Source organism: Geotrypetes seraphini, chromosome 6 (assembly GCF_902459505.1).
Source record: "Geotrypetes seraphini chromosome 6, aGeoSer1.1, whole genome shotgun sequence".
Taxonomy (NCBI): Eukaryota; Metazoa; Chordata; class Amphibia; order Gymnophiona; family Dermophiidae; genus Geotrypetes; species Geotrypetes seraphini.
The window spans coordinates 200,984,945-201,493,043 of NC_047089.1; the positions used below are offsets into that span (position 1 = coordinate 200,984,945).

At 43.8% G+C, this 508,099-nt stretch overlaps 3 protein-coding genes across 11 annotated transcripts; all 3 read left to right on the top strand.

The window, feature by feature from the left end:
* Positions 1-370: 370 nt before the first annotated feature.
* PPP2R2A (protein phosphatase 2 regulatory subunit Balpha) lies at positions 371-185,404 on the top strand. 4 transcript variants are annotated; one of them, XM_033949040.1, is made up of 11 exons: positions 371-583; positions 5,217-5,291; positions 43,419-43,561; positions 92,429-92,526; positions 150,735-150,900; positions 156,879-156,991; positions 159,996-160,173; positions 160,639-160,803; positions 175,876-176,045; positions 180,770-180,861; positions 184,456-185,404. In XM_033949040.1, exons 3-11 carry the CDS (start codon positions 43,483-43,485, stop codon positions 184,733-184,735), a joined length of 1,341 nt encoding a protein of 446 aa, XP_033804931.1. In that variant the 5' UTR covers positions 371-583; positions 5,217-5,291; positions 43,419-43,482; the 3' UTR covers positions 184,736-185,404. The 4 variants fall into 4 exon arrangements, with proteins under 4 accessions (XP_033804931.1, XP_033804930.1, XP_033804929.1 ...); XM_033949039.1 differs by lacking the exon at positions 43,419-43,561; XM_033949038.1 differs by lacking the exons at positions 371-583; positions 43,419-43,561 and adding an exon at positions 977-1,121.
* Positions 185,405-201,336: 15,932 nt separating this feature from the next.
* BNIP3L (BCL2 interacting protein 3 like) lies at positions 201,337-253,916 on the top strand. 5 transcript variants are annotated; one of them, XM_033949476.1, is made up of 7 exons: positions 201,337-201,399; positions 202,292-202,466; positions 219,715-219,895; positions 227,578-227,647; positions 235,220-235,323; positions 236,206-236,355; positions 250,374-253,916. In XM_033949476.1, the coding sequence occupies exons 2-7, from the start codon at positions 202,400-202,402 to the stop codon at positions 250,420-250,422; spliced, it is 621 nt and encodes a 206-aa protein (XP_033805367.1). In that variant the 5' UTR covers positions 201,337-201,399; positions 202,292-202,399; the 3' UTR covers positions 250,423-253,916. The 5 variants fall into 5 exon arrangements, with proteins under 5 accessions (XP_033805367.1, XP_033805371.1, XP_033805370.1 ...); XM_033949480.1 differs by having other exon boundaries at positions 201,356-201,442; XM_033949479.1 differs by having other exon boundaries at positions 201,356-201,428.
* Positions 253,917-304,854: 50,938 nt separating this feature from the next.
* On the top strand, positions 304,855-413,901 carry DPYSL2 (dihydropyrimidinase like 2). 2 transcript variants are annotated; one of them, XM_033948289.1, is made up of 14 exons: positions 304,855-305,202; positions 350,152-350,240; positions 357,403-357,587; positions 378,251-378,415; positions 380,913-380,974; positions 381,271-381,351; positions 382,332-382,400; positions 388,585-388,705; positions 391,920-392,076; positions 394,020-394,161; positions 395,944-396,114; positions 405,344-405,523; positions 409,548-409,713; positions 411,546-413,901. In XM_033948289.1, exons 1-14 carry the CDS (start codon positions 304,855-304,857, stop codon positions 411,635-411,637), a joined length of 2,028 nt encoding a protein of 675 aa, XP_033804180.1. In that variant the 3' UTR covers positions 411,638-413,901. The 2 variants fall into 2 exon arrangements, with proteins under 2 accessions (XP_033804180.1, XP_033804181.1); XM_033948290.1 differs by lacking the exon at positions 304,855-305,202 and adding an exon at positions 332,805-333,325.
* Positions 413,902-508,099: the final 94,198 nt, after the last annotated feature.

The following is a 508,099-nucleotide window of genomic DNA, read 5'->3' on the forward strand; positions in this document are numbered from 1 at the left end:
GTCCGCTAAACAAGAAAGGTCTTAATGGGAATTTAAATTAGCACTGGCCCCGGCAAATGTTACCATCTCCATCCAAAAAATAGACGAAAGCCGGAAGAACAGAATGGGGCGGAGCATGTTCTGCAAAAAACACACACAAGGGGGTGGAGGGTGGGGGAAACTTCGCTATGACGTCACTAGCCAAGTCTCTCCGAGCGTCTGCTGCTGCCTAACCTGAGAACCAGTGGGCAGAGCAGGGGAGGGGCGGAGGACTATCCCTACCCCCATTGACGTCACTGGCTAGGCCGGAGTCGGCGCCATTTTGGAAAGTGTTGGATGGCTGGTGGGCGCGAGGAGCCGGGGAAGGGGGGGTGGGAGCAAGATCCAGAGCGGAAGGAGGGGGCGGGGAGAAACAACATTAAAAAAATAAAATAAATAAATTAGTTAGGAAGAATAAAATTATTGATGTTATATCTCTACCTGTGTATAGATACATAGCAATATTATCTTTTTCTTCCATCTCCGCTCTTCCTGGTCGGGCAACGCCGGTGCAGATCAGGGAGGCGCCGGGACAGAGCCACCGCTTGTAAGCACAACATGGCAGGTAATGCAAGGCTGGCAGCAGGAACTGAAATAGACTCAATTTGTACAACTGTGTGCATGCGAATACTCTTTCCTTGCCTCCTTCTAATCCTTTTCTTTCCTGATCTTTATTTATTTATTTATTAGTATTGCGTCGGGTGATTTTAAAATGCTATCATTTTCAAAGGCACGAAGAAGAATGAAGTCGGTGTCTGCTTTTATAAGTGTTTGAAATTGGAGGATTCTTTTTAAAAGCATTAATTTCTTGTCCTCGTGTTGAATGATAGTTAAAAAAAAACGTGGGTGGTTTAATTCATATCAATTTTTATGCTGGTCTGAATGATTCAAATAAAAGTATTGCATTTTTAATTGGTTTTGCATGGTGACTCGGCTTTATTTTATAGCGAGCAGCATTAGTCAAATCAATGTCATGAATTACTGCCCTCCCTCTCATTTTCATGCCTTACATGCTTTTTCTATGCACCGAGTTGCAGGCCTGAAATACTACTGCAAGTTGCATCTTTACAAAGTGGCAGAGATCCCAGGAAGGAAGCATGCATGTGGGTTTCTGGTTAAATTAAGAAGATTTTGGTGATTGTATTCGTTCTTTGTGGTGATGAACTTTAGATGAAGGAGAGATGAGTATTTCATTTTTTTTTGTTAAATCTAGAGCAGGGGTCTCCAAAGTCCCTTCTTGAGGGCCGAATCCAGTCGGGTTTTCAGGATTTCCCCAATGAATATGCATTGAAAGCAGTGCATGCACATAGATCTCATGAATGTTCATTGCGGAAATCCTGAAAACCCAACTGGATTCGGCCCTCAAGGAGGGACTTTGGAGACCCCTGATCTAGAGCAGTGGTTCCCAACCCTGTCCTGGAGGAACACCAGGCCAATCGGGTTTTCAGGCTAGCCCTAATGAATATGCATGAAGCAAATTTGCATGCCTATCACTTCCATCATATGCAAATCTCTCTCATGCATATTCATTAGGGCTAGCCTGAAAACCCGATTGGCCTGGTGTTCCTCCAGGACAGGGTTGGGAATCACTGATCTAGAGGATAATCATGTGGAGGAGTGAGAACCTTTAAGCTTTTTTATATTCGGTGATATGTGCTATCCAGCTTTATTTATAAATGGAATCTTTCAGTGGCTAAATTGGTAATTTATTTTCATTAGCTTGCTGATGGTATATAGAAGGTCATACTCTCTTTTTTTCTGACCAAATAAAATTTGGAAATAAATTTACTCTATTTTATACTGTTGCAGGGTGTTTTGGGAGGGGTGATGATAAATATTTCCAGTTTGACAGCCTTCGGGAGGTGGGGTGTTATTTTTTTATGTTTGGATTGAAATAGAAATGGGTGGTGGTGAGACCAGAGTTGGGGTGAATCACTGTTTATTTCTATTGAAGGAGCAATATTTCTGACATTTTTGATCAGGGTAGTCAAAATTACTTGAAGCCAGGTTTGTAGCTGTTTTGAATAACTGGCTAGTTATGGGGTGGAAAAAATTGTTGGTTAGGCAGAATATTTAGAAAAATGTTACTTGTTAAAACTTTAACAAACGTGTTGATACAGTTTTTAAAAATTTGTATGTAGAGCTATTTAATAACTCCAGAAACTGGAGTCTTTATTAACCTGAAAAATCAATGAGCAGTTTTCAGGATAATCATTTGAGTCATTCCATACCAAGTGGTCTAATGGTCCCCACCTTTATGTCTCTGATTTTATTCAAAATTTGCACATAAAATAGTCAGGGTACTAAATGAATTTTTCTTAGATTTCTAACTGCATTAGTCACTGAGTTAGACCCACTTGTCTGGCTGGATATTAGCTTTGTGCACAGTGATGAATAATGTGTCATTTTTAGCTACTTGTAAAATTGAGAACAATTGTTCAAGAGTGCTAATGTTTGGTAGTCCAGCATAACTTTTTGTGCTAGTTGCAACAGATGCCTCTATGAGCATCATAGGTACAAAAAAGCCCCCTGGAAACTTTGCTCAAAGTGTGCCCAAAAAATTTGTTGCAGTTTGTTTCAACATATTTTGTCCTGTTTATCAGCTGCTATAGCTCCAGAGCAAGAGTAAATACAGACTTCTGATTTTTATCTTAGATTATCCTTGCATTGGACACTATACTCTCAAATTTGCAGCAATTCTGCATGAATTCCTTCAAATTTGGCATCTTTGACATAGGAGCTGAAATTCGTCAATTATAAAAAAAGAATCCGCCTATATCTTCTTAAAGGCAATACAGTTTCAAAGAGAAAATTTTACTCTATAAGATACATGCCTTTTGGTTTTGCAATGCCACTGTCATACTAAGTTCTTGGGGGATAACGGGATAGAAAACTAACAAACAGGGCTGTGGAGTCGGTAGATAAATGTTCCGACTCCGACTCCTCAGTTTTTTATACTTCAGACTCCGACTCCAGGTACCCGAAATTTCCTCCAACTCCGACTCCACAGCACTGGTTAATTTTCAAATCGTTAAAATGGAATGTCAAGTTGAGAGAAATGAGCATTTTCGACACCACCTTCTTTTTGCTTTTAATCAAGGTTCTAAGGCCGCAGAAGCTGCTCGCAACATTTGTGCTGTGTATATAGTGGGTGCTATAGCTGAAAGAATCGCTCGTGATTGGTATGCCAAGTTCAAAAATGGAGTCGGTAGATAAATGTTCCGACTCCTCAGTTTTCTGTACTTCTGACTTCGACTCCAGGTACCCAAAATTTCCTCCGACTCCTCGACTCCGACTCCACAGCCCTGCTAACAAATAAATAAATTCACCTCAAAGTTAGGTATGCTTAGCAGTGTGACAACGTTCAATATTTGAATTTTGCATTTATGTTTGATAATTTGAATACCACTATCCCCCTCTTTTACTAAGGCGTTCTAGCCGATTTAGTGTGCACTAAACGCTAATGCATCCATAGAATATAATAGACGTACTGATATTTAGCACACCTTAGTAAAAGGACCCCTATATTTCTGTTTTATGCTTGCCAGATTTCTAAAGATTCTATATGTGTTTTTTTGGTGGTGAGTGAGTTTAGTGATTGGTACTATATTTTGTGCTTCATTTGATGTGAAGGCAGTACTGGGTTTAGCAGTTGGTTGCTTTGTATAAAATTTGTGTACCATTCATATTTTCCAGGTATTAAGATAGTTTTTACATTCAGAAATGATAGGCTTAAGTTGACCTTGTTGAACCCATTATTACCAATAATTTTAAACATTTGCTTATTGCTTTGGCTCCATTCATGTGCTTTAATCAGGTATTTAAAAATTTTTTGAACTGGTGCCAAGATATCTGATTCAGATTGTGTTCTTCGGTTTTTTTAGGTTATAGATGTCAGACTTTGATGCACCAGGGAGGCAAAGTACCATGTAATTTTCCATTCAAAGTCTTGGGATCCTGTGGAAAAGAATCCCACAAACAGGCTTGGGAACCTGCGAAAAAGAATCCCACATTATTGCATTGCTATTGGGTGTGGCCCCTGTAGCATTGGGGATACTGGTTTGCTCATTTGGAAACCAGTAGTGGCAAAGCCAAGGTGGACTAACGCAACACCTATTTCACATACATTTTCTAGCCTTGGGAAAAATTTTTTTTTTTTAAAAGCTGTGCTAGTTCTGCATACAAATTTTGAACAAAATCTGAGACATAATGGTTGGGGGCTTTAAAAAAAAAAAATTACACTACTTGGTATGGAATGACCCATTTTGAAAAGTATTCTCTGGTAGGCAAGTTCTCAGATTCTCATAGCTCAAATACCTTTAGAAAACAACTGCCACTGTAAATCCCAAATAACTTAGTGAACCCATGTTATATGGGGTCTGCAGTATAATATTTAATTTAAAAAATGGGAGATTCCCAACTTTTTGTCATTTTATATTGAACTGCTTATATGGGGTGTAAGTGTACTAGTTTCAGGATTGCCTTAGAGCTGTAGGTATTTTTCCTCTAATGCAAAGGGTTCGGTAGAAAAATTCTGAGTTCTTAGCATTGGGCTCTTTTACTGAGCTGCGATAGCGTTTTTAGCGTGCGCTAACCCTCGTGCTAACCCCTGCGCTATGCGGAAAAACTAATGCCAGCTCAGTGGAGGCGTTAGCATCTAACGTGCGCGCTAAAACCGCTAGCTCAGCTTAGTAAAAGGAGTCCATTGTTTATTGATATTTTCTTCCTCCTGTTTTGTTACTAGGGAAAATTCTATGATTTAGACCAGGGGTAGGGAACACTGGTCCTCGACAGCCGTATTCCAGTCGGTTTTTCAGGATTTCCCCAATGAATATGCATGAGATCTATTTGCATGCACTGCTTTCAATGCATATTCATTGGGGAAATCCTGAAAACCCGACTGGAATACGGCTCTCGAGGACTGGAGTTCCATACCCCTGATTTAGACTTTCAAATCTGTTTTCACTAAAATTTGAATGCTAGAAGTGAACAGTCAAGGGTAACTGGGTAGTAATGGATTAATTATATCTAGGTTTCAGCCAATATTTTCTTGTTTGTGCAGGTTTTGTATTTATGACAAAATGTTTTCATTGTCACCCATACTTTGTAGAATTTTGGCTGACTGTAGATAGAAGGTTGACTGCTCTCAGCCCTAGAACCTGTGGAAAGTGCTAAAATTTTTTGCTTTCTCTCTGTAGGTGTTGGAGGAGGGAATGATATTCAGTGGTGCTTTTCTCAGGTGAAGGGAGCTATTGATGATGATGTAGCAGAAGGTAAGGACAAAACTTTGAAGCCTCTATAAATGTTGCATGTTGGTTTTTGGTATGGAAAAATGCCAATGTTTGGTTGCATGTTTTGCTATGTGCCATATCTTCTGTTCTTTGAATGTTGATGGTGGGTTTACATATTGCAGTATATCAGCGGTTAAAATAGAATTGCACCAGGCATATGCTTACCGTATTTCCTCACATATAGGCCGCCTCCTTGTATAGGGTGCCCCATGTATAGGCCGCAGAAAATGCCTATGCAAGTTTTAAAACTGGTAGATAAGCCGCCCCATTGTATTAGCCGCGGCTTATCTACCTGTAACTGGGGCGGCCTATACTGTTTTTAAAATATCATCCCCCCCTTACCTCCCTCGCTGGATGGCGGATGGCTGCCTCCTTGAATCTCGTGGCCAGAGGTGCAGGGCAGGAGCGAACTTTTCGATGAGAACCATGAGAACTGACGGCAAAGCCATGCAGGAAGCAGCGCAGGGCCAAGCAACAGATCGAAACGATCGCTCCTGCCCTGCACCGCTGGCTGCGAGATTCGAGGAGGCAGCCGTCCGCCGTCCAGCGAGGGAGGTAAGGACGAGGGGGATGATTTTGAAAACAATGTAGGCCGCCCCAGTTATGCAAGCCGCACCCATTGGACAGGCTTGCAAAACCCATATATAGGCCACGGCCTATATATGGGGAAATATGGTATTGTTTTCATAGGTTATAATTCGCCATATTGGAAACTTTTGTTATACATAGCCACGTTATAGAACTGAGTTTACCTATCCTTCGAAATACACAGGGAAGTAACCATGTGTAGATTTTTGCTATCATTTTAGAAACTGCTATTCATAGTAACTACTATTAATTAGCAGAAAATAATGAAGGAAAAATGTAACCCAGGTGACCTTATGACTCTTGGCGGTAGTCTCACAATATTATGGCTAAGGTTCATTTTTTCAACTAGGGGCCAAAGGGTAATACCGTGAGACTACCAGTAGGGATCATGTGAATTATTTTAGCTTCTGAAGCTGGAAGAGGTGAAAGCAGAGTGGGGATGCTCCTCACACCTGCCCCAGACCACCAAATTTACTTCTGGGCAAGCCTCTGAAGTGGGTGAGGGGGTCAGGTCTGCCTGGAAGTGTATATGCAGGGAGTGTTTGGGACCATATGGAGGGGCTTGTCATCAGGCAAGGACTCGATAGAAGAAGATTGGTGGTGGTGGGGGTGTCTGATGTCTAGAAGAAGAAAGGGACTGGTTCAGCTCATGTACATGTTATGGCAAAGTGTTCTTTTGGGCAGTAAGTACTGCAGCCTTATCTTCTGCCCAAACATGCACCTTACCATAACATGCAATTCGATTGGAGCAGGCATAAATCCTGACATCAAGGTGTCGGGCATACACATTTATTCCCCTTCTGAGATGGGGAATATACTTTAAAATTCTGACCCACCAAAGGACTGCCCAACCCACACTCCCTTTGAACATGGATGTACAAATAGGACATATATGCTAAAGAACTATTTGGTTTTTTCTTTTCTAAAATCAAGTTTTATGCATGTAGACATTTTTAAAAATTCTTTATTCATTTTATAACTTACATCAAGTACAACAATAGTGATATTAACATTGTAACATAAATAATTCACTTGAGATTTTACAATTGATTGTAGACATTTTAAGTGCTGGTATTTCCATGTGTAACAGATCTAAAATGAGGGCCTTGTATATGTTTTATTGGAGTCCACCAAGAACTTTTTATTGGAAGACTATAAATATATTTTAAATAAATATGTGTGTGTGTGTGTGACAGAAAATAAGAATTATGGAGTAGTATGGTGGGAGGGCTTAATATAGTTTTATTGGTGGTCTTAGACTAAGGCCACAGTCTCTTGCTGGTTGCTGTACTGACAGTTTTATTTAATACAATATTTTATTAACTGTATTCAACATTTTCATCCCTGGTGGCAGAAATTTTGTTGAAAAATGATGATTTAACTGTAAGTGGTAGATTGTTAGAAATGGAAAATTTTATACAGGTTTGTTTGCAATGTACAGAAGGCATTGAAGAAAAACCTGATATCTTGGTAACATTTTGTTTTGTTTCTTATTAGAGAATGACACGGGGAAAAATTATGTCCCCGTCACCGCCCCATCTCCGGACCACCATCCTCTGCACCGCCCCATCCCCGCTGTCCCTTTCACCGCCCCGTCCCCATCTCTGCCGTCCCCGTCACCGCCCTGTTGTCTCTTTCAACGCCCCGGCCCCATCCCTGTCTTCAACGTCTTCTCCTCTCCATCCCCCCCCCACTCTCAGCACCCTTCACGCGGTCCAGCAGCTCCCTCCCACTGGCCAGCCGTGCATTTTCCTCCCTCCCTTCTTTTCCCTTATCTTTTCTTGTTAAACGCGCGTTTTCTATAAGGCTAGGAGCTGTATTACAGCTGGAGCTTTGAAATTGCGTCGGGTTGCCGGCTAGAAAAGTCTCCTCCGATGCAACCGGAAACAGGAAGTTGCGTCAGAGGAGACTTTTTCCAGAGTGCAACGCGACTTGACTTCAAGGCTCCGGCTGTAATACAGCTCCTAGCCTTATAGAAAATGCGCGTTGTAACAAGAAAAGGTAAGGGAAAAGAAGGGAGGGAAGGAGATGCATGGTCGGCCGGCCGGCGGGAAAGAGAGAGCTGCTGCTCGTTCACCGCGCGTTCCACATGATTCACCGCCCCATGCTACCATTCACTACCCCACGGGGCGGTGAATTGCCTTGTCCCCGAACTTGCGGTGACCATTTTTTTTGGTCACCGTTTTGGCGTGTTAACCGCAGCTAAATGCGGCTAGCCGCGGGTAACCGCCACCGTGTCATTCTCTATTTCTTATGACATTTTCCAAAGTAACACCAGGTATCATCCAATAATATCGCCTTTCTCTGTTTTGATTTCACCATGACACATTATGGAGATTTTCTGGCTGGTTCAATTCATGCCTGAATAAAATAATGTTCTGACAAACTGGGTAGTGTCTTCACAGACAGTAGAGGCTGACAAAGTAGTATAGAGTTCAGAATATTCTGAGTGTTTGGAGCAGAAGGATTAAAAATGAGAGTTTTTTTTATGGGACCTCATGCTCTGAGTCCGATCGATACTTTAAATATTTGCTGAAAATAATTTGTTATAGACTGCAATTTCTTTAGATATGTTTGGAAGATATTTAAGACACTACCTTATGGTTAGACTTGCAATCAAGAGGGCCAGTTGTACACTTCTGCATGTATTTTCTTGAAAAGAAATGAGTAAAATGATCCCAGGGAAATCAAATCATTAGAACATAAGAATTGCCATACTAGGTGAAATCCAAGGTCTGTCAAGCTCAATATCCTGCTTCCAGAAGCAGCCAGTCCAGGTCACAAGGACCTGGAAGACTTCCAGAAGTAGGTAAATTCCAAACTGCTTATCCCTAGTCTATCTTAATAATGTTTTCTATGGACTTTTCCTTCAGGAACTTGTCCACGTTTTTTTAATGTCAAATAATATTTTATTGACGACAAGTCCAGAACAGAACCAAACAGATCCATAACCACACTGCAGAAATACTTACAAAGATAACAAGCAAAGAATAATATACATCAAAAAGGTAGTCATCAAAACGTTTTTCATAAGGAGAGAACCCCTCCTCCCCACCCACAATTCCCACCACCAAAAAACAATCCGTTTTCCCCAAAACACAGAGACCCCTCTCCCCAGCAAACACAAAAAAGCAGAACAGGCTTAAAACAATGCTCGTCCCTCCCAAATATTCTATAGTAGAAAAGAGCCTCTAAAACAACCCTCAACCCCTAACTCTCAAAATAGCAGAAAACCAACAGGCATTAAATAGTTAATGTCTTATTAAAGAAATGACAATTTTGCATGAGGTAAAACTCTTTATAGTTTATAAATCTTTCCTTTTGGCTAAGTCTTAATAATAATATTATAATTTATAGCTGAAGAGACATATGATCAAGAAACTGTTTTATTGTAGTTTTGTGATTATGATAAACATACTGAGGCCCTCAAAATAGTACCTGGTGGGCCGCAAGTTTGAGACCACTGATTTAGCACATCCTCCAGCAAATAATTCCAGAGCTTAATTTATGTACTGAGTCAAAGTATTTTCTCCAATTTTTTAAATGTACTTCTCAGTAACATCATTGTATGCCATCTAGTCTTTGTACTTTTTGCAAGAGTAAACAACTGATTCATGTCTTCCCAGTCCACTCATCATTTAAAGACCTCAACCATATCTCCCCTCAGCTAAGAGCCATTGCGTCGTTTGCAATTCCTCACAGGAGAGAGGTTCTAGCCTCTTTACCATTTTGGTTGCCCTTCTCTGTACCTTTTTTGTGGTTAATTATTAACAAGTGCCTAATGATGTGGGGACCAGAGTTGGTTCTCAAAACATTTACCAATAAAGGTTTTACCAATCCTGCAGCTCTCTTAAAAAAACAGGATTTTCCAAACCTGCAGTCCCTGTGCCATAAGCACACAGGATTTAAATACTTAATACAATATTCTTAACCTTTGAGAAAGATACTCTTTGTATAGTCCAGGAAAACAGGATTTTCAAAAAACTGAAAGTTCCCTTCTTCCCTGAGCAAAATTCTAAAATCAGAGTTACACCATTTTCTAATTATCCTATTCCCTTTGAGAGGAAAGCAGAGGGAATATGGTTTAAAGTCCTATCCAGAGAACAAAACTACCCCATACAGTGAAGGAACAGAGGATTTTTTTTTTTTTTTTTGCTAAAGCAGTATAGGAAAGAAAGAAGGAGAAGGCTTGGATCTAGACAGGTATAAACTATAATCAGATTAAGACCAGAAATATGAAATTCTAAATACCTTAGCTTTTAGATAACGTCTGAGTATCTGAAGGTGTAGAAACAGTGTGACAAGGCAGTGGCTGTAGCCAGAAAGATGCTAGACTGTATAGAGAGAGGAATAACCAGTAGAAGAAAGGAGGTGTTGATGCCCCTGTACAGGTCATTGGTGAGGCCCCACTTGGAGTATTGTGTTCAATTTTAGAGACCATATCTGACGAAGGATATAAGAAGACTTGAAGCAGTTTATCGAAAGATGACAAAGATGGTAGGAGGTTTAAGCCAAAAGATGTACAAGGAGAGACTGGAAGACCTGAATATGCATACTCTAGAGCAGTGTTTTTCAAACTTTTTACACTTATGGACCGGCAGAAATAAAAGAATTATTTTGTGGACCGGTGGTTGAAGAACACTGGGCTAAGTCGTAGGCCAGACCCCGCCCATCTCTACCCAATCTCCACCCCAGACCCCACCCCCATAATAGTACTAATTGCACCTTGCACGTCCCGTGCCTCATCTGAAAGCCTTCCCTCTGACGTTGCAACGTCAGAGCGAAGGCTTCCAGTTCAGGCGCAGAATGCCTGTAGGAGCCACTGCCCGTGGCTTTGTGCACTGAATCAGTTAGGAAGAGGAAGTTGGCTTGAAGATAACGCCGCATCGATCACACCATGGGCCGGAGGTTGAAGAACACTGTTTTGGGCCTGATGCATGTGCTGGCCCTGTGGACCGGCAGGAAATTTCTGTGGACCGGCACTGGTCCATGGACCAGTGGTTGAAGAACACTGCTCTAGAGGACAGGGGAGATATGATGCAGACGTTTACATATTTAAAAGGTATTAATATAGAACCAGATTTTTTCCGGAGAAAGAAAAATGGTAAAACTAGAGGACATAAATTGAGGTTGCGGGGTGGTAGACTTAGGAGTAATATTAGGAAATTCTTTTTCACGAAAAGGGTGGTGGATGCCTGGTGTGCCATCCCAAGGGAGGTGGTGGAGAAGAAAACAGTGATGGAATTCAAAAGAGTGTGGAATGAACACAGAGAATCTATAAAATACTGAATGTAATAGGATAGATATGAAGCGCTTGTTTACTCTTTTCAAAATACTAGGACTAGGGGGTCATGTGATAAACCTACTAAGTAGTAGATTTAAAACAAACAGAGAAAATATTTTGTCATACAACATGTAATTAAACTCTGGAATCGTTGCAAGAGATTGTGGTGAAATCAACTTAGCAGGGTTTAGAAAAAGTTTGGATAATTTTCTAAAAGAGAAGTCCATAGGTCATTATTAAGATGATTTATGGAAACCCACTGCGTATTCCTAGGATAAAATCTGTTTTACTACTTGGGATCTTGCTTGGGATCTTGCTAGGTACTTGGGACCTGGGTTGGTCACTGAATCCCTGCCAAACAAGACCTGCAACTCAGAAAACCGCTGAGCTGAAGCCATGGCCACAAGAAACCCGGTGTTCAACGGCATAGCCCTTTAGAGTCTCAAAAGACAAGGATAAAATGAAGCCTTCGGTAAACTGCGAAGAATTACCTTAAGACTGTTCTCCGGACAGGGCTTTCTAAGAGGTGTACGAATATACCATATTCCGTTTAGGAACTGAACTACATGAAGCTGAGAAGTAATCGAAGAGCAATATACCTTGTAACAAGTTAAGAATGGCATTTGAAGCTGAAGGGAATTGAATGCTAAGCCCTTGGCAATACACTTGTGCCAAAAAAGAACTCTGGAAAGGTGCAAATGTTGAGAAGTACCCAAGAAAGGAAAAACCTCCAAAAGGAAGCAGAAGCCACAGGTGAAGACGTCTGTATCGCCTGGATAAGAGAAGAAACAACCTGCTTCGCATAACCCTCACACGTCAGCCATGACTTTTCAAAAGCTAGGTCACAATACCAAAGTAGTACGAATATCCATGTTGATCGGACCCTAGGTGAGCAAATCCAGAGATACCAGGAAACTCAATAGTCCGGCTGTAGAAAGACTCATCAGATCCGCATAGCAAGGATGGTGCAGCCAATCCAGAGATTCTACAAAAACTGTGCCCTGAAAGCGAGCTTGAGATGGCAAATCCAAGCAATCATCAGCCAGGGGAAAACACTGAAAAAAAGAGAAACCAGAGGCGAGAAAGAAGCCACACTGCTACCCCCTCTGACTCCCACTCCCTGTGCCCGCTGAAGAAGCTAGGAAGCTTAGAATTTTGAGACGAGGCCATGAAGTCTAGTTTCAGGAGATCTCACTTTCATAAAAAGAGCTGGAATGCCTGAGCCAAAATTCTCAATATCCAGGATGTAGAAGATTTCACTAGTACTAACAGTTATACTTTCTAGAGCGTACACAGCGCTTTACAGTGTAACATACAATAAATGGGCCATGCACAGATTTCGTGGAGAGAAAGTCTATCCAAACTCTTTTCCTGACCCATAAAATGATCTGTCAACAGAAGAGGAAGATGAGGGTCCACCCATTGAAGTAGAACCACAATTTTACCTGCCAACTGAGCACATCACCAACTGCCCAGGCTGTAGAGAAATACCCCCATCATAATACTGACTGAAAAGACCCTCAGCGTCATTCCGGAAGAATGGTCTGCAGCTCCAGAAACAGTAGCCTGACCATGCTCCAGAGTAGAAGAATGAACAAGTACTGAGTTGCCTCTTAAGACCAGACTCCTGGAGCTGAGGATGGAAGGCACCGAGCCCCCCAACCCGACAGCCCGGGATTATTGGTGGCCATGAGCTAGTCCAGCAAAGACCGAGGCATGCCTTTGAAAAGAGAAATCTCACTGAGCCACCAAATCAAACAGAGCGATGCTTGAGGAGCCTACCAAATAATTTGAGCCCTGAGATACCGGGAACCACCAGAACAAAAGCAACTGCTGTAGCGTTATAATGGGAAAGTAAGCCGAAGTTCCCAGTGGAGTCAGCAACATGGATCCTAGAACCTGCACAGAATCCCATACTCTTGGTCATGGTGACTAAAGAAGAATGCAAAACTGAGACTGTGACCCATCGCTCTAGTCTCCGGGAAGAAACACATTTCTCTCCTATATGAATAAAAACATCTCCCCGATATACCTATAAATAGTACAGGAGAAAAGAGCGCTGTGCCAATTCGAAGATTCACGTCCAAAGAACTGAGGAAAAGAAACCATCCTTTTTGTGTCAGTCAAATGGCCCGACTGGAAGACATCCGAATCAAGCAGGCAGTCAAGAAGAAATTAGGTGAATCGCCTGGTAGCGCCAAAATGGTACCACTGCCCACATTTTCTAAAATGTTCATGAAGCCTTGGATAGGCGAAATGGCATGTGCCAAAACCGAAAGTGCTGCTCCAAAAGAGGCAAGCAAACCTAGTGCCGATTCGGAGTCCATAGTGAAAATGTAAATATTCTCCCAGTTTTTCTGCAGAAATGTGTAACCCTGAGAAACTAATTCAGCAGAATGGGACCCAGCCTGCCCAATGCCCCCATCTTGGGCACCATGCAGTAAGTGGAACAACGTCCCTTAGTTCCTGAAGAACACTTAAAAGGGAACACAAAACATAGAGACTCCAAGAACGAACTGGAAACCTGAGGAGGATGCAAAGTTGCAAGCATCCTGAAAAAAGTTCATAGCCCCCTGACGTGACATTATAGCGTCTTCTCCCTCATGAGAAAGCCTGAAGAGTCATTGGAAGAAGTCAAGATCCCCTCAGAATGAAGTGCAGAAGGTCAGGGAACGGCAGGATGAGAACTGCAGGATCTGTAAGAAGAAAGAAATTCTCCTAGGAAAAATCAAGTTTCGCAATGTAAAGAGGAGTATACTGGAACCATGAAAACAATACTAACTCCATGCAACGTGAGCGAAATACGTATGTCCTTTAAAGTGAATAAGTACTAAACACAATCAAGATGCTGCCTCTACCGGCCCGTGGAAAACAACAGCATCCTAACAGGTATCAGACAAAGCTCACATTGCTAATGAGATCTTCAGGGATGAGGCTAACCGCCACACAGTGCGCGCTCCTCCGCGCGTTTGATAGAATAGATAACTGGCTCCTGGTTAGAAGGAGCTGCACAGCCCTTCCTGTCTGGTTGGGGGGGGTCCATCTAGCATGTGCCATTAGATGATGGCGACAGGAGAAACCAGCATGATAAGCATGGAAATCTGAAGTCCAGGCCCCCTCAGAAATAGAGAAAGAGAGTCCTGGCTGCAGGAAGATGCAAAGTGTCATTATGCCCATAGAGACAGCCTGAACTTGGAAACTGTTAGTACTACCTTTAGGCATATATATCCTTTGCCACTACTAGACACATGCAGCGCAGCACAGAGGCCCAAATAAGGACAGTTACCAACAGACAAAGGTTCAATCTGCAGGGACCCCAAGAGAGACAATGAGATACCCATGTGAAATACAGGGCACTATCTTACTGCTGATCTCACTGTGCCGTGAGTTGCCGTATGTTGGCTCAGTCCGGAGACAAACTGATACTGAGTGACCTAGCACAGGTCTGTCTGGTAATCCCCTTGAGTGCTAACCCCAGAGTCCGATTAAACTAGCAGCTTCCTTCAAGGGAATACAGCAGGAACACAGTCATAGACATTTAAATCTGCCCAAGCTTGTCTCAAACCTGGTGAAACACGTACGACTTGTCTGAACCGGAAAGGAGAGAAGCTGCGGCATACTCTGACCAAAGTCAGCTGTAAATAAACTACCGGAACGCTGCAGCTCTCCCACCATCGCCGGAGACCCAAGCGCATGCCTGATTCTTGTTGACACGTGGCCGCCGCATCAACGCTCCTAGAAACATAGTCAGATTCAAGCCCCACAAAATTTACTCTGCTGCGATCTGCATAGAAAGAAAGACTCTGGGAATAACCAGAAGAACGGTGCGGTGCTTCCCACAGCGCCGGAAAAAACATGTCCCATCTCATGCGCGCTACTATAAACCGGCACCTGCACAATTAGCTGCACATGGCTGTGACAAACACCGACGAAAGAGAGCCTTGGAATAAACAGGACTACTACTGCTGCACTGAAACCCAATGAGGAGAACAAGTGCGAGCATGAAATCGCACCGCTTCTGCCGCACTGTAACCAACAAGGAAACCAAGCGCGTGCATGCAAAGGGCGGGAAAGTCCCGGTTCCCTCAATAGATTTCTAGTCACAAAACATCCATGCCTTAAACATACGTTGACCGAACCCACAGTACTAAGACTCCCAAACAGTACTAAGACTCCTAGACGAAGAAAAACTGCGTGATCCACACCAACACGGGTTCACCCAAGGTAGATCCTGCCAATCTAATCTGATTAGCTTTTTTGACTGGGTTACTAGACAACTGGATGCAGGAGAGTCACTCGACGTAGTGTATTTGGACTTCAGTAAAGCATTTGATAGCGTCCCTCATCGAAGATTACTGAACAAGCTAAAATCGATAGGATTAGGAGACACTCTAACTACATGGGTTGGGGATTGGCTGAGCGGCAGACATCAGAGGGTAGTGGTGAATGGTACTCCATCTGAAGCATCGGACGTGATAAGTGGAGTGCCGCAGGGCTCGGTCCTGGGTCCGATTCTATTCAACTTATTCATAAGAGATATGACGCAAGGACTTAGGGGAAAGGTATCGCTGTTCGCTGACGACGCCAAACTTTGCAACGTAGTAGGCAGAAGCTTATTACCTGATAATATGACACACGATCTACTGCTGCTGGAACAATGGTCAACTACTTGGCAGCTTGGCTTCAATGCTAAAAAATGCAAGGTAATGCACATGGGAAAGAGTAACCCACGTAGAACTTATGTACTAAATGGTGAGACCTTGGTTAGGACCACAGCGGAACGCGACCTAGGAGTGATCATTAGCGAGGACATGAAGGTTGCCAATCAAGTGGAGAAGGCTTCCTCCAGGGCAAGACAAATGATGGGGTGTATACGCAGAGGTTTCGTCAGCAGGAGACCTGAAGTTGTGATGCCGTTGTACAGAGCCATGGTGAGGCCTCACTTAGAGTACTGCGTTCAGTTTTGGAGACCTCACTACCGAAAGGACGTGCTGAGAATCGAGTCGGTGCAGCGAACAGCCACCAGGATGGTCTTGGGGCTCAAGGATCTCACGTACGAAGAAAGACTAAAGAAATTGCGACTGTACTCACTTGAGGAAAGAAGAGAACGGGGAGATATGATTGAAACGTATAAGTATATCACGGGATGCATCGAGTCAGAAGATGATATCTTCCGGCTCATGGGACCCTCGACCACCAGAGGGCATCCGCTGAAAATCAGGGGAGGGAAGTTTCGTGGCGACTTCAGGAAGTATTTCTTCACCGAGAGAGTTGTGGATCATTGGAACAGACTCCCACTCCAGGTGATAAAGGCCAGCAGCGTGACGGATTTTAAGAGAAAATGGGATACTCACGTGGGATCTTTAAGTGAGTAAACTCAGGGGGGGGATACATGGAATGGGCAGACTTGGTGGGCTATAGCCCTTTTCTGCCGCTTTTTTTTCTATGTTTCTATGTTTTTCTATGTTTCTAATCTGAAGTTCAAACAACAGTAAAACACACATACATACTCAAAAGCTTGTTGTTAGGGCCGGTTGAAGCCAGTTAGAGCTGGATGTGCAGAACTAACACAACAGAATGTAGCAACTGTGGTCTCCTTTTTTTTTTTTTTAAACAGAGAAGGGAAAGAAGAAAAAATCGAGACCCAGTCAGACCCTCTAGCAATGGAGGGAGGGTGAGGCAGGGACCTGGGGGAGCCCTGGCGTAACCCCTAAAGCCGGCACCGTTCAGCCGGACACCCCTGTCTCACTGAAGAGAAAATCTCAACGGGAGAAATAGCATTGCCAGCTCACTGAAGAGAAACCTCAACAGGAGAAACAGAATGGCAGTCTCACTGAAGAGAAACTTCAACAGGAGAAAATAATTTTCCAGTCACAGCCACAATTCAGGAGCTAGTTGAATAGCGACCATTTCCTGCTGGGAGATAGAGAATACTGGAGATACAGGAGGAGTGCCAGCCAATAGGACCACCTGTTAATCAGTTTCTCTATCTCCGCCTGCTGGTAGATGAGTGCTATCCCTTAGGTCTCTGGATTCATCTGCTGCTGTTGCTAAGGAAAAGGTGAATTAACTGATTCTTCGTCTTGCAGCTCTCTTGAGCTGGAGGTCAGCTGTATGGTGATTTTGGTGTAGCTGAGGAAAATGCCATAAAGAAATAATTTGTAACTTTTGAAGCCCTACAGTTTTCTGCTTTGTTTGGACTGTTTTGGGAACTCTTTGTTTCTTCTTCCGTGAAGAGGCTGATATTGGAACTGAATGTGTGGTGAAACCTCACTGCTAGGAGAGGGAAACTTTAATGACTTGGAGTATGCAGCTTGGAGGCCCTGCTAGGCCATGGTTCTGGGTTTAGTATTGAAAAACCATTCTGAACACATTTTTTATATTGAAAAGTTTTGGGAGCATATGTTTGTTTCCTTGAATCACAGTATGGAATAAATAATTTTTTCTTTTCCTGCTACTTATCATTGCATAATGTGTGATTTATACAAAACAATTTTGGAGAAATTCACCTAAGCAGATTCTTACTACGGGCCTATAGCAAGTGGCTTGTGCAGGTCTCTGCTGTTGATCAAGGGACGGCCACACTACAGGGCTCACCGAGATTTCTTTCAGTTCCTTTGCATTGTCACCTTTGAAAACTTTCTGATACAGGTAGATCTCTTACATTTGCTTCAGTAAAGATCAAAGCAAAGAATTCATTCAGTCTTTCCATATGACCTTATCCTGCCCTTTTGCTTCTTGATGATCTAATGGTCCTAAAGATTCCCTCACAAGGAAACTACTGTTCATTTGTTAGGCTAGTAGCTCTACTATCAGAAAGTCACGTGTTTCTGGATAGGGGCAACAAGTTTTAGATATACCGTATCTACTTGAATATAAACTGGGATTTTTGGGCCAAAATATTAGCCCCAAAATGGGGGACTCGGTTAATATTAGGGCCAGCACCCCCACTTCCCTCCCAGAATTATTGCAGGCTACCGCCAGGCCCTGCACCCTGTCTCAGATCCTGCCCCGCTGCTAACCTGATCGGTGGTGGCTGCTACGAGATCGGATTTCTTTAGCCACTGAACGGCACCAAGTAGAAGTGCACTTTGGCGCTCCTGCTCAGCGCTGAGCGGCTTCCTAACTGGCTCCCTCAGCACCAAGCAGCAGCACCTAAGCGCGCTCCTGCTCGGTGCTGCTCAGCGGCTGAAGAAACCCGATCTCGCAGCAGCCACCACTGACCGGGTTAGCAGCGGGGCAGGAGCGTGGAAAGCTCGCTCCTGCCCACTGCACATTTGGACCACCAGGGATTGGCAGAAGTACGAGGACAAGGCAGGGAAGGGGGACAGGGTGCTGAGCCTGACAGGGGAAGGAAGGGGCTGAGTGCAGTGGCTGGTAGAAAGGCGGCTGGTGCAGTGCCTGGCAGGGTAGGGAGGGAAGGGGGCTGGGTGCAGTGCCTGGCAGGACAGGGCACTTGAATATTAAGCCGCCTGACTTACATTCAAGTCAAATATATACGGGAATTCAATCGTGTATATCAAACTATATGTGAGAACGTATTGAAAAAACTGTTTTGATAACATAGGATCATTCGTGCCACATTAACACAAAACACTTATTAACATCAATGAAAGAAATTATAAAACGACGGAGAAAAATAAACCTCAAGTGTGAGAGGCCGGGACTACACAAGTACCCGAGTCTACTCACATCATCACTGGTTTATAAAAAAACTCCGTGTACATTTATATAAATACTTATTCATTCATACTCAATAACCTCTTAAGAGTTTTCAAAAACTTTTTCAAAAGTGTTTCAGAATAATATATAAAGAGACATATTCATGGCATGAACCAGATCCCAAACTAATAACAAACAGCACGAGGGCCACAGCTCAACTAAACAGGTGTATGCAATTGTTGAGGCATGGAAATTTGGAGCACAAGAATGAGAACAAGCAACAACTCATCTGAAAATACGGAGTGTCCCAAACGATTCTCAGTCCTGCCTTTATAGGTAGTGGACCAAGCCAGTAGAATCTTTCGTTGTGTATATTCATTAGATCTATATCTTCTCATAGGGATTTTAAACAAGCTCTAAAAACTTGGCTTTTTGTGAGATACTTATTTGTAAAATGATTTAAAGAAGATATTTCATGCATTATAAGTTCATGTTTCCCATGTCAGCAGTGACCTGCTCTTTGACTTTAATTCATAAACTTTTCTCTTTTTTCCCTATGTTGGGTTGGAACCAGAGATCAATGTTGGTCAGTGTGGTATGAGTTTCTGGCTATACAGTGTAAGACCTGTGTGATTATCCCTAATTTAGAAGTATGGAGTCTAACCTAAGAATTTTATAGTTTTTCACTTCTTCCATTCTGTAAACTAGTATTCAATGACTTTGTATTGTGACCATTTTGCTGATTATCCAGCACCTCTTGTTGTAAACCGCCTCGAACTATCATGGCTTTGGCGGTATATAAGAATAAAATTATTATTATTATCTAATCAACTAGAGTCTTTAAAATGTGTTTTGGCATTTTTTTCCCTTTTTATTTTCTTATTTGTCAGTCTTATTTTAGTTCTGATATTTCAACTTATGTAAAATCTTTGTGGTAGTACAAAATGCACTTCATAATATACTTATCTGCACCCATGTTTTAAAAGTGTTATAACTTCATCACTCTCTTTAGCTATTTGTGGTGTATCCATTTTTTAAACATTTGTCAGTGTGACATCTGTGTGATATTCTGGTGAAGGGATAATACAGCAACACCGTTGGTTATTATGAACAGTCTTGGTGGGAATTGTCTAAAATTCAAGATCTTAAAATACCATATTCTCTCTAATAATGGCTATTAGAAACATGCAATTTTCTGAAGTCTTGGCTGGGCTATTGATGGAGGCATTATTTCTTTTCTTCACCCTATTCCTCCATAGTAAGCAGCGTTGCTCTCCTCTTCCCCCCCCCCCCCCACCCCGGATGACTGGATCTCTCCTCTTACCTCTGCTCACAGTTATAGCACTTGGCTGGTGCAGCTCCTTGAGTACTTGCATCTGATGAATACCTTGAGTATCGGCCCATGCTAAAGGTCCTGCCCTGACCCAGTGCCAGAACCGTGAGAAAAGATAAGAAGATGTTTCTCGCCCTTTTTGGGGAGAGGGGAGGAAAGCAGTGCCAATTACTGCAAATTCTAGGGTGTGGGTTATTATTAGAGGAATCTAAATTTGGCTTTTTAGATGAAATTTACAGTTGTTTTTGAGACTGAAACAGAGGGGTGGGCTAGTAATACAGTAATAACATCAACTTGGGCCGGCAATAAAAATCTGAATGAAACAAATGGGAATCTTAATTAAATTGTTAGTATTAGTCTGTTTAGGTAGTCACTTTTTCTATATATATAAAATCGGATGTATGTATGTATGTGCCGCGATCACGCAAAAACGGCTTGACCGATTTGAACGAAACTTGGTATGCAGATCCCTCACTACCCGGGGTGATATGTTCTGGGGGTATCGCGGCCCACCTGCACACATGGGAAGGGTGGGTTCACCCAATAATGTACATGTTCTTGCTCCTGGAGGTGAAACTAAAAATGTTGTTTATAATCAAGTTTTGTGTTAGTTGTATTGTATTCATTTTGTCAAATATTTCACATTATAATTTGAATATTGTACTTTTTATAAAGTAAAAAAATATTTTCATTCACCACTATAAAGTATCTTTATTTGAATCCATTTACAGTGTTATTGCTATAATTAAATACCCGTGCAATGCCGGGCCATCAGCTAGTTTCTTATAAATTCATAGTTACAAAAGTGTCTAGTTTCCATATGTTGGTATTGGTAGTTAATACCCCTTCAGAAGCCAATGAAAATGCATCAGTTGTGAATCACAAAATTCTTTGGATTTTATAGTGTAACAGATGGACTTGATGGTAGGAGAGCCTTTTTTTAGCAAATGAATGAGCTGAATCGTGCGTGTGAGGGAAAAGAATAACAGATATGGAGCAACAGTTAATTTTTCTGTCATATTCGGTTAAGAACTGAATTTTGATCTTTTTTTTATAACTATAAGTTCTTACTTGTATTAAAAAAAGTTGAAAGTCTTAATAATTCATCAAAACTGACAGTGCAGAAAGACATTCCTTTATACAGTATCCTGAAATTGTTAGAGATGTTGATCTGGCGGTTACAGCTTTACCACCACTCAACTTAATGTTGAGAGGTTGTTCTCTACTCTTAGATCAGATTTGAGAGTACTCATGAAGGAGGATTCTTTTTCTGAGGACAAGTTACTCAGATTTATTCAAAAGTTTCTCCTGTGTGCTTTTGGATTCCCGGATTAGTGAACTTGAGCGGGATATATTACAATAATGTAAAATATCAGAAGATATACTAGTTTACCGGTACTTTGTAATTTATAAAGGATTCATTTTTTTTCCATGAATACCAACTTATCTGTATAAATTCATTTTTGTTCATTTATTATTTTGAATTACTCATAAATAAAAAGTGTGTAACAGTGTATTGCATATTTTTATTTGATAGCATTTGTTTAGGTTCTTTGTCCAAACTTCAAATAAATATATGTTCCTTGTCATCAGCAGCAGATGAATCCAGAGATGAGTGGGTTAACTCCACCTACCAGCAAGTGGAGCTAGAAAGCACAAAGTTTGCGGTCCTGGTCATTCGCGGTATTTTCTGACCGCACAGGGGAGGCAGGAGAGGGCAACATGACCGGCGAGTGAAGGAAACAACTCGCGGTATGCTCCGACCGCCTCTTCCTGTACTAAAGTCGGGCCTCAACAATCAGCAACTGTGTGTCAAAGCAGCTCCTGATTGGTGAGGTCCAACTTTAGTACAGGAAGAGGCAGTAGGAGCATACAGCAAGTGATTTCCTTCACTTGCCGGCCCTCCGGCTGCCCTTTCCTGCCTTTCCAGCTGCCCTCTCCTGTCTCCCCTGCCTAAAAACCGTATTCGCGGTTTTTCAACATTCTTGGGGGTTTCTGGAATGGAACCCCTGCGAATATCAGGGGAGTACTGTATATACGATGGTCTGCTCACTGGAACTTCAGTATTCTCTATCTCCACAGGTGGAGGGATGATCTCTCCTGCTCCTGGTTTCATCCCCTGCTAGGTGTGGACTGGAAGCTGTTACTTGGTCTGGCCTAGCTTGGCTTCTGTTGCGGTTTTGCTGACTCAGTTGAGCATGGGGATTAGACTGCCTGGGTGCCTTTTCAAGGGCATAGCTGGTGGTGCCAGTTCCCTGCCCATTTGCTGGAGCCCCATATAAATTAGTCCTACACTACTATTCCTCCTCACATTAAAAAAAATAAAAATAATCTAAACAAACAATGATGTGGTAAACCCAGAGGGAGTGCTGGGATGGGGGTAATCTGAGAGCACACATTGTCTGCGATCATCACAATAAGTATATTGGGATGGACTCCCCATTGCCTTCATGGATATTTCAGAGTTTAATTAAGGTTTGGTACGTGCAGAGGAATCGGTGGCCTCCCTTCTCCCCCCTCCCGTGATGTGTCTCACGGCTGCTGCTGTTAGGGTTCAAGTGGTCGCATGAGTTTTGGTGGGAAACCATCAAAGAGTGCCTTGGTTGTTGCTGGGCTTTCCTCAGATGTTGTAATGTATTTGTTCTAATATTGTATGTAAAGAAATAGCCAATGTTTCTGTAATTCAATTTCTCTTAGATTTAGTATACATAGGAGTCGGAAGAAAAGATTTGGGCCCTGTTTTACTAAGGTGCGCTAACCAATTAGCGTGTGCTAAAAGCTAGCGCGTGCATGTTATTCTATGGACGCGTTAGCGTTTAGCGCGCACTAATTAGATTAATGCACGCTAATCGGTTAGCGCACCTTAGTAAAACAGGAGGTTGGTGTACAGACTCCAAAGTCTTGTTCATGCCTTCCTTTTGCTTCAGCATACTTATGTGAAACCGGTTTCTCTCATCTAACAGTTCTCAAAACTAAAATAAGAAACTGCTTGTGCCTAGAAAGTGATCTGATTGTAGAATTTGGTACACTGAAACCGAGATTTAGTGCTTATTTCATCCAAAAATGCCCAAATGTCTAATTAAAACTGTAAAAGCAAACATATGTGCCTATATTTCACAACTTATATTTCTTCTCTCTCCACACTTTTTAAGCAACTGTGGTTACATTCCTTGTATATGTCAATCCTATGTGCTATATATTTGGTAGTTTTTCATTTGGTTTGCACATAGAAAAGTGCCTTGGTTCATTGAGGCCTATTTATTTGAAGAAATTAAAGTAAAGGGGGCAGAGCAAGTGTGTTCCTGAGCTTTACATCAGCATGGATTTGATTTAAATCACAATTTAAATCAGTCAGAAAGCACTTAAGTCAGAAAGCACTTAAGAGATAAGGGGTTGATTCCGAGTACATCGATTTTCAAAGGAATAATGGGGCTAAGGTTTTTTTTCAACTCTGTATATTTTATAATATTTTTGTTGTGAAGCATGTTATCTCTGCAGACATAAATTCACAGTTTTAAGAATTGCAAAACCAAGCATTTGTGATAATATCTTTTAGATAGAAAAATTGCCTGTGACATTATGAATGAATTAATGGAATTCATTAACCAAAAAATTAAACATTGCATGAATATACAGCCTCATGTTACATAATTAAAAACTAATCCTTATTTCATGATGAATAACTTTTGGACTGTAATATACTGTATTTTTTTTGTACCATAAGACGCACCTGACCATAAGACACCATAAGACCCTAGATTTAGAGGAGGAAAACAACAAAAAAAAACATTCTGAACCAAATTGTGTACTAATATATACCAGGCTCTTCATCCAGCCCCTCCTCACTCCTTGTCAGGCTCTGCACCCTGTCCCCCCTCCCTCCCTGCCCTACCAGGCTATGCAGCTATCCCCTCTTTCTGCCAGGTTCTGCACCCTGTCCCTCCATTGGTGGCCTAGTGGTAGGCCAGGACAGGGTACAGGGCAGGTCTAAGTGGTAGGCAGTCCCAGCACTCCCCCCAGGCACTATTAAATTCTGGTGGTCCAGCGATGTATCAGCAGGTTCGAGCTTTCCGTGCTCCTGCCCCTCCCTTGCTGGACGGCTGCCTCCTCATGTCAGGGCCAGAGGCGCACAAGGCAGGAGTGAGCTTTTCGCGCTCCAGCCTGGGCCCGCGCCGTTACCTGAATGGCTGCTGTCAGTTCTCGCTTTATGTCTCACTGGTCCAAGAATAGACTGGGATTATATAAGGATGAAAGATTATGATTTACCTTTGCTAATCTTCTTTCTTGTAAATACATACTCTGTTCCTGGAACCCGCCCGGTGATTTGCTGATTCGCCGTTTTGTCTGCCTTTTACAGGTACTGGTAAGGTGAATTTCAGTTTCCTGATCAGCCTTTCTAAGAGTACCAGTTTGAGAGTGTGGTGCACTGGTTAGAGCTACAGCCTCAGCACCCTGAGGTTGTGGGTTCAAATTCCATGCTGCTCCTTGTGACCATGGGCAAGTCACTTAATCCTCCTCTGCCCCAGGTACATTAGATTGTGAGCCCAGTGGGACAGATAGGGCAAATACCTGAAGTACCTATATATATAAACCACTTTGAGTGTGGTTGTTTAATTTCAAAAGAAGTGGTATACAAATCCCAATTCCTTAATTCCTTTCTTACCATGCGGCTATGTGGTTGGGCCGGGCCAGGCCCAGTCCTCTGCGACAAAGGAGAAGGTGGATGGGCGGTGGTGGTCAGAAGTGGGGGCATCTCTCTCGCTGTTGCTGTGTTTTTGTTTGGGTTTTTTTTTTTTTTTTTTACGACAGCGTGACAGCAGTTTTTCTACGCATGTACCCATTAGCAATGGGTACATACAAATTAGGAAATCTTCGCTGCTGTCTGCTGACCTCATTTGCATGCACAATTTTTTAAAGAATATTTTGAGTTTTTAGATTTGGTATCTAAATGGCTGCGTTAGCAGACGGTTGCTTTTTAACATGTTTTTTTGAAAATCATGGCCTTTGTCCATTCTTGATAGAAGTGCCAGATGTTATGGTTATGAGGGTCCTATACATCACCATATTGTATAGGAGGTTCCCTGGGCATCCGATTTAAAAATCTGTCCATCCAAATAAGTAGTCCGATGCTCTCTTGTCAAATTATTTGACATGCTTTCCTAGTTTGTACTGGTAGTTATTTTATATAGTATAGTGAAGAATAGTGGCCCAGTGCCATTCATTTAGTAACTTCTGACAATCTTTACCTTATCCAGACTTGCACTTAGAGCAATAGAGGATGACATATGACCCTGTGTTTTTCTTTTCATCTGCATCCAATTTTAATAGTGAAAGTGACTGAAGCTTTAAAAGAACTTTTTGTTTTAGTACATTATATTGTCCTTTTCAAATTGCATGACAGCTAAGACCTCTCGCCTCCTTATTGCAGTGCAAAAGCATAGTCGGATGTCCTGGTTATTGTTAAACTTCAAAAACTTCTGTATTTTATCCCACTTTTCTCTCGGTTTTTCTGGATTCCTTCCAGGGCAATGTTTGAGTTAATAAATCTCGGTGATTACATGAAAACGCTGTGGCAAATGATAGGACTTCATATATTCACCCAGATAATCAGTTTTTGAGGATATCTACAATGAAAACCCATAAGATAAGTCATCATTATCACATTATAACAAAAGCAAAAAAAGTTCAACCACGTGGCACCTCTTCTGATTAATGCACATTAGCTACCAATCTCTCACAGACTAACATATAAAATATTACTCCTAGCATTCAAAACACGTTCTGTTCATATCCCCGAATTCATAGATAGACTTCTGAGTCCATATACCCCCTCAAAATCTCTCTGATCAGACATTCGACATCTACTATTAATACCTTCACTGTGTCAAATAATATTCGATACCACCCGCTCATTGATTTTCTCGGTAAGTGCTCCACAATTATGAAATTCCATGCTAATTTATTTATGGGAAGAATCATCGATAGCCCGCTTCAAATCTAACCTAAAACCTGTCTTATTTAGAGATGCGTTCGACCTATAATTTCTGCAACTACACCCCCAATCACTACACAGACAGAATTTCCTCTCCTAATCTAATTATCCTCATTGTCTCACTTTCCTATCCAATATTGTGTTTCTCCCCCCTAATCTATTGTCTGACAATGTTTGTTTGTCTTTGAAATTTAAATGTAAAACCCTGATTTTATATTTACCTATGTACGCCACTTAGAAATATAATAATTGGGTTAACAAATTTTAACAAACATGAAACTTGATCATTCACTACTTGCATCACATGCAAATCTGTTAGCTTTGGGAAAACACATAGTTAAAAAATTATAGGCCAATTGCTAACTTGCCTGGTGAATAATTGAAAAGATGGTACTGTTACAGATGATGACTATTGTGGAAAAAAGAAATGTATTGAATGAACAGCAGTGTGAATTTAGGTGAGCACACAGTACTGAAACTTGATATTGTCTGAGATGTCAGAAGAGTAAGAGATGAGAATAACTTTACAGTGACATCTCCATCAGAATCCTCTTTATATGTGATTTGTTTGGGTTTAGATACAGTTGATCATGCAATTATACTTCAGTGCCTATGCATTTGGTCTTAGAGGTACAGTGTATTCTTGCTTTCCTTCTTATTGTGGAATGCAGTTGATGTAGGCAGAATCAGTTTTGCAACTCTATCCTTTGCTTATGGGTGTGACACAGGGAATTGCTTAATTTGCATTTCAAACCATTTTTTGCAGTACTTTGAACTTTAGATTTTGCCATTAGAATTTATGCAGATGATTCAGTTTTTCTTTTTGGTGAAATCCTGCTTGACGGTGATTCATCTTACCTTGTTTATGTCCGAAGACTGATATGATTATACAACCATGAGGCTTGAGACTGAATGCAAGTCATTTGATTTTCAAGGTATGGTGTATTCTATGTAGAATCAAATTGTGAGTTTAGGTGGTGGTCTGGATTCGGAATTGACTATGCAGGTACAGATACCCAAGATGGTTCAGTCATCTTTTCAGCAGCTTCATGTTTTGCATAAGATCAAATCTATGCTTTCGAAGTACAGTATATTTTTTGAGTTGTGGTGTGTAGAGTATGGTATTGTCTAAATTAGGCTATTGCAATTCTTTTTATACTGGAATGAATCTTATGCAATGGAAGGCATTGCAGATGCTAACAGAATGGTGCAGCAAGATTGACTGTTGGGAACAGTAGATTTGAGCATATTCCAGTGTTAATTTCTCTGAATTGTTTCCCAGTTTATTTTAAAATTTGGTTCTAAGTTGTTGGCTCTTTTTAAAGCTTTGCATGGACTGACTTCACTTTATTTGGTACAAACTATTGAGAGGGATTTTTTTTTTTTTTAAGAGAGAGGGTGGTAGAGGCGTAGAACAGTCTCCCGGAATAGGTGGTGGAGACGGAGACTGTGTCTAAATTCAAGACAGCCTGGGATAGGTATGTAGGATCTCTTAGAGAAGAGATGATGGTCAGATTGGATGGGCCATTTGGCATTTATCTGCCATCCTGTTTCTGTGTCCTACAGTTTTATGATCTGAAGGGCAGAGATAACTTTCTTTCACGTCATGTTAAATTAGAAATCACTAGAAAAGCAACATTTTCTGTTATTGAATCATCTTCGGTTTTGTCTTATTTTTTTCCAGTTTAACAAACAGCTCAAAACATTTGTTTACTCCAAGCTTTTGGAGTAGTACAGTATTGGACATTAGACATCCTTTGTTCTGCAATTCTGATGACTAATGATGGGATATGTGGCATCTGAATTTTATTATGTATAAGTTTGTTTTAAGAATATGTATGTTTTAATGTGGGTTTGAAATAGATATGTTTTTGTTTTGCCTACCAGCTCACTGATTCAGAAGCACAGCATTTATCTCTGGTGATATCAGCAAAGGCCCAGACTCCAGTCTGCCTTTGTATAGATAGTAAAAGATTTTGATGATAGGAATCAGGAATGCTGACACAGCTTGTTGCCCCTGTTTTATGCAAAAAAAAAAAAAATGGCAAGCAAAGAAAGGGAGACCAAACGATAGTCAGGATGGTTAAAAGGTGAGGAGAAGGAGGCTATCGGACCCAAAAGAACATCTTTTAGAAGATGGAAAACAGGAATTAGCATAAGAAGTTGGCAAGTTAGATGCAAGGTATTGATAAAGAATGCTAAAAGAGAATTTGAAAAGAAGCTTGCTGTAGAGGTAAAACCTCATAGCAAAATTGTTTTTTTGAATACATTAGAAGCAGAAAGCCTGTGAAAGGGAGTTAGTTAGATTAATAGATCATCAAGGAGTAAAAGGAGTACTCAGGGAGGACAAGGCCTTAGCAGAGAGACTTTGCTTCAGTCTTTACTGAGCATGATACGAAAAAAATGGAGAGAGATCTTAGGGAACTTTGAAGTTGTAACAAGTCAATCAAGTTAAAGGATAGCAAATCTCTTGGGCCTAATGCAGTGGTCTCAAACACGCGGCCCGGGGGCCACATGCGGCCCGCCAGGTACTATTTTAAAGCCCTCGGTATGTTTTATCATAATCACAAGAGTAAAATAAAACAGTTTCTTAATCATATGTCTTTTTAACCATAAAGGACAATTATTAAGACTTAGCCAAAAGGAAAGATTTATAAACTATAAAGAGTTTTACCTCATGCAAAATTGTCATTTCTTTAATAAGACATTAACTATTTTTTTTCTGAGGCCCTCCAAGTACCTACAAATCCAAAATGTGGCCCTGCAAAGGGTTTGAGTTTGAGACCACTGTCCTAATGGTATACACCCCAGAGTATTGAAGTTCAAAAATGAAATTGTAAGTCTCCTATTGGTAATCCTGTCATTAAAATGGACCACAGTACCTGAAGATTGGAGGGTTCTGATGGTGATCAGGAAACTATAGACGGTAAACCTGATGGTGCTGGGCAAAATGATGAAAACTATTATAAAAAAACAAAAATTACAGTATACACAGACAAACATGATTTAATGGGTCAGAGTCAACATGGATTCAACCAAGGGCGATCTTGCCTCACCAATTTGCTACATTTTTGAAGGCTTGAAAAATCACGTGAATAAAGGTGAGCCAGTTAATGTAGTGTATCTAAACTCATGAGAAAATTTAAAACCCAAGTAATAGGAGGCAATGTAAAATATAGAAAATAAAGAGTAAGGATTAACTAAAAATGCATAGTTCTCTCAATGAGGGGTTAATAGAGAAGTGCTGCAAGGATCTGTATTGGGACTGGTGCTTTTTAACAAATTTATAAATGAACTGGAAATGGGAACAATGAATGAGAGAGTCAGATTTTCAGATGAGACAGAATTGTTGAAAGTTGTAAAATTATAGGAGGAGAGGCTGGAAGACTGGGCATCCAAATGGAAATCCAATGTGTTCAAGAGCAAAGTGATGCACACTGAGAAGAATAACCCAAATTATAACATTACATTACATTAGTGACTTCTATTCCGCCTGTACCTTGCAGTTCTAAGCGGATTACAGAATAAGACAGCTGGACATTTCCAGGAAGTTACAATTTAGAGGACGCTTACACAGTAGATGCAGGGGAAATTGCAGTCTAGGGGGCGTTAAATAGTAGATGCAAAGGGGAGAATTGAGGAAGGGAGGAGAATTGAGGATTACTAGTATGGAAGAATTAGTTTAGGGTTGGTTACTTGATAGGGTCATTGGGGAGATATTAGTAGAGGGGTAGGAGATCAGCTGGAAATTTGCATGGAGGGGGGAGGATGCGAGGGGGGGATAAGAAGGCTGTATAGTCTTTTTGAATAGCAGAGTTTTGATTTCCTTTCGCAATGATTTAAAGTCACTTGTAATTGTCAACAGGTTGGAGATGGAGGGGTCCAGCTTCGCTGCCTGCGTCGCTAGGAGGCCGTCGTACATCTTGTTCTGAGTTCCCTTGAGTGGTGGGTAGGAGAATAGGATCTGGGTTCTTCTTAGTCTGGATGTGCGGTTACAATTTAGACGGTTGTTTAGGTAGGTGGGTGCAGTTCCGTTTATTGCTTTGAATAATAGACAGTAAAATTTGAATTGGATTCGAGCTCGTATCGGTAGCCAGTGTGAGTCTAGATAGGCATTGGTGATATGGTCAAATTTTCCGAGTAAATAGATCAGTCTGAGGGCTGTATTTTGAATGGTCTGTAGTTGGTTTATCAAGATTGTGGGCATGGTAGGTAGAGAATATTGCAATAGTCCACTAGTCCTAGGACAAGGGATTGGACTATGATCCTATAGTGATCTTTTTGGAAGAATTTTCTTTTTTTTCGTAGATTGCGCATGGTGAAAAATGCTTTTTGAGTAGTTTTGTTGATTTGGATCTGCATTGTGCAGCATCTATCTATCGACACTCCAAGGATTTTGAGAGAGGGCTGTATGGGGTATTTGGTGACGTTTATTTCTAATTCTGTTATGGATGGGGTTTTGTCCTTTTCAAGTAGTAGAAATTTTGTTTTGTCAGAGTTCAGTTTCAGTTTGTGGTCTAGTATCCATTCTTCCACTGCTTCCAGTGTTGTTTTTAGGTTGCCTAATGAGGTGGGGTCTTAGGTGTGGAAATGGAGGAGTATGGTTATATCATCTGCATAGCTGAAAGATGTTACATTTAGGGTATCTAGAGTGGTGCCAAGGGAGGATATGAAGAGGTTGAAGAGCATGGGCAACAGCGGTGATCCTTGTGGGACTCCACAGGGGTTAGACCAGGGGTGCAATTTGTGGTCGTTTGACTTGACTCTGTACATTCTTGTTTTTAGGAATCCTTGGAACCAGTTGTATACCGCTCCTGAGATCCCTATGGTGTCTAGTATCTGAAGTAGTATGGTGTGGTCTACCAGGTCGAATGCCGCTGAGAGATCGAGTTGAATTAGCAACATTCTTCTTCTTTTACTAAGGTGCTGTCTAGCTGTATCTAGTAGTGTTGCTAATAATGTCTCTGTACTATAGGTGGATCTGAACCCTGATTGAGAGGGGTGAAGTATGTTGTGGTCTTCTAGGTGGTTGGTGAGGTATTGTGCTACTAGACCTTCTATTAGTTTAACGTATAGTGGGATTGAGGCGATGGGTCTATAGTTAGAGGGGGTGTCTATTGGGCCTTTGAGATCTTTCAATAGAGGGGTGATTATAATCTCACCTAGTTCATGTGGGAATTGACCTTCCGTGAGTGTGGTTTGGATCCATTGCATGAGGTTGACTCTGAATTTAGGGGAGGCATTTATTAGGAGATATGAGGGACAGTTGTTCAGGTCACATGATGCTTTGCTTTATTTTTTGTAGAGACGGACCATATCAGACCATTGAACTAGTGGGAAGGTGGTCCAGGTCCTGTCGGCCGCTATGGGTTCTTCTGTTGTAGGTTTTGTTATAATCTCGTCGAGGTAGGTTGATGAGTTATTGAAGGTGGATCTGATTGCGGTGATCTTGCTTTTGTAGTGGTCAGCTAGTTGGGAGGCTGTTGGTGGGTGGTTTCCTTGAGTGGCTAAGAGAGTCTTGGTGTCGGTGAGGTTCTTTACTAGTTTGAAGAGCATTTTAGTGTCTGGGGCTTCGGTGCCAACTAGTTTGGAGTAGTAGGCATTCCGGTTTTCATTAAGTTTGATCTTGTATTGTTTGATTAGGTTTCTCCTACATGATGCTGGATTCCACATTAGGAGTCACCACCAAGGAAAAGCATTTAGGTATCATTATGAGCAATACGTTAAAATCTTCTGCTTAGTGTACAGTGGTGGCCAAAAAAGCAAATGAAATTAGGAAAATAATAGAGAATAATTCAAAGAATATCATAATGGTTCTGTATTGCTGCATGGTGAGACTGCAGCTTGAGTACTGTGTGTAATTCTGGTTCCATCTCAAAAAAAGATATAGTGGAACTGTAAAATATATAGAGAAAGGTGACCAAAATGATTATGGTGATGGAAGGACTCTCATTTGAAAAATGGTAACAGAGGTTAGGAGATGTGATTTAGGACAGGTCTATAAAATCCTAATTATCCCAGGACAAGCAGGCAGGTATTCTCACTAGTGGGTGACATCATCCAACGGAGCCCCGATGCGGACATCTCACAAGCATACTTGCTTGTAGAAACTTTTAGAAGTTTCGAGTTGCCCACACCGCGCATGCACGAGTGTCTTCCCGCCCAATGCACTGGGCGCGTCTCCTCAGTTTTTTCTCTTCCGCGGAGCTGAGAAGTCCTTCTTCGACTCTCTGCGCGAAGTCCCTTCACTTGTGCCTTCTGTGCCCGCGGTTTTGAGTTTATTTGGCTCATTATTGTTGGCTCACGTTGGCGTTTTCTTCTTTTAAAAAAACAAACAAACAAGCATTTTTTTCGATCGTTCGACCGGGCAGGCTGCGTGGCTTCGATCTTGCAGCGGAGCTTTTTTGGCCTATGTCTCGGCCTGTTACCGGTTTTAAAAAGTGTGTCAAGTGCCAACGCGCGATTTCGTTGACAGACCCTCATCGACGTTGTCTTCAGTGTCTTGGGCCTCAACATCTTTCGAAATCATGCCGGCCTTGCTCCACACTTACCACACGTGCTTTTAAGCATCACTGCATTTTGTGGGAGTCGCTGTTCAGCATGGAGGCGTCGCCGTAGCTATCCGCATCGCAGAGTGCCACGCCTTCGACTTCCGCTTCAGCTTCTTCGGCCTCGAGTCTACTCCAGCTTGCCTCGTTCGTGCCGGCTTCGACTCCGATGCCTGCTGCGGTGCCTTCCGCTGTCTCCTCAGGTCAGGTAACGCAGCCTCCCATTCCTCCAGTGGTGCTCAAGGTGCCCAAGGCGTCAAAGCCCAAGCCCCCGGGCGGCCGAGTTAGCGATGTCCGTGCTGGAGGTCCCTTTCCGGTTGCAGATCCCTCTTTGCCTGCTTCGTTCCATGCCATGATGGAGAAGCGATTTGTCGAACTCTTTACTAAGATTGGGCCGACGCTTCTCTCACAAATCCAGCCTGGCACGCGAAAGCCTCCCGCGAGGTCGAGCCGCCTCCGGTACCTCCTCGACGCATACTCTCGCTGCTGGGAGCAGAGTCTCGCAAGAAGCAGAGTCTTTGTCCATGCCACCTTTGCAACCAATACCCTCGATGCATGGCGCATCCACCTTGCCTGGATCGGAACCTTCCTCCTCGATGCCGAGCCTCGAGCCTTGGGGAGTGCCTCGGGGGACTTTGTCTCAGCCTCCGCTGCTTCGATCCACAGCCTCCCGTCCCATCTTTCGGTGGCTGCCTTGTCTGGGCTTCGCTCGCCTCGACGCTCGAGGCCTGCTTCTCGACACAGTTCTGGTCGTCGATCGAGGCATTCTTCGAGGCATGCCTCGCCTCTTCGTAAGAAGCCTTTTCGGGAGTTTTCACCGGATTACTCGCCGCCTCCTCCTCCTATGCCGGAACTTCATGGATTCATTCTCTCCCTGCCGGTCCTCGGCCTCAGCGGACCAGGCCGCCTCGTCTTCTTCGAATCCGTCTTGAGGCCCGGCCCTAGCTGACCAGTTGTCCTTCTCATCCTTCCTGAGGCAGATGGCGGTGGATCTGGATATCACTCTGGATTCGGGTTCCAAGTTTTCTAAGGAATATTTGGAGATGATGCATCTTCCCCCAACCTCCTGCTGAGTCTCTCAGTCTGCCTCTCCATAAGCTTCTGGACCAGACTTTCATGAGATGTTTCTAGACTCCGTACTCCATCCCCGCGGTCCCAGGGAAGTTGGATGCCAGGTACCGCACGGTGCACCATAAGGGCTTAGACGGGGTGCAGCTCTCTCACCAGTCCCTCTTGGTTGAATCCTCCTTGAAGCGGTCTCATCCCTCCCAGGTCTATGCCTCCACTCCTCCTGGCCGGGAGAGCAAAACCATGGACAGATTTGGCAGACGCATCTACCAGAACTCGATGATGGCTTCTCGAGTCCTGAATTACAGTTTTCATTTTGCGACCTACTTTGAGTTTTTTCTCTCCATTCTTCAAAAGTTTTTGCCATATCTGGACTCTCAGGCTCGCTTCGAGTACTCGGAGGTCCTGGCGTCATTGTCCCAACTCCGCCTGCAGATGATGCAATCGTCTTACGACGCCTTTGAACTCTCGGCCAGAGCTGCTGCTTGTTCGGTGGCCATGAGATGCCTGGCGTGGCTCTGGACCATTGATATGGACCCAAATCTCCAGGACAGGCTGGCGAACGTTTCCTGTGCGGGAGCAGACCTTTTCGACGAGTCCATCGAGGCGGCGACGGAGAAGCTGTCCAAACATGAAAAGTCTTTTCAATTTATTCTCCGCCAGAAGCCCAAGCCTGCTATTGCTCATCCGTCTTGCCCGCCTATGATCTATCAGAGGGGCTATCCGCCGAAGCAGGCACCCACCATCCGTCCGCCTGTGAAGATGCAGCACCAGCAGAAGCCCCAACAAAAGCCTCAACCTTCTGCTGTCCCCAAGGTTCCCCAGCCTTTTTGACTGTCTCGTAGGGAGCATAACTTCCATCGTTCTGCCCTCCCCGTTTTTTTTCCCATAGGAGGTCATCTCCATCACTTTTACCATCGATGGACGACTATTACCACCGACCTCTGGGTCCTTTCCATCGTAAGAGAGGGATACTCTCTTCATTTCCATCAAGTTCCTCCGGAACATCCTCCAAGATCCTTTCAACTTAACCCTGACCGCCCTTCTTCTTCAGGAAGCTCAGGCTTTGCTCCGGCTTCGTGCCGTCAAGCCGGTCCCTGTAGACCAACAGAACAAGGGTTTTTACTCCCGGTACTTCCTTGTTCCGAAGAAGACAGGCGACCTACATCCTATTTTGGACCTCAGGGTGCTCAACAAGTTTCTGGTCAGGGAGAAGTTTCGCATGTTGACCCTGTCTTCTCTCTATCCCCTCCTCGAGCAGAACGACTGGTTATGCTCTCTGGATCTCAAGGAGGCCTACACTCATGTTCCCATCCATCCGGCCTCCCGTCAATACCTCAGATTTCGGGTGGGACATCTTCATTTTCAGTACAGAGTGCTCCCTTTCGGCCTAGCTTCGTCACCCAGAGTCTTCACCAAGTGCCTGGTTGTAGTGGCCGCAGCACTCAGGAACCATGATCTGCAGGTGTTTCCCTACCTCGACAACTGGCTCATCAAGGATTCCACGTCTCAGGGTGTCATCCAGGCCACTCAGAGGACGATCTGATTTCTGCAGAGTCTGGGCTTCGAGATCAACTTTCTCAAATCCCATCTCCAACCTTCACAGACTCTTCCCTTCATCGGAGCTGTTCTGGATACTATTCAACTCAGAGCGTTCCTTCCTCCTCAACGCCTGGCGGCTCTTCTTCATCTTTGTCACTCGGTCTCCTCTCGCCCGTCCATCTCGGCGAGACACATGATGGTGCTTCTGGGCCACATGGCCTCTACGGTACACGTGACCCCTTTTGCCAGACTTCACCTGCGGATTCCTCAGTGGACCCTGGCGTCTCAATGGTCGCAGATCTCTGACCCTCTGACTCGACACATTCAGGCCACTCCTGCTCTGCTGCAGTCGCTTCGCTGGTGGATGCTCTCTTCCAATCTTTCCAGAGGTTTGCTGTTTCACATGCCTACCCATTCAGAAGGTCCTCACGACCGACTCCTCGAACTATGCTTGGGGGGGCTCATCTGGACGGTCTCCATACCCAGGGTTATTGGACGAGTGCAGATCGTCTGTGCCATATCAATCTCCTGGAACTCAGGGCGATTTTCAATGCTCTCTGCTTTTCATCATCTGCTTCACGACATGGTGGTCCTCATTCGTACGGACAATCAGGTCGCCATGTATTATGTCAACAAGCAGGGAGGCACGGGATCGGCCTCACTCTGTCAGGAAGCTCTGAAGGTTTGGGATTGGGTGATTCGCCACAACGCCTTCCTCAAAGCTGTCTACATTCAGGGGGCGGACAATGCCTTGGCGGACAACTTGAGTCCTCTTCTCCAGCCTCACGAATGAACACTTCATTCCACGCCCCTTCATCAAATCTTCTCCCTGTGGGGAACGCCTCAGATAGACCTCTTTGCGGCTCCCCACAACTTCAAACTGCCTCAGTTCTGCTCCAGGATCTACAGCCCTCATCGTTTCGAGGCAGATGCTTTTCTTCTGGACTGGGGGAATCTCTTTCTGTATGCGTTTCCTCCTTTTCCTCTCATTCAAAAAACTCTAGTCAAGCTCAAGTCCGACCGGGCCACCATGATTCTGATTGCTCCTCGGTGGCCCAGACAACCTTGGTACTCCCTCCTTCTGCAACTCAATTGCAGGGAGCCTTCCTTCTGCCAGTGTTTCCATCTCTGCTTACGCAGCATCAGGGATCTCTGCTTCATCCCAACCTGCAGTCGCTACACCTGACAGCTTGGTTCCTCTCAGCGTAACTTCCCTTCAGTTTTCACCAGCTGTGCGGGATGTTTTGGAAGCTTCGAGGAAGCCTGCTAGTAGACAATGCTATTTCCAGAAATGGACTAGATTCTCTACTTGGTGTTTTTCTCATCACAAGGAACCTCAACATGCCTCCTTGTCCTCTGTTTTGGACTATCTTTTGCACCTGTCTCATTCTGGTCTCAAGTCTACATCAATCAGAGTCCATCTTAGAGCAATTGCTGCTTTCCACCAGCCTCTTCAGGGGAAACCTCTTTCTGCACATCCTGTGGTTTCCAGATTCATGAAAGGATTGTTCCATGTCAATCCTCCCCTCAAACTACCTCCAGTGGTTTGGGACCTCAATGTTGTTCTTTCTCAACTTATGTAGCCTCCATTTGAACCTCTTAATAAGGCTCCTCTGAGATTTCTCACTTGGAAAGTGGTGCTTCTCATTGGCCTCACTTCTGCCCGTCGAGTGAGTGAACTTCAAGCATTGGTTGCGGATCCGCCCTTTACAGTGTTTCATCATGACAAGGTGATCCTTCGCACTCATCCTAAATTCCTCCCCAAGGTGGTCTCGGAATTTCATCTGAATCAATCCATTGTTCTTCCTGTGTTTTTTCCGAAGCCGCATTCTCATCCTGGAGAATCAGCTCTTCACACTCTGGACTGTAAGCGTGCTTTGGCTTTCTACCTGGAACGCACAAAGTCTCACAGAACTGCTCCTCAACTTTTCATCTCCTTTGATCGGAACAAGTTGGGACGCCCTGTCTCTAAGTGCACCATCTCCAACTGGATGGCGGCTTGTATCTCTTTCTGCTATGCCCAGGCTGGATTACCCCTTCACAGTAAAGTCACAGCCCATAAGGTCAGATCAATGGCAGCCTCTGTAGCTTTCCTCAGATCGACACCGATTGAGGAGATTTGTAAAGCTGCCACTTGGTCCTCGGTTCATACCTTCACCTCACACTATTATCTGGATACCTTCTCCAGACGGGATGGACAGTTTGGCCAAACAGTACTACAAAATTTGTTCTAAGTTGCCAACTCTCCCGCCATTCTATTGTGGTTAGCTTGGAGGTCACCCACTAGTGAGAATACCTGCCTGCTTGTCCTGGGATAAAGCAATGTTACTTACCATAACAGTTGTTATCCAGGGACAGCAGGCAGCTATTCTAATGTCCCACCCACCTCCCCTGGGTTGGCTTCACTGCTAGCTATCTGAACTGAGGAGACACGCCCGGTGCATCGGGCGGGAAGGCACTCGCGCATGCGCGGTGTGGGCAACTCAAAACTTCTAAAAGTTTCTACAAGCAAGTATGCTTGTGAGATGTCCGCATCGGGGCTCTGTTGAATGACGTCACCCACGAGTGAGAATAGCTGCCTGCTGTCCCTGGATAACAACTGTTACGGTAAGTAACATTGCTTTACTGACACTTGTCTCTTACGTTATGTTCACAAAATCAAACTGTTGATTTTTTTTTTTTTGGTTATGGAAATGACAAGTTGCCCTTATTTATCAGTTTTGACCCCTAATGAAGCCGGATTATTTCAGTGAAATGGGTCCCATTGGGAAACGGGCATTACAAGCTAAGTACAATTTCTATATAATAATGATGCATTGAAGTACAAATCATTATTTAAGTATTATTTATGATACAGTTCTCAGTAGGAGTTTTTTTGAGGATCTGTGAAAGACTATCAACCAGGTATCACAAGCACTATATGTGTGCTCTGTTGTGGTTTTCGGACATCCTTTTTTCTCCCATTTTTGTGGTATGTGTTCACACTAACTTTTAAAGGTTTCTTGTGGTGGACAGACTTTTAATTGTGACCTTTATTATCCTTTTATTTTTTTGTAGTTTGAATGAACACAGAGGATCTCCAATTAGAAAATTAATGGCATAAATTGTAGAACTAAGGCCATTGCTGGGCACACTTGCACGGTCTGTGTCCTTTATATGTCAATTTGGTTTAGAATGAGCTGGGGAGGGCTTTGACAGGAACTCCAGTAATTTGCAACATGAGGACCATGCCGGGCAGACTTTTATGGTCTGTATCCCACAAATGCCAAGAAGGTTTGGCTAGAGTAATTTGGATGACAACTCTAGTAACTGGAATCCAAGGACAATACCAGGCAGACTTCTACGGTCTATGGACCAGAAAAATCAAAGAAAAAAGACAATTTAATTTAGTTATACTGATGAACAGCCTGGTTGTAGTTAATTTTTGTGTTGTATTTGCATGAATGCATTTATAATGCATGTAACTTTTGGGCAAACTGGATAGAACTTTAGGCCTTTATCTTATATAATTTACTATGTTTCTTGCTGGCATACCTCCATTACAGTTATTCTATTTTATACCTGTACTATGCAGCTCTTAGTGGCTTTGAGCTATGTGCTTCCCAAAATTCTTCTCTATCACTGCAAGCTATGTGTACTGGAAGAAAATAAAAATAGTTGTTCAGAAGTTAGCACCACAAACAAACCTCCAGGGAAAGTATAGATTGAGATCAAAATATGGGGTGGGGAAGAAAGGCTAGCTTAAAAGGAATGGAGATTGAGACAAGGCAGTGGAGGGTATCTGCTGCTATGTCTTGGCCCTGATGTAACTGGATCCCAGACCTGATCAAATAACATCTTATGCACAGTGAGAGGCAGATAAGTTTGCTAGAATCAATGCTAGAGCATAATATTAGAAGTAGCAATTCACCCAAGCCAGCCAGTGCTTGTTAGCTAAATTCACATGCCACCAAATAGTCAAGGCAGGGTGGAGAAAAATATTATGTAGATTGTGTTTGAATAGTTATACTGATGAACAGTCTGGTTGTAGTTATTTCTTTGTTGTATTTGCATGGTAAAAATTATAAAAAGATTTGAACATAAGTTCACCTGCCATCTTTACTTCCATCATACATTTCTGTTGAGATAGCAGCAATATCATCACTTAAGACTGTAGGTAGACCATTACAAGTTAAGTGAGGTGAATTAATAAATCTTGAATCATTCTTTACAATACAGGCAGTCCCTGAGTTACAGACACCCGACTTAAGTACGATTCATACTTAAGAATGCGGTCATGGCTTCATTTGATTTCACTGAGCAGTATTTCCAGTGGCATAGACTCCTACACTTTTGTAGCAGATTCAAGAATGATGCATAGCCACATTAAGAACAGTGTGTAGTTGTGCATGCTGTGCCTTAGAGCAGGGGTCCCCAACCCCCGGTCTGCGGCCGCTTGGCTGTGAGAGAAGTGCCAGCAGTGGAGACTCACTCAGTGAAGGGTGACATCAAAATGGCTGCCCCCTTCACTGAGGACAGAATGCTAGGCATGCCCCATCATGTCTTTTCCCATCTCTCCGTGGCGGTCCGATTTCGTCCACGCTGAAAAACTGCCAGCCTCGGCAGTGATTCAATAACATTGCCTGCAGCTCCCCTTCCTGTTTCCACCTGAGTGGACTGCAGCAGACGGAAAGCAGGAAGGGGAGCTGCGGGCAATGTTACTGAATCACTACCGAGGCAGGCAGTTTTTCAGTGTGACAGAAGGTGAGGGCGACATTGGACCAGAGAGAAGAGTTAGAATGTGCTGGGCCGAGGAGGAAGCCTCCTAGATTTACTGTTTTTGTTTTTTAAAGTACAAAAGAGGGCGGAGGGTATTAATTAAGAAGTGCCAGATTGGGGGGAGAGCTTATGGGGCCAGAAACAGGACAGAAAGAGAGAGAAATGGTGGGCAATAGTCTGAAGGGAAAGAAATTGGACCTGGGGTGGTGTGGAGTAAGAGGGAAAGAGATACTTGAAGTGAGAAATGTTGGAAAATAAAGGGAGAAATAATAATAATAATAACAATTTATATACTGCAGGACTGTGAAGTTCTATGCGGTTTACAGTGATTAAAGATGTTACAGATTGAGTGGAATAAACAAAGTACAGACTTAGTGATTAACAGTTCTAGAGATCGTTTGTTGAGGACTAAGATTGTATAGGTTGGTTTCCTAAGTATTTCAGGAACAGATGTGTTTTTAGGCGTTTCCTGAATTCCCTATAAGTAGTAGGCACGAGTAATTGTTCTAGATCTTTACCCCATAGTGCTGCTTGATGTGAGAAAAGATGTTGGTGATGACTTTTAAATTTACAACCTCTAACCGGTGGAGAAACAAAGTTCGGGTGTGAGCTTCACCTATGTCTGTTGGTTGTGAAAGAGAAAAGGTCTGTTATATATTTAGGGGCTAAGCCATAAAGTACCTTGAAGCAAAAACAACCAAACTTGAATTTCAAACGTGCCTCCATCGGCAGCCAGTGTAGAAGTCGATAGAAAGGTGTTACGGGATCCAAATTTCTTCAGTCCAGAAAGTAGTCTAACCGCTGCATTTTGTACCAGTTGCAATGGCCGCATATTCTACTGGGGGAGTGCCAAGTAGCGATGTTACAATAATCGAGTTGACTCAGTATAAGGGATTGTACCAGAATTCGAAATGATGAGACATTGAAGTAAGCTCTGATGGACCGAAGCTTCCAGAAGGTGAGAGAGATTTTTCTAATCAAGGAGTCTACCTGGTCTTTCATGGTCAGGCTCTGGTCCAGTGTTACTCCCAATACCTTCATAGTGGGTTGAATAGTATAACTAAAGTTATTGATGCTTTAGTGTCAAGAAGGTGTGGCGATGGTGGACCTGGGAGAGGAAGGAAGGCAGGCAGTGGGAGAGATGAAATGGGGGGCTGTTGGGAAGAGAAAGGGAGAGAAGTTGGATCTGGGGTGGAAAGGAGGAAGGGAGATGTTAGGCCTGGGGAGGGGGGAAGACCAAGGAGCAAAATGTTGGCTCATGGGGAGAGAGGTGGACCCATGGGAGGGCAGGAGGAAAGAGAGCTGGGGATGCTAGGGAAAGGAGAGAAAGGGAAAGGCAGATATACATAAGTGCCAGCTCTGTGGGTGCTGTCTGTGCTGAGCACCCCTAATATTCTTTTCAACCCTGCTGAGACATCAAAGTTGAAATCTTTGGGATGTAGAGCTGCAGGGGAAAGCTAAAAGTAAAGCTGTGTCTCTGCAGCTACTACTCCTACCTCCTCCTGCAACCATTGGTCAGCCATTCCTTAACCAATCAATAAACTGCAAAGGAGGCAGGAACAGTAGCTTAGGAGACACCATTGTTCAGGCATTCCTTAGCCAATATAATTCAGGGGAAGTCAGGACTGAAGGTTGGTCCTGCCTCCCCCTGCAGGCTATTGGCTAGCTAAGGAATGTCTGAGCAATAGGCTAATAGGGAGCAGAGGAGAGCAGTGGTAGTCTTTACCATAGAGAGGAAGACATGCATTCTGAGAGAGACACTAGGAAGTGAATGAGGAATTGATAGAGAAGCGGGGAAAGAAAAGTGTGCATACAGGCACTGATAGGTTGTGAGTGGAAGAGAGGCTGAGGGAAGAGAGAGACTGAAAGGGAGAACAGAACTGAAGTGAAGGGGGGCATGGGCTGATGTGGGTGAAGGATAGATTGAAGAAAAAGAAACAGGAGGACTGGGAGAGGAACTATGGGATTCAAAGAGGAGGTGACTGACAGAGGAGATAGGATTAAATTAGAGGAAAGAGGCACAAAGGGCTGAAGTTAGGGATGGAAATGGCAGGAAGGGTGAGACTAGGATGAAAAAAATAAGAACAAGCAAAGAAAAGATCATTTTTAGGGCTGCATTTTGATAAAAAATTTAATCGTGTTTAAAGGTATATTTATTTTTCCCCCACTGCAGCTCCTTGTGACTTTGGGCAAATCCCTTAACCCTTTATTACCCAGAGTCACCAGGAGCTGCAGTGGGAACAAAAATAACATACCTTTAATTGGGAACGAGAGAGAGAAAATAAAGTCCCTCTGTGGTTTAATTTATGTTCACCATCTTGCTTTTGACTTGTGCTTCAAGAGGAGCCCCACATTCGGAGTTCTCGGCTTCTGGTGCAGAAGCAAGAAATGTGGCCCTACAACAAAAAGTTTGTCTGTTCTGGTACAAAAATAAAGGGATAGTGTTAAACACTTTTTCCTCTCACATTCAGTGGTCTGCATATGCAACACTTACGTTTGAATGCTAGTGAAATACATGTATTCTGAAGTCAAAATACATGTGACTGTCAAAATATATGTGACTGTCTCTGGTGGGGGTGTGACTAAAGAGCCAGATCCAAAATGTTGAGAGTGGCTGATTTTTCATTTGATAGACCTATAAACAGTCTCTAAAAAAAAGTGACATTTGAACTTAGTACTTAAAAAAAAAAATTCTTATAATAGGACGGGGTTTGGACTGTTGCACTACAAATCACTTACTCTATCAGAACTCATTAAAGCTTCATTTTTATTTGTTTCTGGTGATTTTGTTATCACAGAAATGATGACACATTATGATTTAATGGTAACCCCTTTTAACCCCTGTTCATAGTTCCTTGTCAAGTGCTACATATTTGTAGAATATTAATCGATACAACTGGCATGGATACGAAGCATCAAAGATTTTATTACTTTTTATAATCTGAATAACTTGCTCTTTTACTGGAATAGGCTGTTGCCCCTATTTACTGCTATATCCATATAATAAGCATACTAATTGGAAGCAAATGTGTAAGCTATTAATATTTATAGGTCTGCTAATTTCTACTGGTAGATTTGCAGTATTCTACCTTTGCCCTGAAACCTTGAGTGGCTCTGGTTTCTTAGGAAGATATGTCAGAGGAAAAGAAATATTTAATAAGTTCTTCATGAAACGTCAAACAGAAACCAAAGTACAGTTCTTTGGTATCTGAGACATACAAGCCCTTTATGTGCATGTGTGTATACACACTATTATTAGGAGGAAAAAAAAATCATAGATGTGTATTTAGAATAGCTGGCTTGTATCTTCATCTTATGTTTTGACTTATTTCAGGATGGAATAATAGAAAAGAAATTGATTTACGAGATAGTGGTCTGAGTGTATGCAGATCTAGTGGATGTTTATCAGTCTGTTTCCTGACACTTCTGTTCTTGTGGGTGGAGGAAAAGGATCTCGAGCGAATTATGCAGATAAAGGTAGGACACTGTGTAATACTGAAAAGCAGTTATATAGCCCACATCACTAAAGCATTAACACACTCCCTACTATTGTTCACTCCATTCCCTTTCCCTCCACAAATTTAAGATTTGTGTGGACAGCTTTTTATATGAGTGGGCAGAAATTTAGAGCAGAGAGCCCTTTGTGTTTGCAGGATCTCCTCCTCCCCAACCCCCACCACCCAGTCTGGAGACTGTAGCAAGTGGCAGGCTTGTGCATACATGAAAAAAGGAAGAGGCAGACGAGAGGCAGTGGTGCGCTCTTAAGATGCTCTGCTCCAGGTTGCAGCACCAACGGACTAGAGTATCACACTGCATGTATTAAATTCTGGGATTCAAGTTCATCTGTTCTAGGACAAAAATGATATATATGAGTTTACAATTCAATTTGTTTAGCAACAGTGGTTTTAATACAGATGAAAATACACAAGCAAATCAGTGCACTGCGGAAGATGAAATGCTTCCCGTGTCAGTTCTCAAATACTATTAAATCCTCTCAGTGCAGCACCAGTGTATTGATGTCCGCTTCTTTCTTTGACCAAGGTATGGGAATACACTGTTCTTAACGGTGAGTTCTGGGATTCAGCAGTGACTTATTATTCGCTCTGTTCATATGTGTCGTTCATTTTTCTTGATTATGTGCTATTTATTTTTGCAACCTATGTTTATTTCATTGTTTGTGAATCAAGTGCTTGAATACTTAAAAATGAAATAGAGCTAACCATGTAAGGCTTGAAGAGTGACTGAGGGTCTATTAGGCTTTCTGTTTTTTTTTTCTTCTTGCAATTCACAGTTGTATACATTAGATTCAGTTTCCATTACAGCAAAGCAGTGTTTGTAAATGTAAGAAATGCTTGACTTAAGAATTCTTTTTATTTAAAATGACAGAATACAGGTTGAATGTTGAAGCATGCTTGAGTATATAAATCCATTACCTTTGTAGTGGTTGCTTATTTAATACCAGGAATGGAGGAACAGCAAGAGGGTGGCAAAATTCATTCACTGAAGAATGGCTCATGCTGCAGCTTCTGAAAACAAAACAGAACGCTGCGTCAGCCTCTTGGCTGCAAGTCAAGAAACCAAATTAAAAGGGAGGGGGAGGGGGATAAACTATGAATAGATGCTAATGTTAGAGTAATATTCAGACTGAGATACTACCTTTTGGTATATGGAGTGTGTTGAGGTATCTAGGATTAATATTTAACCTACCTGGAGAGTACAGAATACATTGTCTGCTGTGCATTGTGCATGTGAAAATGATTAGTAGATGGTAGGTGTGTAGGCCTGATTTACAAAGGCTTTTATTCACTATTCTTTGCTGGGGAAAAAGTCGTAAATCAGGCCTTTGGTGTGTAAATAGGACAAAAGTATATTTTCTGTTTTCATTACTCTGTGTGGTATGCTTTTATGTTATAAATTTATATTCATTTTGATTCATCGTTAGATCTAAATACAATACAAAAAGGGAAGCGACAAAGGCAGGACATGCCAATCTCATGACGATGGAATTTAAAAAGCAGCCTGTATGCTTTAATAGTTGACCCTGACTGCAATTCATTATTGGTTTGTTCTGGTCAAAAGTTCTGATGTAGATTCTATAATGCTTTTTTTTTTTTGTCTGTACCTGTTGACTAACCCTCCCCCATCTGTATTCCATTAGAAAGATTGCTCTGACATCTCTGTTAATAAATGTAATAATGTTTCTTCTGTGGTATTTAGAATGTGGATGGTCATGCATGACTTATTTAGCAGACTGCAGCACTAACAGTGGTAATCACTTCTGTCTTACATAGAGCTGAAGTGTTGTAAAAATTGTCACAGAAGCAGACTTGTTTCTGAAAAATCAAAATAAACCACTGTTAAAAAGAATGAATGTATATCTACATATTATTATGTGTGTATATTCATGCACATATTTATTTTAAATGAGCAACCGTTCTTTGGATTTTTAGATTTATTACTTTTCTTTTTCAAATTTGAGCTAGGGTGAGTTAAATTCAGGTACAGGAGGAGGCTCATGGTCTAAATTTGGAGTCTCCAAAACACGGCCCCAGCAGTCCTTCATTGCGATCCTCAATCACTCCCACCTCTTTGGCATCCTCCTGTTCTCACCTCCCTACCTGCCTGCGTCAGGCCTCCAAACCTTCCCTTCCTCGAGTGCTGCTGCACTGCCACCAAAAACATTCCGCCTCTCCCAGTGCCTGAAACCTTTCTCCATAGCATCCTGCCCAGAAATAGGAAGTTATGTCAGAGGAGGTGGTACAAGGCTTCAGGTAATGGGAGAGGCATCATGCCTTTGGTGGCAGCACAGCAGCAGTCTAGGAAGGGAAGATTTGGAAGGCGGTGGGGAGGGCATCTTGCAGCTGAAACTCTTCAGAATTTCTTTTCCAGCAGGTGGTGGTAGACAGACATACAGCTCTTGGATGGTTTTGTGAAGTAGGCTCTTAGTCAGTTTGGAGAGCTAGCATCTGGTAGAACAGCAGTCTCCTTATCTGGAGAATTCTCTGAGGTGTCTGAGTTTGCTGCCCTCAGCTTCTTGTGACCCCTTTGTGGCCCTTAAAGTGAAAGGGTTGGAGACTCCTGGTCTAAATGATATCTATGGTGATTGGCTTTTTCAGTGTAAGTGATAAAAAGGCTCTTTTGCGAAAGCTTAGCACATGCTAAATGCTGTGGATCCTATTTTGTACCTATCAGCCATGTGGCATTTAGTGCATGCTAATGTCCATTAGCATGTACTAAGGTTTAGTAAAAAGGCCTCAGATTAACAGTGTGATTTCATTTATATGTAGTGCTGTAGTAGCCCAGTGTGAAACATGACATTGCATAGCCAGATTTGAATAAACATGCTAGAAGGGATTGCCAAGAGCAGGGGTGCCCAACGCGTCGATCGCGATCGACCAGTAGCTCAGGAAGGCAACTCGAGTCGATCGCACTCGTGTTGCCGTCCTGATCTACGGGCCGATCAGCCTTCCTCTCCAGTGTTCTCCCTAGGGCCTTTTAGCTGGGCGGGCCACCCAGCTGACATCTGCCGCTGCTGAACATTAAAAAAAACCGGCTTGGAGATTTCAGCCCCTAGCGAACTTATGCTTCGGGCTCTAACGTGTGCGTGCAGGTTTCTCTTCTCTTCCCTCCGAAACCGGAAGTTATGCCTGGGGAGGGGGAGGGGGGGAGAAGGGAAGCCTGCACGCACATGTTGAGAGCCCTGAAGCAAGCGTTCGCTACGGGCTAAGGCGGGAGACATGTTAGAAGCATTTCCTCTTCTTGCTGCCGGGTCCTGCCTACTTTCTGTTTCCGCGAAGGCAGGACCCGGCAGCATTTCCCCCAACAGTTCCTCGCGATGCTGGTCGGCCGAAGCAGGGAGAGGTTGGGGCGGCGTTGGCTTTTGGGCGTGTTATTGGCGTCGGCTTTCGGGCCTGTTATTGGTGGCGGTTTGGGTCCTGGTCCCCGATGGCAGTGTCTTGGGGGAGGGCAGGGAGAAAGAAAGAAAGAAAAAGGGCAGGCAGGGAGACAGAAGGAAAGAAGAGAAACAGAAAAAAAGGAAAGGGAGGCAGAGAGAAAGAAAGGGCAGGGAGAGAGGAAGGAAAAGTTGGGGGAGGAAATGAGGTGTGGAGGAGAGGAAGCATACAGGCTGAAAGAAGGGAAGAAAGACTGGATGCACAGTCAGAAGAAGAAAGTAATGTAATGTAATTTATTTCTTATATACCGCTACATCCGTTAGGTTCTAAGCGGTTTTCAGAAAATATACATTAAAATTATAAGTATGAGAGGTACTTAGAAGTTCCCTAACTGTCCTGAAGGCTCACAATCTAACTAAAGTACCAAGAGATCTGTAAGGGAGTGCAAAGTAAGAAAAGAGAAAAGATGAACATAAGAACATAATGAGAAAATTAACAATCTAACTGAACTGTGTACTTTGAAAGATAGAAGAGAAGAGATATAGAGGAGGAACTGTTGAAAAAAGAATTCTGGAGAATTTAAAAGATAGAAATAAAACAAAATGTTAAAGCAATGAATGAGATTAAATAATTCATAAAACTGGAAAAAATTAAAAGTAAAAAACATTGGCTTCAGTCCACAATTTCAGTTTCCAGATAAGGATTTCTAGTCAAGAGATTTGGATGATAGTTCCAGGCTGTCCATTTCTCCTCCTCCACGATGGTCTCCTCAATTTCCTCTGTGAAAAAGTTATTCAGAGCCGACTCTGGCATGCGCTGGTGCCGCTGGAGCTGTAACCAACCACTGAACCTCCGACATGCTGCTGCTACCTTCCCAATGACATCGAGCAATCTCTGAGAACAGCCAGGCCGATGGATGCTGGGATTTCGAGGGAGAAGCTTTCAGACTACAAGCCGGGCAATCCCCGAATATGCCGCTGCTCCCGGAGCAGACACGCAGGAGACAGGCAGAAGTGGCGAAGAGGATCATAGGACCATAGGTCGCCGAAGCTAGACATCTGGCAAACATTCAGCGTGATTCATCAGGCATACCCCGACATTTGGCCTCGCAGGAAGTTCCTCCTGCCTCTCCGATTGCAGGCCAACGACTGCAGCGCTACATCCGCACTGCCTTCGCCCAAGGAATTCCACTCTGTCATTGCCTCCGACCGCCCGTCTCAAATCTGCCATCTCCCCTTCAGCTTCCAAACTGGGGCAAGCCACAGCACACAGCCATCGGTACACAGTACCGAAGGATCCAGATCTAGTCCTCCCCAACTCAAACCAGAACGAGGTCCCAGTTCGGTCTCTCCCAGCCGCCACCACACAGTCCAATTATCCTCAAGTGCAAGGTCCCTCAACCGTCGAACCAGAACCAACGGTCAAATCATAAAAACAGCAAGCAATATGAAAAATAAACATATAACAAAGGAAAGTGCAACCAGAGACTCATGAAATCACCAGACAAGGTAGGAAAAATGATTTTATTTTAAATTTAGTGATCGAAATGTGTCTCAATTTATATCTGCTGTCTATATTTTACACTAAGGTCCCCTTTTACTAAACCGCAATAGAGTTTTTTTAGCGCAGGGAGCCTATGAGCGTCGAGAGCAGTGCTGGGCATTCAGCGCAGCTCCCTGCGCTCTAAAAACTGCTATCGTGGTTTAGTAAAAAGGGAGGGGGGTATATTTGTCTATTTTTGTATGGTTGTTACTGAGGTGATAGTGCATAGAGTCACCTGCTTTGACCTCTTTGAAAAACCCTGGAATAGGAATGATAATTAACATTTTCTATGCGTACAGTGTGCGTTGTGTTTTTTTTAAATTTTATTGTTGGTAGATCATTTTGACTTGGTCATTTTAAAAGTAGCTCGCAAGCCCAAAAAGTGTGGGCACCCCTGGCCAAGAGTCTCAGGACCTAAATGAGTAGCCCATATTTTTGTATTTAATTTTAAATGTGGGATGCCAAAATGGTTACTTTAAAAAGAAAAAAAAAAGTTAAATACTCAGCATGTGATTCCTTGAGGTCAGTTGTGACTGTGACCTTGTTATAGCATGAATTTTTAAAAATAAATTCATTTTATTAATCAATCATTGAAATCACTGAACTATTTGTCATCCATTTTCCTTTTTCTCATTAGCCCAACCCCTATCCTCCCCTCCTCCCTTTCTTTCCTCTTTGTCCATGTTGTTTAAAATAATCGCCCTAGGTTTGGTGGGATTCCTTACACTGGAACCAGAAATATTGTAATCATATATGGTGTGATAGTTTACAAAATGGGCTACAGACCCAATGTGGCATAGTTAACCAGGTTGACTCCCATATGGCTTGGTAACATTTTTCGCTTGAAAAGTTGGCTGCATCCTACTTTATATCATTCCATCATAGTGGTGTACTATAAATTGCTTCGTTGAATGATATTAAGTGGCTCTGACATTCTCCAAATAATTCAGATATTCTGACAGGCCAATATGGTAATTCAAGCTTATTGTGTCACAATACAACATGAACATATTGGATACTAAGGGCCAGATTCTGTAATCGACGCCGTTATTGGCGGCCACTAATCGCATGTCAATCGAGCAATGATGTCGTTTACAGAATCGAGGATTTTGTCAAAGGTAGGCACCAAAAATGTAGGACATGGTTTTAAAGGCCTACATTTCCAGCTCTTATTCTGCCACTACCTTTTGGTTCAAGGTGGATTACAAAAGAATTGTTCTGGGTCTACCCAGAGAAATTACAAGATGATAGTTAGCAGAAGTGTTAAGTTCTGGGGATATATTGAGAAGGTTAGTTAGTTCATTTGACAGATTTCTTAAATAACTTGGTTTTACATTTTTTCTTGAAGGTTTTGTAGTTGGGCATCGTGGTCAGCAGGTTGGAGAGGTGGTGGTCTAGTTTTGCTGCTTGGGTGGCTAATAGGCTGGCATATATTTTCTTGCATTGTATTCATTTGATTGGGGGGGAGGGGTGAGTAAAGGGTGCCTATGCTCTCCTTGGTCTGGATGTGTTCCTGGTTAGGCGGTTGTTTAGATAGGTTGGACCATCGCCATTTAGGGCTTTGAAAAGGGTGCAGTAGAATTTGTAGTGCATATGTGCTTGTACAGGGAGCCAGTGCGAGTCTTGGAATGCGGTGGTATGTGGTTGTATTTTTTTCAGTGAGTATATTAGTCTGAGGGCTGTATTTTGCATTGCTTGTAGAGAGTGGTAGAAAACTGGAACGCTCTTCCGGAGGCTGTTATAGGGGAACACACCCTCCAGGGATTCAAGACAAAGTTAGACAAGTTCCTGCTGAACCAGAACGTACGCAGGTAAGGCTAGACTCAGTTAGGGCATCGGTCTTTGACCTTAGGACCGCCGAGTGAGCAGCTGCAATTCTTTCTTATGTTCTTAAGTTTTGTTATGTTGGCAGGGCATGGCAGGTATAGGATATTCCAGTAGTCTAGGAGTCCCAGGACTAGGGACTGGACCAAGAGTCTGAATTGTGTTTTGTCGAAGTATTTTTGGATTTCTCTTAGGTTGCACATGACTGCGAAGGTTTTCTGAACTGTCGCTGATTTGTAGCTGCTTGGAGCAGCCTTTGTCTATCATCATTCCCAGCAGTTTTAGGTTGGGTTGAATGGGGTATGTGATGGAGTTTATTTCTAGGTTTGTTATGGTTAGAGTTTTGGTTTTTCCAAGCAGTAAGAATTTAGTTTAGTCTTGGTTCAGCTTTAGTTTGTGGTCTATCATCCATTGTGACACTGTAACACAGGATGTCATGTTCTTGGTCAGCCAGTATTTTTTCTCCAGCAGGTGGATGGATAGTCTTTCACAAGCTCCTGGCCTTCTTTGCTACTTAACTCCTGTTCTGAGTTTCTCAGTTCCGTTGAGCTGGGGATGTTTAGGCTAAGTGGTGCCTACTTTAGGGAGTACACTTGGTGGCGCCAGGTCCCTCCCCCAACCTATCTTTCCTCTATGTCGCTGCCCCATTCTCTTTCCTCACAAGAAGGACAAATAGGGGCATTTTTTGGCATCTTCTAAATCAGGGATCTCAAAGTCCCTCCTCGAGGGCCGCAATCCAGTCAGGTTTTCAGGATTTCCCCAATGAATATGCATTGAAAGCAGTGCATGCACATAGATGTCATGCATATTGGGGAAATCCTGAAAACCCGACTGGATTGTGACCCTCAAGGAGGGACTTTGAGATCCCTGTTCTAAATGCTTGCAGCCACAATTTGGAGGGAGCTGCATTAATTCTGAGCCACTGAAAACTGCTTCAGATCTACCAGCCTTTTACTGTAAACCATAAAGTTTCTTTTCCTTTCTGTCTAGGCTGAGACGATTATGTTGCTGTCATGCTGGGAAGTAAAGAGCAGTGGCAGGGCATGGTTCAGGATGTCCCTTGGGGTTAGAGTCTTCAGATTTGGCATTGATAGTGACAGGGGTATTAGGTATCTATGCAGTTTTGTAGTTCAGTCACCGGCACCTGCAGCCATTTTGAAAACCTGTGTTTCATGCTCTGCAGGTGAGCTCTCCCTGCTGTTTTCTCATCCAGCTTATTTCAGTGTCTGCACAGCTTGCTGTGCCTCTTCCTTCTACAGCCAGTATTACTGCTTCTCCCCAGAGTTAATTTTCTTGCTTCAAGCTTATTCTTTCTCAGACACATCTTTATCTTTATTGATACTTGCTATAGTGCTAGAAGGCCTATAAGGCGTCTAAGCGGTTTACAATGTAAAAATATACAGATCATAAAATGATAGCAGAAAATTATACATAAACAGACTAAAATAAAATTTACAATATAAATAGGCAGACTGTAAAGAGAAAACAAAAAAAGGATATAGGTATTTACATCTTATTAGGTTCCAAATGATTGTATAAAGAGATGAATTTTAAGTATTCTTTTAAATTCCTGCAAACTTGGTTGGTTCCTGAGTTGAAGTGGAAGATCATTCCAAAGTTTAGGACTGATGTAACTGAAGGTGGAAGGCCTAGAAAATAAGCGGACCTCTGAGAGTGGAGGTAGTGCTAGCAAGTTATTATCAGAGGAATGTAAAGGTCAATGTGGAATATAAGGAATACTGTATTTCCCTGTACATAAGAACATAAGAACATAAGAACTGCCTTCTCCGGATCAGACCTTCGGTCCATCAAGTCCGGCGATCCGCACACGCGGAGGCCCTGCCAGGTGTACACCTGGCGTAATTTATATTCCACCATATCCTTATATGCCTCTCTTAAGGAGATATGCATCTAGTTTGCTCTTGAAGCCTAGGACGGTAGATTCCGCAATAATCTCCTCTGGGAGGGCATTCCAGGTGTCAACCACTCTCTGAGTGAAGCAGAACTTCCTGACATTAGTCCTGAACCTGTCCCCCCTTAGCTTCATTACATGTCCTCTAGTCCGTGTCAAATTGGACAATGTAAATAATCTTCTCTGCTCTATTTTGTCGATTCCTTTCAGTATTTTGAAGGTCTCGATCATATCCCCACGCAGTCTCCTTTTCTCAAGGGAGAACAATCCTAGTGTTATAAGTCTGTCCTCGTATTCCAGTTTCTCCATACCCTTCACCAGTTTTGTTGCTCGTCTCTGCACCCTCTCCAGCAGTTTTATATCCTTCTTTAGGTAGGGAGACCAATGTTGGACGCAGTATTCCAAGTGTGGTCTGACCATTGCCCTATAAAGCGGCATTATAACTTTCTCCGATCTACTCGAGATTCCTTTCTTTATCATGCCCAACATTCTATTTGCCTTCTTTGCCGCTGCCGCGCATTGTGCCGACGGCTTCAGGGTCCTATCTATCAGCACACCCAGGTCCTTTTCTTGTTCACTCTTCCCCAGAGTTGCACCTGACATTGTATACTCGTATTCCTTATTTTTATTGCCTAAATGCATTACCTTGCATTTCTCCACATTGAATTTCATCTGCCATTTCTCCGCCCATGTTTCTAACTGACACAAGTCGCTCTGGAGTTTCTCTCTATCATCCTGCGATCTGATTGCCCGGCATAGTTTTGTATCGTCTGCAAACTTGATGATCTCACTGGATGTTCCTTCCTCTAGGTCATTGATATAAATATTAAAAAGGATCGGCCCAAGTACCGAGCCCTGGGGTACACCACTAGTCACTTTCTCCCAGTCGGAGAACTTCCCATTTATGCCCACTCTCTGCTTTCGGTTTTCCAGCCATTTGCCTATCCATCTTTGTATATCCCCCTCTATGCCATGGCTATGTAGTTTCTTGAGAAGTCTTTCGTGTGGAACTTTGTCAAACGCTTTCTGGAAGTCCAAATATATTATGTCCACCGGCTTCCCACTATCGATTTGCTCGTTCACGGTCTCAAAAAATTGGAGTAAATTAGTCAAACATGATTTCCCTTTCCTGAATCCATGTTGACTGGGTTTCATTAAGTCATATGCGTCCAAGTGCCGGACTATGCTATCCTTGATCAGTGCTTCAACCATCTTGCCAGGGACAGACGTAAGACTCACAGGTCTATAGTTGCCCGGTTCCCCTCTCGATCCTTTTTTGAAAATTGGGGTGACGTTCGCTATCCTCCAGTCGTCCGGTATCTGTCCAGTTCTGATTGTCAGGTTTGCAAGTTTTTGCAATAACTCTCCGATTTCAACCTTCAATTCCTTTAAGACTCTCGGATGAATCCCATCCGGTCCAGGGGATTTGTCGCTTTTAAGTTTGTCGATCTGATAGTATATCTGGTCTAAGTCCACTTCAACTGTGGTGAGGCTGTCTTCTATTTCTCCTGCAAACACTTTCTCCGCTTCAGGTATTGTTGAGGTGTCCTCCTTCGTAAAGACGGACGCAAAGAAGGAATTTAGTTTGTCTGCAATTTGTTTATCTTCCTTGACGTACCCTTTTCTTCCCTGGTCGTCCAGGGGTCCCACTGCCTCTTTTGCAGGTTTTTTCCCTTTCACGTATCTAAAGAAGGGCTTGAAGTTTTTGGCCTCCTGGGCTATTTTTTCCTCATATTCCTGTTTTGCATTCCTCACCGCCTTGTGACATTTCTTCTGATCATCTTTATGTTTGTTCCAGGCTTCGTTTGTCTTTATGCATTTCCATTTTTTGAAAGAGTCCTTCTTTTCTTTTATGGCTTCCTTCACCTGTATGGTAAGCCATGCCGGTTCTCTTTTGCTCTTTGTTCTCCGATCTTTGGAAATCTTCGGAATGTAGAGATCTTGTGCTTCTGTGATAGTATTTTTTCAGTAGTGTCCATGCCTGATCAACCGTTTCAAGTTTGTCCATCATCTTCTCGAGTCATTTTTCTACCATGGCTCTCATGCTATCGTATTTACCCTTTTTAAAGTTCAAGGTGGTGGTTAAGGTTTTGGCATGTTTCCCTTTCCTGATGTGTAGTTTAAAGTTGATTACATTATGATCACTCGTTCCCAGTGGAACTATGACTTCCACTTCTGTTATCGGTCCCGTGAGGCCATTTAGGACCAAGTCCAAGGTGGCGTTGCCTCTTGTCGGCTCTTTTACCATTTGTTCCAGGAAGCAATCCCCTAGCACCTCCAGGAACTTGGCTTCCTTGCCGCAGTTGGAGGTTGCTAGTTTCCAGTCTATCCCTGGGAAATTGAAGTCTCCCAATATAATTACATTGCCTGTCTTGCATTCTTGTTTGATTTCCTCCATCATTTCTGCGTCAGTTTCCTCCGCCTGTCCTGGTGGACGATAGTAAAGGCCAATTTTCGTATCTGCGCCATATTGACCAGGAATTTTGATCCAGAGTGACTCAAGCTTCTCTTTCCTTTCTGTTTTAACCATTTCAACAGAATCTATCCCCTCCTTAACATATAGAGCAATACCTCCACCTTTCTGCCCTATTCGATCTCTTCTATACAGTTTGTATCCCTGTAGTACTGTGTCCCATTTGTTTTCTTCATTCCACCATGTTTCTGTTATGCCAATGATATCCAATATGTCACGTCTTGCTATTGTCTCTAGTTCCCCCATTTTGTTACCCAGACTTCTAGCATTTGTATACATACATCTAAGTTCTCTTCGTGTTACCTTTTTGGACCTTCTACTCTTGGCCGTTCCTGTAGCTTCAATTTTGGTATCCTTTACTGCTCCTGTGTTATCACCCTTTTTTGCTGTGTGGTCGTCCCCTCCTATGTCTGAGTTGTCCCTTCCTGCTTTTTCTCCCTTATTGGCTGTGAGGTCGTCTTCTCTTGTGTAGGTGTAGTTGTCCTTGGCTTCTTCGTCGGGGCATCCTGCTATCCGTACCATCGACCGGTGGTCGACTGTCGGCTTTCCCCTATCTTTCAGTTTAAAGCCTTCTCGATTGCCTTCTTCATGTTGCCTGCCAAAACTCTTGCTCCTTCCTTGTTGAGGTGTAGTCCGTCCTTTCTGTAGTACTTGCTTTTTCCCCAGAACGCCGTCCAGTTGCGCACGAAGTCGAAGCCTTCTTCTTCGCACCATCGTCTCATCCAGGCGTTGATTACTTGCAATTCCCCTTGTCTCTTTCCATCCGCTCTTGGTACTGTATATGGGCCACCCCTCTGCATAGGCCATGTATAGGCCGCAGAAAAGGGTGACCTATGTTTAAAAACCGGAAGATAAGCCGCTCTGTGGTATTAGCTGCAGCTTATCTTCCGGTACCTCCCCTGCCTTTTAACATCATCCCCCCCACCCCAGTACCTTTATCGGAACCCCCTGGACAGCAAATCTCCAGCAGTGCAGGGCACCCGCGATCTCTTCGGCATCCGGCCTGCCTCTGCACTGCCCACTGAATGGCCATCAGCTCTCATGGGACTCGTGAAAACTGACGTCAGTCACTCAGCAAGCGGTTCTGGGGCAGGTCGGATGCCAAAGAGATCGCGGGTGCCCTGCACCGCTGGAGATTTGCCGTCCGCCGTCCAGGGGGCTCCGATAAAGGTACCGGGGGTGGGGTGGGGGGATGATGTAGGGTCCATACATAGGCCGCCCCATATATGGGGAAATACGGTAATCAGTCTATTAAGACATGATGAAGAACATGATTTATAAACCTGTATTAACAATTTGAAAGTAATCCAATTGGATAGGAGCCAGTGTTCTTGTTTTATTAAAGGTGTAACATGATGAAAGTGGTGCACTGAATATAAACGTTTGACAGCTGTGGATTGTATTAATTTTAATCTTTTAAGAGAGGTACACCCGCTTCTAGAGAGTTACATAGAGTAGTTGATCAAGTAAATCACAAGCGTGTGGATCAAGGAATGTAAAAGAACTGGTGACAAAATGTACTGACCTGATCTAAAGCAATGTAGTGCAAAAAATGAGGATTGTACAACTCCACTTATTTGAGGTTTGAAAGTAAGTTCGCCAACCCAGAGAAAACCTCAAATTTTGACTGTATCCAAAAATGTTAGAGAATAATCATCAATTAACAGAGCCTTGGCCATAGATCTCTTCAGATCGGTGGGTGCTGGAGGTCAGTTTGGGTGGGGTACGAGCTAGAATTCTATTAGCCCCTCTCAGACCTCTTTCTCATGTCTCCAGCAGGGAAGCTGGAAAATGCAGTCCAAGTGCGGGTTACGATTCAGAAGCTCTTTGCTCTAGGAGCCATAGAGCCCGTACCAGAAGGAGAGTAGGGCTTGGGCAGATACCCAATATACTTCATCATGCCGAAAAGAGACTCTGGAGATTGAGTTTGGATCCAAAGACAGTCAATTCAACCCTCACGATTCTCGATTTCTGCATGGTCATTGCCTCGGTTGCCTCTCTGGATCTCTAACAAAGGCATACACTTCTCCCTCTGTATTCGCTGTGATAGGGGATTAACAGAACCACAAATACAGAGAAACCGCAAATAACTTTTTCATGTTATTCGCTGTTTTCTATTAAAAACCATCATAAATATAGTGAAACCGCAAATAACATGGTGGGAGACCTGGCCTGTTCCTGAAGGAGAGGCAAAACACAGTGAAGAAAGTGCTGGGAATCGGCGATTTTCTCTGTAAACGCTTGGACTTGGCGATTTCTCTATGCAAGCTAATGTAATTTGGGGGGAGGAGCCAGCAAGCTAAAAATCGTGAATAATCGAAAATGCGAATGCTAAAACCATGAATACGGAGGGAGAAGTGTACTTGCATATTCCCATCTTTCCTGCTTATAGAAAGTTCTTGGGGTTCCATATTCTGGATAAGCATTTCCAGTTCTCTGCCAATGGAGGAAACCATGATCAGCTGGGGTTTTTTGTTTTGTTAATTGGAGAATTCGTCGGAAGCGGTGGGTGGGGGATCAGCAGGGATTGAGCTCTAGCCTTACTTTCCTGTCATGTGCCTGAGCCAATCAGCTTTCGGGCGCTGACAGGAAAGTAAGGCTATGAGAGCTCAAGACCCGTCATCAAAGTTTGCACGTGAAATATAGGTGCTCCTTGCTGTGCATTACACGGAGTTCTCATTTTAATACTAAAGAGCTCCTTGTAATGCATTAGCATATGATTCTCAGTGGTTGCTTCGAGCATCATTAGCAGCCACGGAGAACCCTTTTGTACATTGGCAGGACTGCTTTAACGAGTCTTACTGCCTTGGAAAGCTTTTGTGCATCAGGGCCCCAGTGTGCCTTTTCTCCACCCATCCTGTCTTTAGTTTCAGCCCCTCCTCTCCCTATATGTAGCATGCACACTCAAATTTTCTTCTGACCCCTAACAGTCTCCTTACTCTTGTCTCAAGTTTCTTGTTTTTCATCTTTACCATCAATTCCTTCCTCATTTCTAGCTATTTAAATTCCCTGCCTATTCTCCCAGTCACCTTCCTAAGCCTCCTGGCCTCTGGAGCTCCCTAGCTTCTCTTTTCTTCCCTCACCTTGCAGTCTCTCTCTTCTCTACACACTGGTGTTGGGGTGTGAAGTCTCATGAAAACAGAGCAGAAATTTCTGTACCATGCCATGCCGCTCAGCTTTCTGAGCCATGTGCTGCAATATAATTTTGCAAAAGTTTACTTCATGTGAAAAATAGAGAACATAAGAAGTGCCATCTCCGGAACAGACCCTAGGTCCATCAAGTCCGGCGATCCGCACAAGCGGAGGCCCCGCCAGGTGTACCCTGGCATAGTTTTAGTCCCCATATCATAAAGAAAAGTGCATCTAGCTTACCCTTACCCATGCCACTCATAAGGAGATGTACATTTAACTTACCCTTAAATCCTAAAATGGTGGATTCCGCAATTACCTCCTCTGGGAGAGCATTCCAGGTGTCCACCACTCGCTGCCCGAAGCAGAACTTCCTGATATTTGTCCTGAACTTGTCCCCCCTTAGCTTCAGTCCATGTCCTCTTGTCCGTGTCACATTGGACATTGTAAATAATGTTTTTTCCTGCTCTATTTTGTCGATTCCTTTCAGTATTTTGAAAGTCTCGATCATATCCCCTCGCAGTCTCCTCTTCTCAAGGGAGAACAACCCCAGTCTCCTAAGTCGTTCCTTGTAATCCAGGTTTTACATACCTTTCACCATACCTTCGTTGCTCGTCTCTGCACCCTCTCCAGCAGTTTTATATCCTTCTTTAGGTATGGAGCCCAATGCTGGACGCAGTATTCCAAGTGTGGTCTGACCATTGCTCTATAAAGCGGCATTATAACTTTCTCCGATCTACTCGTGATTCCCTTCTTTATCATGCCTAGCATTCCTATTCGCGTTCTTCGTTGCCACCGCACATTGCACCGACAGCTTCAGAGTCCTAGAGCAGAATGCGTGGAAATGCTCAAAAAGTGCCAGCATTCAGGTGTTTTGCACTAATTTCTATGTGAAATGCAGTTTTGTGAAGTTTCTTCACAAATGTACATTAGAGAATAACACGGGGAAAAAATCTGTCCCCGTCCCCGGCCCACCGGCCCCTTCACCGACATGCCCCGTCACCGCCAACCCCTTCACCGCCCTGTCACCGTCACTGCCATCCCATTCACCGCCCTGTCACCGTCCCCGCAGCATCCATATAAGCCTTAGTACTGTAATATTTAGCTTATTCCTTTCTTATAAATCAAAGTTCTGGCTGCTGAACTAGAGAAAGAGATGTTCAGCTGGCAGGGCTTTGTTTATAAATTTTTATCAACACAACTAGTATACTACTTTATCCTAAAGCAAAAAAAAAATAAATAAATATAATTTTTTTTCTACCTTTGTTGTCTGGTTTCTGCTTTCCGCATCTTCTCATTCAATTCCTTCCATCCACTGTGTGTCTTCTCTCTGCGTCTTCCATTTGCTGTTACTGTGCCTCTCCCTTCATCCCCCCCCCAATTGGTATAGCACCCATCTTCTTCCCTCCACTCCCACATAGTCTGGCATCTGTCTTCTTCCCTTCCAGCGTCTTCTCCCCACTCTGTCTTCCACATTTTCCTTCAGGGTCTGTTCCTCTCTACCCTCTTTCAATGTCTGTTCTATTCCTTTCTACCACCACCCTTCCCTCCCTCCTTCACCATCTGTTCCTTTCTATCACCCTTCAGCTTCTCTCGCATGGCTTATCTATCTACCTCCCTCCCTCCCTCTTATTTTCGTGGCACGTTACAATGTAATTTGTGCAAACCGCTGGAGCCTGCGAGCTCGGTCCCTGTCCCATCTCCACAAACCATCTCGCTTCTGTGTTCCTATTTTCCCCATTTCTAATATCTCCCCTATGTATCTGGCATTGCCCCCCCTCCGTGTCCATATACCATCCCCATGGCATGTCCCCTTTATGTCTCTGTCCCTATGCCCCATGCACATAATTTCCCCTTTCTGTTACCTTCCTGTGTCCAGATTTCCCCTATCTTCCTCTTCCATACCAGTGTGTCTCTTCTTTTCAACCCCATCTAGCTTCTCTCCCTCTTTCTTCCCCCCCCCTGCTTCCAGCATCTGGCTCACCTGCCTGTCCTCCCCTTTCTTTCCTGCTGTGGGTTTCTTTCTTGCCTCTTCATCCCCTTGGCCCAGAATCTTTTTCCCTTTCACTCCCTCCTTCCTAGTGTGAGCCGGGAACAATCGCGCGGTCCAGCAGCCCCCACCCGCCTGATTGCAGCGTTTAGCCAGCTCCCTCCCTCTACCTCACCTTATATGCTGAGTTTGCCGGCTTTCTTTTTCCCGAGCCGCACGCGTTCAAAGAGTTGATCAATCTTCTCCTCTCCTGCAACTTCCTGTTTCCGGTTGCGTCAGAGGAGAAGATTGATCAACTCGCGCAGCCGTGCGTGCGTGTCTTTTTGAATGCGTACGGCTCGGGAAAAAGAAAGCCGGCAAACAGCATATAAGGTGAGGTGGAGGGAGGGAGCTGGCTAAACGCTGAGATCGGGTAGGTGGGGGCTGCTGGACCGTGCGATCCTTGATGCCTCACTGCGGAGACAAGACCATTCACCGCTCCACGGGGCAGTGAATGGCCTTGTCCCCGTCCCCGCAGCGACTACTATTTTTCTTTCCCCGTTTTGGCGGGTTACCCGCGGCTACTCGCGGCTAGCCACGGGTAACAACCACCATGTCATTCTCTAATGTACATCTTTCACATAGAGTCCACTTCATGTGAAAGTTTAGGTTAATTTTGTATTAATGAGCTGCTGCAGTGCAAAGTGACACAGAACAGCTCATTAATGCAAGCAAATATAAAAAAGACTGTCTTGTGTTCGTAGAATAAATAGTTTTCGAAGAACTGTTGTACAGAGATTAAAAAAGTGCTCTGCTAATTCATTTCCATTTTCTTTTCTCCTTCCAGGTGCTATTCCATTCCCTTCAGCCTCTGTAATCCCAGACTCCTCTTTCCCTTCCCTACTACTTCTGTTGGTGGCAATACCTCGTCAATAACAGCAGCTCCTTCTCTTAGGCAGGCACTGAATTTTAAGTGTCTGGGGACTTTAAAACCCTGAGTGTAGCTATACATACATTTGTTGCAGACTGCTAAACATAGTGCCTCATTATTGGAATTTTCTGTCTAACATGTTCTCAGTTATAAGAACTGGGAGAACAAATAGAACCATATCTGTTAATAGCAGCAATAACTGTTGGTAGGCTGGCTGGCTGTGAGTGGGTGTGAATGGATGTGATGATCTTAACTGCTTTGTAAACCCTTTAGCTTTTTGTAGAGCAGCTTTAAGAGATTCTAGTTAGGCACTGAGGGTTTTTTTTTAAAACGTTGATGTATCGATTGTCTTGCTCTAGTGCTGCTGGTGCACGCAAAAGCTCTGACCTTCAACATAGTCCTTTCTGGATTTGTAGCTATGCTTTTATAACTTCTAGGCAGAAATCTATCATCTTTTGGTTTTCAGTTAGGAAGAAATTGCTTAGAAATTAGGAGGTGGTAGTGACAAGAGTTCAATATTTTGCATAGTCATGTTTGTTTATTTTTATTGCTGCACAGGAAATTCTCACAGGAAATTTTTCATCTGACACAATTTTCTTTGACCAAAAATAATAAAAATCTACAGACAGTTTGAGATTAGTTCCTTTCATTTTCTGCTAAAATTTGATCTACAGATTGAAAACCAGTGGTTGCATTTAGCATGGTAGTTGGCATTTAGCATTTATTCTCAAGACCAAACTAGGGTAGGAACCATCCAGAAACAGTAGTTCATCTGATCCAGCTAGACCAGTGGTCTCAAACTCCACATGCGGCCCGCCAGGTACTATTTTTGTGGCCCGCAGTCTGTACTAGTTCTGTCTGTACTAGTGCTGCCCACTCTTTGCAGCGTCCTCTGGCTTCCCCTCTGTCCTCCTGCTCTTACCTTCAGATAATTACCGCAGCCTGCAGAGAGGAATGCCAATTCTGTAGTGATCTTTGCAGGCTGCCATCATCCTCAGCAGCACGTTCCCTCTGCCACGATCCTGCCCCTGATGTCAAAGAGAATGTGCTGAGGAGGCCGATGGCAGCCTGAAAGGAATGCTACAGTACCGGCGATCCTTTCTGCACGCTGCAGTAATTAGCGGAAACTAAGAATGGGAGGCCAGGGGGGGGGAGCTGGAGGACGTTGCAAAGAAGGGGGGTAACATGCAGGCCTTCGGGGGAAGTTTTATAAACTATAAAAAGTTTTACCTCATGCAAAATTGTAATTTCTTTAATAAGACATTAACTATTTTTTCTGAGGCCCTCCAAGTACAGTGGTGCCTCGCATAACGGACGCCTCGCACAGTGAACGCTGCGCATAACGAACTTTTTGTCTTGCTCCCTATAACGAACTTCGTTTCACACAACGAAGTCGCCCGAGGGGCCCGGGGGGGGGGCGGAACTACTCTCGCCGCTTCCTAATGTGAGCCGGGAACAGCAGCACCCTCCACCTTACCTTAGATGCCGAGTTTTCCGGCTTTCTTTTTCGGCCAGCCACACACTTTCAAAGAGCAGCACATGCGCGCATGCTCTGTTGTTCAATCTTCTCCTCTGACGCAACCGGAAACCGGAAGTTGCAGGAGAAGAGAACATTGATCAACTTCAGCAGCTGCGCGTGCACAGCTTTTTGAAAGCGTGCGGCTGGGTGAAAAAGAAAGCTGGCAAACTCTGCATATAAGGTGAGGTGGAGGGAGGGAAATGTAGGGCTGCAGAACGAATTATTTTGTTTTACATGTATTCTTATGGGAAAACGCGTTTCACACAACGAACGTTTCACATAACAAACTTGCTCCTGGAACGGATTAAGTTCGTTGTGTGAGGCACCACTGTATCTACAAATCCAAAAACCCCTGCAAAGGGTTTGAGTTTGAGACCTCTGAGCTAGACTGTCCAGACCAAAAAGTTGTGGTCCTCTAACAGCAGAGGGAGGTAGAGAATACTGATCTATTCCAGTGACATCACCAGTATAAGGACCTGTGCATCATAGAATGCTCTGTTCTGTTACATACTTCAGATTGGAAGGGTATATATTCTCTTACCCCTCTTAACTCTCTTCACAGTGAGTAATACAACATTTATAGATCCTCAGAAGTACGATGGTGAATGATGTGGGATCCTTTACGGGTTCTAGTAGCCAGGGGGCTGGAGTGGTGACGGATCTCACCTTTTCAGATCATCTTCAGTTTCCCATGTCATTTCTGACACCCTATCTCAGTCTCACTGCTTCTCTTCCTTTGAAGGCCATTCCATTCGTCTTTTTACCCCTTACCTTCCTCTCCGAAAAGCAGTAATTTATCGTCCTCCTCACAAGCCCCTACCTTCCTTTCTCATTGACCTTGACTCCTGGCTCTTCGCCTTACACATTCCTTCATCTCCTTCCATCATCCTTGGTGATGTTAACATTCATACTGAGGACACCTCTGACTCTTACACCTCAAAGTTTCTTGCTCTAACATCCACATTCAATTTTCATCCGTGCCCACTGCTCAATTGCCAACTTTTCCACCTCAATTCTTCCCCTCTCTGACCATCTTATTACCTTCATGACTCATCACCTTCCCTCTGACAGAAGGGCATCGACAAGAGAGACCCAATAAATGGAGCTTCCGGGGCAGAGAGACAAGGGAAGAGAGATACTGAGGAACTGCAGAATGAATACCCTTGTAGGTAACAGCCCAAACCTACCTCCGCGACTAGCTGGGCAAGGTGTGTGGGAGAAGTGATTACCTCCATGACATAGGATGGCGACTGAAACAGAGTCTTCTGGGCAGAGCCAGGTTTTCGCGCAAACAGGTGGAAAGAATGAGAAACTGTAGACCACACTGACTGAACCCAGAACTGGTTGTCCTGCCAAGAATACTTGTAAGAGAAAACTGAAAAATTGTCCGTAAAGTCACAAGAACCTCAGACTAATATCTAAAGACCATTCTTAAAGTAGTTGATATTATAGCTTATTTGTCAACTGTCAGGACATAGTTGAGAAGCACTGTTCTATCTTCCTGGGAACTTTCTCTGTATTGTAGAATGACATGGTGACATGTTCCTGTGGTAGACCACTGGAAACCGCAGGAATGGGTAAAAATTTCATCTGTTTACCACCGGTGTGGGAACAAAGATTTTCACCACTCCACAAAAAGAGGAAGTTGCATCGCAAGGAGGAGCCTGGCAGAGGGAAGGCTGTGAGTACCGTTGAGCAGGCCTGTGTAGAGATCAACTTGATCTCCTACATGGTTTGTGCCAGTGGCAGGGAGGGGAGGGAAAATCAGCTGGACCCACAAAGGAGAGGGTGCTGGAGCCCTCAGCCCAGAGGAAGAGAGGGAACAAATATAAGGCAAAGCAGATGCTGGGGCTGGAGAAAAGGGCATAGGAGGAAGGACTGGGGCTGGAGGAAAGGGCACAGGAGGAAGGGCTGGTGGAAAGGGCACAGGAGAAAGGGGCTGGGGCTGGAGGAAAGGGCACAGGAGGAAGGGCTGGGGCTGGAGGAAAGGGCACTGGAGGAAGGGCTGGGGCTGGAGGAAAGGGCACAGGAGGAAGGGCTGTGGCTGGAGGAAAGGGCACAGGAGGAAGGGCTGGGGCTGGAGGAAAGGGCACAGGAGGAAGGGCTGGAGGTGGAGGAAGGTCACAGAAAGGGGCTGGAGCTGCAGGTAAGGGAGAGAGATGTGCTTGACCTATGGAGGGGAGAGCTGTAACTTATGGGAAGGGGGAGAGCTACAGGACCTGCAGGAGGAGGAGCTGAAGGGAAAGGGAGAGGTGCTGCACCTGTGGAAGGGGGCTGCTGGATGAATGGGGAGAGGTGCTGGATCTGTTGGGGGGAGGGGCTGAAGAGAAGGGAAAAGAAGCCATACTAAGCGGATGAAGCAAGAGGGAATGAAATACTGAACACGGCAGAGAAAGGGAGAGACATAGGGAAGTATCAAAAACAGAGGGGAAATAATGGGTATGGTGAGGCGAATAAGGACAGGAACACAATGGGGAGTGGTGCACGGATAGAGTGAGGCAATGCTGGACATGTAAGGAGATATATGAACCCAGAGGGAAAGTGCTAGATATGGGAGAGAATAGGAACACAGAAGGGAGATGAATAATGCAGGATATAGAGTAGTGTTGATAAATACAGGGAGGTGGGCACAGGGGAGATGCTGGATGGGGAAGTATAGGGGGACACAGAAAAGGGAAAGATAGGTTCATGGAAGATGGATGGTGAGCACAGAGAAGAAGCATCAAATGCTTAAATACTTGATTGTAAACCCGCTTAGATAACCTTGATAGGCGGTATATAAAAACCTAATAAACTTGAAACTTGAACTTGAAATGAGCAGGAGATCTTGGTGAGTGAGTTGAGACAGAGGGAAACGGAAAGATTCAAGTTTCAAGTTTAATTAAATTTTTTTATACCACCTAATCAGCCTTCTAGGCGGTGTACAAAGTCATAGAAGAAACAATAGTTAAAATACAAATTTAAAAGGACAGGGGACAACAGACTTTTAGAGACATAAAACCATAACAAGAGGATAATATGCAGGAACTACAATTTCAAAAATAAAAGATAACAGTTTAAGGGAAAAACAATAGGAGGGTAAATAATAATATCATTCTGTCGCCCTTAAAAGGGCAGTTAAGTTTCAAAGGCATCGTTAAAAAGAAAGGTCTTTAGCTTTGTCTTGAACTGATTAAGAGCTGATTCATTGTGTAAGTAAGTTGGAATGCTATTCCAAAGAGAAGGCACAGTCGCCGAAAAGATAGAAGATCTCATTGTATTTATGTATCTTAGTGACGGAACAGAGAAAAGATTATGAGCTGATGATTGAAGAGCCTTAGAAGGGTTGTATGGGATAAGAATATTATTGATGAATTCTGGTTGGTTATTTTGTTGTATTTTAAAAGTTAACAAAAGTATTTTATAGGTGATTCTATATTCTACTGGTAACCAATGAGCTTTATGTAAAGGGGGGTTACGTGGTCATGTTTTTTTGCATTGAATATGATTTTTACTGCAGTATTCTGTACTATCTGAAGTCTTCTGGGACCTAGAGCCTGGGACCAACATGACTTGAAAAATAAAATGACCAGACAACAAAAAGTAGAAAAAATAATTTTATTTTCTATTTTGTGATTAGAATATAGGAGAACTGAAATATTTATCCTGCCAGTGCTGGTGTTAGACATGAGTAGTGCCCAGGGCAGAAATTTCGGAGGGAGACCCCAAAGCCTACCACTAGCCTATGCCATCTTCAGCTTCCAGCTTAGGGCTTTCTCTAGTCAGGGGGCAGTTGCCCTAATTGCACTCATTGACCTAACACCATCCCTGGCATGTGTGATATTTATATTTTGCACAGATTTTCTTTTATTCACCATGACTTGATTTTTGTATTTGTTAAGGATGGGAAGGATGGGGGAGGGTTTAAGTGACGATTTTTTGGAGAGCTATCAGAGTCCAAGCCCTTAGTTCTATGACTGTCTGTTGTTGGGTTGAGGTGTAAAGGGGGGGGGGGAGAAGGTGGTGTTGCAGGCTGCTTCCAGACTTATTGTATTACTGGTTTGTACTTGGTTCATTTTTGTCATTTGTTGCTTTTTGCTGGTATTGTAAATCAATAAAAAATTGTTACACCATATTTTCCACATATTCGGAGGAATTGAATCTTTTTATTTCTTTGATGTTGTACTATATGGAAGGTGTGGCTTCTTGGGATTTTGGTTTAATTCATGTTTATTATTTTTGGTCAGTTATTATGTATTTGGCATTTCTGTTCTCTGTATGTGACCAAAGTATTCTGTTATGATGCATTTTCTATGTAGCATTCAGTTTTCCTGATAGTGGAGGGGATATTTTAAGGGGAGATGGATTTTGTTGATCCTTTTTCTGTATTTGTGATTTATAAAATGACAGTTGTACAGAATATTGTTTCTTTTTATACTTTAATAAAATGATTTAAATATAAAATCATAACTATGGGCTTGTGCGGATAGGATCAGACTGAGCTCGTGGGGACGGGGACAAATTTTGTCCCCGTATCATTCTCTACATAGCTCTCCATTTGCCTCAGCTTCTGCAAGTCTGCTACTCCAGCCTCCAGAGATTGGACTTGTTCTCTGAGAGCCAGACGCTGCTTGTACTGAGTGCACATATATAACCTCTACCAGTTTGGAGATAATTGTTCATGTGGCACTCAGTGCAAAAACTGGATAAAATCCATCTAGCTCTCATAGAATCTACAATTGTTGGGTTTTTTCTATGCTTGCTGTAAACCATCTCATCCATAATTCATAGTCTTGGGCTGTGCCTATCAATTTCTCATCCTTAGGTTTTATTTCTTCTCGTGTTAACCATTTATGTGTCCGAGATTGATCTACATAAGGTTCCTGGATTAACACTTTATATTTTCCACTGTATTGGTGCATTTGTCATTGTTTTTCCTTGTTAGCTAATCTACAATATTTCTTTAAATAGCTTTTTTTCCAGTTTGGCATATTCTGTTGGTTCCGTTCCTGTACTTACAGTGGATGCTGACTCATTCCTTCTGCTTGTCGGATGCTTATCCAGGCTTAATAATGAAACTAAATTCTGGACACTTGCTCTCATACTCAATGTTTTTTTTGCGTATTTGAATCCACTAATGTCATTAAATATGCCTGGAGGGCAACAATAGTAGCTCTGTTTAATCTATTTATATGAGGCCCATTCCTCATAGAATGTACAGTCTTGGCATACATTGATTCTAATAGAATACTTCTAGGGTGTGGAGGAGATTTTTGATGGCACAAACAATTTTTTAAAGATATTTAGGAGGCTAGTGTACATTTCCAAAGCTATACAAAATTATGGGACTCGCAAGTTGGTTAAAGGCTATCTTATTCTTAAATTTAGAGCAGATTTCAGTATATCAGTTTTAATTCCGTGCTGGTCTTTCAATACGTGCTGCTAGATTGTTGCTCTTTCCTTGACTTCTAGATATTTATATACCCCTTCCTCTTCAAGTTCCTCGATCAGCATAATCATCAATCAGAGACAGAGAGTTCCAGTTGTACTTAATTTCCCTCCTAGGAAAGTTGTTCTAGCACATTTGTCCAGGTCAAAAATAATCCTAATATCTCAAAAGCTTTTTACTAAACAAAGTTCTGTCAAATGTTGATTGCTGGAATTTTATAGTTTCAATTCATCTACGAACAGCATGTGTGATATAACCTTTGAGTCTTTGCCAGTTCTAGGATTAAGGCTATATACGTAACCCAAAGATTTAAGAAGCATACTGAAAGAAATAAGTTTTATATTTAACAAACAAGTGTAGTGAGTCAATGCTCCCTCTAAGGATTGGCCAGGTGTGTGCTTACTTTTTCTCATGACAAGTTCTAAAAACATACCGTATTTTCACGCAAATAACACGCACCCGTATAAAACGCGCACACGTGTATAGCGCGCAGAAATCACGATGATAAGCACAAAAACTTTGGTATAACGCGCTCACGATTATACCGCGCATGCTGCCCGACTCTCCGTTCACCCCCCTGACTTCCGTGCACTGCCCCGCCTCTCCGTGCGCTGTCCCGACTCTCCGTTCACCCCCCCTGACTTCCGTGCACTGCCCCGCCTCTCCGTGCGCTGTCCCGACTCTCCGTTCACCCCCCCTGACTTCCATGCACTGCCCTGACTTTCCGTGCGCTGTCCCGACTCTCCGTTCACCCCCCCTGACTTCCGTGCACTGCCCTGACTTTCCGTGCGCTGTCCCGACTCTCCGTTCACCCCCCTGACTTCCGTGCACTGCCCCGCCTCTCCGTGCGCTGTCCCGACTCTCCGTTCACCCCCCCTGACTTCCGTGCACTGCCCCGCCTCTCCGTGCGCTGTCCCGACTCTCCGTTCACCCCCCCTGACTTCCATGCACTGCCCTGACTTTCCGTGCGCTGTCCCGACTCTCCGTTCACCCCCCCTGACTTCCGTGCACTGCCCTGACTTTCCGTGCGCTGTCCCGACTCTCCGTTCACCCCCCTGACTTCCGTGCACTGCCCCGCCTCTCCGTGCGCTGTCCCGACTCTCCGTTCACCCCCCCCCCGACGTCCGATTCATCCCCCCCCCCGGCAGGACCATTCGCACCCCCACCCCGAAGGACCGCCGACTCCCCGACAATATCGGGCCAGGAGGGAGCCCAAACCCTCCTGGCCACGGCGACCCCCTACCCCCACCCCGCACTACATTACGGGCAGGAGGGATCCCAGGCCCTCCTGCCCTCGACGCAAACCCCCCTCCCCCCCAACGACCGCCCCCCCCAAGAACCTCCGACCGCTCCCCCAGCCGACCCCCGCCCCCCCCTGGCGACCCCCACGACCCCCCCACCCCCCTTCCCCGTACCTTTGGTAGTTGGGCCAGAAGGGAGCCCAAACCCTCCTGGCCACGGCGACCCCCTAACCCCACCCCGCACTACATTACGGGCAGGAGGGATCCCAGGCCCTCCTGCCCTCGACGCAAACCCCCCTCCCCCCCAACGACCGCCCCCCCCAAGAACCTCCGACCGCTCCCCCAGCCGACCCCCGACCCCCCCTGGCGACCCCCACGACCCCCCCACCCCCCTTCCCCGTACCTTTGGTAGTTGGGCCAGAAGGGAGCCCAAACCCTCCTGGCCACGGCGACCCCCTAACCCCACCCCGCACTACATTACGGGCAGGAGGGATCCCAGGCCCTCCTGCCCTCGACGCAAACCCCCCTCCCCCCCAACGACCGCCCCCCCCAAGAACCTCCGACCGCTCCCCCAGCCGACCCGCGACCCCCCTGGCGACCCCCACGACCCCCCCACCCCCCTTCCCCGTACCTTTGGTAGTTGGCCGGACAGACGGGAGCCAAACCCGCCTGTCCGGCAGGCAGCCAACGAAGGAATGAGGCCGGATTGGCCCATCCGTCCTAAAGCTCCGCCTACTGGTGGGGCCTAAGGCGCGTGGGCCAATCAGAATAGGCCCTGGAGCCTTAGGTCCCACCTGGGGGCGCGGCCTGAGGCACATGGTCGGGTTGGGCCCATGTGCCTCAGGCCACGCCCCCAGGTGGGACCTAAGGCTCCAGGGCCTATTCTGATTGGCCCACGCGCCTTAGGCCCCACCAGTAGGCGGAGCTTTAGGACGGATGGGCCAATCCGGCCTCATTCCTTCGTTGGCTGCCTGCCGGACAGGCGGGTTTGGCTCCCGTCTGTCCGGCCAACTTCCAAAGGTACGGGGAAGGGGGGTGGGGGGGGTCGTGGGGGTCGGCCAGGGGGGTCGCGGGTCGGCTGGGGGGGCGGTCGGAGGTTCTTGGGGGGGACGGTCGTTGGGGGGGAGGGGGGTTTGCGTCGAGGGCAGGAGGGCCTGGGATCCCTCCTGCCCGTAATGTAGTGCGGGGTGGGGTTAGGGGGTCGCCGTGGCCAGGAGGGTTTGGGCTCCCTTCTGGCCCGATATTGTCGGGAAGTCGGCGGTCCTTCGGGGTGGGGGTGCGAGTGGTCCTGCCGGGGGGGGGGATGTATCGGACGTCGGGGAGTCGGCCGGGCAAGAGGGCTTGGGCTCCCTCTTGCTCCGATCGTGGATGCGGGTGCGGGTGGGAGCGCGTGCGAGTGGTCGTTCGGGGTGGGGGTGCGAGTGGTCCTGCTGGGGGGGTGAATCGGGCGTCGGGCGGGGTGGGAACTATGTTTGAAAACTTTCGTATACCGCGCTCACGCATATAACGCGCGAGGGGTATGCGCGGTAGGTAAAAACGCGTATAACGCGCGCGTTATATGCGTGAAAATACGGTACTTTCGTGTGAGCAACATATTCTAAAAACCAATGATTTTCCAGATATGCAAGTATTTTTCAGAGATACCATGTAAAATCCGTGAGCAACACTCCTAGAATGTATGAGCAATTACTCATGTGCTCAGCTCAGAGCAGGGATCTCAAAGTCCCTCCTTGAGGTCCACAATCCAGTAGGGTTTTCAGGATTTCCCCAATGACTATGCATGAGACCTATGTGCATGCACTGCTTTCAATGCATATTCATTGGGGAAATCCTGAAAACCCGACTGGATTGTGGCCCTCAAGGAGGGACTTTGAGATCCCTGGCTTAGAGGGAAATTTTCCTCACTGGATCCTGATATTAGAAATGACATACTGTCCATTTTCATAATGTAGAAGGAATGAGGTTTGTTACATTTTCATGCTGAAGTTAATGTACAAAATAAGTGCTAAATTGATCGAGCACATTTTCAAGGCAATATACTGTATTATCCAGCAGTGTATTATCCAGCATTATGAAAAGGCTTTCTTATGATCCAGTATTATGAAAAGGCTTTCATGTTACACTGATATTTCTACTTTCTTTCCATATGCTCTCTTTTTACTTTCTTGTCATGATTTTGCTAGTCTAGATAATCATATATTCTGATACATATACTCAGGAGTCCGTATATTAGGTGATCGATCCAGGCTCACGAACCACTTGCAGAAGGGTGTCAATCACGTCTTTCAGCTCCTCCTCCTTCAGCAGTGGAGTATACCGTATTTTCAAGCATATAACGCGCGCGTTATCCCCTTTTTTTAAATATAGTTCCCCCCCGCCGTCCGATTCACCCCGCAGGACCGCTCGCACCCCCACACAGAAGGACCGCACACGCACCCCCACTCCGAAGGACCGCTCGCACCCCCACAGCCTCCCCACCCCCCCCCCATCATGTAGAAGCTGCCTACCGTCGTCCTGCTGCTTCCTCTGCCGGCGGTCCTGCCCCTTCTCTTAGCCCTGCGTTTACGCTGCTTCCTCTTCCGGCGGTCCCGCCCTTTCTCTGACATCAGGGCTAAGAGAAGGGGCAGGACTGCCGGCAGAGGAAGCAGCAGGACGACGGTAGGCAGCTTCTACATGATGGGGGGGAGTGGGGAGGCTGTGGGGGTGCGAGCGGTCCTTCGGGGTGGGGGTGCGTGTGCGAGCGCGAGCGGTCCTTTGGTGTGGGGGTGCGAGCAGTCCTGCGGGGGGGGGGTGATTCGGACATCAGGGGGGGCATCAGGCTTTCAGGGTGGGGACAGGACTTCAAGGGGGGACAGGACTTCAAGGGGGAGAGGAGAGTCGGGGCGGGCTAAAGGAGAGTCGGGCTGGCCAGAGGAGAATTGGGGCGGGCTAAAGGAGAGTCGGGCTGGCCAGAGGAGAGTCGGGGCGGGCTAAAGGAGTGTTGGGCTGGCCAGAGGAGAGTCGGGCTGGGCTAAAGGAGAGTCGGGCTGGCCAGAGGAGAGTCGGGGTGGGCTAAAGGAGAGTCGGGCAGCGACGGGAGAGTCGGGGCGGCATGCGCGGTATAGGGTTGTGCGCGGTATATAAAAAATTTATTTACATAAATTACAGTTTCCCGCGCGCTATACCCGTGTGCGTGTTTTACACGGGTGCGCGATATATGAGTGAAAATACGGTAACTCCCTCTTCAATTTTTCTTTCTGCAAGCGAACCAAGAAGATTTGTTCTGACCTGCTCTGTTCAGTTTTTATTATTTTTTGGGTCTTTTTAGTCTGTTTTTGGGAGGCTTTGGTGCCAGAAGACCCCATATTTGGGGCTACTCTTGCAGTTTGCAGGGCAACCCCTGGGTGTACCTGATAGAAACATAGAAACATAGAAATAGATGGCAGATAAGGGCCATGGCCCATCCAGTCTGCCCACCCTAATGACCCTCCCCTACCTTTGCCCTGTGAATAGATCCCATGTGTCGATCCCATTTGGCCTTAAAGTCAGGCACACTGCTGGCCTCAATCACCTGCATTGGAAGACTATTCCAGCGATCAACCACCCTTTCAGTGAAAAAGAATTTCCTGGTGTCACCTCGTAGTTTCCCGCCCCTGATTTTCCACGGATGTCCTCTTGTTGCCGTGGGACTCTTGAAAAAGAAGATATCTTCCTCCGCCTCGATGCGGCCCGTGAGATACTAGAACGTCTCGATCATGTCCCCTCTCTCGCTGCACTCCTCGAGCGAGTATAGCTGTAATTTGTCTAGCCGTTCTTCGTACGGGAGATCCTTGAGTCCCGAGACCATCCAGGTGGCCATTCTCTGAACCGACTCCAGTCTCAGCACATCCTTACGATAATGCGGCCTCCAAAATTGCACACAGTATTCCAGGTGGGGCCTTATCATGGATCTATACAATGGCATAATGACTTCCGGCTTACGGCTGACGAAACCCCTGCGTATGCAACCTATGATTTGTCTTGCCTTGGATAAAGCTTGCTCCACTTGAATGGCAGCCTTCATGTCCTCACTGACGATCACCCGTAAGTCTCGTTCTGCTACCGTTCTTGTTAGGATCTTGCCATTAAGGGTATAAGTCTTGCATGGATTATGGCTGCCCAGGTGCATAACTTTGCATTTTTTGGCATTGAAGCTGAGTTGCCAGTTCCTAGACCAGCGCTCCAGTAGGAGCAGGTCGTGCATCATGTTATCCCAGGACAAGCAGGCAGCATATTCTTAACACATGGGTGACGTCACCGACGGAGCCCTCGGTACGGACCTTTTTAACTAGAAGTTTCTAGTTGGCCGCACCGCGCGTGCGCGAGTGCCTTCCCGCCCGACGGAGGCGTGCGTGGTCCCCAGTTTCTTCGTTTCCGCGGAGCGAAGAAGACGCGTGTGTTTTTTCAACGGCCGTTGAAACCACTTTTTTGCCTTCCCGCTCGCGCTTTTTTCCTTATTTTTTCTCTCTTTACCTTCGGGTTTATTTTTTCTTTGATTTGCAAAAAAAAAAAACTTTGCTTTTTCCCTTTTTCTTTCGTTTTGCCCCGGCGGGGCCTGTTGCCAGTATACAGGCCTCGGGCTTCGATTTTGCGGAGGCTATCTTCCCCTTCATGCCCCCGCAGGTCGGTTTTAAGAAGTGCCAGCGGTGTGCACGCCCGATCTCCATAACTGACCCACACAATTGGTGTTTGCAGTGTCTGGGTCCGGAGCATCGGGCGGACTCCTGCACCCGCTGTGCCACTCTTCAAAAGAGAACTCTTAAAAACCGAAGAATTCAACAAACTCTTCTCTTCGGCACCGAATCGGCGATGGACTCCTCACCTTCAACGGCGGTACCTCAAAAATCGGCACCGTCGACCTCGACACCGACCGACCCCACATCGGCGTCGCTGGCGCCAGGTAAGCCGGCTAAGAAGCCTTCCTCTTCCCTCGAGCGCCCTCCAGCTACGGTGGCGACACCGTCCTTACCGGCATCGCACCGGTCCCGCAAACGCTCCGCCCCGATCTCGGTGAGTGCCTCGTCATCGGCCTCCTCATCGCCGGGGCATGGAGCGGCATCTAAGGAACCGAAGAAAAAGAAAGCGGTTCCGATGCCACCCCTAGATGACCGTATCTCGGCCATCTTAAAGGCTCAACTCCAGGAGCAGTTGAAGAAACAACTTGAACAACTGTTGCCCACTATCCTGGCACCGCTCCTTCCGGTACCAGACCGGCCCGAGCCCCGTACCGAGCCCCCGGTGTCCACCCCTTCGGTACCGGTGAACACCTCCATGCCGATCCTTTTGGCCCAACAACTTCATGGCGATCCAGTGGTTCATTCTCAGGCCACATTGGATCCTCCTCGGCACCAGGCAGTACGGCATTCTTCTCGGGACCGAGATAGACGCCGGTCGTCCTCCCCTGGTACCGTTTCGGTGCGCTCTGGAAAGTCTTTGTCCAAGACTCGCCATACCGCGCCCTCCACCCCGGTGTCTCGACATGCACCAGAGGTCAGGGACCCTGACTTATGGGAGGAAACTCCTCTCGGTACCGAGGAGGATCCCTCCTCATCTGATGAGGAACCATCGGCACCCGATGCCACCTCTAAACCAGAGCAGTCCTCATTTTCTAAATTTCTGAGAGAAATGTCTGCTGCCCTGTCCCTTCCTCTAGAATCTGACTCAAAAAAGTCTCAAGCCTTTCTAGAGGCTTTAGACTTTGAGCAACCTCCTAAGGAGTTCCTCAAGCTTCCCGTGCATGACATCCTACGGGAAACGTTCTACAAAAACTTGGAAAATCCCCTCACGGTACCGGGAGCCCCCCGTAAACTGGACAACCTTTACCGTGTCATTCCTATTCCCGGATTCGACAAATCTCAATTGCCCCATGAGTCCCTTCTGGTGGAATCCACCTTAAAAAAGACTCAGGGCTCCAGTGTCTATGCCTCTACCCCTCCTGGCAGAGAAGGTAAGACCATGGACAAGTTTGGCAAGAGGCTTTACCAGAATGCCATGCTGGCCAACAGGGCAAACAACTATTCCTTCCATTTTTCTTTCTATCTGAAACACTTGGTCCAACAGCTGTCTGCCCTCCAGAAGTACCTTCCTGAGCGCAAGGTCCCGCTATTCCAACAACACATCTCTGGTCTTCTCCAGATGCGAAAATATATGGTCCGCTCAATATACGACTCCTTCGAGCTCACCTCTCGGGCCTCTGCCATGGCCGTAGCCATGCGTCGATTGGCCTGGCTCAGAGTCTCCGACCTGGACATCAACCACCAGGATCGTTTGGCCAACGCCCCCTGTCTCGGGGATGAACTCTTTGGAGAGTCCCTGGATTCCACCACCCAGAAACTCTCGGCCCATGAGACCAGGTGGGACACCCTGATCAAGCCGAAAAAGAAGGCTCCGCCTGCTCGACCCTATCGGCCTCAATCATCTTACCAGCGGAGGTTCTCAGCCAGGCCACTCAATCCGCCTCCTCAACAATCTCGGCGACCTCGTCAACAGCAGCACCATGCCCAGGCTCGATCTCAGGCCACTCAACCCTCCAAGCCTTCTCAGCCTGCTAAACAATCTCAGCCCTTTTGACTCTTCTCTCCAGGGCATAGCCAGTCATCCACCCTCGCTGCCTCTTCCACAGCCTATAGGGGGTCGTCTCACCATTTTCTCAAGCCGTTGGGAAGTCATCACGTCAGACCAGTGGGTCCTCAACATCATCCGCCACGGCGACTCTCTCAACTTCCAGACTCTTCCACCGGACAACCTTCCCGTAGAGTCTGCTTCACACTCCTCTCAAACCCCCCTCCTCCTGAGGGAGGTTCAATCCCTCCTCCTTCTCAATGCCATCGAAGAAGTACCTCCAGATCAAAGGGGTCAGGGATTCTACTCCTGTTACTTCCTCGTACCCAAAAAGACGGGAGACCTCCGTCCCATTCTCGATCTCAGGGACCTCAACAAGTGTCTGGTCAAGGAAAAGTTCAGGATGCTCTCCCTTGCCACACTTTACCCTCTTCTTTCTCAACACGACTGGCTATGTTCCCTGGACCTCAAAGAGGCCTACACTCACATCTCCATCCATCAGAACTCTCGCCGCTACCTGCGGTTCCAGGTGCTACACCACCACTATCAGTACAAAGTGCTACCGTTTGGCCTCGCTTCCTCCCCCAGAGTCTTCACCAAATGCCTGATAGTGGTGGCGGCCTTCCTCAGGTCTCACAACCTCCAGGTGTTCCCCTACTTGGACGATTGGTTGGTGAAAGCACCTTCATCTCAACTCGTGCTACAAGCTACTCATCACACCATCTCTCTCCTCCACCTCCTGGGGTTCGAGATCAACTACCCCAAGTCGCATCTGCTTCCCACCCAGCGACTTCAATTCATTGGAGCAGTTCTGGACACCACGCTGATGAGGGCCTTTCTCCCCTCCGATCGCAAGCAGACCCTGCTCCATCTCTGCCGTCAGGTACTCATGCATCCCTCCATTCCTGCCCGACAGATGATGGTCCTCCTGGGTCACATGGCCTCGACGGTGCATGTCCTTCCTCTGGCGCGACTCCACCTCAGGACACCTCAATGGACTCTCGCCAACCAATGGTCACAGACTACAGATCTTCTTTCTCATCCCATCTCTGTGACATCATCTCTTCAGCAATCTCTCCAATGGTGGTTGAACTCCTCAAATCTTTCCAGGGGTCTACTCTTTCATCTGCCCCCTCACTCTATGATCATCACCACCGATGCGTCCCCCTACGCATGGGGAGCTCACCTAGGCAATCTACGTACCCAGGGACTTTGGACCCCACAGGAGCGTCGTCATCACATAAATTTCCTGGAACTCAGAGCCATGTTCTACGCCCTAAAGGCTTTCCAACATCTTCTCTGCCCTCAAGTCCTCCTCCTGTGCACAGACAATCAAGTCGCCATGTACTACATAAACAAGCAAGGCGGCACCGGATCTCGCCCCCTTTGTTTGGAGGCTCTGCGCATCTGGACCGGGGCCACGGACCGCAATCTCTTTCTCAGGGCGGTCTATATCCAGGGCGAACAGAACTCTCTGGCCGACAATCTCAGCCGCATCCTTCAACCTCACGAGTGGACGTTGGACCCTCCGACTCTGCTCTCCATCTTTGCTCGATGGGGCACTCCGCAGGTGGACCTCTTTGCAGCACCTCACAACCATCAGCTGCCCCAATTCTGTTCCAGACTCTTTTCTCCTCACCGTCTGGCTCCGGATGCATTCCTGCTCGACTGGAGAGATCGGTTCCTCTATGCCTTCCCTCCACTTCCTCTGATGTTGCGGACCTTGTCCAAACTCCGCAAGGACAACGCCACCATGATTCTCATCGCCCCTCGGTGGCCTCGTCAACACTGGTTCTCCCTCCTGCTTCAACTCTGCTCCAGGGAGCCCATTCCTCTTCCTGTGTTTCCTACTCTGCTTACACAGCAGCATCAGTCTCTACTGCATCCCAATCTGTCTTCACTACACCTGACAGCTTGGTTTCTCTCGGGCTGACCTCTCCGGAGAATCTATCTCAACCGGTCCGCCTCATTTTGGACGCCTCCAGGAAACCGGCCACTCTCCAATGTTACCATCAGAAGTGAACCAGATTCTCCTCGTGGTGTCTCCGGCATCATCAAGAACCCACCTCCTTAGCGGTGGAAACTGTCTTGGAATATTTGCTTTCACTGTCCAACGCTGGCCTCAAAACCACCTCCATCAGAGTCCACCTCAGTGCCATCACTGCGTTTCATGAGCCTATTCTCGGAAAACCCCTCACGGCTCATCCTCTGGTTTCCAGATTTATGAGAGGGCTCTTCAATATCAAACCGCCTCTCAAGCCTCCTCCTGTCGTCTGGGACCTGAATGTGGTTCTCTCAGCTCTCATGAAACCTCCGTTTGAGCCTCTTGCCACAACTTCGTTCAGACTTCTTACCTGGAAGGTGCTTTTCCTAATTGCCATCACCTCTGCCAGGAGGGTTAGCGAACTGCATGCACTGGTTGCCGACCCACCTTTCATGGTTTTTCACCATGACAAGGTTGTGCTGCGTACCCACCCTAAATTCCTTCCCAAGGTGGTCTCGGCTTTTCACCTTAACCAGTCCATTGTGCTACCCGTCTTCTTCCCTAAGCCTCACTCGCATCCTGGGGAACAGGCGTTGCACACACTGGATTGTAAGCGTGCCCTTGCTTACTATCTTGATCGTACCAGAGCTCACCGAACATCCCCTCAGCTATTTTTATCTTTCGATCCCAACCGTTTGGGTCGTCCTGTCTCCAAACGGACACTTTCAAATTGGCTTGCTGCCTGTATTGCCTTCTGTTATGCTCGGGCCGGTCTCTCACTGGAAGGAACTGTCACGGCCCACAGAGTCCGAGCTATGGCTGCTTCTGTAGCTTTCCTCCGTTCCACGCCCATCGAGGAAATCTGCAAGGCGGCCACTTGGTCCTCAGTTCACACGTTCACTACTCACTACTGTCTGGATGCGTTCTCCAGACGGGATGGACACTTCGGCCAATCTGTGTTACAAAATTTATTTTCCTAATGGCCAACCATCCCACCTCCCTCTTTGTTAGCTTGGAGGTCACCCATGTGTTAAGAATATGCTGCCTGCTTGTCCTGGGATAAAGCACAGTTACTTACCGTAACAGGTGTTATCCAGGGACAGCAGGCAGATATTCTTACGTCCCACCCACCTCCCCGGGTTGGCTTCTTAGCTGGCTTATCCTAACTGGGGACCACGCACGCCTCCGTCGGGCGGGAAGGCACTCGCGCACGCGCGGTGCAGCCAACTAGAAACTTCTAGTTAAAAAGGTCCGTACCGAGGGCTCCGTCGGTGACGTCACCCATGTGTTAAGAATATCTGCCTGCTGTCCCTGGATAACACCTGTTACGGTAAGTAACTGTGCTTTGTCGGGCATTGAATCTTCGTCCGTTGTGCATTTGCCTACTACATTATGTAGTTTAGCGTCATCGGCGAATAATTGTATTTTACCTCGAAGCCCTTCTGCCAAGTCTCTTATAAAGATGTTGAATAGAATCGGGCCCAAGACCGAGCCCTGTGGCACTCCACTGATCACCTCCGTCATTTCGGAGGGGGTGCCGTTCACCACTACCCTTTAAAGCCTACCTCCAAGCCAGTTCCCAACCCATTTCGTCAATGTGTCACCTAATCCTATAGAACTCATCTTGCTCAGCAACCTGCGGTGTGGTACGCTATCGAATTCTTTGCTAAAGTCCAGGTACACGATGTCCAGGGACTCCCCAACATCCAGCTTCCCCGTCACCCAATCAAATAAGCTGATCAGGTTGGATTGGCATGATCTCCCCTTAGTAAATCCATGTTGATGGGGATCCCGTAGATTCTCCTCATCCAGGATCTTATCCAATTGGAGTTTGATTAGTTTGCTCACTATCGTTGTTAGACTCACTGATGAGCCTGCCTGCTTTATGTTGCTTCAAGGTTTGGGGTCTGTTCCCCTAGGAGCTGCTCGCCTTCTGATTTATTATTTATTAGAGGCTTGAGCACAGGCTGTGGGGTCCCTGAGTGAATTCCTTTGAGTTTCAGGGAGCCGGCTGTATTTTATTCTCCTCTATTGCACTATGAGGATCTGTGGGGGTTGAGCCTAGTTAATTTGGTCCGACTGGCAGCCTGAAGATTTCTAGGTCTAGACTGTTTTCACAAGGATTTGAGAGGCAACTATTGCTCTCGACCAGGGAAATGATCCGTCTTTGCTGCGAATGTTCAAGCAAGCCACCGTCCCACATGTAATTACAGATGCGCTGAGGGAGTTGATGTTGGAGCCTCAGCAGCCATCTACCTCATAGTGCAAGGTCATTAGTGACACAAATATTCAGACCACCTTTTTTCCCCTCGCATCTGGACATCACCTTGCTGGTCACAATGGGAGACTCTGAAAAGCTCCATAAAGGTGGCCAAAACTATGTCCAAACTTTACACTATGGCTCTGGAATTTCAGCAGCTGTTTAGTCAGCCGAAGGTAGAGTCCACGGTGGCTCAAGTAACTAAACGTACCTCCCTCCCTGATGGGGAAGGAGTGATGTTAAAGAATGTCTAAGATCGTAAGGTAGACATGGCTAAGGGGCAATGTGAAACTCTAGCTTTGGGGATCAAAGTGGCGACAGCAGCCTTGTTTGTGGCACGTACTTGCCACACCAAGTTACAGGGAAGTCCAGCCGAGGAGAAGAACATTTGTCCCCAGCTGGTGCTAGAGTGGGTGGATTATATGGCATCATTAATGTTATGAGCAAGGTGTCAGTGTATGCAGTTTCTGCCTGCTGCATGCTCTGAATCAGACTGGGCAGATGATTCAGCATAAGCCACCGTAAGCAGACTGCCTTTCAAAGGGCAAATGTTATTTGGTAAGTGCCTCGATGACTTATGGCCAGCATGGCAGATCACTGCCCAAATCTCTACCTGATAGCAGACCTTGCCGACCCACTGAGGGAGGCAGAGGCAATTTTTGTCCCTCATGGCGTTACTGCCAATTCTGTGCAGGTTCCTCTACTCAGAGATATTATCAGGGGTCCAGACAGTGGTTTGGCAAAACTTTAGATGCCAGCAACCCTCAGGGTCTCACTTTGGCACAACCTCCAAGAAATCACAATGATGCCAGGATGGCTGCCCTGCTCCTGCATATTGGTGGGAGACTGTCGGAATTCTAGAGGGAGTGAGAGAGAATTTCCTTGGATTGCTGTGTCCTAGATCTTATTTGAAAGGACCACAAGATTGAGTTTTATTGCCTTCCTTCGGATCTATTTATTTACTCTCCAGCCGGATTGCTGGAAAAAAGCCAGGGTTCGAGTGACGGTACAAAGGCTATTGGACATTCAAGCTATAGAACTAGTTCCTGAAGAAGAATCAGGCTCTGGCTGATACTGCATAAACTTCAGTCGTGGGGCAGGGGCAGGCCTGACGTGAGGCAGCGAATGCGGCAATCATCCATGCTGTTTTCCAGCCGCTGGGAGGAGGGGTGAGTGAGGAGTCAGCAGTGCATTCTGATTGCAATCAGCCCTGCCTTCAGTCCCAGTCCCACTAAACTGGCTGGCAATAATAAAGCCAGAAGCTGTGTGTGTGGGACCTTCCCTCTTGCCAAGTCACTGCCATCCTCGACCCTGCCCCTCAAAAACAGGAAGTAACTTCAGAGGGGGGTGGGGGGATCGAGACCGGCAGAGCCTATAGCAACTTTACAAGAGAGAAGGCCTCCATGGCTTCTGGCTTCATTATTGCCAAGCCGGTTTAGCGGGACTGGAACCAAAGACAGGGCTGATTGCAATTAGGATGCGCCACTGACTCCTCACTCCCCCCCTCCTCCCAGTGGCTGGCAAACAGCATGGATGACCGCAGCTGGGAGGAATCAGCTTCTTGCCTCACATGTCGGGCCTACTCATGACTCCATTCCCCACAGCCAAACCCCCAGGTAGGTTTAAATTTTAGTGTTTTTTAAACTGGCTCCATTTCAATGTAATATAATTTCATTACAAGTTATGTCTTCTGGACTCCCTTCTATTTTGTTTAGTTTTTTAGTTCATTATATTGCACAGAAAACTCTTCATTCCTCAAATCAACATCTATTGAGTGTTCCTTTATTTAGGCAGTTATTTCTTGATGTACATAGAAACTCTTCATTTCAGTTATGGTGCATGCACTTTGGAATTATCTTCCTACTTATCTTCGTGAAGAAAAATCATTCTTCACATTCAAAGCTCAATTGAAGACATTCTATTTTTCTCAAGCGTTCTGCTCATAATTGTTTTTCTTTGATATTTTAAATATCTTTTTATTTTATTTTAAGTAAGGAAAAATATACGAGTATTTTTGGTTTTTTCCCTTTTCCCTAATTTCCCTATGCAAATTTTACTGCAATTGTAATCTAACCTTATTGTTTTGGGGTTTTTTTCCTTTAAGTGTAATGAAGTTTGTTTTTATGTATTATTTTTCCCTTCCTCAATTTATATTCATTGTAAACTGCTTAGATTTTAACCTTGGTTTTATATTTGTAGTATATTAAATAAATTAAACTTGAACTTGAAATACTCGTGCATAGACTCGAATATAAAAGAGACCCCAATTTTTGGGCCATTTTTTGGCCCAAATATCTTGGTTTATATTCAGCTATATACAGTACTATATCAAGTGGGCAAGAATGAAATTAATTCATTTACAAGATTTGAAGAGCTTTTCAGCCAAAGGCTGCAATGGAGGACTTTGGGGTGCCGTGCATTGGAGACCACTGGCTTATTGCTTTAAAACATCCTCACTCAGATATCATTCTTTAATTTGTATGATCAGTAACCTTAGATTGATGTCGGTTGGGTTCTTTTTGCAGCTTTTCCTTTAATATAAAGTCAAACCTCGGTTTGCGAGTAATGCGGTTTGCGATGTTTTGCAAAACGAGCAAACATTCTTGCAGATCTTGTCTCGCAAACCGAGCGTTGACTCGATTTGCGAACACCCCCCCAGAGAACCGGCATCGCTCTCCCCCCGCTCTCACCGGCCCCCCCTTTCCAAACACCATATAGTCTTAAACCCCCCCCCCCATCTGGCACCGGCACGCAGCCCACAGAACGTGCCGGTGCCAGTGAAAGAAGTTCTTGCCTCTTGCCTGGGCCTTGAGCCTTGAGCATCTGCGAATGCTCAAAGCCTTCTGGTTCTCGCTCTCTCCGAGATTCTCAGAGATGAATCTCAGAGAAAGCGAGAGCCAGAAGGCCTTGAGCATGCGCAGATGCTCAAGGCCCAGGCAAGAGGCAGGAACTTCTTTCACCAGCACCGGCACATCCTGTGGGCTGCGTGCCGGTACCAGATAGAGGGGTAAGACTGTATGCTGTTCACGTGGGGGGTGCAGATTCGTTGGGGGGGCATTCGCGAGCAGGGGGCAGTGATGCTGGTTCTCGGGGTGGTGGAGCAGCGCTGCTGACCTCGGGGGGTGGGGGTGGGGGGTGGGAATGTATCAAGCGAGTTTCCCTTACTTCCTATGGGGAAATTCGCTTTGATATACAAGTAATTTGGTTTACAAGCATGCTTCTGGAACGAATTATGCTTGTAAACCAAGTTTCCACTGTATTTCTTTTTTCTTCCCTTTTCTGGTGAGCTCTATTTTTGTACTCCTATAATGAAATACAGGGTTTATAGCATAGTAATGGAAGTACATTATCTTCTTTTTATCTTTGAGTCCACCTAACAGTCTTTAGTCCTCTCCAACTTTTAATTTGTCCTCGAACAAGTTTAACATGATTTATGGCTGCCTCAAGAAAGTTTTCTTCTAAACATTTTGCACTATTGCTACCACCATCATTATTAGCCCTAATGTGCCAGAGATAGGTACCTCTTTATCCTGGCCAATGTGCAGCTGATATGATCTTTCTTTTTTCTTCCTTTCATGCTGTTACAGTAATTTTGCATTACTGTGATTTGGTATAGATGTTATAAAACGGGGTCACCACATGAAGGTACTCAGCAAGACTTGGAGAGAAAAGTATTCCCTTCCCCTCAGAAGGACATAGCAATTCACCAGTTTTTCTGTTGCATTTTTTAGCCATACCAATGGTCCATCTAGCCCAATTTCCTGTTTCCACAGTGGCCAATCCAGGTCACAAGAACTTGGCAACCTCCCCAAATAGTATCAACATTCCATTCTACTGATCCCAGGGCAAGCATTGGCTTTCCCATGTCTGTCTCAATAGCAGACTAGGGACTTTTCCTCCAGGAACTTGTCCAAACCTTCTTTTACATCCAGCTAACCACTGGTACCACATCCTCTGGCCATTATCCAGAACTTAACTATTATCTGAATGTAAAAATATTTCCCTGTAACTTCACATGTCCTTTAGTGTGTTAATTTTTGATGGAGTAAAAAAATATATTCACTTGCACCTGTTCTACACACCATTCAGGATTTTGTAGACTTCAGTCATATGTCCCCTCAACCATCTCTTTTCCAAGCTTAAAAGCTCTAACCACTTTCCATCCCCTTTATCATCTTGGTTGTTCTTTTTTGAACCTTTTCTAGTTCCACTATATCTTTTTTGAGACATACCGACCAAATTTGAATGCAGTACTTAAGATGAGGTCACACCATAGAGTGATATAGGCATTATCTTAATCTTATTTACAATCTCTTTTCAAATAATTCCTAGCATCTTAATTACTTTTTTGGCCACCGCCACACATTTGGTGGGAGGTTTCAGCGCATTATCTATGATGACATCTAGATCTTTTACTTGGGCGCTGACCCCTAAGATGAACCTAGCATCTGGTAACTATGATTTGCATTACTTTGCATTTATCCACATTAAATTTTATTTGCCATTTGAATGCCCAATCTTCCAATTTCCTAAGGTCTGCCTGCAATTTTTCACAGTCTGCATGCATTTTAACAACCTTGAACAGAGTCATCTGCAAATTTAATCACCTCACTAATTCCAGTCTCCAGATCATTTGTAAATATGTTAAATAACACTGGTCAGAGTACAGATCCTTGCGGCACTTCACTATTTACCCTTCTCCTTCCCCTTCCACAACAAAACCATGTCTGCTATACCATGACTCTAATTTTTGCAGGAACCTCTCATGAGGAACTTTGTCAAAAGCTTACACTGCATCAATTGGCTCTCCTTTATCCACTCCTTCAAAGAAATGCATCAAATTGGTGAGGCAAGATCTCCCTTGGCTGAACCCATGCTGATTCTGCCCTTTTAAACCATGTTTGTCTGTGTTCCATAATTTTATTTTTTATAATGGTTTCAACTATTTTTTTCTGACACTGAAGTCAGTCTCACTGGTCTGTAATTTCCCGGATTACCCCTGGAACCTTTTTTAAAAATTGGCATAACATTGGCTACCCTCCATTCTTAAGGTACTACAGATGATTTTAGCGATAGGTTGCAGATCAGCAATTTGTTGATATGGCTCAGTACATCTTCCAGGTTCATCCATATTTCTTTCAGTTCATCTGCATTGTCACCCTTGACAAACATTTTTGATTTAGGTAGGTCTCTTCTATCTTCCATAAAGACTGAAGCAAAGGATTCATTCAGTCTCTCCGCTGTGGCCTTATCCTCCCTAAGTGCCTCTCTTACTTCTTGAAGATCCAGTGGTCCCATGGATTCCCTCTCAGGCTTCTGCTTTTGATATACCTAAAAAAGTTGTTACAATGAAGTTTTGCCTCTTTTGGCAAATTTCTCTTCATATTCTTTTATATCCTCCTTTATTAATTCTGAGGAGAGCCTGTTGCAGTATCAGTCAAGGAGAGGCACAAGCTACTCTTGTTGAGGAAATAGAAGGGATGAATGGAGAGAAGCTGGAGGAAGAAAAGAACATAAGACAATAACAAGAAAAAAATAAAATATAAAAATTACAAAGAGCAAAACAAGGAAGAAGCATAGATGTTTGTTGTTGATGTGACTTGTATGTTAAATGTAATGTTATATTTTGTATGTGAGTGTGTGACTTGCCCTGGATAAGGGCGGGGGATAAACAAACAAAGTGTTGGGGGGGTCAGTAATTTCATTTTACCCCGCTTCATAGTTTATTTAAAATTTTATTCATCAAAAAACTTGATAGTTCAAACTCAGTGACCCATTGAGTTTGAACTATCAAGTTGTTTGATGAATGAAAGGACTTTTATGAAATAAATTGAGCTCACCAGTCTTATTAGGACATTTCCACTCTTGGCCTTGCGATCCAAATTGTCAGAAAATATTTCCACTCCTGTCTCTTCCCATTTGATCATGGACCAGAATGTGGTTATTGCTGCCCAGATTTCAGCTTGGAGTGCTTGTTGAGTGTCAGTGTTTAAGGTTCTCCACCCTGATAATGTACCTTCCTGGCCTACTTTTCCAATTATGTGCTCATGGACTTGCCCAGACATTTAGTTCTGGAATGAGAATTGGCATGTTTACTGCAGTTTCATTTGTACTGGTGCTATGAGACATTGTTTCCATAATTATGCACCCACTTTTATGGCTGATCATTCTTGATATTCTACCTTTCAGTGCTGCACCATAAAATAGCTATCTGTTTAAAAATTGATGATAGAGAATTTTTCTGAAAGAAAATACAAAGTGATGCATGACCATAAAATAATGAGACTTATTTTCTTAGTGCACAAATGGGTTATCTCTTCTTACCAGCAGGTGGAGGTAGAGAAAAGACTGAGTTCTACCAATGACTTCACTGGTACCCCCTGGAAGATTCCAGTATTTTATCTCTACCTTCAGCAGGCAGTTGGCTGCTATTTGGTGCCCCTCTGTCCCTGGTCTAGCATTGCTGGTCATGACCGCACAACATGGTTGAGCCTAGGGGCCATTCCTAGGCATACAGACTTGCTTTGTGCCTAGTGGAGCACAGAGCTTGGTTCTGCAGCCCCCAGATTGCACTTGGTAGTGTAATTGGTTGTGGCTTCAGACTCCATCCCCTGGGACCTTGCCCAGGGGTGAGGGTCCCCCATCCCTCAACACCTTTGCGTTGTCTGGCACCCCTATTGGGGTGGTCCCCCCCAGGCTCCCCTGCAACCCCAGGTTTCATCCTTTCTTGAAGCCTATAATCCCTTTCCTGTATTAGGGAATAGTTTATTTTTGCTGCCACTGTAGCTTTAAGAGCTCTTAACACACATCCAGACACACACAGACACACACTTCTACATTGTTGGGAATGCTGGTGAATAGGTGCTTCAGGACCTGCAAGAGCTGTCGGTGTATAAATATTATTGGAGATAGGGGACAGTATCTGGGTTATAGGAGGAGGTTTCAATGTCATTGTTTCTGCTCATGAATGATCCCTCCCCTATACACTATCAGGAAAGACAGAGCAACCTGGTCTTTTATCTAATGTATAGGGGTGACAGATATATGGAGGTTGGTACATCCAAGCATTATTAAATTTTCCTTCTATTCCTATTCTCTTAAATTGTACTCCAGGATAGATTTGTTTTTATGTAATACTTTATTGTCCCAGCTATCTGATATCGACATGCACCTGTATGAGATATTTTGTTGTGCAGCGGCCTCAAAAAAAGCGAGCAGAATGCTGGGCATTATCAAAAAGGGTATCACTACCAGAACGAAGGAAGTTATCCTGCCACTGTATCGAGCAATGGTGCGCCCACATCTGGAATACTGCGTCCAATACTGGTCGCCATACCTCAAGAAGGACATGGCAATACTCGAGAGGGTCCAGAGGAGAGCAACGAGGATGATAAAGGATATGGAGAACCTCTCATATGCCGAACGGTTAGACAGGCTGGGGCTCTTTACCCTGGAAAAGCGGAGATTGAGAGGGGACATGATACAGACTTATAAAATCATGAAAGGCATAGAGAAGGTGGAGAGGGACAGATTCTTTAAACTAGCAGGGGCAACTAAAACAAGAGGTCACTCAGAAAAACTGAGAGGAGACAGATTCAAAACGAATGCAAGAAAGTTCTTCTTCACTCAACGGGTGGTAGACACCTGGAACGCGCTTCCCGGAGAGGTGATAAGCCAGAGTACAATTCTGGGGTTCAAAAAGGGACTGGATGACTTCCTGGAAGCGAAGAGAATAACGGGGTACAGATAGAGGTTTACCTCACAGGACACTGAGCAAATAGGGTATGGACTTTTTAGGTTAGGTAGGGAACATTTTCAGGTCATGGACCTGGAGGGCCGCCGCGGGAGCGGACTGCCGGGCGCGATGGACCCCTGGTCTGACCCGGCAGAGGCAATGCTTATGTTCTTATGTGCCTTGTGATAAAAAAAACTACAGTTTTGAAGATTAAATAAAAATCTCTTAGATGATTACATTACATTACATTAGGGATTTCTATTTTGCGGTTCAAGGCGGATTATAAATGGATTGTCAGAACATTAGAAGTATTTAGGGAGTTTATATTTCTTTGAGTTGCTAAGGATTACATTTGAATTGTCATGGTATTAGAAGTACATATGGAGTAGTTGCAGGTGATGCTTGGGACATTTCTGATTGAGTTAGTTCGGTTTTATTTGGTTTTTGAATAGAAGGGTTTTTATTTCTTTTTTGAAGGTTTTGTAGTCTGTGGTCGAAGTCAATAGGTTGTTGCAGCTTGAGTGTTGAGGTTGAGTGTTGCAGCTCAAGTGGCTAGGAGGTTGTCGTACAGTTTTTTAGTTTTGACGTTTTTGGTTGGAGGGAGTGTGAATAGTGTGTGGGTTCTCCTATGTTTGGTTGAGGTGGATTGAATTAGTTGATGAGATAGTGGCTAACTTAAACTCAGAAATTACAGACTGCTTTAATAATGTGCCACAGGATACTAACTTGGGATGGGTTTAAGGCATTTAACAGGGGGCCATTTCATCAAGTGGGCCTTTAGGCTAAAGAGTACAGTAAGCGTAATCATGGTAAACAATTGTAGATATTGATCACAGTGAACAGAGATTTTAATCAACTAACCTTTGTATTTGTAACTATTGTATTTACAAGAGCGACTAAGAAATTTGTGTGCTGACAAAATTAACTTTGAGATGCAAATAACTAAGAGCCTATATTTTGAAGAAAGTAATAGAACTAGCAGACCATTAGCCCACCAGCTTAAGGCTAAAAGCCTAGTGGAGGAGTAGCCTAGTGGTTAGTGCAGCGGCCTGAGAACCTGGGGAACTGAGTTAGATTCCTACTTCAGCTCCTTGTGATTTTGGGCAAGTCGCCTAACCCTCCATTGCCTCAGGTACAAAATAAGTACCTATATATAATATATAAACCACTTTGATAGTAACCACAGAAAGACAGTATAACCAGTCCCATCCCCTTTCTTTTTCCCTTCCCTTTCTAAAAAATTGCATTCTATGATCGAGGTCATTAAAGGTGACCAAGGAATGCTTGTTAAACAACTAGAGCAGATAAGATTGTGTGTTCTACATTTATAGAACTCAGATTTGGTTTTATATAATACTTTATTGTCCCAGGTATCTGATACAGACATAGATGCATCTGTATTAGCAGAGAATAGTTATGCTCTGGAACGTGGTTTTAAAAAAGGTTTTGACAAATTCCTGGAGGAAAAGTCCATAGTCTGTTGTTGAGACAGACATGGGATGATAGCATGGAATGCTGCAACTATTTGGGTTTTTGCCAGGTACTTGTGACTTGGATTGGCCTCAGCGAAGACTGGATACTTGGCTAGATGGACCATTGGTCTGATCCAGTAAGGCTATTCTTATATAAAAATCCTATATACTTCTGAGGTGAAACATACAGAAATACAGTGGTACCTTGGTTTGCAAGCATAATTCGTTCCAGAAGCATACTCGTAATCCAAAGCGCTCATATATCAAAGTGAATTTCCTCATAGGAATTAACAGAAATTCGCTCGATTCATTTCACATCCCAAAAACTTTAATAGATTAATTACCAGAGTTGTATCTTTAGCGACGCCTCCACCGCTACCTCGGCCACGGACCTATCCGCGCTGCTCCTCCTATTCTCTCGAGGAGGACCCGTCCGCTGTTCGTAGACGACGAAGGTCTTTCTCCCGTGGAGGACCCCCAGCACCTGGCCTCCTCATCGCTCTCTGTATCCCAGTCTGCCATTGCATCCGTGCCCTTGGCCAAGCTACATCTCCTTTTGATTGCACTTCCTGTTTCCGGTGGAGCTGGATGCGGCATGGGCAAGGCGGTGGTGCTGGCGTGGGTTGGTGGTGTCCGCTGGAGGTAAGGGTTTGGGGATGGACCAGTCTCATTTATCAAGTCAACACTTGTTTTGCAAGTTAAAGTTTGCTCGAGTGTTTTGCTCATCTTGCAAAAAACTCGCAAACCACATTACTCATAAACTGAGGTTTGCCTGAACTGAATATCTTCAGAATGCTCGTTTGCCACAGTTGGGTGCAGATTCTGTTCAGGTGCTTGTATTTTAAGTTCAATCTCAGGAGGTTAAAATTACTATCTCAACTCTCAGTCCAGGGAATTACCAGGCTGGGTGGCCTTACCTTAAAATTTATAAAAGGTTTTCAGGGTATCTGGTGCCAGTCTAGACAGAAACCTTTCATTTGGTTCTGGATGAAAGGAGATTCCCCCTTTCCATGATGGAAGCAGGTATAACAATCTTACCTAAACTAGGAAAGATTATCACTCTTTGTGTGGATTGCATTGTCCTTTCTCCCTCCTTAACTTAGATGCTTACCTCCCAACACTTATGTCTTAGTTCCTGCCCATATAGAAACTAGATTAGCGGTTCTCAACCTCTGGGTCGGGACCCCTTGGGAATGACCCTTTCACAGGGGTCGCTTAAGAACATCGGAAAACACATATTTCCGATGGTCTTAGGCAGTGTTCTTCAACTGCCGGTCCGAAGGGCCGGTACATCCTTCAGGCCCAAGACAGCGTTCTTCAGCCGCCGGTCCATGGTGCGATCAATGCGGCGTCCCTAAGTGCTGCAGTGCACAAAGCTGTGGGAAAAGGTTCCTACGCATGGCCTGCGCATGAACCAGAAGCCTTCTTGGGAAGGCTTCCAGATGAGGTGCGGGATGCGCATGAGGAGCCGCTGCCCACAGCTTTGTGCAATGCAGCACTCAGGGAGCCGGCCCAAAGACGCTGTGTTGATCGCATAATGGACTGGCCCAAAGATAACACCGGGGGGCAGGCCCGAAGGCAAGGCACATGGAGGGAGAGAGACAACAACGGTAGGGGAAATGCTATTATTTTTTTAATTTAGTGATTGATTTGTCTGTTCAGGAAGAAATGCATTTGTTTCTTTTCCTCTGGGATTGTACAGCTTGCAGAGTTTTGCATCTTAGGGTTTGTTTGTTTTTAGTTTTTGGTCCTGCATTTGCATGGGGTTATCTGTTTTCTGGTAGGAATGAATGTTAAAAAGCATACAGTGTGTTTTGTGTATTTTAATTTTGTGGTTAACCATTATGTGTTGTAAATACAATTATATTGTGTGTATATATGAAAAATGAATGGAAAAAATGGTGTTACAATTAGTACTATTATGGGGGTGGGGTCTGGGGCGGAGATTAAGTAGAGATGGGCACGATTTAGCTCAGTGTTCTTCAACTGCTGGTCCGCGGACCGGTGTCGGTCCACAAAATAATTATTTTATTTCCGCCGGTCCATAGGTGTCAAAAGGTTGAAGAACACTGGTCTTAGGAACCGAAACACCGCTCCTCTATCTGTCTCCAGGCGGGTCCGCCCACATGCAGATATGCCCACATACATTTATTTGTAATTAGAAATAAATATTTCATAATATATAATTACTTATTGTTTTTGTTATTAATCACTATGCTTTAATTATGTTCAATTTGTAACAATAAAAATACATCCTGCATATCAGATATTTACATTACGATTCCTAACAGTAGCAAAATTACAATTATAAAGTGGCAACGAAAATATTTTATGGTTGGGGGGTCACTACAATATGAAGAACTGTATTAAAGGGTCGCGGCATTTAGAAGATTGAGAACCACTGAACTAGATGCTTTCTACTAGACTGAATAAGGTTATTTGCCAATTTGGTGGGAAAGGACCAATTGGGCTTTATTCCAGGCTCCAATTGGGAACAATGTCAGACATGCTCTTAATTTAATTTGGCTAGCTAAAAATCAAGACATACCATTAACACTTGTTACTATTGATACAGAAAAAGCATTAGAGTTGAGTGGCTAACGCACTACCACAGGAGGAGGAAACTAGGCCTAAATAGTGATGGGTTTATTACTTACGCAAATTGATGGCAATGAGAAGAGAACATTTATCTAAGCTTGATAAAAATTTGGGAGACATTTGCAGATTGGTATATAACAATAATTTCAGTACTGTTAAAGCTACATGATATTAACTCTCTTTTTGGAATGTCTAGCTGGGAAATTTCCTAGACCCATTTGTGTTATATTACATACCTTTGACCCATTTTTCTACTTTATTCTGTATGCTATATTTCAATAATCATGGCAAACTGAACCCGCTCTACTCTGTAACACCTCTGGACATGTCCAGAAATCCTTTTCTGTAATCCGCCTTGAACCGCAATGTAAATCACTAATGTAATGTAATATACCCCCCTTTTATCAAGCTGCATTAGGGTTTTTTATTGCTGGCCACTTCGGTAAAAGCTCTGATGCTCATAGAATTCCTGTGAGTGTCAAAACTTTTACCACAGCAGCTGGCGATTAAAAAACAAAACCAAACCAAAACGCTAGCACAGCTTGATAAAAGGGGGCCATAATTTTGTCTTGTTAGATTAAATTTATGTATATTGACTATTGCAGTGGGATTCTTTGTAAAATGCTACTAGAATACAAAAAGAAAAGAAAAGCCCCTGTATTAATACTCCAAAGCACGCTTTCTGATGCCGATAAGGTGCTGCTTATTATTTTTTTTAAATAGCTGGCTACTAGAAATTTTAGAATTTTTCTTCCACTGATAAACATTTGGTTGATATTTGTTTTATTTGACGTACTAAACAGATATGCAGAAGAAATTAGTAATAATTGTTGTTGTTTTTTTTAAATTGCACAGCTGATATCATTTCTACAGTAGAATTTAATCATTCTGGAGAATTACTAGCAACAGGAGACAAGGGAGGCAGAGTTGTTATCTTCCAGCAAGAGCAGGAGGTGAGTGATTTCATTATGTTTGTTTCAGTTCTAGCAAAGCTGCCCCTAACTATTAAGCATGCGCCTGTCCATTTCCCATGTATATCAGCTGCCTTTTTGTATTGGCCTCCTGTCCACTCCTTATCCCTCAGCACTATTGGCTCTTGGAGTTAGTATCTCCAAATGGTTTTTGAGTATATGCAAATTATTAGACTAGAAAATAATTTATTTTCTTTTATTAGGTACAAACTACCCCCTTCTACTAAAAAAAAACACACTCCAAAGAAAACAGAGAATAAAGTGGCAGCAAATAATTAACTTTCTGTCAATGCAAAGGCTTTACAGACATCTAACCCAACCAATGTGAGAGGTTACAAAGGAAAAAGCCTCAGAGCCCCTCCCACAAATACTGTAATGAGTGAAACATAAGTGGGAAAAATTTTTTCTGAGGTAAAACTTGTCATAAGCATAAAAACCTTATACATTGAGAGATGTTATAAGCCTTAGGCAATGCAGGAAGAACAAGAGAAAATTACTTCAAGCGCTTTCAGCTGCTAATTACTTCATTTCAAATAATCATAAAGAGAAAAAATGAACTGGTACTTATCCCACATGAAGGTAGTTATGTAGAACAAGTATCACATCAATGTGGTGCCCACCGTTTCGCCAGAAATGGCTGCTTTCAGGATGTGCTGGCTGTTATGAACAATGCAAAAATCCAGCTCAAAGAAGCATAATGGCAGAAAAACTGAAATAAAACCATAAAGCTTCCATGCAGGCTTACCCAACCACTTGTAACTCCTCTGCTTCTGAGTGGCCTTCCAAACATGGCCACGGAAAACCACAGCTCTTAAATCCCTGACATCCATGAGAACCAGCCAATGGCAATATATGTCAAATATGTCCTGCCCCGTTTGAGACAGGGTGGGGAAGGGAAACCAAAACAAAAATGCTCTAAGAAAAAATGCAAAATTAAGATATTTGATTTCAGTCCATACAGACATTCAGACCCATAGGCTCTTCGGTATTTAGAGTATGGATCCAAAATAGCTCCCATTGTAGTAAACGCTGTGTTCTATTACTTAGTTCAGGAATGTACGTCTCCTTCCACCCCATGGTTCTCTACTTCGGAAACTAAAGAACCATGGGGTGGAAGGAGACGTACACAGATGGATCAGGAATTGATTGGTGGGCAGAAAGCAGAGGGTAGGAGTGAAGGGCCACTACTCGGACTGGAAGAAGGTCATGAGTGATGTTCCGCAGGGGTCGGTGCTTGGACCGCTACTATTCAATGTATTTATAAATGATCTAGAAACAGGGACGAAGAGCGAAGTAATAAAATTCGCAGATGACACCAAGCTATTCAAAGGGGCTAGGACTAAAGAGGACTGCGAAGATTTACAAAGGGACCTAAACAAACTAGGGGAGTGGGTGACGAGATGGCAGATGAAGTTCAATGTAGAGAAATGCAAAGTCTTACATGTAGGAAACAGAAACCCGAGGTACAGCTACACAATGGGAGGGCTGTTATTGAGTGAGAGTTCCCAAGAAAGGGACTTGGGGGTAATAGTGGATATGACAATGAAGCCATCGGCACAATGCGCAGTGGCTGCTAAGAAAGCAAATAGAATGCTAGGAATAATCAAGGATATTACAAGCAGAACGAAAGAAGTTATCCTGCCGTTGTATCGGGCGATGGTGCGCCCGCATCTGGAGTACTGCGTCCAATATTGGTCGCCGTACCTAAAGAAGGATATGGCGATACTCGAGAGGGTTCAGAAGAGAGCGACGCATTTGATAAAAGATATGGAAAACCTTTCATACGCTGAAAGATTAGAGAGACTGGGGCTCTTTTCGCTGGAGAAGCGGAGATTTAGAGGGGATATGATAGATACTTATAAGATCACGAAGGGCATAGAGAAAGTGGAGAGGGACAGATTCTTCAAACTTTCGACAACTACAAGAACGAGAGGGCATTCTGAAAAATTAAAAGGAGACAGATTCAGAACCAATGCTAGGAAGTTCTTCTTCACCCAACGGGTGGTGGACACCTGGAACACGCTTCTAGAGGGAGTGATAGGACAGGGTACGGTATTGGAGTTCAGGAAGGGATTGGACAATTTTCTAAAGGAAAAATGGATAGAAGGGTATAGATAGAGGGCTAGTATAAAGGTCCTGGACCTGATGGGCCGCTGCGTGAGCGGACTTCTGGGCATGATGGACCTCAGGTCTGACCCAGCAGAGGCACGGCTTATGTTCTTAATGTGATCAATAGCATAACATCTGAGATCCTTGAAAGTATGACCATATTCTAAACAATGTATAAGGTTTTTTATGCCTATGACGAGTTTTACCCCTGAAAATTTTTTTCCAACATATGTTTCACTCATTACGGTGTTTGTGGGAGGGGCTCTGAGGCTTTTTCCTTTGTAACCTCTCACATTGGTTGGCTTAGATGTCTGTAAAGCCTTTGCATTGACAGAAAGTTGATTATTTGCTTCCACTTTATTCTCTGTTTTCTTTGGTGTGTGTTTTTGAGTAGAAGGGGGTAGTTTGTGAATTATATGATCCTTCCGCACTTGTGTTTGGTGATCTAAAAGTGTGTATAAACATAAAGAAGAAGAAAACTACATGCTCAAGTCACTCGTAGACTAATGGCCCCGATTTATCACTGCACACAGGACAATCACATTGTTCTTTACATAGTGCAATCAATTTGAATCACCAACTCTCCAATAAATCTACTATTCAGAATTCTAAAACAAATTACAGAGCAGCAAAATCCAAATATCTTTTCTCCAAAGTAGTGCTGTAGTTTACCATTTTTGGCTTCCACAGAGAATATCAAACTATGGTAGTTGCTATCTCAATAGATCTAAAATACTGTAATAAAAACAATTATTATTATTACAAGTCTTAGCATACTTCAGTTTCTCAAAAACTTATTTTAATTAAATTTTGCTTGCATCAAAAATCTTCGTTGTTGGAAATAATCTTTCTGCCAGCAACACTGAGGTCAAACTGATAAACACAACCATATTACCAATCTCTTTAAACAAATCAGGTCACATGAACAATGTGAACAAATCCCCATTTTTTAAAGTACCAAACACTGCATATTAGCTTAAAGGAGGTTTTTCCATATGCAATTATGAATCTTGAGCATATGTGTTTTTCATTATATTTCTATATACTTTTATGAAAAAGAAGAAAGAAAATTATTTTCTATTCTAATTTACATTTGCACTGATTTTGACTATAATAAAATCATTGCTGTCCTGGTGTTGTTTTTGAGCATACTATGATAGGAATAAACCTCACATTTAAACCAGAGTATGTTAGGGGCCCTATTACTAAGCTGCACTAGTAAATGGGCTCAGTTTGCTCTATTGTAGGATTTTCCCAAACACTTAGCTCATTTCTAGCATGGTCATAAATTTAGCGTTTTTCAAATATTTTATAGCCAAGTGCTAAAGTTAGCATTCATGCATGGCCACTGAAAAAAAAATAATGCTTAATACTAAACTTCACACGTTGTAATCTCATACTCTGGCATTGGTAAACCATCCATAATACCACAACTATATCTCTCAGTGCCGCTCTCTCTTCTTAATAAATTGCTTTAGTCAAACTATCGGGGCTTCAGACATGCCATTTGGTCACCACACAATTTTTGTGTTTGCTTGGTTGCCAAAATTCTTCTCACTGGCTATGGCTTCTTATCCAAAAAAATTTCTATGTGGACCGGGATGGTGCAGAATAAGTTGTGAAGGGGGGATCTTTTCTTGAAGCAGCCTGTCGGCGAAACATGTCGGATATGACAGGTCCCTTTCCCGATGAGATAAGATCATCAAGAAAAAGAATATAACAAGATAAGTTTTAACCAGTTTTTTTATAACGGTTAAGTTATTGATATTAAGCACTTTAATAAGTTTGAGATATAATGAAGCACTTAAAAAAACCAAAAAATTGTGAAACACATTGAGTAGGGGCTAGTGAAGAAGCCATAGCCAATGAGAAGAATTTTGGCAACCAAGCAAACACAAAAATTGTGTGGTGACCAAATGGCATGTCTGAAGTAGAGAGCTGCACGGAAACGGGGATGACGGGAATCCCGCGGGACCCGCGGGGATCCCGCGGGTTCCCCCTTTGGGTCACGGGGATCCCGTGGGGACGCCCCCTAGGGTCGCGGGGATCCCATGGGGACGCCCCCTAGGGTCGCGGGGATCCCGTGGGGACGCCTCCGAGGGTCGCGGGGTTCCTGCGGGGTTGGATCGCAGTACACTGCATTTGAGCCACGAGGGTAGTCTCCTCCTCCTTACCTGCACTGTCGCAGCACACAGCCGAACGGAAATCTTCCCGATGTCAGCGCTGACGTCGGAGGGAGGGCTTAAGCAAAGCCCTCCCTTCCTCCGACGTCAGCGCTGACATCAGGAAGACTTCCGGTCGGCTGTGAGCTGCAGGGCAGGTAGGAAGAAGGCAATGGCGAACGAAAGAGGGGGGAGAGGGGCGGTCCGCCCCGAAGAATGTGCACAGCCGGTCAGGTCCCCCGATCGACCGACAACAGGCCCGGCCGACAAACCTCCCTGCCCTGTAGCCGCGAATCTAAATTACCTCTTACAGCAGCTTCAATACTCCAGCTGCTGTAAGAAGGTAATTTAGATTCGCGGCTACAAGACAGGGAGATTTGTCCGACCGGGCCTGTTCTGTTGTCGGTCGGGTGCGGAAACGCCACAAAGGTAAGGGGCAGGGAGGGAGGAAAGGTGGAGTGGAGAAGAAAAGACGCTTAAGGGGGGAGAAGGCCGCTGAAAGCACTGGGGAAGACAAAGGAGTGGAGAAGGACGCTGAAAGGACATGGGGTAAACGGGAGGAGGGGGGGGAAGGATGCTGAAAGCACATGTTGAAGACAGAGGGGGGTGAAGGACCCTGAAAGCACTGGGGAAGACAAAGGGGTGGAGAATGCCACTGAAAGGACATGGGGAAAACAGGGGTGGAGAAGGCCACTGAAAGGAAATGGGGAAAACAGGGGGGGAGAAGGCCGATGAAAGGATATGGGGAAGACAGAGGGGGGAGAAGGCCGCTGAAAGGACATGGGGAAGACAGAGGGGGGAGAAGGACGCTGAAAGGACATGGGGAAGGCAGAGGGGGGAGAAGGATGCTGCCTGACAGGACATGGGGAAGATGGTGGGGGAGAAGGACACTGGAAGGAAATGGGGAAGAGGGAATGGGGAGAAGACCCTGGCAGGGAAGAAGACAGAGGTGCCAGACTATGGGGGGAGTGGAAGGAAAAAGATGGGTGCCAGACCAATTTGGGAGGGGGGAGAAAGGGAGAGGCACAGTAACAGAGCAAATGGAAGACACAGAGAGAAGAGAGGCAGTGGATGGAAGGAATTGGATGAGAATATGAAGAAAGCAGAAACCAGGCAACAAAGGTAGGAAAAAAATTCTTTTTTTTTTTTTTTGCTTAAGGATAAAGTAGTATATTAGTTGTGTTGATAAAAATTTATAAACATTAGAGGCTCTGGTAGAAACCCGTTTACAAAGTATGTATTCTTCCCAATTAATATTTCCAAATTAATAAAGTCTTTTTGCTTATTTTTAAATGGGTTTCTACCAGAGCCTTTAATTCAGTAGCATAATTAAATGAAATAACTATTTCTGTAGTTTATAGGGACGGGCGGGGACGTAGGGGATTCCTCGCGGGGACGGGCGGGGATGGAGGAATTCCTCGCGGGGACGGGTGGGGACAGAGGGATTCCTCGCGGGGACGGGTGGGGACGGGTGGGAGTCCTCACGGGGACGGGTGGGGACGGGTGGGACTTTGGCGGGGACGGGTGGGGACGGGTGGGATTTCTGTCCCCGCGCAACTCTCTAGTCTGAAGCCCTGATAGTTTGACTAAAGCAATTTATTAAGAAGAGAGAGCGGCATTGAGAGATATAGTTGTGGTAATACTAAACTCCAGCATTATGTGAATGTTGTTCATTTAACATGTGCTAATGTCAGTGCACTAGCTGAATAGTGCTTCCATGCCCATTCTTCACCCTCTCTTTAAAAAAAAAATACTGTATCATGCAGTTAGAGCATTCAAATGGCAAAACTAACATAAAACACTTTACCGTCCACTACATAGGGCAATTTTTCCCACATTAAGCATGTGTTAGCACTTAATGCAGTTTAGTTAAAAGGTCCCTCAAATTTTCAGATTTCCTCTTAGTGCTCTTTTGGATTTTGTAAGGACACATATACTGTATACATTCTGGCAGTATACTTCCCCAGTTTCCAAGTTTATTTAAAACTTATTATCCCGCTCCAAGGTTTATAGACCTTCTGGGTGGCTTACAGTCTAAAGTACAAATAACTAATTAGTTACATAAAATAATTACTTACAATAAAAATAAAATACAGTTCAATTTCAAAATATTTTTAAAATTCAAAACAAAATCAAATCAAAACATCTTGTGTCTTTTACAGGATTCTCTTCGTGCTGAAAACATTTCTATTTATTTCCATATGCATCAGTAAAAAGAAATGTTTTAAATTCATTTTTAAACTTATCCAGTGTTCCTGTTAATCGAAGTGTTAACAATATAGCATTCCAAAGTTGCAGTCCCACTATGAGAAAAGTAGCTGCCCTAATGTGTTCATGAACTATTTCTCAATGAGATGGGACTATTAGGCGTTTCTGATTTATCAATCAGAGTGCTCTTGATGGTGTGTATAAATTCAAGAAACATGCCAAATAGAGAGGCTTATCTATCAACAGTACTTTAAAGGTTACTAAAAGTATTTTGTAAATAAACCGTGCCGAGCTCTACGCTTGTGGAGATGGTGCGGTATACAAACCTAAGGTTTAGTTTAGTTTAGTAATGCGATGATTAATTGGCAACCAGTGTGCTGTTTGCAAATATGGGGTAATGTGATCAAATTTACGAAGGTTATATTTCAATCAAATTGCTATATTATCCCAGGACAAGCAGGCAGCATATTCTTAACACATGGGTGACGTCACCGACGGAGCCCTCGGTACGGACCTTTTTAACTAGAAGTTTCTAGTTGGCCGCACCGCGCGTGCGCGAGTGCCTTCCCGCCCGACGGAGGAGTGCGTGGTCCCCAGTTTCTTCGTTTCCGTGGAGCGAAGAAGACGCGTGTGTTTTTTCAACGGCCGTTGAAACCACTTTTTGCCTTCCCGCTCGCGCTTTTTTCCATATTTTTTCTTCTTTGCCTTCGGGTTTCTTTTTTCTTTGCTTTGTAAAAAAAAAAAAAAAAAAAAAACTTTGCTTTTTTTTCCCCTTTTTTCGATTTTGCCCCGGCGGGGCCTGTTGCCATTATACAGGCCTCGGGGTTCGATTTTGCGGAGGCCGTTTTCCCCTTCATGCCCCCGCAGGTCGGTTTTTAAAAAGTGCCAGCGGTGTGCACGCCCGATCTCCCTCACTGACCCACACAATTGGTGTTTGCAGTGTTTGGGTCCGGAGCATCGGGCGGACTCCTGCACCCGCTGTGCCACTCTTCAAAAGAGAACCCTTAAAAACCGAAGAATTCAACAAACTCTCCTCTTCGGCACCGGGTCGGCGATGGACTCCTCGACATCGACAGCGGTACCACAGAAATCGGCACCGTCTACTTCGACACCGCCCGACCCCACATCGGCGTCTCTGGCGCCAGGTAAGCCGGCTAAGAAGCCTTCCTCTTCCCTCGAGCGCCCTCCAACTACGGTGGCGACGCCGACCTTGCCGGCATCGCACCGGTCCCGCAAGCGCTCCGCCCCGATCTCGGTGAGTGCCTCGTTATCGGCCTCCTCATCGCCGGGGCGTGGAGCGGCATCTAAGGAACCGAAGAAAAAGAAAGCGGTTCCGATGCCACCCCTAGATGACCGTATCTCGGCCATCTTAAAGGTTCAACTCCAGGAACAGTTACAGCAACAACTCAAGCACCTGTTGCCCACTATCCTGGCACCGCTCCTTCCGGTACCAGACCGGCCCGAGCCCCGTACCGAACCCCCGGTATCCACCCCTTCGGTACCTATCAACACCTCCATGCCGATTCTTTCGGCTGAGCAGCTTCATACCCATCCAGTGGTTCACTCCCATACCACATCGGATCCTCCTCGGCACCAAGCAGTGCGTCATTCTTCCCGGGACCGGGATCGACGCCGGTCTTCCTCTCCTGGTACCGTTTCGGTGCGTTCTGGGAAATCTTTATCCAAGACCCGCCATACCGCACCTTCCACCCCGGTGTCTCGACATGCACCAGAGGTCCGGGACCCTGACTTATGGGAGGAATCCCCTCTCGGTACCGAGGAGGATCCCTCCTCATCTGATGAGGACCCGTCGGCGCCCGATGCCACCTCCAAACCGGAGCAGTCCTCATTTTCTAAATTTCTGAGGGAGATGTCTGCAGCCCTGTCCCTCCCTTTAGAATCTGACTCAAAGAAGTCTCAAGCCTTCCTGGAGGCTTTAGATTTCGAACAACCTCCTAAAGAGTTCCTCAAGCTTCCCGTGCATGACATCCTACGGGAGACTTTTTACAAAAACTGGGAGAATCCCCTTACGGTACCGGGGGCCCCCCGTAAACTGGACAACCTCTATCGAGTCATCCCTATCCCAGGGTTCGACAAGTCTCAATTGCCCCATGAGTCCCTTCTTGTTGAATCCACCTTGAAAAAGACTCAGGGCTCCAGTGTCTATGCCTCTACCCCTCCTGGCAGAGAGGGTAAGACCATGGACAAGTTTGGCAAGAGGCTCTACCAGAATGCCATGCTGGCCAACAGGGCGAACAACTATTCCTTCCATTTTTCTTTCTATATGAAATATTTGGTCCAACAGCTGTCTGCCCTCCAAAAGTACCTGCCGGAGCGCAAGGTCCCACTGTTCCAGCAGCACATCTCTGGCCTTCTTCAGCTGCGCAAGTTTATGGTCCGCTCGATATAAGACTCATTCGAGCTCACCTCCCGTGCCTCTGCCATGGCCGTAGCCATGCGCCGCTTGGCCCGGCTGAGAGTCTCCGACCTGGACATCAACCACCAGGATCGTCTAGCCAATGCCCCCTGTCTCGGGGATGAACTTTTTGGAGAGTCACTGGATTCCACCACCCAGAAACTCTCCGCCCATGAAACAAGGTGGGACACCCTGATCAAACCAAAAAAGAAGGCTCCGCCTGCCCGACCTTATCGTCCTCAGTCATCTTATCAGCGCAGGTTCTCAGCCAGGCCACTCAATCCGCCTCCTCAACAACCTCGGCGGCCCCGTCAACAGCAGCACCATGCCCAGGCTCGTTCTCAGGCCACTCAACCCTCCAAGCCTCTTCAGCCTGCTAAGCAATCCCAGCCCTTTTGACTCTTCTCTCCAGGGCATAGCCAGTCATCCACCCTCGCTACCTCTTCCACAACCAATCGGAGGTCGTCTCACCATATTCTCCAGCCGTTGGGAGGTCATCACATCGGACCAGTGGGTCCTCAACATCATCCGCCACGGCTACTCTCTCAACTTCCAGACTCTTCCACCGGACAACCTTCCCGTAGAGTCTGCTTCACACTCATCTCAAACCCCCCTCCTCCTGAGGGAGGTTCAATCCCTCCTCCTTCTCAATGCCATTGAAGAAGTACCTCCAGATCAAAGGGGTCAGGGATTCTACTCCCGCTACTTCCTGGTACCCAAAAAGACGGGAGACCTCCGTCCCATTCTCGATCTCAGGGACCTCAACAAGTGTCTGGTCAAGGAGAAGTTCAGAATGCTCTCCCTTGCCACGCTATACCCTCTTCTTTCTCAACACGACTGGCTATGTTCCCTGGACCTCAAAGAGGCCTACACTCACATTTCCATCAATCAGAATTCTCGCCGCTACCTGCGGTTCCAGGTGCTGCACCACCACTATCAGTACAAGGTGCTACCGTTCGGCCTCGCTTCCTCACCCAGGGTCTTCACCAAGTGCCTTATAGTGGTAGCGGCCTTCCTCAGGTCTCACAACCTCCAGGTGTTCCCCTATTTGGACGATTGGTTGGTGAAAGCACCTACGTCTCAACTTGTGCTACAGGCTACTCATCACACCATCTCTCTCCTCCACCTTCTGGGGTTCGAGATCAACTACCCCAAGTCGCATCTGCTTCCCACCCAGCGACTTCAATTCATTGGAGCAGTTCTGGACACCACACTAATGAGGGCTTTTCTCCCCTCCGATCGTCAGCGGACCCTGCTCCACCTCTGTCGTCAGTGCTCATGCATCCCTCCATTCCTGCCCGACAGATGATGGTCCTCCTGGGTCACATGGCCTCGACGGTGCATGTACTTCCTCTGGCACGTCTCCACCTTCGCACGCCTCAGTGGACTCTCGCCAACCAATGGTCACAGACTACGGATCTTCTTTCTCATCCCATCTCTGTGACATCATCTCTTCAGCAATCTCTCCAATGGTGGTTGAACTCCTTAAATCTTTCCAGGGGTCTACTTTTTCATCTACCCCCTCACTCTATGATCATCACCACGGATGCGTCCCCCTATGCGTGGGGAGCTCACCTAGGAGATCTACGCACCCAGGGACTTTGGACCCCACAGGAGCGTCGTCATCACATCAATTTCCTGGAACTCAGAGCCATGTTCTACGCCCTCAAGGCTTTCCAACATCTCCTCTGTCCTCAAGTCCTCCTCCTGTGCACAGACAATCAAGTCGCCATGTACTACATAAACAAGCAAGGCGGCACCGGATCTAGCCCCCTTTGTTTGGAGGCTCTGCGCATTTGGACCTGGGCCACGGACCGCAATCTCTTTCTCAGGGCGGTCTATATCCAGGGCGAACAGAACTCCCTGGCCGACAATCTCAGCCGCATCCTTCAACCTCACGAGTGGACGTTGGATCCTCCGACTCTGCTCTCCATCTTTGCTCGATGGGGCACTCCGCAGGTGGACCTCTTTGCAGCACCTCACAATCATCAACTGCCCCTCTTCTGTTCCAGACTCTTCTCTCCTCACCGTCTGGCCCCGGATGCATTCCTGCTCGATTGGAGGGATCGGTTCCTGTATGCCTTCCCTCCACTTCCTCTGATGTTGCGGACCTTGTCCAAACTCCGCAAGGACAACGCCACCATGATTCTCATCGCCCCTCGGTGGCCTCGCCAACACTGGTTCTCCCTCCTGCTCCAACTCAGCTCCAGGGAGCCCATTCCTCTTCCTGTGTTTCCTACTCTACTTACGCAGCGGCATCAGTCTCTACTGCATCCCAATCTGTCTTCGCTCCACCTGACAGCTTGGTTTCTCTCGGGCTGACCTCTCCAGAGAATCTATCTCAGCCGGACCGCCTCATCTTGGACGCCTCCAGGAAACCGGCCACCCTCCAATGTTACCATCAGAAATGGACCAGGTTCTCCTCGTGGTGTCTCCGGCATCATCAGGAACCCACCTCCTTAGCGGTGGAAACTGTATTGGAATATTTGCTCTCGCTGTCCAATGCTGGCCTCAAAACTACCTCCATCAGAGTCCACCTCAGTGCCATCACTGCGTTTCATGAGCCTATTCTCGGAAAACCCCTCACGGCTCATCCTCTGGTTTCCAGATTTATGAGAGGGCTCTTCAATATCAAGCCGCCTCTCAAGCCTCCTCCTGTCGTCTGGGACCTGAATGTGGTTCTCTCAGCACTCATGAAACCTCCTTTTGAGCCTCTTGCCACAACTTCACTCAGGCTCCTTACCTGGAAGGTGCTTTTCCTAATTGCCATCACCTCTGCCAGGAGGGTTAGCGAACTGCATGCACTGGTTGCCGACCCTCCGTTCACTGTTTTTCACCATGACAAGGTTGTTCTGCGTACCCACCCTAAATTCCTTCCCAAGGTGGTCTCGGCTTTTCACCTCAACCAGTCCATTGTGCTGCCCGTCTTCTTCCCTAAGCCTCACTCGCACCCTGGGGAACAGGCGTTGCACACGCTGGACTGTAAGCGTGCCCTTGCTTACTACCTTGATCGTACCAGAGCTCACCGTACATCCCCTCAGCTATTTCTGTCTTTCGATCCCAACCGTTTGGGTCGTCCTGTCTCCAAACGGACACTTTCAAATTGGCTTGCTGCCTGTATTGCATTCTGCTATGCTCGGGCCGCTCTCTCACTGGAAGGTGCTGTCACGGCCCACAGAGTCCGAGCTATGGCTGCTTCTGTAGCTTTCCTCCGTTCCACGCCCATCGAGGAAATCTGCAAGGCGGCCACTTGGTCCTCAGTTCACACGTTCACTACTCACTACTGTCTGGATGCCTTTTCCAGACGGGATGGTCACTTCGGCCAATCGGTGTTACAGAATTTATTTTCATGATGGCCAACCATTCCCCCTCCCTCTTTGTTAGCTTGGAGGTCACCCATGTGTTAAGAATATGCTGCCTGCTTGTCCTGGGATAAAGCACAGTTACTTACCGTAACAGGTGTTATCCAGGGACAGCAGGCAGATATTCTTACGTCCCACCCACCTCCCCGGGTTGGCTTCTTAGCTGGCTTATCCTAACTGGGGACCACGCACGCCTCCGTCGGGCGGGAAGGCACTCGCGCACGCGCGGTGCGGCCAACTAGAAACTTCTAGTTAAAAAGGTCCGTACCGAGGGCTCCGTCGGTGACGTCACCCATGTGTTAAGAATATCTGCCTGCTGTCCCTGGATAACACCTGTTACGGTAAGTAACTGTGCTTTTTGTACATTTTGCAATCTTCAAATGCCCTTTTGATGTATACCTGTATTAAGTGCATTACAGTAATCTAGATGTTGGATTATAAGTGAATGCATAAATATATTCAAGGCTTCTGAAAAAAGGTGATCACAAATTGATCTTACTAAACTTTAATTTTAAAAAGGATCGTTTTACCATGCTTGAAATCTGGAAATGATAATTTAATTTTGAGTTGAGTATTACCCCAAGAATTTTAGTAGATGTTCTTTTTTTTTCTTCCTTCTCTTCCTATATTTTAAGTTCTTGTAAACCGTGCCGAGCTCCACATCCGTGGAGATGATGCGGTATATAAACTTAAGGTTTAGTTTAGTTTAGTTACTAAAAGCACCGATATGTTAGTTATTTTAATTTGAATTGACAAAGTAATATTATCTGAAGGTGTAAACACAATAGCCGATGACTTGTCCGGATTTAATTTTAATTGATGATCAATTAGCCAATTTGAAATTTTATCCAACTTTTCACTTATAGCGAATAATTCAGAAATAGATTGGGAATCATGTATATAGGATTTAAATGTCGACAGCATAGACCTACATTGTAAATCCTATTGATTGTACCAATGTTAAAAATGAGGCAAGAAAAATATTGAATAATAATGACAGTATTGATCCCTGAGAAAGGCCTGATTTCATGGAAATGGTGGTAGACGTCTCATCTTTCATAATAATTGAGTATGAACGATTCAACAAGTGTTCTGTAATCCCAATTTCTTGAAGATGTTTCAGCAATAAAGCAGTGATCTATCACATCAAATGTGGAAGATAAATCCAAGGATATCATTATTACATTTTTTAAATGATTAAATGCTCTGTGAATGTAAGATGTAATACCTATTAGAGCTGTTTCAGTACTGTGATGATGGTGGAATGCTGTCTGTTGTGGATGTAAAACATTTGTTTTATCCACAAAATCATGTAATTGTAGATGAACAACAGATCCCACGATTTTTGACATAAATGAGAGATTAGTAATTGGTCGATAATTACTTGGGTCTGATACATTCTTTGAGGCAGTTTTTAAGTTTGGATGTGGAAATGCATGTTTCCATAAGTCTGGAAAACAACCAGTTTGAAGACTGGATTGAACAGTTACAGGAATAAATGGTAATAAAGATTAAATTTTGTAAAAAGATTTGATGGAATAGGATCTGATGGCAAAGTTGTAGTGTGAAGTTTTATTATGAGTCTCTTTAGATGTTCTTGACTTGGTAAATTAAAACTTGCCCTGTTACTACTCGCAGAATGCCCTAAGTTATTAGTTGAGCAGTCTGAGATTTTGCCATAGGTATCATCTTCCTTAAATTTCTTGTCTACACTAATAGAGGACTAATAGAGGACCTTCCTCAAACTAAATAGACAGAAGACAAAGGTACTATGGTTTGGCAACCAAAACACTTTGCCACACTAAAAGTTCAACCTTGCCTCGGGAGATAAGATAGCCATAAGCAGATCATCTAAAATCCTTGGAGTCATTCTCGACTCGGACCTATCCATGCGAGACCAGGTTGAAGAACCTCCACCCCAGCATCTAACCTGATGTTGCGGACGTTATTCAAACTCCGCAGGGACAGAGCCACCATGATTCTCATCGCCCCTCGGTGGCCTCGCCAACACTGGTTCTCCCTCCTGCTCCAGCTAAGCTCCAGAGAACCCATTCCTCTCCCTGTGTTTCCTACTCTACTTACACAGCAGCATCAGTCTCTACTGCATCCCAATCTGTCCTCGCTCCACCTGACAGCTTGGTTTCTCTCGGGCTGACCTCTCCAGAGAATCTGTCTCAGCCTGTCCATCGTATTTTGAATGCCTCCAGGAAACCGGCCACCCTCCAATGTTACCATCAGAAGTGGACCCGGTTCTCCTCTTGGTGTCTACTACATCACCACGATCCCACCTCATTGGCGGTGGAAACTGTACTAGACTATTTGCTCTCTCTGTCCGACGCTGGCCTCAAGTCTACCTCAATCAGAGTCCACCTCAGTGCCATCACTGCGTTTCATGAGCCTATTCTCGGAAAACCTCTCATGGCTCATGCCCTGGTTTCCCGGTTCATGAGAGGCCTCTTCAATGTCAAACCACCTCTGAAGCCTCCTCCAGTCGTCTGGGACCTGAATGTGGTTTTATCAGCCCTCATGAAACCTCCTTTTGAGCCTCTTGCCACAAATTCGCTCAAATTTCTTACGTGGAAGGTGCTTTTCCTCATTGCCATCACCTCTGCCAGAAGGGTTAGTGAGCTGCATGCACTGGTTGCCGACCCACCTTTCACTGTTTTTCACCATGACAAGGTGGTTCTGCGTACCCATCCTAAATTCCTTCCCAAGGTGGTCTCGGAATTCCACCTCAACCAGTCCATTGTGTTGCCTGTCTTTTTCCCTAAGCCCCATTCTCATCCTGGGGAACAGGCGTTGCACACGCTGGACTGTAAGCGTGCCCTTGCATACTACCGTGACCGTACCAGGGCTCACTGCTCGTCCCCTCAGCTCTTTCTGACCTTCGACCCTAACCGTCTAGGTTGTCCTGTCTCTAAACGGACGCTTTCCAACTGGCTTGCTGCCTGCATTGCGTTCTGTTATGCTCGAGCCGGTCTCTCACTGGAAGGTGCTGTCACGGCCCACAGGGTCAGAGCTATGGCTGCTTCTGTGGCTTTCCTCTGTTCCACGCCCATTGAGGAAATCTGCAAGGCTGCCACTTGGTCCTCAGTTCACACGTTCACTACTCACTACTGTCTGGATACCTTCTCCAGACGGGATGGACACTTCGGCCAATCTGTGTTACATAATTTATTTTCCTAATGGCCAACCATCCCTCCTTCCCTCTCTGTTCGCTTAGAGGTCACCCATGCGTTAAGAATATGCTGCCTGCTTGTCCTGGGATAAAGCACAGTTACTTACCGTAACAGGTGTTATCCAGGGACAGCAGGCAGATATTCTTACGTCCCACCCACCTCCCCGGGTTGGCTTCTTAGCTGGCTTATCTTAACTGGGGACCACACACTCCTCCGTCGGGCGGGAAGGCACTCGCGCATGCGCAGTGCGGCCAATTAGAACTTTCTAGTTAAAAGTGTCCGTACCGGGGCTCCGTTGGTGACGTCACCCATGCGTTAAGAATATCTGCCTGCTGTCCCTGGATAACACCTGTTACGGTAAGTAACTGTGCTGTATCATTAGTGCCAATATAGATGAGTAGCATCAGATAATAGTCATCAGGCTTGATGAGTCTTGGCAATATTTCTGTAACATCTTGGGTTTTGGCACCAGACAGACAGCATAACTCTCGGGACATCATGTCTGCTCTGCAGATGGATGCTTCTGTACCCCTCAGAAGGGAATCGCCAACCACCACTCCTTACTCCTCCTAGTAGTCAAGAATCCATCAATTTTTGGGATTTCAAGTTTTAGTCCTTCCTCTCCCTGGGATGCTCTCATCTCCTCCACTTCCAGGGCAGCATACCGGTTCTTCAGTTCAAGGGCAGGTGGAGTCACAGTACCAATCTTGGAGGGTTCTGTAATCTGAGTCCAGTTGTCTTCCCTCAGCACAGCCTCTTCTTCCCCATTGCTGGAAATCTTTGACTCTTCATTAACCATTTTATTGATGTATCTCTCATGCTCACGGATGCTTCTCAGTCTTGCCACCACCTTTCTCCATTCCTTTTCTTTCTTTATGAGGGATTCAAGCTGAAGACAGCTTGCATGTGGAACCACTCCCTCTGCCTGGGTAACATTTTGTGTCTGCATAGACACAGAAGCTGTAACCTGAGTAGCAGCTTTGGTGACACGATGTTTCCCAGCCATACTGTAGTTGCACCTGGAGGAAAAAAAAGAACAGAAAAATCCTACCAAAGCAATGCCCTGTCCTGGTTGGCTGAAGAGCAAAAAAACCTCCGCCTTGGGGTAGGCAGGAGGGAATTAACCTCAAGGGTCACCTGTGGAATCTGATTTCTAAGAAAGTCCTCAGATTTCAGGCAAGGAGTTAGAGCCTTGAAGCGAGACAGTGAGCAAGCTGATGGTCTTCTGGGGTTGACATGAGAAAGAAATGGAGAGATAAAGCAAGGGGGGGGTTTGAGCCTATGGAGGGTAAAGATAGCAAGTAAGCTGGATGAGTAGCCTAAAGGCAAGGAGAAGAGAGATCAAGCCTGGTGGAAGGGGGAAAGATTCAAGCCAGGGGGGGGGGGGCAACTGCAGTGAGTTGGGATTCCTAAATTGGGAGAGGAGTACGAAGAATTATGACTAAGAAATTCTGCACAAAAGGGTAAAAATTATACATCTTTGAGTAATAATTTTACCTATGTTTGACCAAATGGGTTTTTTTAAAGCATTTTGTTATGTGACAAAAGTATGTATGTTTTTTTGTAAGCCACCCAGAACGATGGAGCAGGATAAAACTTTTAAAAATAAACAGTGATTTATATTGGGTTATTTTAAAGTATGTAGAACTGTAAAACTTGTGCATGATTTCTAAATGCTTTTTTTGCACAGGATTCCCCTAGGAGTTTGTGTTTGATTATTTGTAGACTGATACCTTTTTGTAAGATTATACAATCTGTTCAGGAGCATCTGAAGAGGAGACCTATGTGTTCTTAAAGGCTCTTGTAGCTCCTGTGGGAAAATCTTCCTTCCTTTTAGATGTACACGGTGTACTCTGCTTTTTATTTGTCTTTGCAGAGAGGGTGAGCTAATCATTTTAGTGAAATGGCACCATCTAGCAAGTATATCATGTCTTGCAGGATCAGTAATTGCTTGCTCTGCTTATCAGTACCAAGTAGAATTCTAGTGCAGTGTGTCTAGTACTCCTGAACCGTAGGTTTATGTATCTGAACCCGCAAGTTACTTGCAGAATGCTGTCAGTCATCTTTGAATACTGCCGCCTCCTCAGGCAACTGCTGCCCCACTCAAATTTTTGCTGCAAGCAAGTAAGTTGCTCAGAAGTATCTCCGCTCTGTAGTTTTATTATTTTAGGGTATTTTTCTCAGTGTTCGGTTGGAGGCTCGGTGCCCAGAGTTCCCACTTGTTGGGACCTCTGCCTAGGAGAAGACTCCAGACTCGCACTGCGGAAGTCTGCTGATAGCAAGATCAGCCCTCAGGGGCACCTAGCTAGCCAGCCTGCTTTTGTGTGTTTTTAGAGCTCAGGGGCCATCCCCTGCAGAGCCGCTCGCATCCCTGATTTATCAGGCATTTGAGCACAGGCGGTTTGGCTCCTTCCTGGCTTGGCTGGGATTAATAGTGGGCAGGCTGCATGGTCTTCTCCCTCTTCATGATGTGAGGTTTTCTAGGAGTTGAGACTTAGTCCTACATCAGTCTGAATGGCAGTCCAAAGAACAAATATGTCCAGCGAACCTCTGAAACAGAGTTCTTCTCCATTTATCCCAACTGCATTCCTAAGCTGAAGCAGTTAGGCCGGTACATGGCACAGTGAAGTGAGTAAGGCCATTATAATCAATGGGGAAAATTAGAGAGGGGGAATGGAATCTCCAGAAGTGAAATTTTAAGGTTTCTGCAGCCAGAGCCATGGTCCCCCACCTCTAAAACCCCTTTCCCTGCATTTTTTTGTACTTCAGGGGAGTCCCCACGGGCCTTTTTGTGAGATTTTGCTGGCAGTGGCCATCATGGATTTTAAACTATTTTTTTTCTAAAGCTTCTGGAGATCCATCCAGAGAGGAAGGAGAATGGGCAGTTTCAAGAGTGATACAACTACTTCAGGACTTGGGATGGATAGTCAACTTCAAGAAGAGTCAGCTGGAGCTGACCCATCGTCTGGAGCATGGGAGTTTTGTTCGACACAGCCTTGGGCCAGGTTTTTCTTCCAGAGCCACACAGACTGAAGCTTCAGAAGCAGATTTCAGAGCTGCTACAGAGTCTGGCTCCCAGGCATGGCATTATTTGCAGGTCCTGGGGTCGATAGCTGTAGCTATAGAGGTGGCCTCTTGGGAGAGAGTGCACATGAGATCTCTCTTTCTCTCTCTCTGGTCTCCTCAGATGGACTAGGTGAGGTACAGCCTGCAGTAGTGGCTGCCGACAGTTTCTCTCTCAAGGGGGATGCCTCTCTGCATTTCCTTCTGGGAGATACTAATGAGCGATGTCAACCTTTACAGTTGGGGAGGTCATTGCAATGGACACACAGTTCAGGTTTAGAACTTAAAACCATTCAGTTAGCGCTGCAGGCCCTGGCAAGGCAAGGCAGTTAGTCTTCTTGGACAATACGACAGCAGTGGCCTATGAAAACAGGCAAGGAGGCACCAGAAGTGCCCTGTTATACCTAGAAGCTTAGCTCCTCTTTCAATGGGCAGAAGCTCATTTGCAGGCTCTCTCAGCCGTGCATATAGTAGAAGTGGAATGTGCAGGCTGACTTTCTTAGTCGGCATACTCTTGACTCGGGAGAATGGTCACTGCCCCCCAGGTGCTCAACTCCATTATTTATCAGTGGGGGCGTCTATAGATGGATCTAATGGCCTCAGCAGAAAACACAAAGGTGCCTCACTTTTACAGCCAAAGATCTGAGCCCGGAAGAGTGGGAATGGATGTGTTAATCCAACTATGCTGGAGAAGGGTTTTTTGTATGTGTTTCCCCCATGGCCCATGCTAGGTCAAGTCATTTGCAGGATTGTGAGTCATCCAGGAATAGTAGTCCTAGTGGTGCCTGACTGGCCCCGCAGACCATGGTATTCAGACCTAGTTTGCCTCCAGAGGGACAAAGGCCTCAGACTGCTGGTCCAAGAGGATATTAGTCCCTACAGAGAATCTAGAACACTTTAGGCTTATATCATAGCTCTTGAGCAGGCAGCCCTGATGAGCAAAGCGCGTCGTCATTCTGCTTAGAGCAGATGCACATGTGGGATTTCTAAGAGGGTAAATTGGGGGAGGGCAATCAGAGTGGGTAGACTTGATGGGCTATGAGTTATCTAAGAGGGTAAAGTTAGGGGGGTGGGTCATTAGTGTGGGCAGACTTGATGGGCTATAGCCCTTTTCTGCCGTCATTTTCTATGTTTCTATGAATATGGCAGCTTATGTGAAGGCCTAGAAGTCCTTTCAGCACTGGTGTGCTGTGGATGATGTAGAGCCCTTATGAGCTCTGAACATTTTGCAAGAGGGACTTCAGAACGGTCTGTCATTCAGATCACTGAAAGTGCAGATAGCAAGCCTTTCCTGTTTTCAAGCTCAGGGGGAAATAGGCTCTCTGACCTCTCACCCAGATGTCTCCCAGTTTATTAAAGGAGCTCTTTGGTTGGGATCACGTGACGCCATGCAGCGGGACAGACGCTAGCCTGTGTCTCTCCCGTGGCCCTTCGCAGTTTCCCCTCTATTCTCGGGTTTTTTTTTCGGCTTTTGAGCCTTTGGACTGGGCCCTTCGTCGCCTCCACCCTTCCGGATCCTGTGGGTGAGTTCCGGGTCGATTTTAAAGGGGCATGTCGCTGAAATCGGCCCGCAAGGAAAAGGACCGCGGCAAGCAGGGAGACCTTAAAATGGCGGCGCCGCCAAGTCCTGGATCCGCTACGGGGGGGCTGGCTTGGATTGCCGAAATCACATCGGGAGTCACGGCGGTGATGGAGCTCGTCTTGGAGCAGAAACTCCTGCCTCTGGATCACAAGCTGGCTCTGGTCCAAGCCTCGTTGGACGCTATGGGCCAGGAGGTGGTAGCGTTTCGGCAGCGGGTGAGTGCTGTGGAGGATCGGCTGCAGCACGTGGAGGACGCCCAGACTCGACATCAGCGCCTTGTCTCTGCCCTCGAGGACCGCATTGAGGACCTGGAAAATAGATATCGCCGGTCCAATTTGCGTTTTATTGGTTTTCCAGAAGCTGTGTCAGAGCGGGACTTGAGGGGTGAGCTGGAAACCTGGCTGGCTGCCTCCGTAATCTTTCCTGTTGATTTGGGCCCACTCCGTATTGAGAGGGCGCATCGCCTGGGCCTCCGTTCTGCTCATCAGGCCCAGCCGCGGGTGGTAATAGCAAAGATCTTGAACTCTGCTCACAGTCTATTCTTCAGGCGGCTCGGGGCGAGCGCTCTCTCACCTATCAAAACGGCAGGGTGCTCTGTTTTCAGGACTATTCTACCAAAGTGGCTCAGCAACGGCGAGCATTTGCTCCGGTGTGTTCTACCTTGGCAGCCCGCCGTGTTCGCTTCGCCCTCCTCTACCCCACGCGGTTGCGGGTTCATCACAATGGCGCTACTCAGTTTTGCTCTACCGTAGCGGAGGCGCAGAACCTGTTGGATGCGTGGAATGCGGACCTGCCTTCTACTAGTGCTGCTGGTGTGATCTCCTCTACTGCTGGTCCGGCCTGATGGATGCCTGTCTTCGGAGATACTCTTTCTTCGGGCTCGGCTGCAACCCTGGGCTCCTCATTGGATTTCTGTTAGGACCTTGGATGGACTTGTCCGGCTCTGTCTTTGACTGTGGTGTTGATCTGCTCTTTTGCTTTGAGCTGTGACTGTGCCCCGGGGCAGTTTTGTGGGGCTTTCCTGTTTATTAAGGGGGCCCAGGGTCTCTTTCCACTCCTGAACGGCCAGGGCTGTTTCTGGTAGCCGGCGGTCCTGGTTCACCTTCTGGAGCGGGCGTTGTTGAGCTTGATGACTGGGGTGCGGTGTGTGTTTGGGGATGTATGGTGGGCTGTTTGTATGTTGCGCTGGACTAGGAGGGGGGGAGTGGTGTTGGGATGGGGGTGATGTGGATCTTGTTGAGCTCATGTTTTGGGGTTCTTGGTTTGCATTTATTGAGGGCTGTATTGGGGTGGGTGGGATCTGGGATTGGGTTCTTCGGGGTAGAGGTGCCCATCCTGGGACATTGTGGCATTATATGATGTCTTGGGTTGGTGATATAGGTTCTAATTCTGTCTGTTTTGCTCTTTGGGGTCTAGCCTAGTCCCTTTTGTTGTTTTCGGGGGGGATTCTGGGGAGGAGGCGTCTGTAGTGATTGGTTTCCTTCGGGGACCGGAAGGGATGGGGAGGGTGGGGCAGGAGGGGCTTGGTGGGATAGGAGTAGGTTGGTTGGGTTCTGGTGTTTGGATTGGTTCGGGGAGAGGTAGGGGTGGGTTGGTTTTGGGGGGGAGGGGAGGGTTGGGTGGGGAGAGTTGTTCTTCTCGATCCAGGGTGACTGCTGGCACTGGCTTCTGCATGGGTATGGCCTTAGGAGGGGGGCTTGCTGAGACGCCTCTTCCTAGGCTTTTGAATTTTTTGATTCTTTGTTGTATATTTTTGTTTCATTTTTATGTCCCTTAAGCTATTATCTTGGAATGTGGGGGGCATTCATTCCCCAATAAAGCGACAGAAGGTGCTTCGACAGCTTCGGAGGAACCGGGCGGACGTGGCCTTTCTGCAGGAAACGCATTTGACAGCTGCGAACCTGGTGGGTGGGAGACGTCCTGGACTCCCCTGCTTTGGGTAAGAAGGCTGGGGTGGCTATTCTGGTGGGTAAACATCTTCATTTGGTGGTGCGGGATGTCCTTAAGGAGGGTAGTTATGTGATTGCCTCGGTTAGTTTGAACTCTAAACCTTATATTCTTTGCAATCTTTGTGCCCCCAATAGCCCGGGCGTGGGATTTTTTCATCATTTAGCGGATCTTCTGTCAGTTTATGGAGATGTTCCCCTGGTGGTGGGGGGTGATTTCAATGAGGTGGCGGATCCTCTTTGGGATCGCTCGTCTGGGGTGGGGAGGGAATCTCGGAAATCTGCCACTGGAATTGCAATTCTTTGTGCCTCCCTCGACTTGGTGGACGCCTGGAGAGTCTTGCACCCCCTGGAGAAGGATTTTACTCACGTTTCTCAGGCCCATGCTTCTTTATCCTGTATAGATTATATTCTTTGTTCCCGCTCTTTGTTTTCGGAGATCGTAGATTCTACGCTGGGACCTATAGAGGTCTCTGATCATGCGTGGGTGGCGCTGGTCTGGCAATTATCTCGGACGCCAGGGACCCCTCGTGGTTGGCGCTTTCCTAGCTATCTTTATCGTGACAGCAAATTTCATGAACATCTGGTAGTCCGGTGGTGCTCTTTTCAGGACACTAATGTGGCTCATTTTGCCACTCCTTCATTAGCTTGGGAAACGGCAAAGGCTGTCCTGTGGGGTGAGATTATTTCTTATGCTAGTTTTCAGCGTAAAGCGCGCCAGCGAGAGCTGCTTCGGCTGGAGAGACTGGTTTCTTCTCTCCGTCGACGTTATGGCAGTACCCAGGCACTCCCGGATCGTGCTCGATTGTTGGAGGCCCAGTGTTCACTTAATTCTCTGTTACACCACCACGCTCGTCGGTCTATGGAGCATTATAGGTTTCATCTTTATCGTTTTGTGAATAAGAGTAGCAAACTTCTTGCAAAGTTAGTTCGACAGCAGCGGGGTAGCACGCGTATTGCTTCTCTTCAGACGCGGAACTCGGAGATAGTGCATACTGTTAGGGACATTAATAGGGTTTTGCGAGATTTTTTTGAGCACCTATATTCTGCTCCCTCCGATCCTCCGCTAGATGGGGCGGTATATTTAGCTGGTCAGGATCTCCCGACTCTTTCGGCTTCCTCTCAGGCGCAGTTGGAGGCTGAGTTTACAGCTGAGGAGATTGAGCGGGCAATCCAGGCTAGCGCATTGGGCAAGTCTCCTGGCCCGGATGGTCTACGCAGTGAGTTTTATAAGATTTTGCGAGCTGAGGTGGCGCCTTTGTTGGTTTTGGTGTTTAATGAGGCGGTTGGGTTGGGGGTGCTTTCTCGCCACTTGAATGTAGCTCAGCTCATCGTTTTGTTGAAACCTGGGAAGGATCCGAATAGACCCGAGTCGTACAGACCGATATCTTTGTTGAACTTTGAGGCTAAGCTTTTCGCAAAAATTTTGGCTACCCGTCTTGCCTTGGTACTCCCGAGTCTTATTTCCGATCAGCAGGTTGGCTTTGTGAAGGGCCGCGTGATTGCTAAAAATGTACGCCGTATTTTGGCGGCTCTGGAGCGGACTGCACAGGATCAGGTGCCTTCTTTGATAATCAGCTTTGACGCCGAGAAGGCCTTTGACCAGGTGGATTGGGGCTTTCTGTTTGAGGTCTTGCGAGTGTATGGTCTAGGCCCTTGGTTTATTCAGGCGGTGCGGACTCTTTATGCAGACCCGGTGGCCCGTGTGTGGGCCAATGATACTCTTTCCGATCCTTTTCTAATTTGTAGGGGTACTCGCCAGGGTTGCCCCCTTTCGCCTTTGTTATTTATCTTGACCTTGGATCCTCTTATTCGGGATGTTCAGGGTAACCCGGACATCATGGGAATGGTAGTGGGGGCTCATCATTTTAAACTGGCGGCTTTTGCCGATGACCTTTTGGTCTATTTGAGGGATCCTCGGGCCTCCCTCCCTGCCCTCTTGGAGTGTTTTCGTGAGTATGGGGATTTTTCTGGGTTCCGTTTGAATCAGCAGAAGTCGGAGGCTTTGGCGTTCCCGGACTCTTTGCGGGTGGATTGGGGACCGGATTTTCCTTTGCGTTGGGCGGGTCACTCTTTTAGGTACCTTGGTATTTTGTTGTCCATGGATGTCTCCGCGTTGTACCGTTTGAATGTTGATCGTTTGTTGCAGGAGACTAAGGGGCTCTTGCATCGCTGGCTGAATCTTCCTCTTTCATTATTGGGCCGTGTTCATCTCTTTTGCATGATTATCTTCCCTAAATGGTTATATGTCTTGCAAACGCTTCCTTTGTTTCTTTTGAAAAAGGATCTCCTGAGTCTCCAGAGATTGGTGATCTCATTTTGCTGGAGAGGCAAGAAAGGTAAAATGCATCGTTCTTTTCTTCAAGGGTCCTGGGCATTGGGTGGTTTGGGTCTTCCCTCGGTTCATCTGTATAATTTGGCCTGCTTGCTTAGGCATGTCCGGGATTGGCTTTTTCTCAGCTCTCAGTATACTGATCGGGAGTTGGAGGTTGATTATTTCTTTCCGTGGGCTCTGCCTTAACTTTTACATTGGGATGGGAAGGTGCGGTTGGGCCTGGGGCCTGTAGTTGCTTGGTGGAGCCGCTCCGTCGGGCTTGGAGATGTGTTTCTCAGTTTTGGGGTCATTCGCCTTTCAGTTCTGTTTTGCTGCCATAGTGGGCAATGCGGCCTTTAGTCCTGGACAGGAAAATGTTGTTTTCAAACGTTGGGTGCGGAAGGGGCTCCGCTCTTTGGAGCAGTTTCTACAGACGGATGGCAGCGCTGTTCCCTTTTTGACTCTCCAGGCATCCTGGTCCTTGGGTACGACGGATCATTTTGCTTATATGCAGCTTTCTCATTATGTAGCCTCTTTGCCCAGAGACTCTTTGACTCAGTCTTTTGCTGTCACTTTGCACGAATTTTTCTTTGATGCTCAGTGGGATTGGCTTTCTATCTCTCAATATCATCGTAGATTGGTGGCTTTGCAGCCTAGGCGGGATTACCAGCGGCTTTTGACTTTATGGGCCCGGGACCTGGGATGTCGCCCGAGGGTGGCGTCCTTGGCTTCTTTGGTGCGATAGATTCCTCGGGTGGTGGAGAGTGCTGAGCTTCAGGAATGTCAATTTCGGGTTCTCCATCGGGGTTATGTCTCTCAGCAACAGGCCTTTTATTTTGGGTGTGCCCCTACAGCTATTTGTCTGAAATGTCGCCGGGTTGCTAACTCTCTGGCACATGGGGTGTGGTTGTGTGCCTCTATCTCTGACTTTTGGTTGGAGGTCCGGTGTTATTTGGAATCTTTGGTGGGTTATTAGCTCCCCTCGTCGGTGGAAGGGACTATTTTTTTGGCGGATGGCTATTTGGAAGGACTTTCTGCAGGCGACAGTTTGCTTATTCGTAAGGGTTATATTGTGGGGAAGAAATGTATTCTTAATCATTGGCTTCAGGACTCCCCACCCACCATCTGGTATTGGCGCAATAAATTTCATCTTTTAATGGTCTGGGAGTCCATGTCCTCTCGGTTTTCTAGATCTCGGAGCAAGCTTTTTCTGTCCATTTGGGCCTCCTATTTGGATACTTTGCCCCCTATGATAAAAAGCCAGGTGATCAATCGTTTGCGGAAGCCAGTAGTCTCCGTATTGCCAGTGGGTTGAGGGAGGGGGTTGGGGGGTCTTGGGTTGGGATGGGTGGGTGGGTTGCTTTTCGGATTGGATCTGGAGGGCTCCAGGCTATCAGAACACAGGCCTGGACTCTCACTGTTGTCTAGGGTCTCTTGTTGGGTGGTTGCCTTTTCTTTTGTATTGGGGAAAAAATAATTGAGATCCCTATGTTATGCGTGTATTTTCTGCTCTTGTGAATAAACAGTTTATACAAAAGGAGCTCTTTGGTTATGCCCTCCGGTGCGCCTCTCATTCCCATCTTTAGATCTTAACACCATATTGCAAGGTCTCAGTAGCGCTCTGTATGAGCCTTTATGGGAAGCTTCCCTTCTGGATCTTATGGTCATGATGGTATTTCTGGTGGTGATTATGTTGGTGAGACGAGACTCTGAGTTACAAGCTCTTTTCTGTAGGTAGTTGTTCATTAAGATTACAGAAGCAGGGCTTTTCTTACCCACGGTTTGTCCTTAACGAAAATAGTCTGACTTCCTCGTCAATCAGGAAGTCCGTTTGCCTGCTTTTCACCTTATGGGGTCTAAGAAAAAGGATTAAATGGTGCACCTGCTGGATGCCAAAGTGAGTGCTTCGCCGGTATCTCAAAGTTTTCAGTGGGTTTCAAATATCAGATCATCTTTTTGTTCTGGCCAATCATGCTAAGAAAGGCACATCAGTGTCTGAGGCCTCAATTTCCAGATGGATTAAAATGGCCATTACCTCTGTGTATGTGGGCTGCGGTGAGCAGCTGCCGATCACATTGAAAGTGCACTCCTCCAGGGCAGAGACTCGGGCGATTTCACCTGAGGAAATCTGTAGAGCAGCTACATGGTCTACCCTTCATATCTTTACCAGATTCTGTAGAGTTTTGAAGACAGATTCAGTGGGCCCGCTCAGGGGACTGCTTTTGTACATCCCTAAGGTTCAGAATTACTAGACACATTGCACTAGAAAGAAAGATTAGTTTCTTACGTCAATAATCTTCTTTCCTGTAGGTGTGTCTAGTAGTCCTGAAGCTTGCCCTTTAAGTGGGCTTCACCTGCCTTAAGATCAGTTTGGATTTGGAGAATTCTCTGGCTCTCAGATAAGCTGAGAGTAAAGAAAAAAAAAAAGAAAGTAAAATCTGGTCTGTTCTGAGTCTCTGCTTGATGGCAGGACATGTGAGTAGCTACGAGCTCTATATTAGTGCTGGTTGCACATAGTTTTGGTATCTGTTTTGATCAGTTACTTGAATGTTATAATGTTAATGGATATGCTTGTAACAGAACAGAATTGTAGTGTCGGAAGATTTTTTACCCATTTCCCTCCTTCCAGTTGTCTGTCATTACAGTGCTCCTTGATTACTTTTATACAAACAGAGAAGGCAGGAGCAGCTGCCTGGGAAGGAAGCAGAGTTCAAAAATGATTGACTGCATTCTACAATCAACTTGTGGGTTCAGATGCATAACCCTACAATTCAGGTCTACTAAACACATCTACAAGAAAGAAGATTATGGAGGTAACAACCTAATCTTTCTTTCCCTTTGTGTGATGTTAAATAAATTTATACTATTGTGAATACGATTTTAACATAAATACACATTCTGAGAGAAAATTGGAGAAAGAATGTGGTGCTGCCTACTGAGAAATGTAGATATGCAAATTACCTACATATTCAGACATCATCTTTCTTAGCTCCTTAACCCTTCCACTTGATTACATTTATGATGTTAACTCCAGATTGGAATATTTTTACTCTAAAAACTTTACTATGACAACTACGCTGTTATAAGATTGGAGTGGGAAAATAAAAATGTCCTAACTTGTGGGATAATTGAGTGGACATGATTAAGCATAGATATAACATAAAAGTTGCTGTATTGGTTCAGACCAAGAATCCTTCTAGCTCTGTATCCTGTTTCCAACAGAGGCCAGTCTAGGTCACAAGTACCTGGCAGAGTCCCAATAAAGGAAGTTTTTCATACCAGGCTGCAATTTGGGATAAAGAGTTTAAACCTTTACTATTAACGTCTGTTTCATATTTACATTTTAGGAGACAACAGAAAACTTACCGTATTTGCCGGCGTATAGGACGACTGGGCGTATAAGACGACCCCCCAACTTTTAGCTAAAAAATAGAGTTTTGTGTTATACTCGCCGTATAAGACGACCCCTTCTTCCGCACACCTTCTCTACCGCCCCGGGTGCAGCACAGCCGACCAGGTCCCCTTACTTTTGTGGCACTTCCCCGACCGACCGACAGACAACAGCCCCGATCCGACAAACCTCCCTGCCCTTAACCGCGAATCTAAATTACCTTCTTACAGCTGCTGTAAGAAGGTATTTAGATTCGCGGCTACAGGGCAGGGAGGATTGTCGGACCCGGGCTGTTATCGGTCGGTCGGGGAAGTGCCACAAAAGTAAGGGGACCTGGCCGGCTGTGCTGCACCCGGGGCGGGGCGGGCCGCTCCTCTCCCTTGGTAGCCACTCGAACCGCGAGGCTACTCTCCTTCTCCTTATCTGCCCTGCTTGCAGCACAGAGCCGAACGGAAGTCTTCCCGACGTCAGCGCTGACGTCGGAGGGAGGGAGGGCTTTGTTTAAGCCCTTTGTTTAAGCCCTCCCTCCCCTCCGACGTCAGCGCTGACGTCGGGAAGACTTCCGTTCGGCTCTGTGCTGCAAGCAGAGAAGGTAGGGAGAAGAAGAGCCGCGCAAGTAAGGGCATGTAAACTGTACCCGGCGTATAAGACGACCCCCGACTTTGGGGAGGATTTTAAGGTACTAAAAAGTCGTCTTATACGCCGGCAAATACGGTACTTATTTTCAGAGTTCTTGAGCTCCTGGTTTCTAACTATCATCTACAGTGTATTCCTAGCTAATCTTTTGTAAACCGCATAGAACTTAAAGGTAATGTGATCTAGAAATGGATTTTTATGTTATGTTAAATATGAAGAGCTAGTGGAAGATGTACTAAGTTAGCCCAAGGGAAAAAAAAATAATTGTTTTACTCGTAAACTTATGGACTAAGATTATAATAAGAAAAGGAAAAGTGATTTTAGTAATTTCTGTTTTGTCCATTAGGTTAACAAACTACTGGATTACTTTTATAAACTGCTTATATTTAATGCTTAGATTGAAAAGAGAGGTATGTAGCTGTACCATGAATAGAATAATGGCTTGGTATAGATTGTATTGGGGGTGGCATTGGCAGACTTTTAGACAAATAAAATGTTAGCACTTTCTCCCAAAAAAATAGAACATATAATTACGGCTAGAAAAGTCTTGGAAACCAAATTACTGAGGCACCTAAAAGTTGGCACTTGGTGCCTAAAATTTAGAAATAAAATGAAATGAAACAGGCCAAAAAAATGAGAGAAAAAAGTAATCTAAATCAACAAACAAAAGGAGCAACAACAAAAGAGAGCAAAAAGTGAGAAAGGAAAAAAAAATTCCCTTAGTACATAAAAACATTTAAATTCTGAGGGACACTTAGGGGCCTCTTTTATCAAACTGCGCTAGAATCAGAAAATAATATTAAATATTGAACCAAGGCCAGTATTGGGCAAGCTTGCATGGTCTAAACCCTTTATATGGCCGTTTGGGGGAGGATGGGCTGGGAAGGGCTTCAATGGTTGGGAGGGTGTAGATGGGCTGGAGTGAGTTTTGACAGAGATATCGGCAGTTGGAACCCAAGCACAGTACCGGGTAGAGCATTGGATTTTTGCCCAGAAATAGCTAAGAGAAAAAATTTAAATTGAATCAGGTTGGGCAGACTGGATGGACCATTCGGGTCTTTATCTGCCATCATCTACTATGTTACTATATATCTCTACCTCATTCCTCTCTCTCTCCAAGGCCAATTTTTTTTCTTCCTTTCCCCATGTGCACCATCTCTCCTCACATTCATGCCCAACAATTCTCCCTTTCTATTTCCTCCCCGCTATATCCCAAGTTAATGCCCCCTTCCTCTCTCCATTCTGTCCCATGTTCATGTCCCCGTTTCTTTCTGTTGAGTTTGTGTCCCCTCCCCTTCACTGCCTTCCAGCCTTTGTCCAAAGTTAAGTTTTCACCTCCGGGGATTCCTGCCTGTCCCGCCCACACCTCCTACCTCCCCCGAAGCCGCCCCATCCACAGAAGCCACCAGGGATCCCTGCCCGCCTGCCCGCCCACCACTGGCCACTGAACCTCACACCTTTACAAAGGTGATGATGGTAGTAGCGGTACACCTCCACAAGTGCATATTTGGATTCACGTGCACCCATATTTGGACAATTGGCTCATCAGAACTTAATCCAAGGAGGAAGACAAGTTGGTGGTCTTCAGAGGGTTCAACTCCTACAGGACTTGGGATGGATAGTCAACCTCAGGAAGAGTCAGCTGGAACAGACTCAGTACCTGGGCACCTTGTTTGATATGAGCTTCCAAGTGTTTCTTCCAGAGCTATGTAGAATGAAGCTCCAGAAGTAGATTTTGGAGCTGCTACAGAGACCGGCTCCCACGGCATGACATTTTCTACAGGTCCTGGGGTCGATGGTGACAACCACAGAGATTGTTCCTTGGGTCAGAGTACGCATGACTCCTTCAAGATTCTCTTTTCTCTCACTGGTCCCCTGAGACAGACTCACTACAATAGCTGCTCCCCTGGCTACCTTCAGTGAAGTGCAGCCTGCAGTGGTGGCTACGTACAGCTGCCCTTTCCAGGGGCATGCCTCTTCACTTCTCTTGAGTGATATGACAGATGCCAGCCTTTACAGTTAGGGGGGGAGGCATTGCACCAGATGCCCAAGTTTCAAGGGATGGTGGACTCTGGCACAGCAGAAGTGGTCCATAAATTGCCTGCAGCTCAAAGCCATTCATGTAGAGTTCTGGCACTGGAGAAGTCTCTGGAAAGCAAGGCAGTTGGAATCGTCTTGGACAATGCGACAGCAGTGTAGCATATGTCAACAGGCAAGGAGGCACCGTGTTGCACCTAGAAGCTCAGCTCCTTTTTTGGTGGGCTTACTTGCATGCTCTCACAGCCACACACGTAGCAGGAGTAGAAAATGTGCAAATTGATTTTCTCAGTCTGCAGGCTCTCAACTCGGGGGAATGGTCACTGTCTCTACAGGCATTTGACACCATAGTTTGGTGATGAGGATCTCCACAGATGGATCTGATGGCTTTGGTAATAAATGTCAAGATGCTTCACTTTTACAGCCACAGATTCAAGCTCGGAAGCAATGGTTTGGACGCGTTAGTCCAGCTGTGGCTGGAAAACGAGATCTTGTACGTGTTTCCCCCGTGGCCCATACTCAGTCAGGTAATTCACAGAATTGTGACCCATCCCAACTTGGTAGTCCTCGCTGACCTAGTCTGTCTCCAGAGGGACAAAGGCCTCAGACAGCCGGTCCAAGTGGATCTTCTCACTCAGGGACCGGTTCCTATCGCGAATATGGAACAGTTTGGGTTTACGGCATGGCTCTTGAACGGGATGCCCTGACGAGCAAGGGTTATTCAGATGCGATTGTCACCATGTTACTTGGAACTAAGAAGCCGTCCACGGTGGCAGCCTATGCTAAGGCCTGGAAGTCTTTTCGGTGCTGGTGTACAGTGAAAGATGTAGATCGCTTGCAAGCTCTGATTTTGGTAGTCCTGGACTCTGCAAGAAGGACCAGAAGATGCTGTCAGTATGTTCTGATAATGCAGATACCAGGCTCGCTGGCGGGTACACTTCGTGTGATGTCTTTGGAGAGGGTGTGGTTAGGGATACTCCATGGGAGGACCTTAGTGACCTTGGAGGTGTGTAGAGGGGAGATCCTGTTCAAGTACTCTAGATCATTTCCTTTGAGGAAGCCAACACTCGGGCTTGCAGCAGGTAGCTGGGAGGGCTGAGCCGAGCACGTGGGAACCAGAGAGAGACCAGAGCAGAGAGGAGAAATATCGGGGAGTGCAGGGAGAAACCGGAGCAGAGAGGAGGAGTACAGGGGAGTGCTGAGAGAGACCGGAGAGGAGAGGAGGAGTAACGGGGAGTGCTGAGAGAAACCAGAGAGGAGAGGAGGAGTAACGGGGAGTGCTGAGAGAGACCGGAGAGGAGAGGAGGAGTACCGGGGAGTGCTGAGAGAGACCGGAGAGGAGAGGAGGAGTACCGGGGAGTGCAGAGAGAGATCGGAGGAGTGCAGAGGAGTGCAGAGACTGCTAGGACAAGGAGAAGAGAGGGGCTAAGGCGAAACGGGCAGAGCAGAGCCCAGGGGAAGAGGCGAGAGATAGCTCCGCCTACCCCCGACGTCATCAGCCGATCCCTCCCATAAAAGGGGAGGAGCCAACGGCACGCAGCCGTTCGGCGCGCGGCAAAGGCGAGCGGCAAAGGCGCTCGCCTTAGCGAGAGTGCCTTTGCAAAGGAGCCTTGAGAAGGAGCCCAGGCAGCCCAGCAGCAGCAAAAATCTAACTAAGCAGGAGCACACCAGCACTTCACGAGAGCGATGGAGGACCCAGGACCCCAGAGGTACTTTCCGGTATACTGCACAGAGTGCAATATGTACGACTACCTCCCCTTGGGAAGGCGGGAGTACATATGCAGTCGGTGTCAGGAACTGGAAAGCCTGAGGACGGAGGTCGACAGACTGAGGGTCAGGGTCCAGGAACTGGAGGGACTGCGCACCACAGAGGAGATGAGCTGGTCAACCAAGGACACAGACGGAGCAGGCCCCATTGTGGACCAGGTGAGGGACCTCAAGAGATTCATCGAGGAGGCCTATAGGAAGGTGGAGGAACGGGATCAGCAGCTACACAGACGGATGTCGGCAGACGAGACCCAGGATCCACAAGGCGACACCGGGGAAGGACCTAGCGAAGGAATCACGCAAGAGGAAGTGACTGTGACTCACCGGGACCCCGAGGGAGAGACACCGCACTACACTGAGGACACGGACCTGAGACAGAGGAGGTTGCTGAGGAAAGGGAAGTCTGCTATTGTGGTGGGAGACTCGATCTTGAGAGAGGTGGATAGTCACGTAGCTGGAGAAAGGGAGGACCGGCTAGTGACTTGTCTCCCAGGGGCCAAGACACGAGACATCACTGATAGGATCGAGCGGATCCTGGAAGGAGCAGAGACAGAGGAGACTGCGGTGATAATCCACGTCGGAACGAACGATGTGAGCCGGAGGAACTTCAGCATGGCCACACTGACTGACCAGTTCAGGGTCCTGGGACGAAAGCTGAAGCGGAGTACCCGGAGGATTGCATTCTCAGAGATCCTGCCTGTACCGAGAGCAGATGCAAAGAGACAAGCAGACCTCCAGGCTGTGAATGCATGGTTGAGGAGATGGTGCCAGGAGGAGGGCTTCCACTTTGTGAGGAACTGGACGTCCTTCTGGGGAAAGAGTAAACTCTACCGGTGGGACGGCCTGCACCTAAGCACAGCGGGAACTAGACTACTGGCAGCCAATGTGAGAAAGGAGATCGAGAGGGCTTTAAACTGAGGAGAGGGGGAAAGCCGACAGCTGATCTGATGTTGATGCTTCGGACAACGATATCCAGAACAGATGCTGAAAGGGATGACTGCAAGGAGGAAGTAGAGAGACCGGTGGATCTTATGATCAGACAGCGAGGGAAACATCAGGTAAAGGGAGCTTGCTGGGAGGAGACTAAGGGGCATGGAGACACAGGGGGACTGGGTGACACGAGGGCGAAAGCTGAGGACAATATAGGGGTGCCACAAGGCGAAGGGGATCAAACTGAGGCTCAAGGGATGATAGCCCAAGAGGGGGCAGGTAGGGCTAGAAAACCCAGAGGAAAAGCGGGGAAGTGGGGTGGCGGGAAAGTGGGGAAGCCGAAAGCTACGAGGGTAAAGGCTGATGGCAAAGCAGAAGCACAGGGAACTGGAGAGCTGCCCGAAATTCAAATTCAAGGGGAGGCGGCCCAGGTAAATGCAGAGGTGGAGGAAAAACGACGGGACCTGCGGTGCTTATACGCAAATGCAAGAAGCCTCACGGCCAAGATGGGTGAACTAGAAGTCGTGGCCAAGGGGGAGGACCTGGATATCATTGGAATTACAGAAACCTGGTGGACAGAGGAAAATCAATGGGATGTGGCGCTGCCGGGGTACAAGCTCTACAGGAGGGACAGGACCCACAAGAAGGGAGGAGGCATAGCACTATATATAAAGGACTCTATCTACTCGGTCGGGATGGATATGGCAACGAAGGCAGAGGGGCTGGAATCGCTATGGGTCAAATTGCCGGGAAACAAGGGTGCAGGCATAAAACTGGGGCTGTACTATCGCCCACCTGGTACGCCAGAAGGAGTCGGACACGACTTGGAAGCTGAACTGAGACAGGAATGCAGGACTGGAAGTGTAACAGTGATGGGGGACTTCAACTACCCGGGGATAGACTGGAGTACGGGTCACTCCAACTGCACTAGGGAAACAGGATTTGTAGAAGCCGTGAGGGACTGCTTCATGGAGCAACTAGTCAGGGAACCAACGCGAGGGGGTGCTACTCTTGACCTCATCCTAAACGGATTAGGGGGGCCTGCAAGAGGGGTAGAAGTGGGAGGACCACTAGGCAACAGTGACCACAACGCGATCAGATTCAAATTAGAAAGGGGGACTCCCATAGTAAGGAGGACCGCAACAACTGCGCTCAACTTCAGGAAAGGAAACTATGTTGCTATGAGGGAAATGGTGGGGAGGAAGCTCAGAAACATCTTTAGGATGGAGACTGTAGGAAGCGCCTGGACCCTATTCAGGGACACCCTGCAGAAAGCACAAAGAATGTACGTCCCCAGTTTCAGGAAAGGCTGCAAGAACAAGCGGTCAAAGGACCCGGCTTGGATGTCAACTGAAGTAAAGAGGGCAATAAATGACAAAAAAGTATCCTTCCAGATATGGAAAAAGGACCCAACGGAAGAAAATCACCAGGCGCACAGGAAATGCCAAAAGGAATGCCACCGAGAGGTTAGAAAAGCAAAAGGGAAATACGAAGAGGGGCTGGCCAGGGAGGCGAAAAACTTCAAGGCATTCTTCAGTTACGTTAAGGGGAAGCGACCAGCGAGAGAGGAGGTGGGGCCGTTGGACGATGGGGATAGGAAGGGAGTGATTAAAGAGGATAAAGAGGTAGCTGAGAGGTTGAACACGTTCTTCTCGTCGGTTTTCACGAGAGAAGACACATCTAATATACCGAAAAATTGGAGCACATAGAGGTAAGTAAGGAGGATGTCCTCAAACAGATAGACAGGTTAAAATGCGGCAAATCACCGGGCCCTGACGGGATCCACCCAAGGGTTCTAAAGGAACTAAGACAAGAAATAGCGGGCACAATCCAGCATGTTTGCAACCTATCATTGAAAACTGGAGAGGTACCAGAGGACTGGAAATTGGCGAATGTCACACCTATCTTCAAGAAGGGATCGAGGGGTGACCCCGGGAACTACAGACCGGTGAGCCTGACTTCAATTATAGGGAAGATGGTGGAAGCTATGATCAAAGACGGCATTTGCGAGCACATCGAGAGAAATGGCCTACTGAGAACAAGCCAGCACGGATTCTGTAAGGGAAGGTCATGCTTAACGAACCTTCTGTACTTCTTTGAGGGAATAAGCAGTCGGGTGGACAATGGAGAACCCATAGACATCATTTACCTCGATTTTCAAAAGGCTTTCTACAAGGTGCCACATGAAAGGCTGCTTAGGAAGCTGTGGAACCACGGGGTGGGAGGGGATGTGCACAGATGGATCAAGCACTGGTTGTCGGGTAGACTGCAGAGGGTCGGAGTGAAGGGCCAATATTCTGACTGGCGGGGAGTCACGAGCGGTGTGCCACAGGGATCGGTGCTGGGGCCGTTACTCTTCAACATATTTATCAATGACCTGGAAAAGGAGGCAAAGTGCGAGGTTATAAAATTTGCAGACGATACCAAACTGTGCGGTAGAGTTAGGTCCAGGGAGGAGTGTGAGGACCTGCAAAGGGACCTGGACAAGCTGGAAGACTGGGCAAACAAATGGCAAATGCACTTTAACGTGGAAAAATGCAAGGTCATGCATATAGGGAAAAAGAACCCGTTGTTCAACTACAAATTGGGGGGGGGCATTGTTGGGAGACAGCAGACTTGAGAGAGACTTGGGTGTGCTGGAGGATGCATCACTGAAGCCATCTGCACAGTGCGCAGCAGCCTCGAAAAAAGCCAACAGGATGCTGGGCATCATAAAGAGGGGCATAACAACCAGGACGCGGGAAGTCATCATGCCATTGTATCGAGCGATGGTGCGTCCACATCTGGAATACTGCGTTCAGTATTGGTCGCCACACCTCAAAAAGGACATGGCGGTACTTGAGAGAGTCCAAAGGAGAGCAACGAAACTGGTAAAAGGGCTGGAACACTGCCCATACGCCGAGAGGTTGGATAGGCTGGGGCTCTTCTCTCTGGAAAAGAGGAGGCTCAGGGGAGATATGATAGAGACCTTCAAGATCATGAGGGGCATAGAGAGGGTGGATAGGGACAGATTCTTCAGACTGAAGGGGACAACAGGTACGAGGGGGCATTCGGAGAAACTGAAGGGAGATAGGTTCAAAACAAATGCAAGGAAGTTTTTTTTCACCCAAAGGGTCGTGGACACTTGGAATGCGCTACCGGAGGAAGTGATCAGGCAGAGTACAGTACAGGGATTCAAACAGGGATTGGACGGATTCCTGAGGGATAAAGGGATCGTGGGATACTGAGAGAGGTGCTGGGATGTAATACAAGTATAGAAAACTAACCAGGTAATAATTATGGAAACCCAACCAAGTTGTGAATGTGCAAGACCGGAGGATTTGGACTTCGATGGGAAGATAGGACTTCAGTGGGAAACCAAGGTGGCAAGGGGGCCCCTTCTGGTTATTCAGACAGGTCGTGACCTGTTTGGGCCGCCGCGAGAGCGGACTGCTGGGCAGGATGGACCTATGGTCTGACCCGGCGGAGGCACTGCTTATGTTCTTAAGATAAGACATAGTTTTAAATTGTGCCCTATATTGTACTGGTTGCCAGTGAAGTTTTTGCAAAACTGGTGTGATGTGGTCACATCGTTTACAACCTGTTAGTCTTGCAGTATTCTGAATCAATTGTTGCTGGTGCAAACCTTTTGCATTCAGACCAGTATAGAGTGCATTACAATAACCCAGTCTTGATGTTGTGGCATGCACAACTGAAACAAGACTTACCTTCTCAATGTAAGAAAGGAAGCAGCATAGTTGTCACAAATGATTGTAAAAACTCTTGAAGGTTGCTTGAATTTGGGGGATTAGAGTAAGAGTTGAATCTAGCTGTATTCCAAGGTTCCTGACTTTTGATTTGAGGGAAAGTTCATATTTCCAAAATAGATTTTGATGTCTGTGATGTACCCATCCTGTTAGGGACTCCATAGTAGCTCAGTTTTTCTTGGGTTCAGGTAGTGTTTGTTGTTTTTAGCCCATTCTTGAATTGATATTAGACAGGTAATTACACTGCATAAAATTTTGCAGCTAATGAGTAGTAACTGCAATTTTTATCACACTTTAGTTAAAGGGCACCAAAATTTCCTAAATATAATTCCATCTCTATTCAAGGCTATGTGAAAATAAAAGAACTGAGGATTTAAAAGTACACGTACAGGATGCCTATTTTACAACATAAGAACATAAGAATTGCCTTTCGAGTAGTACCATGTCCTTCTTCATGTACGGTGACCAGTGCTGGACGCAGTGCTCCAGGTGAAGGCGCACCATGGCTCGTTATAGCGGCATGATAACCTTCTCCGATCTGTTTGTGAACCCCTTCTTAATCTTTCTTAGCATTCTGTTTGCCCTTTTTGCCGCCACCACACATTGCGCGGATGGCTTTATTGACTTGTTGACCAGTACGCCCAAGTCTCTTTCCTGGGGGGGTCTCTCCAAGTACTTCCCCGGACATCCTGTATTTGTGAATGAGATTTTTGTTACCGATATACATCACCTTACACTTATCCATGTTGAACCTCATTTGCCATGTCGCTGCCCATTTCTCAAGCGTGGTTATGTCACATTGCAGATCTTCGCAATCCCCCTGTATCTTCACTACTCTGAATAACTTCATATCGTCTGCAAATTTAATCATCTCGCTCGTCGTACCAATTTCCGGATCGTTTATAAATATGTTGAAGAGCACAGGTCCAAGCAGTGAGCCCTGCCCCACTGGTGATGCTCTTCCAGTCCCAGTATTGTCCATTTACCCTTATGAATCTAGCTGAATTCCTGTGCTGAAGCACACATGGCACAGTGTGAGGCTATTGAAGCCTATGGGGAGAATTGTGCCCAGGGTGGGGGTTCCTAAAAGTTGAATTTTGAATGTTATTTCTACTGCGCTGTAAGAATTAAAGCTGGAAGTCCCACCAGCTTCGTCGTCTCAGTTATGAGCAATTCTGTGACTCCAACCGCGCTTTTCCCTTTACCAGTTTAGTGATGTCTGGTTGTCACTTACCACTGGGAGTCACCAGAGGGTCCCCTTTGAGTGGCTAAAACTATGGCCAAGCTATATCCAATAGCGCCAGATTTTCAGCAGCTGTTTGTTCAGCTGAAAGTGAATTTGCTGGAGATGCAGGTAACTAAATAAACCTCCCTGCCTAGTGAAAGAGAGGTGATGTTAAAGGATCCTCAGGGCCGCAAAATGGACTTGCTCCTCAAATGTCAATTTGAAACTGTGGCCCTAGGGATTAAGGCGACAGCTGCATCTTCCTTTGTGGCATGTGCTTGTCACACTTGTCTGTCTTGGGCCTCAGACCTGATAGATGAGGCGAGTCCCCAAATCACCTTTCTGGAGTGAATTATATTGTGGATGTAGATCCCCAAATGCTCCTCTCTGGAGTGAATTATAATGCGGATATCTGTATGATCTTATCAGAGTTAGGAGCAAGGTCTTGGCCTATATTGTCTCTTTCCGGCAGATGTTTTGGATCAGACAGTGGACAGGAGATGCTACTCCTAAAGCTATACTAAGCAGTTTTCCCTTTCAGGGGCAGATGCTCTTTGGCAAGGATTTAAATGACCTGATGGCCAGTGTGACGGACTGTCACTCCAAGTCCTTACCAGACAGCAGACCCCGGACATCCCAGAGTTCAGGTTGGGGCAATTTTCAAGAATCTCGCAAATTTTGTACATATTCAGGAGGCCAAACAATGCAGAGACCCTTTCAGGGATCGCATCAACGATACAGCGGGTGCAGGAGATTGCAAACCTTGGGCTCTTGCCTCTCACCAGTCACTAAGAAAATGCAATGATTCTGGGCCAGGGGCTGAGCTCTCCAAGATAGGGGGCAGACTGTTGGCATTTTGGTTGGACTGGTCCCAGATTGGCACAGACCACTGGGTGCTAGACGTAATCCGGGAGGGGCACAAAATCAAGTTCTGTGCCCTCCTGCCAGACTGCTTTGTGACTTCTCTAGCCGGCCAAAGTTTGGGTTACGGTAAAAAGGCTGCTGGCCCTTTGGATCATAGAGCTGATCCCAGATACAAACTTGGGCTCTGGTAGATACTCCATATACTTCAGTGTGCCAAAGGAAGGCTCAGACCACTACAGACTGATTCTAGACCTCAAGTGTGTTAGTGTGGCTCTGAAGGTACTACACTTCTGCAGAGAATGTTCGGTCAGTCATAGTAAAAGTGGTGCTGGGGGACTTTCTCACCTCGATCTGATGACAGCCTATCTTCACATACCTGTTTTCCCAGCCCACAGGACGCACTTGCAATTTCATGAGCTGGAGCAGCATTTCCACTTCTCAGCACTTCCTTTCAGCCTAGCCATGGCACCTCACACCTTAACCAAGGTGATGATAGTAGCAGCAGCAGCGCAGCTCCACAAATGTGGGATTCAGGTACACCCATATTTGAATGATTGGCTCATCAGAACTCGATCCAAGGAGGAAGGCAAACTGGCGGTTTCGAGAATTATGCAACTCCTCCAGGACTTGGGCTAGATAGTAAACCTCAAGAAGAGTCTGCGTTAATTGACTCAGCGCCTGGAGCACCTGGGGATCTTATTCAACATGACCTTGGACCAAGTGTTTTTTTCCAGAGCCACGCAGACTGAAACTCTAGAAGCAGATTTTAGAGCCATTCCTTTGGATTAGGGACACAAGGCTCTCCTTATGCATGGTTCCGTCCTTTTTACTGAAAGTAATGTCATCCTTCCACATCAACCAGGAAGTCAGTTTGCCTTTTTTTTTTTGCCTTATGAGGTCTAGGAGAAAGGAGAAAGCATTGCATTTGCTAGATGTCAAGTGATTGCTGCTTCAGTACCTCAAAGTTACCAATGAGCTTCACCTTTTGGATCACCTTTTTGTTCGGAGCAGTCCTGCTAAGAAAGGGAGGCAGGCGACTAGGGCTTCAATTTCCAGGTGGATTAAAATGGCATGTATGTGGGCTATGGTAAACAGCACTGATCACATTGAAAGTACACTCCAACAGAGGGATTGCTTCCTTGGGCGGAGACTAGGGCCATCTTGCCTGAAGAGATATGTAGAGCAACTACATGGTCTAGTAGTTTGGTGGATGTATCAGCCAAGAAAGACACTTTCGGGTTCTTCGTTTTGAAGGCAGGCTCAGCGGACCTTCCCTAGACTCCAGGGATTGCTTTGGTACATCTCTAGTGTTCAGGATCACTAGACACATTGCACTAGAAAGAAAGATTAGGCTTTTACCTCGGTAATCTTTCATGTAGATGTGTCTAGTGGTCCTAAAGCCCTGCCCTTTGTATGGGCTTTGCCTGCCTTCTGCCTTAGGATTATTCTGGATTTAAAGAAGTTTCTCAGAGGAGCTGAGAGGATTAAAAAAAAAATTATGCATGGGTAAATTCTCATGACCATACAGTCTGGCTTCAGTTTCTGCTTGATAGCAGGTCATGCGTGTAGCTTGTACATAGTGCTGGATGCACAAGTTTGGCAAAAGAAAAGATGTGATAGTAGTAAAGATTGCAACATAAACAATATCAGCAACTCATTTTTTTAGCATTGCAACGGAAAGTGAAACAAAACAAATCTATATGAAAAAGGAGATTACCGCTGAAAAATAGCTGGAAAGCGATGACCACAAATGCTCTCAGTCTAAGCAATAAAGTTCATGATCTGATGTTAGAGGCAGATCTAGATATTGTCGCTATCACAGAGACATGGTTCAGTGAATTACATAGATGGGATGCAAACATACCGGGATATAATCTTTTTAGGAAGGACAGAGATGGTCAAAAAGGTGGAGGAGTAGCTTTCTATGTAAAGATCAATATCCAAGCGATCGAAATGCAAGGGACCTGGGAAGAGGAAGAAGCGATATGGATCGCTCTGAAAAGAGAAGATGGAACTTCTATCTATGTGGGTGTAGTCTACAGACCTCCGACTCAATCACAGCAAATTGATAAGGATCTGATTGTGGATATCCAAAAGTTTGGAAGGAAAGAGGAGGTGCTGCTGTTGGGAGATTTCAACCTGCCGGATGCGGATTGGAATGTTCTGTCTGCGGAATCGGAAAGAAGTAGGGAGATTGTGGATGAGTTTCAAGAAGCTCTGCTCAGACAAATGGTGACGGAACCCACGAGGGAAAAGGCGATATTGGATCTGGTCCTCACAAATGGAGAGAGTATCTCTAATGTTCGAGTGGGTGCTCACCTGTGAAGTAGCAATCATCAAACGTTTTGGTTTTATATAACGGCTAAAGTGGAGAGTGGCCGCACGATACTTAAAGTCCTAAATTTCAAATGTACGGACTTTAATGCAATGGGAGAGTACTAGAAGAAAGAGCTGTTAGGATGGGAGGACATAAGAGAAGTGGAAAGACAGTGGTCTAAGCTGAAAGGAGCGATAAAAATGGCTACGGAACTTTATTTGAAGAAAATAAATAATAACAAGAGAAAAAGGAAACCGATATGGTTCTCCAAACTAGTGGCGGAGAAAATAAAGGCGAAAAAGTTGGCGTTCGTGTAATATTAAAAAAACCAAGAAGAGGAGTGCAGAAAGGACTACAGGGTGAAACTGAAAGAAGCCAAGAGAGAGATACGTCTGGCGGAAGAACAAATTGCTAAAAAAAAATTTTTAGATATATTAGTGAAAGGAAGAAGATGAAAAATGGAATTGCTAAACTAAAAGATGCTGGGAACCGATATGAGGAGAGTGATGAGGAAAAAGCAAATGTGCTAAACAAATACTTCTGTTCTGTGTTCACAGAAGAAAATCCTGGAGAAGGACCGAGATTGTCTGGCAAAGTTACACGAGAAAATGGAGTAGATTCTGCGCCTTTCATGGAGGAGAGTGTTTATGAGTAACTTGAAAAACTGAAGGTGGGCAAAGCAATGGGACCAGACGGGATCCATCCCAGGATACTAAGGGAGCTCAGAGAGGTTCTGGCGAGTCCTATTAAAGACTTGTTCAACAAATCTCTGGAGACAGGAGTGGTTCCTGGGGATTGGAGGAGAGCGGATGTGGTCCCTATTCACAAAAGTGGTCACAGGGATGAAGCAGGAAACTACAGACCTGTGAGCCTCACTTCAGTTGTTGGAAAAATAATGGAAGTGTTGCTGAAACAAAAAATAGTGTACTTCCTTGAATCTAATGGGTTACAGGATCCGAGGCAACATGGCTTTACAAAAGGTAAATCGTGCCAAACGAACCTGATTGAATTTTTTGATTGGGTGACCAGAGAGCTGGATCAAGGACATATGCTAGATGTAATTTATTTAGATTTCAGCAAAGCCTTTGATACGGTTCCTCTTAGGAGGTTGTTGAACAAACTTGAAGGGCTGAAGTTAGGACCCAAAGTGGTGAACTGGATTAAAAACTGGCTGTCGGACAGATGCCAGAGGGTGGTGGTTAATGGAAGTCGCTCAGAGGAAGGAAAGGTGAGTAGTGGAGTCCCTCAGGATTCGGTGCAGGGGCTGATCCTGTTCAATATGTTTGTCAGTGACATTGCTAAAGGGTTAGAAGGAAAAGTGTGCCTTTTTGCAGATGATACCAAGATTTGTAACAGAGTAGACACCGAAGAGGGAATGGAAAATATGAAAAAGGATCTGCAAAAGTTAGAGGAATGGTCTAATGCCTGGCAACTAAAATTCAATGCAAAGAAATGCAGAGTAATGCATTTGGGGATTAATAATTGGAAGGAACCTTATATGCTGGGATATGAGAAGCTGATATGCACAGACGGGGAGAGGGTCCTTGGGGTGAAAGTGTCCAAAGATCTAAAGGCGAAAAAACAGTGTGACAAGGCAGTGGCTGCTGCCAGAAGTATGCTGGGCTGTATAAATAGAGGCGTAGCTAGTAGAAGGAAGAAGGTGTTGATGCCTTTGTACAAGTCATTGGTAAGGCTCCACTTAGCTCCACTTGGAGACTGTATCTGGCGAAGGATGTAAGAAGACTTGAAGTGGTCCAGAGGAGGGCGACGAAAATGATAGGAGGCTTGCGCCAGAAGACGTATGAGGAGAGACTGGAAGCCCTGAATATGTATATCCTAGAGGAAAGGAGGGACAGGGGAGATATGATTCAGATGTTCAGATACTTGAAGGGTATTAACGTAGAACAAAATCTTTTCCAGAGAAAGGAAAATGGTAAATCAGAGGACATAATTTGAGGTTAAGGGGTGGTAGATTCAAGAGCAATGTTAGGAAATTCTACTTTACGGAGAGGGTGGTGGATGCCTGGAATGCGCTCCCGAGAGAGGTGGTGGAGAGGAAAACGGTGACTGAGTTCAAAGAAGCGTGGGATGAACACAGAGGATCTAGAATCAGAAAATAATATTAAATATTGTACTAAGGCCAGTACTGGGCAGACTTGCACGGTCTGTGTCTGTATTTGGCCATTTGGGGAAGGATGGGCTGGAGAGGGCTTCAATGGCTGGGAGTGTTTAGATGGGATGGAGTAGGTTTTAACGGAGATTTCGGCAGTAGGAACCCAAGCACAGTACCGGTAGAGCTTTGGATTCTTGCCCAGAAATAGCTAAGAAGAAAAAATTAAAAAAAATTTAAATTGAATCAGGTTGGGCAGACTGGATTGACCATTTGGGTCTTTATCTGCCGTCATCTACTATGTTACTATGTATTTCCTATGTTTAATAACAAAGCAGAACAAAATTGTAGTGTTGGGGATTTTGCCCCATTTCCTTCCTTCCACTTACAGTATGTCTTTTATTTTATTTAATTTGTTTTCTATTCCATTGTCCCCAAGGAGCTCAGGACAGGTTACAGGTTAACATACATAATATACAGTTAACAGGTTACATTTGCCATAGTTATAGTACAATTTTTTGTTTGTTTTATACAAGATTTTGTTCGTACATGACACATACTAGGGATCTAATACCCATATCTGTAATACTGTATACAGTTTATAGGTTAAAATTGTCATAGTTACAGTACAAGTTTTTATCCTAACACAACATATGGAGGATCTTGTTTCAATATACATTTCTTTGTAATCTATTAGTTGTGGGGGTTAGGTGAACATAGAAACATAGAAATTGACGGCAGAAAAGGGCTATAGCCCATCGAGTCTGCCCATACCAATGACCCACTCCCTGATTCTTACTCTCCTAGAGATCCCACATGAATATCCCATTTTCTCTTGAAATCTAACACGCTGCTGGCCTCAATCACCCTCTGAGGCAGCTCGTTCCAATGATCTACCACCCTTTCAGTGAAGAAGTACTTCCTCGCATCACCCTGAAATTTCCCTCCCCTGATTTTCAGCGAGTGTCCTCTGGTTACTGAGGGCCCTGTAAGACTGAAGATATCATCTTTCACCTCTATACGCCCAGTAATATACTTAAAGGTCTCAATCATGTCCCCTCTCTCTCTTCGCTCCTCCAGTGAGTACATCCGCAGTCTTTTTAACCTTTCTTCATACGTGAGTTCTCCGAGCCCCAAAACCATCCTGGTAGCCATTCGCTGAACCGACTCAATTCTCAACACATCTTTTCGGTAGTGTGGTCTCCAGAATTGAACACAATACTCGAGATGAGGTCTCACCATGGATCTGTACAGCGGCATTATGACTTCAGGTTTTCTGCTGACAAAACCCCTACGGATACAGCCCATCATTTGTCTTGCCTTGGACGATGCCTTCTCTACTTGATTGGCAGCCTTCATATCGTCGCTAATGATCACTCCTAAATCACGTTCCACCGTGGTCCTGGACAAGGTTTCACCATTTAGTGTGTAAGTTCTGTGTGGATTTTTTTTGCCTAGGTGCATTACTTTACATTTTTTAGCATTGAAGCCCAGCTGCCAAGTTGATGACCACTGTTCAAGCTGTCTTAGGTCCTGCGTCATAGAGTCAGGCACACTGCTTTTGCCAACTATGTTGCATAGTTTGGCATCGTCGGCAAACAGTGATACTTTTCCTCTAAGTCCTTGGGTCAAATCTCCTATGAATAGATTGAATAGAATCGGCCCTAAGACAGAGCCCTGAGGTACTCCACTCATCACTGCTGACGTTTTGGAGGGGGTACCGTTTACCATCACCCTTTGAAGCCTACCATCTAGCCAATCCCTTACCCATGTTGTGAATGTATCCCCTAATCCCATCGATTTTAGTTTGTTCAACAGCCTGCGGTGTGGAACGCTATCAAAAGCTTTGCTGAAGTCCAAGTATATCACGTCAAGGGACTCACCGGCATCCAGATGACTGGTCACCCAATCAAAGAAGTCAATCAGATTAGATTGGCAGGACCTTCCCCTGGTGAATCCGTGTTGATGTGGATCACGTAGATTTTCTTCATCTAGAATTTTGTCAAGTTCATGTTTGATCAGTGTTTCCATGAGTTTGCACACTATGGATGTAAGACTCACCGGTCTGTAATTTCCTGTCTCCGTTCTGCAGCCCTTTTTGTGGAGTGGAATTACGTTAGCTGTTTTCCAGTCTAGGGGTACTACTCCCGTGCGCATGGAAAGATTGAAGAGTACAGATAGTGGTTCAGCCAGAACTTCACTCAGCTCTCTGAGTACTCTGGGGTGTAGATTGTCTGGCCCCATAGCTTTGTCTACTTTGAGTCTTGAAAGTTCGTGGTAGACATTACTAGGTGTAAACTCGTAATCACGAAACAGGTCATTTTGGCTGTTTCTTATTTGTAGTTGCGGACCATCTCCCGGTGCTTCACAGGTGAATACTGAGCAGAAGTATTCGTTTAGCAGTTCTGCTTTGGTAGTATCAGATTCTACATAGTTTCCATCTGATTTCCTAAGGCGTTCTATTCCATTTTTGTTTCTCTTCCTGTCGCTAATGTACCTGAAGAAGGATTTGTCCCCTTTTTTAATGTTCCGTGCTAGATCTTCCTCTGTTTGAAGTTTGGCTTCCCTGACTGCCTTTTTGACAGCCTTAGATCTAGCCAGATAGTCTTCTTTTGCCTCCCTTTTCCCCAGATGTTTGTAGGTAATAAATGTTTCTTTTTTCATTTTAATGAGGTCCGAAATTTCCTTGTTGAACCATTGTGGTTTTTTGTTTCTCCGGCGTTTGCTTACTGTTTTTACGTAGCGGCTAGATGCTTCGTTCAGGATGGATTTTAGGTTTGACCACATAGTTTCCGGATTGTCAGTTTCTGCATGGTTTTGCAGCTTTTGATGGACAAAGTCTCTCATGTGGTCGAAATCTGCCTCCCTAAAGTTGAGGACCCTCGTTGCTGTGTTTGATTTAGAGAAGCCTTTCCTGAGGTTGAGCCATACCATGTTGTGGTCACTGGAGGCCAGCGTGTCTCCCACTGATACTTCCGAGACACTGTCTCCATTTGTGAGTACCAGGTCCAGTATTGCTTTTTCCCTGGTGGGCTCTAATACCATTTGTTTTAGTTGTGCACCCTTAATGGAGGTTATTATTCTTTTGCTACCGCTCGTAGTTGCTGAGAGGGTGTTCCAGTCTGCATCTGGCATGTTGAAGTCGCCTAACAGTACTGTGTCACCACGCAAAGTGATGTTCTCTATGTCCTCAATCAATTCTTTGTCTTTGTCTTCCTTTTGTCTCGGAGGCCTGTATACCACACCGAGGTAAAGGCATTTTTCGTTCCCTCTGGTCAGGTTTACCCAAAGTGATTCCCCTGTGTATCTAACCTCTGTGATCCTGGTAGTTTTGATATTATCCTTAGTGTATAGTGCTACCCCCCCTCCTAATTTGCTTTCTCTGTCCCGACGAAGTAGATTGTAGCCTGGTATAACCATATCCCACCCATGCGAGTCTGTGAACCAGGTCTCGGATATCGCTACTATGTCAAGGTCTGCATTCCTTATTTCTGTTTCTAGTTCCAGGATTTTGTTGCCCAAGCTGTGTGCATTAACATACATTGCTCTCCAAATTTGTGATGATATGCCTATCCCCGTTAGTGTACTTGCTTTAGGCTCAGAAGTGTGTATACTATGGGTACTTACCTTAGGCTCGGAAGTGTGGGTTTTACTTGCTTCTCCAGGATGGATCCTTACTGCTCTGGTATGTATGTGTGAACCCTCCCCCAACTTACCTAGTTTAAAGCCTTCCGAAGTAGATGTGCTAGTCGATGTCCAAAAACTTTCTTGCCTCTCTTTGTTAGGTGAAGTCCATCAGGTCCCTGTAGTCCTTGTAGCGCTGCTCCGTGGTCAAGGAATCCAAAGTTCGTCTCTAAACACCATTCGCGAAGCCACTCGTTGGTCCTATGGATGCGCTCCTCTCTGTCTCTGCCTTTGTCTCTTACCGGGAGGATTGATGAGAAGACCACCTGTGCTCCTGTCTGCTTTAGCTTCCTTCCCAGGGCCTCGAAGTCTTTAGGGATGCTGTCTGATGTGCTTCTGGCAGTATCGTTGGTACCTACATGAATGAGAAACATAGGGAAATGGTCAGTAGGTTTTAGAAGTTTGTCTATACTGTTGGTGATGTCGCGGATCCTGGCTCCAGGGAGACAGCAGACCTCCCTCGACTGCAAATCTGGTCTGCAAATTGGTCCTTCGGTGCCTCTTAGCATGGAGTCTCCGATGACCACCACTCTACGCTCCTTCCGAGGGGGGGTGGATCGAGCAGCGAGAATTGCAGCCGGTGTTCTGTGTTCGGAATCCTCCTCTGCTTCATCCTCGTCAGTTCCTTCTTGAAGGACGTGAAATCTGTTTTTCAGGGAAAGTTGTGGCGTTGGTGTTGAACTGCCCTGTTTGAGAGAAAAAGAAGAAGAAGGTGAGAATGGGGGGGGATTTCTTTGCTTGCCAGTAGAAGAGGTTACCAGCTGCCAGGGACCGGCATCTCCAATCATTTCCTGTATTCCGATCGTTGAGTTTAGAGTTGTAGGTTTGGGAGTGCCAAGGATGGTCTTGTCGAGGCTTCGTTCTGCGATGTGAGACAATTCCTGGATGGCTTCGTCGATGAAGGCCTCATCCTCCCTGATGCACCTCAGGCGTTTCACCTCCTCCCTGAGGCTCCGCAGTTCCTGCATAACGTCCTCGTCCGCTTCTACCTGTTCCATCTCGTCTGTCTGCGTAGAGATCGAGGCATACCGTGGGAGGGGGGTGACCTCGGTCAGCACTGAGACATCTGTTCCCTGCTCAGTGGCACTCTCTGTCTTCTGTGTGGAGTCCTTGGCCATCCCCCGGGTGTCTTCAGATGCTGGATTGTTGAGCTTGATAGTAGTCTTGGCGCTCCTTGTTCTCCCTGCCATTTCTACAAGGAAAAGAAAAGAGAAAACAAATGTGAGTCAAGGAAAGAGTGTGTTTGCCTGTGTGCTTGTTTGCGTGTGATAAAGGGGAGTATCTGTTTTTGTGTGGGAAGAGTGGAGTGTATCTGGTTCAAAGTGGTAGGGCTATGTTTAGAGGCCCCTCTTGAGGCCCTTCGCAAAGGCGCTCTCGCTAAGGTGAGCGCCTTTGCCGCTCGCCTTCGCCGCGCGCCGAACGGCTGTGCGCCGTTGGCTCGCCTCCTTTTATGGAGGAGCCCGGTCGCACGCTACTGATGCGGTGGGGTGGGCGGAGCTAACTCGCCGCTGCCCCGAAGTCTCTCTGCTTGTGCGGGCGCTTCTTCCCTCTCCCAGCGCCTCGCACAGCTCTTCTCCCCCTCTGCCTTGCTGCCTGCTGGTAAAAGTTAACCGCTAGCAGTAGCGGCGCCCGATGGCTCGCCTCCTTTTATGGAGGAGCCCGGTCGCACGCTACTGATGCGGTGGGGTGGGCGGAGCTAACTCGCCGCTGCCCCGAAGTCTCTCTGCTTGTGCGGGCGCTTCTTCCCTCTCCCAGCGCCTCGCACAGCTCTTCTCCCCCTCTGCCTTGCTGCCTGCTGGTAAAAGTTAACCGCTAGCAGTAGCGGCGCCCGATGGCTCGCCTCCTTTTATGGAGGAGCCCGGTCGCACGCTACTGATGCGGTGGGGTGGGCGGAGCTAACTCGCCGCTGCCCCGAAGTCTCTCTGCTTGTGCGGGCGCTTCTTCCCTCTCCCAGCGCCTCGCACAGCTCTTCTCCCCCTCTGCCTTGCTGCCTGCTGGTAAAAGTTAACCGCTAGCAGCAAGGCTATATTTTTATTGCTTTTCTAAAGTTGAGGATCTCTTCAAGGGATCTTATCTGCACGGGCAGTTGATTCTAGAGGGTCATTATGAAGTGGGAGTAGGAATGTCATTTGGCGGTTTGCAGCTGATGGGCATGGCCAGGGGGTATTTTGAGGTGTATTTCATCCTGGGAGCAGAAGGACCTGTTCGGCATGTACAGCAGAAGCTTGGCTGTCACGTAGCCCAGTGCCATGTGGTATAAGAACTTAAACGCTAGCATAAGGCCCTTGAAGACACAACATTTGGTTACGGGCAGCCAGTGAGCCAACGATAGAGCCTGTGAGACTGGGTCATGGGGATGGAGGTTCTTTAGAAGTCTGATTGCCACGTATGTTCTTCGCTGTGAGACCGTTGAATAGGGCATTGCAATAGTCCATGCGGGAGAGGACTAAGGCATAGAATAGCTGGGTGAAGTCAGACTCAGAAAAGTAGTTCCTTATTTTTCAGTGTTGTCACAGGTAGTAAAATGAGGAAGATACGATACCACCTGAGAGATGTGATCAGAGAGCGATAGGTTGGAATCAAGGAGTATTCCTAGGCTGTGCACTTGAAATTTTGCAGTTATGGTAGTTGAGTCCCACTGTAGAGGGATGGATGTTGTTACAGTGTTCTTTGCGGATATAAAGGAGTTCCGTCTTGGAGGCATTTAGTTTTAATTTGTTGACTGACATCCAGTTTTTGATATCTGAGAGGCAATTCAGGAGTTTCATGATATGAGTGTCACAAGTTTTTCCAAGCGGTAGGAGAGCAGAGATTGTGACATTAGTATTTGAAGATAGTGTAATTATGAATGACTATGGTGGCAAGGCTTGGGTTCTAGAGCCTTGGTCTGTATCTCTGTAGTAATACTCTTAAGGCAATCCCAGTTGATTGTTTTGGTGTGGCTGGTGGTAACTGTGTACAATAGATAAGTCCTTCCAGCCTTTTTCAAGGTTTATTTGTGTAGCTTAAGTTTGAGTTTGTGGCAATTAATTAAAGATAAATGGGTGGAGAGAGTGACTAGATGGAGTCATTGGGCAGTGTTGTAGCTTGAGCTCTTAGTTTTAGGTTATTTTGCAGTATCTTTTTTGGTGGTATAGCTAGTTTCAGGTGTGTGTAGTAGTTAAGGTGGTGAGGAGGTAGTTTGGTAAGGATTGATAGTGCAAGCCTTAATTAGTGTTAATTTGTAGTTGTGGGTGTATAAGTATAATGCGAGCCTAGGGATGGATGGGCATAGGCCTCAGGTCTGTGAGCAAGATGTAGCTTGGAAACTATCTCTAAAAAGGAGTCCTGGAAGTCAGTATATATTAGACATCCATGATTCAAGTCAGAGAGAGACAGGTATAGGTAGATTGAAATGAGTGCAGATTTAACAGGGAGAAGTTTGAGGGCTCCAGCAGATTTGTCAGAAAGCATTTTAGAAATCCATGATTCAAGTCAGAGAGAGACAGTGCTACTTGATTGCTTTTGTACAAACCGGGTTGGGGGGGGGGGGGGTGCAGGAGCAGCTCTCTGGGAAGGAGGTGAAGTGAAAAAAATGATTGACAGTTTTCTGTAAGCAACTTGCTAGTTCAATTACAAGACCCTAGCGTTCATGACCACTAGACACATCTACAAGAAAGAAGATTACCGAGGAAGAATTTAATTTTTCTACATGTTTGAAGTGATTAAAAAAAAAAAAATTGGAGAAGGCATCTGGCAGATTGGATAGTTCAATATATTCTTTTTTATTTTTGGCATACTGGTTAAAGCTATACCCTCAGCAACCTGGGGTTGTGGGTTCAAACCCCACACTGTTCCTTGTGACCCTGGACAAGTCACTTAATCCTCCATTACCCCAGGTACATTGTAAGCCTGCCGGGACAGATATGGAAAATGCTTGATTACCTGATTTGTAACCCGTTCTGAGCTCCTGAGCTACAAAATCAAAGAAATAAATAATGTCCCCTTTTTTACTTGAAAGGGTCAGACAAGCATAGTGAGAGAGGAGGAGAGCGATGGTGTCAACCAGCCTCTTGCAAACAGAAGATGGTAAACAGCAAAAAAGAGATGGGTGTGAAAGAGACGAGTAAAAATGTAAGCAAAGAACTACAAATTATATAATAGACTTTGATAAGTTTTGATAGCAGAAAAACTATATGGAATTTTCACTCTTTCAACTCAGCATAGGTCACTCAAAATGGCTACCTCTGTAGAGGTGGACTTAATATTTCTATCTAATGCTGCATTTTGTTTAAGGGATGAATAAGCATGTGAATAAAGGTGAGCCAGTTGATTATTGTGTATCTGGATTTTCAAATGGAATTTAACATGTACTTCAGTAATGACTTTGAGGAAATTATTGGGATTGAAGGCAGTAGCCTACTGTGGACTAAGAAAAACAGAAAATAAATGATCAGTATTCTCTAAGGAGAAGGGTAAATGGGATTTCCAAGGGATCTGTGCAAGAATGCTGCTTTTTGTCATTTACAAATGACCTGAAAAGAGGAATGAGTGAGATGATCAAATTTGCTGATGACACAAAATTATAAGAGGTTCGCAAAAAGTTGCAAAAAGATCATATGAGACTGGGACATCCAAATGACAGATGAAATTTAATGAGAAAGTAAAGTGATGCATATATAGAAGAGCAACCCAAACCATAGCTATGAGATTCAAGGTTCCAAATTAGGAGTAACCACCCAGGAATAGGATTTAGATGACATTGTTGATAATACATTGAAATCCTCTGCTCAGTGTGTACTGGTGGACAAGAAAGCAAATAGATTGTTAGGAAATATTAGGAAAAGCATGGAGAACAAAATGAAGAATATTATGATGCCTTTGTATCACTCCATGGTGTAACACATCTTGAATATTATGTGCGGTTCTAGTCACTACATCTCAAGAATGATGGTGCGGAATTTGAAAAGTTTCAGAGAAAACTGATCAAAATGATAGAGGATGAAATGTTTTCCTAATGAGGAAAGGCTAGAGACAAGGATTTTTCAGCTTGAATCAGAGGTGGTTGAGAGGGGGAGGCATGATAGGTCTATTACATACTGAGTGGAGTTGACTAGGTAGATGTGATTAGCTTATTTACTCTTTCCAAAAATACAAGGACTAGGGGGCTACTGAGTTACATTTAAAATAAATCAAAGAAAATATTTCTTTACTCAATATGTAAATAGGCTTTGGAATTTGTTGCCAAAGAATGTGGTAAAAGCAGTAGGCTTAGCAGGATTTTAAAAAGATTTGGACATGTTCTTAAGCTATTATTAAAATGGACTTGGGAAAATCCACTGCTTATTACTGAGATAAGCATCTATAATAATAAAACGCTAAGCGCGCATGCGCACTCACCGCGTGTTCCCTGAGATCTGATCTGTCCATATGCCGGCAAGAGTGCACATGCACGCTTACTACGTATCCAAAGGTGCGCTAGAGACGCGACAGGCGCGTTCGGCGGCGGGACATTTAGAGGCAGCCAGAGGGGGAAAATAAAAGTGTACCATAGTCGTCAGAGGGCGTGGGGCAGTGGTCTGGGAGTGACAGAAAAGGAGAAGCGAGAGTTGGTGTCACTCGGAGATGGCCACAGCAGCCCCTGTCACTGCCTAGGCCTCCTGGCTACTCACACGCACCCTCCCCAGGACGAACCAAGAAACAGAGCCGGCCAGGCCTCCGCGACAGACCCAAGGAGCCCAGCAACTTTCCGCCACGGCTCTTGCGCTGACCCCTCCGCCCGGGACCCGAGTCCTTTGCCTTCCCTTCCCTTTCCTTCCCGTGGTCCCAACTACGAACCTGGCGATTCCAGCAGCGTGTGCAGCAGTCTTCATACGCTGCTTCGGGCCCTACTACTGCCCTGATTTGCTCTGCCGCATCTCTGATGATGTTATCAGGGATGTGCCAGAGTAAATCAGGGCAGTAGAAGGACCTGAAGCAGCGTGTGAAGACTGCTGCACACGCTGCTGGAATCGCCAGGTTCGTTGTCAGGAAGGGAAGGGGGGGGGGCGGTGAGGGACTAAGGGAGCCGGACAGACCGCGGGAAAGGGGGGTAGAGGAAACGCTACTGCTGCTGCACAGGGAAGTGGTGTGGGGGGGAGGGAAATGGAGGGGGAGGGGATGCTGCTTTGGCTGCTGCACAGGGAAGTGGTGTGAGAGAAATGCTGCTGCATAGGAGGCAGGGAGAGAGACAGATAGATAGAAAGAAAGACAGACAGCGGGAGGAAGGGAGACAGAAAGAAAAGAAGAAAGACACAGGGGCAGGGAGATACACAGAAAGACAGACAGACAAAGAGGGACAGAGACAGACAGAAAGAAAGACAGCAGGAGGGAAAGAGAGACTGAAATAAAGACAGACAGACATATATTCTAGCACCCGTTAATATAACGGGCTAAAATACTAGTGAAATATATTTTACTTGTTTGGGATTCTGCCAGGTATTTGTGACCTGGATTGGGTACTGTTGGAAACAGGATACTGGGTTTGATGGTCCTTCGTTTTATCCCAATATGGTAATGCTTATGGAGTGGAGGAGTGGCCTAGTAGTTAGAGCAACTGCCTCAGCATCCTGAGGTTGTAAGTCCGATTCCAACTGCAGCTCCTAGTGACTCTGGGCAAGTCACATAACACTTCATTGCCCCATGTTATATTAATAAATTTGGATGTGAACAAAGCATCAGCATTGGTTGCCTCATCTTTTTCAATTAGAAGTATTAGTTTTGGTCTTAGAACTCTCCTAGAGTATTGTGTAGATAGATGTTTTCTGGCTCCAGCTCTTGTCTAAAATGTGTAAACCGCTTTGATTGTGTAAACCAGACAGAAAAAGCGGTATATCAAGTCCCATATCCTTTTACTTATCAACTTGTGTTTGAACCCTGCCAGCTCCAATAGAAGAGCTTTATATAACACAGTGGCCAAGCTCCTTGCTGACCCTGTCCCCTGCAATTTAAAATTATAAGGACCATTCTTTTTTTTTTTAATATTTTTTATTTATTTTTAAAACTTCAGTTGTGCACAAAAGATAAGAACATAAGAAGTGCCGCTGCTGGGTCAGACCAGTGGTCCATCATGCCCAGCAGTCCGCTCATGTGGCGGCCCTTTTGGTCAAAAACCAGCGCCCTAACTAAGACTAGCCCTACCAGTAGAAACTTGTCTAACTTTGTCTTGAATCCCTGGAGGGTGTTTTCCCCTATGACAGCGTTCCAGATTTCTACCACTCTCTGTCATGATGCATTTAATCAACCCTTCTACATTTCTTAATAAATGCCAAAACATATCCCCTTCCCCGGATGTGCATGTTTTCCCCAATTTATACAAATAAATCAATCTTTACAATATTTAGTTAATGGTCCCCAAACTTCCATAAATTTTTTATAAGGGCCATTCTATAACTGCGCTCCCACATTTATTTGTTACTTGTGTATGTAAGTGTACAGGATACTAGCACATAAGTGTTTATTAATGTGCATGAGTTGCAGCAAAAGAGGCAATTCAGTAAAGGGTGCCAAGTCAACAATTAAATTCCAATATTAGGACACACCTGTTTACTAGAGAGTTGCACGGGGACAGAAATCTCACCCATCCCCGCCAGGATCCTCTCCATCCCCACCCGTCCTCATCAGGATCCTCTCCGTCCCCACCCGTCCCCGCAAGGAATTACCTCCATCCCCGCCCATCCCCATAAAAAGCAGCAATTACTTCTGACAGGATCATCAATTCCACAGTTTCTTTTGTGTTTGCGCTGCTGTTTTCCTTGTGGAATCTCTTTGGTGGAATCCTTTTTTTGTTTTACTAAGGCTGACGTGTCCATTATATTATATATCCAAAGCCTTCCATCCCCATGGGAGTCCCGTGGGCCAGAGGGGTTCCCCGTGGGAGTCCCTTGGGTTAGGGGGGATTCCCGCGGGATTCCCGCGATCCCTGTTCCCATGCAGACCTCTACTGTTTACACCATATCTATAGCAGGCATAAATGCAGCTGACAGTATTCTGTGAGTTGCACGCATCACTTAGTGACACACCCATGTATGCTCTTTCAATATGAATGCTTTCATTGAAGTTACATGCTCCAACATTTAGGCGCAAATTATAAAATAACGCCTAAGCGCACTTGCATGCATACCTGCTGTTTCATACCACTTTTGGAGTACAACTGTTATTGTAGTGTGAAAGTTAAGTGCCGAATTAGTGCCTAACATTTGGCACACTATAGAAAATGAGGGGGGAAGTGACCAAGCTGTTTTCTATAAGGGTACACTTAAGTGGCATAGAGGGGCATAATCGAAAGGGACGTCTAAGTCCGTTTACGTCCATCTCGCAAGTCGTCCAAAGTTAAAAAGAGCCTAAGACACATTTTCGACAGAGATGTCCAACATTTTTTTACTTTTGAAAATCGTCTAATTATACGTCCTGCCGATCTGATCATCCAAGCCGCTAAATCGTCCATCTTTATACCACATTTCCATCCAACTTTCCGTCCAAGTCCAAAACAAGTCCTAGAACAAGCCATGTTGGATGTGGGAGGGGTCTGCAAAGTGATTGACTGCACACCCAGACATGCCACCTAAATAGTGGGGTACCTTACAGGGCACTGCTGTGAACTTCACAAAAAGGGTGCCATGGCTTCTCCTCTTCACAAAAAGGGTGCCATGGCTTCACAAAAAGGGTGCCATGGTTATACATGCTGTACGACTTAAGTCTAACCCAGCCCACGTCCTGCCCAACTCCCGCCCTCGACACGCCTCCCGAAATGCCCCGTTTAGCTTTGGATGTTGAGCGGCACTATGAAGGCCTAGGTCGTTTAGAAATACGTCCAAAACCCGTTTTTATTTTCGGCACTTGGACGTTTTTGAGAAGTGTTCGTCTAAGTGCCGACTTAGGCCGGTTTTTGGACATTTTTCTCTTTCGATTATGAAGTCCATAGTGTATACATGCAAGGAAGACATTCACGTGGGTGTCACTCACAAACATAACTTACAGAATACTATGAGTTAAATGCTATTTGCCACATTTACATGATACTCCAGGTCTATGGCTGCTGTAACTGAGCAGGTTAAATGTAAGGTGTGCTGATGCCAGCTTACGCTAGTATTGTATAACAGAATCTGAGTGTCCAGATGCCATTACACAGTTAAAAAGAGGCACCCACTTATAGAATTGTCCCATGCATACCTAACATTTACTACTGCAACAGGCTTGCTTATGACCTTTTATGACTTAGGCCCTCATTTTATAAACCCTGTTCACATTTGATACATGCTTAAACTGATACTTAAATATTTATCTTGCATAAATGTCTTAGGGCTAGATGCACTAAGCAAACCGATCGGTTTGTGAGCCCTTTGCGACCAAATTTCCCTCGAACCTCATTCATTAACGCCTGTAGCAATCCGATCTTCCCATGCAAAATAGCAAAGCGATTGATTCACTAACAATTGCTTGGCTATTTCAAATTGGGTTTTACTATTGGCAAACCCGACTGCTGCAGACATGTCGGTAACTGAATTACCAACAGGTCTGCAGGTTTTTTGACATGTCTGTCTGTCTTTTTTATTCATTTTTTTCCAGGGCACAGATATTTTGTGTGTGCTACACACACAAAATATCTGCCCCATAAAAAAAAAAAAATTAATGACAGACAGGCAGGCCTGTCAAAAATTGAACCCCCTCACACACAAACGCGCCCCTCCCCGAAGAAAATGCACCCCCCAAGCAGGAGGAATGCCAGCTCCCTCCTGCCATAAATGCTAAAAAAAACCCCACATTATAATGCTGAAGCATGGCACTCGCCCTCCCCATAACCAGCACAGCATGGCTCTCGCTCCCCCACCCCCAGCACCAAAAAGCTGGGAGCAGGAGGGGTGCTCTGTCCCTCCTGCTCCGTAGGCCTCCCACCCTCCCCCCCCCGGCCCACCCCTGATTGGACCGGCTGGCCTGCCTGCCTGCACCCACCTCCCTCCCCGTACCTTTAAAATAGTTGGGAGCAGGACTGGTGCTCGGACCGTCCTGCTCCTAGGCCAATCTTAGGGAGCAGGAGGAAAGTCCTCCTGCTCCCCCGGCCGCCGCTGCGCAATAGCGGTCTTAGGCCCTGCCCCGGCGCATCACTTGCATGCACTGCGGGGAACTGTGGCAGAGAGCAGGAGAGTCCGACAAACAGGCAAGAGAGATCGGGGCAGAGCCCTGACAGCAGTGACAGGAGGCTGCTTCTTCTGTCACTATTGTTAGGGTCTGCGCATGAGCGTGGCTTGCACATTTGCGATACCTGCTGGCAAATGGGGACGTTCCTCCAATCACCCCCATTTAAATACCATTGATTTGTGAATCAGTCAGACCTGCCCGAATCGGAAACAGAATGTTCCGATTTGGGCAGGTTAGTGAATCTACCCCTAAGTCACTATTTTACAAAGCCAGGATATGCACAAGTGGGTGCGAATGGTAAGGGGTGTGGACTGGATGTATTTTGGCAGGTCAGGGGTATGGCAGGTAAATTTCACATATTCTCTTAAATGAAGGGATTTGAGAATATTGCCTCCTTATCCCACTATAGTTCATCCCTCCCAAATGCCAAACTTGTCAGTATCTCTGACTGACAGCGTTAGGATATACATGGTTATATTTCCAGAGTTTCAGAGATAAACATGTAGGTGCCAGTACATAACTGTTTATGTTGCATTGTGGAAAATAAATAGTGTGCCAGCTTTAAATATATTGCTATTTTCTATATTTATTTTGCTAAAATGAATGTTTGTGCTGCACACCCTGTGCATTTCTTCTGTATTTTAGTAAAGGCTGCCTATCATCAGATTCTGTTCTAAAATGCTCATGAAACCTGAGACATACTGACTTACACATCTCTATTTTGACTTCTGCAACTTCTCTAAAATGAAACAGTTTTTTCTTTGTTAGTCACGCTTATCAGACCCCTGTTGCTTCTATCTTTCTTGTTTCTGTCCAACCTCTACTTTCCCCATGTGCTATTAAAGATTTTTTAATTTGTGGTATTGATAATGGAAGTAGTATACTATGTTATAGTGTGTACTTTTTCATTTGGATGTTTCTTACTGCTTTAGGCACATATCACCTATGTCCTGGTTATTCTTGTTGTATTTTTTTGTTTACCCATAGAACAAAATCCATTCTCACAGCAGAGGAGAGTACAATGTTTACAGCACCTTTCAGAGCCACGAACCAGAGTTTGACTACTTGAAAAGTTTAGAAATTGAAGAAAAAATTAATAAAATTAGATGGTTACCCCAGAAAAATGCTGCTCAGTTTTTGTTGTCTACAAATGGTAAGTAGTCTTTATTGTGAATTGCTAACAGAGCCACTGTTGATGCTATTTGTAAAAGCTTAAAATCTTTTTCTGGCGTAAAGGGTACAGGAGACTTGACAAGTGGGTTATGTATCCCCACCCATGAGTTTGTGTAGGAGTTAAATTTTCTTTGGCTCCACCACCTGCTGTAGGCTACACTCCAGCTCCTCCCCAGTTGGTCCTTCTACATGTGAGGTGAAAGAACAAGGTGGAAGATAGTTTTCTGATCTGCTCTAAGATCATTTTTATTATTTTGGGGTATTTAATCTGGATTGTCAGTCTTTCGGTGCTGCATAGGCTCCTGGGACAGCTCTGATTGTGAGAAGACAGAAACTCTCCGGATTAAGTCTGTAGCTAGCAGGGGAACCTGCCTAGTCAGCCTGCACTAACATTTTGGAGGCTTGGGAACCATTCCCCTTGTAGGAGAGCTCACTCATGGTTATCCAGATCTTGAGCGCAGGCTGTGTGGCCCCATACTAGTCCTGAGGGCTTTATCAGGTGCTGGCTGTGTTCCCCCAATTGAAGTATTTGAAGCTAGGGAGTTGGAGGTCTCGGTCACATTTATTAATTTGACTGGCAGTCTGAAGATACAAGCTTTTGGAGCCACTTACACGCTTGTCTGAGGCTAAAGTTTTCTCTGCTCTTCAGCTGGAGTCCCACCATTTTGCCTAGCACTGAAATGAGGCTTGCTGGTCTGTAATTTCCCAGATCTCTGCTGGAACCCTTTTTTAAAATCGTCGTAACATTGGCCATACTCCAATCTTCAGGTACTACAGACAATTTTAGCGACAGGTAACAGATCACTAACATCAATCAGGTCATCAATTTCATGTTTGAGTTATTTTTGTACCCTGGGATGTATACCATCCGATCCAGGTGATTTATCACTTCTTAACTTGTCGATTTGGCTTAGTATATCTTCCAGATTTATTGAGATTTCTTTCAGTTCCTCTGCATCATCACCCTTGAAAACCATTTCCAGTTCAGGTAGATCTCTTACATTTTCTTCCATAAAGACCGAAGCAAAGAATTCATTCAGCCTCTCTGCTATGGCCTTATCCTCCCGAGTGCCCCTTTTGCTCCTTGATCATCCAACGGTCCCATGGATTCCCTCACAGGTTTTCTGCTTCTTATGTACCTAAAAAAATTGTTATGAGTTTTTGCCTCTTTTGCAAATTTCTCTTCATATTCTTTCTTAGCTTTCTTTATCAATGCTTTGTATCTAACTTGCCAGTGCTTGGGTCTCTTCTTATTTTCTTCATTCAGATCCTTTTTCCATTCTTTAAAGGATGCATAGTAATTCTGTGCCTTTCCAGTGCAAATTATACCCGGCAAAGGCAGAGAAAGTTATACCCAGCGAGAGACACGCTCGCTGTGTTCTTCACCAATGTTAGGGTTAGACAAACGCAGGAGCCATTAGCTGCTTCTGGAGGCAACTGTTACATGAAATTTTCCAGGTCTTGTGGTGTATCGGAAAAAAAGTTTTCCCCCTGGGAATGAAGGCACACTCTTGCAGGGTATTGCAAAATAGCCTTAAACCCCGCCTGTATAGCATGGAACCATGAGGGGCCATCGCTCTCCTGTGCGCTGCTACAGCTGATGAAAAGTCATTATCCACATAGTTAAGGAACCACATAATCACTGACCTGGGCCTGTTGTCCTAGTCCTTGCACAGGCCAACCTGTTGTGTATGTTCTAGATGAAATGCATATGGTCCCGCGCCTACATTGAGCGCTTTCGGCAGCCATTCCTCTAGTCAGGTACGCAAGGTTCCCTCCGGTATGGATTCTGGCAATCACGAAGATTATTGCGCTGCACCCTATTCTCCTGGTCCTCCACGTTATCTGCTAATTTCAGGGCAGTGCGCTCCAAAGCTTGCATGCAGGTAGTCAAGGAATCAGACGCAGCCTCTTGCTGAACCAGCCTGTCCTCCAACTGAAGCACTCAGTTATTAAAAGCCCCTACACTGTTCTTAACCTTCTGAATAGTCATTTGCAGACTGGCAAGTTTATCATCCATGATGGTGATAAGATTCTTTTTTAATTCTTGTACTGCCATATCGTTTAGGGTCACCGTAGGAAGAACAGGCCCATTGCCGATACCAGGCCCATTCTCTGATGCCATTTTGATATGATGATGGCCTGAGGTGGTGTGAGAGCCTCACAACCCTTTATGTAGTATAACCCTCCACTGGAAAGAAGAGTCACTGTAGCCTTCCTTTCAGATAAATATTGACAAGCAAATAATACAGTTTGTATAGGAAAGGGCAGAGAAAAAAGCAGTTTATTCAGAGCAGCTCCCGGAGCCTCTTATGTTTTAGGACTCAAGTGGAAGAGGTGTCGTTGGCCTCTCATTCAATTGTTGCCAGATTTTTGAAAGGATTGTGGTTCCATTTGCCTCTGTGACAGCTGTTCCTGACATAGGATCTTACCTTGAGTTTGTAGGCCCTATGAGCCTTTGCGAGAGGCGTCTCTAATGGATCTTACCATTAAGCCGATTTTTCTAATAGTTATCACTCCAGCCAGAAGGTTTTGGAGCTACAAACTCTGTCTTGCAGAGAGTCTTCCCTCAGGTATAGGGAGGCAGGGGTTTCCCTCTGCACAGTCCTTCCTTCTGCCAAAGGTTTGGGCCTTCTACATAAATCAGGACGTCCTGACTACTTGGGTTCCATTCTGCAGGTTCGAAGAAAAGAGACAGTGTTGAAGTTGATGGATGGTAGGAGAGTCCTTCTCCATTGCCTTGAGGGGAAAAATATTTTTTTGTTTCTCAGATCATCTTTTTTGTGTTCATCTGTTCTAGTTGACTGGGAAGGCCAGCTTCAAGGCTTCTATTTCTAGATGTATTTGCATGGCAATTTTGTTGGCGTACATTGGCTGTGGTAAACAGCTGCATATCTCTTTGAGGGTGCATTCAACTAGTAGTGTGACTTCTTCATGGGCAGAGTCCTGGCTGTACATACTAGGGAGATTTGTAGGACAGCTACATGGTCCACCTTCTATACTTTTACAAAGTTTTACAGAGTGAATGTGACAGCACAAAAGGGATGCCACATTTGGGCCCTCGGTGTTGCCCCGCACTAGACTGATGTACCTTTTGCACCAGAAGGAAAGATTGGGTTTATACCTCGATAATCTTCTTTCTCGTAGAAAGGTACTGTGTGCCCTGTCAATCTTTTTCTCCTGCTTACTGTCTCAAGACAGGTATGAGTCTATAAAGGTTGGAACCTTATCTTGTCAGACATTTCTGAAGAGTAAAGAGCCATTTCTGTTGCTGAGGCAAATGAAAGTATGACAACTCCAGAAGTGTTAGTGCTAGTTGCACTCAGGTAGGTGGCCTATTCGTTCCACCTTGTTTTCCGAGCTGTTTTTTATTGACATTGTTTAACAATAATTGTTGCAGAGCATAACAGAAATGATGTGTTGGGGAGGTTCCCCATACCTCTCTTTCTTACTCGTATTTCTCCTCATAGTGGTTTACAACTGCTTTGAGACAAACTGAGGAGTTTCAACTCAGCTGTGATGGAGGCAGAACTGACAAAGGTAGATGATGTCTTTTACACAACTCGCAGTTAGAGAGGAAAATAACCCACTGGTCAAGACTGATGTACCTTTCTACCAGAAAGAAGATTATCAAGGTAAGAACCTAATCTTTCCTTCTACATTATTGTAGTTATTATCTGTATAATCTTACCATAGTGACAAGTACATCTGATTCACCTATCACTTTTGAACTGTGCGTGAAAAAAAAAGTGTTAAACCTTTGAAAACCTGTACCATAGATTTCCTAACTAATCTCTAATTTTCTTTTAATATAATCCATTATTTCAGCATTAAAGGATAAATCTTATTGTTTTGAATGAGTATTAGGAAGGTCCCTATTTTCTTATGTCTCTGTTTTAAATGGTATTCTCTCTGATCTGTCAGTGGTACTAGATAATTAATGATCCAGATGTGCTTATACGCCCTAATTCTTTTTATAACACTAATGTAAGTTGGCATTTGCAAAGTCACAGACATACAAGTACATGCATATATTTGGGTAAAACTTGTCCTTTAGGAGGAAAAGAAAAAAGGATAGACATGATTTTTATCTTTGCTCTTATATATGGCACATGGGACGATATCATGCACATACCATATAACCCTGCCAGGAAAATTATAAATGAAATAAGAACAAACTTTCCATATATACACTCCATAATTCTTAAGGTTCTAGTTTTTATTTTTCAGTTGAAGTCATTCTGTGATGATAACAGTCTACAGAAAAACAATTTATAAATTTTCAAGCTCGACCAAACCAAACTGGTAACGGGGTGGGGTTGAATAAGTTTTAGTTCTCATGCATAAAGAATGATGTATCAGAACTTGTGCCTGGCCTCACCACCTGTGAGTAACTGAATTACAACTAATGTTGATCAAAAGTCTTTTTCATGCACAAGCACTTTACATATTTCCTTTGTTCTGATTGAGTCCTTAACTCAATCTGCCTGCACCCAAACCCTGTTCTAGTATATATTCATGTTTTGCTCATGATATTCTTGTACAAAACTAAAGCTCTCCTGTTCAGTTCTGAGTTCCTGACTGCATCAAGGTGGGTTTTCTGCAAAGAAAGTACTCCATGCTATGTAAAGTAAATCTTTTTTATACAGTTTGATTTCCACTGAGTGAGTAAAACTTATAATAAGCACGCTACTTCATGCCAAAACTCAATGTATTGTAAGCAAATTGTACTATCACCATTAGGAGCTAGTCTTTCCCATTCATGTTTAATAATCCTAAAGTAATTAAATTGGAAAACAATCAGCATAGAATGATGTTGGTTCTAAAGAGCTTGATTAGTTCCTCTAATAATTATCATTTACTTTCTGTATACTTAGGGCTCCTTTTATCAAGCCGCGCTAGCGGTTTAACGCTCGTAATAGCGCACGTTAAATCACCAGCCGCCCTAGCCACTACCGCCTCTTCTTGAGCAGGCGGTAGTTTTTGGCCAGCACGAGGGTTAGCGAGTGATGAAACGTCGCGTGCGTTAACCCCGCTAGCACGGCTTGATAAAAGGAGCCTTTAGACTTGGATTGTAAGATGAGACATGATTATTTGCAATATCTTGTGATGTTCTGTAGGTATAAACACATTACAAAAAATACAATTTATCTGTATGTGTTTCTGTTTTTTTAATATCTTTATTCATTTTGAAGCCAAAAATAAGTTCAACATATTATACAATCATTTTACACTATAATAGTGCTTAAATTCATACAAAATTATATTCTATGACAAATACATATATCACCCCCCATCTACATATTCAAAAATTGCACTTAAAATTAAAAATATCTTCTGACACCCTCCCCCCCACCCCCCCACCCCCGCCTTTATGCACGGTAATAGAGGATTCTGTTCATAAACAATTCCAATAACTTTGTTCATAGAATTGTGTTTGAAGTAACTTGAAGCAGGGCAGGATTAACTGTTTGGTAGACCTTAAAGAAATGAGCATATTGGGCCCTCAATCATAACATAAATCCATTTTCAAATGCCCTACATTGTTCTCATTGTAGAAGAAAATTGACATAGCACATAATAAATGCTGGTCCTCCTACTGTTCTTTATACCACAACTAACTTACCAGGATTACACACTGCCTTTGGAGCTATTGAGTTAGCACACCTAAGAGGGTCCCCCCTAAACATTTGCACCCTTGGCACATGACTAGTTTGCCTGTGCCATAATCCTGCCCTGGCTTGAAGATAGTTAGTAATGTGCTGGAAGTCATGAAGACATCCTTGTGGTCATATCAGCTGAAGATAGAGATTTTTCATCTGTCTCGCTTCTAGTGGAGAGGAGAGGTGCGTGTGGGAAAAGAAAAATATCAAAATGTATTTTGTCCTGTATAGCTTATCTTTCTTAGGCCATGTCTAGTTTATTGTGAACAGTTCTGGAAACTTTTATATATTTCAGATAAAACAATAAAATTGTGGAAAATCAGTGAAAGGGACAAGAGACCAGAAGGCTATAACTTAAAGGAGGAAGATGGAAGGTATAGGGACCCTACTACTGTTACAACACTTCGGGTGAGCACGTGAATATCTTTTCAGGAAAGATTTTTGGGAACAGGGTGCTAGATGAAGAGAAATAAATCTTATTACCTGGTGGCATTCTAAAGCATTTTTCACTACCTTTTCATGTCATATCAAAATTAGTAGAAAGGGTCCAGAATGGACTGTTTACAATTTTAAAAAATGTTTTTGCAAATTACTGGTGAATTTGTTTTCAGTTTGTTAGCAGGACATTGATCCAGGGTTGGCCCCATAACCATTATATGGCTGTCTCCAAGGACAAGTAGACCAGATGTATGGAGTCTATAAACATGATGATACATAAAAGCCAAATGGCCCATCAAGTCTGCTTATCCGCGTCATCCATTATCTCCTCCTCTCGCTAAGAGATCCCATGTGCCTGTCCCATTCTTTCTTGAATTCAGAGACAGTCCTTGTCTCTACCACCTCTACCAGGAGAGTATTCCATGCATCTACCACCCTTTCTGTAAAAAAGTATTTCCTTAGATTATTCCCGAGTATCATTTCTTAACTTCATCCTATGCCTTCTCATTCTGGAGATTCTTTTCAAACAAAAGAGACTTACCTTGTGCGCATTTATGCCAAGTAAATATTTAAACATCTCTCAAGAATTAAAAAATTTATAACAAATACAAAAATAATAATTCACAAAAAATGTTACCAGCCAGTGGTGTGACTTCCACAGGAAATTAGCATTTGAAAAAAGTGGAGAAAAAGCCTCAAGAATATCTTTCATGAGATGGCAATCAATTTTGATTTTTAGCCGCTCTTGTATTATCACTGGCAATAAAAAAAACTCCACCAAAAATGCAATCTTAACTGGGAACAATCCCTACCACTTTGCACAGGGTCATTAAATCATGTTTGTCTACATGTTCCACAATTTTATTTTTTAATAATTGTTTCCACCATTTTGCCCAGCACTGAAGTCAGGCTTACCGGTCTGTAATTTCCCAGATCTCCCCTAGAAACCTTTTTAAAAATCAGCCTAAAATTGGCCACACTCCAATCTTCAGGTAGAAACATAGAAAGATGACGGCAGAAAAGGGCTACAGCCCATCAAGTCTGCCCACTCTTCTGACCCACCCCATCAAGTCTGAGTGCCAATGATCCAGATCCTTAGCTCGACCCCCATAGGGATCCCACGTGGATGTCCCATTTATTCTTAAAGTCGAGCACGCTGGTGGCCTTGACCACCTGCACCGGAAGTTTGTTCCAGTGATCTACAACCCTTTCTGTGAAGAAATACTTCCTGGTGTCACCATTAAATTTCCCTCCTCTGAGTTTGAGCGGGTGCCCCCTTGTGACCGAGGGTCCCCTGGGGAAGAATATATCGCTTTCTGCCTCGACACGACCTGTGATGTACTTAAATGTCTCAATCATGTCTCCCCTTTCTCTACGCTCCTCAAGAGTGTATAGCTGTAGTTTGCTTAGTCTTTCTTCGTATGAGAGACTCTTGAGTCCGGCGACCATTCTAGTGGCCATTTGCTGGACAGATTCAGCTCGAAGCACATCTTTTTGGTAGTGTGGTCTCCAAAATTGCACACAGTATTCCAGGTGAGGTCTCACAATGGTTCTGTAAAGCGGCATTATGACTTCAGGTTTGCGGCTGATGAAGCCTCTATTGATACATCCCAACATTTGCCTTGCCTTGGATGAGGCCTGCTCCACTTGTTTGGCAGCCTTCATATCTGCACTGATGATTACTCCCAAGTCCCGTTCTTCTGAAGTCCTAGCTAGTGTTTCCCCGTTTAAGGTGTAAGTTTTGCATGGATTTCCGCAGCCGAGATGCATGACCTTACATTTCTTAGCGTTGAAGCCCAGCTGCCATGTCGAGGACCAGTTTTCCAACGTGATCAGATCCTACGTCATACTATCCTTGAGATTGCTTTCACTTACTATATTACACAGTTTGGCGTGACAGGTTACAGATCACTAACAGCAGGTCAACAATCTCATGTTTGAGTTCTTTTAGTACCCTGGAATGTATACCATCCTGTCCAGGTGATTTATCACTTTTTAACTTGTTGATTTGATTAGTACATCTTTCAGAGTCACCAAAATTTCTTTCATTTCCTCTGCATCATCCAGTTCAAGTGGATCTCTTACATCTTCTTCCGTAAAGACCGAAGCAAAGAATTCATTCAGTCTCTCTGCTATGGCCTTATCCTCCCTGTGATTGAGAACCTGCATTCTATTTTTCTGCATATGCTTGTGTTATTAGTATTAGTGTTTGTCCAGCACACTGACATGCAAGGGAACTGAGGAGATTCCCAGTCACAGCTTCTGCTGCCTGTGGCGTAGTGAGAGTAGGAGGCACCCAGCAGTGGCAACCCTCCCCCACTCCTCCCCTCGCCACACTCACCCTCCCTTTTCTCCTTACCTCTTTAAATCTTCACCAGCGTGAGCAACTTCTCCAGCTTGCTGCTTATGCAAAAAGTTGCTCATGCTGGCGAAGATTTAAAAGAGGGTGAGAGTGCGGAGAGGTACTGGTGACCCAAGACAGCGCCCGGGGTGGTATTCCCTCCTGCTCTCCCATACTACACCACTGTCTGCTGCTTAGAATAAGTAGGATTGGGGGGTACTGCAGGGGCAGAGTTCTTGGCTATCTGAGGGAGGATATAGAGCCGTTGTTCAACAGCCACACTTATTGGGTCCCATAGTATAGCTGAGAATAGCTTTTGTGATGGATGGTCTGTATATGAGAGAGTAAAAATTAGGAAGGCATAAAAATGCATAGTTCAAAATAAAGGCTCATGATACCGTATTTGTTATATTGAACTAGAAACAAATGGAGCAAAACAACTGCTACATGAAAAGAAACCAGTACATATCATTCATTAAGAAAATGCCCAGTAGCCTTTTTGAGACTAATGAAGCTCCTTTCCAAAACTTAGAAGACAGTCTAACCATGCTTAGCTTCTGAAATCTACAGGATTGGACTCATGCTGGTATGTCTACACCAAGTATGTGTTTACTAGCTATGTTACTTCTGCAGGTGCCAGTATTCAGGCCCATGGATCTCATGGTGGAAGCCAGTCCCCGGAGAATATTTGCCAATGCCCACACGTATCACATCAACTCCATCTCCGTCAATAGTGACTATGAAACATACCTATCTGCAGATGACTTGCGGATTAATCTTTGGCACCTAGAAATTACGGACAGAAGTTTTAGTATCCTTTTCTAAATAAAAGGAAAGGCTTGCATAAGAAGGATTTTTGCCACAGAGATGCAGTTTCAGCTGAGAACTGGTGACATTATGATCAAATCAAGGAAGGTTTCTGGTTTGTTTTAGAAATATTTCTAGTCAGCATATTAAAAGTGACTGTATCCACAGGAGTGGGAAGGGAGACAAATTCATGACCTGCCTGATGGAGTAAAATATTAAGTTCATTTACAGTAAGTTAAGATGCAAAAATATAGTAGTTAATCTGCAGTGGCAGCACAAGGATAGTCCAGTGTGTGTTGAAATTGAGAACTAGACTAGTTCTTTTGTTTTGGAGCTGCTTTTGATAGACTGCTATTTTGTTTAATTGTCAGACCTTTATTGCCACTCAACATTTTACAAATCTAATTTATTTAGGAAATGTGAGTTTTAGTTGTTGATAGTTTAAATTCCTTCACAAAATGCCCCCCAGATATTGTAGATATCAAGCCAGCAAACATGGAAGAGCTGACGGAGGTAATTACAGCTGCTGAATTTCATCCACACCACTGTAACACATTTGTATACAGCAGCAGCAAGGGAAATATTCGGCTATGTGACATGAGGGCAGCAGCACTCTGTGACAGTCATTCTAAATGTGAGTCTTGCCAGCATCTATCATCTACAAATCTTTACTTTTTTTTCTAAAAACACTCCTGTCACATATTTGCAGGTAAGGATGCAACAGCACAATTGATTTTTCTTCCCCCCTGTTGTCAAGGTTTTATTGATATGAGAGCTGTGATTACAGAGGGTGATATCACACAGTCCACCAAAATGTTTGCAGATGCGTTTCAGGTTTTATAGTCATCTAATGAGGAGGTCTTCTAAAAGGTGCATGCAGAAGATTGTAGATTGTAGGAGACATATTTTCATTGATGGCAACCTAAAACCTGAATCGGGCACACAAGTGAATGATTTCATTGTATGGTGCCAGGACAGTACTGTATTCCTAAAGCTAAGAACTAATTAGAGGCCAACTGAAACCTAATCCACAGCCTAAATTCACTGCTCAGTTTTGGCCAGGATCAAAAGGTAAAACTGAAATAGTCATGCCTGCCTCCACAGAAGGCGGATACCCTCCCCCTTCCCCAGCAGAGACCTAGCCTCCTGACCCACCTTTAAGCCCTCCGCAGGCTTATTTTAAGAAGCTGTTTTGGGAGTAGGAGTGGCTGAAAATTAGAACTGGCATAAGCAGGCACTTAGCACTTTTGGAGGTAATCATGGAATCTCTCCAGAAATTAAAGATAGAGACTCTGCAATCCTCAACTGCTCAGTACTCGTTTGAGCAGCAGTAAAGCACAGACCACATATTTCCCCTCTCATCAAAATAACTAACATAAATAACCCAGTTCCATTTGAAAGCACAGTTACTTACCGTAACAGGTGTTATCCAGGGACAGCAGGCAGCTATTCTCACATATGGGTGACATCATCAGCGGAGTCCAGATGCGGAAGCTCGCAAGCATACTTGCTTGAAGAAACCAGAAGTTTCGAGTCGACTGCACCGCGCATACACGAGTACCTTCCTGCCCAGCGCAGGCCGTGTCTCCTCAGTTCAGATAGCTAGCAGAGAAGCCAAGCAGGGGAGGTGGATGGGTTGTGAGAATAGCTGCCTGATGTCCCTGGATAACAACTGTTACGGTAAGTAATTGTGCTTTATCCCAGGACAAGCAGGCTATTCTCACATATGGGTGAACTCCAAGCTAACCAGAATGGGATGGTGGGAGTGTTGCCAATTTAAGAGAATAAATTTTGTAATACTGTTTGGCCAAACTGTCCATCCTGTCTGGAGAAAGTAACCAGACAATAGTGAGAAGTGAAAGTATGAACCAAGGACCAAGTAGCAGCCTTGCAAATTTCCTCAATAGATGTAGATCTGAGGAAAGCTACTGAAACTGCCATTGCTCTAACTTTATGGGCTGTGACTCTACTGTGTAGGGGTAATCCAGCCTGGGCATAGCAGAATGAGATACAAGCAGCCATCCAATTGGAGATGGTACGCTTAGAGATAGGATGTCCCAACTTATTTAGGTCAAAGGAGATAAAATTTGAGGAGTAGTTCTGTGTGGTTTGGTGCTTTCCAAATAGAAGGCCAAAGCACATTTACAGTCCAGAGTATGAAGAGCTATTTCTCCAGGATGAGAATGAGGCTTTGAAAAGAACACTGGAAGAACAATGGATTGGTTGAGATGAAATTCCAATACCACTTTAGGAAGGAATTTAGGATGAGTGCGAAGGACCACTTTGTCATGATGAAACACCATGAAAGGTGGATCAGCAACTAAAGCTTGCAGCTCACTGACTCTTTGAGCAGAAGTGAGGGCAATGAGAAACACCACTTTCTAAGTGAGATACTTCAGATAAGCCTTGTCAGTTGGTTCAAATGGAGGCTTCATCAGTTGAGCAAGGACAACATTGAGGTCCCAAACCACAGGAGGCAGTTTGAGAGGAAGTTTGACATTGCAAAGTGCTTTCATGAATCTGGAAACCACCGGATGAGCAAAGAGGGGTTTCCCTTCAATAGGCTGATGGAAAGCTGCAATTGCATTGAGATGGACTCAGATAGATGTAGACTTGAGGCCAGAAGTGGATAAGTGCAAAAGGTACCAAGATTGTCTCGGCCACCGAGGAGCAATCAGAATCATGGTGGCATGATCGTTCTTCAACTTGACCAGAGTCTTGAGAAAGAGAGGGAATGGAGGGACTGCATAGAGGAAGAGATTCGTCCATTCCAGAAGAAAAGTGTCTGCCTCGAGGCGATGAGGAGAGTATATCCTTGAGCAGAACTGAGGCAGGTTGTAGTTGTGGGGAGCTGTAAAGAGGTCTTTCTGAGTCGTTCCCCACTGTGAAAAGATGTGATGAAGAGGCGAGGAATGGAGTGTCCATTCGTGAGGTTGCAGAAGATGACTTAAGTTGTCCGCCAAGCAATTCTTCGCCCCTTGGATGTAGACAGCTTTGAGGAAGGTGTTGTGGATTGCCCAGTCCCAAACCTTCAGAGCTTCTTGACAAAGGGAGGCAGATCCTGTCCCTCCCTGTTTGTTGACATAATACATGGAGACTTGGTTGTCCGTCCGAATGAGGACTACCTGGTTGTGAAGAAGATGTTGAAAAGCGTTGAGAGCCTTGAGGAATGCTCTGAGTTCCAACAGATTGATATGACACTGACGATCCGTACTGGTTCAGTGGCCTTGTGTACGGAGACCATCGAGATGAGCGCCCCAAGCATAGGTTGAAGTATCTGTCGTGAGGACCTTCTGATGGGGGGAGGGGGGCATTTGAAAAAGCAAGCCTCCGGAGAGATTGGAAGAAAGCATCCACCAACGGAGAGACTGCTTCAATGAAGGAGTGACTGTTATGTGGCGAGAAAGTGGGTCGCAAACCTGCATCCATTGAGATGCCAGGATCCACTGAGGAATTCTGAGGTGAAGTCTGGCAAAAGGAGTCATGTGTACTGTAGAGGCCATGTGACCCAGGAGTACCATCATGTGTCTCGCTGAGATGGAAGAGTGGGAAGACACTGTATGACAGAGTTGAAGAAGAGCTTCCAGACGTTGTTGTGGAAGGAATGCTCCGAGTTGGATAGTATCCAGAACAGCTCCAATGAATTGTAGATTCTGTGAGGGCTGAAGATGGGATTTGGGAAAATTGATTTCGAATCCCAAACTTTGTAGGAACCAGGTAGACCGTTAGGTCGCTACAATAACCCCCTGAGATGTTGAATCTTTGAGCCAGTCGTCGAGGTAGGGAAATACCTGAAGACCATGGTTCCTTAGAGCTGCTGCTATCACTACCAGGCACTTGATGAACACTCTGGGAGATGAAGCCAGGCCAAAGGGCAACACTCTGTATTGAAAATGCAGATTCCCCACCCGAAATCTGAGATATTGACAAGAGGCCGGATGAATGGGAATGTGAGTGTAGGCCTCCTTGAGATCCAGAGAGCATACCCAGTCGTTCTGCTCGAGAAGGGGATAAAGGGATGCCAGGGCCAACATGCGAAACTTTTCTTTGACCAAAAATTTGTTGAGAGCCCTGAGATCCAGAATGTGCTGCAGATCACCCGTCTTCTTCGGAACAAGGAAGTAACGGGAGTAAAAACCCCTGTTCTGCTGGTCCAGAGGAACTGGTTCAATGGCATGGAGACGAAGCAGAGCTTGAACTTCCTGAAGAAGAAGGGCAGTCTGGGAAGGGGTGGAAGGATACTCTCTTGGAGGAAGCTCTGGTGGAACCTGAGTGAAACAAAGAGAGTATCCTTCTCTGATGATGGTCAGTACCCAGAGGTCAGATGTAATTGACATCCATCGGTGGTAAAAATGATGGAGACAACCTCTTATAGGGGGAAGAGAAGTCAGAGACAGAATGATGGAGGTTATGCTCTGTTTGAGACAGTCAAAAAGGCTGTGAAGCCTTAGGCGCAGCAGAAGGTTGAGAATTTTGTTGCTTCTGAGACTGCTGTTTCTTAGGAGGAGGGCAATTGTAAGGAGCTGCTCTTGGAGCAAAACGCCTTTGATAGATAGGAGGAGGATGTGTAGTTTTGGCAGGAGCTGGCTTTGGCTTAGGTTTGACAATAGAAGCAAAGGATTTTTCACGTTCAGACAATTTCTTGGTGGCTGCCTTGATAGATTCATCAAAGAGGTCATTGCCTACACAAGGAATATTGGCCAAGCGGTCCTGAAGATTAGGGTCCATGTCAATAGTACGAAGCTAGGCAAGGCGACGCATGGCTACAGAGCAAGCAGCTTCCCGGGCAGACAACTCAAAGGCATCATAAGACGACTGAAGGAGATGTAATCTGAGTTGTGATAAAAAAGCAATGACTTCTTGAAATTCAAAGTATTTTTGAGTATCCAAATAACTCAGAAATTTAAGTAAGAGTTATGAGGAATTTAAAATAAGTAATAAAATGGAAATTATAATTGAGGACTCTAGAGGACATCATAGAATTTTGATAGATGCGACGTCCGAATTTGTCCATAGTTTTCCCTTCCCTTCCAGGAGGAACGGTGGCATAAACCTTGGAAGGATGGGATCTTTTTAAGGAGGACTCCACAAGCAGGGATTGATGAAATAACTGTGAGTTGTCAAACCCTTTGCGATGTACAGTTTTATACCTAAAGTCCAATTTGCCTGGAACAGCTGGTATGGTATAAGGAGTCTCCAGGCATCTGGCAAAAGTCTGAGACAAAAGCTTGTGAAGAGGAAGCTTAAGTGACTCTGCTGGAGGTTGAGGTAGATACATGAGTTCGAGATACTCCTTAGAATATTTGGAACCAGCATCTAATTGAAGATCCAAGTCAACAGCCATCTGACGAAAAGAGGAAAAAGATAGCTGATCCGCCAATGATTTGCCTCGAGAAGGACTTGAGGTTGTCGAAGCAGCCTGGGTCGAAGATGAAGCTTCAGCAGGAAAAAAGGCATCAAAAGAATATGGAGACTTGGACGAAGCATCCTCGAGGTGTGGAAGTGGAGACCTCGATTGAGGAGTCGGCGGTCTAGTCAAAGTAGGAGTAGATTGAGGCTTAGTTGAAGAGGGACGTTCTTTTGAAGAAGAACTATGCCTGGAAGTATGCCTCGATCGTTGGTGAGAATGGTGCTTGGAAGCAGATCTCAAAGATCGAGGAGACTTCGCCTCGGAAACAGAAGAAGCCGATGCCACCAAAGAATGGATAGGACTGGAGGCTGTAGATCGAAGCTCCAGAGGCTTGGAGGAGGAACCTCGATGCACTCCCAAAGACTCTGCTCCTTGTTTAGAGTGTGAGGATTCCTGCTGAGGCACTTGCAAAGATTCTGCTCCTTGCTTTATGTGCTTAGATGCCAGACCAGACACTCGCAGAGATTCTGCTCCTTGCAAAGAGTGTGTGAGCTCAGACTGAGGCAAAGGAAGCGGCTCGACCTCGCAGGAGTCTTCAGAATGCCCAGGCTGGATGAGAGGAAGAAGCTTCGGTCCCATATTAGTAAGGAACTGAATGAATTGCTTCTCCAACATGGTCTGGAAAGAAGCCGGCAAGGATGGATCCGCGTCTGAAACCGGACCACCTACTTTAGCTGGAGGTTCCACCGAGGCAGTGTAAATGTGCTTCGACTTGGAAGTCTTAGGCATCTTAAGCACCACCGCTGGAACTTTCTGCTGAGCTATCTGACTTGAGGATACAGGGGAAAATACAGCAGACGTCGTCGAGGAGAGAGCCGCTGCAAACTATGAAGGTCTGATGAGGCTCGAGGTGGAAGCAGTAGAAGCAGGAGGAGTCTCAGTCGAAGGTGAGGCCGAGGTCGCCTTCGAAGTCGAGGGATCGGAGGAGGAATCCATCCCGAAGAGCTTCTCCACCAAAAGACGACGACATTTAAGGGCTCAAGGTTGAAAAGTAGCACAGCGCTTGCACGACTTTGGTTGATGATCTGGCCCAAGGCACTTGAGGCACCGACGGTGTGGGTCCGTAAGGGAAATCGCACGCTGGCACTGGCTACACTTCCGTTACAGGCCAGCACATAGAAGGAAAAACGTCCACCGCAAAATCGAAGCCCTTGGTCTGCAGCCAAGCGGCCTGCCCCGGCAGTCGGACGGAAGATTGAAAAGGTTTTTTTTTTGTTTGTTTGTTTTTAAACTAGAAATAAAGTAAGAACAGCGATTCGTGAAGAAAAAAATACAAACCGCGGTTCAGAGAAGGCACGAAGTAACGAAGTTAAACGCAGAAAACTGAGAACTAAGGAGATGCGCCCTGCGCTGGGCAGGAAGGCACTCGCGCATGCGCGGTTCGGTCGACTCGAAACTTCTGGTTTCTTTAAGCAAGTATGCTTGCGAGCGTCCGCATCCGGGCTCCGCTGATGACGTCACCCATATGTGAGAATAGCCTGTCTGCTTGTCCTGGGATAATTTTATATTTCAAAGGTTGTTATAAAGTGTTCAGAAAACAAGGTTTATGAGAGTCCAAAAACTGGAGTCACACCCCAAAACAAAATCTCTCCTTTTTCAATCATATCACTTAGAAGCCATTTTTCATTCCTAAAGTGTGCTGTGCATTCATCATTTAAAGCATAAACAATTCTTCCCCTCTCCCTACTGCAATATGTGCAAAACTCTGCTGCACGACTCATCTTCTACCAACCTTGCTACACTCATGTCACCCCTCTCCTTAAATCACTTCACTGGCTCCCTATCCGCCTTCGCATACAGTTCATTCTGCTGCCCCTCAATATCTCTCCTCTCTTCTCATACACCTCCATTTCTCAGATAAGTTGGTCTTAGTTGTACCCTTCTCCTCCACTGCCAATTCCAGACTAGAGAGTTGCATGGGGACAGAAATCAAACCTGTCCCCGACCATCCCTGGTAGAATCAAATCCATCCCACTGGAATCAAATCTGTCTCCACCTGTCCCTATAAACTTTAGAAGTAGTTATTTCATTTAATTATGCTACTGAATTAAAGGCTCTGGTAGAGACCCATTTACAAATAAGCAAAGACACTTTATTAAGTTGGAAATATTAATGGGAAGAGTACATACTTTGTAAACAGGTTTCTACCAGAGCCTTTAATGTAAATATAAAATATAAATACTCAGCTGATGAGAGCCCCCAAGCTATGTCATCTGGGGACTTCCTCTGTAGGTGGCTGGGGGTCCCTTTTGCCAAGCTTGCCAGGCAGCAGTCACAGATGCTGGCACCTCAGTGGCTCATGAATGCTGCCAGCGACTGCTGCACTTGGTGGAGGGGCATTCTGGTTATCTCTAGAGGAGGTCCTCTGTTGACAGTGCTTGGGGATCCCCACTAGCCACAGCAAGGGTCAGCAAGTACTTCAACATTGTAGAAATAAAGCCAGAAATACATTTTCTTTTGAACATAATACAAAGATATCTGCTATATACATTTCCCAAAGCTAACATATTTTAGTCAATAAATTCTGTTTTTTACCTTTGTTGTCTGGAGATTTATTTTTCCATCAAGTTGGTCCCAGTTTCTTTTTTCTACTTTCCCGTCTTCTATAAATTCTTCTGTTGTTGTCCGTTGGTTCCTCCTACCATGGTCCAGCATTTATCCCCTGGACCATTTGCAGCATCTTTCGCCCCTGCCCACCAGCCCCGTGCCTAACATTTCTCTTATCACTCCTCTCCAGCACCATGCCACATCTCTCCCTCTTGCATCCCTTTCAATCTGTCCTACTCTTTCCTTTCCACCACAACATTTCTCCCTCTCATCTTTTTCTTTCCTATCATCTGTACCTCACTCTTTCCCTATGACCAAAAATTCTCCTCTTTCTTCCATTCCCCATATACACCATCTCTTTTTCTCTCATGGACACACTTACGATCAAACAATTCTCCCTTTCTATTCCCTCCCTCACCTCAGCATCTCTTTCCCTCCCTTCCTTCGTCCTCTCTCCTAAGTTCATGCCACCTCCTTCCTTCTGTGTCCCACGTTTGGGCCCCTCCCATATCCCAACGTGCTTCTTCCTGGCTGCGATGCACGCTTGCTCCCTCCCTCCTTTTCTGCCCCCTCCCACAAGACTTTACCTTCCTGCCTTCCAGCCGCATTTCTTCGCAGGGCAGCAGGCGCTGCACATGGCTGATGCGATGCCTTCTTCCGACATCAGCTCTGTCGGGGGAAGACTTCTGGGTCGGATAGGGGTGGCGTGCTGGGAGTGCTTCATAGCGGAGCCTGATGGAGGACAGGAAAAGGAGACAAGCTCCTCAGTTCGACCTGCCTCCAACCCAGCGGGATCACCGAGACCATGAGGGGAGTCCTCACGGGATCCCATGTGACCCGAGGGGGCATCCCCACGGGATCCCCATGACCTGAAGGGAGAACCCATGGGGTTTTTTGGGGTGGGGATCTACAGCTAACAACTAAAACTCCCAAAACTTAATTCTGGAGACCCCCCAAATCGATCTCTCAGGCTGTCAGCCATACTGTCCCATACTGTATGATAGGAGTTGCTGAAAAGAAGCTGAAACAGCTTACAGAGAGATCTTTTGCCTCAAGAAGCTTGCAAGTTGGACTGTCGCTATCTTCTGACTGCTTCTCGAACTCAATGCACTGGTTGGAGACCTCCACCCCTCCTGGAACCTGCGCACGCTAACGGGTGGAGGAACGCAGTTGGCTTCAATCCTGGATTTACTGCCACAGACCCACTTGGCCTGCACTCAAATCCATTAGTGGACAAACCTTTGGAATGGACCCTGAGTCCCAAACTGAGAATTCAGGCTGTCCAGGTAGGTGCACTGCAGAGCAGCCAACCCTCTGGAAGCAGACTTTGATTATAAAGTCTACAATCTTCTGTAGCTAGAGCTGTCCCCCACAGGGAAACCTCTGCAGCTCGAAAGTACGTAGACAAAAACATAAGCAATACATTAGACAAAAACATAAGCAAAGAAGCTCCTATTGTCTCACTTGTAGGAAGACAACTGGAAGTTGGAGGGCAGTCTAGATGTAAGAGATGAGCATAAAGCTATGCTAATGAGACTTCCTACAAAGGATCTCATGAGATGGGATGCATAACCCGAGTGTTCAGGAATAGATTGGGGTTATACAAGAATTCTAATTTGTGCTCCCTCATTTTTCATATATCAAAAAAAGAACAGTATTGTATAGTGCCTTCTGAAAACACCTTTAATTGCTATTTCCAGTGCAATAGGTGAGACATTCTAGACTATATAGAATTATTTCCCACTACTTGCATGATCTGAAGAAGAAATTCATTGCAGGTTTTTCACTCTATCTAGTGCAGACATGTCCAAATTTGGCCCGTGGGGTGATTAAATTTGGCCCGCGATCTGGCCCACCGTTCCTTCCTGTGGCAGAGAGAATGCATGAGGACACGTGAATGGCTGGGGTCAGCACTCTTCCTCATTGGCCCTTGTGCTTGTCCGTCACCACTGAAACAGACGTCCGATTGATGGGAGCAAGTATGCTCCATTTTCCTCCCTCCAGCGTTGAAATTGGAGCCCTGCCGCCACTGCAGCACACCAGTTGGAGACACCAACAGTTGGAGAGCTGATGGAGGTGACGAAGGGCGCATCCAGTCAAAAGCATCCAGCTGTACAACATCCAGGTGGGCCCCGTCAACCAAAAGCGATCCCTCAACGACGCCAGTGGGCTGCGGCACTTCAACCAGGCCCCGGTAGACAGGAGCACGATCCCACGAACACAAAATAGCAGCAGGGGAAAAGTGGCCGAAATTAAGAGGTGCTCCCGGCACTCCTCACCGCACAGGTCTACAACAGGCAGAGCCCAAAAGAGTTCATTGCAGGCCAATAAGTAATATTGAACTACTAGTGTTTAAGCCCGTTAGATTAACGGGTGCTAAATGTCTCCTGCTTTTGAACCTGGGCAGGGGCAGAGGCAGAGCCGGGGCGGGAGGGAGTGACGGTGGGAGAGCAATTTCAAAGCTTCAGCAGCGGCGGCTCCTTGACCAATCCGCGCTTACAACGTCCCCACACTTATGGTCTGGCTGGCTCCCCCACTAAAGCCCTTCGCAGCGGCAGCCCCTCCCACATCCGTCCCCGTGTCCCAAGCCTCTCCGAAGGCCGGCTCCCACGAAAATGGTACCCCTCTGTCCAAAGCCGCAGCAGAAGCCTCCCTCAAGACACATTTCAAATCTGACATATTGTAATCACAAAACAGAAAATAAAATTATTTTTCTTACCTTTTGTTGTCTGGTCATTATTCATATCATGTAGGGGTCCCAGGCTATGGTTGGCTTTTGATAACTGGCTTGCCAGGGCCCCTTCTTTCTTCTTCCCTCCCTCCATCCCTGCAGCTGAAGACAGGCACCTCCCCCCAGTGGTCTGAGACAGGAGGGAGCAGTTAGGAGAGGGTCTGAGGGCAAAGAGGGGCTCAACAGCACACAACCACCTTTCCTTCCCTCCCTCCATCAAGTGCTCCAGTGGTCTGAGACAGGAGGGAGCAGTTAGGAGAGGGTCTAAGGCTAAAGAGGGGCTCAACAGCGCCCAACCACCTTTCCTTCCCTCCCTCCATCAGGTGCTCCAGTGGTCTGAGACAGGAGGGAGCTGTTAGGAGAGGGTCTAAGGCTAAAGAGGGGCTCAACAGCGCCCAACCACCTTTCCTTCCCTCCCTCCATCAGGTGCAGTGAATCCACCAATGTTAAAAGGAGCCGCGTCGAAATCGGAGGCCTGCCACTGCTGTAGCACGTTCCCCTCTGCCTTGGTCCTGCCCCTTCTCTGACATATGGGACCGCGGCAGAGGGAATGTGTTACGGTGGCGGCAGGGCTCCAATTTCAAAGCAACTCCTTTTAACATAGGCGGAGATGAACTGTACCTGATGGAGGAAGGGAAGGAACGGTGGGCCAAAATTTGGCAACGGCAGGAATTGTTTTGCGGGCCAAGCACCGTGAAACTTTGTTTCTTTAGGCAGCCCCGGTTGTTTACTTGGATTCAATGTGAGCCGGGTGAGGAAGGCCGCCGCAGCCTCGCGGCTAGGTAGGGGGACAACAATGGCGCTTATGCTCAAGCCCCCGCCGCAGCTCCTCTCTCGATCCTGGTGTGGTTCGAGAGGGGAGTCGTGGCGGCGGCTTGAACATAAGCGCGATTGTTGTCCCCCTACCTAGCTGCGAGGCTGCGGCGGGGTTTCCATGGCAACCCGATCGCGGATCTCAGTGTAGGGCCGGGTCTGGCGGCGCCGTGTAGTGCGGAAGCGGGAGGCGGGACCTCAGCACAGCGCCGCCGGCCCCCAGGAGCTCGAGGCCGGCTGCGGACATGCCTGGCGTGGCATGGTGCAGGAGGAACAGTGATCGGTGGAGAGCAGGTGATGACAGTGATAGGTGGCGCGAGGTGGAGAGTAGGTGATGACGTAAAACGTGCGCATGCGCACTCGTGTTTTCGCGACGGATCAGGGAACACGTTTTTTTTTAGTGCGCATGCGCGGCCTAGCATTTTATTATATTAGATTCTGCTGTTAACGGCCATGTTCAGGTTGTTTAATCAGAGAGGATAAAAAGACAAAATAAGGATTAATCAAAACAAAATCAAAAAGTAAATATAGGACAAAAACACTAAGAGTAAAATAAAAATAATAAAAAGATGGCAGGAGGCACCACAACACAGATCAATATGGGATTACAGTATGTCAGATTTGAAATGTGTATCCTGCCAGAGCTGGTGTTAGATAGCAGGCGTGAACTAGGACCTAAAAGAGAGAGGAAAAATCTTTTTTAAATTTATTTTGTTTACATCACAGAGCCGGTGTGGGTTTGGAGAGGTTGTAATCCTATACTTCTACTAAGACTAAGAGGTCCTTTTATTAAGGCGTGCATTTAGCACGCGCTAAATCTGTTAGCGTACCTTAATAAAAGGACCCCTTAAGTATCTTAATAAAAAATTTGGTTTGTGAAAGGTTTATAAATTTTTTTTTAATCAATGTAATGAGTCTCTATCTCTGAATCTTTGTTGCATAAGTTGTGGTGGTGGTTGATTCCAAATAGAACATATGAAAGTATTATACAAAAATGGTGTGATGAATTGGGGATTCAATTATCACTTCAAGATTTTAGTCAAGCTATTCATCATTTGCCTAAAATTATTACGGGATATGTTTGGAGAGAATGTACGTGTAGAGTTTTGCATAGGGCATATTTCTCACAGGTACAAGCATTTCATGCAGGTTTAGTTAATTATCTTATTTGTATCAAATGTGAGAAAGATCCAAATACTTTATCTCTTGCATTGTGGAAATGTCATCTTATTAAATCTTTCTGGTCTGCCATCTTATTATTTTTAGGTTCTTTATGGAATTGTCAATTGATGGAATCTCCAAGGGGGGTGATATTTGGTAAAGCTGCGGCTTGTGGGGTTTTTGGTCAGGGAAGAAGTATTCTATTTCAAAAGGCATGTATGATTGGTCTTAAATGCATTTTGCAATATTGGTTACAGAAAGATTCGCCTAGTTATTGGCATTGGAGGAATCAATTTCATCATTTAATTTTATTTGAGGTTTGGGAGGTTCGTAAATTTCCTAGAAGAACTTGGTTATTTTGGAAAATTTGGGACCCTTATATACAAAAATTATCCTCTAGAGCAAGAAGTATGATTCTTAATACTTTACATTGAAACTTTGGAATTGTTCTTTGCATTTTTAGTATTTGGTAATTGATGTCACCTTTCATTCTAGGGTCGGGGTGATAATAGGGGATGATAGTAATATATGTGGAATTATTTGAATTGTATTTTGTAGCGTGCTTAGAGGGCTCAGCGGTGTTCCGCAGCGCACTGGCTGCATTTTCGCACCTCCGCCCATCCCGGTGACTAGCAGCCCAAAGATCAGTTTGGACGATGAATTTCCAGTTACCAGACACAAGGGCTCTGTGTCTGGTCTGGTAACTGTGAGTACAAAGAGAAGCTGAAAGGCTCCAAAATCGATCTTTTAAAAAGTTAATTTTGAGGGGTTTTGAAGGTTTCCTAGTGTTCCTCTGTGCTCCACCATCTGAAATATGTAATTTTTGTATGGATTCATAAATCCATTTACATTCTTGTGGGGCTACTGTCCCATATTTCTGTTAAGGCACTTTCTGCCAGGAATATAGCTTCTTCATGGACGGAAGCTATATCTATTTCTCCTGAGGAGATTTGCAGGGCGGTGACATCTTCTTTTCCACACGTTTGCCAAGTTCTACAGAGTGGATGTTGCTGCCAGACAGGACTCTGCCATTTGGGTCCTCGGTCTTAAGGATCGGCACAGCAAGCCCACCCTAGCTTTCTTGGGGGATTGCTTTTGTATGTCCCTAGCTAGCATGTCTCACCTATTGCACTGGAAAAGGAAATTATGTACTTACCCTGGTAATCTCTTTTCCAGTAGATAGGTGAGACATTCTAGACATTCGCCCTGTCCTTGCTGTGCCTGTTTCAGATTTCAGTCTCCTTCTGCTTATCCAATCTGTTTCTTGGAGATCAGTCAACCCTTTGGGGTTAACAAAAGTTTGTACATATGTATAACCTGTTGTGGGAGTAGTTCTTAACTCCTCTGTTGGCGGTTAATGGCACTGTTTAGTTGTTTGAGCAGAACAATAGTTTAGCCTGTCGTTGCAGGTGCCTCTGCTTCACAGATGAGTGTGTCTCTCTATGCTTGGGTACTATGACCGGGCGTGACCCTAGCTGGGGCCTAACCTGGAGCACACGGGCCTCGGCCGAGCGGTAAGGCGAGGCCTGGAGTAGGTGTAGTGGAGTAAAGGCAGCAAACACATAGGTGTTTAAGATGGAAAAAGAAAATGTGCTTTATCGGTTTACACCAGGGGTGTCAAAGTCCCTCCTCGAGTGCCACAATCCAGTTTGGTTTTCAGGATTTCCCCAATGAATATGCATGAGATCTATTTGCATGCACTGCTTTCATTGGTAAGTTAATAGATCTCATGCATATTCATTGGGGAACAAGGCAAACCAGGGCTGGAATGGGTAGCCCAATCAGCTCAGATGCAAGGAGTTTTAATCAGCCCAAAACAACCTTGAGAGTGGATATCCTGAGCCATGGGAGCTCAGGTGATTGGAATGCTGAGCTGATTGGGCTACCCATTCCAGCCCTGGTTTGCCTTGTTCCAACCCTGGGGCATGCTGGGACTGGTAGTTCCTGCCTTTTCCCTATGGTTTGCTGTTTAGAGAAAACACTTGGGCTAATTAGCCTACTCACTCCAGCCCTGGTTTGTCTTGCTCCCAGTCTGGGGCATGCTGGGACTGGTAGTTCATGCTCTTTCCATGTTGGCTTTTTAGGGAGATTAGAACAGGCTTTGACTAACTTATCAGTTTTAGAACTGGTGGGTAAAGGATTCTGCTGGTACTGCAGTGCTCTGGACTTAACTCTGGGGACAGGTATTACATCTCCTACAGTCCAGGCCATGCCTCCATCCCTGTTTCTTGAGCACTGCAGGGTTTCCTTTACCAGCACAAGGGTGACACTGTTACAGTACTGACTGATAAAGGGTGCTAAACTAGCCTGTGAAGTATACTAGAGGCAGAGTGAAAAACCTGAAATGGATTTCTTCTGCAGATCATGCGAGTAGTGGGAAATAACCATATAGTCTAGAACAGGGGTGGGCAAATCCGGTCCTCAAGGGCCGGAATTCAGTTGGTTTTTCAATATTTCCCCAATGAATATGCATGAGTTCTATTTGCATGCACTGTTTTCAATGCATATTCATTGGGGAAATCCTGAAAACCTAATTGGATTCTGGCCCTCGAGGACCGGAATTGCCCAACCCTGGTCTAGAATGTCTCACCTATCTACTGGAAAAGAGCTTACCAGGGTAAGTATATAATCTCCTTATAGAGGTGTATTCATTAGTCTTATAGAATGTGTTAGAACATATATTGATGACTTTACCAACCTATAAAAATGGGATGAAATTAAATGATAAATAAAATAGCTTGAAATGTGAATTATTCAAAACATGACAACTAATGAAGGATCAAACATTGATGGTTTAAATTGCAAGTCTAAAACATACCACATGATCACTTAAAATCTTTCTTTGTGTGTTACATTTAAACAGGCTAACTATATTGCATCAGTATGAGTTTCAAGATACACTTTTAATGCTATTAGTGTATGAGAAATGATTGTAGTTCTGTTGATGGAAAGAAGAAACAGTACATTAAACTGAGTTCTTGGGATTATGTAGAAATGTCTAAATCAGCATTTTCCATCTTTTATTTACTAATTTTTGTTTCTAGTGTTTGAAGAGCCAGAGGATCCCAGTAACCGATCATTTTTCTCTGAAATCATCTCATCAATATCAGATGTTAAATTCAGCCATAATGGTCGTTATATGATGACTAGAGATTACCTCTCGGTCAAAATTTGGGATCTGAACATGGAAGACAGGCCTGTGGAAACATACCAGGTATGCCATTTTGGAGCTGACCATGACACTTTCAGATACAGAAACAGAAAATGATGGCAGATAAAGACCATACAGCCTTTCTAGTCTGCCCATCTACACCAATTACTAAGCCCTACAATCCCTTCCTCTCCTTCGGAGTCTTCTGTACTTGAATTCAGATACAATCTTCATCTTTATTGCCTCCAATGAAAGGCTGTTCGGTGAATCTACAAGTCTTTCTTGAAAGAGATATTTCTCGAGATTACTCCTACTACCCTCATTACCCTCCTCCTGTAACATCTCATTCTAGAGCTTTCTTATAATCAAGAGGCCTGCCTTGTGCATTTATACAATGGAGGTGCTTAAAATCTCTATCATACTCATATATCCCTTCTCTCAACTTTCTTCAAAAGTATATTTCTAATGCAATAGGCACATCGTTCCTGAACTCTTGGGTAGTCTAGCCCTTCCTGTGAGATCTTTGTAGAGAGCCTCATTAGCATTTTCTTCACTCCGCCTCTCATAACTCTGAGATGTCATGTAACTCTTCAGTTTGTCTCTCTACACACAAGATGATAGAAGCCTGTCCTGCTTGTTTATTTTCCATTTAATTAGGGTATTTTTCATCCAATCATGAGGCTTTTTGTTTGTGCTGCAGAAGCTCCCAGCTTGGGACATCCCTGACAGCAGGAGAGCTCAGACTGAGGTCAGATGACTTAGCCAAGGGGCAGACTGCTTTGCAGTGCACCCACTTGACCAGCCTGCACTGACAGTACGGAAGCTCAGAGACCCCTTGGGAGCAAGGATCGCCCCAGGTTCTGTCCACAGTGGGTTTGAGTGCAGGCTGAGTGGCTCTGTGGCATTTATTTTTACCTGGATTGGGGCTGACTGCATTTCTTCCCACTTGCTGTGTGCTAGGGTTCTACTGGGGGTTGAGGTCTCCAGAGGGTTGGAGAGGCAGTCAGAAGAGGCAAAAATTTCAGTTTGCAGGCTTATTTGAGGCAGAAATTCTCCCATCTCTCTGGCTGCAGTTTCACCCTAGGCAGTTTCCAGCACAAGCATGACACAGTGAAGTACAAGTCTTAAAGCATGGGGCAGAAAATCGGGAGTGGGAGGAAGTTCCTTTAAAGTGATTTTTTTATGGTTCTGGTTTAGAGCTAGAGTCTCCTACCTCTAAAATCCCCAAATCGATAATTCTGACCCTTAGTTCAGCTCCTATGGACCATTTTTATATGTTAAAATTGCTGCCAAGGCAGACATCTTGAATTTCCCAATTTGAAATTAAAAGCCTCTTATCTGCCTCAGAATACCTTGAATTTGCTTAAAATAAGGTAGGATGGACTCCTCTAGCCAGGATACATCAGATTCATGTCTCTAGTTCCTCTGGGGATTTGGTATCCCAGATGGCTCGAGTTCCAGGCCAATAGTCCTGCTTAGAGCCAGGAAAAAGCAAAAATGCATCCCCAGTATAGTGCAGCCGCACACCTGCCAAAAAAAACCCAGAAAAGGACAAGGGAGCGATTGCAAGGGACCTCAAGGTGTCCTGGGTATGGTTTTGCTACAGAATTTATCAATATGCTGTATGAAGCACATTTGTTTAACAACGGCTGCATAGAGACCTCAGGGTTTACGGCGATTCTGGGGGTCTCTCCCGCCAAGAGTGCAATTTCCCCTCAATGGAGCCATGTGGAAGAGATGGGGGTTCAGCAGGAGGAGGACTGAGATGATACGGAATCAGTTATAAATGCCTTTACTTTCCTTTTTTTAAAAAAAATGATTTAATGATTTTAACAATTTAACAGAAATTGGAGTATTAGTACCATATTACAGTATATAACATAGAATACATTCAGAATAGTGAACTAATAAATTAGCATATCTTATCATCCCAACAATTAAAACAACCCCACCCCTACTTCCCTCCTTCCCCCCCTCCAAGGAGACTTGAATTCCCAATTCGCAAGGATAGGCTGGTATGCAGTTCAAATCTTTCAAAAAACTTCTCTTTCCAATTCGATATACCTCTTCCAAATATCTCTAAATTTCGACCATTGGTTCGTTAAAAGTGCCGATAATCTATATTTTTCACAAACTACTCCTAAATGGTCTCTCATATCTCTAATTGTGGGTGGGTATGTTTGAGGAACTCCATTGTTGAGCCAATGTGAATCGAGAAGCTATAAATGCCAAATCCATAAGTTTAGATTGAGAAGATGTTAGTCCCTCCACTCCTACTCCCAACAGTGCTTTTTCAGCATTCACTTTAAGTGGAGTTTGAATTAACTTACTCATATAATAAAATACCTGCTCCCAGTATTTCTGAACCTTTTGGCAGTTCCACCACATATGGTAGAATGTGCCTCTTTCACCACACCCTTTCCAACAAACAGCATTATTTTTATTAGTATATTTGCTAATTAAAACCGGTGTAATATACCATCGTACTAAACGTTTAATAGCATTTTCTACCAGTGAAGCTGCTCTGGCTATTTGGAAAAGATGTGCCACAATTGCCCCCCACTTATCAGTTGACCATTCCTTCCCCAGGCCTTTACTTTCCCAGTCTGGATCCTTAGTAGCAGAGGAGAGTCAGATCCGGATATGAGAGAGAGGACTTGACTGTATGCAGGCTGTTTAATCTCTCAGCACTTCCAGAGATAATTGAGGAGTCTCTCAGAGAATTAAAGATAAAGACTCTGCAGTCCTCAGCTGCACAATGCTCACATATGAGCTCACATATAAGGCTCAGTCTACGTGCTTCCCCTCACATCAGAGCATTATTAAGATTATTAACGGACCATTGGGAAGCCCCGGAGGGGCCTCTTTGGATGGCCAGGGCCATAGTGAAGCTTTACCCAAAGGATGCAGATTTTAACCAACTTATATGTCCCACCAAAGGTGGATTCCCTGGTGGTGCAGGTTACCAAGTGAACCCAGCAAAGCTGAAGTGGTATTAAAAAGACACCCCTTTTTAACGTGGGCACTCGCTAGAGCTCCATATGAGCCCCTGGAACAGGCATCATTGGTGGACCTAACAGTAAAAATGGTGCTTTTAGTGACGTTCACTTCAGCTCGGCGGGTGTCAGAACTGCAGGTTCTCTCATATAGAGAAACCTTTCCCAGAATATCAGAGTCTTGAGTGAGTCTGCGTACTGTACCGTCCTTTTTCATGTCAACCAAGAAGTCCAGCTATCCGCCTTCATGCTCTCAGGTTCCAAAGTCAAAGTCCTGAAACTGCTAGATGTTTGCAGAGTGCTGTTTTGTTATCTGGAGGTGACAAATGAGTTTCGGCTGTCAGATCATCTCTTTGTGCTGGTAGGTACAGCCCATAAGAGTCAACCAGCTTCTAAAGCGATCATTTCAATATGGATTCGTATGGCCATTTCTTCAGCCTATATCGGAAGTAGAAAGCAACCTCCCATATCTTTAAAGGCGCATTCCACTAGGGGAGTAGCATCCTCCTGAGCACAGGCTACTGCAGTTTACCCTGAAGAGATTTGCAGAACACAGCCACATGGTTCTCCCTCCATGCTTTCATGAAATTTTACAGGGTGGATGTGGCAGTCAACTGTCCCACCCAAGAGTTAAGGAATGATGTGCCTATTGAACTAGAAGGGAAGATTAGGATCTTCTTTCTAGTAAATAGGCACATCATTCCTGAAGCTGGTCCTGTCAGATGTTAATTAGCCTGTTTACTACCTCAGATAAGCTAGGAAGTCCAGTTTTCTTGTTTCTTTCCTTTTTCCAGTGAAGACAAGGATAGAGGACAACATGGCTGTTTCAGGGGATATCCTTCAGAAACTTAAGTACTGTTAGTGCAGGTTGCACTCGGGTAGGTAGCTAGTTTGTTCCACCTCATATGCTTCAATAGTTCAAGTTCTAAATATTATGTGTTTTATGACATGAGTAGAACAGACTTGTTTTTTGGGTAGTATCCACATACCCCTCCCTTTTATGTTTCTTTTCTAGGTCTGACCATCTGCTTTGATGTGAACTGAAGAGTTACAGGACAGTCCAGAGTGATGGGAGGCAGAGTGAAGAAAATGCTAATGAGGCTCTCTAGAGATCTCACAGGAAAGGATTGACTACCAAAGAGTTCAGGAATAATGTGCCTGTTTATTAGAAAAATTACCAATGTGTAAGTACCTAATCTTCACACACATTTTTTTATCTTCTTCTCTCACCATATACCGCGACCACTGTCCCCATCGCATCCATACAAGCTTCATTACTGCAATATTTAGCTTATTCCTTCCTTATAAATCAAAGTTCAGGCTGCTGAACTGGAGAAAGAGATGTTCAGCTGTCAGGGCTTTGTTTATAAATTTTTATAAACACAATTAATATACTACTTTGTAGAAAATTTCTTCAGATAAAAAGTTATTTTTTGCTCCCCCCCTCCCCCTTTGATGAGATGGTCAAATAACACCATTGACAGTAACTGAGAAATGGACCTGTAAAATATATTTCATTGAAAAACATTGTTCTCATTCGAATAATTCATTGTATGTGTAATGAATGACATCAGTATATTGGCTAATTGTTTTCCCACCATCATTATATAAGGGTTTTTCTTAAAACACCAAATATTTATGGAAAACAAGTAGTATTTTGCATTCTTTTGGGAATTTATTGATGTGTAGGTTTCTTTCTTTGTTGTTCAATTGTACTGTACTGAAAAATTATAGATCTCCTTTTGATAAATATTAAATACTAAATGGCCAAATAAATGCTTATTTTTATAGGTACATGAATATCTCCGAAGCAAACTCTGTTCACTGTATGAGAATGACTGCATTTTTGACAAATTTGAATGCTGTTGGAATGGCATTGACAGGTATTATCTCATTCTTACTTGTGCATTGCAAAAAAGAAGAGCTTTCTAGTTAAGCACATTTACATATATGATCCCAATTAATATGTTACAACACTTTGTTTTAACCAGAAATCAAATAATATAATGGCTTACATATTCATCTGTGTGGCTGCCTTTGGTCCTAAAATTTAATGTAGATTTCTTGTTAAAGCACCTGGAATTTTCATTGATTTGCTCATTCTGAATATTTGAAGCCTAGCATCTCTTTGTTTAAAAAGGGTCTAGCAACATCTTACATGTCCTATTCCAGTATCTGGAAAATAAGGAAATGTTTTTATTCACAAATTTATTTTCATTGATTTCTAACAACCAGTGTTCTGAGTATATTTTTGTTTATTTGTAAATGTTTAAAACAAATTGAGGTGAGACTTGCCATTTTCATGCTAATCCAAATTAAGTAGCAAAAACAAGACTTGCTTCTTTGTATTTGGAGTAAATAGTTGTACCTTAATTTAATGAGAGCATTAAGTATGCTTTAACTTTTATAATACTGAGCCATTGATACTGAGTATATAGTTTTTGTTTCCTCAGTGTGGACTGTGAACAAATGAAAGTAGTTTCATGTAGTTAGACCATTCAATATTTTTGAATTATGGTTTTAATACTGATCTAGAATAGGAGTGGTCAACCTGCTGCCCGCCATTGGATTTTATGCAGCCCTGATACCATGGAAAGTATAAACAGAAAATGTCATCAACCAGAGTTTTTTTGGAAATTTTAAATATAATATTTTACAAATATTTTCAGATTAGCTGCTCTAACAGTTTGTTTTTATAATTTTTAGTTAAAATTTTACATATTTATCACAGAAGGTCTGTCAAGCTCTGAATATTTCTAGTTCAGGCATTACATAATGTTGCAGCCCTCTAGAAGTACTACTGACATTCATGTGGCCTTCTATATGAAGGTTGCCTACCCTTGATCTAGAAATTACAAGTCCTAAACTGAGGAGCCGCGAGTGGCGTCGTGCGGAAAGGCACTCGCACATACATGATGCGGGCAGTTTGTGAACTTTCTCAAGTTCTTAAAGTGGTGATGCACTTTTAAAGCTGTCCGTACCGGGGCTCCGTGGATGATGTCACCCATATGTGAGAATACGCTGCCTTCTTGTTCTGAGATAAAGAATATTTATAGTTCTTTGGTCCAAAGAGTCAGGTTTTCATAATATGCCTAATGACTATGCATCAGAGAGATTTCTGTGTGTATTAGCTCCATTGCATGCAAATCTGTTTTCATGCATATTCATTAGCTATATCTATTTTTTTAAGGCGTCGGGCACAATTGCAGTGGAGAGTAATAGGTTGAGGATATGGCAGATAGAACATAAGAATAGCCTTACTGGGTCAGACCAATGGTCCATCAAGCCCAGTAGCCCGTTCTCACGGTGGCCAATCCAGGTCACTGTCCTAAACCAAGGAGTAGCAATATTCCATGCTACCAATCCAGGGCAAGCAGTGGAGATAGTGGTAAGTAGATAGGTAGACATTAGATAAGTGGAACAGGTAGTGAATTTGGAGGAGGAAAGAAAATGTGCAGTTTCCTCTTCAGTAATTTCATGAAAGGAAGATAAGGGGGCTGGAGTAGAGTGGGCTATGAAAGGTGGCTCAGTTGAGAATTCAAGGTTAATTTTGTGAACCTTGTCATAGAAGTACTCAGCCATAGTCTGAGGAAGAGTTATGGAGTATTTGGAGGGGGACCTTGAGTAAGGAGTTCAGTAAGGCAAAGAGGGAGTGGGGATTAGATCCAAAAGAGTCAGACGGGTATAGTAATCTTTTTGGTGAGTGGATTGGAAGGAGGAATTTGAAATGAACGAATAAATTCGATATTTGAACCAGAGCCATTCAGCAGATCTGGCACAAGAGTATAAGTAGTGGATTTTAGAGTTTGGCTGGGGTTTGAGGCGCCTTACAGGATCTGGGATAGGGGGAGCGAGGGTATTTAGAACAGAGGAGAGAGTGGTATTATAGGAGGAGACAGCCTCATTTACAGACTTGTGTAGCATAGTGGTAGAGAGGAGGGGTGAAACAGCAGTGGAAAAAGTGCCAGGGTTGATAACCTGAAGATTCCTAAATGTACAGGTGCAGATTGGTCAGGGCTGAGGTTGGGTGGGAGGTGGCGGGTGGTGAAGTGATTGTGAAAATTATTAGAAGGTCAGAGAGGGGAAGGACTTTATGGAGAAATTTGTGATAGAGCAGTTGGAGAAGACAAGATCAAGGCAGTGGTCATTCTGGTGGGTAGGGGTGGTAGAGCACAGCTAAAGATCAAATGAGGATGCTAGAGCCAGAAGCATAAAAGTCAGAGGGGTTGTTAGCATGAATATTGAAATCACCAGGATGAAGGAGAGAGATAAATGTTCAAGAAAGGGAAAGCCAGAAGTCAAAGTCAGTGAGGAATGAAGAGAGGGACTTATCAGGGGGTTGGTAAATTGACAGCTATGCGGAGAAACAGAGGTGCAAAAAAACAGAGTGGACTTCAGAGGAAGAGAAGCAGTGAGACTGAGGTTGAATAAGGGGTTGAAATCTGCAAGAGGGTGAGAGTAGAGCCCAACGCCACCTCCATGACCAACCGGGCGAGCCATATGAGAAAATAACCTCCATGACACAGGGCGACAGCTGAAGTAGAGTCATCTGGGCAGATCCATGTCTCTGTCAGTGCGAGCAGATGGAAAGATCGAGAGATGAAAAGGTTATTGGAGACAGAACGGGCATTCCACAAAATACATGAGAATGGAAAGAAGGGGGAGGAGGGGGACAGAAATAAGATTGGTGATATCGTGGTGTGATCCACATAAATAGGGTGGGGCTTGGGAGGACCAGGGTTAGGGCTGATGTCTTCAGCAGAGAACAAAAGAAGGAGCAAGACAATATGGGTGAGAGGGGGGGCAGCAAGGGGGATCCTGCTGCATCACAGGCAAAATACTCACAGGAAGAATCTTGATGCTGTTTTTTAGCCTATCTACAGCAGCATATGCATTTTTTAAAATTATAAACCACCAGCAACATCATTGTTTTTCTATTAATTATTTTTATGCATGTTAAGATGAATCCTTAAAAATATAATATAATACTTCTGATAAAACAAAAATCAAACTTTTTTTTCTTCCACTTTAACCTGTTTGTTTCCTCACTGATTGCATAGTCAACTACTTCATGGTTCTTTTTGTTACTGAAATGTTAAACCTAACAAACCCATCCTTATTCTCAGAAGGGACAAAGAGCATCAATTGATGCTCTTTGTCCCTTCTGAGAATAAGGATGGGTTTGTTAGGTTTAACATTTCAGTAACAAAAAGAACCATGAAGTAGTTGACTATGCAATCAGTGAGGAAACAAACAGGTTAAAGTGGAAGAAAAAAAAGTTTGATTTTTGTTTTATCAGAAGTATTATATTATATTTTTAAGGATTCATCTTAACATGCATAAAAATAATTAATAGAAAAACAATGATGTTGCTGGTGGTTTATAATTTCACCCATCTTTATTATATATTGCATTTCAAGCTTAGATTTATTTTAGATGGTGTCCTTGCTAATGATGATTCTCAATTTATTTTGTAGCGTGGTCATGACTGGTTCCTACAACAATTTCTTCAGAATGTTTGACCGGAACACAAGGCGAGATATCACCCTAGAAGCATCTCGGGAAAACAATAAACCACGCACAGTCTTGAAACCACGTAAGGTTTGTGCCAGTGGCAAACGGAAGAAGGATGAAATTAGTGTGGACAGCCTAGATTTCAACAAGAAGATTCTCCACACAGCTTGGCACCCAAAAGAAAACATCATAGCTGTAGCTACAACAAACAACTTGTATATATTTCAAGACAAAGTAAATTAAAATTGGAATTCCTAGCTAAATAATCCACTTCCTATATAGTTGAGATAGTTGAATCTAGCATTTGTACCTGTAAAAAAAAAAAAAAGAGTGTGCAAGAGAGGTCCATTATGGCACCCCTTTCCAGTGTTTTAAAAATGTGCCATGCGACCTTGTATTTTTTTTTATAGCTAAATTTGAAAAGATCTGTTGATCCATCAATCACTGTGGTTTTCTCCATGTCTGCTAGCCATTTAGGTAAGATTAGGGCACTTTTTTATTTAATGACTACTTGCACCATCCTGCCTAATGGACTAGACTGGGCTACATCAACATTGGTTTACTCCATTTTTTATGCCTTCCATTGTGATGACGTCAAATACAGTAAAAGCCTTCAGCCGTGCTATGGGATTTAATTGTGTAACATTATTATTGTATCAGTTGTGGCCCCCTTTTTAAAATGAAATACAGCTCATTCTTGCTGTGGCTTGTAGCATTCCTTATCTTCTGGACTCCCGCCTCCATCCAGCCCCAGTGGTGGTGTACTGGAGGCAAATCAAAGCACATGAAATAGGTCTGTCTTAGAGTCAGTAGTAAAGGGATACTATATTGCAAGCAAATGTTTTAATAACAACTGATTGTAATTATTAATTGCCATGCTTGGCACCCTATAAAGCCAGAAAGAAAAAAAAACTACTGAATAAAAGTGACAATATAAAATTTGCCCTTTTTCCTTTTAATCTACCTCCTTCCAGTTCTGTTTTATATTAAATGCATAATAAAGCTTTCTTTTTCATAAAAAGGAAAAAAAATAGTTTTTATGCCATGTCAATTGTGAGGAGAAGCATTTCTTACTAACTAGCATGCATGTTTGCCTGTTACCGTACTTTGGTAAAGGGGTTCTTGATCCAGTCCTTGAGACATACCCAGTGAGTCTATTTTTCACGATATCTATGATGAAAGTACATAAGTTAGATTTATTTATAGTGGAGGGATGTCCATGTAAATTTATCTCTTGGATATTTATTGTGGATATCTTGAAACACTGACTGGGTTGAGAACCCCTGCTTTGGTAGAACTGAAAATCATAGTTGAATTTTTTGGAATGAGGTTGCATTTGAAGGAAGTGTACAATGCAGAAATTCTTCCAGAGTGTTGCATAGAATTTGGGGGTTTTTATGTCAGTTTATGGAGATGTTCTTAATTCTTATACAGAAAAGAAATTCAGAACCTGTTTTTCTCACTCTGTTTCCTAATAGAATTCTTGAGTGTCACCTGTAAACTAACATGGTGATAACATTTTCACTCTTTTGCAGGTCTGTGTATGAATAATGAGAAATCAATGTGCAGAAACTAACAAATTTGAGACTGTGTACAAAATGACTTCTTTGGTTGCTGATCACCAATTTACTTTTAGAAAGAGAAAATAGCTTTAAAATATTCCTGCTTTGCTCTCAATTCTTCCATCATTTTGGCCCCTGAAGGGCAAATAGAAACCTCCAGAATAAGGGCTGTTGTAACAACAAAAATTAAATAAAAAAGTATATGGTATATGTATATAATTGTGTATATAATATATGTATATATATATGTGTGTATTTGTGTGTATATCATTTCCCATTGACAAGCAGAGTATGCCTGGTGTGTGTTCTTTTCTAAATTCCAAATCTTTGATGATTGCATAACATAGAAACACGATGGCAGGTAAAGGCCAAATAGCCAATCCAGTCTGCCCATCTGCAGTAACCATTATCTCTTTCTCTCTCAAGAGATCCTATGTGCCTATCCCAGGCTTTCTTGAATTCAGACACAGTCTCTGTCTCTACCACCTTTTCCGGGAGACTGTTCCACGCATCTACCACATTTTCTGTAAAAAAAAAGTATTTCATTACATTACTTCTGAGCCTATCACCTCTTAACTTCATCCTATGCCCTCTCATTCCAGAGCTTCCTTTCAAATGAAAGAGATTCAACTCATGCACATTTACATCACATAGGTATTTACCGTATTTTTTTGCACTATAACAGGAACTCCCTGTTGTAGCCTCATGAGACCACAGGAACTCACAGCACGGCTCTGCACGGGGCAGGAGTGTAGGAAGATTGCTCCTGGCCCGCATCACCGCTAAATCACCAGGCAAGGTCCATGCTCCGATCGACCCCCTACCGCCTCTGATTGCCTCCCTCCAAGTCCTGGGGCCGTTTTTTCTCGGGGGGGGGGGGGGCTTGGAGAAAAATCCATGGATAATCGAAACCGCGAATAGGGAGGGGGAAGTGTAGTCTTAATTTTTAATGTTTAATACCCAGTCTGAACAAGCAGATCAAGGCAGTTTACAAAATTAGTAGTATGTGTAAGTTTGTAATCTTTTGATGGACCTTGGAGCTTTCTTGTATTCACACTGCAGCTCTTTACATGAAAAAGGTTGGCGATAACTGCCCTAGAAGACAGGAGGAATGGGAAACAATACAAACATTTAAACTTATGCAAACTTTTTTTTTCCCAGATGAAACAGTAGAACAAGAGGTCATAAGTTCAGGTTGCAGGGCAGGAGACTTGGGAGCAATGTTGGGATGATTTAGATTTCAAGTAATTAGCCAATAGGCGACCACCTTTGTTCCTCCCTGCATAATAGTGTACCACAGTCTAAAAAATTCCTTAGAATAGACTTTATTATCATATTCACATTTAACCAATTTGGAATAGTATTTTTATTTCATTTTCAAGAAAGACCTTAAAGTACTATGTTGTTTTTTGGTGTGCCACAAAAGTGATAATGTGATCACTTAACATTGCTTTCTTTCATAGCATCCCAATTAGTGGCAATGAATACAGAGATAGGTGCATTGTCCTTGTAAAATGTTTGTATGGTATCTTGAACTATCTGTTTAAAGTCAACTTGTTGAAGAAGTGTAAACTTAAGTCTCCATCAAGATTTATGTGATGATAGCAGTAAGGTATCCAAGCTAAGGCTAATCACTGTGTGGTCTGAATTTGCACTGTAAACTCTGATTTTCTTCAGTATGTTTGATATCAAAAAATAGTCTATACAAGACTATAATGTATGAGAAGAAAAGTGTGTCTAATCCTTCTGGGTCAGATTAAGCAATCTGCAAGGGTCAATTGAATTTAGCTCAGCCATTAGGAATTGAAGAACAGTCCTGGAGTTTTATTTTGTATTAGAAGTCCTATTTCTATCCATGATGAAATTATAATCTCTTCCAATAATAAGAATAGAGTGCAACCTGAAATCTGGGCTTGGGGTTTGCCCGAAAATACCTGTGCAAACCCCTCCCTAAAAAAGTAATTGCTCTCCTGTGCCTCCTTCCTGCTCAACCAACCATAAGCCCACCTTGGGCCTACCATAGTGAAACTCTGGTGACCTAGTGGCCTCTGTGAAGACAAATGAACCCCACTTGTTCCTGCTCCATGCTGCTGCTCCCTCAAAGTGGGCTTGGTGGTCTAGTGGCATTTTCATGGGGAAGGAATGAACACCATTTGTTCCTATGTGCTGCTCCAATCCAAATGGATGTCGAGACTTCGCATGGCACCTTGCAAGACTACCATGTGAGATCCCAACAGTTACTTTCCAACTGGAACCATTACAGGGAGAGGACTTGTTCCTGCCGGCGTTGGTTGCAATCACAAAATCTCACAACCACCTGGCAGAATCCCAAATAGTAGCAAGAAATTGATCCCAAGGCAAAACCATACTAAAATGTTAACTGATGAGTGAAATAGTAATGATATCAATCTACCAAATGGAACTATGGGTGTCCCATAGAGATACTGTATAATAGCACACCACTGATCAGCAAACCACCACCACCACCAAATATATAGCATCGGTGCTGAAAGGCAAGAACAAAAGGATTGCAGGAATTTGCAGGCCAGACATATATAATGATGTGTGCAGATTAGAGCTAGAACTCACAAAATACCGTGTTTCCCCGTAAATAAGCCCTAGCATGATTTTCAAGGTAGATCTTAATATAAGCCCTACCCCCGAAAATAAACCCTAGTTGCTGGCAGCAGTGCTCCCCCCCCCCCGGATCCATCTCTCCCTCCCATCCGAACCCCAGCTATGAGATCGAAATACCTGGGAACAAATGGCAGCACAGGCTGCATTGTGGCCTTATGCCTGGGCGTTGCTGATGACATCATCAGTGATGCAGCAGAGGAACGCCCAGGCGTGAGAAGGCCGTGATGCAGCCTGTGCTACCGACACTGCTGTTTGTTCCCAGGTATTTTGGTCTTGCGGTTGGGGTTCAGGGGGAGGATGGGAAGAAGGGTGGGATAGGAGCTTCAAGGGTTCTGCTGCACAATGGATGGGAGGGATAGAAGCTGCAAGGGTTCTGCTGCACAGGGGAATGGGAGGGGGGATAGAAAGATACTGCACAAGGGGATGGGTGAGAGGGGAGGAAAGATGCTGCACATGTGGGGGAGAGAAAGGAAATAGGAAGAATTGGGGTGGAGAAGAGGAAGGGAGAGATGGTCATTGTACATTAAAAAAAAAATAAGACCTAGTGCCTTTTATGGGCCCAAAATTAATATAAGACAGCAAACAAGTGATATTGAACAATTCTTGATGAATGGCAATCATAAGCAATGTCATTCACATAAACCAGTGAACAAATTCCATGAGAACAGCACACAGAGTATGCAGAAGTAGGGTACAGACTACTGCTACCAATGGGATCCATATTAAGTAATCCTTGCTGATGACGATAAGGGTTTTTTTTTTGAGTCATAAGTTTCCCTGACACAGTGGTGAAGGGAGAACCGTGAAATGCTGCAGTGTCCAGATACATTGCCGACTGCAATTATGAGAGGATCGGTGGAGTAGTATATCAGCTAAGGAATGTAGGGAGAACAAGAATGAGAAAATAGTCTCAGTTAGGAATGGTGAAAGCTATCTTAAGCTTATGGTTCATAAAAAGATTTATTGTGGATAATGTATAATGGTTGGCATATACCGTAAAGAAATTTACTTTCAGTTTCAGGTATTTACCATGTTATGAGAAATGCTGTATTATTTATAGGAAAATATCATTCTTGGTATTATATCACTCAGTTACATTTACAATTTGTGGGACATTGAATGAATCTCTATCCCCATAGCAGGAGAATAAAATAAACCATGACCTTAATCACTTAGGGGTCCTTTTACTATCCTTTGACAGATTTTTCCCATACACTAAGGACATTTTCTACAGCCAGAAAATTGTCTTATTTTCCATTTTCTGAATTAATAATAGAAACTCCTGTAACAATCTGTTACTATGTAATGAGAGAGAAATTCAGTAACACTGGCGACCCAAGCTGCTCAGTGAGGGCTGCATTCCAGAGTCAAGCTCCAATTAGCTCATGCACTTGTTATATCACCAGTACTCTTCTCGTACTTTTTAAATTTTAATTAAATAGTTCTGCATATTTATTCACTCTAAATTAATCCATAGCGCTAAAATTAGAAACGTGCACTTTAGATGCACTTCATAAACACATATATTAGGTGTCCTGAAGAAATAGAAAATCTTATCTGGCTTCTCATAAAGGCTGACGAGAGACTCGTTTCGATTACTGCCTCAGGGATGCTGTAGGACTCGAGCATGCTACTGTACACAAAAAATCAGCTGTGCTGTAGTGGAGCAGTAATAAATCTTTAAAGATTTTTAAAAAGCAGCCATTTTCTGCTATATAGCCCATTTTGGCTTATATAGCCCATTTTCTGCTATTTAAGAACATGAGAAGTTGCCTCCGCTGGGTCAGACCTCATTATTCCTCTATCTATACCCTTTTATGAACCTATCTCTACTTTTATCTATATCCCTCAATCCTCGTATCCTTCAGGAACTTGTCCAATCCCTCTTTGAATCCCCTTAATGTACTCTGTCCTATCACAGCCTCCGGAAGCGCATTCCAGGTGTCCACCACCCTCTGAGTGAAGAAAAATTTCCTAGCATTGGTTCTAAACCTGTCCCCTTTCAATTTCTCCGAGTGCCCCCTTGTTCTTGTAGTTCCCAATAGGCTGAAGAATCTGTCCCTTTCCACCTTCTCTATGCCCTTTATGATCTTGTAAGTCTATATAGCCCATTTTGGCCTATATAGCCCATTTTGGTCTAAATAGCAGAAAATGGGCTATATTGGCCAAAATGGGCTATATAGCAGAAAATGGGCTATATAGCCCATTTTGGCTTATATAGGCCATTTTCTGCTACATAGCCCATTTTGGCCTAATTAGTCCAGTTTCTAATTGGGGATCATAATCATTCAAAAAATGAGATAAAAGATAATTTGGGTTTTTATAGCAGAAAATGGCCTATATAGGATTGCTTGTGTATACATGGTTAACATGGTAACAAAAGTTAGTGCAGGGGTACGCATAGGGCCTCTTTTACAAAGCCATGCTTAACGGCCCCGAGACCATAGAGATTTAAAGGGCTTTGGGGCTGTTGTTGCGCAGCAGCTGCTAGCGAAGCTTTGTAAAACAGGCCCATAGTCTGCACAAAAATTCCTCACCATAAGCTATACCATTCCCTCAGATTTTTGCAGCTCAAATGCATGAACTTGCATTTCTTAGCATTAAATCCTAGCTGCCAAATTTCAAACAATTCTTCAAACTTTGCTAGGTCCTTCCTCATATTATTCACAACCTCAGGGGTGAATATTGTAGATTTTGGTATCATCCGCAAAGAGGCAAATCTTACCTGATAGTCCTTCAGCAATATCACTTACAAAAATGTTAAAAAGAACAGGTGCAAGAACCGAAACTTGAGGCACACCACTGGTAACATTTGTTAAATTCTGCTTTAAGGAAACTCCATTTTAATTTTTTTACAGCAATTCAACAATTGTTCTGCCTTATGCAAGTGCAGTGTTCTCCCTAGGGTCTTTTAGCCGGGCGGTCTGCCCGGGTAATTTAGATGACCGCCCAGCTAAATTCTGCTGCTGCCGCCGCTGCTCAACATTAAAAAATAAAAAAATGGCTTGGAGATTTCAGCCTTAGCCTGTAGTGAACTTAAGTTCCGGGACTCTAAAGTGTGCGTGCCGGCTTCCCTTCTCTTCCCTCCAAAACCGGAAGTTATGTCCAAAGGGGGGGGGGGGGTGGAGAGAAGCCGGCACGCACATGTTAGGGTCCCGAAGCATGCGTTCGCTAAGGGCTAAGGCGAGAGACAGGTCAGTGAAGCTTACAATTTACTCTTCTTGCTGCCAGGTCCTGCCTACTTTCTGTTTCCGCAAAGGCAGGACCTGGCAGCATTTCTCCCAATAGGTCATCGCGATCTTGGGCCGATCAGCCTTCCTCTCCCCGACGGCATAATTGACGGGGAGAGGAATGCTGGTCGGCCCGAAGCAGGGAGAGCTTGGGGTGGCGGCGGCTTTGGGGCCTGTTATCCAATGGCTGCGGCAGTGGCTTGGGGGAGGGCAGGAGACTTCTGACCCGATTTTTTTTTTCCCCCCTACTCGTTCAGGATAGTGTGTGACCTGTAACAAAAGCATACACTTCTGATATACCCATTTTCTTTAGATGCACTTAAAAATGGGGAATTTGGAAACTTGCTTGAAAGTGACCCAGTTCTAGTGCAGGAGACTGAAAGCAGATTTCTCAAAGTACTCTGCCATAGTTTGGTTTGTTTGTTTTTTTTAGTACTCAGAAACCTCAGGCAGTTTTCCTTTCTGTCAGTGGTTAATACAAAGTAGTCATTAAAACTGGAATACTGTACTAAATGCTACGAAGGTCATTGGTATAAAAATGGGCTTCTTAACATTTTGTGCACACTAAGCTTTAGTAAAAGAGCCCCAAAATAATTTTTTTTTTAATTATTTCTTCATTTTTGAAATCCAATACATAGTGCAACAGAGAGAGAGGCATAAGGGGGAAGGATACTGGATGGAATTGGGTTGGAGGGAAAGAAAGGGGGCAGATGCTGATGGAAGTGGGGGGAAGGGAGAGGAGAGAGTGAAATGCCAGACCATTGGGGTGTGGGAGAGGGAAGGGAAGAAGAGCAGAGAGATGCCAGACCACTGCAGGAGGGAAGGGAAGAAGATGGATGCCAGGATAATATGGGTGAAGGGAGAGAAGGGGCAGAGAGAGGGTAGACAGTGGATGAAAGGAAGAGAGTGACAAGACTGAGGAAAGCAGAAACCAGAGAAAACAATGTAGAAAAAAATTATATTTTTTTTGCTTTAGGAGAGCTGCATCAATGTTTCTGTGGTGTTGCATTGTATGCAGAGTCCAGCTTCTTGGTGGTTCAATTTAATCTTTGCCTACGTTTTTCTATTTTATCCACCCTTTTACACAACTGTAGATCGTTTTTTTAGCACCGGCCATGGTAATTACTCAGAATTCTATGAGAGTCTGAGCTGTTACCACCATGGCTAAAAACCACATTACAGTTTTGTAAAAGGGAGAGGGGTTAGTTTGTGATTACATATTCCATACTAGGCGAAGGTGTTTTCTGTGTTCTGTGTGTTCGAAAGACATGGTTTTCAGTTAGGATTGACTGTGTAGGATTGATCTGTACTAGTCTGGCTTGTTTAGTTTTACAATGGGTGTATTGATGTACTGCTTGCTGCAGTATGTAAGATGCTGCCTTTTCCTAGGTACACTCTTGTGTGATGTGTGGATTGTTACAAAAAATCATGTTTTTCATACAGAGGGGGGGGGGGGGTGTCAAAAAATGATGGGCCTCTGGTGTCACATATGCTAGGTACACCACTGCCTTCATAGTTTATATCTAATCCACAAGCCTGCTTTTAGGACCTACAGGGTATGTATCCCTCTGATTCATGACAATTTCACTTCTCATGTTATCTTATCCATTCTTTTTATTATACAACTGCCCAGATAAGCATCATTCTTTGATGTGATTGGACCTTGAAAACTAACAGCAACAGTGTTCTCCCCAGAAATTTTTCCAGCCATGAAAAACATTTGCTGCATTTAGTGTGCCACAAAAAACATTTGCTCCATTTCGTGTGCCGGAGTTTAAAAAGTTTGAGAGACACTGCTCTATACCATTTGAAAGAGGGCAAATATCTAGTTATTCACTTCTAGAATTGGATACTTCTTAAATTTAATAAAAAATTATGGAACAAGTATCAAACCTTAAGAAAGGCAGTCATATTGAGCATTGGAAAATAACTAATAATAATTAACTAATACAAATAGTACACATTTAGGGCTCCTTTTACTAAGCTACAGTAGCAGTTTTACCGTGCACTTAGCTCACGCAGAATTGCCGCACGTACTAGACACTAACGCCAGCATTGAGCTGGCATTAGTTCTAGCCATGTAGCGCAATTCTGCACGCGCTAAAAATGCTATTGCAGCTTAGTAAAAGGAGCCCTTAATTTTCCCACCACCAAATTTCCCCATCCCGCCCCACCCGGCTACTTTTTCATGCCACCCGGCTGGAAAAAATTTCTGGGGAGAACACTGAAGTGTTTGGGTAGTGAATGCCATAATTTGGGGCCTGCTATGCAAAAAGTCCTGGAGCGTTCATGGAGATTAACTGGCAAATTTTATATAGTTTGTCCAAAGTTAGGCACCTACATTAGCATTCATAGCTGATGCAGGCAATTAACTTAATTGGTGCTAATAATTGACACTTAACTCATAGTTGACATTATTTGGACTTAATTGAAAGTTAGGCACCTAACTAAAAAAAATGTGATTCTATAAAAAGTAGGTGCCTAGTCCAAAGTGCCTATCTAAATGTGGGCATGGTTAGGGGTGGATCGTGAGCATATATTTTAGTTAAGTGCCTCACTTAGGCGCAGGTATTTAGGTGAAGAAACCCGACATAAATATGGTGTGCCTAGAGTTAGGATGCCTAGCAATGCCTAATGTCACTTATGCGGTGCTCAACTTTATAGAATCAAACTTAGCGCTGCACTAGTCTGTGCTGATTTTTTAGGTGACCTATGTAGAATTGGGCCCTAACAGCTAATACATTTCATTGTAAAACTTGTGCAGGATGATAATGCTAAGTGATGTTGTCCCAGTTAGAGCTGCAACATTTAAGTCCTTATAACTTAATAATAAGACCTTGAACTGAATATGCCCAATAATTGGAAGCCATTGCAGAGACAACAAAATGGGTGCAATGTGTTCAAATTTTTAGCAGTGTGAAATAAGTCTAATGACTATTCAAAGTTGTTAAAATAATGTGGACTATGAAAAATTGCTAAAAGACATTAGGAAATTGGATGGACATCCAAATGGAAGATGCAGTTTAATGTGGACAAATGCCAAAGTGAGTCAAAATAGGAGATTGATGTCCAATGAGAACAAAAACAGCCAAAAGGAGAAAGTGGGATGTATTCACCTTTTCACGTACCTATACACAGGTTTATTCTCTCTCTCTTACACACACACATTCACACTTGGAAGAGTCACTGAGAGTGTCACTGAAAGTGTGAGAACAGAGATCTTGCGTGGGAAGAGTTGGAAGACCCTGACCTCACTGGGAGTATATAATGGGGAGGTTTGGAACAGAAGTGGAGCTTTTGGCTATCCTGATCTCCCACCAGAGCCCAAGTACCATGGGAGACTCCTGGAAGTACTGACTGGATTTGTTAGCAAACAGTGAAGTGTTTCAGCTTGGTGGGGCTACGGAATGAGGATGGGGCCCAGAGTGGCTCACCAAGAGTAAAGAATCGTGCACCTGAGAGATTGTTACCAGTCAAGGACAGAAACAAGACTGTGTTAGAGAGTTGCGCGGGGACAGAAATCCCACCCATCCCCGCCAGGATCCTCTCCGTCCCCACTTGTCCCTGTCAGGATCTTCTCCGTCCCCACCCATCCCCGCAAGGAATTACCTCCATCCCTGCCTGTCCCCATAAAAAGCAGCAATTACTTCTGATAGGATCATCAATTCCACAGTTTCTTTTGTGTTTGCGCTGCTGTTTTCCTTGTGGAATCTCTGTGGTGGAACCCTTTTTTTGTTTTCTGTTCAGGTAATTAACTTATAAACCCCCCTCTTTTACTAAGGCTGACATGTCCATTATATTATATGGACGAACCCTGCTTCCAAAGCCTTCCATCCCCGTGGGAGTCCCGTTGGCTAGTGGGGGGTCCCCATGGGAGTCCCGTTGGCCAGAGGGGGGGGTCCCCGTGGGAGTCCCGTGAGTTAGGGGGGATTCCCGTGATCCCCGTTCCCATGCAGACCTCTAGACTGTGTGGATACCCCTGTGGAGTATTTCAGTTTGGCAGGAAATTAGAGTGGTCCTGGACTGAGGGAATAAGGTGGGACCTGGAGCAGCTCATTGTGAATTTCAGAAGGAATTGAATGAGGAGACTGGGAAACACAATGAAGGAATGTTTGAAGTGACTTTATTATTAGAATTGTGATAATAAGACCTTAACCTGCAAGGCTCAGTTGTAAATAGTTGGAACTGCAAATTAAGTCTTTAAGTAAAGTTCAGGTTATGAATTTATAATGATTAGCTTTATTTAGTATACATTTAATGAAGGGATTAAGTTTGGATCACAATTGCAAGGGGCTCAAGTACTACATTAAACAATATTGGAGAAAGTGGGCATCTTTGTTTAGTTCCTCTATGTAATTCTGAGTTCAAGCTGGGTGCAGGCCAGGACTGGATATATTCCCATAGGCTGAAGGTTAAGAAGGCAATGGTGTAATGCAAACATATGTTCTCTTTCTCAGCTTTATTTTATTTATTTTAAAAATGTATATACTGTTTAAACCAAACATTAACATATAATCATCGGAAAATCACATAAAGTGTCCATCAAAAGAACAATCACAAAGATCAGTTCCTAGAAAAATGCATTAACAAATAACTGCATTTTTAATAGTTTTTTGAAATTACCCTTGTCATATAGCATTTTCGTAATTGACCGACAAGTGAATTCCACAGTTTGACCCCTGCACAGCAAAAGACCATTTTACTGGTCTCAACATATTTTGGATTAGCATTTGTTTTTAATAACGCTGAATTCTCAGAAAGCAGAGACCTAGGCGGTAAATAATTTGACATCTTACTTTTAAACAATTCAGGTATGGTTCCATACAAGAATTGATTGCTTTATATTAGGAAAGAACAAACAGCGGGAAACAAAACCACAGACACAAATACAAATAAACCAGAATGGAAATGTCCAGGTCAGAATGATGTGCACTACAAAAGTGTCCTCCAACTCATCTGGTAATATGAAGATCTTTATTCCTCCAGTGTAACAATGGTACATTCACACGACTCTATGACTCAATGACTCGTACATGTTTCGGCCAACAGGCCTGCCTCAGGAGTCTTGAGAAACAAGAATGATGATACACGAAAATAACTACCAAAATTCAGAAAAGGATTGTCACGCCTTGCAAATTGTAACCCGCTAATGCCGAACAACTTGCTGCTGAAAAAAAGCAGCAAGTCGTTCGGCATTAGCGGGTTACAATTTGCAAGGCGTGACAATTCTTATCTGAATTTTGGTCACATCTATGTGAGTGGTAGTTATTTTCGTGTATCATCATTCTTGTTTCTCAAGACTCCTGAGGTCAAGACTAGTGCTCCAAATGAGTCCTATCTCACCAGTTTAGCATGAACTTGTCCAACATTGTCTTGAAACCCTGGAGGGTGTCTTCCCCTATAACAGACTCCAGAAGAGCGTTCCAGTTCTCTACCCCTCTCTGGATAAAGAAGAACTTCCTTACGTTTGTGCAGAATCTATCCCCTTTCAACTTTAGAAATTGCCCTCTCGTTCTCCCTACCTTGGAGAGGGTGAACAGTCTGTCTTTCTCTACTAATTCTATTCCCTTCAGTATTTTGAATGTTTTGATCATGTCCCCTCACTGTCTCCTCTTCTCAAGGGGGAAGAGGCCCAGTTTCTCTAATCTCTCGCTGTACGGCAACTCCTCCAGTCCCTTAACCATTTTAGTCGCTCTTCTCTGGATCCTTTCGAGTAGTACCATGTCCTTCATGTACTGTGACCAGTGCTGGAAGCAGTACTCCAGGTGAGGGCGCACCATGATAACCTTCTCGGATCTGTTTGTGATCCCCTTCTTGATCATTCCTAGCATTCTGTTTGCCTTTTTCACCGCCGTAGCATATTTTACAGATGGCTTCATGGACTTGTCGATCAGAACTCCCAAGTCCCTTTCCTGGGAGGTTTCTCCAAGTACTGCCCAGGACATCCTGTATTCGTGTATGAGATTTTTGTTTCCGACATGCATCACTTTGCACTTATCCACATTAAACCTCATTTAACATGTCGCTGCCCATTTCTCGAGCTTGATTATGTCACGTTTCAGATCTTTGCAATCCCCCTGTGTCTTCACTACTCTGTATAACTTCGTATTGTCCGCAAATTTAATCACCTCGCTCGTCGTACCAATGTCCAGATCATTTATAAAAATGTTGAAGAGCACGGTCCCAAGCACTGAGCCCTGTGACACTCTGCTGGTGATGTTCTTCCAGTCTGAGAATTGTCCATTTACCCCCCACTCCGTTTCCTATGCTCTAGCCAGTTTTTAATCCACGTATTTCACCCTCGATTCCATGGCTCTCAATTTTCCAAAGTAGTCGTTCATGTGGAACCTTGTCGAACGCCTTCTGAAAATCCAGATAAACAATGTCAACCGCGTCGCCCTTGTCTATCCGCCTGTTTACTCCCTCGAAGTGCAGCAAGTTCGTCAGGCAAGATCTGCCTTTACTGAAACCGTGCTGGCTGGTCCTCATCAGATCGTGTCTGTCAAGGTGATCGATGATGTGGTCCTTTATCAGTGCCTCTACCATCTTTCCCGGTACCGAGGTCAGACCCACCGGTCTGTAGTTTCCCGGATCTCCCCTCGAACCTTTTTTGAAGATCGGTGTAACATTCGCCACCTTCCAGTCTTCTGGAATCTTTCCCGATTTGATCGACAGATTGGCTATTAGCAGTTCAGCTATAATCCCTTTCAGTTCCTTGATGACCTTCGGATGGATGCCATCCGGTCCCAGGGATTTATCGCTCTTAAACCTATCGATCTGCCTGCATACCTCTTCTAGACTGACTGTCAACCCTGTCAGTTTCTCATCTTCGTTTCCAGCATATAGCCTGATGGGTTCTGGTATGCTGTGTATATCCTCTTTGGTAAATACAGACGCAAAAAATGTGTTCAGTTTGTTGGTGATTTCTTTGTCCTCCTTTAGCACTTCCTTTATTCCACAGTCATCCAATGACCCCACCACTTCCCTCGTGGGTTGTTTCCCCTTAATATATCTAAAGAACGGCTTGAAGTTTTTCATCTCCAGGCAGCCAGTGCAATTGTTGGAGATAGGGTGAGATGTGATCATATTTAGATACGCCTGTTATCAATCTTGCTGCTGCATTCTGTACAACTTGCAATGCCCTTTTCAGGTTATTAGAGACAAATATGATCTAAGTTTGAAACACGAGTCAATTTGGTTTTTATTGACTCAATTTATGGGAAACACTTTTAATCCTCCTGCAGTTACTTCTAAATCTCCTCATATCATCTCCACTTCTACAGACTGCAACGTCAACATTTTCTGTACACAAAATCCTCCAAGCTTCTGAAGGCCAGTCTCATGTTAATCTTAAGTGGAATACTGTATACAATTAGATCTGCATTTAACCTCTTCTTAATGGAAACATTTTTGGTCTAAATCTATTACACCAACTTTATATGTGTCTATTACAATATTCATACAGTACTTTATTTTGTATAATGCTTATTGGACCCCTGTAAAATGTGCAAACCTTTCACATAAACCTCCCGATGTTTGCTGGTCTTGTAATAACTCGGTGGGATCATTATTACATATGATTTTTTTATTGTACCAATTTAATGCAATACTGGACACAAATTTGGGACACCATTTCCAATGTATTTTCTATATCGAACTCTATAACATATGAAACTATAATTCTTCGATCATCCAACCCCAATTTTGTCATTAATTCCACTCATTCTAGATCAGGGATCTCTCCTTTTGTGAAAAGAAACATATTGATTATTTTTCCAATGAATTGTAATGATGTGTAAAGGCCAAGGCTATCATGAAGTCGAATAATCTAGAACAGGGATCTCGAAGTCCCTCTCCTTGAGGGCCGCAATCCAGTCGGGTTGTCAGGATTTCCCCAATGAATATGCATTGAAAGCAGTGCATGCACATAGATCTCATGCATATTCATTGGGGAAATCCTGAAAACCCAACTGGATTGCGGCCCTCAAGGAGGGACTTTGAGATTCCTGTTCTAGATTATTCGACTTCATGATAGCCTTGACCTTTCACATCATTGCAATTCATTGGAAAAATAATCAATATGTTTCTTTTCACAAATGGTGAAATACTCTATGTGCTTTAGAAAATATGAAGTTATAGCCGTAAAACATAATCATTTGCCATCTTTTATCAAAACATGGGGAGTCTTGGATGCATAACCTGGTAATATTACATTCCTAATCCTTTTATGAACTCTCTAATTGTTTGTAGTTGTTTGAGCACTGTAATATTATTACAGCTATTTGAGGTTATTGTTATTTATATTTTGAAAATTTTACATATATAATTTTAAAAAAAATAAATTTATTTTTGTATAGCCTGATTGTGGGTAGCTGACCCAAAGGGCTAGCTGGTGCCCTACTGCCCAGCGACTGTGTCAGTGAGACCAGGTTGTAATAGCAGCACTACCAAGGGAGTCTAATGTTTAGAGCAGGGGTAGGGAATTCAGGTCCTGGAGAGCCCTATTCCAGTCGGGTTTTCAGGATTTCCCCAATGAATATGAATGAGATCTATTTTCATGCACTGCTTTCAATGCATATTCATTGGGGAAATCCTGAAAACCTGACTGGAATACAGCTCTCGAGGACCGGAGTTTCCCTACCCCTGGTTTAGAGGGAAATTTCAAGACATGCTCCCACCCCCACCTCACCAAAATACTGCAGCCACAGCACCACCAAGCCACCTCCCTCCTAGCTGCCTTATTAATAAAAATCCACAGACCTGACCACATACTCAAGATAAGTCCATTTAATGATAACAAATAAGTACTTTGCACATTTTTAAAAATGATAAAAAGATATAAAAAAAGATAAAAATTAAATGATTGACAAATATTGATCCAGGGAAGATCGTGCACATCAAGCTTTACGTGGTGATAAAGTTTGAACGTGGAGTGGTGCATCTGAGGATCATTATAGTATTCTGGTTATGTGGATTCGTAAGTTTGAATCTAGTATTGTTAGAACATTTGGATTGGATACTATATTATTTTTTGCTTATTAATAGAAATGCCATTTTCTGCTGCCACAGGACCAGTCTTGCAATAAGAGCTGTGGCATTTTGTAGCTCTTATTGCAAGACTGGTCCTGCGGCACCAGACGATGACATTTTATTAACGTACCTACCGAAGACAAGGTTGCCAGCTTTTTCACCGAGAGAAAAAAACCAGACACCCACTCTGCTTCGCGCACGTCTCTCCCACGCAGCTCCCCATCCCTCCACGATTCCCGCAGCCACACACTCCCCGACGGATCCGGCCTCTCTTTCGCTCCTTACAGCCCTCGAACGGGCCCAGTCTTCAAACTCTATCGTTCACGGCGGCTGCCATTAAGGCACTCGGCCTCCGCCGACGTCGCGGCTTTCCCCGCCTCCTATGACGCAGCTTCCTGTTTGCACGCGGGCGGGACACCGAAGAGGGAAAGCCGCGACGTCGGCGGAGGTAGCTTTTGTTAATCGTAGCGGCTGCAGGTGACCGAGGCCAGGTGGGAGGACAGGGGCAGGGGGAGGAAGAGAGGTGAGGGACTGACGGACAGACTTTGGGCTTGCAGGGGAAGGGGGTGGCGGGGAAGGAAACGCCGGAGGGGGAGGGGGCGAGATGTCGGCTGGACCCGGGGTTTGGAGAGAGTGACAGCAAAAGCGGTACCGGCCAGTTGGGAGGCTGCTGAGCGGGAGATGACCCATGTAGTATGCGAGTTTTAGCTGTAAGTTATTGTCACGGGCTTTAGCGCCCTTATTAAGTTTCAGTCGCTAAAAATGTTATTTACTGATATAATTCTGTAAATAAACATCACCACGGGTTCAAATCCTATGGTTGCTTCTGTGTCCCTCAGTTCTTCCTATTAAGCTCAACCGATCTTCGTTTAATTTAAAAAAAAAATAAATGCCAAATGTAAAACCTGTTTCTTAATCTCTCCCTCGCCCCAAGAACTGAGTTAATATCAACGGTTTTCTTTCATAGCAGGTTAGATGGTTGGTGCTCAGTTTATGACTTTTTAATGGTATATTTACATTTTTTAAAAAATGAAGAAGCCAGTTGCCATACGCTTTTCCCAATCGAATTTGTTTAAAATGTGAAGTTTCATTATAACAACACCAAAACCACAAATAACATTTTGTATAATGCAATAGCTGTGTATTACCTAGGCTCGTCTCTACGTGAAATGTCCTGTCATCACATCTGGCCTCTGCTTAACCTGTCTAGGTGCATGAGATCCTAGTTGCACAGTCTGGAGTGTGATGTTAGTGAGGGGCGTAAGGCAGAACACACTGATGATAAAATAGGGGAGGATTGTACTCATATTATTATTATTTTTGTGCTGTGCTTGCTCTAGCTCTGCTACGTCTTGAGTGTGTTCATGTGGCTGCGCTCCCTATATGCACGAGAATTCTAGTGTCAGCTGCAAAGAAGCTCCAGCTTCGTTCCATTTGTCTCCTTAGCCATGTCTTCTCCAGAGCAGCAGAGTATTACCACTGCAGACAACAACAATGAGGAGCCGGGGCTGAACAGTAAGTGTGGGAAAGAAGGAGGCGTTGTAACTAATAAACTTAGAAACACTTATAGCATTAATAGCAAAAGTATGGTTATGGGTAGAAGTTATAGAAAAAAGGAGGGGGGAGGGAGTAACTAATCTGTTTATAGATGTATATGTAAAACTATAGACGTAAGAAAGAAGTCCAGTTACCTCCATCCTTGTACCTGCAAAGGTCTGGCTAGCTTGTTGGTTCGCAATGTCCCAAGTGAATCAACAGGGCTTTTCAATGGATTTTTTATTTTTTTCTTAATATCCTGGGGAGAAGGGAGGTGGTGGTGACTTATAAGTGACACGGTATAGCATCCATTAGACATTTGAAGGAATTTTGACCAGTCAGGCATGTCAATGGGTAGAGCTGAGTGTTTTCAAGGTTTGATGAAGATATATCAAAGAAAGAATCCCCATAACAGCAAAAGAATATGACATTTCATTCTGAACTGGCATTATGCTGCTTGGAGCAAAGTAGAAGTGGGACCTTTTGCCAGAGGAGGTCATAGCAGAGTAGCAGAGTGCACCTTCAGCTTTTAAAGGATGTACAGTAGCACTGCCTAGACCTGTCCTAAAAAACTGCTGGGTTTTCAGGCTTTCCATAGTGAATATTCATGACATGAGATAAATTTGCATATCATCACCTGAAAGCGAATGTGTGCTTGATGCAAAACAGTGACAATGAGAAATTCAGCGTGCTGCTTATAATATTTTTTTAAAATAGCATAGTAAACAACACAACTGTTATGCTAATAGCCACAAAATACTTCAGTAATGTAGTGAACACTTAAAAATTGATGTGACCCCAGATGGTAATGGGAAAAGAATAGAAATATCTACATTCTGAGCTCCTTATTCAACTCCTCATCCTCCACTTATCCAAAGTACGAAAGCAGTTGCAACAGTCACTACAGCTTTACTGTACACTCACAAACCACATTGGTTTCCAGGGAAGATGGTTCAGTGCCTTTGAATGTTTGCTGACTTTTGGAGCCCATATTCACAGCTGCTACTTGACAGATATGTTTCTGTGACTACATTTTGCGGTCCTGCCCCGCAGTTTAGAAACCACTGACTTGTAAGAAACATAGAAACATGATGGCAGATAAAGGCCAAATGGCCCATCTAGTCTACCCATCTGCAGTAACCATTATCTCTTTCTCTCTCCGAGAGATCCCACGTGCCTATCCCAGGCCTTTTGTATTCAGAATGCTATAGGTAACAGCTATTTTATTGAGGTCTTTTATATAGTTAATGAGCAGATTTGATAACGAGGGGTGTTGCAATTAGATGATTATTATGTTTGGGGTGGTCCTATGAATGTGATGGTGTAATTAGTATAATAATAATTGTTGTTGCACAGTGAGATGTTATTAGGTTTGTAACTTGTTATAATGAGCTGTTTTTATAGAATTGTAATCTGCTATAGCACTTCAGGTTTTAGCAGTACATTATGTAATCAAATCAAATCTGTGCGGCTGAGGGAAAGAGAAGCTCTTGAATCAAAGATCTGTGATAGCACATTTGGTTGCTACAAATCAGCAAACTAGATGGACCAAATAGTTCTATTCTGGCTACTTTTATGATTCTAAATATATTGTTCTTAGGCAATTATATATACTGTGAATATCCTGAAAACCTGTCTGACAGTTTAGGGAATTGTGGTCTACCATCTCATCACAAGAGTGCTTGTTATATACGTAAATTGTAAGGTCTGTAATATCACTGACAATGGAAACACAAAACTTGTGGAATAAATCCATTAAAAGGGTATTCTAGCTTTCCCTCAGACAGTCTTGCTGTGAAAGTCAATAGGTCTTTATAATATGGTGACCTCTGTGGTGAGAGGCTGAGCTGGACATAATTTTTTACCCATCGTATACAGGAACTTGTACATGTATGGTGTGGAAAGCTGGTATTGGGTCAGCCTTTCCCTACAGGCAGAGGACCATTTTCTTAACCCCTAGTTAGTTTGTCTTCCTCTCGCAATGTGTTTCTCATAAATTACCTTCAGAAGTTTGTTCTCTTCTCAGTGTGCCCTATTTGTTCTTAAATATTGATGGCTAACTGTTAGTAACTGCCCCATTTAGATTCCAGAAGAGTTAAATCACAGACTCAGCTAATGTTTTGTTACTGTTGAAACACAGTGGGAGAGGCCTCCTAATCTTTGTTAATAGTTAGGAAACTGTTGTTTTTGTTCCGTTCATGTGGCAACTCCTGCTTCAGCAACTGTAGAGTGTAAAGAATTTCACCCATTTGCTCCTTTTAGAAAGAGGTAAGAACGCACATTACTTTTATATCTTTGGACCTAGTTAACATATTAGTAGATCCATATGTTGATATGATGCAGTGCCTGTTGATCAAACTTGTGGGTGGTTGTTGTTGTTTTTTAATGTGAAAGTCACATTTTGCTCAATCATGCCATCCTTTGTGATTGCATAGTTTTTATTCAGATTCTATTGCCTGCCACTTTCTAATCATCCATCCTACCCCTGCCACTTTTTGCTTCAGACCATCATTGAAATTTGTTTCATGATTTACTTATTTTCTAGTATTGCTATCTTGAGCTAATTCTGTCTTGATCTAAGGAAGGATTTTTAGTTCCTGGAGTGGCCTAGTTATAGCCTCGGCACCCTGAGTTTGTGGGTTCAAGCCCCATACTGCTCCTTGTGACCCTGGGCAAGTCACTTAATCCTCCATTGCCCCAGGTATGTTAGACGGATTGAGTCCACCAGGATAGTTAGGGAAAAATGCTTAAGTATCTGAATGCAAACTGCTTAGACAACGTCCATTGATATGTGATATATAAATAACTTACCCCCCTGCTTTTATGAAGCCGTAGTAGCGTTTTTTATTGCCGTCCATGGCGGTAAAAGCTCCGATGCTCATAGAAAGCTGCGGCCGGCAATAAAAACATGCTTACTTGGCTTCGTAAAAGGCTTCGTATTAAATAGTTAAAAATACATTGTTAGTCCAATAAAAAAGTGTTACTCTTTTGTTTATATTTATGACTCTTTATTTCTGTGCAGGTTTTATTTGACACTAATTCCAGATTTAAAAAAAAAAAAAAAATCCACATTTATAATTTAGAGCCTCTTTTATCAAGCCATGAGTAGTAAGTACCGCATGGCAAATTCACCGAAGCCCTTTCAATCCTATGGGCTTCGGTGCATTTATCGCGCCAGCCTGCACTATTTGGCTTGATAGTTATCACTGAAGATCCACATCTAACACTTTGATGGGGTCATGTTTGATCATTTTGAATGGATATGGAAATGTATTCTCTAGTAAACTGGATACTGAGATGTAGTGGTCTAAGTTGCCACACACAGTGCATTCCTTGGGAAGCACTGTTGGATAGGAACAGGCTGACAGTGTTCTAATTGAAAACAAATTTGTAAAGTAAACTCTGATCTTTGAGGTCTGATGGTTTTACATGTTTGTCTACTAGTTCAAGTAGTGCTCGTCTTTGTTTCATCGATGATAAATATCAAAGGCACTAGTGTAATTCAGTTTAGTATGTTTTAAATGTGTCTTAAAACAACATAGTTCTTGTAAACTACTGTAAATTACTGCTGACTATAATGTTCTTTCTCTCAAGTCACATGCAATCTTTTGGAGCAGAGTGTGAGTAAACACAGTAAATAGAGAAATAAAGCTGTGGTCCCAGGTTTTAAAGTTCTCCACAATATTAAGCATTTCTCCTAATCTTAGTAAGAACCATCTGCTAGCTTAGTTTCCATAGCAAAGCAGCAGATGAATCCAGAGACTAGTGGGTATAGCTCACATCGACCAGCAGGTGGAGATAGAGAACTGATTAACAGTTGGCCTTAAAGGCTGGTGTTCCTTTAGTTAATTCAGTTTTGCTCTATCTCCCAGCAGGGTTGGAGCTATACTTCTAGCTCCTGGTCTCTGCCTGCTGCAGGATAGATTAAAGTGGTGTTCTGTTAGGATTCCTCTGTTGAGACTAGTTCTCTTCAGTAGGTGGGGGTGCCTGGCTGATTGGTGCCGGCTTTGGGAGGTACACCTGGGCCCTCCCAGGTCCCTGCTCCACCCTCCCCTCCGTTGGATAGAGGGGTTCCTTTCCAGGTGCAGGATATTGGCTGGCTTCTTCATTCCAGTATAAAAAAAAAAAAAAAAAAAAAAATGGAGCCTTCCTGCTAGTACTGAGCCGGGCAGTGGTTAACTCGGCTTCCAGTACACTTACCAACGATTGCCTGGCTTCGGGAGTAAGCGGCGGACCGGGTGAGTGATTTCCTTGCCTTTCTCGATTGTGGTCGCGTTTCCCGGGTGCCGGGCGTCTTGGGGGGCGGAGTCGTCTTTCGGCGGCGTTCGCCGCGTGTGTAAAAAAAAAAAAAACCGCGTCGGAGCTGTTTGGCAGGCCGAGGGGGGATGGCTACAGAAGTTAGTCAGCGGTGTTCGCGCTGTGGGGAGCGCCGAACACGGTCGGGTCTTTGTTCTGCCGGGTGCTTGGAAGCACAGGCAGACGACCCGTTTTTGGCGGCTTGCGAGGCGGCCATGTCCCGGGTGCGGGAGTCTTGCGCAATGTCCCCGCCGCTCGGAGCCGATGCAGGGGTGCTGCAAGACTCGGCCATGGAGGACAAGAGTGAGGCGGCGGGGGAACAGGCGAAAGCGCTGGAGGCCGGCGCGGCCCCTCCCCTCGGCTCGGAGCAGGGCGGGGGAGTCCCTCTTAGCTGGGGTGCATTTTCACCCGAATTTGTAATGTTGCTCCATCAGGCATTTCAATTGCAGCGCTCGCAGCCTACCCAGCCGGGGCTGGGGGCCGGGCGGTCCCTTGCAGTTCCCTCTACCTCTAAGGGGGGGGAGGGGACAGAGGCTAGACCCACGGCAGGGGCAACAGGATCCCCGGGGCAGTCGCAGGGGGCTAAGAAGCGCAGGCTAGTGGCTGCGGAGGCAGTGGATATTTTGCCTAGATCTCCTTTTTCCTTGCCGGAGTCTTTGGAGGAAGGGGAGCTCTTGGATTGGGACTCGGAGAGTATCCCGGGTAGGGAGGGGGATGACCCTACGGCTATCCGGTTGTTCCATAGAGAGGAGCTTTCTTCTTTTATTACAAAAGCTTTGCAGACTTTGAACATTGCTCAGGAAGATGCCACGGGGTCCGGTAACCCCTTGATGGCAGGTACCCGTAGGCCGCCTAAGGCCTTTCCGGTCCATGAGGCCATGCAGGAGCTGATCTCGGCGCAATGGGAGGCGCCGGAGGCCAGTTTGCGGGTGGCAAGGGCCATGAGGCTCTTATATCCGGTCGTTCCGACCGAACTGGACAGGTTTAGATTGCCTAAGGTGGACGCTCTGGTGGCAGCGGTGACTAAAAGAACTACCTTGCCGGTAGAAGGGGGCGTGACACTTAAGGATGCACAGGATAGAAAGGTTGAGGCATCCCTAAAGATGTCCTTTGAAGTGGCTGCTGTTACCTTACAGGCCGCAATATGAAGTTCTTACGCGGCGCGAGCTTGTCTGCAGTGGTCACAAGGGATGACCGATAATTTGCTGGAGTCTGGAGGTTCTATCCCTTCGGAACTGGCTGATTTGGAGTCCGGCTTGGCTTATCTGGCGGACTCCTTGTATGATATTATTAGGGCGTCTGCGAAACAGATGTCTCTGTCTGTGGTTTCCCGCAGGTCCTTGTGGCTCCGTCATTGGGCGGCCGATGCAGCATCCAAGCTCCGACTGGTGAGACTCCCATTTAAAGGGGGGTTATTGTTTGGAGCAGAGTTGGATAAACTGGTAAAGGATTTTGGGGATACCAAAACGCAGCGTTTGCCGGAGGACAGGGCTAGGCCCCCGGTAAGGGCCGCATCGTCTAGGCCGCGGTTCCGGGATGTTAGGCGGGCCAGGGCTGGTAAACCTTTTTCCAGGTCTGCATCTGGCCCGTTTTCTGCTTCGAGACCTCGGTTTCAGCAGAGAAGTTCCTTTCGGACGGCGAGACCCTCTTCAGGGCAGTCAGTCCGTACCCCAGCCAGTCGCCCTCCACAATGACGGGGGCTTGGCTCCCTCCGCCCTGCCCTTAGGGGGTCGGCTTTCGGCATTCCGGGCGGAGTGGGCCAAAGTCACGTCAGACCAATGGGTATTAGACATTGTTCGCGAAGGGTACAAATTAGAATTCGCCGCTCCCGTCGTAGATTCTTTCTTGGTGTCCCCGTGCCGTGGTGCGGCCAAGGGAGCCGAGGTCCGCAGGACACTGCAGGGGCTGCTCGAGCTGGGGGCGGTGGTACCAGTGCCCCCGGAAGAGGTAGGCCGCGGTATTTATTCCCTGTACTTCATTGTTCCAAAGAAGGGGGGGTCCTTCAGACCAGTGCTGGATCTCAAAGGGGTCAACAGATTCCTCAGCGTGCGCCATTTCCGAATGGAAACGGTGCGCTCGGTGATTGCGGCGGTAAGACCAGGCGAGTTTCTCACGTCTCTCGATCTCAAGGAGGCGTACCTCCATATTCCGATATGGCCTCCGCACCAGCGGTATCTGCGGTTTGCGATTCTGGGCCAACATTTCCAGTTTCGGGCTATGCCCTTTGGCCTGGCGACGGCCCCCCCGCACTTTTTCCAAGGTCATGGTGGTAGTAGCCGCTTTTCTACGCAAAGAAGGGATTCGGGTACACCCTTACTTGGACGATTGGTTGATACGTGCCTCATCCCGGCAGGAGAGTTGGGCGGTGACGCAGAGAGTGATCTCTCTCCTTCAGTCTTTGGGGTGGATTGTCAACTTTCCCAAGAGTGTTGTGGCCCCATCGCAGTCTTTGGTGCATCTGGGGGTACGGTTCGATACGGCTCTGGGGAAGGTGTTTCTACCCCGAGATCGGGGGGAGAAATTGCAGGCTCAAATTCGCCTCCTTCTCGGGTCACCCAGACCTCGGGTTTGGAATTATGTACAGGTGCTGGGCTCCATGGTGGCGACTCTGGAGGTAGTTCCCTGGGCCCGGTGCCACATGAGGCCCTTACAGCAGTCTCTGCTCTCTCGCTGGTCTCCAGCTTCTCTGAACTACAATGTGCGTCTCCAGTGGAGTCCTCGAGCGGCTCACAGCATGCGCTGGTGGCTCCAGGACTTGCATCTTTGGAGGGGCATGCCGTTGGCCACACCAGATTGGGTGGTAGTGACAACGGATGCCAGCCTGCAGGGCTGGGGAGCCCAGTGCATGCAGACGTCGGTGCAGGGAATTTGGTCTTCCCAGGAGGCTCAATGGCCCATAAACTTGCTGGAGTTAAGAGCGATCCGGTTAGCGCTGCGGGCGCTTCAGGCACTAGTTCACGACAGACCGACCAGGATCTTTTCGGACAGTGTCACGGCGGTCGCGTATGTCAATCGGCAGGGGGGGACCCGGAGCCCGCAGTTAGCCGAAGAGGCAAGACATTTGTTTCAATGGGCAGAGCTGCATGTTCCGCTTCTGTCGGCGGCGCACATTGCAGGGCACGAAAACGTGCAGGCAGACTTCCTCAGCAGAACTCTTCTCGATCCGGGAGAATGGGAGTTGTCGGCTCGAGCATTCGGCCTGTTAGTCCGTCGTTGGGGGTTGCCGGAGATGGATCTCATGGCCTCTTCCCGCAATGCGAAGGTGCCTCGGTTCTTCAGCCGACGCAAGGATCAGGGATCGGAGGGGGTGGACGCATTAGCTCTCCCGTGGCCTCCGAATTCCCTTCTTTATGTCTTCCCACCTTGGCCCATGATAGGGCGGGTGTTGCAACGCATCTCTCGATTTCGAGGCAGAGTAATCCTGGTGGCTCCGGATTGGCCACGGCGGCCATGGTACGCAGATCTGATGCGGCTGTCGGTCGGCGAGCAGGTAGCGTTCCAGGTTACTCCGGACTTGCTAACTCAGGGTCCAATATTAATGGAAGATCCGGGCCGCTTTGGTCTTACGGCCTGGCTATTGAGAGGGCAAGGCTGAAAAAGAAGGGCTATTCAGAACGGGTGATTTCGACCCTGCTTAAGGCTAAGAGGATTTCAACGTCAGCCTCCTATGCGAGGGTCTGGAGAGTCTTTGAGACTTGGTGCGGAAGACACGGAATTGCGCCTTTCCATGCTTCTCTGCCGGCTATTCTTGCGTTCCTGCAGGAGGGCGTAGAGAAAGGGTTAGCATATAACTCTTTAAAGGTTCAAGTATCGGCCATTGCCTGTTACAGGGGCCGGGTGGCTCGCTCGGCTCTCGCATCACAGCCGGACGTGGTGCGTTTCCTCAAGGGGGTTCAACATATCAGGCCGCCGGTTAAGCGAATTTGTCCAACTTGGAACCTTAAGCTCGTCCTTGGGAAATTGCAGGGGGCACCGTTTGAGCCCCTGTCAGCGGCCACGTTGAAAGATGTCACTCTAAAGACAGTTTTTTTGGTAGCGATGGCTTCAGCAAGGCGAGTATCGGAGCTGCAAGCGCTTTCTTGCAGGGAACCCTTTTTGCGTTTCTCGGAGACTGGGGTGACGGTGCGGACGGTGCCGTCCTTCCTGCCTAAGGTTGTTTCGTCATTTCATGTGAACCAGAGTTTGTTCCTGCCATCCTTCAGGAAGGATGATTGGGGGAAGCGTTTTTTGTCGGTACGGCTACTGGATGTGCGCCGTATGCTTCTCCATTATTTGGAGGTGACGAATGATTTTCGCCGGTCGGACCATCTCTTTGTCGCGTTCGCGGGTAAAAACAAAGGGATGGCGGCGTCTAAAGCGTCCATTGCGCGTTGGGTCAAGGACGCTATTGCTTCGGCGTATGTGTTGTCAGGGAAGAAGGTACCGGAGCATCTTCATGCTCATTCCACTCGGGCTTTGGCTACATCTTGGGCGGAGTCCGGGGGGATGTCATTAGAGGAGATTTGCCGGGCGGCCACTTGGTCGTCAGGGAATACTTTTTCAAAGCATTATCGGTTAGATGTAGCAGCCCGTTCAGAGGCGAGTTTTGGCGCAGCAGTGCTGGCAGAGGCGGCATTGGCGTCCCACCCAGTTTGAGTTTGCTTTGCTACATCCCACTAGTCTCTGGATTCATCTGCTGCTTTGCTATGGAAGGTAAAATTATGGTCATACCTGTTAATTTTCTTTCCTTTAGAAGCAGCAGATGAATCCAGAGCCCCTCCCCATATGCACGGACTGGGTGTAGGGTGGTTAGGTCGTTAGGGTAGCCGGGGCTATAGTTGGTAAGTGTATTCTTTCATGACTGAAAAAAAAAAAAAAAAATATGTATCAATTCAATTAAAATAAAAAAAGAGAGAAAATATCAATGGGATTCAGAAGAGAAAGACAAATTTGTTACTGGAATGGAGTTTGTGGCTGCTCATTCTCCTTTCGGGATGCTTGGGCAAAGTGCATAACTGAATTAACTAAAGGAACACCAGCCTTTAAGGCCAACTGTTAATCAGTTCTCTATCTCCACCTGCTGGTCGATGTGAGCTATACCCACTAGTCTCTGGATTCATCTGCTGCTTCTAAAGGAAAGAAAATTAACAGGTATGACCATAATTTTACCTTATTCAAACGATACTGTAGAATTACAAGGCAATTGTGCACTTTACTTTGGTTATCTCTAGAAAAGTGGTTTACTACCTATTTTTATTTTATTCATTGCAATTCAGGCTTATATTTTCTTGTGTTTTTTTGGTTGGCTCCAGGATTTAGTGACAGAATGAACATACGAGGGCTGTTCAAAAAGTATCGGACTTTTATTCATAAAAAGTACTCGTATTCAGATACAACAATCTTATACTAATCTCCTTCAAAGTAGTCACCTTGGGTTGCCACACACTTCTTCCAACGGTTCTGCCACTGTCGGAAGCAGCGCGGGAATGCCTCTTTTGAGATTGCTCGCAACTGGTCTGTCGCATTCTGCATGATGTCTTCTTTTGACTGAAATCTAGTCCCTTTCAGGGGCATTTTCAGCTTGGGGAAAAGCCAGAAGTCACATGGAGCCATGTCAGGAGAGTAGGGAGCCTGAGGATTCACAGGTGTGTTGTGTTTGGCCAGGAAACTCTGTATCAAATGTGAAGAATGGGCAGGTGTGTTACTGTGATGGAGCTGCCAATTGCCCACTGCCCACAGGTCCGGCTGTTTGCATCTCACAGCATTACGAAGATGATGCAGAACCTCTTGGTAGTACCACTTGGTGATGGTTGTGCCGTGTGGTGTGTACTCGTGATGAACCATGCCACTGGAGTCAAAGAAGACGGTCAGCATCACTTTGACATTGCTATGGACCTGCCTTGCTTTTTTGGGCATCAGGGATGTTGAATGCTTCCATTGTGATGATATCAACTTGGTTTCTGGGTCATACCCATAAACCCAGGACTCATCACCAGTGATCACTGTGCTGAGGAAGTTGGGATTACTGTTCACAGTTTCCAGCATGTGCTGTGCGATCTCCAAATGGAGTTGCTTCTGCTTGATCGTTAGCAGCTTTGGCACGAACTTCGCTGAAATTCTCCTGAAGCCCAAATCCTCAGTCAAAATGGAATGAATGAATCCAACGCTGATGCTCGCCTCGTCTGCAAGTTCTCTGATTGTGATTCGACGATCCTGCATCACCAGGGTCCTCAGTTGGTCAATGACGATCTCCTTTCTGGGTGATGAGGGCCTACCAGAACGTGCTTCACTCTCCACTGATGTGCAGCCATCTCTGAAGTGGTTGTACCACTCCTTTATCTGTGTGGTGCCCATTGCTTCGTCCCCAAAGACCAGTTGAATCTTGCGGATCTTTCCATTTGGGAATTGCCAAGTTTTGCACAAAATTTAATGCAGTAGCATTGTTCAACTTTTTCTGTCATTTTGTCAAAAAAGAAAATCCAATGGCGCTCACATCAGCGGTCTGCCGGCGACTGGCAGCTTCTGTAGGTGGTAAAAAATTCAAACATGCGCATTAGGGTCACCTATATACGTGCACCAAACCATGCCTCCCTAGCTTTATTTGTTTACACAAGAAAAATTAAGGTCTGATACTTTTTGAACAGCCCTCGTATGTTTTCATAGGTAGTCAGCTGGAGCTGATAGTTGAATGACTTGTAAAGCGTGAATAACATTATAATTGCCTAGGTATTTATTCCAGGCATTCTGGCAACACCTAAGTTAGTCACAAGTATAATGGCAGCTTCCACTGGATTATTCATGTGGTACTGAATAGCTTATTATGTTAAGTTTCTGGGCAGGCTCTTGCACATAGATTCTTTTTCTCTTATGTTAAAAAAAAATCTTTAGTCATTGGATTTTATAACATTTTTCCCCAAAGACGTGGATGATCAATTAAAATACAGAAAACAAAGTGCATTGTTATAACTTTTGGTTGTTTAGCATTGTTGTCAAACTTTGGTTTTATTTGATGGTTGCTTATCCAAGGGGCTGTTAAAAAAAAAAAGTCAGATAATCTAAAGTGAAATCAGAATAAGAGACGTTTACAAGACCAGTGACTCCATGAAAATAATCATGGGGCTTCTATTAAGAGTTTTTGTAATTACTCTGTCTCCTCACACATACAGTAACTAAAAATAATAGTTTTGCAATCCATTTGTGATTGTGGTTTTGTTGAAAGCAAAAAAATTTTATCACCAAATGTGTCTCCGTTATTCAGCACTTAACTGTCTAAGGGTTCCTTTTACAAAGCCGCAGCAACGATTCTTCTGCAGCAAATGTTCCAAAGTCCATAGGAATTGAATGGGTTTTGCCACATTTGCCACAGGGAAATCCTACCGCAGCTTTGTATAAGGAGCCCTAAGTGACACTGCATAACCTGCTCCAGTAGGTTAAGTTCCCCCTTTTACTAAGCCATAGTAGGGGTGTCTACCACAGCCCAGGGCCCTAAATGCTCTGACGCTGCTCTGACGCTCATAGCAATTCTATGAGTGTTGGAGCAGTGTCGGAGTATTTAGTGTTCCGGACTGTGGTAGAAACTTCTTATCGTAGCTTAGTAAAAGGAGGGGGTAAGAGAGGACTGATGTTTATTTAGTCTGATTTAGCTGCTTAACTTGATTAAATCTTGAATATTGGCACTTGACAGCATAAGTGCTGACTGCCCCTGAACTGCTTACAAAAAACCAGCTTTCACTTTAGCGGTCTGTGGTGTTTTCAGCATCCTGAACCAGCAGAGTGCCGCTGAATATTTGCCAATAACCCCGCACAAATGATTTAATTCATCAGATGTGTATGTTTTTGTATTTGGATGATATTTTGAAAACTGATGTTTTAAAAAATTTCTTCAGGTCATTTTCTCACTGTATTTACTGTTTCATCTCTGTTCTAAATTTAGCAGTCATATGTTTAGTTTTCAATTTGTACCCATTGCGAAATAGCTCCTTTAGTGAGAAGATGATTAATGCCTGCGATTAATTTCCAGCAGAGGGGGGTGGTTGTCAGGATAATGGCAGAATTCAAACATGCTTGGACAGATAGCAGAGAATGATAGTAAAGCATTTAGGGTAGAAGAAGGAAAGACAATAAAGAAATAGAGCAGTTTGGGTCATGCTTTAGGTATGGACACACGGATGCCTTTTTTATTCTGCTATGTAAAGTCCAGACCAGTAGGTTGAGTTCCCCCTATTTAACAGATGGAGGTAGAGAAACTGAACTGTTTCTGTGACATCACTGGTACAGAGTCTGGTACAACCTGGAATTTTCCAGTATTTCTCTACCTCCAGCAGATGAAGCTTGGAGGATTCTCTTTCCACAGTCTTGATATCTCGCCTGTGGGCTTCAGTTTGGTGTAGCTTGCTAGCAGTAGTCCTTCTGGGGCCCTCCCCCTCCCCGATGCACCTTTGCAGCAAGGTAAAAGTTTAAAAAAGATTAATTAGCTATTCAGTGTTATTCCTTGAACCATTGTTAGAAAGGAAAAAAAACAAATAAAACACCTTCAACACAGTGGGCAGCAGCATTTTTTGCCAGCCTGTTCAGGCAGACCTGGAGGTACTAGTAAAAGTCAGATCATGGTTCAGGAATGATCCTTAATGCCAAGAGACTAAAAAAACTGAGAGGGATTTAGTCTGGGACCTCTACCTGCCTGCTGGGTTTCCTTGGGGGCTCGCAGAGGATGGTAATAAACACACTCCAAAAAAGGTGGAGTCCACAGAGCTAGGGGATCTCTCACTGGTTGAGGAGGATGACTTTGTGGTCCAACTGTTTGGCACGAGGAGCTAGATCAGCTCATTAATTTGATGACTGAGGCCCTTTGTACATCAACATTGTCCTATGCAGAACCATTGAATAGGGACCCTGAAGGCCAATTAAGGCCATTCAGCTGCATAAGACCCTCTCCCTAGAGCAGGAAAAAAAATTATTTACAATGTCCAATGTGACACGGACAAGGGGACAAGTCCAGGACAAATATCAGGAAGTTCTACTTCACGCAACGAGTGGTAGACACCTGGAATGCTCTCCCAGAGGAGGTTATTGCAGAATCCACCGTTCTAGGATTTAAAAGCAAACTAGATGCACATCTCCTTATGTGGAAATAAGAAATGAAAAAAGGGGAGGGTTATATTTTATATGATAAGATGAATTATTTGTAATCACAATTTTCATGTATTAATTGAATATAATATGTACAATTCAATTATTGTAAGAATGCAAAAATCTATAAAAATAAAATAAAAAATAAAAGCAAACTAGATGCACATCTCCTTATGAGAGGCATAGAGGGATATGGGTGACTAAAATTACGCCAGGTGTACATCTGGCTGAGCCTCGGCGTGTGTGGATTGCCGGACTTGATGGACCGAAGGTCTGATCCGGAGATGGCAGTTCTTATGTTCGTATGCTCCCATATTGAGCTGTCTGAATGGGAAGCCCTGGACAGTATTCTCTTCTCCAGTGCAATAGGAATGGTATGCTGAACCATAGGGTTGAAATACCTGCTTGCATTCTGCAAGTGTCAATTATAACTTTTCAGCTCCTCCTTCTTCCCTGTTTCTGCTGCCCCTTTCAGTTCTTCCTTCTACAGGTGAGCATGCAGGTGTTGTGCTGATCTGCTCCCTTTATTTCTTTATTATTTTGCAGTGGGTTTTTTTTTGTTATTCGTAGTTTTTATGCAACTAAAGGAACTACTGAGCCTGTTTGGAGAGAAGCAGACTTTAGTCTGCAGCTGACAGGTGAATCCTTTGTGGATCTGTGCAGCCAGCCTGCTGAAGATTTGTGGAGCTCAGGGTTTTGGGCTCTCAGCTTTTGCTTGCAATCTTGTCTTGGTCAGGAGCATGAGCACATGCTGTTAGGCATCAGTAGCATCCTTCGGCTGTGATTTTGGCTCCCCCACCTCCTTTTGGCGTTTGTTGTGGCTCAGGGGATGGAAGCTTGGTCCAACTATGATCTGACTACAGTCCAACTGGCAGCCCGAAGATATTGGAGTGGCAGCTGACTGGCGGCTTGAGGCAGGAAATCCTTCCAGATCCAGCTACTCTTTCATGGATCTGAAGCAGGCTACAGTACCTTTTCCCCAGAACATGGTCTGTGAATATAGGCTGTAACAGACTATGGGAAAATGGAGGGGTGGTGATGTTTTGACTGTTTCTGCAGCTAGGGCTTTGTTCCCTCTCCCCGATTCAGCGGCCATCTTGGATTTCCCAATATTTTTTTCTTTCCTTCTAAGTACTCAAAATTTTTTAAAACACTTTGTTTTGCCTCAATATCCCTGTATCATGCCTCAATATCCCTGTATCATGACCCTAATATCCCTGTATCATGCCTTATTTATGCTGAATAGTGGCTGAAGAGCGCCCTCGCACCACATCCCGTACGGCATGGAGCTTTGCTCTTAGCCCCTCCACCAGCCTCTAGGGTTGGAAAATGGCAAATGGTCTTATCAGGGGGATTGAAATAACTTCTAGAAACCCGGAAAAGGTGCTCTATACACCATAAAGGTGTACATTCTTCGCAGCCCAAGAAACGGTGTTTGCTTCACCCTAAGGGACAAGGAGACTTGAGTTCATTAATCTTCTCTGGGAGGCTTATGCACAAGGCAAAAATATGCCAGTCAGGTCTGGGGGTGAGCAGACCAGCGTGCAATCCTTGTTGGAGAATCAGAGTGCTTCCTCCCTGAAAGCAGAGGCTATGTTGCCCCAAAATGAGGCTTCCCTAAAGGGAGAAAGAGCCTCCTTTCAGAGGAACAGGAGTTATTGGCTATAGATCGGGAAAGGATCCCTCTGTTTGCCAACTTTTTAAGTCCTCTTCTTTACTGGATATAATTACTGAGTTCTTTCAAAAACTGAAGATAGGCCCTCCTCAAATCCCGTCCGATAAGTGATCTCTTCTTAGTGGGGTCTGGGCTCAGGTCACATTTTTTTCCGTGGCACCTGGACATGAGGATCTTAGTCACAAAGACCTAGGAGACCCCTAAGGGTAGCTAAAATCATGACTAAACTGTATCTCATGGATCAAGAATTCTAGAAAATGTTTACCATGCCAAAGGTAGACTCCCTGGTAGCCCAGGTGACCAAATGCACTTCTCTAACAAGTGAAGATGGAGTGGTTTTAAAGGATCTGCAGGACCGCAGAGTGTATATGGTCCTTCAAAGACAGTTTGAGGCTTTAGCCTTAGGGGTTAAAGCTGCAGCTATATCTTCCTTCATGCCTATTATTCTAGGCTCAAGTCTGAGCCCCTGCCTCAGCTTGTGCTGGTGGGCATTGACAACGTAGCAGATGCACTCTATGACATTATCAGTCATGGGGAAAGTCTCAGCATTTTCCATTGCCGCCCATCGTATGCTTTGGATCAGGCAATGGCTGGGTGATTTGACTTCTAAAGCAGCGCTGATCAGACTCCCTGATTTGAATCTCCTTATTTTCTGCCAATCTTTTTTTGTTTCATGTTGGATTCTTTGGTAGACTGCTTGCCTTGTTATTTCGTTGCAACGTACATGGAGTGGAACGTACTAGAGGAGTTACAGATTTGGTTGTTTATACATACATATGGGTTACAGTTAGTTGATGTAGAGTGAGGCAGTTGAGAGATGTTATAAACTTGGTTATTAATATAGACTTATATTTTGGATAGTATTACTGCTTTACAAATATTTGAACACTTTTATATATGCATGGAAAGGGTTCAGAGTTAAAGTCCTGAGTAAGTAGAAGGGAAGGAAGGGGGATTTGTTCAGAGATGTTTGGGGGTTGCATAGAAGAAAATCTGTGCACTGGTATGCTAATCTTATTTTGTTTTGAATTTTTTTAAAAAAAGAAATACAAGTGGAAATAAAGAAGTAAATAAGAAAACAGATAAATGGGGGCGGGACATGTGTGGGTTAGGGGCGGGGTGGGGGCTGGACAGGGCAAAGGGGGGCCCAGTGTACTTGTGTGCCTAGGGGCCCTCGGAGAATTAATCCTGCCCTGCACTCTGTTGCATCTTTGATGAAGTGGCAAAAGGAAGCCCTGGCAGGGCATGTTGCAATCAGCCTGTTCACAGCGCTGCCTCTACAAGGCCGCCACTGCTACAGCTTTGGGAGGCCTAGAGTTATGTTAGGTCTCATGGTGGGAGGGTCAGTGGGGTGCTGCTGCACAAGGGGATGGGAGGGAGGGATGGAAAACTGCACAGGGGGGTGGAAAACTTCTGCGCAGTGGGATGGGAGGGAGAGATGGAAAGCTACTACACAGGGGGATGGGTGGGAGGGTAGGAAAGCTCTTCTCAGGGGGAGGGGAGGGGAGGAAAGATGATGCACATGGGAGGAGAGAGGAAGAATTGTTGGGGTGGAGGAGAGGAAGGGAGATAGAAAACAAAGAGGTAGAAAGGCATGAGAGGGAGAAATATTACATATGGTGGAGAGGAGGGGGACATGCATGAAGGAGAGAGGAGGGCAGGGAGAGATGGTGCATGGGGGAGAGAAATAAATGTTGCACATGATAATGGAGGGGAATAGAGAGGCTTGACCCAGGGCACAAGGCAAAGAGAGAGACATGGTAGTCAGTGGGAAAGAAACAAATGTTGGCAGTATTATAATTTCCCTACAAAAATTGGTAATTAAATTTCATTTAAGCTTGCAAAATTCTCTGTATTCTAATGATAGTTATTCACCCATTGTTTTTGTATTTCTGCTTTGGATAACAGTCTCTAACTCAGACCTTCCTTGTAAGATTAACCACTTATAATTGTGTTCTTCTGTTTTAGGCAAGGAAATTTTACTGTTATGTTGTAGAAAACTTGATTGTTTCCTTGATGACCATAAACATGCTTCTATATTTGTATTCTTTTCTGTAGTTTATCTTAATGCAGCAAGGCCGCATTCTTGCTATATCATGTAACTGATAACTAGCCTCTCATCTGTTTACTGTCTCATCTGTTGAACAGGTTCTTGGGTGGAGCTACAGATGAATAGCAACAACAATGATAATGGTAATGGGAGAAATGGAGGTCTTGAGCATGTCCCTTCCTCCTCTTCTATCCATAATGGAGATATGGAGAAGATTCTTCTGGATGCCCAACACGAGTCTGGACAGAGTAGTTCAAGAAGTAGTTCACACTGTAACAGGTAAGAAAGATGCAGAATTGTTTAATTTTGTTTTCTGTACAGTTTATCTCAACAACTTACAGAATCTAACTATGGCCCCAATTCACTAAATATCTGTCCTCCCCCCAATGAAAATAATCCCCCACCGACGACGACAGCCCTCCCGACAACCCGATGACAATCCTGCGCCCCCTCCCCCCGACAATTGCGCCGAACCACCCAAACCCCCAAAAGATGGCAGGAGGGATGCCCACTTCCTCCTTATATGAAGGCCCTCCACCCCGAAGAACCCAGCAGGAGGGATGCCTACTCCCTCTTGTCATCGGGCACCCCCCTGTCATCATTTCCCCCATCAGCACCCTCTCTCGTATCTTTATGTTGGGAGCAGGAGGGGTTCCCAGTTAGACCCTCCTGCTCTTCTGGCCACCTCCTGCACAATGTTGGCCTTAGGCCCCTCCCTGGTACATCATGTGATGCACGGGGAGGGACCTAAGGCCCTGATTGGCTCAGTCGCCTCAAGCTGCTTCTCTTGTCACTGCTGTCAGGGTCTGTGCACCGACTCAATCACTCACTGAGCGACTGAGTCGATGAGTTTGCATGCAGATGATTTGCACCTCTGTGGCTTGCTTGCTTGCTTTCTTTTTTATGTTCCCCTTCCTCTCGGTACATGAGCCAACCACTACTCATGTACTGACAGGAAAGGGGATATTTTACAATAAGCTGCTGATTACTGCTGTATTTTTAATGTATCAGTAATTAGCATACTCATTGCTTACTGCATAGTTGTGGAATTTGTTTGTACATTTCACAGTAGAAGCCTCGCAGCTTTCTGCATTGACCGCAGACTTAGGAAGCATACTAGGTGTCTGTGGAGCTGCTATTAGTTCTCTTGAAGAACACTGCAATAGATCAACATATAAAACATTAGAACAATACAAAATACTTATGAACAAGGCTTTAACCTCTGTTTCTAATTATTTCATAATGAAATAGTTTTAACATAGAACAGAAAAATGAAGGCAGATAAAGACCATATGGCCTACATATAGCCTACCTATCCTTGCCATCTCCTATCCCTTCTTCTCCCATAGAAATCCAATGTACTTATTCCAAGCTTTCTTGAATTCAAATATATTTTTGGTGTCCATTATCTCCACTGGTAGGCCATTCCACGCAGGCACCACCCATTCCATGAAGAAGTATTATCTGAGGTTAGGTCCAGTGTTCCCGCTAAGCTGCGCTGGCATGCGCTCGCGCACAAAATATTACATCGCAGCGCACAAGTTTCTCTTCACAGCGCACACACGCGTCGCAAAGGTAAGGGGAGGTAAGGTAAGGGGACGCATTGGGGGGATTGCACTTCCCCACAATTGCCATGCTTCGGTTCCTCTTCTTCCTTCCTTCCTCCCCCCCCCCCCGCGGGACCCTGCGGCACCATCAACTCTTACTCCCTCTAATGTCGGCCCTGCAGCTCCAGACTTCCTCGCACCTTCTCCCCTCCCCCTTTGGATCGCTATTATTTTAAATGTTATAGCCGCGGAGCTGTATCCATCAGTGGAGATGTCTACCCTCGGCCTGCCCCGGAACTCTTACTGCAACAGTGACTTCCTGTTCCTGCCTAGACGGGCGGCTGCTGCAGTAAGAGTTCCGGGGCAGGCCGAGGTTAGACATCTCCACTGATGGATACAGCTCCGCGGCTATAACATTTAAAATAATAGCGATCCAAAGGGGGAGGGGAGAAGGTGCGAGGAAGTCTGGAGTGAGGGAGGGAATTAAAGGAGATGCCAGGGCTTGGAGCGTAGGAGGAAGGTATGCCAGTCTAAGGGAAAAGGAAGGGGGAGATGTGAGAGCATGGAGGGGGAGCGAAAGATGGAAGAAAAGGAAAGGAGAGAGATGCCAGAGAATCAGGGAAGGGGAGATACCAGACTATGAGGAGAGGTGTGGGAGAGGGAAGGCGAGGAGAGAGATGCCAGACCAATGGGGTGAAAGGAGAGATGGAAGGGGGAGGCATACAGTTTCTGGAAGGGGCATAGAAGGAGAGAAGATGCCATATAGGGGAAGAGAGACGGCAGACAGTGGATGGAAGGAAGAGAGTTACAAGAAGATGAGGAAAGGAGAAACCACAGAAGACAAAGGTAGAAAAAAATTTCTATTTATTTATTGCTTTAGGAGACATGTGTCACTGTTTCTGTGAAGCATTGTATGCAGAGTCCAGCTTCTTGCTGGTTCAATTTAACCTTTGTCTATGTATTTTTATTTTATCCCCCCTTTTACAAAACTGTGAAGCGTTTTTAGCACCAGCCTTGGTGGTAGCAGCTCTGATGCTCAGAATTTTATGAGCATCAGAGCTGTTACCTCCGTAGCTAAAATCCACACTACAGTTTTGTAAAAGAGGGAGGGGTTAGTTTGTGATTACATATTCCTTACTAGGCGAAGCTGTTTTCTGTGTTCTGTGTGTTCGAAAGACATGGTTTTCTGTTAGGATTGACGGTGTAGGATTGATCTGTGCTGGTCTGGCTTGTTTAGTTTTACAATGGGTGTATTGATGTACTGTTCACTGCAATATGTAAGATGCTGCCTTTTCCTAGGTACTCATGTGTGACGTGTGGCTTGTTACTAAAAATCACGTTTTTCGTACAGATGGGGGGGGGGGTGCCAAAAAATGATGGGCCCCGGGTGTTACATATGCTAGGTACACCACTGCATTATGTAAAGATACCAGAAAGCTGGCGAAGCAAAAACTTTAAGTAAATTGTTATTCTTCTAAGTTTTGAGTATTTAACCCTCCCACAATCTCATGGGCACTCGTTTCAAGTTTCAAGTTTATTGAGATTTTGATTTAAACGCAATATCAAATATTTTCAATGTGTATAACAAAAATAAATTTTGGGAAATAAATAAAACCATTTGAACAATAAACATACAAACATATCCATAGATGATTAAAATTACATAAGGAGTACAAGGATAAACTACATTTGTTTAAAAATGCGTCCTCTGCGCCTGCTCATAAATTTGTGGAGTATGTAATTTGTCGCTCATGCATATTTTTTTTTGCACACACCTCATCAATCCTTAGAGGGAACACTGGTTAGGTCCAATCTGAGGTTAGGTCCAATCTGTTCCCTTTCGCCTTCATCCTATTCCCTTTCATTCCAGAGTTTCCTTTTAATTGAAAGAGATTTCTTGTCATGTTCATTTATGCCATGTAGGTATTTAAATATTTCTATAGCTCCCCTCTCCTGCCTTTCCTTCAATGAACATATTGAGATATGCGCTTTGACAAAGACCACTGACCATTTTGTGGCCATCCACTGGGTCAACTTCATCCTGTTATCTTTTTGAAGGTGAAGTCTCCAGAAATGAACACAGTATTCTAAATGAGGTCTCACCAGAGTCTTATACAAGGGCATCATTACTTCCTTTTTCCTACCGGCCATTCCTTTTCCTATACACTCAAGCATCCTTCTAGCTTTCATCATTGCCTTTTCTACCTGTTTGCCACTTTTAAGATCATCACATACGATCACACTCAAGTCCTGCTCTTTTGTGCACAAAAGTTCTTCACCACCTATAACTGTACCATTTCCTTGAGTTTTTGCAGCCCAGATACACGATCCTGCATTTCTTAGCATTAAAAGCTGCCAAATTCTGCACCATTCTTCAAGCTTCACTAGGTTCTTCTTCATGTTCTCCACACCGTCAGGGGTATCTACCCTATTGCAGATTTTGGTATCATATGCAAAGAACCAAACCTGCCCCCCTCCCTGCCTTAGCCTCGTACCTCATCTGCCGATCCCCGGTGGAGGTGCAGCGGGGAGGAGCAAACTTTCCAAGTTCCTGGCCCGCTGCTAACCGGCTGCTCTGTGATTGTTTCTTCGGCGCTGAGCAGCACAAGCAGGAGCGCGATTTGGCGCTCTGCTTGGTGCTGAGTAACTTCCTTACTGTCTCTCGCGGTGGCCTGCAATAATTCTGGGAAGGGGGCATTGGCTCGAATATAAACCGGGACCCCCATTTTTGGGCCAATTTTTGGGCCCAAAAATCCCGGTTTATATTCAAGTATATATGGTAATGTGAGCATAACGGCTCTCATGGAATATAAATTATGCAGCAGAATTTTGCATGGATTGAAGGGGAGAGAGATGGTTAAGCAGAAGACCTGAGAGAAGCAAGTTGCAGCAATCCAAGCGAAAGGTGATGAGTGTGTGGATAAATGTTTTGGTAGAGTGTTCAGAAAGGAGAGGTCAGATTTTTGTAATATTATACAGGAAAAAGCGACCAGCTTTAGCAGTTTGTTGGATCTGAGCGGAGAAGGGGAGAGAGGAGTCAAAGATGACCCCCAAGGTTATGAGCCGATGAGACAGGGAGGAAGGGAGAGTTGTTCACAGAGAGAGAGAATGGGGGGGGGGAGAGGGAAAGTGGGCTTAGGCGGGAAGATAAGGAGTTCAGTCTTAGCCATATTCAGTTTTAGATGGCGGTGATACATCCAGGCAGCAATGATAGGCTGAGGATTTCACAAATAGGAAGGATGACAGCAGGAGAGATAATGCTAAATAGGTGGATGGGAATCAGATTAGAGGAATAGGTAGTGGGTTTGGAGGAGGAGAGAAAATGTGCAGTTTCCTCTAAAGTGATTTCAGAAAAGGTGGCAAGAGTGGAAGGGGGGGAGGTGTGACTTGGTGGAGAATTTAGGGTAAATCTTGTGAACCTTGTCATAGAAGAACTCCATGTCTGGGGGGAGAGTGAAAGGGGGATTGGAGGTAGGGGCACTTTGAGTGGTCTACCTTTAGTTTTAGCTAGCTCCTCACGAACTCAGTCTTCTGAAAATCATTCAGGGTCTACCACACCTCTATTTCTATTTGTGTTTGTTTTCTAAGGTCCTACTTCCTGCTCTTCAGCTGTGAACACAGAACAGAAATATTTGTTTAGCAATTCAGCCTTATCTTTATCAGTTTCTACATTTTCCTCCCTTTCAACTTTGAGCCTCACAGTGCCACCTTTGCACTTCCTCCTGTCACTAACATATCTAAAAAATGTCTTGACCTCCTGTTTTACCATGTTAGCTATTTTTTTTCTTTCTTCCGTTTGCATCTTTGCATTCCTCACTACTATTGCCAGCTTCTCTTAACATTTCCAGGCATTTTTGCCTATCTTTCTCTTTCTGCAATCTTTTGTAGGTTATGACGGCTAACCTCTTTCTTTAGCTTTTCAGCTACTACTTTTCAGAACCAAAGCAGACTTTTTCCTCTTAGTTTCCTTAACAAAATGGTTTGTTGCTCTTACAGTAACTTCTTTCTGTTTTGCCCACTGCTTTCTTCCTCCTTCTGGATGTTGCCATTCAGACAAAATTTGACATAATCCCCCATCTGAATAAAGTTAGCTTTTTTGATGTCTACCTTCACTTTTGAATGAATCCTCTTTACACCTATCTTAATATAGTATTAAACCATATCATCCGGTGACCACTAGATCCCAGATGATCATCCACTATAACATCAGAAACACTTTCCCCATTTGTAAGTACTAAATGTCTAGTAATGCTTTAGAAATGATAAGTAGTATTATCCCAGGACAAGCAGGCAGCATATTCTCACTGATGGGTGACGTCACTGACGGAGCCCCGGTATGGACCACTTTAAAAGTGCATCGCCATTTGAAGTCTTTAGAAAGTTCACGATAGCCTGCACCGCACATGCGCGAGTGCCTTTCTGCCCGACGTAGGCGCGCAGTCCCTTCAGTTTCTTAGTTTCCGCAAAGCTAAGAAGTCACGTTTCAATGGTCGTTGAAAATTTTATTTTATGCTGCCTTCCCGCTCTCGAAGTTTTTTTTCTTGACTTTTCAGTCATTTCTTTCTTTTTTACTTTACTTGTAAAAAAAAAAAATTGTCACAGAGTTTCATCTCAATCAGTCAATTGTTCTGCCAGTATTTTTTTTTCTAAGCCTCATTCTCATTCAGGAGAAACCGCTTTGCATACTCTGGACTGTAAGCAGGCTTTGGCCTATTACATCGACAGGACAAAGCCTCATCATACTTCTCCCCGACTCTTCATTTTATTTGATCCGAACAAGTTGGGGCATCCTGTTTCCAAGAGAATGATTTCCAACTGGCTGGCTGTCTGTATCTTGTTCTGTTATGCTCAGACTGAACTGGAACCGGAGAGTTGTGTCACAGCCCACAAAATCAGAGCTATGGCAACTTTTGTAGCTTTCCTTAGATCTACTCCCATTGAGGAAATCTGTAAAGCTGCCACCTGGTCCTCAGTTCATACATTCACTTCTCACTATTGTCTGGAGTCTTTCTCCAGGCGGGATGGGCACTTCGGCCAATCTGTATTGCAAAATTTATTTTCCTAAAGGCCAACACTCCCACCATCCCATTCTTGTTAGCTTGGAGGCCATCAGTGAGAATATGCTGCCTACTTGTCCTGGGATAAAGCACAGTTACTTATCGTAACAGGTGTTATCCAGGAACAGTAGGCAGATATTCTCACAACCCAACCACCTCCCCGGGTTGACTTCTTAGCTGGCTGAAGGGACTGCACGCCTACGTCGGGCGGGAAGGCACTCGTGCATGCATGGTGTGGGCTATTCCGAACTTTCTAAAGACTTAAATTGGCGATGTACTTTTAAAGTGGTCCATATCAGGGCTCCATCAGTGATGTCACCCATCAGTGAGAATATTTGCCTGCTGTCCCTGGATAACGCCTGTTATGGTAAGCAAATGTGCTTTACCGTATATACTTGAATATAAACTGATCCAAATATAAATCAAGATAACATTTTTCCCCTAAAAACGGGAGGAAAATGTTAGCTCGAATATAAACCGAGGGTTCATATTCTAGTGCTGTCCAGCTGTACACTCATTCGCCCTCCCAAACCTAGCGCTGGCGTCTCCACGGGTCCACCTTAAATCCTCGTGGCTCAGTGGGGTGGTGAGCCAAGGTGAAGTGTCGGGTCCTATTCTGGCTGTCAGCTAACTGTAGTATTACCGCATGCCCCTCCCTTCCCTCCCTACCTGCTGTTAAGGGAGATGCATCGAGACACTTAAGTTTGCCCAAGGCTGGGCATGGGCGTGGTTTTGCCCGGAAGTTGCCTTGGGTGAACTTAAGCAGCTCTAGGCATCTCCCTAGGGCCGCGATAGATGTCTGAAGGGCCTACATTTCAAATAGATGCGACCGCTGAGTTGATCGCAGAAAATAAATCTCCCTGCCGTGATCAATTGAGTGGCTGTAGCAAGGAACCCCCCTCCCCCCCAGGTTGTGGAAAACTAGTAAGAAGCTGATCTGGATTGTAAATAAATAGTTCACAAATATCAGATAAAGTCTTAACAAGTGCCTTTGGGGGAGGGAGATACATTTTATTTGAATTACAATAAAATTTTCATTGTATTTAAAACCTGAGGCTAAAAAAAAGAAGAAGCTAAGATTATACCAAAAAATTGTGATGAACTTCTTTGAGGACTTAAAAAAAAATCAGTTGTAAATTGCAATCTAAAAAAGTGATTTGTCCTCAAAAAGCACTCGGAATGGACTTGCTTGTGGATAGGGCCATCTCTTTTGTTCATTGTCTTTTGAATCCACTTGTCATCATAAATGTGGGCCTCACACCTATACAAAAAACATGGTATAAACATCAAATCTATAAATAGCTATAAAGTCTATGAATAGCTACTGGTACTAAATTTTTACATTATATCTTTCCAGCCCCTCTCCCGAGGAAGGACAGATAACTTTTGATGTGGATATGCACACTAGCAGAGACAACAGTTCTCAGGTACTGTATGTATTAGGCAACTAATATTAAAAAAAAAAAAAAAAAAAGGTAATGTTGACCTTACAGTGATGGGAAAATAGACGGTGGGGTGTGTGTGCAGTACAAATAGGCATAGTGGATAGTAGGTCTGTATTAATGTGTGGTTTCTTGCAGTGGGAGTGATCAGATGTGTGTAGCATGTTTATGTAATTGGTTGCAGGGTAGGAAGCATGCGAGAAGCCCCACTCTCTCCTCCTTGTATGTTCCAGTATCTTTGTTCATCTCTTTCCCACCTTTTCCTTCTCTCACCTCTGTGGTTCTGTTCCTTTTCTTCCCAACCTCAGTCCCAACAATTGCAGTACTCAGTTTACTGGTACATCATGGGCTTCCTTACAACTTGGCCTTTTATTATTGCAAAAGTCACTGCTGCTTTAGCCAGCAGGGTTTGGTCTCCCTCTTTGCTGGTCTTCCAGAGTCTGCCCCAGTTCAGCAGCAACAGTCTAGGCTCCCACCTGCTGTATTTTTGTTGGTATCACCATTTGTTTGGACTGTATATGGTACTCCACACTTTACAAACTGCACATGCACTCACTGATCACTCTGATATAAACCACTGCCTTTTTCTGTATAAGGAGATATGAGGGCTACACCAAAAGCAATTCAAAAGTGGGCATAATTATTTTTTATTAACCAACATCAGTCATTCAAGTTGACATGTTAGTAGAGTAACTCTTCCTCTATACAACGGTACCACTCAACATAGTCTCCATCACAAGAGATGCACCTGTACCATCGTTGAACCCAACTCCCAAATCCTCTGAAAAAATTCAGGTATGCACTGTTGTACCCACTTCTTCACAGCCACTTTCACCTTATCTGTGTAATAAAATTGTTTTCCCCAGAGACTGTCCTTCATTGGACCAAACAGATGGAAGTTGAGGGTGCCAAATCCAGGCTGTACAGTGGATGGGGGACCACTGACTAGCCCAATTTGCCAATCGCTTGATTTGTTGCCAAAGATGTGTCTGGTTGTACATTGTCATGATGAATGTGGATCATTTCCAGATTCTTGTTCGATATCTTCCTCTTAATGGCGTCTCTAAGCTTCTTGAGTGTATCAGTGTTCCACTTGCTGGTCAAGGTATGGAAATGTTCCAGAAAATCATGAATGATGCCCTAGTTGTCCAAAAAAACAGTCACCATGACTTTCTGTGCTGATCTCTGGCTTTTGAACTTCTTAGACCTTGGAGAAGAGATGTGATGCCGTTCCATGGTCTGATTCTTCATTTCCAGGTCCTAAAGATACACCCATGCTTCATTCCCTGTCACCAGATTGGAAAAAAAAGTCTCTTCATTAGCTTCAAATGCTTCCAGCAGATCAGAGCAGACTTCCACTCTTCTCTCCTTCAAATTAGGTGTCAGTTGCCAGGTACCCACTTTTTACATACTTTCTGATACCCTAAGTTTTCCACCATCTTCTGTATAGCTTTGTGACCACAATCCAGTTGTGCAGCAAGCTCACGGATTGTGACGTCTGTCTGCACAAATCAGTTTGTCCACTCACTGACGATTTGTGTCCGTGGTCACAGTTGATGGTCTCCCACTGTGTGGTTTGTCCTCAGTGCTGGTTTTCCCTTCTTTAAACTTCTTCATCCATCTCTGCATATTACTCTTGTCAATGGTGCCATCGCTGTAAACATTCTGTAGTCTTCTGTGGATGTCAGACAGCCGGCACCCCTCCTTTGTCAAGAACTTAATGATTGCACATTGCTTCTGCTTGGAATCCATTATTCACCTGCAATGAAGAAAAGATTCTGAAACACATGTATCGAGGAAGAGTTACTCTGCCAACATGTGCAATTTGAACAACCCACATCGGTTAATAAGAAAGTTATGCCCACTTTTGCATTACTTTCAGTACATCCCTCATATATGTGATACATGAAAGAAGAAACTTTCTTTCAATCATTTTAAACTGTTAAGAAAAAGTTCTACAAGTTGCTATCCGGGATATGTTATGTTATAAGTTTGCATTCGGTTGGGAGAAGATCAAGGCACCTGAACAGCATTATTATGGTTTAATTAAAATTTTATATACTACTCTTCCTGCAAGCATCACAGAGTGGTGTACATAATAAAATAAATTAATAAGAAATGGAAAATGAAAAAGAATGCCAGGGTACAAACTCTATCGTGAAGACAGGTCAGGTCAGAAAGGAGGAGGAATAGCCCTATACATAAAAGAAAGCATATACTCGACCAGAGTGGACACAGCAGCGACGACCAACAAATTGGAATCGCTATGGGTTAAAATACCAGGAAGGAAAGGGCCAGAGATCAAGATGGGCCTGTACTATCGTCCACCTGGGCAAACCGAAGCTACCGATAAAGAAATGGAAGCCGAGATGAAACGAGAATGCAAAAGCAGTAACACGATTATTATGGGAGACTTCAACTATCCCGGGATAGACTGGAGTCTTGGAAACTCAAAATGCGCAAGGAAGACCAGATTCCTGGAGGCTATACCGGACTGCTTCATGGATCAGCTTGTCAGAGAACAGACAAAAAGGAATGCTACTCTGGATCTAATCCTTAATGGGCTAAGAGGACCTGCAAAGGAAGTGGAAGTAATGGGACCATTGGGAAACAGCGATCACAACATGATCAAGTTCAAAGTTGAAGTAGGAATATCGAAAGGAAAGAGAACCACAGCAACAACTTTCAACTTCAAGAAAGGAAACTACGAAGCGATGAGGGTAATGGTAAGGAAGAAACTTAGGAACAGCTCAAAGAATTGGCAGACTGTAGAGCAAGCCTGGTCTTTATTCAAGGACACGGTGAGCGAGGCGTAAAATCTGTATATCCCCAGATTCAGAAAAGGGTGCAAAAAGAGCCGAACCAAAGACCCGGCTTGGATAACTAAAGAAGTAAAGAAAGCAATAGGTGATAAGAATTCATTCAAGAAATGGAAAAAGGGTAAAACCGAGGAGAACTGAAAAGAACACAGGAAGTATCAAAAAGAATGTCACCTCGCGGTTAAAAAAACAAAAAGAAAATATGAAGAGAGGCTAGCCAGGGAAGCACAAAATTTCAAACCGTTCTTCAGATACATTAAAGGGAAGCAGCCGGCTAGGGAGGAGGTGGGATCGCTGGATGACGGAGATAGGAAGGGAGTGGTGAAGGAGGAGAAAGAAGTGGCAGAAAGACTAAACACGTTCTTTTCATCAGTATTTACAAATGAAAACACACATCCAACATACCGGAACCTGAACAAATCTTCAAAGGAGAATAAGCAGAAAAATTAACATCCATAGAAGTAAACCTTGAAGACGTCCACAGGCAGTTAGAAAAATTAAAAACTGACAAATCACTGGGTCCGGATGGAATCCACCCTAGGGTACTGAAAGAGCTAAAGGAGGAAATAGCGGAACTACTACAGCAAGTTTGTAACCTATCCTTGAAAACAGGTGTGATCCCGGAGGATTGGAAGATAGCCAATGTTACACCCATCTTTAAAAAGGGATCAAGAGGTGACCGGGGGAACTACAGACCGGTAAGTCTGACCTCGATTCTAGGGAAAATGACAGAAGCACTGATAAAAGATAGCATCGAGGAGCATCTAGAAAGGAATAAACTTATGAAAACAAGCCAACATGGCTTCTGCAAGGGAAGATCGTGCCTAACAAACTTATTGAACTTCTTCGAAGGAATTACCAAATGGATGGACAAAGGGGATCCCATAGACATCGTATACTTAGACTTCCAAAAAGCCTTTGACAACGTACTCCATGAATGCCTACTTCAGAAACTGAAGAACCATGGGGTAGATGGAGATGTACACAGATGGATCAGGAATTGGTTGGCGGGTGGGAAGCAGAGGGTAGGAGTGAAGAGCCACTACTCGGACTGGAGGAGGGTCATGAGTGGTGTTCTGCAGGGGTCGGTGCTTGGACCGCTGCTATTCAATGTATTTATAAATGATCTAGAAACAGGGACAAAGTGTGAAATAATAAAATTCACAAACGACACCAAACTATTTAGTGGGGCTAGGATTTACAAAGGGACCTGAACAAACTAGGGGAGTGGGCGACGAGATGGCAGATGAAGTTCAATGTAGAAAAATGTAAAGTCTTGCATGTAGGAAACAGAAACCCGAGATACAGCTACAAGATGGGAGGGCTGTTATTGAGTGAGAGTACCCAAGAAAGGGACTTGGGGGTAATAGTGGACAAGACAATGAAGCCGTCGGCACAGTGCGCAGCGGCCGCTAAGAAAGCGAATTGAATGCTAGGTATAATCAAGAAGGGTATTACAACCAGAACGAAAGAAGTTATCCTGCTGCTGTATCAGGCGATGGTGCACCTGCAACTGGAGTACTGCGTCCAGTATTGGTCGCCGTATCTAAAGAAAGATATGGCAATCCTCGAGAGGGTTCAGAAGAGAGCGATAAAAGATATGGAAAACCTTTCATACACTGAAAGACTGGAGAAACTGGGGCTCATTTCCCTGGAGAAGCGGAGACTTAGAGGGGATATGATAGAGACTTACAAGATCATGAAGGGCATAGAGAAAGTGGAGAGTGACAAATTCTTCAAACTTTAAAAATCTACAAGAACGAGAGGATATTAGGCAAAATTAAAAGGGGACAGATTCAGAACCAATGCTAGGAAGGTTTTCTTCACCCAACGGGTGGTGGACACCTGGAATGCGTTTCCAGAGGGCGTGATAGGACAAGGTAAAGTATTGAAGTTCAAGAAGGGATTAGATGATTTCCTGAAGGAAAAGGGAATAGAAGGGTATAGATAGAGGAATACTATACAGGTCCTGGACCTGATGGGCCGCCGTGTGAGCGGACTGCTGGGCATGATGGACCTCTGGTCTGACCCAGCAGAGGCACTGCTTATGTTCTTATGTAAAAGTTAAGCTTACTTCATATCATCCATGATACATATTTGTCAGGGTGTAACACAGACATACAAACATCCATAAAAGTATAATCATATAGGTACAATGTGCCAGTCAGTTCCAGATACTACAGCCCCAGGAAAGAGGTGATCTTGAAAGCATTCTCAAACAGGAAAACCTTCAAATCTTTCCTAAATTTTGGATGTGATAATTGTAGATGGACCTGAATACTTGTGATTGTTAGTAATTGTAACAGCAAATAAGAAGCACAGTTCTGAACTCTTGATTTTAAAAGTTATTTAATGACTTGGGTGTGATTGTATGTGGCCAAACAGGTTGAAAAGGTGACGGCAAAAGCTAGAAGGATGCTAGGTTGCATAGGGAGAGGTATGGCCAGTAGGAAAAAGGAGGTATTGCCCCTGGTGTACAATTCTGGAGGCCGAACCTTCAAAAAGATATAAAAAGGATGGAGTTGGTCCAGAGGAAGGCTACTAAAATGGTATGTGGTCTTCATCATAAGGCATATGGGGACAGACTTAAAGATCTCAATCTGTATACTTTGGAGGAAAGGCGGGAGAGGGGAGATATGATAGTGACATTTAAATGCCTACATAATGTAAATGTGCATGAGTCAAGTCTCTTTCATTTGAAAGGAAACTGCAATGAGAGGGCATAGGATGAAGTTAAGAGGTGATAGGCTCCAGAGTAATCTAAGGAAAGATTTTTTTTTTTTTTTTTTTACAGAAAAGGTGGTAGATGCATGGAACAGACTGTCTCCCAGAAGAGGTGGTAGAGACAGAGACTGTGTCTGAATTCAAAAGGGCCTGGGATAGGCATGTGGGATCTCTCGGAGAGAGAAAAAGATAATGGTTACTGAGGTTGGGCAGACTATATGGGCCATTTGGCCTAAAATTTATCTACCATCATGTTTCTATCAAACAAAGACTGATCACTGTCATTGTGTTCCCAATTGCGATATATGGCTGCGAGACATGGATGAAAGCAGATAGAAGAAAAATCGATGCCTTCGAGCTGAGGTGCTAGAGAAGACTTCTACAAATCCCATGGCTAGCTAGGATCACCAACAAAGATGTTCTTGATCATGTAAACCCAGAATTATCCCTGGAAGGCAAGATTACTAGACAGAAACTGACCTATTTATTTATTCTTTATTCAATTTTTTAGCCTGTTCTTCCAAAGAAGCTCAGAACAGGTTATAAATCAGGTACTCAAGCATTTTCCCTATCTCTCCCAGCGGGCTCACAGTCTATCAAACATACCAGGGGCAGTAGAAGATTAAGTGACTTGCCCAGGATCACATGGAGCAGTGTGGGGTTTGAACCCCCAACCTCAGAGTGCTGAGGCTGTAGCTCTAACCACTACGTCACACACTCTTCCTATTTTGGACATGTGATGAGGGCGAATTCACTAGAAAAGGAGGAGCATCTCGGAAAGGGGGAGACCAAAGACCTGTTGGCTTGATACCATCAAGAATGAAATGAGAATGAACATCAAGCAATTGAAAGAAGCCATGGAAAACAGGAAAGCAGGGCGAGGACCAGCCTACAGAGAATCCAGGGGTAGATACAACTGAATGGATAGAAGTAGTAGTTACTGACTTCAGTAATTAAAGTTGAGCATGGTATAAGGAAGTAGACTGATGCTTCACATTATCGTCAGGAAAAGTAATGTCAGAAGATAATGGTGTAACAATACTCACACACAGCTCTGTGAATATTTTCATCCTTGTGGGAACACACGATACATAGCCATGAATAAGCAAAAATGCCAGTGAATAGCAAAAGATAATTCAATGCTGCTGTGTTGTCACAATTTCTTCATACCCATGCTTTAGCCTTTGACTTTGTTCTATTCAGGCCCTGGTGCAATGCTTACATAGACACCAGTTCTACTTGAAATATTTTTTTATCATGTTTGAAAACTAAACAAACAAAATACAATTATCAAAATGACAGCATAATTGTCCCACTCTGAACTCAGTACATTCCCCTCCACCCCTTCCCAAGTGTAGTAGGGTCCAGAGGTTTTGCACCCCTGGAATGTCTCTATAAGATAGATATAGCACATATGGATCACCTCTGCAATTGTCATTATATATCCATCTGGGTAATAACTTGTTCTTTTCACTTCTGATAATTATCCCATATCTTATAATTGTCCGGACCCTAGGGCAATTAGCGTTGACATTAAATATATATAATCCAACTTGTGGAATAGCATATCTAAAGTAGTGCTGTGAAGCTGTTTCCAGCTATTGCAAGTGCTAGTTTAACCACAGTGAAGATGTTAGATGCTAGTTTGTACACTACAGGCTTCAAACAGTTTGAAGTGCAGCAGACAATGCTCAGCCTTAGATGGGTATTGCTGTCCTGTAATTTGTTGTACTGCCTTTAAAACATTAGTCTAATTAATACATCTGCACCTCTGGGCATCTCCATCATATGTGAAACATGTTGCTATGTGCTCCACGTGCCCTCCAACATTGCACATTCAGCATTCGCATAGGTATTTAGTACCAACGGAACAGCATTTTACGACCATTTTCTACTAGATTACCACTTGAAATATTAAACTGGTCAAATCCAACATCTGCTTCATAACTTAGTATGAGTAAGTTAAACAAATCTCCTGTTACTATTGTGTTTAATTGCTGTGTTTTGTTTTCAGTCTGAAGAGGAGTCTGGAGAGGGAGAGAAAGAAATGGATGTTTTGAAGAAAAGTGCAGACTGGGTAGCAGACTGGTCGAGTAGACCTGAAAACATTCCACCCAAGTAAGTCTTTGTAGAAGAGAAATTTCCCTTGATAGAAGCTTCATACATAGAGAGACTGTTTCAGGGTTTTCAATTTGCTCTGGGGGATTTTGGTTGATATTTTCTTTTTTGAGCTCAACCTAGTTTGATTGTTACTGAAAGGTTCTTTATCATTCTTTGTATAGAGTTGATGATATTTCTTGAGGTAAAAATCACTTTTACAATTGGTAGCTGTTGATGAGACTTTATTTTTTTTTTCTGGAAGTGCCATGTTTGGATTTAAATGTCAGTAACAAAAACTAGAGGGCACTCAAAAAAATTGAGGGGAGATAGATTTAGAACAAATGCTAGGAAGTTCTTCTTCACCCAGAGGGTGGTGGACACCTGGAATGCGCTTCCAGAGGAGGTGGTTGAGCAGAGTACGATTTTGGGTTTCAAAAAGGGATTGGACGAGTTCCTGAAGGGAAAGGGAATCCAGGGGTATAATTAGAGGGTTACTATACAATACAAAACGCCCTTGAGTAATAGATCACTACAGGTCCTTGACCTGGGGGGCCACCGCGGGAGCGGATTGCTGGGCGTGATGGACCTATGGTCTGACTCGGCAGAGGCAATGCTTATGTTCTTATGTTGTCTTAACTGCAGAGTTGCAGTACTTGTGTTTTGAGGAAAAGCTGAGCTTTAATGATTTTTCACAGTAGTAGCTTGAACATGAACAAATTGTCTTGGCTATCTGAACTATTGTACTTATTTTCTTTGCAATCCTTATATTAAATCAGATGTATTTTGTTTTATTGGCAGTCCTGTGTTTTATGCTTTTGCTAATGGACCTTGATTCTTGTATCAGTCTTGAGCATCTGTAAAATGTTACTCTCAAAAACACAAAACATGTTTCTCTCTCAGGGAATTTCATTTCCGACATCCCAAACGTTCAGTTTCTCTGAGCATGAGGAAGACGGGAGCTATGAAGAAAGGAGGCCTCTTCTCTGCTGAGTTTCTTAAGGTGTTCATTCCATCTCTCTTTCTTTCTCATGCCTTGGCTCTTGGACTAGGGTGAGTGGAGAACAAATTAATTACATATTTGTTTATTTCCCCGCTCTCTTCCTATGACAAAAATGATAAAAGGATGGATCAACTCCCCTGTGAGGAAAGGCTAAAGAGGATTAAGACTTTTTAGCTTAGAGAAGAGACACATGAGGGGAGACATGATAGAAACCTATATAATGATATACCGCCTATAAACCTAGGCGGTGTTCAATAAAATGAAAACATTTGTGCAAATGTTACAAGCATAATAAAACAAAGAGGGAGGACTGACAATTATAACACACTGATAGGTATCAATGAGTGACAAAAATAATGACAGTGAAATTCCAAGGTTGGGGAAAAGAACAAAACAAAAGGGTTGGGAAGAATGCTTGGGGGAAAAAAATAAAAGTGAGGCTGCGAAAAGCCTGGCAAGAATGAATCACAGAATAAGGAAATGCTTTAGATTTTAAAAGCATTTTGGAGCAGGAAAGTTTTGAGGTCTGGGGATAAGAGGGAGAAATTTTGGATGTGGCTGTAGAGGGGATGAGAGAGATGCACACTGGATCCCTCTCTTTTCTCAATCCCTTTGCAGTAAGGGAGGGAATGAGTGGGACAAAGATAGTAGACAGTGAGAGAGAGGGCGATATGTTGCACATGGGTGTGGAGGAGAGAGGAAGAAATGCTGTTGCAGGAGTGGGGAAGGGGAAAAGGAGAAGATTCCAGGGGCAGAAGAGAGTGAAGATGCTGTACAGTGGGAGGGAGGGAAGAGAGAGGAAGAAATGGTGGACCATGGTAGGAGGAACCAATGGATAGCAACCGGTTGAAGAAGAATTTACAGAAGGCAGGAAAGCAGAAAAAAGAGAAACTGGAACTAACTTGATGGAAAAATAAATCTCCAGACAACAAAGGTAAAAAAAGGAATTTATTGACTGAAATACATTAGCTTTGGGCAATGTATACAGCAGATGTCTTTGTATTGTGTTCAGAAAAGAAAATGCATTTTTGTTTTTATTTCTCCAGTGTTGAAGTATTTGCTGTAGCTGCTAGGGATCCCCAAGCACCACCAACTGAGGACCTCCTCCAGAAGTGGCCATAATTCCCTTCTACCATCCAAGGACCCCAAGAAAGGAAGACAGCAAGAGAACTCAGCAGCACCAGCACAACTCACAACCAACAGGAGGACAGCTAACAGGAGGTCAGGACACACACAGCCGGCTGGGACAGAAGTTTCACATAGACACAGACAACTCAGAAGGGGAACAGGATATGATTCTCCACGGAAGCCAGAAGATGAGCTTTCCTGTCTTCTGCATCGGCTGCAGTATGTATGACTACCTCCCCTCGGGGACTAGGGCATACGTTTGCAGCCGATGCAAGGAGCTGGATAGCCTGAAACAGCAAGTCTGGCAGCTGGAGGGAATTGTGATAGAACTAGAAGAACTCCTCGCCAGGAAAGAAGAAGACCGCAAGCAGGAGAAGTTGCTAGAGGAGTCCAGTACAAGCGAAGTGATCGAAGAACTGGAGAGATTCATCGAGGAAGCCCATCAGCAACATGTGGAGGACCCAGGGCTGAAGATCAGTACCCGAACACCAACCATGGAAGAGGGCCCAGGCGATATGGAAGGAGGCACCACTACAGTTGAAGAAGAAGCTGAAGCGGAGGTCGAGGACAAGCACACACTTAGCGGAAATGAGAGCCCGTCTGAGGATGCATCGCAGAAGAGAGAAGACAGGTCCTATACCATGGATACAGGCTTGCGACCCCCTAAGAACCCCCGAATAAAGAAGACAGGGATCATCGTTGGAGATTCCATCATACGCAATGTCGACAGCCACATCGCAGGAGGAAGGGAAGATAGACTGGTCACCTGCCTGCTGGGTGCAAGAGTGAAGGATGTGGCCAGCAAGATCACCATGATCATAGACAGAGCAGGAGGAGAGGACACTGCTATGATTATCCACGTGGGAACCAACGATGTGAGCGGACGGAAGTACGACAGGGAAGAGATGAAGGGCCAACTCCGTTCGCTCGGAAGAAAACTGAAGGTCAGGGAGGTGAAAGTGGCCTTCTCCGAAATACTCCCGGTACCGAGAGCGGATGGAAAGAGACAGGATGAGCTGCGAGAAATCAACGCCTGGATGAGACGATGGTGTGACGAGTAGGGTTTCGACTTTGTGTGCAACTGGAAGGCATTCTGGGGAAGAGGCAGATACTATAGAAAGGATGGCCTATACCTCACCAAGCAAGGAGCAAGAGTCTTGGCTGAAAACATGAAAAAGACCATTGAGAAGGCTTTAAACTAAGGAACAGGGGAGAGCCGACAGTCGACAACCAGTCGATGACCCGGGCATCAGGAGATCCCAAAGAAGGAACTATGAACAACTGCTCAGATAAAGGGGAAGAGCATGTCGTAATCAAAAGTGACAGAGAAAGAGCGCAAATAGATACAAAAAGGGTTGTGAAAACTAAAAAGTCCAAGAAGATAGTACAAAGGGAGCTCAAATGTATGTACACGAATGCCAGAAGTTTGAGAAACAAAATGGGGGAACTGGAAGCACTAGCAAGACGAGAAGAACTAGATGTTATTGGAATAACCGAAACATGGTGGAACGAAGAAAATGAATGGGACACAGTACTGCAGGGATACAAACTATACAGAAAGGATAGAATAGGGCAAAAAGGGGAGGTATTGTCCTGTATGTTCAAGAAGGAGTAGAATCTATCAGTGAAGGGAAGATGGAAGGAAAAGAAAAACTGGAGTCCCTATGGATAAAGATTCCTAGACAGAATGAAACAGACACTAAAATTGGCCTCTATTATCGATGGAAGAAGCAGACACAGAAATGATAGAGGAAATCAACCATGAATGTAGAACAGGTAACGTAACGATCATGGGAGACTTCAACTTTCCGGGGATAAACTGGAACCTGGGAACCTCAAACTGCGGCAGGGAAAGAAAGTTCATGGAAAAAATAGGGGACTACTTCCTAGAACAAATGGTGGGAGAACCGCAACCTTGGACTTAGTCCTAAATGGCATAACTGGAACGACAACAGATGTGGAAGTCACGGTTCGCTGGGGACAAGCGATCACAACATGATCAATTTTAAAATTGGCATCAGGAAGGGGAAACGAACCAAGACCCTAACCACAACCTTTAACTTCAGAAAAGGGAATTATGACAGCATGAGAACCATGGTTAAAAAACGGCTCAAGAAAAGGACAGCCGAAGTCAAAATGGTCAATCAAGCATGGTCCCTACTAAAAAATACCATCACTGAAGCGCAGAATCTCTACATTCCGCAGATAACCAAAGGAAGGAATATTAGGAACAAAAGAGAACGAGCTTGGCTAACTAAAGGGGTGAAGGATGCAGTAAGGGAAAAGAGTAACTCTTTTAAAAAATGGAAACGCGAACGAACGACAGAGGCCTGGAACAGTCACAAGGTTGACCAGAAGAAGTGTCACAAGGCGGTAAGAGACGCCAAAAAGGTCTATGAGGAAAAGATAGCACAAGAAGCCAAAAACTTCAAGCCCTTTTTTAGATACATAAAAGGGAAAAAAATCAGCAAAGGAGGCAGTGGGCCCTCTCGACGACCAAAGAAGGAAAGGGTGCATCAAGGAAGACAAACAGATTGCAGATAGGCTAAACTCATTCTTTGCGTCTGTCTTTACCAAGGAGGACACTGCATCAATGCCCGAAACAGGGAAAGTATTCAAGGGTGGAATTGAGGAAAGCCTCACCAGAGTGAATGTGGACTTGGACATCGACAAACTAAGAAGTGACAAATCCCCTGGACCAGATGGAATTCATCCGAGAGTGCTAAAGGAACTTAAGATAGAAATCGGAGAGCTATTACAATCCCTAGCTAATTTCTCAATTAGAGCCGGGCAAATACCAGACGACTGGAAAATAGCAAATGTAATCCCAATCTTCAAAAAAGGATCAAGAGGAGAACCAGGCAACTATAGACCTGTGAGTCTTACGTCGGTGCTCGGGAAAATGGTTGAAGTACTAATCAAGGATAGCATAGTGCAACACATGGAAAATCACGACCTGATGAGAGCCAGTCAACATGGCTTCAGGAAGGGGAAGTCATGTTTGACAAATTTACTTCAATTTTTTGAGAAGGTGAACAAACATATCAGCGGAGACCCAGTGGATATAATATACTTGGACTTCCAGAAAGCGTTCGACAAGGTTCCACACACTAGGCTTCTGAGGAAACTACAAAGCCATGGAATAGAAGGGAATATAATAAAATGGATAGGCAATTGGCTGGAGAACAGATTGCAGAGGGTAAGCATAAATGGGAAGTTCTCGCACTGGGAAAAGGTGACAAGCGGTGTGCCCCAGGGCTTGGTTCTTGGGCCCATCTTATTCAATATCTTCATAAATGACCTGGAAGAGGAAACAACAAGTAATATAATCAAGTTTGCTGATGACACTAAACTATGTCGGACAGTTGGGTCACACATGGACAGTGAAGAACTCCAGAGAGATTTGAACCAGCTAGAGAAGTGGGCGGAAAAGTGGCAGATGAAGTTTAATATAGAAAAATGCAAAGTGATGCACCTGTGCAGAAAAAATAAGGAACATGAATATAAAATATTAGGTGTGACATTGGGCAAGAGCGAACAAGAAAGGGTCCTGGGAGTACTGATAGACAGGACCCTGAAGCCGTCGGCTCAATGTGCAGCGGCGGCAAAGAAAGCAAACAGGATGTTGGGCATGATAAAGAAGGGAATCACAAGTAGATCGGCGGATGTCATAATGCCGCTTTACAGAGCAATGGTCAGATCATACTTGGAGTACTGTATCCAGCACTGGTCTCCCTACCTAAAGAAGGATATAACCCTGCTGGAGAGGGTGCAGAGGCGAGCCACGAAGCTAGTTAAGGGTATGGAGAATTTGAGCTACAAAGAATGCCTCGGAAAACTGGGCTTGTTCACCCTGGGGAAGAGAAGACTGCGAGGCGATATGATAGAGACTTTTAAAATAATAAAAGGATTCGACAAAATAGAGCAAGAATAACCATTATTCAGGTTGTCAAATGTGACTCGGGCAAGAAGTCATGGACTGAAATTGAAGGGCAACAGGCCCAGGACAAATGTCCGGAAGTTCTGTTTCACATAATGAGTGGTGGATGCTTGGAATGCTCTCCTGGAGGAGGTTGTGACGGAGATCCCATTCTGGGATTCAAGGGCAAGTTGGATGCACACCTTCTTGCAAATCACATTGAGGGGTACGGGTAAACAGGGTTTTCATCAGGGAACACCTAGCTTAGCCTCCGCGTGTGTGGGTCGCCGGACTAAATGGACCTAAGGTCTGATTCGGTGAAGGCATTTCTTATGTACCAAACATAGCAGTCGCTGGCAGCATCTTTGAGCCACTGAGGTGCCAGCATCTGTGGCTTAGGGACGTTGCTGCTGCCTGCCAATCATAGTAAAGGGATTTTTAGGTATCTTCAGAGGAAGTCTTCAGCTGACATAGCTTGAGAGTCCTCATCAGCTGGAGTATTTTATATTTTGTACTTACATTAGAGGCTCTGGCAGAGACCTATTTACAAAGTATGTATTCTTCCCAATTAAACTAAACTAAAACTTAGCTTTTTATACCGGGTCATCAACCAGAGGAAGCTCAACTCGGTTAACAATAATTAAAAACAATGCTAAAATTGCAAGGAGATTAATTTTCAAAATGTTTAGCAAATAAAAAAGTTTTTAGTGATATGTGGAAGAATTGGAAAGTACTAGGGCATCTCAAAGTTAAAGGGAGTTCATTCCATAATTGAGAAAATTTAAAAGCCAAAGAAAGGCTAAAGTTCTTGACTCCTTTAATACCTTTCCTAGAAGGAAGGGAAAGTTTAAATTGTTGAATGCTTCTTGCGTAGGAAAATCTATAAACGTTCCATAGCAGAGCAACAAGAGGAATAAAAATACCATATAAAATTTTAAAAGTAATGCATATTAATAAAATGTCTTTGCTTATTTGCAAATTGGTCTCTACCAGAGCCTCTAATTCAGTAGCATAATTAAATGAAATAACTAATTCTGAAGAATACGGGGACAGGCGGGGATAGATTGGATTCCAGCAGGGATGGGTTTGATTTCTGTCCCCCTGCAATTCTCTAGTAACAGAAAGATTATTATCTAGGTAAAGAACCTAATCTTTCATTATCCTTGAGGTCAATAGCATGGAATCTTGCTTTCTTTGGGATTCTGCCAAATACTTTTGACCTGGGTTGGCCACTGTTGGACCATCAGACTGGACCATCAGACTGACCCAGTATGGCAAATTCTTATGTTCTTAGGGATTCACTTATACAATTGCTTTCTTAAAGTCCTGGCTATTTGTCTTGTTCCCTCTTGTGGCTGAAGAATATAATAAATTCTAGTTGAACTGTTAATGAAATAATTTCTAATGCACTGACACTGTGAGGAAAGGTGAAACTTGAAATGTTTTTTATTTCAGAAAGTTCATAATGTTGGTGGATACTTTTTATAACCTTGGGCAAGTTGCTTCACTCTCCATTGCCTCAACTATGGAGATAGAGAATACACCATATCTGAGTGTAACTCACCTTGAGCTACCAAAGGAAAGGCATGGGAAATATAAAAATAAAACTTAAATTAATATAATAGAAGACACATGGAAATGGGGAGAACAGTCTTTTTTTCCGAAGACAAGCAAGCCATTAGTATTCTCACATCTGGGTGATGTTATCCGATCGAGCCTGGTATGGGCACTGCCTAGTCTGTATACAGCGAGTGGGAAATTCTAGCAATGTCCCACTACGTGTGCATGATGCTTTCCCAGCTGATGCACAAGCACAGGTTCCTCAGTCTTATTTTTTCCACAGAGCTGAGCGGTCGCATCTTTGTGGTCTCTCTTCAGTGCATATCAACAGATATTTTTTCAGTATCTTCCCGTTTGAGGTTTGTTTTTTTTTTGTTTTTTTTGCACGAAGGTGCAAATTATTTGCATGCAGATGTGACCGATTCAATCGCTCAGTGTTCAATTGACACATTGCAAAGCCCTAACAGCAGTGACAGGGAAAGCATCCTCCTGTCACTGCTGTTAGGGCTTCTGGTTTTGTTTCCTGGCAGAAGGGAGTGCGCATCCCTCCTGCCATTTTGCCATGGGGCTGGGTGGGGGGGGGGGTCAATCAGTCTTTTTTTGTGGGGGGAAGTCCTTCATGGCAGGAGGGAGTGGGCATCCCTTCTGTCATTTGTTTTAGGTTCAGGTTGGGTGCCGCGTTTGTTGGGGGGGTGCACTATTGTCGGGGGTCATTGGGGAAGGCCGGCGTCGGGGAATTTTTTTCATATTTTCTTTTAATACATAATTTTTTGTAATACATGCAAAATATCTGTACCATTGAGAAAAAAAACAAAACAGGCAGACCAGTCGGTAAGACAGTTACCGGGGAGGGGAGGTCTTTTCTGGCAGGAGGGAGTGAGCATCCCTCCTGCCGTTTTGCCATGGGGCAAGGGGGGGGGGGTCAATCAGGATGGCAGGAGGGAGTGGGCATTCCTCCTGCCATCTTTTTTTGGGGCAAAATATCTGTGCCATTGAAAAAAAAAAAAAAGAAAAAACCCCAGGCAGACCAGTCCGTAACACAGTTACGGACAGGTCTAGAGCAATCGGATTTTATGATAGGTAAAACCCGATACTAAACAGCCAAATGATGTTAGTGTTTGAATTGCTTGGCTATTTTGCATGGGGTTTTACTAATTGCATGGATCAGATCAGAAAATGGGCGATCAAGGAGAAAAACACGTGGTGGGCAGTTTTGTGCATCGGGGAATCCGATCAATCGCTAAACTGGACAGTAAGTTTTGTGCATTCCCCAGATTGTGTGCTAATAGTGGGCCTCGGGACCAGTCAGTATCGGACCCAACACCAGTATGCTTAAAGGGTTCGATGTTGTCCTCGTTGGCATGGAAGGACCACAATGCTGAATGTTAGAGGAAGCCAGAGTGTCACAAGCATCAGTCTGCTTCGAAGCGTGTTTCCAGGAGCACCGGGGCATCAGCATCACTAGTACCCAAGAATTGCCAACACAGAGGATAGCTCTCCCCTCTTTGATGGAGGTGGTGGTGTGCCAGTCTTTGAGAAGTCAAGCTCCTGTTTCCAGTTTGATGCTGTTTCTCAGACTGATTCTGAACCAGCGCTTCAGCTTTTGCCAATGTCTGCGCTCAATGAGCAGTACTGGGCCATAATCAGGGAGAAGCTGGTGCAGATGTTTCATCTATATGTTTCTCAGGCATCAAGGGCGCTAGTGCCAGCTGAAACTCAGCCTCAACTCCTCCCTGAAGCCTCTAGTTTGCCCTCGGAGCAGTCGTTGATGCCAGTGCCTTGACATCGACCCATGCAGTACATTTCTCTACACTGGGGGAGGAAGCTTCTCCAGACTTGGGAAGAAGGGCTGTACCTTTTTGCCCTCTAGAGCATGGACAAGGTTCCATTGGGCTGAGGCAGACACAGATTCACTCTGCCCATTTGGAGTATTGTGAGGAGTAGGACGTGGACAGATCATGGGTGTCAGAGGGAGGAAGATCCACATTATTTATTAGAGGAGTCATATGGAGTTCCTTCTGTCCTCTCCCCACTTCAAGAGAGGTGTAAATCTCCACCTGAGAGTCTGTCATTCACAGGTTTTTTGAAGTGACTTCAGCTATCTCATTTAGTTGGAGATAGAGGAAGAGCCTAGGGCAGAGATGTTATCTGTCCTGGGTTATAAATCTCCTAAGAAAGGACGAGTCACAGTTCGTGACACCCTATCCTTAAAGATGCACTGATGAAAAATCGGGAATCTCCCCTCTCAGTGCACCTTGTACCAAAGAAGGTGAATATTTAGTATTGTATCCAAAAGGCTTGCAGATTTGAGAGAGTGCAATTGCCTCACTACTCTCTGGTGGTTGAATCTACTCTCAAGCTAGCCAGAAGTTCCAGGACTCATGCCTTGTCTCCTCCAGTAGGGAGGAAGGCTTATCAGACCTCAGTGCTCATTAACCACATCCAGTCCTACTAACTCTACACGAGCATATACTTGAAGTCTTTGGTATGCCGTATGCTTAGTCTTGCGGACTTGCTGCCTCAGGAGCAGGCCACAGAGCTTTGCTAGTTCGTCACTAAGCAGCTGGAGTGCAGATGTGGCCAGGGGTGCTTATGACACTGTTGATATTACATGCAGACTCTCCATTTTGAGTGTAAGGATGTGCAGACTCTCACGGTTTCATGTCTTTGACCTGGAACCAGTGAATATATTGTACCAAGAAGATAATCTTTTTGGGGATAAGGTGAAGGTCACAGACCTCATCAAGAATTATACCGACACTATTTAGTCTCTCTCTCAGCAACCTCCAGCTTTAAACTGAGCAGTCCCAGCCCCAGTGCTCCTGTCCACAGAGGACCCATCTAGCTCCCCAGTCAAAGCAAGTGACAAGGTTTTGACTGGTTCCAGGTGAGCATAGCCACCACCATCCATGTAACTAGTGGGAAAGAGGTTGAACTTTTACTGTGATGTCTAGTGGAGTCGGGCAGGAGTAATTTCCAGTCACTCCTACCCTTGCTGATGCTAGGTTCAAAGTGGTGATAGCCTAATGGTAGTTTTGTGGTACTACCAGTAGAGGGCATATTTCCATATAAGGGCTTTCATGACTTGAGAAGAGGTGTCTTTTGTCGGGAGGAGAGGACTTCAGGTGTGGGATCTGTTATAATACTTAATGAGGAGGGTCTTGTTTTGGCTATGCTTGAACTGAGAGGGAGCCTCTGGAGGGTTTTTATGCTTGAGTGGGGGAGGGCAAGGGCTCAGGGAAGCATTTCAAAGTATCTTTGCCCAGCTCCTTTAAGATGCAGCTCAGGAACATTTGGTTATCCCAGGACAAGTAAGCAGCTTGGGTGATGTCATCCACAGAGCCCGGATGCGGACAACTTCGCAAGCAGACTTGCTTGAAGAACTTTTAGAAAGTTCATGACTGCCGCACCGCGCATGCGCAAGTGCCTTCCCGTCCGACGCAGGGTGTGCGTCTCCTCAGTTCTCCACGGAGCCGAGAAATCCTATTTCGACACTCTACGCTAGACTCGGTTTTACTTCGTGCCTTCTCTCACTGCGGCTCATGTTTTATTTCTTTACAGGGTCACTGTGTTTTTCTTGCGCGTTTTATTTAAAAAAAAAAAAAAAAAGACTTAATTTGATTTTTCGTTTCTGTCATGGTGGGGCCTGCCTTGCAGCCTCAGACTGCGGGCTTCAATCTCGCTGAGGCTATTTTTCCGTTAATGTCCCGGCCGGTCACAGGCTTCAAGAAGTGGAGCCGTTGCCAGTGTGCGATCTCTCTTACTGACCCACATAGGTGGTGTGTTCAGTGTTTGGGACCTGACCATCATCCGGAGTCATGTGCCCGCTGTGCTACCCTTCAACCTCGAGCCCTCAAACCTCGTCGAGTTCAGGCGGGAAAACTCTTCGATGGTATGGATCCACTTTCCCAGGTCTCGACCTCGACCTCAAATCCGGTCAAGCATCTCACTGGGGTTCCGCCTTCTGCTTCGACCTTAATCAAACCCTCCGCATTCGGCGGGTCTTCATCCTCGAGCAAATCTGCTAAGTCTTCTCCTGACAAGACACTTGCTTCGCTGCCTCCCTCAGGTCAGGTATCAGCAGTGGTTATCAAGCTGCCCAAGAAACATGTCTCCAAGTCGAAGAGTCATTCTTCCTCCTCTTCCTCGAAGACTATAGCCACACCAAATGTACCAGATCCTCAAGTCTCAGTGTCACATTTGGAGGTCAACGCAGATGACATTAAAATATGCAATGTCACCTAAGTAACAACTATAGAAAATAGACAAATATAGTGGAAAATATAGATAGCAGATATAAATTCTCATAACTGACACATTTTGATATTACCTTTGTTGTCTGGTGATTTCATGAGTCTCTGGTTGCATTCCCTTCTGACTGTGCATCCAATATTTCTTTCTTCCTTTCTGCCTCCTGCATACCTCCTGCATGCTTCCTATCCTCATTCCATTCCCCAACCAACATCTCTCTCTGTCCCTCCATCAGTCCAACCTTTCTTCCTGTCCTCCGCCCCATTGGCAACATGTCTCTCTCTCTCTCTCTCTCTCTCATTCCCTCCCCTGCTGCAAAGGGAGTGTCTTTCTCTCTCTCTCTATCTCTCTCTCTCTATCTCCATGAGTCCAGCACTTTCTGCCTTCAGTATGCTTCCTCTCCTTCGGACCTCTGTCCCTCCATGAGTCCAACTTTCTTCCTCTCTCCTCCACCCCTATTGGCAACAAGTTTCCTTATCTCTCTCTCTCTCTCTCGTCCATCTGTCTTGAGAGGTCCAGGCATCTCTTCCACCCCCTCTACTGCCACATCCAACATTTTTCCTTCTCTTATCCCCCAGATCATATGCAGCATTTTTCATCACTACCCACCAGCCCAATGCCCATTTCTCCTTCTATCACCCCTCTCCAACACCATGCCACATCTCTCCCTCCATCATTATGTCCAACATTCTTCCCCCTTGCATCCCCTTCAATCTGTCCCTCTCGTCCCTCTCCACCACTATATCCAACATTTCTCCCTCTCATTCTTCTATTCCCCCATCCCCATGATTCTAGATCCTCTGTATTCATCCCATGCTTCTTTGAACTTCGGTGACAGCCATCTTTCACAACACCTTCTTGAAAGCTATCTACATTCAAGGAGAGAAAAACTGTCTTGCAGACAAATTGAGTCACCTTCTACAACTTCACAAATGGACACTCAATTCCTCGCCTCTTCATCACATTTTTTCTCAATGGGGAATTCCTCAGATAGATTGATTTGATTTGATTTCTTATATACCGCTATACCGTGAGGTTCAAAGCGGTTTACAATGAAGATAGATTAAAGATACATTAAAATAAAATAAATAAAAATGGTACTTTGGATTTCCCTAGCTGTCCCGAAGGCTCACAATCTAGCTAAAGTACCTGAGAAAACAATAAATAAAAATAAAATAAATGAAATAAAGATCTCTTTGTGTCTCCCTACAACAACAAACTGCCTCCGTTCTGCTCCAGGACATACTCCCCTCATCGACTGGAGACAGATGCTTTTCCAATGGAATGGATGAATCAGTTCCTCTATGTGTTCCCTCCATTCCCTCTCATACTCAAGACACTTGTCAAACTCGAACAAGAACATGCCACCATGATTCTGATAGCTCCTCGGTGGCCCAGGCAACCTTAGTACTCCCTTCTACTTCAACTCAGCAGCAGGGAGCCACTGCTTCTACCAGTTTTTCCCTCTCTGCTTACACAGAATCAGGGGTCTCTACTTCATCCCAACCTGCAAGTCTCTACACCTGACAGCTTGATACCTCTCAACTTAACTGCCACTCTACAGTTTTCTCACTCTGTACAGGACATTTTAGAGGCTTCTAGGAAGCCTATTACTCGAAAATGCTACAATCAGAAATGGACTAGATTTTCTGCTTGGCGCACCATTCATCACAAGGAGCCACAATCTACCTCCTTTTCTTCAGTTTTAGATTACCTGTTCCATTTGTCTCAATCAGGCCTCAGATCAACACCCATTCGAGTCCATCTCAGTGCAATTGCTGCTTTTCATCAGCCTATCAAACCCTTTCTGCTCATCCTGTGGTTTACAGGTTTATGAAAGGTCTTTTCAATGTCAAACCACCTCTCAAACCTCCTCCAGTGGTTTGGGATCTCAATGTTGTCCTTGCTCAATTGATGAAGCCTTCTTTTGAACCAATGCTTTGGCTCATCTTAAATATCTCACTTGGAAAGTGATTTTTCTCATTGCTCTCACATCTGCTCGCTGGGTCAGCGAGCTACAAGCTTTAGTTGCAGACCCACCTTTCACAGTATTCCATCATGACAAGGTGGTCCTCCGTACTCATCCTAAATTCTTATCTAAAGTGGTTTCAGAATTTCATCTCAATCAATCCATTGTACTTCCAGTGTTTTTTCCAAAGCCTCATTCTCATCCTGGAGAAACAGCTCTTCATACTCTGGACTGTAAGCGTGCTTTGGCTTTCTACTTGCAAAGAACTAAGCCACACAGATCTGCACCTCAACGTTTTGTTTCCTTTGATCCAAACAAGTTGGGACATCCAATTTCCAAGCACATCATCTCCAACTGGTGAGCTGCTTGCATCTCTTTCTGCTATGCTTATGCTGGACTGCATCTACAGAGTCGAGTCACAGCCCATAAAGTCAGAGACATGGTGGCATCAGTAGCTTTCCTTAGATCTACTCCTATTGAGGAAATCTGTAAAGCTGGAAATCGGTTCATACTTTCACCTCTCATTATTATCTGGATGCTTTTTCCAGACAGGAAGACCATTTCGGCCAGGCAGTGTTACAAAATTTATTCTCCTGAATTGCCAACTATTTCACCATCCCCATTCTTAGATTGGAGGTCACTCATATGTTGAGAATAGGCTGCCTGCTTGTCCTGGGATAGAGCACAATTACTTACTGTAACAGTTGTTATCCAGGGACATCAGGCAGCTATTCTCACAACCCACCCACTTCCCCTGGTTGGCTTCTCTGCTAGCTATCTGAACTAAGGAGACGCGCGCCCTGCGTATGGCGGGAAGGCACTCGTGCATGCGCGGTGCGTCAGTCGTGAACTTTCTTAAAGTTTTTCAAGCAAGTCTGCTTGGGAAGCTGTCCGCATCCGGGCTTCATGGATGACGTCACTCATATGTTGAGAATAGCTGCCTGCTGTCCCTGGATGACACTTGTTACGGTAAGTAACTGTGCTTTACAGCTTCATGACTTGATGCTTCCAAGATGGTAAAATAACCCTAGCTTTTGGCCGGGGTTCTTTTTCTAGCTATAATGCAGTTTGAGGTAAGCCATGTTATGGAATTTTCCATAGTAATGAGTATTTTGTATGCTTTACATTGCAATGCTATTTACCCTATGGTGTGAAAATATTTACTCGTTACAATGTGAAAATAAACAGAAGCCTTGGAGAACACAACCATTTCATGTTCTTCTGGTTTTCTTTTCTTTCAGCATCTACATTGGGAAAAGATTGACCACGTCTTCAGCCAGTACTTATTGAGTGTGAGAGCCTGCACATACCAACAGCCTGTAACCTAGTTACCATCACTTTCGTGCATTTGAACTCGACGCCCTCTTAAGCATGATCTGTCCTCCCCATTTTTAAAATATACATTTACATTCAGTAATTCTGTGTGGCCACTTTTGATGGAAGCTGGTTGTAGTGGGGAGTTTTTCCAGTACCCTGCCTCATCTTTTCAGTTAGTCTGACACTTCAGAGTTGCCTAGCAGAGTTTACAGTTGTCTTATCAGTGTGCAAGGGCTTCTTTCTATTCTTGCTATTCAGATGCCACCAGCAAACAAAATTTATCAGCCATGTTGTTTCCTTCATAACATAACTAAAACTGACCCACCAGCTGTAGTGTAAATGTTGAGTATTTGACCACAGCTATCCGTATCTTAAAAAGAAATAACCTGAAACATAGCAGAATTCAATTTAAGAATGATTGTTTACTAAAATTACCTCATATTATAAATATAGTTGAAAAAGAAAGACTAATCTGTTGCAATAAGCTGTTTGAGACTGGCTTTTGGGCAGTTCAGTATAGAATGTGGTATATAATACTGCTTTAACCTAACAATTCCCAGAGCCTTTTACAGAAAATGAAAATGGCACAAAGCTTTAAATCTGAGAAATTGAAATAATATTGAATTTACAACTTTTAATCCCTGAGCCAATTGTAATTTTATCCGAAAGAAACTAAAAGTTCTGAACAATTGAAAGGAAAATGTGTTTGACCCTCATATTTCCATATTATTTAAGAAAATATTTGACTGTAATGTTTTATTTTTAAAAACAATGTTAAAGATTTTCTAATTTTACTTTGAAATTCATGAGGCAACTCTATTGCAGAACTTCAATTTGTGAACACATGTGTTTTGACTAAAATACTGAAGCTGTTTTTGTAGTCCTGTAGAAATGCATGGCTGACATTATTCTGAAATCAAGTCTTCTAAGATATGCTGTTTCTTTTCCTTTTTGTTTACTGTGTGCTTTTCCTCCATGTTCTCTGTTTGTGGGTTAGTCCGTGACATTACTTGAAAAGGATAGAATTCTCACTGGTAATGTTGAGTATTCATCTTGCAAGGAAAATTAAGCATTTTTCATGAGTAATTTCTTGTTTTAAAAATGTGAACATTTAGTATCAAATATATTAAGCAGCAAATATACTTACCCTAAATTTCAGAAAATGTAGCATAATTCTGAAGGTGTTTTGCTTCATATATACTTAGATATTGTTGTTTAGAGACCTGGCAGGTAGCTTGTTTTAAATAAGTAATCCTACATGTTAAACCAGCTGTGCATTTAGATGACCTTTTGGAAAATGTTAAAGCTGTGCTTCTCAGAAATTGTAAGCAGGTTGGCCAATTAGTAGAAGTGCCTTCCTGTAAAGCTTCTGCATATATCAGATGTGCCTTTCTGAAACTGATCTAATGTATTAATGAAGCTGAAAGAAACCATTCCAAAAGCTTTTCTTTATTATAACCCCTTCCCCCCAGTTCTCCATGGTTCACTCATGGAAACCAACGTGCAAGTGGCACAAGAACAGATCCATAATAAGCCTCTACAGGGACTTTGCATTGTCTTGCAGTATTTACCCATGTAAAGGATTGTTCTAGAAATTAAAGGGGAGTTCTCATGCTTACATGCAAGGTGACTTGTCAAGCTAGGCAGAAGTTTCTGCCATATCAATAATTTGAACCAGGGTGGGTCCTAAAGCTCTCTGACTACTGTACATAGCCATCATGTGGTGTAGCAGCAGAACAGTGATGTCATATTCTGTTCCATTATGGGAAGAGGTCATACTTGCTGATATCACTGACCATCAAGCTAAATGTTCAGGCTCTCGTCCAGGCTAGGCTCAGGAACAAGACCATATGTTTTGAGCTGAGTTTATTCATTAAGCTGAATCTAGACATAGCGAATGGGCATGCTAATCATGTGAAGACTTTTCCTTTATTTGCAATTAAACACTTGATTTTCCCTTTCTAGCACTTAATTTTGAGAGGAATATTAGTTTTAGTTTGTCTCTAGAATGCTCTAAAAATGACAGATGCTTTTACACTAACATTCACCCTAACATTTAGAGACCTGTATAAAGAAAAGGAGCCAATTTTCTCAGCATTGATTAATGGGAGGAATGAAAAATACAGTCATGTATGGAAACAATTCAGAGGAAATTGGTGGGGGAGGAATCACCCACTCTTTACAAATTAAAGGGTATATGGGTGATGAACTTTAGAATAATAGACCCATATGCTGTACACTTGAGCATTTCAAGAATTTGTGAAGATATAAATGCTATTTTTTTAATATATCGGTATAATAGTGGTTATGATGCAGGATGATGGTGCAGTCCAACATTATTCTCTGCTTTTAAATGGTTTACAGTGGCAACAGGAGTGAAGCTTCTGCTTTGACACTGGAATGTTTATTACATAAGGTACAGTGACATTTCCTGTAAGCCACACAGTAAGCCACACTGAGACAGATTGATCCATGTTCCAGATCTTGTTATGAAATGCTCAAGTGTTCTGCAGTCTTGGGACTGGATCTGAGCCAGAGAGCAGGGCCTCTGGCCCTGCTGCTGTTATCCTTATTATTGGAAAATCCCAACTTTCAGCTCTCCAGAACTATGGAGACACAGACAAATAATTGGTGAAGTGTACTGTGTGTTTTTAAAAAACATATCGACACATTACCTGCAAAGCACAGTAGCCACTTTGGCAGAATATTCTGAAATGAATATGTGGTAGCCATTGTTTTATCTTTGCTTAAGTTGAAAGAACCATATACAAATTTACCAAAATATTACAGTATGGAGAATTATTTTCCTCAAAAGATTCCCATTTTGATAATTTCAGATAATTTTAAATGTTTATCAACATATATTTAAATGTTGTTTATCAAAATATATTTCAAAGTTGAAATTGTGTTCGTAGGCCTGTCTAAAATAATGCATTGTTTTTATTTATTGTGAGAAAATAACACAGGTCACTTATCTCCTGTTACCACTGACCATTGAGCAATGTTAATCCATCATTTGAAAACTGTTGAAATTGAAAAGGGGTTGTGTTTCGGAGCTTGGAGGTTTTGTAGTAGAAGGTTTCAACAGCTTTATATCTGCGTACAGTTTTGAAACAAAAGATAAACACTTTTTTTTTTCATACATTATGAAAACTGACTTAATCCTTGTAAATAAGATGGAAAGCAAGGTACAGAAATGGTGCAGATATAGAAATACAGAGGAAAAGTTTCTGCCACAAAGACCCATTTACAATACATATGTTTTTTAAGAAAGTGAAAATTGAAAACTATAAAATTGAATAGTGTTTTTTGACACATTTTGTTGACATTGTTGGAGTTATAACTGAGCCAAAGTGATTATGCATTATACAGATATTTAGTTAGCATCTTGTAACATATGCAGTTTACATGTATGAGTTGTAGCTGTAATCATTTTGTGCCATTAAAACCTTCTAAAACTGTTTTACTTTCAAGCTTAAAAATTAATAGAAGTATATTCCTCTATGTGCCTGATATTTATAGTCAGGATTGTTTATTTTATTTATTTAAAAAGAACTTGTTTCACAAAACATTGTAGGTGGATTGCATTTGATCACATATATAACACATATAAAAATTACAGTGCATGACTCTGCAAAAAAAAATTTTCTCATTTAATATCTTTGGGCTCCTTTTACAAAGCTGCACTAACAATTCCTGCATTGCAAATATGATGAAGCCCATTCAATTCTTATGGGCTCCATCGCATTTGCTGTGTGGGAATTGCTTGTGAGGCTTTATAAAAAGAGCTCATTGTCTCTTTATCACTATATAGACTTCCTATGACTTTCATGACCTTTTCATTGGTAAAAGAAACATTTTAATCATAAACTCTCTAAAATTTTGAATCCTTTCTCATTCCTTTGGGTGATAAATTTCAGAGTTGGGGCCCAACAATATAAAATACTAGCTGATGCCCCGGCGTTGCACGGGTATTTAATTATAGCAATAACACTGTAAATGGATTCAAATAAAGATACTTTATAGTGGTGAATGAAATTATTTTTTTACAGCTTTATAAAAAGTACAATATTCAAATTATAAAGTGAAATATTTGACAAAATGAATACAATACAACTAACACAAAACTTGATTATAAACAACATTTTTAGTTTCACCTCCAGGAGCAAGAACATATACATTCTTGGGTGAACCCACCCTTGAGCAAGCAACATAGAGTTGTCCATGGGAAAAACAGGGGGATCTTAAATCCACTCCACAGTATGTAATAGTCTGTCCTTGTGATTTGTTGATTGTGATAGAGAATGCAAGTCTCACTGGAATTTGCAATCTCTTAAACTGAAAAGGAAGATCTGTTGGAATAAGTGGTATCCGCGGGATAAATACGGTTTCGCCTTGTCCCTTTCCGGTTAAGATAGTCGCTTCAATTACATTGGCCAGTAACCTCTTTACACAAAGCCTTGTGCCATTGCAAAGTTTTGGTGGGTCAAGGTTGCTAAGTAAAATAACTGGAGATCCCACAGCTTTTTACATTTTTTCCATTGACTTGAATGGGTGAAATCAGATTTTCTGTTTGTAGCTCCGCCCACGTGTGCAGGTGGGCCGCTAGACCCCCAGAACATATCACCCCAGGTAGTGAGGGATCTGCATACCAAGTTTCGTTCAAATCGGTCCCACAGCTTTTTACATATTTTCCATTGACTTGAATGGGTGAAATCAGATTTTCTGTTTGTAGCTCCGCCCATGTGTGCAGGTGGGCCGCGAGACCCCCAGAACATATCACCCCAGGTAGTGAGGGATCTGCATACCAAGTTTCGTTCAAATCGGTCCCACAGCTTTTTACATTTTTTCCATTGACTTGAATGGGTGAAATCTGATTTTCTGTTTGTAGCTCCGCCCACGTGTGCAGGTGGGCCGCGAGACCCCCAGAACATATCACCCCAGGTAGTGAGGGATCTGCATACCAAGTTTCGTTCAAATCGGTCAAGCCGTTTTTGCGTGATCGCGGCACATACATACACACGATTTTATATATATAGAAGATTGATGCCCGGTATTCTTCTATTTTAATGGCCTAATGTGATTGAACTTCCAATAAAGTCCATGCCAGTTGGTGAATAGGAAGCTTAGCCTCCACAATTGCAGATGCTTGACTGGTTTAATATTTTTTAAGCCTTGTATATGGTTTTGAACCTTTTTGTTACATGCATTAATTTGATTTTGTGCACTCAGTCTTTTTTTTAAGGCATGCACCTCTCTAGCTGAAACCTGTATCTGTTCTATTTCTGTGATGTAGATAATACACGTATCAGTTGCAAGTAAGTGAAATATTTCTGTAAACCCCTTTGAAAGAGTCAGGATGGCAGGTATAGCATTATCATTACAATTCTTAGCAGAAATTAGCCAGTTTCCTTTTGTACACTTCAGAAACATTCATATTTACTAGGGAAACTTGTTTTTAAACATTAATGAATAAGTGGGAAAGGCATACAGAGCAAGTGTGGATGTGTTTGTATGTGTGTGTTGCAATCTGTATTGTTTGTGTGATCGGGAGAGGAGACACACAGTCCCTTTGAGGGACTGTTATGTCCCACTTGTTCAGGATTAGAATAGGATTGTTCAAGAAGGAAAGATTAGGTTCTTACCTTTGCTAATCTTCTTTTTTGTAAATCCACACTATTTCTGAACAAGTGGGTAGTCAATCCCATTTCGCAAGATCTCTTGTAGGAATCTTCATTTATATATTTTTGACCTTCCCCTCTTACCTCATGTCTGCCCTCTGACTTCTAGTTGATATAAAAGCAAACAGTCATATCTGTATATGACACAGAAAAGGGAGGAGTATGAGTCTAATCTGCTCGTATCATAAAACTGCATAACAATCATGAACAATCAAACAAGCAGACATAGCCTGCACTAACTGTGTGTCACATTAATGAAAGATCCCCAGAGTATAGTGTACAGCATTGACTGATGATAATCTTGGAAAGGCTGGTCAAAGAATCAGAAGTACAACTTACCAGTACTTATTGAGGCATACAATCGGTGAATCAGCATCTCCCAAGGTGGGCTTCAAGACCAGAGTGTGGATTTACAAGAAAGAAGATTAGCAAAGTTAAGAACTTAATCTTACCTTCTTGAACAATCCCACTCTATTCCTGAACAAGTGGGATGTAACAGAGCAGTCCCTCAAAGTCAGGGTGGGACTGATGAGGCTGCTGTCAGAACTGAAGTTCTGTTACATCCCTTCTAGATTCCATACACTAGGTATTAAATCCCAACTTGCAATCTGCAAGCAATCCCTACAGAAGACTTTTGAATTGCTCTGCTTCTTTTTCTTATTTTTTCACTTAAAGTTCACTTTTTCGGTGGCTTCAGTGCCTTGAGACCCCTTTCTATTGTTGGAGGAAATGATGCAGTCCCGCGGAGCTGGACTGCTTCACAGAGAAACTTTGGTGGATCTGTTGTTTGGTGCTCTGATAAGATCTCTGACCTGAGGGACCTCCAGAGAACTGACAATATTGCCTGGAGGGACAAAAGCTAGAGCATTCTGTGACCCGATTTTGACATATTGGTGAATATTGACTAAAATAATTGCTGAGACACTACAGATATCCAGGAAACAGGTGTATAATCCACGAGCAGCTGGGTATGCAGAAGCTGTCAGCCAAGTGGGTGCCCAAATGTTTGAATGCTGATGAGAAATTATGTTGCGTGGACACGTCCAAGTTGATTTTACAACATTTTCAGTGAACTAGTGCCAACATTTTGGAACGACTAGTTACTGTTAATGAAACATGGTTACACCACTATGATCCTGAGCCAAAACAACAGTCCATGCAATGGAGGCACTTAGGTTCTCCAAAGCCAAGGAAATTCAAAACCCAAAAGTCAGCAGGAAAGGTCATGGCCACAGTGTTTTGGGATCAGGAAGGTGTTGTAATGACTGTCTTCCAAAGGGTCCAACAGTTAATGCAGAATACTACTGTAACTTGTGCAATTTAAAGGAGACATTAAAAGAAAAAGGAGAGGGAAGCTGCGGAAAGGAGCTCTTTTTTTGCAAATGCACTTGCTCTCAAGACTGGCAAAATTATGGATCTTTTGACACAATTGGGGTTTCAGTGAATAGACCATCCAACCTACTCATCAGATCTTGCTCCATTTGACTATTAGTTGGCAGTATCCATAGCAACCACTAAAACATCTGTAGCCCATAACATATAATTAGTTGGCTTCATAGTAAGAAATAACAACAAAGGAAATACAGTATATGCCACATATGAATAACATATGATCAGTATATCGCAAGGAATTATTTGTAATCCATAGTATGTAGATATGTTGCCTTGGGGAGGGGGAGGTTGCTTTGGTGGTGGGGCAGTTGTGACAGTTTTTGGTAATAGGAACAGCTTGCTTGGGAGAGGAGAGAAAGGGAGAGACATTTTGAAAGGAAGAATTCCCTAACTGCTATGTTTCTGCAGCAGAAATTTACAAATAAAGACTCTGGAACTCTTCCAAAAGGAATGCATTGTGATTTTTTTTGAAGGGGGAAGGATGGGGGACTGGTTTGTTTTGGCCTGGCCCATTTTTGAATGATGTATCATCTTAACCAGTTTTTCCCACATGCTGATTTTTCATCCCATTCTGTTAAAATATGTGGACATCTATTTTGCCTCAGCTTGACCCTTTTTGTAAAATTCTTTTCAATTTCCTTTGGTTTGGAAAGAATAAAAAGCTTCTATTTTCATATAGTAGCAAAACATGACATTGCATTTATTGCAGAGTTGATGCTTCATGGCAAAGCATAAGTGTGAAGGCTTTGGCTGGATCTCTCATTTCATGAATATACACAATTGAGTCACATTATTATGATCACCTGCTAATTTCCAGAATAACCGCCTCTGGCAGCACAGACGCCACGGGAGTGATTCAACAAGATGCTGGATGGTTGCTGACTGGTATGTGGTGGTGGATCCAGTTTAATAAGTCGATTGAGGTGATCCCAAATGTGTTCAATTGGGTTAAGGTCTGGGGAATTCAGATGCCAGTGAAATTGCTGGAAGTCTTGGTCATGCTTTGTGAATCACTCACAAACAATTCTGGCAGTATGACATTACATTACATTACAGATTTCTATTCCGCCATTACCTTTCGGATCAAAGCGGATTGCAAAAAGAGTTATGGAAGAAGGGTTACAACATTAGATCAGAGAAGGTTTCCAAGAGAGGGAAAAGTAGGATCTGGGGTTAGGGAGGGGATGGTAAGAGGGGGGTTAAGCTTTATCATGGTATTAAGCTTTATTAAGGGATTTCTTGATGAGTATAGTTTTCATTTCCTTTCTGAACATCTTGTAGTCTGGGATTGTTGTCAATAGGTTGGAGACTTGGTTGTCTATCTTTGCTGCCTAAGTGGCCAGTAGTCCTGATGAAAGATCCCATCAGCCATAGGAAAGGCCGTCAACATGTACAGGTGTACTTGATCGGCAAGGATGGAGAAAGACCTATATTGGTTGAGAGTGCCTTCCAGAGATATGAAGGGACCCATACCATACCAAGAAAACATTCCCCAGACCATAATGCTGCCACCACCAGCTTGTATATGTCCAACAATGGTTGCTAGATGTTTATTCTCAGCAGTTTTATGCCTGACATGCCAAAGTCCATCCGTTCAATGAAGCTGAAAAGTGACTCAGAGAAGGCAACCCTCTGCCACTTGGTGCATGAGCATGGGATTATTAGGGTAGCAATAAGAAATAGTGTAGCCTTCCCATATACACTTACACATCCAGCATATCAGCAAGAGCCAGGGAAGAGCCTAACTCACTGTGTGAGCCTTCTTAACTCCTATAAATAACTACTAAAAAAAATAGTAAAGCCAGGCCACATACTCTCTGGCTTGTGAATCAGGAATGGTAAGGCAGAAGTGAAACATATTAACAAATATCTCCATGCCTGCACAAAAAAAAGGTTAGCCTCAAAGCTCAAGAGGAGTCATTTCATCTTTTCATTTATGCTGACCACAATTCACATTAAGAGTAATCAGATAAACTGCACCAATGAAGGAAATGTGCTCTCATTGCCTCTTCATCTGGGAGAAACTTTTCCAGTGCCTCAAATTCTTCAAAACGATTGGGTCCAGTTGTGCAAAATGATCTTGAAAACCACAAGATAGAAAGGGTCATAGTGAACTCCCAGTTTCTTCAGTCAGCCACTGAAATCTAGGAACTTTTTTCAGTTAGCAAAATCTTCATTTAGCCATAATTTATTGCCTTCTCAAACAATGGGCGATTTGTCAAGCTGTCTATTTGATCTCCACAAATTCTGGGTATCAGAGGATTAAAGATCAAGGGAGGGTTTTGGCTTGATCCCTCTAGGCAGGGATATAATGGGTCATTTCCACTTCAAATTGGCACTGAAAAGTAATGTTAAGCAGCTTTGGGAGAAATTGTTCAATAAAAAGTTACCAAATCCTGCCTTTACAACCCTCGGGCAAGCCCAGAATATGCAAATAGTTCCATCAGCCACTGTTATTATTCTGCTCAACTCATTTCCTCAGGCTATCTGCTGTTTTTAACTGCACCACTTGGGCCTTCAAAGCCATTTCTGCTTTATCCATCAAATCCTCAAGCTTTGATGCTCTGATTAAAATCCTCCAGCTTTTGATTCACAGCCACAATCTTGACCTTTATTTCTTCTAGAACAGCAGTATTAACTGATAGCAAATTATTTTTTTAATTTCTTTAAGTTCCTTTTAATACTGTACCTATAAAGCAATGTCTCAAACTGTTTGCCAAAGCACAGTGGTGTGCCCCAAAGAGTTTCTGGGTGTGCCATGAGAGATTTCCAGAATTTTACTTTATTTTTAAAAATTCCCTTCATAATTATACACTAGTAATAGATGAAATGTATAGCATGTATGCAAGAGTCTGTCAATGTTATGAGCATCTGTGTGCATAAGGTTACAACCACTCAGACAAGCATCATTCTTTGACGTGATTGGTCCTTGAAAACTAATGGCAAGTAATTTTATTTTTTATGCAGTAGTTATCCTAACTTGATCAAGAATGCAATCAAGGCTTTGCTACTGCTTGGATATTTCTTATCTTTGTAAACTTGGATTTTCAGCTCTGACAGAAATTAAATTGAAAAAAAGAGAACAACTGCAGATGGTGGCAGATGAAATGCGTATTTGCTTGTCGCCTATCGAGCCGCATTTTGAGTTAGTTTGAAACAAAAATAACAAAAATAAACAATCCATTCCATTGATTGGCAATTCTATCTACTTTAGCTTCACCATTATTACAATTACCCATACAGAGCTTAAAGAACTTTAAATAAATAACTCAAATTTAATTTTTGTTGATTTTGCAATTTTTATCATTTCAATTATAATGGGCCTCAAAAAAACATTTATTCCATTTAGTGTGCCTGAGCTAAAAAAGCTTGAGAGGCACTGCTATAAATGATTTATAGGATTGATTTTGGGCCCCTTTTCTCAGACGGAAGTGGATCAAGCTTTGGATTCTTTATTGCTGAACCAATAGTAAAAGAAGTCTACTGTATATTTAGCTGCTTTTAGGAGCCCTGGGGCTCTTTTTCTCTTTAGTACTGACATACTTAGTTCAGCAGTTAGCATGTAGGCACAGTTTGAATTTTTGCTATTCTTCTTTTTCTGCAGAAGCTCATGAGTGTCCTCTGTAATTTTTTTTTTTTTTTCCCAATGTTGCAAAACTTTTTTTTTAGCCTTTGCATTACAGTACAGTATTAGAGGAACTTGGAGAAATTAAAAATCTATCAGTTAATACTGCTGCTCTAGAAGAAATAAAGGTCAAGATTGTGGCTGTGAATCAAAAGCTGGAGGATTTTAATCAGAGAATCAAAGCTTGATTTGATGGATAAAGCAGAAGTGATTTTGAAGGCCCGAGTGGTACTGTTGAAAACAGCAGATAGCCTGAAGAAACAAGTTGAGCAGAATAGTAACAGTAGCTGATGGAACACCAAGGGCCTCCAAGAATGGGAAAACACCAAATCTTTAATGTAGAACCTGACATGGGTCAGGTTTGGCATAATGCCTGGAGGCTACTTGGGTTTTTGCCAGGTACTTGTGACTTGGATTGGTCTCCGCGAAGATGGGATACTGGGCCAGATGAACCATTGGTCTTACCCAGTAAGGCTATTCTTATGTTCTTATCAGGAGCTAGTGTTAGTGATAACACTTCAGATGTGATACTATCCACTGCCCTAAATAAGGCAACCACAGCACAAGTTGGTATTCTCGCCTCTCAACTTGTGTATTATGCCAAAACACAACCCATGTCAGGTCCTACATTAAAGATTTGATGTTTTCCCGTTCTTGGAGGCCCTCTTTATTGTGCTGATGTAAAGAATGGCATGGGAACAAATTTGTCCCCGTGAGTTTTGCCCATGTCCCTGTCCCATTCCTGTAAGCTCTGTCTTAACTGCATAAGCCTTGAACACTTATGATCTTAAAGTGTTTGAGGCTTGTGCAGATGAGGTCAGCATTTGCTGCATCAAAGTCTCTCTATATGCTAAACTATCTTGCCATATTAATGATCCCTTTCTAAGAGCCTCTTTATTGGGCAAGAAGGTTATCTTGGTGCACTGACTGGACGTTGATCCTCCCTCTCTGGAACATTGGAGAACAGCTAAGATTCAGCTCTTATAAATTGAGAAACAGATGGTGACTGATGTGGACTCTTTGTGGGGTAACCAACTGAAAATCACTTGGGAACCTTTTTGGAACACTGCTACTGCACACAGACATCTCTTGAATCTGTAACCCTCATTTGGGCTTCTGGTTCTTAACAGTAAATTTTGTTAAGTATCTAGACGGGGGTTAGTTGAAAATGTTTTGCTCTGTTGATTGGCTTATCGTTTGAATTTGATTTGTACCTTTTTATTACTGAATTGTCACAACACTTGTATTCAATAAAAATATGATTTAAAAAAAAAATCCCTTTCTAATGGAGAATTGTGGCTGCAGGATACTGGAGAGACACAGGATGGTCCACTTTCCAAAAATACAACCAGTATAAAATGATTAGAAAAAGGTAGCAGTTTGAAAATGCTTCACTATCCATCTTTTAATTCTTTTTTTAAAGGAAAATAAAATCACCCCTCCTATCCCACTCCACCTCAATAAAATAGGCTAGTACGGGATTGCTGGAATTTTGCTATTGCAGCATATCTTTAAAATCTGATGATAGCACTTTTGCAGGCGTGAAACAGTTTGGAAAGTGCATATTTGAAAATCTTAAAACATAAGGGTCTGATTTATTAAAGCATGGTAACCCCTGCTGCATACTAATGTGTGCTATATGCATGTTATTTACCCATGGCCCAATTATTTCACCTGAGGAAGATTCACTAATTAATGCTGGTGCAACCCACCTTAATCTGTGTTATACCTATGTTAAGTTCTTCCACTTGTTTAGTGATTCCTTGGGATTTTAAAGCATCCATGTGTTCACTTTCTCATACTGAGAAGCAAGCAAAATGTCCCTGCCTCTAGAATCTGAGTGCCTTACAGGGACAGAACTTCAAACATAACTTTGTGCAAATCCTGGCTATTTAAGGGAGAAAACCCTGAATTCGTCCTGGATTTGCCACAGTGCTAAAAACTGCGCTATGGTTTTGTAAAAATAAAAAAAGAGGTGGGGGTGGGGCAAATGCATTATTAGTCCAACTGAAAAAAGCAAGTGCCACCTATAACACACAAAAAAAACTTTTGGTTCAGATGACATACATACCTAATCCCAACTTCCATTGATCTGACAACAGGCATCAGATTCAACTATTAGAAAATCTCAAAAGTACTAGGAGTCATGTTGGACAGCTCACTAAACTTGAAGTCCAGACACTAGCATAGTAAGCGGGGGAGGGGTGTGTGCGGGGGGGGGGGGCAGGGGGGCGGTCTGCCCCAGGTGCAGTTTTTGTAAAGGGTGCAGGCACCCATCCTCCTCTCCGCCCTCCTCCTTCCTGACCCCCCCCTGCCATGCGCGTGTGCCCCTTCCCTACCCTCGTACTTCTTTAATTTTTCATGCACGAGCAGCATTATGAATGTGCTGCCCACGTCAGTATTGCCTCTGATGTCACTTCTGGGCCCCACGCCTAGGAAGTGACATCAGGGGATAGCCAACATGACGTGGGCAACAAGTTTGTGCTGTTACTCTCGCCTGGAAAATTAAAAAATGAAAGGGGGAAGGGAAAGGGGCACATACGCAGCAGGGGGGGTGGGAAGGAGCAGGGGGAAGCAGAGAAGAGGGCAGGGAAGGAGCACCACTTACCCTCACTATGCCACTGAATCCAGAAATCCTTCCTTACTTTACAAAAATTAAGAAGGGTAAGACTATTTCTTCCAACAACACTTCAGAATACTAGATTACTGCAATATACTGCTCTCAGGTATCTCTGTGAAACAATTGAAAAAACTCCAATTGATACAAAGCACTGCAGTAAAACATATTAGAAATCAAGATTTGACCATGTCACACTTCTACTCATGACCAGAAAAAGGAAGATGAGACAATCTGTCCTCTTCCATTGTTGTCAATGGAAGTAAATCCCAGATGTCTCAATCCGTCCTCCTTTTTCTGTAGCCTTATGGGAACCCAACTCATGGAACTATACTGAACATAAGAACATAAGAATTGCCATCTCAGGATCAGACCCTGGGTCCATCAAGTCCGGTGATCCGCACATGCAGAGGCCCCGCCAGGTGTACCCTGGCATAGTCTTAGTCTCCATATTACTATATGCTTCTCAAGGGAGATGTGCATCTAATTTACCCTTACCCGTATCACTTTATGCCACTCTTAAGGAGATGTGCATCTAGTTTACCCTTAAATCCTAGAATGGTGGATTCTACAATTACTTCCTCTGGGAGAGCATTCCAGGTGTCCACCACTCGCTGCGTGAAACAGAATTTCCTGCTATTCGTCCTGGATCTGTCCCCCCTCAGCTTCAGTCTATATCCTCTTGTCCATGTCACATTGGACATTGTAAATAACTGCTTTCCCTGCTCCATTTTGTCAAATCCTTTCAGTATTTTGAAAGTCTCGATCAGATCCCCTCGCAGTCTCCTCTTCTCAAGGGAGAACAACCCCAGTCTCCTAAGTCGTTCCTCGTAGTCCAAACAGAATTCAATCTATGCTGCTTAGCATTCAAAATGTTCCCAATAGCTTCCCAAGATTCACAAAGCTATTAGGTCAATCTGTTCATTAATGTAACTCCCCAGTCATTAATAGTGGTATAGAAGCATCCCATAAACATAAACTACCTCATCCCTATCATTCCCAACTCTGAAATATATAAAATGCAAAGACATATCACAGCAAATCTTTCAGCTACAAAATAGCAAAAGTGAGTAACTCACTTCCCATCGAAATATGCACAACCACTGTATATGTGGAGGGGCATAATAAAAAAAAAACCAAACATCTAAGTCCCCTTTTGGCCTAAGTTTCTAAACGCTGAAAGTAGCAGTAGGGAAATGTCCATTCTCAAAAAAAACCATCCAAAATGAGGTTTTCTTTGAGAATGGCCTATCTCTACATAGGCCAGTGGTCTCAAACTCGCAGCCCGCCAGGTACTGTTTTGAGGCCCTCTGTATGTTTATCATAATCACAAAAGTAAAATAAAACAGTTTCTTGATCATATCTCTCTTTAGCTATAAATGACAATATTATTATTAAGACTTGGCCAAAAGGAAAGATTTATAAACTATGAAGAGTTTTACCTCATGCAAAATTGTCATTTCTTTAATAAGACATGAACTATTTTTTCTGTGGCCCTCCAAGTACCTACAAATCCAAAATGTGGCCCTGCAAAGGGTTTGAGTTTGAGACCACTGACATAAGCCATTCTGGTTTAATCACCCAGACCACCACTGCATCTAACCTTAAAACACATTCCCAACCCAAAAATCGTCCAAGTCCCAAACGCCCAAAACCAGACCTTTTAGGCGAAGGAGGGGCCAGTCCTTCACCTAAAAGCAGGATTCTGTAACTGGCGTCGGGGAGGGGGAATCACAATCACTGCAGGAGAGATTAGGCATCTGTCCTGCCACGATCGTTGCATAGGGGCGGGGCAGGTTGCTGGGGCTACTGAGTGATTGTGGCAGTTCGATCAGTTCAGCAGCCCCTATTCGGAACTTATATCTGTTTTGACTTGGTCTAAGTCAAAATGTATAAGTTCTGATTGGGCAACCTCATTAAACGACTAAGTCTAGGTCGGCCCACCTCCCGCCCTTTCCCCTCCTCCAAAAATGTCTCTTTTCGTTCTAGGCGTTCAGAGGTAGGGTAAAGGCCTAAGCTCTGATTATCAGTACTTGGACGATCTGTCTTTTTGATCATCCAAGTACTGATTTAGGCCACTTTTGAACTTTTTTTTTAAATTATTATGAGCCCCATACTGTGTTGCAAAAACTTTAAAACATGGTTATTTAAGGACTGTCTACCAGGGTCTCAAAGACATTCAGACTAATAATACAAGATACTTGGAATAAAGACAATGTTAATAATTAGGTGCTATTTTGATGTATTACCACATATTACCTGTACAGTTGATAACTTTATATAATATGTATAATCCTATGTAACATAATTTATTTATTCAGTTTTCTAAACTGTTCTCCCGGTGGCTTCGCAGCGCATGAAAATGGCTGGGTAGAGGATTAGCTCCGTTGTGACAGGCAAATTTTATTGAGATTTCAGCAGTTAAAATTAATGAATAGCGAGTGAAAGGAGAGAGTTTAAATAAGAAATGGCTTCGGGTAAACCCAGTAAAAGTACTCCGACGAATTCAGGGACGGGAAGTAAAAAAAGAACAAAAATGGACTCGGTATCCCCGACAGCGATCCCGTTACCTATAGATGAAATTGAAAACCGAGATTTGATGAACGAGCTACAGAAGATCAAAGAAATAGTAAGCGATAATGCTAAAAATATAAAAGAAGTGAAGGAGGAAATAGGGAGTTTGACAAATAGAATGCAGGCAGTTGACTTCAAAATTGAACAGTTAGAAAAGCGCGCTGAAAAATCTGAGGCAGAAGCGCTGGTGTGTAAAAAAGATCATAGGGAAATAGAGGCGTTAAAAAAAGACTTTGAAGATTTATCAAACCGTGAACGAAGAAATAATCTGCGTCTGATTGGGATACCTGAGGGGATTGAACAAAATGATCCTATTCAATCTATTCAAAATGATCCTAATTTTATCCCAAAGATTTTACCGTTTAAAAGCTCTTTTCCTTTAGAGGTAGAAAGAGCACATCGGATACCAATGAAAAGATCAAATAGCCAGAAAGGTCCCCGTCCACTAATTTTTAAGCTGCTAAGACATCAACAGGTGGTAAAGATTATAAAGCTGGCTAAAGCAAACAAGGATCTTAAATGTCAGGACTCTAAGATCTTTATAGTGCCTGACTTTGCAAAAGGTACGGCATACAGAAGAAAACAGCTTTTGGATTTAAGACCTAAACTTAGAGCATTGGGGGCAAGATTTGGATTAATATAACCTGCTATCATGAGGGTAACTTATGAGAATAAAACTTATAATTTTGAAGAAGTAGTCAAATTAAAGGAATTTCTGGATCAATATGATTTGCCTATGGATTCATGAAAGTAAATGGATACTGTAATTAATATATACTGAGTTTGATTTTTGGATTATATTTTTGTGGTGAAAGTTTGAAGATATTTATAAAAGAAGAAAAAGAAGAGAAAAAAAAAGTAGAAAAGGAGAAAATATTTTCAAGAAAAATGATTGCAGTTATGGTTGAAAAAGGATCAATATCTCAAGCAGAATCAGAAGAGGGGATAGATGGAAGGATTACTGTAATGTAAGGCTGGATTGTCATTAATATGGGAAAATATATGAAATGTGATGGATATCTAAGTGATAAAGAAGAAAGAAGAACTTTAAGGAGAAAATAAGAATGAAAGAAAAGAAAATGTGAAAAGGAAAAATGTGGTGGAACTTATATGAAGAGAAGAGAATATAAAGATCATTTATAAGATTTGGATGGATTCTTAATGTGAATTTATAATTTATATCTGAGCGAGACTGAGATAACAGATTGAGGATACAAAAATGCTACAATGGAGAAATGTGGAATCTTAAAATATAATAGGATGGAAATATAGTAAATCTTGATGTAAAGTGTTGTGACTGTAAAGATGGATTGTTGGATAAGACTTGATCCTTTCTTAAATTTATAATTTGCATCTGAGAATGACTGATATAAAAAGCTGATGATGCATAAGTACTTCATTTGAGATGGATGGAATAGTAAGCTGCAAGAAGATGGAATTGTAAGGAATCTTGGAGTGCAATAGAGAGAGTGGGAGAATTGTTTAAAGGATATAGAATGATCTTGATTTAATTTATAAATCATATCTTGAGTTTGACTGAGATAACAAGAGGGTGATGCATAATTGATGCATTACAGACATATTGACAATCAGAATATAGGATAATACAAGATATACTGAAAAATTGGTGTGAAGTGGTGGGACTATGAGGATCGCTTAAGTGAATTGGCTTGATCCTTAATTTGGTTGTTGATTCACATCTAAATGAGACTGAAGTAACAGGATGAAGATGAACAAGTATTACAGTCGAGAAGAATGGAGAAGAGACTGAAATAAGTTGGAAATGTAATGGAACTTAATGAAAGTTCTTGAGACTGAGAAGATTGCTTGATTTAAATGGTTGATCCTTCTTTTGATTTATAGGTTAAATTTAAAAATTAATAAAATAAGATAGAGTGATGTATGTTACATTGACGTTATGGGAAACTTCTGTTAGATTTGGAAAGAGAAGAAAAAAAAGGTATTAATCTTGGGTGGGTATAATTATAAAAAAAATGGAATCTGAAATATAGGGTATATCCTTTTATAAATATATTAAGGATATAGGATGGAAGAATGTTTGAAAGTTTGAATGAGGGGAAAAGTTTATAAAAATGGGATTAGAGTAAATATGGGTATTTAGGGTATTGTAGAATGGATTGACTGCAGGAGAGTTTGGAGTTGATTGTTTGGTAAGAATTAGAGAGAAAGAAAAAAATGAATATGTTATTGCCTGTGGGGAGTTATATTCTTTATTCAGTTAATATGTGCGTTTCAAAGATTTCAGTCGTATTAGGGGAGGGGAGGGAGGGGGAGGGGAATAGGGGGGATGGGGAAAGATGGGAGGGAGGGGAAATTTATATACTGGTTTAAGGAAAAAGAAAATATGTATATTTTATGTTTGAGAGAGATATGTTTATATATTATATTTTATTTGTAAAATGGGTTTTAAAATTTTTTCTTTGAACGTAAATAGCCTCAATCACCCAATAAAAAGGAAAAAGGTACTGGCATATATTAAACAACAAAATATAGATATTTGTTTTCTGCAAGAGACACATTTGTCTGGAATAGAGTCTATGAAGCTATCAGGTAATTGGATAAAACAATGTTTATATGCACCAGCGATAAAAAAGAAGGCAGGAGTAGCAATATTGATTAATAAAAAATGTTCAGCAACATTTAATATGGTAAAGGCAGATCCTCAAGGAAGGTGGTTACTTGTTGACATGAGCATGGGCAATATTACATTGGCGTTACTAAATATATATGCCCCTAATTCGAATCAAAGTGAATTCTTTAAATCTCTACCACTGGCTACTACTAATATAGTGGTGGCTGGGGATTTCAATGCTGTTATAGATCCAATAATGGATAAAAAGCCTAGTAGAATTATGAAATCAATGGGATTAGATAATTTGGTACAAGCATGTAATTTAAAAGATATATGGCGTATTCTTCATTTTAATGATCGGGAATTTACATTTTGTTCACATGTTCATCAATCATTTTCAAGAATTGATTATATTTTTGTTTCAGATCAGATGGTACAGCAAGTTGTAAAAGCTGACATAGAACCAATAGTAATATCTGATCATGGTGGTGTGTGGATAGAAGTTAACTTAATAGATCAAGATAATTCCAAACCTGTATGGAGGTTTGATAATACTTTGCTTGCTGATTCTAAATTTTGCACAGAATTTCAGATAAAAATGAATGAATATTTCAGACTTAATGATCTAGAGGAAATGTCGATTGGAATATTATGGGATGCTTTTAAAGCAACTATGAGAGGACAAATTATATCATATTCTGCGTATAAAAAGAAACAGATAAGAAAGCAATTTGCAAATTTGGAAAAAGAAATTAAAAATTTGGAATTAAAATTGGTTAATAAATGGGAACAAGAGACATTTCAAATATTGTTAAAAAAAATGTGAATATAATGAAATTTCCTCTGGGTTAGTAAGGAAAGATATTTTTGCTCAGCAAACGATGTGTTATGGTAGTGCAAATAAGGCTGGAAGATTATTGGCAAATTATTTAAAAGCAAAGAAAAGAAAGAAGAAATAAGCATAATTAAGGATGAATTAGGAAATTCTCATTCTCAAATTGAAAATATATTAAAACAATTTTTAAAATATTATAAGTCACTGTATGCTTCTGAGTCTTATTTAGATAAAGAGAAAGATGGGTTGGATTTTTTGAGTTTAGTTGAAGGACCTAAGGTTCCTGATCATATAAAAGGAAGTTTAGATAAACCTATATCATTAAAAGAGTTACAAATGGCATTGAAATCCCTTAGAGTTGGGACCACTCCAGGTGGAGATGGATTTACAATAGAGTTTTATAAAGAATTTCAAATTTCCCTTTTACCATATTTATTAAAACTATATCAGGACCAACTGAATAAAGGTTGTATATCAGGCACTATGGCAGAATCTTTAACTATTGTTTTGCCAAAGCCAAATAAAGATCCAACATTGGTGTCAAATTACAGGCCTATATCTTTAATAAATGTAGATGGTAAAATATTAGCTAAGATTTTAGCATTAAGATTGGCTAAAGCTCTTCCGCATATAATAGGAATAAATCAAACTGGATTTGTTGCTCAAAGACACTCTTCAAATAATACTAGACTGGCATTTCAGATGTATTATTTAACAAGACAAATTAATGATCCGGCGTTTTCAGTATCACTAGATGCTGAGAAGGCTTTTGATCGTGTAGAATGGAATTTCATGTATCAAGTTATGGAATGGTTTGGTATTGGATCTGGATTTATACAAATGATTCAAGCACTGTATAGCTCCCCAACTGCTCGTTTATATATAAATAATAATTTTTCAGATGCTTTTAAATTGCAGAGGGGAGTTAGACAGGGTTGTCCATTATCTCCTTTGCTCTTTGATATAGTTCTTGAACCCTTGTTGTTAGCTATCCAACAGGCAAAGGACATAGAGGGTATTCCATGTGCTGGAGTGGAATATAAAGTATCCGCTTATGCAGATGATATATTGCTTCATTTGAGGAATCCGGAAACAACAATTCCATGTCTACTGGAGATAATAGATACATTTGGAAAATTCTCAGGATACAAAATAAATTGGACTAAATCAGAAATTTTACCTTTAAATGTACATTGTACAAAAGGTATACTTGATTCTTTCCCTTTTATTTGGAAAGAGGATGGTATAAAATACTTAGGTATTTGGTTGAATAAAACACTCGAAGAGACAATGAGAATAAACGAAAAATTTTTATTACAAAAAGTAACAGAGTTATGTGAGCAATGGAATCCTTTACATTTGTCATGGTGGGGAAGAGTTCAAACTGTTAAAATGATGATTTTGCCTGTAGTTTGCTATCAATTGGGAATGATACCAGTGTTTTTTCAGGGGTCTTTTTATAAAAAATTAAATAGTATTCTGGTTAAATTTATTTGGCTGGGTAAAATTGCAAGAGTGGCTCTAGTGTCTTTGCAAAGACCAATTGAGGAGGGTGGGGTAAATTTTCCCAATTTTTATAAGTATCATCAGGCCTATATCATGCGCCAAGGTATGTATTGAGTCCTCCAGAGCTTTTGGAACAACTACCAGAGTGGTTACGAGTGGAGAGATCACTTATTTTTCCACTTAGGCTTGATCTTCTGCTTGGTATAAAAGTGCCTAGAATACGTAAAGACAATAAAGTATTAATGGATACTTGGAAAACATTACGATTTGTAGATAAATTAACTGGTGATTCTATTTTAAAATCGAAACAACAGACTATTTGGGTAAACTCCAAGATAAAATAGGCGGGTTTAAGATTGTCTGGAAGGATTGGATTAAAGCAGGTAAAAGATCCTTAACGAAAGTAATTGATAATGGTAAGCTGCTTGATTTTTCACAATTGCAACATAAATATGGTCTGAATAAAAAACAAAGTTATAAGTGGTTGCAATTGAAGCAGGCTATTCAGGTGGGGTTCCCTGAATGGAAATCTTTAAATGATCATTACAGCTTAGAATTCTTATGTTTCCAGGCAGATTTTCTGGGACACCAGGCCGCAAAGTGGTATAAAATTATATCTAATTATTTGAATAAGAAACCAAAAAATGGATTAAGAGATATTTGGAGCATTGAGATTAAACATCAAATTAATGCATCTCAATGGCCACGTATTTGGTCTTGGAGAATTAAAGGTACGATGTCGGCATCTATTAGGCAAACATGGTTCTTTTTGTTGCATAGAGCATTCTGGACCCCTACTAGATTACAAAAATTAGATTGCTCTAAGTCTAATAGATGCTGGCATTGTAAAATTGAAATTGGAACTTTAGACCATCTTTTATTTTATTGTCCATGTATTCAGGCATTTTGGATATCAATATGGGATCAAGTTAATATATTGATGGAAAATCATGTAGCATTATCCTACGACACAGTGATTTTTGGAATGTGTATGAGGGCCAAAAGTCAGATATCTGCAGCAAACAACAAATTATTGATGATTCTTACTGGAGTGGGAATTCAACAAATAACAACTAATTGGAAAGACTATTCTAGATTGAATTGTAGTTTTTGGTGGAACTCAGTTTGTCATTTGTATAAGATGGAAAGATTTTTTGCAGTACAGAGGGGAAATTTTAAAAGGTTTAAGGAGGTGTGGAGGCCATTAATTGAATATTGTAATGATTAAGGTTTATTCTTTTTCCTTAGGGGATAATTTGTATAAATGGGAGGGAGGGAAAGTCTAAGTATGTATATGTTTGGATAAAATATTTTGTTGATATGGGAGGGGGTGGGAGATGGGTGGAGGGAATTAAAACATGTGTAATAATATTGGTTAAGAATGTCGTGAGTGATGTGAATTACTTGTAATAATATTGTACACTTGTTGAAAGAAATAAAAAGGAATAAAGATGAAAAAATAAAAAATAAACTGTTCTCCCCAGGAAGCTCAGAATGGTTTACATTAATTTATTCAGATACTCAAGCATTTTTCCTTCTCTGTCCTGGTGGGCTCACAATCTATCTAATGTACCTGGGGGATTAAGTGACTTGCTCAGGGTCAGGTTGTGCTCAGGTTGTGCGTTTGAACCCACAACCTCAGTGCGCTGAGACTGTAGCTTTAACCAATGCAACACGCTCTCCCCTAAAATAAAAATCTATGTAATATGCTGCTTGTAACCTGTCTAGAATTCTGATTTATAAGGATTTGGTGGGATATAAGATTGAACATAACATAATATAACGTATTTGACCTTATGTTCTACAATCTAGTGTAATTCAAATGTGGGACATTTGGGGTGTTAGATGTGTGCCACACTGTAGTGGTTAATATTGGAAGCAGCAACAATATGCAAATCAAGCGCAGAGAAGTTTACAGGTGCACTGTGTCTATTTACTTTGAGCTCTTTTCCATCCTGGGTGAATATCTTTAGTTTAAAAAAATTTGATGTCACTGTGGGGACTTTCAGTCACGCAGATGTTTTGCCTCATTTAATTGCTGCTGTCCCTAAAATCTATTAATCTGTGAAAATTTACAGTTGGAAAAGGAACACATGAAAAGAAAGCATTCAGGATGTGAAAAACCAATTGGAACACATTTCCATTGTTAATTTCCAGTATGTATCCACTTGAGCTCCCCCTGAAGATGCAGAGAGCAGTTTTTGACTCTTATCAGCACTTTTATTATGCAACAAACACCTGGGGCATGGAAAGTTATATTAATAATAAACCTGGTGAACCATTCAACACATATAACAGGACGAACACGAGCAAAGGAAGAAGTGGCTCTAATTTTCTATTTCTCTGTGGACAAGTTGAGGGAATGTTGGCACACTTCTAGGGCAGTGCCATCTGTTAAAAAATAATTTTTAACTTTATTTTTTGGTCGATTTTTTATTTCCCTTTTTTTTTTTTTTTTTTTGCATACAGTCACCTTTATGACCATGCCTTGCATCCACTAGATGTGGTTTTTATTAAATTTAAGGAGTCCAAAGGGATGTCACACCTATACAATATACTAAATAGCAAGAAGGCAACTACTACAAACAGCTATCAAAGCGAGAACAGGATTGTGGGTTCAATAGGCATGAACAGCCATTTTGATGGCTCTAATAGCGCTGGCAAATCATGAGTGGGAGGCTCCAATGCTTGCCTTCCCTCCTCAGTCTTCTATGAGGGCGAATAAAAAATTATTGGCAATTGTTAAATTATGTGATAGCAAAATGCAACACATGTAGTCGTACATTGCCTATTGGATAGTTCGTCCACGCACAGTGCAAAATTCGGCCTTTAGTCGTATAGCAGCCATGAGGTCAGAAACATGGATGTTCCATTGCAAGATTGCACCATCGAAGAACAATGGGCAGTAGTGCGCTTTCCTTGGGCAGAGGGAGTGAATCCTGTGGAAATTCACCTTCAGATATTGACTCAGTATGGACATACAACCATGAATCAATGAAAGGTTTATGAGTTTGTGAAAAGGTTTAAAGAGGGAAGAACAAGTGTAACCAACAAAGATTGTTCTTGCCCATCAACATCATGGACACAAGAGCATATTGACAGGGTGGAAGCCTTATTAGAAAAGACCGATGGATAGTGATATCTCAATTGGCTGCAAATTTGGATATCAGCTAGGGATCTGAATTTGCCATAATGCATGATGACTTGGGATACAGGAAAATCTGTACACGATAGGTTCCCAAACAGCTTACTGATCTGCACAAGCAACAGCGTGTAGAGGTTGTGACCCAGTTCCCAGGACGGTATGAAGAAGAGCCACATATTCTGGCGAGAATTGTCACCAGTGATGAGACATGAGTGCATTACTACGATCCGGAGAGCAAAAGACAAAGCATGGAATGGAGACATCCATCATCTCCAGCGAAGAAGAAATTCCCTCCTCCAAGAAAATCATGTTAACTTTCTTTTGGAACATGAACGGGCCTATTCTGGTGCATTTCCAAACGCATGGGCAAACAGTGAAAATGACTATGCATTGCTGCAAAATGAACTTAACTTGCAATTCGCAGAAAAAGAAGAGGAGTGTTGTCCAAAACAGTCTTGCTGCACCATGACAATGCATATCCTCATACAGCAGTATCAATAGAAGAGACAGTGCAATAGCTTGGGTTTGAACATCTTCCATATCCTCCTTACAGCCCAGACCTAGCCTAGTGATTATCACATCTTCAGTTCACTGAAGGAGACACTGCAAGTTCGCAGATTCACCTCTATTAATGAAGTACAGGAAGCGTTGCTCACCTGGCTTCAAGAGCAGCTGAAAAACTTCTTCCCTGGAGGAATGCAGAAGCTGATTGAACGATACAACAAACACGTCATCTTGCATGGGGACTATGTGGAAAAGTGATATATGTTCAATTGCTCACAGTTACATGTATTAAAGTCATTAAATGTATTTTGCCTTTACTTTTTGATTTACCCTGTTGTAGTGTTTGCTTTTCTTTCTGGGAGAAAAAGTATTAAAAAAACACAAATAGAATGTTTAGAAGAGGCATGGCTTCTGTAGAAAAATGGCCCCGAGTCCAGCAATTATAAAGAGTAATGGATCTAGTAAGTGCATGAAAAGCATCAGCAAAATGAAGCAAGGATGCTCCAGCACTCTGCCTACCCCTGTTAATTGACTGTGCCTGATGTATTGCCATAGCTAATTCACTCTACGGTAGTTATGGGAGAAATTATCAGAAAGGGCTTCTTCCTTTCCACTCTGCTGGCATCTGTTCCCCTTTGGAATAAGGTTGGGACAGTGTACGCTCAGACAGCCATGAGGCTGCTAATTCACAAGCAGACCTTGGGATACACAAGAAAATTAATAAACAGAGCAGTGTACATCTTAAACTGCTTAATTCATTCAACCTACAAAAAAAAGAGCCAGAATTATTCAAGACCGAGGTAACTGTCCACAGCAGGCCACAGCTCTCAAAATAGAATCTCCCAGTCCAAGAAATACTCCAGATATTCTCCCAATTACCAAGGAGCCTCTGGCCTCCAGGGATGTGATCTGTGGCAACATACAATGCCGCAGTGTACCATGTCCTGAAACACCTGCATAGTTCCCCCTTGGCTACCCATCAACAAAAGGAGTGTGCATTTAGTTCATTAATGAGCTTTAAAAAACTAACTTGCTTTAAATCAATTAAGAGTCAATAATTGGAGAGATGGGGGGGGGGGAACATGTCAAGATAGAATAAATAAATAAATAAAAGATGGCAGACTGACTTGCTGCAGGCGTTCTGAGGAGCGCTGTTGTGGAAAGCTTCCCTTGTATTCCTCTGAATTATTTCTCATACTAAACGCAAAGGCAGTGTGAAGGTGATACTGTTGCTGCCGCCTTCATGGATGTCATCGCCTGTTCCAATATTCCCTCGACCGCTTTGCGATTAAGCTTTCAAGCATGTCATCGGGAGGTTGCCCTGCTGGAGAGATGGAAGAAAGACCTTCCATAACCTTAGAGACTGATATTTTGTTGTCTCCCTCGGCAGTTCAACTTCCACCATGTCCAGCAACAATGTGAGTCCTGGCTCTTGTCTCATCCGAAGCAGAAAGCGCTAAAGCTGAGACTTTGAGCGATGGAGGTGGACTGACTGAATTGATTGTTGATCAGGGAGGGCATGGGCTGGAAGCAGCTGGTGAACATCCCACAGTGGTAACTCTGGACATTATCTAGAAGGTGATTCAAGGTTAGAATGAAACAAAAACCAAGTCAATCCAAGAAACTTCATTATTAGTAAGTAGAGTTTATTTATTATCTCAAGCTTTGGAATCTTCTAAACAAGAACATTCAAAGCAAGCTGAACAGATTACAGGAGATATTAAGGAACTTACCCCACCTTTTACTAAGCTGCTTTAGAGGTTTCTACTGCGGCCTGGAGTGCTAAATGCTTCGACACTGCTCCAACGCTCATTGAATTCCAATAAGCATCCGCAGTTTCGGAGCATTAGCACACTGGGTTACAGTAGAAACCTCTACTGTGGCTTAGTTAAAAAAAAAAAAAAAAAAGGGGTGGGGGTGGGGTAAGTTTGGCACCTATATCAGCTAGAAGTGCCTAACTTTAGGCAGACTTTACTGAATAATATATTTACTTAAATAGTTACTGACACCACAAAACTACTGTTTACCCACTGTTGTTGTTTGCTGATATTGAACCATTTTTCCAAACTTTTGTATTTAGTTACACAGAGCTAGTCTTTTAAATTTTTCTCCAGGTTGCCAAACGTATCATCTGGGCAACTCTCAATTTGGTAATCTCCAAAATGGGTCCCTACACTTGCTCCAATTATCTATGGAGAAAGTGGAGTTGCTTACCTATATTGAGGATTCTCCATGAAGAGCAGGGAGATGTCCCAACGTTTACTCATCTTTCTTCCCCTGTTGGTTAGCTGCAATAGTAAACCTAGTATTATATGTGTATATATGTAGGACGATTGATTTGCTATAAATGTGTGCATATAAGTAGAATGACTGATGTGCCGGTAACATAAGTAGGATGACTGATTATGGCATAATTATGCCGGTATCAGTCACTCTGTATTGTAACACCACTACAAAAGCTCATGTATTGTAACGCCTTTACAGAAGCTCTGGCAAACCGCTCTGAATTGACTCCCCAGTCATTAGTAGCAGTATAGGAGCTCACAATAAACAATAAGCCAATGGTAGAACAACGTGTTCTTGAAAGAAGAGAAGGAGGGAGAAATGAGGTTGAACCTAGGAGTCCCTCCACATGTCATTCCCTCATTTCGACAATTACGAGTTTTCTTGATATTCATAGGAATTCTTCGTTCTCTATCATGGCTCCCACCCTCTGGAACTCCCCACCTTATTACCTCCATTCTGAAAAATCTTTTGTGACATTCAAGGCACAATTAAAATCATATGTATTTTACGCTGGCTTTTTGCCCTTACCACCTTTTTTCACTCAGTCATAACTGCAGGCAATCTTCTTTTCCTGGCTTTTTTTGATTATACCTTATTTGTTCCATTCGTTCCCCTTCCCCCACTCTTTATTTTTATTGTACCCTACCCATTCTTTCCCAACCTCTTGTTTCCAAATTTGTTCGATTGTTGGTTGTAATTACGTGTTTTGATTATTTTGTACCCTTCCCCTTGTTATTTTACTTTTGGTTTTACTTCCTTTTTTAAGCAGTATTTTTATTGTAAACCGCTTAGATTAACCTTGGTTTATATTTGCAGTATATTAAATAAATTGAACTTGAACGTGAATGTGAACCTCTTTCTTTACTATAGTGATGCATTTTTCATGTCACCTCTGGATTATGACAGCAGTTCCTCCCTAAAATGTTGGTCCTGCCCTTGAACACTGGCAGGTGATCCCCCGAGGCCAGAGTAGCACTGTGTTTGCCTGGCTTCACAATTAGTACACCAGTGTATCTCAAACTGTGTACCGAGGCACACTATTGTGCCTCCTGAGATTCCAAGTGTGCCACGGCCCACACTGAGGAGGAAGAGAGGCGCCTGCCAGCTGACTTCCCTACGTGGTACGACACCAGCGCTGCCCGATTCGCCGAAGGCCGGCATGTTTTTCCCCTTCTATCTAGCGTCCTCCGGCTTCCCCTCTGGCCTCCCAGTCTCACCTTTAACGCTAATTACAGCAGCCTGCAGAGGATCGCCGGTAGGTAAAATTATTTTATTTTTAATATATTGATTGAAATGTGTCAGTTTTGAGAATTTATATCTGCTGTGTATATTGTGTGTATATGAAAAATGAATGGACAAAATTGCATTACAATTAGTAAAGGGGATGGGGATCTGGGGCAGAGCTTGTGGTTGGGGTACTCAGTTGATATTTGTCAGACTTAGAGGGGTACTTAGCTTGAAGTAGTTGAGAAACACTGCTGTAGGCAATCAGCTGGTGCCAGTGCCTCTCCTTCTTTCCGGCCCGCTTTCCTGCTGGCGCCCCCTACTGGCATCTCAGGGCCCATCTGGAGGGCCTCTGCACATGCATTAATGTCGACGTCCACGCACTTCTGGGTGCCTCAAGCCGTGGCTACTACCTTTAGTGTGCCCCGGCTTGAGAACGTTTGAGAGACACTGTAGTACACTATAAAATCCTACACTTCTATGACAATGAGACAAATAAAAGCCACAAAGTATGGAAATCGCAATGTTTGTATAGGCTCACCAATCACATTATCACTATACTTGAAGTTAGTGAGCTAATGAATTACTGTAGTAGAACGAGAGTGAAAAGACTTTAAGTGCTCACCAGTGCCGGATATTACATAACTCCACGGTTATGAGCCATCATGAATCTTTTTTCAACACCCCTCCCCCCCTAGTTAAATATATACTACTAAATACTTTTGAGCTATGTATTTAGCAATTACTTAGCTTTTTGCTAGAAGCTGCTGGGTGAACATCTGGGACCTTTATTGTACCAAAATTTTACTTTTTCTCCATTTCACTTCGCTAGGAGATTCGTCAGGAGATATTAAGCCCAGAATTTCCCCGTAGCTTTGGAGAACACAGGGGCTGTTCAAAGTTTAAGTCAATCTTCAGTGCCTGCCCACCGCATTTCCACACTTTGAGGTTCACAATTAGTACAACAGAATAGAGACAAAAATGTCAAAGTTATTTTAAAAAGCATTCCATTTTAATGTTAATTTGTAACAGTGAGTTACCTCTTGCATGCAGATCCTGAAACAGCAGCCAGGAAGAGGTCCATGTTTAACCCTTGATGTATTTTAAAATCTAGGAATTGTCATTGGCTCCTAGAAAATTTAAAAGAGGTGCTGAAAAGTTCTCAGCCCAACCAACCAACTTCCTAAATTCTGAGCGTTATTTTGCCACTGTAGCTGAAAAGTGCCAGTTTGCAGAAACAAAATTCTATGTTTTGACATTGTTTCAGATCATTGATTGAACCATATCCATGTCATTCTCTTCTTCGTTGGGCTGAGAACTTTCCAGCACTCCTTCGTAGTGTGAAGACTTTCAGTTTCTGGCAACTGGTTCAAAGTCTAAAGCGCGCGAGGACAAAGGCGTGCCGACAACCGAGCGCGGACAACTGAGCGCAGGACTTCATCGTGCCAAAGAAAAAACGTATTTTAAAGGGCTCCGATGGGGGGTGTTGGTGGGGAACCCCCCCCCATTACTTAATAGAGATCACGCTGGCATTGTGGGGGGGTTGGGGGGTTGTAACCCCTCTCATTATACTAGAAACTTAACCTTTTCCCTGTTTTTTAGGGAAAAAGTTAAGTTTTCAGTATAATGTGGGGGGTTACACCCCCCACACACCCCCAACATGGCAGCGTGAGGCAGCGCGATCCCTATTAAGTAGAGTGGAGGGGTTCCCCCCCCACATCCCCCATCAGAGCCCTTTAAAATACGGGTTTTCTTCAGCGCGATTAAGCCCTGCGCTCAGTTGTCCGCGCCTGGTTGTCGACGCGCCTTTGTCCTTGCGTGCTTTTGACCCATCACCCTGGTAACCAGAGCTGAGATTGTGATGTCATAATGCCTCATTCCACCAATAAGAGCCAGCCTCATCAGTGATGTCACAACGGCTTAATTGTTCTAGACTTGGCTTACTTTTATTACATATGAGGGAGCCCAACCAGCGTTATTTTGTAGCTGAAAAGAGTAATATTTCATTAAATGCCAATTTGTAGAAACAAAATTCAATGTTTTAACATTGTTTCAGATCATTGATTTAACCATATCTACATCATTCTCTTCTTGGTTGGGCTGAGAACTTTTCAGCACCCCCCCCCCCCCCTTCTACTGCCAGATGTATTTGTGTAGTATTTTTTGCATTGGTCTTGGGGTTATGTTTAAGACTGTAGAACTATAAGAGTTTTGTTAGTTCATCTAGCTGCATATTTTCTGCAGTGATTTTGAAAGACAAATGCATCCTCATTAAATGGTTTTCTCTCCCTTGGAGGCTTCCTCTGTGGAGCCTATCCAATTGGCTGCCAGCCTGGTGGTATGATATTTGATGTCACTAAGGCTGACCCATTTAGGATCCAGTGGTCTGGCAAGAAGCCTTCATGGGTTGCACCAGGACAGCATTATGCTAATTAATAGGCCCATTTCCTGCAGTAGTGGAAGCTGCAGATAAATTACTGTTGTTCTGTTTATGGAATGAATTGCTGAATTAGAAGTCAGCAGTATGCTGGAGACAGCTTGCATATTCTGCCAAATGTAAAAGATTCTGGTCTGAAGACAGGTATCTAGAAACTATCATTAAACACATGAGCAGGTTAGTGGATTCTGTCATTTGTTAAAATTTCGTTCTGGTGTTTGAAAGATGATAGCCTTAAAGGATATCATCTGAAACATGAAACCTTTTGAGTGTCAACAGGCTGTTGTGTGACTACTGCATGATTTTGTTCAGCTTATTGTCTACACAATGTTCCTGCAGAGAGAAAACGGATTACTAAGCAAAAGCTGCATTTTAGTTGAGCTGCATGATTAATATGGTAACAGAAGCTCATGAGGTAACACATCCTGAGCTTCATGTTCCATTTTCACTTTGTACTGTGAAAATCAATTTCTAAAGCCAATAAACTCAGCACTTGCAATGCAGAAAAGCAACCATGTATAAATTAAATAGTATAACTTTTATGTCTATCATTATGGAAGAATCACATTGGGAAATTTGGTTGGTTGGTTGTTTTTTTTAACAGCTCCAATGAGCTCCTGTTTATACTTGAAAAAATGGGGCATAGACTTATTCTGGATTATAAAGTGTGTTGGGAATGAGGGGGACTGTATTTTAACCATGGTTACTTAGCCCATTTTCCTGACCATATGATTTCAGTTAGAGGTCTCAAAGTCCCTCCTTGAGGGCCGCAATCCAGTCGGGTTTTCAGGATTTCCCCAATGAATATGTATGAGATCTGTGTGCATGCACTACTTTCAATGCATATTCATTGAGGAAATCCTGAAAACCCGACTGGATTGCGGCCCTCAAGAGGGACTTTGAGATCCCTGAGTTAGAAGTACCTGAGTAAGGAAATGTAGGTGAAAGCATAGAAACAAAGAACATTATGGCAGATAAAGACCATATAGTAGCCAGTCTGCCTACTAAGCTCAACAATCCCTTTCTCTCTGCCAGAGATCCTCTGTGCTTATTTCATGCTTTCTTGAATTCAAATGTTACTGCTACTACTTATCACTTATAATAGTGCTGAAAGGTGTACACAGCGCTATACATTTTGACATTTATAGATGGTCCCTGCTCAGATGAGCTTACAATCTAACTTGGACAGACAGATATGACATATAGGTTTAGGGAAGCAGAACCCAAGGTGAGAGGAGATAGGAGTCGAAAGCACTTTCAAAAAGGTGGGCTTTTAACTGGGCCTTGAACACTGCCAGAGACGGAGCCTGCCGTAGAGATTTGGGTAGCTTGTTCCAAGCATACGGTACAGCAAGGCAGAGGGATGGAGTCTGGAGTTGGCAGCCAACGAGAAGGGCACAGATAGGAAGGACTTACCAGCTGAGCAGAGCTTGTGTGTGTGTGTGGGGGTGGGGGGGGGAGGGTGAAGAGGGGACATAGAGGAGATAAGTGAAGAAGTGAAGAGAGATAGTGAGGGGCAGCTGAGTGAGTGCATTTGTAGGTAAGTAAGAGGAGTTTGAATTGTATTCAGAAATAAAAATACAATCTTTGATTCCACTTCCTCCACAAGGAGACTGTTCCATTCATCTACAACCCTTCCATAAAGAAATATTTCCTTAGATTGCTCCTGAATCTAACCCTTGCACCTTATCCTATGCTCACTTATTCCAGAGTTTCATTTCAAATGAAAGAGACTTGCTTATTGTGTATTTATATCGCTGATGTACACAGTCGAGTCACATTATTATGATCATCGCCTACCTCAGATATGAGGGATGCACAGCCAATGAACGAATGTACATGTTCCGCACAGAATTCATGGATATATAAGGTGGGATGTCAGTAAGTTGCCAATATAGCAACCATAGCTGTCATGGGGAAAATGTGCAATTTATCAGGCATTGAAAAAGGCATGATCATTGGCTCCTGGGCCAAGGGCGGCAGCATTTCAGAAATGGTGGAGTTTATGAATTGTTTACAGGCTGCTGTGGTTAAAGTGTACCGTGAGTGGACGAATGGAACCTATTTGACGACCCAACTGTAGGGAACAGCACGAGCCATTGATGTGAGAGGTGAATGTTGGCTGTGCAGGTTGATGCAGGCCAATTGACACGCTACCGTGGAGCAATTCACCATCCAAACGAACCAGGGGGATTCTAGATATGTGTCCAAAATGACTGTGGAGCAAACCCTGTTGTGAATGGGGCTCCAGAGTAGACAGCTTGTGACTTCACCCATGCTCACAAGAGTTACTTGCAAAAAATGGATGCCATTTGCACAGGAGCATTGACATTGAATTTGCACCGACTGGCGGAGGTTTGCCTTCTCCAATGAGTCACATTTTGAGCTCTATCAGACAGATGGACGTTGGTATTTCAGGTGTGAAACCGCCGAGAACAAACACCCAGCAGCCATTGTTGGACATACACAAGCTGGTGGCAGCAGCGTTATGGTCTGGGAAATGTTTTATTGGTATGGCCTGGGTCTCTTGATACCTCTGGAAAGCACTCTCAACTGATAGGGGTATCTTTCCATCCTTGCCAATCAAGTACACCTGTACATGTTGACGGTCTTCCGTATGGCCGATGGGACAATGCGACATATCATACTGCCAGAATTGTTCACAGGTGGTTCACAGAGCATGACCAAGACTTCCAGCTATTTCCCTGGCCTCCAAATTCACCAGACCTTAACCCAATTGAGCACATTTGGGACCATCTCATTCGACATGTTCGACAACTAGATCCATCATCACATACCCATCAGCAACTGTCAGATACCTCTAGCAACCATCCAACATCTTACTGAGTCACTCACATGGTATCTGGCTGCCGTCCATGTTGTCAGAAATGGCTATTTTGGTTATTTGTGACTCGGTCGTTTATTTAAACATGTCTATGACATCTCCCCTTTCCTCTATTTTGGATCTCCTGAAGCAGCAGGATTTCCCGTGAAGCAAATGGCCCTTGTCTTAAATAGTGCTGCCAGTTTTTCTTTTTTAGAGCACTATGCTTTTTTTCCTACAGGAAAGTGGTGTTTTAGTTGTGATATTTTTTTTCTGGCAACACCAGCCAGTGATAGTTTTCTGTGCTCCAGAAAAGCATAGTTCATTTGGGCAGTTGTCCTGCTCTCTGTGCTTGTTGAGTCTTTGAAGCTGTTTTTCTGTATTGTTATAAATATATATCACACCCTCAGCAGGAAAGAAAATAATAAAATACACACTAGATGCTTTATATAATCTCCCCTTTCCTGCCATATTTTCCAAAATATACATATTGAGATCTATTTATTTTATAAAAATAAATTATCTCACAATTGTAGGTAGGTTACAATTGCAGCATACACAAAAACTTGTCATACTTGACTAAAATAAAGCATAATATTCTAGGCAAAATGTCTCAGCAGGCTTCAAAAGTTTTAGAGAAAAAAATACGCCTTCAGATGTTTTCTGAACTGCCCAGCAGAGCTAATTTGCCTGAGTTCTACTGGCAAAGTGTTCCAAAGTTTTGCTCTACTTGCTAGAGGAGTGATAGGTGTTCAGCTTACCAGATATTTGTGACCTGGATTGGCTATTGTTGGAAACCTTTGATAGATACCTCCTGATTTTATCTACACCTTCTATAGTGTCCCTCCATCAGCTACCGCTGACTTTTCTTCCATCTCTGAATACACAGAGGAAGAAACTGCACAACTTCTGTCTTCAGACAAGCCTACTACATGCCCCTCAGACCCTATTTCCACCCTTCAACTTGACCCCATCTCGCATACTGTTATCCCTCCCATCTGCCATATTCTCAACTTATCTGTTTCCACTGCAACTGTCCTCTCTGCCTTCCAACACAAGGTGGTTAAGCCGCTTCTCAAAAACCCTTCTATGGACCCCACCTGCCCATTCAACTATTGCCCTGTCTCCCTTCTTCCGTTTCTATCCAAGCTACTTCAGTGTGCTGTTCTCTGTCATTGCTTGGACTTCCTTTCAACTCGATTGATTCTTGATCATCTACAATCTGGCTTTCAACCCAACACTCCACAGAGATTGCTTTCACCAAAGTCTGCAGTGACTTGTTCATGGCCAGATCTAAGGGCCTTTACTCGATCCTCATCCTTCTTGACCCGTCTGCTGCCTTTAATACTGTTAATCACAGCTAACTCCTTGATACACTCTCCTTGCTTGGGTTCTGCGAATCTGTTCTCTCCTGGTTTGCCTCTCCCATTGCACCTTTAGTATATATATTGGTGGGTCCTCTTCTGTTGCTTCCCCACTAGCAGATGGCATTCCCCAGGGTTCTATCTTAGGACCTCTTCTCTTCTCTCTCTACACCTCTTCCCTCAGTGCTCTGATCTCATCTCATGGCTTCCAGTATCGCCTATATGCTGATGACTCCCAGATCTACCTCTCTACACCTGAAATTTCACCTAAAGTCCAAGAAAAAGTCTCTGCCTCTTTGGCTGACATTGCTGCCTGGATGTCCTGCTGTCATCTGAAATTAAACATGTCCAAGACTGAGCTGCTCCTCCTCCTTCTCCATTCTCCATCTTGGTAAATAATACTGCCATTGTTCCAGTCTCCTCTGTTCGCAACCTTGGAGTTGTCTTCGAATCTGACCTCTCATTTTCTACGCACATTCAACAAACTGCTAAGGCCTATCACTTCTATCTCTACAAAATCACCAAAATTCACCCCTTCCTCTCTGAGCACACTACCCAGACCCTTGTCCACACTCTTGTAACCTCAAACTTAGATTACTGCAATCTACTTCTAACTGGTCTCCTGCAGTGCTGCCTCTCCCACCTGCAATCTGTGCAAAACTCTGCTGCCATCTTCTACCAACCTCGCTACACTCATGTCACCCCTCTCCTTAAATCATTTCGCTGGCTCCCTAACCACCAGTGCATACAGTTCAAGCTCCTATTGCTGACCTACAATATCTCTCCTCTCTTCTCTCTCCTTATACGAGCACCTCCCAGAGGTCCGTTCCCCAGATAAGCCACTCTTAGCTGTACCCTTCTCCTCCACTGCCAATTCCAGAATTCTTTCCTTTCATCTGATTACCCCCTATGCCTGGAATAAATTACTTGAGTTTGTCCGCCAAGTCCCTTCCCTTGTTTAAAAGCAGACTGAAAACCCATCTTTTTGATATAGCCTTCAATCCATAACCCTACTCCCCATTGCCCTCCAACCCAGTCAGCAGATTAACTATTCCCCTTAACTATATCCATGATATTCTGTTTGTCTGTCTTGTCTGTTTAAATTGTAAGCTCTTTTGAGCAGGGACTGTCTTCTTTGTGACTTTGTACAGCGCTGTGTACATCTGGTAGTGCTATAGAAATAATTAATAGTAATGTGAAGAGTTTCAATCTTTGGGAAGCAGAGCTGATATTGTGATGTCATAATGCCTCATTCCACCAATAAGAGCCAACCTCATCAGTGATGTTCCAATGGATTGATTGTCCTGTATTCCCCTCTGCCCTCCAACCCAGCCAGCAGATTAACTATTCTCCTTAACTGTATCCATGACATCCTGTTTGTCTGTCTTGTCTGTTTAGATTGTAAGCTCTTTCGAGCAGGGACTGTCTTCCTTGTGACTGTGTACAGCGCTGCATATGTCTGGTTACGCTATAGAAATAATTAATGGTAGTAGTAGTAGTCTGTTGCAGATTTTGATATCATCCACAAAGAGATAAAGTTTTCCAGCAGTCTATCTACAATATCGCTTACATAAAATGTTAACGAGGACTGCACCAAAGATCTCTGCCGTACAACAATAGTACCAACCCTTTCCCCAGAGGGAACACCATCCAGTTAGTCAATTTAAGGCTTATACCAATTTGTTTATAAGTCACCAATTCAGAACCATGTCTAAAACCTTGCCACCATCAATGTACCACATCTAACACTTTCAAGCTATAAGGCTTATGAGAGCATTAGAAAAGTTTGTAGAATCTATGTACAAGAATACTGCTGCAAGCAGGTTTTTCCTAGGTTGCTCCATGGCTCAGGGATTGCAACTGATATCTAAATCCCCTGTTTGATGAGACCAGAAAGACTCAGACACATTTGATAATGTCATGCTGGATCCCAGGGAGCAAGTTAAGACATTTTCAGAGGTTGTTTAATAACTGTGTGCCTATAAATATGCATCCAGAGAGTGCCTGGTAGATGTCTGTTATAGAAAGGAACATAGATGCCTGCTTTCTTTAACAGAATTATAGTATAACCATGATCATATGCACCTGTAATGTAGGCACAAGCACCTACACCAGCCATAGAGTCTGCACTTGTGTACCTAGGTGCTAGGAATTATTAAAAAAGGGATGGTAAGAATGTTATAATGCCCCTGTATTGCTCAATGGTGTGACCTTACCTGGAGTATTACATTCAATTATAGTCTTCTTATCTCAAAAAAGATATAGCCGCACTAGAAAAGGTTCAAAGAAGAGCGGATGGAACTCCTCTCGTATGAGGAAAGACTAAAACGGTTAGGGCTCTTTAGCTTGTAAAAAAGATGGCTGAGGGGAAATATGATTGAAGTCTACAAAATCCTGAGTGGTGTGAACGGGTATTAGTGAATCGATTTTTCACTCCATCAAAAATTACAAAGACTAGGGGACACTTGGAGTTACAGGGAGATACTTTTACAAACCAATAGGAGGAAATTTTTTTTCACTCAGAATAGTTAAGCTCTATAACGTTTTGCCAGAGGATGTGGTAAGAGCGGTTAATGTTTGTACCTGTGTCTTAATATACATAAAAACAATAAGAACACACTACAGATGTTTTAATGTGCTACAACACAGAACATAGGAGAACCCACACACCATTCACGCATCCCCCAATCAGAGACGTCAAACGAAAAAAACTGTACGATGGCCTTCTAGCCACACAAGCAGCAAAACTAGACGACCAACTCTCCAATTTACTGATTAACGACCCCAGACTACAAATCGTTCAGAAAAGAAATAAAAACCATGCTATTCCAGAAATCCTTGAAGACAAACTAACACCGCAAGACTCGTCTCAATTCTCCGAAGCAACCCGCTCTACTCCTCAATTCCTCTGGAAATGGCCAGATAACTCCTTTTGTAATCCGCCTTGAACCGCAAGGTAATGGCGGAATAGAAATCACTGATGTAATGTAACACACATACACAAAAAGCAACCATGCCAGACAGTGCTCTTGCACTTAGCATAATAAACTTCCATAGCATCTACAGCATTTTCCCCTCCAAAGACTTCATATCACTCAAATTCATGATACAGTTAGTATACATCAGCAGTAAGTGATATTAGCTGTGCCTAATTTGCATGTAAAAGCTGATACAGTCAAGATTTTGTAGTGTGTGTGGAGGGGGGGGGGGGGGTGTTGAGCTTTTCTGCTGCCTGCTGCCAGTCAGTTGAACCAGAGATCTGTAGTTGGAAGGGAAGGAAGCTGGAGCAGGCAGTTTTGACCCTTCAGTGTTAAGGGAGCCTCCTTGCCAGCAGACATGGGTGGGGCCCAGTTTACCTCATAAGCTCAGTTTCATTCTCTGTAATCCTAAAGGAAGTCTCTTATGAGATGCTTATCTGATTCCTGCCATGTGTTGCCTGACCAAATGGTAAATGAAGTCATTTTGACACGTATTATGGAAGAGACTTCAGCTACAGGGCTGGTGAGTTGCTGCATTTGTCCGTGATGCTGAAAACCTATAATCAGCAGCCACATCCACGAGTGCTGTCCAACTTTCAGTGGCATGCTTTGATGCTTCACTTATAGATTCTGACACAGTCATCTTTTGCTCATACCATCCTGATCTGAAGAAAGTTTGGCCTTTGAAAATTAGTAAAAAAAAAAAAAAAAAAAAGGAGGCAATTCTATAAATGGGCATCTTCCTTTTGGTGCGCTGATACCATGTGCATTATTCCCTCTAAGTTGAGTAGGAGTCCTCCACCTACTCCTGACAATGGGGGGTGCTGTTCCACTATCATCAGGGCAGGATTAATTTGTCGAGGGCCCCTAGGCACACAAGTACACTGGGCCCCCCTGCCCCGCCCCACCCCACCATGCGCCCAGGCGAAAACAGGAAGCTGCGTCAGAGGGAAGCTTTGGGCAAGCAGCACCGCTTGCACAATCACAGTTCCCGTTGCCTTTCTTATCTGTGTTGCTTGCTTGTCTTACTTTCCGTTGATGGGGGGGGGGAAGCCGATTGATGCTGGAGAGACCCATCGCCGTTTGGAAAAAACAATGTTGATGCCTTCCTTCTTTGGGTCCCCCTGACCATTTTGGGCTCTAGGCACGTGCCTTCTTGGCCTATAGGTTAATCCTGCCCTGACTATCATATTTTCAATAGTGAGTGATAGGCAAGCTCTGCAACAAATTTGTCACCGTTCCCGTGCCTGCGGATAACCGCAGGAAACCATCTACATGCCATTCTGTAAGGAGAGAGGGAAGAATTACCTTGCGGTTCAAGGCGGTAAATTGGAGAGTTGGTAGTCTAGTTTTGCTGCTGTATGGCTAGAAGGCCATCGTACAGTTTTTTTCATTTGACGTCTCTGATTGGGGGATGCGTAAATGGTGTGTGGGTTCTCCTATGTTCTGTGTTGTAACACATTAAAACATCTGTAGTGTGTTCTTATTGTTTTTATGCATGCTAAGCCTTGAATTAAAGAATGCTGGTGTAGAAGGACTGAGGTTGAGATAGACACTACAGAATGACAGTCTCTGCTATCCAGAACAGATATTGTGATGTCATAATGCCTCATTCCACCAATGCCTAAGAGCCAACCTCATCAGTGATGTCACAATGGCTTCATTATCCTATATTTGGCTCACATAAGAATCAGAGTTTGAACGGGCACAGCCACTGACCCTTAAGCCTTGCATTGAAGAATGCTGGTGTAGAAGGACTGAGCACATGGCTCAATGGCTAAAGAATGACGCCGGATTGTTTTCCACGATTATCCGTGGGGACGGGAACAGTGATGAATTTTGTCACCGTGTCACGAGAGTCTGCAGGACTCCAGGGAACCTGCCTGTCCCTAGCAATTGAAGACACAATATTGAAGCACCACCCCGCAGGCAGCAATGCAGTTGGAGGACTCTCGATCAGATTAGAGCAGTGGTCTCAAACACGCGGCCCTCGGTATTTTTATCATAATCACAAAAGTAAAATAAAACAGTTTCTTGATCATATGTCTCTTTAGCTATAAATAACAATATTATTATTAAGACTTAGCCAAAAGGAAAGATTTATAAACTATAAAGAGTTTTACCTCATGCAAAATTATCATTTCTTTAATAAGACATTAACTATTTATTTCTGAGGCCCTCCAAGTACCTGCAAATCCAAAATGTGGCCCTGCAAAGGGTTTGAGTTTGAGACCACTGGATTAGAAGGAACGGTGGTCATGTGGTGAGAATCTATTCTATAACAGCATCGGTGTAACCCAGCATCAGTGTGCCTTACATTTGCATGGCTGCAGTTACATCACCAGCCATGCACTTGGCATGTGTGGTCATTTAAATGCAGCATGGACATACATAACTTACACCATTTTGTAAGTTATATGCATAAGTGGAAGTCCTACCTCTGCCCATACTCCACCCTAGTATATGCCTCCTTGCCAGTAGTGTAGTAAGGGGGAGGCAGGGTGCAGACCACTCCAAGTACCGTAATGGTAGGGGCGTCGGTACCTGTCATGCCTCTTCACCCCCTGCTTCTTCCCATCCCTCCCCCACCATGCACACACCTTATCTTCCCCTGTACCTCTAATTTGCTGCTTGCGCTGGCCTTGCTCTCCCTCTGACGCCACTTCCTGTTCTCATATTTTAGCTACTGCTGCCATTATTCCTAGATATTCAGTGCTAGGCCATGTCTAGGCACTGGTATTGAATGTCCAGGTTTATGTGGCTTGATATACCACTTTTCAGTGTGGTTTACATGGGGCAATGAAGTCCCAACCACAAATTAACGAACACCACCTTACAGCTCAACGGCCTAACTTATCCTATTAACCCCACCATCAAAATCCTTGGAGTCATCCTAGACCGCTGCCTAACCTTCGAAGACCACACCAACGCCCAGGTCAAAAAATGCTTTTATACCCTCTGGAAACTCTGTACCATCAAACATTACTTCGACTTCCCCTCCTTCAGACTGCTGGTCCAATCCCTAATCCTAAGCACACTGGATTACTGTAATATAATTTATATGGGCTCCTACAAGAAAACCATCAAACGACTGAGACTTATCCAAAACACCGCGGTCCGCCTAATCTTTGGCCTCAAAAAATCAGACCACATCACCCCTTACTATAGAAAACTGCACTGGTTGCCAATAGAAGCGAGAGTCATCTTCAAATTCACCTGCCTCTGCTTCAAAACCTTAACTGGCTTATCCCCGATTTATCTGTCTCACCACTTCGTGTTCCCTGGAACCACCCGCACGCGTAATGCCAACCTGTTTACCTACCCTTCCCCAAAGGGATGCACCTACAAAAGATTCTTCAATAGAACTCTCTCATACCAAGCTGGCAGATGGATAAACTGCCTGACCACCCTCATCTCATCTGCCCCATCTTACTCATCCTTCAGGAAATCTCTCAAATCTTTCCTCTATGACAAATTTCTGGAACCTCCCCCATCACCAAATAATCAAATACTTCCATCCTATAACTGATACTGGTAATCTTCTTGACATTCACCCCCTGGATTGGTTTTTGTACACTGCTTTGTTCATTATAATGCCTCTCGCACTGCCTCTCCACTATATATATATCTCTGCTGTATATGTACAGTATCCTGCATGGTAAACCTACACTGTTCTCTGCTGTATAAACACCTTCACTGAAAATGTACAGTTCGCATTGTATCTTCTCTGTAAATGTACAGTCTCTTACACTGTAAACCGCTTTGAACTGTTTGTGGTACTGCGGTATATAAAAATAAAGTTATTATTATTATTAAGCGACTTGCCCAGAGTCATAAAGAGCTGCAGTGGGAATCAAACTCGCAACCTCAGGGGGCTGAGGTGGCTGCTCCAACCACTAGGCCACTTCCCCACACTAAAGTGTGATAGTTTGCTTAAGTGACACCGCATAAGGATAGGACTGTGTTTTATGCTGTCTGGTATGGCCGCTTAAATTAGGTGGTTAACTGCTTACTAATGCTACTTAACTGCTAAAATGCTGACTCTGTCCTTGGACTGTCCACAAAACAGCCAGCTTTCACTTTAGCTGTCTATGGTGATGTTCAGCAGCATTAACCAGTTAAATGCCACAGTATCAACAGATAGGCCTGCTCAAGTGATTTAACAAGCCAAGAGCCATTTCTGGCCCATTAAATTGCTTATTGACCCCTATATGCTAGGTATCGCACTATTTTCCATTTTTTGTTTTTATTTATTAACTTTCAGAGTGGACTAACTTGGCTTCCACACTCTTTTATCCTGGAAGGTAAAAAGCATTATTTTGAAGCATTTGTTAGAGCACAAACCGACGTCTATGAAATACTTCTCTTGTACTAACAAATTGCCCGCCTCCCCCATCTTTAATTATGGGAGAAGGGGCATTAAGCCCAGGGTAAACCTTCCTCTCTCTCCCCAAGCTACATAGCTACTGTGAAGCATTTTTCTGAATGGGAAAGTGATTACTCATATAACCTTTACTGACATTTTGGTGCAGAATTGACGTCAGGGAGAGGAATGCTGGTTGGCCGAAGCAGGGAGAGCTTGGGGCCTGTTATTGGTGGCGTTTGGGTCCTGGTCCCCGATGGCAATGGCAGTGGCAGTGGCTTGGGGGAGGGCAGGGAGAAAGAAAGAAAAAGGGCAGGCAGGGAGACAGAAGGAAAGAAGAGAAACAGAAAAAAATGAAAGGGAGGCAGAGAGAAAGAAAGGGCAGGGAAGAGGAAGGAAAAGTTGGGGGGAAGAAATGAGGTCTGGAGGAGAAGAAGCATACAGGCTAAAAGAAGGGAAGAAAGATTGGATGCACAGTCAGAAGAAGAAAGTGCAACCAGAGACTCATGAAATCACCAGACAAGGTAGGGAAAATGATTTTATTTTAAATTTTGTGATCAAAATGTGTCTGAATTTATATCTGCTGTCTATATTTTACACTATGGTCCCCTTTTACTAAACCACAATAGAGGTTTTTAGCGCAGGGAGCCTAGGAGTGTCGAGAGCTTACCTAGATGATGGTAAAGGAAGGCAGATGTTGCAAACTGAGCGAATTACTGGCTGGCCGGCCTCCAGCATTAGTGGCAGAGAAGAGCTTTGATGTCTAGGCGTTTCTCACCCAGGACCATTCTAGGGAGATCACAGCCCAGAGACACGTTGGGTCTGGAGATTCACTATGCATGCCTTTCTGTACAAATAAGCAGGGATTCTAGCCTGACCAAAAACTGTTTCTACAAACTCCGTTTAATTCGTTCTAGAACTTCTGTTCTAGAACCATCTTTGATCCAAATCCTAATTCATTCTTTAATCATTTCACACATAGACTATTGTAAATCTCTTTATCATGGCATAACTTAAAAAGAAACCCACAGATTACAATTAATCCAAAACACCGCAATCAAACTTATCTATAAAGCCAAAAAATACGATCACGTTACCCCGCTCTTTCAAGAATTACATTGGTTACCTGTCTCCCACCGAACTACATAAAACAATTATTCTATTAACTTTTAAAATAAAGACCTCCCACCTTCCAGTATTCCTAGACAAATATCTCATTCCTCACATCCCTTCTAGGGTCCTTAGATCTATGAATCAAAACTTATTGACAGTACCTTCAATCAAGGACCTATTCTACACTAGAAATTCCATCTTTTCTGTAGTCGCACCCTAGCTCTGGAACTCAATGCCTCTTTATCTCCATAACAAAAACTCCCTAAATAAATTTAAAATGAATCTTAAAACATTTCTTTTTAAAGATGCCTATCAATATGTGGCGAAAAAACAAACAACTTTTTATCATTCTTTTCTTTTTTAAGGAAAGCCACCCCTACCTTCCTTTTGTTATTCCCTACCCCTCTATCCTTCCTCTTATTTTTTTTATATATTGAAATTAAAACATCCCTACCTCCTAATAACTTTCATTTCTAATAAGTCCTAATTTTTCATAGTTTTAGTTTTACCCTTTTTTAAATTTCATATTGTGACCAGTCTGACACAAGGCCTGCTAAGGTCCCAATTAGGCCAGGGGTAAAAGTAAAGGGGAAAACCCGGAAGGCAAATTCCAAGGGCTTTTCAGACCAGGATTCTGATAATTTCTCCTTTAACCACCAGAGGGAGCCTGATCTAGCTGGGAATGAGATAGGTGAGCTGTACCCAAGTCGCCACCAGGGGAGCCCAAGAGGCCCCTGGAACACTGCTGACTCAGCCAGAGTAGGGCGTGCCCCTAAGGTATGTAAGCCAGCAGTTGAGAGCAGACAGGCAGGCCGGCTAGGGAGGAAGTTCAAGCCTTGCCTCCCTGAGGAGTTCCCTGGGCCAAGCAGGAGCAATAGACCCATGCCCATGGAGTTCACAGAAGCTGGGCAAGCTGAGGACTTGCCTTTATTGGAGGTGGAACCCATGGATTGTCAAGAAGGTTTTGCAGAGTGTGTTACTGACTTTCCTGAGCCCATGCAGGTGGACTGGACCTCTAGCCGCAAACAGTGAGTGGGGATTTTTGACTGTTTGCTGTTTGGACTATTTTGGTGGTTTATTTTTTTTTTGGAAAGCTAGGAGTGTGATTGGGGAGAGGTTTTGCTGTCACCTTGGGTGGGCTTTTGAAGGCCATTGCTGTGGCTTCGGTTTTGGCAAAACCTAAATCACTCTCCTGTCCTGGCAGTAATATAAAGTTGCCAGAGGCTTTACCTATTTTTCTTTCAATTATTGTGAATTGTGGAAGCCAGTACCTTGAACTGTAGCTGTGAAACTTGAACAAGCTGCTTGGGAGCAGGCTTGTCTTAGCACTACTGAGAGATGAAGACTTAACTGCTAAATTGAACTTTATTTTTGTGCTGTTTTATTTGCTGGCCCTTTTTTGTATTTTGTTGCTCTGTGGCTGTTTGGAATTCTGCTAATTTTGCAGCTGTAATGATGAGCTACTTTCCTGAAGGAAGGAATAAGTAAAACTGAAGTATTTTTGCTATAAACCTCAATTGTGGTGACTTTGTTTGCTTTATTTTTGAGTTCCTGCCTTATAACAGTTCAGTCCTGCAGGGTGACTCCATTTCGGGTCACATGCTAGTGCTATTTTCTTAGGTAACCACTGGAGGAGCTGTGGAGTCCCGGCCAAACCACAGTACTAGTTACAATATTAATTAGATTTTTAAAATTTAACAGGTTTTTTTTTTTAATTCTTAACATTGTAAACCGTCCAGATACATGTGATGGTTGATATATCAAGCCTTAAATAAACTTGAAACTCTAGACATCTGTCATTTTTTTCTTGGTTTAAAATCAGGTCCCGCTGCACTAAATTCTTGCAGTGGAAGAAGCCCAGCTGAAAGGACTCACGTGCGATTGAAGATTCCTGCTAGTTTTCTGTTCTAGTCTGGCACTGAAGTAGTAATGAAGATTTCCAGGTGGATGGAGGGAGGGGAATAAATATTGATGGGGACATTTGGGTAACTTTATTCTTTATTTATACTATTTATTGTTAGATTATGTTATTATTATATGTAGGATAACTGAAAATCTTGAATGATACATATGTTACCTGTACAGATATTAGTGTAATGTATGTAATACCTACTGTTTGTTCATTTGTATGACACTGTTTTAGATTAAAAATCAATAAAGAATAAAAAATAAAATAAAAAAGATTTCCAGGTGGACTTTATTACATTTATGCTACAGGTGAACAGAAGTGATTAATACACTTGAGATCTTGAAAATGAATCTGCCTCCAATTCTGTTGTCATTAATCACTTTTATGTGACAAAGTGGAAAGGCAGTAAAGTAAGCATATTAATAAAGTAAATTAAACTAAACGAGGCTAAATGCATTAGGTTTTATTTCTCATATTTAAGCTATCCCTACTTATGTCAATCCAAGATTTGCATATTCTGCACAGACAGCATTCACAGATCTCTTCCCTGAGGAGACAGGAAGCCCCAGCCAATCTGTAGCTGTGGCATCTACTGGCCAGCCTTGTGGAGCATGTTCTGGAGGAAGCCAGGGAATGTGACCTTTGCCAAAGTATTGTTGCTGTGACTCTATGACTGTCGGAGTAGCGCAAAGCATTCAATGCACCAGCCAGTGCTAAAAACCCCCTTCCGCACTTTTGTACAAGAAGGGGTTAATTAGCTTACAAATGAGCAACAGGTATTCAGAATTCCAGACCTATGATCCAATGAGTATGGGGCTCATAATCAAAACTTAAACACATCTAAAAGCCCGCCCAAGTTGGCACTTGGACAGGTCATCCAAGTGCTGATAATCAAACCAATTTTCTGGATGTGCCGCGGGACGTTTTATGCCTCTGAATGCTGCTGTGCGCCCAGAGCTGAAAGGGGCGTATCAGGAGGGGTAGTATGTGGATGGGATGGGGCTGACCTAGACTTAGTCATCCCGCATGGGTAATCAAATGTTTTACTAGACATCCTGGATGAAACTTAAAACGTTGTGAGTTAGACGATGTAAAAACAGGTATGAGTGCCAAAAGTGACCAAAATGACCAGATAACCACTGCAAAAACAAAGAACCCCCCCCCCCCCCACATACACACTCTCCCAGTGTTCACTGGCCCCCTCCCCCCCAAAGATCGGAATAAAAAAGTACATACCTGTCTCCAGAACATCAGCACATAGTAAAGGAAAGCTTAGTAGAGCTGCACACAGGAATCTTAAATAGCCTGGGGGGAGGGGGGTCTAATGAACCATAGAGAGGAGGACCCAGGCCCATAAGCCACTCTTACCACTACATTTATGGTGGAACATGTGAACCCACCAAAACTTCCCCAAACCCTACTCTACTGCCATATAGGTACCACCTGTAGCTATAAGGGCTATTAGGGTTGTAGACAGGTGGGCATAGTGGGGGGTTTTTTGGGGGGAGGTTCACCATAACTATATAGGAGTTCTGGTGAGATGTTTATCTGGCACCCTTAAGGTGCCCCACTGTTCTGTTGTGCATTTGGGACTTGGATGAAATTTTGGATGAAAATGTCATATAAAGATAGATGTTCTGGCGGTTTGGACGAATAAAAGCCTGGATGTTCAGATAGATAATTTTCAATTAAAATAAAAAATTCTAGACGTATTTTTCAAAAATGGGCATTTCCCCACTGCCAACTTTCAAATTGGACTTAGACATTTTGTTTTGATTATGCCTCATCGTTGACATGTGCATTTTTGTATCATTTCATGTTGGCACATGCTGAAAATGTTAAAATGCTAGTATATACCAAAAGTTTTAGCATACACTATGTTATGTGCAGGAACTCAGAACAAGATTCTATTATTATTATTAATTTGCAGGGTTGTGGGATTCTAGTATTTGAAGGGAGATAGTGATCAATCCTCTCCCCAGCAAAGCAATTCCTAACTGTTCTCTGGCCACACACATGGCTATGGATCTGAGGAAAGCAGGGCATTCACATGATCTCTGTAATTTGAAGCCTCTGCTAACTGTCTGCAAAAGAAAGACTTTGGATTTAATCTTCCAGTGGAAAGGGGACAGCGAAGGATACTTGCAGAAACATAGATGCAAGGCTAAAGTATGTTGATTTTTGTTGTTGTTGTTCACCAAAAGGATGTACTTTTCTTCAAAGTCTTGCATATAATATAGATGAAAACTACAAAGGAGGGTTAAGGAGGAGGAATAAAGTATTAGGGGAATAAGGCAGCTTTATATTCTGGGAAATACAGGTTCTACTGCTGTGCTTGTGAATAACAGCAGTGGCATTCAGAAACTTATAGTTTAGATGCAGTTGCCATGGGAACTTCTTTTGCTTCCCAAACTGCAGCTGTTTTCACTGCTATGGATTTCATCTCTCTTGTGTTCACATGGTCATCAAGTCTCCAGGCCCTTATGTATTCTGCTCAACAAATATGACTCTTAGCATAGCCAGATTTGTTGATGAGAAGAACCAACATTTAACCATGGGTGACTGGGACCCATAGAGTGGCGGGCACAGCTCTGGCCACTTAGTTGGGTAGACTGGATGGATCATGTGGTTCTTTTTCTACCATCATTTACTGTGTGACTGTGCTACAAGTCCAGAATGTTCCAGTGGTATCTCCTGCATATTGTTCATATCCTAAGTACTGATGGAACACTGAATCTCATATTCTCATTGAGCTAGCATGACCCAAATTCTGCTAAGTTTGGATTTTAAAGAAAATGACTTTCTGCTGTAAAGGAGTTAAAATATGGAACTCCCTTGTGGGCCAAATACGAAATTGTTGAGAAAAGGGCACGTTTAGGAAACTACTCAAGACGCAACTATTTGTAGATGCCTTTTTCTAGTCAATAATTGCTCTCCCTGGCAAAGCTGATGAACTGTTCATGACCTTTTTTTAACATGGTTTTAGTTTGAAGATATGATTTTTAGGGATTATTTGTATGTCTGTTATGATAATTTTGTTTTAAATTATGTATGTAATTCTGTAAACCATTTAGTTTTAAACGGTATAGAAATTAAAAAAAAGAGGGAAAGAATTTCTTTGAGATCAGGAGATAGACATGACAACTTGAAGAGGCCTGCTTTGAAAAAATACAGAAATATGAAGGCAGATAAATGCCAAATTGCCCATCCAGTCTACCCATCCATAGCATCCATTAAATTTAAAGAAAAACAGAGCTTTGTGTAATCAGTGGCTTTGTGGGACCCCAGGATGGGCTTTAAAATTTTTTAAAAAATTATTTTTTGAACATGCTTAACCAAATTTGTGGGAAACACTACAATTAGCACAGTTTTTCCAATTTTAGGTTCTAAGGAGCTGGGTTGAGAACCCATAGTATAAGCTGATATCTTTTTATTCAGTTAATTTAATACATTTCTCGATTAGCTTTTGGAAATTAATACTCCCTTACCCAAATACACATAAATGAGCACCTTATACTGTATATTTTCTTATTTGTTAACCTCATACTGTCTTCTTTCTTATTACTATGTCCTTGCATTCAAGTGGATAAACCTGGCAATAATTCTACTTTCTTCATTACGTTAAAACTCAGTTTTAGCCACATAACGATTGTAATTTCAGCTCGTGATAGTTTTTTTTATTTATAGTCCACATGGTGGCTCACATAACCACATACATAATAATAAAAAAAATAAACAGACACAACATATAAAAACAAATTGCAAAATACAGTATCCTTGGACAAGGACAACATCCAGTCTCTTCTGTTATATATCAACTAGCAGGGAGGAAATACTCCGCAGAATAGCACTTAGTTGCTCCTCAATGAAGGCTCTTGACAAAGTATTCAAAGGCAAGGAGCTAACACTCCAAATGAAGATCAGATTTGTCCATGCACTCATTTTCTCAGTGGTCAGTTATGGATGCGAATGCTGGACTCTATGGAAACAAGACAGAAAGAAGATTGACTCATTTGAGCTTTGATGCTAGAGAAGGATTTTAGGCATGCCGTGGACCGCCAGAAGAACTAACAAATCAATTCTGGAAGAGATCAAACCAGCTATGTCACTCGAAGCCCAAATGATGAAGTTATGACTGTCTTATTTTTGTCACAGTATCAGAAGAGCAAGATCACTGGAGAAGGACATCATGTTTGGGAAGATCGAAGGAACCAGGCGAAGAGGGCGACCTGCAATCAGATGTAACATAATATAACTATGAGCATTGTAAGCAGCGTAGAGCATTCAGCATGATGGCCTGCACTAAAAAACGCTTCTGCAGTTTTGTAAAAAAAAAAAAAAAAAAAAAAGGGGGGGTGGGAGAATGTTACTATTATTAAAACTACTGCTTATTCATATCATTGTAATCAGCCATACAACGAAAAAGACATTTAAGGTTTCTTTTTATGTAAGGTGTTCGCATTTATGAAATTCTCCCTCAATGTTTGCCTAAATGTTCTGCTCACTCACTAATAGGGGTGTCAGATTTGATGAAGGTAGGAAGATAAAGCTAAAAGCCAAAGAAACTGTGGAGAAGATGTTCTTGCTATAGGCTTTATTCAATCAATATAAAACAATCCACATATGCATGAAAATGGTGAAGGGGACCCAACACGGTCCATGTTTCAGCAAACTTGCCTTTCTCAGGGTTCCTACAAATATGAATGTATGTGTAAGTGTGGAAAAAAGCTGGAAGGTAGTGATATATGAATCTAATATAATAAAACGGTAAGCCGCGCATGCGCACTTCCTATGCGTGCGCCAGTTTTCCGTGAGCTGTAGCGACCCATAGGAAGTGCGCATGCGCGGCTTACGGTTCTGTTTTTCGGTCTGGCCTGCTCCCTGCCGTACTGCATTTTTTAGTTGAAAGACGCAGCGGTGGCTCCTCTCACGATCCCCGCCTGCGTCAGACTTCTGACGCAGGTGGGGATCATGAGAGGAGCCACCGCCGCGTCTTTCAACTAAAAAAAAAAATACGGCAAGGTGAGCAGGCCAGACCAGACCGAAGCTCAAGACCGCGGGAAGGGAAGGGAAGGGGGGGGGCGACAAAGAAGAGGACTCCAGCTGCGAGGAGCCGAACGGAGCAGCCAGATCGCAGCAGGCCAGAACATGGGGGAGAGGACGAACGGAGCAGCCAAGATCGCGGTAAGAGAAGGGAAGGGGTGGGGGAAATGCTGCAACTGCTGCACAGGGACCTAGAGGGGAAGACAAATACCGCTGCTGCTGCACAAGGAAGTCGGGGAGGGAAATGCTGTTGCAGGGAAGTGGGGTGGAAATACTACTGCACAGGGAAATGGAGGGAAAGAATGACAGACAGAAAGGAAGAAAGACACAGGGGCAGGGAGAGGGACAGAAAGACAGACAGACAGACAGACAGAAAAAGGGAGCCAAGGAGAGAGAGAGAGAGAGAGAGAGAGAGAGAGACAGCGGGAGAAAGAGAGAGCAGAAAGAAAGAAAGACAGACAGACATATATTCTAGCACCCGTTAATGTAACGGGCTTAAAGACTAGTAAAGTATAAAGTGATAAGAAGATAAATGCATGAAAGTATGAAAAGGACAATGAAATTGTAAACATGAGGACGTGGTCTGTTATAAGTGATGACGATCACTAAAGCCACCTACCCTACACAACTAGCCATACTCATTTCTTACTGTCTTTGAAAATGACCAAATATCTTTTGGTAAGATCTTTTTCTAATACTTCCTTGATAATTCTTTTGTAATCCGCCTTGAACCGCAAGGTAATGGTGGAATAGAAATCCCTAATGTAATGTAATTATGATTAAGGTATAACGTGATAAGAAGATGGGGGCACAGTGAAAGATACTGTTGAATCAGAACATTTAGGGCGTCCCAATAGAAAGATTCAAAAATGATGAAAAATGATGAAAGAAAGCCAAGAGTGCTTAAGAGGGAAGCAGAGTAAAGAGATCAAGTTATCCCTATCATCTTCTCAGCAGCAGCCTATAGATCCAAGGAAAAATCACAATTTGAAGTGTCTGTATACAAATGCTAGAAGTCTAAAAAATAAAGTTAGAGTATATAGCACTGAATGATGAGGTAGATACAGTATAATAGGCATCTCAGAGTCAATCAATGGGACATTATGTTATCTGGAAACAAATTATATCGCAATGATAGAGTAGATCAGATTGGAGGGGGGGGGTTGTGCTATATGTTAAAGAGGGAACTGAATCAAACAAAAGAAACATTCTGAGCAACACAACAGTGTGGAATCCATATGGAGAGATATTCCACGTGGGAAGGGAAGGAATATATGGGTGGGGTTATATTACCATCCCCCTGGACAGAATGAGCAAACAGATGAAGAAATGTTTTCAGAGATAAGGAAAGCTGATAATTTGGGCAACAGTATGATAATGGGTGATTTCAACTACCAACAGTTAATACAATCTTACTCATATATATAGAAAAAAGGAAACTGTTGCCTAACAAAGTGAACTGCTTTAGCACCACAAAAGCTCCAAACCCTAACTAACAATCCAAATGTTGGGAGAAAAAAAAGACTTCAGATTCATGGGCCAAAAGAACTTCGTAAATACATCGTATACTCACTGTATATTCAAGAACCTGGAAGATATATTATAGAAACTAGTTTGGGAGTTTTTTTGGCCCATGAAGTTCATCACCGTCCCCGTCCCCGCAGATAATGATGGGAAACCATCCCGTGACATCCTTTAGAGCAGGGGTGTTAAAGTCCCTTCCCGAGGGCCACAATCCAGTCAGGTTTTCAGGATTTCCCCAATGAATATGCATGAGATCTATTTGCATGCACTGCTTTCATTGTAGATCTCATGCATATTCATTGGGGAAATCCTGAAAATCTGACTGGATTGTGGCCCTCGAGGAGGGACTTTGACACCCCTACTTTAGAGTCTATCTCAACCTCAGTCCTTTGACACCAGTATTCTTCAGTGCAAGGCTTGAGGGTCAGTGGCTATGCCCATTCATACTCTGATTCTTATTTAAGCCAAGTATAGGATAATGAAGCCATTGTGACATCACTGATGTGATTGGTTCTTAGGCACTGATGGAATGAGGCATTATGACATCACAATCTCAGCTCTGGAATGTTGCTACTCTGGGTTTCTGCCAGGTACTTATGACCTGGGTTGGCCTCTGTTCAAAACAGGATACTGGGCTTGAATTGCCTTCGGTCTGTCCAAGTATGGTAACACTTATGGTCTTATGTTCTAACCATCCTGTGTCATTCCTTAGTATCTCTCTCAACCTCAGTCCTTCTACACCAGCATTCTTCAATGCAAGGCTTGAGGGTCAGTGGCTGTGCCCATTCATACTCTGATTCTTCCCTCTCTCCTTACAGAAGGGCATGGGGAGGATTTCCCACGGTTATCCATTGGGACGGAAAGGTGATGAATTCTCTCACTGTGTCATTCTCTATTCACACAGACTTGCAGCCATCCCTCAGAAGCTCCTTCCCGCCTGCTTCACAGCCTCAGTTTCTCAGACTTAGGGTAACCCACTTGAGTGCACTTTCTTCATGAAAGTCTGCAAAGTCAACTAAATAACAAGGTGAATGGCTTAAAACAAAAAAAGTTAACACTTAATAAAAGGATGTTCAAACATTTTTAAAAAGCTAGTAGATAAAAGTGGTTGTCTGTTCCTCTGTCACAGGAGCTGTCCAGGTTATGGTGCTGAACAGCAGTGTAAAGTGTTGATAGCCAACTGTTCGGTTTACTGACTCCTCTTTATTAGGTTAATATCATTATTTGGTAGTAATCCTACTTAATTAAAAAAAAATCTATTTAATCTCTGCACCTCTACAAGAAAAGACTATTAATATGTTATAGTGTTGCAAAAATAGTGCAAATGTCTTAGACAAATACGTTGTGGCCAATCGGTTGGTACATGTGGGCATATCATACGGAACGTTATAGTTTTCACAGCACATAAGGGGTGCCCACGCTTTCAAAATTCCCAGAGATACTTGCAGCTTTTCCATGGTCTGTGCTGAATTGGCCAAAATAATAATAAAAAAAAAAGTTCACCGAAATGAAACATAAGTGGGATTATGGAGATGGATAGCCTGTTGCCCATTTGCACCAGGTCTCAAATCTGCAAAAAAGCGAAAAGTCTCCCGGCCACCAGGCTTAATTTGAACAGTCATTGCATTAGGTTGCATCCTAACTCTTTATCGGGTTTTCCAGGAAGAGAAGGAGGGTTTCGGATTGAAAAGATTAGAAGGGGCAGCTCGACGAATAGATCGCCTAGCGATGCGGTACAGAAAAAGCAGCATGGTTTCGAGGCCGCCTGGTGACACTGCGGGTCCCTGAAGAAGTCCTGACGCGCCCCGTGTCTCCCCCAGATCCCGCATTGCTCCTCGCGCTTGTCGGCTCTGCAGAAGATTGGGTGGTGCTCGGAGGACAGCACCTTAAAGGTACATGACTCGCATGGGGGCCATTGAAATATACCCCTTTTCTAGGGAATAAAAATCGTGCGTAGAGGTGTCCTTTCCTCACACCAGACTATCTCCGGAATCCTAGTAGCGATCTTTTGAGCAACACGGCATTATTATTATTGTTGTTATTCCAGCATTTGGAAATACTGCAGCGTCCACACGCGTTAATACCGCAGAGTCACTCTTTTTTTTCCCATAATGCTGGGCTACTGGTATTTTTTCTTTTCTAAATAGTAGACTGCCAAGTCATAATGGACAATCAGACTCTCATAATAGGTTCCTTATAATCAAATCACGTACCTGGGGGGGGGGGGGAATCCAACCAATAAAAACACAGGTCTATACAAATGTATTTTCTAACAATTAAAAATATAAAAATCTCATTTTCCATACAAGAGATAGATCTACTGGGGGGGAGGAACTACCCTCTTGACATCCCCGCCATTGCTGGCTTTGTGGGCACTGGAATGATTGGATATTGCAATGCAGAAAGGGGCAGTGGGGGAGTCCGGGCGTGGAACTGACAAGGCGGGTGTCCTGATTCTCCCAGATTTCTTTCTGTAACTTGTAGGAGCGTGCACTAGGGGTGGGGGGGGGGAGGGGGGGAGGGAAGCAAGACGTTCGCCAATAGCAGAGTCGCATCATTTCCGGATCGGTTTTCCAGTTCTGCAGCAGAGTTTATCCTCTGGATGCTGGGAACTTGGAGAGCTCATCCTGTGAGACGGCAGAAAGCAGAAATCCTAGGCTTCCTCCCTCCAGCCCGCAACTTTTCATTCAAGAGAAGACCATAAATTGACCATAAATGTTATAACAGGCCGATCAGGAAAGCGAAGCTCTTTGTTTGATCGGAGCCTGCAGTTCCTACATCTTCCTCTTCCTCACCCCGTTTCTTCTCTTTGCGTGAATTCCAGAGGCAGAACTGGTGTCATTCCAGGAGCCCGGAAACCCCTTGACTATGACCGATAGAAGAGTCAACTCAGGCAGGTGCAATGAAGAGCAAGACGTGCCGGCGTTTTTCAAGGGCCTGGGATCCGGGAGCCCGAAGCCCAGGCAGAAATTCTGTGGCATGTTCTGTCCAGTGGAGGGCTCTTCCGAGAACAAGACCATTGAATTCGATGCCCTGTCGTCTGGGCGCGGTTCCAGCAAAATCGTGGCCAGGCAGAGGGACATAGCCCACGTCGGCCCCGAGACCCACTCCGCCAGCCTGAAGCAGCAGAAGCGAGACCCATCTGTTGATCTCGGGAGGAAGGTGGAGATCAGGTGTGCCACGGGGAAGGAAGCCCTGCAGAATATCCACGATCAGGTATGTTGACACCTGGAATGCAAAGTCAGATTTTGCATGCTTTTTTTTTTTTTTGGGGGGGGGAGAGGGGTGCTTCTTATTACTTTCAGATGACTTCCTTGCCTTTCTTTCACTTGTCCGATAGTGATGAAAGGTGGGGCAACAACTGCAGTCCCCAGATCCTCTTAATTAATAGGGGATCTTAGTCCTGCAGAAGACCTGCTTCCTCGACTTGAAAGAGGAGTTGGGTGTGTTTATTCCGACTGTCTCTCTCTCATAGACATATCATGACAGCCACGCCCTTATCATGCAGCTGGGATCAGAGAAACTGCAAGTCGCTTAGCAGAAGGGGGTATCGGATACCAGTTGCACATAATAAAAGCCATGGTTTTTATTTCTTGATTGGGATTTATTGACCGCCTTTATGAAGGGATTCACTGGAGGGGGGTGCATAAGCCAAGTCCACCAGGAGGTTGATCAAAGCTACATTTACTCTTTTATAACACCAGTACACCCTACTCCCAAGCAGGAGGAAATGTAAACTACACCTGGCCATATGATCATATTATTATTCTGTTTTACCCTTCTTTGAAATCTAAATTTGCAGCTAGAGTTGCTAGTACTTCTTCTATGAAATTAAGTGGAATAGGTTTTTTTTAGTTTTCTTTAAATTAATGCCCCAAAAGTCATGCACACCAAAAACTGGTGCTCCACATGTAAAAATTTCCAAATTTAAGAATGACTTTGTATAATTGTTCAAAGTTACTGTGTAGGGCCCAAGCTTCAATCTACATATCTGATCTACAGAGTTGGCTTAACCTATGGACCAGGTGATAAAGGGCACCAAAATCCCAGTCTGGCATCTCTCTGTCCCTTCTCTCTCCCTCTGTCCCTCTGCCTGCAGTTCAGTATCTACAAGATAGGAGGGAGAGGAATAAAAAAGGAGAGATGGCAAAGTGGGATTTTGATGCCCATTATCATCAGTGTGGGGCTGGGGAGGACTTGAGAGTAGGAGATTCTGGATCACTGGGGGGAGGGGGAAGAGAGAGGAAGGGAAGATACTGGACTGTGGGCTGGTAAGGAAGGCACTGATATAAAAGTTGGCTCTGGGTGCCATAGTGCCTTGAACCATTCCTGCTGAGATATATGAAGGAATAATATGCAATATTACTTCAAATATTTTTCTATTAATATTTTTATTTTTCATTGGTTTTGGTTTTTTAAATATATATATTTGTAGCATTCCAGAAATGTGTGCTCAACAGGGCCAGATTAAGTCCAACTGATGTCCTAAACCAGGGGTGTCCAACCTTTTGGCTTCATTGGGCCGCATTGGCCGAAAAAAATGTTTCTGGGGCCGCACAAACTTTCAAACACTGCAGCAAGACACAGGAGGGAGCCGGCAAGATGGTAAACACCCGGGGGCAGCAGAGGAAAACACTGCATTGCCCTCGACCGGGGCCCCACAAAATAGTTCACGAGGCCGCAGATTGGACACCCCTGTCCTAAACACAGCCCAGCAATGGTGCCCCTTGGCCCTTCCATTGCTTAACTGAAACGATATTAAAGGGCACATTAAAAAAAACAAAAAAACCCATAGACATCCAAAAGACAGCTTAAACCAGCACTTGGACATCTTACTAGTCAAAACATCCAAGTGGTCATTTTCAAAACTGACTTTTTAGATGTCTTTCTGGTCATTTTGTCCTCAGTGCATCTAAATCATAAGGGGGAGTGTTAAGAGGGGTGACGGGATAATCACCCGCGAGACACCAGCGCGCCGACAATCCAGCGCTGACAATTCAGCGCAAGACAGAAGCGCGCCACCGAAAGCCATTGAAAAACTTATTTTTTAAGAGCTCTGACGGGGGTGTGTGTGGTGGGGAACCCACATAGTGTTTGCGCTGCCGTTGGGGGGGGGGGTGCAACCCCCCACATTATAGACAAAATGGAACTTTTCCTGAAAAAAATCGGAAACTGTTCCATTTTGTCTATAATGTGGGGGGTTGCACCCCCCAAATCCCCCCCAACAGCAGCGCGAACACTATGCATTAAAGTATGTGGGGGGTTTCCCTCCCCACACCCCCATCGGAGCTCTTAAAAAATAGGTTTTTCGGTGGCTTTCGGCAGCACGCTTCTGTCTTGTGCTGAATTGTCAGAACTGGATTGTCGGCGCGCTGGTGTCTTGCATGCCACTGACTATGAACTGTTAAGAGGTGTGTTTTTAACAGGTTTAGGGCAGGTTTAGCACTTGGATGTTTTACAGTGATAATCAAACATTTTACAAAACATCCAGGGCACAATTTAGACGTTTTGGGCTAAACTTGTTTTTAAAATGAATAAAGACCAAAAAGGTACCCCCATACTGATCAGATGACTACTGGATGAAAACATGGCCCCCCACACACTCCCCCAGTGGTTACTGACCTCCTCCCATCCCCTTCCTTCAAATATCTGCATGAAACAATACATATCTGTTTCTATGATAGCTGCAGATACTATGGTCAGTCCTAGTAGAGCTGGTCTCTGGAGTAGCCTGAGGGCAGCACAGTGGACTGCAGAGAAAGGGACCCAGGACCATATGTCACTCTAACTAGTACACTTGTGGTAGGAAATGTGAGCCCATGAAAATCCACTGTACTGTCATAAAGTGGATTTTTGGTAGGCTCACATTTTCCACCACAAGTGTAAAGAGTGGCACTACAGAAAATGCCATTATCCCACCTATGGAGGTGTCTTATGATGCCTAATTCCACTACAGGTGTGGTTAACACCGGAAGTGGCGTCAGGCGTCATAACGTGCCTCCGTAGGCATTCTCATGCCTCTGTAGGATTCTCATGAAAGGTAGGTGCTGGAAATGTAGGGCCAGGGCTTTGAAGGCCACGATTCTGTGAATGATGTCTTTGCGTGACTAACATGCGATCGGCGTCCATTTATAAGGAGGACGCCGATAACGGCACCGTTTACAGAATCTGGGCCTAGGTGCCCACTTTCCTTCACAGGCTACTAGCCCAAAAAAGAAATATATGCTCATGTTTTAGGTGCAACAACTTACACATAAGAACATAAGAGTTGCCGGTGCTGGGTCAGACCGGTGGTCCATCCTGTCCAGCAGTCCGCTCATGCGGCGGCCCCCAGGTCAAAGACCAGTGCTCTAAATGAGTCCAGCCTCACCTGCGTACGTCCCAGTTTAGCAGGAACTTGTCCAGCTTAGTCTTGAAACCTTGGAGGGTGTTTTCCCCTACAACAGCCTCCGGAAGAGCGTTCCAGCTCTCCACCACTCTCTGGGTGAAGAAGAACTTCCTTACGTATGTACGGAATCTATCCCCTTTCAACTTTAGAGAGTGCCCTCTCGTTCTCCCTACCTTGGAAAGGGTGAACAGTCTGTCTTTATCTACTAAGTCTACACTTCTCCCTCCGGATTCGCGGGGGATAGGGGCAGAGCCGGACCGCGAATGGCGAAAAACCGTGAATATCCAGCTCTGACCCACCCCCGCCTCCCTCCCGCCTTCCCGGCCTTACCTGGTGGTCTAACGGGCTTTCGGGGCAGTAGCGATCTTCCTACGCTCCTGCCCCATGCAGATCGCCATTAGGAAATGGCTGCTGTGAGTTCCTGTCGTCTCTCGAGACGACGGGAACTCCCTACAGCTATTTCCTAATGGCGATCTGCACGGGGCAGGAGTGTAGGAAGATCGCTACTGCCCCGAAAGCCCGCTAAACCACCAGGTAAGGCCGGGATGCCAGGGGAAGACTTAACAATGTTTTTTTTTTCTTTTTCCCCCTCCCCAAAAAATCACGAATATGTGAAATCGCGATTACCGAAACTGCAAATGGGGAGGGGGAAGTGTATTCCCTTCAGTATTTTGAATGTTTCGATCATGTCTCCTCTCAGTCTTCTCTTTTCAAGGTAGAAGAGGCCCAGTTTCTCCAATGTCTCACAGAGCTAGACTGATGAGATACACAGTTCTCTTTCAGTTACACATATTAATGTGTGCTCCGCCCAGGCTCCACCCATGTGAATGCCCACTTGTAAAGTTTCTGCTATCAAAGATAGGCACATATTTGCTGGATTATTATTATTTACATGGATATCTAATTACATAATCATGTAAATAACTAGAATACTGGCAATTTTTCTTTCCTCCTTATCTGTCCCTGCGGAATCCGCTATAGAATGTGGCTAAATCAACCGATCCTCATAGATTTAGGCTATCCGTGTATAAACAATGCCTGCACATGGGACATCATGGTAGCCAAATTATCTGTCATGTCTGTTCCAGGCTAGTTTAACCCTTTAATTAGCAGTTGGTAAAACAGCCGCTTTATGCAACTTGATGTTGAATGAGAGCAACAGTGCCAAGTAACAGGCATTTGGAGATGCAGATCTCCCATAAGAGCCATAGAAGACACATGTTGCTTCTGAGCAACCATGCTAAATAAAGGGCTACTCCCTATAGAACACGTGTGGTGAGAGTGTACTATTATTTAGAGTTCTCAAACCGCATACCTTAATTGTAAAGTTGTAACCCCATGCACTGTTAAATGATAACCCTATGTAATTTACAGTATACAGTGGAACCTCGGTTTGCGAGTAACCCAGTTTGCGAGTGTTTTGCAAGACGAGCAAAACACTCAGCAAACTTTTGCTCGCAAACCGAGCATGTTCTGGTGTACGAGTACCTCCCCCCCCCCCACCCGCTTTAACTGGCATCGCACCCTCCTGAACCGGCATCAAGGCCTTCAGGCTCTCGTTCTCTTGGAGAGAACGAGAGCCAGAAGGCCTTGAGCATGCGCAGATGCTCAAGGCCCAGCCCAGGCAAGAGGCGGGAGCTCACATTTACACTTACAACGAGCAGAAGGGGTAAGGACCAAGTGCTTGGGAGGAAGGGCGGGCGGATGCCGCTTTCAGCACGGGGGTGCTTTGTGGTTCTTGCGGGGGGGCGTTCGCAGAGGGGGGGAGGGTTGTGATGCCGGTTCGGGGGAGTGCGATGCCGGTTAGAGCGGGGGGAGGGGGTAATGGAGCAGCGCCGGTAGCCTCGGAGGGGGGGGGGGTTGGTGGAACAAATTGTTCAAGTTTCCATTATCTTCTATGGGGAAAGTTGCTTTGATATAAGAGTGTTTTGGTTTAAGAGCATGCTTCTGGAAAGAATTATGCTCTTAAACCAAGGTACCACTGTATTGTAACCCTACAAATGTTAAACTGTAACTGTTATATTGTAACACTGTGAACGCTAAACTGTAACCTGTTCTGAGCTCTTTGGGGAAAATGGGATATAAAACTAACCCCCCCTTTTACAAAACCACAGAAGTGGTTTTTAGCGCAGGCTGGCGCACTGAATGTTCTGCGCTGCTCCCGACACTCATAGGACCTCTATGGGCATCGGGAGCAGCACATAGCATTCAGCATGCCGGTCTGTGCTAAAAACCGCTTCTGTGGGAGCTAAATAAATAAATTTATGTCCATACCTGCCACCAAATTCTGTGGCAGCGCCTTATAGATTTTCTCCCATAATGGGGTACAACTACCTTAGGCAATTATTTTAGAAACATATTCACAAGTAAATAGTGTCATTTAAATGTGTAAATCACATGCACATGTAAATGCCAGCTTCTGAAAGCTGCTATTTACACTACACAGAGATTTCAAGGGGGGTATGATTTATGGGTAAGATGAAAATTTACACATATTCTACATTTTACTAAGATATATATAAGGAAAATTTCCACATCAGGTTTTATACCAGTCCAAAGGAATGCACAATTTTTTAAAAAAATGCTCATTTTGGTCAGGGCTTTACTTGAGGTAAGAATGACATATGGACATATTTTTTCCATTCCCCCGAGTTCTCTCTATCCCCGTCCCATCTCTGCGAGCTCTGTTCCTGCCCCATTCCTGCAAGCTCTGCCCTTATTTGCACAAGCCTCGAACACTTCAAAATCATAACTTGCAGGAATGGGACAGGGTCAAGGACAGTGCTCACGGGGATGGGATGGGACAAGACAATGAGATCCAACGGGGACAGGGATAAATTTATCCTTGTGTCATTAAAGGGAGTCATTCTCCTTAATTGCATCCTTAATCCCACTTAGTTTATTTCCTCCTTCAAAATGGTCTCTACAAAGCTTCCTGGGCCTGCCAATTTCTGGTTGGCACTACAATGCATTAACAATTATAAGCACTTGGGAGCCAAGCTTTCAGTATGTGTTAAACCAAATATGTACATTATTGGACTGTGCACTAATGACACTCCACTGTAATATATTTTTTTCAGTATGTGATCTGACAGAGAAAGATTTGTTTCATTTTACAAAGCTGTATACATATCAGTCTTTCCCATTTCCTGTAATGAAGAGGGGGTGGAGGTGGGGATCAGGGATTATTTTGGAGAGGAATTTTTTTGGCAGGAGGTGTAGAGGTGACCCCATGGTAGTAGGTTAAAAAAAAAAGTCTCCCTTCCTGTTCATGAACCAATCACCACTCATGCACTGACAGGAAGGGGGAAATTTTAGTGATGAGCCACAGATTCCTGCTGTAGTGTGTACTATTTTTTTCCTGATAGTGCACACGTTTTAACGCAGCAGGGATTTGCATGCTCATTGATTACTGCATCTTGACAGCAAACCTTTGCAGAAAGCTTGTGTTAAAAGCTACGTGGTCAGTGGCTCTAATGTGCAGCTGTCTTCATCGACCCTCTAACCTACTGCAGAGTTTTGCTTCTAGTGTCGTCTCTGGGACAATTATTCTGTTCTCTTTCAGCATCATGTGGCTGTAGATGAGTTTGAGCCATGCAGCATCCAAATTCCTTCATGGATGTTTGGATATGGTGCAGCTCAAATTCACTGACAGCTGGGCAGGCCCAAAGCAAAACAGAATAGTTGTTCCAGAGGCAGAGCCAACAGCAAGCTTCAAAATATGGTCCAGAACACTGCCGTCCGCCTCATATTCGGCCTGAACAAATGGGACCACATCACTCCTTTCTACCATCAACTGCATTGGTTGCCTTTCAAATCCAGAGTCTTATTCAAATTCGCCTGCTTCTGCTACAAAACAGCTTTTGGCCTTTTACCTAGTTACCTCAATCAGCATTTCACTTTGAATCTCACCAACAAGAAATCCCGCAGAATCCAGTTGTTCGTCTTCCCCTCCCTAAAATTATGTCATCTCAAAAGATTCCTTGACAAAACCTTTGCTTACCAGGCGGCTAAACTGAACCCCTGGCTAGCCCAAATGGTACTCGAGGCCCCCACCTACCTTAGCTTCAGAAAACTACTCAAAACGCACCTTTTCCAAGAACAGGCCCTTTAACCCCCTTCTACCGGCAACTACCCCTATCCCACTCTCTCCCCGCTCCTATTGCTCCCCCTCCCCCTACTTGGTCTCTCTCCTGTTTTCTTTTACCTTCCATTCCTACCTTTGTTGTTGCTTGTACTTTTGATAAAACTCTGTTAAAGCGCTCCCATGCTCCCTTCTTTGTTGCTGTAACTTTGTCAAAATTTTGTAAATCCGTGTGTCAGTATGGATCTTAATTAATGGATGTGAACCGCCTAGAACTTCTTGGGTGTGGCGGTATACAAGAATAAATTATTATTATTATTATATTGAGGAAAGAGAGTCAGGGAGCTGCATCTAGTTTCAAGGGGGGCTGCCACTGGTCTCTGAGGTGAAGAACACAATCCAATCTTTAGGTTTATATACTGAATCATCCCCAAGTATTGGGGCTTGACTCGGTTTACATTATTGGTGTAAAGGGGGAAAACAATAGAACAGAAGAGAAGACCAAATTAATTGGCCCACCACGATACTATATAAAATCAATTGTTGTATTCATCTAGATCCTGTTGGAAAAGATAGGTTATCAGGGATGAAGAGAGATAAGAGATCTAATCTCGTAAGGAAATTCGTACCAAATAGTCGCAAAAATGTATGCATAAGATTGAGAGATACAGTATATCCCATAGCTTTAACACAGCATCACTGAAGAGGAAGGAGAGTTGACTGGAGAACATGACACCAGGATGAAAAAGACATGTTACCAATCATAGGGCCCGATTCACTAACCTGCCCGATCGTGACAGGAAGGAAGAATATTCAAATGGGGGCGATCGGAGACACGCCCCCATTTGAAGACATGGATCGCTAGGGAACGATCCCCACGCATGCGCAGACCATCTATTTTGCCTGTAGATAGTCTGCGCATGCTTACCAGAACTGCCTGAGTGTGCGATGGGGTGGGGGTCTGCGAGCAGAGCAGGGAGGGGCAGAACAAGTGGTAAAGAAGCTACTGAAAACTGAAGTTTTAAACCAACTGCCAGTTATTTAAAACTGTCCTCTGAAGACAGCAAGAAATTATTCTTAGGCCCTGACTCTCCTGCTCTCTGCCGCATTCCCTGCAGTGCGAGCTCGCAGGTTTAAAGCGGGGCTGCATTGAGGCGTGTTCTGGAACACACCATAGTGCAGCCCCACTTTAAACCCATGGGCTTGCATTGCAGGGAAGGCGGCAGAGATTCAGAGTCGGGGCAGCAGAGATCAGCCTGGGCGGCAGAGAGCAGGGGGAAGTTTGGATTTGGGGCAGAGAGCAGGGTGGCAAGAGGAGAGTCAGGGTGGCGGGGTTAAAAGTCAGGGCAAGAGCAGGGTAAGGGCTAGCCTCTGCTGCTGTTTTGGGAAAGAGAGGCGGCCAAGGGCAGAAAGCAGGGCACTTTTGATGGGGCAGAGCGCAGTTTTTACACAAGCGACTGGTCCTTACCAGTCGCTTGTTTTTTGATCGGCCAGCCAGTCAGTGTGTTAGGAAAAAGTGTAGTGAATTGCGTTCTTCCTGCTTTGCATGCTCTTTCTCCTCATTTGCATGCATGGATCAGGATTGGATCGATACACAGGATAGTGAATTGGGTCAGAGGAAAATCGGGTCGCAAAGGGCTCGCAAACCGATCGGTACACAATTGGTTTGCTTAGTGAATCTAGCCCATAGATTTAATGGTGAATCAGTCATTTAAGGTCCGCAGTAGTCATGCTATTTGGATGATCAGAATCCTTTGTCCAAATCTAACCCCTCTTCTATTAAACTGTGCTAGCAGTTTTTAGCGCAGCGAGCCACGCTGAATGGCCCGTGCTGCTCCCGATGCTCATGGGAACTCTATGAGCATCGGTCGCAGCACGGGCCATTCAGTGCGGCTCCCCACACTAGAAACTGCTAGCGCAGTTTAAAAGAAGAAGCCCTAAGTGTTTCAGTTCTCCCCATGTCTTGTACTCAAACTCTAAATAGGCAGAGAGGATACCTGACTTCCAGAAAACATTAAACAAATATGATCTTTTTGGGAAATGCATAACATTAGTCCTGCCCATGAGCCTTATTAGAAACATTCTTTCCTGATAGTCATAGTTACCTCATTTATTCCAATATTTTTAGGGGATTATGTACTAACAGCATGCATTAAGGCCATTAATGCACTTTATTTACCATAGAGACCTTTGCATAAAATGAGTTTTCTAGCAAATAATGCAAGTCAACATCACTTGCTTGCATTAAAATATTAGTAAGTACCTCCCTTAGAGGTTCTTTTACTAAGCTGCAGTCATAACTGGCTTTAGTGTGCTCTTACACAGGTCTTTCCAGCATACTAAAGTCATTTTTATGCAGCCAAAAATGCCTTTTTCTTTCTTCTAGTTTTTGCATTAATGGCTATGTGCTAATGTTGCCATTAGCATGTGACCCAACCAAAAATGGGACAAGTATTCGTACATGGAAAAAAAAGGAAAAGAAAAGCAAGCAAAATATATCATAAGAGACCCAGTAAACACGGGAACTTTTCTATCTTAAAATGCTGAATTGTGCTCAGAAAAAAAGTTAAAACAAGATCAAACTGGAGTCACCCTCCAACACAAGATCTCTCCTTTTTCAATCGTAGCACTTCAAAATATTTTTTATCTTAGTTAAGAATGCCATACTTCCTTCAGCAAATTTTTTTTTTTAAATTAATTCTTTATTCATTTTCAAAAATACATTAAGTGTTAAATATATTCATTCATATTAACAATAAATACATCACTTACAAACAATCATTGATATATTTCATAAATTCTTATCCCTTCCCCTTTCCCATCCCTCCCTCCCATATATTCCATTATCATATAAAACATATAATAATAAATAGAAGCGTACGTCAAACTGGTGAATAAAAATCTAAATATAAATGTAGCTAAAGCCAGAAAAACACACTACAGATTAATATAAGGGAAAGAATGGTGTTCTTTTTGTGTACTTTGCTGTTAGGCTAGATCATGGAGGAAATCATAAAGGATACATGGAATACATTTTGGGTTCTTTGTTTTGCTATATCTGCTCTGTCTTTGGACACCATTTTGTGCCAGTGACTAGTTTCTGTCTTCTTTGTCCTCTCTGCTTTTCTTTGTTTAGTTTTCCCACTCCCAGCATCGTGGTGTTAATTAATACCACATGTGCTTTAGACTGGTTAGGAAGATAACGTGTCCCAAACTAAGATATAACAGGAATTAAATATAGTTATGAATGAAAATTATGTATGGAATGCTTGGCCAAGCAAATATGACTGAAGTATGTGATTGTGTGACTGTATTGAACAAAATAATAGGTTTTGAAAAAACATATGATATATCTTTGCAACCTAAAGAAATCCTAAAACATCTGGAAATGAGTAACAGTTTCTAGTGAAGAGAGGGGGAGACCAGCCCCTCCTCCTCATTTTCTAGGAAGGCTTCTGTGTAATGGCTATGTAATTTGAACCTGTCAGTTTAGGGAGAGCCCTCTTTTCCTCTAGGGCTGACTAATTTTCAGCATGGTTCATAGGGCTGAGAACTTTTCAGCATCGTTTTAACAAATAATGTTCTTAATATATTTTTGTGAAAATTATGATTTATATTCAGAAATGAATATAAGTAAACAAATGTAATGTTCTAATACTTTGTCTAACTTTTAAGACCACCCATGTAAATTTTTATTGGTTGTCAAACTGATGATGTCACAATGAGCCAAAAGTATATAATAGAGGGTCATGGGATCCTGAGGTGAGCTCGTTATCAGAAGGCCAGCATTTGGCAACTATAACGATCTCCCATTAGCGCAACTGTTAATGCAAGCAATTATGCTTCTTTTGAATCTTATAATGGAAAAATAGAAACAATAACTCAATAAATCTTAATTATAATTTTTAAAACCTTGCGCTGGTGTCATTTTGCATGTTTTTATTATTTTTCAAACCTTGAGCTTTCAAGAAGGCGTCAATGTCCCTTGCTCAACTTTCCAAAACCTGGCAATTTGTCCGGGTTTTGGAAAGCCCCGATGAGCTCTGGCCGCATCTGGAGGGCATCTGAGCATGCATGGATGATGTCACACGCATCCGCGCGTGCTCCAGGCCCTCCAGATAACCAAAGCTTGTCGGAGAAGACGAGAGGAGGTTTGTGGGGGCAGGGCCAGAGGCTGAACAGGGAGGGGCTGGGGCAGAAAAGGGCAGGGCTGCAGGTAGAACTGGGTGGGCCCGGAGCAGGGCTGGAGGCGGAACAAGGTGGGGCCATGTATCCGGAGTTTTTAGGCCCATAAAAATGGTAACCCTACCTCTGCAGTGTCTTGCTCACAACAAATTGCATCAGAGGAAGCAGAATGCAGCATAGGGAAGACCCAGGGACTGGACGAAGGCAGTTTGTCATGCTACTGCTAGTGTCGCTGCCAAAGGCAACCAATGTAAACTTTACAGGACTGTGGGGGAGTGAGAGAGGTGAGGAAACAGTGCTTGACCTGAGAGGAGGGTGACAGAAGAGGGGGAAGAGAGAAGGGAGAAGGAAAGAGATTTGGACTGGAAGTGGGATTAGGGTTACCAGATGTCTGGGAAATCTCAGTCATGTCCTCTTTTTAGAGGACTGTCTGGGTGCCCGGAGGGATTTCCAAAACCTGACAGTTTTTCTGGGTTTTGGAAGTCCCTGAGCTCGGGGCCGTGTCTGGAAGACCCTCTGCACATGCAGACGTTGACGCAATATCATACACATGCGTGCATGTACGTGATAGCATGTTGACGTCTACAGAGGCACTCAGATGCAGCCCCAACCTCAGGGAACCGGAGGTCCGTATAGGGGCAGTGCTGGAGGTGGGTGCTGGGGGCAGAACGGAGTGGGGCCAGGTGTCCTCTTTTTTAAATGAGGAAATCTGGCAACCTTAGGTGGAGTGGGGAAGAAAAGGTATAATCTGTAGTCAGGTGAGGCCAGAGGCCCTTAATCGCCAGTGCTCTGGGTCAGAGCATTGCCTGGTGCAATGGATAAGCTGGCTCTAGGCCTACATATCACTTGGAGGAGGAGGAGCTAGCAATTGAATCTAGGTCTTCTATTTGGTATGGCAGAGCACTAGCCACCTTTCTTTGAAGGTGCAATGATTAATTGTTAATGTGTGATTACCATGCACGTGAACTCCAAAACAGGATGATTTAGATATCAATTCTTACAAACTGCAATAAAACCAATCATTCCATTGATACAACATACAATGGTATGCATATAAAACCTTTAAAGTCTTGTTTTCAGTAGGATTTTTGAATAGTTTTATATTTTGACAATTCTTAAAAACACAAGATTTTAAGAAAAATTGTCTTCAAAAAAGCACAGCGTCTGCATTCCAAGAACATTTTAGTTCAAACTCTCTTACCCCATATCTGGCATACCCTATCTGGGGCAGAGTTTTGGAGCACAACTAAAGATTCACTCATTTTCATAAGATGTTCTGATTTGCTAGATATTAGATATGGCATATCATCTTTCATTATTCCTGTGAAAATTCTGGTATCTTGAACTGGAGGATAACTTCATAGCACTCAGATAAATAAAACAGCACCTGACTGGATTTTGACATCCAGCTACAAATTCATGGAAAAAAACTCTGAAAACCTGTAATATACATGCTGACTCTGCTCTCAAAATGTCTGCCATTCCCTCTTTTGGCAATCTTGCAAAAAGTCACAGCAGCCATTTTGAGAGTAGAGCTCACATGGGCGACTGGGATACCTCCTGCCCTGCCTATACCACTAGACCACAAGGGATTGTAAGGTCATCGGGGGAGGGGGACACTATTCTTTGCATTCTTTTTAATTTGTGTATTTGTAATGCAATTGTAAGTAATGCAAATATAATCGCATAGTAGTTTATATGATAAACAGAGCACTCTGAATAAATGCTTTTGATACAACAGTTTAGCAGAGATTTAAGTTTGTAAATTTGTGATGCTAACAGGAATTAGCATTAAAATATGGTCTTTTATGATTAGTTTATTGGGATTTATTAAACGCCTTTATGACTTAGATACTATTTAGGTGATTCTAAAGAATTTCCAGGCTCTCTTGGTTATGATGAAGACGCAACATTTCAATCAAACTTGTGACATGCAGAAGCTAGATTCTATGAGAAAGGAACCTGCACGGAGAAAAGATAGGCAAAGGTAGAATATAGGACCAGGTCTACAGCGGTCAAAATGGCAGTTAGGGAGGCAAAACTTCGAGTTTAAGAAATTCTGGCAAAAAACATTAAAAAGGGGGACAAATCCTTCTTCAGGTATATTAGTGACAGAAAAAGGAACACAGGCGGGATAGTACGCCTTAGAAGACCGGACGGAAGTTACGTGGAAGCAGATTCCGATAAATCCGAACTACTGAATGAATACTTCTGCTCAGTCTTCACCTGTGAGGCACCGGGACACGGTCCACAGTTGAAGGCAATACAAAGCACAGAAGACCCGTTTCAGAATTTTGAGTTCACACCAGGTGAAGTTTACAGTGAACTGGCAAGACTCAAGGTGAACAAAGCCATGGGACCAGACAATTTGCACCCAAGAGTGCTCAGAGAATTGAGCGATGTCCTGGCGAAACCGTTGGCTGAGCTATTCAATCTCTCCCTAAGTAAGGGGAAAGTTCCCCTGGACTTGAAATTAGCTAATGTCGTTCCTCTGCATAAAAAGGGTTGCAGGGCAGAGGCTGCGAATTATAGACCGGTGAGTCTCACATCAATAGTGTGCAAACTCATGGAAACACTAATTAAAAGCAAATTGGACACGATCTTGAATGAAGGGAATCTTCGGGATCCCAGTCAGCATGGATTCATCAAGGGTAGGTCCTGCCAATCCAATCTCATCAGCTTCTTTGACTGGGTAACAAGAAAGTTGGACTTGGGAGAGTCTTTGGACGTCATGTTCCTGGACTTCAGTAAAGCTTTTGACAGTGTCCCACACCGCAGGCTGCTAAGCAAGATGGAATCGATGGGGTTAGGAGAGACACTAACTGCATGGGTCAATGATTGGCTGAGTGGCAGACTTCAGAGGGTGGTGGTTAATGGTACCCTCTCTAAAACATTGGAGGTGACCAGTGGAGTGCCGCAGGGCTCGGTCCTGGGTCCACTCCTTTTCAATATATTCATAGGGGATCTGACTCAAGGGCTTCAAAGTAAAATAACACTATTCGCCGATGACGCCAAACTATGTAATATAGTAAGTGAATGCAGTTTACAGAATTATATGGCGCAGGACCTGCTTACATTGGAAAGTTGGTCCTCAACCTGGCAGCTAGGCTTTAATGCTAAGAAATGTAAGGTCATGCACCTCAGAAGCGGAAATCCATGCAGGACGTACTTCTTGAATGGAGAAACTTTAACTAGGACTTCAGCAGAACGAGATTTAGGAGTAATCATCAGTGCAGACATGAAAACTGCCAATCAAGTGGAGAAGGCTTCATCTAAGGCAAGGCAGATATTGGGTTGTATCAATAGAAGTTTCATCAGCCGAAAGCCTGAAGTCATAATGCCGTTGTACAGGGCCATGGTGAGACCTCATCTGGAGTACTGTGTGCAATTCTGGAGGCCACATTACAGTAAAGATGTGCGCAGAATTGAATCGGTTCAGCGGACGGCCATCAGGATGATCTCGGGGCTCAAGGGTCTCTCGTATGAAGAGAGACTGAATAAATTGCAGCTCTACACTCTCGAGGAACGTAGGGAGAGGGGAGACATGATCGAAACATTTAAGTACCTCACGGGACGTGTCGAAGTGGAAGATGATATTTTCTTTCTCAAGGGACCCTCGACCACAAGAGGGCACTCGTTTAAACTCAGGGGCGGAAAATTTCATGGCGACACCAGAAAGTATTTCTTCACAGAGAGAGTGGTTGATCATTGGAACAAGCTTCCAGTGCAGGTGATCGAGGCAGACAGCGTGCCAGACTTTAAGAATAAATGGGATACCCATGTGGGATCCCTATGAGGGTCAAGATAAGAAAAATGGGTCATTAGGGCATAGACAGGGGGTGGGTAAGCAGAGTGGGCAGACTTGATGGGCTGTAGCCCTTTCCTGACGTCATCTTCTATGTTTCTTTGTTTCTATGTTTCTATGCTTTTAAGCAAAAATTCTGGTCAGCTTATGGTAGTAAGGAAATGATATCACAATGTAATGACATTTATACAATATATTAGAAAATAGCTTGCGAAATGAATTGCTCTTGATTGTAAATTTTCAGAACATATACCCCCAGGCTGGCACGCTGAATGCTCTGCGCTGCTCCTGACACTCATACAGTTCCTATAAGCGTCGGGAGCAGCAGAGATAGGGTTACCATATGGCTCCAGAAAATGGAGGACAGTTTGAGACATCCAGGTTTTACTTCCATTGTTTTCAGTGAAAGTAAAACCCAGATGTCTCAATCTGTCCACCTTCCACTGCTTGTAAAGAAGTAAAACCTGGATGTCTCAATACATCCTTTTTCTGGACCATATGGTAACCCTAAGCGTAGAGCACTAAGCGCGCTGGCCTGCACTAAAAAATGCTATCGCGGTTTTGTAAAAGGGGGGAATAGTTCTTTCACCATAGTCCTCACATTTAGTAATATCAATGTTCTTTTTATATTCTGGATTGTGCATCAAGCTGGTATAATGTCCGCAGTGTAGACCTGTGTCTGGACTCCTTCACTCTATTTTAGTAAGAATCTATATCATGCTTGTCCTTAAATCAGTTTTATAACTAAACACAAACTGGGAAACATCTAAAAGCTACTTTAGCTTGTTACTTTTGCACAGTTTGAGTAAGCATAAAAAGCTGGTAATCACAGGTTCTTGCAAAGTTACTGTCTCAGAGAATATTTAACTACATCTGCATTGACTTGGGAACCCAAATGTGCCAGACTTGTTGAGAAGTCCATGTTAAAATGACTCTCCCAGGCCAGGATTCTCAAAAAACTGCATTAAAAAGTGGTGGTCTTGTTGGGTCCGGGGAGGACATAAGAGTCCAGTCCTCCGCGGGTGTTTGATGAAAATGCATACCATGGTTGTTATTGCTGTTGTATTTACTGTTGCTTAATAAAATAGATTTGAATTAAAAAAGTGGTGGTCTGCTAATGCAGTTGTTTTGATAACAAATTTTAAAAAATGAGACATTCTCAAAAAATCATGCATGCAAATGAGGTCGGTGGACAGCAGCGAAGATTTACTAAATTTGCATGTGCCCATTGCTGGTGATAGCGATGGACATATGTGCAGAAAAAATGCAAAAAGAGAGATGCCTATCCTCTCCTGCTGCCAACCAACAACCAACCCCTGCAGCGGCAGTGACCACCCCCCCCCCACCCCCTTTGCTGCGGGAGAGATGCTGAATGCTGATTCTTTCCCACTGCCAAGTGAAACCAATGCCACCAACTGGCTGCCTCCCCCTGCAGCGGGAAAGATGCCCAATCTCTCCTGCTGCCAAATAACCACCCCTGCAGTGGGAGAGATACCCATTCTCTTCCACTGCCAACCAACAACCTCCCCTGCAGCGGCGGTGACCTCCCCCCCTTTGCAATGGGAGAGATGTCGATTCTTTTCCACTGCCAAGCGAAAACACCCCCCGCCCGGCCACGCACCCCCCCTTGCAGCGGGAGAGATGCCCACTCTCCCCCACTGCCAAATGACCCCCTCTGCAGTGGGAGAGATGCCCACTTTTTCCCGCTGCCATACAATCCCCACCCCTGTCTCTGATGCCCCCCCTCCTTACTTCCATGTGGATCTGTGACCTGAGGGACGCAGATTCCCTCTACCCAGCTGGCCTGCGTCTTCCAAAATAGGCTTTCCCCTCTGATTGGCCCAAGTTGTTTAAGGATCCTCCCATGGGTCAATCAGAACCTCAGGCCCCTCCCCAATGCATTCCAAGATGCAACGGGGAGGGAAAGGCCCATTTTGAAAGACACGGACCAGCTGGGTGGAGGGAATCTGTGTCCCACAGGTAACGCATCTACATGGAGGTAAGGGGGGGGGGGTGTTGGAGGTGGGGGGTGTTGTATTGTAGCGGGGTAAAATGGGCATCTCTCCCACTGCAGAGTGATTACCGCCGCTGCAGTGGGGTGTTGTTTGTGGCGGGAGAGATTGGGCATCTCTCCTGCTGCAGGAAGGGTTGTTGTTTGGCAGCGGAAGAGAATTGGCATCTCTCCCGCTGTAAGGAGAGATCTCCACCACTGCAGGGGGGTTTGTTTGTTGTGGGAAAGATTGGGCATCTCTCCCGCTGCAGGGTGGGTGTTGGTTAACAGCAGGATAAAATCGGCATCTCTCTCGCTGCAGGGGAGGAGTGAATGAGCATCTCTCCCACTGCGTCACAACATGGCTTTTTAGCAGTCTCTGACACTGCCATGCCAGAATTTAAAACAGTACAGTCACTGTACCAGCACCCCTGGATAAGTCGCTTATTTTTGTAGCTAAAAGCCACTGCTGCTTTTAGAAAATGGCTTGGCAATTTTTAAGAATCCACTGGAGGGCTCATTTCAATGTTGAAGAGCCCATTTGCATGTCATTGTCGGAGACTGCTAGAAACTTCGCTAAAGACAGAGATAATTTATTTTGATAATCCACCACTAAAATGTGTGCAGGCTAAACCGTCGGAAAACAGTTTAGCGACGGTGTTAAAGTTTTGAGAATCTGGGCCCCAGTTGTTAGCCAGTGCTTGCAATTCCTGGGACTGGAAGGTAATAATCTTCTGTGGGTTTAGCAGAGGGCCAGTGGGCCTCATTGGCTCACATTCACACAACCAAACTTTAGTTTTCAGATTTGGTTTTGGCCGAAATCAGGAGATAAGTTTCTGCTGCAGTTTTGATTTAGCTGACACTGAAAAAAGCAGTTTCGGTTAGCCTCTAAAAAGGATAAATAAATACATCAGAGGAAATGGCTGAAACTGATACCCAAAAGGGTCATAAAAGATCAAATTATACATAAGAAAATAAATAGGTGTCATAGTATTTTATCTTATGTGGTCAACAATCCCCTGCTAACATCCATATGGTTTGATGCAGTGTCCAGCTGCCAAAGAGGTATGTTTTATTCATTTCTTTAGGCAACTAGAGTGGGGAGGAGGCCTTCCGAAAAGGTGGAATGGTACACTCTTTTCTGGGAGATATTACTATGAAAAGGTTTTGGGCTTTTTTTTTTTTTTGTATCTAAAGAACACTTTTGCTGTTCTTGCTATTGTAAATATAAATATTATAGCTTTTCTTGTTTGAGGCAGAAATGTACAAAAATCCAAGTACTGTATTTCATTCTGTCAGTGAAAATAACATGATTTTTTGGGTGGAGGATGGGTAATGTGACCATATGTCCCGTTTTGAATTGGACCGTCCTGTTTTTAGATCACTGAAGCTGTGCGTTGGGACAACGGGACAGGTGATCGCCGCTGCCGATGCAGCAACAGTGCCAGGCAAGGCGAGTGCAGTGACTGCACAATGGCCGGCCTAGAAGCCTTCTCTCTGATGTCAATTCTGACATCGGAGAGGAAGTTCTGGGCCAGCCAGGCAGTGATTGGCCTGGAACTTCCTCTCTGACATCAGAATTGACGTCAGGGGAAGGCTTCTGGGCCGGCCGTTGTGCATTCGTTGCACTCACTTTGCCTGACCCTGTTGCTGCATCGGCGTTGGGGGAAGCAGGGAGAACTTGTCATCATCGGTGGTGGTGTGGGGGGAGGCAGGGAGAGAGAAAGAAAGAAAAAGTTAGTGGAATGTGGCGGCGGTGGCTTGGGGGGCAGGGAAAGAGAAAGAAAGACAGAAAGAAAGAAAGAAAGAAGGGGGCAGGGAGAAAGAAAGAAAGAAATGAAAGAAAGGATGCACAGTTAGAAGGAAGTGCTACCAGAGAATCCCCAGACAACAAAGGTAGGAAAATTGATTTTATTTTCAATATAGTGATCAAAATGTGTCAGTTTTGAGAATTTATATCTGCTGTCTATATTTTGCACTATATTTGTCTATTTTTCTATAGTTATTACTGAGATGATATTGCATATTTTAAAGTCATCTGTCTTGACCTCTTAAAAAAAACCTGAATATAAATGATAATTAACATTTTCTCTGCATACAGTGTGCTTTGTGGTTTTTTTAAAATGATTACCATTATGAATTAATAAGATATTGTGTGTACATGAAAAATGAATGAAAGAAATTGGGGTTGGGGCTGGGCCGGGGTTAAGGCGAGATTGGGGGGCAGATCTAAAAATCAGCAGATGTCCCGTTTTGATAAAAAAAAATAAATGGTCACGTTAGGGATGGGGGGAAAATGCTTGTAGAATGGCATATCTCAATGGGGGGGGGGGAGGAAAGGAATACATGCGGCAGGATTGTGTTGAGGGGGTGGGAAGGAGAATACATCAGCAGGTCTGTGTAATTGAAGTGGGCAGTACACGTAGCAAGACTGTGTCTGGGGCAGGGATGCCGACAGATGAATGCAGCAGAATGGTGTCTGAGGATAGGAGCAGACTGTGTGTTTTTCTGAGTGGGCAGAAAGCAAGCTGCGAGACTTTTCCCCCAAAGGACAGATATCTGTTCTCAGCCTGCAGTCCCAGGAGCATGGGTGGCTCCTCAAATCCTACTTCAAGGACCTGAAAATTGACGAACCACTTAGGTGCTGGTGCGAGATGCCATCGCTCTTAATTAGCAGTTCCCGAGCAGGAAGGGTGAAGGGCACAGCCAGGCATCAACCAGGCATCAGCCGTAAGCCCGAAGTCATTATGCCATTGTATCGATCCATGGTGAGAACCCATCTGGAATACTGTGTATAATTCTGGAGGCCGCATTACCGCAAAGATGTGCTGAGACTTGAGTCAGTCCAGCGAATGGCCACCTGGATGGTCTCGGGACTCAAGGATCTCCCGTATGAGGAACAGCTGAAAAAATTGCAGCTATACTCACTCGAGGAACGCAGAGAGAGGGGAGACATGATCGAGACGTTCAAATATCTCACGGGCCGTATCGAGGTGGAAGAGGGTATCTTCTTTTTCAAAGGCCCCATGGCAACAAGAGGGCATCTGTGGAAAATCAGGCGTGGAAAATTACACGGTGACACCAGGAAATACTTCTTCACCGAAAGGGTGGTTGATCGCTGGAATAATCTTTTGCTACAGGTAATTGAGGCCAGCAGCATGCCTGTTTTTAAGACAAAATGGGATCGTCACATGGGATCTCTTCACAGAGAAAGGTAGGGGAGGGTTATTGGGGTGGGCAGACTTGATGGGCTGTGGCCCTTATCTGCTGTCAGTTGCTATGTTTCTAACGGTTGTTGTGGTAACAGAGGAGGGGATGACAATAGAGAAAGCAGGGCGATCCTGCATGTGCAGCCGGAAGACAGCTGGCAAGTAGAAAGAGGCTCTGAGTTTATACAGCTGCTGGAGGCGGAGAGGGAAGAAGGGCTGGGCATGCGCAATTCGGCACCCAATGAAGTGGGTGATAGTGAATAGGTTAAAAGGAGCGGTGGAGAAGGGGTAGGAAAGGATGGCGGAGCTGAGGTTGGGATAATTGGATGGACCATTCAGGTCTTTATCTGCTGTCATTTACTGTGTTACTATGTCACACGGGCAGTGTTGTGAAGCAAGGGGGAAGGGAACAAATAATGGAAAAGAATATAGGGCAATGACATTGGAGGGGGTGGCAAAGAAACAGGGGGTGCTGAAATGTTCTCAGCCCAATCAACTTCCTAAATTCTGAGTGTTATTTTGCCACTGTAGCTGAAAAATGTTATTTTATTTTGCACAGTGACAATTTGCAGAATCATAATGTTATGTTTTGGCATTATTTCAGATCATTGATTGAAACACGTCAAGGAAAAGTGTGGGATTTTGAAGTGTGGAACCCCAAGCCATCATGAAATTCTTATTCCTGCAGAAGAAAACTCCAAAGGAAATTCATGAATGTATGATGCAAACACCGAGGCCCGGATTCTGTATAGGGCGCCCGGTCTCAGAAGCTGCCTAAGCGGCTTTTGAGAATTGCACACGGGTGACCTATACAGAATCGCCCTAAGCCGCTTAACCACCACGACTTTCTAACTGCTGCCCATTTTACAGGCGCCGGTTAGAGAATCGCGTTGTGGCTGAGCTGATCGCAGCAAGGAAATCTCCCTGCTGCGATCAGTTTAGCGGCCGCGACAAGGAACCCGTACCTCCCCCCCCTTTGTGAAGACTGCAAGCAGGAGGGATGCCCAGTCCCTCCTGCCAGGACCCCCAAAGACATCCCCCCCCATCAGCGAGTGTTGGCGGCAGGAGGAGTGCCCAATTCCTCCTGCCGCCACCTCCCATGACATCCCCCAGCAGGAGGGATGCCCAGTTACTCCTGCCGGAATCCCCCCCCTTACAAAGATCATCAGCAGGAGAGATGCCCAGTTCCTCCATTTGGAACCCCCCTCCCAAAGTGCAGACCCCCAACCCCAAGACTACCTTAATTTATGAACTTTTTCCTCATTTGAACTTGTACAAACCTTTCTTCAAACCAAACTATGCCAACTACTTTTACTTAGCCCTTGGGGCACACCCAGCGGGTAGTGTTTTTAGGATATCCACAATGAATATGAATAAGATAGATTTGAATGCGCTGCCATGGTAGTCTTCTCTTTGAAAGCTAAATGCTAGGGCAGTAGATATTTCTTAACGTCCTCACTTCAGTTATTACCCTGTTTCCCCAAAAATAAGACCTATCCTGAAAATAAGCCTTGAATTATTTTTAAAGATACTTCTAATATAAGCCCTAACCCAAAAATAAGCCCTAGTTAAGATCGACCCCCGAATCCCCCACCCCTAATGTCCCCGACACTCGACTCCATCCTTGACACTAGTGCTGCCCGATTCAGCGAAAAAAATCGGACTCGTCAATTCAACGATCCCCACCCCAGTGAGACCTGACATACCCCCACAGCTATCGTCACTGCTGTTTTTGGAGGCCTTGGAGCAGAGGTATGTCAGTTAGAGAATGACACGGGAAAAAAAAATTTTCCCCGTCACTGCCCCGTCCCCGTGACCACTGTCCCATCCCTGTCCCCACAACTACTGTCCCTGCCCTGTCCCCATCTCCGTGACCACTGTCCCCGCAGCATCCATACAAGCCTCAGTACTGCAATATTTAGCTTATTCCTTCCTTATAAATCAAAATTCTGGCTGCTGAACTAGAGAAAGAGATGTTCAGCTGGCAGGGCTTTGTTTATAAATTTTTATCAACACAACTAATATAGTACTTTATCGTAAAGCAAAAAAATAAAATAAAATAAATAGAAGAATGGTTTAATTCAATGTGAAGAAGTGCATAATAACGTACTTGAGGAGTAGAAATCTGAAGGAACCGTATGTGCTGAGAGATGAGAGGCTGATATGCACGGATGAGGAGAGGGACCTTGGGGTGATAGTGTCTGAGGATCTGAAGAAGCCAATGAACCCGGAAACAGAAAGTTGCATCGGAGGAGACTTTTCCAGCAGCCACACGCAACACGACTTCAAGGCTCCGGCTGCAATACAACGGATAGCCTTATAGAAATCGCCACAAAGAGAAGGTAAGGGAAAGGAGAGAGACAGATGCATGGCCGGATGGCCGGAGGGAGAGAGGGGGCTGCCGGACTGCACGCTCGTTCACTGCTCATTCAACTGCGGAGACAAGACCTGCGGCCAGGGAGGCGGTAGGTGGGGAAGTTAGGAGCTGGAGACGTCGTGCCACAGGATCCCGCTGGAAGGGGGGTGAAGCTGAGGTTGGGAATGGAGGGAAGAATATATACTGCAAGGGCTGGGGGGTTGGTTTGAGAAAGCATGGAAGGACAGATCCCGCATGGGCTGGGGGGGTTGGGAAGGCAGGGAAGAACAGATGCTCACGGGCTGAGGGGTTGGAAGGGAGGAAAGGACAGATGCTGCATTGCCTGGGTGGTTAGGAAGAGAGGTAGAGATGCTGCATGGGTGGGGCTGTGGGAAGGGAAGAGAGATGCAGCCACTGGGGGAGGAAAGAGAAAAAGAGAATTGGACATAGGTGCATGGAGTGGGAGGGAGAGATGGTATAAATGGGGAAAGTAAGAAAGAGGGGGAATTGTTGGAGAGGGCATTGGAAGAAATGTTACACTGGAAGGGAGGAGAGATGACTCAAAGAAGGGAGATATGTCAGATTCTGGAGAAGGGCGATGGGAGAAGGGAAAGGGAGGTGGCAGACCACTGGAAGGGGGAGAGATGCCAGACCAGGGAATGGAAAGGAAGTAGGGGGAGAGAGATATGCCAGACCAGGGAAGGAGAGGAGAGAGATGCCAGACTGTGGGAAGGATAGGAGAGATAGGCCAGACCTCAGGAAGGGGAGAAGAGGAGAGAGAGAGGGAGGGAGGCTAGAGAGAGGTGCCAGACCATGGGAAAAGGATGCCAGGCTGTGGGAAGGAAAGGAGAAAGATGCTAGACCATAGGAGGGGGGAGGGGAAAGACAGATATGTCAGACCCTGGGAGAGGGAGCAAGAGGGAGGAAATGGTTCACAGCAATGGGTGTGGCAGGGAAGTGAGATAGAAGAAATGCTTCTTATGGATAGATGGATTAGGGGAGAAGAAAGAGGGAGAAGATGGTACCCATAGATAGTTGGGAAGACATGGAAAAGTAGATAGATTTTGAGAAGAAAACAGAAAAATTGAAGAAAGTTGAATTTTAAAAGATGGTTGTAGGGCAGAATAGGAAATGGATAAGAAGGCACTGGAAACACAGTTAAGAGCATAGGCAGAAAGAAGTGCAACCAGAGACTGGGAAAAGATGATTAGAAAAATAAAATCACCAGACAACAAAGGTAGGAAACATGATTTTATTTTCAATTTAGTGATAATATGTGTCAGTTTTGAGAATTTATGTCCGTTGTCTATATTTTGCACTATTCAGGAAGAAATTAATTTCTTTCTATGAGTATTTCTCTGTTGTTGTACTACATGTAGAGTCTGGTATCTTAGGGTTTCATTTGTGTATACAGTGGTGCCTCACACAACGAACTTAATTCGTTCCAGGAGCAAGTTTGTTATGCGAAAAGTTCGTTGTGTGAAACGCGTTTTCCCATAAGAATACATGTAAAACAAAATAATTCGTTCTGCAGCCCTGTTTTCCCATAAGAATACATGTAAAACAAAATAATTCGTTCTGCAGCCCTACCCGCCCGATCGCAGCGTTCCGCCATTTCCCTCCCTCCACCTCACCTTATATGCAGAGTTTGCCAGCTTTCTTTTTCACCCAGCCGCACGCTTTCAAAAAGCTGTGCACGCGCAGCTGCTGGAGTTGATCAATGTTCTCCTCTCCTGCAACTTCCTGTTTCCGGTTGCGTCAGAGGAGAAGATTGAACAACAGAGCATCTGCGCATGTGCTGCTCTTTGAAAGTGTGTGGCTGGCCGAAAAAGAAAGCCGGAAAACTCGGCATCTAAGGTGAGGTGGAGGGAGATGATGGAACACTGCATTCAGACAGGAGGGTGCTGCTGTTCCCGGCTCACATTAGGAAGCGGCGAGAGTAGTTCCGCCCCCCCCGGGCCCCTCGGGCGACTTCGTTGTGTGAAACGAAGTCCGTTGTACGAATCAAGACAAGAAGTTCGTTGTGCGCAGCGTTCGCTGTGCGAGGCGTCCGTTATGCGAGGCACCACTGTATTAGTACTTTTAGTTTGTGGTCCTATGTTTGCATAGGGGTTATCCATGTTCTGCATGTGTCACCAAGGCCAGGTGTTCTGGTAAGAATGAATGTTGAGAAGCATACAGTGTGCTTTGTGTAGTTTAATTTTGTGGTTAACCATTATGTGTTGTTAATAAGATTATGTTGTGTGTATATATGAAAAATGAATGGACAAATTGTATTACAATTAGTACTATTATTATTATAGGGGCAGGGTCACGGGCAGAGCTTGAGTGGGGTCTGGGGCAGAGCTTTTGAGTCCCCCAAACAAAAAAGCGTTCTGCTGTCTATGCTCTAGAGAAGAAGAGGGACAGGGGAGATATAATACAGACGTTTAAATACTTGAAAGGTATTAATATAGAAACAAATCTTTTCCAGAGAAAGAAAAATGGTAAAAATATTGGGCATGAATTGAGGTTGTAGGGTGGCAGACTTAGGAGTAATGTTAGGAAATTATTTTTCCCGAAGAGGGTGGTAGATGACTAGAATGCTCTCCCGAAGGTGGTGATGAAAATGGTGATGGAATTCAAAAAAGCATGGGATGAACACAGAGGATCTCTAATTAGAAAATGAATGGTATAAAACAAACTAAGACCAGTATTGGGCAATCCTGCAGGGTCTGTGTCCCATATATGCTGATTTGGTTTAGGATAAGCTGGGCTGGGGAGGGCTTTGATAGAAGGTTGGTTAGGATAGGCTGGAGTGGGCTTCAATCGCAACTCCAGCAGTGGGAACCTAAAGACAGTACTGGGCAGACTTCTATGGTCTATTGCTTGGAAATATTAAAGAAAAGACAATTTAACCATGAATATACTATACTACAAGTGTGACAATTGGGCAGACTGGATGGACCATTCAGGTCTTTATTTGCTGTCATTTACTATGTCCATTTGGATTTCAGCATTCAAGATAATGAAGGGAATAGACTTAGTAGATAAGGACAGGTTGTTCACCCTCTCCAAGGTAGAGAGAACGAGAGGGCACTCTCTAAAGCTAAAAGGGGATAGATTCCGTACAAATGTAAGGAAGTTCTTCTTCACCCAGAGTGGTAGAAAACTGGAACGCTCTCCGGAGGCTGTTATAGGGGAAAACACCCTCCAGGGATTCAAGACAAAGTTAGACAAGTTCCTGCTGAACCAGAACTTATGCAGGTAAGGCTAGTCTCAGTTAGGGCACTGGTCTTTGACCTAAGGGCCACTGCGTGAGCGGACTGTTGGGTACGATGGACCACTGGTCTGACCCAGCAGCGGCAATTCTTATGTTCTTATGAACTATGCAAGAAACAGCAAATCGAAATGTGCTAGTCCCTGGGTTAAGAATGAGTTACATTTTTAAAGCTGTTCTTAAGTCAAATTTGTATGTAACTCATAGCTTGTAGATTTTAAGATTCTTGCTGCTTATCTGTTCTCCCAGCTGACAAAAAGGCCAACTGTAAAGGACAAATTTTTCCCTGTCCCCACGGGAACTCATTTTCCCATCTCGTCCCCGTGAGCTCTGTCCGTGTCACTGCCCCATTCCAGCACAAGCCTCAAACACTTTAAAATCATAAGTGCTGGAGGCTTGTGCGGTTAAGGAAGAGCTTACAGGAATGGGACAGGGACAGGGACAGGGACAAAACTTGCGGGGACGGGGAAATTGAGTTCCTGCAGGGACAGGGAAAAATTTCTCCCAGTGTCATTCTCTAGCCAGTGTTCCCTCTAAAGTACAGCATGCACATCCACACATTGTTCTTAATGGGGCCAGGCATCATTCCTGAATCTGCTACAGAAGTATAGGAGTCTATGCGGATCTTTTCCCGATAAGCCCCGCCAAAAAGTTAACCCCCGCCACAGTTTTAGCTAACACCATGCTACGTGAATACTTGGGGAAAGTGATATACAAGGGGGGGGGCGGAGCCCCCCCTTGAATACCCCCCCCCCCGAGTCATTATTCAAATCATGTGAATAATTTTCTCGGAGGGCTTCAATAGTTTAATAATTTATAAGGTGGCGGGGCTTAAGTTTTCGCCCGTGCACTTTTTGCATTAGTGGTGGGGCTTACCTGGAAAAGACCCGTCTATGCCACTGGAAATACTGCTCAGTGAAATCAAATGAAACCGCAACTGTTCTTAAGAAGAAGCCATATTTAAGTTGAGAGTCTGTAACTCGGGGACTGTCTGTATTTCAGTTTGCAAGTGGTTTGTCACTTTTTTTTTTTTAAACAAATATATTTTTGACAGAATAGAGGGGTATGGCTCTATCAGATCTGTTACAATCCTCAAAGGGTTAAGGGGGGAAAACCCTCCCAAAGGGCGGCTGATGTACTAAAACAAGTTTCTCATGTTGTGTCAGTGGACAAACGGTTAGTACTTGACTCTAAATAAATGTTTGCACACTGTGGCCAAGTTTATGTTTAACTTGTTTTACAAAGTTGCTCGGCAATCACTGTGAAATGTAATTCTAAGAAAAGCAGAAAACAGTTCTCTAATATATCAAAGTTTTCAGCACCTGATTATCTGGTTCCTTCTCAACACAACTATAAATTTAAAAAAAAAAAAAGAGTCTAATTGTAAAAAAAATATATAAAATAGCGAAGCATTGATTGTTCTGGAATCTGCGCGCAACTCAAGCCGATAGCTCACGCTTTACTGCTGACGGTGAACTGAGGCTCGTCCGCACTCGGCAATTTCCTGCTTTGTCTCGCGCGCTTTCCTCCTCCCCCCCATCCAATCGCTTCGTTTGATTTGTGGGCTTGAGCAGACAGGACGCGGCGATCGGTGGGGTGGGGGTGGGGGGAGGCTAGAGGTCTTATTGTGCCAACTCTTCTGCTCCTCCCGTTAGACGGCTGTTATTTGCATACCCGGGAAGGTCTCAGCCAATGGGCTTTCAATGGAAGCTGCAGGCTTCTCTGGCTGAAGCAGGGAGTGGCGGCGCGCAGGCGCGTTGGCATTTGCTGCTAGGGCTTTCATTGCCGTAGTCCCTGGCTCTCGCTGGGCTGGGCAGGCGCTGAGGGAAGAAAAAAGGGGTAGCGGGATCTCTGCTTACCCCTCCCCATCATAGAGGGTTTTTTTTCCTGACCCCCTTTTCAAATTTTTTTGCGTGTATTTTTCTGCTGCCTAAGAAGAACTTGGAGAGGGCGTTTGCGTCATCCTTTCCCTCTGATTTGCATCTCTCTACTTTGGGAAATCTATTGCTTTTTTTGCATCAAAGATGTCGTACCAGGGGAAGAAAAATATTCCACGCATCACGGTGAGTTCGAGCAAGCTTGCACGGGAGGTCTTTGTGTTCCAAAGGCTTCAAAAATAATAGGGGGTGGGGAGATTCCAAGAGACTAAATCTGCTCTACAGCCTCATCTTTACGCTACAGAAAAAAAACAAAAAAAATCCACCTGATTGTTATTGTATACTGTGCACTAAAGAAACGATTGTATTTCTTTCTCTCTTTTTAAGCAGTATAGTATAGCAGTTTATTTTCTTCTACAGTGTTTCCAAGGGCTAATTGTTGTGTTCTTAGTATTACGAGGTGATAATGGTGAAATAATATCTCTTTTATTCAGGTAGCCTTTTCTGGAGATGACATATTTCAGATATTTTTTTTTTTTAAAGCTTGGTTAATGGAAAACGCTTGTAGAATGGAAGGTTTCTGCAGTAGTTTTCGGCCCTTGGACGTTTTGCTTGAATCCTTACAGCAGGAATGCATTGCTTACAAAAGCAGGGTGTTTTTTTTTTTTTTTTTTTTTTTGGGGGGGGGAAGGTTTGCAAATTATATTTTCCGATTGTGGCGGATGCAGTGGCATAGTAGGTTTGCTCTTGAAGCAGGCGCCAGACTTTTTAGTATGCTGTGTTGTTGGGTTCGAGGTTATTTTTTTGTTGGATGGAAGGCTTTATTGTACAAAGAGTCTACTGATTGTAAGCTGGGGACCGCATATGAGCTCTTTCCAGAGAAGGCAATGGCATAGCTCCATGGGGTGAACAACAGATGGACTTGGTCTTTTCAGCAGTCGATATACCAAAAAGAATGAGTACAAATGCATGTGAGGATTACACTTCCTAGGATTTACTTCAAGATAGGGGGAAAATGTGCTTGATTGATGGAAGGGACAAAAAGGATTTCTTTTGACCTGTGTGGTTTCTATAGCTGAAATTCTTTAGGTACTATATATTGTAATGGAATGACAAGGTACCAAACTAGATTTAAAAAAAAATAATTAGACTATGGTATGTAGGATCTGTCATTTCACGTGTACTCTGCTTCTTGACCCATGTTGGTTAAAATATTTGTCTGAAAGGTTCTTGTGAGAATAGTATTATAATATGCAAATTTTACTAGAATCATGTAGTTTATTTTGTCCTTATGGTATTGAACTTGCATCTATGTCTTGCATGCTGGGTGTGTCTCATTGCCTTTGCCTGACATTATTTTCCAAAGCATTGGGAAGGATGGAGGAGAATGTAAAAACCAGGGGGTTTGTGAAATCTGTCACTAGTTATCCTTTGGTATTTTTGATTTACTTTAAATGACTGATATTTAAATTAGAAAATGATGCCTCTTATTTGCAAGAAATGGATCCTTAATGTGAAGAAAGATAATTCTTTTTCTCTAACGTGCAATTCTGTATTTGATCATTTTTAAAAAGCTGGATGAGATTTATGAATGAGTGGTTGGTGAAAATGGCCTAGGCCTAAAGTAATTTGATAAATTTTTCTCAAAATTAGACATTTTATTCTTTTTTTTTTTTGTAAATTTATATACATCTTATCTTACAGTGATTAGAGTACTGTATATAGGAGGCTCTTGAATAAACTTGACTGGTAGAATTTAGGACCCAAAGTGGTGAACTGGATTAGAAACTGGTTGACTGACAGAAGCCAGAGGGTGTTGGTTAATGGAATTTGCTCCGATGAAGGAGTGCCACAAGGATCGGTGTTGGGGGCCAATTCTGTTCAATATATTTGTGAGCGACATTGCTGAAGGGTTAGAAGGTAAGGTTTGCCTTTTTGTGGATGATACCAAGATTTGTAATGGAATGGAAAACATGAAAAAGCATTTGCAAAAGTTAGAAGAATGGTCTAATGTTTGACAACTAAAATTCAATGGAAACAAGTGCAGAGCGATGTACTTAGGAGAGTAGAAATCCGAGGGAATCATATGTGCTGAGAGGTGAGAGGCTGATATGCATAGATGGGGAGAGGGACTTGGGATGATAGTGTCTGAGGATCTGAAGGCAATGAAACAGTGTGACAAGGTGGCGGCTGTAGCCAGAAGGATGCTGGGCTGTATAGAAAGAGGCATAACCAGCAGAAGAAAGGAGGTGTTGATTCCCCTGTACAGGTCATTGGTGAGGCTCCACCTGGAGTACTGTGTTCAGTTTTGGAGGCTGTATCTGGCTAAGGATGTAAAAAGACTTGAAGTGGTCCAGAGAAAAGCAACGGAAATGATATTGGGCTTGTGCCAAAAGACGTACAAGAATAGATTGGAAGACCTGAATATGTATACTCGAGAGGAGGGATGGGGAGATATGATACAGATGTTTAAATACAGTGAAATCTTGGTTTGCGAGCATAATTCTTTCCGAAAACGTGCTTGTAATCCAAAACACTCGTATATCAAAGCAAATTTCCCCATAAGAAATAATGGAAACTCCACAATCCAAAACCTTTTAATACAAAATACCGTATGTACTCGTATTGCAAGAACTTGCTTGTATATCGAGTTAAAATTTAATAAAATGTTTTGCTTGTCTTGCAAAACACTTGCATACCAAGTTACTTGCAATCCAAAGTTTTACTGTACTTGAAAAGTATTAATATAGAAACAAATCTTTTCTAGAGAAAGGAAAATGGTAAAACTAGAGGGCACCAATTAAGTTTGCTTGGTGGCAGACTTCGGAGTAATGTTAGCAAATTATTTTTCATGGAGAGGGTAGTAGATGCCAGGTATGCCCTCCCGAGGGAGGTGGTTGAGATGGTGACGGAATTCAAAAAAGCGTGGGATGAACGAAAATGAATGGTATAAAAAAAAACTAAGGCCAGTACTGGGCAATCCTGGAGGGTCTGTGTCCCATTTATGGTGATTTGGTTTAGGATGAGCTGGGGAAGGCTTTGATAGAAGCTCTAGTGACAGAATGGTTAGGATAGGCTGGAGTGTGCTTCAATTGCAACTCCAGCAGTGGGAACTTAAAGACCAGTACCGAGTGGACTTTTATGGTCTATTGCTCAGAAATATTAAAGAAAAAACAATTTTACCATGAATGTATAAAGGGTAGACTGGATTGACCAATCAGGTTATCTTGTCATTTGCTATGTAGTCTAAAGTAGTACAAATGGGCACATATTGAGTCAAATATTTTGGTTTTGTATTTGCCTTTGTCAATAATTTTATGTTCGCAGCTCTTGGGTTAGAAGATTTCATTGCATATGTTACTGGCATTCTTTTCTGTACTAGCTTGGTTGGATATGTTGTGGATTATTTGTAGGGGCGCTGATTATTTTGACTTCCAGGGGCTCTAATTTTGGCCTTTCTAGAAATACAGTATTTCATCATGGTAATTGACTTTTAATAAATCCAGATATTTGCAGAGAGAATATATAACTCTTAAAAATGGTTATTTTTGAACAAAAAGGATGCTATCAATAATTTAACAAAATGTGGGCATGAAATATGAAAGCTATGAAGGCTATGAAGATTAATGAGGTAGGCCTAGTAATAAGAAAGATGCATCATAATTGAATTAAACTTGGTTTGGTCAGAAATGCCACTACTAATTGATTTGGTTCCCTGTCATTGGGTAGGCTTGCATAAAACAAAGAGCATAGTTGCTTTTCACACATTAGTAGTTCAGTTTGATTGGGTGACCTGCCATTTGAAATGGTGCCCCCAGAATTCTTAGTAGGAGAGTGTAAAACAAACCTGAACTGCTGATGTGCGTCTATAAACAGATGCAGTACTTTGCTTTCATTGCTCTCTGTTAATCCCAAAAAAACATTTTTTTAAAATGAGAAGAGAAAATGGGTCTCTTTAAAATGTCTGTGTTGACTTACTAGCCTGTAGAGTTAAAAAAAAAAACCCCAACTAATTTGCACCACCCTTGGCTGGAGGTCATGCACTAGGGCTCCTGAAACCTAAATATGGTAATGGTGGGGGTATTCTACAATTGGACACCTCCATTTAGGTGTCTGGAGGGTGCGTGTTGAGAGCCTATTCTATAATTGCATCTGGGTGTCCAGATTCTTTTAAAGACTATTAGTGTAATCAGATATGAAGAGATATTGCAACACACTCTATGTAAACTGTATATTGTAACACTGAATGCAAACTGCAACCCATTCTGAGCTCTTTGGGGAGGACAGGATATAAATCTAAATTAATAAATAATAACAAAACCCAGTATTCGCAGGCCCAGCATCTCGGCACCCACAGTTACACCATACATACCTGGCATACCTGAAGGTGTAATATAATGCTAAGTCTGTGTCCCTCATTAATTATTTTTGTATTTTATTTATTTACCTAATCATTTATACTCCTCCCTCAATATTCGCGGGGGTTAGGGACAGAGCCGGCCCGCGAATATTGAAAATTTGCAAATAACTTTTGGGCTGACTCTGACCCACCCCGCCTTCTCCCCTTGGCATCCCGGACCTTACCTGGTGGTCTAGCGGTCTTTCGGGGCAGAAGCAATCTTCCTACGCTCCTGCCTCGTGCACATCACTCATCCAAAATGGCTGCCATGAGTTCCCATAGTTTCTCCAGACTACGACGGGAACTCATGGCAGCCTTTTTGGATGAGTGATCTGCATGGGGCAGGAGCATAGGAAGATCGCTCCTGCCCCGAAAGACTTCTAGACTACCAGGTAAGGTCTGGGGAGGCGGGATGGAGGTGGGGGTGATTCCAGTTTTAGGAAATTGTGAATAATCGAAATTGCGAGTCCTAAAACTGCAAATCGGGAGGGGGAAGTGTACATATCATCTACCTATCATTATTGCTATTGTTTAGATACTTATTCATTGTTTTTGGATTTTTCTTGTTCTTTTTTAAAAATGATTTTTATCAGAGCTGGACTCCTGACCCAGGTATTGTTTTGCTGAATCATAGCCATGTCAAGTCTTTATACTTGTGTTGTACCTATATCCTGATGATAAAAATAAATAAACTCCATTGATTGGAGTGTTTTGGTTCTTTGTTCTTACCTGACTCCTTGTTTGCTTCTATGTCCTGGATGTGGGGTATGTTCCCATTTTTTTTTAATAATACCTGAGGGTGCCTAGATAAGGCAGGGACACACCTAACTTACAGTATTCTCTCAGTTATATGTGTAACTGGGAGCCCTGTCTATGTATTTTGCATGCTATGGAGCTAATTTTCAAAAAATGACTTCTAAAAGAACGTACAATCCACAAAGCCACTGGAGGGACCACTAAAGTCCCAAAGACAGGGGCAAAAGACCAGCCTTTCACAAAGAAACAAGAGACGTCTACAAAACACACCACTTGGAGCCAGTTCCTGGACACAGAATTGTAAAGTACAAATACTTTATTTCAAATTCCAAGCTATCAACGAACACTGGAGCTCCACACGGTGTGTTTTGTGGATGTCTCTTCTAAAAAAAACAGCATAAACCGACACATGGACATCTCAATCCCTAAAACGTCCAAGTGCCGATTTTCAAAACAGATTTTCTGGACGTCTTTCTGGGCTTCCTAGTTGCTATGGAGTTCATAATAATAAAAAAAAAAACACATCTAAAAAGTGTCCTAAATGGCTACTTGGACGCTCAAAAACCCTGATCGTCCAAGTACCCATAACCAAAGCTGGTTTTAGACGTATCTAAAACCAGCTTAGCTTAGGCCTTTCCCCTGCCACTACACGCACAGAGAGAAAAGAGACGTGTTTAGAGGAGGGGAAAGGGCGGGCGGTGGGCGGGAGGTAGGCCGACATACACCTAGGCATGCAGCAGGTATAACCAAAACCTTAGGCAGGTGGCCTAGTCGTCACTTATACCTTTATGACTTAGACAAAGTCAAAACAGGTCTAAGTGCCGAAAAAGGGGCCGCTGAGCTGATGGCGGCTGGCGCGATCAGTTCAGCACCTGGCAACCTACCCACCCACCCACTGCAACCATCGCGGCAGGAGAGATGCCTCATCTCCCCTACTGCGATGCAATCACCCCTTTATCCGAACTGCCGCGACCCGCGGCAGGAGAGATGCCCAATCTCTCCTGCCGCGAGTTATGGCAGTTTGGGTAGAGGAGTGATCGCATCACGGCAGGGGAGATGGCCAATCTCTCCTGCCGTGATACATCACCCCCCTCCCCCCCGACAATATCGGGGCAAGAGGGAGCCCAAGCCCTCTTGCCCCGGCCATCATAGGCACTCCCCCATTACGTTTGGGCCAGGAGGGAGCCCAAGCCCTCCTGGCCTCTTGCCCCTCACCCCCTACAATATCGGGCAGCAGGGAGCCCAACCCCTCCTGGCCAGGCGGACCCTCTATCCCCCACCCCCCACTGCAATACAGGCAGGAGGGATCCCAGGCCCTCCTGCCCTTGACACAACCCCCCCAAACGACCGCCCCCCCCAAACCCCCGATCGCCACCCCCCGCTGACCCACGACCCCCCCGCCGAACCCATGACCCCCCCACCCCCAATCCCACCCCCCATACCTGTTAAATGTTGGCCGGACGGATGGGTGCTAAGCCTGCCCGTCCATCAGGACAGCCGGCTACAGAATGGGGCCATATTGGCCCAGGCGTCTGAAATCCCGCCCACAGGTGGGGCCTAAGGTGCCTGGGCCAACCTGGGCTCCCTCCAATTATTCCGCAAGCAACTGAAAACCTGGCTTTTCACTAAAATGTAATTCTATCCCCCTTACTCTTCTCTTCTATATATAAGTTCATGTAAACCTTTTTTTTTTCCTTTTCTTCCTATATTTTAAGTTCTTGTAAACGGTGCCGAGCTCCACATCCGTGGAGATGATGCGGTATATAAACTTAAGGTTTAGTTTAGTTTAGTGTTGGACGTTTGGGGCTTGTAGAGCATCGCACGGGTGTCTTAAGTAGCCTGGTGGATGGGCTAGTGAGCCATAGAGAGGAGGACCCAGGCCCATAAGCCACTCTTAACCACTGCATTTATGGTGGAAAATGTGAGCCCACCAAAATCCTACTATACTTCCATATAGGTTCCATATGAAGCAATAAGGGTTATTGGGGTGGGAGACAGGTGGGTCTAATAGTTTTTGGGGGAGTTTTGGAAGGTTACCATACATTATAAGGGGGTTATGGAGAGATGTACTTCTGGCACACTTTTTTTAAAAAAATAATAAATTTTATTAATATTATGATATAAATTAACAGACTTACCATTTAACTGTACAAATCATGATAGTATATACATATAAATATGTAATAACATACATGAAGTAATACAAAGTGGAGACAGTATATACACTATCAGTAGTAGAAATATTGTGAGTAAGAAGGAGTACGCTCAACGAGGATCATGTTAACCCAACAAAAAGTAATCATTATTTGTCTTTAATATGTTCTAAATTACTGAATGTCAATGGTCCATAACGCAGTAATTTTGCCCGTTAAGTTGCCCCATTACTCTGCTGTTTACAGAGCTGGCCCCTCCCACGTCCAAATGGTCTAGATTTGAACATTTTGAACTTGGATGGCTTTGTGACTGAAAATGGCCCAGAAAATTAGGTGTCCTAAGGTTGGACGTCCTGATTACCAAGACATCTTAAGTAGGTGATTTTTGAAAAAACAGCTTGGCGGTTTTGAAAATGGACGTTTCTCTGCCCCAATTTTTGGGCGTCTTGTGGGAAACATCCAAAGTTGGTTTTGGATGCACTATCGAAAATGGCCCTCCACATCAGTTATGGAATGGTGCTTAGGCACCCTGCTGTCACTTTCAAAGGTAAACCTATACTTACTTACATATAGAGAATGACACTGTGACTGTTTCCCATAGTTAGCTACAGGTAACCTGCAGGAACAGGGGAAAATTGACTGGTTGGTATGGGGACAAGGCTTTTCACTGCCCCGTGGAGCATAAATGGTATAAATGCAGTAAAGAATCTGTCGCCAGTCGCCTTCCTTCCCACCCCTCCTGGTCAGCCCCCTCCCTCCCACCCTCGCTCGCTCGGGTCCATCAGCACCCACCCTCACTCGCGATTGCGGCTACCGGCAAAAAAACAACAACAAACAAATCCAAACTGACTCCCCCGTCAGCCCCTTTGTGCCTCCTGGGGTGGGCCTACCAGCTTCTTAGAAGTGTTTGTAGGACGAAGAGGCAACATCGCCGCATGTAGCGCTGAAGTTCACTGAACCTTCTTCCCGCTGAGTCCCTTCTTCCGATGTAACTTCTGGTTTCGCCGGAGTGAAATATTGAACAAAGCAGAGGGAGGGAGGAAAGAGACAGTGTGATAGAGATACATTGGTGTAAGGGAGTAAGAGGGGAGAAGCTGGACATAGGGACATATACAAAAAGAGGGGAGATGGTGGGCATGGATGGGAAGATTGGAACAGGGATAAAAAGGGGAATGCTGCATCTTCATGGGGGTGGTATATGGATACGGAGGGGTAATGCTAGACATGGGAGGGTATATAGACACAGAGAGAAGATGACTAGACATGGGGGAGAATAAGAATGCAGAAGGAAGATGCTGGATAGGGATATAGAGGAGTGATACTATACACAGGGGAAGTACTAGAAAGGTACTTATAGGAGATGTAGAGAAAGGAGATACTGAACATGGGGAGCAATACATACACAGAGATAGATAATGGATGGTGAACATGGAGAGAGAAGAAATGTTAAATGGTCAGGAGACCCTGTCAAGTGAGTTAAGAGAAGACAAAAGAAAATGGAGACCAGCACCTGAGACCAGCATGATATGAAGAATAAAATGATGAGATAACCAAAGGTAGAAAAAAATAAATTTATTCTTTATTTTGTGATTAGAATTTATCGGATTTGAAATATGTATCCTGCTAGAGCTGGTGTTAGACATAACTGGGGACCACAAAGCCCAGGCTGTGCTTCTTTTAGCTTTCAGCTGGTTTAGGGCTCTCTTGCCAAGGGGCAGTTGCCTTAGTTGTACTCCCCTAACACTATTCTTGTCATTTGTTACTGCGGTGTTCTGTTAGCATGATTTTTCTGTAGCATTCTGTAATAATTTGGCTTATTTAGTTTTCTTGATAGTGGAGGGGATATTTTTGTGAAGAGGAGGAGAGGGGAGACGGGTTTTGTTGATCCTTGCTCTGTATTATTTGTGTTTTTAAAATGAGAGTTGTACAGAATATTGTTTTTCTTTTTATACTTTAACTAGTGTTTAAGCCCGTTACATTAACGGGTGCTAGTAAAGCCTCCTTCCCTCACATATCCCCTATTTTCAGCCCCAGCTCCAGCTCCAAACCCATTTTTACTCCCCAGCCCCCTTCTCCCATCTTTTCCCTTTCATCCCCAGCCCCCTTTTCTCACCAGCAGCATTTCCCTCCCCCTCCATTTTCCTGTGCAGCAGCATTTCCCTCCCCAACCTACTTCCCTGTGCAATAGCACATCTTCCGTGATCCCCCTGTCCTTCTTCCCTGCTCCCCCGGTCCAGCAGCACCTCTTACGTATTCCTCCTGTCCCTCTTCCCTGCTCCCCCTGTCCAGCAGCACCTCTTCCCTTCTCCCCCTGTCCCTCTTCTTTGCTCCCCTGGTCCAGCAGCACCTCTTCCCTGCTCCCCCTCACTGCCTTCCAGACTTTGTCCCACCCCCACCTTCCGAAGCCAGCTTTCCTGGATGCCTGCCATCCCCCTGTGTAGTAGAACTCTCTTCCTCCCCCCCCCTGCCCCAGCAGCATCTCTTCCCTGCTCTACGGTCCCTCTTCACATATTTGTAAAATGGCCTGAAACAGAAGTCTGCCATATTGCATTGCAGTTACAAAATTATTTGCAGTGGATCTTTGTACCTGCCTGCCAGCCATCCCCCCTGTGCAGTAGAGCACTCTCCCCCCCACCGCCACTATCGCCGCCGTGCAGCCGACTCCAATGACCCTCCCACTGCGAGACGACCGTCAAACCTACTGGCTTCAGCAGCGGCCGCATCACACTAAAGACGCTGCTTCGCGGTCTTCCCATGCTCTGATTTCCTCTGCCGGCGTGCATGTGCACTCTTGCCTGCTGCAGACCTACAGATCATGGAAAACGGAAGCACGCAAGTAAGAGTGCGCATGCGCGCTTAGGGTTTTATTATATTAGATAAAAGAAGTTCAGTATAAAATCATAACTATTCGAAGCTTGTGTGGATGGGATCAGATGGCTTTTGGGGATGGAGTGGGAGACAGGGACTGAACTGAGGGGGCTGAACTCACGGGGACAAATTTTTCCCCTGCATTATTTTCTACTTACATGCATACAGTAAGTGCTAGTATTCTATACATTTGTAAAGGGCTCATAAATGCTGGCATCTTGATGAAAGAATAGCCCTTTACATATTGTCTTTGCATGATGACTATGATTTCCTTATTTCTGTCATCCATCTGATCTCCTGGGCTGTGGACACTATCTGCAGCACCCCCAGTTTTGGAAGACCTGAGCTGGGAATTGAACCTGAATCTCTATACTCATATATGCAAGTGCCCAGCTCGGCACTAAGCTTACTCAGGTGTTTATTATTTACCCCCTCCACCCTTTTCCAAAACCGCCCTAGCATTTTTATCGCTGGTCACAGCGGTAACACTTCTGACACTCATAGAATTCCTATGAGCATTGGAAATGTTATCGCAGCGGCCTGAGCTAAAAACCGTTCTATGGATTTGTAAAAGGAGGGGGGTGGGTGGGGCAGTTAGCTATTAAATAATGTGGAAGCTGCTCCTTGCCTTTTAGGATCCCTTTTCTGATCAGATTTGATTAAATTTTTTATTTTTTGTTTGCTTCTGGGTAGAGCTTTTCACTTTTCTATCATAAACTGCTTTGAATTTCTCTTTTTGGCATATGATAATATGGCTGTTCAAATGTCCTCTCTCTTCTAGAAATTGTTATGCAAATGCCATGTAAAACATTTGGAGCACACTGAAGGCCAAAGCTACAGCGCCCACTGAATTGAGTCAGTTTCTGCATTTGGACCAAATTAGGTTTGTTTTGTTTTGTAGCCCCTGGCAACAGACATTCAGGCAATTTCCTTGACTGCAGCCTGCTTTTTGTGAGCCAAGAAGTGTCTTTCAGTTGTGAGGATGCATTTATAACTTTTTTGTATGAAACCAGAAAAATAGTTAATCTAGTTTAAACTTCTTGGCCTTTTGACTAAGATCAAGAGTAGTGACAAGCATGGGTTGAGAACAATCTCTTTTCAATTTTTTGACTGATATTGAATGTTGTGGAATGTGGTCGAGATTATTACCCAGCCACCAGCCCTGTTGGGAGCAAACTGATGGAACGTCCGTTGGCAAAGCAGAAAGATTAAACCACCAGTTTAAAAGCTGGTGGCCACTGAAGACATAATAAAAACTACTACTATTATTCTTTCTAAAGTGCTTATCAGACACAGACAGCGCTGTACATTGAACATGCAAGAGACCTGTCCCTGCTCGTAACAGCTAACAATTGAATTATGAGAGATGTAGAGCAGTGTTCTTCAACCTTTTTACACCTATGGACCGGCGGAAATAAAATAATTATTTCGTGGACCAGCAAACTAATAAGACTGAAATTTTTAAAAACCCCATTGCCGCCCTGTCCTCGCGAGCTCGGTCCCGTTAACCATCTCATCCCATTCGCACAAGCCTCAAATAGTTATGATTTTATATTGAACATATTTTATTAAAGTATAAAAAGAAACAATATTCTGTACAATTGTCATTTTATAAATATAAATAATACAGGGCAAGGATCAACAAAACCCCCGTCTCCCCTCCCCTTCACATATATCCCATCTACTATCAAGAAAACTGAATAAGCCAAATGATTACAGAATGCTACACAAATATCATGCTAACAGAATACCGCAGTCACACATGGCAGGAATGGTGTTAGGGGGAGTGCAACTAGGGCAACTGCCTCCTGGTCAGAGAGAGCCCTAAGCCAGCTGGAAGCTAAAGACGCACTGCCTGGGCTTTGCACTCCCCAGTTATGTCTAACATCAGCTCTAGCAGGATACATATTTTAAATCTGATATATTCTAATCACAAGATAGAAATAAAATTATTTTTTTCTACCTTTTGTCGTCTCTGGTTTCTGCTTTCATGTCTTTTCACTCTCTTCCATCCAGCGTCTGCCCTCTGTCTCTTCAATCCAGCATCTGCCTCTTCCATCCACTGTCTGCCCTCACCCCTCCTCCTCCCATATGGTATCTGCGTTCTTTCTATGCCCCTCTCTCCTACACCAGATCTAGCATCTTTGTCCCTCTTTCCTTATTTTTCATCTGACCCCCCCTTCCCAGCATCAATCTCTCTCTACCTTGTCATTCCTCTGTCTCTCCCCTTTCCCTCATCTGATCTCTCCATTCCATCCTGACTCCTTCCCCTCCTCTAATCTCCCTGCCAGCTGTTTCCTTCCAATGTTCCTCCTCCCCTGTCCAGCAGTACCTTCTCCCTTTCTTCCTCCCCTTATCCAACAGTAATTCTCGTCCCTTCCCTTTCCCTTCTCCCCTGTCAGCAGTAGCCCCTTCTCCTCCCTTGTCCAGGATTACCCCTTCTCCCTTTCCTCCTCCCCTTATCCAACAGTAATTCTCATCCCTTCCCTTTCCCTTCTCCCCTGTCAGCAGTAGCCTCTTCCCCTACCTTGTCCAGGAGTACCCCTTCTCCCTTCCCTCTCCAGAAAATGTTTCCTCTATGTAGGCTAGCAGCAGTTCTGTGTGCTTTTAACTTCGGCACACAGCTGCCCCTAAGCAGTATTTTAGCGCGGTTTCATGAGTCAGCCTCGGGGCCTTTGGTAGGTCGGCCCACTTTGATGATGCGATGTGGGCCGGCCTACCAAAGGCCCCGAGGCTGCCTCATGAAACCGTGCTAAAATACTGCCTAGGGGCAGCTGTGTGCCGAAGTTAAAAGCACACAGACCTGCCGCTGCTTTTCCTTTTGATGCGGCGGGGTCTTGAATCCTTTGCGGACCGGCAAGATTTTTTTGCGGACCGGCACCGGTCCGTGGACCGGCGGTTGAAGAACTGTGATGTAGAGGACAAAGGTGAAATTAAACATGATACAAGGTGGGAATTACAAGGGACTTACACCAGCACTAACAGATAACTTAAAGTTGACTTCTATCTGTTTAGCCCAGTGATTCTCAGCTCAGTTTTTGGGACACACCAGCTCTGATTTTTCAGGACATCCATAATGAATATATGTGAAAGAGGTTTGCTTACATGGCCTCATTTTTTATGTATAATATATTTGCTGGGTGTGTCACGAGGACTGGATTGTAGACCACTGGCAGAACAGAAGAGTAGACTTAGGGAGGTGGGTCAGTAGAGTGGGCAGACTTGATGGGCTATGGCCCTTTTCTGCCGTCATCTTCTAAGTTTCTATGTAACATTTGTGTTGCTTTGGATTGTTTTAAATTAAATTATTTATTTTCTGTTTTGTGGATTGCAAGTAACTTGGTTTGCAAGCATTTTGCAAGACAAGCAAAACATTTTATTAAATTTTAACTTGATATACAAGCAATGTCTTGCAATACAAGTACATATAGTGTACACACATCACAATTGAGCCGATGGTTCTTCTTTTTCTGACACTGCAGGAGTGTGGTGACTGTTCTAAATGAGCGAGGTCTTGCAATACGAGTACGTATAGTATTTTGTATTAAAGTTTTTGAGTTGCAAAATAAATCGTCTTCATTTCCATTATTTCCTAAGGGGAAATTTGCTTTGATATATGAGTGCTTTGGATTACAAGCATGCTTCTGGAACGAATTATGCTCGCAAACCAAAGTTTTGCTGTATTCCCTTTATATGTAAAGGTCTTCTTGAGCGTTATTATCTGCACCAAACCTGATTGGAAAGTTTGTGGAATACAAAAATATGAATTGAATTATCAAACTATGTATAAGGGTTCTAAGTTGAATGATTCCCCTTAGGATTCCGTTCTATAAGAGGTGCTGAGAAATTGGTGCTGATAAAATTTTGAACTAAGCGCTATTCTATAAAAGCATTCAGAGTTGGGTGCAGTTTTTAGTATAGTGTTTTGGTGGTGGAATCTGCGCCCATTTTTAGATGTCAGAATTTATACTAAGTAAAATTTGGTACAAATTCCCGCACCTAAATTATGTGTGGATCTCCCTTATTCTGTAAAACCGTATGTAAATTCCAGGAAAGCTCTTGAGTCGCCCATGTCCATGCCCTTTTTTGGGATATGCGCATAAAATTAATTCATGGATCCTGGTGTCTAATAATGTGTGTGCACATTTTTTAAAAATTGCTTTTCTAAATATCATACAACAGTGGTCTTCATTGCAAGGCCCGCAAGCCAATGGCAGCCCGGGGAGCCTGTGCAGAATATCATCCCTTCCCGTTGGAATCAGATACTTTTTGTTTCCAGCGCTGCAGTCCTGTACTCTGGGCTGCAGGCAGTGTGAATGAAGTACCGTATTTTCACGCATATAACGCGTGCGTTATACACAATTTTTACAAACAGTGTGCATTATAGGTGTGAGCGCGTTTTACAACTTTTTTTTTTTCATTCCGATCCGGCATCCCCCCTGCGAACCAGCATCCTCCCCCCCCCCGCTCGCGTCACCCCCCTCCCCCGCGATCCTACAACCCCCTCAGCACCGCAAAACATCTCTTACCCGATTGGGCACCGGCACCAGCACCAATGCACAGGACGTGCCAGTGCCAGTGCCCGAAGATCCTCCCTCGTTGGGCTGGGCTGGGCTGTGCGGTGCAGGGAGATCCTCCTTCTTCCCTGTGCCGGGCTGGACTGGGCTTTGAGCATTTGCGCATGCTCAAAGCCTTCTGATCTCGCTCTCAGTTTGGATGACAGCGGTAATGAGTGGATCCCTGACGAAGCTGAGGTGAAACATGTCGAGTCCTACCGCTGAACGCTAAATCAAAGAAAGTTATATCATTATAAGATAAGTGAAAGTTTAATTAAAAATTAAAATTTAAAGATTAAATTAAGTATTAAGAATTAAGAACGTGACATGGAAAGTCATATAAATATAAAAGCTGTAAAACCTTTGACCAATGAGGACTGGCACAGTAAGCTCCCCAGAGAAACATGCTGTATGGATGGAGGAGTGGTGGTTCTGAGGTCTATGGTAAATCGGCTGATATGAAGGAGAGTTAATGAGAAGAAAGTATCTTAAGAGTATTTTTTTGAAGTAGTGTTGAAACAGTCTAAGTGAAGGTTCTAAGTCATTCTGTATATTCAACAGTGGTTTGAATAAATTGGATGCTGGCATTTACACCAGGTTTTAGTTAGCATGAATCCCAGCAGCTAACTTTGGGCACAGGAATCGGTTCCAAGTGGTATTGTACAAAGGGCTATCAACGCAGAGCTTTATGGACTTTTGCTTAGCTTCAGTTCTTTTTTTCCATCACCACTTATAGAACCCCCCCCCCAACCAGTATGTTAACTATTTATTTGAGATCTGAGGGGGGAGGGGTGGGGATGTCACTCATAAGTTTAAAAGAAAATGGGATTCGTTATGTAAAATCTGGAATATCTATTTTCTCAATTGCCGGTAAGAATCTCTGGAATTCAATTCCAGGTATAATGAGACTACACAAAGATTGTATGTCTTTCAAGAAATTGTTAAAAACTTAATTGTTTTGTAGACGCCTTTCTCTAATTCTGTGGTTATTTGTTTTAGATTTGAATAATTCTGTAATAAGGAATTTTATGGGGGAGACTGACTTATTTGTTTACTGCATTTTACAATGTTTGTGTTTGAAATTGTGGATGCAAACGTTTTTGTACGGCGCTTAGATTTTAAGCGATTCGTAAATTTTTAAAATAAAGAAATATATGTTAATTGAAAGTACCTGTATATAATATACCTCCTCTGGGTGTACAACCCAGTGGTGTAGGGAGGGTGAGAAGCGCCTGGGGCGGTGGCTCCCCTGCCCTCTCCTCCGCCCCCCCCCTCTCCACGCGTGCGCGCCCCTTCCCTTCCTCTATACCTTTTTAACTTTCCCGGCGCAAGCAGCATCACCAGCTTGCTGCCTGCATTGGCTCTTCCTCTGATGTCATGTCCTAGGCGCAGGACCTGGAGGTGACGCCAGAGCTGATGCGAGCAGCGGGATGGAGTTGCTGCTTCGCGCCAGGGAAGAGCTAGAGGGGAGGGGGAGTGAAGAAGTGCACAGTGGCGAGGAGTAGGAAGGAGCAGGGGGCGAAGTGGAGGAGCTCCCGCCAAGGCAGCACCCAAGGTGGACTGCCTTCCCCCTCCCCTCCTCACTACACCACGGTTCATAGACAAAACCGCCGAAGACAAAGGCGCGCACCGATAACTGAGCGCAAGACGGAAGTGCGCGCTGAAGAAAAAGAGTGTTTTTAGGGGCTCCGAAGGGAGTTTTTGTTGGAGCACCCCCCCACACACTTTACTTAATACAGATTGCGGCGGCATTGTGGGGGGCTTGGGGGGTTGTAACCCCCCTCATTATACTGGAAACGTAACTATTTCCCTGTTTTTTAGGGAAAAAGTGAAGTTTTCAGTAAAATGTGGGGGGTTACAACCCCACAAAGCCCCCACAACGCGGCGCAATCTGTATAAAGTAAAGTGGGGGGATTCCCCCCACACCCCCCGTCGGAGCCCTTTTAAAAAGTCATTTTCTTTGGTGCGCGGCCCGTGTTGCGCTCAGTTGTCTGCGCGTGCCTTTGTCCCGGCGCGCTTTTGTCCTGACACCCTACACCACTGGTACAACCAAAGCTGTTTACATATCAAATGTATTACCCTTACCGTTTTGGCGTGTTTTAAAGTTTTAGGCACCCAAATGAACCAAATGCAAGCTCTCAAATGTACATACAGTAGCATTGTGGGATAGGTATTAAGGCTACAAAACACAGCGTTGAATGATACTTGTAACACACGGTGCCAGAATCAATAGAAGGTTTCCTTCCTTCAGCTGTTACATTTATCTTTTCTTTGTTTCAGAGTGATCGACTTCTGATCAAGGGCGGGAAAATTGTTAATGATGACCAGTCTTTCTATGCTGATATTTACATGGAAGATGGATTAATAAAGTAAGTATCCTCTCATGGAGGTTTTATTGAAACTGGGGGGAGTTGAAATTCCAGGGCTTGGTGCCACAATAAGGCAGGAGAACTAATTTATAGCCTGTATGAATAGCACAGTGTTCAGAGTCCCTTAGATTGGCCTCTTGAGAAATCTTGAGATGTGAACGCCGCTATTGACGGCATCTTCAGGTAGCATTAGTGACTTATGATTTTACTTGTATGATATGCAAATGATTGATGTAGATTGCAAAGGTAAAACGGGGGGAATAAGTTTGGGGAGGGCTGTTAAAATACGAAGAAAATGGCTGCCGTGAGCTCCCGCAGTAGTCTCGAGAGACTACGGGAACTCACGGCAGCCATTTCCTATTGGCGATCTGCACGGGGCAGGAGCGTAGGAAGATCGCTCCTGTCCCGAAAGCCCGCTAGACCACCAGGGAAGGCGGGAGGGAGGCAGGGGGGTGGGTCAGAGCCAGATATTCACGGTATTTCCCTATTTGCGGTCCAGCTCTGCCCCTATCCCCCCGTGGATAACGAGGGAGATGCCTATGCTATGAAAAAAGACAGGCATGATAGATATACAGAAATCTAATTGATCAGAAATTTGGAAAAAAAGAAAAGTTTTTCAACAGTTTTCTAAAATGTTCATAAGATGTGGATCTAATTAGTAATGGACGGAAATCTTTGTCATAGTAAGCTTCTTGGTAGGAAAGACAATGCCCATGATGTTTCTTACTTTTACAGCCCTTGGCTGAAGGGAATGTAAATAGGGCATGAGATTTTCTATTATTCTTATGTGCCACAATAACAAATCTTGTTGGCAAGATATAATGGGGCAACATTAAAAGCAACTTTATAATCTAAGCATCCTAACTTAAAGATTACCCCGGGCCTCGACCGGAAGCCTCCTCTGCTGGCTTTTCTCTGCAGTTGGAAACTAGCAGGGCTGGCTGGTATTGCAGCAACATTACTCCGAGTAGTTTTTAGTTGTTTCAAGTTTTATTAAGGTTTGTTGTACACGCAATGTCAAATACTTCAATGCGTAAAACATTTTAAAAATAGGGGACAAAACAAAACAGTTTTATACAATTAAATACAAAATATATGCGTACAAATAATTAACTGGTACAGAAGGTGAGGTGGATGAACTACAATCTTTAAAGAAAGAGAAGAAACATTTAGGGGAAAACATAACTGGTGGGTAACACAAAAAAAAAGATAAAAAAGCAAAAATAAGCATAGAAAAGAAGGAAGTTTGCGACCTATGCGTAGGTCTAATTAAAATCTAAGTTTTAGATCATGAGATTTAATGATTGGTAAGTTATGCTATCTCAAATGCATCCTTTTACATTTTTCTAGAGGATTCATTGTGTAAGTAAATTGTTCCAGAGCTGGGGGTGCTATAACCGAGAAAATAGTAGATCTCCTGGTCCCTATTACTTTTAAAGAAGGGATAGTCAGTAAATGCTGTTTAGTTGATCTAAGTGCCCTGAATGGAGAATACGGTATCGAGAGACGATCCAAAAATATCGGAGCATTAGATTGTTGAATTTTAAATGTTAACAGTATAATTTTAAAAGTTATTCTATGTGTAATTGGTAACCAGTGTGCTGCTTGTAGAAGTGGTGTGACGTGGTCATATTTTTTTGAATTAGCAATAATTTTTATTGCTGTATTTTGTATTACCTGTAATCTTATTTCTTTTTGGGTTTTACCATGATATAATGTGTCGCAATAGTCAAGTTTAGAAATAATTAATGAGTGAATGAGAAAATTAAGAGCTTCCGGTTTTAGAACTCTTGATAAGGATCTAATGAGACGTAACTTGTAAATAAGAAACCCTGCTCACTAGCTCCTGTCAGCTGGAGGACAATTAACGGGGGCAGGAAGGGCAGCTCTGGACTGTCCCTGCTTTTCCCTCTACCAAGTCGCAGCTGACTTACTAGGGCAAAAATTAGCTGCCCCATCTGAGCACAGCGGATGATCTTTAGGGAAGCACTGTCAAATGTGCTAAACATTTGGGCCTGCCCATGTGCCCTAGTTTGCTTAGTCCATCCCTTTGAAGTGCAGAATTAAAAACCATTATTAATACAAGTCATTAAGCTTTCTAGAATATATAGAAGCATTAAATTAATATAGTGTGCATTAGAGAGTATCTTGGTGTATATTGCTATTATTTCCTTTGTATTAATATTTCTTGTGATTATTCTAGCATTCCCACAGGTGGAGTTTGGGTAGAGCTTAGGTGGTGTGCATGCTTACACACTGTATATTACTGAAGGAGGAGTGTGTGGCGCAGTGGTTGGAGCTACCGCCTCAACACCCTGGGGTTGTGGGTTCAAACCCCGCCCTGCTCCTTGTGACCCTGGGCAAGTCACTCAGTCCTCCATAGCCCCAGGTCCGAGAGCCTGCCAGGACAGATGGGGAAAATGCTTGAGTACCTGATTATAAAACCGCTTAGATATCCTTGATAGGCGGTACATAAAAACCTAATAAAATTGAATACTGTGATTCATGCCTGTATTTTTTCTAATTTAGGTACGAGCACTTACATTAGCTCTATGGCTGGCAAGCGACCATGAGTGTAAACACGTGGAGGGGCATAATCAAAAGTGTGCCTAAATCTGAATTTGGACATTTTGTGCAACATGTCCACAAATCCAGTAGAAAAAAAATGTCCATTTTCAAAGCTGCCAAACGTCTATCTTTTATTTTTGAAAATGAGCTAGGTATAAGTTTTGGTCCTTAGGACGTCTTACCTTTTTTGCCCATTTTCAAAAATAATAACATCTACGTGAAAAACGTACAAAGCAAGTTTTGTAGACGTACTTACCAGCTACCTTGTCTGATAGCGGCAGAAGGAATACCCATCAGCTGAGCTGGTTTCGGTTCAGCTGATGGGGATTCCCCCTACCAGGATCAGCTGAGCCACGGAGCCCTACACCCCTACCTCTGACATTCCTGGGCCCTCCTCCCACATCTCCGGACCCCTTCACCCCAGTGCCTTTGGATAAAAAACGGCAGGTGAGAAGCTCGATCACGCCCGTCTACAGGGCCGCATGCTGCAAATGATGAGGCTTCCCCCTCCCAATGCATCTTGGGCCCCGTAAGGTTTAAGTTAGAAATGGGAGTTTGATCTATCTTACTTTTTAAGTTAGTTTGTTTAGATTTGTAGAATTTATAAATTTTATGGATATTGGAATCTGCTTAGGCTATAAGCAGAATAAATACATTCTTTAGTAGAAGCTTACTTTTAATACACAATATTTCTAACATGACAAGGCAGTCCTCAGGATGCATGCCAAATTCCTCCCTCAAGTAGTCTCGGAATTCCATCTTAACTAATCCATAATTTTGCCTGTCTTCTTTCCAAGACCACATTCTCATTCATTCTGGAGAAGCAGCCCTCCACACCTTAGACTGCTAGCATGCTATCTAGATTTGAACTAAATTTCATAGGAGGTCCTCCCAGCTCTTTGTAGTTTTTGACCCTAACAGACTAGGGATTTCAGTCCCACTTGGCTAGCAGATTGTATCTCCTTCATGTATTCTCAGGCTGTGCTGACACTGTAAGGCTGTGTGACAGCTCGCAATGTATGGGCTATGGCTGCCTCAATAGCTCATTTCCACTCTGCCTCTATTGAGGACATTTGCAAAGCAGCTACTTAGTCCTCAATACATATGTTTTCTCTCTCATTACTGTTTGGAATGGAATTTGTCCCCATCCCCTCGGGAACTCAGTTTTCCCGTTCCTGCGAGTTTTGTCACTGTCCCTATCCTTATCCCATTCCTGTAATCTTCCTTAACCGCACAAGCCTCGAACACTTATGATTTTAAAGTGTTTGAGGCTTGTGTAGATGAAGATGGAGCTTAGGCATTGGTGGAATGAGGCATTATGACATCACAGTCTGAGCTCTAGAATGTTGCTACTTATGATTTTGAAATGTTTGAGGCTTGTGCAGATGAGGTCAGAGCTTAGGCATTGGTGGAATGAGGCATTATGACATCACAATCTGAGCTCTAGAATGTTGCTACTTATGATTTTAAAGTGTTTGAGGCTTGTGCAGATGAGGACAGAGCTTGCAGGAATGGGGCAGGGACAAGAAAAGAACTTGCCAGGACGGGAAAATGAATTCCCGCTGGGACGGGGAAAAATTTGTCCCCGTGTCATTCTCTAATTTGGAACAAAACTCAAAAGAAATAGCTGGTTTGGACAAACATTTCTGCAAAATCTTTTCACTTCCTAAGCACCAACTTTCCCTCCAATTCTAATGGATTGCACCAGGCTCATGTTTATTCTATGTATAACTTCTTCCAGAGTCATGATCCTGGCAGCTTGGGAGTCCCACATGCGAGAATGTAATGCCTTCCTGTCCTCAGAGAAAGTAAAGATACTTACCTGTATCAGGTGACAGAAGGCATATATTCTCATAACCTGCTCATGTCCCCTAGTTGGCTTGTTAGCTTTTTTACTGAACTGATGGGCCCATGAGTCAGGCGGCCAGTAAGGGCACTGCCTATATATTTAATGTGTCAGTGCAATTGGCAGTGTCTATACCAGGTTCCGTGGATGATGTGTTTTAAGTTTGTTTTAATAATGCTTAATATTATATGCCTGCTGTCCTCAGAGAACACCTGCTACAGGTAAGTATCTTCACTTTATTCTTATGCATTGTGGAGCTTCCAAGTCCAAACAATTTATTCAAACCCTGTTACTTTATATTTTCTGCTTACGTCCAGATAGAAAGACAGCATGCTAAATGTATTAAGTATTTTTTTCTGGAATGGTGCTTAGAATAATGGAATGTTGAAAATATGGAGTTCTGCTTCTCTCAGGTTCCAGGCAGCAGGTCTGCTTTTCTAATTAGGGTCACTAGACAAGGGCAATCAGTTAAGTTTAACATCCTCTGCAGTATTAAGGTTTAAATACAATCAAGCAGCAAAGTTTTGAACCTGATAGGCCAGAATTTGTGTGACTTTAATTTTTGTTTTTTTTGTGCCGTACGTAGTAGAAAATATCCATCAGTCCATGCTTTTTCACCTTCTGAATTTTCCATATTTAGATAAGCAAAATAAAGCAATGGTATTTAATTCCGTTAGTGTAATTAAATAAACAAGTCCGTTCTGAATAGAAGAAGTTGACAATCCAGGGATAACCTCTATGTCTGTATGTTCTGTTAAGCCCATTGTGTATTGGGAAGACTGGTCAGCTCACTGGACTGGCTGAAGGATATAGCTCTTTTGCCTCTAAGCTAGATGGTTCAATGGCTTTAACTATGGGTGCAGAACCTTTTAGTAAAGAGCAGTTCAGTTGCCAAGATACTGAGCATTTAGCTCTCAAGGTTGTTAATTTTTTGTTCACCAGCATCCTAAGTGAGATTCCAAAGCCATTGACATTTGAAAGCTCTTTAGTGAACTGAAAACATGGTGGTCCTGTGCCAGTTTCCAGTGGGCAAGTATCCCTGTTCTTGAAAGGGAAGAAAAAGCAGAAAGCAGCAACTGACAGCTCGAAAGGTCCATCTCGGCAAAGAGACTGCAAGCTGATTCCACGTGGAGCTTGATATTAATTCTTTTCCAGAAAGATATTCATTCTTTTCCCCTTGGCAGAGCGATGGACAGAGTCATGTATGCCTGGTGCCCAGACAAGATATTCTCATAGATAACTTAATGCTAAATTTCTTTAATTATGTTGGTTTGAGACTTCATAATGAGCAGTAATCCCTCCCCCCCTCCCTGTTTTACAAAACCATAACACAGTTACGGCCGCGGCAGTAACAGCACATAAGAATTCTATGAGTGCTGGAGCTGTTACTGCCGTGGTTGGCGCTAAAAACTGCGCTATGGTTTTGTAAAGGGGTGGGGGTGGGGTAGTTTAATAAATAAACTATTTTTGAGACCTTGGCTAAAGGATTTAAGAATTATTATGCGTGGTGGTAGTTGTATAAAGCAGTGGTTCCCAACCCTGTCCTGGAAGACCACCAGCCAGTCAGGTTTTCAGGATAGCCCTAGTGAATATGCATGAAAAAGATTTGCATGTAAAGAAGATGACAGGAATGCAGATCTACCCTATGCATATTCATTAGGTCTATTCCAAAAACCAACTGACTAGTGGTCCTCTAGAACAGGGTTGGGGACCACTGGTTAAAGGGCTTTCTGCTGCTGTAAAACCTATTTTACGTATGGAAAAGGCCTTTTATAAAAGTGTGCAGCATTATATACATGTATAAATGTAGTGACCAGATGGCATGCATACATACATCATGAAGTAGGTGTTTGCAGGGCATAGCGTGAGCAGAGGGGAAGTGGGGTTGCAATGTATATGCATATTTTTTATAAAATAGGCAACTGCGCACACACATATACACCAACTTTGGAGCAGGTGTCAATGTGTGTGTCAGAATTTGCACTCTGTTGGGACTGGTTTTATAGAGTTCATAGGCACCTGTCAAAATAGACACTTTTTGGACTTCTCTCATAAGCCCCTATTATTAGAGAAAGACATGGGGACAAATTTTTCCCCGTCCCCGCGGGAACTCATTTTCCCGTCCTGGCGAGTTCTTTTCCTGTCCCTGCCCTATTCCTGCAAGCTCCATCCTCATCTGCACAAGCCTCAAACACTTTAAAGTCATAAGTGGCAACATTCTAGAGCTCAGACTGTGATGTCATAATGCCGCATTCCACCAATGCCTAAGCTCTGTCCTCATCTGCTCAAGCCTCAAACACTTTAAAGTCATAAGTGGCAACATTCTAGAGCTCAGACTGTGATGTCATAATGCCGCATTCCACCAATGCCTAAGCTCTGTCCTCATCTGCTCAAGCCTCAAACACTTTAAAGTCATAAGTGGCAACATTCTAGAGCTCAGACTGTGATGTCATAATGCCGCATTCCACCAATGCCTAAGCTCTGTCCTCATCTGCTCAAGCCTCAAACACTTTAAAATCATAAGTGTTTGAGGCTTGTGCGGTTAAGGCAGAGTGTACAGGAATGGGAGTAGGGACGGGGACAGCGACAAAACTCGCAGGGATGGGAAAATTGAATGCCTGCTTTGTCCCCATTTTATTCTCTACCTATTAATAAATCAGGCTCTTGTTTGTGTTTATTAGTACCAGTTTTACATACTTACACATTTGTGATGGTCATAGTTGTAATATAATATGTATACTTCTACAGGCAAATAGGAGAGAATCTGATTGTGCCAGGAGGAGTGAAAACCATTGAAGCTCATAGCAGGATGGTGATACCCGGGGGCATCGATGTCCATACCCGCTTTCAGCTACCTGCCCAAGGAATGGTTGCTGCTGATGACTTCTACCAGGGAACAAGGGCGGCCCTGGCAGGTGGCACCACCATGATCAGTAAGATGGTTTTATTTCCTTCTTTAAATACACTGCATCAGTCTTCACCCCATCATCCCTCATCCTTTGTGTTTTTAAATCATATTCGTCCTCTGTGCACACTTGAGAAAAGAGGATGTTGCTATTTCTTATAATCACCCTTTCTATTAGACCAGTGTCTCAAACTATGTGCCATAGCACAGTGGTGTGTCCCGAAGAGATTCTGGGTATGCCACAAGAGATTCCAGACTTTTACTTTATTTTTTAAAAATTCCCTTCATAAGTATACACTAGAATAGATGACATGTATGTCGCGTACGCAAGAGTCTGTGTGCTTAAGGGTACAATCACCCAGATAAGCATCATTCTTTGACGTGATTGGAGTAGTTATCCTAACTTGAGCAACAAAGTTATCCTAACTTGAGCAATCAAGCCTTTGTTACTGTTTGGATCTTCTTATCTTTGCAAACTTGGATTTTCAGCTCTGACAGAAATTAAATTGAAAAAAAAAAAGAACGACTGCAGATGGTTGATGATAAAATGTGTGTTTGCTTGTCGACTGTCAGGTCGCATTTTGAGTTAAATTGCACTCAAAAACAAGCACATCCATAACAATTCAATTCTATCTACTTCAGTTTCACCCTTGTTACAATTACTAATACATAGCTTAAATAACTTTTAAATAAATAGCTCTCAAATTTTGTTGGTTTTGCAATTTTATAATTTCAATTATATATTGCAAAAAAATTTTTTCTCCATTTAGAACTAAAAATGTTTAAGACACTATTAGATATTTTGATTTCTCTGCCAGATGTGCACAGAACTAAAGTGAAATATATTTATAAGAGGAAGTCTGTGGAACTTAATATAGTCAATAAACGGACAAGCCAAATAGGAATCCCTTGGGCTTGTAGTATAAATCTGTTTTGTTCTGCCTTGATGCTTTTTGTACTGCATGTAAGAAGTTTATACATTATCTTCTCTTTGAGAAATGAGACGTTATTGCGTATGCAGGAAGACAAGCTGTAGATGCTTTTGATCTGTGGTGCAGAATAGAGAATGACACGGGGAAAAAATCTGTCCCTGTCACTGCACCGTCCCCGGCCCACCGTCCCCTTCACCGTCCAGTCACCTCCATTCCCTTCACCGCCATCCCCTTTACTGCCCTGTCACCATCACTGCCAATCCCATTCACCGCCCCGTCCCCATAGCATCCATACAAGCCTCAGTACTGCAATATTTAGCTTATTCCTTCCTTATAAATCAAAGTTCTGGCTGCTGAACTGGAGAAAGAGATGTTCAGCTGGCAGGGCTTTGTTTATACATTTTTATCAACACTACTAATATACTACTTTATCCTAAAGCAAAAAAGAAAATAAATATAATTTTTTTCTACCTTTGTTGTCTAGTTTCTGCATTCCTCATCTTCTCATTCAATTCCTTCCATCCACTGTCTGTCTTCTCTCTGTGCCTTCTATTTGCTCTGTTACTGTGCCTCTCCCTTCACCACTCCCCCATTGGTCTGGCACCCATCTTCTTCCCTATGCTCCCCCATAGTCTGGCATCTCTGTCTTCTTCACTTCCAGTGTCTTCTCCCCACTTTCTCTTCTCCATTCCCTTCCAGCGTCTTCTCCCCACTCTCTCTTCTCCATTTCCCTTCCAGCATCTTCTCCCCATTCTCTCTTCCCCATTTCCCTTCAGCGTCTTCTCCCCGCTCTGTCATCTCCATTTCCCTTCAACGTCTTCTCCGCACTCTGTCTTCTCCCCACTCTCTCTTCCCCATTTCCCTTCAGCGTCTTCTCCTCTCCATCCACCCCACCCCAGCACCCTTCGCGTGGTCCAGCAGCTCCCTCCCGCCAGCCATCCGTGCATCTCCCTCCCTCTCTTCACCTTACCTTCTCTTCGTGGCAAAACTGGCGATTTTTATAAGGCTATGCGCTGTATTACAGCCGGAGCCTTATAAAGTCGCATCGCATTGCCTGCTTGAAAAGTCTCCTTCAATGCAACCGGAAACAGGAAGTTGCGTCAGAGGAGACTTTTCCAGCAGGCAATATGACGCGACTTCAAGGCTCCAGCTGTAATACAGTACAGTACAGTACAGTACTGCAGTGCAGTGCTGTAATACAGTACAGTATAACCTTATACAAATCGCCAGTTTCGCCATAAGAGAAGGAAAGGGAGGGAGGGAAATGCATGGCTGACTGGCAGGAGAGAGCTATTGGACCACGAAAGGTGCTGGGGGTGGAGGGATGGAGAGGAGAAGGTACAGTTTCAGCACAAGAGAAGGGAAAGGAAGGGAGGGATGGAGATGCATGGCTGGTGGGAGAGAGGGGGGCTGCCAGACCACACGCTTGTTCACCGTGCGTGCTCATCATTCACCGCTCCACGGGGCAGTGAATGACCTTGTCCCTGATCTCGCGGTGACCTTTTTTTTTTTGGTTACCGTTTCGGTGGGTTACCCGTGGCTAGCAACCAGCGTGTCATTCTCTAGTGCAGAAATCTCTGAGTTTGTGCTTTAGAGGTGGCCTCACTAATTGCCATATGTACTCACTGCTCATAGTTGTTCAGTTACAACTTGCATTATAGTGTTTTTGTTAATCATAATTAAGAAACAGGGGGGGAGGAGAGATGTTCTTTATTAGTATACGTGGGGATGGGGGATCAGAATAAAAATTTTTCACCCTCTTTTGTTAACTAAATCAAGGTAACGCCCTTTCTTTAACTTAGTATTGATACTAGAATACAGCTGCTGGCTGGCAATAGCGCCGTTTCCATGCCACTGGTACAAGATATCTGCTGAATGTTACAACCTTTGCACTGTGATAGCTTTTTGGCATTCTTTCTTGCATGAAAGTGGTCTTATAAAATCATTCCTCTGTATCAGTTCAGTTGTTTCTGGCACCACTTTTCTGGTGACTTCTTATTCACTCAGCTATCTGACACAAATAATAAGAGCATTCAGTGACCTCTGGTGCCCACTTTAATTTGCTTTTAAAGCTCCCAGTACATATTTATTATTTTACCAGGTTAGTTAAAATATCCAGTATGTCAGGGCATGTCATCAATTATTTGGAAGTTGCCCTGCCATTGGTTGCATAATTTTATGCAAATTTCTTTGCCATGAAATATTAATTCATTGCTTTATTTTTCTTTGTAATCATGTAAAATGTCAAACACAGGGAGGGAGATTTTTTTTTGTCTATAATCCTGTACATTTGTTTTTCCCTCATTTTACATATGTAAACATTAAAATAGATTATCCCAGGACAAGCAGGCAGCATATTCTTAACACATGGGTGACGTCACCGACGGAGCCCTCGGTACGGACCTTTTTAACTAGAAGTTTCTAGTTGGCCGCACCGCGCGTGCGCGAGTGCCTTCCCGCCCGACGGAGGAGTGCGTGGTCCCCAGTTTCTTCGTTTCCGCGGAGCGAAGAAGACGCGTGTGTTTTTTCAACGGCCGTTGAAACCACTTTTTTGCCTTCCCGCTCGCGCTTTTTTCCTTATTTTTTCTCTCTTTACCTTCGGGTTTATTTTTCTTTGATTTGCAAAAAAAAACAAAAAACTTTGCTTTTTCGCCTTTTTTCTTTCGTTTTTGCCCCGGCGGGGCCTGTTGCCAATATACAGGCCTCGGGCTTCGATTTTGCGGAGGCTATCTTCCCCTTCATGCCCCCGCAGGTCGGTTTTAAGAAGTGCCAGCGGTGTGCACGCCCGATCTCCATAACTGACCCACACAATTGGTGTTTGCAGTGTCTGGGTCCGGAGCATCGGGCGGACTCCTGCACCCGTTGTGCCACTCTTCAAAAGAGAACCCTTAAAAACCGAAGAATTCAACAAACTCTTCTCTTCGGCACCGAGTCGGCGATGGACTCCTCACCTTCAACGGCGGTACCTCAAAAATCGGCACCGTCGACCTCGACACCGACCGACCCCACATCGGCGTCGCTGGCGCCAGGTAAGCCGGCTAAGAAGCCTTCCTCTTCCCTCGAGCGCCCTCCAGCTACGGTGGCGACACCGTCCCTACCGGCATCGCACCGGTCCCGCAAACGCTCCGCCCCGATCTCGGTGAGTGCCTCGTCATCGGCCTCCTCATCGCCGGGGCGTGGAGCGGCATCCAAGGAACCGAAGAAAAAGAAAGCGGTTCCAATGCCACCCCTAGATGACCGTATCTCGGCCATCTTAAAGGCTCAACTCCAGGAGCAGTTGAAGAAACAACTTGAACAACTGTTGCCCACTATCCTGGCACCGCTCCTTCCGGTACCAGACCGGCCCGAGCCCCGTACCGAGCCCCCGGTGTCCACCCCTTCGGTACCGGTGAACACCTCCATGCCGATCCTTTCGGCCCAACAACTTCATGGCGATCCGGTGGTTCATTCTCAGGCCACATTGGATCCTCCTCGGCACCAGGCGGTACGGCATTCTTCTCGGGACCGAGATCGACGCCGGTCGTCCTCCCCTGGTACCGTTTCGGTGCGCTCTGGAAAGTCTTTGTCCAAGACTCGCCATACCGCGCCCTCCACCCCGGTGTCTCGACATGCACCGGAGGTCAGGGACCCTGACTTATGGGAGGAAACTCCTCTCGGTACCGAGGAGGATCCCTCCTCATCTGATGAGGAACCATCGGCACCCGATGCCACCTCTAAACCAGAGCAGTCCTCATTTTCTAAATTTCTGAGAGAAATGTCTGCTGCCCTGTCCCTTCCCCTGGAATCTGACTCAAAAAAGTCTCAAGCCTTTCTAGAGGCTTTAGACTTTGAGCAACCTCCTAAGGAGTTCCTCAAGCTTCCCGTGCATGACATCCTACGGGAAACGTTCTACAAAAACTTGGAAAATCCCCTCACGGTACCGGGAGCCCCCCGTAAACTGGACAACCTTTACCGTGTCATCCCTATTCCTGGATTCGACAAATCTCAATTGCCCCATGAGTCCCTTCTGGTGGAATCCACCTTAAAAAAGACTCAGGGCTCCAGTGTCTATGCCTCTACCCCTCCTGGCAGAGAAGGTAAGACCATGGACAAGTTCGGCAAGAGGCTTTACCAGAATGCCATGCTTGCCAACAGGGCAAACAACTATTCCTTCCATTTTTCTTTCTATCTGAAACACTTGGTCCAACAACTGTCTGCCCTCCAGAAGTACCTTCCTGAGCGCAAGGTCCCGCTGTTCCAACAACACATCTCTGGCCTTCTCCAAATGCGCAAATATATGGTCCGCTCAATATACGACTCCTTCGAGCTCACCTCTCGGGCCTCTGCCATGGCCGTAGCCATGCGTCGCTTAGCCTGGCTCAGAGTCTCCGACCTGGACATCAACCACCAGGATCGTTTGGCCAACGCCCCCTGTCTCGGGGATGAACTCTTTGGAGAGTCACTGGATTCCACCACCCAGAAACTCTCGGCCCATGAGACCAGGTGGGACACCCTGATTAAGCCGAAAAAGAAGGCTCCGCCTGCCCGACCCTATCGGCCTCAATCATCTTACCAGCGGAGGTTCTCAGCCAGGCCACTCAATCCGCCTCCCCAACAATCTCGGCGACCCCGTCAACAGCAGCACCATGCCCAGGCTCGATCTCAGGCCACTCAACCCTCTAAGCCTCCTCAGCCTGCAAAACAATCTCAGCCCTTTTGACTCTTCTCTCCAGGGCATAGCCAGTCATCCACCCTCGCTACCTCTTCCACAGCCTATCGGGGGTCGTCTCACCATTTTCTCCAGCCGTTGGGAAGTCATCACGTCGGACCAGTGGGTCCTCAACATCATCCGCCACGGCTACTCTCTCAACTTCCAGACTCTTCCACCAGACAACCTTCCCGTAGAGTCTGCTTCACACTCATCTCAAACCCCCCTCCTCCTGAGGGAGGTTCAATCCCTCCTCCTTCTCAATGCCATCGAAGAAGTGCCTCCAGATCAAAGGGGTCAGGGATTCTACTCCCGCTACTTCCTGGTTCCCAAAAAGACGGGAGACCTCCATCCCATTCTCGATCTCAGGGACCTCAACAAGTGTCTGGTCAAGGAGAAGTTCAGAATGCTCTCCCTTGCCACGCTCTACCCTCTTCTTTCTCAACACGACTGGCTATGTTCCCTGGACCTCAAAGAGGCCTACACTCACATCTCCATCAATCAGAATTCTCGCCGCTACCTGCGGTTCCAGGTGCTGCACCACCACTATCAGTACAAGGTGCTACCGTTCGGCCTCGCTTCCTCACCCAGGGTCTTCACCAAGTGCCTTATAGTAGTGGCGGCCTTTCTCAGGTCTCACAACCTCCAGGTGTTCCCCTATTTGGACGATTGGTTGGTGAAAGCACCTACGTCTCAACTTGTGCTACAGGCTACTCATCACACCATCTCTCTTCTCCACCTCCTGGGGTTCGAGATCAACTACCCCAAGTCGCATCTGCTTCCCACCCAGCGACTTCAGTTCATTGGAGCAGTTCTGGACACCACACTAATGAGGGCTTTTCTCCCCTCCGATCGTCAGCAAACCCTGCTCCACCTCTGTCGTCAGGTGCTCCTGCATCCCTCCATTCCTGCCCGTCAGATGATGGTCCTCCTGGGTCACATGGCCTCGACGGTGCATGTCCTTCCTCTGGCACGTCTCCACCTTCGCACACCTCAGTGGACCCTCGCCAACCAATGGTCACAGACTACGGATCTTCTTTCTCATCCCATCTCTGTGACATCATCTCTTCAGCAATCTCTCCAATGGTGGTTGAACTCCTCAAATCTTTCCAGGGGTCTACTTTTTCATCTGCCCCCCCACTCTATGATCATCACCACCGATGCGTCCCCCTACGCGTGGGGAACTCACCTAGGAGATCTACGCACCCAGGGACTTTGGACCCCACAGGAGCGTCGTCATCACATAAATTTCCTGGAACTCAGAGCCATGTTCTACGCCCTCAAGGCTTTCCAACATCTTCTCTGCCCTCAAGTCCTCCTCCTGTGCACAGACAATCAAGTCGCCATGTACTACATAAACAAGCAAGGCGGCACCGGATCTCGCCCCCTTTGTTTGGAGGCTCTGCGCATCTGGACCTGGGCCACGGACCGCAATCTCTTTCTCAGGGCGGTCTATATCCAGGGCGAACAGAACTCTCTGGCCGACAATCTCAGCCGCATCCTTCAACCTCACGAGTGGACGTTGGACCCTCCGACTCTGCTCTCCATCTTTGCTCAATGGGGCACTCCGCAGGTGGACCTCTTTGCAGCACCTCACAACCATCAGCTGCCCCAATTCTGCTCCAGACTCTTCTCTCCTCACCGTCTGGCTCCGGATGCATTCCTGCTCGACTGGAGGGATCGGGTCCTGTATGCCTTCCCTCCACTTCCTCTGATGTTGTGGACCTTGTCCAAACTCCGCAAGGACAACGCCACCATGATTCTTATCGCACCTCGGTGGCCTCGCCAACACTGGTTCTCACTCCTGCTCCAACTCAGCTCCAGGGAACCCATTCTCCTTCCTGTGTTTCCTACTCTACTTACGCAGCAACATCAGTCTCTACTGCATCCCAATCTGTCTTCGCTCCACCTGACAGCTTGGTTTCTCTCGGGCTGACCTCTCCAGAGAACCTATCTCAGCCGGTCCGCCTCATCTTGGACGCCTCCAGGAAGCCGGCCACCCTCCAATGTTACCATCAGAAATGGACCAGATTCTCCTCGTGGTGTCTCCAGCATCGTCAGGAACCCACCTCCTTAGCGGTGGAAACTGTATTGGAATATTTACTCTCGCTGTCCAATGCTGGCCTCAAAACTACCTCCATCAGAGTCCACCTCAGTGCCATCACTGCGTTTCATGAGCCTATTCTCGGAAAACCCCTCACGGCTCATCCTCTGGTTTCCAGATTTATGAGAGGTCTCTTCAATATCAAACCGCCTCTCAAGCCTCCTCCTGTCGTCTGGGACCTCAATGTGGTTCTCTCAGCACTCATGAAACCTCCGTTTGAGCCTCTTGCCACTACTTCGCTCAGGCTTCTTACCTGGAAGGTGCTTTTCCTAATTGCCATCACCTCTGCCAGGAGGGTTAGCGAACTGCATGCACTGGTTGCTGACCCACCATTCACTGTTTTTCACCATGACAAGGTTGTTCTGCGTACCCACCCTAAATTCCTTCCCAAGGTGGTCTCGGCTTTTCACCTCAACCAGTCCATTGTGTTGCCCGTCTTCTTCCCTAAGCCTCACTCGCATCCTGGGGAACAGGCGTTGCACACGCTGGATTGTAAGCGTGCCCTTGCTTACTACCTTGATCGTACCAGAGCTCAACGAACATCCCCTCAGCTATTTTTATCTTTCGATCCCAACCGTTTGGGTCGTCCTGTCTCCAAACGGACACTTTCAAATTGGCTTGCTGCCTGTATTGCATTCTGCTATGCTCGGGCCGGTCTCTCACTGGAAGGAGCTGTCACGGCCCACAGAGTCCGAGCTATGGCTGCTTCTGTAGCTTTCCTCCGTTCCACGCCCATCGAGGAAATCTGCAAGGCGGCCACTTGGTCCTCAGTTCACACGTTCACTACTCACTACTGTCTGGATGCGTTCTCCAGACGGGATGGACACTTCGGCCAATCTGTGTTACAAAATTTATTTTCCTAATGGCCAACCATCCCACCTCCCTCTTTGTTAGCTTGGAGGTCACCCATGTGTTAAGAATATGCTGCCTGCTTGTCCTGGGATAAAGCACAGTTACTTACCGTAACAGGTGTTATCCAGGGACAGCAGGCAGATATTCTTACGTCCCACCCGCCTCCCCGGGTTGGCTTCTTAGCTGGCTTATCCTAACTGGGGACCACGCACTCCTCCATCGGGCGGGAAGGCACTCGCGCACGCGCGGTGCGGCCAACTAGAAACTTCTAGTTAAAAAGGTCCGTACCGAGGGCTCCGTCGGTGACGTCACCCATGTGTTAAGAATATCTGCCTGCTGTCCCTGGATAACACCTGTTACGGTAAGTAACTGTGCTTTCAGTGGGGTTGAACTGTGAACCAGGTAAAGCAGGGCCACGATACTTTCTTTGCATGAGTGACCGTTGCCAAATGCAGTGTGTTGGGAGATTCCTTAAAACATTGCTATTCAATCTTGAGGATAAAAGCAGAGTCTTAACATTTCTACAGTAGACTCAGTTAACCGGCACCCATGGGGATTGATAGTTGCCTGATAAATGTGGTTTCTGATTACTTGAGAGTTACTATAAAAAAAAAAAGACCTAACTATACCATAAACATTTCCAGTCAATCTGCCGGACATGTGGTAGACAAAGCGTGAGCATACTTGGGTGTGGCTTGCTAAATTTACACTTACCCCCTTTTAGCGCAGAGAGAGCACAGAGAGCCGCGCTGAATGGCCTGCGCTACTCCCGACGCTCATTGAGTTCCTATGAGCGTCGGGAGCAGCGTGGGCAATTCAGCGCGGCTCCCTGTGCTAGAAACTGCTAGCACAGTTTTGTAGAAGAGGGGGTTAAATTTCCACCAGAAAGTGATTTTATTTTCATTTTTTATTTAAAGTATTACAGTATTTCTTTGCTTTTTTTTTTTTTTCATTTGCTGGTTGCTTGAGTTCCAGTTAAGAGTCATGCTGTATTAGGATATTCAGTACACTGCAGTTGGATTGCTGGGCTTAATATATTGGCCTGAAAGATTTACTGCAGAAACTGGAAAAGAAAGAAGCAAGTGTGATTTAGCTCATTGTGATTGATGCTCTATTATACGCTTATATTTAGAATTCTGAAGTGTATTTCTAGCAGAAAAGTAGGTTGGAGGACCAGTTAAGAACATAAGAATTGCTGCTGCTGGGTCAGACCAGTGGTTCATCGTGTCCAGCAGTCCGCTCCTGCGGCGGCCTCCAGGTCAAAGACCAGTGCCCTACCAGAGCCTTACCTGCGTACGTTCCGGTTCAGCAGGAACTTGTCTAACTTTGTCTTGAATCCCTGAAAGGTGTTTTCCCCCTATAACAGCCTCCGGAAGTGCATTCCAGTTCTCCACCACCCTCTGGGTGAAGAAGAACTTCCTTACGTTTGTACGGAATCTATCCCCTTTTAACTTTAGAGAGTGCCCTCTCGTTCTCCCTACCTTGGATAGGGTGAACAACCTGTCTTTATCTACTAAGTCTATTCCCTTCAGTATCTTGAATGTTTCTATCATGTCCCCTCTCATCTCCTCTTTTCAAGGGAGAAGAGGCCCATTTTCTCTAATCTCTTGTTGTACGGCAACTCCTCCAGCCCCTTTACCATTTTAGTCGTCGTTCTCTGGACTCTTTCGAGTAGTACCGTGTCCTTCGTCAAGTACGGTGACCAATATTGAAAAGAGTATTCCATGTGAGGGCGTACCATGGCTCGGTACAGCGGCATGATAACCTTCTCCAATCTGTTCGTGATCCCCTTTTTAATCATTCCTAGCATTCTGTTCGGCCTTTTCGCCACCACCGCGCATTTCGCGGACGGCTTCATCGACTTGTCGACCAGTACTCCCAAGTCTCTTTCCTGGGGGGGGTCTCCCCAAGTACTGCCCCGGATATCCTGTATTTGTGTATAAAATTTTTGTTACCAACATGCATCACCTTACATTTATCCACGTTGAACTACATTTGCCATATTGCGGCCCATCTCTTGAGCGTGGTTATGTCACGTTGCAGATCTTCGCAATCCTCATGCGTCTTCACTACTCTGAATAACTTTGTATCGTCCGCAAATTTAATCACCTCACTCATCGTACCAATTTCCAGGTAGTTTACAAATATGTTGAAGAGCACGGGTCCAAGCACCGAACTCTGAGGCTCTTCACTGGTGATGCTTTTCCAGTCCGAGTATTGTCCATTTACCCCAACTGTCTGTTTTCTATCCACCAGCCAGTTTTTAATCCACGTGAGTATTTCACCCTCGATTCCATGGCTCGCAATTTTTCAAAGTAGTCGTTCATGTGGAACCTTGTCGAACGCCTTCTGGAAATCCTGATATACTAAGTTGACCGGGACACCCTTGTCTATCTGCCTGTTTACGCCCTCAAAGAAGTGCAGCAAGTTCGTCAAGCAAGATCTTCCTTTGCTGAAGCCATGATGGCTGGTTCTCATCAGATCGTGTCAGTGAATGATGCAGACCTTTATCAGTTAAAATTAAAAGTAATGACAGGTGAGATGACAATGGGAGGAATATGGGCCACTAGTCTAAAGGGAAATGGATTGCATCCTAGTTTGGTTAAGGAGCTGTTTTGCCCATTTTCTGTAGGTAGGCGTCAACAGATTGCAAGTTCAGATACCGAATTTGTCTTTTTCTGTTATTTAACTAAAAGCACAGTCTTTGTCTATGTGGGGTTGCGGCAGAAAGAGATCTCTTTTATAGTGCCTTCTGATTTCTTGCTGCAGTGTATTTCAACTGATTTGTAAAGGAGTTGATTTTTATTCTTCGCAATGTTGGGTATCTTTTGCTTCTGTGATTTGACTGAAGTCTGATTGATGTGATCTACAGAAAAGCTGCAGAGCCTTGATAAGAGGTTCCATTCTTTCCTTAGGTGTCTGTTTTGAATGCAAGCACTATTTCAGTGCAAGTAACAATTTCAAACCTTAGGCTGTATGTGAAATAACATAATGCAAAAATTTATTTCTATGCTGCAATACCATTAAGTTCTATGCAGTTTACAAAATAGAATAAAGTATTGTATTCAACTACATATGTGCAGTTTTTTAATTTCCTAAAAATCTTTTTAAGTACGCTTTCAGTTGTCTGATACGAGCAAGAGGTCGCTATTAGAGAAAGACGTTGATGATATTTTTTATATTGACAACCTTTGACTGAAGGAAAGGTAAATACAGCATATGTGCATCGAGAGTGCTTTGAATTTACAAATGTGAATTAATTCACAAGATAGTTAGGTGCAAAGCCGAATAATACCTTTTAACAAATGCAACCAAATTTAAATTTCACATGAGCCTCGACTGACGACCAATGTAATTCATGAAAGAAAAGGGGTGACATGATCAAACTTTTTCAGATTAACTTGTCCCCCGGAACCAGTCGTTTAAATGTCTCATCTGGCACGCCTGGGATAACAAGCGAAGGCTGCGCAATCCCAAGCCTCCGAGGCCGTGCCAGATGAAGGAGAGACAAGCGTGCTCTCTTACCATTCCACAAATATTTTTGTAAACACTTTCCAATGAGTTTATCATGCTTGGCAGATAATAAAACAGGTAACATCTGAAACACATAGAGCCATTGAGGCACCAATACCATATTATACAATGCTATTTTTTCCCATTAAAGAGAGTGGATATAACCTCCAGGTCTCCAGTTTGTGTTGTGTAGAACGGACAAGAGGGTCTACATTTGGAGTATAAAGTGCAGCGAGGTCAGGGGAGATAATAAGTCCCAAGTAAGTTTGCTTGCAAACATTATATTTACCTAAAAACTTAGCCAAGTGCAGTAATTTTAAAATAGGTGAAGGAGGTTCCAGGCTAGTTTCTCCTCTGAAGTTGAGGAATATGAAGATGTTCATTGTGTAACAACACCCTAATTATACTTACCCCCTTTCGATTACCCATTGTAGCAGTGCAACAGTGTGCCAATGTTTTGAGAAACCAGAAATCTGTGGAGCTGGGGGTGTCATCACGCATAACCTCTCTTGAATTCTTCTTTCACAGTCCCTACCAAAAGCAAATAAATTCTTGTGCTGGGAATCTGATCAGAACTTACAGTTAGGACTAAAAAAAACAATCCTCATTTTATACTATATAGAATCCTTTGTGTGTTGCTCCAGTATGGATAAAGCAGTCTTATAACTATCATTATGAATCCTTTTATGAAGAGGGTTGCATTTTGGCCAAATACAATGAAGAATAGAAATGACTTGATCAAATTAGAATATTGTTAGCTGGTCTGACATCAGAGACAGCTGTGTGCATGGTAACAAGGAATCTTCTTCTCTTACAACTTCTGAATTTCCATCCATGCTGTCTGGTTTTCCATTCTAAAGATGGCTCATTTTCTCGTCCCGTCTTTATGAGATATATAAATTGCTAAGCTCATTGAGCTCTGAATAAAGGGCACTAACCTACTAATTAAGGAAAAATGATATTCTTACCTGATAATTTTCTTTTCCTCAGTCACGGCAGATGAACCCAGAGAGCAGTGTCCCGCAGAATTTCCAGCGCTGTGGCACACTAAACCCAGTGCCGTGGCCGGAAGACATCCGGAAGTGTGCAGACGTCAATACGATGGCGTCGCACGCATGTGCGGAGGCCCTCCAGCCACGACCCTGAATCTGTCACTTCGCTGGTGGGGGATCCTGGAGGAAGGGAGGTGTGGAGAGAAGAGGAGAGATGTCGGCGAAGAGGAGAGTCTTTGGTGCCGGCTGACTGCCTAAAGAACATGTGTCTCACTGTAAGAGGCACATCCTGTAAACAGTGCCTCTTTCTTGCTGGCATCTCCTAGCACACCTGGAATCTGCTGCAGCACATAGTTTGCGATACACTGATCCAGAGACAAGTGGGTTGTGACCATCCACCAGCAGGTGGAGATAGAGAACACCAAAACTTAGCTCTGCCATATATAGGATGATAAGCTCACTGGTCAGCCAGTATTCCTCAAAAAAAAAAAAAAGCAATAGGATCAATATGAAAATCCAGTCAGCAAATAACTGCCCCCCTCACAATTGTTGAATCCACATCCAGGCTGTCCACTGGGCCAATCACTGTCCATTGGGCCAATCACTATGTAGCAAAGGCAAAACATAAAGGAACATAAAGGGTGGGGCCCTAGTTACATCTGCTATGACTAAAGAAAAGGAAATTATCAGGTAAGAACATAATTTTTCCTTGTCATCAGCAGCACATGAATCCAGAGACGAGTGGCATGTGGCAAAGCAGTCCTCAGTGGGGCGGGACATTGAACAGAATGTAGAAAGAAGGCAATGCAAATCAAGTGGTCTGCTATCCCCAAAGGATTTGAAGAAGAGCCAAATTAGAACCACCATCTCTAAGAACAGTCTCGGGACCATGCAACCGAAGAAACTCTACCCATACGGAACCATCTGCCCCACCAAAGGAAAGACCAGAAACTGTGCACCTGTCTTCCAATGAGTGAGAGCTGCTCCACTCAAAAAAAAAAAAAAAAAGAACTAAACCATGAGAACCAACCTGCCAAAGTTTGGTGTTGATCAAACTGAACCCCAGCCGCCAGAGGAGACAAGGGAGCGCATCCCGTGCTGGAAAGAACAGGAGGTGACCATAGCCTAGGCAGACATTAGAGAAGATGTGCTTCTCCCCCCCCCTTCCAGATAGAGCTTTACCAAGGATATGTTCAGCGCCGGAAATGGAGCTGTGTGCGGTAGTCCAAAACAGGACATTGCTCAACAGCCAGTGACAGAGCCAGTGAAGGAACCACACAGTCTCAAGTGATGGATCAGTGTGCAAACTTTATTGATGGAGCAGCGCATGACACTGCCACTGCCTAATGGATTCACATTCCCCAACCAGTGATTGAGCCACACTCAACATCCAAAGGTGGAGCTGTGATGATCAGCCCGGTGGAGTCACTGTACCACCAGAGAAGGAGCAGTGCCAAACAGGCAGTTGGAACCACAATCTGCAGCCAGAGATGTAGCGGAAGCCAGCCATGAGATACTGTGCTCGCCATCCGGAGAAACAGGCTATTCCACACCAAACGCAGTGAGGTGGAACTGTGTGCACATAATGCTGAACCAGCTCCAAGTAGAGGGGGAACCTGATAGAAGGCAACAGTCCACCCCAAGTGAGGGGATGAAAGCATCACATTGAGCCATATGTGGACCAAGTGAAGACTATTGCTCAAGATTGGAAGCATAAAGCACCTACAATTTTCCCAGGGCTGGATCCCGGAATCATGGACACTGGCCTTCCTCAGTAAGTAGACCAGGGGTCCATGGAATAGTGTAACCTGTGGGACTAGGTTCCTGTGCAATGTCTGGAACTTACACAAGCTTGCCTCTCCCTTTTATCGGCCAGCCAACTAGGGGAAAAACATTACAATAAGAAATGTGAGTCCTACTAGACCCTTTATAACTCCTGACCTATAATTCAGGCCATAACTGGACCAGAAGGCACATCCAAGATGAGCACTAGATATGATGACAGAGAGATGTCGCTTTCCTTTTTTTTTTCTCACAAAGGACACCCTGGTTAATCTGGGCTGCTGCCATGCTTTGGCCAGAAATTTTACCCGCATTCCTCAGAGCACAGATCAGACTACAACTGGCCATAAAGACCAGGGATGGTAAGAAGGAACCCAGAGATCAAAATCGCACTGGAAATCCATTGACCAGACTTCTGGCTTCAGCCATAAGAACATAAGAATGTGGCACAGTGGTTAAAGCTATAGCCTCTGCACCCTGAGGTTGTGGGTTCAAACCAATGCTGCTCAAAGGCAAGTCATACTGCCATCAAGGGATGAGGTTCCCATTTCTCCCCAGCTGAAATTGTGGCTGACTGTGCTTGAAAGCTGAAAGTCAGAGAGGAGTGGGAATGTCACTGGTTGAAGGTGTGTGGCATGAGAGGAAAAGTGTTCCCCCACCCTCCTCGTGCTCTTTCCTTTCTTCTACTCTTGTAAAGGGCTGATGCTCTCCAACCGACTCACCCATGATGCTCCTACTTGGTCCCCTCCCACACAATAGAAACATAGAAACATAGAAATAGACGGCAGATAAGGGCCACGGCCCACCAAGTCTGCCCACCCCAATAACCCTCCCCTACCTTTCTCTGTGAAGAGATCCCATGTGGCGATCCCATTTTGACTTAAAATCAGGCACGCTCCTGGCCTCGACCACCTGCAGTGGAAGATTATTCCAGTGATCAACCACCCTCTCGGTGAAGAAGTATTTCCTGGTGTCACCGTGTAGTTTTCCGCCCCTGATTTTCCACGGATGTCCTCTTGTTGCCGTGGGGCCTTTGAAAAAGAAGATATCCTCCTCCACCTCTATTTGGCCCGTGAGATATTTAAACGTCTCGATCATGTCCCCCCTCTCTCTGCGTTCCTCGAGTGAGTATAGCTGCAATTTTTTCAGCCTTTCCTCATACGGGAGATCCTTGAGCCCCGAGACCATCCGGGTGGCCATACGCTGGACCGACTCAAGACTCAGCACATCTTTGCAGTAATGCGGCCTCCAAAATTGTACACAGTACTCCAGATGGGGTCTCACCATGGATCTTTACAATGGCATAATGACTTTGGGCTTCCGGCTGACGAAACCCCTACGTATACAACCTATGATTTGTCTAGCCTTAGATGAAGCTTTCTCCACTTGCTTGGCAGTCTTCATGTCCTCACTGATGATCACCCCTAAGTCACGTTCTGCTACAGTCCTTTGTAGGATTTTACCATTGCATGGATTTTGGCTGCCCAGGTGCATGACTTTACATTTTTCGGTATTGAAACTGAGTTGCCAGGTCCTGGACCAGTGCTCCAGTAGGAGTAGGTCGTGCACCATACTGTCAGGCATTGAGTTTCCGTCTGGCCCTGTGCTTTGGTCTGACGTGTTCCTGCCTACTACATTGCATAGTTTGGCGTCATCGGCGAATAGCGCTATTTTACCTTGAAGTCCCTCAGCCAAGTCCCTTATGAAGATGTTGAATAGGATCGGGCCCAAGGCCGAGCCCTGCAGCACTCCACTGATCACCTCCGTCTTTTCGGAGGGGGTGCCGTTCACCATCACCCTCTGAACCCTACCTCCAAGCCAGTCCCTAACCCATGCTGTCAATGTGTCTCCTAATCCTATAGAGCTCATCTTGTTCAACAACCTGCGGTGTGGCACGCTATCGAATGCTTTGCTGAAATCCAAGTATACGATGTCTAGGGACTCCCCAACATCCAGCTTCCCTGTCACCCAGTCAAAGAAGCTGATTAGGTTAGATTGGCAGGACCTCCCCTTAGTAAATCCATGTTGACGCGTATCTCGTAGATTCTCCTCGTCTAAGATCGTATCCAATTGGCGTTTGATTAGAGTTTCCATTAGCTTGCTCACTATTGATGTGAGACTCACTGGTCTGTAGTTAGCAGCCTCCGTCCTGCATCCTTTTTTGTGGAGTGGAATGACGTTAGCCTTTTTCCAGTCCAATGGGGCTTTACCTGTACTAAGGGAGAGATTGAAGAGCGCGGATAGCGGTTCCGCCAAGACGTCACTTAATTCCCTGAGTACCCTGGGGTGTAGGTTGTCTGGTCCCATTGCTTTGTTAACCTTGAGATTAGATAGTTCAAAGTGGACAGTGCTGGGTGAAAACTCGAAATTTCGAAATGGGTCTGCAGAGCTATTCCTTGTCTGCAGCTGAGGGCCGGATCCCGGCGCCTCACGGGTGAAGACTGAGCAGAAGTATTCATTTAATAGTTCAGCCTTTTCAGAGTCCGATTCTACATAGTTCCCGTCTGGTTTCTTAAGGCGTACTATCCCGCCTGTGTTTCTGTTTCTATCACTAATATACCTGAAGAGGGGTTTATTGATCTTCTTGATGTTCTTCGCTAGATTCTCTTTGTCCCACCACCACACACAGATCTCACCCACCTCAGTCACACTGCCCTGTACCCAGAGCCTCACATCATACCATGTTACCTCCTATGCATTCTCGCATTTCAGATAGTTACTGCCCCTGTTGTGTTGCAGGAGGGAGCAGACTGTTATAGATCAGAGCTGACCAAATTTTGCCTTTGGTTACGGTGCCAAAACTGGGTCAAAATCCTTTTTCTGCCTGGTTTTGGCCAAAAGGCTACAGCCATGGTTTCAGTTTTGGCCAAAACTGACCATATGTTTTTGGTGGAAACTGAAAATTTGTGCTGTGTGCTGTTTGTTTCCCTCCTCACTGAACAGGAATTGCCTTTCCCCCTTGCCCACTTGTGGGTGTCCCTCTCTGGCTTATCCTTCCTGTCCTCACTATATTCCTCAATTGCTAGGGATTGTGTGATCCCCAGTCGCTCCTGTCCTTGCTAGCTTTGCTTTTAAAATGTCTACCTTGACCTCTAGCGGCCATCTCCTAAGACTGCTGCAAGAGAACACAGCAGCCATTTTGACATGGTTTGACAAGGGCAAGAGCAACTAGGGATCACTCCTTCCCTGACTACACCACTAGAGCAAAAGGACTTTTAAAGTAGTCAGGGGGCGGGGAGTTACACACACACATATATATTTTTTGCTTGTGTAATGCAGTTATGATCTTCCATAGTAGTTTACAGTCATGTGAAAAAATTAGGACACTCCATGAAATACTCAGTTCTTTCTTAAGAAATGTTCACATAGCAATGTCAGATCTTCTTCTTTTTTTTTTTTTTTTTAAATCTCTGGAAAAGAAAGTGATGTAATTGCAGGAAAACAACAAAATTTTTCTTGATTTACTCATGAAACAAAAGATATCCATAGAAGTAGAAATGACCAGAAGTGTATCCCACAGACTCTTTGGGGAATAATATTCTGCTCCATATCAGCAAACTTAAGCTGTATTTTAAATAGCAACTAAGTTACTGAGAAGGGAGGAGAGAGAGCGAGAGTCCTGTACAGGTGAAAGGTGAAGAGCCTTCCCTGAAAAATCCCCTAACATATTAGGCCAATAAACACAACTGAAGGCCTAAGATGGCTGAGAATGCTCGGACTAAAACTGTCAAGCCTTTGCACAATCTATGCTTGCTGAAATCAGCAAGCCGAGTGAAACGAAACCTATTCTTTTACATGGCAACTGGTGTCACATCTGCAGTAATGCCAGGGAAGGAAGTGGATCTAAGAAGGATGAGAACATGTCTTAACCAATAATATAAAAATACATTATTTTGCAAGAATATCCTGTGATGGGCAGGCTTTTACTGGCCGATGGCTTGAAATTGCTGACATGATAAATTAAAACGGCATATGTGGGAAAAGATAGATTTTGTGGTAAACAGGACATGCGTATGGTATGACACAGATATTATGAACCAATTAATAAACTGATAAATGTAATGACGTTTGTAAGTGACCAATAAAAATTAACAATATGATATGTGCCAACGTGGCCTCAAGCTGTCAAGAATTGTGTAAGAGACAGCCTTTGGGATTATGAAAACAGGACAGACATCCAGGTATACTCAAGCGCTTGAGGCATACTATCTGTCCGCTCCATATGCTGTAAGATTTGTTCTTGTAACCTGTTATTGATTGTTAATAAAATAAATATATATTAATTATAACAGCATATTGAGTTTCCATGAAGCCAGTGGTTTGAAAGGCCGTAAACAGGCGACTTTTCAGTGGTGACATTCCCGACTGTGAAAAGGGGAATTGCGCTAGTCTTAGGTTTCATGGACAGTGGGTTGAAGGCCTATGTCTGCTTGTCAGACAGCCTCTCCGCTTATTGTGATCACTTATGCTTTATCTAGTTCAGATTTTGTACATAATTTCTGTTTATGCTTAATAATTTGGTTTTGTTCCTCTTTCTTGCAGCTGTGTCTTTTTGCTAGCATTCAACACAGTTCTTACTTCTCTTAACGATTCTTTCCTTTTTCTATTTGAAAGAAGTGCTAAAAAATGTCAAATCCAGAAGAAATAGTGATTTACAAAGTTTCTTTGTTTCAGTCTTTTCAAGTGGAAAATGCCATTGAAAGGCCTTGGATTCAATAGGTGGAGCTAGTCTCGACCTTACCAATTTCCTGGAAAGTTCTAAATGATATTGTTTCTATCAGGGCTACCCTTCTTGTGACATTTTCCTCTGAAAATCATAAATGTTTGATATTGAAGGCTTATTTTGAAAATAAGGATATTGCCTTTTGTGGTCAGAAGATACAGATCTTCCCTGATGTTGCCAAAAACTATTCATTTCCATAAGAAATTATTTCTGTGACTTAAATACTGGACGTTGGTGAAGGGAGCCACCTCTTTTTTTATGGCTCCTTTGCAAATGTCTTGTGCGATGGCAGGGGAAGAATTTGATATTTTTTTATCCTAGTCAATTAGAAAGTTTTTGGATGCTGATAAAAGTTCCTCATAGTAATTATTGATTGATGGAGTGATACAAGTTCTTAGAAATAAAATATCCCTTATGAAGTAGATAGGGTAGAACCCTTTTTGAGACGGGGTTCTTACCTTACTGTGATTTATTTGAGTTATTTCTTTATTGTAATGTTGTTTTGGCTTTCATGGCATGGACTGAAAGTATATATTTCTTGATGAATTGTATTTTTTTCTTTAATTTTTACTTGTATGTTTTCTCTGTTTCTTTGCATATTATATATATATATATATATATATATATATATATATATATATATATATATGTAAATTTTAAAATGTTTAATAAAAAGAAATCTGTTTTAATGTGGCGTTTGCTTGCCATGTTTTCATTTGAATAGTACAGAAGACATTTCTTACTAGATTTTGTTGGACTCTTCGGACTTAATAGTTCTACAGTTTATTAATGAGATGTTCTGTTTGGTTCTATGAAATAGTTGCAGCTGTCCAAAGTGTCTATATTCTTCTTTTTTCATACAAAAGATCCTAGTCACTGCACTTCCTGGTTCTCCCACTACCTTTCCCTTTGGCCTGTAATTAGATTGCATAGTGTTTCTTCAAATGCAAGCTAGACATAGCTAGCCAAGAATTCCGTCAAAACCTACTTTAGTAGACTTGCTGGATATATTTTCTAGTTGAATTGTTACCTTCAGGCACAGAAAGTAGAGGCACAGTCTTAGCACTCTGATTCCCATGGAATTTTGTTGTTGTTTTTTTTTCCAGTTGATCATGTGGTTCCAGAACCTGGGACCAGCCTGCTTGTTGCATTTGATCAGTGGAGAGAATGGGCAGACAGCAAATCCTGCTGTGATTACTCCTTACATGTGGACATTACAGAGTGGCATAAAGGAATCCAGGAGGAGATGGAGGCATTGGTTAAAGATCATGGTAGGTTCTTGTTGTCGGAAGAAACTTTGATAAAGCAAGCACCCGTATCTACTCTACCTTTCAAAAAATTCCCGTCAAATAATCTTGATCACCCTGTAACTTTAAAGGAGCAATTCTAAAACTGGACGCCCATATTTATGTATGTATTGTATGTGTAAATATTTAGAATACTAGTATATTTGGACATAAACCTGTGCAAGTGGTAGCAGAGCGCCTAAGTGCTATTCTGCAAGTACCCACTTATCTTACAAAGCACATATTTGTAAGAGGTGGGTACATAGGCGGGGCCGCCACTTATGTGCTTAACTTACAGAATGCTGTAAATTATGTGCATCCCTGCTTCATTTAAGCATCCACACTTGTGCAACTCTATGGCTGGTGTAGCTGCAGGTGCCTAGTTGCAAGATTGCCCCCTAAGGCACCAATAATCAAAAGTTCTTAAGTGGACATATCCATTAAAAAGTATTGAAATTATACCACTCTGGTTGCACTTCCTTCCGACTGTGCATCCAATATTTCTTTCTTTCTGTCTCCTGCACACTTCCTCTCCACCGGACCTCATTCCCTTCCCCAACCAACATCTCTCTCTCTCTCTGTCCCTCCATGAGTCCAACATTTCTCCCTCTCTCATCCCCCAGATCATGTGCATCCCTCTCCAGCACCATGCCATATTTCCCTCTATCACTATGTCCAATATTCCTCCCCCTTGCATCCCCTTCAGTCTGTCCCTCTGTTCCCTCTCCACCACCATATCCAACATTTCTCCCTCTCATCCTTCTCTTCCACATGCATCTCTACGTCTCTCCTCTCTCTATGCCAAATTTTCCTTTCTTCCTTTCCCCATCTGCCACCATTTCTTTCCCTCTCACTCACACACTCATGCCCAACAATTTTCCCTTTCTATTCCCGTTCTCCTATGTCCCAAGTTAGTGCCCTCTTCCTCCCTCCCTTCTGTTCCACATGTTCATGCCACCTCCCTTCCTTCTGAGTCGAGTTTGTGCCCCTTCCCCTCCCCCTCCTTGCCACCATTGTCCCAGAATTGTGCCCCAACGCGCTCCTACCCCACCTCCTGTTTCCCTTTGTTCCAGAAAGATCGTGTCCCCTTAGTTTGATCCGCACTTGCTCCACCTGCTTTCAGCAGCTTGTTGGGGGGATATGCAGGCAACGATTCACATGCTGCACGTGGCTGACCCACAAGCCTTCCCTCCGACGTCAGCTTTAACATCGAAGATAAGATTTTCGGGTCAGCTACGTGCAGCATGTGAACTGCTGCCAGCTATACATCCCCCCAACAAGCCACTGAAGTCAGAAGGAGGTAACTGGAAACCTCCCCCCTCCCTCTGACTCGGAAGGCTTTCCTCTGACGTCAACTCTGACATTGGAGGGAAGCCCTGTAGTTCAGCTTTGGGAGGGAGGATGGGGGGGGGGAAGGATCCCCGGCAGTGGCTTCAGCGGGTGGGATGGGTAGCAAGAAGGGATCCCTGGCGGCTGCAGCATGGCTTCGATGGACTGGCGGGCAGAGAATATTCTCTGTGGGAGCCATGCTATGTATCTCCAACAAGTGGCCTACTTATCCCCAAGGGTTCACATACCACATGTTGAGAAACACTCCCCTAGTGTAGCCCATTCAAAGGAGGGGATGTGGGAATGAAACTGAAGTGGACACAGCAGAAAGCCATTGGCTCTGCTCCTTTGTTTGTAGCCTCTCCCGTCCTCTTTCTCTGGAGGTGCTGCTTGCAGAATCTGCTCCAGTCTCGCCCCCTCCCTTTTAGTCAGAAAAAAGAGGAAGGGTGAGACTGGAGAAGATGCTGTAGAAAAGAAAACAATGGTTTGCTCCCTTTTCCAACCCCTCACCTCTTGTTTCTTACTAGCTGCCTGTAGAGGAGGGTTGGAGCAGACAAAAAGGACATTAATTTTTGACTGCCTGTCATTCAGAGTACTGGCCAGTAGGTTTCCTGGCATGTACTACATTTCAAGCAAAACTCTGCCTTCACATACTTTTGTTCTTGTAGCAGTTGTTTTTTTTTTGTTTTTTTTTTAAATGAAAATACATACTTAACCGTAGTTTTGAAAACTGGCGCAATCTCTATTGGACAAGAATGCAATGTACACACTTTTTGAAAATTGTCCTGTCCACTAATCTTCTGCATTCATTTTGCATTACTTCCACATAATTGTGCTGCACTCTTAGAAGATAGTCTGGTAAGAAGCAGTGGTTTTGGGGGAAGGGGGGGAGGGGCTGTTAGAGAATGGAAATGGGGCACGGAGATGAGTTAAAACTGCTAATTCTTATTGGCTGTCTAGGGATGCCTGCATAGGGGCAGAACCCAGACAAGGGTGATGAGGGTTAATAGTTTGATATGCTGAGTAGAGGGAGCCCTCTGGCGGTGGGGAAGAGGGTGTTATATTTTCTGGTGGTCACTGGCAGTAGATTTTGGCCTTCCTGAAGGCCATAATCATGTTTCTAAGACTTTGTTTTCTTTCCTTATTCTCCTAGGTGTGAACTCTTTCTTGGTTTATATGGCCTTCAAAGATAGTTTTCAGCTGACTGATTCACAGGTAGGAGGGCTTTAGATTTGATTTTCTTTTGCTAACCCATTGTGTATTAAGGTTCTAGTTTTACATTTGAAGATAGAATTTCATGTATGTTTCTATGCATGCCTTTTCTTGGGAAGGGTTGAGAATTTGGAGCCGCAGGCATAATGAAACACATTTTGGTATGGTAGGATGGATGCTTTCAGCATATTTTTTGTTGTTGTTACTTATAGTGCCACATGCACTGTAGGAGGATTTTCTTGGCAAGTGGAAGGATGTTCATATAGGGTGGAATGAATAGTTTTGCTTTTTTCCCTCAGATATACGAAGTCCTCAGTGTGATCCGCGATATTGGTGCAATCGGACAGGTTCACGCTGAAAATGGTGACATCATAGCAGAGGTAAGACTTGAATAGAAAGCAATTGGTAAAAATTAAGGGGTAAGATCTGTAACTTCACATCACATCATACAACTCCCATAAAATCTCTTGAAGTCTGTATGTTGAATTATTTCGTAAATTCCTGAAAACTTTGTTGTTCTCGAAATTTTTAAATGGTTTAACTACAGCCTCAACAAATGATAATATTATAGTTATTTTTCTTATGCTTTTCTTATGTACTTAGTTCTTCCTTCTCCTATGTTTTCTGCTATGTACACTAGTCTTAATTATATGTGAACTGAGTCGAACTCCACTGGGAGATGACCCGGTATATAAACCAAAGATTAGATTAGATCTGGGTCTTCCAAATGGAGGTTCATGTGATCATAAGAATGTGTGTTTTGCCAATATGGGAAGCAAGAGCTGCCATCTACATCTCTGTATAATACCTAGTGTGCTTGCTTGCTTGCTTTCTTGAGTACATCTGTGGACGTTGATTTAGTTCTAGAGAATGGCACGGGGACAAATTTTTTTCCCCGTCCCCGCAAAAACTCATTTTCCTGTCTTGTCCAGGCGCGTTCTGTTCCTGTCCCATTCCTGCAAGCTCCGTCCTCATCTGCACAAGCTTCAAACCCTTTAAAATCATAAGTAGCAACATTCTAGAGCTCAGATTGTGATGTCATAATGCCTCATTCCACCAATGCCTAAGCTCTGTCCTCATCTGCACAAGCCTCAAAAACTTTAAAATCATAAGTGTTCGAGGCTTGTGTGGTTAAAGCAGAGCTTACAGGAATGGGATAGGGATGGGGACAAATTGGTCCCCATGCCATTCTCTAGTTCTACTGTTAGTACAGCAGAGGCTGAACTTTCATCTCGCTTCTTTGGGCTCTCTTTGCAACTTGCACCTTGCTTGGTTTTCTTTTGTACTTTTAAAGATTTGCAGTCAGTGAAGTAAGAACTGAAATATGTAATTTAACTTTTTCTTCCTTTTTCGATCTTAGGAGCAAGAGAGGATCCTTGAACAGGGAATCACTGGTCCAGAGGGGCATGTATTGAGCCGGCCTGAAGAGGTGAGTGCACTTTTTGATATAGCCTATTCCCCATTGCCCACCAACCCAGCCAGCAGATTAACTGTTCCTCTTAAAAGAATAAGAACATTTTGAGGGCCCCCTTAAACATTGGGAGAAAAATTTCCAATTGTAAGTGAGAGGGTAGGGAATTCCAAAGAAGGGGCCAACTACATTAAAGATATTTGCTTGGATACAATCCATAGTTTTTGGATAGAAGGAAGGTATTATGAGACAATTCTACTGTGAAAATCTTCTTTGATTGAGTAATAAGAGTATTAGAAGGAAGCAGAGAAATAGTTTTACACTTCCCCCTCCCAATTCACGGTTTTAGGACTCACAATTTCGATTATTCACAATTTCCTAAAACCAGAATCGCCCAAACCTCCCTTCTAGACCTTCCCGGACCTTACCTGGTTGTCTGGCGGTCTTTCGGGGCAGGAGCGATCTTCCTACACTCCTGCCCCGTGCAGATCACTCATCCAAAATGGCTGCTTGAGTTCCCGTAGTCTCTTGAGACTACAATGGGAACTCACGGCAGCCATTTTGGATGAGTGATCTGTATGGGGCAGGAGCGTGGGATGATCGCTCCTGCCCTGAAAGACTGCTAGACCACCAGGTAAGGTCCGGAATGCCGGGGGAAAGGTGGGGGGTGTCAGAGTCAGCCCAAAAGTTATTTACAAATTTTCTATATTCGCGGGTCGCCTCTGCCCCTAACCCCTGTGAATATTGAGGGAGGAGTGTAGTCCTGAGTAGTATATTTTTTGAACAAGTATTATGTTCTGAACGTTATCTTTGTGAGTAATGAGAAGCCACTGCACATCTTTTAGTAATGGCGTTTAGTGATCCCATTTTCTAGTTCCTTTAAGTTTGACTGCTGTGATCTCAATAAGTTGTATATTCTGCTACTACTACTATTTATTACTTATATAGCACTGAAAGTCATATGCAGTGCTGTATATTTTGATATTTAATAGACGGTCCCTGCTCTGAAGAGCTTACAATCTAATTTGGACAGACAGACATGACATAGAGGGTTGGGGATGCAGAACCCAAGGTGAGAGGAGTTGAAAGTACCCTTGAAGTGGACTTTTAACTAGTCCTTGAACACTGCCAGAGATAGAGCCCTCCACAGGGATTTGGGCAGTTTGTTCCAAGCATGTGGCGCAGCAGAAGGGAACGGAGTCAAGTTGGCAGAGGAAGAGAAGGGCACAGATAAGAGGGACTTACCAGCTGAGTGGAGCTCGGGGAGGGCAACATAGGGGGAGATAAGTGAAGAGAGATAGCGCGGGGCATTTGAGTGAGTACATTTGTAGGTCTGTAAGAGGAGTTTGAATTGTATTCAGAAATGGATGGGAAGTCAATGAAGTGACTTTAGGAGAGGGGTATCATGAGCATAGCGGCTTTCCCGGAATATGAGTCATGCAGCCGAATTGTGGATGGATTGGAGGGGAGCGAGATGGTTAAGCGGAAGGCCTGAGAGTAGCGAGTTGCAGTAGTCTTAAGCGTGAGGTGATGAGACAGACCATGAAACTAATTTAAAATAATCTAGATTGGACAGCACAATTACATATCTGAAGGTTTTCAGCAGAAAAAAAACACTTTCTGGTGACCCAGTTAAAAGGTAGATTGGTATCAGTGTGAATACACCTAAAATTTTGAGAAAGCAGAGATAAAAGAAGCCCACAATAAGAATTGGGACAATGATAACCATAGCTCATTTTTAGAAAACAATCTCTTAGTTTTCTCAAGATTCAATGTCATTTTGTTATTTAACAGCCAATCTGCAATTAAGGCAAGTTAAGAGTTGAGATAGCTGTATTCTGAGGTTTGGGGAACTCCATATGTGAGTGTATAGATTGGCTTACTTCATACTTTACCAGCAGAATGTGCACTGTTAGGGAGGGAACACTGCTCTAATCTAACACCACTCCAAAAAGATCCACGTCTTGTAGTCTTTGACATAATGATCCATGATCAACTAAGTCAAAGGCTGCAGAAAGAACCAATGATAATATGATTGGCTTATTTTGGTTGATATGTGATTATACTCTATGTGGCAAGTCCTAGGAATGCAATGGCTCGTGCTGCACAGCTTATGAAATCTGTTTTGTTGGGATGGAGAAATTAGTCAGTTTAATTTATTGTTTATTTACCATATATACTCGAATATAAACAGAGCTAACCTTTTTTCCCCCAAAAAAGGAGGAATAAAGGTTGACTCAAATATAAACTGAAAGGGGGGTTTAATATTCAAGTGCCCTGTCCTGCCAGGCTTTGCACCCAGCCCTCACGCCCTCTGTGTCCGCTCTCCATCCTGATGCTTTGCAGGCCTCCACTGGGCCTGCCATAAGACCTGGTGGACCAGCGGTGGGCTAGGACAGGAGGGATACCTCCCATCTCCTGTCCTGGCCGACTCTAAAAACTTTCACCTCCCTCCCATCTCCCTGGCGTACTTTTCAAATCCCTGGTGGTCCAGCGGTGAACCGAGGCAGGAGCGATCTTCCTACGCTCCTGCCCCATGCAGAGCCGCTAGCGAATGACCGCCGTGAGTTCTCATGGGAACTCGTAAGAACTCATGGCAGCCATTCAGCTAGCGGCTCTGCACAGGGCAGGAGCGTAGGAATATTGCTCCCACCCTGGTTCACCGCTGGACGACCAAGGATTTGACAGGTAGGCCAGGGAGGCAGGATAGAGGTGAAAGTTTGTAGAGCCAGCCATGACAGGAGATGGGAGGGATCCCTCCTGTCCCAGCCCACTGAAGGAAATCATGGCAGCCATTCAGCTAGCGGCTCAACATGGGGCAGGAGTGTAAGAAGATTGCACACATACTGAAAAGCACTATCAGTGGTTGTGGATATGGGTATGAGTATAGATACTGCATTTTGGTATAATTTTATTCAGTAGTATAACCATAGTGCTTTATATATTTAATACAGATACATTCTCTGTCCCTAGTGGCTCAGTTTTTTTTGTTTGTTTTTTTTGGCGGGGGTGGGGGTAGGGGTTTGTACCTAGGGCAGTGGAGGTTTAAGTGACTTGCCCAGGTTCACATAGAGCCATAGTGGAAATTGATGAGCTTAAAATGCAGAATATTATAGAAAAGAAAAGAAAAATTGTGATAGTCTCTCTTCAGAAGATCACTTCATTCTTATATGTGAGTTTTTTCCTGTTCTTTTCATGCCAGTCTGTGGCCTAGGAACAGCATCACTTATTGGAGATCCTGAGACCAGCAGGACACCTGTTGTCACACTGAGGTAGAAGCTCTGAAGGCCTGTGCTGCTGCGTCTCATTCTTTTCCATTCACTCGTCAACAGGGAACAGCGAACACGGGTCTCCAGAGCGTTACGAGCTTGTTGATCTCAAGATCTCCAGGGGCTTTCTCTTTACTTATGATGCAAACTGCTGAGAGATACTACATAAACTTTTGTTATAACGAACCTTTTCTCCGGATTCATTTTATTATGGCGTTTATTATGTTACTAGAATGGCTTATATTCCAAATGAATAGGCTGTCCTACGATGCCGATATCCATTTCCCATGATAAAGGTTTGCGTATAAATGCACGATTTGTGTTTTATGCAGAACTTCTGTCTGGTGTAATGCAGTGGTAAACAGAGTGGATATTAAAGAATAACAATAGTAGATATGTGGGTCTATAAACATGTATCCAGATTATCAGATATGTCTTTTTTTACTCCGCGCTAATAGTTTCACACATATTTTTGCCAAAAGTTAAGGCATGAGCTAACCTGTGCAGTTCTGTTTAAGATGTGTTCATTGGAACAATGGCCAGTGCCATTGAAGTGTGAGAGCGAAATAGTTCATGGATGCTTTTGTGTTGCTATAACCTGTTGCAGTTAGAAAATGACACATCCCTCAAACTCATATACAAAGCTAGAAAATACAACCATGTCACCCCTCTCCTCTGAGAAGCACACTGGCTACCTTCTCACATCGCACCACATGTAAAATTTTTTTGCTCGTCTTCAAAATAAAACTTACACATTCCCCAGCATTCCTCGATAAACGCATCATTCCCTACTCTTCATCAAGGGCCCTCGGATCAGCAGACCAGAACTTACTGACTGTTCCTCCATTCGAAGAACTCTATTGCACTCGAAATACAATCTTTTCCATCACAGCCCCTGCACTCTGGAATGCCATGCCATCTCATCACGAAAATTCTCTCGATTAAATTAAGAAAACAAACTCGAAACCTTTTTATTCCAAGATGCATTCCACTTCATAAGATAAAATCATTTCCCCAACCGCAGCTCACTTTTCTTAAAGAACCGCTTCTATGAAGCGACCCCCGTTCCATGCTGTTTTTCCCCTCCCCTCGTACCTCCCTTTATTTTTATGATGTAATTATTAACTTTCCTCACCCACAATTCCTCCATGTCCATGTCAGTCTTCTTTTTGTTGTAGGTTTCTTTTTCTTTTTTTTACATTATTTTTATACTTTTAGCATTGTAAACCGGCCAGATACACATAGATGGTCAGTATATTAAACTATAAATAAACTTGGAAACTTGGTGACAAAATTCATCACCATGCCCATCCCTGCAGTTAACTGCGGGAAATCATCTCCATTTCATTCTTTAAAGAGAGGGGTAAGAATCGGAGTATGCATGTGCACAGCCACTAACCCTCAAGCCTTGCATTGAAGAATGCTGGTGTTGAAGGACTGAGATTGAGATAGACACTAAAGAATGACAGTCTCTGGTATCCAGAGCAGATATTGTGATGTCATAATACCTCATTCCACCAGTGCCTAAGAGCCAATCTCAGCAGTGATGTCACAATGGCTTCATTATCCTATACTTGGCTCACATAAGAATCAGAGTATAGACACTAAAGAATGACATGGGATGGTTTCCCACGGTTATCAGCAAAGACGGAAAAGGTGATGAATTTAGTCACCGTGTCATTCTCTAGTTGCAATGATAGCAAACCATTGGTCTAATCAGGGAGATGTTTTAAGCTTCCTTTATAAAGAATTAGAAGGATACATTTGGAGTGAGGAAATTTTCTGTGTAGCAGTGTCAGCACAATTAACTTCCTTCAGGAATGTTTTACTTTGGAATCCCGAGGCTTCTCATTTCTCATCAACAGTTTTCTTGGATACCACCAAAAGTGACTGGTATACCAGCCTGTACTTGAGGTAGTTACCTATGGGAACATAAAAGTTGCCATACTGGAACATACCAAAGATCCATCAAGGCATGTATCCTGTATCCAGCAGTACCTGGCAAGATCCCAAAAAGTAAACTAGATTTTATGCTGCATATCCTCGATTTCCTGAAGTCCATCTTAATAATGGCTTATGGACTTTTCTTTTAGGAAGTTATCCAGACCTTTTTTTAGAGCCTGCTAAGCTAATTGCTTTCACCAAATTCTCTGGCAGTGAATTCCAGAGATTAATTACAAGTTAAATGAAGAAATATTTTCTCTGGTTTGTTTTAAATCTACCACTTAGTAGCTACAACATGCTCTCTAGTCCTAGTATTTTTGGAAAGAGTAAATGAGCAGTTGACATCTACCCATTCCACTCCATTCATTATTTTATAGACCTCTGTCACATCTCCCCTGAGCCATCTCTTTTCTAGGCTAAAGAGCCCTAGCTGCTTTAGCTTTTCTTCAAAGAGAAGTCGTCACATCCCTTTTATCGTTTTCATTCATTCATTCATTTCGTTTTCTACCCCATTGTCCCCAAAGAGCTCAGATCGGGTTACAGGTTAAACATACATAATTTCAGTACAAGTTTATGATGCAAGATTTTATCCTAACCTGGCACATACTAAGGGTCTAATATTATTGCCTTTCTCTGAACCTTTTCGAATTCTGCCATATCTTTTTTTGAGATGCAACGATCAGAATTGTACACAGTATCTGAGGTGCGCCTGCATCATGGAACAATACAAGGGCATTATAATCTCATCGTTTGTTTTCCATTCCTTTTTCTGATAATTAGTCGCTTCTACACATTGAGAATCCAGAAAATCCAAAAATTCAGACTGTCCCGATCCCCGAGCCGTTCTACTGTGCAAGAACCTGGCCAGCAGCAGTCAAAGGACCCAGTTGTCTCACTCTGAAATCATTCCCATGCCTTTGCTTTCACTTGTTTCCTACTGCATGACTTGATCTCTTTTTCTTTTTTTTTATGTTTATTTGGCCTTTTAGGTTGAGGCTGAGGCTGTCAATAGAGCCATTACAATTGCCAATCAAACCAACTGCCCTCTCTACATTACTAAAGTGATGGGAAGAAGTGCTGCGGATGTCATTGCTCAGGCTAGGAAAAAGGGTAAGTCCTTGTGGGTCATATACAAGCTGCCGACTGGAAAGACACAGACTACATGCCTTGTCACGAATATGTATTTGAGACCTAATCATTGGATTCTCTTTTGATCCCGTTCTAGGCATAAACTCACATGTCCTCTGTCTTAGGCTCTGAGAAATTAAAAAAAAAAAGTCCTTAATTTTCTTTTTAATTTTTATCAATACGTTTAAAATTTTTACCCTCCCTTTGTATTTACCTTTTATGTTTCCTTTACTATGCTTATTGTAGCTCTCCCTATTTCCCTTACGTATCAGTTCATAGTGTTCTTGTGTTTGTTGTAGTTAATAACTAAGACCCTGTTTTTAATTGTAAATCGCTTTGAATTCATGATACTGCAATATATCAAAATTTTAATAAAACTTGAAACTTGAAAACTTGATGAAGGCAAGTACCTCGGTTTACGAATGTACTGGTTTGCGAGTGTTTTGCAAGACGAGCAAAACACTCGGCAAACTTTTGTCTCGTAAACCGAGCACTGCCCCGATAAACGAGCACTTAGCAATGGTGGCCCAGGGGTAAGAACTTGCCTGCGGGTGCTGCACAGCAATTCCAAGTGTTGCCTTCCTTCCTCGGGTCCCCATGCGGCTGCCCTCCTGCTTCTGCGATGCCTCTGCCGTCCATCAGCGCTCTCCCGGCTCCCATCTAAACTGGCCATCCTGAATGAGCATGCGCGCGACTTCTCTCTTCTCTCCTAAGGCAGCCGCTCCCCCGGCAACACGCTCACCACGTACAAGCACGCAGGACGTCCTTGTACGTGGTGAGCGTGTTGTCGGGGGAGCGGCTGCCTTAGGAGAGGAGAGAGAAGTCACGTGCATGCTCATTCAGGATGGCCAGGTTAAATGGGAGCCGGGAGAGCGCTGACGGATGGCAGAGGCATCGCAGAAGCAGGAGGGCAGCCGCATGGGGACCCCAAGGAAGGAAGGCAACACTTTGGAATCATTGTGCAGCACCCGCAGGCAAGTTCTCACCCTTGGGCCACCATTGCAAACTTCGGTTGTGGAACGAATCTTCTGAGTTTGCATTAAAGCCTATGGGGAACTTTGCTTTGAAAAACGAGCATTTTGGATTACGAGCATGAACCTGGAACGGATTATGCTCGTAAACCAAGGTACCACTGTACTTCATGCATAAAAATGAAAATTTACTAAAAATTTTTCTAATTCTTTAAAACAGTTTGTACTTATAGCACTAATAACAGTAGCCTATCTATCAGTTTTCCATTGTGGGCAGGTCTTTTAGCAGAGTGAAAGATTTCAGTTTTACAATTTTTTTTAAAAATAGCATCCCAAACTTGACCCCATAAAGGGTGGACAGAAAAAAAAGACACAAAGTTATTTGCCCCCTAAACTCTACTGTTCCCTTGGATTTTTGCAGCCCAAATGCATGACCCTGCATTTCTTAGCATTAAGGGCTCCTTTTACTAAGGTGTGCTAGCGTTTTTAGCGCTCGCAGGATATTACTGCGCGCTACGCAGCTAGAACTAACGTCAGCTCAATGCTGGCATTAAGGTCTAGCGCGCATGGCAATTCAGCATGCGCTATTCCGCGCGTTAATGCCCTAACGCACCTTAGCAAAAGGAGTCCTAAGTCTTAGATGCCAAATTCTGGAACATTTTTCAAGTGTTGCTAGGTCCTTCCTCATGTTTTCCGCACCGCTGGGGAGTATCTACCCTATTTCAGATTTTGGTAGCAAATCTTGTACAGTATGCATGGTTTTGTAGTGTGTCCTCTAGCCAGAGTTTTTTCTACAACTTTGGTGTTTTGATCTCGGGAGACTTCCTTGATCCAGTTGTAAATAGAGCTTTTGGTTCTGAATGTGACAGAATTGGCTTTAGTGTATGTTGACTTTTCTTCTTTAAGAGCCAAGTGAAATTTGACATAAACTAGCAACGATTAAAGCTACTGAATCTGTGATTGATATCTAATTTGGTAGATAATTTTGACCTTTATTCTTTCCTGATTCTATGTTGTGAACTTTTGCTTTATAGTAGGATCTGTTTGTTGTGTGTATTTTCTGAATTTTTCAAAGTGTGGATATCGCTGGTGTGTGAATTAAAATGAGAAAAAGTACACCAAATCCAATGTTTTGTGTTTTTATTGTGAGTTCCCAATGTTTGATATACTTTTTGTGATGGAATTGTGTACACCCCCCCCCCCTCTATATTCACGGATTTGGCACTCGCAACTTCGATTATTTGCGGTTTTTATCCCCCTATCGGACCTCACTACAGCTCTCTTAGAGCCGCCTTTGACCCACCCCTGCCTCCTGGACCCTTACAAACTTACTTAGGACTGACTCTGACCGAACCCCGCTTCCTGCATCTCTCCACAGCTTTTTAAAGCCTGGTGGTTTAGCAGTGAAGCAAGGCAGGAACAATCTTCCTATACTCGCTGCAGACATAAATGGCTGCTATGAGTTCCCGTGAGACTAGTGGGAACTTATGGCAGCCATTTATGTTTGAGGCTCTGCTTGGGGCAGGAGCATAGTAAGATTGCTTCTGCTCCGCTTCACTGCTAGACCCCCAGGTTTTAAAAAGTAAGTTGTGGAGGGGTCTGGGAGGTGGGGGTGGGTCAGAGTCGACCCTAAGTAAGTTGTGGAGGGAGGCAGGGATAGGTCAGAGTTGGCCCTAAAGTTATTAGCTAATTTTTCTTATTCACGGTCTGGCTTTGCCCCTAACCTCTGTGAGTATGGAGGGAGGAATGTATAGCAAATATTTCATTTTCTCTTGCAGCAGTGCTAGTTCCTGAGTTGGTCCTGTGAGTCCATGCTTACTGGAACGTCCTGCAGGAAGTTGAGAGGCAAACATAACACAACTCCCAGAAAATCTTGTGGTTATGAGTGCAACTGGTTTTATATCTGCTTACAACTTGAAATATAATACTGTATGATACAGCTGTACACTCACAGTTATGAACTTTTTAGAGACATTTAAGCTGCACTAGTAAGGAATCTAGGTTCAGGTATAGTGGGCCTGTGTTGCTAGGTTTTATTCCCCCTGACTAGAAATATCTATATGCAAGGAACACCACAGACACTGACCATTCGTGGCTGGCCTAGGATTAAATCAGCTTTTGAGCAGGTCCTGTGTTCATTCTTTGCTGCTGAGGTTCTGGTATTTTTTTTTAAAGTTATCTATGCAAGTATCTAACACTTACAATTTTGCTACTGTCTTTCTTAGGTAGCGTAGTTTATGGTGAGCCTATCACAGCCAGTTTGGGTACAGATGGATCTCATTACTGGAGCAAGAACTGGGCAAAGGCTGCAGCTTTCGTCACCTCTCCACCACTGAGCCCTGATCCTTCCACTCCTGACTTTCTCAACTCATTACTGTCCTGGTTAGTAATGGAGACTGTTCTCTGTGTATCAAGTAATGCTTATAACCATCAATAGGTATTGAGGTCATTCTGTTCTCTTGATTTGGAGACAGGGCAATAATAAAGTTGTCTTTGGTTGTCAGAATATTTCTCTTTGATGATTTATTTGATTCATTTAAAAAAATTTCTGTTCTGCACTCTCTAACCAGTCTAGGTGGATCACAAGAAACATACATAAAAATCCATAACGAACAAACAAAAACAAATATAAAATCATTAACAAAAATAAATATCATCAAAGTTTTCTATCAGTTATTTTCAGAAGTTAGTTCAAGCAACTTCCCAAATCTTCAATATTCTATCGCAAAAGCTGTTCCAAATAGAAAGGTGTTAAGACTCTTTTTGAAAACATCAAGTTTCTTAATTTCTTGTAACTGAAGTGGCAATATATTCCACAACCGAGAACCAGCTATATAAAAAACAGATGATCTATATTCTTCCAAAAAGCAACACACAATGAAGGAACATCCAATAAGTTTTGGGATTCAGAATGTAAAGATTGTGATGGCGGATTCACATGCAAAGATGCACCCACAACTACTGAAAACTTCTCAGCTATTACCTTAAACATTAATAAAAGAATCTTATATTGAATTTGAAACTCAATTGGCAGCCAATGTAATCTCATCAGAATAGGTGAAATATGATCAAACCTTGAAAGTCCGCACAGAACACATGCGGTTGCATTTTGAGCAATTTGCAGATTGCGCAATACTTTCTTTGGTAAACCAACCAGCAAACCATTAGAATAATCAAAATTCTGGATTGTAATACTCTTTATTACCAGTCTAAAGTTCTGATTATTAGGAGAATCTTTCAGCTGTCTTAACTTTAATTTTGAGAAAAACAGTGCAGACCATTTTTTGTACTTGGCCCTTCATTGTAAGGGCAAGACCAAGAATAACTTAAGTAAGCGCATAGCTTTCACTAACTTGATAACCTCACCACCTAATATAAATCATTGAGACACTCCAACTATTGGATGTGGAGCAAGAAACATCACTTATGTTTTAGATGCATTTAATTTCTAACGATTTGATCGCATCCAAAACATAATAGCTCAAAACTCTCAGAAATTGACGTTTCAACCTTAAAAAGGTTATCAGCATAGATATATAATATGTCTTTCATAGAAACCCCCCCCAAAAAGCTGTCAGGACCTAGACCAGCATTGCCACGTAACATGGAAATAAATAGCAGGAGGAAATACCTATAATTAATTGGTTCTTTAAGGTAGCAGTTTGAAAACGTCAACTGTGTAATAAGTAATATATATAGCTCTCTGTACTTCTGGTTCTGTGTTGTAACTGTACCAGCCAATAGTCAGCAGTTCTGTAAAGCAGTAGTTACCAAACTATGCATTGTTACCCACCCTGGAAGAGGTCACAGAAACAGGGCTGCTTCCCCTCCCTCTGGACCTCTGCTGTGACCTATGCCTATGGGAGTCAGAATGGGGTTTGCAAGTCATTGAAGGTTTCCAGGCCTTGACATCTTCTCCTATATGGGCTTCCTGTTAGATGGAAACCCATGTGTGGAGTGCTGTGGTCTGTGAATACACAGAGCCCTGTTCTGACTTCTGCTACTATTGTCTTCATAGTTGGATAAAAGAGAAGGGAAGTGGTTGAGGGAGGGGAGAGGAGGGGAATGGAGGTTTGCCATTTTATTTTAATCATCATCTGAGGTCATTTCAATTTTTTAAGTGTTAAAATTGAGTCATATTGAATAAAGGTTAGGTAGCACTGGTCTGAAGAATGCAGAGGAGCAGCCAACAGATGACCAGAGGTATTCTAAGCTGTAATAAATTGGTGCGTACAATAGGGGACGGTCTTAGATCCTCATTGCCAGGTTATTTTCAGGTTCTGGTTGTGCTTTGATTATAGTGTATATTTGTCTTTGGGTTTCAGTGGAGATCTCCAGGTTACTGGTAGTGCTCATTGCACTTTTAACACTGCTCAGAAAGCTGTAGGGAAGGACAACTTCACTCTGATTCCTGAGGGCACCAATGGTACTGAGGAAAGAATGTCAATAGTCTGGGATAAAGCTGTGGTAAGAACTATTTTTATGTTTTAAAGAGCTGCTTTTCACTCTTCATTGGAAAGTTGGTGCGTTATATTAGTTCTATTTGTTACTCTGGAAAATAAAATGCTGGAAAGAAACTCCATCTCGTAGACTTTTGAAAAGCTTTATAGCAAGTTAGATGGCTCAGGGTTAGAAGCCTGCAACATCTTGGTCCTAATTAGGATTCTGGAAGAGGTGGAGTTGTCTTTGGCCTTCATTTTGAGCCTGAAAGGTCCTGGCACCTTTTGGTTATAGGAGGTATTGGCATCTTTGACCTTTACCAGAGAATGGGATTAAAGGAGTCAAGATCTTCAGTTATTCTTTGGTCTTTAAACTCTCAACTCTGGAATGATCTCCCCTTTTTCTTTTTTAAAGGAGTTCCAGTTCATTTCAATTTTTCTGTAAATCTTTAAAAACTACTCTATTTGCCAAACATTTTGAAAATTAATTCTTCTGAAATTGCTATTATCTTGTATTTATCATTTGTAAATATTCCCCTGTTTATTTAATTGCTGTAAACCGAGTCGAGCCTTCTAATAATGATGACTCGGTATACAAAGTTATGTTTTAGTTTAGTTTAGGATAAATTGTCATCACCTCTAATCAAGAACTAGGAAGAAAAAGCAGTTCTTTGGTCATAGCTGGGGCCAGGAGGGGCTGGGGGAAGAAGATGGATAGGGGCAAGAGAATGTAGGTGGGTTCAGAGGACTGCATCAGGGTGAGATGGGGAGGGCCAAAAGTGAGTGGGTAGCACCATGCTGAAATGGAGAGGGTGCTCTTGTCAGCGAAAAATTCACTCACCAATACTCACCCTCTGTCTTGAACTTCAACTTAGTAAGGATGGGAGTATCTGACAAGTGCTTCTCATCTCTGGCTACTATGTTCTGGATCAACTAAATAAGGAAACTTAGAGAAATGTCCAATAGATATAAATAACAAATGATGAGAACCAAACTATAATAAGTGGATTTCTTACTAGACCTCAAACATGCCTCCTTAGTTACAAGCACCAACATTTTTGGTAAAAAACCTTTTCTTTGAGCTAAAACCACCACTATTCATAGCACTGCACTCAGCCCATCCGGGCGATAGAGGCTGAGTGCAGTGCTATGAACAGCAGTGGTTTTAGCTCAAAGAAAAGTTGTTTTTTTTACCAAAAATTTTGGTGCTTGTAACTAAGGAGGCATAGCCCCTGATGAAACTAGAAGTGAAACGGTTGGGCAGCCATCGGGCACAAAGATAAGTGCCTTTCCTTTACAGCACTACAGAGCACTTTTACAGCACTCTATGAACTTTATAATTTATATAGAGCCTGTTGAAAATTTACAAAAATATTTATTGCACATGCTATTTGCTAAGGTCAACGATGAAAACACCTCCTCAGCAAGGGCACGAATAGAATTACAAATAGTTTTGTTCTCATCATTTGTTACTATGTTCTGGAGCAATTTTCAAATCTTTGACCCTGCTCAGTGAGTAATAATAATAATAACTTTATTTTTGTATACCGCAGTACCAGAATAGTTCAGAGCGGTTTACGTGACAAGAGACTGTATATCTACAGCAAAATTTACAAATAAGTCAATCAATCAATATAACTTAGCAAGTCGGGAACAGGCAAGAAGGAGATAAAGAGGTTATAGGGGTTTATAATAATGATTTGTTACTGTCTCCTTCCATCAGCAAACTTTAAACTTTTGTATGTGGGATTGACTTAGATATAGTGCTTTATTAGAAGCTTTTATAATAGATTGTGTTGTTCTTTGCCAGGTAACTGGCAAGATGGATGAAAACCAGTTTGTTGCAGTAACCAGCACCAATGCAGCAAAGATCTTCAACCTTTATCCACGGAAGGGCCGCATTGCTGTAGGCTCTGATGCTGACCTTGTTATCTGGGACCCTGACAGTGTGAAGACAATATCAGCTAAGACTCATAACATTGTAAGTTGTGCTTTAATTAAAACTCAGGCGTAGAGCTGACAAGATGTAGGCCTGATTTCATCAGCACCAGGAAAGTGTTAGCAGTTCCACATGAGCATCCTTATGTAATAAGGGGACAAATCTAGTGGGGGAAAAAAGGGGCATTGTGTGCAGAACTGCCAAAAACATGAATATTCAAAACAATTTAAATGGGTAGGAAAGTCCCGTCCAGTTGCCGATATTCAGCAGTACTTAACTGGACAATGCTGCTAAATATTGGCACTTGCCAGCTGTGTCCAAGTAGACAGATAAGGGGTGTTAAAGAGACTGGAATTGGGGGAGGAGCCAGGAGTTTGCAGTTGCCAGCATTAATCGGTACTGGCACCTACATAGCTAACCAGGCATATAAATTGAGATTTTTGTGACCCCCAAAAATGGCTCAAAAATGGAGGTCTCGGTTGATATTAAGAGTCCTCTCCAGCTCTGAGGACCTCATGCCCTTTCCAGATCCACTGCAGTCTTCCCATAGACCTGCCTTAAGGCCCTGGTGGTCTGACGGTTAGCCAGGACAGGAGGAGTCCCTTCCACATCCTGTCCCGGCTGGCTCTGCTTCACCCTACCTCCCTCCTGTCCCCCGGACCCATTCACAATTTACCTTTTATGAACTGATGGTCCAGAGGTGAACCGGAGCAGGAGCAATGCCCCATACAGACTCGCTGTTCAAAATGACTGCTGCGAGATCCCGTGACAACTGTGGTGCACGACTGCAAAGTCAATTTTAGGCTGAGCGAACATCTGCTGTCAATCCTGTACCATAGATATAGCTGAGCCAGTCTTGGCTATATTTAATGACCCTTCAGGAGCATCCCAGTGCTCCGTGACTAAAACACTCACCTCAGGATGGTAGGGAAAAGAAGACGACTGGGCTCTCTCTATGCTCAGGACAGAGCATGGAGTAGATGGGGCCTGCTGGGAGTCCAACTGTAACTCCCGCAGGGAGTCAGCAATGAGCTATAACAGAGCTAAAGGTTTGAATAGCCGGCAAACTGTGAGGCCATCCCCCTGGTTGAGGGCCACCATTGTATCTCACGTACTTACTCCTGCCTGTGACCCTGTATCGCCCAGCAGGGAGGGCTTGCTCTGTGACGGCAAAGGCATACAGATAGGCCCCTCGTCCTCTAGTCTCTTTCCAAAAGTTCCACAGGATTCTGATAAGCCTCTGATACTAAGCCAGGCACACTCTGGAAGCCCAAGCCCCCTTGCATGCCTCCTGATGCGCTGCCAGACCTTCCCTGGGGATCCCATCTACCCAAATAAGCTCTCCATATCAGATTAACAAATTCAGGAGAAAATGCTGCATTAGGCAGAATGGAATCCCTTTAGGTGACTCCACCTTGTGTCTCTTGGGCTTCATGACTTCCATTCTCCTACATTTAGATAAACCGCTATTCCAGGGCTCTGGAGGAGATTTTCTCTCGGTAGACAGGCCCTCCAATGTTTCCTCAGTCCTACAGACCTAAAGGGATTCTAAGCCTAAAGCTCCCACCCCCATCGCTCTTCTGGCATCCATCCAGTGCAAATTTGGCAATAATTAGGGAAAAAAGAGCCTGAGGACTCCATCCCTGCATGTTTGAGGCAAAACGAGGAGATTTGAAGGTTCTGGAGAACTCTGAAGAAAATTGGGAAATCAAGTATGGCCACTGCAGCAGCATTTTGGCGCCAAAAATGACTCCAAAATGGCTTAATTAAAAACAAAAACACGGGGGGCGGAGCCGAGCAGGGAGGACGCGTTTTCCCTGAGCTCCGCTGTTCTCCCCCTGCTTCGGCGAAAATCATCCCCACCAAGTGCCTTCTTCAGCTTCTCGGGGGCTTATGGACAGATTTGTGCAAAGAGGCACGGCGGATATGGCCTCCAAGGTAGGGAAAAAGGATCGGGAACGGGCGAAATTGGGGCCCAGCCACGAAGACAAAATGGCGGATCCGGGCGCTGCAGCGGCTGCAGAAGGCGCGGATCTAATCGCACGCCTCACTGAGGCAGTTGTTTCGGCGCTGGGGACACGCCTGGACAAAGTGCAGGAGTCACTGGCTGCCTTATCCACAATGGTGGCTGAATTTAACTCTCGGGTCACTGAAGTAGAGCAGCGGGTTGGCTCCGCAGAAGACTCTCTTGTCACGCTGCAGACCGAGGTTCAGCAGTTGCGCTGCAAGGTGGGACAATGTGAGGAAAAAATGGAGGACCTGGAGAATCGCTCCAGGCGGAACAATCTACTCCTGGTGGGGGTCCCTGAATCTGTGCAGGAGGGAGATCTGCTTCCCACGCTGGAGACCTGGCTGGCGGCGGAGTTGCTGGGCACGCGGGGCCTGGGACCTTTGCGCATCGAACGGGCACACCGGCTGGGCAGACGGCAGGAGGGAGCGACCAGACCGCGAGTGGTGATTCTTCGCATATTGAACTTTGCCGTCAAGGATTTTCTTCTCCGCAACTATCGCCAGCGCAAGGATTTACAGTTTTCAGAACCAGCGTATCCTCATATTTCAGGATTATTCTGCACAGGTGGCTTTTCTGAGGAGGGGCTTCTCGTCTGTCTGCAAGCAACTCACTGAGAAAAAGCTTCGCTTCACGGTGCAGTTCCCTGCTGAGCTCCGGGTGATCTATGATGGCCAGCCTCATCTTTTTGACACCAGTGCGGCGGCCAGAGCGCAAGTTCTTCAATGGTATCCTGATTTGGGGTCTGGCACCTGAGGGATTCTGAAACTACTTTGTGTTTACTCAGTTTGATTTGAGTGGGGCAGCCTGCGGGGAGAGGGTGGTATCCCCATTGGCACTGTTACTTTGCACCGGTTGTGCCTGTACTCTGTTTATAGTCTCCCTTTCGGGGGCTTTGACTGTATAGCTTGGGTTCCTGTTTTCTAGGGGAGCGGGATTTCACTCACACGTCTAAAGTGCATGGATCCTCCTCTCGAATAGATTATATTTTTCTCTCGCGCTCCTCTTTTTATGCGGTTCATGCAGCTGAGATTGGAGTACTGGCTATTTCGGATCACACTATGGTGTGGATGGACATAAGCTTCTCGGAGGGAAGCACTGGCGATTTCCGATAGCGCTTTATTTGGACCCGGATTTTAAATCATACTTGGAGCAGCAGTGGCGGGACTATGTAGAATTAATGGGGACCATGTGAATAATGGAACTTCGTTTTGGGAGGCGGCCAAGGCGGTGCTCAGAGGGGCAGTAATAGCTTACTGTGCGCGCCGTAAGAAAATGCTTGCGGAAAAAATCTTGGTTCTTGAACACAAGGTGCGGGACAGTAGAATTTTGGTCCTTCGGAATCCTACCCTACCTCATAAACATGCTTTTCAGACAGCCCAGTCAGCACTCCACGCACTTCTTCATGAGAGGGCCCATAAATCCCTTTTCTATTATAAGTACCGATTACACCGTTTTGGTAATAGGCCGGGTAGAATGCTGGCCCAGATGACTAAGGCGAGGCGGGGTGCCACCTTGATTACCTCGCTTAAAGATGAAGGGGGAAGGTTGGTCACTGATCAGTCTCAGATGGAACGGCTATTTGTTACCTTTTATAGATCTTTATATACAGCGGAAGTAGTGGGTCGAGAGGCTCAGATTCGGGCATTTTTGGACTCTTTGCCCTTACCTAAGCTATCAGCGGTGGACTCGGATATCTTGGCCTCCCCCATAACCCGAGAGGAGGTGCTGGATGTTCTCAAGCATCTACCCCTATGTAAATCTCCAGGCCCGGACGGCTTTGGGGGGGAATTCTATCGTCTTCTTCAGGGGTATGTGGCTGATCCGTTACGAGGCTATTTTGAAGGAGCAGCTGAGATAGGGCAGTTTCCTCTGGGAGCGAATCGAGCGTTGATTACTGTATTGCCTAAACTGGGAAAAGATCCCCTGCTTGTGGGCTCCTACAGACCTATTTCGCTTATTAATGTTGATCTAAAAATTTTAGCTCGGGTTCTGGCTAATCGTTTGGCCCAGTTTGTTCCCTCTTTGGTGGGCGCAGATCAGGTAGGTTTTGTGCGGGGGCGATTAGCAGGTCACAATGTTAGGAAGCTCCTCCTTGCTTTGGCCCATTGTGTTTCTCGGCAGCAGCCTGCGCTGGCTATTAGTTTTGACTCCGAAAAGGCCTTTGATAGAGTGGAGTGGGCATTTTTATTCCCCTTGTTGCGATATTATGGGTTGGAGGGGTTCTTTATGAGAGCTCTTGGAGCCCTTTATGCTCACCCAGTGGCGGCCGTCTTGGTTAATGGGGTGGCTTCTCCAGACTTTGTGCTCCAGCGAGGCACTCGCCAGGGCTGCCCCTTGTCCCCTCTGCTTTATATATTGTTTTTGGAGCCTTTGTTGATTTCCCTTCGGTGCCATCCTCAGATAGCTGGAGTAGAACTGGGGAATTCCTCTCTGCGCTGCATGGCTTTTGCCGATGACATTATGGTAATGTTGACTGATCCAGTTTCAGGTCTCCCTAGATTATTGGAGATGTTTCACCAGTTCAGGGTACTCTCGGGCCTCAAACTCAATGTGTCTAAATCGGAGGCGCTTCCTCTCCATATTAGTTTCTCGCATGTGTGGGCTGATTTTCCGCTCCGGGAAGCACCACAGCAGGTAAAATATCTGGGGGTTCTGATACCGTCTTCCCTCACACGACTCTATGAGATCAATGTAAAGCCCTGCTTCGGAGCACGGTGGAGCTCCTCCGCTTGTGGGGTGATTTGCTGGTATCCCTTGCGGGGCGTATATTCTTGTACAATATGATGATAGTCCCTCGGTGGCTTTATCTGTTTCAAACTCTTCCGCTGTGGTTGCGGACCGGGGACTTAGCTCAGTTGTATAGGGCATTGAGGACTTTCTTGTGGCGGGGGCGCCGGCCTCGGCTATCTCTTCGTATTTTGATGTTGCCTGAGTCGCAGGGGGGATTTGGACAGCTAGATATTCGCACCTATAATCTGGCATGTGGGACTAGATTAATTCGGGACTGGTGTATGGAGAGCTCCTCTTTTTTAATGTTTTCTGTGGACAGGGATTTCTTACACCCTATCTCTGGGTTGTTTTTGCTGCATGCTCCTGCTGCCCAGTTGGACTCTGTCTACAGGGGACATATTGTTTGGGATTATATGAGACACATTTGGAAATTACTGTGTAAGCATCTGGGCATCCACTCTAATATCACTCCTCTACTCCCGCTGGTGGGTAATTTGCATTTTAAACCGGGCAATGACAGCAAAGTATTTCGGATTTGGCATGCCCATGGAATTCGTAGATTGGGGGATGTTCTCTCCGATGGGGGCGTTCTTCTTTCCTCTGCAGAACTGGGGTCGCTGTATGGGCTGGATAGGGTGGATGCTTTTGGCTACCTCCAGCTAAGACATTATGTTCTTAGCTTCTCTGGGGACCGACTGAGCGGATCGGTGGCACGGGACCTTGGGAGGTGTTTAGCGTTGGGGGAGGATGCGGCTCCACGTCTTCGATACTATGTTGTTGCTTTGGGCCCCCCTTTACAGACTGAACGAGCTGATTGGCTGGCAGGGGCGTGGAGTGCTGACTTGGGCTGCATAGTTCCGTCTGAATTGATTTCTCGCTGCTTTGTCTATGTACGCACCATATCATGTAACATGTTACATAGGGAACAAGAATATTAATTCCTTCACAGGGCTTTTATTTCCCCTCACAGAGCACACCGGGCCGGTATTGCAGAGCATGCGGGGTGTCCCAAATGTCCTATTAATCCTGCTTCCCTGGGGCATATGTTTTGGGAATGCCCCTCAGTGGGAGCCTTTTGGCAGCGTGTCTGGACCTATTTGTCCTCATTGATTCCTGGGATCCCGAGATGTAATCCCTGTGGAGCTCTTTTTTACCAAGAGGTGGAGCTTCCTGGGTGCACTGTTAGGCAGAGGCAGCTGCTTTCTAAGGCCCTTTTGTTGGCTAAGAAAGCCATTTTGACTTTTTGGCGAGAGCCGCATGCTCCCTCTTTCTCTCGATGGTAGGGGTCCCTGTATGACTTAGCCCTCTTGGAGAGACGGGCTGCGGGCACTCGAGATGAACGCAGGTGGACTCGCTTTCAGGATATCTGGGAGGCATATTGGCTGACCCTTCCCCATCGCGAGAGGAGTCTCCTATTGAACTGCTAGCCTATATTGGGGTCTTCTGTCCTCTTAGGCACTTTCCCTCTTCAGGCTCCTTTTTACAGGGATTCTATTCAGGGATTCCTTTCTCTTTCTCTTTCTCATTCTTTTTCTTCTCTTCTTCCCTCTGGACTTAGTTCTCCTCATTCTTGGGTGTCTCTTTTCTGTCTCTCTTTGGTTCCTGTTTGTCACTTTTGTATATTTGTTGTCTATTTTCTATTTTGCATACTTCATCTATGTCTGCCACAGGTCAGGAGTGGGGGTGGGTGGGGGGATTGGGGAGGGGGTTACATCCGGTTTTCAGGTGCATTTTACTGGGTGTTTTGGTATTGGGATGTTTCGCTCTGATTTGGGGGGGGCTTTAGAGGGTGTTACATGGAAAACTGTGTTGAGCACCTCTTGTGTTGAGCACCTCTTGTGTTGGAGCAGTCTGATCTTCCTTGTGTTCTTGCCTTTTGCTATGTATGTGCCCGATAGGGCGATTTTTGCTGGATTGCTGGATGTTACTGTACAATGTTCTGTTTTGTTTATTTAAAGAAATATTATACAAAAAAACCCCAAAAACACTCAGAAAAAGAGATTTTAGAGGTGGGGAAACCAAAAGGAAGGGGCATAAACTTTTAAAACTAGCTTTTTCAGATTACACTCCCCCAAAAATTTTCCTCATAGGCTTTAAGAAACAAAAAGGCCTCTTTGACTGAAGAAGCTTGTTCAGTCAAAGATCTGAGCCTGAAAGCGCAGGTCTGGATCCTCAGGTCCAACCATGGCCAAAGAATGAGCTCTTGTACATGTTTCCACCATGGCCCATGATAGAATGGATATTCAACAGGTTTTCAAACCATCTGGGGAAAGTCATTCTCGTGGCACCAGATTGGCCACGCAGACCATGGTGTGCAGATCTAGTGCATCTGTAGAGGGGCACAGGTCTCAGATTGTGGGTGCAGCTGAACCTTCTTTCTCAGGGGCCAGTGGCCATAGAAAATCTCAATCGCTTTGTTATTAAGGCGTGGCTCTTAAGTGCATGGCATTAGCATGCAAAGGATATTCAGAGAAATTGATTACTATTCTCCTCAGAGCCTAAATGCCTACAGTGGTCTGCTTATTCTAAAGCACGGGAAATATTTCAGCACTGGTGTATTAAGGAGAAGGCAGAGCCGTTTTCTGCTCCTATCTCAGTGGTATTAGCTTTTCTCCAAGCTGGTCTTGACAGGGGTCCTGCAGTGGCGTTGCTCAGAGTCAAAGTGGCGGAACTCCCTTGTTTCAGGGCCCAACAACATAAAGCTACCTTGGTGTCTTATCCGGACATAACTAGATTCCTAAAAGGGACATTAAGGCTCAGATCACCAGTAAAACAACCGTTTCCATCATGGAACCTTAACGTGGTTTTGCAAGGCCTCAGTCAAGCTCCATATGAGCTGCTTAAAGAAGCATCCTTGATGGATCTTACAATCAAAACAACTTTCCTCGTGGCCGTTACATCAGTGAGAAGAGTCTCGGATCTATAGACACTTTCGTGCAGAGAGTCTTTCCTCAAGATCACGGAGACGGGAGTTTCTATGCAAACATTTCTGTTCTTTTTGCCGAAGTTTGTTTCGGTCTTCCATGTCGATCAAGAAGTAAGATTGCTAGTGTTCCAATCCACAGGATCAAAGAAGAAGGACCGGATTCTTAAAAAGTTGGATGTGAGGAGAGTCCTTCTATGATGCCTAGAGATTACTAATGAGTTAAGACTTGTCTGACCATCTTTTTATGCTCTCCAGTCAGGCTCGATGCGGCAAACTAGCGTCCAAGGCCACGATTTCCAGATGAATCTGCATGGCCATTTCATCAGCATATGTTGCTTGTGGAAAACAGTCACCAGTCTCCATGAAAGTGCATTTGACTAGAAGCGTGGCTTCTTGGTGGGTGGAAGTTCGGGTGATTTACAGAATGACACACCTATTTCACTAGAAAAAGATTAGGTTCTTACAGTGCCTGCCTACTTAGTCGGAAAGTTCGAGTCCAAATTGAAATTTTGGATGTTGGGCGGACCTTAAAGGTGTGAAAAATAATCTTGCTATAATACATTGAGGGAATGTTTGAGCTCCATAAATGTTTCTGATTGATATGGTTATTTCGATGTTTCGATTTGTTCAATTGTAATGTTTACATGTTTGTTACATTTTTCAGACAAAAATAGAAGAAAACTTAAATTGTCCAAAAATGAAAATCAAGTGCAAGCAGAGGACAAAAAAGAGTTTCAAGTACAAATTAACTACCAGACCTTAACTTTCCCAAGGCATTGTTTTATTCAAAGTTTTCTTGGACCTTATTGGGAAAAACAATCAATCACAGGTCATTAGGTAAAGTGACTTATGCTGTGCAAAAAATTTTAAAATTAATAAAGTGCTTGGAATGCATAAAGTGCCTAAAAATGCACTCCAAGCACTTTATTGATTTTAAATTTTTTTGCACAGCATAAGTCACTTTACCTAATGACCTGTGATTGATTGTTTTTCCCAATAAGGTCCAAGAAAACTTTGAATAAAACAATGCCTTGGGAAAGTTAAGGTCTGATAGTTAATTTGTACTTGAAACTCTTTTTTGTCCTCTGCTTGCACTTGTTACATTTTTCAGAGCAGAACAGATTTGTAATTAGGGAGTATCTCCATACCCCTCCTTCATATGTGTTTCTGTATCACCTACTTTGGTACAAACTGAAGGGGGCAGCAGAGCCCTCTAATGAAGGAAAAGAAGTTGAAAAGCTGGAGTGGATTCTTTCTGCTTGGCTCATGAGCATGGGGAGAATACCCTACAGTCCAGAATGACACTGTCTCTTAGAAAAAATTAGCAAGATAAGAACTTAATCTCTTTTCTTTACTCAGTTGAGGCTCTTAGACTTGAGTAGACAGCCTTTTGAAATCACAAGGCCCTTCCCATAGAGCTTATTTGTTTATCTTCTAAAACCGTGAGTTTCTTTACCATCTCCTTAAGTCATCATAAAATCAAATGTGCTAAATCTCTTTGGAATGTCCTTATTAAAGAAATTCCATGGGTTAAATGTTAAGTTAGTGACATTTGTAGCATTTCTTAAAAGCTCAGTCTCAAACTGTTTCTGTTTCTGTTTCAGTCTGTAGAGTACAACATCTTTGAAGGCATGGAGTGTCGTGGGTCTCCACTGGTGATAATCAGCCAAGGGAAGATTGTCTTAGAAGATGGAAACCTTCATGTGACTGAGGGCTCAGGGCGGTATATCCCCAGAAAACCCTTTCCTGATTTTGTTTACAAGCGCATCAAAGCAAGAAGTAGGGTGAGTGACACTTCAACCCAGTTGACATTTATGGAAAAGGAGACTGTGTAAGAATAGACTAAAGGCAGGCTTTGACAGGTTTTCTTTGAACTAATGACCAGAAGAAGAAAGCATATGGGCCTCGGGACTGGGTGTAAAAGGCAATCTTTATTAAAAGACCTAAAAGAGGCCATGTTTCGGCATATGCCTGCTTTAGGGAGTCTACAAATAAAATGATATAAACAATATAGAATTGGATATTTGGTAGAGATACATATAAATTATTCTGTAGAATGGTTAATAATATAGATAAGGTTCAACAGTCTTTACTCATTTTTTTAAATTTATTTATGATCCAGTAAGTGTCAGTAAGTCACAGTCCAAAGTATATCCAATGGAACAAATTTAAAGAATGAAATATGAACATTAAGATAGATGAGAATAAAAATAGAAATATAACAACATTGCATTTATGGAACTCAGTAATAAAATTGTTACTGTAAAATCAATTACCAAAACATGCATGATACATATATTGGCTGAATCCTAATATCCTGCAGTGACAAGCATTTCTTTCTACTCCCTTCTTTCTTTACTGCAGTGCCTAGAATTAATTTCTCTACTCAACGGTGACCGTCATTCTTTTCTCCGACTGACGTCGACAAAGCCATGCATTGAACAGACGCAGGGCCTTGAGCATCTGCACATGCTCAAGGCCCTGGTACTGGTCCAGAGAATGCCTTTCTTTGTCAGTGCAGCGGGAGGTAGGAAAAAAAGATGCCGGTCACTGCTGTGGGGAAGGCAATTCTGGGCACCATGGTGGGGAGTGATGTGTGGTAAAAGCCATGCTGGGCACTGTGGCAGGGGAGGAAGAAATTCTGGGCACCGAGGGAGGGGGAGCGAAGAAGGAAAGAAATGGTGGTGGGATGTGAAAAGAGGGAGGGAGAAAGGTAAGAGCAAAAAGCTGTATACCAGGGAGGAGAGGGACAGGGAGAAATTCAGGACACCACATGGGAGAGGAAAAGGAAAGAAACCATGTAAGATATGCCTTCCTGGTTTATATTTGAGTTTTCCCCGTTTTTTGAGGGAAACCTTACCTATGTTTATACTCAGATGGCTTTATATTCAAGCATATACTGAACAGCGCACATAAATAAAATAGTTGCTTGTGTGTAGAAAAAACACAAAATAATAAAAAAATAAGAAGTTCTGTTGGGGTTAGACTTGACAGGTGTAGATTATACAAATATTTGTGGACTTTTGCTCTCTAATACAAAGTAGATCTCATGGACAAGCCCTATTTGAAACAAGGAAACATCTGGTTTAGTTAAAAGGTTAAATGTTTCTAAATTTCTTAAATGTCAAAAAAGTGATAAAATTTGTAGTTACCTCTTTAAGTTTCTTCTGTTGGATAAACCTTGGACAGTGACTTACTGACTTTTATCTATTTATTAACCATTCTGCATCACAATTTATATGCATCATTACCACGTGCAATTATATCTGTTTCGATATAGTTTATTAGTAGATCTCTGAAGCAGGCATATGCTGAAACATGGCCCGTGTTGAGTCTTTTTTAATAAAGACCCAGAGGCCTACATGCTTTCTTCTTCTGGCACTTGGACTTTTTTGCACCACTGAGTCCCTCTCCTTGTTTACTTTGTACTAATGCTGTCCGATGATTTGTTGACTGAGAAAATTGGACTCGCCAATTCAGCGACCAACCCCCCCCCCCCCCCGGGTAAGACCTGACATACTTACGAGGCTTCCTAAAGCAGCAGTGGCAACGGCGGTGGACGGTCAGCAGCGGCATCACTCTGAGTGGGCTGCTTTGTGTCATTAGTGAATTGGCAGGGGGAAGCCCTGGCGAGGCAGGCCATGAGTAGCCCATTTAGAGCAATACCGCTGCTTACCGGCCACCATTGCTGTTACTGCTGCTTTAGGAAGCCTCGGAAGTATGTCAAGTCTCATGATGGGAGAGTCGGTAGGGTGCTACTGCATAGGGGGATGGGCGCAAGGGATGGAAAACTACTTAGGGGGATGGAAAGCTGCTATACAGGGGAATGGATGAGAGAGGAGGAAAGCTGTTGCTCAGGGGAATGAGAGGGGAGGAAAGATGCTGCACATGGGGGAGAGAGGAGGAATTATTGGGGTGGAGGCGAGAGGCGAGGAAGGGAGAGAAGAGATAGAAAGGGATGAGAAGGGGAAAGCCTGCATATATTGGAGGGAAGGGAGACATGCATGGAGAAGAGAGGAAGAAATGTTGGACATAGGGTGGAGGGCAGGGAGAGATGGTGCATGGGGAGAGAGAAAGGAATGTTGCACATCATAATGGAGGGGAGGAAGGGAAAGATGCTGCATGGAGGGAAATAGAGAGGTTTGACCCAGGGCACAAGGCAAGCAGAGAGAGAGATGGTAGACAGTGGGAAAGAAACAGAAATATTGGATATAGCATTGGAAGGTAGAAAAAAATATTATTTTCTATTTTGTGATTATAATATGTCAGATTTGAAATGTGTATTCTGCCAGAGCTGGTGTTAGCGGTGAGCGTGAGGTAGGACCTAACAGAGAGAGGAAAAGGCTTTTTTGTTTATTTTGTTTACACCACAGTGTCAGCGTGGGGTTGGCAAGGGAAAAGGGGTGGGGTGGAAAGGCTACAAAATAAACTCACCAGGATGTTTTGGGGGGGGAAAAAAAGTCCGATTGGGCAGGAAAATCTAATTGAACTGAAAAATCAATTCAATAGGCCAAATCGAATTGAAATTTTTTTTCCCCTGAATCGGGCAGTACTACTTTGTGCTAATGAGCCAGCTGAGAGATCAAGCTCTTCTACCAATATCATTGAAGTTGAAGAGTGGGTGAGGAGAGGGGACAAGCAAAAAATTGACCCTTAAAACTCCACAGAAAATGCAAGTCCAGCAGAAACAAAAAAACGCTGTGGAGATGGTGATTTCAAGATGCAGGCTTTATTAAAAATACAATTTAATAATCCACATAAAATATATCTAGGACCCAAAATATGGGAGCTAAGGACTCAACACGGTCCGTGTTTTGATGATGATGTCTTCCTCAGGGGTCCCTAAAGATCCAGATAACTAAGAGAATTTCTCACCTGCGCAGATTTAGTTTGTTTTTAGTTATTAATCCACAAGCTTTTATATCTGGATCTTTAGGGACCCCTGAGGAAGACATCATCGTTGAAACACAGTCCAGTTTGGGTCCATAGCTTCCATATTTTGGGTTCTAGATGTATTTTATGTGGATTATTAAATTGTATTTTTAATAAAGCCTGCATCTTGAACATCACCATCTCCACAGCGTTTTTTGTTTCTGGGGAAAGGGGTCACCCATTGACATCTGCTTCGCCTGAGGCAGCTGATTCTTTGCATTATTTATCGTTGTTGCCCTGACATCCTGACACCCCCAACTATCACCTGCAAAAAGTGTACCTGTAGTACATGTTCTCTGTGGACAGCAGGCCAGCTATTCTCATGTGGGCTACATCATCTGATAGAGTCCAGTGCAAAAACGCTGCCTACTGTACTGTATTTTAAAGATACAATGCACTAGGCAACGTTTTTGCACTGGGCTCTGTCAGATGATGTCGCTCACATGAGAATAACTGGCCTGCTGTCAATGGAGAACATGTACTACAGGTAAGTAACTTTGCTTTTTTGGCTGTACTAGCAGCAAACCACACCTTTATTAACCTTTACAGATGTTGATATCACAGCTTCCTCCCCCTCCCCCTCCCCCTCCCCCTCCCCCTCTGCCTTTTCTGGCTTCTAATCCCACTTGCTCATTGTAGTCCCACATGTTGTGCTGCTTTCCCCCCCCCCCATTGGCAAACACAAGTGGTAACATTGTTGACTCCTATCATCTGTGTGGCGCTGAAATTGCTGCCTCCTCTGGGGTCACATAGACCCCAGAAGCCAGCTGATTGGCCTGCCATTGTGGTAGGTGCCATCTGTATAATTTTGGCTACCATAATGACTTGGCAACCAGTTAGTTAAGCCCTGACTTAAGGACTTTGTCTGTATTGCAGCTGGCTGAGCTGCGGGGCGTTCCTCGGGGTCTGTATGATGGCCCTGTCTGCGAAGTGTCTGTGACGCCAAAGACTGTGACTCCCGCCTCCTCTGCCAAAACTTCACCAGCCAAGCAGCAGGCCCCACCTATCCGGAACCTCCACCAGTCTGGATTTAGCTTGTCTGGTATGTTGTGCTCTGTAGTAAAACCGGGTACTGGGAAAGCTGCTCGATCCTTGTCTGTACTTCACTTTTTTGCTGTTTGTACTGGGAAATATGTACACAGTAGGCAAGAACACAGAGGATCTAGAATCAGAAATTAATAGTAAATATTGAAGAACATAAGGCCAGTACTAGGCAGACTTGCACGGTCTGTGTCTGTATATGGTCTTTGGTTGAGGATGGGCTGGGAGAGTGTAGATGGGCTGGAGTGAGCTTTGAAGGAGACTTCAGCAGTTGGAACCCAAGCACAGTACCGGGTAGAGCTTTGGATTCTTGCCCAGAAATAACATAACATAACTTTATTCTTCTATACCGCCACAATCAGACGATTTCTAGGCGGTTTACACCGAAGAGAGCTGACAAATTGCTTAGGGAAAAAAAAAATTTAAATTGAATCAGGTAGGGCAGACTGGATGGACCATTCGGTTCTTTATCTGCCATTATCTACTATGTTATGTTACTAAGAGCATTACAGGATGGCCCAATTTATACTATATGTTCTGTGCTGTACACTTCTAATCATACTTGCCTGTTTTAAAATAAACTTGTACAGGCAAGTTCTTTGGCCCAAAATTTTTAAGCAGATATACTACAATCTTTCAGTACTTTTGGAAGCAATTCTTCTAAAACAGTGTATCACAAACTCTGTGCTGCGAAAAGATTCCAGGTGAGCCGCTAGGGATTCAAAAATAGATGACATATATGTGAATCTGTCATTGCCGGCGCCTCTCCTCTTCACCCCCGGCGTACCTCTGTAAACGAACGTTGGCACGAGAGCTCTGAACATGCGCAGACGTTGAAGTGATGACATCACACGCATACGTGTGACATCATCGTTTCGACGTCTGCGCATACTTGAAGGCCCTCTAGATGTGGCCTCAAGCTCAAGGAAGATGAGATGAGGTTCGTGTGTGGGCGGGGCTGGGGGTGGATTTGTCTGGATACAGGTTCAGGAGAAGTTCCACAGGATAAAAATTCCTCTCTTATACAGAAGAGATTTTTCCATCCTGGTGGCTGTTAAATTGGACACAAAATGCTGAATGCTTCAATGAGCAGAATATTTTGAGTTTATTTAAGAGATGTAAAGTAATAATATGGCTGCATTCTTTTGTATCCAAGTAGAGAAACCTGTTAAAATCCTGATAAAATTTTCTCAAAAAGCAAGTTCTGAAATGTACTATACATTTATTTAAAAAATACAACAAATTTGTTTTGTATAATATTTCAGACCTTGCCCTTTGGGAAGAAAGACTATCAGGAGAACTAGGGGCACGCTTCTCTATCATGTGTCCAGCAAAAATTTGATCATGTGGGAGGGAAAGTAAATGATCCAAGGTTGGTCTCAAAGCAGATAGCAGCACTATTCAGCCATATTATATGATTAACTTTATCTGCTTATATTAGCCACCAATAACAGACCTAAGATAAGCAGGTGAAGATACTTGTTTAAACCACCATATTTAATGATGCTGGGATAAGTGAATACTTTGTGAAATGTCTGCCTAAAGAAAACTGCTAGCTGAAATCTTTCATTATCTTGTTAGATTTAGCTCTTCTGAATATTAGCCTCCAAGGATGGAAATATTTGGTCATAATTATATTGTACTAAGTAGGTAAAACAATCATTGTGATATTACACAGTATCTTTATCAGCAGGTTTCAATCACCTTCATGGTGGTGCTGATAAAGTCCCTAAGTACCCTTGAATTTGGGGTTCCTTGATGAAGATAATGGGAGTATTGGTCTGAACCTGAATTGCCCATAGATTATTTTAATCTTTTTTTTGTCTCCTTTAGGAGCCCAAATTGATGATAATGTTCCACGCCGTACCACTCAGCGCATTGTAGCACCACCTGGTGGCCGTGCCAACATCACCAGCCTGGGCTAAACCTTCAGCTGTTGCCATGCAGCTTGGAGGGGAGGGAGAGAGGGTGGCACCCTAGGACCATTGCATTTGGAGAGCTTGTGACAGTTACTGTTGGCAGCCAGTCTGTGAGTTCAAACTTGGCCGATTCACAGACTTCCCCTATCCCATGCTCATTTCAAGTATTCTTCCCTTTTTTTTTTTTTTGCCCTAACCTCATGGACATGCAAAGGAAAAAAAAAAAGGACGATTGCTTTTTTTTTTTTAAATTTCTGTTAACATCTTTTCTTTTCTCCAAGGAAGGATAAAGTGAACTTCCAGGAGCTGCCTTTTTAATGTTTACATTTATTGTTAGTGATACGAAATAAGAGGTCTCGCGTAAGAGCTATTCCAGGGTTTAAACTGGATATTCTCTGACCCAAGTGTTCTCTTGGATTGTAACAAGTACATTCCTAACTGCCCTTGGATGAGTGTTTTCAGAAACATCTTATGAGGAACAGATTGACAGAAGCTGAATTTATTTTGTTCTAAGACTTTGCTGCATGCCTTTAACAGTTTGTTTGTTTTTTTTTCTTTAAACTCAGAATCCACTTTGCCCAATGTTTTCAGAAGCAAGCAAGACCAGTCCTGAGTTGCACTCCTGTCTCAGCTGTTTGCATATCTGCTTTTTCACCTAGTGTGTAATTTTGCTGGTGTATGTTCCTGCTCAAAGTCAGACGTTGTGCCGTTAGTGAATGTGTGCATGTGACTGAGGTAGGCAGGCAACTTGTCTTGATTGCTTCCATTTGAAAAGTACAAAGCACTTCAAATTCCCTGTGCGCTTCACCATCTGTGGGACACAGAATTTAGTTTGCAGCCTGGGAAAGACAGGTAACACTCGTTGCAGTATAGAGTAGAAAAGGGTATCTTTGACGCCCACTCCATTTTCCCTCCTCTCCTGACTGCACATTCTTGACCCATCTGATTAAGGAAAGTTGATCTTCCCTCTTAGAGAGTACATTCAGTTTCTGTCTCTTTTGAGATCTCTTTATAGTGTTTAGGCCTCAAGAGATGATACAAATTTTAACTTTTAGTATATGCTGATAGAGAGAAAAATGTCTGACATTGCAAATATTTCTTTTTTTATTATTATTATTGAATGAGCAGCAGTGCAGTTTGCATTTCAATTTCCCCCTGAAATTCATTGCCTGTATAGGTGGGTATTGATGCAGAGTGTTGTAGAAGGAAGCCATTAAAAGTAATGGCTTTGATGCTGCAAAATTCATCTGCATCTGGAAATGTCTTTACCTTGTCTTTTGGAGGTAATCAAAACAGTGATGCAATGGATTGCATAGCTTCTAACTGGGCCCTTGTAACAGGCTGAAACTGAGGACAACAGTGTCTTTTGGATTTAGAATTTGTGAAATGTGTTGGATGAGAGCGGAATGTAGTCCTTGGCATGAAAGTATTTGGTTTCCAGCTATAGCTCTGCCAAGGATAGTTGGCAGGTTAAGCAATATACATAATGGTGTAGAAAAGTGGGGGGGGGGGGGGGCGTCCGCTCAGGGTGCCATATTGCCCTCCCCGCTCCTTCAGTCCCTCCCCACCCATACCTCTTGCTCTTCACCAGCACGAGCAGCAACTCCAATCTGCTGCCTACACCAGTTTTGGTTCTCCCTCTTATGTCACTTCCAGGTCCCTAGGAAGTGATGTCAGAGAGCTGACGTCGGCAGCAACTTGGTGATACTGCTCACCCTGGGAAAGTTAAAGAAGTACGCAGGAAGGAAAGGTGCAAGCAGCGGGGGGGTGGCAGGAAAGGAGTGGGAGGCGGGGAAGTGGCGCCACCATCCTGGGCACCCTTGCTACACCACTAAGTATACAGACAGGGAAACAAACGCATTTCAGGTGCTAAACTAGATAAAAGTAGTGCGGGTGCTATGCTAGTTCATTGAAACATGAGAAAAAATATATTAATAGCTACCATGGAGTAGTTTAATACATTTCCTGACTAGCTTTTGGGAATTTTAGAACAGTATGCTTACAAAATTTTTTTTATTAAATCCTATTTTTTCTCAAATAAAGGTCATGTAGGCATCTATGTGCCTTTCTATAAAATAGGATATACAATAATCCCCAGGAGCTTACAAATCCTGTAAACCAAATTTAACTTTCTCTGAGGTAACATGAGAATGACACAGTGACAAAATTGGTCCCTGTCCCCGCGGGTAACCGTGGGAAACCATCCCCATGTCATTCTTTAAGGAGAGAGAGAAGCCATCGGAGTATGAATGGGCACAGCCACTGACCCTTCAAGCCTTGCATTGAAGAATGCTGGTGTAGAAGGACTGAGGTTGAGATAGACATTAAAGAATGACAGTCTCTGGTATCCAGAGCAGATATTGTGATGTCATAATGCCTCATTCCACCTATGCCTAAGAGCCAACCTCCTCAATGATGTCACAATGGCTTCATTATCCTGTACTTGGCTCACATAAGAATCAGAGTATGAATGGTCACAGCCTGACCTTCAAGCCTTGCATTGAAGAATGCTGGTGCAGAAGAACTGAGGTTGAGATAGACACTAAAAGAGTGACACAAGATGGTTTCCCGCGGAAGTGCACTGCGAATGTGTGGTATGCATATACATTGATTACATCTCTTCCCAAACACTACCTCTAGAAATGTCTTCATGCAGACCATATAAATTGTCAGCATGCTTGCTTGTATGTGTGTATTTAGCTGTTTTCTGGATTGAAAGTTCTCTGAAAAGGTTCTTGTCATACCTGATTTGTCATAAAGCTGTAAACTGCCTTGAGCATCATTTGAAAAGGAAGACAAAAGATCCCCTTAATAGTAATAATAAATTATTATTATTATCCATTTGAAAATTACAGTGAGACTGTGTGGTTTTTGGGTTTTTTTCTTGTGGTTTGGGTCCTAACTAAAGATCTAAGAATCAAGAAGGTAGCTCCATAATATTCAAGTACTTCCAAATAGTGTGCTTTTTTTTTTTCTAAATCAATTATGTGAAGTTCAGTAGATTTAAAATTTCCAAATATTTGAATCCCTTTGGCATAGCTCTCAAAGCTCTAATCACAGTTGGTATTACAGTGAATTTCTTTCTTCTATAGTCTTTATACTTCAGTCTGTAAATCCCAATACTTCTTCATTTCCCATTAATTCTAGCAACTCCTGGTATTATAACATATATTATTATATATGGTGCACAGTGAGGATAATTGTAAAGAGCAGATCAAGGCATGGGACAATGTTACATGAATATACAAGTAGCATTGTTCTTTGTCCTTGTGTTGCTTTCCTTTGATTTAAGGGAATATCGCATCCAAAAGCTAGTCAAGAAATGTATTGTTAGCTCGATAAAAAGAATTATGGATTTCTTCTTCTTGTCCTTTTATTTACATTCAGGCAATAAACCAGAGAGGGATTTGACCTGCAACTTATTTATATTCTTCCAAATCTTTGTGTTAAGTTTTGTTAAGTTTGATTTTGAACCAAGTTATGAAAAAAAGAGGAATCTGGCCTTTAAACAAAATTGCTTTAGGCCAAACTGTATAGAAAATATATGAGAGTTGTATTTCTTCCTAAAAGGGGGAAATGAGATCATTTTGATGACATGTTGAAGAATATTGAAGACATCATACTCCTATCTCAGTGGAGAAATGGGGATGAGGGGGGGGAGGGGATCTCTTCCTCCTGTGATGCAATGCACTGATCAGAAAAACAACCACAATTGGATAGATTTAGGGGTCCTTTTACAAAGGTGCACTTTGGTTTTTAGCGCACTCTAAGCACACGCTAAATGTATGTTATCCTATGGACGCGTTAGCATTTAGCGTGTGCTAAACATGCGCTAATATGCTTAGCGTGCCTTTGTAATAGGACCCATTAGTGTTGATGATATTTAAGCATGTATCGCTATGAGAAACTATTTTAACTATATTGAACCCATTAGGGAAAGATGAACCAAATACCAAAATGCATGGGATCTCTCCCTTGAAAAGGAATTGTAACAGCAGCAAAAAGACAACCAAATAGGACAAAAAAGTTCACTCAAATCTCCTCCAAAATATATATATATATATATATAAAATTAAAAAAAATATATATATATATATATTTTTCCCCTATTCTTGAGTTGTCTAGACTGAGGACTCTCCCTCACTTTATATATATTTTGGAGATTGAGTGGACTTTTTGTCTGATTTGGTTGTCTTTTCGCTGCTGTTACAATTCCTTTCCAAGAGAGAGAACCCATGCATTTTGCTATGAGAAACAATAACATGAATGCCTATAACTCTGGTAATGGAATGCCTTGATATTAAATTAAAAGTGGATAAAATTAGATGATAGATAAGTGTATCTGTTGCCATGGAAAACTTTTTCCCACGGCACCTCTGGTCTCTTAACTACAACTCATATAGGCCCTTTTTATGTGGTTTTCATGCTAGTGAAAATCAGTAGAGCTTAAATGTCATCAAACAGGTTTCAAGTAATACCTTTGGGCACAGCATTCATTAAAAGCAGGGATCTCAAAGTCCTTCCTTGAGGGCCGCAATCCAGTCGGGTTTTCAGGGTTTCCCCAATGAATATGCATTGAAAGCAGTGCATGCCCATAGACCTCATGCATATTCATTGGGGAAATCCTGAAAACCCGACTGGATTGCGGCCCTCAAGGAGGGACTTTGAGACCCCTGATTTAAAGGATGTAATCTGTGATTTATTTCCTGACTTCTATTTCTAAGTCGTTAACAAGAAGCACATGAATTTGATAAGGTAGTTTGGACTAAGGCACCTTGTATTGCAGTGGGAAAACCTATAGGAAAGGGTTGGAGAGTTCAAGGGAGGACTGAGCCTTTGTGAGATTTGGGGTGAGAGGAAGTATAGTCAATCTAGCATTCATTATAGTCTCTAAAGTCATTCAGTACTCCAGCCTGATTATGGGAAAATAAGGGGTAGTTCTCTCTCTGATGGTGGTACGTATTGACCACCTTGATTAAGGCATTCCATAACACATCTTCCAGAAATTAAGGGAAGCCATGCTCCTGCTTCCCTGGGGAAACGGGGATTTTCTTCATTCTTCGAAACTGTACTCTTGTCTAAATTGGGGACACGCTTCACCCCTAGGGCAAGATGTGCTGAAACAATGCTGCTGCTGCCGTACAAAAAGGAGAGAGTTCATTTCCACTCCTAATGAAGTTACTAGTTGAATATATAGCATAGAATGGAGAAGGCTGTACTGCAACCTTAAGTAACAACCCAAAACACAACAACAACAACAACAAAAAGTGTGTGTGTGTCCATATAGGTCCTTCTCCAGTGCTGGGATGGTCTAATTCAGTACATCGCAAACTGTGCTGTGGCATACCAGCGTGCTTCCTGAGATTTCTGGAGTGCTGCGACACACTGGCTAGGAGGAGAGTCATCCACGCCAGCTGACTGCCTACAGGACACGCCTCTCACGGTACGAGGCATGTCCTGTAGGAAGTCAGCTGGTGCAGATGACTCTCCTCCTGGTTGGTGTCTCTCCTCCTCCTTTCCCCGCACCTCCTGGATACCTCCACCGGCGGGTCACGGCCAGATGGGCCTCCATGCACTTACAGGTGTCCTCGGGCCGGGGCACTGGCTTTAGTGTGCCGCCGGCCGGAAAGTTTACAAGACGCTGGTCTAATGTCAAAAAAACAGAAAAATGAACATGAGTGTGTGTGGTTATGGTGAAGTATAGGAGACGTTTTGGTCTCTAGAAAAGGTACTCCACTGATTCCCATAGGGCTAAGTGGTTTCACACTATGGCCATTTTACTTTTGACTTAGTGGAGATGGAAGTTCTTTTCCTCTTCAGTCTAGCTAGGAAGGCCTATTCGTGTCTCTTCAGGGAATGGAAGTCCATTTTTATTGTGGAATGCACTGACCTTAATAAAATTACTTTTGAACACAATACACACAACGGGGGACGCTGCACTCCTATCCCTCTGAAGGCTTTTCCATTCCAGTACTAGGTTGGTCTGATCTTAACACTCTCCCCCCAAAAAACAAACAAAAACCCCACAAAAAAAGCCAGAAAAAAATGTAATTTAGCATCGGTGTGTTGTGAGATAGGAAATAAATGCATTTGGTCAGTCACAGTTCTTTTGACGGAGGCATTGAAAAGGTTGCCGTGTTAGTTCACTTAAGTAGAAATAGACATTTGATAGGCTTTGGAGTAGAGCCTTTTGATTCAGTGAATGTGGAAACCATATGACAGGCCTTCTTTCTTTAGTTCTGATGTCATGTGAAGAAGAAAAGATGGGAATATGATAGTGAGGTAGGTCTGGGCAGAAGTTGCTTGTGAGGAGGTTTTGATGGATACTGACGAGATGAGGTGCTGATGGATCAGAGAAGGCTGAAAAAAAGTCCAATTGGAGAGGTGAGCCTTCAGAAGGCAAAACTTTTTTTTTGCTATTCTTACCTTATGAGGGAATTGTGTGCTTTTGATACAGTATCAACTGATCTTAGGTGTATAGATATGTATATGTGTATATACTATAGTTTAATTTAGTGGTGCTTGAGTGTGTGTGGCTATGGGAACCATACTGACTATGAATGGCTCTGGTTTCCAGACATAATATTTTTCAGTTTGTAGGTGGTCATCTACACAGTAGTACAGTTATATTTGGAGTGAAGTGTCTTCAAATAAGTCTGAAAGGATGCTTTTATTTGTTTTGAAGATACCACCCTAAACTTCATTGCTGGTTTATCTAATTTCTTAGAAAAGAAGAAAGAGATAAATAGATATTAGGGTAGTAGTGGAAGAGAGGACGTTTGGATGGTGGTACCATTTTAGGGAGATGAGGGAACAAATACGTGGTAAATAGTTGCAGAGAAGGAACAAATATGGGAGGGGATTGGTGGTCTGCAAGATAGATGTGCTGATTTTTTTTTCTGGAGCTACCATGTATCGGACACTAATGAAGTCTGATTGGACAGGGTAAGGGAACTGGGTTTTGGACAGTGACTTTTTTTTTTTTCTCTCATTCGGGCATGGTATTGGAGGCGATTTTCTTTTCTCCGACGGAGACTTCTGTACTCTAGAGACAAGCAATGGTGTGTGCAGTTACCAGCAATGAGCAAGACGAAGGAGATGTCTTAGGGTTTGCTGCATTATAAAATAAATAATACAGGAAAATAGCATGCATGAGCATGAATTTTCCAGCATGTATTTTATTTTATTTTTTTAGAAATAGAAAATGGCGTCATCCTTAGTGTTGAGGTCCCTTACCCCAGATTTGATCTTAATCAATTTGCCTTGATGACGACGATCATGCCAAGCTCGAACTCTGAGGCTTTTTCCCTAAAGAAGAATAGACAAGGAAAACAAGTTGAGATCGCTGCTAAGTAATTACTAATATAGGGGTCCTTTTACTAAGGCGTGCTATGTACGTGTTAGCGTTTAGCACGCGCTAATATTTAGCGTGCACTAAAATGGCTAGCGCGCCTTAGTGAAAGGACCCTATAGTGGGTTTATTAATGTGTAAATCCTGGGATTTGAACCACTAAGGGCTCCTTTTACTAAGCCGCGTTAGGGCTTTAACCTGTGGAATAGCGCGCGCCAGACCTTAATGCCAGCATTGAGCCTGGCCTTGCTTCTAGCCACGTAGGGCGGGTTTAGCGCATGCTAAAATGCGTGCGCTAAAACCGCTAACGCAGCTTAGTAAAAGGAGCCCTAAATCTTATGGATGTTTTTGCATGTCAAAGGACGGACAGATTTGATCACCACATAAAGTGCTTTCCAACTCTTTAAAAAGTGCTAGAAATCCACATAGTGAAATGTTATGCAACGCCAGAATTTTGCAGATTGTGGGAAACGTACTGCCTCCTATTAAATGGTGCAACTGGCTCTTTTTTTTATTCATACAACGTATTCAGAAACTTCTGCTTTCTGCACTGCTCTTGCTGCCTCCCATATTACTTCTCACTTGATGTTAATTTTCATTCTAATTTAAATACATTTAGAATGTTATTTTTTAAAGATTTCTGTCCTTAATAATATTGTGTTCTTGGACCTGGAATGCTAAATCAGCTTTTATAAAGTTTGTGACATAAGGGAAGCACCCTTTGGTTACCTTGTAGCCAGTTTTCCATTTGCTTGCTTTCTCTGTAAAATTACTCATAAAATACATTTCAGTAATAATCAGTTAAAGAATTACTAATCAGTAATGTACTGTACGGGATGCCCACAAAAACACTCCTTGATTTTAAATGGTTACAAAATCAAAACTTATTGGAATATGTTTCTAAATAAGATGACAGCAAATACAAGTCCCAAAAAGCACGGTTAGCAAGATCTTACACAATCGCTTGCACTTTCACCCTTATAAGCTGCAATTGGTGCAGAAGTTACAACCTTCAGACAATGCAATGCAACAGAATGACCAGGTGTTCCTCAAGTGGCCCCCGAGACTTTTTCCTTTGTGGGTATGTGAAAGACAATGTACGTACTTCCACTACCCACAACTATGGATAATCTGCAAGAACGCATCACTGAAGCTATAAATGCGATCACGCCGGATATGCTTCGGAGAGTCTGGTCCGAGCTCGATTATCGCATCGAAGTTTGCCAATTAAGGTGGGGGACGTACATCAGGTGTATGTAATCAATAGATAGCACAGAAAAAAAAATCCAACGAAACCTCCAGTAAACCAAGCAGCAAGCAAAAACGAAAACTGTAGACCATGTACAGGATACAGGCACTGTTTATTGCAACTTTAGTAAAAAAAAAGTAAATATACAACCTTATTACCAACCAAGGGACCCGACACGGTCCGTGTTTCGGACAACATGCCTTCTTCAAGGGTCCATGGTGGATAAGGTATTGGAGCAAACAGCAATAAAACGCAACAATCTAATCAAGTGCCTCTGTGAGTCCGATGCTTGATGCAAAGTGTGTCGCAAACACATAAAACATCGGACTCACAGAGGCACTTGATTAGATTGTTGCGTTTTATTGCTGTTTGCTCCAATACCTTATCCACCATGGACCCTTGAAGAAGGCGTGTTGTCCGAAACACGGACTGTGTCGGGTCCCTTGGTTGGTAATAAGGTTGTATATTTACTTTTTTTTTTTTTTTTTTTTTTACTAAAGTTGCAATAAACAGTGCCTGTATCCTGTACATGGTCTGCTGTAATCAATAGATAACCATATGAAACTTTATGAGTTGATGAAACTAGCCTCAAAGGTGAAAGAATATTCCAATAAATTTTGGTTTTGTAACCATTTCAAATCGAGGAGTGTTTTTTGTGGGCATCCTGTAGTTTAGATTTTTTTGTTGTTGTAACTTTCTAGCATTCCCCTGAGGCTTCCTTTGTTTTGTGCATCTCAGTTTGTGTTATTTTGTTAATAAAGAAAATATAAAGCTCCTTTTACGAAGCTGCGCTAGTGGTTTTAGCACGCGCTAGCTGAAAATCTACCACCTGCTGAAAAGGAGACGGTAGCGGCTAGCGTGCGTGGCAATTTAGCACACACTATTCTGCGCGTTAAGGCCCTAGCGCGGCTTTATAAAAGGAGCCCATAGAGTCTGCAGACCATAAGCATGATCTCCTGTTGTTTTGTGTGTCTGTTAGTGAACAGCATAGGTATATGCTCCAAGGCGATAAATGGGACTAAGGGACCACAGTGACTTGATGCTCTGAAATAACATAGGACTTCATTCTAGCTGTGTTTTTATTTCTGTTTATTTTTAAACCCCTGGGTTTGTGATTGTGACCCTTGAGTGGAGCAGGTATAATTGCTAAAACCTGAATAATGTGTGTAGACAAGTATTGGTTTTGACCACTATCTCAATAGCCAATTAATTATGGTAAAGACAAAAGTCCTGTGTTTTACTCCTTAAAAACCTCTGTGTTTTATTATCATGAGATCCCTAATACAATAAAAATGTTGTGTTTCACTAGGTATGTTTATTATGTGCTGGCTTTATTCTGGGGTGTATGTGCTTTATCATATAGGGTGTGGGAAATTTCCTTCTCTGCACGACTCTCGAGATACAAGTGCTTTGTGATTATATCTAAAGAATTAAGGGCTCCTTTTACTAAACACCGGCACTAGAGGTTTTTAGTGCAGGCTTGCAATGTAAGTGCTCCTGACGCTCATAGAAATTCTATGAGCGTCGGAGCATTTACCTCATAGGCCCGTGCTAAAAACCTCTAGCACTATTTAGTAAAACCTAGCGCAATGTTACAAATAAATATATAATTTATAGCCAGCCCAGGGCAGAAGAGACCTGACTGAGTTTTTAAAAAGACCCTTTTTAATGATATCTAGCAAAGATAATGCTGTAAATGTGCAGGTATTTCCATAGAATGTCAATGAATGAAGCTGATTGGCTGGAACAAATCAGGAAGCTGGATGAGTAGGAGAGCAACTGAAGATCTTGAAGAGAGGAGGGTTTGAGAGTGAGTGCTTTATGAAAGAAATGTAGAGTGGAATTTAAGTGAAAATTGTGTGAGAGAAAGTGAGACTGAAAGTTAAGATTAATGCCTTAAAGCTCATTTGAGTATATTTTCAGAGAAGCTTATGCTTCTCATTAAAGTGGAGGATAATCTCTGTTTGAGTCATTGAATTAAACCAGAGATAATTCAAATCTGCTCTATAGATGAGAGTGCAATTGAGATTTAAAAAAAAAAATTAATGAGGAAAGTGGAATTTTTGCTTTTAAACAGAAAGAGCTGTGTGGGTTTTTTGGGGGTTTTTTTTGGTCACATGCTCTTATGGGAACGCTTTGGCTTAACCCTGCCAAGTGTAAAAGTGAATGTTAATGCTGATGAGCACAGCTATTTTTCAATATTTTAAATTCTAATAACCTCTGAAACTTGTGCTCAGGATTTTTATAACCTGATTGTGGAGCTAGAGTTCCTGAAGAAGAAAAAAAGAGGAGTACCTGCTCCCCCTTAGTTAATTTAGAGAAAAATCCCAGCTTGATCAGGTTCTTTAGACAGGGTAATATTTATTTTATTTTATGTAGTCAGTCATACAGTATTATGTTCCTGTGGTTAGGCAGGCATATTCCATAGCTGCACACACTGTTAGGGAGGTAGTTTCTTTTTTTTAATTTATTTCAGCATACGTTTAGGAAGAAGAACAAGTGAAAATATACAAGAAAGAAGGAGGAACGGAAAATAAAGCTGGAAGACAAGATAAGTGCATGAAGATTAAAGAGGGACTCTTTTACAAAGGCAGAGTTTAAAATGAAACACAACAGTATATTTATCTGGGTAAAATATCTGTAACCCCCCCCCCAAAAAAAAAAAAATTATTTGTGACCATACATTTAATACTGACTGACAAGCTTATTGAAATTCATACCTCAGAATTGTAATTGGAAATAGGAGTACTGTACTGGATCCAGTTGGGTAAATAGAAGGCAAATGTACACATTTAAATTGGAAAAGTGTTTGGAAACCCCCCCCCCCCACCACCACCACCATATTTGTGCTATTTGTAACATTGAGGCTGATTCTCAGTTTCATCCCAGTCCGGTTCTTCTTGACAAATAACTCAGTCAATACAGTGGTGCCTCGCATAACGGACGCCTCGCACAGCGAACGCTGCGCACAACGAACTTTATGTCTTGATTCGTACAACGAACTTCGTTTCACACAACGAAGTCGCCCGAGCTGCATCCTTCCGCGCAGGCACTGCGCTTAACTGCCCTCTCTCCGCCTGGCTCCCTCTTGCCCCCCCCGACTCCCCGACACGATCGGGGCAAGAGGGAGCCCAAGCCCTCTTGCCCCCCCGACTCCCCGACACGATCGGGGCAAGAGGGAGCTCAAGCCCTCTTGCCCCCCCGACTCCCCGACACGATCGGGGCAAGAGGGAGCCCAAGCCCTCTTGCCCCCCCCGACTCCCCGACACGATCGGGGCAAGAGGGAGCTCAAGCCCTCTTGCCCCCCCGACTCCCCGACACGATCGGGGCAAGAGGGAGCCCAAGCCCTCTTGCCCCCCCCGACTCCCCGACACGATCGGGGCAAGAGGGAGCTCAAGCCCTCTTGCCCCCCCGACTCCCCGACACGATCGGGGCAAGAGGGAGCCCAAGCCCTCTTGCCCCCCCGACTCCCCGACACGATCGGGGCAAGAGGGAGCTCAAGCCCTCTTGCCCCCCCGACTCCCCGACACGATCGGGGCAAGAGGGAGCCCAAGCCCTCTTGCCCCCCGACTCCCCGACACGATCGGGCCAGGAGGGAGCCCAAGTCCTCCTGGCCACGGCGACCCCCTAACCCCACCCTGCACTACATTACGGGCAGGAGGGATCCCAGGCCCTCCTGCCCTCGACGCAAACCCCCCCTCCCCCCAACGACCGTCCCCCCCAAGAACCTCCGACCGCCCCCCAGCCGACCCGCGACCCCCCTGGCCGACCCCCACGACACCCCAACCCCCTTCCCCGTACCTTTCTGTAGTTGGCCGGACAGACGGGAGCCAAACCCGCCTGTCCGGCAGGCAGCCAACGACGGAATGAGGCCGGATTGGCCCATCCGTCCCAAAGCTCCGCCTACTGGTGGGGCCTAAGGCGCCTGGGCCAATCAGAATAGGCCCGGGAGCCTTAGGTCCCTCCTGGGGGCGGGGCCTGAGGCACATGGGCCCAACCCGACCATGTGCCTCAGGCCCTGCCCCCAGGAGGGACCTAAGGCTCCCGGGCCTATTCTGATTGGCCCAGGCGCCTTAGGCCCCACCAGTAGGCGGAGCTTTGGGACGGATGGGCCAATCCGGCCTCATTCCGTCGTTGGCTGCCTGCCGGACAGGCGGGTTTGGCTCCCGTCTGTCCGGCCAACTACAGAAAGGTACGGAGAAGGGGGCTGGGGGTGTCGTGGGGGTCGGCCAGGGGGGTCGCGGGTCGGCTGGGGGGGCGATCGGAGGTTCTTGGGGGGGGGCGGGCGTTGGGGGGAGGGGGGGTTTGCGTCGAGGGCAGGAGGGCCTGGGATCCCTCCTGCCCGTAATGTAGTGCAGGGTGGGGTTAGGGGGTCGCCGTGGCCAGGAGGACTTGGGCTCCCTCCTGGCCCGATATTGTCGGGGAGTCGGGGGGCAAGACGGCTTGGGCTCCCTCTTGCCCCGATCGTGTCGGGGAGTCGGGGGGCAAGAGGGCTTGGGCTCCCTCTTGCCCCGATCGTGTCGGGGAGTCGGGGGGGCAAGAGGGCTTGAGCTCCCTCTTGCCCCGATCGTGTCGGGGGTGCCAGGGACCACACGGAGTCACCCACCGTACCACCCGATTCGGGTAAGCGCAGGTATCGGTGGGTGGCTTATTTGCGGGGGGGGTGCCTTATTTTACATTTTTTTCTAAAAAGGGGGGGCTGTCTTATTTGATGGCCCTGCCTTATCATCGGGGAAACACGGTAGAAAAAAAAAAAAAATGAACAGTTAAGTCCCAGTTTTTGCCGCTGAGACTCTGCCCTCTCTCACTGTAAAATTAGACTCTACTTAGTCTGTCTTTAAATTTAAAAAATGTGTGTTGTTTTAAAAAACAATTATGTTTTTAGATGTATCTAAATAAAAATAATAACCAAAAATTTATCTTTTTTTATGTCATCTTAGCATATTTTATGCTGCAGAACGAATTATTTTTTTTTACATGTATTCTTATGGGAAAACGCGTTTCACATAACGAACGTTTCGCATAACAAACTTGCTCCTGGAACCAATTAAGTTCGTTGTGTGAGGCACCACTGTATTTGATTGGTACATTTCTCTGTTCAGACCTCATCTGTACACTGTGTAACTTGGCTACACGACTACATCTATATACAGTATATAAAATCGGATGTATGTATGTATGTGCCGCGATCACGCAAAAATGGCTTGACCGATTTGAACGAAACTTGGTATGCAGATCCCTCACTACCCGGGATGATATGTTCTGGGGGTCTCGCGGCCCACCTGCACACGTGGGCGGAGCTACAAACAGATAATCGGATTTCACCCATTCATGTCAATGGAAAAAATGTAAAGAGCTGCCAACGCAAAAACGGCTTGCCCGATTTGAACGAAACTTGGTATGCCGATCCCTCACTACCTGGGGTGATATGTTCTGGGGGTCTCACGGCCAACCTGCACACCTGGGCGGAGCTACAAACAGAAAATCAGATTTCACCCATTCATGTCAATGGAAAAAATGTAAAAACTGCCTCCGCAAAACCGGCTTGCCCGATTTGAACGAAACTTGGTATGCGGATCCCTCACTACCCGGGATGATATGTTCTGGGGGTCTCGCGGCCCAACCGCACACGTGGGCGGAGCTACAAACAGAACTTCAGATTTCACCCATTCAAGTCAATGGGAAAAATGTAAAAAGCTGAGGGACCCATTTGAACTAAACTTGGTATGCTGATCCCTCACTACCTGGGGTGATATGTTCTGGGGGTCTCGCGGCCCACCTGCACACATGGGCGGAGCTACAAACAGAACATCAGATTTCACCCATTCATGTCAATGGAAAAAATGTAAAAAACTGCCATTCTCACAGTAATTCCAACTACCTGGGGTGATATGTTCTGGGGGTCTCGCGGCCCACCTGCACACGTGGGCGGAGCTACAAACAGAACATCAGATTTCACCCATTCATGTCAATGGAAAAAATGTAAAAAGCTGCCATTCTCACAGTAATTCACAAACGGCTTGACCGATTTGAACGAAACTTGGTATGCAGATCCCTCACTACCTGGGGTGATATGTTCTGGGGGTCTCGCGGCCCACCTGCACACGTGGGCGGAGCTACAAACAGAAATTCACATTTCACCCATTCATGTCAATGGAAAAAATGTAAAAAGCTGCCATTCTCACAGTAATTCCAACTACCTGGGGTGATATGTTCTGGGGGTCTCTCGGCCCACCTGCACACGTCGGCGGAGTTACAAACCTAACATCAGATTTCACCCATTCATGTCAATGGAAAAAATGTAAACAGCTGCCATTCTCACAGTAAATCAGAAACGGCTTTACCGATTTGAACGAAACTTGGTATGCAGATTCCTCACTACCTGGGGTGATATGTTCTGGGGGTCTCGCGGCCCACCTGCACACGTGGGCGGAGCTACAAACAGAAAATCATATTTCACCCATTCATGTCAATGGAAAAAATGTACACAGCTGCCATTCTCACAGTAAATAATAAACGGCTTGACCGATTTGATCGAAACTTGGTATGCAGATCCCTCACTACCTGGGGTGATATGTTCTGGGGGTCTCTTCACCCAAGAATTTATATGTTCTTGTTCCTGAAGGTGAAACTAAAAATGTTGTTTATAATCAAGTTTTGTGTTTGTTGTATTGTATTCATTTTGTCAAATATTTCACATTATAATTTTAATATTGTACTTTTTATAAAGCTGTAAAAAAATAATTTCATTCACCACTATAAAGTATCTTTATTTGAATCCATTTACTGTGTTATTGCTATAATTAAATACCCGTACAACGCCGGGTCATCAGCTAGTTAAGGATAAAGTAATACAGACAGGCTGGTTATAGAATAAAGTACTTTTATTTTTCTAAAGTTTTATATAAGATTTGTGTGTGTGTGTGTGTGTTCTCAACATGGGCCACTGTGCAGATAGATTGTGAGCCCCCCAGGACAGAGATGCTTGAGTACCTGTAAACCGTTCTGAGCTCCCTTAGGAGAAAGGTATAGAAAATTGAATGAATGAATAAAAAAAGATCTGGAACTGAGGCCGGAGGATGCCTGGGGTTGAAGATAGGTCAGAGGCCTGGGCTAGGTTCATAGGAAGACCTGGGAGGTGATTACTCTGAGGTTGAGGAATAGGGATCGGTCTATAGGAGGGAGAGTAGGAGAGGGAGAGACTGGGATTGAGGCCTGGGGCTGAAGGTAGGGAGGACAAGAGGTGGGGAAGGATCAGGAATTAGAAGCCTGGGCTAGGTATGGAGGAGGTCCTTGGGGTTGAAGGAAGGGAGATTAGTCAGGGATTTGTTGGAGTTAGGTAGGGGGATTAGCATGGGAATGGGGAATAGGATAGAGGTGTGGAAGAGGGAAAGACCTGGGACCAAGGCCAGTGGAAGGCCTGAGGTTGAAGGTAGGGAGGTCAGAGGTGGGAAGGTTCAGGATTCAGAAGCCTGGGCTATATTCCTAGGGAGGCCTGGGAGGAGAAGGGATCAATGAGGGTGGGAAAGGGAGGGGAGGGGGGACAAACCTGGAATTGAGGCCTGGGGTTGAAGGTAGAGAGATCAAAGTCAGGGATCAGAGGCCTGGACTAGGTTCATAGGGAGGCCTGGGATTTGGGATGGGGCAGAGATTAATCTGAGGGTAGAAACATGAGGTCAGGGTAGGGATGAGAAGGGCTTTTTCCAGTTCCCTATCATGGTGGAGGGCAGGATAGGGACTGGGGATGGAGTGGTTGAGGTGTTGGCTGAGTCAGTGGATGTGAGTGACCTTACCTTCAATCACAGTACTCCCATGGCCTTGGTCCCAGGTCTCGGTCTCTCCCTCTCCGGCTAATCCCCTTCCAGGCCTCTGATCCCTGACCCTTACCTGCTTCTGATCTCTCTCCCATAGGACGGGCCTAGGGGATCTGGCCAATCAGAATCTTAGGCCACTCCCAGTGTATCCCAGAATGCTCTAGGAGATGGGCCTAACATTCTGGTTAAGTGCCTGGGCCAGTCATGCCCTTCGGTCCCTTGCCAGTTTATCCCAAGATGCACCGTGAAGGGGCAGGCCTGCCATTCCTTCGAAGGCAGGTCTGCCAGCCGGATGCAAGCAGGAGCCATCGGTTTGTCCAACTAAACCAGGTTGGGGGGTCCTGGTGGGGGTGGGGGTGGCGGTGGGGGGCCCGGGGGTCCAGGTAGGGGTGAACTTTCAGGGGGTGGAGGTGTCAGCAGGAGAGCCTGGGCATCCTTGCTGACAATCATTGGGGGGGAGATCGCACGGTGTTGGCAGGATGGGGACTGGGCATCCCTCCTGCCACCGATCATTGGGGGTTTGTGGTGGGTGTTGACAGGAGATATTGGGCATCTCTCCTGCCAAAATAATTCTGGGGGGGTCACAACAGGTGCCAGCAGGAGAGATTGGGTATCTTTCCTGCTTTAATCATTCGGTGGGGGAGGGGGGTGTCCAAGGTGAGTGCCAGGCAGGAGGGACTGGGCATCCCTCCTGCCATGATTGTTGGGGGGGGGGGGGAGATAATGGTTCCACGATTCTCTAACTGGCGCTTATGACAGACGCTGGTTAGAGAATCGTGATTTTAGGCGAAGGACTGGTCATAACATAACATGAAATCCATTTCTAGACCGCATTATATTACATTACATTAGAGATTTCTATTCTGCCATTGCCTTGCAGTTCAAGGCGGATTACAAAAGAATTACAAAAAACATATTACAAGAAGGAGATATCTGGTAATTACTAGAGGAGATAAAGAGTAGATGAGGTTCCTTTGGGGAATCGTGAGGGTATTGGGAAGTGGAAAGGAGCTAGTGGTATTAAGTCATTTGCAGGAATTTCTTGAAAAGTAGCGTCTTTACTTCTTTTATGCATGTTTTGTAGTCTGGGGTCATAAGTTGTAAATTGGAGATTTAGTTGTCGAGTTTTGCTGCTTGTGTGGCTAGGAGGCCACCATATAGTTTTTTTTTCTTTTCCCATTTGACTTCTTTGATTGGAGGGTGCGTGAATGGAGTGTGGGTTTTCCTGTGTCTAGTTGATGTAGTTTGGATGAGGCGGTTGTTCAGGTAGGTTGGGCTGTCACTGTTTATGGTTTTAAATAGTAGACAGTAGAATTTGAATAGTATTCTTGCCGGAATTGGAAGCCAGTGTGAGTCGAGGTATGCCTCCTTTAAGTTTTATGTGGTTTATACAAGGTTAGCTAGAAATACACAATACGAGAATAAGGAACTAAGGACCCAAGAACTTTGAGAATAAGTAGGTCTTAAGTTGTTTCCCAAAGTGTAGTTAAGATGCAGACATTAGTAATAAAGATTTCAGCTCATCCCAAATAGCAGCCTGATATGAGAGCATTTGATCGTGTTAACTTTTTAATTTACAGCCTTTCACCGATGGAAAAGTCAGGAGGGTCTTAGCACTATGAGAAAATTTTAAAGATGTAAAACAAAATGATTCTATCAAGTAGGAAGGAGCATCGCCAGCTAGAATGTTATAATATAAACAGCCCAACTTAAAAATAATCCGCGTTTCCATTGGCAACCACTGTAATTCTCTGTAAAATTGAGATACAGGATCATATTTTTTCAGACCATAAAACAATCTCACTGCAGAATTCTGGATAACTTTGTCTTAATAAATTTTTATTAGTCCCAGCCAAACAGACTATATTACGATAGTCCAAATGGCTCAGCACCAGCGACTGTACCAGCAATTTGAAGGCAGAGAAGTCAAAATAGGCCCCTCAGAGTGCGTAATTTCCAAAGATTATGGAATCCCTTCTGAACTATATGAGACACTTGGTTTCCCATAGTCAGATTTTGATCAATAATAACCCCCCAAATTTTGACGGTAGAATGAATTGGATATTGAACCACCTTTAACACAACTGAAGTTTCAGGTATATCTTGGCGTGAAGAAGCAAAGAAGAATTTCGTTTTTTCAGAATTAAGCTTAAGTTTAAATTCTAGCATTCTCTCAATCAAATCGAGAGCTTCCTCAATTACTTGTTTGATATTAGCAACAGTAGAAGGGCAAGGTATTATGATAGTAATATCATCCGCGTAGGTAAATAGCTTGACACCAAGACTACTCAGTTTATTGCCTAAAGATGAAAGATACACATTAAAGGAAAAAGTAGTGTGCCCTGGGGCACACCACATGGATTTTGCCATTCATGAGAAAAGTCATTATTTTTCCTAACTTAGTAAGTACGAGAAGAAAGAAATCCCTGAAACCACGCTTGGACATTTTTTCCTATCCCAATAAAATCCAAGTAATCCCCATGCCTAAAAAGTCTTGTTTTGGGCGTTTGGGACTTGGGTGATTTTTTTGGGAGGGAGAGGGGTGAATAGGGCTTAAAAGTAGATGTAGTGGCAGTCTGGGCAATTAAACTATATTAAATTCACATTTTGGACATTTTTTTTTGAGAATGGACATTTTCCTGCTGCCTACTTTGGGCACCTAGAGCCATAGGCCAAGAGTGGACAGACATTTTTTTTAAAAAAAATATGCCCCTCCATGTGTCTTTATAAAACAGGAAAAACTTAGGCACCTTTCTGTTCTGTTAACTTATGGGTCCTTCTATAAAATTACCCCCAACACGCCCAAGCATATATTTTTACCCACTCTGAAGTTGATTTATATGTGCGCATGTACTCTGTTCCTTTGTAATTTTATAAAAGACTTGTGTATTTTGCAAATCTGCTCCCTGCTCTATCCAAACTAATCCTCCGAGAACATCTGTGTGTAAATCTCATAAAAGCAAGTACAGACTTTCTATGTGTGTACTCTGTATGTGGTCGCCCAATCTTATAAAAGCCCTTTCACTTTACACATGAAAACAGCTTTCTAAAATGAATTCCCACATTAGGTGATCCAGAGAAGTGAAGGAAAATTCATGCAAAAAGGGATATGAATTCCCAGCTCAGCTCTCCTGTTCCCCAGGGCTTGGGCTGAGGGTGCTGCTGAGGAGGCATTCACTGCCCTTGGGGCAGGAGAGTCCCAGTTATTGTTCAATGGGGATGGATGGATTTAGGATCCATTATTGTAGGGCTTTGGAGGAAGTCCCTATACATGGCCCCCAACTGAGGACTGCTGGTGTGATATGTGGACAGAGAGGATAGGGTGAGGAGAAATCACTGAACAACTTTGTGAATGAAGTTTCAAGTTTTATTGATTTTGATATACCAACCATCAAATTAATATCTGGCCGGTTAACAATCGAATTAAAAAGATAGGGAAAACTGAGAAAAATAAAAATGTGTGAACATATATAAAAAAAACAATAACCAGACGTACTGGAGAGTGAGGGTGGAATAAAGGGATGGGTAAAGTTACATATTTGAGAAGAAAAAGGAGATAGTAGGGGTTTGGGTAGTACATAAAGGGAGGGGTTGCTTTGTCAAAGAGATTGTTGTGAATAGGAAGAAGAGGAATAATGGTTCTAAAGATTATTAAATGCATCACAGAATAGGAAAGTTTTTAGACCAGTCTTAAATTTGTCAAGTCGAAGTTCATCACGGAGATGCTGTGGTAGGGAGTTCCAGAGATTAGGTGCAGTTACTGCGAAGTTTACTTTTCGTGTATAGTAGAAATCTTTTAAGGAGGGGATGAAAAGAAGTTTTTGGTCGGTTGATCTTTGTGTGAAGACTCATGGCATTCTGATTAAGGTGCAGGAAACAGTCATAACTAAGTAACTAACTAAATAAAAAAATGCACCAGAGTATATCCGTGGGATAAAACCAAATACCTTCCTGAACTGGCCACAGCTGAAAGATACTGTATAATTGTGGCACAACTGGTCCACAAGTGTACATTTGACCTGTGGACTTCATTTTGTTCAACATATTCAGTGCTGTGTACAGCTCAGGAATTTTGCAGATTAACAGCAGAAAGATTTCAGCATGAAGATATAAGGTCACTTAGAAAGGGTTTATAGTCTTTCCTCACCCTTTCAAGTAATGATCTTTTCTATTTTAATGACAGAATTTAATTTAGTTTTAGATTCTTTCTTAACTGCCCTTCTTTGATTACAGCAGATGGTATACAACGTAAATATATAAAATCATAACAATTACAAAAATATAAAAAGTTAAATATAAAAGGAAAGAAAAAGCACACGTTACATTTCACTGACCAATTAGGCAACATGGTAGGTGGGGCAAATCGGTAACTTGCAATGACACGGACAACAGGGGATTCGGTAAATGTGTCAAACAAGAGGCAGCCCCCAAACCATTCCTCCCACTCCAGCAAGAACACAAAGAAGAGCTTGGTGAGCCTAACCGAACATCTCCCACTCCAATGAAAAACAATAAGAAGGGCTTTGTAGCCCCAAAATAACAATTTCCACCCCCAGTGAAAATAGTGGACCTCAATGATCCTATGAAAACACCAGTCCTATTACGTCCCAATCCTCTTTTCCTTTGTAAACTGTACCCCTTCTCAACCCATTACCTTGGTTTCCACTTCTGTTGCCATACCCTCTCTTCCTGTCTCCAAACCCCACACTCTCCTCTCTATTATCCCTTTACTCTTCCCTTCTTGTGCCCATTAGGCTCCTTTTACCCACCCCCTTTCTTTCCATCCAGGCCTCATCTATTACCCTTTTGCTACCCTAAACTCTCCCCTCTGTAAATCATTTTGCCCCATCCCTTCTCTCTTAACCTAAAAGATACAACCCTACCCCACTCTCACTTCTGTGCCAAGTACCCCCTTCGCTTTCCCCTCTTGCTCCTTAAACCTTACCAGACCAGAATCCCTCTCTCCTACTCTTTCCCTATAGCCTGGCATCTTCTCTCCTCTCCCCCCATGGTCTGGTACCTTTCCTGTCCTTCTCCCCTGACACCCCTTCCCCAAAGGATCAGAAGCTCTCCTTTTTTACTCCGCTTCTCCTTCCCTCCAGCAAGTCTCTTCTGCCTCCCATGAGTGTAGCATCTCTCATCATTCCTTCCCCCTGGTCCTTCAAAACCGAGTTCTTTGCCAGCAGCAACAGCGAAAGGCTGCTGGCATGGACCATTCCTGGATCCTTCCCCCTGTTGCATCTAGCCCTTTTGACACAACTTACTGTTTACATGGCAGAGGGAAGATTAGAGCTAGGCAAAGAAACAAAATTAAAGTGTCTTGGCAAAGCTGGGGATTCACTGAATCCCTCTTGACACATGCCACTAGGCCAAATAATCAATAGACCAAACAGCATAATAGTTCAAGTAAAATTTTCTGTGAGAGTATAGCCCAAACCTCAGGTTGGAAGGGTGTATATTCTCTTACCCCTCCTAACTCTCTTCACAGTACGTTTATAGATCCTCAGAAGTACCACCTAGCACTCATACAAATTCATTGTGTCAGGCTTTATGTACTTCGGCTCAATGTGCGGTGGCGAAGAAAGCAAGCAGGATGTTGGGCATGATTAAGAAGGGGATCACGAGCAGATCGGAAGAGGTCATAATGCCACTTTACAGAGCGATGGTCAGACCTCACTTGGAATACTGTGTCCAACACTGGTCTCCATACCTAAAGAAGGATATAACTCTGCTGGAGAGGGTGCAGAGGCGAGCGACGAAACTAGTCAAAGGTATGGAAAATTTGAGCTACGAAGAACGCCTCAGAAAACTGGGACTATTCACCCTTGAGAAGAGAAGATTGCGAGGGGATTTGATAGAGACTTTTAAAATATTAAAGGGATTTGATAAAATAGACCAGGAAACAGCATTACTAACATTTTCGGAGGTGACACGGACAAGGGGTCTTAGCCTGAAACTGAGTGGCAGCAGATTTAGGACAAATGTTAGGAAGTTCTGTTTCACACAGCGAGTGGTTGGCGCTTGGAATGCTCTCCCGGAGGAGGTTGTGGCGGAGACTACTGCTCCGAGTTTCAAGCGCAAGTTGGATGCACACCTTCTTGCAAATCATATTGAAGGATATGGGAAATCCGGGTCTTCAAAAAGGAGTACCTAAATGGGCCACCGCGTGCACGGATCGCCGGACAAGATGGACCACGGTCTGATCCGGTGAAGGCATTTCTTATGTTCTTACTTCCTTACTGGATCTTTCATACTTTGCTATTAAATTTATAAATGCTTTTTTCCACCTTAGTGTATCAATAGTTTAAATACTTAGTCTAAAACTTGTGGTCATGCTTTCAGGGATTTATACCGCAAACATGTTTCACCTGAAAAGGGTTTTATCAAGGCACCATATCCCTTTCTAAAGCTTAGCACTGTAACCGACCACTGAATAGGATCTATAAACGTACTATTTACTGTGAAGAGAGTTAGGAGGGGTAAGAGAATATACATCCTTCCAATCAAAACTAGACAAATAATGGCATAATGCCATATAATCATTGCAAGCATATCCTTTCCCCATTATTGGCACTCCCCCTACATTCCATGGATGCCTCAGCCCCTTCCTGACTCACCCCTGGCACACTTGGCTGTTACTGTACTTTTCAGCAGTGAACGAAAAATTCATTAGCATGCTAGTAGTTTTCAGATTTCACACATGAGGGCGCCATAGCTTCATTCTCATTTTCCTAAAACTCACAGCACAGATTTAAGATGCAATAAATATTATTAGCACTCATTTATGCAGTACTAAAATTGGGGCTTTTAAGTAACCTAATAGTGGGTTGAGAACCTGGGTAACTGAGTTCAGTTCCCATTGGAGCTCCTTGTGACCCTGGCCAAGTCACTTAACCCTCCATTGCCCCAGGTAGGAAAAAAAAAAGATTGTGAGCCCACTAGAGACAAAGAAAGTACCTGCATATAATAAAAAATATAAACAGCCGCCCCCCTGTTTTATATGATAATGGAATATATAGGTGGGAGGGATGGGAAAGGGGAAGGGATAAGAATTTATGTAATGTACCAATGATTGTTTGTAAGTGATGTATTTAGTGTTAATGTGAATGAATATATTTAACACTTAATGTAATTTTGAAAATGAATAAAGAATATATATTTAAAAAAAAATAAAAAAATAAACAGCGTTGGTTGTACCACAGAAATGTATATCAAATCCCAGTACTCTTTATTAAAGTGCAGTAAGGTTTCACTGACACATATGCTAGCTGTCACAGCTGACCACACCTCCAACCTGTACAAATTTAAAGTTTATATTTTATTTGATCTCCTGCTTTCTGAACACTCAAAGTGATTTATGATGTTAAAATTTATAAAAATAAAATAGAGGAGATATAAGGAAAACAAAGGTACAGTTGTTGGAAGGGGAGAAAAAAGAAATTGCTCTGTAGGGTCTCCAATATGCCCCACACAACCTAATAACCCCCCCCCCCCACCACCACCACCATCTGCATCATACATATATGAGAGATAAGTGGGACCAGTGACACTAAGGGCTCATTTTAGAAAGGTGCGCTAGCTTTTTTAGCACACGCACTGGATTAGCGCACGCTATCCGAAAAACCACCGCCTGCTCGAGGAGGCGGTAGTGGCTAGCACCCATGGCATTTTAGCGCACGCTATTCTGCGCGTTAAGGCCCTAACACACCTTTGTAAAAGGAGCCCTAAATGTTGTGTGTCAGAAAGTATCCAGAAGTTAACGGAAAGAGGGGGCTACAAGAAGATTCAGTTGTTGTTAGCGATGTGTGCATGCATTTGAGTATGGGATTAGATAACGGGAAAGAAAAAGTGGTTGACCTGAATGATAGATTTTATATACCAAGGTCAAAATTTGAAAAGATGTGAGATTTGACTGGTAGTCAATGTTCTGTGCATAAGTTGAAGGCATTTGGGAGTAAATATTCGAAGGAGGTGGCGGTGAGCATTTTGTCGACCGCCACTGGTGTTCCTGGATATTCCATGCCAGACCATGTCTAAGCTTTGACACTGAACGTTTGGTTTATGTGGTGCTGGCTAACACATGGCCACTTAAGTGGATATTCAGAACTTAAGTGGCCATGGGCTTCTGAACATAAGAACATAAGCAATGCCTCCGCTGGGTCAGACCCGAGGTCCATCATGCACGTGGCGGTCCAACAGGTCCTGGACCTGTGCAGTAATCCTCTATCTATACCCCTCTATTCTATGCATAAAGACAAGACTGTGTTGTATGCAGACCCATTTATGTGCTTACCCTGACTGGTTAAGTGCTGATATCAGCACTGGAACAACCCTTCCCCCCAAATAGCCAGCTTTCACATTGGTGCTAACTTCTAATTTTCAGTTGTGATAACTGCTTAAGTGTTGCTGAAAATGAACAGATAATATTGAACATGTGCTTTAACCAGTCAATGGCCATTCCTGGCTGGTTAAACTCATTTTGAATAATCAATCAGTTAATTTCTTTTTGGCAGAAATTTTTGAACAGCGCGTTACAGCATTCAGCCTGAGAGATAACAAAAGCATGTATCGGAATATAGAGAGACCATAAGAATAGCCTTACTGGGTCAGACCTATGGTCCATCAAGCCCAATAGCCTATTCTCATGGTGGCCAATCCAAGTCACTACCCAAAGAGTAGCAACATTCCATGCTACCGATCCAGGGCAAACAATGGCTTCCCCCATGTCTTTCTCAATAACAGACTATGGACTTTTCCTCCCAGTTCCTTTCCCCTACTTGTAATGTTGGGGGAAAATGCAGTAGCTGCTTAACGCAGCTTAGTGAAAGATCTCCAGTAAACCTATATTGATCTTATCCATATAGCATTATATCTGTTATTCATGTACCAGTTATGTAGGAAGTGACTGGACTTTGCTGCTCTCTGTATGATTTTCTCCTCTATTATTGCAATATTCCTGACCCTAAATTTGTCAGCATCAATTCATTTCATTAGTGAGCCTTAAAGAATTTAGTGCACGTGAAACTGAACATGTGATTTGCATATGATTTTGTAAAATTTAAAACAAATACTTGCAATGAGCTGGGAAAATCAACACATACCATAGAAGAAAAAGCCACATTTTCTGAACAGAAACTGAGGCTTCTCTGTGCAAATCCCTGTCTTCAACCCCCTCGTAAGCATTTGTTTTTTAAAAAAAAACAAAACCAACCTAGATGCAGCTTTAAAATAGTTTGCACATATTGAGTGCTACTATCTGTAGAAGTGCAGCAGTGAATGTACATGAGAGATAGGTGACTGCTCTCACTATACAGAGAGGGGAGAATTCTATAAAGGTTGACTACAGTTAGGTGCCGCACTTTTATGGGAAGGATTTATGTTAGCATTTTTAACAAGAGACATTATATCACTATTGCCTATTGAGCATTTCTGTCACCACTGAGGTATTTATGGAATACTATTCTTAGCACTGCACCCAACAGAAATGACTACCCATGAAGTAGGTGTTTGTGCCGAAACATGGATCCCGTGTTGGATATCTGGATTCAGACTTGGTTTCCTCTGGGGGACTTTGTCTCTTTATTAGGCCTTGATTTCATAAGTATTTTTTTTTTGTATTGATTTATTAATGAAAAGTTAGATGTGCAGATTATAGAATATGGGTGTTTTGAGGCTTATCCCAGGGAATCTCAGACAGATCAACTCCTTGAACCTGTAGCCTATAATATTACCAGGCTGAACGCTGTGATTCCTTAAACAAGTTTTCTTTAATAAAACCTAAAACAAAGAAATAAATAAACTCACGGTTCTGATGCCCTCAAGGATTTCTTTTCTCACAAAATCCACACTTCTACTGGCACATCCTAGATATAGGGAAATCCAGGGAGTGTTTAACACAGACTCTCTGTGCTGGGTAATACTGTACTCCAACTTATCTCACTAAGCTGTAATTAGACTAGCAGATACAAAGGTGTAACCTGATGGAACAACATTGCTTTGTAAGCCATGTGCTAGCTAACAATGGAGTCTGCTTTTCTACACACATATAAGAAAAAGGGGTTCAGTCCTTTGAGCTACAGCAATGCACTCTGGGAGTAGGGGGCTCCAGCTTATTGAGCCCACAGCAGTGTATACTGTTTACATAGCTTAAACAATCTGCTTTCATGAATGTGAGGGGATAATGAGAGGCAAAGGGTAGATTTGGATAGTACTAATGGCTGCCAAAGTTAAGTGCAAAAGTATAAAACAAGTACATAAAAACAAAATTAAAATAATAAAAGGTAGAACTAATGACGATTTGGCACATAAAGCTTAAGGCAGCAAAACTGAAGTGGTGCCGTTGAGATTCTGTAAGATTATTATACTTGGGAATGGGATAAGGAGTGTATATTGTTTAAAAGTATACATGAACACACATACAAGTTGGTTGAAATATTTGGTGACTGTCATCTAATTAACCAATTAGTTTATGCACAGATCTGTGATCCACATCCAAAATGACACACTTAAGTTAATTTTGAGAAACCTATAGAGAATCCAGTGGATAATGGCAATATTCAACCACTATTCATATAACTAAGTGGCTTAGTTCAGGACAGCCTTTTTTCTGGTCTAAATTAAACGACTTAGCTGTGTATAGTAACTCAGTCTCACTGGTTATTCACCCATACTCTTGCTCTGATCTGGCGCTATCTGGATTATGCTAGGGCAGTCTAATCATTTTCAGTGCTGCAACGAGGGAATTCTACAAAATGGTGCTTGAATGTAGGCACCACAACGAGGCTCACTCATTTAGCATCAATTCAGTAAAGCAGTTAAGGCATCCCTAACCCACTATAGAGTACCGTATTTCCCCATATATAGGCCACAGCCTATACATTGGTTTTACAAACCCGTGTATGGGGCACGGCCTAGTTATATGGGGTGGTCTATATAAAAATTTTAAGTCATCCTCCCCACCCCTGGTACCTTTTCAGGAGCCCCCCTGGACGGTGGACGGTGAATCTCCAGCGGTGCAGGGAGCCGCGATCTCTTCGGCATCCGGCCTTCCCCTGCACCGCTTGATGTCAGTTCTTGCGAGTCCTGCGAGAGCTGATGTTGGCCATTCAGTGGGCTATGTGGGGGCAGGCCGGATGCCGAAGAGATCGCGGCTCCCTGCACCACCAGAGATTTTCCGTTCGCCATCCAGTGGGCTCCTGAAAAGGTACCGGGGGTGGGGGGATGATAAGCTACGGCTAATACCATGGGGCGGCTTATCTTCCAGTTTTTAAACATAGGCTGCGGCCTATGCAAAGGTGCGGCCTATATGCGGGGAAATACGGTAGTAGCAGACATCTGCTTTGTAGTGCCAAAATTTAGGCATGACAGCTTACGCCAGTCAATGTCAAGCTGACATGCCTAAGTGTGCCATACAATGCAAGTCTGACACTATTCTCTAAGGGTCATGTGTTGCAAGGCAGAACGCCTACGACAAAAAAGCATGGGATAAACATAAAGGAATCCTGTATGGAAAGCATAGAACCAAACAAGCCTAGTGGTGATTAGATGGCAACACTTGTAGTTGATAAGCAAAGCCATTGCTAAGCTTTCTATGGTCTGTGACTTGAAAATGGGAAGGAGAAATCAAGTATGCATATGTAGTATTGATGGGCCCAGTAGAGACTTAAGTGAAGAGGGCCCCCCTCCCCGTCAGAGAAAAAATATATATGAAAATTTGTAACAGCAGTGTTTTGCATACACTGTGAAATGTTAAAACAAAGTTTTGCTGTAGAATCACATTTTTAGGAATGTTATACTTATAGCTCTGACTGTCCCTGAGAATGAAAACTTATGTTTACAGTTTGACTGTTCTGTGCCCTGATAAAGTAACCAATATTAGGCTGAAAACTGCTTGCTTATGGAATGTACACTCTGGATAGTTGCCGAAACCTTGGGGCTAAAGGTTATAAGGCAATGTAGAATGTGAACAGAGGCCTTTAAAAAGAGAATGGCCTTTTAGACACAGAATGGGGGATGGGTAGCCAGGATCAAATATGCTCTAATAGTAATGTACTAGTGGTGACCTTTATGGAGCTACATCATCACATTTAGTCCTGGTGCCTATGTTTTGTTTTGTTTTCCTGCATGGTAATGGGTTTTTGTTGACATGAAAATGGCCTGACTAATGATGTATTTTATATCAGATGACATGTTGATTGATCACTGCTTGTGCAATTTTGATCTGAATCCTAATGCTGACAGTATCATATCACATGTTATGAATTTAGCTTGTTGGGAAGACTAGACGGACCATATGTTGTTGAAAAGCCTAGAGAAGTTACACTGGACTCAATCTGGGATTTAGTGGCTGACCTAGCCAAGTCTGTTAAGCCCCAGCTTTTGCAGCTGGAAAATAAAATTACTCTTCAAGAAATTGAGATAAAAAACATAAAAGTTGAAATTGGTGAATCTAAGACTTCTATTGAGAATATACAACAGGAGTTAAAAGTATCAAAACAGCTTAATGAAGCAATAATAAAAGATAATACAAATTTGCGTAGAAAACTGGAAACTTTGGAGAATTTTTCTCGTAATAATAATCTCCGACTGATTAACTTTCCTAGGATAGCCTCGGTGACACCTAGGGATATGTTGAAACGCTATGTTGGAGATTTTGGGTATTCCAGAGGATACATTACCACCACTTACTCAAGTATATTACCTACCAATGAAAGTTATTAAATCACCAACTAAACAACAGGAGAATAATCAACCACTTAATGTTTCAGCAATCTTGGAACTTTCGGATAGAGAGCTTGCATCTCCGGCAACATTGCTCCTTACTGTGGCTCTTGCTCCAGATAAAAACCAGTTGCTTAGATTGTTCTTTAGAAATAAAATGAAAGAATTTCTTGGACAAAAAATATTAATGTTTCCAGATTTGGCACGGGAAACCCAGAGAAGAAGGCGAGAGTTTCTTTTGATGAAGCCAGGTGTTACATCTCTTGGTGGGACTTTTTTTCTACGACACCCTTGTAAATGTGTAATACAATACCATATGAAGAAATATGTATTCTTTGAACCATTCCAGTTGACAGCCTTTTTGGCAGGAACTCGGCTGGATGAAGGAAAATTAAAATCAAAGTGAAGTGCATTTTAATAATGATATCCTTCCTCAGCCAAGGGATCTTGTTTTCCTAATATTTGAATTGATAGTTGTTAGTATTTCTCAATGTGTCCGCCTTATCCTTCTTGGATCTAATTTTGAGGACTTGAGCTGAATTTAAGCTAAACATTTATTTTATTTTTAGTTGATTACTATGTATTTTACCTTTGAGTATTATTTTCTTGCTTTTCTTCAACTTTCTGTACAAGTGGATACTTGATTTATAATATGTAAAAATTTGATAAATAAATAATAATAAAAAAATAATAATAAATATTGCCTGATATTCTTGTGGACTGATTATTCCCCACTTTAAAATGCTCCATTATCATTATGATATATAATAGGTCCTAAATCCTAACTTGTCTTCTAGTATATCTACTATAGTCCCTTGAGCAAAGGCCAACTTAAGATCAAGAAGATCCTTGCTTGGTAATATCAGGGATAAAGACTACAAATCTCAAGTGCCCGCGGCCAGTTACTAGAACTACATGCGGGCTAACATTGATCAGAGACTTTTCCCGCTATGTAAGCATTTTTTACATTTATTTTATTGCTATTAAAACCACTTATTGTTCTTAATGTTCAATAATGCTGTATAATACTTAGCTCGGGTGTTGTATGTTGCCCGGCTTTCCCGACAGAGGATCTCCATTTCGCTCTCGTATAATACTGAGAGCTTCTTCAGGACAGCATTTTATTATACAGGTTTTTCTAAAAAAAAGAACAAAGTATTTTTATTTATTTAAAAAAGTACTATTATACAGTATTATATCATAGGTAAGAACCTCTCGTTCTAGCTGTCTATGAAGATTTCGGGGAACCACCTTCTATTTTTAATTATATACTTCTTTTATCTTGAAAACTTACAAGGCAAACAACCCTCTTATTAGAGGTATATTGATATATCATCAGCTTACTTACTATTTTCTACGACCACGAATGATTCTCACTGTACTCTGATCCATAGGTGACTATTGCTATATTTCTCATGTTATTACTGTATGATTTTTGTATCTGTTTTGTTGCTGTTCAGTTATATTAAAATCAATAAAAATATTGAACTAAAAAAAAAGATCGCTAACTGGTTAATAGTCGGCGGGCTCTAATTTTTAACGGCGTTCTATGTCACTTCTGGTGTTTATTCCCCGGAAGTGATATGTACTTTTATTTAACATTTTAATCTTACCTCTAAAATTTAATTATTAGTTATTAATTGCGTTGAATTTATGACTTTACTAACTTTGTTGATTTTTACTTTAAAACCAAATCAGTTTTTATATATATATATTTTTTATGTGACGGACCTTCATTCTATATAAGAATTGAAAGTTAGCATATCTTGCTTCTACCGAAACTGTCTTTTTAGTCCTTCTCGAGGGAAAACCCTAACTTATACTGAAGAGGCTCACGCATCTAAAAAATGCCAATACAGAAAATATTTATTACCGAAATAAGAATTCTTATTCAAAAAAGATATTCAATTATCAATTGCCCTTCAGAAAGGGGTCTTAAAACTACTTTTATGTGGTTTTTACAGAATCTAGGCACCTTTTTACCGTTTTTTATAATAGGTTCTGCCACGGAATCAAATTAGGTGACTCCAAGTAAAATAGTTTTGTAGGCTATGGTAAACAAACTAAAAGAGCGGCTTTTGCTTTTTTTTATTTTAAATAATGGGAATGGTGAAAACCGAAAAGTCAGTGAAAAGAAAATGTGGGTATAGGGCCACATTTAGACACAATATTTGATAAATGAAACAGACAATTTCTGCCCCAAAATATTTTATTATAGGGCTGGTTCAATATAAATGCTCTAGCATTGCTTCATCACTTCCATATTTACGACAATTACTATCTCCTGCAGTTTGTATCCTTCAAGCCTGATAAGGTGAAATATAAGCTCTGAAAAAGACCTTAAAGCACTGTACCTGCAAATCTACATTGATAAACTTAACAGGAGTGGCGGTGAACAATTTGTTCAAATGCTCAGCCCACTTGTTCATATCTAAGTGGGGAAAGTCAGCTATAAACGCTTTATACAGAAAGGAGATGGAAGGCTGTCTGATGCTAAGGGATGATTCATTTACTACGTAACGCTATTTATGTCACACTGTAGAACCACCCCCCCTAAAGATTATAAATATGTGGAGGAATAAGACATACGAGTACAAGATTCAACATTTAATAAGATAGTGAGAAACCCATTGATGCAAAAACTGCCACAGAAAAGTAGGTTACGTGCATAAAAAAAAAATATCCACTCGGAAAATGTCACTATACTGAATATTAATTGTCCAGTTAATCAGTGCTGTCCATCCAGGGATTTGCAATGTGATAAGCTATGCTGATGACTGGCATCAAGTGGTGCCCGGTGACGACTGCAAGACCATCTGGTAGAGTGATCCCTATAATCGCATCAAGAAATATCAAGGTTGGCACAGAATGTTCATAGTATTTTAAGCATGTTTCAGGTGGCCACCCAAATGCATTCAAGCATATATCTTCGTAACTGGTAGACGCTGATAACACACGGTCATTAGCCTATACTAAGCCCGTAACTGTTTTGCCAACTAATAAATATAAATCAGTTGTAAAACATGCTATAGAATAGATTGGTTTGGCCAAAATAATAACAAAAACAAAGTCTGTGCTTCCATTTATTCAGAAGGACTGATAGAAAACATGCTTTTTTAAGGCTACCAATACCAGGAGCAAGCAACCCTTCAGAATTCTGCATCAGTGGCACTAGTGATGGCGAAAGCCATCGGGAAGGAGGTTTGAAGTATGAGCTTTGTGGTTGTCTGCAGCAGTCGGGATCAAAGCATTCTCCTAGGACAAGCAGGATGAGTCAGCCACATATGGGCGTTGTCCCAACAGCTCCTAATTTGCGGATAAGCTCTCCAATAGCTCAGAGAGATTTTTTTTTCTCCTCTCTCTGAGCACGTGCAGTGCCCGGGCCCCACTGGGCATGCCCGAGCCCTATCCATTTCCTCCTGCTTCCCCCTAATCCCCAGTCTTCTATGTGGCTGACTATCCTGCTGTCCACGGAGAACCTACGTTACAGGTAAGTAACTACACTTTTCACAATCTGAGTGAAATATTGACGTTGCCTAACTTGTCTCTTTCGCCATTGTCTCGTTCAGGAATGCAGATCATCCTGGCTCTTTTCTGACTCTTCTGGCACAATATATTCAGCTACCACAGGAAACCCATCAATCGCCACCGAAGACCAAACCTTGCCAAATCAATGACTTTCTGTTTCCCAAGACTGGAAACATTTCCATTATCTTTGATAGCAGCCCAAAATTTGTTTGTTTCATCCTGTATTTTATCCATTTTGGTTCAGGTAAGGAAGTTTGAAAATTTTGTACAGCCCCATGTAAAACTTTCCCTAATGAGAAGCCATTTAACAATTTCTAACGGCACGCATTTATAGCAGAGGATGTTTACGTTTCATTTTCAGTTCAGCCTAGGCAGCAAAGAATATATAAATTACTGATGTTTATAAGTGTTTAAGAAATGATTTAAGTAAGCTCAAATTAAGTTAGGAAGTATGGGCCAGATTCTGTATAAGATGCCTGGTCTCATCAGCCGCCTAAGCGGCTTTTGAGAATCGCACATGGGTGTCCTATACAGAATCGCGTCTGTTCTGATAAACAGACGCCTAACCCTGCCTAAAAACCCAATTCTCTAACTGGCATCCATGTCACAGACGCCAGTTAGGGAATTGCATTGCCAGTTAGGGAATTGCATTGCCAGTTAGGGAATTGCATTGCAGCAAGGGAATCTCCCTGCCATGATCAGCTCAGCGGCAGTGGTAGGGACCCCTCCCCGATACCCTCCACGGCAGAAGGAGTGCCCAATTCCTCCTGCCACCACCCCTGAAACCCCCCCCCCCCTTGAGGTTCCCCAACAGGAGGGATGCCCAATCCTTCCTGCTGGAAACCCCAATCCTCCCTCCCCCAACTGCGATAGGCTAGTGCACCTTTGTAAAAGGAGCCCTAAATCTTTGATCAACCCAAGACCTTTCATCACCCAAGTGTAAAACAAGGTATCCATCAAACCTGGAAAATCAGGGTTCCCAAAAGAGGCAACCATGTCATTATGGCCCAGTTTATATGCTTTTGTTGACAGTATCACTTCCATACACTCTGAATAGACCTTACCAAACTACTTCATTTACCCCTCCTTTTATCAAGCCATGCTGTCAACCAATGCAAGCTAAATGCTGAGCTGCCCATAGGAATAGAATGGATGGCTCAGCAGTACGGTTTGATAAAAGGGGGCTTTAATTTTTGCAGCAACTTGCCAGGGAAGGCATGTTATATTTAAATAGGCTGCAATAGTGTAAGGATCTGCCATTCATAAGGTGTGGATAGAAAACAATATGCAACACCCAACCAGTCCACGACATGATACAAGCTTTCCCATATAAGTTCCGATCTGGGTTACCAGTTGGCTCTAGAAAAAGGAGGACGGATAGAGACATCTGGGTTTTACTTCTGTTGAAAGCAATGGAAGTAAGGAGGACAGATTGAGGCAAATGGGTTTCACTTCCATTGAATGCAATAAAAGTAAAATCCGGATGTCTCAATCCATCCTCCTTTTTCTGGAGCCATATGACTGTGAGTGGAGCGGCTGCTGTGTTTGGGCCTAGTTCTGCCCTGCGCTCTCTCTTCTCATCTTCTGCTTGTTGGCTGTGCTGTGGATTCCACTGCTTGGATCGGGCACTGAGTTGGAGTGGTTCTTTCGTGCAGGCGGGACTACGTTATACCTGATGGCTGCACTGTTGGCTCCTTCCTTCCGGCGCTGGAGATTGTGGTGCACCACTTTTCTGGCGGGCTGGGACCAAGGACAATTGATGGAGGCTGTGTTGTTGGCTTGCATCGGTGGGGCCTGCCTGGATGGTGTGCAATGGGTTGGTGACAGCATCGGATGAACTTTTGTGGCCTGCCTCTTCTTCCTGGTTTCTTTGCCTTCTGCTCTTGGGCCCAGATTGCAGCCGTTGATTCCTTCACCTCTGGCAGGGACGGCCCCAAAGCCTACCATCACTTCTCTGTGTCGATCCTTTCTTGCAGATGTGGAGCTCTATTGGACCGGATTGATGATTGGACTTAGCACCAGATTGGAATTTTTTTTGCTCAATCTCGAATCTCGTAAACTTATTTGTATATTTTATTCTTTTTATTTCTTTTATCTTTATGTTTTTTACTATTTGAATTGTACCTTTCCTTCACAATTCTTGGAATTTTGTTATATCTTTTCTGTTTTAATAATTGTTTACTCAGGTACTTTAGCTAGATTGTGAGCATTCGGGACAGATAGGGAAGTTCTAAGTATCTGGATTTTATTGTAAACCGCTTAGATCTGTAATATGCTTAAACGGTATTTCAAATGTTAATAAAACATAAACATAACTCTACATAACACCCCCCCCCCCCCATTGATGCTTAGAGCAAATCATGACATGCAATAGAAACCTAGTCCTCTTTCCCTTCCATAAGAATTTTTTCTAAATTTGATTCAATTTATATCTGTCTTTTAGCTTTAAGATAATTTGGGCCATCTGTAATAAATATAACCATTTTAGGCAGAATTATCATCTTATAAAGGGTGGAAGCTCTAATTGCACAACAATTTCTGGGTATGTTCCAACACAGGAGTCACATTGATTTGATAAAGCCAGGGAGAAGTAACTGGGAAGTTGAATACCCAAATAATGAATTTGTACTTCCCCCAGTGAAAAAGTCATCGAGCCCCATAACAGGTACACATATGGTTAATTGGTCTTGCTATTGTTTTATGGTAGTTAAACTTTAATCCTGACTGTTGTTGATAAAAATCTATCTCTGCAACAATGCTGCCAATGATGTGGGTAAATCAGTTGAAAACAAAAAGATATCATCGGCAAAGACAAACTATGTAAGATATCTTGTTTGTGGTGGTGGTGGTGGGTCGTTGGGGAGGGCCATCAGTGCGGGGGACTTTCTTCTTCTTCTTTTTTTTTTAATGGGGCAGATTGTGTGTGTGTGTATAACACATTCACAACATCTCTGCCATTAAAGAAGAAGCCCCCAACAGCAGTAACAGGAGGCAATTGATCTGTCAGGTTTGCATGCAAATCATTTGTCCAGGTCCCCGCAAACTGTCTGATCCTATCCATACAAGTCTCAAATAGTTATGATTTTATATTGAACTTTTGTTATTAAAGTATAGAAAGAAACAATATTCTGTGGAATGCACTCCCAAGAGAGGTGGTGAAGAAGAAAACGGTGACAGAGTTTAAACAAGTGTGGGATGACCATAGAGGATCTCGAATCAGAAAATAATGGGTATACATCGAAGGAAATAAGGCCAGTACTGGGCAGGCTTGCACGGTCTGTGTCCCATATATAGACATTCAGTTGAGGATGGGCTGGGGATGGCTTCGATGGCTGGGATGGTTAAGATGGGCTGGAGTGAGCTTTGGAGACTCCAGCAGATGGAACCTAAGCATACTACCGGGCAGGGCTCTGGGTTTCTGGGCCAGAAATATTTAAGAAAAAGGACCGTTTACATTTAATTTATGGAGCATGTATGGTTGGGCAGACTGGATGGACTATTCAGGTCTTTATCTGCCGTCATATACTATGTTACTATGTATCTTGTACCCAGTATGATCCCTGTTATCATTGGATTTTGCTGCAGTTTTGGTAAAAAGGGTGAAAGTGTGCAGCACTGTATTATGCCCTGTTGGGTTGGAAAACATGAAGACTGAACTTCATTAACAAACACTAAAACCATAATAAAACCCTAGCCGCGCATGCGCACTCTGAACTGCGTGCTTCCATGATCCGTATGTCTGTGGCCGCAGGAGTGCGCACGCGCACCTAGCTGTGACAGTGGCCGGCAGAGAATCTGTACGTGGGCCTCCCTGCTCTTCAGCTCCTCCAGGCAGTGGCAGACCAAACAGGACCCGATCAGAGACCACCACACTCGCGGAACGCAAGGTACTGTGCTGACCGAAGTCATTTTTAAATTCTAAGCCGCCGCCGCGGCTCCTCTCACGAGCCGCACCTGCGTCGGAGAAGGCTTCCGACGCAGGCAGGGATTGTGAGAGAAGCCGCTGCCGCGGCTTAGAACTAAAAAATAACTTTGGACAGAACTAAGGGAACCAAGGCCCCAATTGTAACGGTCGGCAACAGAACATTGGGCATGGCTCGCGATCCCGGCTGCTCACACCCACTAGCCTGTAAAACAGCTGCCCATGAGGAAATAAGAAAACGGCCCCACACTCACAGACCCCAAGGTGGCAAAGAGACCAGGATCACTGTGAGCGAGAGTTCGGGGCATTAGTGAACAGGGTTACCATGGAAACCCAGCCGGCATAACAAAAATTATGCAGTTGCAAGGGTCAGTGAAAGGGGATCAGGAGCGACATGCAATGGAGGGGCTTAGAGGGCAAGAGAGCTTCAGTTGGAGAGACTGAGGAAGGGAATGTTCACATAAAGAACTGAGACTGAAGAAGGAATGAAAAAAAAAAAAAGGGAAGAGACACCTATAAGGAAACACAGGATCAGGAGCAGGGAGAAAAACCGAGGCAGTAATGTTACAGCTGGAGAGTGCAGAGTGAGGAAGAAAGTAGAGACAGCGCTACACAGGGAAATGGAGGGGGAGAGAGACAGAAAGAAAAAGACAGACAGACATATATTCTAGCACCGTTAATGTAACGGGCTTAACGACTAGTACAGTATAAAGCACATAAAACCTCCAAATAACCCCCCAAACCAAAATGATCAAGCACCTGAAAAAGAAAAGGCCACTGTACTAGATCAAAGGCCTTCTCACTATTGCAACAAAACTCTGTGTCTTGCGTCATACAATATACCCACGTCCCTATGAGCTTCTTAATGTTACTAATACCATAGCAGCCTTTCACAAAGCTCACTTGGCCTTCACTTTTAACAGCAGAGGTAAAATATGGCTAAGGCTGAGTATCGGAGATTTGGCAAAACATTTTAGGTCAACCTTCAGCGAGGGAAATCAGTTGGTAGGAGGATGAGGCATTCAGAATATCCTTATTGGGCTTGGGAATCAGGGTCACCAAGGCACAATTAGAATCACTTGGGAAGCAGCAAGCTTCCAGAATTCTAACATAATAACTTCCAAGGGTCAACTAAGAGGGTCTTCCAATAGTTTATACAATTCACTGGGGGAACCCATCAGGGTCAGCTGTCTTATATACCTTAATAGAATGTATTACTGTCTGAATTAGTGAATAACACATGGGGACATATTTGTCCCCGTCCCCGCAGGAACTTAATTTCCCCGTTCCGTCCCCAAGAGTTTTGTCGCTGTCGATGTCGCTGTCCCTGCCCCATTCCTGTAAGCTCTGCCTTAACAACACAAGCCTCGAACACTTATGATTTTAAAGTGTTTGAGGCTTGTGCAGATGAGGATGGAACTTGCAGGAATGGGGCGGGGACGAGAAAATGAGCTCCCATGGAGATGGGGAAAAATTTGTCCCCGTGTCATTCTCTAAAGCTGAATCTCATTTGATGTAAGTGGTGCATTAAGAGCCAAATGCACATCAGATAACTGAGGATGGCACAGTTGTGCTAAGGAATCTTCTAAGGGTCTTTATCTGCCATCATTTACTATGTATATTCAAAACAATTGGAGGTGCTAGATCCAATGCAATATACAGCGAAGTAAGGGAAGTTGCTTTATCTCTATGTTCATCAGGTTTCCAGCTGAAACAAGATAATTGTCTTGAACTGGCTTTCCTCAAATGTCTTTCCTTTGTGTGATGGTTATAGATTCAGTGTCACTAAGGGCTCCTTTTACGAAGCCGTGTTAGTGGTTTAACGCACGTAATAGCGTGCGCTAAACTGCCGGCCACGCTAGACACTAATGCCAGTATTGAGTGCTAAAAAGCTGCATGCGCTAAAACCACTAACGCGGCTTTGTAAAAGGAGACCTAAATCTTATGTTTTGCTAAGACAGAAAATGTCCGCTTCTTTCATCTGCTGGATATTTTCTTTATCAGCACAACAGTATTGCTACAACATTTGCTTGTCCCAGTGAGAGATGGATTAACTTTTCAACACAGTTATCTCCCTACCCTTTCCTCCAGTTAAATGGAATTTAGCTTACTGGGTTGTAATAAAAAAATATATATATATATTTAAGTAGTAAAGTTGACCTTGTATCTCTCATAAAAGGTTTTGCTAAGCGAAGCAGTGAATCTAAAACTAAAAGTCAGATGTTTTCATGGAATTCTTTTGTCTGAAATGAATAATACATTTTTTGTGGTGAGGAAGAATTTAAAAAGTAAATATGAGCTACTTTTAGTAATCTCACTATTCACCCATTCAAACGTTTTCCTTTTAATAGCTTTACTATAATTCTAACTTAATTGGAAAGTTCTGAAAAAATAGACCAGCTTTCCAAAGGAGCTGATGGAGAACAAAATGACTAAGAATAGAATTTGCAAACATGAATGAAACAAGCAAAAGGAACCTCTAGTGGTTGGAAAATGAGGATAAAGCCAGAAAACTGGTAGATCCTCATACACTGCAGTGCTGTGGGGAAAATGAACAAATACGATGGGCTTTATGAGCTATCATCTTCTAGGTTTCCATGTTTCTGGTATGTATGCACTTCTGCACTTGTTATAAACAAAGTTATGGGATTTATGTGCTCATCTGCACTGTAGCAGGTCATACTGTCAACCTCGTGGAATGTTTAGAAACATAAGTGGATTGATTGGAAGAACTCACTGCTATGAACCACTAGAAAGTGCTGTGGAAGAAAGTAGATATGTGTAATTCAGCCCCTGCTCATTTATAGATATCATCTACTCAGTTACTTATTTGGCTTGTGGCCTTTAGAGAAAGAACTGATCTGGTTTTGCACTCAGCATTTTGTTTAGAAAAACTGCTGTATGGTTGCTGGGGAAGGAGGTGGCAGTTAAGGAATACTAGAAGAGATTTGGTAGTAAAGAGGAGGAAGTCGTGGCCTAGTGATCTGAGCCTTTTATATCATGTTCTCAAGTTGGTAGTAGAGAATGACACTGACAAAATTAATCACAGTTCTCGTCCCCATGGATAACTGCAGGAAACGATCCCCTGTCATTCTTTAGTGTCTATCTCAACTTCAGTCCTACTGTGCCCATTCATACTCTGATTCTTATGTGAGCCAAGTATAGGATAATGAAGCCTTTGTGACATCACTGCTGAGGTTGGCTTTTAGGAATTGGTGGAATGAGGTATTATGACATCACAATATCTACTTTGGATACCAGAGACTGTCATTATTTGGTGTCTACCTCAACCTCAGTCCTTCTACACCAGCATTCTTCAATGCAAGGCTTGAGGGTCAGTGGTTGTGCCCATTCAGACTCTGATTCTATCCTCTTTCCTTAAAGAATGAAATGGAGATGGTTTACCATGATTATCCAGGGGGATGGAAACGGTGATGAATTTTGCCACCATGTCATTCTCTACTTGGTAGTTTGGTATTTAATACTTCCTACATTTTATATCAGGTGAGCTAAGCAACTGGAAAATCATCTTTGTGATGCTGAGACTTTTTCACTTTAAAAAAACAAACATCTTCAGATGATCGTATCTGATAATTTGAAGACATTTTTATATCAGGTGAGCTAAGCAACTGGAAAATCATCTTTGTGATGCTGAGACTTTTTCACTTTAAAAAAACAAACATCTTCAGATGATCGTATCTGATAATTTGAAGACATTAACATCGTGTGATAAGGTAGTATCAGAGCCAGAGTGGTGCTAGAGTGTGTAGGGAAAAGTAATTCATTAGAATTCGTTTAAAGGGTAGCTCTGTGTTGTGTTTTCTTGATATGTTTAATATACTGTATTGTATTTATTTTATTTTAAATTTGAGCTTTGTAACTAATTCTGGGTATTCTAGAGCAGAATGGGATATGTCTAATAAATTAAATTATATATAATCAATATAAAGAGGAGGTAATGATAGAGTAGTGGAAAGATCTCACCTATAATGTTGTGTCCAGTTGTTTAGTGTTTATTGCATAATATTTGATTCATATCTTCAATCAGTTTGAATTATGGTTCAGTAAAAACCCCAGTCAACCTTTCTTTTCATCCTTCTACTTCCTTCTCGTCAACCTCGTAAAATCTGTTTTGTTGAGCTCATAAACCAGATCCATATAACATTAGCTGAATGAACCTAAAAAATTCTCATTCCATCTGCCACCCATCAACCACACAGCATTGTCTTTTTAAAAATCATAAAAAAAACACACAAACAAAACAAGTCCAACAACATGCTACTGTCCTGACAATTAATTTGAGGGAAATGCTTTTGTAAATTGTATACTGCCTTTTTGTGGCTTTGGCATTTCCAAAGCTGACCTTCAAAGTGGTGGGTACTGGAGGATTAAGTGACTTGACCAGGGTCACAAGGGGCAGCACTGGGATTTGATCTCACAACCTCTAGGTGCAGAACATAAGAATAGCCTTACTGCGTCAGACCAACGGTTCATCAAGCCAGTAGCCCATTCTCATAGTGGACAATCCAGGTTCCTAGTACCTGGCCAAAACCCAAAGAGTAGCAACATTCCATGCTACCGATCTAGGGCAAGCAATGGCTTCCCCCATGTCTTTCTCAATAAAAGACTATGGACTTTTCCTCCAGGAAATTGTCCAAACCTGTCTTAAAACCAGTTACGCTATCCGCTCTTACCATAACCTCTGGCAATGTGTTCCAGAGCTTAACTATTCTCTGAGTAAAAAATATTTCCTCCTATTGGTTTTTAAAGTATTTCTCTGTAACTTCATTGAGTGTCCCCTAGTCTTTGTAATTTTTGGCCCTTCCCTAATAATCAATTCTTAACCTCCCTCTGAAATGACAACATAATTCTTGTTTTGATTGTGGCTGGAGAAGGATATAGACAAGGCTGAGGTGGTCCAGAGAATGACTACCGAAATAGTGAACAGGCAACAAGAAGAAGAAGGACTCAAATTGTAATTTATAATGTTGGGAAAGTAAACAAGATTAAAACAAACTTCTAGTCCTTAAAATAATAAAACAGTGGCATAACCAGACAGCCAATTTTGGGCAAGTCTGACTCTGAGCCTACAGTGGGTGGGCCTTTCTCTTCCCCCACCCCAGCCTGTTCAGCAATCTCTCCCTTTCCCTCCCAGCCCATGCAGCTTCTCTCTTGTCCTCCTCCCCCCCCCCCCTCACCCGTGCAGCATTTCAGTTTCTTTTCAGGTTGCTGACAGTGGTTTCTACATGCTGCTGATGGCTGACCTGGAAGCCTTCCCTTTGATGCACAACACAAATGCATAAGAGGGAAGGATTCAGGGCAGCAGCCGGCAGCATGTAGGAACCGCTGCTGGCAGCCTGTGCCTACTGAGTGGGCCAGGTCCACCCAGGCCTGCCCTGTGGTTATGCCCCTTTAATGAAACAATTGATTAGGTCTAACATCAGTCCCCTAAAAAAATGACTGAATAAAAAAGATTTTACTCCTCTCTGAAACAAGTCATTATTAAATTCCTAGACTACTGCAATATTATTTACTTGGGCTCTACGAAGAAAACCATCAGGAAACTGAAACTGGTCCTGAACACCGCCGTCCGCCTTATATTTGGCTTGAACAAATGGGAACACATCACCCCTTTCTACCACAAACTACATTGGCTACCATTTGAATCTAGAGTCCAATTCAAGTTTGTGTGCTTCTGCTACAAAACTGTATTTGGTTTATCTCAGAGCTACCTCAACCTGAATTGCAACAATAAGAACTCACACAGAATCTATTCGCCTACCCCTCCCTAAAACTATGCCACCTCAAAAGGTTCCTCGACAAAACCTTCGCCTTCCAGGCGGCCAAACAGAACCCATGGCTAGCCCAAATTGTGTTTGAGGCCCCCACCTACCTCGACTTCAGAAAACTACTCAAAACTCATTTATTCCACGGACAGAACCCCTAATCCCTGTCTTCCACTTCTCTTACCCCTTCCACCAATGATCTGAACTCTCTCCTTACTCCTTCTTATTGTTCATTCCCAACCTGCTAACTTCAAGGACTTGTACATTCCTCTCATGCTTAACTTAATGACTTCGTTGCTTGTAAATCTGATTAATTGATGTGAACCGCCTAGAACTCCCTGGGTATAGCGGTATACAAAAATAAAGTTATTATTATTATTATTATCTACGTAATTGAAGACAGAAAAGCATTTCCTGATTGTAGGTGCCTGAAATGACAAGAGTAAGGAAAGAACACTTCTGCTTTACACCTACAACAGAAGGATAGCCTAAGTGCAGCTGATTTTTTGATCAGAGACCTTTGCTACATGAATTGAAGCACAAGGTAGATATGAGTACCAATAGCCATATATAATATTAAATAAATGTATTCCCAATCTCAACATTGTATGTGTATCCATAGGGAGCCAATGCAATCTCCTTAAAAACGATTCACCCGATCATATCTTCCAAGATGACAAACCAACCAAATTGTAGTGTTTTGCAACATCTGCATCAGTCACCCTACTTTCTTTGTAATTTCCAGATAAAGAACACTGCAATAATTCAGTTGACTGACAGCTAAAGCTAATTCTGTTTGGTGAATTCTATCAAATGAAAAATATCTCCTTATACACCATAATTGCTTCGATCTTCAAAATATCTTTTTACTTAGAGTTAACTTGATGTTCAAATGTTAACATATGGTCTAATAATATAACTCCTAAAACCTTTAATAATGATTCACTTTTCAAAGTTATATATTTCAGTGGAAGGGGATTATTTATCAAACGTGGCACCAGAGTATGGATTCTCTACAAAGACAAGGGGACATGAAAGATATTTATATCTTTGAGGTATTTTAATAAGGAAAAATAATTTAGAGAACAGAAAGTCTGAGAACAAGATTGGACAATTCTGGTCTCAAAAACAACTAACCAATCAGATTTTTAAAAAGATATCCTAATAAACAGGTCAGTGCTAGCCAATTTTAGCTGGGTAACTGATAAATAGATTCCCTAAAGATAACTGATTCACTGGGTCTGGGTCTGAAGAAGTTCGACCATATAACACCTTCCTACCGACTCCTGCATTGGCTGCCGATGGAAGCACGTGTGAAGTTCAAATTCGGATGTTTCTGCTTCAAGGTAATTTTCAGCCTAGCCCCCAGATATATAACTGACCTTTTCTCTTTCTCAACCAATCAACTTAAGAGAAGCTCAAACTTGAATTTTGTTTCTCCACCGGTTAAAGGATGTAAATTTAAAAGTCACCATCAACATCTCTTCTCTTATCAGGCAGCATTATGGGGTGAAGACCTGAAACAATTACTCATGCTTGTGAATACTTATGGGGAATTTAGGAAACACCTAAAAACATATTTGTTCCCAAAGTATTTAGGCAGCTACACTGAACAATCCCTCCCCACAATAACTGACCGCTAAATCTTAACTCTGTTAGTACTACTCAATATGTAACTTTTAATCATTGTAAGCCGCATAGAACTTCACGGTCCTGCGGTATATAAACTGTTATTATTATTATTTATCCAGGTAACGTATCTGGGCACAATAAAACTAAATGGATATGGACTGGATATCTGGTAAATTGGGCAAAATAATAAGTTAACTTTCATTCTTGATGGCCTTTGGAATATTAACTAATACTGTACATGTAGTTCCCACTCCAATTTCCATGTGTGGGTATTCCCTCCACTACCCTTACCCCAGTCTAGCTTAACTGGTGTCTCTTCATGGGGGTCACTAGCAATAGCAGTGATTCCCTCTTGATCTCTGAAGGTGACCTCAAAGTTAATCTCTCTGCTGCGTTTTGCCCAGCTGGAAACAGGAAGTTATAGCAGGGAGGGGAGCAGGATGCAGTAGAGGGAGGCTTCTTGGTCTGCTGGCATCCTCCATGAAGACAACTGTTAAGGTAAATCAAGAGAGGGAGATGCTGAACCACAGAAGTGAGGGGGATAAGAGAAATACTGGACAAAGAGAATGAGGGGATTGATGGGGGAGCAATAATGGATTTGAGGGCAGAGGAGAGGGGAAGAGAGAGACATGATGGACAAAGAGAGGGAGGGAGGGAAGAGAGAGGGAGAAATGTTGGACCTGGGTCATAAGGGAAAGAGAGAGGCCTCCACCCCTGTCTGGTCACATACTCCAACTCAACCCAGGTGTGTGATGGATACAGAGTGATCCCTACTCACTCCTGTCCCGACAGCTGTCTTCTTCAAAATTATGATAGAAAAACAAAGAAGTAATGATCTGCAAACAGTAGTCAGCACACAAACAGAGCAGACCAGTTGATATAGGAATGTGAAGCAGGGCCGGTTTTAGACATGCTGGGGCCCCTCATCCCTTCTCCTCTCTGCACCCTCCCCCTGATATCCCTACTTCCCATTAATATCACACATAAAACAACTTTAAATGACTTCTTCACACACAAAACATAGACCGACCTTTACCAAATACAGAACAAGAGACCACAAATAGAAATTGAACTGGGAACCCCAAGAAATTAAACTTAGCAAGTATTACAATACTAGAGAAATAAAATCAGGTATGCACTTTCTTTCTGCACTGAAAACACAAGGCTCAGGTCCACCAAAATTTAGCCACCTCCCTTGCTCAGGATGGTAGAGATCCCAAAACCCTGCCAGTTGAAAACCACCTCCTTCAGTCTGGCAGCTAGAAATCTCCCAAGCTCTGCAGCTAGGGGATGCCGTAGCAATAGTAGACTATTCCATGGTAGTACCGCAGGAACGGGAACTGTTCTCACAGAATTCTCGCAGTAATGGGGAAGCGTCTGCTGTTGCAGTTTCTCCTATCAGCAACAACGGTGGCGACAAAACAAAAAGAAAGCTGCCGTGGGTCCATTCTCTTCCTCCTTGCAGCTGCTGGCTGTGCCCCGGAACTGGAAATGATGTCAGAGAGAAGCAGGTCATGCAGTCACAAAGAGCAAGAGAACAGACTTGTGACAGCTTTACCTTTGTTTTGCCTCCACTGCTACTGGTCTGGAGAAGGAACAGTTGTTGTGACAGCGGCAGTAGTGGGGTCAGATACACTGGATGGAATGGGAAGGGGACTGACATACTGAATGCGGAAGACAGGGAACAGACACGCTGGATGAGGGAGACAGGGGGACAGACATGCTGGATGGAAGGGGAGGGGACAGACACAGATGCACTGGGCGTAGGAGGGGAGAGGATGCAGAATTTGTAAAAAAAAAAAAAAAAAAAAAAAAAAAAAGAGGAACACGGGGACAGGCAGGCTAAGCCTGGCTAGAAGTGTGTATGTGTGGGTGGAGAGAGAAGTCAGGCATTGGATCCAGCTTGTCTATCCCCCCAGTCTCTCTCATCCAGTGTCCCTCCCCCTTTTCCTCCCTCCAACAGTGCAGCCTCTCTCGCTTTCCTCTTCTTCTCACATTGGTCAGAAATCTCCTCTCTATTCCAAGTTTATTTAAAATTTGTTTATCCACTTATTGAATTTCTAGGCTGAATACATATAATTTTTTTTTTAAAAGGGTATTACATAAAATATAACTGAACTGACATACTGAGACAAGAAGGAAAGAAGGGTAGAACTACATCAAATTAAAGGATAGTAAACAGTAATGGTTAACACATCTGTAGGAACGATTCAGGTAAAGGACGTTCTGAAATTGGACAGTTTCCCTCCCTTGTCTCCATTGTTTCCTCTTCTCCCTGTCTAGCATTTTTTCTCCTCTCCCAATCCCTGAGGTCCAACATCTCTCCACCTTGTCCAGCGTATCTGCCTCCTCTCTCCTCCCTTCTTCTGCCTGCAGTCTGGTATCTTTACTTTCACTAAACAAAACAACCCCCAAAAATCCACCAAAGTGTTCCACAGTAAAAACAGAGAAGCAAAACCAAGAAGAACAACTGTGGAACAGATGATCTTGAAGCAGTCTTTTATTCAACCAATTGTAGTATACAAAATGCAATACACAGGCAACACAGTAAAAGAATAGTGGTATGGACCCAACATGGCCCGTGTTTCGGTCACGAAAGACCTTCTTCCGGGGTCCGTTGTTGATATTGACCACTGAGAATGAAATGCTAAAGAGCAGGGCTACCCAAGTCCGGTCCTCGAGATCTACTGACAGGCCAGGTTTTCTGGATAACCACAATAAACATGCATGAGAGAGATTTGCATACCAAATCTCTCTCATGCATATTCATTGTGGATATTCAGAAAACCTGCCCTGCCAGTAGATCTCGAGGACCGGACTTGGGCAGCCCCGCTAAAGAGCAAAACAATGTTGCCAAACTAGACTGCTCTCCTTGGTGTACCTTCAAACTTGTGCTTACTTCTAAAACTCGCCAGCAGTGACAGGCAGCAATTCACAAACTCTGCCTGCAGCCACTCCAGACCCGTCCCTCTGCTGCATGCATCAGAGGAAATTGCTTCCTAAGGGCATACATAGGGCAGGGGTAGACAATTCCGGTCCTCGAGAGCCGGAGCCAGGTCAGGTTTTCAGGATATCCACAATAAATATGCATGAGATTTGTGGATATCCTGAAAACCTGACCTGGCTCCAGCTCTCGAGGACCGGAATTGCCTACCCCTGGCTTAGGGCATCATATTAACGGCCCAATTTGTGGGGTTTAACACAAAGCGATATTCATTTTCCATAACAAGGAGTTGCTATGCATGAATTTGAATGCCTTCCAGCTCATTATTATTTAATGTGTTTTATGATAAAAAAAAATATCCCACATTAAGCTGCATTATTGGCAAAAAAAATGTATATCATTATATTAACACAGATTATTAAATAAGGGCCTTAATATTTTAAAGGAAGAAATAAATTATATATATTTTTTAAACCTTCCTGAGATGTAAAAAGCTTCTGAGTGGATACGAAATGACATCCTGCTTTCCTTTGGATCTGGTTAGAGGCACTCTAAAATCTAATGTGAGATGTGGCTGTATGCTTTTAATTCCAGCAAGCTGCAACATTCTTCATTACCAAGCAAATAAGGAAGTCACGCCTAGACAGGGGACAAACCTGAAGGACAATCCTGAAATGGCAGATTTATTTTTAGTGGTTCATTTTCATTATCTTTATGATACAAACACCATTCTGCTTATAGAGTTTTGAGTTTGGTCTGTTTTAGACAGATTTTTCTCAAAGACTAGCAGAGTATTCCAATATAGAAGGTGATCCTTTTTCGCTGTGATTTTTTTTGCCTGCGATAAACTTTCCTTACTGGAAACTTGGTGGTTTGTGGTTGGCTCCAGGTAGAGAGGGGGCTGCTACTAGTTACTATTCTTATGTATGTTCTTATATAACAGGAAATTCTGGAAAAATCCTCTATAATAAAACCCTAAGTGCGCATGCACACTTACAATGCCATGATCCCTGACTCCGTGTTGTGTGACTCCGTGGCCGTGTTCGATTTGCATCACGTGCGGCGTGTGGCGGCTTGCGGTGCGTGCAGCAGTTTGAGCAGTGCCGAGAGCAATGGCAGGAGGGTGTCCTTTGGCCTGGACGAAGCGGACAGGGTGCGGGTGCTGCGAGGCGTCCGGCTGCTACTGCTGCACAGGGAAGTGGAGGGGGAGAGGGAAAGGGGCTGCTTTGGGGGGAGGGGTGTTCTGGGGGGCAGGCAGCAATCTTGGTTTGCTTAGGAGGGGACAGAAGAGGACCACGGAGAGACAGGCAGGCATGGCGCAACAGAGAAAGATAGGCAGGCAGGGGGCCCAGGGAGAGAGACAGCATGCTTCAGAGGAAATTGCTTCCTAAGGGCATTGGGCAGGGGTAGGCAATTCCGGTCCTCGAGATCCGGAGCCAGGTCAGGTTTTCAGGATATCCACAATAAATATGCATTAGATAGATTTGTGGATATCCCAAAATCACCTACAGTACAATCATGCAATTTTGCCAAGCCTTGTTCTTCTGGGTATACCTCACTCCATGGGCCAACCTGGCAGGTTAATGTCCAGGAAATTATGTGACTCACCTGATCTCACCTGACTTAGAAATAGAATAACAAAGGCAGATAAAGACCGTATGGTCTATCCAGTCTGCCTAACCATGCTTTCTACTATCTCTTCCAAAACATACTTGTCCGAGCTTTGTTGAATTCAGTCTCTAGCGATTTTTACTATTCACAGTGACTCTCAGCGTTACATAACATCAGTTTGGCTTTATTATATACATTTGTTGTGACATATGTTTTTTCCTTTTTCTACCATGGACCCCTGATGAAGGTTGTCCGAAACACGAACCGTGTTGGGTCCCCTGTTTGGTAAAAAGGTTTTAATATATAGTTTGGTTGTCACAATAAATTTTGCTTACATCGTTGTACATATCTGCAGTTTTGGCTTGTTTTTTCTTGGTTGGTTTTTTCACTGCAGACAAGGTTGGACTCCCTTCTTTTTGTTTCTGTTGAATTCAGTCTCCACCACCTCCACTGGGAAGCCATTCCACACATTCACCACCCTTTTCATGAAAAAGTATTTTTTGAGGTTACTTCTGAATCTATCTCCTTTCACCTATGCCCCCTCATTCCAGAGTTTCCTTTCACCTGAAAGAGATTCACCTCATGCACAGTTATGCCACATAGGTATTTAAACATCTGTATCATAATCTCTTTTCTCCTGCATTTCCTCCAAAGTATACATTTTGAGATCTTGAACTCTGTCTCCATGTTTCATGATGAAGAGCGCCAACTACTTCCATTGTAGTTCCTCTTCTTTATTTTTAATCCCTGTAAACCGTGTCGAGCTCCACTTCCGTGGAGATGACGCGGTATATAAACTTAAGGTTTAGTTTAGTTTAGTTTAGTTTAGCCATTCTCTGGACTGACTCCATCCTGTTTAAATCTTTTTGAAGGTGTGATTTCTAGAATCGTCCACAATATTCTAAATGGGGTCTCACCAGAGCCTTACATAGGGGCATCATTCCTCCTTTTTCCTACTGGCCATTCATCTCCCTATGCAGCCGAGCATCCTTTTAGCTTTTGCCATCACTTTTTCAACCTGTTTGGCCACCTTAAGATCATCACATTCTGTCACATCCAAGTCCCATTCCTCTTATTTCTTCATCCCCTGAACTGTACTGTTCCCTTGGGTTTTTGCAGCCCAAACACATGATTTTGCATTTCTTAGCATTAAATCTTAATTGCCAAATTCTAGACCATCCTTCAAGCTTCGCTAGGTCCTTAAAATTGGCAAGTTAATGGGCTATTTCAAAATTGACCATCATCTCTGCCGATAAAACTATGAGCTGATAGTTCATTTAGTTATTGTGGTGTTATTTCTGTTGCTTTGCTTTAACTGTACAGTAGAAGTATTTTGCTCTAGGTGATGGCCTAGTCTACCTAGGGCCAGCTCAACCTATGGACCAGGTGAGGCCCTGGTCAAGTGCACCAAAATCCCAGGTTGTTCCGCCTTCAAACTTCTAGAGGAAATAAGCTGGACTGGGATTTTGGCACACTTTAGCATCAGTTCCCTGAGACAGTGCCTCACCCGGTCCAGCAGGAGGGGAAGACTCTAGAGCAGGGGTGTCAAAGTCCCTTCTCGAGGGCCACAATCCAGTCGAGTTTTCAGGATTTTCACAATGAATATGCATGAGATCTATTTGCATGCACTGCTTTCATTGTATTTTAATAGATCTCATGCATATTCATTGGTAAAATCCTGAAAACCCGACTGGATTGTGGCCCTCAAGTGTGTGTGCGTGTGTGTGTGTGTGGGGTGATAGATACCAGATTGTGGGGCTGAGAGAGGGTGTCAATGCAAAAGATGGTTCGGGGCACTACAGTCTCTTGAGCCAGCCCTAATATTCAAAGGACTTATGCCCCTAAGTTTGAGAATTATGTTGGCCTCTTTGAAAATTTACTAGGCTTTCACTAAATTCCTAAATGGGTGGTAATAGTAGTGGATTTAGGGCTGTGAAAGAAGTTAGGAGTTTAGCACTGATTTTCAGCAGGAGCCTCATAAGTTTAGTTAATAAATCTAGATAAAGGAATAGTAGGCCTAAATTTATAGGAATAGGGCCCGATATTCAGCTAGCGGCAATCAGCATTTTGCCGACTGCTGCTGGCATTATCCCCAGAAATTCAATCCCAGGCCATATCTAGACTCAGGCATTGAAATTCTGGGTATATGGGGCCAGCTAAAATATAGCTGATTAAGTGCGATATTTGGCACTTAATCAGCTATAAAGAACCATATAAAGATAGGACTACCTTTTATGCAGTCCTATTTATACAGTTAACTTTAACTAGTTAAGTGCTGACTCCACTCCTGGAACACTCCCAAAGTAGCCAGTTTTGGCTTGGGCACTAACTGGTCATTTTCAGTGGCTTGTGCCACTGAAAATGCTTGGTTAGCCCTGGGCATGCGATTTTAATTGCCAAGAGCCTCTCCAATTTATTTAAATAAATTTGAATATTGGTCCGGCAACTTTTAAGCTTCTAAATTAAGCTGAATTTTCAGTTGAAAACTTAGGGCTCCTTTTACTAAAGTGCGCTAGCATTTTTAGCGCACGCAGGATATTATCGTGCGCTATACCGCACGCTATGTGGCTAGAACTAACACCAGCTCAATGCTGGCGTTACAGTCTAGCGTGTGTGGCAATTCAGCACACACTATTTCGCACGTTAATGCCCTAACGCACCTTAGTAAAAGGAGCCTACTGCATGCTGATAATAGGGCATAAATTTAGGTTCTCTTTTACTAAGCCACGGTAGAGGTTTCTAACAGCCTGGAGCGTTAAATGCTCCAAAACTGCTCCGATGCTCATAGGAATTCTATGAGCATCAGAGCATTTAGTGGTCTGGGCAGTGGTAGAAACATCTACTGTGGATTAGTAAAAAAAAAATAAAAAAAAAAGAGGGAGGAGGAGGTTAGTACTAGCTGAACTTATAAGCATATACAGTGGTATATTGGATTACGAGCATAATCCGTTCAAGGAGCATGCTCATAATCCAAAATGCTCGTTTATCAAAGTGAGTTTTCCCATAGGAAATAATGGAAACTCGCTTTGATATGATCCCCCCCACGAGAACTGGCATTGTTCCCCCCGAAGGCCCCCCCTGCGATCCGGCACCCTCCCCCTGTGATCCGGCACCCCCCGCGATTTGGCACCTCTGCCGCGATTCGGCACACCCCACTGCGATCGGGCACCCCCCCCCCGCCACGATTGGGCACATTCCCGAACTCGCAGGCCTTGAGCATGCGCAGATGCTCAAGGCCCAGTAAGAAGAGGAGGCCGATCTTCGGGCACCGGCACCAATACACAGGACATGCCGTTGCCGGTGCCCAGGCCCAGATGACGGTAAGAAGCGGGGAGGGGGGGTTGCCCAATCGTGGCGGGAAGGTGCCGGATCGCAGGGGGGGAGGGTGCCAGATCGCGGGGGGGGGGGGGGCGCGCTCGCAAATTGAGCCATGCTCGGTTTCCGAGGCGCCGATTTTGTGAATGTTTTGCTCGTCTTGCAAAACACTCGCAAACCGGTGCACTCGTAAACCAAGGTACCACTGTAATTTAAAAACTCAGGTTTTTGGGGTTTTTTTTTTAATGTTGGGCTCGTGTCTCAGTAATGTTTTAGGTTAGGCTCATTCTATATGTAGCCCTGTGTGCAGTCATTCTAACCTTTTATCCAATTGTTTTCTGCCCTTCTTGGCTGACTGGAGGGTAATCACAAAGGTCATTCTCATCTCTTTTTGCCCATTTTACTGAAGGCGCCAACCCTTGAGATCTGAACTCAATAAGCATGCATGTCGGGAAGAATTTTGGCTTTTATTAGTACTGTGATTACAGCTGTACAGAGCAATCAGTTCTTACTTATGGTTTAAGCAACCTTTACTCTTACTGGAGGTGGGGGCATTCATTGTTGATAAGGTAGGAAGGCTTTTTGCTATTAAAGGGATCAAAATAGATAACTGTCATTTAATATAACCTGTTTGTCTCCTATTCCCCAAACCTTTCTGTGTACAGTGAAATCTGTGTATAAATCACCTGGTGATGAAGAGCTCCATCAAAGGTCAACTTTATTTTCCAGTATGTGATAACTAATTTGGCCATCACCTGAGAAAGATCAGCCAGTTATAACCGAATAGTGACATTATTTTTATTGTTCTCATAAATATTTGAATGAAAGCTAATTGCATATACAGCATAGCAGCAGTTATTGCTTTAAATGAAGGAACCACACATTTGCTGCAAATACTAGAACAAGCCTTGCAAGGTGAGGAAGAGGAGCCCCAGGGATTATTTTTCAACGATGCAACAGCTGTAGATCTTTTCTTTGCTCCCAAAGTTTTGAACATAAGGGTTCATAGACAATTGCACGCAAGACAATCGCGCGCAGACAAAATCACGCAGACAACTCAGCGCGAGACAAATGAGCGGAAGACAATTGAGCGTTAAGACAAGTGAGCGCAAAGACAACCGAGTGTGAGACATTTGAGCGCAAGACAATTGAGCGCAAATTATTTTCCGAAATGTACACGAGCGGGACAACTGAGCGCAAGACAACTCAGCGCACGTGTCCTTCGATCGGCAAGCGGCCTCTAGTGGTGCGCTGAATTGTCATTGCGCTGAGTTATCTTGCGCTAAATTGTCTTGCGCTGAGTTGTCGCTGCGCTCAATTGTCTTGCGCGGAGATATCGTGGCGCGCAATTGTCTTTAGCGCAATTGTCTGTGAGCGCCATTGTCTTAGCGCTGATTTGTCTGCACGATTTTGTCCGCGCGCGATTGTCTTGCGCGCTTTTGACCTGTCACCGAACATAAGAAGTTGCCTCTGCTGGGTCAGACCATAGGTCCATCGTGCCCAGCAGTCCGCTCCCACAGCGGACCATTAGGTCCATGACCTGTAAGGTTATCCTTTGCCTAAAACCCTTCAATCCCCTTTATCCCTCTGTCTGTACCGTTACATAATCCTATTTATACCTTTATCTGTATCCCTCAATCCCTGGAAGAAAAAGAATAAATTTAAAAAAAAAACACGGGAATCACAGTATTCCATTTTTTATGAGCCTTTTTGATTTGCTTCCGGATCTGAATGGATTGTGTTCAAAGTGATATATTAGTAGCATGAGCAGGAGAAGTGGAAACAATAAGTCACAATAAAATGGAACAATACAATAGGTGGCCTCTGGTAACTTCATTACAGTTCTATCTCCTTTAGGTGACAAACTCTATTGCATTTCTTTTATCATGCTTTGGAATGCCACATACACAATGATGTATCTGTACAAGTTTCAAGTTTATTAGGTATTTATATACTGCCTATCAAAACATCTAAAATACTTCGTTCTATGACACAAAACCTTCTTGCGGTCCCATCTCTAAAGCATATTAACACGATAAGATCAAGTAATTTTGCAGTGACTAGTACCTGGCCAAAACCCAAAGAGTAGCAACATTCCAGCATCTCAAAGAATAGCAAGATTCCGGAACCCCAATGAGAGCAACATTCCAGAGCTGAGATTGTGATGTCATAATGCCTCATTCCACAGTGTCTCTGAGCCACCCTCATCAGTGATGTTACAATGGCTTGATTGTCCTATACTTGGCACACATAAGAGCATAAGAACAGCAATACTGGGTCAGACCAATGGTCCATCAAGCCCAGTAGCCTGTTCTCACTGTGGCCAATCTAGGTCCCTAATACCTGGCCAAAACCCAAGGAGTACACTTCTCCCTCCGAATCCGTGGTTTCAATATCCGCGGATTCGGTTATTTGCAATTTTTTATTAAAAAAAAAAAAAGAGAAGCTAATTCTGGACCTTACCCGCCTCCCTCCCAGCATCCCAGACCTTACTTGGTGGTCTAGCGGGCTTTCGGGGCAGGAGCGATCTTCCCACACTCCTGCCCGTGCAGATCACTCATAGCAAATGGCTGCTGTGAGTTCCCGAAGTCTCTCGAGACTACGACGGGAACTTCCCGCAGCCATTTTCTATGAGTGATCTGAAAGGCAGGAGCGTAGGAAGATCGCTCCTGCCCTGAAAGCCCACTAGATCACCAGGTAAGGTCTGGGATGCTGGGAGGGAGGCGGGAAAGATCCAGAATTAGCTTCTCTTTTTTTTTTTTTTAAATAAAAAATTGCAAATAACCGAATCCGCGGATACTGAAACCGCGGATTCGGAGGGAGAAGTGTACTCCTTCGGTTTTGGCCAGGTATTAGGGACCTAGATTGGCCACCGTGAGAACAGGCTACTGGGCTTGATGGACCATTGGTCTGACCCAGTATTGCTGTTCTTATGCTCTTATGTGTGCCAAGTATAGGACAATCAAGCCATTGTAACATCACTGATGAGGGTGGCTCAGAGACACTGTGGAATGAGGCATTATGACATCACAATCTCAGCTCTGGAATGTTGCTCTCATTGGGGTTCCGGAATCTTGCTATTCTTTGAGATGCTGGAATGTTGCTACTCTTTGGGTTTTGGCCAGGTACTAGGGACCTGGATTGGCCACCTTGAGAATGGGCTACTGGGCTTGATGGCTATTATTATGTTCTTAATTTAAATAGGAATATTGGGGCTTCACTACTACCAGGGCTAAGTCCCAACTCACATTTCTTAACCATGGCTAGGTTTGCTGATGCTTATTTATTTAAAACATTTATAGCCCACTCTGTCCTACCAAACTAAGAGAAAAATGGGGCTCATTTTCAAAAAAAGAAAAACATAAAAAAATGGCCTAAAGGGGGGGATGGAGGTTTTCTCACCAAACCCTTCCAATTCTCTATTTTTGAAATCTATTTTCTAGACAGATAACTATGCTGTTCATCCGCAATTTATTTAAATCTCAAGAGGGTATGTTTAGAGGTGTGGTGTGGGCTGTGGGTGGGCTTGTGACTTGGACATTTTTCTGCCATAATCAAGCATTTTAGAATGCATCCAGGGCACAGTTTGGACGCTTGGGGCTAGACCTGTTTTAACAATGAATAAATGTCAAAAAGGTGCCCAAACTGATCAGATGACCACTGGAGGGATGATGCATTACCCTCTACCCCCCCCCCCCAGTGGTTACTGACCCCCTCCCACCTCCCAAAGATGTAAATGAAACAGTACATATCTGCCTAAATGACAGCTTCAGATGTTCTGGGCCATTCTATTAGAGCAGTAAGCAGGTCTCTGGAGTAGCCTGTGGTCAGTGCAGTGGACTGCAGAGATGGGAACCCAGGCCCATATCCTACTGTATTACACTTTAGTGGAAGGTATAAGCCCTCCAAAACCCACCCAAAACCTACTGTACCCACATGTAGGTGACATCTGCAGCCATAAGGGCTACTGCTGTGGTGTACCGTTGGGTCAAGTGGTATTGGGTGGGTTTTGTAGGGCTTACCATTTAATATAAAGGGGTTAGGTTGAGGTGTTTACCTGAGACTTTTTATGCACAGTTCACTGCAGTGTCCCCTGAGGTGCCCCAGTGCTCTGCTGGGATGTCTGTGTAGCCAGTTTACTAAAAATGCAGTTTGGAATGCAGAAGGTTGATGTCTTCCCCCCTCCAGGCTACAAATCCAGGCTCCCAAGAATTTTCTCTTAGTTAACTAGAGTAGCTGCACAGGATGTGATTCCAGATTGACAAACTCCTGTAGGTCACTACATTAAACCCTGGACCGTACCATTTAGGCTACTTATCTGGGATTGGTCATAGAAAAACAAGTTCAATCTACTCACTATACTCTTCCAAATTCAATATGCCCTCCAGTGGGAGGAAGGCATCTTCTGGTAAAGGTTCTTAGGCCCCATACAGGTATACTTGGAAACACTATAATACCTTATTTAATGTAGAATTAAAGCCACAACCTTCTTGTCCTTGTGTTCTCATTTAATGTGGGTAGGACTGACAAGTTGATCGAAAAGAATGGTTAGGAACTGACTGAACTTCATCAATGCCCTGTGAATCACCTACAAATGACAGATTTACAGTGTCATCAGGAATTCCCTGATGAAAACTAAGCAAACACTCTACTTACACTAATAAGCAAATGACAGCTCCTAATTCAGTCTGTCTGCTGTATCTGGATACAAGCAAGGTTTTTAGATTAGATGGGCCAGACCACTGTTCAACACTGGACCAGCAAAAAAAAACCTCTGCATTTGAAGTGGGCAAGCAGGATTTGTTGCCCGTTATCATCATTACCACTCAACGCTCTCGTCTGGTTGACCATACCTTTTTTTAACCCGTGCATTATATAAGTTCAGAATAACTGCGTTAGGGGGTCAGTTGTTAAAAGGATTTATAAAACTTTGAACATCTTCCTCCTGCTCAGTGGTTAAAGTTAACTCCTAAGTTTTACTAGGAAACTCTCCAGATTTGGAGCAGGGCTAGGTCAAAGAAAGTTAGGTGACTAGTATTGATTTTCAATGCTTTCTTTCTAATTTGGCTGGACAAATATAGGTGATTTGAATAGCAGGTGTTGTGAAAAAAGGATCTTTAATAGCTCTTAATATACAAATGGTTTGGTCCAAAGAAGTTGTTTTACTTGTTATGTATTAACTTTGCTCCAAATCCTTATAATCTCTGACTAGCTTAGAAATATTCTGTTGGGGCCAGCCACTTGCCTTGTACTGCTGAGACCTAAATTATTATAATACAAATTTCCACTGGAGTTCTTTTCATTTTTTTCTCTCATAATCAAATTATGCTAGCAGGGCTGCTGACCCTTTAATCCAGCCTGTGGTAGTTAATGTAGTCTTTTTGCACATTGGAGAAGGATCGAGATTATCTGGCAAAATAACACAAGAAAATGGAATAGATTCTGCGTCGTTCACCGAGGAAAGTGTTTATAAACAACTTGAAAGGTTATATTGGACTTCTGAGGAGGCTCCGCCCTACATCCTGTGGGTGGCCATGATGCAACAGCAAGCCCGCTTTGAGTTGGACACTTATGCGTCCCGCCCACAGGACCACTGGAAGTCTTACTGTTCCCTCTGGCAGCAGCAGTTTTTGGACATGGATGCCTAGTTGCTACAGACTGTTCTCCCGGGTCCGATTGTGTGGTTTTCCGGATCTTTCTTTAACTATTGTTCACAACAAAGCCTCTTCTGGCAGAAAGAGAGAGAGTGTGCTTGTGTGTATGTGTTTGTGAGTGTGTGAGTGTATGGTCATGTCTGCAGTGTATGGGTGTGTTCCTGTTCGGTTTGGTTTGTTGCGCTTGGATGCGGTATGCTTGTCCTGAATCGTATGGTGATTTCTGTTGTTTGTTACCTATACTCAAAATGGACGGAGGGCGCTGGATTGCGAGCCTTGCATGCCTTTCCCATTGCCCATGCTGTGGTTCCATGGTATCCTTTGTGTACTTTGCGAGTTTTTCTTACTTCTTGTACCATTCTGCTACTGTTTGATGCCCTGTTTATTCTGCTGACTAGTCTTGGGCTCTTGTTGTCCAGTTGTCTTTTGTCTTAATAAACATGATATTAAAAAAAAAAAAAAAATAAAGAAAAACTGAAGGTGGACAAAGCGATGGGACCAGACAGGATCCATCCCAGGATACTGAAGGAACTCAGAGAGGTTCTGGCAGGTCCTATTAAAGACTTGTTCAACAAATCTCTGGTGACAGGAGTGGTTCCCGAGTTTCCAAGTTTTATTTAAAATTTGATTAAACGCTTATACAAGTTTCTAAGGAATTTACAATTAAAATCAGGGTTAAAATACGTAGGCTTGATCTGTTTGTTATTTGATGAAATTGGATGGCTTCAGATGACTTTAGAGCTGAGGGACTGCTCATGTTATCGATTGCTTAATTTACTTATCCCTCCCTAACTCCTTTTCCACCCTCTTTATCCTCTTAAGGCCATATTCTATATATGGCATCTAAAAAATTGGTGCTGACTAGAAAAACACTTACCCCCCCCCTTTGTATAAAACCACAAAAGTGGTTTTTAGCGCAGGCTAGTGCGCTGAATTCTCTGCACTGCTCCCAATGCTTATAGAGTTCCTATGAGCTTTGGGAGCAACGCAGAGCATTCAGTGTGCCAGCCTGTGCTAAAAGCCACTTTCATGGTTTTATAAAAGGGTGGATCACTTAACTTAGGCGCACCCATTTAGACCAGCTAAAACTAGGCCTTAAAGCCTGTACCTAAACTCTGTTTGAATTGGGCATATTCTATAACAATGCACCTAACTTTTATGACCACCCACAATCCGCCCCTGGCCATGACCCCTTTTCAAATTCATGCATAGTAACTGGTGCATACTTTTCATAGAATCACGGTTTTCAAATTGTGTGCATAACGTTTAATTAGTGCCAATTAACGTCAATTATGAGGTGTTGATTGCCAATTATCATCACCAATTAGGTGAATTAATTAACCCCCCTTTTTACTAAACTGTGATAGCGTTTTATAGTGCAGGGCACTGCGCTGAATGCTGTGCACTGCGCCTGACACTCACAGGAACTCTATGAGTATCGGGAGAAGCGCAGAACTTTCAGCATGGCTCCCTGTGCTAAAAAACGCTATCGCAGTTTAGTAAAAGGGGGAGGGGGGAGTAAGTTGTATGCACACTTCAGTTACGTACACCGATGTGCATGTACAGCCTTAAGCGCCATATACAGAATTGGAGGGTTAGTCCGTGATTTCTGCTTTTAAACATTAAATTCTGAAAAATTTCTATAGAAGTTTGCATGCTTAGCTGCCAAGTATCCTATTTATAAACTTAAAATTAATAGACTAACCATATGCAACAGGGAGAATGTCTAGTTTTACATGAAATGGTTCTCTAGGGAATTTTTCTGAACTAGATGCAATCTCAAAAGTAAAATACAGATTGTGAATCTTAAAAATAAATCATGGGAGTTGGTTTGTAGGGCAGAGGTTAGAGCAGCGTGATGAACTAAGAATTAATGCATCATTCTGAGGCACTTGGTATGTCTGCCCCATACAAATCACAGTCATACTGCTTTTCAAGGTCTTTGTGTCTATGCACCACCTTTAATGCTATCCAGAACAATGTTTCTTAAAACCCACGATAAAATATTTAAATAAATTTAATATATTTTATAGAAGTGAGGATAATAAATGTAAAACGTGGGTTTTAAGAAACATTGGGCTCCTTTTACTAAGGTGCGCTAGCGTTTTTAGCACGCGCAAACCCCGCGCTAAATGGAAAAACTAACACCAGCTCTATGGAGGTGTTAGTGTTTAGTGTGCGCTAAGCATACGCTAAAACCACTAGATGAAGCTTTAATAGCGAAATGACAAGAGCTCCCATCAGGTGAAAGCTAAATTTCATTACAGTTCTTCCAGATTACTAGTTCAAGCATTAATGTTATCTACTCTTGACTATTGCAATATAATCTATTTGGGAGCTTATAAAACTACCTTGGGAAGATTAAGGCTAATCCAAAATACAGCGGTCCGTTTAATTTTCAGATTAAAAAAACAGGAACATATCAGCCCTTACTACCGTCAGCTGCACTGGTTGCCATTGGAAGCAAGAGTACTTTTCAAATTTGCTTGCATTTGCTATAAGATGTTATTTAGATTAGCTCTGTTATATCTACTCTCTCATTTTGAATGGTACTGTTCGACTAGGCCTACTCGGTGTAATGGTTTATTTAAGTTTTCTAATCCCCAAAATTGATTTTTTAAAAAAATATTTTGATCGATCTTTGGCTTATCAAGCAGGTAAAATTCAAGTATGGTTAGACAACCTGATTCAACAATCTGCATCTTATTGCACCTTTAGAAAATTGGTTAAGACCAATCTGTTCAAAATATTTGTTACTTGATTGATGACTATGTCATAGTTTCTTATTGTATTTTTCACTATTGAAATATTGTACTGCTTTTCTGTGTGCTTTGTATCATCACTGGAATGTCCAGTCCTCTTATTCTGTGAACCGCCTAGAACTTTTTGGGTGTTGGTGGTATAGAAAAATTAAGTTATTATTATTATTATTATTTTGGAATTTAAACATCATTGTCTTGGTGGGAGTTTTGAACTGACGATGATATTCATTACCCCAGAAAAAACACCAGTGTATTGCGGGTGTTTGGGTGTTTGAGGTTCATCCCCCACGTTAAAGTGATATCAGTGTGACTGGCTTCACTCAACTTGACTCAGATTTGTATATGGTGATTTTTGTGGTTAAGCAAGTTTTATTCCATGTTTTTGGATTTGACCCATACAAATGACAGAACATCATTCCTGAGGAGTGGGCAATGCTCATTCCAGGTATATTGTATGGTGAGTTCTCCAAACCCACCCAAAACCTACTGTACCTAAATAAAGATGACACTTGTAGGCATAAGAGCTACTGTACAGGTGGGTACAATAAGTTTTGAGTGGATTTTGAAGGGCTTACTATACAATATTAAAGTGACATGTTTACCTGGGACTTTTTAATGTGATGTTAGGATGGGAGGACATAAGAGAAGTGGAAAGACAGTGGTCTAAGCTGAAAGGAGCGATAAAAATGGCTACGGACCTTTATGTGAAGAAAATCAATAAAAACAAGAGAAAAAGGAAGCCGATATGGTTCTCCAACCTAGTGGCTGAGAAAATAAAGGCGAAAGAGTTGGCGTTCGTGAAATATAAAAAAAACCAAGAAGAGGAGAGCAGAAAGGACTACAGGGTGAAACTGAAAGAAGCCAAGAGAGAGATACGTCTGGCGAAAGCACAGGCGGAAGAACAAATGGCTAAAAATGTAAAAAAGGGAGACAAAAATTTTTTCAGATATATTAGTGAAAGGAGGAAGATGAAAAATGGAATTGCAAGGCTAAAAGATGCTGGGAACCAATATGTGGAAAGTGATGAGGAGAAAGCGAATGTGCTAAACAAATACTTCTGTTCTGTGTTCACAGAAGAAAATCCTGGAGAAGGACCGAGATTGTCTAGCAAAGTTACACGAGAAAATGGAGTAGATTCTGCGCCGTTCACGGAGGAGGGTGTTTATGAGCAACTTGAAAAACTGAAGGTGGACAAAGCGATGGGACCAGACGGGATCCATCCCAGGATACTAAGGGAGTCAGAGAGGTTCTGGCGAGTCCTATTAAAGACTTGTTCAACAAATCTCTGGAGACGGGAGTGATTCCTGGGGATTGGAGGAGAGCGGATGTGGTCCCTATTCATAAAAGTGGTCACAGGGATGAAGCAGGAAACTACAGGCCGGTGAGCCTCACTTCAGTTGTTGGAAAAATAATGGAAGTTTTGCTGAAAGAAAGGATAGTGTACTTCCTTGAATCTAATGGGTTACAGGATCCGAAGCAACATGGCTTTACAAAAGGTAAATCGTGCCAAACGAACCTGATTGAATTTTTTGATTGGGTGACCAGAGAGCTGGATCGAGGACATATGCTAGATGTAATTTACTTGGATTTCAGCAAAGCCTCATAGGAGGCTGTTGAACAAACTTGAAGGGCTGAAGTTAGGACCCAAAGTGGTGAACTGGGTCAGAAACTGGCTGTTGGACAGATGCCAGAGGGTGGTGGTTAATGGAAGTCGCTCGAAGGAAGGAAAGATGAGTAGTGGAGTCCCTAAGGGATCAGTGCTGGGGCCAATCCTGTTCAATATGTTTGTGAGTGACATTGCTGAAGGGATAGAAGGAAAAGTGTGCCTTTTTGCTGATGAAACCAAGATTTGTAACAGAGTAGACACCGAAGAGGGAGTGGAAAAGATGAAAAAAGATCTGCAAAAGTTAGAGGAATGGTCTAATGCCTGGCAACTAAAATTCAATGCAAAGAAATGCAGAGTAATGCATTTGGGGATTAATAATAGGAAGGAACTGTATATGCTGGGAGGAGAGAAGCTGATATGCACGGACGGGGAGAGGGACCTTGGGGTGATAGTGTCCGAAGATCTAAAGGTGAAAAAACAGTGTGACAAGGCAGTGGCTGCTGCCAGAAGGATGCTGGGCTGTATAAAGAGAGGCGTAGTCAGTAGAAGGAAGAAGATGTTTGATGCCCCTGTACAGGTCATTGGTAAGGCCCCACTTGGAGTATTGTGTTCAATTTTGGACACCGTAAGGACGTAAGAAGACTTGAGGCGGTCCAGAGGAGGGCGACGAAAATGATAGGAGGCTTGCACCAGAAGAAGTATGAGGAGAGACTGGAAGCCCTGAATATGTATACCCTAGAGGAAAGGAGAGACAGAGGAGATATGATTCAGATGTTCAAATTTTTGAAGGGTATTAACGTAGAACAAAATCTTTTTCAGAGAAAGGAAAATGGTAAAACCAGAGGACATAATTTGAGGTTGAGGGGTGGTAGATTCAAGAGCAATGTTAGGAAATTCTACTTTACGGAGAGGGTGGTGGATGCCTGGAATGCGCCCCCGAGAGAGGTGGTGGAGAGTAAAACTGTGACTGAGTTCAAAGAAGCGTGGGATGAATACAAAGGGTCTAGAATCAGAAAATAAGATTAAATATTGAACTAAGGCCAGTACTGGGCAGACTTGCACGGTTTGTGTCTATATATGGCCGTTTGATGGAGGATGGGCTGGGGAGGGCTTCAATGGCTGGGAGGGTGTAGATGGACTGGAGTAAGTCTTAACAGAGATTTCGGCAGTTGAAACCCAAGCACAGTACAGGGTAAAGCTTTGGATTCTTGCCCAGAAATAGCTAAGAAGAAAAAATTTAAAAATTTAAATTGAATCAGGTTGGGCAGACTGGATGGACCATTCGGGTCTTTATCTGCCGTCATCTACTATGTTACTATGTATGTTCACTGCAGTATCCCCGTTGAGTGTCCCTCTGCTATGCTCAGCTGTCTATGGCCAGTTTAAAATTCTGACTGCTTGGACGTCCCAAAAACTTGTTTTTGTTTGTTTTTTATTTGGGCATCTTTGCATTCAAAAATGGCCAAAAAAGACACATACTACGGGCTAAAACATCCAGATGGGTCATTTAAAAAATAAAAAAGATAAGACGTCTTGCTGTTTCGAAAATGGACATTTTCTCTACTGGATTTTTGGACGTCTTTCTCAAAACATCCAAGCTCAGTCCTCTCAAAAATGTCCCTCCATGACTTACAGTTAACTGCTTAAGTTTGTATATATTCGGTTACTAGTATTCTATAAAGGAAAGTAGGTACCTACTATCTTTTGTAGAATAGGCTACCAACAAGTGCCTCTTTACAGAACTGACCTCTATAAGACTCTGTTCTCCAAGTATCTGATGCATCAGAAATGGGTGTCAGGTCAAAAGCGCGCCGGGACAAAGGCGCGCACAGACAATTGAGCGCAGTGTGGAGGCGTGCCGCAGAAAATTACTGTTTTTAAGGCTCCGACGGGAGGGCGTGGGGGGGAACCCCCCACTTTACTTAATAGAGATCGTGCCGCGTTGTGGGGGGTTTGGGGGGTTGTAACCCCCCACATTTTACTGAAAACTTAACTTTTTCCCTGTTTTTAGGGAAAAAGTTAAGTTTACAGTAAAATGTGGGGGGTTACATCCTCCCAAACCCCCCCCCCCAACGCCGGCGTGATCTCTATTAAGTAAACTGGGGGGGCTCCCCAACAAAACCCCCCGTCGGAGCCCCTAAAAACAGTAATTTTCTTCGGCGCGCGCCTCCGTCTTGCGCTCAGTTGTCGGCGCGTGCCTTTGTCTTTCGCGGTGTTGTCTATGAACCCAGAAATGTGAGGAGGATGCATACTGCATGAGTGCTTTTATGAATGATTGAGGATAAGGTGATTGGCAGGAAGAAAGGGAGGTCAGAGAATGGAGGACAGTGCACAGAGGGGAGGAAGGTCTGCTGGTACTCAAAAATGAGATTTGGACGTAGAGAAATGATAATTACTAATAAAAGCAACAAAAACAAATTGAGAAACTGAAGCTGACATTTACTAAAGTGCATTTCTGCATTAATGCATGCTGATGCCCTTAACAGATAAGTCAACATGTCCCAATGTCCCACTGCGCCTGTTAACGCAGTAGTGCATTTTTGTAAAACTAACTCTGAGAGCAAGTGGGTTGTTACAAAAATAATAAGTCTTGACCCAGCATGGCAGGGCTCTGCCTTCCTTCCTCAGTGCAGCTTCTCTAAGCTTATCCTAACATATCCAGAGTTGACACTCCATCACTCCCTAACCCTCGGTGCCACAACTTATCCCAGTGCATCAGAGCCAGCAGAAGAAATATTACATATCTGTGTATTTGTAAATTTAGAAAGGTGACCAACTTCTTCATTTTTTGTGCATAAAAGGAATTTTTTTTAGGCTGTGCCAAAAGAAAAGGTCAGGGAAAGCTAAGAACCTCTTCACTTTCTACATCTAGCTTAAAAGTAGTATTCTATGCTATGTTTTGTCTGCATTCACTCCCATCTTAACCTCTGAATGCCTGATTTTTTTTCCTTCTACAAACTCTGACATTGGTGAGAGTAATATTATGATTGGGCCATGTAGGTATCTGTTGATTCCTATTACAAAGATATTGGGGGTGTTTTGGAAAGGGATTTATCTATGCAAGATAGCAATAAACAAAAATTGTCTGACCAAATGGTTCAATAAAGGATAAGGGGGTAATAATAATAAAAAAAAAAACGTCTAAAAAGTGTCCTAAGTGGCTACTTGGACGATCAAAATGCCTGATCGTCCAAGTACCCATAACCAAAGCTGGTTTTTAGACGTATCTAAAACCAACTTAGGCCTTTCCCCTGCCTCTAAACGCACAGAGAGAAAAGAGGTGTGTTTAGAGGAGGGGAAAGGGCGGGCAGTGGGCCGACCTACATCTAGGCGTACAACAGGTATAACCAATACAGTTTAGTCGGCACTTAGACCTTTTTCACTTGAGCTCCCTCTTGCCCCGATGTTGTCGGGGGGGGGGGGGTTGAGGCTGCCGCAGGGCAAGAGGGCTTGGGCTCCGTCCTGCCCTGATCGAGTCGGGGAGTCGGCAGGGCAAGAGGGCTTGGGCTCCCTCTTGCCCCGATATCGTCAGAAGGGGGGGGGGTCGCGGTTTGACATGGCAGGAGGGCTTGGGCACCCTCCTGCCTGGATCATTGTTAAGGGGGGGGGATTCTGTAACCGGTGTTATTTTTGACAGACACCGGTTACAGAATCCAGCTTTTAGGCGAAGGACTGGCTCCTCCTTCGCCTAAAAGCCCTTCTGTTGGACGTTTTTGGCTTAGGCGTGTTTTTGTTTCATTATGGCTAAAAAGTGTAGACGTGCTGTGGGGGTACTTGTAGACGTAGTGGAGATTGGGCATTTAGGCAGAGGAAGGCCATAATCAAAACATGGACGTTTGTTTTGGTTATGGACACTTTCCCTGCTTCTGGGTTGAACGTTTAGGGACTTAGGCCAAATGGGGACTTAGACGCTTTTTTTTATTTTGCCCCTCCACCTATATATATTGATCCCCCCACTCTTAGGCGGTGCAGTACATTAGGTGGATGGTTTTATCTTATTATTAATTAACTTATTTTAGGGGGAAAAAATCCTCAGAGGTTAGAGCCATTTGCACAGTTGATCCATGCTAAACAATTCAAAATAATCTGCTTCCTTTGCTCTTTTTAAAGTCATTGGCAACCCTCTCCCTCCCTCTTTATTCTTATATTTATTCTTTTTTCTTTTTTACTGTAATTTCTTTTATTTTAAACTTATTTTAATTTCTATTTTAAATTTATTTTTTTAAATGAACTTTGTTATGATAACAGACCACTCAGTCTTTTCTTCTTACAGCCAAGGGCCAGCACAGCCTGTAATTATCAGCAATCAATCATCATTCTATTTATCTATAATAATAAAACCCTAAAGCGTGCATGCGCTCTTGAAATTTCATGATTCCTGGCACCGTGAGGTGTGCTTCTGTGCCAGTCCTCACGGCTCCTACGCTAGCTGGAGGCACGTGTGGTGGCTGGAGGCGCGTCACTGTGCAACTCTTTCAACGGTGCCCGGCGACGACCGCCTTACAGTCGAGCCTATGGGCTGCCGACCCCGCGGTACAGCGCCTGGTCGCTGGCTGAGGTGGTGGCGCGGGGCACTGTCCGACCTGCTGGATGCTTCATGTGTTCCACGGTACAGGGGCGGGAGCGTGGAGATCGGGTCTGGGGAAGAGGAAGGTTAAACTGAACTAGCAAGAAGCTGGACTCTGCATACAATGCAATACCACAGAAACAGTGACACATGTCTCCTAAAGCAATAAATAAATAGAAAATTTTTGTTCTACCTTTGTCTTCTCTGGTTTCTGCTTTCCTCATCTTCTTGTTAGTCTCTTCCTTCCATCCACTGTCTGCCATCTTCTCTCCTTCTATTCCCCTTCCAGAAACTGTATGCCATCTCTCCTTTCACCCCCATTGGTCTGATATCTGTCTCCTCTCCTTCCCCCCTGCTCTGGCATATCTCTCTCCGCTCCCTTCCTCCTGTTCTTCCCTGGTCTTCCTTCTCAATTTATTTTCTGCCTCTGTCTAAATTCTTTTTTACTATTCAGTCCTCAATTTCCCTCTTTCACTGTGTCTACCTATAGCTTGCCACCTCTTTCCCTCACCCCTTCCAGTAACTAACTCTATCCTCTTCCCTCAATCCTGCATGTGTCCTTTTTTCTTTCTCCTCCCCACTTCCTTCCAGCATCTGCTCCCCCTTTCCTTCACACTTCCATTCAGCAGCTGTCCTTCCTCTCCCCCACACTTCCATTCAGTGTCTGTTTCCCTCTCTCTACCCTTTCCATCTACTGATCACCCTCTATCTCGCCCCTTCCATTCACTGCCCTCTGTGCTCTTTCTATCCAATGTGCACCCTTTCTTTCTCTCTTCCATATGGCATCTTCCCTCTTTCTATGCTCCTTCCATAAACTATATATCCCGTGCCCCTTTGTACATGATTGATTTCAACTCTGTCACCTCTCCGTTTTTCTCTCTCTGTCACCACCCCTCCCCTATGCTCTGGCATCTCTCTCTTCTCCTTTCTTTCCTTCCCACCTCACGGTCTGGCATCATCCCTTCCCTGATTCCCAGCATCTCTCTCTTTTCCTTTTCTTCCATCTCTCCCTCCCGCTCCATGCTCTGACATCTCCTCCTTCCTTTCCCCCTTCCTTTTCCCTTGATCTGGCATACCTTCCTCCTTCCCTCCATGCCCTGGCGTCTCTTCTTCCCTCCAAGCCCTGGCATCTCCTTTCATTCCCTCCTGCTGGGTACAGCAACACTCTCCCCAATTCTCTCCCCCTCTGCTCCCTTTCCTCCTTCTGCTACCCAAGGCCTGGTGTCCTGAACTTCATTGGGCAACAGCAGCATTCACAATTCACTGCTGTTGCCGGCTTTAGGCTTCCTCTCTGTCGGGTCCTGTCTTCATGAAAACAGGAAGTAGGCAGGATCCGGCAGAGAGGAAAGCCTGAAGCCGGCAACAGCAGCGAATTGTAAAAGCTGCTGCTGCCCGAAAAAGGTAATGGCAAGGCAGACCGCTTCTCCCCCCTCCCAGCCGAACCCCCGCTGACCCTCCTATCTCTCCCCCCCCCGAAGTGAACATTTCTGACCCTCCCAGCGAGAGCAGCAAACCTCCCCCCAGTAGCGTCGGCTACTTCGCGACTTTCTCCCGCCGGTGAAGGGTCACTGATGACATCATCAGTGATGCGGCAGAGGGAGGAGAAAGCCGCGAAGCAGCCGACGCTACTGGAGGGAGGTTTGCTGTTCTCGCTGGGAGAGTGGGAGCGTGACAGGGACCGGGCCAGCTGTGCACCCCCCTAAGGCTGCACCCAAGGTGGATCCCCCCTGCCCCCCTTGATACGCCACTGGAGTGCGGCCTTTCAGCTCTATAAATTTCCTTAAGTTATTATTCCAATTTGAAGAAAGGAGCTGGTGAGCCTGAGGAGGTCTTATCATCCGATATCAAATTTGTTTTTCATGACTAAAACATTAGAAAACACAGTATTTTGTCAACTAAAATCATTTGGAGGCTGCTGGAGAAATCCATCTATTTCAGTTGTGCTTTCGCTCTAATTTAAACACTTGTAATTGTTCTAATTGTAGTACTGAATATCTGATTCTTTGAGGGTATGCGCAGAGTAAGATTCTCATGTATTATGGCTTCAATTAGATTTGACAGCAGCCTTCAGTTCTGTACCCAATGATCAGTATTACAGTGTTTGCAGAGCTTTGGGGTATGGATCAGGGCTTTTTGAGTAGTTTAGGGGATAGTGATACCAATTAGATGCTGTGGTCCTCGAGGATTCAGCTTTGGCTTCTTTATTATTTGATATGTACTGTGTTTCCCCGAAAATAAGCCCTACTCTGAAAATAAGCCACAACTTGCTGCTTTGTGAGCCCTGGTATGATCAAAATGAAATACTACAGTTCAGGCACTGCCCTTAGTGAGTCCTTGGATACTGTGGAATTGCAGCCAATAACATATGCCAGATGCTAAGGAATCAGTGTTGGGGGCGGAGAAGCCTGGAGCACGAACACTGAGATCTGCTGTTTGGTTTGTGTGTCCTTCCAAAAAAAATGATCTTTCTTCAGCAAAGATCAGCTACAGCCTAGATTTAGGCAATGCATTTTGGGCAGAAAGTCTGTGGAACCCTGGTATCCTGAATGTTGAATTTTACTGTGGAAGGGGAGCTGGAACCAGTCACTGCACTTGGACCGGGCAGTAGCTTGTTTATAATTAGGACAAATGCCTTCAGGCACACTTTTTCGCAACAAATGGTAGATGCGGAGAGGCTGTTGCAAAAGCTAAAAATACAACCGTGATGAATGTTGGATTAACTGAGGACACATCTGTCTATGAACATCTGGGGTAGAGTACACATGGGGGAGGGGAGGGGGCATTGCAGAGGCGATGGAGAATAAATGAAGTAGGCGAACCCTAATCAGTAAAGAGTCAGATATATTTTAGGAACAGGGCCTGTCCCGGGGTGACCCATGGTAGGACCACGATTCATTGTTTTTTTGGTGTCTGATCAATGAATGAGAACAAGAGTGCCACATTGTTTCATATTATTTTTTTCTGGGAGGTGGTATTTATTATTCCTTTTACAATGATAATACTTGGTAAACATGCATAAGAACATAAGAATTGTCGCTGCTGGGTCAGACCAGTGGTCCATCGTGCCCAGCAGTCCACTCACGTGGCGGCACCCAGGTCAAAGACCAGTGCTCTAAATGAGTCCAGCCTCACCTGCGTACGTTCCAGTTTAGCAGGAACTTGTCTAACTTTGTCTTGAATCCCTGGAGGATGTTTTCCCTTTAATAGACTCCGGAAGAGCGTTCTAGTTTTCTGGGTGAAGAAGAACTTCCTTATGTTTATACAGAATCTATCCCCTTTCAACTTTAGAGATTGCCCTCTCGTTCTCCTTACCTTGAAGAGGGTGAACAATCTGTTTTTATCTGCTAAGTCTATTCCCTTCAGTATTTTGAATGTTTTGATCATGTCCCCTCTCAGTCTCCTCTTTTCAAGGGAGAAGAGGCCCAGTTTTTCCAATCTCTCACTATACGGCAACTCCTCCAGCCCCTTAACCATTTTAGTCGCTCTTTTCTGGACCCTTTCGAGTAGTACTGTGTCCTTCATGTATGGCGATCAGAGCTGGACGCAGTACTCCAGGTGAGGGCGCACCATGGCCTGGTACAATGGCATGATAACCTTCTCTGATCTGTTCGTGATTCCCTTCGTAATCATTCCTAGCATTCTATTTGCTCTTTTCACCGCCACCGCACATTGCACGGACGACTTCATCGACTTGTTGATCAGAACTCTCAAGTCTCTTTCCTGGGAGGTCTCTCCAAGTACCAACCCGGACATCCTGTATTCGTGCATGAGATTTTTGTTACCCACATGCATCACTTTACACTTATCCATATTGAACCTCATTTGCCATGTTGATGCCCATTCATCGAGCTTGATTATATCACGTTGCAGATCTTCACAATCCCCCTGTGTCTTCACTACTCTGAATAACTTTGTCTCGTCTGCAAATTTAATCACCTCACTTGTTGTACCAATGTCCAGATCGTTTATAAAGATGTTGAAGAGCACGGGTCCAAGCACTGAGCCCTGCGGCACCTCACTGGTGACGCTCTTCCAATCCGAGTATTGTCCATTTACCCCCACTTTCTGTTTCCTATGCTCCAGCCAGTTTTTAATCCACGTATTTCACCCTCGATTCCATGGCTCTCCTGGAATGGAAAGTCTTGCTCTCAGTATCTTTTGGTGCCTGCAGCACATTACATTTTCCAAAGCAGAAAAAAGGTGATGGAAAGAGCAGTCTGGGAAGAGCCATTAGCCCAACACAGCTGGATAAACTGAAGCAAAAAAGGGAGCCTGACGTGACTTGCAGCCACACAGATTCAGAGGAAGCGTGGACTCTGAACACCTGGGAAATCTTTTCATTCGTTTATTTACTGTAGTTATTCTATGTGAAGTTTAGTCCTTTTGGTTCAGTCTTGAGTTCTCAGTGGCTTGCGTGTCAGGTCTCCAATCAACCCTCTCCTCTAGAAACGATGTCAATCACTTTTCCCCCATCCCAGAGACTTCATCTTGCTGCTCCTGGGCCTGCCAAGGGTACCAGTAGGCAGTAAGGGCCAGATTCTGTAACTTGCGCCTAAAAAAGATAGGTGCCCAAAGTTAAGTGCCTTTTGTATGCCAATCACACTTAGGCACCCATTACAGAATTGTGCCTAACTTAAAACCTAGGCACCTGTAATGTAGGCCAGGATTTTAAAGGCCTACTTTATAGGCACTTAAGTCCTTTAGAGAATCACGCCTTAGTCTTTCTCCACCCCTAAACATGCCTACTTTGGAGTTAGGCACTGATAGGCGCCTATCCTTATCAAGATAAGGAAATTGGGTCATTAGGGCATAGACAGGGGGTGGATAAGCAGAGTGGGCAGACTTGATGGGCTGTAGCCCTTTTCTGCCGTCATCTTCTATGTTTCTATATCTTTTGTAGAATCCTGCCTAAGAAGATAGGCGCCTATCTCCCAAATAAATTTTTACTTTATTTCAATTATGAGCATGTTAAAGCTCATTATTGAAGCCAATTTACTAATTAAGTTAGGCACTTAACGTGAGGCGCCTATTTATTTAGGTGCCTAACTTTAGGTGCCTCTTATAGAATTCCCCCTAAGTGTAGGAATGAAGCAGGTGTGTGCTCACAAAAACTAAGAGGCTGTACCACTGTAATGGTGTCTGTGAGTGCTCACTAGTTTCTTAAGCGTTCTTCATGTCAGGGCTACTCCAGGTGATAGCATCTGTCTCTCCCAGGGTCTAGCACTTCTCTTTCCTCCTCCCTTACCTTTGATCTAGTGTCTCTCTCATTTTTTCTCCTTCTCCTCCAGGTTGCATGTCTGAGCTCTCACTTCTTCCTCTGTGTCCTTCTAACATGATTTGATCACAGCTGGTAGCAGCACAACGATGACAAAACAGCCTGCTTTGGGGCTTTGGCCTTCCATGCAACACGACCTGCCTCTTCTGTCAAAACTTCCTGCTTCTGTGAAGTTTGGCATCTCTGCACTCTGGTCATGTATCTTCCTTCCCTCCCCTTCTCCCATGTCCAGCAGTTTCCTTCCCTGACCTGCCCCTCCCCTCCATGCCTTCCATCTGCACAAATTGTAGTTGCTACTTTATTGTTTAGCATTGTGACCACTGAGATGTCTTTTCAGTAGTAAATCTACTTGTTCACATATACGTTGGCAATAAACATGACCCTATTTCGAATGAAGCAGGATATATGGTGATACACAAATGATTTTTGCATTTTTCTGTTTTTGTATAAATCATCTGTTTATATTCATCTTACTTTGAATAAAGTAGGCTTTGGCGAATTTGACAAACTTTTTCTAGGCCACTTTTAAAAATTTTGTGATAATATGAACTTTTTGTGATTTTTTTGGCAATTAGTTTACATTTACATTATTTTTATTAATCAATATAGGTTTGTGCAGTCTTCTGGACATTGCTCAGTCACAGTGCGCCTTCAGGGCACATTGGCAGATAGAGTTCTGTCTCTATTCACTCAGTCAGTCTGGGAATCTCTGGTCATGTGGTGGACTTTTTCTTACATGCCCTCCCCAGGTCCCTGTGTGTAGGGATCCCAGTGGGGTCCTACTGGGTTTTTTGTTTGCACTAGAGCTTAACTCAGATGGTTTAAACAGGCCCCGCACGGATCCCTAATTGGAACTAATCCTAGCCCTTATCCTAATCCTCATCCTCTTGGGGGGTGCCTAGGAGCCCGAAAGGGATTGGCAGGAGCCCCGTTTGGGGGTCTTGGCACTTTAGAACGCATCCAGTCATTCTGTGGAACCGAAGGAAGAGCGGTCTCATGTTTTGGGGTTTTTTTGGGGGGGGAGAGAGGGGCTGTCTTTTCTTATTGATGGGGTGACTGCTTCTCTGGCCATAGTTTGGCCTGGAGATGCAGATCTTGTGGAAGGGGGCCCTCCCCCAAGCATTTTCCTCTGCAGAAGGCCCTTGTCTACATGATGCTGGAAGAGTGGGACATACTGGATGGAACTCTCCAAGACTCCAGAGTATTTGTTCACCTATCTACTTTTGCTCCTGGGGAAGTGGTGAAGTATTGGTCATGCTGTAGCTTCAAAACCATGAATGTCTATGCAGAGGGTCACCCAGCCTGTCCTCAACTCATATACTGCCTGCAAAGGAGGCATCAACCCAAGGACCCTTGGAGGCCAATTTCTGCCACGCCACTATTGATTGTGGGAGGAAGCTTCATCAAAGAATCTGAGACCCTTGGTGTCTTGATGCCCTCTACAAAGGCCTGATTCAGAGATGTCACTATTTTAATCTAATCTAATCTAATCCAGTATTTGAGTCGAGCTATGTCTAAATAGGTTCAAGGCGTCTTACAATATAAGGAAAACATTGTATTCACTATAGCTTGCGTGTTCTTTGGTTCTCCATAGCTTGTGTGCTCTGACACTTGTCTTAGTTCTCTGTAGCATGTGGCTTAAGTTCTCTATTGTATATGTGTTATTGATAATGAAGACTACTGTGTATGTATCTTGCAATCCATTCTGGGTTCCTGGGGAGGATGGCCTATAAAACTAACTAAATAAATATGAACATAAATATTTCTTTCATTTGGTTTGTACTAAAACTCCTCAGATCTTATTTGAATACATTTTTCAATGAGTCCTTTTATATGAGTTTTTCAATATGATTTTTTAAAATTGGTGTTTCTTGATATGAGCCTTTTAAATACGAGTTTGATATGAGTTATTTTAATATAAGTTCTCTATCCCCCTCTTCTATTAAACTGCGCTAGTAGTTTTAAGCGCAGAGAGCCATGCAGAATGGCCCGCGCTGCTCCCAGTGCCCATAGGAATTCTATGAGCGTCGGGAGCAGCGTGAGCTATTCAGAGCAGGCTCCCCACGCTAGAAACTGCTAGCGCAGTTTAATAGAAGAGGCCCTATGGTTTTATCGAGTCATACATTTAAATTGTATATTTGTGTATCAATATTTGTATATTTGTGTATCTATATTCGGCCTAGCCCCCAAATACATAACTGACCTATTCTCCTTTTCAATCAATAGATATAAGAGAAGCTCAAACTTGAATTTTGTTTCTCCTCCAGTTAGAGGATGTAAATTTAAAAGACATCATCAACATCTTCTCTCTTATCAAGCAGCATTATGGGGCAATGATCTGAAATAATTACTTACGCTTGCCAATACCTATGGGGAATTTAGGAGACACCTGAAAACATATCTGTTCTTAAAGGACATAGGAAACTGATTTGCACAATCTCTCCTACAATAACTGATCTCTAGCGCTGTTAATCAATAGATATTATCTATGTTAATTCTACTCAATCTGTAAGATTTATAATCATTGTAAACCGCATAGAACTTCACGGTCCTGCGGTATATAAACTGTTATTCTTATTCTTAATAATAATAATATATTTAACTGGTTTTTTTTTACATGTTTTTATGATTATGTTTTAGATGTAGTTTTATAAATTTGTTTTGTTGACTCCTGAGGAAGGTGTATTCTTAACACTGAAACACTGGCCATGTTGAGTCAAATTGAAAAAACTTTGAATAAAATATCCCTATGGAAACATCTCTATCTCCCTACTATTTGTTTATCTGGTTCAAATCTGCATTGTGCAGCTATGTGCGTCGGAACGGGGGAGGGAGCACAGGGGCCTTGGTCTCCTCAAAAACTGGCAGTCTTAAAGAGTCAGTTATGGCCTAATCCAGGTACAGTAGGTATTTTTCTGTCTTCAGAGGATTCACAAGGAGCATCAGTTTGATTTGAACCCTGACTTCCCTGGTTCCCAGCCTGCTAGTTCTTTGCTCTGTCTGCTGGTTAAAGTGCTGCTGGGATAAACATAGTAACATAGTAGATGACGGCAGATAAAGACCCAAATGGTCCATCCATTCTGCCCAACCTGATTCAATTTAAATTTTTTTTTTTTTTTTTTTAATTTTTCTTCTTAGCTATTTCTGGGCAAGAATCCAAAGCTTTACCCGGTACTGTGCTTGGGTTCCAACTGCCAAAATCTCTGTTAAGACTTACTCCAGCCCATCTACACCCTCCCAGCCATTGAAGCCCTCCCCTGCCCATCCTCCACCAAACGGCCATACACAGACACAGACCATGCAAGTCTGCCCAGTAACTGGCCTAGTTCAATATTTAATATTATTTTCTGATTCTAGATCCTCTGTGTTCATCCTGCGCTTCTTTGAACTCAGTCACAGTTTTACTCTCCACCACCTCTCTCGGGAGTGCATTCCAGGCATCCACCACCCTCTCCGTAAAGTAGAATTTCCTAACATTGCCCCTGAATCTATTACCCCTCAACCTCAAATTATGTCCTCTGGTTTTACCATTTTCCTTTCTCTGGAAAAGATTTTGTTCTACGTTAATACCCTTCAAGTATTTGAACGTCTGGATCATATCTCCCCTGTCTCTCCTTTGCTCTAGGGTATACATATTCAGGGCTTCCTGTCTCTCCTCATACGTCATATGTTAACTTTATTTATATGGGACTGGGAGCATAACTCAGGAAACCTATTTTCTCTTTGTGTATGCATCGCTGCCTCTTTTGCTGTTAGCTGTGATACTTCCCAACAACAGCACAGATTTCTTGACAATTTTTCATAATCTAAAATGGTTGTGAAGACGTGTCAATTCACAGGGCATCAAAATTCTGGGCATGAAGAGCCTGGAAATGGCTGCAGCATGGCAGATTCATATTAATTAGCTACAGAACTTGGATTATTGTCTTTCTTAATATAACTGAAGCATAAAAATTGCCAGAATTTTTAATAATTCAGACAAAACTGTGCTGATGGAATTTCCACTAATTAGTAGCTTCCAAGTAATTACTCCCCAGAGGAGTATTTTCTTTGAAGCGGTGAAGAAAAATTGCCCGTGGTGCAATCGCTCGCTCTTTGGATAGTTTAATACAAATGAACTGAATTTCAGATGTTCAGATAGGAAGCACGAAGGTTCATTTTCTATTGCACCGTTTAGCATGATTCCTTCATTAAGTTTTTGTTTTTACCAGAAATAAAACCTCAAAGTAAATTATTTACAGATTATATATATATATATTTTTTTTACTGACGACTTAGGGCCTGTAGTTCACAAGGATTTAACCAGGCAGAAGAGGCCCTTCCCAGTTAAAATCCTGCTGAGTTCCTCAGGAAGAGAGATATCCAGCAGCATTTAACCTGGCAGTGCCACTGAATATTCACAGTAGCACTAGTAAGTCAAAGCCAGGGTTTTCATGGCCTAAATGAGTGCACCTACGTCAAAACACGCCAAAGATCCGCCCCTAATCACGCATACTTTCTGGTAAGCATTTAGGAGTAGACACCTACCTTAAAGTAGTAGATGCTTACCAAGTTAGGTGTCAATCAGCTAATTAATTGTGATTTACTTGTTTTTTAATTGTAATTATCACATAATGGCACCAATTAAGCCTATTTAAATAATTGTTGTCTAAATGGGCTAAGTGAGCTGATCTAGGTACTTAACTAGGTGTGTATGTGGCGCAGTGGTTAAAGCTACAGCCTCAGCACCCTGGGGGTTGTGGGTTCAAACCCACGCTGCTCCTTGTGACCCTGGGCAAGTCACTTAATCCCTCCCATTGCCCCAGGTACATTAGATAGATTGTGAGTCCACCGGGACAGACAGAGAAAAATGTTTGAGTACCTGAATAAATTCATGTAAAGCGTTCTGAGCTCCCCTGGGAGAACGGTATAGAAAATTGAATAAATAAATAACCTTAGGCATCATTTATAGAATTAGGGCCAGAATGCTTATCACAGATGCTTCCTGAGCAATAACTATCATATAGCAATTAACACCCTCTGGCCATGCTTAAACAAAAGAAACTCTCTTTAGTTTTTTCTTGTTTCTCAATAATTTATTGTTTGTTTTCTCTCTATTCTTTGCATATACATTCATTTTTTTTTAATTAAAATTCATCAGCATCACTGTTGGAACATTTCACATACAAAAAAAAAAAAGCATCGGGTGAATTTTTCTTGGAAAGAAATGACAGAGAGGAAGTCAAGTAACACAGAACACTGTGATCGGTAACTGCTTGCCTTGGGCTTTGAAACCAATGCTAGGGAAGACCGTCTACATTGTAAAAGCCAATTTTAAAGATCAGTATAGAGAACCGTTTGTAAAGAGTTCAGCCTTGTCACTGAGGAAAGGGAATTTAACCGATAATTTTGTATTAACTATGCCTACCTTGGAAAAGGTGGAGTAACATCGTATGACTTGCAATTTGCTTGCTTTTGCCTGGTTGGTGGTCTCAAGATTTCAGTGGACACATGAGGAAAAACTGGTTGCTTGCTTTCTCCCTCAGGTCACCTTCCAGAACTGACTCTCTTTAATCACAGCTCTTTGTCAATAATCTGATCATTAGGAGACCCTGAACGTTCTACTAGGTAGATCCGTGCCTTCCTAATTCTATAATCTTGTGCATATATTTCCATGCTTCGCATGTAAAGCTATGCCCATAAGTTATAAAATGCTGGCAGTTATACATGCAACTTTTACTAGGATGGACTTTCCCATGTGCTAAGCCCGTTGCTAACATGACAGTAATGCAAGCCTTTTCAATTTCTTTTAGGTTGTGCACAGAAACGTAGCTAGGAGGGCTCAAGGGGAGCGGCCACTCCCCCAAATGGACTTCTAATGAAAATGGCACCTATGTGGTTTTATAAACCTACTTGTACTGGCACCTATTTTTTATACTGTCTGCTCCCCCAACACCAAAACCTGGCTATGCTTCTGGTCTACGCTAATGTTCGTATTAGGGTACATTACATGAAAAAAAGTTAACGCAGGAGCACTTACCATCTCCTATTTAGGAAGCACTATGGGAGGAATTCATCAAGGGATGCTCACTGATTTAGTGTGTGCTAACTGCATCTTAGCATTTATTTGAAAAAAATTTCTTACTCGCTACATCCGGCAATTCTGAGCGAGTTACAAAATACAGTAAAACCTTGGATTGCAAGTAACTTGATTTGCAAGTGTTTTGCAAGACAAGCAAAACATTTTATTAAATTTTAACTTGATATACAAGCAATGTCTTGCAATACAAGTACATACAGTATACACACATCACAACTGAGCTGATGGTTCTTCTCTCTCTGACACTGCAAGAGTGTAGTGACTGTTCTAAACGAGGAAATTCTTGCAATATGAGTACATACAGTATACACGCGTCACATCATCACAACTGAGCCAATGGTTCTTCTCTCTCTGACACTGCAGGAGTGTAGTGACTGTTATAAATGAACGAGGTCTTGCAATACAAGTACATACAGTATACACACATCACAACTGAGCCGATGGTTCTTCTCTCTCTGACGCTGCGGGAGTGTAGTGACTGTTCTAAATGAGCGAGATCTTGCAATACAAATACGTATAATAATAACAACTTTATTTTTATATACCACAATACCACAAACAGTTCAGAGTGGTTTACAGAGGAAGAGACTGTATACAAACAGTGATATTACAAAAAATTTTCAAAATTACATTAACATGATAAGATTAATCAAAATTTTTCTGAAGTGTTTTAGAAGTACATCATGGTAGAAATGGAGTCAGAGAAATTTGTCAAAGGCATACGTTTTGATTGACTTCCTGAAAGTTTGGTAAGAAAGAGCATTTGAGATAAAGTTTGAGATACTGAGGAGCTGCGGAGTGAATTCACTTGCAGGTCAGAAAGAGGAATTTGAACTGTATGTGGAAACGTATAAGGAGCCAATGAAATGACTTGAGGAGAGGGGTAATGTGGGCTTAGCGAACAGTATTTTGTATTAAAGTTTTGGGTTGTGGAACGAATCTTCTGAGTTTCCATTATTTCCTATGGGGAAATTCGCTTTGATATATGAATGCTTTGGATTACAAGCATGGTTTCGGAACGAATTATGCTCGCAAACCAAGGTTTGACTGTACACTCATAATTTAAAACATACAAAATCAATATATGGCATTCTACAAACAAGCCACTATTAAATCACTACAGTACGTAGAGTCAAGTGTGAATAACACAGCAATCCTTATTAACAGTACGTGAGCTCGCCACTCCTAATTGCATGGATAATATCACTCAAACAGTACCGTTTTAATCAATTTCCTGAAACTAATTAAAGGGGCAGCCCTTTTAACTTCAAGTGGCAAGGCGTTCCAGAGCAGAACATTTTTCAATGGAAGAAAGTTCCATGTCGAAGTGGGGACAAATTGTTCCGAATGAGTGATGTTAACTTGTGGTTCTGCATTATCTGCAGTTTGGTTTAACATCTATTTGCTCCCATTGTGCAATGCTGTACACTGATGATATGCAGCTTTTGGTCCCTGTAAGAGGTACAATGTATGATGCTATTAAGCGGGTGGGGGAATATTTTGGTGTGATTAAAGAATGGATGGACACCACTATTATAAGAAATTTAAGGATGTGTGGGGGGCCATTTTTAAATTATTATAATGAATGATTTGTACTTTTCCCAATTTTAAGTTTTTGCATAAGGATTGGGGAGGGAGGGGGGTGGGGTTTTATTAATATTGTATATGAATGATAACAGAATATTTTCATGTGACATTTCTTTTAAGGTATAAAGAGGTGGAAGGGGATGGGAGTTATTTCTTTTTCTGTTGTATAATATGGAAGATTTTAAAGTGATTTTGTGTTATATATTGTTTAATATTTTGCTATTCACTTGTTGTGAATTATAAAAGGAATAAAGAATTATTAAAAAAAAAAATAATGGATGGACATTAATCATTTGAAATTAAATGCAAACAAAACAGGTGTTATGAATAGGTCATCAATGACAGCGTGACTTGTTTCCATCTGTATTGAATTTGGCCAATACGGTGAATTCAGTAGCCAATGAATCTCTTTGAAACTTTTGCTATTACTTTCTTTAGTTTTTATTTAATCATTGTAAACGTTCTTTAGTTTTTATCTAATTGTTGTAAACCGAATTGAGCTTCCTTAGGTTGACGACCCCGTATATAAAGTTAAGCTTTAGTTTAGTTTAGTAAATATTTAGGTGCTATTTTGGACTCCACCCTGTCTTTTAAACCACAGATAAGAGCAGTGGTACCTAAAGCTCTTTTCAAACTTTGGCTGCTTCTAAATCCCACAATCCCATCTATACAAGTTTGGGGAATCTATAGGGCAATAGAGCATCTACAACACTGTTCAGAGAGTTAAATACAGTAAAACCTTGGTTTGCAAGCATAATTCGTTCCAGAAGCATGCTTGTAATCCAAAGCACTCAAAGTAATCAAAGCGAATTTCCCCATAGGAAATAAATGGAAACTCAGATGATTCATTGCACAGCCCAAAAACTTTAATACAAAATACTATATGTACTTATATTGCAAGACCTCGCTCATTTAGAACAGTCACTACACTACAGCGTCAGAGAGAGAAGAACCATCGGCTCAGTTGTGATGATGCGTATACTGTATGTTCTCGTATTGCAAGACTTTGCTTCTTTAGAACAGTCAATACACCCTTGCAGTGTCAGAGCGAGAAGAACCATCAGCGCTCAGTTGTGATGTGTGTTTACTGTAAGTACTTGTATTGCAAGACATTGCTTGTACAGTGGTACCTTGGATTACGAGCATAATCCGTTCCAGGAGCATGCTCGTAATCCAAAATGCTCGTTTATCAAAGCAAAGTTCCCCATAGACAATAAAGGCAACAGCAACAATTGGTTCCAGAACCCGGGGTATGTACCTGTCGGGGCCGGGTGCTGTAGCGCCGTCTCCTCCGTCCGCCTCGTCCGTCCGTCATGAAGAACAACCCCACAGTACTGCTTCGGGGGGGATGCCTTTAATGTGCCAGCCGCCGGAGAACCCGGAGTGCCGCTTCAGAGGGATGCCTCCTCCATCCGCCGACAAGCCCTCCACGTCGGATGCCCCTTGCATGCTGGAGAGCCCCCACCCGAGCCCACGCAGCCGAGCGCTGCCACACCCGCACACCGCGCACGACACACACAACGCTGATGATTGACACTGTGCGCGTCACACGCAACGCGCAGGGGGATGGAACCCGGCCACGCAGGCCCAGACAGAGGTCCTCCAACCTGCGGAAGACACCCGATGTGGAAGGCTGGCCGGAAGACGGAAGAGGAATCCCCTGAAGCGGCGCTTCCTGGACTGTAAGTGCTCGTTTATCAGGGCAGTGCTCAGTTTGTGAGTCAAAAGTTTGCTGAGTGTTTTGCTCATCTTGCAAAACACTCGCAAACTGGGTTACTTGCAAACCGAGGTTCCACTGTATATCAAATTAAAATTTAATAAAATGATTTGCTTGTCTTGCAAAACACTCGCAAACTGGGTTACTTGCAAACCAAGGTTTTACTGTATTCCAATCTAAGTCACCAGTGTAGTGTATAGGGTTCCGGAACGTTAAAGCAGTTTTCAATTTTGACACTCCTTCTGGAGAAAGCAGGGAAAGAACTCGTGAAAGTGGTTCTATCAGCCCTGTGATGTAGACTCTGACTGTTTATATTCCAGTTTCATAGTTTATAATGAGGGTGGAAATTCAAATTCAATGTAAATGCAAGATGTTACAGTTGATGCAAATAAAGACAGTTTGAATCTGTTACGTAATTGAATACTGGGAAAATACGTTTTATTCCTTTAACTAACATAGAAAGTAGAAGAAAATTACCATTAATATTCCACTAAAAAATTATAAATGATATTCTCATATTTTGGATAGGTAAACTGTTGGTTCAAATTTGAATTAATGCACCAGCCATGATTCCACTTCTGTATATACTCAAATATAAGTCGATCCGAATATAAGTTGAGATCCCCATTTTCCCTCCAAAAGGAGGAAAAATGGTTAACTCTAATATAAATTGGGCAGCTTAATATTCAAGTACCCTGCCCTGTCAGACTCTCCACCAAGCCCCCTCCCTGCCAGGCTCTGCACCAGCCCCCTTCCTGCCAGGCACTGCACCCAGCCCCCTTCCCTCCCTTCCCTGTCAGGCTCTGCACCCAGTCCCCATCAGACTCTGAATCCATCTCCCCTCCCTCCCAGGCTCTGCACCCTGTCCCTCCTCCCTGCCCTGTCCTTGTACCTCCTCTGCCGATCCCTGGTTGTCCAGAGGTGTAGCGGGCAGCTTTCTGCACTCTTGCCCTGTAGCTAACCTAGTCGGTGGTGGCTGCTGCAAGATCGGATTTCTTTAGCCGCTGAGCAGCACCGAGCAGGAGCACGCTTTGGCGGCTTCTGGACTGGCTCCTGCAAATTCTCGGTTTATATTCGAGTATATACGGTATATGAAGTAGCTAAAATTAAAAACCCTTACACTTTTACAATTTGATTTTTTTTCCTGTTTTGATACGTTAACCCATATGTTATTAAACTGAAAAAAAAAAATATTTGGCCACTGGTTGGGGAGAACATCAGAAACTGTAGGTACCAAACATGTTAACGAAAATTTGGTCAGTAATGAAATGAGTCTTGGTAGTTCCGGAGAAGGTGACCTCATGATGATATGAGGAGTGTGTGGCGCAGTGGTTAAAGCTACAGCCTCGGCACCCTGAGGTTGTGGGTTCAAACCCACGCTGCTCCTTGTGACCCTGGGCAAGTCACTTAATCCCCCCATTGCCCCAGGTACATTAGGTAGATTGTGAGCCTGCCGGGACAGAGAGGGAAAAATGATTGAGTACCTGAATAAATTCATGTAAACCGTTCTGAACTCCCCTGGGAGAACGGTATAGAAAAATTGAATAAATAAAAATAAAATAAAAATGATATGAGTTACTCTACATCAGTTGTTCTCAACCCAACCTTCAGGACACACCCAATGGATCAGGTGCCTAAGTGCCAATTATCGTTCATTAAGGCTCTTAAATGGTTCATTATCCACTTTGGCCTAGATTCGCCAAGCAAACCGATCGTGTGCAACCCCTTTACAACCCCGACCCGATTCACCTTCTTGCAGATCCTGTCCGCACCCGATCCGATCCACGCATGCAAATTAGGGAAATGGCATGCAAATCTAGCAAGGCAGGGATTCACCAACATTTCTCAGGCACACCGACAGGGCTGGCCGATTAGAAACCAAGCGACTGGTGAGGAGCAGTCGCTCGCTCCTTTCCTGCTCTCTCCCGTGCTCAAATACCAGCCCTGCAGCCCTGAAACTCCCTGCTTGCAGCTGACCAAAGGATACGAGAAACTCCACTTTTTTTGCTACGTGGAGGAGCCATTAGATGCACTTAAAAAACTATACTCTCTGCCTTTCCGTTGCCACAAGCTCAGTCTCGTACTTGTGAGCCTGCGGGGAAAAATGCTGCCCCGACTCTCCTGCTCTTTGCCGCCCTTCCCTGCAGTGCAGCCCCGCTTTAAAACCACAGGCTCGCATTGCGGGCAAGGGCAGCAGAGAGCAGGAGAGTCAGGGTGGGTTTCGTATTCAGTTCCGTAGTCTGGCAGTTCCCCCCCCCCTCTGCTTCTAGAGGCTGCAGCCAGTCTGCCTTTGCCTTGCTTGCCTGCCCTTACTTCCCCAACCCTTCCCCCTTCTCCCGCCGGTGCAGGAGAGTGGCGCATGCAGGATCGCACATACAGCCATCAATGATGGTCTGCGCATGCGTCGCGATCAGTCTTCAGCAATCCGTGGGATTGCTTGTGGGCGTGTTTACGATTAGTTGATTTGCATGGGGAACCTTTAGTGAATGGGTTGCTCAGCAAGACTCAGAAACGGAGCGGAACAGGATCGGACAGGTAAGAGGGCTTTAGTGAATCTAGCCCTTAGTTTGGACGCCTAAGTCACGTTCAGCATTAGGGGTGATTTAGGCGCCCTTTATAGAATCAGGGCCCTGGTGCATGGATTTTAGGAATGATATTTTGAAAGATGTGCTTACCTACAGTGGTTTGGTTTTGTAAGAAATTTTTTGCTTTTTCATAATATAAATTCCTGATCATAGGATTAGTAACTACTCACGATTTGCCTATGCTCCTTTCTATACCAGCATACTAGACTGTACATGGCTGGAGCTTCAGCATTGCCTTTTTTCAACCTTAAAGACCTCCACAAGTACTGTGAAGCAATGGAAGTGCATGACACACCCTGGTGCCACCAGAACTTGAGTCAGATGTCACAACCAAGGTGCAAAAACATATTGAGGGAATTACATTTTTTGTTGTTGTTGTTGCTTTTAGAAATGATAGCTCTTCCATGTCTAGATTCATGCAGCTTTTAACTGAGTTCCAGAAGGGTTCTTCTAAATGAGAGGAGGATACCTAAGGATATTTTTTTTTTGAGTCAGCTAGGAAACATCAGTGTTTCACCCTTGTGTAACAACTGGGCTTCCTTCAGGAGGCTGGAAACATGAAACATGTGGCACCCCTGAACCCTCACTAGACTGAGAATCAGAAGCCAGACTTGGAAATCAAACTAGAGATTCCCCCACATAGTAGAAGGTTGGTGGCCTATTACTTTGGTGGTGAGGGCCCCAGCCATAGACACTTCCTGAGCGATATTAATTAATTACTCAATGAGTAACACCAACTGTTCATGTGTAGCAAAAAGAGAGAAGCCCTTTCTCTTTATTTTTTTCTTGTTTCTCAATAATTTATTGTATATTTACTCTGTATCATTTTTTACACATTCATTTCTTTCCCAGAGTTCATCAGCATAGCTGTTGGTACATTTTACATACACACAAAAAAAAAACAACGGGTGAGATTTTCTTTTAAAGAAATGTCACAGAGGAAATTAAATAACACATGACACGTTGTTCAACACCAGGCCCCTGCAGCCATTTCTGTTTAAGAATGCTGGGCGTAGGAGCTGCTCTCAGAAGTAAAATTAGTGAAAGTCTTTACCTAGTGAAATTGGATCCATCGTGCTGGAAGGCTATTATGTGCAAGTCCATTTCCAATATCGCTAGCTGATTACTACAGAATGCTTTCTGTATTCTGTACTGATTGTCCTCCATAGCTTCACCATTACATCCTTTTCTTTAATTTCAAACCCAATAAAACATTCTGCCTCCAGTCAAACTTCTTCCATTGTGTCTTTTGTACAACTTTTGTACAAATATGTAATCTTCTCCAGAGACGTGTCGTGATTCAATTATGCTCAGCAAACTGACTGGAAGATGCTTCCTTAATGTCATCTACAGAATTTCTCCCTGCTGAAAAGGTGCCAAGATTTTCTTATCTCAGTATAATTAGACACTTTCAGCCAGCATTTATAACGTGCTACCTTTTTATTGTGCGGTAGCAACGGCCCCTTTCATTAAACAAGACCTGTGGCAAAATCACACACCATAAGGGGCCCTTTTACGAACGTGTGGTAGGTTTTGCAGTTAATACATAGTAATAGCAAAGATTAACATGCAGTAAATGTGAACCTTGTGTGTAGTAAATGCAGAGGGCGTGCCCTGGATCTGCCTTGCATTTACCGCACAGGGCACTGAGTTAGCTTAGATAGGGTACCAGGTTATATGCAGTGCCAGGTAGTACAGCAACGTCCACACTATCAGACACTGCAGGAAACATGAATTGGTCCACTGAAAATAAATAAATAATTGCTGCGGTAAGCAGACCATGAAACCCCTCCCTCCCCCCGATTCATTGTTTCACTTCAATAAACCTTACCCCCCCCGCCCCCGCCCCCCAAGCCACTAGAGGGCACTGTCACCATTTTGGATTGTGATGCTGACTTGGGTGACAATACAGGAGCATCACTATTGCTAGGGACCACTGCTCCAGCATTGCAGACATTTGGGAAACGATGGGGGGGGGGGGGAGACTAGGGCTCTGGGAGGATGGGGTTGTTGGATAGAGCGGTTTAGCATCTTCTTAAGGAGGGGATTGAGAGGTCTGATTATGGGGACTGGAGTATGATTGAGTGGATGAAGGATGTCAGGAATAACAAAAAGGGAGCTGCAAACTGCTGCCTTTTACTTTCTGGCTGCACTTATCATGAGTTAAGGCTCACGGATTTGGTATTCCAACTTTCTGTGGTACAACCAGAGTGGTTTGCATTCATTATATGCAGGTACATTCTTTATTCCTAGTAGGCTCACGATCTAAGGTTACTTTTGTACTTGGGTCAATAGCTGGTAAGCCCACCTTTTACTAAACCGTGATAGTGGTTATTAGCGAAGGGATCTGCGCTGAATGCACCGCGCTGCTCCCGACACTCATAGGAACTCTATGAGCGTTGGGAGCAGCACGTAGCATTCAGCGCGGCTCCCTGTGTTAATAACCGCTATCGTGGTTTAGAAAAAGGGTGGGAGGGGGATGGTAAATGACATGTCCAGGATCACCAGGATAGTAAATTTAGCTGTACTACTGGCGATCATGACAGCCAACATGAAAAACTGACCCCTGTGCTAGCTATCACAGCTGGCCATTCCTTCACCTGCCCATGTCACGCCTCTCCCTCACATTAGGCAGCTACTGCTGGGTTTTTTTATTTTTAATTTTTACCACAAAGGCTGCCTTTTTAGTTCAACAGACTAACAAGGGCAAAAACCCATGTTAGCTGTTTAACATAGCTTAGGGAACTCTGGTCCTCGAGAACCGTATTCCAGTCGGGTTTTCAGGATTTCCCCAGTGAATATGCATGAGATCTATTTGCATGCACTGCTTTCAATGCATATTCATTGGGGAAATCCTGAAAACCCGACTGGAATACGGCTCTCGAGGACCGGAGTTCCCTACCCCTGCATACACTAACGTGGCTGTTGGTCTTCAAAAGTCTGTGAATGCACTTGATTATAAACAGAGGATACTTTTATTTTTGTTTCTTGAGCAGGACAGGAAAAGATGCAATCAGTTAGTCCTGGTCTGACTCACACGGTTTTGCTGCCTCAACAGAACTGTACAGTTTTATGACTTTTAATTACATCCATCAGTAAGGATCCCATAAGGGCAATGCATTGTTTCAGCATCGATTCTGCACTATCTGGAACAAGAATTGAGATTATCTAGCCTTCAGACTTGCTGTTAAAACAAATCTGTTTCAGAAAGAGTTGGGCTAATGCTTTTTAAATCCTGCTGCCATTTGAAAATTTTATGATTGATTTTGGGAGCTTTTTACTAAAGTGCGCTAAGCAGTAAGGCCCCGATTCTATAAACAATGCCTACAATTAGATGCCTAACTTAATTTTATAATTGGTTCAATCAGCGCTGTTAATTGAACAGTGCCATTAAAACCAATTTATAAAAAAATTAATTTTGGGGTAGGCGCCATGCAGTCCTCTACACCGAGGCTCCTACTGGTGCCTCCCTGAAAAGTAGATGTGGTTAGGGGCAGAATTTAGGAGTGGATTAAGTTAGGCACCAGTATTTTAGACCAAGAAAAACTCTAGCTTAATATTCTGATGCTTACCGGCGCATAACTCAAGTTAGGCATTGCTAAGCGTGATTCTATAAACAGCGCTTAGCTTTGAATGGCACATGGTGGGTGCCATTTTCCTAGGTGCCTACTGATTTAGGTGCAATTTATAGATAGCCAAATGATAACCACTTCCACGCCATCTGTCACCGCAATGGCATAGCACTTTGTGCACACCAGTTAACATATTAACAGCATGTGTTGGGCAGAAACTAGGTGGGTCCTGTGTAGAGAATGGGTATGGCCAGCAGCGTAGCGAGGGAGAGAAGTACCTGGGGCAGTGGCGCCCCTCTGCCATCTTCTTCTCCACCACCCCACCCCAATCTGCTCCTTCCCTGCCTCCTCCTGCTGTGCGCAGGTGCGCCCCTTCCCTTCCCCCTACCTCTTTAACATTCCCGGCATGAGCAGCAACTCCCCATCTAGAGTCGGCTCTTCCTCTGATGTCACTTCTTGATGTCGTAGAAAGAGCCGATGCTGGCACGAGCAGCAGGTTGGGGGGTTGCAGTTCATGCCGGGAATGTTAAAGAGGTGCGGGGAAGGGAAGGGGCATGTGCGCATGGTAATAGGGGTAGGTGGGAGGGCAGAGAGGAGGATGGGTGCTGGTGCCCTCACCAAGACAGCACCTGGGGCAGACCGCCCTCCCGTCCCCCTGTCAATATGCCACTGGGCGTGGACTGCAAACTACAGAACAGTTCGTGCACTGTACTTACCACGTGCCGTCACTTTTGCAGTTCGTGCAGGTAAAATTAGCACCTCCTTAATAGGAGGCACCAAGGGCTTGATTCTATAGACAGCATCTTAGACACCGCTAGGCATTATAATTGACGCCACCTATCAACGCCTAAATAAAATCTTCTCCTAACCTAAATGAAATCAATTGCTTAAATGGCATAGTAATTGACCGTGGCATTGAAGTTAACTGAATAATTATTGTAAAAAATTACAATTAAAAGTTAGGCACAGAATTCCACACGGTGCCTAGTGGAGGCAACCTCCGACGCCTATCAATGCCTATCTGAAAAGTAGGCATGGTTAGGGATGGAGAATAGTTGCGTTAGGCATAACTAGGTGTCTGAGATAGGCGCTGGTCAATTAAGCCAGTGAAATACTGGCCTAATGTAATTGCGCCTACCTTTACAATGCCTAGTGACTCCTAAGTCTGCTTAGGCGCCGCTAGGCATGATTGTATAAATGGTGCCCTTTAAAGAGTGCATTTGCACTAATTGCAACCTGGTGTACATGTGGCGTGCAGTTTTCAGTGCAGTAATTGCTGAGGACTTGCCAGGCATACTCCTAATTAGCAATTAATTCATTTTAATTTTTGCTAAGATACATTAAAGGAGGGATACACAAAGGATGCTAATCACATTAGTGCATGCCAACCGCTAAAGATGCCTTCCTATGGGCAACTTTAGCGGTTAGCTTATGCTAACTTGCTTGCATGTGCCTATGTGTTAGCATGCTCTAATGCACTTAGTGCCCTTTGTTGAATCCCCCCAAGTCCAAAAACCTAGTACCCTATAATAAAAGACCCCTTTGTTTTTGTACTTTCAAACTATTTGAATTTTGCATTCTCTTTTTACTTATTAATTTGAAATAGTGCATTATTTAATTAATGTTTATGTGGGTTCATTGGTTTTGAATATGTTTTAAAAATATTATATTTAATATTGTTATTTTATTATGCTGTTTATGGTGTGCTTCAGTTTTATTTGAACTTGGATTTGAACTTGTTGAAACCTTTGGTGCCTTGTTTTATGCTTTGTTTTATAGGAATTATGAAATAATATAAGTAAAAATATAAGTAAATTAAAAAACCAAAAAACTTGTATCACTGGGGCAATCCTGCTCTCCTGAATTTTTTAGCTGAGGGAATGGAAACCATAAAATAGAATATTCCTAACTTCAAGAAAGTGAAACAGGGACCACGTTTAGGGTTAGAAAGGTCATTCCAACCCTACTAAAGCATTAATCGTCAGAGGTGGAAGAAGGCAGGGAAGATCTTTGGAACCACTTTTCTTTTCATCCCTTGGGCTGTTGGTTACAAATGACAGTAGCCCGACTGTGAAAGTACCTTACAAAAAACAAACAAACAGGGTTTAGCGCATGAGAAGATGAAGGTGTTTGAGTGATGCCTTCACCATGATCTGCAATGCAGCCTCTGCTCTTTATTCCCCCCAAATCGGTTCTGAAATGTGTTTTCATTTTGGCTTTGAGTGTATGGAGGAGCAAATGTGAAACAGAGCTGAAGATGCATGCATTAAAAAAAAACCCCAACTGTGGGAAAGTTAGAAAATCAGGACTGTGGTGTGTACATTGGGGCAAATGCTGACATGAAAAAAAACAGCCAGACAACAGAGGAACTGAAAAACCAAGTAAACAAATAAAACCAAAATAAAATGTTAGTAGTAGTACAAAAATATAACAGATCTGCTATTTTGTTTGTTTAAATTACCAAACCAGTGGTTAAAACAAACCAAACCACTAATGTCCTCAGCATTTTTTCCTAATATGCAAAAAGAGGTCTCATTTACAAAACATTTTTTCCCATCAGCATAAAATAGAAGAAGACCTTTTTTTAAAACAGGTCCTAAGTTTTGTTGGCTTGCAAACAAAAACTTCATGATTGTCTGAGACTGGGGTGCTGCAGTGCTGTTCGCCATTAGAAATCAAGGAACTGCCATTGATGGCATCACTGGGTATCTCCATGTATACTGCAGAAGAAAATAACTCACATATGAGCTTGAAAAATGGAACATTTACTTGCTGTCGCTCTTTCCTTACGCTGCGCCTCAAGGAAAGGTCATTCTCCTTCGAGCAATGCCAGACATGAAAAATGCCATTTAACAATGGGATTGTTCTCAGTTGCTATTGAGCTTGGTGTCTGCATTAAAAAAAAAAAGCAAGCAAACAGTTTAGTAAGATTCACCACTTCTACCTGGAATTGATTACAGAATGATAAATGCTGAGAGGCTGACGGTATCAGTGTCTGGAAGATAATGGTGCAGTTTGTTAGCATGGTGTGCAGAACAGGGGAGGTGCTTTGCCTGATTTTAAAAATCAATAGCTCGACCTTTGTTTAAAAGGCCAACTTATTTTAAAAGCTGCGAGTTGCACCTCTGTCAAGCAGATGTGAACAGTAACATTTGTTTACCAATCAGAGGCATCTCCTCTCTCCATGTCAGAGTGCAGCCTAGCAAAGACTCATGAACATATAGAAAAATGTGTGCTTAGATACTGAATGCGGGATAATACATACTGAAAGGGAGGTGAACGAGCAGATGTTTCAATCATGCAAACTTCAGCTGTGAATGTGTAGGATGTCGGGCAAAACCAAACAGCTGTGATTTGTTGATACTTGAATTTATGGAGACATTAGTTCTCATTTATTTGCAATACTGCCTTATTCTGTTGGGCAAGTCACAGCAGTGTACAAATATCAATACAGTAATGGGAATGACTAAAGGACCACAAAGGACGGGGACGTTGAAACATGGCTCGTGCTGGGTCAATATAGACTAGACCAGTGGTCTCAAACTCGCAGCCCAGGGGCACTATTTTGAGGCCCTTGGTATGTTTATCATAATCACAAAAGTAAAATAAAACAGTTTCTTATCATGTCTCTTTAGCTATAAATGACAATATTATTATTAAGACTTAGCCAAAAGGAAAGATTTATAAACTATAAAGAGTTTTACCTCATGCAAAATTGTCATTTCTTTAATAAGACATTAAGGGAGTAATAATAATAAAAAAAAACACGTCTAAAAAGTGTCCTAAGTGGCTACTTGGACGATCAAAATGCCTGATCGTCCAAGTACCCAAAACCAACGTATCTAAAACCTTTCCCCTGCTTCTAAATGCACAGAGAGAAAAGAGGTGTATTTAGAGGAGGGGAAAGGGCGGGCAGTGGGCGGGAGGTGGGCCGACCTACACCTCAGCGTACAACAGGTATAACCAATACAGTTTAGTCGGCACTTAGACCTTTTTCACTTAGACGAAATAAAACTAGGTCTAAGTGCCGAAAAACGGGCCGCTGAGCTGATGGCCGCTGGCGCCATCAGTTCAGCGGCCCGACAACCTAACCATTGCGGCAGGAGAGATGCCTCATCTTCCCTACCGCGATGCCATCACTCTTCTACCCGAACTGCCGCGTTTGAGTTTGAGACCACTTGACTAGACCCTGTTCATTGAGATCCTTTGTGCTTTTTTTTTTTTTTTTATGTATTGCTTTTGGTGTGCTCTCAGTGTTAGTCAATAAAGAAAGGACCTCCATTAGTTAAAGGAAAGAGACATGCGAGCAGTGGCGTACCTAGGGTATGTGACACCCAGGGCCCATTGTTTTTTGACACCCCTGCCATCATTTTTGACACCCCCAGGTGCAAGCCATGAGGAGGGTGTTCCCAGCCTGGGAGTCATGGTCCAGGAACTTTCCTTCTCATGGCCCGGTGCCAAGGCTCTGGATAGTCTCCGTGGCCCAGCATATTCCCAGCCTTCTCTCCTGTCCGATGGCCCTTTACCTTCCGTGAAGCTGCAAAAACTGCCGGCCTCGGCAGTGATTCAGCTACGTCGCCAGCAGCTCCCCTTCCTGCTTTCCATATCTGCCTCTGCCGCAATCCACCCGGGTGGAAACAGGAAGTTGCGTCATTGGCAGACGCGGAAAGCAGGAAGAGAAGCCGCGTGTGACGTAGCTGAATCACTGCTGAGGCCGTCAGTTTTTTCAGGTTTCATGGAAGGTAAAGGGCCATCGAACAGGAGAGAAGGCTGGAAACATACTGGACCACGGGAACTACCCAGAGGCCTGGGACCGGGCCGTGAGAAGGGAAGTTCCTGGACCATGACTCCAAGGCTGGGAACACCCCCCTCATGGCTTGCACCAGGGGCAGACCGCCACCCGCCCCCCTTGGTACACCACTGCATTTGAGCACATGGCAAAAAAGACAGACTAACACTCTCATGCAGGTTTCTGTCAGCCCCTAATGCTCCATGTCTAAAATCCTGAAGGTTCATTGAAAAAGAGGGAAGGTCTGCTACATTTATTGACGGAGAGGTCAGTACAATAATGATTTTCTAAAAGAGAATTCTGAATGCAAGTGAGGCAAGGAATTCCATAAAGCTGAGAACTTACAAAAATTGCTGGTTCTCATGTAGATACTAATGGGTTTTCACTTGATGTAGTTATACAATTAAGTTACATAAGTATTTATTTATATATATTCCGCACAAGTTCTACAAGTTGCTCTTTGTGTACAAGAAAATCATCCTACGCAGAGGCCGATGCTCAAAGCCAGATACAAAAATGCCTAGTGCAAAAACCCACAACAGAACAGCGACACCAAAAAATGGCATAGCAATGCTCAAAGCAAATCATATTTAAATGATGTGTGCAGTTAATATGCACCAACAAACCAAACATAAGGGGAGGATCATGGCTGGCCCCTGCGCATAAAGTTTTTGCAATACATGCAGCTCTTGTGCGCATTGTCCCGACAAAAACGGAAGTGTAAGCACACATTGGCGCTGTTCTGAGTTTTAAAATGTTACATTATTGAAAGGGTCATATGTAAGTGTGCTTTCATTTTTTTGTTTTCCGCGGACATGTGCATGTTTACTTCTTACTATCAGCACTCGTATCAGCGCTTGTTTCTCACCATCAGCACAGGCAGTCAATGCAACCCCTGTGTGTTAAAAGATGACAAAATCTACAGTTCAGTGTGAAAAATTGATAAAGTCTGAAAACCTTCAACGTTTCCCTGACCTGGCAAAAACCTGTTGGCTTTAAAGGTCACTATTTCCTTCTACGCATTGCAGTGCTTCCATTTGAGAATTGCGATGGAATATTTACTGACCTCAAAAACATCTATTTAAATACATTTCAATAGAATTTGAAGCCATTTTTAGTGCACGTTTTAACACCCGCACTTAAGCGCCTTGAGCATTCAGGGGCTGATTCTGTATAGGACGCAGGTCTCGGTGGACGCCTAAGAAGTGGTTGAGAATCACACACTGGCGTCCTTTACAGAATTACGTCTGCCTTAATGGACAGATGCCAAACCCCCCCACCCCGATTCTCTAACTGGCACCCATGTCACCAACACCAGTTACAGAATTGTGCATGCCTAATCGAGGGATCCCATGCCATCAGCTGATCGTAGCAAGAAAATCCCTGAACAGCCAGACCGGCAGACCTCCCTGAAGCTGCAGCTTTGGGGAATCCTGCCGACTCAGCTGATCATGGGGAAAATACCCCTGCTGCGATCAGTTGCAAGGGTATTTTCCTTGAAATCAGCAGGAGGGATGCCCAGTCCTTCCTGCTGCTGGCCTGTGATCCCCTAACATCCCCCCACATGAAGCACTATCGGCAGAAGGGATGCCAACTCACTCCTGCCGCCATCTCCGATCCCCCAACACCCCCCCCCCAGAAAGTAGCTCAGCAGGAGGGATACCCATTTCCTCCTACCGCAACCCTCTGAAACTCCTGACATGCCCTGAAAAGCAGTCCGACAGGAGGAATGCCCACTTCTTCCTCCCAGAACTCCCAGCACCCCCCCAACTGGCAACACCCCTGAACTTTCAGACCCCAAACCTCCAGACTTCCCATATCCTCCCCAAACCTCTAGAACCCCACCCCATACACCTCAGACCACCCCAACACCCTCAACACCCCACTTCCTCCCTCCAGCTGGCAGGCCAGTCTCTGCAAAATGGTGGGCCTTCCCCTTCTCATTCTTAGACCTTGCTTAATCCATCTCAGGATGTACCAGGAAAGGGGAAGGCATGCCATTTTGCAGAGGCAGGCCTGCCTGCTGGAAGGAGTAAGCATCCCTCTGGCTGGCCTTTCTTTATTAAAGATACGGGAGTGGAGGGTGGAGGGAAGTCAGGGTGGTTTTAGGGGTGCAGTGTGGGGATCTAGAGGTATTGGGGGGATCTTGAGGTTTGGGGTGTCACTTGTTGGTGGGTATATGGTATTCCAGGGTGGTGGTGGCAGGAGGAAGTGGGCATCTCTTCTGCTGGGCTATTTTCTGGGGGTGTCGGAGATTTGGGGGTGGTGGCAGGAAGGAGTGGGCATCACTCCTGCTGGGCTACATTCTGGGGGAGGGATTCGTGGGGTGATAGGAGGGAGTGGGCATTCCTCGTGCCAGACTACTTTCTGCGAGGGTGTCAGGGATTCAGGAGGTGGCAGCAGGAGGGAATGAGCCTCTCTCATGCCAGCCCATTTTCCATAAGGGTATTGGGGGTTTAGGGAGGTGGTGGCAAGGGGGAGTGGTCATCCCTCCTGCTGATGGTGCTTCACAGGGGTGGGGTTAGAGGCTTGCAGGCTGGCAGCAGGAGGGAGTGAGCATTCCACCTGCTGATTTTGGTCATACTTGTCAGGGGGTCCCCTTCCACAGCTGCTCAGCTGATCGCTGCAGGGTATTTTCCCCCGATCAGCTGGCTGCGACTTCCTTTAGCTTTTGAAATATAGGCCAGAATTTTGTAGATTTGGAGTGATTCACTATTTGGAGATAGTTCTATAAAATAGGCAACTAACATTTATGGGCCCCTTTGACAAAGCTGCAGTAGCGATTCTACTGTGGCACATGTACTGAAGCCCATTTAATTCCTATGGGCTTTGGTGCATTTGCTGGGGGAGAATCGCTACTGCGGCTTTGCAAAAGGGGTCCCATGTGTCTATTATGCACATAAATGATTAGAATAATAGAACATATGGGCGAATGTGTGCACATAAATACCATAAGCCAAAGCTATTTTGGAAATACACATTGTGATGAGGACTCTTTCCTTAGCAGGAGAAGGGAACAATATGAGATTAAGCTACCTCTATCTGGGGAGATTAGCCAGAAACCCCAGGAGGGTTGGCTAGAAAAATCAGCCTGGAGGGGGGAGATTTATTTTTCCCAATCATTATACTTGTGAACGTTCTCCTTCTGGCGAGGGGTGGCAAGACCAATTCCTTGGGTTCATAAACAATATATCATGCCTCCCCAGGAAAGGGGGATGGAGGAGACAGAACTAAAGCCCTGCCTCTAGGTCTCAGAGGAATTAACAGAGATATCCTCACCTGGGGGGTAGGAGAAGTGGAACTGGTTGATGAGTGGGCTGGGTCATTCTAGATCGTCAATTGCTATTATAGAATCCTTTGGTGTAAGCCCAACCTTAAGCGCGGTCAGCTGCTTGGGAATGGACCATCACGGCTACAGCCCCAGAGCATGTCCTGCTCTCTCACTCAGTAAGGGCCCAGGAAGGAGCCAAGTATATATTTCCATGACTGTTTTCATTTTGCAGCACTGATTTCCTTTTCAATTGTGAAGTCAACTTTTTTGAAATCTTGATGGGGGTGGGTATCTCATAATAATATGGAAAGATGTATGATGATAAAGAAGAGTTAACGATCGGAGACAGTGTGAATGAAGGAGATTATACAACCCTTGTAAGGGTGTTAAATATCATCTTGGATCACAAACAAGCTTCCAGGTTTCATGGCACTGATACTTTGTCACAGCCTAGATCTACAGCATTTGTTGCCCTTCCTGGGGCTGGAATGGGATAATTTGTCACGGCCGTGATGAAACAGCAGCAATGTATCATCCTAGCCCAGTGGTCTCAAACTCGCGGCCCACCAGGTACTATTTTGAGGTCCTCGGTATGTTTATCATAATCAGAAAAGTAAAATAAAACAGTTTCTTGATCATATGTCTCTTTAGCTATAAATGACAATATTATCATTAAGACTTAGTCAAAAGGAAAGGCTTATAAACTATAGAGTTTTACCTCATGCAAAATTGTCATTTCTTTAATAAGACACTAACTATTTTTTTTCTGAGGCCCTCCAAGTACCTACAAATCCAAAATGCGGCCCTGCAAAGGTTTTGAGTTTGAGACCACTGTCCTAGACCCGGGGGGGGGGGGGGGGGGGAGGGAGCGCCTGAGGGAGAAGTGCTGGATTGTGGACAGAGAAAAGAGGAGGAGGTTAGAATTTTGAGTGTATGTATTGGGGTGTGGGGGTGTGAATCGTACAGGGCAGACCATGGGGTGGGGAGATTGGTTCCCCCAACCCCTGAAGATTCAGGGGCTTTTCAGTGCCACATCCCTGCTCCAGACACCTTGTCCGTCACAGTGGGTCCCATCTTCTTCAAGCCCTGCACCCCAACAGGATGCAGGAGGTATAGAAGGAATACCACAAGT

Bases quoted from the DNA above. Each gene is read 5' to 3' on its own strand.
- PPP2R2A (XM_033949038.1), top strand. From the start codon at position 992: ATGAATTACTGCCCTCCCTCTCATTTTCATGCCTTACATGCTTTTTCT. The intron at 5,292-92,428 runs GTAAGGACAAAA...TAAATTGCACAG, and splicing joins TGATGATGATGTAGCAGAAG to CTGATATCATTTCTACAGTA. The intron at 160,804-175,875 runs GTGAGTCTTGCC...TTTTGTTTCTAG, and splicing joins CTGTGACAGTCATTCTAAAT to TGTTTGAAGAGCCAGAGGAT.
- BNIP3L (XM_033949476.1), top strand. From the start codon at position 202,400: ATGTCTTCTCCAGAGCAGCAGAGTATTACCACTGCAGACAACAACAAT. The intron at 235,324-236,205 runs GTAAGTCTTTGT...TTTCTCTCTCAG, and splicing joins CCTGAAAACATTCCACCCAA to GGAATTTCATTTCCGACATC. The intron at 236,356-250,373 runs GTGAGTGGAGAA...CTTTTCTTTCAG, and splicing joins GCCTTGGCTCTTGGACTAGG to CATCTACATTGGGAAAAGAT.
- DPYSL2 (XM_033948289.1), top strand. From the start codon at position 304,855: ATGACCGATAGAAGAGTCAACTCAGGCAGGTGCAATGAAGAGCAAGAC. The intron at 305,203-350,151 runs GTATGTTGACAC...TCTTTGTTTCAG, and splicing joins TGCAGAATATCCACGATCAG to AGTGATCGACTTCTGATCAA. The intron at 409,714-411,545 runs GTATGTTGTGCT...TGTCTCCTTTAG, and splicing joins GTCTGGATTTAGCTTGTCTG to GAGCCCAAATTGATGATAAT.